Consider the following 576,716-nt stretch of genomic DNA (forward strand, 5'->3'; position numbering starts at 1 on the left):
GATTAAGTGCTTCACATGCGGCATTTCATTTGTACCATCAACTCCTTAAGGTGGCCTGGGCCATTCCTTTTTAAAGCAGGAGAAACTTAGTCTCAGAAACGTTGAATATCTTGGCTAAAATGTCAAGCACAGCACTTCCCAGGCAGCTCTGGGATTTGTTTTTGAATGCTGAGACCAGAATTCCTGCTCTTAACGGAGTTAGGGTTGCTCAAAAAGTAGTTCCCTCCATCCTTCCCACCCTCTCACCACCACCCCCCCATAGTTATTCCTGCTTTTGTTTTCCACAATTTCAGTTACCCTGGGTCAACCCAGGTCTGATAATATTATATGGAATATTCTAGAATTTATAAGTTTTAAGTTGCATGCTGTTCTGAGTAGCATGATGAAATCTTGTGCTGCCCTGCTCCAACTTGCCCAAGATATGAATCATTCCTTTGACCAAGGTATCTCTATTGTACATACAGTACCAGATATTTTGAGAGAGGCCACATTCACATAACATTGCAGTATATTATGATTGTTATATTTTATTATTGGTTATTGTTAACCCTTTACTGTAATTCAAAAATTAAACTTTTTTATACATTGAGGTGACCAACTTTTTTACAATGAAAAGGACAAAAATAAATTGAAAACAATATTGTAAATAAAAAGAAACATTTTACTCATTGTAACAATAATACACTATAATATAATAAATGCATGATAAAAACATTTGTAGTATTTTATATTGTAATTATGCTTACATGCCTATTAATTTTTAATAGTAATTGTAAGAAAAAGTACTCATTTCGATACAAATACGTCACATCACACGCAATGGATCGACTCTGCATCGATTGAATACAGACATTTACAAATTAGTCTTCCAATATCAAAAAGGAGGACATGTAGGAGGACACATTTTTTTTTAATTTTTTTTTTTTTTTTACAGAGACAGAGAGAGAGTCAGAGGGATAGACAGGGACAGACAGACAGGAATGGAGACAGACAGATGAGAAGCATCAATCATTAGTTTTTCGTTGCGCGTTACGACTTCTTAGTTGTTCATTGATTGCTTTCTCATATGTGCCTTGACCATGGGCCTTCAGCAGACTGAGTAACCCCTAGCTGGAGCCAGTGACCCTGGGTCCAAGCTGGTGAGCTTTTGCTCAAGCCAGATGAGCTTGCGCTCAAGCTGGCGACCTTGGGGTCTCGAACCTAAGTCCTTCCACATCCCAGTTCAATGCTCTATTCACTGCGGCACTGCCTGGTCAGGCTAGGAGGACACATTTTGAGGGAGGATGGAACTTACAAAACAAGGACTGTCCTCCCTAAAGGAATACGATTGGTCACCTTATTATAGGTACATATGCTTAAGAAAATTCATAGTGTAGCCTGACCAGGCAGTGGCGCAGTGGATAGAGAATCAGACTGGGATGCGGAGTACCCAGGTTCGAGACCCTGAGGTCGCCAGCTTGAGCACGGGCTCATCTGATTTAAGCAAAAAGCTCACCAGCTTGGACTCAAGGTTGCTGGCTTGGGCAAGGGGTTACTCGGTCTGCTGTAGCCCCATGGTCAAGGCACATATAAGAAAACAATCAATGAACAACTAAAGTGCCACACGAAAAACTGATGATTGATGCTTCTCATCTCTCTCCGTTCTTGTCTGTCTGTCCCTACCTATCCCTCTCTCTGACTCTCTCTCTGTCCCTGTAAAAAAAAAAAAAAGAAAGAAAATACATAGTGTTTATATAGGATTTGATACTGTCTGTGGTTTCGGGCAAATACAGGGGTCTTGGAACATATCTCCCTGTAGAAAAGGAGAGACTACTGTATTGCTTTCACTATTTTTGCCCAATTGCACTATTGTCTACTTAATATTTTTCTTTAAATATATGTTTTAATGTAAGTTATTTTAGAAGGAAACCTTAAAACTCAACAACATATAAATAACCCAATTTAAAAATGGGTTAAGATTTGAATATTTATCCAAAGAATATACACATATGGCCAATAATCACATGAAAAGGTGTTCAACATCATTAGTCATTAGGGAAATGCATACTAAAACCGCAATGAAATACCTATTTGAGCAGCTAAATATTTTGAAAAGGGGCCAATTCCAAGTTCCAGTGAGGATGTGGAGTGATGGCACATTTATACATTGCTGGTGGGCCTGCTTTTAAAATGGTACAGACACTTTGGAAACAGTTTGGCCTTTCTCAAAAAGCTAAATATGGAATTGCCATATAACCCACAAATTCTACTCAGGTCTGTACCCAAAAGAATTGAATACAGATGTTCAAACAAAAACATGCACATGAATGTGTCTAACAGCATTTTTCATGATAGCCCCAAAGTGCAAACAACCTAAATATCCATCAGCAGATGAATAAATAGATAAATGAATGTGATCTGTCCATACAATGGAATGCTATTAGGTCATAAAAAGAGATAAAGTACTGAAACATGCTACAACATGGATGAACCTTGAAAATATTATGCTAAGTGAAAAAAGCTAGACCCAAAGGCCCACATATATAATTCCATCTATATGAAATATCCAGAGTAGGCAAAACAATAGAGACCAAAAATAGATTAATGATTGCTTAGGGCTGGAAAGAATGAGGAGAGTGGGAATGATAGCTAAAGGGTATGAAGTTTCTTTTTGGTGTGATGAGAATATTCTGGAATTTGATAGTGGTGATGATTCAACAAAATTGTGAGTAGATAAGAAACACCGAATTGTACACTTTAAAATATTTAAAATGTTGAATTTTATGTTCTCTGACTTTTGTCTCAAAGGAAACTCATCTGCAGTTTTCTCATGCAAAATGCTACTTCTCTCATAAGAGTTGTTGCATGAGTTAAATGAGATCAACATGTTGACAGGCATATAACTGAAATAGATGGTGCCCTCAAAAATAAATACAATGGACCCTGGCTGGCTTACTCAGTGGATAGAGTGTCTTTCCAATGTATGGACGTCCCAGGTTTGATTCCCAGTCAGGGCACACAAGAGAAGAGACCATCTGCTTCTCTTCCCCTCCATCTCCCACCCAATGGCTCAGTTGGTTTGAACATCAGCTGTGGGTGCTGAGGATAGCTCAGTTGGTCAGAGCATTGGCCTCAGGTGCTGAGGATAGCTCAGTTGATTCGAGCATCAGCCCCAGATGGGGGTTGCCAGGTGAATCCCAGTCGTGCATGGGGGGAGTCTGTCTATCTCCCTTCCTCTCACTTAAAATAAATACAATAAAAACAAAACAAGCTTATTTTAGTCAAATACTATTCTTTCCTCTAAGTGTAAGGCCTGTTTTCTGTTCTTTAAAGGGATAAATTATTAAGCTGTCGGGGCAAACTTGCACTAAATGAGACCTTGACAAAATGAGAGGGATTAAACCAGTGTTTCCCAATGTGGGGCCCACGCCCCACAGGGGGGCAATTCGATAGTTAAGGGGGGCAATTTGAAAATGGACTCGACACGACTTGAACTCTTTCGCCCCGAGCCATTTAAATGCAATGCTAGATATCGGTGCCAAATTTAACAAAAAATGCAATTCTTAAATAATTGCGGTAAATAATTATTAAGTATAATTTCGTTTGAGGAGACCAAAATATCAACTGGGTGATTGGCATCGTCAAGTAAACTTCGTCCAGGGTTCACTGCGGAGCATGCCGCCTGCCGCGGGGAACCCTGGACGTTTTAAAAACTCGCTAAACGGCCCTGGCTCAGCAGTAGAGCATCGGCCCAGCGTGTGGAAGTCCTGGGTTTGATTCTTGGCCAGGGCACACAGGAGAAGTGCTCATCTGCTTCTCCACCACCTTTCCTTCCTCTCTATCGCTCTCTTCTCCTCCCGCAGCCAAGGCTCCATTGGAGCAAAGTTGACCCAGGCGCTGATGATGGCTCCATGGCCTCCACCTCAGGCGCTAGAATGGCCAGAGCAACATCCCAGATTGGCAGAGCATTGCCCGCTGGTGGGCATGCTGGTTGGATCTCAGTGGGCACATGCGGGAGTCTGTCTGACTGCCTCCCCACTTCTAACTTCGGGGGAAAAAAAGATAAGATGGGGTGGATACATAATATAGGCTAATGTTTTAGAAATTATCACTATGAGTTAATTTTGAAAAGATCACTCTGGCTGCTGTGTGAAGAATGGTAGTAGCCAGGAATGGAATCAGTGACCAAGCTAAATTGCTAAAAGGGAAGTAGAAATGGACATATTTCTCTTTAGAGTTCTGGTTTATTGTAGAGTAATAGTGTTTTAGCTTATATCAGAAAAACCCTGATGATCAAATGTGCTGTGAAAATATTGACTAAAGTGGATCCTTGCTTGAAAATGCAAGTTTTGGATAAGTAACATATAAGTGTGGAAGTTGAAGCCTCTCATTTCTTTCTAGTTGGCAGTAGTGTTATGTTAAACTAAGGTAACCCCTATGTGAACAAGCAAGGAATTGAACTTGATAATTTCTTTCAGAGATAGTGAAATAAATTAGGAACTCAATGGTACATAGTTGTTCCTATGAACCCAGATAATCTATTTTACCCTAATAGTTTATTATTATCTTTGCCCATTCTTTTTTTAAAAACATTTTATTTATTGATTATAGAGAGAAGAGAGAGAGAAAGGCTGGGGTTGGGAGGAGGAGCAAGAAGCATCAACTTGTAGTAGTTGTTTCCCATAAGTGTCTTGACTGGCAAGCCCGGAGTTTCAAACTGGTGACCTCAGCATTCCAAATCAACACTTTATCCACTGTGCCACCACAGGTCAATCTCATTCTTGCCTTTTTTTTTTTTTTTTTTTTTTTGACAGAGACAGTGTCAGAGAGAGGGATAGATAGGGACAGACAGACAGGAAGAGAAAGAGATGAGAAACATCCATTCTTCGTTGTGGCTCCTTAGTTGTTCATTGATTGCTTTCTCATATGTGCCTTAACTAGGGGGCTACAGTAGACTGAGTGACTCCTTGCTTAAGCCAGTGACCTTGGGCTCAAGCTGGTGAGCCTTGCTCAAACCAGATGAGCCTGCACTCAAGCTGGTGACCTTGGGGTTTTGAACCTGGGTCCTCCGCATCCCAGTCCGATGCTCTATCCACTGCACCACTGCCTGGTCAGGCATCCTTGCCTATTCTTTTTTTTTTTTCTGAAGCCGGAAACGGGGAGAGACAGTCAGACAGACTCCCGCATGCACCTGACTGGGATCCACCCGGCACGCCCACCAGGGGGCAACGCTCTGCCCACCAGGGGGCAATGCTCTGCCCCTCCGGGGCGTCGCTCTGTTGCGACCAAAGCCACTCTAGCGCCTGGGGCAGAGGCCAAGGAGCCATCCCCAGCGCCCGGGCCATCTTTGCTCCAGTGGAGCCTCAGCTGCAGGAGGGGAAAAGAGAGACAAAGAGGAAGGAGAGGGGGAGGGGTGGAGAAGCAGATGGGTGCTTCTCCTGTGTGCCCTGGCCTGGAATCAAACCCGGGACTTCTGCACGCCAGGCCGACACTCTACCATTGAGCCAACCGGCCAGGGCCTCCTTGCCTATTCTTAAGAGTAAAACAAAATCATGGTTAGAAAGCCCAATAGTATAGCCATTCCTTAGTCCTCCCTCTTCCTGTGGTCTTCTGTAGAGGTAAGAACTATTAACCACTTCTCTAAATAATATACTTGCAGTGCTATTTCTTGTTTTTTAAATTTTAGGGATTATTTACAGACTCTGTTATGGTACTTGAGGTTTACCATAGTTTATTAACATCCCCACCATTCTATTTCCCTCTCCCTTCTTCTCCCATTAAAATTATTATCCATTATAATTTGTTCCTCTTTGTTAAAGTGATATATTAAACATCTTTTAGTTCTATCAAGTCTAGACAGCATCTCTTGATCTTCCATACTTTAAGATTAGGGTTTTATCTGCATCCCTGGCCTTTCCTCTACCTCTCCTCCCTTCTTTGTACCTCCCAATCTATTTTATTAAAAGAGCATTCCACTTGGCAGGTTGAATTCCTGTGTGGATGTAGAAAGAAAGTATTCCCCTACATCTGCTTCTTACTCAAGAAGCTACTGAAATTCCATTTCCCCCAAGGAAACCTTTTGGGACCTCACTGGGAAATGAGAGATTGTGTGTACAGTCCCATTAAGGAAATGATAGCCTCAAAAAAGAAAAAGAAAGAAAGAAAGAAAGAGAGAAAGAAAGAAAAAGAAGGAGGGAGGAAGGAAAGAAGGAAGGAAAGAAAGAAAGAAAAGAAAAAAAGAAAGAAAGAAAGGGAAAGAAAGAAGGAAAAGAAGGAAGGGAAAGAAAGAAAGTGAAATATAGAAAAGAAAGGTCCTCAGCATGAATAACTCTTAGCAGAACTTACTTTCTCTAAAACAAAGAGACTTGTAGCAGGACTTTTCTAAAAAGACTCCCTATTCCTGGCCTTGAGGCAGGTCCCCCAGGCTGTGGCCTTGGGCTAGCTTTGCAAGGTTGCAGGTGCTCTCAGAATGTTTCTCCCTGAAATAACCCTATAGATAAACATTGTAAGAAAACTTGCTTCACTGCTTTGTTTTACTGCTATGTTTCCTCTCCTCCCCATTCCTCAGTCAGTATGTAATTTTGTCTTTAAAAGCTAGCCCCAAACTGTGTTCGTGACCACATTGATTTGAACGACTTAGGTCTCCATGCGGTCAGTCATGCAGCCAGTCATGCAGCCAGCATTAATTAAAGACTCCTTAATTTGGCTTCTTGATTGTGTGGCAGGACGTCTGTTTCTCGCTGTTCCGATACAACAAAAGAAGGAAAGAAATGGTAGCCTATGAGTCCATGAACTCTTAACCCAATCAACCTTTGGCCTATTGAGAGTTAACAACTAGAGGAGAAAACAGCTTTGACCATGCCCTAAAGAAGCTGCTGAGGTTTATTTACTTTTCCCATGCCCTTTCAAGCCAAAGGCTATAAAACTGCTTTAGTACTTTAACTCCTGCGAGAGCTCTTCCATTAAATTAGTGACATCACAATGAATTTTCAAAAGAATGTACATGAAATTATTGTTCACCTCAAACTTCATGTGGAAAACAGTCATTCATTTGGTAAGGGAACTGTATGGTGACCCATTGAGATTACAAGGGGGTATAGGAAGTGAGCTGGGAGTGAAACAACTCTGCCACCTAGTGGTTACTCATTCTGAAACACTGTAGTTCTTTCAAAGCACAAACAACAGAAAAGAAACTGAGTTAGTACAGGGAAATATCCAGGCAGTGTCCTGAAACCAGTAAACTTCCATTCCCTCCTCCCGTGTTAGAAGGAGATGTTAGTGAACCTTTTGTAAATAGTCAAAGACAAAACAAGGTATTAGTGAGATTAGCCTCTGATAGTTGATCTCCCTTTGTATAATCAGAAGAATTAGCAGAGCACTGACAAAGGGAGAATGTTGTAGGTAAACGTGGACAGCCACTAGATCTCTAGCACGAAGTGGCAGCTCCAGAAGGAAGCAGGAAGTGCAACAAATGAGCAAAGAGGGATCACAGTGAGGCAGGACCCTTAGTAGTGATCAGTGCAGCAGCAGCATGGGTCCAGAAGCAAAGCAGAATTAGTAGCAAGGCCAACAGTGACAATGATGATTAAGTCACATAGACTCTGGCTCATTGGTCAGCAACAGCCCTGGAGACCATGGTCTCTTGGGACTGCAGTACTGCTTGATTGAGGATAAACTAATGAGGACACATAGGGAACACAAAAATAATTGATATTTATGGAACACCTACTCTATCCACAGGTATGTGGAACATTCTTCGCTTAGAACACTGCTGCACACACAGAAGATATACAATGAATGTGTATTGAATGAATTCAATGAATGCAAAAGCACTTAGAACAGTGGTTCTCAACCTGTGGATCACGACCCCGGCGGGGGTCAAACGACCAAAACACAGGGGTCGCCTAAGGCCATCGGGGGTCCAACGATCCCCGCCGGGGTCGTGACCCACAGGTTGAGAACCGCTGACTTAGAACATGTCTGGCACAGAGTGATGATGCTATACTGTAATAAATGAGATCATTCACATTTATCTTTATTTAGTCTTTTCCCCTTTTCTTCCCAGTCCTTATTCTTTTTTTTTTTTTTCTTTCTGTCATTGCATCTTTTACCTGCATTATCTCATAATAGTCCTGTGGGGTAAATATTATCAGCTGTGTTCTACAGATGATGATCTTGACTCTAATTAGCCCAAAGTCACAGGACTAATGAGACTGAGAGCCAACATTGGAACCAAGATGGTTTGACCCCAGGGTCTTAGCTCTCAACTACTGGGCTTTCCTGTTTCCCTCACAGAGAGGGAACAGACGGTTCAACCACTCTAACTCTACTGACCCTCATATTGAGGGATGGCTGTGAATTGGAACTTTAACATGGTTAACATCTGGTCCTAGATCTCTCACTTATTTGCAGGAAATTAATTATCATTTTAGGAACTACATTTCCTTAATTGTAAAGCAGGGATAAAATGGAGACTATTTATTAAGTTGATGTGAAGAATCATTGAGATAATGTACAGTGTCTGGCACATGGCAAATGATATGGGCCAGATGGTTGCCAATAGTTTTTCTCATCATTCTTATGTACCACTTCTACTCTCAACATAATGTAGAGTTCTTTCCCCTAGAATGTGGGCTGGGCTTATGGCTTGCTTTGACAATTCAGTAATTGAGCCAGATGTGTTGTTGGCCAATTTCAAGTGTAGGTCTTAGAGACCTGGCAGCTTCTATTTTTGCTTTTTTGGACCACTTGTACCAGTGTTAAGAAGCCCAGCCTAGACTTGTATAGGGTAAGAGGCAGCAGGGAGCCAGTGATCCAGCTGAGCTCCTCATCTTAATGCAGCCACATGAATGAGCCCAGCAAGACCAAAACCCACAGAATCACAAGATAATTAATTGCTGTTAAAATACCAAGTTTTGAGATAGTTTGTTATGCAGCAAATAGAAAGCCCTCAACAAATGGTACTTATTAGTATTATAATTGGTGTTGGTGAGGGATTCAGGTAAAACCTTGGATCATCTTTTCTTAGGTCACTGTTTTCTCTTTTCAATGGGGTAGGCTGGGAGAAACAAGACTTATACAAGCCGGTGAACACTGCTTATTACAAATATGTCTTGTGTTTTTTTTTGAACTTCATTGCTGGATAGCTACTCAGAAAAATTTGGTTAGCATTTCAAATTGCTATATACATTTGAAATAATATCAAAGCATATTTATTCAAACATTTACAATTCAGGCTTTTCAATAAATTGGTTATGGTGGGATCTTACAAAGCCTTTATGTTGGAGGATTTGAGGCCTCAACAGAGACTTAGCCTTTTAATCTAGCGTATCAAAATCCCAAGCATGACACTTTAACTTTTACCTCCTTCATGTCCTCTTTCCTAAACCCTCTATTTATCTGGCCAAATATATTCCTCCCCTTTTCACCATGCCTCTTATTTCTTTTCCTTACTGTGACAATTAAATAAGATCTTCCCTACTATAATGTAAAAATGTAAGCTCCAGGAAGAAGGAGATGTTTCATCTATTTTATTCTCTGTGGAACATTCTTCGCTTAGAACACTGCTGCGCGCACAGAAGATATACAATGAATGTGTATTGAATGAATTCAATAATGCAAGCAGAAGCACTTAGAACATGTCTGGCGCAGAGTGATGATGCTATACTGTAATAAATGAGATCATTCACATTTATCTTTACTTAGTCGTTTCCCCTTTTCTTCCCAGTCCTTATTCTTTCTTTTTTTTTCTTTCTGTCATTGCATCTTTTCTCCTAGCTTGACTTGTGGCCTTCCAGGGACCCTCATTGATGTTATTTTGTTTTACCTCAAAGTATGTGGAGAAAAAGATTCTGAAACTGGATAAAATGTAACTAATTTGTGAGTCATAGCTGACTTAGGTCTTCACATAAAATTCTGCAATTGAGGTGAGTCCAATTCTGGTGCTACTGAATATTTTAAACACAGGGCCTAGATCAGGGGTCCCCAAACTTTTTACACAGGAGGCCAGTTCACTGTCCCTCAGACCGTTGGAGGGCTGGACTATAAAAAAAACTATGAACAAATTCCTAAGCACACTGCACATATCTTATTTTAAAGTAAAAAAACAAAACGGGAACAAATACAATATTTAAAATAAAGAACAAGTAAATTTAAATCAACAAACTGACCAATATTTCAACGGGAACTATGCTCCTCTCACTGACCACCAATGAAAGAGGTGCCCTTCCAGAAGTGCGGCGGGGGCCAGATAAATGGCCTCAGGGGGCCGCATGTGGCCCGCGGGCCATAGTTTGGGGACCCCTGGCCTAGATTATGGAGTATAGCAAGCTTATTGAGTTAGAGCCTAACAGATGCTTGATGGTTCATGTTTCTAAGCATGTGGATATTTCTAGTGCTTGTTGGTGAGTAGACATGCTATTTTTGGCAGTAGAGATGTGAGCACAACAGGTAGAACTGATTTAGTCATTTTTCTCTTCCTTTCTTACTCCGTAAGAAGATGGAAATGTACTATGACACAGTGGACCTGTTCTTTTTCAGGCTGGTAACATTATGAAATAGCTGTTGAAATGCAAGCTGTGCTGGTGGAAATCAGATTCTCATATCCTCTCATAAGCTATTTTTCAAGGTAAATCTCCTGCATTTTAAAATCATGACTTCCCAGGGCTAGATGGGAAAATAAGGAACTTTGGACCTATCACCAGAAACAATTATCCAGATGTCTCAATTTCCTCGGATAGTCACTCATGAAGGAAGATCTCTCTTCTCTTTCCTGCTAGTCTTTCAGATTCAAATCAGGAGTGTTTCATGAATCTGTAGGCCAGTAGCTGGGTAGCTTAGGCAGAGGACAAAACAGTATTGATACAGTTCTCAACACAGCCTTTCAATGTTTCAATTAGGCTAATAGGTAGCTCAGACATCTTAGCCCTGCTAATGTTTAATTGAGTCCTGTTATTTAGTCATACAACATATATTCCTGCATTTATTCTTCTATCACATGCCACCATTGTTTCATTTATTTTTATTTATTTTATTTTATTTATTGATTTTAGAGAGAGAGGAAGGGAGAGGGTGAGACAGAAACATTGATCTGTTCCTGCATGTGCCCTGATTGGGGATCAAACTGGCAACTTTTGCATATTGAGAGAATGCCTTAACCAACCAAGTTATCCGGCCATGGCAAGAGACCAGTGTTTTAAAATCTGAAGGTTGGGAAGATAAAAGGTGAATATGTAAGCCTCCTGTGACCCTTTCTCAAAATTGCTTGCAGCCACTATATATTTTTTCCCTTTCTCCAAACATCTGATTATGGTATGGGCAATAATTTACCAGGCCTCTTTACTAGTTACCCAACCTAATAAAGCAACCTGGACTCAGGGTATGGAGATTTTGAGGCATTCAGACCTTTGATTCTCAAACCTGTTAACTTAATTGGCATAAAGGACACCGCAATACACCTAAAACCCCCTCATCCATTCCACTTCTGGTGGGAAAATAATTTGATGATAACAAAGAATTAAAGAGGAACAAAACAGTAATCTAAAATGGCTTAATCATAATGCTTATGCATGAACAAGTCATTAAAAGTGGAAAACAACATTTCACATGTGAAATAACAAATACCAGAAGGGCTATATTTGAAACTCAAGACATGATAGCCTGATCTGTGGTGGCACAGTGGATAAAATGTCGGCCTGGAATGCTGAGGTTGCCAGTTTGTAATCTGCTGGCTCTGTCAAGGCACATAAAAGAGTTGATGCTTTCTGCTTCAGTCTATCCCCGCCTCTCTCTCTTTTATCTCTTTAAAATCAAGAAATAAAATCTTAAAAAAAAAAAAAAAAAGGATACTATAAAGGCCTGGGGGAAAAAAACACCCTTCTTGAAAACTGTGGAAATTTCAGCAATTTGTGTTGTCGTATGTGCAGCAGGAAATTTGTGTCATTACCAAACTTTCTGTGGCAGCCAGAGTTTTCAATAATTGGCAGTACTGTACTTTTTGGGGTGTGTGAATATTTTATCACTCTTAATAATTAGTGAAGGAAACTATTAAGTACTTAGTTATTTGTAAAAATGAAAGTCCCTGGCCTTGCATGGCTTTTGCTCTAAGAGTTGAAGAAAGAACTTGTATATTTTGGTTTTTTTCATGGTTCATTAGGAAGACTAGTGGATCAGAACTGTACTTGGAAACATGCTGACCTAAATGACTATGACAGCTTTATTTCTGAGCCTTCTCTGGTCTTGTGTTTTTGAACTGCAGCTTTCCTCCAAGTCGTTGAGTAACAATCTACATTAAAATGATTACTAGCAGAAGTGTAATAAATAGCTAAAACCTTTCCAGGGAGTATTTGGAACAGGTTCAAAGTCTTAAAAATATGCATCCCTGTTGATCCAGCAATTCCACTCCTGAAGACATAATTATGAATATGAACAAAGATGCATGTACAAAGATGCTTATTATAGCATATTTTAAAATATTTGATGTATATCTATTCATTATAAAATGACTGGAAGTATATATTATACTATGTTAATAGTGATTTTTTTATAGTATTGTGGACTTTTCTCAAATGTCTACAATAAACAAGTATTACTTCTGGACTAAGAAAAATGGTATTTAAATATACTTGAAACAAAAAGATTGTTTGGCAGCAGTGGTTAGAAGAACATGAATAAGGGAGATTGGATGAGGTTATTGTAGTAGTTTAGGCAAGACTCAATGCAAGCAAGAATCAAGGATATGGCAATGTGGATAGAAAAGGACAAGTTGATTGAAGACGTAGTCAGTAGTCCTATGGGAATTATAAACACATACTATATCTTCAAGTCAATAATAAAATTGATTTTTTAGAAGAGCCAACATAATTCATTTATATCCATATAATACCTTTAAATATACATTTGAAGAAACTCAGAATCAACTCTGATGATAGCGTTTTGGTTTTCTGGCTTGTTCAGTGAAGTTAATATTGTTTTAGTTGACCAAGAAAGAGTAAGTAAAAGGAGGACTGGGCCCTGGCCGGTTGGCTCAGTGGTAGAGCGTCGGCCTGGCGTGCAGGAGTCCTGGGTTCAATTCCTGGCCAGGGCACACAGGAGAAGCGCCCATCTGCTTCTCCACCCCTCCCCCTCTCCTTCCTCTCTGTCTCTCTCTTCCCCTCCCGCAGCCGAGGCTCCACTGGAGCAAAGATGGCCCGGGCGCTGGGGATGGCTCCTTGGCCTCTGCCTCAGGCGCTAGAGGAGCTCTGGTCGCGACAGAGCGACGCCCCGGAGGGGCAGAGCATCGCCCCCTGGTGGGCAGAGCGTCACCCCGTGGTGGGCGTGCCGGGTGGATCCCGGTCGGGCGCATGCGGGAGTCTGTCAGACTGTCTCTCCCTGTTTCCAGCTTCAGAAAAATACAAAAAAAGAAAAAAAGAAAAAAAAAGGAGGACTGAATTGTGGAGGGAGAGAATCAATTCAGGTTTGGACATGTTGAGTTTGAGGGGTTTTGGGGTATGTACTAAGCTGTGGTACATGAGTCTGAAGTTCAAGTGTGGTCTCCAGATATAGAATTAGAGATCATCAGTGTATGAGCAATTTGGATGGCTTTTAAAATGTTATTTTAATTTTTAAAATATTTTTTATTGATTGATTTTACAGAGAGAGGAGGGGATGGTGAGAAGTGTCAACTCATAGTTGCTTCACTTTAGTTGTTCATTGATTAGTTGTAATATGTGCATTAATCAGCCAAGTCCAGGGTTTCAAACCAGCAACCTCAGCATGCCAGGTCAATGCCTTATCCACTGTGCCTCCACAGGCAGGCAAAATTAGGTGGTTTGTAAGGTTGCCTGGAGAGTGAGCAGTGAGCAAAAGACTGAGCAAGGACCCCTGTGGAAGCACAGTTCAGGACAGAGCCAGGAAGAGGAGGTCACTGAGAAGACTGAGCAGCAGTGAGCTAGGCCAGCCTGTAATAGGCTAATCCAGCTTCAAAAGTTGGCAAGAATGACCAGTTGGACAAGATCAAGGTGGCTTAATTTCACTTTAGCTTACTTCCAAATCTGCAAGCAAACACTGCAATAGGCACAGGAAATGAAAATGAAAGTGAGTGATAGCCTCTGGAGTTTCTTCTGCTTCTTATGGACATTTGACCAAAATTCAAGGGTTAGCACAGCCCCTCTCAAGTCTGACTGACTTGCCACTCACTGCTCTTCAGGCTGGGGAAGGGCCTGGCAGCCCTCAAGGGTCTGGGTACTACCACTTAAGGCAATTCCTTGCTGTTTCTTAGGCACATCCCGTGTATTCTCTCCATCCTGCCTCTCCACCTGCACCAGGCTCAGCCATGGCATACCAAAGCGGTCAGAGGGATTCAGAGGGAAAGGAAGTTAAGGGAGGAGAGAATTTCAAGACAGGAATTGTCAATAATATCACATGCCAATTTAGAGACTGTTGCACTCACACTCACAGGGTACTACCAAGCTCAGATTTCCAAGAAAGTCATTTTCATTCTCATGAAATATAATCAAAGTATTTATTTTAGCTGTGGTATTTTGTTATGGCAGCCTGGGCTGACTAAGACATTCACCTTGCCAGACTCCTTCATTTATGATGTTTCCTTTTTTTTTTTTTTTTCTGAAGCTGGAAACGGGGAGAGACAGTCTGACAGACTCCCGCATGCGCCCGACCGGGATCCACCCGGCACGCCCACCAGGGGGCGACGCTCTGCCCACCAGGGGGCGATGCTCTGCCCCTCCGGGGCATCGCCCTGTCGCGACCAGAGCCACTCCAGCGCCTGGGGCAGAGGCCAAGGAGCCATCTCTAGCGCCCAGGCCATCTCTGCTCCAATGGAGCCCTGGCTGCGGGAGGAGAAAAGAGAGACAGAGAGGAAGGAGAGGGGGAGGAGTGGAGAAGCAGATGGGTGCTTCTCCTGTGTGCCCTGGCCGGAAATCGAACCCGGGACTTCTGCACGCCAGGCCGACGCTCTACCACTGAGCCAACCGGCCAGAGCCTGGTGTTTCCTTTTTTGTTTTTTAGTGGCCCTATTGTCTCTGCCTTTTTTTTTTTTTTTTTTTTTTTTTTTTTTTTTTTGTGGCAGAGACAGAGAGAGGGACAGATAGGGACAGACAAACAGGAAGGGAGAGAGATGAGAAACATTAAACCTTCTTGGCAGTTCCTTAGTTGTTCATTGATTGATTTCTCATGTGGACTACAGCAGACCGAGTGACTCCTTGCTCGAGCCAGCGACCTTGGGCTCAAGCTGGTGAGCCTTGCTCAAACCAGATGAGCCCACGCTCAAGCTGTTGACCTTGGGTGTCGAACCTGGGTCCTCCACATCCCAGTCCAATGCTCTATCCACTGCGCCACCGCCTGGTCTGGCATTTTTTAAAGAACTCACCTGTCTATCATACAGGGTTGTAGTATATCCCAATTGTGAGCTGAATTCAGGATCTCCTTCGTAGGGCTCTCGTATCCTATATGCATGAAGAAATGTGGCTGGGTACCAATTTCACTCTCATCAAACCTTTTCAGCACGTAAGAAGACTGTTGGATGTTGGTCTTCCCAGAGTTGGACTTCTAGATGACTCAGGTCTGTTAGGGTCACTTCTGACTCACAGAATGCTCAGTTACCCTTACGTGGCAAAAATAAAAAAGCACGTGAAGGGGGAAGTGTGGGTGTCTAGCACAGACTTATAATTACTGAGTTTTATAAACAAGGTGCACATCATGGTCAACAATACTTAGACTCTCCTGGTAATGATGAGGCAGCTCCAACCTTGTGTCTGTTAGGCCTGCTTCACTGGGGCCCTGAACTGAAGCAACATACATAGCCATAGCTTTTTATATCTGTCATTGTTTATTATTTGTTTTTCCATCTGCCCTGCTCTGAAGCAGGAGGGAGAAGAGAAGATAGAGGAAAACTGTGAGCTCTTTAGATGAATAGTGCCAGATATTAAAGCTACAAACAAAATAGATTAAAGCAGAAAGAATGAATAAGAGACAAAGGAAACATGAAAACAGTATCACACTGGGAAAATGTCACCTGAAAGTGCTGACTGAATGTTCCCTGTGTGTGTACGATTGGCCCTTAAAGTCCCATCAGCACAATTTGGTTCCTGAAAAGCTTGTGCCTCACTGCCCTGTTGAGTGCTTTTTCATTGTTTGCTCATATGGAGCCCTTAGCCTCATTTATATAATGCAAACTGATGACCCGTGGTGAGATTGTCCCTTCCTCTGGTGATAATGATCCTGTCACACCAGGTTGCTGTTTCATTGGAGCGTGAAGTGAGTTAGGCTGATTGAGTGAGTCTGAGCTGAAATGAAATAAGGATTTTACTGGAAGTCTTTCTGCATAGTGCCTCAGCAGGTGCTTAAACAGAGTTACCTGAGTGCTCTGCCTTCTTGGGGTTAGTCTGTAACAGAAGTTGCAGATGGACAGCCCCTGGATCAGATATATTTATTTGGTCTACACAGGGTTAGGAATTAGTTACCAACATTGCTTCTCTTTAAAAATGGAAGATCTGGAATATTGGACCTACCTCTCCTCCTGGAAATGATTGGCTGATGCTGAGTCAATCACATAAAGGCACTTGAGTTTGTGTCCATGGTCTATAGGAAGGAGGTATACGGAAGGAAAATAATATTTTTTACCCTCCTAGATACACTGGCTGGGTCCTCAAATCAAACTGATAATAGATTAATAAGAGAGAAGAAGAAGAAGAAAAAAGACAGCTTTAAATATTATACATAGGTACACATGGGAGTTTTACAAAGACATGACTCAAGGAGATGGCCAGATGCTTGAGGTTTATATACCATCCCTTGCTAGACAAAGGAAAAGGTGTTTGGAACTTCTGGGTGGGGGAAGCAAGTTATGGGAAGGCATAAGGGGGAAATATATGGTAGACATGGGTTGTCTAGTTATGCAGGTAAGAGTTTCTCAGGTGATGAAAGTTGTCTGTCTTCCTGACTCAGATACCTTTATAAATGAAAATTTCCTTTACAAAAGAAGAAAATTTTAGTCTATTTTTTAGGTATTTAGGAGTGGGTGAAGAACTTTTTTTTGCCTTTGGTGGTTCTCAATTGACTTTAGCTCAAAATGGTCTATATGTAAAAGAGGCAAGAGGCATATTTTGGGATGACTATCCTGGTACGCTTCAGAAGGAAACTAGCATTTATTCTATGCATTCCTTCTATGCAGCAATCACTATATCTTCTAATTCACACATATGATTTCATCTGATTTTCCAAACCACCCAGGAAGATTTGCACTCCCGTGCTTTAGGAATCATGCTCCAGGTAAACTGGCTTTTCATTATTTGTAAACACTCCTTGCAGAATTTACCTCCAACTATTTCTTTTGCTTAGAATATAGCCCTCCCTTTTCCTATCTGTACCTTTTCCTATCTGTTGACATTCTACCTAGCTCTCTCTCTTCTCTCTCTCTATCTCTACACTCTTTCTTCCTTTTTCCTTTTTTTCTCTTTTAGAGAGAGAGAGAGAGAGAGAGAGTCAGAGACAGACAAGAAGGGAGAGAGATGAGAAACATCAACTTAGAGTTGCAACACTTTAGTTGTTCACTGATTGCTTCCCATACTTGTCTTGACCAGGGTGTTCTAGCCAAGCCGTTGTTGCAGGAAAGCCAAAGCACTGAGTGACTTTCTGTTCCCATCCTGAGGAAGTGAAGGTTGAGACCAAGCATACATGACTGGAGGCAGTTGTGTTCAGGGAAGGCCTCAAGGACGTGGATGCTTGGCCTGCTGGAGCTTTCTGCAGGTCAGAAATCAGACAGCAGATGGAGTGGTGTTATATCTCAGAGAGGGCAAGAGAAATCTAATCAGTTTTGCAAAACTAAATAATGAAATTGTACATTGTATTTTTGTTTGTTAGTTTCTTACTCATGATGTCATGTTTCTTCTGCTTAATAAATTGTGTAACTGATCTCTCTAAGGCACCTCAATCCTGAAGAGATTGGGGTCTTTCCCTTGCAGTATTGTTGCTGCCTCATTCCTTTGTGACTCCTCTTCATGAAACCCTAACTAAACACCAGTGACCCCTTGCTCAAGCCAGGGATCTTGGGCTCAAGCCAGTGACCTTGGGCTTTAAGTCAGCAAGCTTTGTGCTTAAGAAATGACCATGGGGTCATGTCTATGATCCCACGCTCAAACCATTGACCCCACACTCAAGCTGGTGAGTTTATGTTCGAGCTGGCAAACTCTGGGTTTCGAACCTGGGTCTTCAGTATCCCAGGTCGATGCTCTATCCATTGTGCCACCACCTGGTCAGGTCTTTTTTTTTATTTTAAATAAACTTCCCCTAAAAAAGTTCTGAAAGCATTAAATTGCTTTTATCCCTGAACACTGTGTTTTCTGGGAAGTGATTGGAATGCTAATCTGCTGGAAGTTAAGGAAGAAAGACCTAAAGGAAGTGCTCACTATAAAAGAGTCTTCTCGCCTGACCAGGCGGTGGCGCAATGGATAGAGCGTCGGACTGGGATGCAGAGGACACAGGTTCGAGACCCCGAGGTCGCCAGCTTGAGCAAAAAGCTCACCAGCTTAGACCCAAGGTTGCTGGTTCCAGCAAGGGGTCGCTCAGTCTGCTGAAGTTTTGCAGTCAAGGCACAGTTGAGAAAGCAATCAATGAACAACTAAGATGTTGCAACGCGCAATGAAAAACTAATGATTGATGCTTCTCATCTCTCGCCGTTTCTGTCTGGATGTCCCTGTCTATCCCTCTCTCTGACTCACTCTCTGTCTCTGTAAAAAAAAAAAAAAAATTAAAAAAAAAAAGAAAAGAGTCTTCTCATTCTCCAGTGCTTCCCCCAGAGACATCTCCGGTTGCCAGTTTCTTTTCTCCTTTGTTTCAGTGCCCAAGTGAAGTCCCATAGCTGCAAATTAGAGTCATTTGCAGAGCATTTAAAAATCCTAATGGCCAGGCTGTACCTCAGACCATTTAAATCAGAATTGCTGGGGTTCAGATTTTGGCATCAATATTTTGGGAAATTTTCCACATGATCCACAGCAGAGATTGAGAACTAGTGTGAAGTTGTCCTGGTCAGAAGACACTGAGCTCTCCGATGGCCCTTTTGGCCTGTAACACATACTCTTTCTTGTTGTGATCTCAGTTTATTAAAAGTGGGAGGCTGAGCCCTGGCCAGTTGGCTCAGTGGTAGAGCGTCAGCCTGGTGTGCAGGAGTCCCGGGTTTGATTCCCGGCCAGGGCACACAGGAGAAGCAACCATCTGCTTCTCCACCCCTCCCCCTCTCCTTGCTCGCTGTCTCTCTCTTCCCCTCCCACAGCCAAGGCTCCTTTGGAGCAAAGTTGGCCCGGGCACTGAGGATGGCTCTGTGGCCTCTGCCTCAGGCGCTAGAATGGCTCCGGTTGCAACAGAGCGACGCCCCAGATGGGCAGAGCAGCGCCCCCTGGTGGGCATGCCGGGTAGATCCCAGTCGGGCACATGCGGGAGTCTGTCTGACTGCCTCCGTTTCCAACTTCAGAAAAATACAGAAAAAAAAAAAAGTGGGAGGCTGAGGCTTTCCTGGTGCTCAAGGAAGAGAATTTCTCTAGTTCTGAAAGACAGTCTTTGTATCCCTCCCACCCTTTTTCTTTTCAGATATGGAGAACATTGGTTCTCTGTACATCAGATTCAACTGGAGGGAGGGCTTCTTAGAACACACATTGCTAGGCTGCACCCCAGGTGTCTGAGTCAGTAGGTCTGGGGTGGGGCTTGTTGAGGTAAGAAATGTCCAAACCTGTAGAGGATTTTTATAAGAGTTTACTTGAATAAATATGCCAGGGAACAAGATCTCAAATGCTCTGGAGAGTAAGTTTTGCAGTGTTTCTTGTGCATTTGAAATTAAGGAGGGATTACTTGGAGGTGGGAGAAAGCAAGGTGGGGATTGTATTACAAGATTATGTGCTCTCTTGAGAGTGCTTATTTCAAAGCTGTGTTAACCTAGATGCACAGAAACAATGGACAGAACATGCTTAAGGCAAAGATAAACCTTTTACTAAAGAGTTATATGCCTGGGGTGTAACTATCCACCATGACCTGTCCAGTTAGGAATTTATGATAAGATCACCCCGTGAGTTTCCTTTGTATAGAACCCCCTTTTCATCCACAGACCCAAGAATCTGCATTTCTAACAAATTCTCAGGTGATGCTGACACTGTTGATCCATAGGCCAAACCTTGAGAATCATTGACCAAAGGCCCTGGACTAAGGAAGAGAGCTCATTTGGGTCTGATATGGCCACTTGGGACTGAAGAAAATGTTTCTGGCTAGAAACATTACTTTACTTAGAAGTTATTAATTGACCCAAACCCTAAAACCAGTCTATAGATGTGTTTTATGGGGTCATACAATGTTTTTCATTAAAAAATTAGTTAATATTTCAAAGTCGCCCTGGCCAGATAGCTCAGTTAACTAGAGCATCATCCCGAAGCTCAGAGGTTGTCAGTTTAATCCTGGTCAAGGCACACACAGGAGAAGATCTATGTTCCTGTCTCTCTCTCTCTCCCTTCCTCTCTCTATAAAATAAAATAAACAAACAAATAAATAAAAGTCAGAGACTTACACACATTTACACACACACACACAAATATTTCAAATTTTCAAGAATAGGTTGGCAGCGAGGGGCTTAATTTCCTACAAGACAATTTTGAACATTAACTAACAAGGAGTAGCTGCCCTATGGTTTCAGATGAACCCAGCCCCCAGCCAACCTTCCAAATGAACATAGCCATATGAATGAGCCCCATCAAAACCAGCAGAAAAATTACCCAGAAACAGTGAAAAGTAATATACAATTTTTGGTTTAAGCCACTAGATTGTAGGGTGATTTGTTATGCAGCAGTAGCTATCTGATACAGTAATTAGCAAAGTTCCTACAACCCTGCTTTGCTAAATTATATTACTTCTCTGACCTCTTGTAGGCAGGTGAATTTCCAATCTAGGCCTTACCCTGAAGAACACTCAACAGACTTGAAAGTCTTTTAGGTATCCATTATCCCAACAAGCTTACAAGGTCAGTTGGATTAAATCTCCATTTTATAGAAGAGGAAACTGAGGATAAGCAAGCTAAAGGACATCTCTAGAGCCACATAGCAACAGAGCAGGATGAAGACCCATCACTTTTCATTTTTACTTCAGTGTTTTTTCCCCTTTCCATCTGGACAATCAACTGTAAGTCTCTCCAGGCTAATAGACTTGATAGCCACCATAACGCCAAACTCTGTAAATTAACAGGGTACAATATTTTCAAGAAAGGGAACCCTCTATCTAGTCTTTATTTATTGAGAATATTGACTATAAAGTACATAATATAGTGACTCATACACAGAAGGAACTTAATGAGAGATAGTTACCCTTATTATTATCAACTGTTTCTATAGCATCCCTTGATGCCCTTTTCCTTTCTTCCCTGCTCTCCATACCCTTGGCTGGATAATTTCATCTTTTCTCTAAGATCTGGTACATTTTCTATATCTCTATCACAGTACATAATCACACTGTATATATACACACACACACATTTTTTTTAAGATTTTACTTATTGATTTTAGAGAGAGGAGAGAGAGAGGGAGGAAAAGGGAGCAGGAGGAGTAGAAAGCATCAACTCATAGTTGCTTCTTGTATGTGCCTTGATCGGGCAAACCTGGGGTTTCAAACCAGCAACCTCAGCACTCCAGCTCGATGCTTTATGCACTGAGCCACCACAGGCCAGGCTGTATTATATATTTTTACAGCTTTCTCTACTCTCTCACACCTTGGGCGCTTTAGTTTCAAGGGATTATAGATTTCTTTTTATTTCTAGTCTCTCTAGCACCTACCAAGGTAGGTGCTGAATAAATGCTGACCGAATATAATGGAAATTCAGTTGAACAGTTGCAAGATACATTAAATTGTATTTTAACTTGCCCTATGTAGTAATCATCCTGTGAAATAAGTTTAATTATTAATATCATTACACCCATATTAAAAATGAGGAAACAAAAGCTCAGTAGTATTCTAAGAATATCTTTCCAGTTGGTGATAATCAGGTGATATTTGTCAAGTTTACCACCCAACGGTTGACTGTTATTCTTTGCTTTCCTTTATAATTTCTGCAAAGTTTTTGCCTCAATGGCAGAGCCTATGTCTTATATGAATCTCTATCCCCAGCATGAGGTGTTAGTAATTGTTGATTTGAATTTAATGTTCACTTCTATATGTTAGAAGTTACGCCTGTTACCACTCCAGGGAAATGTTTGAAAAAGTTACTTAGAAGTTGCTTATGATTAAGTCTACTTTCACTCTGTCTGAACATTCACCAAATATACTCTCACTCTTTTATCACAGATCAGATGCCTTGGAGAGAGAAAGAGAGATAAACAGAGAGAGAGAGAGAGAGACAGAGACAGAGTGACTTGTATCTTTGAGAAAAGAAGGACATGGGAAATTGCAGGGTAACTGGACCCTGTCCCAGAGAGAATTCTTTCTTTGTGCTAACAGCAGAGAAATGCAGGGCTGTCATGTGAGGAGCAGTTATACTCTGTGTATCAGGTAAGGCAGAAAAGAGAGGACTAAGGTTCAAGGAAAGGAGGAATTAGAAGGGGCCAAGTGATTGAAATCAACAAAGTAAACGGACCAGGAAATATGAGAAATGGAGAGGAAGGAAAGACTGAGAGAGTGCTCTATCGATAGCATTTAAAAGAGAGCAAGGAATGCAAAGTGACCTGCTGTGAAGGAGACACAAGATACCATCTGTATTCTCTTCCCTGTGAGACACTTTCTTCTGAAAAGGACTGTCAACATCAAACCACAAATGCCACTGCAGTATTTTGTTGGTGGTATTGCTTTTAAAATGTAGGCTATAATTTTATTTTCAGAATTTGATTAATCTGTGATAACATTCTGGTATTTTGTAAAACTAAAATATGCTAAATCATCTTGTCAAGAGATATAGTAAGGCAAGAAGCCTGGGTATTTTTTCCCTATCATCAAGGTTGCTGATTTCAATAAAGAATTACCCACATTCAAGAAACATTTCCTAGAATTAGCCGTGGGTTTCATATCAAGTTTTGAGATAATACGATTTTCTGGTCAAGAGCCATTTGTGTCTGAATAAAAATGACAGCTATGGTAACAATTTGTCATATTCTCCTCGCAGCAAGTTCCTTTTGCTCATGAGTTTGTTATTACTGAAGAAGAATTTCGTTGTTGGTAAATGACCCTTGCCTTCTGTCTTTAATTGAAACTCAGCCTGCCACAGTTAATATGTCTCATGACTCAATAAATCTTGGAAGAAAAACCTAATGTGCTGTAAAAGCAAAGGAAAAAATTAATTGGTTTCAGCAAACATTTTTCTATGCAAACAATTCCTTGCTTTCATGTAGAAAGAGCTCTCCTGACATTCTTTTTTTGTGTAACTTTTCGAACTTTCTTATCAGAATTTGTTTAGTTGTAAATAGCTCTGTTTTGAAAAGAAGAAAACTTTGTTTTATTTGGAAAGGGGTGTGAGATCTGTGATCACTCTCTGGGCATGGAGTGTGAGTTTGATCTATGTTTGGGAATAGAAGTGCAGGAGGACCTCACCGAAAGGGCTTTAACCACATTGTGTTACTTTAGTATTTCTTGGTAGTATGGGCCCAGCATAGGTACCTCAATGACTTGAGAGAGAGAAATTCAAATTGTATCAGTTAGCTATTGCTGCATAATTCATCACCCCACAACTTAGTGGTCCTTAAACAAAACAAAACTTTCATAGCAGAAAGTTTTTTCTGAAAGAAAAATGCTAGCCAGAAAACAAAACAAAACAGGACCTCCTTCCCTAAACAAAAACCAAACCACCAAAAAAGGTTGTGGGGCATGAAGTCTAAACCACCATCAGCATGGGTAGGTGGGAAAGGCAAGCATGTCCATTGTCTTGGAGTTGATAAGCATTTTTATACATGGTGTTTTGGGGAAGAAAAATGTAAGTTGTTTTGAAAGAATTTACATTGGCGGCAGGTAAGGGGGTTGGATTAGGTGAACTGGGAGTAGTTTTAAGATAGGAGCAGTCTGTAAGGAAGAAATATTTACTATTTTTGATCGGTAATGAGCAACAGTCCTGAAAGTTCATGCATATATGCGGGATGTGGTGGCATCCTAGTGATCCACTGAATAGGCACCTGAATGTTGATTCAAAGCTCCATTCAGGAATGTGTGGGATCTTTTGTCACCTGACCCCCAGCTATTAACAGGCTAACTGCTCTGCCTCTTTCTCTCACTCTCCAGCCCCTGTAATTTAATTTAGAACATCTCAGATATTTTTTTTTTCTTGTCAGTAGCTTAGACCAACAGTATATTGCTTTTCACTATTTTATGAGTTTGCTGGGTAGTTTTTCTGCTGGTTTTGCCTGAGATCACTCATATCTCTATGTTCACTGGAAGATTAGCAGGCAACTAGGTTTATTTGGATTAGCAGAAATGACTGTCTCTTTCCATGTACTTTTCATTTTGGGCTTCTTCATGTCATGGTGGTCTTGGGATCCTAAGAGGGGTGAAGATGGAAGCCTCAAGGTCTCTGGAATATCACTTCTATTATTTTCCCTTTTTTTTTTTTGGCAAGACAGAGAGAGAGACAGACAGGAAAGGAGATAGATGAGAAGCATCAACTCATAGTTGCAGCACTTTAGTTGTTCATTGATCGTTTCTCATATGTACCTTGACTGAGGAGCTCCAGCTGAGTCAGTGACCCCTTGTTCAAGCCAATGACCTTGGGCTCAAGCTGGTGACCCTTGGGCTCAAGTTGAATGAGCCTGTGCTCAAGCCTGTGACCTTGGGGTTTCAAATTTGGGTCTTCAGCATCCCAGATTGACTCTCTATCCACTGCACCACCACCTGGTTAGGCTCACTTCTACCATTTTAATCTGTCAATGCAAGCCTCTCAAGATCAGGTCAGATTTGAGGAATAGGGAATCTACCGCTTGCAAGAAGGAGCCCCAGAATATTGTGGCCAAGTGTTTTGTTTTGATTTTTTTCTTTTTTAGTGAGAGAGAGAGGTAGAGAAAGAGAGAGAGGGATAGACAGGGACAGACAAACAAGAAGGGAGAGAGATGAGAAGCATCAGTTCTTTGTTGCGGCTCTTTAGTTGTTCATGAATTGCTTTCTCATATGTGCCTTGATTGGGTCGGGAGGGTGTGTGTTGCTTCAGCACAGTGAGTGACTCCTTGCTCAAGCCAGTGATTTTAGCTTCAAGCCAGCGACCATGGGGTCATTTCTATGATCCCACTTTCAAGCTGGCAACCCCACACTTAAGCTGATGAGCCCAAGCTCAAGCCAGTGATCTCTGGGTTTCGAATCTGGGTCCTTAGCATCCCAGGCCAACGCTCTATCTACTGTGTCACCACCTGGTCAGGCATGGCCAAGTTTTTAAATGTACCACATGGCTAGTTGTCTAGGAGAGAATTATTAGAATATTTGGGGCTGAGAATGGTAATCATATCTGGGTTCTGAGTCTTAGTTGCCAACTGAGTTTGCTGTTGCTACAGCGAAGTGCATGTGTGCTTCTTTAATTATATTCCCAAATTAATCCATATTGTACTAGTTGGACAAATTGCCTCAAGTCTCATTTCCTTATCTTTAAAATGTGAATAGTAATAGTGCCTCTCACATAAATTGTGAGGATTAAATGAGAAATATGGAAAGTGCTTTGTATGGTTTCTGGTACATGGTAGGTATTCCATTATAATTTAATTTAATTTTTATTTAGTGAGAGGAGGTGAGGCAGATAGACAGACTCCCGCATGTGCCCCAACCGGGATCCACCCAGAAAGCCCACTAGGAGATGATGCTCTGCCAATCTGGGGCATTGCTCTGTTGCTCAGCAACCGAGCTCTTCTTAGTGCCTGAGGCAGAGGCCATAGAGCCATCCTGAGTAATTTTCTTATTTTAAATTCTTATCTAGTTTTGTTTGTTTGTTTTATATTATAAGTAATTCACATTCCTTGCAGAAAAATTGGAAAATCTAGAAAAGCAAGAAGAGGAAATAAAATATTTTAATCAACCCAATATCTTACCATCCAGATTTAGCCAATATCAGTGCTTTGGTGAAATTCATCTAGAATCTAGACTGTTTTTTCAATGCATATGCAAATATGAATAAGTATATATTATTTTTTTAATTGGTTGATTTTAGAGAGAAGTGGGGGAGAGAGAAAAAAGAACATCGATTTGTTGTTACACTTGTTTATGCATTCATTGGTTGATTTTTTTTTCTTTATTGCTTGATTTTAGAAAGTCAGAGAGAGGAAGGGGGGAAGAGAGAGAAAGAGAGAGAGAAGTATTTATTTGTTGTTTCACTTCAGTTGTACATTTATTGGTTGTTTCCCTATATGTCCTAACTGAAGATCCAAACCTGCAACCTTGCAATATCAGGACACAGCTCTAACCAACTGAGCTACCCTAGCAGAGCCTAGGAATAAGTATATATTCACGAGAGAGAGAGAGAACACAGAGACAGATTTGTATGTATTTTTAGTTATACATATATAAAAGTTTAAAACCACAGAAATACCCATTACTTTTTATTATTTTTGCAACTGGCTTTCATAAAAAGCACTGAGACTGCAGTGTTCAGTAATAAAGTAGTCTCCCCTTATCTACAGTTTTGCTTCTCTAAGTTTCAGTTTTCTTCAGCCAACTGCACTCCAAAAATATAAAGTGAAAAACTATAGATATAAACAATTCATAAATTTTAAATTTTGTGCTGTTCTGAGTAGCATACTGAAATCTTGCAGCATCATGCCCAAGATGTGACACATCCCTTTGCCCAGCGTATCCACGACAGTCCATTTCATGCTCAAGATGGCTAACAAGTGACTGAAAGCTGGGAGCGAGCACTCTTTTTTACGTAATAATGGTCCCAAAGCACAATAGTAGTCATGTTGACAATTCAGATATGCCAAAGAGAAGCCTTAAAGTGCTTGATACATATAGTATGATCAGAAGGTCAATAGTAACCTAATGCTGTGTTATCACTTCACTCATCTTGTCCTGTGGACATTGTATCACCTCATATCTAGAGGAAAGGTGAATACAATACAGTAAGATATTCTGAGAGAGAGAGAAACTACATTCACTTAACTTTCATTACAGTATATTGTTATGATTTTTATTGTATTAGTCATTATTGTTAATCTTTTACTGTACCTAGTTTATAAATTAAACTTTATCAAAGGTATGTATGTATAGTGTTTGGTACTACCCACAGATTCAGGTGCCCAGTGAGGATCTAGGAACATTTCTGCCACAGATAAGGGAAGACTACTGTACCTGACTCACAACCCGCCATTTTAGTCTTACCTAAATCCCAGATATCAAGGCTCATATGTGTTACCAGATCTGAATTTCCAAGAGTGAATCTAGAAAACACCAGGCTCCCAAGATGCTCTGGGAAAGAAAGGTTCCTTGGTCAATAAGTTAGGGTAGTACTACATCTTCTCTCCAGTCTTTGAGAATCACAGATGTTCATTTGTGGTTAAATAAATATTAAATTAATACATATTAAATTAAATATGTGATTATAACATGTAAAGGCTCTGAGAAGTTCTATTATAAGCACTCTGTTTTACTTTGACCCCAAACTCCCCCAATTTAAATGAACTCATTTTTTATTTTATTTAAAATATATACGTACATAGTAAAATTAACTTTTTTTGGTAACAGTTTTATGAATTTCACATATATATAGGTTCATGTAACCACCACCACCACCACCACAATCAAGATACAGAACAATTTCATCATACACCAAAACGTCCTTGTACTGTCCCTTGATAGTCACATCCCCTTCTCCCCCAACCCCTGGGAGCTACCAATCTATTCTCCACCAATACAGTTTCCTTTGTTTAAAAGGGTGTCATATGAATTGAATTATATACTGTGTAACCTTTGAGACTGTCTCCTTTCCCTCAGGTAATACCTTCCAGACTCCTGCATACTGTTGCATGTTTCAGTAATTTGATCTTTGTTATTACTGAGCAGTATTGCATGGTGTGGATGTACCACAGTTTGTTTATCTGTTAAAGGATATTTGGGTTGTTTCCAGTGTTTGGTGATTAGGAATAGAGCTGCTATGTACAGATTATTGTGTGAACATAAATTTTTACTCTCTAAGATGAATCCCAAGAAATGGGATTGCTGGGCATTTGGGAAGTATACGTAAGCAAACTCTTTTTTCTGCGTACCACCTAGTAAGATCCCTTATAACCAGTATTTCCGGAACATACGATTAATATCTTGTAGATTCAGTATTGCACAGACTGTACTTTGGGAACCAAAGCTTTAGGAAGGCTTTGCATGCTCTGAGTTAATGCTGTCTTTGAAGGTCAGATCCACCTCAAATTCATCCCATACACCCAGAGTTTCCTTAGGCTCAGCCGGGACTCCCACCACACTCCCATTTATTGAGAATCTACTGCCAGACATTTGTATCATGATCTTATTTAATTTAACTCTCATATCAATCCTGATTTTGCAGATGAGGAAACTGAGGCCCAGACAGGTTAAATGACCTGCTTAAGTTCCCACAGCTGGTGAGTAGCTGACATTTGAACTTTTATGTCTTATTTCCAAGTCCAATGCTTTTGCTGCTACCCCCTCTACCTGCCTCTTTCTCCCTTTAACCTCTTTGAATGTACCCCCATCCCTGGGTCTGTAGTCAGTTGTCTTAGACCAGGATTGGCAAATCAAAAAACACAAGTGCTGTCACTTCTCACTTCCATGCTCATGACAGATATCACTGATTGAATTCCATCCTCTCTTTCTTACTTAGCCTGATGCAACTTTCTCCAGACAACTATCAGTTGACTAGGGTTAGCATTTGAGCTAATATGCATTTGTTATTTTGTTCTTGGACTTTGTATTTATCTGTTGCTGTGTAACAAACTATCCTAAAACATAGTTACTGAAAATGGTAAAAATAATTTATGATCTCTCACAATTTATATGGGTCCAGAACTCAGACAAGGCGCAGCAGAATGACTGTCTTTGCTTCCCCATGCCTTGGGCCATATTCAGTTGAAAGACTTGAAGGCTGGGCTAAAGTCATTTGAAATCCTGTGTCTAGTGGTTGATTCTGGTTGTTGGCCAAGGGCCTACCTGGGGCTGTAGTCTGCATATCCTCATATGTCCTCTCCATGTGACTTAGGCCTCAAAATATGATGCTTTTGTTCCAAAGGCTAGAACCTTGAAAGAATGCATGCCATCACAAAGCATCCCTTCTACCATGTTCTATTCCTTAGAAATGAATCACTAAGTCTTTGCCATTTTCAAGGAGCAGTAAATTATTCTCCACTTGTTAAAGGGAGGAGCATCAAGTCATTTGTGGACATATTTTAAAACTGCCATATTTAAACACATATTGGACATAGATGGTTTCTGCAACATCTTTTGTGTGGCCTCATATAGCACTATGAATAATATTGTACTGAATTAAGTTTTTTGTTGGTGGCATTGGGAACTGATATTGTTCAGTGTCTTAAACCCACCACACTCACAGAAAATAAGTGCTGCATTGGAGAGGATTACCTTGGGATCTTAATCTCTCTGTCCTTTCATGGGTCTTTAAGACAACTTGTCCTAGTCTATGAGAGGTTTGCTAGACCCAGAGACAAGACAGAAAAAGCTGGGGGAAGTACATTTAGGGCTTATTCCTTATGTATAATAACATTAAACAGTGTTGTGCCTTCTGTGCTTCTGTCCATATTTTTGTTATTCAGTGCAAATTTTTATGCAGAGTGATTTAGTAAGGACTCTTTTAGAAAGTAACAGATAACCAAAAAGAATTTATTGGTTCACTTAACTGAGAAGTTCAAGGGGATGAATTTGTTATGACAGGATCCAGGGCCACAAAGAATGTTCTTAAAATACAGTTTCTTTCTCTTCTGATCTGTCTCTGTATTTTAGCACTACTTTCTGCTTTGTTGGCTTTAGTCTCAGGTGAGCAGCCCCCAAGAGGCAGTCCAAATGGACAGCACGAGCTCCAGGCTTAGACTCTACTGGCATAGGCGGTCCAGTATGCCAAGTTGCCTCTTTCCTGTAGCTCTAGAAAAGTGCCAAGATGCTTGTCATAGTCTGTTTTGGTGGCTTGTAAACAACAGAAATTTATTTCTTACAGTTCTGGAGGCTAGAAGTCCAAGATTGTGGTGCTTGCAGATTTGGCATGGTAGCTGGTGAGGGCCTGATTCCTAGTTTATAAATGGCGCCTCCTTACGGTGTCATCACATGGTGGAAGGGGCAAGTGATCTCATGTGGTCTCTTTTATAAGAATACTAATTGCATTCATGAGGTCTCTGCCCTCATGATCTAAGCACCTTCCAAAGGTCCCTCCTGCTAATACCATCTGTAGAGGTCAGGATGATTAACATATATATTTTATGGGGCAGGGATACAAACATTCAGACCATAGCAACACTGATTGGCCTGCACTGGGTCATGAACTCACCCCTAAGCCAATCCCTGTGACACGGAATCTTGGCTTGACTCATAGGCAGCCAGTCCCTCTTGAATCCATAAACTAAAATGGGGGTAATTTGTTCCTCAAAAGGATGAGATGGGCTTTGTTATCAGAAGAGGGCATGCTAGACAAAGGCAACAGAAGACATGCCTTTGACCCTGAAGACATGCTATAATCTCTGCTCTTCCATTCCTGTCCTGGCTTTCCATTCAGCCATGTCTTTCTTTTTTCTTGTTTAAAAAACTTTAAAACAATTTCCCTGGACCAGCAGCATCAGCACCATTGTGCAAACATGGGAAATGCACATTCTCAGGCCCTACCCCAGAATTACTGAATCAGAAACTCTTCTGGGTCATTATGATGTGTGCTAGAGTTTGAGAGCCAATGCCCGATGCCATTTCTGTTTTCTCCTCTGAGTTACATACTCAGTTTCTCAGGCTTACTCAAACTCAGTTATCAGCTTTAAGCCAGACAGATATTTTAAGCTTCTCATATGAAGACAGGAGAGCTTCTGATTTCCCCCCGAGTTTTTCTCATAACCACCCCTGTTTTTATTTCATTTCCCTGAGGACCCAGTTCCTGGAAGGAAATAAGGGAGATGGTGTGGAGACACTTTAGTAAATAGGGAGAGAGAACCATAGGCAAACACTCTAAACCAGGGGTCCCCAAACTACGGCCCGTGGGCCACATGCGGCCCCCTGAGACCATTTATCCGGCCCGCCACACTTCCGGAAGGGGCACCTCTTTCATTGGTGGTCAGTGAGAGGAGTAAAGTACGGTGTTGCTCACGTACAGCACTACTTCTGGTGACGTGGGACGTATGCGTCACGGCTCCAGAAGCACATCCTATCACTTGTTAGGGCTAGCAGTGACAAATATGGATCTGGACATTGACCATCTCATTAGCCAAAAGCAGGACCATAGTTCCCATTGAAATACTGGTCAGTTTGTTGATTTAAATTTACTTGTTATTTATTTTAAATATTGTATTTGTTCCCGTTTTGTTTTTTTACTTTAAAATAAGATATGTGCAGTGTGCATAGGGATTTGTTCATAGTTTTTTTTTATAGTCCGGCCCTCCAATGGTCTGAGGGACAGTAAACTGGCCCCTTGTGTAAAAAGTTTGGGGACCCCTGCTCTAAACCTTTACTAAATGTGAAGGAGCTGGAGAACTTCAGAGGGAATGATTTTGTGTCCAGGCAAGGTCCTGGCCTAAGGAAACATGGCCAAGACATTTTCTTGTTTCTGGGTCAGGAAATGATAGCACAGAGATGGAATTTACAATGGGAGCTCAGTGGAGTGGCCCCACCCAGGCTCTCAGCAAAGGCCCCTTTCACTGGCTCTGTTCAAATAGAATGAGTGCTCCCGGGCTCTTCTGGCTGGCTGCTTTTTCTTTTTCCTCGACTGCTTTCATTTTTTCACAGAGGACTGCCCCGCTTGCTGGCCACTTGGGACTGGGGTGAGCCTTGATTTGGCAGGAGACAGGAAGAAGTACACGGTGGCCTACTAAATTGAATCACTTTGTCTCCCTGGCCCTTTCTTTGAATAATAGGCCTTTGTGCTTCAAAATGTAGGGAAGTCCCAGTTTCTCAGGCTTTAAAAAAGATACAAAACCTTCCTCCAACCTCCTCTCCAGCTTTAAGATGCTTAGCAGGGAGTAGTTAAGGTGCAGAACAATTATTAAATAAAATTTTTATATAATACATTCAGAAATTGCTTGGGTAGTTGACTTCTAAGCAAATATATTTGATGCATTCCTTCACATGGACAAAAATACTGGGTCAATTAAAAAATCCAGCTTTTAAAAAAATCATATGGGCCTGACCTGTGGTGGCGCAGTGGATAAAGCATCGACCTGGAAATGCTGAGGTCGCCGGTTCAAAACCCTGGGCTTGCCTGGTTAAGGCACATATGGGAGTTGATGCTTCCAGCTCCTCCCTCCTTCTCTCTCTCTGTCTCTCTCTTTGTGTCTCTCTCTCCCTCTCTCTCTCCTCTCTAAAAATGAATAAATAAAAAAATAGTTAAAAAAATAGTTAATAAAATAGTTAATAAAATATATTTAAAAAAATCATATGGGACAAATCTCTACATCAGAAAAACCAAAACAACAAAAACGGGTTTTGTTTTTTTTTTGGCTCTAGCTAGTGACTGACTTTCATTAAATATTTGACAGAACAAAATTGCATTACCAGAGAGGAATTCAGACAGCCTTTGGAGTCTGTTGTAATGGGCTTTTGATAATAACATTCATCTCTGTTTTTCTTTCCCTAATTTCATCCTGCTTTTTCTGTTCTTTTAAAGGTGTATGTTGCCCTGGCCAGTTGGCTCAGTGGTAGAGCATCGGCCCAACATGTGGAAGTCCCGGGTTCGATTCCCAGTCAGGGCACATAGGAAAAGTGCCCATCTACTTCTCCACCCTTCCCCCTCTCCTTCCTCTCTATCTCTCGCTTCCCCTCCTGCAGCCAAGGCTCCATTAGAGCAAAATTGGCCAGGGCGCTGAGGATGGCTCCATGGCCTCCACCTCAGGCGCTAGAATGGCTCTGGCTGCAACTGAGCAATGCCCCAGATGGGCAGAGCATCGCCCCCTGGTGGGCACACCGGGTGGATCCCGGTCAAGTGCATGCGGGAGTCTGTCTGACTGCCTCCCCGCTTCTAACTTTGGGGGAAAAAATTAATTAATTTAAAAAAATAAATAAAGGTGTATGTTAATAGCATGACATTCTTCTTTTTTTTTTAATCCTGAAAACAAATTATATTGAAAAATTAATATCATCATTTAGGCCCCCTGTATTTCAATGGTTTAAGTATATTTGGTACAACTTTGATTTTTATTTGACCATAAAAGATGATTTCACCATTTTTTTAAAAAATTTTTTTTAATTTTTTTTTTTTTTTTTTTTGTATTTCCTGAAGCTAAAAACGGGGAGAGACAGTCAGACAGACTCCCGCATGCACCCGACCGGGATCCACCCGGCACGCTCACCAGGGGCGACGCTCTGCCCCTCCGGGGCGTTGCTCTGCTGCGACCAGAGCCACTCTAGCACCTGGGGCAGAGGCCAAGGAGCCATCCCCAGCACCTGGGCCATCTTTGCTCCAATGGAGCCTTGGCTGTGGGAGGGGAAGAGAGAGACAGAGAGGAAGGAGGGGGGGTGGAGAAGCAAATGGGCGCTTCTCCTATGTGCCCTGGCTGGGAATCGAACCCGGGTCCCCCCGCACGCCAGGCCAACGCTCTACCGCTGAGCCAACCGGCCAGGGCCTCACCATTTATTTTTTAATTTTATAGAATGTGGCAGAAGGTATAAAACATTCTTTAATCAAGGATGATTATTTATCTCATTGGCTGAGTTACTCAAGGACAGGCCATGGAACTAAACTTGGCATACGTAAGAGGTTATTGTCTGCATCTCCAGTAACCATTCCCTTCCCTTCTGGTTCCAGCCAGGTTTGTGTTTTCTCCTCTCAGCCATGTGGTCTCTATGAGGCTCTACTCTCAGCTCCAGCCCTGGAACATATGATCCTTACTTGGCCAATCAAATGATAAAATCTCTTCTTAAGGGGAAAACCACAGTGATTCTGGGTTTACGTATTGGCACATGATATAGTCAAGATTTTTCTGGGAGTGGTGGGAGAGAGGTAGGTGCCTTTCTCCCATTGGAGAAGGTGGGGCTAGAGGTGCTACAGCCAGTTTGACACCCTGACGCTGCTGGCAGAGGCTGGAGGCCTTTGACTAGCCTAAAGATGAATGAAGCTGACCCTGCTGAAGATGGTGCTGAGAAATGGAGAGAAACCTGGCCCAGTGGCATCACCTGAGCTCTGTGCCTGAGGTCAGTTTCTATCACTAGAGTGTTCAATTTTTTGAGCCAAAACAAAAACAAAAACAAAAAACATTGCTCAACTTCCAGTGACATATCCAGGTGAACTCTATGCATTGGTAAATGGAAAAGTTTACACGTCAATTATTTTAGAAATAGTAGAGTGTCATGGTTACTTTTGTTTAATCTCAATGGTAGAGAGTTGATACATGTAAAACATTCTTGGCATTTCAACAAGGTAGATTATGGCAGTGAACGGGGGCTCCCTCACCCAAATCCCACCTCTTTCATGCAGTCCCAGTGTCTTTAACTTTAAGAAATCCTTTATAGTGGGGGTAGACAAACTATGGCTTGTTGGCCGGCCAAACCCAGCCTGGCCCGTTTTTGTATAAGCTAAAAATGGTTTTTACATTTTAAAATGGTTGAAAAAAACAAAAAACAAAGGAAGAATGTTATTTTGTGACATATAAATATTATGTGGAAATCAAATTTTAATGTCCATAAGTAGGTTTTATTAGAATGCAGCCAAACTTAACCGTATCCAAATGCCCATTCTGCTTTTAGACGAGATCGGGCGTGTTCAGGGTGGTATGGCCGTAGGCGCTCCCATGGCTGCTTTTATACTATAATGGCAGATGTGAGTACTTTTGACGGGCTGTGTAGCCAGTAAGTCTCAAGTATTTACTAGCTGGCCCTTTGCAGAAAGAGTTTGCTGACCCTAGTTTATAGTAATACCAAGGTTTTTTTCCCGTGAGTTGTCACTAATAGTGCACATTTTATGAGTGTAGATTTTTCCCCCTTAAGTACATTACCTTGTGCTTTATACACATTGAAATTTATTGGCTTCTTTTTTGGATATTCCACCTTTTCACAATTATCTTCTTAGAGTTTATCACAATTAGCTAGTTATAAACCAACTGGAAGTGTCACTATTGTATCATTCAGGAATCTTTGGGTTGCAAGTAACAGAAAACCCACACAACCAGCTTAAACAGTCACCTCTTATAACCAAACATCCAGGGTTAGCACTTGTTTCAGGTAAGGCCTGGGCCAATCACTCAAATGATGTCACTGAGGACCCTGTTAGATACACCTCTGCTTAGATGTCATTAGTTTTCTAGTCTTAGACTCTACATGGTGACTTCAGGTTCTTTCCTTGTGCTACTAACTGGTTGTAGCAGTTCCAGGCCTTGTAACATTAAACTGCTCCATCTTAGGGAAGAGGGGATGTCTCAGTCGTCCTGCAGAAACGCCTCTTCCCAGAAACACTAGCAAACACTTCCTGGTGGCGCCAACCCTGATTGGGTTGCATGCTCAATCCTAAACCAATCACTATGTGCAAAGGCAGGATACATTAATTGGCAAATGCCAACCAAGACCCACCTCTGGAGCTGGAGGTTGGCCAACCCACCCAAACTGCATGGCTGAGGACAAGGAATAAGGAAACTGTTGTTGGGAATTGAGGAGAGTGGATGGTAGGAAAGGGACCACTAGATTAGACATCCTACCTTTCTGCTTATTTATCAAAATGATCCACAGTTCTGTTCTGGGGCAACTCTGATATTTACCCATTTTCATTCTGGGAAATGCCTTTTTATATCTATCTGCCCTTTGTGGTAAAAGAGAAACCTGGTTCTGATTTGGCTCTGCTACTCATTAGCTTAGTCAGTTTGGAGAAATCATTTACTTTTCCGGTCCTTGATTTTCTTAATCTCTATAATAAGAAAGTGCTAAACAATTCTATGATACTATCAATGCCACCAGTTTATTAAGTGAGACTCAGTAAGTAAATTTTTGGAATCTTCTCTAGAATGTTTGTTGTTTTTTTTTAGAATGTTTTTAATGATTGTAATATTATGTGCCTAGCTCGTAGTAGGTGCTCAACAAATATTTGTTGCATGAATCAAAGAATGATCATGTTGGCAGTATACCAGTTCCTGTGGTTTTATCTTAGTTCTTTTTAAAATTCAGGTGAGTGGTATTGATTTTAGTATATTGGATTCCATAATCCAATAAGCTCAGGGTTGGAGGATAGAGTGGTGTAATGTTAGAGAGATGTCCTGGGGGTGTCAGGAAGGAACTGAGCAGGAAGGGACATTTACTCTCAAGGTTATCTGAAGTACATGAAGCAAGTGAGGAAAGAGGGTAGTGGAGCTGACGGGGAAATAGGGATCAGAGACTATTTCTTTATTTACCTCTGCATAAAGAACCACTCCAAAACATAGTGGCCTGAAAAAACAACAATTTATTATTTCTCACAGTTCTTTGGTTGACAAGGCAATTCTTTTGCTGGTCTCACCTGAGGTCCCTCATGTGGCTGCTCAGGCAGACACTAGGGTGGCTGGGCCTTCTCTCCTCATGTGTTTTCTCGTTATTCACTTGTCCAGCTTTCCTTGCAGCAACCAGGTCCCAAAAGGGAGCATTTCAAGAGGACGAGCTCCAGTGTGCAAGTGCTTATCTAGTCTCTGTTAGTGTCACATTTGTTAATGTTCTATTGGCCAAGCCTGAAGTCAGGATGCAACCACATACAAAGATTTGAGTATCAGGATGTGAGTCTCACTGGGGGCCACATACAGAGGCTCAGACATCCTGGTTTCTAAACTCGTTGAAAGAGTGGGGTGTGGTTATATGTGGTTGATGGTTTGTGGGATTGAGCTGGAGTGGAGAGAGGCCACGTCAAGAATGTTGACCAGGCCCTGGCCGGTTGGCTCAGTGGTAGAGCGTTGGCCTGGCGTGCAGAAGTCCCGGGTTCGATTCCAGGACACACAGGAGAAGCGCCCATCTGCTTCTCCACCCCTCCCCCTCTCCTTTCTCTCTGTCTCTCTCTTCCCCTCCTGCAGCTGAGGCTCCATTGGAGCAAAGATGGCCCAGGCGCTGGGGATGGCTCCTTGGCCTCTGCCCCAGGCGCTAGAGTGGCTCTGGTCGCAACAGAGCGACGCCCCGGAGGGGCAGAGCATCGCCCCCTGGCAGGCAGAGCGTCACCCCCTGGTGGGCGAGCCGGGTGGATCCCGGTCGGGTGCATGCGGGAGTCTGTCTGACTGTCTCTCCCCGTTTCCAGCTTCAGAAAAATACAAAAAAAAAAAAAAAAAAAAAAAAGAATGTTGACCATATTCCTGTGATTTATCCTTTGGTAGAGCCAAGGGATCACTTGAGAAAACTATCATTCCCCATGATTTCCACCAGCCTCTGCTTCCTTTGACATGAACGATCAGCATCATCTTAGTCTTATTTAAGGTACTATGCAAGCACAGCTTCAGAAATGCAATTACATTCTAGTAAATGTATCAGGTGAACCAGTGCCATTCACCTGGATTTGAAAGGAACTGAGATAAAACCACAGAAACTGGTATTCTGTAACATATTTGTTCAACAAATATTTGCTGAGCACATGCTGTTACAGTCATTAAAACATTCTAGAGAGAACTCTGAAATCTATTCATCGAGTCTCATTTAACAATTGGTTCTCAGTAATAATTGCTTCCTTTGTTAAATGTTTAAAAACTTTTTTTTTTTAGCGAGAGAGACAGAGAGACAGAGACAGACAGAGACAGACATACAGGAAGGGAGAGAGATAAGCATAAATTCTTTGTTGGGGCACTTTCATTGTTCCTTGATTGCTTTCTCACATGTGCCTTGATGGGGGGGGGCCTCCAGCTGAGCCAGTGACCCCTTGCTCAAGCCAGTGACCTTGGGCTTCAAGCCAGCAACCTTTTTGGGCTCAAGGCAGCAACCATGGGGTCATGTCTATGATCCCACACTCAAGCCAGCAACCCTGCGTTCAAGCTGGTGAGCCCGTGCTAAAGCTGGTGACCTCAGGGTTTCGAACCTGGGTCCTCAGCATCCCTGGCCGACACTCTATCCTCTGTGCCACTGCCTGGTCAGGCTAGAGAATATTTTTAGATTGTCTTTCCTGGACTGTAGTCTTCCATCTTTTGGAATCATTTCAGTGCCTTTAGAATCATTTGCTTTTCTGATTATTTTGTTTTTCAAAATAAACATAACTTTATAAACCATTTTCTTGATTTTATAAATGATATGTGCTTGTTTTAAAATATCCAAACATACAGACAAGTGTAAAGAAGAGTATGAAAGTCTCTTCAAATTTCACCCCCTGGAGGGCACTACTTTTTTTTTTTTACTAAGTGAGAGGCGGGAGACAGATAGACTCCCGCATGCACCCAGTAAGCCCCCTACCAGGCGATGCTGTGCTGTTGCTCAGCAACTGAGCTATTTTAGCTCCTGAGGTGAGGCCATGAAGCCATCCTGAGTGCCTGGGGCCAACTTTGCTCGAACCATTCCAGCCCTGGCTACAGGAAGGGAAAGGGGGGGGAGCAAGGGGAGTGTGGAGAAGCAGATGGGTGCTTCTCCTGTGTGCCGACTGGGAATCAAACCTAGGACTTCCACATGCTGGGCCGACACTCTACCACTAGCCAACTGGCCAGGGCTCCCACTGTTAACATGTCAGTGAACAGCCTTCAGTCATTCCTCAATGAGCATGTATGCGTAATATAGTGAAAAAGATAGGGTTATAAACTGAATTTTAAAATACCATCTTGTGAACATGCCTGTTCAGTTTCACATTGATGGGTAGTTAGGTTGTTTCCAGTTTCTAATGAAGATTAAGTAAGTTTTTTGTTTCTCTGATTTCAAATCTACTCCTGAGATTTTCCTATTTGGGACATTTTGCTGAAGATACCATCCATGTAGCCTTATTATTATTATATTTTTTGGTCTTGGCTGTTTTGACCATGGACATATATTTTGTTTAGGACCTCTAACAGGAATTTCTAAATGGCTTTCAAGTAATATACAATAGACTTTTAAAGTCCTCTTTCAATCTTTTCCTTAAATGTAGCCTACGTTTAGTTGACTAAAAAGTTGTGTGGTGCTAGCTGTGTGGTATGTTTCAGGGCTGGCCATCTCCTTCCACATTGTTGAGTTGAATTCTGTGTAACCATTACCTCCTTAAAGTGATTTCATGCAAGCAGCATTTCCAGCCCCTGGGGCCCCTGGATGGCCTGTGTGTTCAGAAGTTAAACTCCCTCCAGAAGTTCGGTGTCCAGGCTTGGGGAGGGAGGGTGAGGTGGGTAGTGACAGAAGCTAGTTGGGACTCTGTGGGCTTCTTCTGCTCCACTTTTTGGCCCTCCTCACCCCTGGACTTAATTCTAGCAGAGCCCTGCCATTGTAACATTTGTCTAATCCTTAGTAATTTGACTGTCTCCCTGCCGCAGGTCTTGATCTTCTCAAAGGGGGACCTTTTTTTTTTTTTTTTTTTACAGAGACAGAGAGAGAGAGTCAGAGAGAGGGATAGACAGGGATAGACGGACAAGAATGGAGAGATGAGAAGCATCAATCATTAGTTTTTCGTTGCGCATTGCAACACCTTAGTTGTTCATTGATTGCCTTCTCATACATGCCTTGACCGCGGGCCTTCAGCAGACCGAGTAACCCCTTGCTCAAGCCAGCGACCTTGGGCTCAAGCTGGTGAGCTTTTGCTCAAACCAGATGAGCCCTCGCTCAAGCTAGCGACCTCGGGGCCTCGAACCTGGGTTCTCTGTATCCCAGTCCGACGCTCTATCCACTGCGCCACCGCCCGGTCAGGCAAGGGGGACCTTTTTTATTAGTCTGTGATAACCTGACCTGTGGTGGTGCAGTGGATAAAGCGTCGACCTGGAAATGCTGAGGTTGCCGGTTCGAAACCCTGGGCTTGCCTGGTCAAGGCACATATGGGAGTTGATACTTCCTGCTCCTCCCCATCTCTCTCCCCCCCCCCTCCTTTCTAAAATGAATAAATAAAAATAAAAAAATAAAAAATTTATTAGCCTGTGATACCCAGGTATCCTGCTCACAAAAATTAGGGGATATTTGATCACTTCCTATTTATTTTGAAAGTCCCTAATTTTTGTGAGCAGTATATTTGCTAAATGAATAAATGAATAAGTGAAAAAAAAAATAGTCCTGATATGACAGCCAGCTAGGCAAGTTTGGGTGCTCAGTGCAGGGACGAGGAGGGAGGCAGCAAGGGGAATCAATCAAGGGGATTGATTCAGTAAACATTTATTGAGTGCAATGTGCTAAGCGCTAGTCTAGGAGTCAACAGGGAACACAGGGTCTTATGTGTGTGTGTGTGTGTGTGTGTGTGTGCGTGTGTGTGTGTTTGTGACAGAGGCAGAGAGAGGGACAGATAGGGACAGACAGACAGGAAGAGAAAGAGATGAGAAGCGTCAATTTTTTTTTTGCAGCACCTTAGTTGTTTATTGATTACTTTCTCATATGTGCCTTGACCGGGGTGGGGCAGGGGCTTCAGCAGACTGACTGACCCCTTGCTCAAGCCAGCGACCTTGGGCTCAAGCTGGTTAGCCTTGCTCAACCAGATGAGCCCGCGCTTAAGCTGGCGACCTTGAGGTTTTGAACCTGGGTCCTCCGCGTCCCAGTCGGATGCTCTGTTCACTGCGCCACCGCCTGGTCGGGTAACAGAGTCTTTTGCAGCAGCCATGGGAAGAGAGACCCTCTTGTGAGGGGTGGGTTTAGGTTCGGCCTCCCTTGCTGCCTCCTAGCAGCAATGTTGGTGCTGAGACCTGGCTGAGGGTACTTAGGACACTGCAGCCTGGGGCACTTCCCACCCACTGTTACTCTCCAAGGAGTCGAACCTGCATCAGAGTAAGGGACTTCCTGCCTACTCCTGCTGCTTCCTCGTCTATCCTGCTTGGATGTTTCTCCCAATATATCTTTTGCATGTTTTAGTGTTAGCATCCTGGAAGGCCCAGACTGATGTGGGTTCGCAAGAACCTTTCCTAATGGAGATGAGAGAGTACATACCTCTGAAGGTTGTTGTGGGGATTAAATGAGAGAATGTTTTAGCAGGGCTGAGCACAAGGTTAGCACTGAGGAAAAGCTCAGAGAAGGATATGCATTGCTGTTGCTGCTGTTACTCTTTTTACTTACTTTATTCCCCAGGTGAGCAGGTGGAGAATGGTATCCTTCAGGTTTGTCTGTTTCATTAGTTGGTTCTACCCAGTGAACTGTACCTGAACCCCTGCAGCCTTAAGAGTTTCTTTAGGAGTGAAGGGCTAGAAACTGGAGATGGGAAAGTGGAAAGATGCTTTGTGGCCTTCAGGTAGTGAGCATGGGGCTTCCAGAAGAATCTTCTGATTCTAGGAAGGTCTGAGTATGGAGGGGGAGAAGACTGAACAGCAGACCTTGAGCTCTATCACTGACAATAGCCCTGGCTACTCACTGAAGCTTGGAGGAGAGAGCCAAGGGGAGCAGACAGGTGAACACGGTACAAGAGTGTGGAGCCAAGCTGCCCCGGGTCAAGTCCCAACCCTGCTTCCTACTACCTATATCTACCAGGATTGGGATATTCAAGATAATAAAGATAGACTGTTCAGCACAAAGGAAGTGTCTGAAAACTATGTCTCCCTTCCTCCCCACCACAATGTGTCCATTCTCTTATATTTGGAATAGTTAATGCTAGGGTAACTTCTCTGGGTTGGAGAATTATATCTGGGGCCTGGTCTAAAAAGCCACTGTCCTGACCCCTGTGGAATATTGGGAAGGAGAGGGTCTGAGGAAATAGAGAAGGGAGGGCATGTGGCCTTGGAAGAGGAGGAGGGGCTTTCACGGAACAAACAGTATTTATGAGCAGCCACCATGTGCCAGCCCCTCTTCTGGGTGCTGGGTTCCTGAAGGTGATTAGGACACAGGTGCCATTCTTAAGGGGCTCAGATGCTAATGTGAATGCTAGGGGTGAACAAACAGGTCTGTAACTAGTGTGCTGGGTCCTAGGATGAGGCAGCCACATAAAGCTTGGGAGCATGCGACCCTGGGCTCAGGAATAATTTTTGACATTTCTTCCCACCCAGACTGACTGAGTCCTGTGGCATCTAGGTTTCTCCATAGAGCACACTCTCCCTGCAGGCATCCACTTGTGTCTCCCTTTTCAGCCAGACAGAGGACCCCGAGAGGATGCTCACGTGTACCTCTGGGGCCTCACACAGGGCTGGGCACACACAGGCAAATACGTGTTGACTGAGTAGTCTTTCGTCTTCCTACTGTAAAACAAGGGTAACAACACTGATATGTGGGTGGTTGTGTGGATTTAATGGGCTCATGTTTATCAAATATCAATCACCGTACAGCTCTCATTACTGTAGACTTTTCTGGTTGTTAGTCTCTTGTGGACTAATGTGATGAGCTGGGCAGCCTTTCTGTGCCTGTCTCACTTGGTTATTTGGAGAATAAGTTAATATACGTAATGTTAGAACAGGGCCTATCATGTAATAAACACTCAAAAGTGTTAGCTAAATGAACAGTTGTGAAGTGTCAGTTGTGCAAGATGAGCAAGTTCTAAGGATTTGCTCTACAATGTGGTACAGTTTAGTTAACAATACTGTATTGTATACTTAAAAATCTGTCACCCTCGCTGGTTGGCTCAGTGGTAGAGCATCACCCCAGTGTGTAGATGTCCTGGGTTTGATGCCCAGTCAGGGCACACAGGAGAAGCGACCATCTGCTTCTCCATCCCTACTCTTCTTGCTTCTCTCTCTCTCTCCTCTCTCTCTCTCTCTCTCTCTCCTCCTGCAGCCATGGCTTGATTGGAGCAAGTTGGCACCGGGTGCTAATGGCTCCATGGCCTCTACCTTAGGTGCTAAGGAAAGCTCCATTAGAGCAACAGCAATGGCCCCAGATGGGCAGAGCATTGCTTTCTGGGTGGATCCCTGTTGGGATGCATGCAGGAGTCTGTCTCTGCCTCCCCTCCTCTCACTGAATTAAAAAAAAAAAAAGATCTTATGTTAAGTGTTCTTACCATAATTAAAAAAAAATTGCCCCAGACCGAAATCAAAACAAAAAAAGTGAAAGAATAAATAGAGGCAATATTACACAATGTATCAGAATATCCAGAACAAATATGTCACTTCTAAAAGTTATCATTCATATTGGTTTATAACTCATTACTATTTCAAAATAAAGTGGTGAAAAAGTGTGGTGGGGAGTATTTGCTATTGTAATATTATCATCATTGCTAGTTTTCTGGCGTCATTTTACCGATTGTAATTCTCGAGCACCTTGCCAGGGATGGCACCTCTATACAGTGTGTCCGTAAAGTCATGGTGCACTTTTGACCAGTCACAGGAACGCAACAAAAGACTATAGAAATGTGAAATCTACACCAAATAGAAGGAAAACTCTCCCAGTTTCATACCTATTCAGTGCAGTTCGATGTGGGCTCACGCACAGATTTTTTAGGGCTCCTTAGGTAGCTATCCCGTATAGCCTCTACAGACTCATCACTGACTGATGGCCTACCAGAAATGGGGTTTCTCCACCAAACTGCCGGTTTCCTTCAACTGCTTATCCCACCGAGTCATGTTATTCCTATGTGGTGGCGCTTCGTTATAAATGCGTTGATATTCATGTTGCACTTTGGTCATGGATTTGAATTTAGCGAGCCACAGAACACACTGAACTGTACCGTCCACATCTCGACTGGCATGGCCGTGGGCTGCTCCGCTGTGTACATGGTGTTGCGTCATCATCTGCGCATGCGCACATGCTGCCACATCATTCTACAGATACTGGGAGAGTTTTCCTTTTATTTGGTGCAGACTTCACATTTCTATCGTCTTTTGTTGCTTTCCTGTGACCGGTCAAAAGTGCATCATGACTTTACGGACATTCTGTATAAGGATAGGCAAAGCAGTAGGAACCAGGTCTCAGTCCCCGCCCTAAACTCGGGGACATTCTTGGGATTTCTCGCTAGGTGGCACTCTTTCCCCGATATAGAATCCGACCAAAGGCCCAGTAAAAGATGACCCATTTCTCATGTAGAACCTAGCATTTTAGAGCTAGCTGCACTTTTGAGCGTTTTTGTTTTGAAGAAAGAGAAAAAAAGGTCTGAGAAAGTATATCTCTGGGCCCAGATTTATCCATGGCACGAGGTGGTACTGGGGTGGAGTTCCAGTTTGTCCAATTCTGAATTTCATTTGCTTTCTACCTCCGTGTGGTACCACTTGCCCACTTGCTGCAGCCACTTTGGACCTTTCCTTGCAGAGTGAGTTGCCTTCCTGCTGGGCAGTTGTAATGTCTGCTATATAGTGTGTGTGTGTGGGGGGGGGGTTTGGGAGCAGGGCTAGGGTTTGAGGCAGGCTGGCAGAGGCCCCTTCCTCCCTTTTCTCACCTTTCCCCAGAGTCATTCAGGGGCAGTGTGTGTGCTGTGAAGGGTGTGGATCCTGGCCCTCAACTACCTTTGTCCAAACCCTCATTCTTTACTTACCAGCAGTGTGCCTGGGCAATCAGTGAACCTCCGTGTCTCATTTTCTCATCTATGAAATGGGAATAATGAAGTGCCTATTGCATAGGATTGAGTTAATATATGTAAAGCACTTAGAACAATTGTAAGCATGTGGTAAGAGCAGTAAAAATGTTACCTCTCAGTATTATAACTCACCCTCACCAGCATCCTGCCTGGAGATAGGAGTTTATGTGAGAATTTCAGTATGATTTATCATATTACTCACTTATTTGTTCATCCCATAACGTCCTTTCATGATAATAACTGCTGTCTACTTGCAGTTAGGCTATGCCGTATGCTAAACCTATTATTTCATCACCTCATTTAATCCACAAAACAGCTCTGTGATATAGATACTATTACTGTTTGAGGGTTGAGGGTCAGACAAGACTAAATCATTTACCAAGGATCATGCAGTAAGTGACAGAACTGCGACTCACACTCAGGCTTGTCTGATGAGGCTTTTGCTACCACACTGACCTCTTATTTTTCTTTTTTTTTCCTATTGGATTTATTAGGGTGACATTGGGTAGTAAAATCATATAAGTTTCAGGTGTACAATTCTACAATTCTATAATACATCATCTGTACATTGCACTGTTTGTTCACCACCCCATGACTGGTTGTTTTTTGTTTTGTTTTTTGTTTTTTTAGTGAGAGAGAGAAAGACAGGAAGAGAGAGAGATGAGAAGCATCAACTCGTAGTTGTGACATTTTAGTTGTTCATGCTTCTCATATGTGCCTTGATGAGGGGGGAGCTCCAGCCAAGCCAGTGACCCCTACTTGAACCAGCAACTAGGGCTTCACGCCAGAGACCTTTGGGCTCAAGCCAGCAACCATGGGATCATGTCGATGATCCCACGCTCAAGCTGGTGAGCCTGTGCTCAAGCTGGTGAGCCTGTGCTCAAGCCAGCAACCTCGGGGTTTCAAACCTGGGACCTCAGCATCCCAGGGCAATGCTCTGTCTACTCTGCCACCACTGGTCAAGCCCAGTGACTTCTGAAACTCAATTAAAAACAACTAAAACAAGTCCCTGGCATCAGCTGTGCTCACTGCATTTCTGCAGGACCTCTCATAGAAGCAGTTCTTCTGCAGGGTGAGGTTTTCTTTCACTCTTCTCTGGGGGGCTAAAAACAGATTTCACAACAGAGAAGCACGACATGCTTTGACCAACAAATAGCCCTCTTCAGGTCAGAGCTCAGTTAGCCATGCAGCCTTCAAGGGCCCCCTTCCCCATTTCTTTTGCAGCCTGCAGGCCTCCTGCCTAGGTGGACGGGGTGCTCGCACCTCAAGCGCGTGAGCTCACCCGAGTTCTAGGCAGTCCAGGATGTCACTCAAGCCCCCTAGCAACACAGGCCAGCCAGTCTGGGATTTTTCCTTTCTGGGCATATGAGAAAGCCTGTGTGGCATGGAAATCTTTTAGCCAAGAAAGAAACAGTGGGCACCAATCTTCAACTGCAGAATTGTAGAATGTCAGTCACAGCTGGAAGGGACTGTGAGATGTGGAAAATAGACTCTGATTAGGGAAGAGTCTTGGTTAGTATCACATTGAGCGGGAAGGAAAGTGACTAGGCGTTTTGTTTTGTTTTGTTTTTTAGGATTTTTATTTATTGATTTTTAGAGAGGAGAGAGACAGAGAGAAAGGGGGTGGGGAGGAGCAGGAAGCATCAACTCCTAATAGTTGCTTCCCATATGTGCCTTGACTGGGTAAGTCCAGGGTTTTGAACCAGTGACCTCAGCATTCCAGGTTAAATACTTTACCCACTGCACCACCACAGGTTAGGCAGAAGGTGATCAGATTTAAGCCCTTACTTGTCTTTCCTGGCACCCTCAGCATCTGAAGTGCTGAGAAGAGGGCTGAGCTGGGGCAGCACGGGGGTGTGCATACAGGCCACCGAGCCTCTCTGCATCCAGCCAGTTGGCCCTCTCCTGAAAGCGTATGTGATAAGCCTCTAAAACAGTTTCTGGCCTCAGCACTATTGGCACAGGGAGCCAGATACCCCCTTGTTGTGGAAGCTGCCCTGTGCATTGTCCGATGTTGAGCAGCATCTCTGACTTCAACTCACTAGAGGCCAGTAGTATACCCTCAGTTGGGTGACAAACAAAACGGTCTCCAGGCATTGCCAAGTCACTCCTAGAGGACAACATTGCTCCCTTCCCTGTTTCCCATGCCTGTTGAGAACTAGTGCTCTAAAGGCGGCCTCCTTCCCTTCCAGAATGTGTTAAAAACACAGACTGACAGCTCTCAGAGGGGGTGGGGGCTGGGGGGCTGGGTGAAGAGATTAAGCAAAGGAAAATTCATAGACACAGATAATAGTGGAGATTACAAGAGGGAAATAGGGGTGAAGGAGGTAGAAGAGGGTACAGGGGGGATGAATGGTGACAGAAGGGACATGGCTTAGGGTGGTGAACACACAATACAATATACAGATGGTGTAGTGTAGAACTGTACACCTGAAACCTGTGTGATTTTATTAACCAATGTCACTCCAATAAAATCAGTTAAAAACTTTCAAATTGTTATATTTAAAAAAAAATAGAGCTTGTTATAAGCCATGCTCTGTTGATACATGAATTAAGAAAGGGCTTGCCTGACCTGTGGTGGCGCAGTGGATAAAGCATCGACCTGGAAATGCTGAGGTCGCCGGTTCGAAACCCTGGCCTTGCCTGGTCAAGGCACATATGGGAGTTGATGCTTCCAGCTCCTCCCCCCCTTCTCTCTCTCTGTCTCTCCTCTCTCTCTCTCTCTCTGTCTCTCCCTCTCCTTTCTAAAAAAATGAATAAATAAATAAATAATTGAAAAAAAAAAAGAAAGGGCTTAAAGGACTCAGAGTCTAGCTGGGGAGATAGACAGTGCCACACAGGTGACAGAGTAAAGGGAGCCCCTCCCTGACTGGGGAGATCAGAAGAGGCTTCACAGAGACAGGGCAAATTTCCAGCAGACAAGGTGAGGGAAGGGCAGTCCAGACAGAAGAAATGGAATGTACACCAAGAGTTGTGAAGTGTGACAAGTTGGGGGAAAAAGTATGTTAGTGTGACTATACCCTGGAGTGGACGTGGTTGGGGAGGAGGTGTGAGAGAGAGACGAGGCCAGAACGATGCTGCTGCTGATGGTTAACACTTACCAAACGCTTACTATTTGTCAGACACTGTTCCAAGTGTCTTACATATATCATTTTTCTTTTTTTTTAATTTTAAAAATTGATTTTAGAGAGAGGAAGGAAGAGAGAGAGAGAGAAACATTGAACTGTTGTTCTACTCATGTGCCCTGACGGGCGATCGAACCCACAACCTTGACATGTCAGGACAATGCTCAAACCAACTGAGCTAACCGGCCAGGGCTTATGTACATTATTTCTTCACAGCTGTCCTTTGAGGAAGGTACTATTATTACCCTTACTTTACAGATGGGAGAGATGAAATCAGGTAACTTGCCCAAGTCACATAGACTGAAGGTTAAGGAAATTTGGATGTGGAGAGCCAAGGATTCTATGTAGAGCAGTGACAAGGTCAGTGTCTCAGTTATCTTTTGCTGAATAATGATCTATCCCAAACTTACTGGTTAAACCAACATCATTTTGTTAGATCTCATGATTTCATGGATTGGCTGGGGCTCAGCTGTGTGCTTCCTATACTGGTCTGGCTTGGGGTCTCTCATGCAGTATCAATAAGGTGGTGGCTACGGGGCTTGGGGTTGAATGTCTACGTGTTGGTGTTCCTTCATGTGGCTTATCTCTCTCTCCGTCCCTCTGGGCCTCTCCCCAGACTACTCACTCTTGCAGAGTTGCCTGTCATTCTTGGTGACTCAGAAGCTGCTAGACCTTCTTAATGCCTTTACTCAGAAGTTTCAGGATGTAACTTCGTTTATATTGCACTGGTCAAAAGGTTATAGGCATAGCCCAGATTCACAGGAAGGGGTCATGAGGTCCGTCTCTGATAGGAGGAGAGGCATATGTGTACAGGGAGGGGTGGAATTGGTTAAAATCATCTTTGAATACTAGAATCACAGCCAGGCTTTTTTTCTAGAAAAACTGTCTGGTAGCATTGTGGAGGTAGATTGAAGAGGGCAAGAATAAAGATTTGAAGATTTGAAGTCATTGTTATTGCTTCAGTCATTTTGGTTAAATGATTACTCAGCTTTTCTCTTCTGTTGCTGTAGAAAGACCAGAGTCATTGTGTAATAATAACACAATAATCATACTAGCCTACATTTATTGAGCACATACTATGTATCAAGCACTGTACTTTTCTTTTTTTTTTTAATTAATTTATTTATTTTTAATGGGGTGACATCAGTAAATCAAGATACATATATTCAAAGGTAATATGTCCATGTTATCTTAAAGTTCAATTATGTTGCATACCCATCACCCAAAGTCAGATTGTCCTGTCACCCTCTATCTAGTTCTCTTTGTGCCCCTCCCCCTCCCCCTTCCCTCTCCCTCTCCCTCTCCCCCCTCCCCCCGTAACCACCACACTCTTGTCAATGTCTCTTGGTCTCAGTTTTATGTCCCATCTACATATGGAAAAATGCAGTTCCTGGTTTTTTCTGATTTACTTATTTCACTCCGTATAATGTTGTCAAGATCCCACCATTTTGCTATAAATGATCCGATGTCATCATTTCTTATGGCTGAGTAGTATTCCATAGTGTATATGTGCCACATCTTCTTTATCCAGTCATCTATTGATGGGCTTTTTGGTTGTTTCCATGTCCTGGCCACTGTGAACAATGCTGCAATGAACATGGGGCTGCATGTGTCTTTACAAGTCAATGTTTCTGAGTTTTTGGGGTATATACCCAGTAGAGGGATTGCTGGGTCATAAGGTAGTTCTATTTTCAGTTTTTTGAGGAACCACCATACTTTCTTCCATAATGGTTGTACTACTTTACATTCCCACCAACAGTGGATGAGGGTTCCTTTTTCTCCACAACCTCTCCAACATTTGCTATTACCTGTCTTGTTAATAATAGCTAGTCTAACAGGTGTGAGGTGATATCTCATTGCAGTTTTGATTTGCATTTCTCTAATAACTAAAGAAGATGAGCATCTTTTCATATATCTGTTGGCCATTTGTATTTCTTCCTGGGAGAAGTGTCTGTTCATATCCTCTTCCCATTTTTTTATTGGATTGTTTGTTTGTTTGTCGTTGAGTTTTATGAGTTCTTTGTATATTTTGGATATTAGGCCCTTATCTGAGCAGGTGTTTAAAAATATCATTTCCCAATTAGTTGGCTGTCTGTTTATCTTGTTATCAATTTCTCTTGCTGAACAAAAACTTCTTAGTCTGATGTAGTCCCATTCATTAATTTTTGCTTTCACTTCTCTTGCCTGTGGTGTCAAATTCATAAAATGCTCTTTAAAGCCCAGGTCCATGAGTTTGGTACCTATGTCTTCTTCTATGTACTTTATTGTTTCAGGTCTTATGTTTAGATCTTTGATCCATTTTGAGTTAATTTTAGTATGCACTGTACTTTTCTACACAATTTAGTCTTCACAATGATCTCATGAGGTATATATATTCCTATTCTACCTTTCAGAAAACTGAGCTCAAGTGTATTAGTTTCCCGTGGCTGCCACAACAAAGTACCAAAGACTGGGGGGCTTAAACAACAGTTATTTTCTCATCCGTTCTGGGGGCTGGAAGCCTGAGATTAGGTGTCCACAGGTTGGTTTCTTCTGAGACCATTCTTTTTGGCATGCAGATGGTCATCTTTTCCTCTGTTTTCATATGGCCTTTCCTCTGTGTGTCTATATCCTAATCTCTTCTTACAAGGACACTTTCCTGTTGGATTAGGGACCACCCACATGGCTCATTTTACCTTAATTACCTCTTTAAAGACCCTATCTCTAAATATAGTCACATTCTGACATACTGAGGATTAGAACTGCAACATACAGATTTTGAGGGGACACAATTTGGTCCATAGAATCAAGTAATTGGCTTATGCTCATATAGTTAATAGGTGGAAAGCCAGAATTTGACCTGAGACTGACTTCAGTCTCCTATATTGATGACTTTTTATACTATTACTGAAAATTGTTTTCAGTTCTTGTCCAAACAAGAAAAATAGCAAGGTGGAGGAAGATAGCAAGTCTGCATAGCTGTGCATAAATACCTAGAAAGCTATTTATAATTTGAGGAGCAGGGATTGAATTCCAGTGACTTATTCTTGTCCATTACCTGTAACTCTGTCACAGTGATCTTTTTGAAAGGAAATTGAAAGGTGGAAGGGGTGGTATATGCTGATAGGAGCATAAATAGGAATGATATAATGATCACTAATGCTTTATAAATGTGTACAATGTGCCAGGTAGGATGTTAAGTACTTTACATGCATTATTTAATTCTTACAATAGTCTTATAAGGTAGGTACTATTATATTTCCTATTTTACATATGGGGAAACTGAGGCAGAGTGATGAATTAACCTATCCCAGTTTACCCTGCTAATAAGAAGTGGCAGAGTTAAGCTGACCACTCAGGAAGTCTGAATCCAGAACCTGTGCTCTTGGCTATTATGCTTCCCTACTGCCTCTGGGAACCGGGTGAAGGATGAATCAATGCCAGTCCCACAAACAGAATCCTGTCAGAGGAGACTCCTTATGTCATCATTTTCCAAAAAGTTTTCAATTGCAACTCTCATGATATTTATTGCAGAATATCAGATTAATATATTGATACTGCTATTTCTTGATTTATCAATTTTAAAAATCACCTATTGACTTACTGTTATCTGAGATAAAAATGGCTGTTACCCCCTACTCTTTCCTGCAAACTACTATAATTAAAGAATTATTCTTTTGTTAAATCAATATTTATTATTATATTTATATAATTGTTATCCGTTGCAAAGCCAAAATGTGTACTGTGATTATATTTCCTTCCTTGTATAACTATTTGTTTTTCCTGGAGTTGATAAATTTTTTTTGTTTCTATTTATTGATTTGAGAGAGAGTACATATAGTGAGAAAGGCAAGAGAAGCAGTGGGAAACAACTCATAGTTACTTGTCATATGTGCCTTGACTGGGCAAGCACGGGTTTTTTGTTTTGTTTTGTATTTGTATTTTTCTGAAGCTGGAAACGGGGAGAGACAGTCAGACAGACTCCCGCATGCGCCCGACCGGGATCCACCTGGCACGCCCACCACGGGGTGACGCTCTGCCCACCAGGGGGCGATGCTCTGCCCCTCCGGGGCGTCGCTCTGTCGCGACCAGAGCCACTCTAGCGCCTGGGGCAGAGGCCAAGGAGCCATCCCCAGCGCCCGGGCCATCTTTGCTCCAATGGAGCCTTGGCTGCGGGAAGGGAAGAGAGAGACAGAGAGGAAGGAGAGGGGGAGGGGTGGAGAAGCAGATGGGCGCTTCTCCTGTGTGCCCTGGCCGGGAATCGAACCCGGAACTTCTGCATGCCAGGCCGACGCTCTACCACTGAGCCAACCGGCCAGGGCAATAAGCACGGGTTTTTTTGTTTGTTTGTTTGTTTGTTTGTTTTCCTGAAGCTGGAAACAGGGAAAGACAGTCAGACAGACTCCCACATGTGCCCGACCGGGATCCACCTGACACGCCCACCATGGGGCGACGCTCTGCCCACCAGGGGGCGATGCTCTGCCCATCCTGGGTGTCGCCATGTTGTGACCAGAGCCACTCTAGCGCCTGAGGCAGAGGCCACAGAGCCATCCCCAGCGCCCGGGCCATCTTTGCTCCAATGGAGCCTTGGCTGCGGGAGGGGAAGAGAGAGACAGAGAGGAAAGCACGGCGGAGGGGTGGAGAAGCAAATGGGTGCTTCTCCTGTGTGCCCTGGCCGGGAATCGAACCCGGGTCCTCCGTACGCTAGGCCGACGCTCTACCGCTGAGCCAACTGGCCAGGGCTAAGCACAGGGTTTTGAACCAGCGACCTCAGTGTTCCAGGTTGACACTTTATCCACTGCGCCACCACAGGTCAAGCTGATTGTTTGTTTGTTTTACTTGCATTACTTTCTCTATACCTGTCCTTTTCTTCCCCCTTAGAACTTTCATGGCCTATCAATAGTTTTCATGCTTAATTGTATACTCTATGTAGGCTTTCTTCCTTGAAGCCCTCCTGCTTCAGTATAGACAGGATTTTCCTTAGGCCTTTCCTACTTGTTATTCTGGGAGTTCTCTTTGCTTCTCTTTTATGTTGGAATTCCTTTTTCTGACCTTACTCTGAATTTGCAGTTTGACTATATAGAATTAAGTTTGCAAATTATGTTCCCTTGAAGGTATTGTTCCATTGTCTTTTTAGCTTTCAGGGTTATTTTTGAGAAGTCCAATACCATTTTAAATCCTATTAATTTGTATGGGACTTATCTATCTGGACACTTCTAGTTCTTCTCTGTCTCACTCATGATCTGAAACTTGGTATTGGCCTTCTTCATTTATTGTGCTTTCAGCTGGAGACTCGTGTCCTTCAGTTCCAGGAAATTTTTCTTAAGTTATTTCTCAATAATTTTCTCTTTTTCTGCCTTCTTATTTGAACATCGAATTCAATTGATTCCCTAATTATTTTATCCTTATCTTGTTCCTATTATTTGCCATCATTTTGCCTTTTTATAATTTCCAGCTTATTAACTATTTTTTTTAGTGAGAGAGACAGAGATAGAGAGAGGGACAAATAGGCAGACAGGGACAGACAGACAGGAAGGGAGAGAGCAGAAAGCATCAATTCTTTGCTGCGGGACCTTAGTTGTTTATTGATTGCTTTCTCTTGACTATCATTTTTATTTTCCAAGAGATCTTTTTATCTTACACAGTATCCTCATTTTTGTTTTTCTTTTTAGGTGAGAGAGGAGAGATAGTGAGGAAGGCTCCCAGCAACTCCATCTTGGGTAGATGCTCAAGTACCAAGCTATTTTTAGCACCTGAGTTTGATGCACTCCAATGGAGCTATCCTCAGTGCCTGGGGCCACATTCAAACCAATTGAGCCCCTGGCTGGGGGAGGGGAAGAAGGAGAGAATTGGGGTGGGGGGAGCAGATCATTGCATTTCCTGTGTGCGCTGAACGGGAATCAAACCCAGGATGTCCATACTCCAGGCCAATGCTCTATCCACTGAGCCGCTGGCCAAGGCCCTATTTGTTTTTAATTGATGGATGCTGTAGCATCCACCAGGTCAAGAACAAACGTCGGAGACTTTCAGGAGTATAGATGTAACTTTATTGGCCAGTTTTACCTGCGCAGGGGCAAATTCCCGAGGTGTCCAGAGACACCTTGCTCACAAGGAGCTACAGATGGGAATCGCACCTAGTGCTCACAGCTAAAGCTTTTTATAAGCTAAGTAAGCAAGCCTTATACAGAAGCAGATGTGGCGGTAACCTATTTGCTAAGGGGGCTGCACATAGCATAGCAACAGGGGCTGGGGTCTAGCTTATTGGCGAATTCCAAACCTAAACTTCTGATAAGGGTCTTTTAACCAATAGAATGCAAACGTTTGTCTCTTTTTCCTTTTTTTTTTTTTTTTCCTTCTCTCTCAGCTTCCCAGAGTTCCTATCTGTCTCCGCTTCTTGAACGACCTTGGGCATGTTATTTCTAACAGAACAGGAGCAGGACCTGCCTGTAACCCTTAAGTTCCCTGTTCCATTAGTGCCCTGCTTATTTTCTGATCTTCTCTTGGTCCTTACAGATGCGATTTTTTTCTCAATTCTCTGTGGGGTATTAATTGCAGTTTTTATTTGAATCAGTTTTCTATTCTTAGTATCATCTATTTCTTTCTGTTTTCTTTTTGTTTGTCTTGGTCTCTGTCTTTCACGATGGAGGGAGGCTTTCCTCAAATGTCTGGTGATCCTTAGTTGTCACTTTATATTTTCGAGTAACGCACAAAACCTAACTGGAAGTCCTGTGTGCATAGACAGAGCTTATTCAGTGGAGGCCTTCACTGCTGGGTTTCTGATGGGGATTTTGCAGTTTTGTTTGGGGAAGCTATCCATGGTTTACTTCCCCTGGGGAAAGTTCAGTCTCTTATGAGAAGAATCCTTTCATGCTCTGCCTAAGAGTAACACGTGTTGCCTACATTTGGGAACAGAATCAAAGCAGAGGACAGTGGTCCTACTGCTGAGTCTCTTCATTACTAGACCTCTTACTTCTGCTGGCTACTATGCCAGTTGTACTAGAAGCTAGGGTTCCCCAGCGATTAAGCCTTCCCTCTCCTGTTTGGGTGAAAAGTAACCTCTTGGCTTTGGGGCAAAGGATGTTTTCAACCCTGATCCTCAACCTAGCTCATCCCTCCATTATGGCCTGAATTTTTTGGAATTTTTGTGGGGCAAATCAGTTTGCTTCTCATCTGTCATCCTCCTTGCTCTGCTAAGATGATTGCCATTCCTCCATCTGCTTTTCATCTTTTCAAAATAAATGAAACAAATGCCAATAAGCACATGAAAATCTACTCCACATCACTAATCATCAGAGAAATGCAAATCAAAACCACAATGAAATATCACTTCACACTTGTTAGGATGGCTATTATCAAAAAACAAAAACAAAAAACAACAGGTGTTGCAGTGAATGTGGAGGAATTGGAACCCTTTTTCACGTTGGTGGGAATATAAAAATGGTACAGCTGCTTGGAACATAGTTGATGGTTTCTCAAAAAGTTAAACACAGAATTACTGTTTGATCCAGTGATTTCACTTCTAGGTATACACACAAAAGTTTTGAAAGCAGGGACTCGAATAAATATTTGTACATCAGTGTTCATGGCTGCATTTTTCACAATAGTCAAAGGGTGGGAACAACCAAAATGCCCATTGGTGGATGAATGGATTAACAAAGTGTGATATGCCTTGCAATGGAATATTATTCAGCCTCAAAAAGGAATGAAATTCTGTCAGTTATGCCTCGATAAAGCTGAAAAGAAAATACAATCAGATTTAGTAGGGGAAAAAAGGGAATAAAACTCTAACACATGCTACAACAGGGATGAAGCCTGAAGACATTACGTTAAGTGAAATAAGCCAGACAGAATAGGACAAATATTATCTGATTCCACTTATATGAGGTCCTAGAGTAGTCAATTATGTAGAGACAGAAAGTAGAATAGTGGTTACCAGGAGCTGAGGGGAGGAAGTAAGGGGGCGCTAGTGTTCAATGAGTATAGAATTCAGTTGGGGAAGATGAAAAAGTTCTGGAGATGAATAGTGGTGACTTTTATGTTATGGAAGTTTTACTACAAGAAAAAAAAGAGGTAAAAGAATGGAAATCTCTTGCCTACTGTGGTATCATTTTCTATTCTCTTTATCTATGTGAACACATTTCTTTTTTATTCTTTTACTGTCATTTTAGTAAGGTTCAGGTAAACAGGCAATAAAAGTGTGTGGTCAATCCACTACATATAAATAATACTTCTCAAATATTTTTTCAATGCCTGCTACATAGATGGCACTGTGCTAGAGACTGTAAATATGATTGCTTTCTATGTAAAAAAAAAAGTAGCAGGCACAATACTCCTTCTCAACTTGTGTGCTAGCAAACACGGTTCTGGCTCTGAGGTCACTAAAGCATGGAGAAAAGGGATTTGCTGCAACATTTAATATATTTGCTGTCATCTTGGACTACAGCCCAAAGTTGCCATAGAAACGGACCAGAGCAGGAACTTCATTAGAGGAACAGCTCCTTGGATTTTAATCATGTTATTCAATCAGGCATGAATGATGAGGTAGACCATCACATGGCACCCATAAGATCTTTTACTTTGATAAGCTGTATAATTAGCTAAATCTAATAAGTATTTGGAATAAGTAAAACAACAATCTAAAATCTTGCTTTTGCATCTTTTTGAGTCATCTATAGTCAAAAGATTTTCTTGACATTTCCACAGTGAAACTATTCAAGGCAGCACTAGCAATAACATTTGAGCATCCCATTCATCAGCAAAGGGCAGGTAGGGTACCAATGGATTAATGCTGGAAACAACTTAGTGTTATTGACATTTTGATAGAAGATGACTGGCACAAGCATGGTAATCAAATAAAGAAATTATAATAGTTAAGTTTTAGGTCTTTGTCACAGGTGGGTGGGGAGTTATTTCTTGGAGGGAAGAAGGACACCTTCCCAAAAGCGCCTGTGCGTGTGCACACACACTCACATACACACACTTGAAAAAGCTTCAGTAGCAGTTGCAATGCAACATACAGTGAGTCTGTATTGCTAAAGGAATTCAGAATATAATGTTATTGGAATCAGTGGGTGATGGGGTGGCGGTAATCACTACCAGGGGTGACTTTCAGGAGGACAAGAGTTTTAAGTAGAGTTGTTTTTTTTTTAAATACATTTTTTAAAAATTTTTCTTTATTTTTTATTTATTCATTTTAGACAGGAGAGGGAGCAACAGAGAGAGAGGAGAGACAGAGAGAGAAGGGGGGAGGAGCTGGAAGCATCAACTCCCATATGTGCCTTGACCAGGCAAGCCCAGGGTTTCGAACCGGCAACCTCAGCATTTCCAGGTCGACGCTTTATCCACTGCACCACCACAGGTCAGGCTTAAGTAGAGTTTTGAAAAATGAAAAAGTCACATATTCTTGAGGAAGGCAGAGACATTCTGATTCATTAGGATCTTACTATCATTCCAAAATCTCGGTTTCCTCTTGATTCAGACACATTTCCATCTTACAAGCCTTCCAGGATGCATAAGGAAGAGCAATCCAGTAGAATCATATCCTAGGGATCTTTGTATTTATTTTCAAGTATTTTTTTTTTACCAACTCTGGAAATCAGTTATTTTGTTGGCTTATTTTCCTCTTCCGAAAGGTAACTTTTGAGTTTAACTCTTCTATTTACAGTACTGGTCTATTTTATTGCAAATGTTCAATATTTTTGTTGCTTTCCCCTAGAGACAATTGTGGGATAGTCAAACACATAAATGAAATGCTGCTGTTAAAGAACAACAATAGAAGAAATGACAGAAGACCATCAGTGATTAATTATCCAATGAGTGATAGATACCTGAGCTTCTCAGCACCGTGTGTCTTAGTAGTATAGGGGAATACAGGAGGGTGCTTGTGAGCTATTTCAGTACTTCAAAAATACTAACCCAAAGAGCTCATATTTACCAAAGATTACATGCATAAACTAACTAAACTAAAACATCAAGTTTCTTTGCTTTGGGCTAGAATTATATCAACTCACTATAGAAACACCAGTTATCCTGTGCTGATTGAAAGTTCTGATTGGCAGTTACCCTTGTCTTTGATTAATAAAACATGGGGAAATGGCCTGACCAGGAGGTGATGCAGTGGATAGAGCGTCAGACTGGGATGAAGACGACCCAAGTTTGAAATCCTGAGGCGCTGGCTTGAGTGCGGGGTCACTGGCTTGAGCGTGGGATTATAGACATGACCCCATGGTCACTAGCTTGAGCCCAAAGGTTGCTGGCTTGAAGCCCAAGGTCACTGGCTTGAGCCCAAGGTTGCTGGCTTGACCAAGGGGTCACTCACTCTGCTATAGCCACTCTGTCCCCCCCGCCCCATCAAGGCGTATATGAAAAAGCAATCAATGAACAATTAAGGAGCTGCAATGAAGAATTGATGCTTCTCATCTCTCTCCCTTCCTATCTGTCCCTATCTGTTCCTCTCTTTGACTCTCTCTCTGTCTCTGTCAAAAAAAACAAAAACATAAGAAAACGAACTATTGCTTGCTACATATGTTTGGTTTGCTAGACGAAAGGTATGTCAAAGCATAGGATTTGCGAAGGGAGCATAAAGACATGCTTGGTTTGGGTGAAAAGCCTATAAATCAGTGAGATAGGCAAGAAGTTACTAGGAAAAGTTTAATGTAAATAGAGAGGGCAGAGAAGGACCGACTCGCCTAATAAGAGTTGTGAAAGATGTATGAAATTTATTGATGCAGTGGTTTCCAAAATTTGGTCTGCACCAGCAGCATCAGCACCGCCTGGAAACTCACTAGAAGTAAAAGTTCTGAGCCTCGCCTGCTTAATCAGAAACTCTGGGAATGAGGCCTAACCATCTGTTCTAACAAGACTTCCAGGTGATTCTGATGCACACTATAGTTTGAGAATCACAGGTCTAGATTGTCATTTTCCAAAGTTTGAGATACTAATGAAACAGGAGATGATTCTCATAGATACCTGTGCAGCCTTAAAACAAAATGAAATCACTATCAAGAAAGTTATTTCCTTTTCCAGTTTTTTATGCCTTTTCGTAACATTATGGAAAAAGACTTAATTTGGTCCTAGTAGGTCTTTGTGCTGCCGTTGTGGCCATGCAGATGCAGGTTCCAATTGGATTTGGGCAGACAGTAAAAGAACTGTGGAGCCAGCCCTGGCTGGTTGGCTCAGCAGTAGAGCGTCGGCCTGGCGTGCAGGGGACCCGGGTTCGATTCCTGGCCCGGGCACATAGGAGAAGCGCCCATTTGCTTCTCCACCCCCCCCTCCTTCCTCTCTGTCTCTCTCTTCCGCTCCCGCAGCCAAGGCTCCATTGGAACAAAGATGGCCTGGGCGCTGGGGATGGCTCCTTGGCCTCTGCCCCAGATGCTAGAGTGGCTCTGATTGGGGCAGAGCAACACCCCGGAGGGGCAGAGCATCGCCCCCTGGTGGGCAGAGCATTGCCCCTGGTGGGCGTGCCGGGTGGATCCTGGTCGGGCGCATGTGGGAGTCTGTCTCTCCCCGTTTCCAGCTTCAGAAAAATCCAAAAAAAAAAAAAAAAAAGAACTGTGGAGCCAGAGGATGGTGAGCTATTCAGTTTATTAAAGTCTCGTACTGGTGGTCGAGCAAACAGGCAGGGAAGACTGCTTCCCTCTTACTCTGGATTCCCAAAGCCCTGACTCATTCTCCAGACTTTCCTGGACTCATAGGCCCCCACCAGCCTCAAGCACCCTCTTTCTCTCTCTGCACTCTCAGCACTCTGCCAAACAGGCTAGGGGGAAAAACCCTTTCTCCAGCAAACAATAGCAAACAATTGCCCCTCCCAAGCAGGAAGGCAATCCGCAATTTGTAGTCTGCTGCCCTGAGGGCAAGCACCCACAGCCTTCCATAGACTAGACCAGTGGTTCTCAAACTTTTTAAAGTTGGGCGCATTTAAAATCCTACAAATAATTATAGATGCACTATATACAAATTTCTGAAAAATATGTTATAATAATTAAGTTAAATATTAAAGGAAAAAATAAAGTCCAAGCGTGCTTTTATGGTAATTAAATAAAATAAATATGACAAAATTAATTGTATTCTGACATTAAAAAACATTTTATGTTACATTTTTTGAATTATGCTTTTTAGAATTTATAAAAAAGAGGAGTTAAATTTAAAAATGACAAAAAAAGTTATCTTTTTATATATGTAGATACATTCTTAGTAAGATTTAGTAAATTTGGCAGGTCCTGGCATGAATGTCTTAAGTTTTTTCATTTTTGTGTTTATGAGAAACATGAGCCTAGCAATTTCTTCAATGTTTGGGCATATATTTGAAAGGCAAACTCTCATTTCCTTGTCAATACATTGAAGAATTCCTCTCTTTTTACCCTTAATTGTGTTGAGGGTAGAAAACCCTAATTCACATAAATAGGATGTTGAAAATTGTAGTAAAATGTTCAAAGCTTTTTAAGATATTACCACATATTCTTTTATAGAAATCCAAAAGTCTTCAAGAGACAATTCCTTATGCTTAATCATCAATCCACAATCAGTGGATATAGCTGCCAGTTCTTCTTCTTCTGTTAATGTTAAACCAAAATCACTTGAAGCTTCCATGAATGGGTTTCTAATCCAATTGTATTGTTCAGTGTTAAGTGATGCTATTACTTAAATTCTGCCCATCAGCCTTCAAGTCCTTACACTTTTGCTCACTTCCAGAATCGAATTCTTCAATATCACGCTTCTTTTTGAGAAATCTATCCATTTTGTTTGAGTGTATTTATCTAAAAATAATATAATGATGTGTTAATAATAAATATACTAATGATGTGTTAACAAAAAGAGCGGTATTTCCGTAATGAAATGGTATAATAGAGTAACTATATTTATTTTTACATCTGGGCACATGCCGTGAACCAGTGCAGCTAGTAATTCCAGGTCCTAAGTGGGAACAGTGCAGAATTAAGAAAATATGGGGTCGGGAGGGCCCTGTAATTGCTGTTGGCAAGAACAAAGCACGCCCCAAAACCGCATCTTGCTTTATTTATAGGGCAAAGTGGGCCATTAGCAAATCAATGAGATCTTTGATCATGTTTCCAAGGCAACTCAAGAATTTTACCAAGTGCAGAAAACCCCCACCCTACATATCATCTTAACTTTACACCAAATAAAGGATAGAAGGAACTTGCCTCCAGTCTTTCTGGTGAACATGGGGGGTAGTGTAAATAGTCCAGCACCACAGTTTAACAGCCTTTTGCAACCTAATCAGGCAAGTGAGGTGGGGGGTTGGGAAGAAGGTCAGCTTACACAATTCCCCACACCTCTGTTCCCTAAAAATCGAAACTCCTAAAACCCTGTTGGTTTTTGGTCCCCAGAGGCACATATTTCTCTGGAATACCATAGGGCGCACCTGGAAATCTTCTAGGGTGCACCAGTGTGCCCTGGCACACACTTTGAGAACCACTAGACTACATGGCACTGCCTCAATACAAGTGAGCAAACTTAAAAAACATTTGTTCACCCAACAGTCTTTAAGAAGAAGCATTCAATTCTCTTCTTTTAAACAAAGAGAAGAGGCTTCATTCAGGTTCATAGCCTTGGTAGATAGCTGAATAATGCCTGAGTGTGATAATCTGGTTCTCTTTCCCGAACATTCATTGTAACAGTTACCTTTTCTTTTGGCAAGTGATACTAGTTTTCTACTTATAGAAGGGATATAAAGTATTCTTTATGAAAACTTCTGAAATATAAAAATGTGATTTGATATAAATAATAAAGGTAAACGATAGTACCAGAGGTATATGGAAATTGAAAACATAATAAATGCATGTGAATGATTGGAATTTGTGAAATATTATTTAAGGTGTGTGCATGTGTGTGCATGCGTGTGTGCATGTGTGTGTGTTACTGATGCTTGAATAGATGGATTTGTATTTGTCCTTGCTCATCTGTGTTTTTTTTGGGGGGAGTGGTGGAGAATAAGCCACAGATATTTAGACCTCACTGACACCAGTACAAGTGCAAGGAAAAAAGTATCCAAATAGCAAAAGGTATTCCAGGCTACAACCTAGGACCACTTTCGGGAGCAATATTCAGTGCAATAAAATCCTACCCAGCAAAGGGATCCACTCAGTACTTTGGTGTAGGTTGTGCCAGGAGTTTGTGATACTTCATTCATCTCCTTAAGAAAGTACAGGGTTGCTGAGACTTAATGAGAGTGACAGCCAGCACACAGGCTTTGTAGTTGCTGGAGGAAAAGAAGAAAACAGTTCTTGAATAGGTGACAATTAACAGCATGTTTCCACCCATATCGGATTCATAGGCCTTTTCTTTTTTTTTTTAATTTATTTATTTATTATTTTTTTTCATAGGCTTTTTCATTATTCCTTTTGGATTCAGGAGGTGCCAAAATTAATTGATTTATATACAAACATAGATGTGTCCCAGCATGCTATGGGCAGGGTTAGTCAGGAAATTATACTGAATTCCTTTTCCTCACATTTTAGTTACATATAAAGTCTGATTAAAAGCAATATAAAGGGCATAGTTTAAGGTAGTGTTTCTTTAACTTTTTTAACCTCAACACATGGAACATATTTTGTAAGTTGGCCCACTGTGCACACACATACACACCCATATACACTTTATAATACCTAAACAAAGATTTAATGAAATAAGACTCATCCTTATAGCAAGGAACACAATGTGGGATTTTACTTTATCTCATTGAAAAAATGATTTCTCAATCCATTAGTGGTCTCATTAACAAATTGGAAAGCACTCCTCTAACCCAGAGGTTCTGAGTTTAATGTGCAGAAGGTCCACCTGCAAGTTTGTTAACCTTCAGACTTTTTTTTTTTTGGTGTGTGTGTATTTTTCTGAAGTGAGAAGCAGGGAGGCAGAGAGATAGACTCCCACATGCACCCAAGATCCACCCGGCATGACCACTAGGGGATGCTTTGCCCATCTAGGGCCTTGCTCTGTTGCAATGGGAGCCATTCTAGTGCCTGAGGAAGAGGCCATGGAGCCATCCTCAGCGCCTGGGCCAACTTTGCTCCAGTGGAGCCTTGCCTGTGGGAGGGGAAGAGAGAGACAGAGAGAAAGGAGGAGGGAAGGGTGGAGAAGCAAATGGGCACTTCTCTTGTGTGCCCTGGCCGGGAATCGAACCTGGGACATCCACACGCTGGGCTGACACTCTACCACTGAGCCAACCGGCCAGGGCAACCTTCAGATTTTTGATCTTAGACATTTCCCTTTCTACCCTCCCTCTTTGGGAATACTTATTCAGTGGCTCTGGGCTGGGGCTTGGGAATCTGCCACTTTTGATAAGTGAACCAGATTATCTTGATGAAGGTAAAAGTTGGCTACACTTTAAGAGACACAACTTTAAAGAGAAACAATAATAGAATTCTAAAATGTTAGTACATGAAAAAATTTATGAATTTTTTGGTCCAAATTTGGTAGTACCTTCATAACCTGCTAAATAAAGTTCAAATGCAGAAAAACAGTCAAGGCTCTTCACTGGCTGGTCCCTCCTGAGCTTTCGGGTATATCCCCAGCTGCAATCTTGTTGTCCTCCCTCACTCCCGTTCCATATGACCAAACCATATCAGACCATTTGTCATTTACACACCACATGCTTGCTTTTTAGCATATAAAAATTTATTACTGCTGTGTTTTCACCATCAGAACTTATGATATTTTTTAAATTAAAATTTTTTTTTTAATTTATTTTTTTGTATTTTTCTGAGGTTGGAAACGGGGAGGCAGTCAGACAGACTCCCACATGCGCCCGACCAGGATCCACCAGGCATGCCCACCAGGGGGCGATGCTCTGCCCATCTGGGGCATCACTCTGTTGAGACCAGAGCCATTCTAACACCTGAGGCAGAGGCCACAGAGTCATCCTCAGTGCCCGAGCCAACTTTGCTGGAGCCTTGGCTGCAGGAAGGGAAGAGAGAGACAGAGAGGAAGGAGAGGGGGAGGGGTAGAGAAGCAGATGGGCGCTTCTCCTGTGTGCCCTGGCCGGGAATCGAACCTAGGACTCCTGCACGCCAGGCCGATGCTCTACCACTGAGCCAACCGGCCAGGACCAGAACTTAATTATTTTGGCTTTTCCTACTTGCCTTTGTATAAGGCCAAAAGGGAGACATTGTCTACTTTGACAGCCTTAAAGCAGACACCAGGAATGTCACCAACAGCATGACCTTTGTGACCAAATCAAGCAACCAGAACTTCATTATTTTCCTTAATAAAATTCAAACAACCATCATTGGGCACAAAGGCTGTGATATTTTTGCCATTCTTCATCACCTGGACCCTATCACCTTTTCTAATGGCAGAATGTGGCTTCAACCCCTACTTTTTTGCAGCACAATTTCCTTTGCGTGGGAAGTGTCTCCAAAAAGGCTGGCTTTCAGGGCTGTGCCGAAATGCGCTTTATAGTACTGGTCATCAGGCCACTTCTGGTCGCACTGTGGCTCTGGAGCTGCTTGGCCGTATGAAGATCGTGACACTTGTCCATCCTGCTGCCACCATGGGCCTGGCCAAAAGAACCATACCACATGCTTTTATGTGGACTTTCATTTCTTGCAGTAGGGTGGAATAGCTACCTTGACTGATCTTTCTGCTGGAAAGAACTTCACATGTTTAATAACATACAGAAGCCTTTTAAAGAAATGTGTTCATGATCCAGCAAGTTATTAAGGAATCCTCAGAGGCCAAAACATAAGTTAGAAAGGTAAGCAGCTGTCTTTTGCCTCAGACACACTTTATGAATTGGGTGGCTTTTGAGTTTTGGTTTTTCATGGCCTCAGTCATAGGGACAGGAGATAAAACCCAGAACCTGCCCAAGATAGGGGTCTAATAGGACCCTTCCTATAAAGTCAGGATCTCAATTGCCATACCACAGAAAGGTGATTCAGTGCAAGTTAGGAATACACCTGTCACCTGAGGGATAAAAATAATCATGAATTCACCCAACCAAAGTGATGCTAGATTGGTAGTGTCCCAGTAGAGCCCAAGCTCTACGTCGATCAGCCATCCCCAATTTGACTTCCCCATGCAGTGGGACACTCCTGCTTATCAGCAGGGCTGGTAGCCTCTTCGAGACTACTCTTGAGGTGGCTATGAGGATTCTACTTATCAGTGCCGAGACCAACTGCCACTGGAGGAAAGACATGACCAAAACACAAGTTAGTTGTAAGAATCACACAGGCAGTTTATTACTTATAAATTCTTTTGACGTTCCTGAGTACAGCTTACGGGGGCCCCGTTGGTGTGCTCCTCTCAGCTGTCTTTGGTCAGAGAGGTGTGGAAATAGTCCACGTTCAATGTTGGAATCTGGACAACTATGCAGCAGGGAGTGGGGGGCTTAGCTTTAGTACCTTTTCTGGCCAATGCCTTCTAACAGATGTCAGTCTATAGGATTATCATCTCAACCCACCTTCTAAAAGGAGTTAATCTACAGGATTATCACCTCAAACCACCTTTTGGGGAGTTCCCTACAGGTAGCCCTTTTTATGTTAATCTACTGAAATGTTACATCAAGCCACTTTAAAAAAATTTTTTTTTACAGAGACAGAGAGAGAGTCAGAGAGAGGGATAGACAGGGACAGATAGATAGGAACGGAGAGAGATGAGAAGCATCAATCATCAGTTTTTTGTTGCAACACAAAGTTGTTCATTGATTGCTTTTTCATATGTGCCTTGACTGGGGGGCTACAGCAGACCGTGAAACCCTTTGCTCGAGCCAGCGCCCTTGGGTCCAAGTTGGTGAGCTTTGCTCAAACCAGATGAGCCCGCACTCAAGCTGGCGACCTCGGGGTCTCGAACCTGGGTCCTTCCTCATCCCAGTCCAACGCTGTATCCACTGCACCACCACTTGGTCAGTCTCAAGCCACTTTTAAGGTGTTCCTAGGGAAGCTTCTTGTTTATGTTAACCTACAGAGTTATGATATCAAGCCACTTACCTATATATAACTTCCCTCACACACTAACTGGGCCCTGCGCGAAAGGCAGTCTGTTTATCATATCTGTACACACTAGATTAATTCCTATCCAGACAGCATAACTTTATCTAATTTCCTTAATTGCTTTTAATATTATATCCTAATTATTTCCATATATCTTCCATATTTCTCCATATTTCTATATATTTAATCACCACAACATTATATTACTGCAACAGATAATGTCCCTGAGATGCCTAGTAGAACTAAATACACATTCCTTTAGAGGAACCTGTCTTTCCCCAGGCCTCAAGAAATCCTTTGTGGTAGTTTTAAGAAATTTCAGCTTATGTCCCAAAATTATAAAATAAATAAGGAAGCAAGAAAGCATGAGTATTGAGCTAGCAGAAATAACAGACAGCAGAATCAGATCCATGAAGACTGAAGATAGTGGAATTATCAATCATAGATTATAAAATGAGTATTTTAATACAATTAAATTACAAATAGGAGATCAGAATATAAAAATGACAAAAGTAGTTTTAAAAAGAATTTCTAGAAATAAAAAATTATGAATTTAATAGTTAATTAGACACAGCTGAGAAGAGAATTAGTAAGCTAGGGGTTCTGAAAAAAAAAATCCAGAATGCAGCACATAGAGACAAAGAGATGGAAAATATAAAAGATAATAGATCTAGTAAACAAAAGGAAAAAATCAAATATATGTAGAATTGGTTTTCTAGAAAGAAAGAATGATACAGAGACAATATTTAAACAGATAAAGGTTAAGAAATTTTTAGTATTGATGAAAGGCACCTGTTTAAATATTCAGTAAGCCTAATGAATCTTAAGTAAGATAAAAAGAAATCCACACCTGCATATATTATAAATGAAACAATAGAACACCAAGACAAAGAACAGAGCTAAAACAACAAGAGGAAAAGACAGATTATCTTTAAAGAATGGTGATTATCCTGACCCAAAAGAAAAAAGAATGGTTAATATTCTGACAGTTTCTTCTCAACAGCAATAATAGAAACCACTGAAATATTTTAAATATGCTGAGAGAAAATTACTGTGAACCTAGGATTATATATGCAGCAAAAATATTTTTTAAATGAGGAAGAAATAAAGACATTTGCAGACAAAATCTGAGTGAATTCATTATCAGCACAATTTCACCAGAAGTAATTATTATTATTATTATTATTATTATTTGAAATTCTAAAGGGTATACTTTAGGCAGAAGAAAAGTCTGAGATGCAAGAAGGAAAGAAGAGCAAAGAAAGTGCTAAGAACATCAACCCTATAAGACAACATTTTTTTTTACTTATTCATTTTAGATAGGAGAGAGAGTGAGAGTGAGAGAGAGAGAGAGAGAGAGAGAGAATGGGGGGAGAAGCAGGAAGCATCAACTCCCATATGTGCCTTGACCTGGCAAGCCCGGGGTTTCGAACTAGCGACCTCAGCGTTGACAACATTTTTTTTTTGACAGAGACAGAGAGTCAGAGAGGGACAAATAGGGACAAACAGACAGGAAGGGAGAGATGAGAAGCATCAGTTCTTTGTTGAGGCACCTTAGTTGTTCATTGATTGCTTTCTCATATGTGCCTGGAGAGGGGGTGGCTATAGAAGAGTGAATGACCCCTTGCTCAAGCCAGCGACCTTGGGCTCAAGTCAGTGATCTTGGGCTTCAAATCAGTGACCTTTGGGTCATGTCTATGATCTAACGCTCAAGCCAGCAACCTTGGGGTTTTGAACCTGGGTCCTCTGCATCCCAGTCTGGAGCTCTATCCACTGCCAATGTGGTAAGGTGCCAAAAAGTTGCAAAATTAATATTGATATTTTAGGAAGAAAGGTCAGACTTTCTATACCATCCTTTCCTTGAGGAGGGGAGGGAGAAGAATGTAGAAGCTTCCTGACTTCCAAGGACAATGAGTCATTTAGTTTTAACTATAGAATAAAGGTTGTCTGAGGTACTTTTTTTCTCTTTCAATGGGAGACAGAATTTACAAACCACCCTACATTGATTTTTGCTCTTCCTCCCTTCCTGGAATCCTGAGAGTACACACCCCTAGGCAAAGGAGGGAAGATAGACACTAAAAGATTTGTAAATGTCTTTGATTGTATTACCTTAAAAGTTTTAATGTTTTTATGAATCCCCTAAACAAATGTTATAAGCTTGTCAATAATTATGTCATGATGTCATGCTCCCCCCTACCTGTATGTGGTCAAAGGGGTATATAACCAGCCTCTGAGATGTATTTGGCACACACAATTTGGGTCTGCAATGCCTGTGTTAGTCATATGTGGCTGGCATATTTAATAAATCTCCTCCTTTAATAAAACTCCTTAAAAATTTATCTGGATTTGGTGTCTCTACATAAACCCACGGAAGTGAGGTACAGTACTTCACAACATTTGGCGCCCAACGTGGGGCTGTGGTGTTTCACATCACCAGGAAGAGACACCCCAAATCAGCTGGTCTCTCCGGGGGGCTGCCTGACCTCGCTGCAATCTTGAGGAGAGGTGCCACCTGAGACGTTTTCAGGACTCCCCGTTTTTCTGTGGGTTTGGACAGTTCTTCTGCAGACACCCCCCAGTTCCCAAATTTGACGATTTGGACAATTTGGCAGAAAGATTGAGGAGGTATGTAGGTAAGGCAAATCTATTGCTTTGCTGAATTTTGTTTGGGACTAGTCAATTTGGACTATTGTGTAGGACCAGATGCGGTCTCACTCTCGAAATAGGATCTCCAAGACTGAGATGTCGGTGGAGAGTTTCTGGTCCTGCCTTGGGCTCCTCTGAGAGACGTCTGGTTGTACTCTGGAGGGACGGTTAGTGGAGATTAGGTCCTGTCTCGGACTTCCAGGGACATCTGTTCATACTCTAGGGGGGCATTAGTGGGGACCAAGTTAACCAAGTTAAGTCAGTCCTGCCTTGGACCCCCAGAGATGTCTGCTTGTGCTCTAGGGAGACAATTAGTGGGGACTTCATCCTGCTCAGAACTTCTAGAGACATCTAGTAGTGCTCTCAGTGGGAGACATTAATGGGGACATTTGGGGGTGCTCTCAAGAAGAGACCTGAGTAGGGACTGAATTAATACTGAGCTGATCAGTTCTGTCTCAGGACTTCCAGTGACACCTTTGTGTTTGTCGAGATCTCGGCCTTTGTTTTTAATGTTTCTGTCTAAAACCCCTGAGTGATTAGTGTGTGAGTGGAAATCTCTGGTGCCTGAGCCCAAGCTCTTCCAGAGACGTGGCCTGCGAGCACCTGAGAGGCCCCTAAAGGGAACCCTTCTTTGTCTATTGAGCTGTGTGCTTAAATAGTAAGTAATCTGTTTTGTCTTTTTGTTTTGTCAAAAAAAAATCTCTAGTATAATTTTAATTGGAATAAGTAAAGCACACTCATTTAAATTTCTTGATTTGTGATTTGTGTATGTAAAGTCTTTGTTAAATGTTTAAATGTGTCTTACATGCAAAAAATGGAAGTTTCTAGCTTAAAACCAAAGGGCAAAGTAAAGGGAAATTTATAAACTTCATATTAGGTTAGTGGCTACTTGCTGGAGCCCGCAAATTTTAAAACTCAGTGACATTCATAGAAGTATTAAAGATTCTTAAATGGTGAATTGTCTGTACTGTAGATTCTCTTTGTCCAAGAAATCTCTCGTGACATTTCATGGTTTAGGCCTCTCTCCTCAGAGCCACTACATATCTTTTCTTGGATCCAAGACCTCTGGCTTCAGGGCACTCTGTCTGATTTCTCCCCTGAAGAAGTTACTCTCTTCTGTTGGCTCCTTCTCCTTGTCTTGTGTAATAATTTACACCTCTACAGTCAAACATCCTTTATTCTGAGTACTAGTTAATTATCTGTCTTATCTTTTATTGCTTTTATTAGTGTGCTAATAATTCCTGCATTTTCCTGGACAGTTTCAGTTTTGTAAATCGGTGGCCCTAGCTATTAAGCATGGGAAGAGGGCTTAGTATATAAAATACCCCCTTGGGTTGTATCCTAAAGCACTTTCAAGAAGTTTATGGAGACAACTGTGGATATGGAATTTTTTTTTATAATTTTATTTTTTTAATGGGGCGACATCAATAAATCAGGTTACATATATTCAAAGATCAACAAGTCCAGGTTATCTTGTCTTTCAATTATGTTGCATACCCATTACCCAAAGTCAGATTGTCCTCTGTCACCTTCTCTCTAGTTTTCTTTGTGCCCTTCCCCCTCCCCCTTTCCCTCTCCCTTTCCCCTCTTCCCCCGTAACCACCACACTCTTATCAATGTCTCTTAGTTTCACTTTTATGTCCCACCTACGTATGGAATAATGGAGTTCCTGGTTTTTTCTGATTTACTTATTTCGCTTCGTATAATGTTATCAAGATCCCACCATTTTGCTGTAAATGATCGAGTGGCATCATTTATTATGGCTGAGTAGTATTCCATAGTCTATATGTGCCACATCTTCTTTATCCAGTCATCTATTGATGGGCTTTTTGGTTGTTTCCATGTCTTGGCCACTGTGAACAATGCTGCAATGAACATGGGGCTGCATGTGTCTTTACGTATCAATCCTTCTGAGTTTTTGGGGTATATACCTAGTAGAGGGATTGCTGGGTCATAAGGTAGTTCTATTTTCAGTTTTTTGAGGAACCACCATACTTTCTTCCATAATGGTTGTACTACTTTACATTCCCACCAACAGTGTATGAGAGTTCCTTTTCTCCACAGCCTCTCCAAAATTTGCTATTACCTGTCTTGTAATAATAGCTAATCTAACAGGTGTGAGGTGGTATCTCATTGCAGTTTTGATTTGCATTTCTCTAATAACTAAAGAAGATGAGCATCTTTTCATATATCTGTTGGCCATTTGTACTTCCTCCTGGGAGAAGTGTCTGTTCATGTCCTCTTCTCATTTTTTTTATTGGATTGTTTATTTGTTGTTGAGTTTTATGAGTTCTTTGTATATTTTGGATATTAGGCCCTTATCTGAGCTGTTGTTTGAAAATATCATTTCCCATTTAGTTGGCTTTCTGTTTATTTTGTTATCAGTTTCTCTTGCTGAGCAAAAACTTCTTAGTCTGATGTAGTCCCATTCATTAATTTTTGCCTTCACTTCTCTTGCCATTGGAGTCAAATTCATAAAATGCTCTTTAAAACCCAGGTCCAGCCTGGCCTGTGGTGGCACAGTGGATGGAGCATTGACATGGAATTGCTGAGGTCACCAGTTCTAAACCCTGGGCTGCCTGGTCAAGGCACATATAACAGACAATCAGTGAACAACTAAAATGAAACAACCATGAGTTGATACTTCTCACTTTCCATCCCTCTTTCTCCTCTCACTGTAAAATCAATAAATAAAATCTTTAAAAAAAAAAATTAAAAAAAAAAACCCAGGTCCATGAGTTTAGTACCTATGTCTTCTTCTATGTACTTTATTGTTTCAGGTCTTATGTTTAGATCTTGACCATTTGAGTTAATTTAGTACAGGGGACAAACTGTAGTCAGTTTCATTCTTTTGCATGTGGCTTTCCAGTTTTCCCAGCACCATTTGTTGAAGAGGCTTTCTTTTCTCCATTGTATCTTCTTGGCCCCTTTATCAAAAATTATTTGACTATATATATGTGGTTTTATTTCTGGGCTTTCTATTCTGTTCCATTGGTCTGAGTGTCTATTTTTCTGCCAATACCATGCTGTTTTGATTGTCGTGGCCTATAATAGAGTTTGAGTCAGGTTATGTAATGCCCCAGCTTCATTCTTTTTCTTTAGGATTGCTTTGGCTATTCGGGGTTTTTTATAGTTCCATATAAATCTGATGATTTTTTGCTCTATTTCTTTAAAAAATGTCATTGGAATTTTGATGGGAATTGCATTAAATTTGTATATTGCTTTGGGTAATATAGCCATCTTGATTATATTTATTCTTCCTAACTAAGAACAAGGAATATTCTTCCATCTTATTATATCTTTCTCGATTTCTCTTAACAATGGTTTATAGTTTTCATTATATAAATCCTTTACATTCTTTGTTATGTTTATTCCTAAGTATTTTATTTTTTTTGTTGCAATTGTGAAGGGGATTATTCTTTTGAGTTCGTTCTCAGTTGTTTCATTGTTGGCATATAGAAAGGCTATTGACTTCTGTACGTTAATTTTGTATCCTGCAACCTTACTGTATTGGCTTATTGTTTCTAGTAGTCTTTTTGTGGATTCTTTGGGGTTTTCGATGTATAGGATCATATCATCTGCAAAAGTGGATACCTTTACTTCTTCTTTCCGATATGGATGCCTTTTATTTCTTTGTCTTGTCTGATTGCTCTGGCTAGAACCTCTAGTACACATTAAATAAGAGGGAGAGAGTGGACAACCCTGTCTTGTTCCTGATTTAAGGGGGAAAGCCTTCAGTTTAGTGCCATTTAATATGATGTTAGCTGATGGTTTATCATATATGGCCTTTATCATGTTGAGATATGAGGGTTATTTTGGCCTCATAAAATGTGTTTGGAAGTATTGCTTCTTCTTCAATTTTTTGGAAGACTTTGAGTAGAATAGGAACCAAGTCTTCTTTGAATGTTGATAAAATTTGCTGGTATAGCCGTCAGGGCCTGGACTTTTATTTTTGGGGAGGTTTTTAATGGTTTTTTCTATTTCTTCTCTACTAATAGGTCTGTTTTAGGCTTCTGCTTCTTCTTGGACTCAGTCTAGGAAGGTTGTATTGTTCTAGGAATTTATCATTTCTTCTAGATTGTTGAATTTAGTGGCATAAGTTTTTCATAGTATTCTACAATAATTCTTTGATATCTACGGTGTCGTGGTGGATTTCTCCTCTTTCATTTGGATTTTGTTTATATGAGTTCTTTCTCTTTTCACTTGGTAAGTCTTGCAAGGGTTTGTCAAATTTTGTTGATCTTTTCAAAAGAACCAAGCTCCTTGTTCTATTAATTTTTTCTATAGTTTTTCTGTTCTCTAATTCATTTATTTCTGCTCTGATTTTTATTATCTTCTTTTTTTGGCTGTTTTGGTTTTCTTTGTTTTCTTTTTCTAGGTTCCTTAAGGTGTGACGTTAAGTGTTCACTTGGGCTCTCTCTTGTTTGTTCATATAGGCCTGAAGTGATATTGAACTTCCCTCTTATCACTGCTTTTGCTGCATCGCATAGATTCTGATATGTCGTATTTGTCATTTTCATTAGTCTGTATAATCTTTTGATCTCTGCACTTATTTCTTCTTTGACCCATTCATTTTTTAAAAGTATTTTGTTTAGTTTCCACATTTTTGTGGGATTTTTTTCCTCCTTTTTGCAGTTGAATTCTAGTTTCAAGGCTTTATGTCAGAAATATGCTTGGTTACAACTTCCGATTTTTTCTGAATTTGCTGATGTTGTTTTTGTGGCCCAGCGTATGGTCAATTCTTGAGAATGATTCATGTACACTGGAGAAAAATGTATACTCAGTCACTTTGGGATGAAATGTCCTGTAGATGTCTATCATATCCAGGTGCTCTAGTATTTTGTTTAAGGCCACTATATCTTTGTTGATTCTCTGTTTGGATGACCGATCTAGAGCTAGAGCCATCAGCGGTATATTGAGGTCTCCAAGTATGATTGTATTTTTGTCAGTTTTTGTTTTACGGTCAATAAGTAGCTGTCTTATATATTTTGGTGCTCCTTGGTTTGGTGTATATATATTAAGAATTGTTATGTCTTCTTGATTCAGTGTCCCCTTAGCCATTATGAATGGCCTTTTGTCTCTGAGTACTTTTGTTGTCTTGTAGTCAGCATTATCAGAATATGAGTATGCTACGCCTGCTTTTTTTTGGATGTATTTTCTTGGAGTATTGTTTTCCAGCCTTTCACTTTGAATTTGTTTTTATCCTTGTTACTTAGATGAGTTTCCTGTAGGCAGCATACAGTTGGATTTTCTTTTTTAATCCATTCTGCTACTCTGTGTTATTTTATTGGTGAGTTTAATCCATTTACATTTAGTGTAATTATTGACACTTGTGAAATCCCTATTGCCATTTTATAGATTGCTTTCTGTTAGTTTTGTGTCTTGTTTGATCCTTCTCTTTCGTTTTTCTATCTTTTGTTTTTATTTGGTTGTATTCCATACATCTTTCCACTGTTGCTATCTTTTTATCTCATGTGCTTCTGTGGTGGTTTTTTCAATGGTGGTTACCTTTAAGTAATGAAAAGGGTTCCTACCCTGTTCATTGTAGTGCACTATTTTGTGAGTACTTTTGCACTCCATCGTCCTTTGCTACTGTTAATCTTCATCCTCTCCCCCCTTTCTTTTTGTTGTTGTCACAGTTTAGATTTGGTTTTATTGTGTTCTTCTTGGAGCTTTTACTTGTGGCTTTGTTTTTTTTTTTGTTCTTTGTATCTGATTGGAGAACCCCCTTTAGTAATTCCTGGAGTGGGGGTTTTCTGATGATAATTCCCTCATCTTTCTGTATCTGTGAATGTTTTATTTCTCCTTCATAATTTGAAGGATAGCTTGATGGTATAGTATTCGTGGCTGAAAGTTCCTCTCTTTCAGGACTTTAAATATGGGGTCCAATCTCTTCTAGCTTGTAGAGTTTCTGCTGAGAAATCTGATGATAATCTAATGGGCCTTCCTTTATATGTTGTATTCTTCTTTTCCCTGGCTGCCTTGAGAAATTTTTCTTTGCCATTGGTTTGTGCCAATTTCATTATGATGTGCCTTGGAGTAGGTTTGTTGGGGTTAAGAAAACTTGGAGTTCTGTTTGCTTCATGAATTTGAGGTTTTAGTTCTTTCCACAGGCTTGGGAAGTTCTCATCTATTATTTGTTTGAGTATGTTCTACCTTCCATTTTCTCTCTCTTCTCCCTCTGATATACTATTATTCTTATGTTATTCTTTCTGATGGAGTCAGATAATTCTTGTAGGGCTATCTCATTTTTTTTAATTTTGAGTCTCTTCCTTCTTCTCTCTGTTGTGCCTCAAGTTGCTTGTCTTCTATTTCACTATCCTCTTTCTATCTGGCCTGTTCTATTAGCCAAGCTTGTTACCGCTCGTTTTTCAGCTCGTGAATGATTTTTTCATCTCTGTTTGATTTGTTTTTATAGTTTCAATTTCCTTGGACATATATTCTTTGCTGTTCATTGAGTTGTTTCTGAGCTCCCTAAATTGCCTTTCTGTGTTTCTTGTATATCTCTGCGTATTTTAGGATTTCTATCTTGAATTCTCTGTCATTTAACTCCAGGTTTCCAATATATTAAATTTTTTCTCCATAGATTTTTCCTCATCTATCTGTGTTACCTCTCTTTCTTTTGTATCCGTGATATTCGATTTTCTCTTCCTTAATGGCATCTGAGGGTAGTTTTGATGATAGTATTAATGAGATTTAATAAAAAATAAAAAGTTAAAAAAATAAAAAAATCAAAAAAAGTTGTGTTTTGTTTTAAAATTAATAATGAAATAAAGAAAAATAAAATTAAAAAAAGGAAATTATTCCCCCCCTCCTTTTTTCCTCTCCTCTCCTCTCCCCTCTTTCTTGAGAAATCTTGTGGTGAACTGTGAATTATATTGTATTTAATAGAACAAACAATGCCTGTAATGGAGGGCCTGAATTGGGGAAAAGTAATAAAGGGGCAAGAAAAAAAATAATAAAAAAAATAAAATAAAAAATAAAAAAACGGTGGGGGGTATGGACCCACAAAAAGCAAATAATGAAAAAATTTAGATCAAGAATAAAATGATTTGCGTTTAGGTGTTGGTTGACTAAGGGTTATGATGAGATGAGTAAGAGGGAAACAGGAAAATGGGGGGACAAATTAAAAAATTACTATTGTATTTAGTGGAACAAGAGCTTGATAAAATGGAGAGCCAGGGATGGGAGCACTGCTAGTGAGTTAAAAAGGTGAAGTAAAAACCCCCAAAATGCCACAAACATAAGTTTGAGTCCCAGATAAAATAATTTGTTCGTTATTGAGGTTTGAATGAGAGGAGACGTAAAGGAGAAAGGAAGAAACTAATATAGAGGGAGAAAAGAAAGAGAGAGAGAGAAAAAAAGAGAGAACTATTAAAAGAAGAAAAAAGAAAAAAGAGGAGAGAGAGAGTTAAGGGTTTTGGAGTGCAACCCTCATAGAGAGAAAGGAAGAGGAAAGAAAAGATAATGGGAGATGTAACACTTATGGGTAGTGTAGTTCAAGGAGAGGAGAGAGTAAGACCGGTAGAGAGTTAAACAATCAAATGGAGGAGGAAAACAAAAATCAAGGATGAAGATAAGAGAAACAAATGAACAAATATAATAAAATGGGATAGGTTATAAAGTCTGCGGATTATTCTTGATTTTGAGAGGTTATCTTCTTGCTTTTTCTTTTCTCTCCCTCTTCCTGGTCGGTGACTCTGTACCCCGGGTTCTGCCCCTTTGGCACGCTCAGGTGGAGGTTTGCAGTTGATAAGTCTCTCTGGCGATATCATGTATTGTGCTTTAGTCTCGTTGGCAGTCGAGGCTCATTAGCATTTATAGGCTCCGACAGTGAGAGAGTCTGTGTTCCTGGAGCCTCTCTCCTAGTCTTTCCTTCCTCAATTAGTAGCCTGATAATCCAGCTATGGGGTTGCTGCTGCCTCTGCCTGGATAGTAAGAGGCTCAAAGAGCTGGCAACTCCCCACTCTATTCCCACTCAGCACAGGGCTCTGGGTAAGGCTCAGTCAGTCAGAGCCGCTAGCATAATCAGCCGGGGCTTCCACCCACTCAAAGACCGCTGGCTCTGCCACTCTGTCCGGTAACAGGGGCAGGCACCCACTCCTGGGGCGCTTGGAGGAAACTCTCGTTCACTATCTGCTCGCGCAGACCAGGATGTTAGACCGAAAGTCTCGCCCTCTGAGTGAAACCCCCCGCCCGCACTGAAAAGTTTCAGCATTGGAATTGGCTCTCGCTCCGTCCCCGTGTGCGGCTTTTTCAAGGCACTGGGGCGGCCTGAGACTCCGTCCTCGGCCCACACAAAGGCCCCTGACTCTGCCCCTCCGTGGGACAACATGAGCTCCCACTCCCGAGGTGCTGGGAGGAGTCTCCTGCCCACTCTCCGTGCGCGCAGACCAGGATGTGAGGCTGGAGTCTTGCCCTCTGAGTGAAACCTCCCGCCCGCACTGAAAAGTTCCAGTGTTGGAATTAGCTCTCGCTCCCTCCCCGTGTGCGGTTCTCCCAGGGCGCTGGGGTGGCCGAAGGCTTTCGGCCCACACAAAGGCCTCTGACTCTGCCTCTCTGTGGAGTAACATGGGCGCACCCTCCCGGGGTTTTGGAAGGAATCTCTCACCCACTATCTGCGTGCGCTGACCAGGAGATCAGGTAAAATGGCTGCCCCGCTTGTCTTTCTTTGTCTGGGTTTGGCGCGAGTGTTAGCTGTATTGCCCCGGTTGTCACAGGAACAGTTTTCCCTGTCGGGACCAGTGACCCTGCTTGCCACACTTAAAGCAAGCTCCTGGTTGGTTTTCTCTCTGTGGCTTGGACTTGGGTAGGGAACTTCCTGTGCTTTGCCCATGTTGCTGTGCCGGCCTAACGGCTGCCACAAGAGTCTGGGTTTGGAGCGTTACCTTCTGCTGCATGCAGGCCTAGTGAACAGCCTTGACCTGTTTCTACTAGTTGGGACCATTAAAAACTTTAAATGCCGCCTGACCTCTGGTGGCGCAGTGGATAAAGCATCAACCTGGGAACACTGAAGTTGCCGGTTCAAAACCCTGCACATGTCTGGTCAAGGCATATATGGGAGTTGATGCTTCCTGCTCCTCCCCCCTTTCTCTCTCTTTCTCTCTCTCTCTCTCTCTCCCTCCCTCCCTCCTCTCTAAAATGAATAAAAAAAACAACAACTTTAAATGCCATGTTCACAGGTCCCGGATAGGGGTTTGGGGTTGAGAATAAGAGGAGGGGGGCTCATGGGGAGCCTGGCACTCAGATTCAGCTGGAAACGCTGGAGCCAGAGGCAGGACAGGGCCAGAACTTTCTGCAAGAAAATTGGGGTTGGGCTTTGGGGTCCTGCAAACCGGTGTAAGAGCCAATAGTAGGTGGAGAATGGCCTGACAGAGGAGGGGTTTAAGAACACAGTGGAAAAGGGGAGGGGCCCTGGGCAGCAGGGGAGGAGAAAGAGAGACTAGTAGTGGTGAATAAGAAACAGGATTTTGCGAAGGGAGGAGAAGATTTATTAATTAATTCAAATCCAGATGAATTTTGAAGGGTTTTATTAAAAGGAGGAGATTTATTAATATGCCGGCCGCATATGACTAACATGGGGCATATCTGACCCAAATCATGCAGCCTCAAGTATATCTCAGAGGCTGGTTATATACCCTTTGACCACATACAGGTTGGGGGGGGCATGACAGTATGACACAATCATTAACAAGCTTATAACATTTGTCTAGGGCAGTGGTCCCCAACCTTTTTGGGTCACGGACCGGTTTAATGCCAGAAAATATTTTCACAGACTGGCCTTTAGGGTGGGAGGGATAAATGTATCACATGACTGAGACAAGTGTCAAGAGTGAGTCTTAGATGGATATAACAGAGGAAATCTGGTCATGTTTTAAAAATAAAACATCGTTCAGACTTAAATATGAATAAAACGGAAATAATATAAGTTATTTATTCTTTCTCTGTGGACTGGTACCAAATGGCCCACGGACCGGTACTGGTCCGCGGCCCAGGGATTGGGGACCACTGGTCTAGGGGATTTAAAAAATGTTAAAACTGCCTGACCAGGCAGTGGCACAGTGGATAGAGTGTCAGACTGGGATGCAGAAAAGACCCAGGTTCAAGACCCCGAGGTCACCAGCTTGAGCGTGGGCTCATCTGGTTTGAGCAAAAGCTCACCAGCGTGGACCCAAGGTCGCTGGCTTGAGCAAGGGGTCACTCGGTCTGCTGAAGGCCCACGCTCAAGGCACATATGAGAAAGCAATCAATGAACAACTAAGGTGTTGCAACGAAAAACTGATGATTGATGCTTCTTATCTCTCTCTGTTCCTGTCTGTCTGTCCCTCTCTCTGACTCTTTCTGTCTCTGTTAAAAAAAAAATGTTAAAACTTTCAAGGTAACACATGGTGATGTCATTTTACATATCAAAATACATTCATAAACCTTTTAGTGTCTAGCTCTCCTCCTTTGCCTAAAGCAGTGGTAGTCAACCTGGTCCCTACCACCCACTAGTGGGTATTCCAGCTTTCATGGTGGGCAGTAGTGGAGCAACCAAAGTACAAATAAAAAGATAGATTTAACTATAGTAAGTTGTTTTATAAAGATTTATTCTACCAAACTTAGAGAAAATCCGACATAAAGTACTTGGTAAGTAATTATTATTATATGCTTTAACTTGCTGTAACTCTGCTTTATAAATTTTATAAAGTAAAGTTACTTCCCTACTTTATAAGTCACCATTACTGTGGAACCAGTAGGTGGTTAGAAAATTTTACTATTTACTAACAGAGATACAAAAGTGGGCAGTAGGTATAAAAAGGTTGACTACCCCTGGCCTAAGAAGTACACGTTAATCTCAGGATTCCAGGAAGAGAAGGAGAGCCAAAATCAGTGTAGGGTGGTATGTAAATTTTGTCTCTTATTGAAAGGGAAAGGAAGTTCTTCAGATAACCTTAATCCTTTCAGAGAACTAAAACTAAATGACCCAATTGTCCTTGTAAGTCAGGAGATTTTTATATCCTTTCCCTCCATTTTCCAAAGAAAAGACGGGACAGAAAGCCTGACTTTTCCTTTTTAAAATAGTGTTGCCAATAATAAGCTTTACAGTTTTCTGGCACCTTACTACATTGTAAAATATACTAAAACTGTGCTAATAATAAGGCATATAGAATTGTATAGCCTGCCAAATCCAAAGACTTTCTTTTTGTACCAAGGATCCCTTATTGTGTAAAAAGTATTTTCTGTGTTAGAAATGTATATGTTATTTCAAAAGCCTTTTGTTAATTCTACTTTTTATTTGCTGTTTCATAGCCCTGTGATATTGAAATCTTGGTTTAAATATTTGGGAAATATATAATAATTGTTAATAATGTCTTTTTATGTAATGTTTAGTTTATTATCATTTTTTTTTTCTGAAGCTGGAAACAGGGAGAGACAGTCAGACAGACTCCCGCATGCACCCGACTGGGATCCACCCGGCACGCCCACCAGGGGGCGATGCTCTGCCCACCAGGGGGCGATGCTCTGCCCATCCTGGGCATTGCCATGTTGCGACCAGAGCCACTCTAGTGCCTGAGGCAGAGGCCACAGAGCCATCCCCAGCGCCTGGGCCATCTTTGCTCCAATGGAGCCTTGGCTGCGGGAGGGGAAGAGAGAGACAGAGAGGTAAGCACGGCGGAGGGGTGGAGAAGCAAATGGGCGCTTCTCCTGTGTGCCCTGGCTGGGAATCGAACCCGGGTCCTCCACACGCTAGGCCGACGCTCTACCGCTGAGCCAACTGGCCAGGGCTTTATTATCATTTTTAAAGCTGTATTGTTCAGTATTAAATCACCAAAAACCAGGGTGACCTATAGAATTAGAAAGCTCAGAATTCCCTTTCTAGGGGAAGCTTCAAACCCTAGCAGGACTGTTAGGATCTGTAAAACAATCGAGACCACCTCAAGAAAATGATTCTAGTTGCCTAGCTTAAGTAATATTTTAACAACCAAGCAAGTGAGGAAGGTTTAAACATTTTTCCATCAGTTTCTGTTAGCCAGGATAAAAAAAAAAAATACTGAGACAGTCAACTTAGTTTTTACATAACAACCAGCTCTAAAATTAAAAAAGGGTTGCATCATCAGCTTCTAAAAATAAATAAGTGAATAAAACTAAGCATTTTGGAAGGGACATTGCTCCTCCCTCAATCACATAGCTCTGCCTGGCCCCTAAAGATGACTGGTTAGTCAATGATGGGTAAGATCCCTAAAAAAAAAGGGACAACCTAAGACAGGCACAGTCGAAAAAGAGGCCATAAAAAGAAAGCTTAAGAACTAACCAAGGTGAGGCTCAAATCCTCACCCCAACAATACAGGTCATACACTGACCAGGATACCGAAAGAAGGGAGACTCCTTGGAGACTCAAGAAAAAACCAAACAGCTAAAGATGCTACATAAAAACAGTGGGGTTTCTAGAAAATTTTAGTGACTTTACTAGAACCCTTGTTGCCAAAGGTTTATTTGCAACTGTAAAGCCAGTAGGCACGGCCACCATCACAGCCGCCTGGCCCATGCAGGTTCGAATTTGATTCGGACAGACGGTAATGAAACAACGGAGTCAAGAATTGGTGGGCTATTACCTTTAATCCTAGCGTGCACCCGGTGGGCAAGAAATATCCACAGTGGGAAAACACTTCCCTTTCCATTCAGGGCTCCCAAAGCCACTGACTTATCCAGAATCAAAGGTTTCTACCTCACCAGCCTTATTCACCTCTGTTTCCCATCTCCTTCTCTCTGCACAAACTGGCTTCTCTTTCAGCACTCTGCTATCTTGCCTGCTTCTCCTCTCTTCCACGTGGCCTTTCTCTGCTCTTTCCCAGCATGGGCTCCTCCTAGAATGTAATCACTCTTCCCCAGAACAACATGATTTCTCTTCCTTTTAAAACCTTTTGGCATAAAAGCCCTCCCTCAACACACATGAATATAATCACATCCATCCCAAGCAAGAAGGGCAACTAATATTATCACTTGGGTGGCAGGCTTCCATGTGGGCAGCACCATCTTTAATAAAGTGAGCATAATATATTTTATTTGTCCAACAGCAACCAATTAAAAAAAAAGAATTTTGCCAACAGGAAAGGGATAATTAGAAAAGCCAGACTTAGAATCTATTGCAGAAGGCATAATGTCTGAGTGTTTAGTTTGTGCCCAAGTGAATACTAAGCAAAGTAAGGAAATTGTAAAAAGAAAGAGGAAGAGAAAAACTTTTCCCAGGTAAACATTTAGAAATAGATTTTACTAAAGTAATTAACAAATAAATAAAAGCTTTTCCAACTCTAAGTGGGGCCATAGTAACAGTTGTTAGGAAATTGCTGGGTAGAATTCTTTCCAAATTTAGCTTGCCCATTCTAATGTTAGGCTTGCATTTGTGTCCAAAGTCTCACAGCTAGTAGGAAGGGAACTCAATATTAATTAAAAACTAATTTAAAGTTACATTGCGCCCACATGCCCCAAAGGTTCAGGGCAAATAGAATGCATAAATCAAATCATAAAGGAAATGTAACCACTCCTTCCTTAAGTACTTGTAGGGTCTGCAAATTATTCAGCAGGCTATTCAAAAGACTGTCCGAAAGGCACTTCCAGCATTGCCAGGAGATCCGGTATATACTTTTCAGCCTGGGGACTCAGTCTGGGTAAAGAAGTATATCACCTGAGAACTGACTCCCACGTGGTTGGGTCCACACACCGTGATCCTGACCACTCCCACTGCTGCCAAGGTAAAAGGCATGCCCACCTGGGTCCACCATAGCCGGTTGAAGCCTGCAATCCCAGTAGAGACACGTTTGTAGACAGCAAAGACTGACTCCACCAACCCTTGTAAGTTAACCCTGAGAATGACAGCATGCCCTGCTCCAGCCACAAACTGGAAGCTGATTGATCTATGTATGGCTAATGCATGAAACCCACTAAGGACTCCCTTTAATCAGACTTTGAGGAAAAATAAAAACTAGGGTAAAAAAAGCCAGCTTAGTTGTCATTAAAGCTTAAAGGTTTTAAAATTAAAGTTCTGACTAAAAATAAATTGTTATAAAAGCCAGTTAGTTTTATGTAAGTTGCAAAAGAATTGTGCAGTTTATAGGAAATTAATCAGTAACATTTGTTTCTTTAATAAACTGTCTTGCTATTAATGCTATCTGTTAAATATCTGTTACATGTTATAAATTAATATTCCTACTCAACAGCCTCATGCTCTTTGGTAAATTAAGTCAAGGATTTGACTTAGGATATAAAACCAGTGGGGAATGTGGTAAGGTACTATTGGTCAAATAAGTTTGTAAATATGATATATATGTTTGCTCACTTATATAAAATAGTTTGCATTGGGTGTGGGGGACAGGCTATAAGCAGGCAGGGTTGTTATAGCCTAAAGGTTAGTTTTAAGACTAAGCCTATCCCACCCTAAGTGACTTTGTATCAGAGACTTCCTTGTTTGTATATTGGATTATAGATTTTGGTTTCTACACTATAAAATGGGGCAGAGGAGTCCATGCTGGAGGAGAGCAGAGAAAGGCCATGCAGTGTGCGCAGTATTTGCAAACTTAAGTGTACAGTGTTTGCAGTGTGAGGCCTGTAGTGTTTGCAGCGGGTGCAGTGCGCAGGGTTCATAGAGATTGTGCTGTGTGCAGCGTTTACAGTGTTTGCAGTGTGCGCAGCTTTAGTGCTTTGCTATGTGCAGTGTTCACAGTGTGCGTGCAGTGTTCGCAGTGTGCGTGCAGCGATTGCAGTGTGTGCAGTGTAGTGTGCAGTGCTTGATGTGTGTGCAGTGTGTGTGCATGGAGGAGAGGAGAAGCAGCCAAGATGGCGGAGTGTAGAAGGAGAAGTCAGTTTGTGCAGAGAGAAGGAGATGGGGAACAGAAGTGAATAAGGCTGGTGAGGTAGATACCTTTGATTCTAGGAAACTCTGGATAAGTCAGTGGCTTTGGGAGCCCTGATGGAAAGGAAAATGTTTTCCCACTGTGGATATTTCTTGCTTGCTGGATGCAAGCTAGGATTAGAGCTAATAGCCTACCAGTTCTTGGCTCCATTGTTTCATTACTGTCTGTCTGAATCAAATGCAAACCTGCATGGACCAGGCGGCTGTGATGGTGGCTATGGCTACTGGCTTTACAGGTACCAAAAAGTTGCAAAATTAATATTGATATTTTAGGAAGAAAGGTCAGACTTTCTGTCCCATCCTTTCCTTGGGGAGGAGAGGGAGAAGAATATAGAAGCTTCCTGACTTCCAAGGACAATGGGTCATTTAGTTTTAACTATAGAATAAAGGTTGTCTGAGGTACTTTTTTTCTCTTTCAATGGGAGACAGAATTTACAAACCACCCTACATTGATTTTTGCTCTTCCTCCCTTTCTGGAATCCTGAGAGTACACACCTCTAGGTAAAGGAGGGAAGATAGACACTAAAAGATTTGTAAATGTCTTTGATTGTATTACCTTAAAAGTTTTAATGTTTTTATGAATTCTCTAAACAAATGTTATAAGCTTGTCAATAATTATGTTATGATGCCATGCTCCCCCCAACCTATATATGGTCAAAGGGTATATAAACAGCCTCTGAGATGTATTTGCACACACAATTTGGGTCTGCAATGCCTGTGTTAGTCATATGTGGCTGGCATATTTAATAAATCTCCTCCTTTAATAAAACTCCTTGGCCTGACCTGTGGTGGCACAGTGGATAAAGCATCGACCTGGAAATGCTGAGGTCGCCAGTTCGAAACTCTAGGCTTGCCTGGTCAAGGCACATATGGGAGTTGATGCTTCCAGCTCCTCTCTCTCTCTCTCTCTCTCTCTCTCTCTCCCTCTCCTCTCTAAAATGAATAAATAAATAAAAATTTAAAATAAATAAATAAATAAAAATTAAAAAAAGCAAGCTAAAGAAAAAGAAAGTCAGTCTGTTTATAAAAAATAAATAAAAATAAATAAATAAATAAAACTCCTTAAAAATTCATCTGGATTTGGTGTCTCTACATAAACCCGTGGAAGTGAGGTATGGTACTTTGCAACACCAACAATGTCTTGTAAGGATGAAAAGAACAAAGATGAAACCAAAGTATATGATATCAATGGTTCAAAATTTGGGGGAGAAAGTAACTAAAGTTGAATAGTTATAATCTTTATTATAAAGCTAGTGGCCATGGCCATGCAGATTCACACTGGATTTAGGCAGATGGTAAGGGAACTGTGGAGCCAGAAAATGGTGGGCCATTCCATTTTTTAGAGTCTTGCAACAGTGGATGAGCAAACAGGCAGGGAAAACTGCTTCTGTCTCTCTCTCAGGACTCACAAGCCAAAAACAGGCTGGGCGGGGAGGGAGAAACCCCTTCCCCCTGTAAAAAAAATAGCAATAATGGCCCCTCCCAAGCAGTCAGGCAATCCGCAATTTGCAATCTACTGCCTTGAAGGCAAGCACCCATAGCCTTACATAAACTACTGTAGACACATGGCAGTGCCCCTTGCTCATGCACCAATCAGGCAAAGTACAAGGTAACACACTGTTTCCCCAACACTTATCTCTGGGAGCAGAAAAGAATTTAGATACTGAATGGTTGCCATCTCATCCCTATATAGTCTGTGACTCTAATGCTCATGGACTCCTGTGTCTTACTCAGGTGTATGTATGGCCAGTAGTCACCTCCGTCGCAGCCATTCACATGCAGGTTCACATTAGATTCAAGCAAACGGTAAAGAAACAATGGAGCTAAAAAATGGTGGGCTATTCCTTTATTCAAGTCTTGCACCAGCTGACAGGCAAATACACATAGGGCTCCTAAAGCCACTGACACATTCTCCAGTTCCACAACCAGGAGAATCTTCTCCAGTTTCTCCTAGAATCAAAGGCCTCACCAGTCTCAGCAGAGCTCACAAAAGCCCCTCACCTCTGGTTCCCCAGCTTCCCCTTTAGCACTCTGCATTCTCTCTCTGCTCTCACTCTTTTCAAACAAGGCTTTTTTCTCCTTCTTCTCTACTCTTCAAAACTTTCTGGCACAAAAACCCTTCCTCCAGCAAACATTAGCAAGACAATGGCCCTTCCCAAACAGAAGGTAATTTGCAATTTCACAGATCACATATATGTGACTCAGCCCAGCGCCATATTCTAACAATAAAAGTGAGTGAACTAAAAAATTTTACACGCTTATTTGCCCAACACTCAGGTCTATACTTCTGGAGAGTGATGTACAACTGGGAGCAATGGGAAGGGCCTGCCCATGTATGAAGGAGTATTTTATCAATGGCATTGTTTGGAATTGCCAGTCAATAGTAACAACAAAGCATAACAATTTTTAGTGGGTTTTATTATTGTATTTAAAATTTTCATCCCTCCATTCCCAATTTCATGGAACTCTTCCTAGATTCTCTTTTATAACTTTTTGTTTCTCATGCAAAGTCTGATTTTACAATTTGTATTATAGACGTCTGGCTCTTTGCTTCTTTTTGCTCATTCTTCTTTAAGTCATTTCCTTGATGAACAATATAGGGCAGTGGTTCTAAAAATATGGTCCACAAACTTCTAGGATTCCCCAAGACCCTGTCAGGGGAGCCTCAAGGTCAAAATGATTTTTAGATTGATACAAAGACCATTATTTGACATGTCACTGTGTTGATGTTTGAACTAACGGTGCAAAAGCAATGGTAGCTAAAGCTGCTGGCACCTTAGCAGAAATCAAGGCAATGGCACCAAACTTTATTTATGTTACTTGTGTTGTATGCCAAAGCAGGATGATTATCTCAGGAAATGCACTTGTGTAACTCTGAAGTTGTGAGCTAAACTGGCTGCTTTTTCCATAAGACACCATTTTTACAAAAGGATGAATGACAGAAAACAGTAGGGAAGATTTGTGCACAAAGGAAAACGTCTTTTCTATAGCACAGGCTTAGCTGATTATGATTCTATGGAGCTATTTTATAACTCTGTAAACTGTAGATAACTGATAGCAATGCAAAATAATTCTTGTCTATAGATATGCAAATGAATTCTGCTGGGTGGAGGGAAAGCCTTTCCCCTTTATAAAAGAGCCAGTTTTGTGCCATTTGCACATTTATTTTGACATTCTTATATTCATTATAAATTGTGCATCTTTGACTTTCCCTTTAAACTGGTTAAAACATCTGCCTGGCTCCCTCATTATGAGTTAAATAAAATCTTTAACATGTTCATTTTATATCTTTATGAGAGTTATGGTTTTATCTTTTAAAAAATTATCTTAACAAAGACTATTGTTACTCCAGCTTGAGTATATGGCAGAAAATTTCTTAAAAATAATTGAAATGAGCTTGTCAAGGAAAATACTGGCAGTATTTGTTATGAAAGATCAAATCCAAGCTTTCAAGTGAAAATTAGAACATCTGCCACTATGAACTTGACAGCTTTGCAAGACTTAAAAACTTAACTCATGTGTTTAGTAGTGATGTTAATGAATATGATCTTGTATAATAAAATGTGACAACATTTGAAAGATTTGAATAACTCAGCCAATATTTTCCAAATGACCAACATATGATGTTAAAAGATCATGCATAGTTAAAAAAATTCATTTGAAGTTCATGATAGGCCAATAGATTTTAATGTAAAAGGTATGAAGGATTCATTGATATGGTTTTCAGATTCTACATGTAACTAATTTTAAAGAAACTAGCACTTGCTGAATTTTGCTGTACCATCAAAGAAGAAAAATTTTAATCATCTGAACAGTCTATTAAAATACTCTTTTCTGACTACACATATCTATGTGAGACTGTGTTTTTTCATATACTTCAAACAACAAATCACAATAGAGTGAAGGCAGAAGCAGATATGAGAACCCAGCTGTCCTCTATCAAGCCAGATATTAAGGAGATTTGCATAACTGTACAACAGTGCCACTCTTCTTGTTATTTTGTTTTGTTTTGACCTAACTTTCTCAAACCTTTCTAAAAAAATTTGAAAAGAAAGAAAGGATCCCAAGCACTTTTTATGAGGTCAGCATCATCCTGATTCCAAAACCAAATAAAGACAATACAAAAAAAAGAAAATGATAGGCCAATATTCCTGATGAACATACATGCAAAAATCCTTCACAAAATAGTAGCAAACGATTCAACAATACATTGAAAAAATTGTACACCATGATCAACTGAGATTTATTCCTAGAATGCAAGGTTGGTTCAATATCTGCAATTCAGTTAATATGATACACTACATCAGTGCTAGCCAACCTGGTTCCTACCGCCCACTAGTGGGCATTCCAGCTTTCATGGTGGGCAGTAGCGGAGCAACCAAAGTATAAATAAAAAGATAGATTTAACTATATTAAGTTGTTTTATAAAGATTTATTCTGCCAAACAGCGAAAATTCAACATAAAGTATTTGGTAAGTAATTATTATATGCTTTAACTTGCTGTAACTCTGCTTTATAAATTTTATAAAGTAAAGTTACTTCCCTACTTTATAAATTACTATTACTGTTGAACTGGTGGGTGGTTAGAAAATTTTACTACTAACAGAGATACAAAAGTGGATGGTAGGTATAAAAAGGTTGACTACCCCTACACTACATAAACAAAATACAGGATGAAAATCATATGATCATATCAATAGATGCAGAATAAACCAGCATCCATGTATGATAAAAACTCTCAGCCAACTGGGACTAGAGGAACATACTTCAATATAATAAAAGCTATATATAACAAACCCACAGCTAACATCATACACATGATAAAAAGCTAAGAGCATTTTACTTAAGATCAGGAGCAAGACAAGAATGTACACTTTCTCTACTTTTATTCAACAGAGTACTAGAAGTCTTCGCCACAGCAATCAGAGAAGAAAAAGAAATAAAAGGCATCCAAAACTCTGATTATTTGCAGATGACATAATAATATATATAGAGAACCCTAAAGAGCCCATCAAAAAAACTGTTAGAACTAATATGTGAATTTAGTAAAGTAGCAGGATACAAAATTAACATTCAGAAATTGGTTACATTTTTATATACCAATAACAAACTATCAGAAAGAGAAATTAAGAAAAAACTTCATTTGCAATTGCATAAAAAAATGCCTAGGACTAACTTTAATAAAGGAGGTAAAAGACTTGTACCCAGAAGGAAATTTAAAAAAATACAAATAAATGGAAACATATATCATGCTCATGGATAGGAATAATTAACATAATTAAAATGCCCACACTACTCAAAAAAATCTATAGATTCAATGAAATTTCTATCAAAATATCAATGGCATTTTTCACTGAAATAGAACAAATAATATAAAATTTATGTGAAACCACAAAAGACTCTAAATAGCCAAAGCAATTTTGACAAAGAAGAATAAAGTTAGAGATATCACATTACCTGATATCAAACTATACCACAGGGCTATAGTAATCACAATAGCATTATGGTGGCTAAAATCAGACACACAGATCAATGGAACAGAATAAAGAGCCCAGAAATAAGCCCACAGCTATATGGTCAATTAATCTATGACAAAGCAGGCAAGTATATATAATGGGGTAAAGCCTGTCTCTTTAATAAATGGTGCTGGGGCCCTGGCCGGTTGGCTCAGCGGTAGAGCGTCGGCCTGGCGTGCGGGGGACCCGGGTTCGATTCCCGGCCAGGGCACATAGGAGAAGCGCCCATTTGCTTCTCCACACACCCCCCCCCCTTCCTCTCTGTCTCTCTCTTCCCCAGCCGCAGCCAAGGCTCCATTGGAGCAAAGATGACCCGGGCGCTGGGGATGACTCCTTGGCCTCTGCCCCAGGCGCTAGAGTAGCTCTGGTCGCGGCAAAAGCGACGCCCCGGAGGGGCAGAGCATTGCCCCCTGGTGGGCAGAGCGTAGCCCCTGGTGGGCGTGCCGGGTGGATCCCAGTCAGGCACATGCGAGAGTCTGTCTGACTGTCTCTCCCCATTTCCAGCTTCAGAAAAATACAAAAAAATAAAAAAATAAAAATAAATGGTGCTGGGAAAACTGGATAGATACATGCAAAAAAAAAAAAAAAAAGAAAAAAGAAACTAGACCACCTTCTTACACCATATACAAGAATAAAATAAAAAATGAATTAAAGACTTAAATGTAAGATACAGAACCACAAAACTCCTAGAAGAAAACATAGGCAGTAAACTCTTTGACATCACTTTTAGAAATATTTTTCTGATATATTTCTTCAGGCAAGGGAAACAAAAGAAAAAATAAGCAAGTAGGACTACATCAAATTAAAATATTTTGTGTAACAAAGGAAACCATCAACAGAATGCAAAAAGATAATTTACTGATTAGGAGAAGATATTCTCCAGTGATACATTTGATAAAGGGTTTTTATTCAAAATATATTAAGAACTCATACAATTTAACACCAAATAACCCCCAAACAATCTGATTAAAAAATAGGCAGAGGACCTAAATAGACTTTTCTCTAAAGAGGACACACAGGTGATCAATAGACATATGAAAAGATGCTGAATGTCATAATCACCAGGGAAATGCAAGTCAAACCCACAATGAGCTATTGCCTCACATCTGTCAGAATGCCTATCATCAACAAACCAATAAACAACAAGAGTTCATCAGGATGTGGAAACAGGGGAAACCTTGTACGCTGCTGGTGGGATTGCAAATTGGTGCAGCTACTATGAAAAACAGTATGGAGGTTCCTAAAAAAATTAAAAATAAAACTTACCATATGACCCCACTCCTGAATATTTATCCAAAGAAATCTAAACCACTATCTATATGTTTACTGTAGCATTATTTAGAGTAGCTAAGATACGGAAGCAACCTAAGTGTACATCAGTAGGTAAACAGATACAGAAAAGGTGGTTCATATATACAATGGAATGTTATTTGGCCATGAAAAGAATGAAATCTTACCATTTACTACAATATGGATAGACCTAGAGGGTATTATATTAAGTGAAATAAGTCAGAAAGAGAAAGAAAAATACATATGATTTCACTTAGATATGGAACCTAAAAACCAAAATAAATGAATAAACAAACAAACAAACAAACAAACTCATAGATACAGAGAACAAACTGATGGTTGCCAGATGGGAGGTAGCTAGGTGAAAAAGGTGAAGGGATTCAGAAGTGCTAATGACAGTTACAGAATAGTCATGGGGATGTACAGCACAGCATAGGGAATATAGTCAATGATATTGTAATAACGATGTATGGTGCTAGGCGGGTACTAGACTTATCAGGGTGATCACTTTGTAAGTTATATAAACGCCTAACCACTATGCTCTACACCTGAAACTAATATTGAATACCAACTGTAATTTAAAATTTTTTAAATTAAAATAAAAAAGAAATAGCCAAAAATATATTTGTTTTGGAAGTAGTAATATTTCATAAAAATATATAATTAATGTTAAAAGGTGATGTTTATTGTTATTTTACAAATTAATAAGTAGTTTAGAGAAACTATATAGAGAAGCTCCTTGGAAATCAATAATTTTTAAGTGTGGAAAAGGATACTGAGACTGAAATGTTTGAGGATCACTGCTTTTGAGAAAAGATTGTTAAAATTGAACTAGTTAATTGTTGTTCATGTCAGAGGATGGGTTTTGGAAAGAAATAGGACTATGGATTTAGATGAAGGTGGATTTCCTCTTGCATCGTACAAGAGTTTCTGGGGAGTAACTGGTCTAAGTTCTGGCTTTGTCATTAATAATAATAGTATCAATTATTTTTGGGGCACCTTTTCTATGCTAAATATACTACATGAATTTTTTATTTCTACAACTATCTTAAAAGATAGACCATTTTATTATTCTTATTACTATTATTGTAATTATTACTATTCTTAAGCAAAGCCAGTTTCAAAGCTTAAGGGGCTTACCCAGAGTCTCTAACAGTCAGGATACAAACCCCATTCTGTGCTGCTTCATAGCCAGAGGCCTTAACTAGGAGTCAATGTCACCTCTTGATTCTGAGTACCATGGCCAAGGCTCCTCATTTTCCTGGGTCTCAGTTTCCTCATCTGTAAAACAAACAAGGTTTGATGGAGCTTCACCCACCATGGTCAGGTCCTCAGCTCTGCATAGAACATACAGCACATTCTTCTACCATCAAGAGGCTTCCAGAATGGGTGATCCCTAATGTCTGGTCAAGCTGCCTGATTCTGTAATGTTCACAACTCATATTCTCAGCACTGTCACTGTGAGTCCTGGGGTTTGAATGGCTTAGTGGTTGGAAGTGAAGAAGCCCAAGCAGAGGATGAGAGGCTGCCAGTTCATTAGTATGCGGAGGCAAGATATAAATTAATCTAGTAGTTAATTCATCTTGCCACTGAATCTTAGAGGCCTGAAAACAGAAACCTAAGCATGAAGCTTCCAGGAGGATTTTATCTCCCCCTGCCTCCCACCCCCCAATTCAGGAGTTGCTTTCAGCTAACATTACCTCTGCTTTCTGAGCACAAGCCAGGCTATTGTGCTGGAAATAATGTGTTAGTCTTATTGGAGTGGCTTGTGTTGCCATAGTTACTGTTTGGGTTCTGTGCTCCTAAAATTTCAAGTATTTATAAGGCAAAAAGAGTTTACTGATTTTTCTGTTTTCTCTTTGGAAAATCAGATTAGAGAGGAAGCAGATTTTATATCTCGTTAAATGTGTCTGTTCTGGGTAGGTACCATCATACCCAGCATTGCAGAGTGACAGTTAACTCTCCAGTGGTGAAAAGTGGGCTTGGCCACGACCTTGAAAAATGTAGTTATCAGCATCCTGCTGAGGACCCACAATCACTGCCTGATGATGGATGGAAAGGCAAGTTGTCATTGCCAGTTGCAGCTCAGGAAATTGCATGACACAGTTGGTTATTTATGACCGAGCAACACAGAGCTTCTTCTTAGTAGGTTTCCCAGTTGCTGCCACTCTGGGCACTTGCCACCCGGTGCTGATGCTGGGTCAGAAGTTTGCAGAGATGGGAAGGGGAGGTGGACATAAACTGATCTGGGCAAAAAGGGCACACTTGGCCATCTGGCACACACGAGCAACTAGAAGTACAGAGACTCGGCTTTTGCAGCCACAGTGTCTGTTTGTACTGCCTGTTCGCAGACTCTGCATCGGCCCACATTTGTGCCCAGAAATAGTCCCCTTTGCCTGGATGTCACGAGCCAGACTGGTCTTTATGTAGCTGTCTCCTAGGAGCCCAATGCTATGCCACATGGCTGGAAGCTGTGTTTACAAGCTTTTCATCTGTCTTCCTTAACTTGTGGTTGCTATGGTTTCCTTTGCCTGCTGGGCCTGGCCTTTTTAAGGGGACAAGCTGTCCACTCAATATAAATCCGGAGGCACAGCTCTGCCAGTATTGGCCTTTTGGCCACAGTCCCAACCATATCTCATCACCTGGCCATAGTGAGCCCTACACCAGCCCCTTGTGGGGCTGACTTTGATTTTTGCCCCAGCTCTGTCTAGTGTGGGGTCCACCACTTTACTGCTATCTTGGGTCCTTCTGCATTTGCCTCAATCGGGATGCTCATTTTGCTTCTTGTTGGACTGATTTCTCTGTAGCTCGAATTCTATATAGTAGAGCCCTGTCCTCCTGTATAATCATCACAGTCACCTACTTATATACAGGTCTCATTGAAAGCTGAAACAACTCCACCTGGAGACATCTGTTGCAGATGGTCCCACTTCCATTCTCCCCTTTTTAGTTAATAGCACTCTGTCTTTTGAGGAACTACTCCACTGACCCCATTCTCAGCTTACAGGTGTCTAATGGGGCTCATCCCAGCCCTTTTATTCCAGGGCCTGGCCAATTAAAAAATTACTATTTTCCAGCTTCAATGATTGGTCCAGGGAGGGACACATGATGCAAGCCCGACAAAGGAGAATTAACTCTGGAAATTTTGCAAGGAAGAAGATTTTTTGTTCTGTGCTTGTTCAGAGGTTGGATGTAATTCTGATGACTGAGGGGAAGGCTACTATTTGAGGAGAATGAAACCATGCAGACCAGAACAGAATTAAGAGGTCAGAGAGAGCCTGTGGTGACTGGGCAACAGTGTTTGCATGCCTGAACTGTAGTCCAAATATTTGAATGAAAATAAACTCTCTTTTTATGCAAATGCCTGTTTGAGTTGTGTTTTCATCATTTGCATCTGAAAGAGTCTGATATCTTCCCATTCATGAAGACACTGAGCCTCCAAGAAACGAAATAACCTACCCAGGAATACCCAGCTACTGTGGTTTGGCCCCATTTCTCTTGGAAGACTATCTCTCTTCCACTATCCCACATCGACTTTGAATAGTAACCTGTCATTTGTGCTGCAATTTCACAAGAGGCAGAGTACCTTCAGATGCCTTACACCGCACGGCAATTCCCTGCTCTCACCGTGTGTTCCCAGCACAGGGCTATTATTATTGTTATGAACAGTATTATCATTCCCATTTTACAGAGGAGGGTGGGATACATGTGCACTCAGCTATTGAGTGGCAAAGGGGGCTGTTTATTTTAAGACTGGTTTTATATTTATTCCTTTCCCCTCCGTTATTTTCTGAATGTGCCATGAAGAGAGGCTGCCCCAGCTGAAGGTCTCTTGTTCTTACATCAGTGCTTTTCAACCGCTGGTCGGTGGACTGGTTGCCAGAAATTTTGTGCCTGTCCACGAAAGGCACAAAACCACCCTGATGTTTTGTGAAGATTATAGATCCAATGCAATGATCTTAGTCAAATTCACTTATGCTCCAGGTGATTTTTGCCTTATCAGTCCCCCAAATAATTCTCCTATTTTCACTGGTTCCCAAGCATAAAAAGGTTGAAAACCACCGCTTTACATTTCTCCAAGGAGCCTTGACCATTCCATAGCTTGGAGGTACTTGCCTTTGGAGGAGGCCTGACATGATGGAAAGGGCATGGGTTCTGGAGGTCAAGCAGACCCAGTTCAGATCTGGCTTCTACCACTCATTGGCTTTGTAATCACAGGAAGCTACTTGCCCCATCTGGACTCTAGTTTCCTCTTCTGTAAAACCTGTGACTTGAGGAGAAGAGTTTTTGCCTTGCAAGATTTTTGTGAGAATTAAATAGAGTCAGTGCATGTGAGCAGAAATAAATAATAATATCAACAATGAAGATGACTTGGGCATTTACTATATTATTTACTATTATTATCTCTATATTTCATACAAGAAAACTGAGGTCTAGAAAAGTCAAATGACTTGCCCAAGAAAAAGCAGTATTTAATCCAAACATGCTGGTTAAGAGCCCTTAATCACAGGGCTTAGGATGGAATAAGTTTTTAAATAACAGGAGACTCTTTTTTCATCCCACTCCCATTTCATTGGAGAGCTCGGCTCCCAGTGTTCACTACAGAGCTGAAGCACAGCAACTCGGGCAAAAGAGTGTTATGTCCAGGTGGCACAGCTCGGGGTGAGGCTGGTGGTAATAATGGTCAGAGACCAGGAAGACAGATGGGGCCTAGATACCAATGAAGGAGGGCCCAGCAAGACAAGTGGGCTTAGGAATTAGGCCAAGACCAGAGAAAGCACAATAGGGGACAACTTAGTGACTTGAAAGGCTTTAGATCTCAGCCCCAGAGCTTTGCTGTGGTTTCTCTTAAGCCAGAAACCCACTGAAGAGTGGCTGATTGGGACCTTGTGGGAGCAGGAATGAGGATTAGGGGAAATGGCAGCTTCTTGCAGGCTTCTGTGTCTTGACATTAACTAAGGCTTGATGGTGATAATCTTGATTCATTCAATCAATATAGCTTTTTAACTTAATAAAGTCTTTCCTTAGCAGTAGATTCTTCCCTCTCTTAGCACCCTACCCTCCTCCCATCCCCATTTCAGGAGACCCATGTAGGTGGGTGAAAACTTTGATCAGCTGCTTGGGGTGGGGATGAAGGTGGGCTCCTAACCATTAAGCTTGAAGAACAGTAGATAGATGGTTCTACTCCATTATCTAACCACCAGTCTGTTATTTGGCTGAGTGGGTTGGCACTGTAAGGATGACAACTGAATAGCTTTGGGACAATAAAGCATATTTTTTTAGCGCTGAGATAAAGGAAGAGGAAGAGAACAACAACAACAAAAATTAAGTAGCCTGTAAAGGAGAGGACTTTGAAGTAATAGAAGAGAAATATTTAAAGGAAGTTTTATGAAGTATTGCCATATGATATGCAGTGTAAACTTTCCTTTCTGCCCCCTAAGAATTGTTCAGTAAAATAGATACTCCTTATTCATGTGTTGTGGAATTTAATCTTTTCAAGAATACATTGAAATGTTGAGTCTCAGTTCAAAGTGAGTATGTGATGAGCAATAGTTGACCACCAGGATCTTGCCACATCTGGGTCACATATTTTTGGAGCATGTGCTATGTGCCAGGTACAATGCCAGGCAATAAGGTTACAAAGGCAACCAGACATGGTCTCTGCTCTTTTGTGTGTGTATGTGTGTGTGTGTGTGTGTGACAGAGACAGAGACAGAGAGAGAGACAGAGAGAGGGACAGACAGATAGGAAGGGAGAGAGATGAGAAGCATCAATTATTCGTTGTGGCACCTTAGTTGTTCAGTGATTGCTTTCTCATATGTGCCTTGACCAGGCGGCTCCAGCAGAGCGAGTGATCCATTACTCAAGCCAGCAACCTTGGGCTCAAGCCAACAACCTTGGGCTTCAAGCCAGCGACCTTTGGGCTCAAGCCAGCAACCATGGGGTCATATCTATGATCCCATGCTCAAGCCAGCGACCCTGCGTTCAAGCTGGTGAGCCTCTGCTCAAGCCAGATGAGCCTGCATGCAAGTTGGCAACCTTGGGGTTTTGAACCTGGGTCCTCTGTGTCCCAGTTCGATGCCCTTTCCATCCACTGTGCCACCACCTGGTCAGGCATGGTCTCAGCTTTTAAGGAGTGTGCAGTCTTTTGGCAGAGAATGTTTGAAAACAGTTTACAGTGGAAGATGTTTATTTTGGGAGGCCAAACATCAAGTTGTTCTGAAAGGATATTAAAAGTTATCACTCGTGCCTGACCGGTGGTGGCATAGTGGATAGAGCATTGACCTGGAAAGCTGAGGACCCATGTATGAAACATCGAGGTCGACAGCTTGAGCACAGGTTCATCTGGCTTAAGCCTGAGCTCACTAGCTTGAGCGCAAGGTTGCTGGCTTGAGCCCAAAGGTCACCGGCTTGAAGTTCAAGGTCACTGGCTTGAAGCCCAAAGTTGCTGGTTTGAGCCCAAGGCTTGAGCAAGGGGTCACTGGCTTGGCTTGAACCCCCTGGTCAAGGCATATATGAGAAGCAATGAACATCTAAAGTGACACCATTATGAGTTGATGCTTCTCATCTCCCTCCCTTCCTGTTAGTCTGTCTTTCAAAAAAAAAAAGCTATCACTCATTTAAAGACAGACATATCAACCAATAGAATAAAGAGCAGCCTTGGCCGGTGGCTCAGTGGTAGAGCATTGGCCTGGCATGTGGAAGTCCCGGGTTTGATTCCCAGCCAGGGCACATAGGATAAGTGCCCATCTGTTTCTCCACCCTCCCCCTCTCCTTTCTCTTTATCTCTCTCTTCCCCTCCTGCAGCCAAGGCTCCATTGAAGCAAAGTTGGCCTGGGTGCTGAGGATGGCTCCATGGCCTCTGCCTTAGGCGCTAGAATGGCTCCGACTGCAGTGGAGCAACGCCCCAGATGGGGAGCATCGCGCCCTGGTGGGCATGCTGGGTGGATCCCAGTTGGGCACATGCGGGAGTCTGTCTGCCTCTGCCCCTACCCCCTCCACTTTTCACTTCAAAAAAATCCAAAAAAAAAAAAAAAAGAGCAGGCAGAGCATAGTCCAAGGATTTCAGCTAGAGTGCTAGTACCATTCATTGGGAAAAAGATGGTCTTTCAAAATGTAGTTTTGGGGAAACTAGATATTGACATGCAAAGAAATGAAATTGGACTTTTACTTTACACCATATACAAAATTACCTCAAACTGGGTCAAAGGTCTAAGTATAGGAGCTAAAACTAAAAGTTCTTAGAAGGGAACATAGGGGATAAGTTTCATGACATTGGGATTTGGCAATGAGTTCTTGGATATGACACCAAAAGCACAGGCAACAAAAAAATAGATAAATTGAACTAGATCAAAAAAATTTTTTTTCTGTGCATCAAAGAACACAGCAGAGTGAAAAGGTTACCAATAGAATGAGAGAGAATATTTGCAAATCATATATCTGAGATGGAGTTAATATCCAACCAATATACATAAAGAACTTCTACAACTCAACAGCAACAGCAACAACAAAAACAACAAAAAAATCCGATTAAAAAATGGGCAATGGGCCCTGGCGGTTTGCTTAGTGGTACAATGTTGGCCCAGTGTGTGGATATCTTGGGTTTGATTCAGTGTCAGGTCACACAGGAGAAGCAACCGTCTGATTCTGTACCCTTTCCCCTCTCCCTTCTCTCTGTCTCTCTCTTCCTCTCCTGCACCCATGGAGCAAGTTGGCCCTGGGCACTGAGGATGGCCTCTGCCTCAGGTGCTAAAGTGGCTTGGTTGCTGCGCAAGGGAGCAATGGCCCCAGATGGGCAGAGCATCACTCCATAGTGGGCCTGCCTGGTGGATCCCAGTCAGGGTGCATGTGGAAGTCTGTCTCTCTGCCTTCCCGCTTCTCGCTTAAGAAAAAAAAAAAGGGCAATGGACTTGATAGGCATTTCTCCAAAGGTGAAAACAAATGGCCAATAAGCACATGGAAAGATCCTCAACATCACAAATCACCAGAGAAATGCCCACCAAAACTGTGATGAGATTCCACTTGACTCTCATTAGGATGGCTACCATCAAAAAAGAAAATAACAATGTTAACAAGAATGAGGAAAAATTGGAACCTTCATGCATTGTTAGTGGAAACATAAAATGGTGAAGCCACTGTGAGAAACAGTATGGCAGTTCCTCAAAAAAGTAAAAATAGAATCACCATTTGATTTAGAAATTACATTTCTGGATATATATATACATATAAGACTTGAAAGCAGGGACTTGAACAAGTATTTATGTACTAATGTTCATGGCAGCATTATTTATAATAGCTAAAAGGTGGAAGCAACCCATATGTCCACCAATAGAGGAATGGATAAACAAAAGGTCTTATATACATACAATGGGTTAATGGGTTATTATTTATGCTTTAAAAAAAATAAAATTCTGACACATGCTACTATATGGATGAACCTTGGGGACATTATGATAAGTAAAATGTACTAGTCATAAAAGGACAAATACTGTATGATTCCACTTATCTGAGAGACCTAGAGTAATCAAAATTAGAGACTGAGACTAGAATAGAGGTTTACCAGGAGCTGGGGAATTAATGGTATAAAGTTTCAGTTTGAGATGATGAAAATGTTCCTGACATAGATGATTAGTGATGGTTGCACAACATTGTTAATACATGTAATGTCACTGAAGTGTACACTTAAAAATGGTTAAGATGGTAAATCTTATGTATGTTTTACCACAATTAAAAAAATTTTAAAGTAAGTGATTACTCAATTAAAATTCATATCATTGTAAAGACCAACAGCATTTTGGGCTATGAAGAAATGGTGTGATTTAGTGGATTATATGAATGAGTTGTAGGTAAGGTGATGGCTGCCCAAATAAGGCAGATTGGACAATGGCTATGACATTGCAGTGGACTCCAGGCAACAGAAATTGTGAAAGCTTTTAGACATTTATCTGGTTGTCAAGGAACAATGCCTTTAGTTGGATCATTATTTTGTTTTTGTTATTATAATTTATTTATTAATTTTTAGAGAGAAGGAGAGAGAGAAGGGGGAGAAGCAGGAAGCATCAACTCCTATGTGTGCCTTGACCAGGCAGCCCAGGGTTTCAAACTGGCAACCTCAGCATTTCAGGTTGATGCTTTACCCCAGGGGTCGGGAACCTTTTTGACTGAGAGAGCCATGAACGCCACATATTTTAAAATGTAATTCCGTGAGAGCCATATAACGACCTGTGTACCTTATGCATTATCCAATAAAAATTTGGTGTTGTCCTGGAGGACAGCTGTGATTGGCTCCAGCTGCCCACAACCATGAACATGAGCGGTAGGAAATGAATGGATTGTAATACAGGAGAATGTTTTATATTTTTATCATTATTATTATTTTTATTAAAGGTTTGTCTGCGAGCCAGATGCACCCATCAAAAGAGCCACATCTGGCTCACGAGCCATAGGTTTCCGACCCCTGCTTTATCCACTGCGCCACCACAGATCAGGTGGATCTTTGTTAAACCAAACCAATTGTGACATTAAGATATCCAATCTCTAGAACTACCATGATTTCATAATGGAGCAGGCCTCAGACTTTCCATATAAATGATCTTCTCTTGAGATTACAATGTAAGCGCTGTAGTGATGTGTGTACAGTACCTATGTATTTGTTCAATCATTCTTGAGACATTTTCTATGGATTTAATGAGTTCCAGGAGACAAGACAGAGGAGTAAGTTTTGAATTCTTCTCTCTACCCTCTGCTGTTCTGTTCTTTCCTCTTTGGGCATCTTATTTTGGCTGTAGGGTTTATTTTGCCTTAGTAGTAAGGCTGATGTAATAGAAATCCAACCCTACAAATGACATCTTTTATTCAATGGGGAAAACAATTTTGTGCGGGTTTATTGGACTGTTCTCAGCAACAGCACCTATGAGGAAGTGAGGGCAGCAGGATTGGTCCCATGGGAAATCCTGAAGCTGGTACAGTCCTTCAGAATTGTCCAAAGTGAGGCAAGGAGTTGGAGCCACCTAACCCATAGCAATTGGTGCCTGTACTGGAGAGAGGGGGAACCAGAAATGAGTAACTCTCCTTGCGAAGAGTCCTGTAGGGTAGTAGTCCCCAACCTTTTTTGGGCCACGGACTGGTTTAATGTCAGAAAATATTTTCACGGACCGGCCTTTAGGGTGGGACGGATAAATGTATCATGTGACCGAGACAAGTGTCAAGAGTGAGTCTTAGACGGATGTAACAGAGAGAATCTGGTCATTTTTAAAAAATAAAACATCATTCAGACTTAAATATAAATAAAATGGAAATAATGTAAGTTATTTATTCTTTCTCTGTGGACCGGTACCAAATGGCCTACGGACCGGTACCGGTCCACGGCCCAGGAGTTGGGGACCACTGCTGTAGGGTATCTGGGTGGCATACCACACTCATAGGGGCTACATCAAGTCTCTGCTCTGTTCCCAGGAATTACTGGTACAAGAAGTAGGCCATTTCCTGGAATGGTAGCACAAAACACTAGCACCATGAACAAAGTAAGAGTTGAGGTTTTATTTTTTTAAATCTCTTGCTCAAACAAAATTAGAACAGGACATAAAATTTTATTGGATTTTTACCTTCCTTCAGAATTACTTGTGTTTCTTTGCTGTGCTATTATCTAGTCAGTACTCTTATGCACATAACAATTTTATATAGTTATGATTATAGGTATTATGTATATTTATATATATAATATGTATATAAACATCACAATTTTTTCCTGATCACATTGTCTTTTTTTTTTTTTTTTTTTTTGTATTTTTCCGAAGTGAGAAATGGGGGAGGAGGCAGACAGACAGACTCCCGCATGTGCCTGATGGGATCCACTTGGCATGCCCACCAGGGAGCGATGCTCGGCCCCTCTGGGGCATTGCTCTGCTGCAATCAGAGCCATTCTAGTGCCTGAAGTGGAGGCAGTGGAGCCATCCTCAGTGCCCGGGCCAACTTTGCTCCAATGGAGCCTTGGCTACAGTGTTCTTTTTAAAGTTAAATTTCACACAGGGAAATGTGAAGATCTTAAATGTATAATTAGATTAGCTTTGATAAATGTATACACCTCTGTAACTACCACCTCAGTCAAGGTAAACACTTTTATTACTCTAAAAAGTTATTCAGTGACCCCTCTGGTTAATCCCCACCCCACAGGCTACTTCTGTTCTGATATCCTTTAAAAATTTTCTTCCAATTTTATTGAGATATAATTGACATACATATAGCATTGTATAAGTTTAAGGTCTACAGATAATGACTTGACCTGGTTTGTGAATGATTACTACAGTAAGTTTAGTTAACACCCATAATCTCATATAGATACAAAATTTTTTTTAATAAATTTTTATTAATGGTAATGGGATGACATTAATAAATCAGGGTACATATATTCAAAGAAAACATGTCTAGGTTATTTTGTCATTAAATTATGTTGCATACCCCTCGCCCAAAGTCAGATTGTCCTCCGTCACCCTCTATCTAGTTCTCTGTGCCCCTTCCCCTCCCCCTAACTCTCTCCCTCCCTCCCTCCCATGTCCTCCCTCCCTCCACCCCTGGTAACCACCACACTCTTGTCCATGTCTCTTAGTCTCGTTTTTATGTTCCACCAATGTATGGAATCATGTAGTTCTTGTTTTTTTCTGATTTACTTATTTCACTCCGTATAATGTTATCAAGATCCCACCATTTTGCTGTAAATGATCTGATGTCATCATTTCTTATGGCTGAGTAGTATTCCATAGTGTATATGTGCCACATCTTCTTTATCCAGTCTTCTATTGAAGGGCTTTTTGGTTGTTTCCATGTCTTGGCCACTGTGAACAGTGCTGCAATGAACATGGGGCTACATGTGTCTTTACGTATCAATGTTTCTGAGGTTTTGGGGTATATACCCAGTAGAGGGATTGCTGGGTCATAAGGTAGTTCTATTTTCAGTTTTTTGAGGAACCACCATACTTTCCTCCATAATGGTTGTACTACTTTACAGTCCCACCAACAGTGGATGAGAGTTCCCTTTTCTCCGCAGCCTCTCCAACATTTGCTATTACCCGTCTTGTTGATAATAGCTAATCTAACAGGGGTGAGGTGGTATCTCATTGTAGTTTTTATTTGCATTTCTCTAATAACTAATGAAGCTGAGCATCTTTTCATATATCTGTTGGCCATTTGTATCTCTTTCTGGGAGAAGTGTCTGTTCATGTCCTCTTCCCATTTTTTTATTGGATTGTTTGTTTGTTTGTTGTTGAGTTTTATGAATTCTTTGTACAGATAATGACTTGACCTGGTTTGTGAATGATTACTACAGTAAGTTTAGTTAACACCCATAATCTCATATAGATACAAAATTTTAAAAAAATTTAAAAATTTCTCTTTTTTTGGGATAAGAACTGTTAAGATTTACTTTCTTAACAGATTTCAAATGTAACAGCAGTGTTTACTATCAGCTTGCTATACCTTACCTCCCAGTACTTATTTTTATATAACTGGAAATTTGTACCTTTTGACCACCTACCCACCGCCATCCATGTTGTTATAAATGGCAGGATTTCCTTCTTTTAATGGCTAAATAATATTCCATTGCATGTAAATACCACAACTTCTTTATCTAGTTATCTGTCAGTGGACATTTAGGTTGTTTCCACGACTTGGCTATTTTAAGTAATACTGGATGAACGTATGGGTGGGGAGCATATATCTCTTTGACATAGTGTTTTCATTTCCTTCAACTATATTCCCAGAAGAGAAATTGTTGGATTATATGGTAGTTCTGTTTTTGATTTTTGAGAAATTTTTATACTGTTTTTCATCATGGCTGTACTAATTCACAATTCCATCAACCCTGTGTAAGAATTCCATTTTCGGCCCTGGCCGGTTGGCTCAGGGGTAGAGCGTCGGCCTGGCGTGCAGGGGACCCGGGTTCGATTCCCGGCCAGGACACATAGGAAAAGCGCCCATTTGCTTCTCCACCCCCCCTCCTTCCTCTCTGTCTCTCTCTTCCCCTCCTGCAGCCGAGCATTCATTGGAGCAAGGATGGCCCGGGTGCTGGGGATGGCTCCTTGGCCTCTGCCCCAGGCGCTGAAGTGGCTCTGGTCCTGGCAGAGCGACGCCCCGGAGGGGCAGAGCATCGCCCCCTGGTGGGCAGAGCTTCGCCCCTGGTGGGAGTGCCGGGTGGATCCAGTCGGGCGCATGCAGGAGTCTGTCTGACTGTCTCTCCCCGTTTCCAGCTTCGGAAAAGTACAGAAAAAAAAAGAAGAAAAAAAAAAAAGAATTCCATTTTCTCTACCTCCTCCCAAACACTTACTGGACTTCCCCATGTATAAGACGCACTCTTCTCCGAAAATTTTGGGGTCTAAAAACTGGGTGCATCTTATACAGTGGTTGTGGTTTTTTTACTTGCATTTCCCGCTTTTTCTCACTTGTCTTTGCGCTCATTGTTTCGCACTTGTTACCAGATGAGGCAATATATGAAGACAGTGATTCATCATCAGACACCGATGGCTTTAGGCGACCCCTGTGTTTTGGTCGTTCAACCCCTGCCGGGGTCACGACCCACAGGTTGAGAACCGCTGAGCTAATGGATGGGAGTTTTGACAGTGATGAGGAGTTGTATGAATTTTATGATGAATAAAACTTGTGTTCAATAACTTTATGTAATACAATTTTTTTAAATTTTAGGCCCCAAAATTAAGGTGCATCTTATATATGGAAGTATCTTATACGTGGGGAAATATGGTATCTCTTGTCTTTCTGATAATAGCCTTTCTAAAAGGCATGAGGTGATATCTTGATATTTTGATTTGCATTTTCTTAATGATTAGTAATTTGAGCACCTTTCCATGTATCTGTTGGCCATCTGCATATGCATCTTCTTTGGGAGAATGTCTGTTTAGGTCATTTGCCTATTTTTAAATTGGATTATTTGTTTTTTTGCTATTGAGTTGCATGAGTTATTTATATATTTTGGCTATTGACCCCTTATCAAATATATTTTCCCATTCAGTAAGTTTCCTTTTTATTTGTAGTTTCCTTTGCTGTGAAGAAGTTTTTTAGTTTGGTGTAGTCCCACTTGTTATTTTTTTATTTTGTTCCTTTTTCTTTAGGTATCATATCCAAGAAAACCATTGCCAAGACTCGGATTTCTATTACCATGGATTAGATTTGTCTGAGTTTAAATTTTACGTGAGAGAGAACATAGAGGATTGACTCTTTTCCTTCTTTCTTTCACACTACTCATGTATTTTTTTCTGATTGGAAAAAAATATATCCTTCATTATCAACATTTAATAATATATAATAATATTAAGTAGCATTAAAAATGGTTGTTTTTAGCTCCCCTTCCTATAGGTAACCAATAAATCTTGGTATATTTTCTTATAATAATTGTTCTCAAAGTCTGGTGTCCTGACTAACACCATCGGAGAACTTGTTAGAAATGCAACATTTCTACCCTCGTCCCAAGAGGCCTACTGAATTAAAACCTCTAGGAGTGGGGCTCAGCAAAGTGTTTAAAGAAGTCTTCCAGATGTCTCTAATACATATATATGTATTTGAGAATAATTTTCTTAAGAATTTCTTCTTTACTTTCCTTTTTTCTTTTTCTTTCCTAGGTGAGCTCACACACTATATTCACATTTTTACATTCTATTTTTTCATGTAACAACTTATCAGAAGCAGTACCATGTCATGACAGGTAATGGGATTTATTAGCGTATCTACCTAAAAAATTTTGTGTGGTCCATAAATGTAGCAATGAAACTAAATGTGGCCTCTTTTGGCTTTTGCCTTCTCTTGGGATAATATTTCCCAACATGACTGCATTTATGGACTGCTCTCTTTACTTGCTGTCATCACCATATAGCATGATGATGCTGGAAATGTGTTCGGGTAGAATGACTCCAGCCTTACTTGGAAAGATTTACAGACAGACCTTGTCTCATGTAGAATTGGCAAGTAACAATTTTATCCAGGCAAATGACTCAGAGGGCTGACATTTGTGGTTTCTAAATAAGAATCAGTCTTAAGGAGTCTAGGTAGGCAGACATAGACATGCCAATGGCAGAGGAGACATCTTGAAGAGAAGGTAACTTATGTGGCTCTGTTGGGGACACTGTCTGGGTCTTTGGTCCTGGTTGAACAATAATCCTCCCTCTTGCCTTGTGACACAGCACTGCTCAGGAATATTGCATCCATTGCTGGACTCAGACTGGCAGTCTGCACTTTGTTCCACCTTGAGGAATGCCCATTGACTCTTCTTATCTTGAGATATTTGTTAGGCTGAAAGAAGAGGGCATTGGAACTTATCCACAGTTGTCCCTAGAGTATAGCCCTCCACATGAAGGCTTTCTAGTCATCTTACTAGAAACAATCTTTCAAAAGATGGCCTGTGCCTGACCTGTGGTGGCGCAGTGGATAAAGCGTCGACCTGGAAATGCTGAGGTCGCCGGTTCAAAACCCTGGGCTTGCCTGGTCAAGGCACATATGGGAGTTGATGCTTCCAGCTCCTCCTCACCTTCTCTCTCTGTCTCTCTCTCCTCTGTCTCTCTCTCTCCCTTTCTCTCTCCTCTCTAAAATGAATAAATAAAATTAAAAAACAAACAAACAAACAAAAACTTAAAAAAAAAAAAAAGATGGCCTGTGAGGACTCAGATTTGGGAAGTGATGTGCCCAAGGTCACATAGCTGGTTTGTGCTAACAATGCCAAGATTCTAATTTTTAAAAAAGATTTTATTTATTAATTTTAGGAGAGGAGAGAAAGAGAGAGAATGAGAGAGAGAGAGAGAGAGCTAGAGAGAGAGAGAGAGAGAGAGAGAGAGGAGGGGGGAGGAGCAGGAAGCATCAACTCCCATATGTGCCTTGACCAGGCAAGCCCGGGGTTTTGAACTGGTGACATCAGCGTTCCAGGTCGACGCTTTATCCACTGCGCCACCATAGGTCAGGCCAATGCTGTGATTCTAATCCAGTCTCCTAACTCCACATTCTGCCTGCTTTCCACTTTGTGGTGCCTCCTGCAGTATGCATGGTCCTATTCCTCTCTGTGGTGGACAGGGCAGCAGGAGAAGGAGCAGCGTCAGACTGTTTCAGAGCAGTGGGCACCTGTATAGGCACTTCTGGGGAAAGAGAAGGAAGAAAACAGTGTGAAGGAGTGCAAAAGTAAGTGGGTTCTGCCTGATTAGATGGTGGCACACTGGATAGAGCGTCGGACTGGGATGCAGAGGACCCAGGTTTGAGACCCAGAGGTCGCCAGCTTGAGCACAGGCTCATCTGGTTTGAGCAAAGTTCACCAGCTTGGACCCAAGGTTGCTGGCTTGAGCAAGGGGTTACTCGGTCTGCTGAAGGCCCATGGTCAAGGCACATGTGAGAGGGCAATCAATGAACAGCTGAGGTGTTGCAACGAAAAACTGGTGATTGATGCTTCTCATCTCTCTTCGTTCCTGTCTGTCTGTCCCTATCTATCCCTCTCTCTGACTCTGTCTCTGTGTAAAAAATAAAATAAAAAAATTAAAAAAAAAAAAAAAAAAAAGTAAGTGGGTCTGGGACCAGGTTGACCTGATTTAGAATCAGAGTTGAAGCTCTTATGGGTTGTATGACTGTCAGTTATTTACTGCTGAGTAAACAATTACTCCTCAAATGTGGCATAAAAATATCCACATTTATCTCACAGTATCTCAGGATCAAGAATCCAGGTTTGGCTCCTCAGGGTTCTCTGCTTCAGGGTCTCTCACAAGGCTACAGTTGAGGTGTCAGATGGTGCTGAGGACTCACATGAAGACTCAACTGGGGAAGGGTATCATATTAGTCACCTTGGTACTAGTCTGATACTTTGCAAAAAAAAAGTACCAGAGACTGGGGAGCTTAAATAGCAGACATTTATGTCTTCACAGTTGTAAAAGCTGGAGGTCTGAGATCAGGGTACCAGCATGGCAGGCTCTGGTGAGAGCTCTCTTCCTGACTTGCTGTGTCCTCACATGGTGGAGAGAGAGAACCATTTCTTTTTTTTTCTTTTTAATTTTAAAGACTTTATTTATTCATTTTAGAGAGGAAAGAGAAAGAGAAGTGGGGAAGAGCAGGAAGCATCAACTCCCATATATGCTTTGACCAGGCAAGCCCAGGATTTTGAACCGGCGACCTCCATGTTCTAAGTTGACACTTTATCCACTTCACCACCACAGGTCAGGTGAGAACTATTTCTTTTTGTTCTCTTCCTATAGGGGCACTAATCCCACCATAGGGCTCTATCCTCATGTTCTCATCTAAACCTAATCACATCCCAAAGGCCGCATCTACAAATTCATAAATGCAACTGTTGTTACTATTATTATAATTTTTAGAGCATCTGATACTCTGGCAATTGTCCAGACAGCAGTTGGGATATGCCCTCCCCACCTACCCTGCTATGAGATGGAGGCTTCTCCAGGTAAAGGACAATTTCTAAACTACAGAGAAAATACAGCCCTTTTCTTGAAGCATCTCAGATGACGTGACTGGCAATTCTCAGAGATGTGCCATGGAGTATAAAGAAGTCAAACTTTTTGTTGTCTCTCATGTCAGCCTCTCAGAGCAGGCACAAGCATTTCCTTTCTCACCAATGGATACCAGACCCTGTAGCATCCACTGCCTGTGCATGATACGGATTCTCCAAGAAGTTCAACGAGAGCTATCTTTGCACAGTTGATCTCAGTTTGTCTTGTCTCTTAAACCAGTGGTCCCCAACCTTTTTTGGGCCACGGACTGGTTTAATGTCAGAAAATATTTTCACGGACCGGCCTTTAGGGTGGGACGGATAAATGTATCACGTGACCGAGACAAGCGTCAAGAGTGAGTCTTAGACGGATGTAACAGAGGGAATCTGGTCATTTAAAAAAAATAAAACATCGTTCAGACTTAAATATAAATAAAATGGAAGTAATGTAAGTTATTTATTCTTTCTCTGTGGACTGGTACCAAATGGCCCATGGACCGGTACTGGTCCGCGGCCTGGGGGTTGGGGACCACTATCTTAAACCATTGTCTGTTCTCCGTCTCATATTTGTTACTATCTCAGAGCGTCTGCGTCTGCTCCTTTCCCGTTTGATCCTGAGCACAGTTAACAAGGTGAAGCAGTATTTCCCAGAGGCCTTGGGAGCCATATCTTTCTCAATCATTATTTGGGGCTATTATAGGGGGAAGTATAACTTTGTTTTATTGCTACGGGATAATGTAGATGTCCTAATCCACGCTGTGTAAAAATAAGACCAGACTGAATGTCTGTTCCGAATTATCTTTCTGCCTAAATGGAGCCCAGGAGGGACCCTAACTTGCAAAAAATATATTATTCAGCCTGATGCTGATTTTATTTCCTAAAAGAGATTGGGTCCAAATAAGATTTTAATTGAATTCAGCCTCTTGACCTGACATTGACTCGGTTCTCCCTCCTATTGCCTTCCAACATTAGATGAGGGAGGAGGAGAAGGAGGAGGAAAAGACAAATAAAGCAACCCACGTGGGTTTACAGGCCGAGCCACTTCCACATTCCATAAAGCCCAAATGACTGTATAGGAAACAGCTGCAGTATGTACTAGGGGTCTGGTAAGGCCTCATTACCATCCCACCTCCTCACAGGGGGTGTCCGGCTCCAAATGGAGTGCAGTGGAGGGAGTAATTGACTCTGCTGCCCTGGCACCTGGTGTTTCTGCCAAATGCCTGAGGTCACTGCAGCAAACAGCTTCCTCCTCCCTTCGGGGTGGAGGGAGGCCCCAGGGCCTGTGGAGAGAGTTGGAGAGTGGTGCCAAGAGGAGGTCGAAAGGGATTTCCGTGTTCGTTTGTTCATATCTTTGTCCATTCACTTAAGAATTACTTCTTGCGCACTTACTGAATGTCAGGCACTGTTTGTTGTAGGCCTGTGGGACACGGTGACAGACATGGTCCCTGCCTTCTTAGAGCTTACACTCTCGAGCTTCTCTGTCCAATCAGTGATCACTGCATTTATATTTAAACTCATTAAAACAAAGTCAAATTAAAAATTTAGTTTTTTAATCACACATGCCACGTTGCAAGTGCTTAGTAGCCTACTGGCTATTGTATTGGACAGTGCAGGTATAGAATAATACCTCCACCCTCACGGAAAGTTCCATCAGACACACTAGTCTACTGTGGGCGTGTTGTGGAGGGTCTGGAAACAGTTGTTAACTGAACAAACATATATGTAAATAAGATCACTTTGGATATGGTAGTTCTATGAAGAAAGCAAAATAGGGGAAGGGACTAGAGTTGCCCTTTGAAACAGGGTGGTCTGGGTGGGCTTCTCTGAGAAAGTGACACATAGGCCAAGATCCTGGAAGATGCCGAGTGACAGCGAATCCTTGGAGCATGCAGATGTATGAGAAAGCTGAGGGGCTTGGAGTCGGGAGCCAGAGGGAGAGCAGCATGAAATGGGGTCATGAGCAAGGTAGAAGCCGAATGCTCAGGGTAATGGGAAAGACTAAGAATTTAACTCTAAGTGGTGGGACACTATTGTGGGATTTTTTGCCAGAAGAGGGGTCAGGGTCTGATTTCCATGTTAAAAGCTCACTCTGGCACCTGGGTTGATTATGGATTGTAGGGAGGCCGAGGGACTGGGAAGGAGGCTATTTAAAGTGATCCAGATGAGAGGAGCTGGGGCCTGGGCCTGGGCCTCAGGGACAAAGGGAAAGCAGCTGACCCCACTGTTCTTATTTTTCAGCATGATGTAGTAGAGTCAGGTGACCTAGGTTTAGAGCCCAGCTTCAACATTAAAGAATTATAAGACCTTGGGGGTGGGGGGGAGGGGAGGGGCACAAAGAAAACCAGATAGAAGGTGACAGAAGACAATTTGACTATGGGTGAGGGGTATGCAGTATAATCAAATGTCAAAATAATCTGGAGAAGTTTTCTCTCAACATATGTACCCTGATTTATCAATGTCACTGCATTAAATTTAATAATAATAATAATAAAAAATGTTTAAAAAAAAAGCCTGACCTGTGGTGGCGCAGTGGATAAAGCGTCGACCTGGAAATGCTGAAGTTGCTGGTTCAAAACCCTGGGCTTGCCTGGTCAAGGCACATATGGGAGTTGATGCTTCCAGCTCCTCCCCCCTTCTCTCTCTCTGTCTCTCCTCTCTCTCTCTGTGTCTCTCCCTCTCCTCTCTAAAATGAATAAATAAATACAAAATTAAAAAAAAAAGAAAAAAATGTTAAAAAGAAAAAGAATTATAAGACCTTGATCAAATCACATCACTTTTGGTTCCTCACAATCATCTATAGAGGGCATTGAAGGTGACCAGGACACATCTGTTAACTGCATACACAGGCTGAATGGGCACTTTAATAATTCTTCATATCTATATGACAAGACCTCTCATTCATTATCTTATGTAATCCTTCTAAGAACCCTAAGAAGTCATATTATTCTGCCATTGCAGAGATGAGGAGACTGAATCTCTGGTTAGTATCTTTGTCCTGATCCTGGAACATTCTCCCTATGCACTTGTTTCATGGTCTCCTCTTTTACTTCTTGCCACTTGTCTGATCTTGAGGATTTATTACTTGGGCAGGCATGTGTGGATCTGTAGGCTCTGGCTTGAGTCCTTGTAACGTGGTGTTGTGGTTTGAATGTTCATGTCCCCCCCAAATTTGCATGTTGGAATCCTAACACCCAATGTGATGGTGTTAGGAGGTGGGGTTGTTGGGAGGTGATTAGGTCATGGGAGTGGAGCCCTCAGAAATGGGATTAGTGCCCTTATAAAAAAGACTTCTGGGAGCTCCCTAGTTCCTTCTGCCTTGTTAGATATGAGAAGTAAATGACCTGGAGGAAGTCAATGACCTACCTCACCATGGTGGCACCAGTGTCTTGCACTTCCAGCCTCCAGATCTGTGAGAAATAAGTGTTTGTTGTTTATAAGCCACCCAGTCTGTGGTATCTTTTTATAGCAGCTCAAATGAACTAAGACTTTTGACCACATGCATGACAAAACACCCACAACTAGGCATTGCTGGGTTTACCTCATGCCTTACAATTAAAAACCTTGAAAAGGTGAAAGTTTCAAAAATCTTTATTTTTCAGTTACAGTTTACATTCAATATTATTTTGCATTAATTTCAGGTGTGGCTCTGCCAGTTGGCTCAGTGGTAGAGCATCGGCCCAGCATGTGGATGTCCTGAGTTTGATTCCCGGTCAGGGCACACAAGGAGAAGCGCCCATCTGCTTCCACCTTTCCCCCTCTCACCTCTCTCTCTCTCTCTCTCTCTCTCCCCCTCCTGCAGCCATGGCTTGGTTGGAACAAGTTGGCCCTGGGTGCTGAGGATGGCTCCATGGCCTCCGCCTCAGGCAGTAAGAACTTGGTTGCTGAGCAACAGAGCAAGGGCCCCAAGTGGGCAGAGCATTGCCCTAGGGGGCTTGCTGGGTGGATCCCAGTAGGGGTGCATACAGGACTCTGTCTCTGCCTTCCCTCCTTTCATTGAATAAAAAAAAAAAATCTTAAAAAAAATCAGGTGTATGGTGTGGTAGTTAGACAAAGCATAAGGCAGAGTTCTTTAGTGTTAGACTTTTTGTTGAGTGAACATGTCATACTTTTCTTCCCTTTTCAAGTTTCAGACCAACTGAGAAGTAGATAAAGGAGACAGACAGATGAATATTTTGTATTTATTGAAAAAACATGTATGTGGCACTTACTAGGTGCCAGCCAGAAACTTTTTTTTTAATTTTAATTTTTTAGTTTATTCATTTTAGAGGAGAGAGAGAGAGAGAGAGAAGAGGGGGAGGAGCAGGAGCATCAACTCCCATATGTGCCTGGACCAGGCAAGCCCGGGGTTTTGAACCGGTGACCTCAGTGTTCTAGGTCAACGGTTTACCCACTGCACCACCACAGGTCAGGCACCAGCCAGAAACTTGCTCAAGGTCATGCACCTAGTAGGTGGCAGAGCTAGGCCTCCAAACCAGCTCCAGGAATTTCTTGTGATTCTGCTTTTTCAAAATGTAAACTTTATTCACGATACAACTAGTTCAAAGGACATGGTTTAGGTGTGTGTCCAAAAAGACAAGTTAAGTTTTCATCCCTGAATGAGTCAGACTCTTCCAGCTGGTTGGGGCCACCACAGGTGTCCTCTGCAGGGACAGAGCTGGCCTGCTCCTCCTACTGCAAAGTGGAGAGAGCACAGCAAAACACTCCCTTCCTGTAAGCAGGCAGATCTGAAAAGAGAAGACAAAGGGGTGAACTCAATCTCTCCTCCCCAATTCACCAATCAGCTACGTCCCTTTTTTTGCTCCCAGGAGTGAGTGATGCATGGGGAGAATGGCCAGAGATTTCAGCTAGCTAAAGGTCTCAACAGATGGACGAAGTGTTCCCTTGACCCCTACAGGGGCTGAGAGCAAAGGCCTCTTCATCGTTGGAAGTGAGCAAACTCTGCTGGTGATAGACTTATGGGTTTGGGTGTTTTAAGGTTCTTCTTTCTGTTTTCTCAGAATTAGGATTCTGAGGCCCAGCTGTGAATCACTGTCCCTGTGGATGGGCAGGGGGGCAGTTGGGCTGTATAATTGGAAGCACACTTCTTGAAGAGCTAGAGGACTTCTGCTGCATCAGCTGGTAGCTCTCCCCAGACTTAGTGACAAGTTCCGATTGCTAAGAGACTGGTTTCTTTTCTTTTTCCAAGAGAGCTGAGTGGGCAGGTGCCTGGGGCCTGTGAGTTCCTACATGCATCGCAATGCCTCTCAGTAAGATGTGGCGCCTTCGTGGTTATGGAAAAGAACACCAGATACAGTCAGGTGTCCTGGCTCCTTGCCTGGCTTTCCCATTACAGAAATCCTTCAGCTTCTCTGTGCCTTCATTATCTCATCTGTAAAATGGGAATAATATTACCTATCTCAAAGGACTGTGTGAGGATCAAGATAATGGATGAGAAGGTGCTTTATAAACATCACAGCTGGATAATTTCAAGCTGCTTTATCACATTTTCTATGGCCCTCTCCTGTGAATATCCCTTCCTTCTTCCCCACATCCTTTTCATAGCAGACACATGCTGATTTTGGCCATCCAATATCCATTCTTCCTCCTTCTGGAATAGCACTCTGATCCTATTTTTGGAATCTCTCTGGCCATGTGGATTATTTGGGACTGACCCCAACCCATAGCTCCAGGGGCAATCCTATGAGCCAGGCCTCACAAGCAGAACATTTCATCCCCTTGGTCACAGTGATTGGTTCAGGGATAGCTGTTCACTCCAGCTGGGGCCAGCTGACCATCCCTGGGACTTTTTCTGGAGCTCCTGGGAAAGACTCTGTTTCCCTTGCTGGAATTGCCAAGCTGGTGGAATGTAAACCTAGAGCTGTTGGGGGCCACTTTTGACATCTTGCAGGAAGATCCTGCCACCATACTAGAAAGCAAAATGGAGAGTTGGAGGAAGACACATAGTATCCTACTGACATTACTAAAGCCCCTGGATTCAGTCTTGCCTGATTCATGTTCATTATGATTGAGGTTGATTAAGATTTCATATGTATTTCCCTTTCTGTGAAGTGTTATTCATAGTCTTTACTAATTTTCCTATTGGGCTGTTGGTGTTCTTCTCATAGATTTGAAGGAATATTTTTAAATATTTATTGAGGTAAAAGTCATATAACAAAATTAACCATTCAGAATTAATGAGTCATTAACAATTCAGTGGTATTTAGTACATTCATACTGTTGTGCAACCATCACCTCTGTCTAGTTTCAGAACATTTTCATCATCACCAAAGAGATCCTGTATTCATTAAGCAGTCACTCCCTTTTCCCCACCTCCCCTGGCCCCTGGCAACCACCCATTCATCTGCTTTCTTTCTCTATGGATTTATCTATCCTGAATATGTCAAATAATTGGACCCAAACAATATGTGACATTTGTATCTGTCTTCTTTCATTTTGCATAATGTTTTCAAGGTTCATCCATGTTGTGGCGCATCAACCCCCCCATTCCTTTTTTATGGCTGAATAATATACCATTTTATGGATAGACTGTATTTTATTTATCCATTCTTCTGTTGATGGACATTGGGTTGTTTCTACTTTTTTGGGGTATCATGAACAGTTCTGCTATAAACATTCAAGTACAAATATTTATTTGAATTATATCAGGGAAATTGATATGTTTTTGTATATCAGGGAAATTCGTCTTTGGCCTCTGATAGGTGTTGCAAATATCATATTCCAGTTTTCCATTTGTCTTTGACTTGGCTGTCAGGTGGGTTTTGTGACAGAGTTTGGAAGGCTATCCTTATACTTGCGGTTATAAAATAATTCTCCCATCAGAACTTCCACTTATCTACTCATTTCCTTACCAGTCAAATAGGGATTAAAAATAGCCCCCCTTGTCCCCCAGGGTTATTGTGAGGACCAAATAAGAAATGATTTGAAAGCCTTTTAAAATATAAAACAATATATACACAAAAGGCATGTTGTCATCATCACTATTAATTGTATAAAATTCTGGCACTAACTGGCTGAGTTCTATTTTTGCTTTCATTTTGCAGAGCAGAGATTGAAGGGCAGAATTATTCACTGAGCCAGCCAAGGATACTTTAGTTGGTAGCAACATGTATAATGTCACAAAAGATGTCAACTCTTATTAGTCATCTTAGGAGGGTTTCATATTTGATCAGAAAAATAAAATTGCCTTAAACCAAAAACTATTCTGGTCACTCTTCCTTCAAGTAAAGTCTTTTTTTTCCCAGGGAAAGAAACCAGTTTAGTGGGTTTTGTGTTGTTCAGCTGTACTTGTAATTTAAGCCTTATTCATGGCCATTTTTGACATACTTTTCTTATATTTTTAACCCCAAATTCTTTTCTTTTTAAATAGCAAACCTTAGGTTGAGCCCTATTGATTGAAAAAAAATCTTAATATTTGACAGCAGTTATTCAAATGATGCTGGCTCTCAGATAGAATTGTGTACTGGTTAAGTCCTTGGGCTCTGATGTTGGTCAGACCTGGGCTTGAATGTGATCATGTGATTCCGTTAGTATCTAGGTGTATGCCTTGGGCCGACTGCTTTACTGCTCTGTGCCTGTATTTCCCCATCTGTAAAAGAAAGATGATTATAGTGCCTGACCTATTGGGTTACAGCAGAAGTCAGCGATAAAATCTATATAGGAAGTGCCTATATGGAATGAGGGCTCGATAAATACTAGCTAGTAGTATAATTCAGGAATATCCTTCCAGGGGTATTCCCATCCTGTGGGGTTGGCACAGGTCAATGGTAGAGCCCTTTTTCCTGCTGCATACCACATTTATTTGGGGGAGAAATCTGTTTTCTGTTACTATCATGTAGTGAATATCAGGAATAGCAGTTGATTCTCATATCGCAAGGAAGAAATGGCCACGTGGAGGGTGGCTAAGAGAGTAGAGTGAGCTGTGGGAAGGATTGGAAGGAAAAGGGTGAGCACATTGTGCCAGGGGGCCTTCCCAGGTCAGGTCACATCACCTTTTCTTGGGGACAGAGATTTCGGATGATGTGATTCACTGTTTGTGGAGATTATTTGCTAGGCATAACACTTTCCTTTTTCCCTCTTTCTTCTTGCTTCTGGCTTAAAAACATTTTTTTTAAAGTTTGATTTTAGCAAGAATGGAAGGGAGAGGGAGAAACTGAGAGAGAGAGAGAGAGAGAGAGAGAGGAACATCGATCTGTTCCTGTATGTTCCCTGACCAGGGATCAAACCAGCAACCGCTGTGCTTCAGGCTGATGCTCTAACCAACAGAGCTATCTGACCAGGGTTTTTTAAAAACTTTTTTTATTTTTTTAATTTAATGATTTTCTTTTCCTGCTTTTAACCCAGATATCTGTGGGGACCCAACTCTTGTCCTAGGTTCAGCTTGGTTGAGGCCCAAAAAAGAAATAACATCTGTGGGACTTCCACTATATGTCAGGCACTTTAAATCCCCAATCACATTAGCTCTTGTGCAATGAGTGAGATCCCCATCATTTTATAGATGAGGCGACTGAGGCTCAGAGAAGGTAAAGAAGCTATCTAAGGCCCCCTATAAGCTGGTAAGCAACAGAACCAGAATTTAAATCACCATCTGTCTTATGCCAACATACAGCTTCTCCTGCCATTTAGCACACATAACTCTCTCTATATCATACTTTGCTTCACTTTCATACGAGTTTTTGTGACATTCTTGTGATTCAGTGCCCTACACATGGGTCTCTCAAAAATATTTGTGGATTTAAAATTTTAGTAATGAAGCGAACAGCTGACTTGTTCCTGCCTCAGATGGGCAACAAGCAGGTTAAGTCACTTGCTCCGGTTCTCAGAGCTAGACAGTGGCAGAGCCAGGCCTGGGATCCAGTCTGCTGCATGCCAAGGTGTATGGTGCTCACTCCCGTTTTTCTGAGAGAGTCCAGGCTTGAGGCTGGGATGCTCATCTCTGAGCACATCTTTCTCAGGCCACATGTGTGGTGTTCTCTGTTTTAAACTAGTCCAAAGGGTAGCTGAAGAGGTCCTGAGTATGCCTATGGGACGGGTGAAGCAGGTGGGTAATGGCAATGGCCATGGGCCAGTTGCGAGTTTTGCGACCTCCTGGCAAGGAGCTGGAATAGTCCCTGTGATTCACCAGCTGGACTTCTCCCTGTGCTTTCTCCAAGCAGATCCTGTGCATTCCCATTATGGACCTTAGCTCATACTCAGTGGTAGTCAACCTGGTCCCTACCGCACACTAGTGGGCATTCCAGCTTTCATGGTGGGTGGTAGCGGAGCAACCAAAGTATATATAAAAAGATAGATTTAACTATAGTAAGTTGTTTTATAAAGATTTATTCTGCCAAACTTAGCAAAAACCTGACACAAGGCACTTGGTAAGTAATTATTATTATATGCTTTAACTTGCTGTAACTCTGCTTTATAGATTTTATAAAGTAAAGTTACTTCCCTACTTTATAAATCACCATTACTGTGGAACCGGTGGGTGGTTAGAAAATTTTACTACTAACAGAGATACAAAAGTGGCGGTAGGTATAAAAAGGTTGACTACCCCTGCATACTGTTTTCTCCATAACAATGCCCTGCTGCCCAGAACTCCATTGCCACGCCTACCTGGGGAGACCCATGATGACTGCCACCTTTCTAGGAAGCATTGGCAGATTGACATGAGTGATCTATTAATTTCTAAACTCAAATCAAGTAATTTATTATGTATTCAGAAAAGACAAGTGGAAGACTATTTTGAGAAATTTGTGAAAATACCATACTCAGAGGATAGTACATGTTAATGATAATATGTGAAATTCCAGAGGTCAGTGACCTTATGTAATGCTTGATTTCATTTTTCAATCTCAGTCTACTTTAACGGCATGTGAAATGGGTTTCAGCTCTCTAGTAGAATGCAGGAGACTTTGAGCATTTGCATGGGCAGAATCTGGAGTCAGACAGCCTAGGTTTGAATGCTGATAACCTTGGGTAAATTACTTCCCATAATCCATGCCTCTGTTCCTTCATTTGCAAAAGAGGGATACTTCTACTATGTTGCTAGGTTGTTGGGGGGATATCAGGTGGCAATATTATTTGCTATCATTTATTGAGTTCTTATGTGTTAGGCACTGTAATAAGCTTGGCTTTATATTCTTATTTGATCCTCCCAAGAGCCCCTTCATTCCTGAAGACCTCTACCCTGCAATATTTCCTTCGCTGTATTATATACTGCTCACAAAAATTCGGGTATATTTCAAAATGAATATGAAGCGATAAAATATCGCCTCATTTTTGTGAGCAATGTATAATTTACTCATTTTACTTTTCATCTGCTTCTCCCAGGGCCTCTTGCCTAGCTCAGTTCCAGGAGGCACCATTCACAATGCATTCTGAGTTCTGCTCTGGGATGCTTTTACTGAGGATATTAATGTGGTGACTTCCTGGAGTTGTATGAAGTGGAGACCCTGGAGCTCCAGGAGAACAGGGATTTTTTTTTTCCTTTTTTGATGATTGCTGTCTCCTCAAACCCAGAACGGTGCCTGACCTATAGAAGGCTTTCAGCAAATATTTGTTGAAAGAATGAAAAATCTCCCAAAGAGAGCCAATTTTACTGTTGAGAAAACTGAGGCTCAGTGAGTTATACTAATTGGCCCAAAGCCCAGCAAGACCCTGAGGCAGCTGGGTGTTTCCAGCGTGCCTGCTCTCAATGGCTTTGCAAAGCTGCATATCTGAAACGCCTAGCATTGTCCCTGCTACCCTGCAATTGCTCAACAAATATTAATGAGCTTGCCTACATGGGTCAGTCCCTCTACTCTGCTAGACAATTCCCACAGAGTGACAAATTGTCATATAGCTGTTGCTTTGAGAAATTGGATTAAATTGCATGGTGCAAAAATAAATAAATTTTTAAAAATTAAATAAATAAATAAAAGGTGGACCTTTCAGAGATTTTGGAAGAAAATTCCCTAATCCTGATAATGGTAGGAGTTTGCAGGGGCCTCTCTGGCCTTTCTATCCTGATTCTTTTTCCTGCTGCCTTCCCTTTTGTGAGTGTCTCTTCCCCTTTTTGCTTGCAGTGAGTTGTGCTCTCCTGTAGGCTACAAAGTGTCAGTTGTTATAAAATCCGGGAGGTGGAGCTTAGTGACGAGGGCCGGTGAGGGTGGTGGGGGAGCGTTCAGCCAGCCCTGCAGGGCGAGCAGTCCAGCTCCGGACTCACCCAAGCTTTAGCCTTGCAGCAGAACTTCCTTCTCACTCTTCTGGCTTTGATTCTCACTGTACATCAGACCAGAGCCGCTGAAGGGAGGGACGATGCGAGATGACCGGCCCTTTGGCAACCTGACCATCTCCTTAGCAGAGCCTCGGAAAGCCAGCCCGGGGCTGACCGCGCAACCAAGGAGACGCCTCGCCTCTCCTGGATGTGTGTGTGTGTGTGTGTATGTGTGTGAGCGGGAGAGCGGGTGTGAGTGAGTGAGGGTGTGTGTGTGCATGTGTGCGTGTACATTGTGACTGTGTGTGCATCCAGATGAGTGTGCGAGTGCACGCGTGAGTGTGTGTGTGTATGTGAGTGCTTGTTCTTGGTCATCATTTTTTGGAAGAAAAACCTTGAAAATCTGGGGCAGGTTACCGTGCTCCTAGGGTGGTGGTTCTTCTTTTGCAAAAGGAGCTGACCAGACCAAGCTACTAGAGACATTTTTCGGCAAGTAAAGAGAATTTTCCTTCCAGAAGGAGAAGGATTTTTCCCCTGGCTCTGCAGTCAAGTAAAGAGATTAGCTCCTAAACCTGTGAAATCGACCAGAGCCGAGAGATTACCAGGGCTCGAGAGAGAATACAAGAAGAAAAGGAGAAATAAATAGCTTGTCAGTGCCTTTGGCCACATTGGAAGATGTCATCTCAAACTAAGTTCAAGAAAGACAAAGAGATCATTGCCGAATATGAAGCCCAAATAAAAGGTGAGATGCGGGCTGGGGAGTCATGCTTCCCCTCCCCTTTTCTTATTCCCTTGCTTTGGTTCCCCCTCCTTTTCCTCCCTGCCATTATGAAATGTTGTTATGCATCAATAATCTTATTGTGAGGAGGAACAGTGGCAGCCGTACAAGTCCAGACTGGTTTCAACTGCGGAGAGCGCTGGTGCTGGGTGTATGGATTATAGAGCGGCAGCGATCACTGCATTGCAGGTGTGCAAGGAGGATCCGACCCCGGCTTTAGGAGTGTCTCTGATACTCCATCATCTTTGCTGTGACATGTCATTCTAAGGCCATTTTGACAGTCACCCCCTCCCCAATTCCCTTAATGGGGTGCCTATTTTTTATGGTCTGCTATCTTTTCTTTTTCCTTTATCTTGTTGCTTTGCCTCTGCCCCTTTCTCTGGGCTGGAATTCAAATGCATGTGCACAGGGCAGTAGCACAGGGAGGCAGCACTGCTTTGTCAGTGTCTCTTGGCTGGCCAGGGTTGCCATGGATTAACTGTTATGGGCTATATTGATTCAAACTAATGCAGGCATTTAGGTATAAAGAGGGAGCTCAGTGCAGAAAATGTATTCTTGTGCAGTGTGCAGCCCCAGTCATCTTCCGTGCACTAGTGTTTAGGGTCATCAGCTTTCATTTAAAGCCAACAGCTCAGTGTGCCGTGTGTTCTGGTAGGCACTGCCTGGCTTCCGTAGTGCCAGGGGAAGCCTGCCAGGAGGGTGAGATGACCTCTGGCTGCTTGTTCCAGCTTTGGTGCTACTAGGCGCACGCTCCTCTTAGAAGCCGCTCCCTACATGCAGACTAGCAAGGCGAAATAGGACACTGGACACAATCGCACAGACAAATGCAGGAAGAAACCTCATTCAGGCCAGGCTTCTCCCACCCTCCTGACTTCTAGGCTCAGCTTTGGCAAGGAAAACCTAACAGCACCATTCACTATATTCACCCTTTCTCAGAGGATGTACCTTATGGAAGCTGGGGCCTGTGCCTCTTAGCATCTGTTTTCTTTCTGGTCACGGTTCTCCTTGCTGCGACACAGATGTGTTGTGACCTTTCATAGAAAGAGTAAAGACAGAATACATCTTCAGGGGATATTGATGTCTCCCCTTGAGGTGATGTGTGGACTATTGAGCAACTTGGTTATTTGGGGCTCAGGCGATCTGAAGTTGCCACACCTGCTTCTAGGTGCTGCAGCAGCTCGAGACTCAGTGACCCAAGAAGGCGGTAGCCTCCCCAGGAATGGCAGGAGGCCGGGCAGTCACAGCTGCCCTACACGCTTCAGATGCTTGGGAAACTTTGGGAGAAGAGCAGCCATCAGGGGAGAGCTTTGGTTTTTTTCCAGTCTCGCCAACCGTCTTCTGCCCTTAGTTCTGGTCACCTCTGGATAGACCCCAGGGTGAAATATGCAGAAAACCCTTGGGTCTGCTCCCCTTTAGTTTCAGTTCAGTATAGAAAACAGTGACTTATAATGTCTCAGCCTTGCTGAAAATTTAGAAACAAGCCCTTTATCGATCAGAGATTTGAATTCACCCGACTGCTCAATACAAAGCCTGGTTTCCATCTTTGCATATATACTTCCTAGGGAGTTTGTTTTATAAGACTAATTTGGCTGATTTTTTTTTTAAACTGAGGTTCCCATGAAAAATGCCATAATAGAGAAGAGGGTGCTGAGTTTTGGACAAGGTGGGGTTTTTATAAACGTTGTCTTGGTAGGAAATGTGCTGATAACTTTGAAGGATTGCTACCACTGGGCCCGTGAACTTTACCTGAAGATCCATTAAGCATTTATTGCTCTGGCTGATTCATTTACTTTTTACATTTCATCTTTATTTTAACAACTAATTTGCAAGTACAAGGTAATGCATTTCAGCAGGAAATTTGCCCAAATGATCTTGTCTCTTCTGGACTCCATTCTAGTCATAAGAGATTAATTTTATTCCTTTAGCATTGACATCCACATGATTCAGGTCAGGGTGCTGCTGGGCCCATGTGGAATCTTTTCTTTCAAAATTGTATGTTGATCATCATTATAATTATTGTGTATACAGTGATATGTAGTTTCTGTGGCTCATTCCCAGATATCACTACTCTTGGACTACATAAGGGTTTGCGTGAACTCAGTTTAGAGATGAGGAAACTGAGGCTTCATAATGTTAAATGACTAGCCCACCGTCACAAGACTGGAAATGTGAAGACAGCGGGTTTTCTGTCAGGCCCAGTGTTCCCTGATACATTGTTTGCCTGCAGCTGCCCCTGGAAGGATTGATGTCAGTAGCAGATGGCAGTTTTGTGGTGGGGCTGGCTGCCTCCTGACGGCATTCCATTGTTTGCCCTCTTTCTTTGATCCCTTGCCTTTGTTGCTTGCTTCTGAAGAATGTTTGACCAATCACCAAAAATAATGCCTGATGCCAATTACCTTTCTCCCTGGGTAGCATTTGACCAATAGCTCTCCCGCTAGTTAGATTTTGTGCTCTGTGAATTCTGTGAAGGGAACTTTTGATTTTAAAAAAATGATACTGAGTTCTTTGTAGACATACTCTGTTTTATCTCCTTCCGAAGAATTTATTGACCCAACAAAGGAGAATTTTTTAAAGCAGCCTTTTTTTCCTGTTGTAAAAAATTTGACTCCTGTCTTCTCTTGCCTCATCAGATACTTGAATTCCTCTGATTAAATACCTGCAATGCAGTAGTTACCATATGCTTGCTCACGGGAACTCACCACCTCCAAAACCCATATACTCTATCTTTGTACATCTCTGGCTGTTGTAAGTGGTTTTTTTGTTGTGTTAAATAAGCCTCTCATCCACCTTTTGGTTCTATAGGATCTCTCACTTGGAACTTCATAGGACAAGAAAGATAATGCTTCTCCCCCAGGACTACCCATTGGATGTTTGGAGACTCAGATCATAGCTCCTGGGCTATGAATATGCTTATTTGCTGATATACAGTAGTTCAATGCTGCTTATCTTCACTCTCCTTTGAATCTACTGCATTCTGGGTTGCAAACTTCAGTCCTTTTGGGTACTTGACAGGTAGAATAAATGAGTGGTGATGGCCAAGTAATATGGCTTGTGGCAGCTGGTCCACTTCCTCAGCAAGGGCAATATAAGAAGAGATGATGGTGATTATGGTGTACCTGTTAGCACATGTCCTTTACAAATGGACAATTAATACCTGGATTCAACAAGTTGTTATCATTTAGGAATGCAGACCCAGCTAGATCTTTCAATTTTTCAACAGATACCAGAAATCTGGATGAGAGCTTTCTGCTTTTAAAGAGGTTTTGCCAAATAGACCTCCAAGAGATGATACTATCAAAAGCCTTCTTCAAGAGAGGTACTAATTTCTAAATGAGATCTTCTAGATGTGGTTAAAGAAAGAAAGCAACTATCACTGTGCCTATGCTGTATGTAGTGCTTTTATTAATGTAGTTTAGGGGTTGAATTAGTTGTTTTCACTGCCCACCCCCTCATTGCACCATACATATTTCTTTTTCCAATCCACTAGGCTAAGATCCTTGTCAGAGAGAAGGAAAATGAAATGAATTTAATATGATTTGTTTTTGGTGACCCTGTGTGGGCTCCAAATGGGCATTGCTTCCATCTGTGGTACTCACAAGTGTCCCTTTACAAATTTGTTCAAGAACCTTGCCTGAAGTGACATCATGTTCTCTAGTTGGGAACTGGCAAGCTATAACTTCTTTCCCCTTTTGAAATTAGAACAACATTTGCCCATCTACAGCTTTTTGGCACCTTTCCTGTTTTTCACAATTCCCTCAAAGACCACTGATAGTGTTTGGTAATCTTATTTGCAGGCGTTCTCAGTATCCTGAGCTCTAATTCATCTTGCTGTCAGACATAATGGTCTGTTCTACATTTATTCAGAGTTCCCATTTCCATTTCAACCTAATGGAAAATTGAAATAGAAATGCAGTGATTGACTTTAGTGTTTTATTTTTTATTACATGCCTTTAATCATTTTAGTCTATCTTAATAACAAAGCTCCATAATTTTGTGGAAGAAAAGCGGGTATTGAACATCACAGAGAATGCATTCATTTATGCATTCATGCAATAAACATTGAGTATTTACTTTGTTTTTAGTCTTGTGCTAGGTATTGGGAGAGATGCAAATTTTTGATACATTTTTGGCTTTCTAAGAGTGTTTTTGGAATATGGTGATAAAATCAGTGAAGAAAAAATAAGACAAAAAAAACTTCCAACTGAGCACCAAATGAGTTCAGTTTTTAAGAGATTGTGCCATAGAGTGATTGACAACCCCCTTAGGAGCCCTCATTGCCTTCAATAGGATTCAGTGAAGAATGTAGGCTGGGCTGGGGAACAATAGGGAATAGTGGGGACTGTGGCTGATTAGGGAGCTCACCTAGAGGAGGCAGCCGTTGCTCAGCTTCAGTCTGTCATTGCCATGAAATATGAACCCAGAGTGGCCAGTCCTTTCAGTGTTTCAAGGGAATCTAAATTTTAAAACAAAATTGCCTGATTTTTATTTAAAATTTTTTCATTAAAATTTTAAAAAGTTAAATTATTGAGCTGTAAATGTCCTTTATATATTCTGCATACAAATCCCTTATCAGATATATGATTTGCAAATATTTTCTCCTATTCTCTGTGTTGTATTTTCACTTTTTCTGTGGTGTCCTTTGAAGCACAAACATTTTTAATTTTTATGAAGTTCAGAGTATCCATTTTTCTGTTTTTCCTCAGGCTTTTGGTGTCACGGCTAAGAAGTCTTTGCCAAATCCAAGGCCATGAAGACAATCTCTTGACTTTTAAATGGTTACTCAGATTAAAAAAACAGGCCCTGGCTGGTTTGCTCAGTGGATAGAGTCTCAGCCCAGTTTACCAATGTCCTGGGTTTGATTCTTGGTCAGGGCACACGAGAGACATGACCGTCTGCTTCTTTCCCCCTCCCTCTCCCTCTTCTCTCCCTCTTCCCTACAGCCGGTGACTCAATTGGTTTGAACATCAACCCTGGCGCTGAGGATAGCTCGGTTGGTCAGAGTGTCAGCCTCAGGCACTAAAAATAGCTAGGTTGATTCATGCATTGGCCGCAGATGGGGGTGGAGGGTGGGGATATGTTGCTGGGTGGATCTTGGTCCAGGCGCATGTGGGAATCTGTCTATCTCTCTTCTTTTCACTTGGAAGGAAAACAAAAACAAACAAGCAAAAAACAAAACAAAAACCACTACAATGTCTGAAGAAACCTGTCAATAGGACAAGGTCAGTGCATGGCCCACCAGTTTGCAACTTCTGGCCTACAGGATGAAGTCCATAAAAAGTCCTGGGGGTGGGGCCTCAGGCAGTTTTCCTGTTTCACCTTCAGATGGTTTCTCTATAATAGGTCTGTGCTCTTATAACTACAATTGATCAAGTCCCTTGTTTCTGAATTCCCCATACCCTTTTCTATCTCCCAATCTTTCCTCATGTGTGCTTTTGTTCTGCTTCAAATGTTTCCCTCTCATTCCCCTCTTTAAAAAAAAATGTTTAAGCCCTGGCCGGTTGGCTCAGCGGTAGAGCGTCGGCCTAGCGTGCGGAGGACCCGGGTTCGATTCCCGGCCAGGGCACACAGGAGAAGCGCCCATTTGCTTCTCCACCCCTCCGCCGCGCTTTCCTCTCTGTCTCTCTCTTCCCCTCCCGCAGCCAAGGCTCCATTGGAGCAGAGATGGCCCGGGCGCTGGGCATGGCTCTGTGGCCTCTGCCTCAGGCGCTAGAGTGGCTCTGGTTGCAATATGGCGACGCCCAGGATGGGCAGAGCATCGCCCCCTGGGGGGCAGAGCACCGCCCCTGGTGGGCCTGCCGGGTGGATCCCGGTCGGGCGCATGCGGGAGTCTTGTCTGACTGTCTCTCCCTGTTTCCAGCTTCAGAAAAATGAAAAAAAAAAAAAAAAAAAAAATGTTTAGAGTGTATTGTGTGCCTGTCACCGAAGCCTCCTCTTTTTTTCTTAATATATTTATTTATTTATTTATTTTAGAGAAGGGAGAGAAAGAGAGAGATAGGTGAGGGGAGCAGGAAGCATCAACTCCCATATGTGCCTTAACCAGGCAAGGCTGGGTTTTCAAACTGGCAACCTCAGTGTTCCAGGTCGACGCTTTATCCACTGCACCACCACAGGTCAGGCAGCAACCCTCTTTTTTTTGTCTCACCAATTCCTGACTCTCCTTCAATGCCAACTCAAGTGATGCCTTCTATAATGCCTTCCTCACTTTCCCAGACAGAATTAGTGGTTCCTTCACCTCTGCCCTTCTTTTCTGAACCTTATTTTCCTTTATTATAATTTTGTGTTTAGTCCTTTGGCCATGAACTCTTTCTCATTTTTCTTTTCTTTTCTTTTCTTTTCTTTTCTTTTCTTTTCTTTTTACAGAGTCAAAAGAAGGGCCCTTGGATCTTAAGAGAAAGCAAGCAAGGAGATATGTGCCTGGGGAAGGGGCAGGGGAAGGCCAGGGGGAGCATGCCTGAGGAGGGGCTGGGGAAAGGCATCCGGCTGAGAGGATGAGAGAGAGGAAGAGAGAGAGAGAGAGAGAGAGAGAGAGAGAGAGCGCGCTCTTGGCCATGAACTCATTATTATTATTATTATTTAGATTTTATTTATTCATTTTTAGAGAGAGAAGGTGGGGCAGGGGGCAGGAAGCATCAACTCCCACATGTGCCTTAACCAGGTAAGCCCAGGGTTTTGAACTAGGGCCATGAACTCTTGAAGGCAGACATACTTATAGTCATCTTTGTTTCCCCAATGTGCTTGGTACATGATTGGTTGAGGCAGTGGCTGCTGGTAAATTACTAATAAGAAGGTTTACTCTTATAAACTCATGGCTCAAACAGTTACTTTCTTTGACATTTGTCTTAGCTCGGGCTGCTACAACAAAATACCATGGTCTGGGTGGCTTAAACAACAGACATTTATTTATCACAGTTCTGGAGGCTGGGAAGTCCAAGATCAAGGTGCCAGCAGATACAGTTCCTGGTGAGAGCCCACATCCTGGCTTGTAGATGTTGCCTTCTTGCTGTATGATCACATGGTCTTTCCTTGGTGTGTGATGTGACAGAGAGAGGTCTTTATCTTTCTCTTCTTACTGAGGGAACTAATCCCACCTGGAGGGTACCACCTTAGTCATCTCTTCTAATCCTAATCACCTCCCAAAGCCACCCACCCCAAAATACCATCATACAGGGGTTAGGGCTTTGACACTTGAATTGGGGGGAGTACAAAAATTTAACCCATAATAACACCCATACTTTCTGTACCATTAAAAGCAGGAGTTTTATTGGTAAAAGAAATATTCTTCGTGGTTTGCTGAATTTCCTTCTCTGTCCCTGATCGGGAAGATGTTTATTAGTAGGGATTTGGTGAAGGCTGATGTGTTGAAAGCCAAGGCGATCTCTGATGAACCAATGTTTGTCACAGCCAGGGTAGGGTATAGCTGGGGAACTCTGCACTCCAGGTGCTTCACAGTCTGGGGGAATCAGTGGATCTGGGGGTCTATATTGGCCATTTCTGGAGTTTTCACCACTAATGTTTATATGTCAGGGATGACCTTCTCTTTTCAGAAAACTCTATTATTCCTTCCTCCTTCTTTCTTTCCTTCCTTCCCTCATTCATTTGTCTTTCCTTTCCAGAAACCTCTATCATTCATTCATTCATTCATTCATTCATTCATTCATTCATTCTCCCATTCATTCAGTGACTTATAAACCATGCTTCAGGCTATATAGCTTCATTTAGCAGTGGGAGGTAATTCATTTTTATTTAGCTGTAGGTCTCAGTCCTATATTTAGTATCTCATGTTCTTATCCCAGTAATTCTGAGAGATAGTCATTATTAGTCTCACTTTATAGATTAAAATGTAAAATTGTGGGAAATAAAGTAAGTTGCATAAAATTGCACATCAAACAGTGGTAGTGCTAGGGTTTAAACTTGAATTTTCCTGACTTCTGGTTGTGCAGGGAGGCAAGATGCACGCCAAGGCAACATGGCTCTGAAACCCAGGAGTTTCTTCTTGGGAGACCAGTCTGGGATGGGTCTCAATCTTTGATTTCCTAACACTTCCACACTCCTTCTAATCCAGCCTCTCCTAGTCCCACCTTGATGTCCCCTAGCTGTGTCAGGTCCCTTCACCCCCCACCCCAGGAGGTCATCTTTGGGAAACTTGCCCATTGGAGACTTGACAGAGATTGACAGCTCTACCTTCACTAACCTGGAAATATACAGAAATCTTAGGTGTCTTCTAGTCCAAGTCTCCTACTTTTTTCCAGATGTGGGAAATGATGTTCAGAGAAGGGTTCTGGCTAGCAGGTACTTCTAGACCACATTTCCCCAAAGGCGAAAGAGCTATCTGCTTGGTTTTTTGCTGTAGTCTCGTGCCTGGCATCTAATTGGTGATCAATAAATGTATGGAGTTGAATTGCTCTGGTGGACAGGGCAAGCCCTGGCGTGGTTTCACTTGTAAATCCTTCATTCCTGATGGCTTGTTGGTGTTTATAAAATATCTCAGCCATCTAGGAGTGGTTGCCCTGGAGGCAGAGCTGAGTGGTGCCTTGGAAAACAGAATGAGGCAAGTGTATGATAGGCTGAGGATTGGAGAGATCAGGAGGAAGAAAGGTTAAACTGGTTCAGAAACTGGTCCTTTCCTTATAGGCACCAAGAAGGGGACAGAAGTTGACCTTTAAAAAGAAACGCTGAGGCCCTGGCCGGTTGGCTCAGTGGTAGAGCATCGGCCTGGCGTGCAGAAGTCCCGGGTTCGATTCCCAGCCAGGGCACACAGGAGAAGCGCCCATCTGCTTCTCCACCCCTCCCCCTCTCCTTCCTCTCTGTCTCTCTCTTCCCCTCCCGCAGCTGAGGCTCCATTGGAGCAAAGATGGCCCGGGCGCTGGGGATGGCTGGTTGGCCTCTGCCCCAGGCGCTAGAGTGGCTCTGGTAGCAACAGAGCAACGCCCCGGAGGGACAGGGCATCGCTCCCTGGTGGGCAGAGCGTCTCCCCCTGGTGGGCGTGCCGGGTGGATCCCAGTCGGGCGCATGCGGGAGTCTGTCCGACTGTCTCTCCCCGTTTCTAGCTTCAGAAAAATACAAAAAAGAAAAAAGAAAAAAGAAACGCTGAACTTCAGAACCTCTGGCCTAATATAGGACCCAGAGAGCTGTGTCCTGGGCTCAATTTCACTTGTAAATGCTTCATTCCTGATGGCTTGTTGGTGTTTCTCAAATATCTTGGCTGGCCAGGAGTGGGATTTTGGCTGTTCTCTGAATTTGTTTAATTATTAGGCTAATTTATGTGAGGAGTAGTGCTCCCTGAGGTGTATTCTATGATATTGGCTATAAAGAGGTGTTGGGTAGAAAAAATAGTTTTGTGGTCAAATAGGTTTTGGAAGTTCCAGCATCAAGTGAATGAAATAAGTTTGTTTCCCACAGGACTTCTGGGAACCTTGAGTGTGTTGAGTATGACTCTCCAAGAAGGGGTTGTAAGCTTTTCTCAAACTTATTTAATCTTTAGACCCTTTTCATGGAATATCTCTCAACACTGTGTTCCTGAGATTACCTTTTGGAAAATGTCTGCCAAATGGTTTGTGGATTATCTAGATTCTTTCTCTTAAACCTTTTGCCCAGTTCCCTAATTTTTCTACTTCTCTCAGAGGGCAATTTGAAGAGGGGAAGAGGCAAAACAAATGCCTATCCAGCTCAGCTAAGTGATACCAGTGTGGTGCTTTGAGGTCACTTAGAGAATGTGGGTTTTGACATTTCCAATTACAGAGCGCTCAACTGTTAATTTAAACAGTAATTGGGTGACAGCTCATGCCTGATCAATATGCGTGGTATGTACACATGTGCCTATCTGTGTGTGAAAGTAAGGGGTTCACTTGGCTACAGGCAGTCTTCAAGGTACCGTGAGGGGGCCTAGGCGGTGCCCCCGGGGCTGCACCGTGGATGCCAGGTGGTAATGGTGCAGATGAACACATAGGAGCCCACGGCCTGCTGCACCTCAGAGAGGACAGAGCTCCACCACAGACCCATCCAGAAATATGTTTTTCTTTATATTTTGTAAGTTGATTTTCATTTCACTCCTCTATGCTGTTGAAGGTGGCAGCAATAAATCTAAGTCCGTTTGGGATTTCCTCTCTGGTTTTCTCTGGTGTTATGTCCCAAATCCAGGCTGATGGAAGTACCACCAAGTGACATTTGTTTGGTTTGGCGCTCCTGCTCTATTCTCCTTCTCACTGGGTCTTCAGTGGTTGGTTGTGACCTTTATCTAAATATTGAAGCTTCTTTACATGTCCCCTCTTGAGCTACTTCTATGTGATTTGCACGCCCTGGGGTGGGGGATGTGATCCTGCGGCTCACATGCCATGCTGGTGGTGAAGGACTGGACATTTGTCTCAGGCCTGTCTGGTCACGCCCACGCCCAGCACTCACTTCTCCTCCAGTGCCTCCCTGGGGCTTCGCCTGGGGAAGTGGCCTGGCTCCTCTGTTTTCAGATTCTGCAAGTCCTTAAGGGGTTCCCTCATTACCCTCTTTCGCTGGCTTGTTTGAGGTGAGGCAGGGTGCAGGTTATTTTTTTATAGATGCATAAAATCTGCATATACCCGGCTCCCTGAAGTCTTTATCCCTGTGTGGGGGGAAAGGGGGCGGCTGAGACCGACGGTATCCTGGCACTCGGTCATCAAACATTCTCTCACAGCTATTGTCCATAATCCACATTTCTTTTTATCCTCCCTGAGGACTAGGCTTTTGAAAGTCAAAAGCCAAGAATTGAGTCTTTCTCTGTAGTATTGTTCCTGCGGAAATGAACACAGAATGCCCTCCCTTACCTGAATCAGGTCCAAGAAGACCTTCAATAGTTTAAGATATTAATTGCAGTGAGTTTCCTTCCTTCTCCATCTTAGCCTAGACCACTATCACCTCCTGCTGGAACCGTGGCAACACCTTCCTAGCTCAAGGCTTCTCAACCTCCATGCTCCTGACATTCCGGGCTGGCGCATTTTCTGTTGTGGGGGCTGTCCTGCACAATGTGGGTAGGATATTGAGCAGCAACCCTGGCCTCTATCCAGTAGGTATCAGTAACACCTCCTCGCAAGTAATGACAACCAAAAATGTCTCCAGACACTGCCAGATGTCCGGGGGTGGGGGGGATGGGGTGTGTGTCAAAATTGGCCCCAGTTGAAAGACACGGTCCTACCTGGCCTCCTTGCTCTTCTTCTGTCCTCATAGTCTGTTTTCCCTGCAGCACCCAGCAGTAATCTTTACACAGCTCAAGGCTAATCATGTCACTTCTGGGCTCCAAACCCTCCAGTAGCATCTCACCTGTATGAGGATCAAATCGAAAACCCTAGCTTGGCTTATAAAGCTGTGCTCTGTCTACCTTGGCCACCTTACCTGTCCACTTTCCTGGTTCCTTGAATTTTCCAAGCCTGGATGTACTTTGGGCCTCTGCACTTAGCTTTCCTTCTTTCTGGAATCCTTTTCCACTGGATTGTCACCTTCTTGGTATTCAGCTCGCAGCTTGCATGACAGTTCCTGACCACTCAATCTTAAGTAGACCATAGGGTAACTGTTGGGTCTGCTGACACGAATTCTCAGCAGAGCACTATGGCTATATGATATTTTCTTTCTTTGTATATTTCTTCTCTTTACTGGAAGTGAAAGTCTGTAAGAACAAGACTTTTGTTCTCTTGTTCATGTGTGTTTTACTAACACCTAGAACAGCACTTGGTATATAACGGGTGGTCATAATATTTGTTGAATGAATGAATGAACGTAGATGTCCTTGTGATGGCCTTTGCATAGGAACACTCATAGATATTTTGCTTCAGGGCTCATGGGATTGGACTGGGAATTGCAGTCTAGAGGCAATGATGAAGCAGATCTCAGCTTTCCCCAAACCCTAAGAGAGAGAATTCGGAAAGATGAAGCCACAGGAGGGACACTTGTATCTATGCAGAGCCATCTAGCTGATGGCTTAGAGGGGAATAACATAGAGAGACCAGGTGCCACTTATAGGGATGCTACAGGGAATCAAATATTTTTTGTTAACTGAGTGTGTGTCTGATATGGGGATACATAAATGGGTAAAATATAGTCTCTATTCCTGTCTTTGATAGACTTAGAGTTCTCTAGGAAAGACAGTTACAAATATAGATTAATCAATGATAATACAGTAAGTACTGGAACACTTCTGGAACCCTACACTATGGAAACTCAGAGTGAACATGACAGCTTTGCTCGGGAAAGCTGGAGAAGTTCTTATAGAAAAAGGACATTTGAGTGTGGTTTTTGAAGGATGGGTAGAAGCTCTCAAAATGGGAAAAGGCATTTCATGAAGAGAGAACAGCATGTGCAAAAAGGCATGGGGGTCATGAAAGGGCCTGGGTACTTGGGAAATGGTGAGAAGTTTGATGTGGCTGAAATTCAGAGTAGATGGAATGGAGTGGGGTGGGGGAGATGACCTCTGAAATGAGAGGAGCTGGAAATCTTTGCTAACCATTGAATGCTGTGAGTCTTTGACCTTGGAGATGGTGCATGAGAGTCTTTTTTTATATAACATTTTTTCTGATTATGGGTATATATATGCTCATTATTTTTGAAGTCTTAAAAATACAGAAAAATATAAAAAAGGAACAAAGAAAGAATCTAGAAGCTACCACCTGAGCTAACCGCTATAAATATTCAATATATTACCATCCAGATTCCATATCTGTATCTAACAGATTTGTTTTATATCTATGTGTAACAAAAAATGGGATCATAGGTCTTTCATGAAAAGATACAAAAATAAAGCTGATAAGCAAATCAGCATAGGCCTATAGGCCTAGGGCATGAAATAGAGTATGGCCTAAAAATAAACAGATGTTGCCGAGTAAGAACATCATTAAGCATGATCTTCCATGTGTTTGGATGGTCCTTTAGGGTTGGCAGTTGTGCTAACTGGCTTGTGTTGGCCACTTCTATACCCACAAATTTGTATGAAATTTGGGTGAACTGAGCTCAAGAACTTCTCCCGACTTCAGCTCTGGTCCAGTCACTTTCAGCTAAAAATTGCCCCCTTCTCAGTCACCTATAGTCTTACTTCCTTGTTGGTATCCCGGCAGTAGTTCCTGCATTTGGCAAGAAGTACTAAAAAGAGAGTCTTGCCTAAGAAGAAAAAAATTTAGCCTCAAAAGCAGGTTGCCCTCTCTGCTGATACCTTTCCTCTGGTTTACCTTTCTTTGCTGTTCTCTGCTGGAGTTCCCAGTCATCAGTGGTACTTTTGGGATTCCTGAATGCTGGTCTGTTCCCAACAATGGTAACCTGGCTTATAATGGTTTGTGAGGGTATTTTCAGAATATAGTTTGCTATATAGATCAGTGTGTTTTTTTTCCAACTTTTTGTCAGACAGAAAGCCCTGTAGGCACAGAGAGTTCTTACTGAGAGACTGGAGTTCAGAGGAAGGGGATAGCTCTGTAGGGGGACCTTCCATAGCTTCGAGTGCCTATAAAGGACCAGAGAGAGCTGACATGGGAGACACCAGTGAATTTAATGAATTTAGGCACCTTAAAGGACATAAAAGAGTGGATGTTGCTTCTCTGATTTTATTTACATTAACTGCAGTCTGGCTGAGCAGTATGACTCCTCTCCAACTGTTGTCTCAGTAGGACACTGCCAAGCAGAGTTGGCCAGCACTTGACCTTGTACTTTTCATGGTCTCTATTTTGATTAGTGGCCTCTCCAGACAGTATGTTTTGCACCTTCTGAAGATATATCATCTTGGGGAAACTGAGGCAGAAAAATGGTCACTCCTTGGCTTCTCTCACCTGGTATCTGATTACTCCTTGACCTCCTACCCTGGCCGTTTGAACTCCTGACTTTTTGTGTGGTTGTAGTCTTTTGAGTTTGAACCTCAGCTTACCCAGGGCTTCAGTTGTGGCCTGATCCTCCTGCCTCAGGCCCCACCCTAAGTATGTCTATCTTGCTGGATCTCATACTTGGTGTAATAGCCATTGAACCTCTGTGCCAACAGTGATGGAAGCCCAATTCTCTCTGCCAGAAACACAGAATTGATATGCTATTGGGAATAGTGCAAAAGAAATGTTGAGAATATGGTGGGTCAGTTTACTTTGATTAAGTTTAACAAATATTTATTAGTGCCTACTATGTTCCCTGCCTCCACAACAGGAAGACAAATTTTAACTTGCAATTACAAAAATGTTTATGTAACATTATGAAAGGGCGACACAGAGTTACTGGAGAAACCTATAACAAATGGATCTAAATATTTGAAAATGTAGGTGATTTCTGATATTGATCTGTAAGGCTGGATTGGCCAGGCTTATCTCATCACCATTATTTCCTGAGCTATTTAGGATCTAGACAGAACTGTCTTTTCATTTAGAGAAGGGTCAGAAGCCATCAAAACATTTAAGGGGACAGGAAGATTTTTACTTCTATGAGAAACACATAACTCTTGGTATAAAAGATTGAAATGATTTCAGAAGAAGAATTTTATAATGTTTTACTCAAACTGGTAAACACAATCATGGGCTAAGTGCTTTTAAGGTGAAATTAGGCCTGACCTGTGGTGGCGTAGTGGATAAAGTGTTGACCTGGAATGCTGAGGTCGCCGGTTCAAAACCCTGGGCTTGCCTGGTCAAGGCACATATGGGAGTTGATGCTTCCTGCTCCTCTCCCTCTCTCTCTCTCTCCCCTCTCTCTCTAATAAAAATGAATAAATAAAATCTAAAAAAGTAAAGAAATAAAAAATTTTAAAAAAAGGTGAAATTAAAGCCAGAGATCAGCTGAAGAGGATAGAAATCCATGTTGGTTGGATAGAGTTATGCTAAAGTCACAGAAAGTGGGTGAGACAAGAATATGGATTGTTGAAGGAGGCAGCTGAGATATGTGATGGTGGGGGTGGGGGGCATGCGCTGGGTGAAATCACACAGGCCTGGGTTTGAGTCTTGGCTTATGGCTTATCAGCTGAATGACCTTGGATAAGTCTTTTCTTATCCAAGAAAGATAAGAAAAATAAGAATAATATCTCATCAGTTTCCTTATTTGAAAAATGGGAATAATAATAAATCACTTTGTGTGTATGTGTGAATTTTTTGAAATAACAAACACCAGAATTTCTAGCACATTGCTTGGCATACAGGAACATTCCCTGGACAATGACAATGTTAGCTAAACCACTAAGAGAGTCACCAGCATTCAGCGTCCTGGACAAGGAACCTGAGTGCGGGTGAAGCAGCAGTAAGTGCACCTGGATGGAAATGAGGGGAAGAGGGGCAGTGCTAACAACCGTCCGGAGAAGTGGAGTTGCCAGCATGGGCAGCTGGGAAAGGAAGGTTCCAGTAAGTCTTAGTCAGGCATGATGCTTTCTTTGTTTACTTCATTGTTTTCCCAGTGTGGCTTCTGGACCTCCAGCATCAAAATCATGGGGGAGAAATCTATAATAAATTTGGAGTCTGGGGTATCACCCCAGACCTGTTGAATCAGAATATTTGGGGACAGAACCTGGAACCCGGGATTTCATGAATATTTTGGCCTGGACTATACTAAACTGACCACCTTGACTGTCTGTGTGTCCTTTTTCTTTATATTTTATTTATTTATTTTTAGAGAGAGGGGGATAGAGAAAGAAGGGAGGAGGAGCAGGGAGTATCAGCCTCCATATGTGCCTTGACCAGGCAATCCCAGGGTTTCGAACCAGCGACCTCAGCATTCCAGGTCGCCGCTTTACCCACCGCGCCACCACAGTTCAGACTGTGTGTCCTTTTTGAATGGAAAAGAATATATGGTAATTGTGTAGACTATTGATGAAAAGAGGAAAAAAATCCCCTGAACGCCCAGTGTGTGTGTGTGTGTGTGTGTGTGTGCGCGCGCGCGCGCACGTGCGCACGCGTGTATGTTACAATCCTATTTTTTTAAAATAAAATATGTGGATCTTTATGTATTTGGTGTGTATAAAGAGTCTGATAGTTCTTACTGATTGATGATGACGCTTTCTCTTGGGGACTAGGAATGGGGTAGAGGTTGGGGTGGGGGCAGGATGGTAATGACAGGGAACATTGAAAAGGAGGCCTTTTCCCCTTATGCTCTTCAATTTTGATTGACTTCTAAAATAATGAATGTGATTACTCTTCTAATTAAAAAACCCACCAAGTTGACAATAAAAGTAAGGAACTTGTTGACAAATTTTTCTGCTATGGAGGATGCTCAGTCACCAGCTGAACTAGGAAAGAAGGAAGGACACCTGCAAGAGATTTTAAAGTTTTGCTTAACATCTTGTGAATTGTAACAATGATTGCTGAAATTAACTGTATTGCTTTACTAGATGATTCCCCCATGGAGTGTGGAAGGTGTTTTCTTTCCTCCGCTCTTTTAAAATTCTAAGAGATGGGTCTAAGGGTGGGTGGAATAGTCAAGCCCAACCATTTACATTATTGGGTGTAAATCAGGAGCCATTGTGGCACTGTGTCCAGAATCTGGGATTTAGAGTCGTAAGACCTGAGTGAGGTCGCATCTCCATTCTGCATCCTTGCATCCTCATCTGTAAAATGAGGCATTATCTACCCTAAAGGCTAGTTGCCATGAAGATCAAATGAAGTGGTGTGTGATAAAGTAAACTCTAGAGTTCTGCAGAAATGTTAATTATTTCTATTTTTGCCTAGCTCCTCTCCTGGGAATGCTGCTATTACCACGGGGTTGTTTATGTGTTGGTATCCCTGTGAGCTCCCTGAGTGCAGGGATCCTCTTTTATTCATTCTGAATTCTTGTGCCTGGTGCCTGCCACACAGGAGGCATTTAGAGCAAGTTCTGGAATAGCTATCAAGGATAGAAAAATGCATGCCCAGTTCAGTTTAGGCTTATGAAAATATTAAGATGCTTTTCCAGGAAGCTGCCTTCCAGTTCATTTAAAGGAATTTAAAAAAAATCCAGCCAGGTCTACAACAGAAATGATATTGCTAGGAGAGAGTAAAGAACTTCATTAAGGAAAATTTAATTGCCCAGTTTTCTAAAAAGACAGAGCCACATCACTCCATCCTCATTACTGTCAAAGGCCAGACGGCTGGTTCCAAGGAGGACAAGATGAATGAAAAGGGATTGAGAAGAGACAAATCCTGATACTTCTGGAGAAAAGTCTCTCAAGAAACAGGAATACCCCCTGGATCACCAGTGTCCTTTATTGTTTGTCAGAACCCTGGAATGAGCCTTCTCCAGGCTCCTCAGACAAAGACCCTTTTGGCCTCTACCCCAGACTGTGTCTGGTAAACTACAAAGTCCCTCTTTCCCCTGGAAGTGGGAAAATGGCCAGTTGCTTGACAAAACTGGGAGGATTATCTGAGGCTCAACTTGGGGGCTCCAGTACTTCTAAGACCTGGATAATTATCATCTGAAATGGTGGGGGAAGGACTGGAGCCAAGCCTAGAAACAGAGCCTTGGTGTAGTCTTTCAGTTAGGAAGTAGGGGACCAATTTCAGCATTGGGCCTTTGGACCCTTCACTCGTACTACTACGAATCCACACTTTTTCCTCTCACTTTCCTGCCTGTACTGGTTCCCTAAGAACAGGTCAGCCCAGGGGCATCGTTAGATGGGTTTATAATTGTCCAAACAAGTGGTGATTGTTGCATGGACCACTGTTGGTCTAGGTGAAGTCTCTAGTGGCCTGCCAAAGGCTCTGGCTGTACGGTGCTTTAATTATTTGGATGAGGACATGAACATGCCCATCCAGTTTGAGAATGTTAGTTTGAGAAACCAAGGAAGGTAGACTTAGTAATCGGGAATATGGTTGTTAATATCAAACTGCCTGACGTTTGTAGTCCAGCTCTCCTACTTTCTAGCTTTGTGACTTTGGACAAGTCTTTTCATCTCTTTGAGCCTCAGTTTTTCCATCTATAAAGTGAAGATAATAATCCAATCTCAAAGAGTTACCCAGGTGGTTAAATGAGATAATGCCCATAAAACCTTCTGCACAGGGCCAGGCACATAGTAAGACTCAATCAGTGTTAGCTGTAGTTTTTAATAATCACCACTGTAAGTAATACCGCAGGCTGTGGAGTCCAGCAGATCTGGGCTCAGGTTCTAGCTGTGCCACTTACTAGTGTGGACAGATTGTTTAACCTCTCTGAGGCCCAGATGTCTGTACTTCTGTAAGACAGGAACAATATACCTACCTTGAGAATTTCTGTAAAGCATCCAGGCCAGGACAGACACATGGTAGGTGCTCCATAAACAGTGGTTACCATTAAGAGAAACAGAACATTCCGCGGCAAACAGAACCAGGAAGCAGAGAGAACTTAACAGAATGGGATAAGATACTTACTTTAAAAAAGTAAAACTTTAATAATATCTTTAAGAGAACACCTGAGAGGAATTTCTCCCATGAATAAATAAATAGAAATGTAAATGGGGTAAGAACAAATTGGCTATTGGTTAGGATATCAGAACTTGGACCATGACCCCAGCCTGGTCCCTTGTCCAGGTGGCTTTTTAGCACCTTCCTAAGTGGGTCCAGGGGGAGATAGATGGTAGAGGCCACTTGCTGTGAAATGAATGCTTGTCTCAAAGCTGTGGCTCAATACCTTAATGTAGATGTCTAGTGAAGTGATGGACACGTGGAGAACACCTTTGGCCTAGGTGGGTTGGGCATGCAGGTCTCCTCTCCAAGCCCATGTTTAAATCTTGGCTCTATTGCTCCAGGGTAACCAAAGCTGGGCTAGAGTTCAAACCCCTAAAGGGACCAGTTTGGATAACCTCTCTGACTTCTCTATGAGATGCTACTAAGTCTAAACAGCCACAAGGGAGAAATGAGAAGTCTGGATGCAGCCAGACTTAATTTTTGACCACCTTGGAAGTACAATGTCTAGGGATTTTGTCCACAAATGTGTCCTGGAACCTGCCTGTCTGTGATATTATTTCCTCCAATGAATGGATTTCTGTGCCTTAATTGTGACCCTGACTTTGGAGGAATGAGTAGAGTTGGCTGCCAGCTCAGTAGAGGTCAACATCCCTGTCCCTCCCTATTCTTTTATATGTATATATTTATATATTTTTTAAATTTTTATTTATTTATTTATTTTTACAGGGACAGAGAGAGAGTCAGAGAGAGGGATAGATAGGGACAGACAGACAGGAACGGAGAGCGACAAGAAGCATCAATCATCAGTTTTTCGTTGCGACACCTTAGTTGTTCATTGATTGCTTTGTCATATGTGCCTTGACTGCGGGCCTTCAGCAGACCGAGTAACCCCTTGCTTGAGCCAGTGACCTTGGGCTCAAGCTGGTGAGCTTTTTGCTCAAACCAGATGAGCCCGCGCTCAAGCTGGCGACCTCGGGGTCTCGAACCTGGGTCTTCTGCATCCTAGTTCGACGCTCTATCCACTCCGCCACTGCCTGGTCAGGCTCCCTCCCCATTCTTCCCCATTCTTGTTGACCTTTCTTCTTTTTTTTTTTCTTTTTTCTTTAATTTATTTATTCATTTTAGAGAAGAGAGACAGAGAGAGAGAGAGAGAGAGAGAAGAGAGGAGGAGCAGGAAGTATCAACTCCCATATGTGCCTTGGCCGGGTAAGCCCAGGGTTTTTTTGAACCGGCAACCTCAGTGTTCCAGGTCGACACTTTATCCACTGTGCCACCACAGGTCAGGCGACCTTTCTTCTAATGCCCCCTTGAGCTTAACAGCCAAGCCTATGGATCAGCTCAGGGTATGACTCTGTCCCTCTGTGGAAGAAATCAATGGAGAATTAGTGATGTTCATGCTGTATCCTTAGCACTGCTTCATAGTGTGCCTGCCATGCAGTCAGGAGCTGGGTAGTTTAGGTCCCTTGGATTTAAGAATGCCTCTTTGGTGTCCTTATCCAGATGTTTCAAGCAGCTCAAGACTAAATTGAAAATTCAACTTATTTTATTCTAGACCAGAACTGATCACCAAGCCCGTGGTGGTCTACAGGCTACCACTGATGTATTTTGTTGAGATGCACAACAAAATTGGTCAACTTTGCAGAAAAATCTATGTCTCTGACTCTTTGAAAACTAATTGGACAATTTGGCTGCACTGGGTCCCCATTTCCACATGGTTACCCACTGACCAGAGCTGAGTAGCAACCACCATTTTTAGATGAGGCATGTACTTTCAGTCTCTTCTACTTCCTGGGCAGGAGTGCTTGAGTCCTCACACCCTCTTATCTCACACCCACTGCTTCCTTAGCTCATTTACCTACATTTCCTAGTTTCTATAGGCAGTTGGGTTTGCCATTTCAGGGAGTTTTATTCTATCTTCTTGTCTCAAATTATATTCATCAGATAGTTGTACAATGAAAATCTCGTTACAGGGTAACAAATGCTTCAATGTCTATGATATAAAAATGCCTCTAACTTGCCACTGTGCTCTCAAATTTCATAATAGAGACTCCCTGGTATTATTTTAAGTAAATCCTTTACTTCTCCTCAAGGAAAAGTATGAGGCTGGAGTCAAGGGCAAGACAATATCTCACAAAGAGAAGTACTGTGATGTTTGCCTCTGACCCATTCTCAAGGGGAACTTGGGGAGGGTGGGCAGGAGGGCCCTTCCACTGTTGGAGGACACAAGGACCCAGCGATGCAGCAGATGTGGCCTTACTCACCTATAGTAGTCATCACAACACATTTTTAGTAGTTTAAAATCCCTCAGTGTAAGTTGACAGTTTGAACACCAAAGCACAATTCACTTACAGCGATTCTGCTTAGACAGTGTGGTCCAAGACCTCTGCACTGGACTCTGAAGTTGGACAGACCCAGGATCGCCAGCTTCATCACTTACAAGTTTCCACCTCTGTAACACGGCGTCTCACTGGACTCTTGTGAGGGTTAAATGAGATAGTTCATACTTAGCATTTGGCCCCATGTCTGGGATATGGGTGACATTTAATAAGGGCTCTCTACCATTGTTCCTATCCAATAGGAGGGCTTGATTCAACCCAGGACTGAAAGTTAGAACCTTGACAGCAGAACCAGCAGCTTGCAGGCAAACACAGCCCCATTAGTGTGTTCTGTTTGACTCTTGGAACACTTACAAAATTTTCAAAAAGTAGTTAAAAATCAAGAAAGTTTTAAAGAAAATCAGGAGAGTTCAAATACAAATCCAGGTTTGTTATTTTCTGTTAAATTTTTTTAGGAAATAGGAAGATCTAGAAACACTGGGTCCTCATTCTCAGACAGAGGTCAGAATTGGCTACCCTCGTCCAGCGGGGAATGGGATCTGCTTTGCTCCAGGGCCCACTGGGTCCACCTCACTCTTTCGTTGCCTGCTTAGCTCCTGTGGGTGTTTGAGGCTTTTTTGATCTAGAAGAATGGATCAACCTTCGTTCAGTCCTTCATAAATATTTCCAGCAACCAGGCTTTGGAGAAGGTAGACAGTAGGTCATTTTAATGGCAAATGCCCCAGTGCCATCTATGTTATTGATGAAGTGTAGAGCTCTCACCTTCAGCAGTCTGTGGGGCTGAGGTTGGGTCCTCTTAAAAGAATGTGGGAAACTAACAAAGATTTGTACCTGTGAATGGATGGCCTCCTCATTGCAACATGGAGGTGGGCTAAGATTTAGTAAGAAGAAAATGTAAAATCTTGCTTTATGTCTAACAACCCAGCTGGCCAAGTACAGAGTAGGGAGAACTGTGCTTAGCAGAAGCACTTGTGAAAAAAGACTTAAGGGGCTCGTAGACAATAAGTTTAGTGTGAGTCACAGGGAGGCGGCTGCCAAAAAAAATCTAATCTGATTTTGGGCTGGGTTTATAGAAGTCTAGTGTCTGGAAGGCCTAACAGTTAGAGCTGTTTTAAAGGGACAAGCAGGCAGCCTCGGGAAGCCTTGCTCTCTTTGCTGGTGTTTGAGGCTGGGTGATGTGTCCCCAGAAAAGTGTCAGAGTGGGGATTTAGGCATCAGAGGGCGATTTGTTCTTGGTGACATACAAAGTCTCTGCCAACTCTAAGAATCTGTTTTCCGCAGCCCAGTGAGAGAAGATAATTTTCATAACAAAAATAAAAATCTTGCTTTCTGATGGAGGGCAGCAGGACATGTTGAAGAGGCCGATTGGATGCAGCTGTTTTGATCAGACTGTCAAAATAGAAACTTAAATGTCCAGTTTTTATATAGCAATTTGAACAACAGATGGCACCCATCCTACATCTTCTCACCTGCACAGGCATCCCTGAGCCCCTGCCGCATTTCTCAGAGGTGTGTGTGTGTGTGTGTGTGTGTGTGTGTGTGAGAGAGAGAGAGAGAGAGAGAGAGAGAGAGAGAGAGAGAGAGACCGGGAAGGATCTGTTTTGCACATTACTGGTGGTAACTTGCTTAAGCTGAACTTTTATGCAGAGCTTGCAAACTGACGGCACACTGGACGAGTACAGCCCTCAGATGTGTTTGATTTGGCCTGCACTATGTCTTTGAAAAATGTGAATTAGATGCCAACATGTAAAAATGAGGAGACTTCATGTAAAATCTGGATTTCTAGCACCTTTTTAAAAATTCAGAACGTCTGGCAGCTCAGGGCCTGCGTTCCCACGTGGCAGCACGGGCTGTAACTGAACACCCATGGCCCTTCTTTGACAGGATTCGAGCTTACCTGGCTACTGTCCTCATCCCCCTGACTGGTCTGCTCTACTAGCTTACCTGACTTCCTGGGTCTCTATAGGTATTGGAGTAGTGAATTTCCAATAAAATGTCATTGAATTTTATTTTCATTATACAAAAGTCGCTGATTAATTTTTTCCACTAATTAATTTGGAGGAAATAGCATGTTTTGGATAGTCTGACTTCCAATATAGCCTTTGTGGTATATCTGGAATTCACTTTCTAGGAAGCAGGTCAGGTGGGGTACCTCAAGGAGAAGTAGGCGTCTTCAGGGCAGCTGGAACCAAGATAAAATCTATATCTCCAGAAAGACTTGCCAAAGGTGCCAAGACGGTGCAGACCAAGAATGCCAGCGCACCAGCATGACCACCAGATTCAAATCCTCCTCCCAGGCCGAACTCTGTATCGTGTGTCTCACTCTACAGAGTGAAAGGGAATTATGTGTTTATGTAAGTGTGAACAGTGTATTAGGTACTGGATTGTTTTCAGTGCTTCATCAAAGCCTTTCATGGTCAGAGGCATCCTTTACAATGTAGTCCTAGACTCTGCTCAACTCATCTCCCCAACAGTGGGGTGGCCAGCTCAGGGGAGGGGTGAGGGTAGGGTGTGGGGAGCAGAGACGCCTTTCTTTGCAGCTGTTCCTAAGGAGTACCCATTGGATCTATACCATCAGCCTCCAATTCTTGCACCTCAGTGAACACCTTCAGTTGTTGTTCTTTTTTTTTTTTTAGCAAGAGAGAGAGAGAGAGAGAAAGAGGGGAGAAAGACAGAGGAACAGGCAGGAATAGACAGGAAGAGAGAGAAATGAGAAGTATCAACTCATTGCAGCACTCTAGTTGTTCATTAATTGCTTTCTCATTTGTGCCTTGACTGGGGGCCTTCAGCTGAGCCAGTGACCCCTTGCTCAAGCCAGCAACCTTGTGCTCAAGCTGGTGAACACGCACTCAAGCCAGCAACCTTGAGGTTTCAAACCTGGGTCATCAACGTCCCAGGTAGATGCTCTATCCACTGCGTCACTGCCTGATCAGGCCCCAGTTGTTCTTTTGAACTATTCCAAGACTCCCCATGGTTTTCCTTATACTGCCCCAAATCTTTGTTCTTGTAACCTCACCTGAGCCAGCTCTGGACTGTGCAGAACAGTGGCTTCCTCTTCTGCAGCACAGCCCTACAGATATTTTCAGATAGTGGACTCACCCCTGAGCTGGCTGACAATCCTTACACTGAGGAGGTGAAAGTTGGGAGGGGGGCTGTGATCAGGGCATAGAGAGACCAGATGCATTTAACAGAGGTGGTTGAGATAGTGTTGCCATAAGGTGGGTTATTAGCTGGGTAGCTTCGGCTTGGAAGCCCGAGTTTCCAAAGGCCCTTCTACCAGCCTCAGAACTTCTCTATCAGCTGTTGGGGCCTGGGGAAGCACCAAGAAGTGAACCTTCTTATGAAGCTTTGGTATTGGTGATAGAAATTGCAACAGTTTCACCAAAAGCAGAATCATCAGGGGCTGTTAGTTTAATGCAGGGGTCCCCAAACTTTTACACAGGAGCCAGTTCACTGTCCCTCAGACCATTGGAGGGCCGGACTATAAAAAAACACACAACTATGAACAAATCCCTAAGCACACTGCACATATCTTATTTTAAAGTAAAAAAACAAAATGGGAACAAATACAATATTTAAAATAAAGAACAAGTAAATTTAAATCAACAAACTGACCGGTATTTCAATGGGAACTATGGGCCTGCTTTTGGCTAATGAGATGATCAATGTCCGGTTCCATATTTGTCACTGCTAGCCATAACAAGTGATATGACGTGTTTCCAGAGCCGTGACTCTGTGTTCTGTGTCACCGGAAGTAGTGCTGTACGTGAGCGGTGCCTCGCTTTGCGGCGCCCCCACATACAGTAGTCTAGGAGCACAGGATGCGAATGCTCTCACTGACCACCAGTGAAAGAGGTTCCCCTTCAGGAAGTGCGGTGGGGGCCGGATAAATGGCCTCAGGGGGCTGCATGGGGCTCATGGGGTCATAGTTTGGGGACCCCTGGTTTAATGTCTAATGGCTGAGAGGAGTCGAGGGGAGTGAGGCCTACCTGTAGGCCTATTGGTGGGCTTCCCCACTCCAAGATAGAGTTTACTAGACCCTCACACTACTCGAGTCTATCTCTCCACTCTTAGGTTCTCAGACTGAAATTGGCTCTCTTGGGACTTCTCCAGTACCAGTGTGTGGCAGAGCAGGCACCTCTCTGTATGGGGACCTCAGGCTTCTCACTGTGGAGGTTTCCCCTGCTGATCTGAGTTACTTAGTGGAGACAGAGGACTTGTGTCTCCATGATGTAGCCAACTAGTAGCAATTTTGTGTTTTTATTGCAGTTGCCTCAGTGAATCCTTTTATTGAGGAGTCATTCCTTAAGTCAGGGGTCCCCAAACTTTTTACATAGGGGGCCAGTTCTCTGTCCCTCAGACCGTTGGAGGGACGGAGTATAAAAAAAACTATGAACAAATCCCTATGCACACTGCACATATCTTATTTTTAAGTAAAAAAACAAAACGGGAACAAATGCAATATTTAAAATAAAGAACAAGTAAATTTAAATCAACAAACTGACCAGTATTTCAATGGGAACTATGCTCCTCTCACTGACCACCAGTGAAACAGGTGCCCCTTCCAGAAGTGCGGTGGGGGCCGGATAAATGGCCTCAGGGGGACGCATGTGGCCCGCGGGACCGTAGTTTGGGGACCCCTGCCTTAAGTACTAATTCCCTTTCACCTTTTCCTTAAAAAAAAAAAAAAAAAAGACTCAACTCAGGTGTTTGTGACTTGTGGGAATTCCAGGAAGGTGTTATCTCTTGAGAACAGTAGGGATTCCCTGAAATTATACTTGGCATCTAGAAGAGCTTGAGTCTTTATGGGGCAGTGAGGGACGAAGATGGGCAGCACCATCTCAACTGCCTGGAGAGGGTGAGGACTGTAGGATGGTGGGTGGTGTTTCGATATGTCCACCTCCATTCCCACTTTTTTTCCTCTCTCCCCTTCCCCACACGCCCCACGTCTTGTTTGGAAATCGAAATGGTGGCATCCATGTGTAAATGGGATGACATCTCAGCGTACTGTCACAGTGGCTTCCTAATCATTTCTGGATCCTGGCCATTTCCTCCCTGACCTGTTCAGCCTTCCCTGGGTGCTTCCGTGGGTCTGAGTCAGAAATAGATAGGTCTTGAGTCCCAGTGAGTTGTTCTATTAACTGGGCCTGGGTTACACTCCATGACAAAACCTGGTTGGTACTATAGGTGTTATGTGGAAGGGTTAAGGCGCTTGAATGTGTGGAGTGCGAGGAGGGCTTGGGGGTGGGGTAGTGTGGGTCAGATGCTTCTTCTACAGGAAGGAGTATGTGTCTCACTCAGAACCCCATGGCTTGGGAAAGAATGGCTTTGCATGAGAAAACAATCCATCTGAAGCCCATGTCACTCCTGTGTAGTGTGGAGAGCTAATCAAAACTTCACAAGGAGAAGTGCCTATCCTCTGTCCAGAATCAAGATTAATTGATGTTCTTTAATGGAAACAAATGGAGTCTCTCAGCAACCCTTCCCATTAAGTTTACAATTGTGCCCTTTTCTATGAAGACCCGATGAGTTCTTCAGAATCAGCTGGTTCCTGGAAACTGTTGATCGCTTGAAGCCATTTGTGTCTTCCTTTGAGTGGCTGGTGGGAAATGGAGAGGAAATGCTTACAAGTTGCTGGGTTAAAGGTGTACTTCCCATTTGCCTACAGCTGGCACCTCCCACTCACATTCTGGTTGCATTCGATCTCACTGACAGCCCTATGATGCAGGTGGAGTTGGGGTTATTATGATCTCTATTTTACAGGTAAGGAACTCCTCTAGACTCTGGGACACTAGTCTCTCAAGATGTCTGCTGTAAAAAGGGCTCTCTGTTCAAATAACTAGGAAACTTTCTAATGTGTTCTCAGACATTCATTGCATACTTCCATTTATAACTATTAATGGCTCTGATATGTCCTGTAGAAAAGTAATTTAACCCATTGTTTCTTGACCTCATTAACTTAGGTACTGTTTTTTCTTTATGCTACAACTATTAGGCATCTTCTGGATGTACAAACTTTTTCTGTAAAAGGTCAGCTAGTAAACATTTTAGGTTTTGTGGACCAGATGGTCTCTGTCACAACTACTCAACTCTGCTGTTGAATTCAAAAGCAGCCAATGATGATAGAAAAATGAATGGGTGTGCTGTGCTCCAGTAAAACTTTATATGCAGCCCTGGCCGGTTGGCTCAGCGGTAGAGCGTCGGCCTAGCGTGCGGAGGACCCGGGTTTGATTCCCGGCCAGGGCACACAGGAGAAGCGCCCATTTGCTTCTCCACCCCTCCGCAGCGCCTTCCTCTCTGTCTCTCTCTTCCCCTCCCGCAGCCAAGGCTCCATTGGAGCAAAGATGGCCTGGGCACTGGGGATGGCTCCTTGGCCTCTGCCCCAGGCGCTAGAGTGGCTCTGGTCGCAACATGGCGACGCCCAGGATGGGCAGAGCATCGCCCTCTGGTGGGCAGAGCATCGCCCCATGGTGGGCGTGCCGGGTGGATCCCGGTCGGGCGCATGCGGGAGTCTGTCTGACTGTCTCTCCCTGTTTCCAGCTTCAGAAAAATGCAAAAAAAAAAAATAATAATAATAATTAAAAAAAAACAAAAAAAAAAACTTGGCCTGACCTGTGGTGGCGCAGTGGATAAAGCATCAACCTGGAATACTGAGGTTGCCGGTTCAAAACCCTGGGCTTGCCCGGTCAAGGCACATATGGGAGTTGAAACTTCCTGCTCCTCCCCCCCTTCTTTCTCTCTCTCTCTCTCTCTCTCTCTCCCCCCTCTAAAATGAATAAAAAAAAAACTTTATATGCAAAAAACCCTTTATTTATAGCCCAGTTTTGACTCATGGGCTGTAGTTTGCTGACTCCTGTTCTAGAACAAGCATCCTGCAGAACATTTCTTGGGAGATGCTGCTTGAAACGTCCAGAGAGTCCTAAATAGGCACTCTACTCTCAGCTGCCGGAACAGTTGGCATGGGTGGCAATGACTTATGGCACGTAGCTCAAAAGTTGAATGTCTTGCTTGGGGTATGTGACTGCTAAGTGCTGTTACAGAAATGGCAGTCAGGCTCTTGACTATAAATTCTTTTCTAAAAATTGTTCTCTGATCTTTTGGAGCAACAGACCTGGGAAGGGGGCAGCATATTTCAGGTGCTGCCATGTGCAATTGAAGTAATGTGCACGTGGGTGTTTGCTTGCAAGCTGGTCTAAGTGTGACTGTGGCATTTGTACTACTAAGCATGAATGTGGCCAGTAGACAAATTATCCAGTTAAAGGTCTTTGTTTCAGAGCACCTAATGATGCTACAGAGATCCTCAAGAGTTATTTGAAGTCTGTGGCAAGGAATCAGGAATATATTTAATGTGTGCAAGAATTTACTAACTACCTGATGTGTGCCCTGGCTTTAATTAGAACTTTTAGTTTCAAGCAACAGAAACCAGCTGAAGCAGTTGTTGGTGAAAATGGAGTTTATTATAAACATGCAATGTATTCTGTGGAACCCATATGGGGAAACGCAGGTGACCTCAGGATGGCTTGAGACCAGGAACGGGAGTGCTAGGGAGCCCTGGTCTGTTCTAGATATCAATTGATGTACTCTCTCTCATTTTGGCTTCTCTCTGCATATCTGCTTCACTCTTCCTTCTCACCAAACTTATTTGTGAGAGGCTATTTCTGATTCTTCTACATGAGAGGTAGACAATGGTTGCCCAGTGTCCAAGTTCATGTTTCAGTTCAATGTGATCACATGGAAAGACTTTCTCTCTTCTTCTTCTTGCTCCTTCTTTTCCTCCTCCTTCTCCTCCTCTTCTTCTTACCCTTCTTCTTCTCATTCTTTTCCTCCTCCTTTCGCCCCCTTCCTCCTCCTCTCTATTTCTGCCTCCTTCTTCTCTTCCTCCTCTTCCCTGACTTCAGTATTGCTGAGGAAGGGACTCTGATTGGTCCAACCTAGGTGGCCTTGGAACCCATTTGCTGTGGCCAGTGAGGTGCGGTTAACACTGCAATTATACCAGCCAGGATCCTACCCCTGTTGGTGGGGCGGGCACTTTCCAAAGAAGAGGGTCTACTACAGTCCTTCCCTGACTAGGCGCATGCCCGGCTGGTACAATGTGAAGTAGAATATTTTTACCCACACTTACTTATACATTGGTTGGAAAGTAAAACAAATACTTAGTAGTGATGAGGATGTCAGATGTGCTAAATTGTTTCTTTAGATGAAGAAGATAATAGTATAAAAAGGGGCAAATTTTGCTGTACAGGCATTGAGTATAAAAAGAGAGATAGGAAGGCTTGTGTGGGTTGACATCACCAGGAAGGCCTTCCAGTAGCAAATATATGTTCTCAGGGCAGGTGGGAAGCAAAATATTCTGACTAGGAGATGGATAAAGCTGTGGAATGATAGATGTAAACATAGTCTGGTTCCTTAATGAGATCAGGGAGGTAACTTCAGAGAGCGGTAGAAAATACAGACACTGCTGGGGACACGACACAGTTCATTGTGTGCTGGTTAACTGTAGCAGGAGGGGCTGGAAACGAGAAATTCACCCCTGGAGGGAGGGTTGTGCTGGGAAAAGACCCCCAGCTCCACATAGGTGAGAAGAAGTCCAAGCTGGCAGGTGCAGTGCAATGCAAGTGGGACTGTCGGGTGTCAGAGATGGGGGTATTCCCTAGTACTGGCAAGATAGCACAAAAAACAGGGCCTGGCCATGAGGTTGGGTAATTCAGGGCCGAGCTGCAGGCAGGTACTGTTGCCAGAGGGATGGGACAAGGCAGGGCTTGAGAGAATGGGGATTCGGGTACAAGATAGGATCTCCAGGAATCTGAACAAACCACGAGGCCACAGCAGGACTAGCAATGAGATTGCAGTTGCTTTGTCTTTCTTCCCTTTTCCTCATTCAAACTTTCCCATTTTCCCTCCCAATGCTGAGGTCTGCATAGCCGACAATTAGCTAATCATCGGGGGAGTCAGTAATCAGTGCGGCTTTAGGTGTCACCTTGTTTTAGCGACTTTTGCATTGGAACAAGGCCATCAATTCCTCAAAACAAATGATTGACAGTGCCTGGGATTTAAGGACAAAGATATTAGCCCAAACATCAAAGATTCCATATGTGCTCCTTTGGGGAGAGAACTCTTGTTTGGGGATGGAATGAGCAAACAAGGTACGTGCTTCCAGCAGTGAGGAGCTTTAGTCTGGACTGAGCATGAATAGAGCAATAGCTAGGGAGCCATCAAATAACAACCAGGCAGCGTATCTGGGGAGGAAAAAGCCAGCATAGGCACCATCTGAGGACCAGTTATCTTCAGAGGAGGACTTGTCTTGGTGTTTGTTTGCAGCCAATAGAGGCAGATGGAAAGCATTCATGACTTGGAGTTGCAAGATCAGGACTTGAATTCTTGACCTACCACTCTTGCCCTGTGTGAAGTTACTCAATGCCCCTGGCCCCAGGAGCACTACAGCCCTCTGTCAATGGAAGTCACCCTATCCACCTTGATAGCTTGTGTGTACATCCCGGCCACATGTTAAGTGCAGGGGTGTTACATCTGAACCTGAAGTCCTACTTAGAATCACAGAATTTGCCCACCCTTTGCAGGAATCCTTGATGGCTATGAGTGACTGACCACCTCAGAAATCAGACTATCCCGTTGTTGGAAAGGTTAGAAAGGTCTCCCTTGAATAGACTTGCAAGACACCCCTGTCCTTTGGAACAACCTGGAGTAAGTCTGAGCTGGCTGACTAGTAACATTTCCGTTATTTGAAAACTGCTTTCAGGTGCTCCTAAGTCAGGGATGGGGAGTAGTTCATACCTGGTGTGCCAGCTTTGATGGATTGATTGTTAGTAGCTGCTGGCGGGCTGTGTTGAGAAGGATTCTGAGGCTATGTTCCAGGATTGGTAGGAAAAAAACAGCATCTCTACCATGGGCTGGGGAGTGGGCAGTGGTGGCATACATGCGAGACATGTGCTTTCTCTGCTAAGCATTCTCAGGCTCAGCTTCTGCCGTTATGCTTGAGATGACTTGTTCTCTCACTCTCTGGTCTCTTTTTCCTACCACATTTCAGCTTATCAACATTTAAAAAAGCCATCTGGCTGTCATATCTTCTCCCTAATTCATTTTAGGAGGATTTAACCAATCTGGCTAGTGGGGCTGGGGTCTCTCCTAGAGCCGTGTTTTCTGGGAAATCTTCCCAAATAGACGACAGCCAGTTTTGAGTCTGCAGTCCACTGATAAACCTTCCATGTTATTACTATCCCTTCAAATCTGGAGCCCAGGATAAGCACTGTCTTTCAGAAGTACTCTGAAATACACGGAAGCCAGCAAGATTAATCATACATCTCTTGATCCTGTTAATGCAGCTTAAGGTTGAGTTAGCTTTTCCCTGTGCTGGTAAAGCTATAGCTCAGAGACTCTTTTCTTGATTCTGAGGGGTGGGGGAGAGGGAGGATGGAGTTGGGGGAAGACAGAGCTAGTCAGGGCAACATCTCTTCCTGCCCCTACTGTGCCAGCTCCTTATGCTCTGTTCTCCCTTCTCCACTGGCACGTGGCTTGCTGTGGGGGGAAGAACTTCAACTTAGGCTGGGGGACCACCCTGCTGCCTCCTTTCTGCTATCATGGTTCCCTGAGGCCCCGTTCCCTCCCCACCTCTGTTACTCTCAGTGGTGTGGCTTCAACAAGACTGGCGCCTACAGCCAGCAGTGAGGTCCAAAGGCCATGGCTCTTCTCTGTCTCAACGAGCTTGTCTGTCCTAAAGGTCCCTGGACCGCTGTCAGTCCTTGAAGTGTCCCCTAGCCTGAAGCAATATGAGAAATATAAGGACAATGCAGGGTTTTTCTCATAAAGCTAACCATATATAAATACCCGCTCTTCGTTCTAAGTTATGTCCTTCCTTTCTGGTGCGTGCGTGCGAGAGAGAGAGAGAGAGAGAGAGAGAGAGAGAGAGATATATTATCCTTTCTAATTTGGGGTAGGTTTTCCCTTCCGATACCTTTAGCAATAAATGTTGGCCATTCTTTGTAGACACCCCCTCCTCATTTTGTGGGGGGTCACGTGAGATTTAGAGACTGTGAAATTTGGTCTGAAAACTGCAACCTTGTTCAAAGTGAGGCCCATCAGACTCCACATGCCTCCTGGGTGGGGCTGGAAGACGCAACCTGGCGCTAAGGCTTAGGATTGGCCATGGGTGACATTTTTAGTAGTTTAAATTTCCCACAGCTCAGTTTATTTCAAAGGTGGTATAGTCCACATTTTAGCCCTGGTCTGGGGTATAATTTAAGGAGAGTAAAGTTTGGATTTGGGAGACTCAGCTGACTAGTGCCTGCCTGCTTGGTCAATTTTTAGCATGCCTCTGGCAAGTGACTGAACACCTTAGTACCTCGGTTTCTTTGTCTGTTAAGTGGGAATAGCTGTGTCCTTTTCCTTCTGTTGTTGTAAATTTTGTTCATGACAGTGTTTAGTTGCAGGATCCATCAAATGCTAGATTATTGTAGTTACTTTTGATAACATTCAACTAGTGTTTATCAGGGTTTCTACTTGGTGGACATTCATTTTTGAAGGGTTGGAGAGGATCCAGAGAAGTGATACAGCAATGGCAGGTTGGGGGTGTTGCATCCCAGACTCCATCCTAATAAATGCTGCCAGTGCTCCCCAGCTACTCTGACACCCCCCCACAAGTTTTGCATTTCCCTTGGTGAATGGCCCTGTCTCCTGCTGAATGCCTTGGAATGGTCTGTGGCCATAAGGAGTATGTAAAGGAGAAGGCTTTAGAAATGGCTTATCGTCTGACCAGGCGGTGGTGCAGTGGATAAAGTGTTGGCCTGGGATGCAGAAGACCCAGGTTTGAGACCCCGAGGTCACCAGCTTGAGTGCGGGCTCATCTGGTTTGAGCAAAAAGCTCACCAGCTTGAGCCCAAGGTCGCTGACTCGAGCAAGGGGTCACTCGGTCTGCTGAAGGCTTGTGGTCAAGGCACATATGAGAAAGCAATCAATGAACAACTAAGGTGTCACAACGAAAAACGGATGAGTGATGCTTCTCATCTCTTTCCATTCCCGTCTGTCTGTCCCTATCTATCCCTCTCTCTGTCTCTCTGTCTCTGAAAAAAAAATTTTTTTTAATTAAAAAAAGAAATGGCTTATCCCCCTAAATTGTGCATGCTAACATTGGGGTTCGGGTCCTCTGAGTATTGCACAGAGAAGGAGCTTGGTGTCTCAGAAGGGGCACAGCACTGCTAGTAATGAGCTGGAGAGCTGGAGAAAATCTCTTACCTTTTCTGGGTCTCATCAGTAAAATGAAGGATTTGGAGAGGATGGTTCTATACAACTATGTGGCTCCAGGATTTGAAGGGGAAATGGCTTAGATAGAGTGAGACCAAGGGAAGAACTTTCTCCCTGTCATGTTATGAAGAGGGAGAGCTAGGCCTGACTGCTTACCTTTGTCTGGTTTGGAAAAGATGAAGTCTGGTAAGGAGGCTGGGAATGGAAGAACAGACCTGTCGAAATCACTCCGTTCTCTTTGTTTCACTTGTTTGGTTAAATTTAGCTTATTTTTTGAATGTGTAATGTAGACATACATATGTTTATTTTATTGATTTTAGAGAGAGGATGGGAGAGAGCAGGAGAGAGACAGGAACATCTGTTGCTGTATGTGCCCTGACCGGGGATTGAACTGGCAACCTCTGTGCTTTGGGAGGATGCTCTAACCAACTGAACTATCTGGCCAGGGCTAAAGCATTTTAAATATAGTGGAAAGCATGTGTCCCTCCCGCCCACCCAGCTCTCCTTCTCCAAAGGCTACTTCAGTTTATCCTCCCAGAGAAATTTTATATAAGATCAGGAAAAGCCACTTTTATTTTTTTCGACCCAGAACTGAGAAGAAAGTTTTAAATATGCTTGGGTTGTTATGCCTTTAACTTTCTGGTCTGAAGGGTGAAATTCGATCCTCCTGTAGCATGTGGTTAGTTTCCTACATGAATTTTCCCTATTAGTCATAGTTTCTTTTTGCCACTTTTGGGTAGAGATACAGTCTTTCCCCTCTCTTTTATATCCCTCCATTCCCAAGCTCCCTGTCCTTCATTTGAATCAGGGAGTTCTATAAGAACAGATCAGACTTGAGGTGTGACATCTGGACGCCTTGCCACTTCTCCATCTGTGGATTTCAGAGAGGGCTCATTTTATATAATTGTCTATTTTGATGATTTCCAAAATGATTTCATAACCTTATATTTTCTTTGTCCTGGAGCTTAACAATCTTGCAAGTAACTGCTGTGCCCCTCTTCTGGTGTTGTCAAGTTTTTGCTCAGTGAGTGGGAAGCACTGTTGGATGTTAACCACATATTGAGGGAAGAACTGTGGACTTGGAGGAGAAAAAATGGGGCTTGAGTGCAAATTAAACTTCTGCCTTGCTGTGTGAACTTCGGCAAGCTGTTCAGCCTCTCTAACCTCTGTGTTCCTCATCTGTTACATGAAGGCTGTACGAATCTGTCCTAGAGGCCTGCTTTTAAGGTTAGGTAAGGCAATGAATGTAAGTATACTTAGCAAACTAAGAGCCTTACAATTATAATTACTCTAATTCTTTTCCGAAGTATTTTAAAATTTTTAAATTGATTGATTTTAGAGAGAGAGAGGAAGGAGAGAGAGACAGATGGATACACTGATTTGTTGTTCCACTTATTTATGCATGCATTGGTTGATTTTAATATATGCCCTGACTGGGGATCGAACCCGCAATCTTGGTGTATTGGGGTGACGCTCTAACCTACTGAACTACCAAGCCAGGGCTACAAAAGTATTTTATTAAGCTTCTGTTGTATTCTAGATACCAGAAATAGGGAAATGAGCTTATATTCTGGTATGTGTGTGTGTGTGTGTGTGGAGGGTAGTTTAGGGGGGTAAGGGGAGGCTGGGATACTGGCAATAAAAAGTTTAATAAACAAGATGAATTCAGATTGTAGAAACCATTGCAAATAAGATAAAACAGATTAATGGAATAGAGAATAAGAGTTGGGGGCTGGAGTTTCTGATAAAAGATCAGGAAAAACCACTCTAAATTGTTATCTGATTGTCATCTAAAAAGCTGAGAAAGATAATCCAGGACTGGGGAGCAGCAAGTGCAAAGGCCCTGGGTCACAATCAACAAACTTGATGAATTTAAAAAAGAAAAAAGGGGAAGGAACTGTAAGGAAGTAGGTATGGCAGGGACAAAGTGAATAAGACAGAGAATTTCACAAGAACAGGTGGGAGAGGTCGACCAGAACAGCCTTGTAGAGGGCCTGAGGACCATGTTAACAGCTTCTGTTTTATTCTGTATGCCATTAGAGATGTTAAGCAAGGAATGACATGATCAATTTTCTCCCTTAGAAAAATCCTTCTTCCTAGGCATGGAAAATGGATTGTTGGTAGGCAAGGAGAAAGCAGTGATAGGTGATGCAATAGCCCCTAACTGAGGTGATGATGCCTGTTCTCCAGAGAAAGCACAGATAAAATTATCCTTGAAGTATTTGGGTATGAAGCTCATGTAACTGTTTTCATAGGGAAAGGCCAGTCTCCTGGTGTGAAGCAGGCTATTCTCTCTTTTGCTTTCCCCCTTCTGCTTTGCTCTCCTTCAGTATGGAGGGAGTTGAAGTGGGCAGGGGGAAGTTCTGCATTTCCTTTTCAGATGATGCAGGATTTGGGATTTACATGGTCCTATAATTAGTCAACAAGCATTTATTGAATATTGGAAGATTTTTCTAGGCCTGTGGTTTTCACTTCAGGTCAGTCTTTCTGTAGACAAAATGGGTATTTGTCCAGAAGCCTGGCAAGGAATAGTCTACACAGTTTGTATTTTTAGTGGGCACAGGGAGCAGCAGTGATACCAACCCAGGGCCACTGATAGGGCACGTTCAGGTCGTCTCCTACACAAGCTGAGCGGTGGGGCCTGAAGCCCAGTCCACGCTCTGCTCATTGAGCACTTTGCCCTGGCGTGGAGCTGCATCAGGGAGAAAGGGCTGTCTTTTTCTAACTGATACAAGGCACCATCTGGGTTAGCAGTAGCCCTTTCCAAACCCTTGGGGTTTCTGCTTTGTGGCCTAGTTTCCAGGGTCTGTTTTCCCCTTCTTTGTTACAGTCAATCAGCATTGGTTTTAACAAGTATTTGTTGAGTACCTACTTTGTATCAGGCACTGCGGACAGATAAGCTTTTTGCTGTCATGAAGCTTATAGTCTGTTGGAGATCATTCATCTTTCTTTCTTCATGGCAGCCAGAGAGCTTTTATTTGGGGAAGCCTAACCTGATCTCAGCCCATGTTCTCTGAGACATGACTTGGCACCTGACTTGGAAAGCACCTCTTGGGGTTGGAAAATAATGATTACCACTCGAAACACACATGCTCCTTAGTCCAGACTTTCAGGGAGATGGGGCCAGCGAGGATATGGACTGTTGTTAGCTCAGCTCTTTCATTCACCTCTGATTAGGATAAGTAAGAAAACAGTAGCACTATGGTTTCCATGAGAAAAGGGTAAATTTTTTCCTCGAGACTTCGGGGAAAGTTTTCATAAAAATGCTAATTTAAAAAGTAGACATTTCCCTATGTTTATTACAGTTCAATAAATAGTTAAGAAAATGCTACTTAAGTTTGCTGAGTTGCCAGGGTCTGAGCTTAGAGAAATCAAGACGGGGTGGGTTGGGCATAAAGGGTCAGCCTTCCTGGGGTCACTGTGTCTGGACAGTGTCCTCTAGTCTGTGGCCCCAATTTTCAGTTTAGTGAATAATCATATCATTTTATTGGCCTTTGAAGAATCCTTTTTTTTTGTCAGATGAAATCTCAGAAAATTGCTTTTTAAGCTACAGGATCCATAGGTAGACTAGCACTGAGGGCTGCACCTCTCCAGGGCATTCGTTCTCCCCGCTCCAAGGTGGTTGGGAAACAGAGTTAGTCATAGTTCACTTGGGGAGTTTGGAATGAGAGAAAGACAGAGCTGGGTGGTTTTCAGACCTTTTATTTCCAGGCTGTGGTTGAGCCAGGAGAATGAGAGATTCCATACATCTTGTGACCAGATGTGGCATCTTTTACTGAGACTGAGCAGTATCAACAAAACAGAATCCATTTTAAACAACACTTCTTGACCTATTTATTTTAATATTTGCATTGTGGTTTTTTAAGAGTATAAAAGTCATGCCCATTTTCCCATCAATGTTTTAAGAAAATCTTCAAACGTAAAAAAAAAAAAACGCCTCGTTAAACAAACCAGCTATGTTCTGAAGTGTACCATAAAGTAAAAGGTTCTCAGAATCCTACCTCCTGGAAAGAACATCGCTGTCACCTGTTCTGTACATATTCCATCAGAGTCTTATGTGTATGCCTCTGTGTGTATAGTAGTATTTATTATTATGATTGCCTTAACAGTCATATAGTATTATTCATACTATTTTGCTTTGTTGTTTTTTTTAAAAATTAACAGTTTATCTTGGATATCTTTGCATGTAAGAATTTATTGATCTATCACATTCTATTTTAAAAATAGTTTTGCTGAGGTATAAATTATATACCATAACAATCACCTGTTTTAAGTGTACGATTCATTAGCACACTTTTGGAATTATGCAACTAATGCCAGTTTAATTTCTTTTTTTTTTAAGTGAGAGGAGGGGAGATAGTGAGACAGACTCCTGCATGTACCCTGACTAGGATTCACCTGGCACCCCTGTCTGGGGCAGATGCTAGAATCAACTGAGCTATCCTCAGCGCCCAGGGCTGACACTCAAACCAATTAGCGACTGGCTGCGGGAGGGGAAGAGGGAGAGAAGGGGAACATGGTGGGGGAGAGAAGCAGATGGTTGCTTCTCTTGTGTGCCCTGACCAGGGATCGAACCTGGGATGTGCATATGCTGGGCCGACACTCTATCCGCTGAGTCACCATCCAGGGCCCTATAGTCCAATTTTAGAACATTTTCATCACCCTTAAAAGATTCCTTGTGCCCATTATAGTCACCCTCATCCTCATCTCTATCACCAGGGTATCAATTACTCTATTTTCTGCCTCTGTAGATTTGCCTTTTATGGGCTTGCATATAAATGAAATCATAAATATGTTTTTTTATGTGAGTGACTAGCTTCTTTTAATGAGTATAATGTTTTTGAGGCTCATATATGTTGTAGTATGTAACAGACCTTTGTTCCTTTTCAGTAGCATTCTATTTTATGATATACTTTATTCTGGTGAATATTTGTGTTGTTTCCAGTTTTTGGCTATGATGAATAATTCTGCTACAAATGTTTCTTTACAAATATCTGGGTGGATACATGTTTCATTATTATTATTATTATTTTTTTTTTTTCCCCGAAGTTAGAAGTGGGGAGGCAGACAGACTCCCACATGTGCCCAACCGGGATCCACCTGGCATGCCCACCAGGGGGCAATGCTCTGCCCTTCTGGGTGTTGCTCCCTTTCAGCCGGAGCCATTCTAGCGCCTGAGGCGGAGGCTAGAAAGCCATCCTCAGCACTTGGGCCAACTTTGCTCCCATGGAGCCTTGGCTGAGGGAGGGGAAGAGAGAGAGAGAGAGAGAGAGAAAGGAGAGGTGGAGGGTGGAGAAGCAGATGGACGCTTCTCCTATGTGCCCTAACCAGGAATCAAACCTGGGACTTCCAGGTTGACACTCTACCGCTGAGCCAACTGGCCAGGGCCGCCCATGTTTCATTATTTTTGCCTGCTTCTGTAGAGTTCTGTCTTATGACTAATACTCCTGGTGGCAATTTACTTGGTTTATGATTTTTTTGATGAGTAAATAGTATTGTATCAGACATCCTTGTACATATACACAGATGCTCCTCGGTTTGCGATGGGATCATGTCCCAAAAGTTCAGTGTCAATTGGAAACATCCTAAGTAAAAAATGCATCTAATATACCAAAACTTCATAGCTTATGCTAGTCTACCTTAAAAAAATGCTCAGAACACAGACATCAGTCTCTACATTTGGATAAAATCATCTTGCTGCTACTACCCATTATCATAAAAGTATCCTACCTCATATTGCTAGCCTGGGTAAAGAGCAGAATTCAAAATATGGTTTCTACTGAGTGCCTATCACTTTTGCAACATCAAAGTAGGAAAATAGTCAAGTTGAATCATTGTAAGTCAGGGACTATCTGTATGTCTTTGTGTGTATGGGTGAATATTTTTAAAGAAGATATCTGTAGAAGGGGAAGTTCTGCATCAACAGATGTAAACATTTGAAATTTCAATTGCTAGTGTCACATTATGTTCTAAGAGAAGCTGCACCAAATTATACCTCCCACCCCCAGCAGTGCATGAGAATGACATTCCCCCCATGTGCTTGTCAATGTGAGCAAGAATTAATATTTTCTAAACTTATAAGTGAAAAATGTCTCATTGGCATTTCCTTCATTATTAGTGAGGTTGTTGATTATTTGTATGTCCCTTTCTTAATTTTCTATTGTGCTGTTTATCTTTTCCTATGGTTTTGAAATGACTCTTTGTATGTTAGGAAATTAGCTCTTTGCTTATAAAATGTACTGCAAATTTTGCATTCCTCAGCTTATTCATTTTTTCCTCTTAAAAATTGTGCTCATGGTAGTTGTGCTATACAGATGTTTTACATTTTTAAGTAATGATATCTGTCAGGGGAAAGAAATCTGTGAACATTTTACAAGTATCATTTAGATACTTGTAAGTATGCCTTTTGGGGCATGTTTATTACAGCCCCACAAGGAGGTGAGGAGGGTAACATGGTGATGGGGGAGAACGCTGAGGAATGCTATTGTGCTTCATCTACCAAACATCTGCGCGGTTAAGACATTTTTTTCAACCTTTCATTTAGTTGTTTTGGTGTCCTATAAGCACAGCCTCCATTTATTAGTGCAAAACCTGAGAACTAGATATTTTTGCCTCCCAGACTCTTGTTAGTAATAATTATGACAGCTGACATTAACTGGATGCATACTATATGCCATTTGTTCCCATTAATCCTTGCAATCACTCTCTGAGGTAGGTACAGTTATTTCCCCATAGGAAAAAACATAGGGATCTTTAAGTACCTTGCTCAAAGTCATACAGCTAGCAGATGCTGGGGCAGGGACTCATCTCCTTCCTAAAGTATTCAATGAGTTGACCAATAGGGGATGCTTCAGGTGGGCTTTAGAAAGGGATGAATAAACTCAGAAAGGTGACAGGAGGTATAGTGAGAAGGCCACCAACTTGAGCAAGGCTGGAAAGATCTGTGGGTTCTAGTCTAAACCCCCAAGACTTTAGTTTGTGTGTATGTGTGTGACAGAGACAAAGAGACAGAAAGAGGGACAGATAAGGACAGACAGACAGGAAGGGAGAGAGATGAGAAATATCAATTCTTCGTTGCGGTACGTTAGTTGTTCATTGATTGCTTTCTCATATGTGCCTTGACTGGAGGTGGAGCTACAGCAGACCGAGTGACCCCTTGCTCAAGCCAGTGACCCTGCGCTCAAGCTGGTGAGCCTTGCTCAAACAAGGTGAACCTGCACTCAAGCTGGTGATCTCGGGGTTTTGAACTTGGGTCCTTAGCGTCCCAGTCCGATGCTCTATCCACTGTGCCACCACCTGGTCAAACCCCCCAGACTCTTTTTTAAAAAAAGATTTTATTTATTGATTATACAGAGAGAGGAGGTGAAGGGAGCAAGAAGTATCAACTCATAGTTGGTTCACTTTAGTTGTTCATTGATTGCTTGTCTTATGTGCCTTGACCAGACAAGTCCAGGGTTTTGAGCCAGTAACCTCAGCATTCCAGTTGATGTTTTATCCACGGCACCACCACAGGACAGCCCCCCACCCCTTTTCATTTAATGAGGAGGGAAGGCATGCTTTTGCAGTGAAGTCTGGGGAGTGGGGGCAGGAAAAATGGACAAGTCCCTAAGATCTTTCTGGCTTTTCTGTTTGCTACATAGTAGATATGAGCTGGCTTTTTGGCAGTTTGAACTTGGCGTAATGGAGGGAGATTGGGGTAATTGGAGGAGAGAGGTACTTTAAGCCCCTACTCTGAAGTCAAAATTGTTTCTAGGTGAGTATTGCTCTGCGTGGGCTCTTTTGACCATGGGTAATACTATAGGTGAACTCAAAGAGGACTGGGGCTATTGAAGGCCTAGAAAGGATATGGTCACAATTCATAAAAATCTTGGGGATCTGACTGACCAGGTGGTGGTAAAGTGGATAGAGCATCGGCCTGGGATGCCAAGGACTCAGGTTTGAAACCCCGAGGTCGCCAGCTTAAGGGTGGGGTTGCCGGCTTGAGCGTGGGATCATAGACATGACCCCATGGTTGCTAGCTTGAGCCCAAAGGTCCCTGGCTTGAAGCCCAAGGTTACTGACTTGAGCCCAAGGTCACTGGTTTGAGCAAGGAGTCACTGGTTCAGCTGGAGATCCCGGTCAAGGCACATTTGAGAAAGCAATCAATGAACAATAAAGGTGCCACAGCTATGGGTGCCACAACTTCTCATCTCTCTTCCTTCCTGTCTGTCCTGCGACTGTTTCACTCTCTCTCACTAAAAAAACCCAAAACTTGGGGATCAAGGATAGGGTGGATATAATCTTGTTCATTTCATTAGCTACCCAGGAAACTCAGGGTGCCAAAGGCAACTGTGAGAGGGGGACAAGGATGAGTCATCTGTGGGGCCTGCTTTCTGGGTACTCAAGGTCTGGGTAGGGAAATGGGATCTGTTCAGACATTGCTTGAACTAAGGTAGAAGTAACCTTAGAGGTTCTGACAAAGAGCTGGGAGACAGAGCAGAAGGAGCACAGACTTCGCTGCAAGGTAGACCTGGTTTTGAATTATGTCCTGTGATTATGACACTGTCATTTGTTGAGCACTTACTATGTGTGTTGCTTAGTGTGGTAGACAAGGAGATCTCCTTCAGGTTTGAAGAGTGTATCACTAGTCCTGGGGAAATGTTGGCTGCCTGGCCCAAGAATATGGCCCCTTGACAGTCCCAAATATAAAGGCTCAGTCCCTTCCCCCAAACCTGGGATAACTGTGAAGGGCCCTCTCAGCTTTAGTGCCTACACTGGGACTGTACTGTGGCTGGCGCCTCACCTTAAAAAACTTTATCTCAGAGTTTGCTTCCGAGGGAGCCCAATTCATGACATGTACAAAATCTGACTGGGACGTCATGTTAGAAACCTGGGCTGAGATTGCTTTATTTTACAGATGAAGTAAGTCATTGAGATTTAGAAAGGTTGACTAGCTTACCCATTGGCAATATGTGGCAGATCTCAGGTTCAAACCAAGTCTAGTTGTGCCCAAAGCACAGCCTTTCTTTATTGCCATCCTGTAAGTGTGTGACTTTAAGCGACAGAAATCATGGGGTTATAAAATGAGATTGCTGGTAGGGAACTCAAAGTTTATGTGGCTACAGCTCCCATTCCTTGATCTATGGATCTGAGTTTCTTCTATTCAGGACTGAAAAAGTCTTATATCCCGGGGACCTCCTTACTCCCTGATGAACCAGGGTGGTTGATCATCCTATGTGAGGACTGACTGAAGCACCCAATGAATCCCTTCATTCAGTTACTCATTCAACAAATGCTCACTGAATGTCTACTCCATATCAGGTACCACTTTAGGGACCAAGGATACTGCAGTAAACAGAACAAAGTCTTTGACCTTGTAGCATTGCCTTTTAGCAGGAGGAAGCAACAGCAATGAAATAGACAAATAAGTACCTATTATAATGTCAAGCAGTGGTAGTGGCTATGATAGAAAAAGAAGAGGGGAAGGCAATGGGTTAAGGGCAAGGCAGGGTTGTGTTTTAGAGACAGGGAACCAAGACTTCTGGGATAAGGGACCTTTGGCTAAAGAACTGAATGAAAGGGGCAACTGGCCACAGAGGTTGGTCGCAGTGCATGCCAGGAGGGTGGCAGGGACATGATAGGCTAAGGGGAGGATGAGATTGGAGCAGCATCTAGGGGCCATCATCCTGCAGGGCCTGGGGCGGGGAATAAAGAATTTGGGTTTTATTGCAAGTTGGTTTGGAGAAGGCGAGTGGCACAATCAAGTTTATGTTTCAAAGGGGGTTTTGTGACAATTGTCCTGAGGCTAGATTGTAACAAATGTCATTTATATTTTGTTTCTGGATTATTTCTATTTCTTTTTCTGTTTGAGGACATCAGAGAGGTTTCATGAAGGACATCATATTTAAGAGTAGTCTTGGGAATCAGACTCTCGTAGTTCAAATCTTGGTTCCTTCACTCACTGGCTATGGAACCTTGGACTGTTTGCTTAATATAGTTAAGCCTCAGCTTCCCCATTAGTAAAACAGAGATAATAATAGCACCTACTTTCTGAAGTGGGTTTGTTGTGAGAATGAAATATGATGATGTTCATAGAGTTTATGATAACACCTGCAATATTTTTATTGTAAAATATAACATAAAATTGACCATTTTAACTATTGTTAATGGTACAGTTCAGTGGCATTAAGTACATTCACACTGTTGTACAACTATCACTACCATCCACCTCCAGAACTTTTTCATCTTCTCAAACTGAAGCTCTGTATTCTTTAAATACTAACTCCCCATTCCCTGCTTCCTCCAGCCCCTGGCAACCATCATTCTACTTTCTGTCTCTGAGTCTAATTATTCTGGGACCTCATATAAATGGAATCATACAGTGTTTGTCTTTTTGTAACTGGCTTATTTCACTTAGCATAATGTCTTAAAGGTTCATCCATATTGAGTCATGTATCAGAATTTCTTTCCTTTTAAAGGCTGAATAATATTGCATTTTGTGTATATACCACATTTTGTTTATGCACTTATCCATGATGGACATTTGAGTTTCTTTCACCTCTGGCTATTGTGAATTATGCCTGCATTTTGTAAGCACTAGATTTATCTTTGCCATTATTTTTATCCTGGTTTGTGGGAATGTGCGGAAATGATAGGTGCTTAGAACCAGGAGGCAGGAAATGTAAATTCTAGAGTTGTGTGAGACGAACTCATTTATTCAGTATGAGCCTCAACTCTCTCATCTATGAAATGGTGATGCTAATGCCTACTTCAGAGGGCTTGTTGAAAAGATCAAATGAGATATAGTCTGCAAATTTTAGTGCTGTGCTGTTCAGTATTGTAGCTCAGGCATGTGTGATCACTGAACATTAGAAATGTGGTTAGTCTGAGACATAACAAGCGTTGGAGAGAATGTAGAGAAAAGGGAACCCTGGTACACTGTTGGTGGGAATGCCAACTGGTGCAGCCACTATGCAAAACAGTATTGTGGTTCCTCAAAAAATTAAAAATAGAAGTACAATATGATCTAGCAATTCCCCTTCTGGGTGTTTTTCTGAAAAACATGAAAACACTAATTCATAAAGATATATGTAGCCCTGTGTTCATTGTGACATTGTTTACAAGACACAGAAATAACCTAAGTGTCGATTGATGGATGAATGGATAAACAAGATGTGGCATATATACATTTATAATGGAGTACTACTCAACCATAAAAAAGATGAAATATTGCCATTTGTGACAACATTGGATGGATCTTGAGAGTATGCTAAGTGAAATAAGTCAGACTGAAAGGACAAAACCTGTATGGTTTCACTCATCTGTGGGATATAAAACAAAAAGTAACAAACTAACAATATAAAAACAAACTCATAGACACATACAACAGAATGGTGGACCCAGAGGGAAAGACAGACAGAGGGGGGATGCCAGTTGGATAAAGAGGATCAAATATAGTTTATACAGTAAGGGAAGGAAACAACTTTGAGTGGTAAGCACATAACAGAGTATACCAATATTAAAGTGGAATGTTGTACACCTGACATGTAAGGTATATGAAATTACCTCAATTAATTTAATGAAAAAACATCTAGGAAACACAATACTTACAAAAGTACAAGTCCATTAGGGAGGGGGGCAAGGGAGATGTTGAGGGGAATAGGGGGGAGGGGGATGCATTCGGGGTGACCCTAGTATCCATGTAAACACAATTAATTAAATAAAGCAAAATTGAAACTGTTAAAAAAAAAACACAAAAAACCCCACAAAAGTACAAGTCCAAATTGTGACATGCCATAAATGTAAAATGCATGTGTATTTTGGAAAGTTAGTACAAAATAAAAAGATTATGAAATGTATCAGTAATATTCTTAAAATATTGATTACATGTTGAAGTAATAATATTTTGGATATATATTGGGTTAAAGAAAATATTAAAATTAATTTTACCTCCTTTTATTCTTTAATGTGGCTGCTAGAAAATTTAAAATGACACGTGTGGCTTGCTTCCTATTTGGATTGGCTAGCTCTGGTCCGAAGCTTACCACATGTTTTGGATCACCATCAGCAGTTGTCTGGGTGTTCCTCTGTGTGTTGGTTGGGGTGTGGAAGGAGATTCTCTCCCAAAGTTCCAGGCAGACAAGTGATTTACATCACTAAAGTGCTGCAGTCTAAATGGTGATCAATGTTTATGGCTCATGGAAGCTTAAACAAGCTGAGAAAATAGGCCCCACATTGCTACAAATAACGTCCAGTCATTACCGTGCAGCCTCCCGGTTCCCTCCTCAAAGGGAGGTTTCAGCATCACCACTCTGCTGGGATTTGTGATTTAGCTCGGTGTTCCCCAGCAACAATAGATTTCTTCATTTCAAAGCCTAAGTCCTACAGGCTGGGGCTGGGGGTGGGGAGAGCCCGTGGTTTCCTAGCTAAGGCCTCTGTGTATCGCTAATTGTATTATCACAGTTTCTTTCGGGAAAAATCATGCATTCATTTAGGACTTAAAGAAAAGAAAAACCCCAGGGAAAGTTAAGGTCCGTTGGGTACCGTGTTGAGGTGTAGATTTTTTTTTCTTCCATGGAGCAGAGGAGAAAAGAATTTCTGTTTTGCAGATGGAAGAGAGCTTTTGTGCACCGGCCCCTCCCTCTTCCCTCATTTTATCTTCTGACCGACAGGATATTCAGGGAGCTGAGACAGCGAGTGTTCAACCTAGAAATAGAGATAAGTTAAGAGCCGAGCCAGTGGAAGCAGAGGCAGTAATCTACTATAGCTCAGGTCCAGGCAGGGGGCGCTGGGAACGGGATACGCCTGGGGGCGTGGCCCCATTTAGCAATCAACTATCCCCGGCTCCGTCAATCCCCCGCGGCTCCCAGGCCCACTGCCCTACCCAGAGCTGAGAGGCCGTTCCCGAGGCTTTCTCTCCTTTGGCATTTCAGGCAGGCCCTCTGCCTCTGCAGCTTTCCTGAGTGTTACACAGAGCCCTGCTCCCTTGATTTTTGTCACATGGGATATTCTGACTTGGGGTCTAAGTAGTTTCTAAGATGAGACTCAGATAGATGGATGCTTTGTGGCTTTCTTCATTCACTGTTAGAGTGGTGGTCTCTGGTGGGGGAAGTCCTAGATCTCAGGAGTGGGCTGGGCTTGTTGGAAGCCAGCCCCTCTTTAGCCATGTCAGACTGTGTGTCAAGTCTGCCTCTTCCTGTTTTGGTAGGGGAGTGGGACGGAAGGGAGATCCTGGTTGAGTGGTCAGGAGATCTGGCTCCAGCAGGGTGCGAGCCACTTCAACACACCTCAGTCTTTGTCTCTTCATCAGCAGACTGGGAACAGGATTCAGGCCTGCCTACCCTGTAAGGTTGTTATGAGCACCAAATGAGATGGGGTATGAGAGTAATTTGCACATTGTAAAGGGCTGTGTGAATGTGGAATACTACCTTTGCTTTTCCTGCAGCACTTAGACTTAGTTTTTAAATATTTTTATATCCTTAACCATGGGCCAGGCCCTGAGCTAGGCATGGATGATATAAAGGTGAGTAAACACATTCCCTGCCCTCTGGGAGTTCATGGTTCAATGGAAGAGAAAGGTTCAATGGAAAAGCAGGCAATTACAATTCAGGGGTAAGAGCTAAGGAAGGGGCTGAAGAAACATAGAAGAAAGTCATCTATCTCAGCTTTGGGGCAGGGGCAGAAGGGCTTTCTGGAGAAAGTGACATCTAAGCTGGAGTTGGAAGGATGAAAACATGTGGTCAGTTCTCGATTACTATTTGTTGAGTGAATAAGACAAAAATGCTATGAGTGACAAGGATAACTGCCCCGGTGTTCATTTATCAATTTACATCTAGGAGACTGACTCAAAGAGATTCAATAATTTTCTCAGGTGACCATCAGTATATGGCAGAGTTAGGACAAGCATGAGCTTGGGAGAGTGGCTAATTGTTCCTGTGTAGAAATTAGCTGCAGCTATAGGGACAGACTGGTGGGGACATGGGATATGGTGACCTCCAGTTAATAGGACAAAAATGTCATTATGAAGGCGGGTTCCCTGGGAAGCAGACTCTGAGTTGGAGACTAGTGCGCAGTAAGTACACTGGGGATTGCTGTCAGGATCAATGTTTGGGCAGAAGGGGAGGAAGCAGGACTAAGCAGAAGAGGAGAGAAGCTCAACTGCAGATCTCGCAGAAAGCGCTGAGGCTAGATTGGCCTTCAGAGCTGTCCTGAACTGGGGGAAGTGGCTGAATTTATACCCCCACATCAGCCTGTTACTGGAGTTGGTTTCCCTCAATCTTCAGAGAGACCTAAAGCATGTCTGGAGAGGGGCTTAGCTGAGGGCTGTTGGTTCCCAACCCTGCCGGCAGCTGGGGAATGGTACCACGGTCCTGGCATGGGGAATGAATGCTGGCAGGAGAAACAATAGAGGTCTAGGCTGGAAGGCACAAAGTCAAAGGCCTGCAGGCTCAGTGGAAAATCAGGCTGAATGTCAGCTTGGGGGTTCCCACAGAGTGAAAGAAGGGTTTCTGTGGGGTGAACAGAGCTGGGGCAGTTTCCACCTGGTGGTCTGAGCAGGGGCGGTTAAAACCCTGCTGCAGACAAGAGGTCCTGGGTAGGGCCCAAGTCTTTGCTAGAGCAGAGGGACTAGTAAAAAACAGAGTGGTTTTCAGCCCCTTGGAACCGGGGGCCCAGAGGCTGGTTAAAGCTGGGCTTCATGGGAAGCCTGGTATTTGGATTGACTGATGCCTTGGGCGGAGACTGAGCTCCAGGTGATCTAGCTGTGGGGACAGGGAGCTAAGGGCTCAAAGATGAAGTGGGAACTGATACTATCCTCTCCAACAGAGAACAGTCTCCAGAGTCTCCAACCCAACTGCCTCAAGGGTGAGCTAGCTAATTTGGCTGCAGCTCCCACCATAGCTGTTGCCATGGATACGTTCAAGCCTTAGGCTGGTCATCTTCAAAAGAATCAAAGGCAGCAAACCCCATCCATGCATAATCTTTTGTTATAGCCCTACAAATAGCTTTTGTTATGGCCCTTCCCCCATCGCTCCTATCCATCCTCCAAACCAAAGAAACTGGCTTAATTGTGGCCCAGTCATGTCTCAAAGAAGCCTTGGATTGTTTTCAAGAAGTTTAGAAGACCTGAGTTTGAATCCCAGCCTTATTGTAGGTAAAATACAAATAATGATACCTATGGCATAGAGTTGTTACAAGGATTAAATAAGATAAATGTATCTGAAAATGCACATCGCCAGGCCCATGGTGGGTCCTCATTAAACGTTAGTTTCTTTCCTCTCTCTGTAATTTGTCAGTTGTGCCACTGAGAAATCACACTTCTCCAGTAGTATCAGCAGTCTTTGAACAGTGTCTTCCTGAGTGTCACATGCACTTGATACTGAATTAAGTTGTCCTTGATGTCAGTTTACTTTTTGTGATGGCAAACCTTAAGTCCTATGACTGCAGCGTTGCAGGACTAGATGTCTCTTGACCATTCTATTTGCTGGTCTCCCACATTTGGGAGGAATCAGTTATGGGGGCCTGAAGGCAAACAGACCTGTGTCTTTCTCTCCCTTTTGCTGGGAGCATGCAGAGGCACACAGAGGTGGGAGAAGCTCCCTGCCTCCAGAGAGTCTATTCCAGCAGATGGCTCTGCTGCAGCTCTGCTTAGGAGGTTAATGGACAGCAGATGTCTCGGCAGGCAAGCTTTCATTTTCTCCTGGAACCACTTAATTTGGCTGAACATCTGCCCTGGCTTCCGGGCTTTTCCATCACCTGAGCTTCCACACTGGTTTAATCACCAATGGATGTTGAAGGAGCTCTCTCTCTTCTTTTCCTCATTCAAGGTCGTGGGGTATACTAGTCTGATTTGTGAGAGAGGCGGTTGGTCAAGAGAGGACAAGAGTGGGACATGGATGGCTCCTGTCACTGTCCTTCATGTTTGGTTTGTTATCACTGAGTCTTCCTGTTGGAAAACCAATTTTAAGCCAACAAAATGATGTCTGCCTGACTAGGGGATATATCCATCTGGACCAGCACTGGCTGGCTGTCAAGAGTAGATGGGGGTTTGGGAGGCAAGACAGTGGAAGTGACTTGAAGGAGGTGCCTACATGCTCACCCTTCTCCTGCCCTATGGTTACTGTTGGTACATTTCCAGACCATTGACAGCTGCTTACCTCTGGGGGCAGTTGTGACTTGATTTGTGCTTGGAAAGTGCCATTTTGTTGTAGGTACCATTGATTTTTAAACATTGGCATGTATCAGTGTGACCTGAGTAGTTTAGTGAGGTGTAAACTGCTGGACTCCAGATGGGACTCAGTAGGTCTGTTGTGGAGCCTAGGAACCTGCATTTGAAACAAGCACACCTGATAATGCTGATGCAGGTAACTATAGACTACTAGGAGCAATGTGACCTAGAACCCTGTCCTTTTTCTATCCCAGGAATGTCATACATGTTCATGTTCTTTCTCCATTACCTGGGAAACTGCTCATCCAATAAGATCAGATCAAAAGTGGCTTCAACTGTGAGGCCTTTTCTGAACATCCCTTCATTGGAGAGAATCACTTGCTTCTTCCTTTTGCTTCCATAGCACTTTGCAAGTACTTTTAGACTTTTTATAGGACAACACCATGCACGTTTACCACGGGCTTCTTTGTGCACCTGAGGGTAGGGAGCTCATCATCTTCATCTTTCTGTGTATCTTAGAATATAGCAGAATAGCTTGTCAGAGGCACCAATAAATATTTATTGACTAAACAAAAGAATCCTTGTCAACCCCTTTAATAACATACTCCTTCTGTGTATATGGTCTTCATAAAGTATATTCAGATAGACAGTGTTAGTTTTGATAATATAGCTTATTTATCTTGAAATATATTTGTGACATTTAAAGGCCAAATACATTTTCTTTTCATGGCTCATGGTCCTAATCCCCATAGGACACCGTTTATTACCTTCCTGGCTGTAGCTTTTCCCTAAGCATACAATGATGTCTTGCTTATAACTGTCACACTATCAGTCCTGATTTTAATCAATTTCCCTTTAATGCCATTTCTGGTTACTAGTCAACCTACAGCTCAGATTGCATTTTGTAATTCTTAAGGCCTTTTTGAAAACTTGATTTTTTTCCTTAAACATCTGTACTTTAATGTCTGGAGTGATATTAGTCTCGTACTTCTTTGTCATAGTTCCTCTATTTAATAACTCAAATTGGCCTGACTGGGCGGTGGTGCAGTGGATGGAGCGTCAGACTGGGATGCGGAGGACCGGGGTTTGAGACCCTGAGGTGACCAGATTGGGCGCGGGCTCATCTGGTTTGGGCAGGGCTCACCAGCTTGGACCTATGGTCGCTGGCTCGAGCGAGGGGTTACTCCGTCTGCTGGAGGCCCACGGTCAGGACACATGTGGGGAAGCAGTCGATGAGCAGCTGAGGTGTCACGGCAAAAGGTTGATGATTGATGCTTCTCATTTCTCTCCGTTCCTGTCTGTCTGTCCCTGTCTGTCCCTCCCTCTGACTCTCTCTCAGTCTCTGTAAAACAACAACAACAACAACAAAGTCAAATTGGTGTCTGTCTCAATGGCAGGTTTCCACTGGACAGGGGCTAAATGTTTGCAGTTCTTTATGGACAAGGCTTAGCACGTCCAATCAAAATGAAATTTGTAGAGTGCCATATTGTGTATATAGCACTTTCCCATCAGAAATGCTTTGAGTCAGAGAATACTATTATTTCCCCTCTAGAGTCTCCCTAGCTAGTAAGAGACATAGCCAAGATTTGAATGCAGTTGTACTTTCTCACAGTCCCTCTCAAAAATCATTGTTGCAACACTATTAATAATAACAAACAAACAAAAGCACAATCCATGTAATGTCAAGTAGGATAATAGTTAAGTGTTGGTGGCATCTTGGTCAGTTTAGGCTTCTATAAAAAAGATACTACAGCCTGGGTGACTTAAAAAACAGACATTTATTTCTCCTAGTTCTGGAGTCTGGGAAGTCTAGGATGAGGGTGTCAACATGGTCAAGTTCTTGGTGAGGGCTCTCTTCCTGGCTTGCAGACAGCTGCCTTCTTGCTATGCCCTTATATGACAGAGAAAGAGAAAGGGGGGGTGAGTGCAGAGAGAGACTAACTTCATCACAGGGGCCGCACTCTTATGACCTTATCTAAATCTAAATGCCTCCCAACAACCCCCACCTCCAAATACATTGGGGATTAGGGCTTTAACATATGAATTTGGGGCAGACACACACATTTAGTCCATAACAGATGGTCATAATCATTTGATGAAATATTAGAAACAAAGCCTCTGAAGATGATGTAGCAACAGTTAACATTATTTATTGTCATGGCAATGATATAAAATGAATAAGGAAAGAAACATAGCAAAATGAATACCATTTAATTGGTGGTTGGAGTGAAATACCATAACTTAAAAAAAAAATTTTCAGTCCATCTTGCTAGAACATCAGTATCATTGAAAACAACAACACAAAACTGAACACCCTCCCCTCCCCCACCTTTGTCACTACACATTTGCACTTTATTAATGCTTCTGAGGTGCTGATGAAGTGAGAACAACTTTCAGTTCCCAGAGAGCAGTGTGTGTGTGTGTGTGTGTGTGTGTGTGTGTGTGTGCATGAGCCACCAGAGTGTGGTCTGATGCCGATGATTAAGCCCATGGCAAATGTAGAATTAAGTAACTCTGATAACAGAGCCCTGGAGCATCCTTCTTAGAGATTAAACCTTTCAGGCTGTTAGCAGCGGAGAGGTGCTGTGGATGGGAGATAGCTGGCTTAGGAAGGAGGGGAAGGGGGGCCAGATATTGGATGGGGTGAGAAGGAAGATACATCACACTCAGGTTAGTGCTCGTTTCTGAAATTGCCTGTCACCTGGAGAAGTGGTGGAAAATGTACCATTATCTGGGAGAAGACAGTGTGTCTGCCCGCTGCCTGTCTTTTGCTTGTTTGCCTTCCTGCAGGCTGGGTTTTAATTTCATGGGCTGCCCTATTCCTCCAATTTGTGTGTGAGTTTTCATTCTCACTTGGTGACTGATCCTAACTTCAAAATACAAAGGTGGTTTTAAGTCTTGTTGGGAAGAGGAAGGACCAGGCCTCATTGCTCTGCAGTCCTTTGCCTGTACCCGTTTGTTCAATGCACGTGTAGTTTGCCCCTTTTTTGTGCTGGACACAATGCTAGGTTCTGGGGGAGTAGACAGATAGGGTCTTTACCTTTACGGAGCTTACATTAAACACTGGACATTCGGGATGGGCTATATAATTTTTAGGCCCTGGTACAAAATGAAAATGCAGGACCCCCTATACAAAAATTATTAAGAATTTGAGACATTGCTGGCAGAGTACCACACTGAACACCCTTCTGAGAGATGGGTGTTATGTAGCTTGTATGTGTACAGATTGCATGTCCAGGAAGCTGGCCTTGAGGTTGTTCCTCAAGAGCACCTTGTGTAAGGAGAGTGATTTAGTCCTCTCTAATCCTCCTTATCACTGTGTGTGGGCTTCGAGCAGCCTCAGAAGTGGGCAACTTCTTTGACTCAGTGGTCCTACATAGAAAGACAACAGAACACAGATAAAAGGCAAGATGAGTATTAAGTAAGTATTGCTTGCTTGAGACATGCAGCTAGTCCACACGGCAGGTATAAAATACTCAACTTCTCTGAAAACACCTGGATATAATCAAATATGATGATGGAAAGCTTTTCTATCTAAAGTTTTGCCCTGTGGAGCAAATACGTAAGTGTGATCAGTTTAATTACAATAGGCTTGAACGACAGCCTTTATAAGAAAGGCCTGTTCTCTGTATGGTAACATGGAGTAGAGTTTAGCAGTTTCTATAAAGCAATAGACATCTCACAAAGTAATAACAGAACAAAGAGTAACTGCAATAGGGTAGTTTAACATTTCCCCAGATGATCTCTAGAATATTAATTTTAATTTATTACCCTACCTCTGTTAGATAATTTGACAAATCAGTTTTAGAAATACTTTGTTCCCTCTTGGTGATATACCATTCATATGAAAGTCCCACAGCAGGTAAGAAGCCCTTAACACTTTTGACACAATGTTATTTGATTATGACTTCTCTTTTAAAAAGTAATAACTAGCAACTATATTTATAGATATCTATATATCTATAAGATGTATATAATTATATATCTATAAAAACACAATAGCTCTGTCATCTGTCTGTCAATCTATCTATCTGAGATTCTGAAGAATATGCTTTGAAAAACATTGGTGATATACTTCTTAATTTTAACATGTGTGGTCTGGGGTCAGCAGATCTGGCTTTGAGACCCAGACACTACCTAACCAACTTACACGCCCTCTTTCAGAGACAGCCTCCCCATCCATTAACTAATAATACTCAAATCACACAAGACACAAGGTTTGTAAAAGACATTTTGTCAATTGTTAAGTTGTTCTGCAAAACATTTAGTGGTTATTGAAATGATATTTAAGTAAATAAGAACTATTGTCTCTATTTTAGAGTAGGCAAACTGAGACCTAGAGAGGTTAAGTAGGGAGCCTGGAATTCAGAGTCATTCAGTGGCAAGGGTTGCCTCCTGATTCATGATTCTCATCAAATGCATTTTAAACCAACTCTGTTCATACATTTTAGTTTATAAAACAGATAAGCTATCTCTTTGACAGGCACGCTCCATGGAACAGCTGGAGGCGGACAGTGGCTTCAAAATGCCAACTTTTCTTCCCTTTTAGCTTTAAAATCTGATGTTAGCAAAATGATGAAATCAGAGGTGACAGATTTCAAGACGATTTGTGTCTTCTCCAGGTCACCACACCCCAGTTATCTATATGAATTTCTACTCTGAAAATCATCAGTGAGGTTGATTTAAAAGGGAAGGTCACTTTTTCCTGTCATGAATGAAAAAGAACCTGAAAGTTCTCTGTTATTATCTTTTAGGGGGAGGACAAAGACACAATCGTTTTTCTTAAAGGAGAACAGAGATTTGAAGATCTGGGTTCTAGTACTGTTTCTGCATTTAACTAATCTCATGATCTTTGGTGGTTCCTTTACCCTGTCTGGGTTCAAATGAGAATGTGGACTAGTTTGCAAACTGGAGGGGTTTTTTTGTGTTTTACCTTTGTGAATTTTCACCTGTTTAATTATTTTCTGCATTTTTTCTTTAAATAGATGTATCCTGTACAAATTATTTTAAAGGAAAACTTAGGAGATTACTTTAAAAAGCAATGAACTGTTAAGATGGTAAATTTTTATGTTAATGTATATTTTACCACAATTTAAAAAATTTTAAAATCTAAAGCAAAGAAAATATAACTATTAAAATAAATAATATTTTCCTTGTACTGCCTCAAACCTTTCATCCACTGGCACTAGATGATTTGAAAAGCACCTTCTAACTCCAAAGGTTTTGGTACACGTGATGTTTCTAGTGCAAACTAAGATCCCATAATGTTCTTACCAGAGAGTCACACATCTTGACAACCAAGAGTTTAACTTTCTCCATCACACTGTAGCCATGGAAACATGCCCTCCTCCAGCTTGGTCCATCTCTAATGGGGAGACCCAGGGCTCATGCCTTGTCCCTGTCAGAGCCCTGCTCAGCCTGGCAGGTGGATCTGTCATCTGCATGGTGGTCGGTGGAACCTGGATTCAACCACTTCTTCCATCTGGAAAATCTTCTGGCCTTTCTTTTCCAAACCCAAATTCTCTGCCCTTTGGATCCTACCTTCTTCAGAAGGCCTCCTGGGATCCCTCCAAAGCCACTGCCTCTGCAAATTTTTATTTTGTACAGACCTTTTAGCTTGGGTTTCTTAGAAATAGTGCCTGAGGCTGGGCCTTGGGTACATGCAGTTTATTAAAGGACTGTTTTTCAGGAAAACCCTGTAAGGGGTGAGGGGTCAGGATAGGGAAGAGGGGAGTCGAGAGACGAAGTAGCCACATGTCAAGTCTAGCCTTGGTGGCTCTGGAATTCATCCTAGTACAGAATTGTCTTCCTAGCTGTAGGGAGTGGGGTAGCATGTAAACCCATGATGTGCTGGACCTGGCCCCTACGGCCTTACAGGAGCCAATTGTCAAATTTATAGGAATCGTGGGAGCCACTATTAAAATTTAATTATATATACTTATAATGAAATAATATTTAAAATAGTGATAATAAATATTCAAAACTCACTTCTTCTTAATAATTTTACTAAAGTATTATTTTGTGTTTAAGATTTTATTTATTGGTTTTAGAGAGAGGAGAGAGAGAGAGAGAAAGGTAGTGGGTGGGGGGAGGAGCAGGAAACATCAACTCATTGTTGCTTCCGGTATGTGCCTTGACTGGGCACGCCCAAGGTTTTGAACCAGTGACCTCTGTGCTCCTGCTCCATGTTTTATCCGCTGTGCCACCTCAGGTCAGGCTAGTTATTTCTTTATTTTAAAATATCAATGTTCTTGCAGTTATTTCTTTTCTGTTACAGTTTTATGGTAGAAATACCATGTGGTGAAGACCTACTGTGAATATTCTTGTGACCTCATATTCAGTGATGTCATGTTGATAGCTTGGAACCAGCCATGGTGGGAGTATTTATAGAATGGAAAGTGGCAAACACTCAAACCAGGATCCCTCTTCTCTACCACCAGAAAGTTGGTTGCTAAACATTTGCCAGCACAACACTGAGTGTGATCTCCTGGATAAGGCAGCTTCCATCAGCTGGGCAGGACGGGTGGCACTGTCCAGAGGAGAGGGCAGCTGTGAACCACTGAGAGCCAGCACAGCAGCAGAGGGAGGGAAAGGGATCTGGACACGGCACCAACAATCTCCTCTATACTACAGCAAGTCATTTGATGTTTTGTCTGTATACTGACTTACAGCAACCTCTCTTTGGTTTTTAAGTTTCCATGGAGAGGAAAGAGGAAGGGAACAGAAGTGTGAAGCCCTGGGTTCTGGTCTTTGTCTTGCCATTACCTCTTGCTGGGTGACTTTGGGAGAGCTAGTTGACATCTCTTTCTTCACCCATGAAAGGAAGGGGGGAATCAAATGATTTCTCAGAAGGTTTCCAGGTCTAATTTGCAAACTGTAAGTGTTTTTTTGTGTTTTACCTTTGTGAATTTTCACCCGTTTCTCCCTCACCACAGAATCTAATTATTTTCTGCATTTTTTTCTTTAAATAGATGTATCCTGTACAAATTATTTTAAAGGAAAACATTAGGAGATGACTTTTTAAAAAAGCCTTAAACTAGGTGATCCTCTTAGCCATTCAGGCCTGAGTTGGAAGTGTTATGGGAACCTCATCTCACTGTATTTCTTATAGGATTTAACACTCAAAAGTTTCCTTTCTAATCCCCAGGCTTAAAAAGCCAACAGTAAAAGCAGGTAACATTTATTGAGCACTTACTATATACAAGGCATTTCAGGCCTTAGGTCATATAATCTAGAATTATATAGCATTGATTTGCTTGTTCTTTCTGTTTTACAGATGAGAAAACTGAAGCTCTGAAATATTAACAAAGTTGCTGGTCACACAGCTAATAAATGTTCAATTTGGGATTCTAGCACCAATTTGCTTGATTCTAGAGCCTGTGCTTTCAGCCATTTCCCATTTCCCCTTATTGGGAAAGAATTTGTCAGAGGCTCTTGCCATGTCACGGTTCCCATTTAGAACCTAGAGACTAGTTGGTTCCATTCCCCTTCTACCCATGCTCTTGCCTTTCTAATTCTGGGTAGAAGAGGTGGTAAGTCCCTTTGCAGCTCACTGTTGAATACGCAAATGAAGGAGAAAGGCAGGGGGAATGGAATCCAGCTGAGCACTGAACCTTTGTCTGGGATGCACAATGGTGGGGAGTAAGGAGCAAAGAAGGTCCACAATGAGCATCTCCCAGTGATGCCTCGGAAGGGGCACTGTAGGCTCTGAGCTGGTGTTTGGGGCTGTTGCAGCTGTCAGAACATAGCCAGGAGATGTGGCATTCACCCTTGGACTTACCAAAGGGTCAGATCACTTTTATCCAGAAGGCCAGCTCCTCTTTTGTGATGTCTAGTCCCGGGGTCAGGTGAGGAGGGATCACAGCTCACATCGACTTCTTGCTACCTGGAAACCCATATGAAGTACAGCTTAGCACCAGGCCACGGGGAAACTTTCTGTGCAGACCAAAAGAGCCTTTATTTCTCACCATTTCCTTCAACCCTGCACCCCCACTCCAGTGTCACAGGGATCTGAGTCTCACTTCCTTAGTGTCTGGCCCAGGATCACAACTTGGTATTTGAAATCTCTTCACACAATCATTGTTTCTTTAGGCCTCTGCCACCCAACCTGGGGTCTCCTCTGCCTGGCTCTCCATTTCTCAGAAGGTGCTAATGCCTTTCTTGTGATTCTGCCAGCAGGGAAATCGAGGTCAGGGAGATCTGCCAAGAACATCTTTCTGTAGTTTTTAAGGAGTGATCTGTAAGTGATCACTGCAGGCAGAGGGCTAAAGGGATGGTTTCAAGGAGAGAAAAAAACAATAAATGAAGCAACCTGTTTATGCCTGGATTGTAGAAATGAAAAACATAAAAGAAGCCAGGCTGGGCTTGGGAGTCAGGACACCCCCAAACTTCTCCCTCCAGAATTTCCCATTTTAATCACTGAAACCATCATTCATCCAGTTGCCCAGGCCAGAAATCTGGGCATTATCCTTGACTTTTCTCCCTCACCACAGAATCTAATTGGTTACCAAGCCTATTCCTGACTATCTCTTGATTTCAGTTCTCCATGGCCACCACCCACTACCAAGGGTTCACCAGCTCTTACCTGGACTGGTTTAGCAGTCTTCTCCCTGGTCTTCCTGCTTCCAGCCCTGCCTCCTCCTCTCACCCATTCCCACCTACAGTCTGAAATATCTCCCAGAGATACTTATATTTGACCTTGTCATGACAGCCCCATGTTAGAGCCCTTCAGTTTCATAGCAGCTGCCTTCAGGGGGAAGTTCAAACCCATTAACCTCAGGCAGAACTCTTCTTACTCTGCTCCTGCTCGACCCTCAGCGATGGGGAGTGGTTCCCAATACCACCCTTAGATCTGATGCCTTACTAGAAGGACTCAATAGAACTCAAAAGAGCTGTTATACTCATAGTTGTGATTTATCATAGCAAAAAGATACAGGTTAAAATCAGCAAAGGAAAAAAGAGCATAGGGTGGAATCCAGGGGACACTAGGCATTACATTCCAGTTGTTATTTCCCAGTGGAGTCATATGGACAGTGCTTAATTTTCCCAATAGTAATATGTGACAATACATTGAAGTATTGCCAGCCGGGAAAGCTCACCTGAGTCTCGGGGTCTAGGGTTTTTATTGGGTGCCAGTTACGTAGGCAAGGATCACCTGTGTGACTGACCTTAGCTTCTCAGTCTTTAGCTCCCACAGAGTCCCTCAGGCAAACAAACACTGGCCTTCACCATAAATCACATTGTTAGCATAAACTCTGGTGTGGTCCAGAGCTCCACACATACAAAGGCACTATCAGGCAGGATATTCCAAGACCTCAGAGGTTATTTCCTAGGAGTTGGTCAAGGATCAGTCTTTTCTTTGAAATGTGCTAGGTTTGAGCACTCCAGTACTGCTGAGTTAACCCTTTCTTGCACACCTTCCAACCTCTCATCCACCACTTTCTCCCGTGCACCCCATACTCCAGTCATATCATTTAGCCTGTACTCTATGCCTCTGTGCCTTTGTATGTACTGTTCCCTTTGCCTGGAATTCCCTTCCACCCCTCTGCTGTAGACTACCTGCAGAGGTCTCACTCATCCTCACGTCTCTGGGCAAGCACCAGAGATGCTGTAAAAAGCCTTGCCTTCTCTGGTGCTCCAGGCAGGTTGAGTTTTCCTCTTCTTCTTTTTTTTTTTTTTCTGAAGTTGGAAACGGGGAGGCAGTCAGACAGACTCCCACATGCACCCGACCGGGATCCACCCGGCACGCCCACCAGGGGGCCATGCTCTGCCCATCTGGGGCGTTGCTCTGTTGCAACCAGAACCACTCTAGCGCCTGAGGCAGAGGCCATGGAGCCATCCTCAGCGCCCAGGCCAACTTTTTGCTCTAATGGAGCCTTGGCTGTGGGAGGGGAAGAGAGAGACAGAGAGGAAGGAGAGGGGGAGGGGTGGAGAAGCAGATGGGCGCTTCTCCTGTGTGCCCTGGTTGGGAATCGAACCCGGGACTCCTGCATGCCAGGCTGACGCTCTACCACTGAGCCAACCGGCTAGGGCCGAGTGTTCCCCTTCTTTTCACTCTAACTACCCCTGTCATTCATAGGTCATTCAGTGTCTTATTTCCCATGCAATAAGAAACACTGTCAGCTTCTTTAGAGTAGAGAAAGTGTAGTCCATTAAAAAAAACACTCTATTTTATTTTTTTTCAATTATAACAGTAATACTTGCTCATGGTAAAAATTTGGGGTGGCATGTTGCTTTTCAACTTTATCTCTCCAGTGCTTTTTGTATGAAAATCCTTTCAACCACAGGGTTTGGGCCTGCCTCTGCCTCCAACTTGCTGCCTGATGCTGCCTAAATCTCTCTAAGGTTGTGAATACGGGTAGCCCACATCCATGGTCTCTCCCATCCTCCTTTTCCCTTCATTTCAGGAACATGGGTAATGGGCTGGAAGCTGAGGACTTAGAGTTGAGGAAAACAGCCCCAGTCCTGCGGAGCTCTGTAGAGTCGGGGAGACAGACTAGACAGCTTGCTGTGGTGTGAGAAAGTACCGTGGACAAAGGTGCTGGCAGTGTGGAGGAGGACAAGTAACTTATTTTATTCATTTATTTATTTATTTACTTATTTATTTATAAATGCAGGAAGTAGAGATGGAGTGGAGATGCAGTAAGGGAAAACTTCCCAAAAAAGTTGATTGACATTTAGGTTGGGCCTTAACGGAACTTAGGGTTTTGCTCAGGGAAGGAAGGAGGTTTCCAGGCCAGGTCATGGAACAAAGTGTGTGTGGGGGGGAGGGGGTTAGTAGCAGTGTACAGTCTGGGCTGGCTGAACTCAAGGATGTGGGGATCCTCGCCGCCGCCCCCCCCCCCCACGAGTCCCCAGCCCTCAAATGTGGATGCTTTTTTTTTTTTTTTTTTAGAGATAGAGAGTCAGAGAGAGGGATAGACAGGGACAAACAGGAATGGAGAGAGATGAGAAGCATCAATCATTAGTTTTTTGTTGCAACACCTTAGTTGTTCATTGATTGCTTTCTCATATGTGCCTTGACCATGGGCCTTCAGCAGACTGAGTAACCCCTTGTTCAAGCCAGCGACCTTGGGTCCAAGCTCGTGAGCTTTGCTCAAACCAGATGAACCCGCGCTCAAGCTGGCAACCTTGGGGCCTCAAACCTGGGTCCTCCGCATCCCAGTCTGACGCTCTTTCCACTGCGCCACCGCCTGATCAGGCCATATGGATGCCTTTGATCCCAGGCAGGGGTTGCTCCCAAGGGTTTGCTCTTGCCAAGCTGCTGGCCCCAAGTTCTATTTTGGCCATGAGGCTTCTTCATTTTTAGTTTTTTGTCATTTGGCTCTAGATATGCGTAAAATTGTAATTCAGACTCAAAATAGTTGGCTGATTAAAACCTAGTGAAACAAAAAATTAGGAGAAATGTGCACTAAAACAGATGTCAAACAACCCCAGGTAGCTTAACTGTGTGCCAGCTTTGAGCCTATAAATACATCGATTGGCACATCTTTCTGGTCTGAAACAGCAAGCCCTGGAGATCAGAGCCAGCCGATGCTATTCCATTATACCACATTTTTAGTTTTAGGGAGTCTTTTAAGCAAAATAAGACCTTTAGGGGCCAACCTGTCATGCTTGAGATCATGATGAGACCTGTATGTTCATGCCAAGAGCTCAGTGTCCTCCCTGAGTCCTCTGACTCACCTGTTCTCATCTCTCTTCTAAATAACTCACTGCTGCTGCCTGCCACTTAACCAGGATTTTCCACTCCCTATTCTGCAGCTTTTAGGTGCTTTGAGAAAACTGCCAGGGCCCCATGGAATATCTTTCCAATGTGAGTGAATTTTAATTCATAGGTGCTGGTGAAAATTACCAGAAACTTCTACTGATTATATAAAGGTGTTTCTAAATCCAGTTTTTTTCTTTGCTGAGTTTTTCTTTCTGTCTTTAAATCCCTTTATCTATCTATCTATCTATCTATCTATCTATTTATTGCTACTTACTGGTCCTGGGATTGTGGGCAGGTAACTTAACCTCTCTTGTGTTTCAATTTCATCTGTCCAGAAGAGATAAATATAGCCCCTTTCTCACTGTGCTGGCAGGTCAAAATGGGATTATATATGAAAAGTAATTAAAACACTGCTTGGCACATAGTAAGCACTAATAACTGGTTATGAGTATTATGATTACCTGTATTTCCAAATTGTACTCTCAGGTCCATCTCCTGTCTTAAAACTGGAATAATAGGAAAGACAGGAAGACCTGACCTGGGTTTGAGTCCTGGTTCCTACCTGTTCCTTATCTGACACCACAGAGAGAGTCATCACTTCCTCTCAGAACTTAATTTGGTCATAGTAAATTGATGAGGTTAGATTAGATCAGGAATGATAAGTATAGAAGGGCTATAGAATTTATGGAATTTTCTCATTTTCTACCAGTCTTGGATATGATCTCTGAATTTTCTGAATACAGCTCTCCTGGGCAGCTATTATAAATTGATTAGATGGTGCCTAATTTGAAATCTCTTTTCTGTCCCTGGGCTAAATGATATTCCAACTCTGATAATCTATGATACAAGAGTGGGCAAAAGTGGGTTTACAGTTGTAAATACACAAGACAGAGTTTATTCTTGAATTATTATTTATTAATTATTGTATTTCTTGTATTGCAACTATAAACCTACTTTTGCCTCCCCTGTATTATTAAATGAAGGGGTGTGTGGAGCCCAATTTTTAGGTTCCACAGATAGCTGTTCCACCTCCCATATAACTCCACCCATTAAGTATGACAGTAGATAAAAGCTGACTTTCAGAAAGGACTGATAAATTATTTAGCTGAGGATAAGCAGGGTCTTGCCTTCTTGGCTGTGACATTTCCTAAATTTCAGTTTTCTTGGCTTAATATTTGAGAAAGTCCTACTGAAGGTCTGAATACATTATTTCCACCTTTAAATTTTAAGTCAACTGAATAAGGATTTGCATTTATATGTTCTCTTTTAGCTGGATGTGAACAGGGCTTGGCTCCTGCCCCCAAGGAGTTTTAACTTTATAGGGGAAGTGGGATTGAGGTACTCAGAGCAGTGAAAGAGCAGTACAGGGTTGTATACAATCATTTGCTAAATTAAGTCCTAAAACATACATTATAAATCAAAGGTAGGAAAACACAGCATCATTATGCTCATGGCAGACATAACTAGATAATCACTAGTCTTTCCCAGTAATCTCAGGTGCTGCCTAATAGTCCTCAACATGAAATTCCAAGCAGCCACTACCGTAGATCAAAATTGGCATGTGAAATAAAATCTATATGCCATTCTGTGTTAGTTAAAGCTGCTATAGCAACTAAATCTCAAAATCTCAGTGGCTTAGCGCAATAAATGTTTATTTCAAACTTATTTTAAATTGGAAGGGAAGTCTGCTCCACACAGTCATTTAGGAACCCAGGCTTCTTCCATCTTATGACTCTTCCCCTCCTTGAAGTCTGTGGAATCCAGAAAGTGAGTACCATGTCTGAGGATTCTCTATGAGGTAGGCCTGGAAGGGGCATGTACTACTGAACTCACCTTTTATTGACCAGAACTCAAACACATGACCATACCTGACTGCAAGGAAAGCTGGGAAATGTAGTTTAGCTGTGTGCTCTGGAAACTAGGGAAGAAATGCAGATATTGATGGGCACCAGTAATTTCTCCATACCCTGGAATCACAGGAAACTTCTAAAGAAGTGGAGTTGTCAGGCAAGGCATTGAAAAGAACTCTGGAAAATGTATAAAGGTGACTGTATTATGGGGTGGGGAGTAGAGAGGGCATTCCAGGCGGGGTAAAGCAGGAGTTAAACATTAAGGGCTGGAATCATTTGGCTTTATGCAAGAACAGAAAGGACACAAGATTAGCTGGAATTAGAGGTTTGTGGGAGGAAATTCTGCCAGGATGGGGTTAAGTGATGGTGAGTTCCTGACTGTGATGATCTTTCCTACCTAAACAGCAAAAATTTGGACAAGTGTTTTGTTTCTGGGATAAAGCTACAAAAAAGAAAGAGTCACTAGTCTGACTCTTTCAGCTTCTGTTTTCCCTTTGCTGTCCTTCAGTGAACCCAGCAGCCTATTTAGAAATACCACCCATTCTCAAGTTTCCTTACGCCCTCCCCCCCCTTTTAATGGTGTAAGGAGAATTCCCAATGAGTAGAGAGTGAGTGGATCAGGGAGCTGGGAGCACTAGTTCTTAGCCCAACTTTGCATCTTTCCCTATTTGCATGTATTATCGTGCACTGATTATTCATAGAGAGCCTTGCCCTTTGTGAGTTCGCATTAATTTAGATTGCTTTTGAAAAGCAATCAAGAAGGGAATTAAGTGATCATACATCAAAAGGAGAAAAGACATGGCACTAAAGCCATGGGATATGCTTTGCTGTAACCGGCCTTGTCAGGCCACTGTGATCACAGTGTTTCTCTAGCCCAGGAAATACTGGCAGGTGCACCTGAGCTCTTCTAGAACCTTTGTGGCCCTGTTTGTCACAGTTTGATCATTATCTCAGTGGATCAGAAAGTAGAGGAGGCAGGTGACCCCGGGACTGAGGCCAGACTCTGTGTCAGAGCCTCAGTTTGCTCAGCTATAACATGGAAAGGTAGGTCACTTAATCTTTCATGTCCCTCCTTCTGGGTCTACAACTCTCTGTCAAAGTCTTTTTGAAGACTACAGTTGTGTAACACTACACGTCCACGAGGTTTCTGTGCTCAGTCTTCCCGTGGGCATTATTAGGAACAGGAATGTGAACTAATGTGTCTAGATCTCTCTCCTGCTTCAACAGAAGCATGGCTTTCTCAGCTGTTTGGTTTTTTTTATTTGGGTCTTTAAAAAACCTGTGTTTGTAAAGTATACACATACAGAAAAGTGTGCATTTGATAAGTATACAGCTTTACCCTTGCTTTTTATGATTACTTTTTGTGTTCTTTTTGCCCACTCCCCACCCTCTTCTAATTTGGGATAGATAACCAACAGTGACTGAGACCAGAATCCCACATCTATTGCCTCCATAGGCGTCTGGTGCAAGGAGTTGTTTGCTAAATGAGGGGACTTGCTGTGGTCATGGTTTGTTGCCCTAATCACCATTACAGTTAATGCAAAGGTGTGCAGAGGTTGTAAGGGCGCCACTGATGCCTATAAGCCCCATCTCACGTGGGCTCGGATGAGGTCCTCGGGGAGCAGTCATCCAGTGAAATGAAAGAGGCTGAGCGTCGGCCCCGATTGAAGAGGCTGGCGGAGGAAAAGGCGCAAAAGGAACAACAAAGGGAAAGAAGCGGCAAAGACTCGGTTCAGACAAGCCAAGGGGATCAGGGGCGGGGGCAGCGGGGAGGCAATTTCAGGCAAGGAAGAGAGAGGATGTGGAGGACCAGGGCTGAGCTTGGCCACTGGATTTATGATTAGTTGGCTGGCAAAGACAATGCTTGTTTGAAGAGATGAAAGGGAGGTGATAGGTGGAAAGGTAATGGACAGAAGCACTTCACACTGAGTTTGTGTGTGTGCTAGTGTGGTTCTCTCCCCAATTGTCTCCCACTGCAGGGCATAATGACTAAATCCCGCCTGGCCCCTTCTTCAGTTAATCCACCAACTGGGCCACTTCTCTTCCACTTTTTATCTTGGAAGCGTGTTCCAAGATAATCAGAGCCAATCTTTTAGAGAGATTGCCATTAAAGCTCTTTTTTTTTTTTTTTTTTTTGGAAGAAGAAATAGTAAAACACAGGGAGAATTTAGTACCCACTGGCTATAGAAAGGTCTAATTAACCTTGCTCTGGGTCTGTCCAAATGGCAAGCTGCTCCTCTCTAGAATAACACATGCCCCGATGTTTATTGAAGAGCAGTTTATCGATTGGACTGACTCAAATTGAGTAGATTTCAATAACTGGAAAGAAACACCTACAAACCTAAGGACAAGGTTTGTATTTATTCCCAGGGTCAGATGTATGTGTTTGGGCTTAGAGAGAGGTACTGTTGATCTGCTCAAGGTGTTTCATGCTTTCGCCTGGCATTTAGCTGAGGTTCTCCAAGGGACAGGCTCCTTATCTGTAAAATGGGGTGATACTTAGCTTGCAGAGTTATATGAGGATTAAATGAGATTTTCTATCTTACATACTCAGTTGTCATCCCTGGCAGGTAGTAGGCATTCAAAAAAAAGGTGGTATTCATAATACTACAAGCAAGCATTTACTGAGTGTCCCAGGTGCTCTTTTAGAATGAATAATACAGACTCCTGCTCTTAAGGAGCTGGCAGTATAGCAATCAAGTGAGATTCATAATACTCGGGAACTAATCACAGACAGTGTGGCAAGTATTGTAATAGAGGGGCACTCAGAGTTCTGTGAGAACAGGGCAAGGGATCCTCTGTGGGAGAGGCAGACTGGCATCCCTAGAGGAGGAGTCTCTTAAGTTAGACCTTGAAGGCAGAAGAAAAAAGATATGCCTGCCAGAGGAGACTGCAAGTCCAAAGGCAGTGAGGCTGAGACAACTTGGTGATCTTTGGGGAAGTATTAAGTGGTGTGGTGTGGCATGAGCAGAATAAGCTTGGTGATTATTTCTACCAGCCCCAGAGGTTGAGGGGTGACTCAGTTGGAGAATGCTGAGCTCTCTGGTTTGGGTGGAGAGTGAAGTGCTTTAAGCACTCTGCCTTGCTGAATTGTGTGCGCCTGCCCACTCCCTTCTCCTCCGTCTAATCTTCCCAGGAGTATTTTGGGAGAGAAAGATCAAGCTTGGCATCCAGGGCTCATTATGATGTTTTTAATCCTTTCTCCCTCTATTATCAGACATCGGTATTTCTGAGCATTTGCTCAGCGAATGTCTTACAAATGAAGTGCCTTGGTATGCCCTCCCCTCCCGCGATCAGCCAGGTTCACAGATGCCTTCTTCCCCTGAGCCTCCCTCTTTGGCCACTCCTGCTTGATCCTCTCTGCCCTCTCTTGGAACAAGGGTAGCTAGTGAGAGGGGCTGGGATCTGGCCTAGATTAGCTAGGCATCTGGGGGATACAGAGGCACCACCTGGTGGAAAAGGCACGGCATGGTGTCCGCTGGGAGACTGGAGTCCAGGCAAGCAAAGGGGTTTGCAGTGTTTCTGAAACCACAGACCCCACCCCCCACCCGCCCTGTAAGTGGATAGAATATACTGCAAAGGGGAGTCTGTGTCTGGGGCGCTTGGGAATCCAGAGTGAGGCCTCACAGAGGAAGACCCCAATCTGGGAAGGGAGGATGGTAAGAGCAGGATACACCAGACAGGTGAAGTTTGTCAAATAAGTTTGTAAAATGTGATTTTTACGTTTGTTTGCTTATAGTTTGTTTGCATTGGGGGCTGGGCAGCGCCAGGTATATGTGGTCTGTGAAATTGCAAATTACCTTCCTGCTTGGGAAGGGCCATTGTTTTGCTAATGTTTGCTGGAGGAGAGGTTTTCCCCGCCAGAAAGTTTTGAAAAAGAAAAGAAGGAAGAGAAGAGGTAGAGAGAAAGAAGCCATGTTTACAAAGAGTGAGAGCAGAGAGAGAAGCCATGTTTGCAGAGAGAGCAGAGGGAATGCAGAGTGCTGAAGAAGAAGCCAGTTTGTCCAGAGAAGTAGGAAGGTGTGCAGATGGGGAACCAGAGCTGAGGGGCTTTGCGAGCTCCGCAAAGACTGGTGAGGCCTTTGATTTTAGGAGAAACTGGAGAAGATTCTCCTGGTTGTGGAACCGGAGAATGTGTCAGTGGCTTTGGGATCCCTGAGCGAAAGGGAAGTGTTTTCCCTGCCTATCAGCTCGTCGGCCAGTGCAAGACTTTAATAAAGGAATGGCCCACCATTTTTTGGCTTCACTGTTTCTTTACTATCTGTCCGAATTCAATGAGAACCTGCATGTGAATGGCCACGATGGCCACGACTACTGGCCATACAGGTGACTGCAGCAATATCCACACCAGGGCCAGGGAGCAAGGTGTGGTCTGCTGTCGTGCTGGGATGCATGGTGTGGGAGCTAAAGGGTGGGGCCTGAGCTGATTCATACCTCTGGTAGGGCTTTTGCAATACAAAAGTAAGGAGCCGGGTTGGCTGGATAACCTCCTTCTTCTAATCTAACAGCAACTAACTAGCTGTTTACTATAGTATTTGACCCTTAGCCTCCAAAAGACTTTTATATTGTAGCCAAGTCCTCATTGAACTTTCATGTGGCTCTGCCTTACTCCCATCTAGGTCATAAATGCTTGGACGGCAGAATCCATGCCTACATTTTTAATAATAATAATAATAATAGCATAAACAACACTCATTTATTGAGTACTTCCCCTACATTTCTAATAATAATAATAATAATAATAATAGCATAAACTACACTCATTATTGAGTACTCCCTCCAGGTGCTGGGAGATTGACATGTATAGTCACTCAAGCTAATGTTAAAGCCTTGAGGCATGCTCATCCCCGTTTGACAGATTCAGAAAGTGAGACTCAAAGAACTAAAAACCTGGTGTTGAGGTCACACAGCTAGTAACTAGCAGTTCAGATTCAAATCAAGTCTGATGCAAGGTCTGAACTTGAAACCCCTGTGCTATCCTGTGAAACAAAATCATTTCAACTCATTGAAACAGGTCTTTGTTGAAGGCCGGGACTGCGCAGTGCATTCATTACCACATGCCTTCCTTACCTTGGCCTCTGGTATCCCCTTGCTCGGTTGGGAGGTGGAGATTTAGGGGTTGTGCAACTCAGGGGCACCTGGACTAGTGCCCTTTGCTTCCTTGAGTCTCTCAGAGTGGGGACCCCTGGGAGCAGATGGAAATGACTGCAGAGAGTGTTTTTCAAACAGCCCCCCAAAGCGGTCTGCCTAGCAACAAAGAGCCTTTCAGAGCCCAGCTCCTCAGGAGGAGGAGCTCACAGCAGTGGGGGAGGGGTGCTTGCTGGAGTCTCTGCTGCCTCTGGTTCTACAAAAGAGACAAGCCACAGAGGATTGAGTTTCATGTGGGGGTACAGCTGCGGCGGCTGAGGGGCCAGGGCTGGGGCTGGGGGTTAAGGCTGATGAGTGAGAATGGCTTTAGGAAACATTCTGGTGTGTGTGTGTGTGTGTGTGTGTGTGTGAGTGTGTGATGGCAAATTTGTGTTTCAGTATTAGAGTACAACTATGTGGGTATGGAAGGATGGCTCAAATACTCAAATAATTTCCCAGGGAGGTATGTGTTTTTAATTAAGAATAGTTTTAAATTACAAAAGTAATACATGTTTGCTGTAAAAATGGAAATTATCATAGAAATATATAAATCTCTAAATAAAACATTAAAATCTCTTGCCACCGACCGTAAGTAATCACTGTAACATTGTGGAGTGTTTTCTCTCAGACTTGTGTGTGTGCGTGTGTACTATGGGTTATATATATGTAATAAAACATCTGAAAATAGATATGTAACTATAATGGCTTATGATATGCCAGACTCTATAATAAGTGCAAGGTGTTCTTTATTTTCATTGCCTCACTTAATTCTTACATTTCTATGAAGTTAGGTATTATTATAATCCCCATTGAAAGGGTTAGGAAAGTGAGACAGTAAAGTGCCAAGCGGTGGAAATGTGTTGCAAGAGTCTTAGGCTTCCCTGCTCGCTGTGTGTGTGCTGGTTTTAACAAAGTGGGATCATATTAGCCCTCTTTGCAACTCTGCTTCTGCTCTGGGCCACATTCTTGGCCCCTTCACCTCTTCCTCCTCCTCTCCCAGGTTCCCAGCCACTGCCTTTTCCTCTGGGCTCCGCCTGCTCAGTGGATCTGATAAGAAAACATGCTAAAGCACAGACCATCACTGGATGAGTTTAGGAGGCAGAATAATGCCCCCCCCCATGTCTGTGCCTCGATTCCCCACAAACCTGTGAATGTTACTTGACACAGCGAAGGGACTTGGCAGATGTAACTAAGGTTCAGACGCTTGTATAATTTTCTCAAGGCTACCATAACAAAGCACCAAAAACTAGGTAGTTTAAAACAACAGAAATTTCTTATCTTGCAGTTCTGGAGTCTGAAATCAAGGTGTCATCAGGGTCATGCTCTCTCTCCTGGCTCTAGTGAGGAATCCTTCCTGGCCTCTTCTAGCTCCTGGTGTTTGCCAGCCAGCCCTAGCATTCCTTGGCTTATAGATGCATCACTTCAGGCACATGGACATCATCCCTCTGTGCATGTCCGTCTCTGTGTCCAAATTTCCAGACACATTAGATCAGGACCCACCCGAATGACTTCATTTTAACTTGGTTACCTCGATAAGACTCTATTTCCAACTAAGGTCATATTCTGAGATATTTGGGGGCTTAGGACTTCACCATATCTTATTTTGTGTGTAGAGGGGGCACAGTTCAACTCATAACCACCTTAAAATTTGGAGATTATCATGCATTATCTAATGAGCCCAGTCTAATCACATGAGCCCTTAAAAGCTGAGTACTTTCTCCAGCTGGAGGCAGAACGGAAAGAAGTGCAGCAGAGGGAAAGTCCAGAGGACAGGACACACAAACTCGGGCTCTCACACGGTTCAGCTCTGGGACCTAGGGGCCTGTCCAAGTACAAAGATTGGAGAATTGACAGCCAGCCAGGAAGTGGCAACCTCAATCCTACAACTGCAAGGGTCTAGATCAGGGGTCAGGAACCTTTCTGGCTGAGAGAGCCATGAACGCCACATATTTTAAAATGTAATTCCATGAGAGCCATACAATGACCCATGTACCTTACGCATTATCCAATAAAAATTTGGTGTTGTCTTGAAGGACAGCTGTGATTGGCTCCAGCCACTCGTAACCATGAACATGAGCAGCAGGAAATGAATGGATTGTAATACATGAGAATGTTTTATATGTTTAACATTATTATTTTTTTATTAAAGATTTGTCTGTGAGCCAGATGCAGCCATCAAAAGAGCCACATCTGGCTCACGAGCCATAGGTTCTCGACCCTGGTCTAGATTCAGCTGCAACTGCAATCCATGAGGAAGTGGGTTCTTCTTTGAATCTTCCTGTAAGAGCTCAGCCAGCCGACACCTTGATTTTATCCTTGCAAAACTCTTAGCAGGAAACCAGCTGAGTCAACCTGGGCTTTTTATCTACCAAACTGTAAGATAGTAAATTTGTGCTATATTCAAGTTGCTAAGTTTGTGGAAATTTGTTCCAGCAGCAATAGAAAAGGAACATAGTTACCTTTCCATTTCACTGGCCCTTCAGTGCCTTAAGCAAAGGAAATGGCCAATGCCAGGAATTCTGTGGGGCCTCGTGTTTACTTTCATGGGTCTTTAATACCATCCCCCTGTGCAGAACATGATATTTCCCAGTGTATTTCACACAAAATTTCATTTACTCTTCTCTGCAGCCCTGTGAGATGTAGGGGGATTATTTTCTAGTTTCAGAGGAGAAAATCAAAATTTAAAGAAGTGATTTTCCCAAGGCCTCACAGAACTGGGGTTGCCAGCCAGGTTTCCTGCTTCCAAATCACATGTGCTTCTTGCTACAGCCCACTGCAGCCTCTGTTTCCTAAAACATCTGTTGTCTGAACACAATTAGGGCTTCCCAGTGGGTTGAGCCCCCTTGTGAGGCTTTCAACTTCCTTTTACTGAGAAACGGTCAAGCAGAAGCTGTGGACAATTTACTTGGGATGCTGAGGAGGGAATTTCTGCCATCTGTGGGAGAGTGTTGGGAGGTGCCTCCTAATGCCTTTTTCAATCCAAGGTCTATGATGGGAAGTGAGATAAGCTTTTGGTACTTCAGTTTAGACAAGGGGAAGCTCACTGGGAGTTGCATTGGCCAGGAGACAGGTTCACAGAGGAGGTGAGATCTGCCCTAGGATTTGGAGAATGAGCTGGGCTTAGAGAGGCTGGCTGTGTTTGGGTCTCTGGCGAGATTGCAGGGTATGTCTTTTGCCCACGCCTTCTGACTCCAGTTGCTTTGGTGAAACTTGCAAGCAGGAACTGGGTCAAGCCTGAAGTGAGCATACCCCACGCCTCTGGGCTGCCCTCCCCACTCTACCTCTAGTCTAAGGCCATCGTAGTGGCTGAGGGCACACTACGCAACTGACTGCTTCTGCAGCTAAAAGAACAGTGGTGGGAGAGCAGAAGGGTAAGGGAAACGGAGGCCAAGAACTTCCTGCTCAGCTTCACTTCCTGTGGCTTGTCTGCTAACCCACTGGAACTCTTATTTAAGCTCTCTGGCTTTCTGTGGGTGGAAGCCAATTGGCCTGTTTTTTGAGGGCATCTGCCCTCCTACTAAAGCAGTGTTTTTTCAGCCACCAGTCTGCCAGAAATGTTGTGCTGGTCCATGAAAGAGTTAACCACCCTGAAATGGTATGAAGATTATAGACCCAATGATTTTAGTTGAATTCGCTTATGCTAAGGGTGATTTCTGCCTTAGCAGCCCCTGAAATAATTCTCCTATTTTTACTCGCCCCCAAGTGTAAAAAGGTTAAAAACCACTGTATTAAAGGTTCCTTGCAATTTCCACGTGTTCTTTTTGAACCTAGGCTGTCCCCTCCTCAGTGTGTTCCCTGCATGGCTGAGGTGACTTACAGTATGTTTTTCCCAAGCCAAAACTCTCTTGGGAGTTGCAAAAGCCACTGGGCTTCACTCCTTCCCCTGCCTGTTGTAGAGTGCTATTCAGTTCAGAAATGCTTTCTAACACACTATGCCAGGCATCGTGGGGATGCCCTGGAAATACCAGCTTAGCAGGCTTTAGCTGGGTAGGCAGCATGACATTGTGGAGAAAACTCAAGCTGTTAAACACCTGCTGTGTGCCTGGCCTTGTGCTAGACCTGAGGGACACAGCACTGAATCAGACGGCTGGAGGACTGTGTGCGAGTCTTGCTTCTGCCCCTTGGTAGCTGTGTGACCCTGAGCTAGTCACTTCACCTCTGTGTCTCAGTCATGTCTTGCGAAGACTGACATGGCCCTTTAACGCGTGTTGTAAACTGTCAAGCTCTATAGAGGCGATATTGTTGGTTATTATTCTCTCACTTGATCATCTCAGTTGCCTCGTGAAATAGCACAGCAGTAGTATGTAAACCCACTTCACAGATGAAAAAGCAAAGCCTCAGAGAGGTTGAAGAGCAGGAGCAGGAACAGGCACTAACACTTCTTCTTTGTTGTCTTCTTCTATTTTACTGTGGCGGTAGCCCAGGAGTGACAGTGTTTAATGACATTTTCAACAACAATGGCATTAATAACTAACATTCATCAAATACTTACTATATGCCAAGCACTAGGCTATAAACATGCCTATTATGATCCCCACTTTTCATATAAGAACATTGAGGCTCAGCTAGGATAAGTCATTGGTCTAAGGTCTCTTTTCTAAGGAAGAGGCAGAGGCAGAATTCAAACTCAGGTGTGTCTGACCCCAGAGCCTAGGCCTCACTTCCACGCTCTCTGCTTATTCAACCGGACATGCTCGAAATAACCGGAAAGTATACCAGAGAGTAGGAAGGGCTGTATTCTGTTTCACAACCACACACAGAGGTGTGACCTAGGCACAGAACAGTGCGCCTCAAAAGGAATGGCTTCCTGCAGCTTGGAGTTATTGGGAAAGTAGATCTTGAAGCTCTGAAGGGCAGAGGCTGGGGAAGAAGGGGGGAGATGTGGGGTAGGAAGGGAGCTGAGGAAGAGATTCTCACCAGTGGGTGCATTTGGGGCAGCAGTGGAGATAAGAAGGACTCTTAAGTGCAGCAGGGGAGCTGAATGGTCCCAGTAACTGTTGCAGCTGTGGCCTGAGGTTTAGCACAGCTGCCCACGCCCTGGCTACCAAAGGAAATCAATACCCGGAGATGTCTCTGGGTCTGGAGTGGAACAAAGATTGCACACTTGTTCTTGTTTCTCTTTCTGGGGCCTTGAGGTTAGAAAAGAAGAAGGGCAGAGCTGCTTTACCCTAGAATCAGGAGGAGGAGAAGGAGGAGGAGGATGGAGGGGTCCAGGCCCAGGGAAGCATCGGGAGAATCGGGCATGCCAACAGGAAGGCCCTGTGCCAGATAGCTGCGGGATCTCTGGTCTGGGAGTCCAGAGACCCAGGTGCTGTGCTTCTTGGTAGCTTTATGAAGTTGGAACATTAGTTCACCTTTGGGCCTCAGTTTTCCAAACTGACTTGAGAGATGTGTTGGCAACAATAACTGATTGCACACAGGCTACCAGGCTTGCAGCCCATAGAAGGAGAGCATCTGTTAGCAATTCCTGCAGAAGTGCTAGGGCAGCTGCTCATTGGTCCTGCTTGGTCCTGTGCCCATCTCTGAGTCCATTCCAGAGATGCCGCCTCTTATTGATCAGACAGTGGTCACATGGTCTTCCCTAGAGTTAGTCCCACAGAAACTACATGGAGAATGAGAAAGGATGATTTCTCCAAAAGAATATAGAAGTGATGATTTGAGACTGAGCAGGCAAAACTGCAGATGTCCTCCTCAGCAACCAAAGGCTGGTCTGGTTGTCTTTAAGTGAAGCCACTGACAATGAGACTTCTCTAAACCGTGTTAGGGGCATGGAACCCTTTGAGAATGCTATGAAAGCCACGGGCCACCTCCCTAGAAAGACACATGAGTCCGGACTCCCTAGCATAGCCTCCGAGATACACAATCTCTTTTGCCTCCTCCGGAACCCCCTCTGCCCCCAGCCTTCTAACTGTTCCTTCTACTCACCATGTTGCCTCCCTCCAAAGGGCCTTGAAGTTGCTGTTTGTTTCTTCTGACCCAGTTAATGCTTCTTCTGTGTATGTTCTCATTGGACTGTGAACCTCCCTTCGGTCCCCATTTCACTGGCAATTTTAACTGTTTTATCTTGTTATTTTGTTACTGTCTCTGCCGGCAGAAGGGAGCTTCTGTGTTGGAGGGAGTAGGCTTTGCTCCCTTTCACATCTGTAGTGCCCAGGACAGTGTCTGGCATGTTGTTGGTGCCAGATGAATGAATGTTTGCTCTTAAACACACAATTTTCTCGGATTTTTAGTGGCAATATCTTCCTAGAGTCAGTCTCTGAACCTGAGGTTAAAAACCACAGAATTAAAACTGGAAAAATCAAGGCATTGGCCGTCAGCTCACTTAAAACAGGGCCATGCAAATGAAGACTCCCTCAACTCCCAACCCCGCTCAGTTTTTCTGATAATCTAGGTGCTATTGACTTAAACTAGTGATTTTCAACCGGTGTGCTGAAAGAATTTTAAAAACATGTGATACCCGACTATTTAGTCAGGGGCACTGACCTCTTTTCCCTTAGAGTGTCCAAAAACAAAAAATAAAAATGACAACAACCAACACAACAATAGCCATCTGGTGTGAATGAATCAAATTATACCTATTTATTTTGTCCAACTGGCAAAAATATATTATTTAGTGTGCCACAGAATTTTACTAATTAGTTTATGTGTGCCTTGAGATGAAAATTGCTGACTTACATTGATGTCTCCTAGGTGGAGTCTCATGGATGATGCCTTCTGGGTAAAATCTGTGGTCAAATAAATTTGGGAAACACTATCTAACCTAATATATCCTCTTCTTGGACATTCAAACATACATTAATAAAAGTAATATATTTTTTGAAGTTATTAGTACAACCACCATTTACCAAGGGCTTGCTATGTAGGTTCTTCGCATGGATTTTCACTGGTAATCACCTAATAGCCTTGTGTAGTAGGTGCTGTCATTAACCCACATTACAGAAGAGAAATGAATGATTGGAAGGATTAAGGATCCCAAGCTATCTTCTAGGAAGTGCTAGGTTTGGAACTCAAAACCTGGCAATCAGTTATGTGCCCAATTTCCTTAATCACCAAAGGTGTGAGAAATCCTGTGGTGGAACCAGTTTATCGTCATTTAATTCATATTTATTGATAATGGAACCTCTTTTCTCTCCAAACACTTAGAAGATCCCAAGGATCACAGCAAGTTGGGGATCTGCTGGTGAAGTGTTGATTCACATTGAGTAGGACTAAGACCAGAAGAATGTAAGCCTGGCACAGACTCAATTCCACAAGTATTTATGGAGCACCCCCTATACCAGGCGTGGTGCGAGGAGTGCCAGGAGTGTGGTTACAAAGCCACATCCTAATTGCCTAGGGGTGTAGTGCCCCACTTGTCCCCATAACAGACCAGTCTGGCTCCTGGGCTGCTCCACCCAGAGCCCGCCCATCTCTGGGTCATCCTCAAACTACTTAGCTGTGTCCTCCCTTAGTGGAGTGTTGCCCTGAGTCATGCTTATGAATTAGTTCAAAGCAAAATGCACGTTCATTCTGTAACTGTTTATTGAGGACCTTCTGTGCTTTAGAGCTTGTGCTAGGAATTGGGAGATAAAGAGGCAAATAAAATAATGTCTCTTTTCCCAAGACATCCGTTAGAGACACAGACCAGCATGCTGTGGGAGTTCTGAGATATGAATGATTTTGTTTGGGGATTGAAGCTGATGCCGGAACATCTGGACAAAGGGCAAGGCCAGATGTTTGGCTGACAGCCATGGGCAGCCATGTGTTTCGGCATGTGTTCTGAAGCATCCTGGGGAATTCCTGCTCACCTGCCCTGTTGGCAGGGAGGGCCATGGGAATGAGATGCTGCCTCACCAGGCTCTCTTAGGCCGTGCCACCCACCACGCCTAGGTTGCACATGCAGAATGCCAGCACCCACTGCCCTTGCACGCTGTCCTTCCCGCCCAAAGAAGGGTGCCTTGCTGGTATCTAGTGTGGCCAGGTCGCTCCCATTTCCCCAGTTTACTCACCTGAGACCCTACGGGCAAGCAGAGACTTTTCATTTTACTGACCTCAGTTTTCTTATCTACACACAGAGGAAAGATTCCTCTTCCCAAGGTGGTTGGGAGGATCAAATAAGGTGAAAGAACTGGAGGAGCTTTACAGATATCACATACTGGTAAAGACCTGTCAGGGACCCCAGGAGTCCTGCTGGAGAAGCAGAGGATTATGGCCCCTTCAGCCCCCTCTTTTCCTCTCATGCATGCGGGCAAGGTCAGGCGGGGCCTAGGTTCTTTCATGGCCCTGACGCCTCCTGTGCGGTTCACCTCTGGATCCCTGCCGTTGCACTTAATGAGATGATCACTAGGAGGACTCAGTGTGGTCCCTGCACGGGGAGGGGCGTACCACAGGAGCTGGTGTTGCTCCTGCTGCTCTTGTTCTGTTCCCTCTGTGTGCAACACCCTTTATTGTTTTTCTACCCCCTCTACCTGGCTCCCTCCCTCCTCCCTCCTCCCTTTCATCCTCATTTCCTCATAAGAAACACTTTTTTCTTTTTAAATTATTTTAATTGTGGTACAATATACATAACATAAATTTACCATCTTAATCATTTTTAAATGTATGGTCCAGTGACACCAAGCACATTAACACTGGTGTGCAGTCATGACCACCATACATCTCTAGAACTTTTTCATCTTCCGCAAATGAAACTGTCTCCATTAAACACTAACTCCCATTTCCCCCACCTCCTGCTCTTGGCTACCACCATCCTACTTTCTGTCTCTGAATCTGATTACTCTAGGGGCCTCATGTAAGTGGAATCATAGAGTGTTTTCTTTTTACGACTGCCTTACTTCACTAAGCAGAATGTACTCAAGGTTCATCCATGTTGTTGCATGTGACAGGATTTTCTTCCTTTTTAAAGCTAATATTCCATTGTATCTACATACCGCATTTTGTTCATTCATCCGTCAGTGGACAGTTGGGCCGTTTCCCCCTTTTGGCTCTTGTGAATCATGCTGCTGTGGACACAAATGTGAATGTGCTGATAGCACTCTGTGAACATTACCACATATTGGGTGCTGTGCTAGGCTGCAGTGGGAAACGAACTCAGCCTTGCCGCTCATGGAGCTTATAGCCTCCGGGGCGACGTCAAGAAGCAAACGTGCCAGTAAATGCATGAGATTGCCATGTGTCCTGTGGAGGTAAAGAGCAGTGTCCTGCCAGAGAGAATAATGGTGGGCATGGAGGTGGAGGTGGGTGGCCGGGGTGAAGAATAAGTCTCGGGAAGTGGCCTGGAGGGTGAGGAGGAGGAAAGAGGTGGGGAAGGTTGAGGCAGAAGGAACAGCCTGTGTGAAGCCACTGAAGAGTGACAGAGTTGGCAAGCTGGAGGAACGAAAGAATTTAAGTCTTTAGATTGTCACTTCATTGTGAACCTCTGTTAGGAGCATCCTGCCAACCCTCAGGCCCCAGTTTATTACTTCTCCCTCATCACTTTCTCTACCCTGGCACTTATTCTAATTTATTCAAACTGCCCCTTTGGTGTACTGTTTCAGTGAACTATACTTGAGTGCAGGAACTATTATTTTATTTTATTTTATTTTATTTGAGGGGCATCCTAACATATCTTCATAGTTGGCAACTCTCAAACAGATACTCCCCTGAAGGACGCCAGCCCTTTCACTGGCAGTGCCCCAAGAGTATCTAAATAAGGAGCCTGCTGCCATCTGGGGCTTGCCAGAACTGGACATAGAACCAGCCAGCGGTGGGATTCAGCTGGTTCATACTGGTTTGGCGGAACCGTTACCTAATTTTTTGTTGAGTTCAGCGAACCAACTGTTAAAATGACACTTATAATCAGGGTTCTCTCTAAGGTGGGCACCTGGGCAGCCGTCCAATGTGAACATCACAAATTTACATTCCTTACTCTTTTTTAATGTTCATCCACACATCAGCGTATTCTAAGAGCCCATAGTAATGTTCATTCTCCCCACAGGTTAAAAAAAAAAATTGCAAGTGAGAATGCCAATCAAGAAGCAATATAGAAATACCTTAAATAACAGTTTTATTGTTTTTTATCAGGAATTATTTAATATTTTTTCATTAATATTTTAAAACTCTTTCTTATAACATAATCTAGTTTTGTGTATCTCTTTTACTGCTCTTATTTAAGTATTAAATGCATGAAATAATAAACTATATTTTGGTATATCGTTTTTTTTATATTTAAAACAGTCATTAGGGCAGAGAACCAGTTGTTAAATTATTTGAATCCCAGCACTGATTACAAGCATAGTTCTGTCAAATTTTTTTCACCTATGAGGAGAATGAATATTAATTACTATAGGCGCTTAGAATACGCTGTTGTGCAGATGAACATTAAAAAAGAGTAAGGAATGTAAATTTGTGATTTCCACATTGGGCAGCTGTCCAGGTGCCCACTTTAATAGAGAGAACCCTGATTTTAATAACTGGTTCGCTGAACTCAACAAAAAATTAGGTATCAGTTCTGCCGAACCAGTGCAAACTGGCTGAATCCCACCACTGCTTGTAATATTTATTTATCCATTTCATAAAACTCATTATACCTTTGATGAAATTCCCTTGCATTTGTTACTTCAGTAAACAAACATATAATACAAAGGGAAAAACTGCCCAACAACTGGGGGTGACAACTTGTATTGTTTTTTGTCAGGTATTATTTAATAATTTTCATTAATATTTTAAAACTCTCATAATATAATCTAGTTTTGTGTACCTCATTTATTCTTATTTAAGTAATAAATGCATGAAATAATAAACTACCTTTAAGTATATCTTTTATACTTAAAATAGTCATTAGGGTAAGAACCAGTTGTTAAATTATTTGAATCCCACCCCTGGAACCAAAGTTAGGACATTTGGCTCAACATGGAAGCTCTTCTTCTGTGCTTTGCCCATGATGTGCCGTGCATTTGGAAACATCAGTGTGCAGTGTGCCTGTTTCAGCTGGCTGCAGCTTTCCTGCACTTTGCCTCCTAAGCAAGAATGTAGGAAGCGTCTTATGTAGAGCTGGGCCAGATGTGGCCAAACCTTTCCAGCAGTGTTTGCCCTCATCTGCAGATGTCCAGACTCGCTGTGCCAGCCCCACTGACTTGGCTGGGCCCCAGTGCACAGTGCTCAGGGGTTGGTGGCCATGAGCCATGCCCCGCCACCTCTCCTGTTAGGGTTGGTAGCTTCCCAGCTTCCTCTCACGTGACTGTCTCTGTTTACTTCTTTCTCTGGCCCCCCTGCCTGCGGCGTCCCCATGCCACCTCGAGTCTAATCTGCTGCACTAGACACAGTCCCTACAATGGCCCCTTCCAGGTGATCTCATTCCTGAGCATGTGCTGTCTTTGGCTAACCCTCCTAGCTCAGGCTCCTCACCCTCCCCAGCTCTCTGTACCATCCATGCACTTTTTCATTTCACACCTGGGATGTCATATCCAGGGGCTCCTCCATCAAGTGCCCTGGGGGGCAGAAATGGGTTAATCTTGAAGACACGGGATGAATGTGGCACAGCGAGCCACCTAGCCCAGAGCTTGACTGGAAGCAGATGAGTGAGGTGGACAGTGGGGAGGCACTAGACTGCCAGTGGAAGGTGTTTGTTGGGGGTTGAGTTGTGTCCCTCCTAAAGATGAAGTCCTGACCCTTCAGTACCTATGAATGAGACCTTATTTGGAGATAGGGTCTTTACAGATGATTGAATTAAGATGCGGTCATTAGGGTAGGCTCTCATCCAATATGACTGGTGTCCTTATTAAAAGGGGAAGTTTGGACACAGAGACACACACAGGGAGGATGCCATGTGCAGATGAAGTCAGAGGCCCTGGCTAGGTAGTTCAGTTGGTTGGAGCATTGTCCCGATACAACAAGGTTGTGGGTGAGGGCACACACAAGAATCAATCAATGAATGCTTAAGTAAGTGGGGAAAAAATTTTTTTTTTATAAATAAATTTTTATTTTAATGGGGTGACATCAATAAATCAGGGTACATACATTCAAAGAAAACATTTCCAGGTCATCTTGTCATTTAGTTCTGTTGCATACCCATCACCCGAAGAGAGATCATCCTTCGCCACCCTCCATCCAGTTCTCTCTGTACCCCTCCCCCTCCCCCTCTCCCTCCTTCCCTCTCCCCACCCCCATAGCCACCACACTCCTGTCCATGCCTCTTAGTCTCGCTTTCATGTCCCACCAATGCATGGAATCCTGCAGTTCCCGTTTTTTTCTGATTCGCTTATTTCACCCCGCACAATGCTACCAAGACTCCACCATTCCTCTGTAAGAGATCCGATGTCACCATTTCTCCTAGCTGAATAATATACCATGGTGTATATGTGCCCCATCTTCTTCATCCAGTCCTCTATTTTTTTTACAGTGATTAAAAGCCTTTAAGCAAACTCTTGGCCAATACAGCAAGAATCCCTAAAAGAGTAGTGTCCTTAACATGTTCCCCAAGTCCAAGTTGGCCCCATCACCATGCCAAATCCCTGAAAAATGCAACCCAACCACAGTTCAGTCTGTTAGGAGCTGTCACAGGGAGCAGGAGTCCAGGAAATTTCCCCACAGGAAAAGTCCGCATGGCACTGAAATTGTTGTCACCATTCTATACTTTGCAGCTCATGTCCAAGTCCCAATGACCGCTGCTTCTAGCTGGTAATGATTCAGGTAGACTGGAAAAAGCCATTTGCAGCATTAAGTGGGAAAAAATTTGATGTTTCTCTCTCTCTCTCAAAAAAAAAAAAAAGAAAAAGATGAAGGCAGAGATTGAGTGATGCATGTATGAACCAAAGAACACCAAAGGTGTTTAGAAAGCCACCAGGAGCTGGGCAAGAGGTACTACCCAGTTCTCCCTTGGAGCCCTGAAGGAACAAACCCTGGGGACACCTGGATTGCAGACTTCTAGCCCCAAGAACAGAGGTGGTAAATTTCTGTCATTCAATCCACCCTGTTTGTGGCTCTCTGTTATGGCAGCCCCAGTAACTGAGTATATTTGAATATTGTCAGAGCCTTTCACCTCTGATTTGGGTCAATGTGCTTTAGCTGTTGGGTTTCTTCACCTCTTAGTTTGGAGACACAGGGGCTGTTTGGAGGGATCCAGGCAAAGATTTTTAATAATAAAAAAATTAAACTTTTTATGAGACTCTAATGAGAATTGTAGTAAGATTCTAAATAAGGAACTTGTTTATAACCTTCCAACGGATGTGGAGCTGAGCAAGGGATAGTAAGACCAGCAGTCCCCCTATACTTTTATAAGGCTTTCTTACCTGTTATCCCATTTGATTCTCAGGGCAGCCCTATGAGGTTAGCACTGTAAGATTCCCATTTTGAGGAGGGGAGAATCGAGGCTCACAGAAGTTCCCTAGTTGTGTGAAGTGGCAGAGCTGGGATTAAAATGCTATTCTTCTGACTTCAGCCTCATGTTCTTTCTGTGCTTCACAGCTGCCCCCGAACTTAGAGCAGGTGCAATGCCTCGAGGGCAGCTAAGCCCTTGCCTGGTGGCCTGAGGAGTAACATACTCTTTTGAACCTTTTTCAGGAGCGAGGAAGAGGAGACATCAGCCAGCTAGAACATTTACATGTCCCTGTAGGGGTCCATAGTGGCCATGGGGAGCCTTAGGGTTCACGGTGACCCTGATAGAGCAATGTCCAGTTGTGAGAGTGGGCCCTGATGGGGTCGTTCGCAGCGGTGCACAGCCGGCGGGGAGAGGCCCCAGGGCAGAGCTGGCTGCCCAGGGTGGGATTAGCATTTATACGTGTCCAGCTGTCCTCCTGCGGAGAAACTGAACAGAACCAAGTCCCAAAGCCCTGACCCTGCCAAGAGTCAGAGGGCTGAGTTTAGGCCTCTGCAGAGTGTGACTTCAGGCAAATCTTTTGACATCATTAAGAGTCAGGGTCCACACCTATGAAATGGCTGGATGAGTGCATCCACCTTGCTGGGCAGAGGTGAGGATGAAGGGACATGGTGGGAGCATTTGATAATGGTTGACCTCAAGGTTATTCACAATAATAATAATAATAATAATAATAAGTGAATGCCCATGTGTCTTTGAATGCCATAAGTCCTTCGGCTTATGAGGACCCATCAATAACCATGGTGACTACCCAAAGAAAAGGCCAACTCTGCCCCCTTCACCTCCCTTTTATCATGTCAGGATGTGACTCAAATTCTCTTGCAGTTTTTGGCCTCTTTAGAAAACTCTTTTGGTTTCTATAGCCAGAGAATTTCTTTCCACTCTGTCCCTCCTTGCCCCCTCCTTGCCACCGTGCTCTGAGGTTGTCATGTGTTTTCCATGTAAAATCTGGAAAACCCATTTAAGCCTAACCGAATGACAGTATGACTGAGTCTGAAGTCGATCGAGCTTGTCTCACTGCCCGGGTGTAAGGCTTCTGCAGGCTTGACAACTTCTCCAGTGTTGAACGGTTTTCGCTTGCCGACCTGTGGGGGTCGGATGGGGGGGCTGTCTGTTCTGAAATGCTATGGACACAGCCCCCACACCTGCACTACAGTGGCCGTGATGCAAACCTTTCTCCTTCAGTGCTTCCTGAGGCTCTGCCACTGTGTGAGGTGCTTAATGTAGATATAGCAAAAGCCTTATTTTATCCTCTTAAACATCTAACAGGCCCATCTGACTTTAAAGTCCAGGCTCTAAGCAGTTATGGCAAACTGTCTCTGTTTGAAGAAACTCTAGCCCAGTCCCATGATCTTGTAGGTGAGGAAACTGAGACCCAGGAAGGGGGCAGTGAGTTGCCTAAAAGGAGTGGATGGGCCCCAGGTGTCCTGACTTCCAGGACTTTTTCTGTTACCCTGTCCTCCCCTTCAGGGAAGCACTGAATTGCTGCGGGTAGTTGGCCACCGAGTACCAGCGGGAGCCCTGATTCAGCGATGCTCATCCCAGCTCCCAGTTAAACCTGGCAAAAGTGGTATCGGTTCATTCAAGCCCTTGGCTACTTCAAAAGGCTTTGGCCTTGTAGACCTAAAGTACAGCTACTTTGAGTTTCAAAGTCAAGAGTCTGGTCACATAAGTTTGGTGCCCAGAGGGAGTTATTTGCTCAAATACTGTGCAGCTGAACTCAGCAAAAATTCATAATTAGTAGCTAATAGTGTGGGAATTTCTCACTGTTTCCAGAACATGCAGTGACATGTAATGCCTCATCTCCTTCATACAAACTATTGGCAAAGCCCTGAATGTTCTCCCACCTGATCTTTATCTCTTATTCTCTGCCTGGTTAACATCTACTTATCCTTCAAGAGCAGTTTATTCACTCCTGCCACTCCTCTCCCCCAAACCTAGACAGAGATAGATATATTTCTACAGCCTGCCTCTCCCACCAGACTGTCAACTCCATGAGGGCAGGAACTATGCTTTATACACCGTGACAATAATGGTGTGTATATTTAAGAAGCGCTGCCTTGCAGCCAGCCTCTTTGCTAACCACTTTCTATGTATGATCTCATTTCATCCTCCATGACATTATAAGATAGGTACTATTACTATCCTTATTTCCTAGATGAAGCTAGAGACTCCTAGAGAGGCTCAGAAACTTCCCTGAGTTTACATGGTCAGTGGCAGAGTCAGGATTGAAATCAGTGCTGCTGTGTACAGCTGTGCCAGCTGTGCACCACACAGGACATCTGGGGAGGGTCCAGTAAAGGCTGGAATCTTCACCTCACCTTGCTGCAGAACTGCGAATGTTGGGAGGAAGGGGCACACAGGCGCCCTGTGGTCTGGCCCCAGGGTCCAAGCTCTTAAGCACTGTAGCACACCAGGAATATAATTACGAGATTCACACTTCCAGTGTCTGACACAGAGTGACATGTGGGTGAAAGGGGGAGTATACACCAATAGGCTTTTTCTTTTTCACCCTACCCTTCTTACTCATAGCTGCAGCAACAGGTTATCACTTAACCTGTGACTTGGTTTAAGAAGCACATCTTTTAATTGGCCTTTTGGCGGGTACAAAGAAATGGCTGAAAACCCAGAAAGAAGCCTGTATTTGAAGGTCTAGGTGTTGCTCAGGTGGCTTTAATTCTAAGTAAACTCAGTCTACCACCTTTGAAAGTTGTTTAAGCGGTTGCTCAAAAGCCACAGGTGAGCTGAAACAAAGGCTTGGTTTTGAAACCAGCTGCAAGAACTGCACCTTCTGCTTATGGCCAGTGTACTGGGTCCTGGTTCTAGTTCTACTGCACAAGCACTAGATTCTCCAGCAGGCTCTCAGCTCGGGTCCTCAGTGGGGTGGGGTGGGTTTCTGCTGCCCAACCAAGTGGCTTTCCCAGCAGAACTGGTGGTTGGGCTTCTGTCATAGACAAAAATGGGGCTTTAGAATGAAATGTCTACAGAAATATCTGAGTTTGTCCAGATCAAAGCAAGGGACTGGAGAGGCCTGGGGACAAAATTCTCTTTGATGGGATTTTAGGCTGAGAAGTCAAGCTGTGCATTTTGGTCCTGACTTCTGTCTTTGTAACATCTGTTGACACAGAGGCCTGCCACTTGCTAGTTGCATCCTTGGACAGGTCTCCTAACCTCTCTGGCCTTCCGTATACTCCCCAGCAATAGGGGGAAAATGCTGCCTACTGCAGAGGATGGTGGCAGGGAGTCAAGGAGCTAATGTGTATGAAAAAAGTACTTTGTGAATTGGAAAGGGCTATACAGCTGTGATAACTGCTGTTGTATTTGTCATTAGCTAGTTTTTCTTGCCATTCTCTGGGGGCATTTTTGTTCCCAGCGGCATCTGCTGAGTGCATGTGGAGGCGGTGTTGGAGGAGGAGTAGGGTGGGAAGAAAGGTGTGCCGAGGATTAGAAGATGTTTAGGGTGGGGCTCTTGTTTAGAGGTGGAGAAAATGGTTTTGCTTTTTTCAGTCTGAAGTGGGAAAGGTGATGGTAGATGCTGGGAGTTGAGTCTGGGTGCTGAAATCTTCCTTACGTGGATCTTGGATGTCTGGGGGTGTTCCTTGATACCAGCACATCCTAAGGTTGGATCCAGGCCCAAACCAGCTTCTCCTTTCTCTAGGCTGGTCTCTTTGCTGTCTGACAGTTGCTTCATGCTCACACCCACCTCCACATTCTTGCTCTGATGTTCCCTCCATCCAGCACGTTCTTCCCATGCCTGTCCAAACCGAATCTGTACTGCAGAACCATTCACAACTCCACTCATTCCACAAATATGTATTGACTGCCATGTGAAGGAATGAGAAGGAATTCCATGTAAAGGAATAAGAAGCTGCAATCGCAGAGGTGGAGCAGTTCCTGGGAGTTGATGAGGTCAGGGTGGGGCCATCTGAAGGGGATCCAAGGAGGAGTGGAACAGAGACTGTTAGATTAGCAAAGACCAAGAAATGAAGTCACGGTGATCATGGTCAGTCAGCAGCATGGATGCTGAAATGGCCCCAGACAATGGCAAGAGTGCATGTCATGAGGAAGCCAAGTCCACATTAGATCTCATTGGTATGGCTTGGAGTTCTGGAAATTATGACATGTTTGTTAGGGTTGAGACACCCAAATATACTATACGTAAATACTAGGCATTGGCTTGTCTTTCATGTAACAGTCCTACCGGCTCTGGCTGTCAAAGAGGCTCTGAATGAAGTCATTCAGTTGAATGGATTCCTTCCATATTATGGCTCTGCCATTTCCTGGGGTGTTGCACTCACCTGCATGCTGATGCTGGGTCCTGCGACATGGGCTTGCATTCCATTGGAAAGTACTTAGTCACAGGGTCACCCTTAGCTGGAAGGGAGGCTGGGGAATTCCCATCCGTGGCGGCTAGGAACCTGGTTAACATGCTATCCCTATGGACAAAGGAAGGAACAGAATTTGTGGGACCATCTAGCAATCTGGCACAGATGGCTTTAAGGATGGGAAGTCATTCATTCAACAAATACTCATTGAGGACTTCTTCTGTGCTAGGTACTGGGATTACAGAGAAGAAGGAGACAGACATGATGCTTGCCCTCATGGAGCTCACAGCCTAGTGGGTGGTATGGTCTTCAGAGAAGAAAGATAAGGCTGTTGGGTGACAGCTGTGATGAACCATATGAGAGTCTAGAGATGGGCAGCTTCACAGGAGTGGGCTGTGAAAGGAGGGGTGATGTCAAGGGAGGCTGGACTTGGGCTTAGGCGGTAGGTAGAGGAAGATTCATTCATTTATTCATTCACTCACTCATTCACTCATTTATTCATTGTTTATGCACCAAGTACGTAATGATAGAAATAGTGATAAGTGAAAACAGGTACAGTGGCCACTCGCATGGGGTTTTCTTCCTAATAAGTTTTCTTTTCTCATTAATCAGTTAATCACATGCATGGGATGGGTAATTACAACCTGAGATAAGGCTTTGAAGGAACAGAATTTAGATCTGTGAGAATGTTTATCAAAGGGATCTGACCCAGACAGAGGGTTCAGGGAAGGAGTAATGATGATTTGAAAGGTGAATGGGTGTTACCAGGCGAGGAACATGCCAGACAAAGGGAATAGCACATACCAAGGCCCTGGGGATGGAAGGATTGAGAGATGGCTCTTGTGGTTGAAGCAGGGTGGGGTGGGTAGGAAGGAGGGGCATTGGAGATGTTATCAGGGGCAAGCATATACAGGGCCAGAAGTTCCTGTTAGGATTTTGGCCTTTATCCTAAGAAGCAAGGATGCTACAGATGAGTTTTAAGTAATAGGAGTGACCTGATCAGAATCTTAAAAATGTTGCAGAAAAAGAAACAGAAGATATAGGAAAAGGCTTAGCAAGGGGTCAGAAAGACTGAGAAAACAGGGTGGACAGAGGGACACTGTGGGTAGAGTTTCAGGCTCACACAATGAAGGTGAAGAGTTGAACAGATAGGGAGACAGAGAAGGGGCTCACTACCCTCTGACTTCCGTCTGGAACCAAAGTGTGAAGCTGAGTCGGGGCCTTCCCCAGGAAGGGCTGCATGGCTGACCGACATGCTGGCTTCCCAGTGGATGCTTCACCCCAGCATGGCCCCTTCCCAGATGATATGACCCTCTCCTCCTGGCAGGAGAGGACTCTGGGAGGATCTCCTTCTGCTGGGGTCCTTTCTCCCTCTGAATGAAGCATTGGACTCTCTGGGTCCAGAAGCCTGGCCTTCTACTCTAGCTGACCCCAGTTTGTCTCTGAATCCCCCACAGGGAAGTCCTCCCCCCACAGGGCTAGTTCCCAAACAGATGGATCTTGGGTCTCCACTCCCTGGGAAGCCAGGCTAGTGGGCCCAGTGACTGGGCAGGGAATCAGGCTGGGCTGGAACCACAAAGAAACCTCCATCTGGGTTATTTATCAAGACTAGGACTTTCCCTGTTTTTCTATTGGTAAAAAGAGGGTTTCTCTGTGGATCAAAGGGAAGATCGGCTAACAGTAAGGTGCAGCATGAACGTTGTGAACACTGATAATCATAATGTAGACTATCTGGAGTATGAAGTGGCTTTGAAATTCACCCAGAACGCTTACACTGTGGCAAGGAAGATGATAGTGTTCAACTGGCAAGGAGAGGCTTAGCAGTCACCACACCTGATGTCTTCATTAGTGGTATTTTTTAGAATCCGTGTGCACACGTGTGAGTGTGTGTGTGTGTGTGTGTGTGTGCGCGCGCGCGTGTGAGTGTGTGTGTGTGTGTAGTAAACTGATCTGGGTATCAGGAGATTTGGGGTCCAAGCTCAGTACCAGCAGTAGTTGCTGGACAGTCTTCAGCAATTCAGTTCTCCAATTTATATGGTATATTACAGTGTTTAAATGCACAGTCCTGAAAAAGACTAGCCTAGTTTCAAATCCTGCTGAGCCATTTGTTAGCTATGTAACTAATACTAACATAGAAATAATAGTTGCTTCTGGGAGTTAAAGGAGATGCCACATCTAAGGTGCTTCATACAGCCCTGGCATGGTGGGTATGCATTAAATGGAAACAATGGATCTCAACTTCCTCATTTGCAGAGTTGAGCTGAATCTACCCCAGTGGTGACAATGACAAGGGTTTCCAGTGGGCATGTCAGAGTTTCCTATGAGTGTTTCCCACTGGTGGGGTCCCGGGCTCTCTGACTCACCCCAGCCCAGCTTGTGCTCAGACCCTAGTTCCACGACCTGCCTCAGTTCGGGCTTGCTGGAGGCCTGGAACACGATCCTTGCAGTTGTCCAGGCCAGGCCTGATCCCAGCAGTGCCCAGAGCCCTTTGGTGGGTTCAATCTCATTTTTCCTGTGCAACCTCTACCTCACCTCCCTGCCCTCTGCTCTCAAAGCAGCAGCCTTCCAGCTGAGCGCAAGTGGCCAAGTGGCCTAAATTTAGCCCTCTGGTTTCAGTGGTGAGCCACAGGTAAAGACCAAGGGGAAAACAGAGAGGCGGCTACATTTTCAAAATATCTTTGGTCAAGACCATAAGCAGAGCAAATGGTAGCCCACAGATGGGCACACGCCCTCTGCTTGTTTTTGAGGGAAAACTGGAGAACAGTCTTATTTCCTCCTCCTCCTCTGCTTTCTCAGTTGACCCACCCTCAAGGGGGCCACCAGGCCCTCTAGTCTCAGCTTGTAGCAGCCTGCTGGAAGTGTTCTGTACCCCAGTGGGCTGAGGGAGCGGGCCCCTGCATCCTGTGTTTGATTTGACGGGGTCTAATTTGGGTCTGGCTCAGACAGCCCAGCCTTGTTATGGGGGCCCCATTCCTCTGTCTTAGCCACGGCTGCTGCCTTAGGAAGTCTAGGCAGACAGGCCTGGGGCAGATGAACACTTGCTAAGTACCAGGCATTGTTCCAACAACCTTACCTCCATCAGCCTATTTAATCTTACTAATAACCTAAATGGGTATAATGATCGCTGTCTTTATAGATGATGAAAGTGAAGCACAGCCCTGGCCAGTCGGCTCAGCGGTAGAGCATTGGCCTGGCTTGTGAAAGTCCCGGATTCCATCCCTGGTCAGAGCACACAGAAGAAGTGACCATCTGCTTCTCTACCCCTCCTCTTCCCCTTCTCTCTCTCCCTCTCTCCCTCTCTCCCTCTCTCTCTCTCTCTTTCTTTCCCTCCTGAAGCCATGGCTCAAATAGTTTGAGCAAGTTGGCCCCAGGCAATGAGGATGGCTTCGTGGCCTCTCATCAGGCACTAAATGGCCCTAAATGGGCAGAGCATTGCCAGGTTGGGGGCTTGCTGGGTGGATTCTGGTTGGGGTACATGCAGGAGTCTGTTTGCCTCTCTGACTCTCACTTATTAAAAAAAAAAAAGTGAAGTACAGATGTGATAAGTAACTTTCTCAACATCCCACAGCTAATAAGTGGCAGAGCTGGGACTGAAATTCATTCAGTTCGTCTCCAAAGCCCAACCCTGGACTACTGTAGGACATTGCCTCTGTCATATAGTGTCTCCCTTTTTTGAATCATTTACTGTGCCAGGCATTTTTAATGCTCAGAAAGGTTAATTGACCTGCATGACAGGAAGAGTCTGGACAGGAAGCAGTGGGGTAATAAGTCCATCCCATTCTGTGAGGTTGTAAAGTCCTTGCATTCTAGCCCTGCCCACCCAAACCAGCTTCCCTGTGTGTGCTCCTACTGGCCATATTGTCCTGGAACCCTTGTCCCCATGTTGGAAGAGTTGTGCTCACTGGGTTACACTGGGGAACAATTTTTTTTTCATTTTCTGTTGCATGAGGTTTTAGAACTGTTTCTATATATATATCTGCATCACTGATTCAAAATCTGAAATCCGTATTTTTTTTATAAATAAATTTTTATTTTAATGGGGTGACATCAATAAATCAGGGTACATATATTCAAAGAAAACATTTCCAGGTTATCTTGTCATTTAGTTCTGTTGCATACCCATCACCCAAAGAGAGATCATCCTCCGTCCCCCTCTATCCAGTTTTCCTTGTACCCCTCCCCCTCCCCCTCTACCTCCTTCCCTCCCCCCACCCCCCGTAACCGCCACACTCCTGTCCATGTCTCTTAGTCTCGCTTTTATGTCCCACCAATGTATGGAATCCTGCAGTTCTTGTTTTTTTCTGATTCACTTATTTCACTCTGCATAATGTTATCAAGATTCCACCATTCTGCTGTAAGTGATCCGATGTCATCATTTCTTCTAGCTGAATAGTATACCATGGTGTATATGTGTCCCTTTTTTTTTTGAAATCTGTTTTTTGATGCACGCTCTAGTTTTTATTCAATTTTAATTTTTTTTTGTTACAGTTAATGCCATGCATTGGTTTTTAACTTGGAGTTAAAGGGCAACGACTCTTGGATTGAACATAACCACAAGGCAATGAATGTTTTACAAACATCACTTTACATAATTGTAGTTGTTTTTAAATGTAAAAAAATTATTATCTGATAAAACACCCTCTTATTTTGTTTTAAGATTGAATCATGGCTTCTTCAAGTAGGCACAAATAAATGTAAGAATAGTCCTGACACCTTCTGTTACATATGTGGCTGTTACACACTTCAACGTCAAAGGCACAATATTTCATCATTTGTGACACATGCATATATCGCCTATTTTCAAGTTCCCCTTGGCAATCAAGACAAGAATCGGGCTCCTCATATTGTGTGTCATAAGTGTGAGGAAATGCTTCGTGACTGGACAAAAGGAAATGCAAAGAAACGCCTTTTGGTATTCCCATGGTTTGGCGTGAACCTAAGGACCACAGCAGTGACTGTTATTTCTGTCTGATCCGTACAAAGGGCATCGGCAAGAAAAAATGGCATATGATCGCATATCCTAATATTCCTTCAGCAATACGACCTATATCACACTCTGAGACACTCCCGGTTCCAGTTTTCAATGGTTTTATTTCTTCTAAGGACGAAGAAAGTGAACATGGTGATCAAGTGTATTTTGATAAGATGCATGAGGAAATGATTGTAGAATCTAAAGGGACTTCTTCTGATGCCAAGCAGTCATTAACCCCTCAGCAGTTTAGCCAACATGAATTGAATGACTTAGTAAGAGATTTGGGCCTATCAAAGAAAGCAGCTGAGTTATTAGCCTCCAGGCTTCAAGAAAAGAATGTACTTCACCAGTCAGCTAAAGTATCCCATTTCAGGAAGCGTGAACAAATTTTTGTGGACTTTTTTTCCGAAGACAAACACTTTGTTTACTGTCATGATATCAGTAGTCTTCTCAGCTGGCTAGGTGTTACCACTTACAGTCCAACAGAATGGCGGCTCTTTCTTGGCAGCTCTAAACGGAGTCTGAAATGTGTTCTCCTACACAACGGTAATGTTTATGCAGTGGTTGCAATTGGTTATTCAACTCATCTGCAAGAAGACATAAAAACTGTCCTAGACTTTCTGAAGCATGAGGAGCTTAACTGGATCATCTGTGTAGATCTTAAAATGGTAAATTTCCTGCTAGGACAACAGAGATGTTTCACGAAGTATCCTTGCTTTCTGTGTTTGTGGGATAGCCGAGCTCGGGAGAAACACTGGACACAGAAGGAGTGGCCAAAACGTGAAGCTCTGGAAGTAGAGATGCAAAATATTGTGAATGAACCTGTAGTTAATCCAGACAGGATCATTTTCCCCCCACTTCACATCAAACTTGACTTAATGAAGCAGTTTGTTCAGGCTTTGAATAGAGAAAGTGAATGCTTTCAACATATTCTTTCTGCTTTTCCTGCCTTGTCCTTCGAGAAGATAAAAGCCAGTGTATTCGATGGACCTCAGATTCGAACCCTCATATGTGACGAAGAATTTGCCAGAAAGATGAATAAGGAGGAGAAAGCAGCATGGCAGTCTTTTGTGGCAGTTACAAAGAATTTCTTTGGCAACAAAAAAGCAGAAAACTATGAAATTCTGGTTCAAAGGATGCTGTTGGCTTTCCGCGACATTGGATGTAACATGATTGTTCAAGATTCACTTCCTGATAAGTTTCCTGAAGATCTTGGAGTTGTTAGTGATGAGCAGACTCCTGCTAGAGCATCAAACGAGATTGTCCTCAACAAGTATACAAACGTAAGAAGCTACAAATGCAAATTTTTTGCCTGAATAGAATTTAAATAAGTTTTGCGCAAATTTTATGATTAAAATAAGTGTTTTAATATGTTCTATTTCAAAATTGTAGACAAATTCTGATGCAATCATATCTTTTAGTGTATTAGTGTATTTACTGCATCATATAAATTATTATATTTTCACAAAGATGATGCCCAAGAAGACATTCTACTTCATTATGTTAAACTAAATGTTGAAAATTTTACAATAAGATGAAAACCTAAAATCTTGAATTGCAAAGAAACTGTAGCTTACGGAGAAAAACTAATGTCAGATTTGAGATCAGCACACTCGAATTAGGTAAGAACAAGTGTTTTTGTGGATGCAACAAAACTTTTGTTCCCCAGTGTCATCTGTGGGCTTTGTCACAGCATCCCGCAAGTGCAACAAATGGAGCCGGGACTGTCCAGGTGAAGTTGTAGATAGGAGGCACCACAAACAGACGCTGCTCCCAGAGCTCCAAATATTGGGATTGGAATGGTCCCTGTGTTCCTCGGGGGTAGGGATTCTTTGCAGTCATCTTGAGGGGAGGTGTTCAGGGGGTATCTTAATGCCCCAATTTCTATTTTTGCTTTATCTATTGTGTATACTGAGGTATTTATTTATTTAATTGTGGAAAAATATAAATAACATAAAGTGGACCGCTTTAACCTTTTTTTTTTTTTTAAGGCAGAGATAGACAGGGACAGACAGACAGGAACGGAGAGAGATGAGAAGCATCAATCATCAGTTTCTCGTTGCGCTGCACTTCCTAGTTGTTCATTGATTGCTTTCTCATATGTGCCTTGACCCTGGGCCTTCAGCAGACCGAGCAACCCCTTGCTGGAGCCCAGCGACCTTGGGTCCAAACCGGTGAGCTTTTTGCCCAAACCAGATGAGCCCGCGCTCAAGCTGGCGACCTTGGGGTCTTGAACCCGGATCCTTCCACATCCCAGTCCGACGCTCTATCCACTGCGCCACCGCCTGGTCAGGCTGCTTTAACCATTTTTAACTGTACAGTTCAGTGGCATTAACACCGTCCACATGGTTGTGCAGCCATGCCCACCATTCACCTCTGGAACTGTGTTGTCTTCTCAAACTAAAACTTTGTACCAATTAAACAATAATTTTCCATTTCCCCTCCCCCAGCCCCTGGCAACCACCATTCTACTTTCTGTCTATGAATCTGACTTCTCTAAGGACCTCATATAAGTGGAATCACACAGTATTTGTCTTTTTGTTACTGGCTTATTTCATTTAGTATAATATTTTCAAGGTTCATCCATGTTGTAGCAGGTGTCAGAATTTCCTTCCTCTTTAAGTCTGAGTAATACTCATTGTACGTATGTGTGACTACATTCTGTTTATTCATTCATCTATCAATAGACACTTGTGTTGTTTCCATCTTTTGGCTATTGCAAATAACACTGCTATTATATATTGAGGTTTTGTGGAAAATTTTGCTTTGCTAAAAAAAAAAAGAAAACTACTGCTGTCAAAAGTTGGGGGAGATGGAGCTCAGCCAGTGTGAGATACCTACACGTGAGGGCCAGAGCCGAAAGTACAGCCTGTAGACTCTACATCCAGCACTTTTTCTTCCTCTGATATTTATTAGAGGAAAGAAGCAGAATGCAGCTCTGTTTTGGGGACAATTGTCAGAAACCTCCGGGAGCTGCAGGAAGGACTGGGTTTGACATTTATTGAGTGCCTGAGGGAGCCAGCCCAATGAGGAGGAGCACAGAGCAGGGTTTGTGTCCTGCTTCTGCCTCTTGCTGGTGGTGTGACCTTGGGCAAGTTGTTTCACTTCTTCAAGCGTAGGCCCATTGTGAGGCTCAAATGAGACAATATATGTCCAGTGGTTCTTGGTGTATGTCTGGCACATAGAACCCTGGAAATAAGAGCTACCACTCCACAAGGCATTGATGGGGATAAAGAGATGAACAAAACAAGCTCTGACCCATAGGAGTTCCCAGTGCATAATATCAAGAGGCACATGATGTTGATTTGAACCATTACTGGTGATATCGACATTTATCAGTTGATTAAGATGGTATCTGCCAGGTTTCTCCATTGCAAAGTTAATTAACAAGTGTTTTGTACTCATTAATTAATTAGTATTTAATAAGCATTTTGTGGGAGCTACTCTAAGACTGTGTGAATATTCTAGTCCTCATCAAACTTTTTACCCTGTAGTTTTAGCACTGTTTTGCCAAATGATGATTTTATAATTCCATCATTCCTTATACATTTATCATTTGGAATTCTACTGCAAGGTAGAGGTTTTCTCCATTATTTATTTATTTGTTCATTCATTTACATCAGCGCAGCTTCATGAATTTCTATTTTATTTAATGGGTTATAATCTATAACAACCATTATTTATTTTGATGGTTAAATTGTTTTCTCTCACTTGAAATATCTGATAAGTTTGGAGAATAGTAAATAGCCTAGAATGGTTATTACATAAAATGATAATAATCTAGAGCCCTTTCTAAGTACCAGGCATTGTTCTAAGTCTCTTTATTAACTTTTTACATATATTAATTCTTCACATATGCAGTTGTTATTTATTGTTATGAAACAAATTGTCCTAAAATGTAGCAGTTTAAAACAACAAGCATTTACTTATCTCCCAAAGTTTTTGTGGGCCAGAAATGGTGTGGCTCTGGCTCAGTGTCTCTCATGAACTTGGCGCTTACAGTTCAGACCTTGGCCAGGGCTGCAGTAGGTCGGGACTTAACTGGGCCTAGAGAATCCGCTTTGAAGAAACCCTAACTCATATAACTGTCGGCAGGAGGCCTCAGTTCCACTCCACATGAGCCTCTCCCTATGGCTGCTTGAGTCTCCTCACTACATGGCAGCTGACTTCCAGAGTGAGTGATCCCACATAGAAGAATACAGAGGAAACCACGATGTCTTGTATGGCCTAGCCTTGGAAGTCATACACTATCACTTTTGCCACATTTTATTCATTAGAAACAAGTCACTGAGTGTGTCCCACACTTAAAGGGAGGTAAAAGATACTCCTCCCTTTTGAACAGAGGAAGTCAAAGAATTTGTGGAAGTACTGCTAACCTACTACAAACTATATGAACTCTTATTAATTCTTTCATCTGCACCATAACCCCATAAAGTTGGTGTTACTCTGAACAACTAATTGTCTTGCCCCTGGTCACTCAAGCAGCCAGTGGTAAAGCTAGAATTTGAACCCAAGCAGGCTGGCTCCAGGGCCATGTTCTTAGCTATTATCTGATCTGACAGGGCCTTGAATACTTTGCTAAACTGAACCAAGGACATGGAGAATTCCTGAAGGTTTTTTAAGGAGAAACAGACATGATCCAACCCAATTTTTGCAGGCAGCACCCAGTAGGGTGGAAGATGTAGGAGAGGTGAGTTCCCAGCTGCCTTCTCCGGGAGGGCTTGCATGCAGGCACATTTTCTCCCTCTGAGGCTAGGAGGTCCGTCTTCCCACCTAGTGCTTTCCATCTGCTCATTTTTTTGCAGGTAGACAGTTAGAGAAAAGCAGTGTGACTCATAATTTTTAAAAATGGCATGATGGTGGTGCTGGCCTTTCTTTTCTGGCAAAGCAGTGGGGGAATGCTTGGTGTGGAGCATCTATATTGGGGGTGGGAGAAGAGAAAAAGATGGGACAATATGAGACATGGCCTTTACCCTAGAGAGCATATTGCCTATTTGGAAGACAAAAATATAAACATGAAATTATGTTAAGACTCAAGTTACATGTAATTAACTATTGAACAGTAGGGTCCAAGGTTGTATTTTGTATGTTTTTATATCTCATCACAGAGCATAGCAGGGTGCCCCATTTTCCTTGATTGTTAAGTGAACAAAAGTGAATACCATGATGGTGTCCAACCATGATATGGGTGGGTTGTGAAGCCAGGAGAGCCTGCTGGAGGAGGTGAATGCTATGAAGCATCTGGCCCCAGAAGACAGAATTAAGGAGGAGGTAATAGAGGTTTACAGCCAAGGAGGTATCATCAAGGACCTACAAATATTGACAAACACCCCAAAATGGCCTGAGAACTCAGGAAAGGAAGATGCCAGAAGTCAGGAGGGTTCTGGCAGGGGGAAGTTGGGGGCAGGCAGGTGTCAGTACCTGGAGTCTAGGTGGGCAGACAAAGAGAGTTATAGCGCCAGCACCAGAGCTTAGAACACAGCCTGGGGCTGACACGCTTTGTCCTTTGGTGCCTTTTGACCTGATTGAGCCTGAACTAGTGTGGAAAGGTCTCAATCTGGAATGTGAGCAGCAAGAGGGGACTGGAGTGACTTGGGGAGGTGCCTATAGCTGCTGAGGGGCTTTGCCAGGGAACTGGGAGAGGGGAAGAGGTTCCATTTGGGCCAGTCCAGTGCAGTGTGTCCTGCAGATTGCTGAGGCCTTCATATGCCCAAATTGTAGATAATGGTGCAGGTTGGAGTGAGCGTAAACCTGCTCTCAAGGGATTTTAGTATTGAATTCCCTAGGAGAAACTCAGAAACTACACTACGAGTGAGACCCAAGGACCCCGCCCGCGGTGGCCACCGGTCTGCTGTTCTGTCCCTGTCCTGCTGTGCAGAAGCAGAATGGCTTCTTCAGTTTCTCTATGTGGGAGGGTTCAGTTTGTGATTTGAGCCCTAGTTTTGCCACTTCCTTCTGTGGGAACTTAGGCAGGTGACATGATCTAATTTCTTATCAAGAACATGGGGATAATTAATACCCACCTCCTGGGGTTTTGGGGAGAATAAATTCCATCACACATGCAAATATAATTGTTCAAACAGCCAAGTGCTATGTGAAGCTAAGGGAATAGTGCTGTGAAATAAACTCCACCCAGTGAGAGCTAAAAGGTCTCAATACCGTCAGTGGCCCCACTTTATATGGTAAAGTGACCAACCTTTTTACAATGAAAAGGAGGACAAAAATAAATTGAAGAAAACAATATCATAAATAAAAGAAATATTTTATTCATTGCAACAATAATATACTATAATATGATAAATGCATAATAAAACATTTGTAATATTTTATATTGTAATTATGCTTACATGCCTATTAATTTTTAATAAAAATTATAATAAAAAAGTACTCATTTAGATACAAATACGTCACATCACACGCAATGGATCAACTCAGCATCGATCGAATATGGACAGTTACAGATTAGTCTCCCAGTATCAAAAAGGAGGACATGTAGGAGGACACTTTTTGAGGGACAACAGAACTTACAAAAGAAGGACTGTCCTCCCAAAGAAGGACGATTGGTCACCTTAAACAGGAACCTAGGTGTCCCAGTCGCATTTACGGAGGAACTATAGAAAGGATACACTGCCCTTCTCTGGCTCATAGAGCAGCAACTCAAGGAGAATCCAGTTAACAAAATTCTCCAGTTTGATGAGAATCTCTCCCTACCTACAACTCTTTGTATAAAGAACTGGTGCTTTCTGTGAGGGTCTTGTATGGAAACCTCATGGTCTGAGCAGACAAGAGAAAAACCTGGGGCGGGGAAGCACAATAGTTTCACTCCAGCCAGGACGTGGCTTTCTTTTCACATAGCCCTGGTGTCCAGACAGGCTTTGTATTTCCTGATAATACCTGGGAGGTATTTTAGTTTGACTTTTGAGACAACAAAAGGATTAGGTAAAAATAACAACTGTTACTTACTGAATGGTGCTAGAGCCATCTGAATGTGAGTTTCCCCTGAAGAATCTTCCTTCAAGCCTGAAAATACTGCCCTAGGATTACTTCCTGGGTTACTTTCAGAGTAACAGAAAGTTGTCACTCTGCCTTAGAAGCGTGTATTTTAAATGTCTACATATTGTGAGCTAACGGTTTATAACTCTTTGGCCTGGGTTTCAGTTTCCTCTCAGGGTTCTCTTACTTTAATTCTTGGTGTCCCCAGTGTAATTTAGAGAAGGCTCCCTGTGGAATGGCCAAACTTCCATTTCCCCTCCCATAAAATAAGGATAACAGTATCTGTCTAATGGGTTGTTTTAAGGGTAAAAGTTGCTAATGTGTGTCAAGTGCTTGGATGGTACCTACTGCATAGTGAATAGTCAGTAAGTGTCAGTTTTTCTTTTCTTTTTATTCCCCCAAGTAACACATACAGTATTTTTTATCCTCAAAAAAAAATATCTCCTAGAAAATAAACATATTGAAAGGTTCAGATAAACCTATGGATCCATACTTGGAATATTAAAGAAAACAGGGGTGCTTGGGGAACAGAGTAGGGTCCTGATAAATATTTCTGTTTATTTAAGAATAAGGGTATGGGGGCGGGGGTTTGTCCCTTTGAGTTGCTGTCTTCTGCTGGGCTTGGTTGCCTCCTGTCTGTTGAAACATATATCCAGGCTTTTTCCTCCCCTGAACCAACGTAGTTCTTCTCCACTCTTGGGTTGGAACCTCAATGCTCTACTGACAATACCAAGTGGCAACTCCCTTTAGAATACATTATGGGGAGGAAAATGAGTTCTTAAACTGCCCCATGAGGGTCAGGGTTCTAAAGCAGGTTTATTGCTTGAAATCTGGGGCTGAAATAGAGTTCCTTCACCTGGGAGAGAAGGTGGGAAAAAAGCTTCTCCTGATTGCAGCCTAAAGCTATTACAAATAAGAGCAATGTACCAATATGTCCCTGTAGATAGTGACTGGCAAGTTCACTATCAACAACTCAGTAGCAAGACTTGCAATGTCCCCAATATAACTATGTTAATTAAGCTCTGCTGCTGGGACCTGCATCTATATAGTAGGGACTCCGGTGGGTCCAGAAAAGTCAACTGCAAAACTCACAGGGATGGGAGGATTAGAAAGAGAGAGGAAGGAAGGGAGGGAGGAAGGGGGGAGGAGAGAGAGAGAACATTCAACAACACAATACAAACTTCCCACTCAAGATGAGCCTACGATTCCAAATTCCAAAATACTTGGGAGGAAACTATTGCTAAGGCAGAAGGAGAAATAAAGATACCCATAGATGATAGATAGATAGATAGATAGATAGATAGATAGATAGATAGATAGAAGAAAAGAGCCAGCATAATTAACAATAGGGAGATGAATTCACTTCACACTACAAGAAATAAGAGAAAAAATGAGGACCCTTAAAAGGCTGAAGAAAGGACTAGAATCTATACGAAGGAATAAGAGAAAAAGAAATAAAAATTAAGCAGAAGAAACAGGAATTAGGAAATGTATAGTTTTGAATTTCTTAATGGAATCTCAATAGAAACGATAGAGTCGATACTGGATATGACTGAAGAAAGAATTTGTGCACTAGAAGTCAGTACCGTGGAGTTCATCAGAAACCCACCCCTGGGTGAAGAAATTTTAAATATGGAAGAGCAGTTAAGAAACACTGAGAATAAATCAAAAGCCTCCAATGTTTGTCAGAGTTCCAAAAGAAGAGAATAGAGAGAATAAATGAGAAGCAATATTTGATGAGAGAGTGAATGCACCTTTTTCCATTATGAAGAAAGACATGAACTCTGGGATTGAAAAAAGCACATGGGTGAGGAAAACAAACCCACACCTGGACATATTCTTAGAACACAGACAACACTGTTAAAACCTCCACAGAGAAAAGACAAATCACCTACAAAGGAACAACTAGCCCGACAACAGCCTTCTCATTAGCAGCCACAACTGCCTCAGACAATGAAGAGGTCTCTTGACAGTGCCGAGGAGGAATAACTGTCAGCCTGGAAGTCTGCGCTCAGCCGAACTAGCTCGTAAGAGTGAGGATGATATAAAGGCATCAAATATGCAAAATGAAGAGTGTTTAGTACACACTGACACTTGCTCAAAGAAATACTAAAGGATGGACTTTATCCAGAAGAAAAATGAAAATAGAGATGAAAAAAAGGCAAAAAAAATGAAAAAAAAAAAAAGACTGAGCCTAAAAATTGGTTTGCAACACATTGGTTGCAGATTTATATAACCACGATTTTTAAAACAAAACAAAACAAAACTTCTGTGCAAAAAAAAAAAAAAAAAAGGTGTTGCTACTTCTTTTCATCTGATTGTTGCCATGTAGGAAGTAAAAACCCTGTGTTTCCAGATCTGTTTCCAGATCACTGGTCTTTCGAGGCAAGCCGCAAAGCCAGAACTTTTATGTGAAATCATCTGACTTCTAAGGGTTTACAACAAATTCAGAAATTTTTAGCTTTTCAACACTTTTAGATCAAATAAAACTTCAGCCAGCTGTTTAGCCTGCAACTGGTAACTCAGTATAGGCGATCGTTACCTGTTCCCTTGGCTCTCTGGTTACCATCCCGTGAGCAGGGAAGTCTTCTTAGGGGAGGTGGTGATTGGACTGGGAATTGAAGGGAGGATGAAATTTATGTAAGTGGAGAGAACACTTGAGACCAGAGTAGGAAAGCACCTGGAGTGACTCAGGAATTAAGGAATTTGATAGGAGTGGTGTTTGGAAGGAGGTGAGGCTGGTTGGGGCCAGGGATGTCTGGATCTTGTCCTGGATCCTTGCATCCTCGTTAAGGTCTGAAAATTGGACATATTTTGAATCACATTGTTTGTGCCTTACATCACTCCTCGGGGATGGTGGTGGTGAATAAATGAACACTACTTGGTGATGAGGGTGAGAATACCAATGAAAAAGGCTAGAGGGAGAAATCCGGGACATCTGGGAAAATGTGTGGTGTGATGGTATGCTTCCCAAGGAGCTACGTAATGTGTCAGCCAGTCCTTTAATTAGAAACAGCAATCTCGAAAGCGTGGCTGCAGTGTGGCAATCCATGGGGATTTCTCAATAGCTTAAGTTTTCCTAAACGGCAGTGTCACAATGCTCTGAATCAGCTTGGTTTGTTTGTTTTTTAAAGTAAAACCAGATAAACAGTTGGAGGGGACATAGGTGGAAGCTGGTTCATGAGTCGGGGACCCAGGTTCTAGGCCTGTCCTTGCCATCACTCCTTTAGAGGCAGCTCCTGCCTTACAGGGGTTTAGAGTCCCAAATCAGCATTTCAGGCTATGTCAGTTCTTGAAATTGCTCTTCAAACATAATGTATGTGGTTGAGAGTATACAACACTATACAGTAATAGGTATAATGTATATAGTGAAGTGCCGTGAGTATATAGTAAAAATAACAAGATAATTTATTGTGGAGAAATCATATTATTTAAATGATTTTTATCACTCTTTTTTATTTGCCACATATATATTCTAATTTTTATAAAAGTTAAATATTCATATATTGCAACTGGACTGTATGACTTTGAGCATAAAAAGAATTCCATCCCTTTGGGCCTCAGTATGACTGGCCTAGATAATTTATAGGACCCTGTCTGGCTCAAAATCATTGAATCTTACTTTGACTCAATTTGTAATTGAATGATGCAGGAGGCAGGGTTGAACGTGGTTAAGGACACAGGTTCTGGGTTTTTATATTGACTTTACTTCCGCTTAATTGTGTGACTCTGAGGATATGTACCTCATTTGTTTTCTTTTTAAATTTGTAAAATGGAGATAATAGTATCTGCCTCATAGGGATGCTATGAGGATGTAATGATTCTTGTAAAATGCTTAGAACAATGCCTGGCACATAGTATTTGTTCAGTGACTGTTTTGCCCAACCCACTGCTTCCTCCTCCTTTCAAACTTGTCCTGTCTTTCAAGAACAGCAACATCTTTTCTTACCTTTGCTCTCCTTTAAGCTCCTTGCTGGAGCCCTTCAGACAATTTAACCCCACCATATCGGACAGCCACCTCCCTTTCCCCTGTTGCAGTGGACTTCACGTTCACCCTAACAGACATGGACCCTGGGCAAGACCCACGGCTCTGCTCTTCCCATCCAGCCAGCCGTCACGTTGTTTCAAGTCTGTTTCTCACATCTGTCTCCTCTTCTCTGACCAGTTCTGGCAGGATCTTCTTCGTTGCTCCTTTTGGCTTCAGTCTCTCCTTTCCAACCCATCTCATTAGTTAGCCAGATTAATATTCCTGAAATGCACTCCTGCTGTCACATTCTTTGACTCAGTATTATCTTCTTGATAAGTTCACCCTCCTTTACTTGGCCTCTAAGCACTTCCTTGATCTGGCTCCAACCTGCCTTCCCAGCTGGCATTCCACCTTTTCTATACTGTTGATCCAGGCATCCAGAGTGAGTCCCTGGTAGGTTCCAGGCTTCCTACCTCCATGCCTTTCAGTGACTTCCTTCTCTTGAAAGACCTTCCCCTTGTTCTCCTCAGTCCTTGACTCATTTTTCTTTCTAGAGGCCTTGCCTAATTCACTCAGCCAGAAATGGCCTTGCCCTTATCTGAACTCCTCAAATTCCGTCTTAATCTCACTGCCACCTTTTACCGCTTGTTAACCATATTACAGGCCATTCCACACATATTTTATCTGCCATACTCAGTGGCTGAGCCAAATAGTAGCTTGAGGTGACTTACCCGAGCCACCCAAATAAATACACAATCTAAGCAAAAATAGGGTCTCACTATTCTCAACTAGCTTCAAGACAATTTCCCCAGGGTCTGCTTCCAACAGATTGCCATCTGTAGGCTTTGCCTGGATAGACAGTCTGGAGTTGCCCCAGTTTCTTCTAGACTAGAGGTCTTAGAGGACAGGATTGTCCTGCATAGCATGTGGTTGAGCACTTGCAGAATGCGGCCAGCTCAGTAGTACTTGCTGGCTGAACAAATGACTTGATGAATGGTTGAATGCCACAATGTATAGTCTTCCCTGGGATTTTTTTTTTTCCCTTTGCTCTCCAGAGGGGTGAGGCATATAGGGGTGGGCAAAAGTAGGTTAATAATAATACTAAATAGTACAATAATTAATAAATAAATAATGGCCTGACCAGGCAGTGGTACAGTAGATAGAGCAGTTGATCTGGATGCTGAGGACCCAGGTTTGAAATCCCGAGGTTGTTGGCTTGAGCACAAGCTCATCCAGCTTGAGCCCAAGGTCACTGGCTTGAGCAAGGGGTGACTGGTGGAGCTGGAGGTCCCTGGTTAAGGGACATATGAGAAAGCAATCAATGAACAACTAAGGTGCTGCAACTATGATTTGATGCTTCTCATCTCTCTCCCTTCCTGTCTGTCCCTGTCTGTCCCTCTCTCTGTCTCTCTTGCTAAAAAAAAAGAAAAATAAATAATAATACAAGAGTTAACTCTGTTTTGCGTACTCACAACTGTAGACCTACTTTTGCTCACCCCTGTACTCCCCCCCCCACTGCCCCTTCCACAGTTAGCTGCTTTAGAATACTGTAGTGCTGTAGCCTGACCTGTGGTGGTGCAGTGGATAAAGCACTGACCTGGAGCACTGAGGTTACCGGTTCAAAACCCTGGCTTGTCTGGTCAAGGCACATAAGGGAAGCAACCATGAGTTGATGCTCCTGCTCCTCCTCTTGCCCATCCCATTCTCTTTCTCTCCCCTCACCCCCACTCCTTCCCTCCCTTCTCTCTAAAATGATGGATAAATATAATCTTGAAAAAAGAATAGTGCTGTAGATTCCAGCGGTAGTCTTTAGTTTCCTGACTCAGGTCCCGTGTAAGAAACCGCAGAGAACCTGCAACTTGAGGCAGGTAGCAGATGTCCCTTCCAGTTAAAATGTGAGAATGCCTCCTGCCGTTCCTGGAAGGCTGTCCCCAGGCACTGCCCCCTGGCACTGCCCCCTCTGAGTGTGCACCGGAAGTGTTCTGTGGCCTTTGCCTTCATTTCTCCATCTGTGCATGGAAAAGTTCCTGTTTCCTCTTCTAGATTGACTTGGCTTTGAAAGTAGCTGGGGTAATGATTGGGTCCGCTTGGGCTGGCTCTCTGGACTCCCTTTTCTTTTCCCACTTTCTTACTTCTGGGCTCCAGCCAGCCAGTTCCTTACCTCATCAGGTCTTTGCCAGGCAGTGCCTTCTGCTGGGAACATTTTCCCTGACACCCCCTCCTGACCCTGCAGGCGCCTCTTCAGCCTTTAAATTTCCACTCAGATGTCATTGCTTCTAGGAAGCCCTCCTGACTTCCCATTACCCACCATCATCTCAGTCAGGTTCACCTGCCCTGTGTCCCCACTGCACCCTGCACCTGTGCTACCCTACCCCAGTGTTCATCTGAGTTGTCCATCCTCCCTGGTCTGCGCACTCCACGAAGGCAGGGAAGGGTCTGTCTTGCTTACCATTGTATCCCCAATGCCTAGCACAGTGCTGGACACAGAGTAGGTACTCAGAAAATATACTGGATGAATGGATGGAGGCATAAGTGAATAGCTGGGTAGAAGAATGGATGAAAACAGGTGCCATGTATCTGTAACTGTAAGGCACTGCTGTAGAATCATGCATGACGAACAACGCATAACCTCAGTGGCACTGAATGCAAATGTTAATTGCTCATGCATCTGGAGTTACCTGGAAGTCAGCTAGGCAGCTTCGTTAATCTTGGCTGGGTGCATTCACATGTCTGAGGCTGGCTGTTTTTGGCTGGGGTGGCTAGGGCCAGTAGGGCAACACAGCTCACTGCTTGTGTCTCTTATCCTGCCACAGGCTAGCCCAGGCATGTGCTCCTGGTGATTGCAGGGATGTAAGAGCAAGTGGAAATGCTCAAGGTTTTTTGGGGCCCAGGCTGGAACCGGCACACCACCTTCTCTTGGTCAAAGCAAGTCATAGGCCAGCCCAGATTCAAGGAGTGGGGACATAAATCTCTCTTCTTTAGTGAGAGAGGGACTGAAGTCACATGGCAAAGATTGTGGGTACAAGGAGGGATTGAAGAAATTTAGGGTTCTTAATGCAATTAATCTGCCACACTGGGCATCAAAAACCCAGGGTTGTATTGTAGTTCACAGCTAACTGGGGCCTTAGGGAACACATGTACCAAATGGGTTTATGAGCTTCAGTTTCCTCACCTGGAAAATAGGAATGATGATCTCTATCTGCTCACCTCACATAATTACAAGGAATTTATTCCTTTTCAGATTTTTTTCTTCAGCCCACACTCAGAGTTTGGCAAGGATTATAAACTTCAACGTGCTGTGGATGTGGGAAGCAGGATCACTGTCCTGTGGGCACTCACCCAGCAGAACTGGCAGTGGGGAAAGGGGGAACCCAGCAGAACTGGCAGGGGGGAAAGGGGGAACCCAACAGCACTGGCAGCGGGGAAAGGGGGAATGGCGAGACAGAAACCCGCCTGCTGACCCCACATCTTAGCCTCCAACATCTCAGGTTCTCCATTGTGAGTTAGAGGCTGTTGTGGGGTCTGATAAATAATGGATGTAAATGGGTTTGGAAAAGTGCCCAAAAGTATGTGGTTGTTAGGTATTATTAGATACGGGACCACCGTGGCCAACGTAGCTATCTGACAAGTCTGGCTTTACCACATGGCACTTCCTCAGTGTCCCCAGGCGATGAGATAGTTGGGAGCAAATTATTCTGTAAAGATGTTTCCGTACCCCAATGATGAGCAACACGCATTTGGTACTATTTCCACATGAGCACCATGGAGCTCACCTGAAAAATTGCTGGTGATTGTACCCAGGGTTCTTCTGCCTGTTGTCTGCCCAGGGCCGAGAAATGTGAGGGTTGGTGCTTTCCCTGGAGTATTTTCAGGTAAAACTCTGTGTTTCTGGAGGTGAGGCAGGCATCTCAATGTTTCTGAAATGAATGGGAAGTTCACTCCAGCTAAACCGGATCTGGGGGCATTTCTCCCACTGGCTTTGGAGGAAAACTCCTGTCAGAACAACAGCTCCTCTCTGGCTCTGGAGACAGACACAGGTGGAAGGTGGAGCTTGAGGTCATTCATTATCAAACTCAGAAGGGGGGGGGGCGTTGAAAGATAGGTCTTGCATGGTGGCAGGGAGAGGCCAGAGAATGCTAATCAATTCTCAGGGTCTGTGTGCCCGTCTGAGCCTGTGTGGATGCTGGCTTGCACCATGTCATCTGTTTTTGTGGCCCACGCGCAGGCTGCATTCCTCTCTCTCTGAGGCTTCACATCTCCCCTGAGGTTGTCACTCTGGCTGGCTGTGTGGAAACACCTGGCTCAGAGCGCGTCCAATTCCCGAAGTGCAAAAGGAAGCACTCGAATGCTTCTCGCTGACAGCACATTGTTATTTTTCTCTTCCCTCTCTCATGAATCATTGTGCCTGGAATCTTCCCAGGAATGGTTTATCTGGCTAATGACTCTGTCCCTAGAATTGGGGACTTGGGTGCACAAGCTGTGGAGCCTGAGATTCAGGGGGAACAGACCTCGTTGGGCTCACAGAGTCCTAGGTTCAGGTTCTGGCTACAGCACATGCTGGCGAGTGGCCTCGGGGAGTTCATCAACTGAGCCTCAGTTTCCTCATCCATGAGCGCCTCTAAGTTTGTGGTTAGTGTTTGGTGAGATCAGGTGCACTTAAAGGTTTTGAATCTGATTCAAGACCCTTCAACCCTTGATCCCTCACCCCACCCCTCTGGTGGCTGCTATGACCCATGTTCATGTCCCCTATGGAAGAGGAAATCCAGGCAGGGGCACAGCCAAGTCCAACTTCCAGAAGATATCTCACATGGGCCCTGAACAAGTCTGCTTGTGCTGTAGTTCATGTCTGCTTGCTGCCACGCCCCCACTGGTGCCGGAGAGAAGCATTTCTCCTTGCCCCTGCTGGGGTGCCCTCGTGGGTGACCACTTCTGTTCCAGCACCTGGTCCTGGTGCTCTTCGAGCTGCATCCTTTCATGTGCCACTGTGTTCCCTCTGGTTGGCATTGTCCCAGGGCAGAGCCAGCCCCATTCTAAGCCAAAGTGTAGAAGAAATCTTTCCGTCCCATTCTACCAAGCTTTGTCCTAGAATCTCATGGTGTCTCCCATGGGCACATCTGAATTAGGCCTTATGTATGAGTAGGAGTTTACCAGGTGAGTGGTAAATGTAACACTTGTATTTTACTTAGAAGCTCCCTCTTCTCCCAGACTGACTTCCTTTTCATAGGTTCATGACATTAGTTCTACAGACAGATGCTGGGGTTGTCCGCCCTGCTCCTCCAGTCTCAGCGGTGGGTAGGACCTGCCTGCCTGTGACAGCAGCAGCACAGCCCTGCCGTGTCCCGCCGACCACGGCAAAGCAGGACTCTGAGCTGGGCTCTGAAAAGGCGCTGTGTGGCCTCCACTACTAGCAACTTAGCGTTGGATATTGGCCTTGTGGCACCACATGCGCAGGTTTCTTGAGAAAGTTAGTAGACCAGGGTTTGTCATCACATGAAATGCCTGCTTTGTGGAAGGCACTTAATAAATGTCCCTCAGGTATGTCTCCCTGTCCCTGACTGTGGTATCACAGTAGCCTCCTGACTCGCCTCCTATGTCCTGTCTCCTCTAGCATCAATTCACCTGTTCCCTATGCTGCCACCAGGCCTTTCTATAACGTAGACTTTGGTTTAAGGTCTAAGCCCCTGTCTGTGGCCTTTGGGGCCATTGCCATCTGGCTCCAAGGAACCCTTTCCGCCTGAGCTTCTCCGGCATGCTCCAAACTTCTTTACTTGTAGCCCTGCGGAACCTTTTGCCTGTCCCTGAACATACTACGCTCTTCCAGACCTCAGGGCCTTTGCCCACTCACTTATTCCTGCTGCCTTCACTGCCCTCTCCTCACCTAGAGAACTTCTATCCACCCTTCAAGGCTGGCTCAGATGCCAAATGAAGCTTCTCTAATCACCTTGGCCCATACCATCTTCCCTGCAAAGATCCCTGCTTCCTTCTTTGTATGCACTTTTGTGCATACTGCTCTTCTAACTCGTTGTAATGCTGTAACTTTTTGTATATGTTCGTCTCTGCTGAATCTGAATTCTCAAGGGCAGGTCCTGTGTCATCACCATAGCTGAATCCTCTTGTCCTCGAACAGAGCCTGGCAGATGCTAATAAATGCTGAATCAATGTATAAATGTTGGATATGGAAATAGGAAGTTAGATATGAATTGGGTCATCCATGCCTTAGGAGAAGGGATGGTTTTGAATATTTGAGTTAAACATAAAGCTTACATAAGATGGGGAGAAAGGAAAGTATCTGTGAGATTTCTAAGACTAGGTAGAAACAAAATTTTTACCTCCCTCTGAGCATTCTGAAATGCTTGCTAGAGTTGAAGATAAAGCTTAGAGAAGAAAGGGAGAGAATAAAAGAGAAAGGAAGGAAGGAAAGGAAGGAAGGAAGGAAGGAAGGAAGGAAGGAAGGAAGGAAGGAAGGAAGGAAGGAAGGAAGGAAGGAAGAAGGAGGAGGAGGAGGAGGAAGGAGGGAGGGAGGGAGGGAGGGAGGGAGAATACCTGGATCATAATGTATATGTAACAGTTATTGAATGCTCAGATACTGTGCCAAGCACTTTACATGCACAATCTCCTTTAATACTCTTAGCAGTTCCATAAGGTAGTTATTCAATTTCTCCAAAATCAAACCCAAAGCTAAACAGGAGTTACTGGTAGATGGAATAGGAGAAGTGGAGAGAAGGGCATTTCAAATAGGAGGCCAGAAAGTGCAAAGGCCCCAAGGCAGGAAAGAACTTGGTATGTTCAAGCACCAGAGAAAAGCTGGGGGGGGGGGGTCTGGAATATAATAAGCAGGGGGCAGATGAGGGCATGGGGGCATAAAGAGACCACATCACATAGAGTCTAATGTAGGTCACATTAAGGCTTGATCTATTATCCTAAAAGCATGTGGACATTTTGATCTTGATCCTAAAAGGGATGACAATCCGTCGAAGGATTTTAAGCTGGAGGCAGAGAGTGGAGAGGAGATGGACTTGGTGGTGGTGGCATACATTAGATTTTTAGTTTCCAAAGAAAGATTGATTTGAAAATATTAGAAGAGGGTCAGAAGTGATGTGGGCACTGGTTTAGGAGGCAGTTGTCTGGGTCAGAGGTGATAGGGTAGCGGGCCGGGAGAGAAGCAGACGGGTTTAGAAATGTTTACGCAGGAGAATGGAAAGGACCCGGTGATGGAAGAGATGAGGTGTGGAAGTAAGGGAAAGGGGAAGTAGTGACCAGTTTCTAGTTCGAGCAAGTAAGAAATAGAGAGTATTGGGGGGGGGGGCAAGTTCCAGGGTAGAAATGGGGGCATCTCATGGGCTCAGGGATCTTTGGAACTCCCTGGGATAAATGCTGGCTGTAATGATCACTAAAGTCCCTAGAATTTCTGAAAGTAGGACCCAATCCAGACAACCACCCTCCCTAGTGGTGCTCATAGGACCATTATGTCCCTTTCTGGTGGGGAGCAGGAGACTCACTCAGCCTTGTAATGATCATCGTTTTTGCCTACAACTCCTTGACCGTTGAAAAGACTGACAATGGAAAGGAATTAGGATTGCTGGGATCTGTTTCTGCTATATTCCTCATAGGTGTTTTATGTATTTCCTACCATAAAATAATGGCAGGATCCAAAAGGCTTGGTCCTGGAAACTGGAATGCAAAATTAAATGGTGTTTTATCCATTTACTTCTCTGAGAAGCTGACCCACAGCAACCTCCTTCATTTATGAGGGAGAATGTGAGTTGAGAAGACGGGACCAGCAGTGCTTCAGCAGTTAGAATCTGTTATTGTTGTGTTCTAGCCAGAGCAGACTGCAGTGGACTGCTTACCTCAGTGCTGGGGAGAAATTCCTAGAGGCTAAGGGAAAAGGAATGAGAAGGGGAAGGGGAAGGGTAGAGGCTAGAGTTCATCTTCATGCAATTGGTGCCGGTGGGGGGCACCTTGTCTGGAAGGTGTTTCCTATGGGACTGTTAAGCATTTAATCTGATTTATGTCCAAACTAAGTACAGAGATGTGTTAGACTAAGAAATTGCCCATTTGGTTGACACTCAATAAGCTCTTAAACTGAAATAGACTTTAATCCAACAACCTAACTTTCTGTGGAATTTGAGGCCTAAAGCTTGGTTCATAGCAGGACCACAAAAGCAGTCCACTGACTGACTGTCTGAAGGTGATGAAGCTATTTGCCCCAAGCCTCGTGAATGCCAACACAACACACACACACACACACACACACACACACACACACAAGAATTATTGCCCAAGGAGGGCATAGAAAAAACCCCACTATACTATGCTGCCAGTGGCATGATAATAACCCAAGGTGTTTTTCCTCTTTGGTAATAGGACCCAAGACATGAAATACGAGCTTGGCAGAGAGCTCCATATTACGTTAAAGGGACAAATAGGTTTATACTGGGGTAGTATGTGCTCACTCTGAGCCCAGGCATGAATGATTGGATTCCAGCCTGAGCGTTGAAATGCGCTACCGCACTGGGAGACACGTTGAGTCTGTTAATAGAGCCGGGATCTTTCCCTCTTTGGTTAATCTTGTGTCAATATTGCAGTCAGCAGATGTGCAGGCAACACTTTGTACTAATTTGCAGGTCATGGACTCTTACAAACTATCATATTTTTTGCTCCATAAGATGCACCTGACCATAAGACACACCTAGGGTTATAAGGAGGAAAACAAGAAAAAAAATACTCTGAACCAAATGGTGTGTTAAAATATTTAATAAAATAACATATTTTTTGCTCCATAAGATGCATGGGCATTTTCCCCTCCATTTGGGGGGCGGGGGGAGTGCGTCTTATGGAGCGAAAAATACAGTAATATTAATCATAGCACAATGAAGAAGCACACCTGTTTATAAAAACTTTTTTACAGTTTATAGAACTCTCTTTTGTATGTATATATTTCCTAATTGGATTTTACCACAATTCTTGGGTAGGTCTCTTTAATCCTAGTTTACAGATGAGGTTACTGCCTTGAGGTAGAGCTGGAACTAACCCAGAATGTGTTTTTCAACTCCACGTTTGAGTATAAAATAGAGTTACCAGACCACAGTATGCACATTACCTGCACTCAGACTTGTAACACGTTATTAAGCCATTAGGCAACTCTAACGATCTTGTATTTTTTTCTGAGGCTTTTCCTAAAAGTTTGCTGGACCCAGCATTTGAGAGGGTACTTCTCTGGATTCCTTTTCTTATGTCTTGCTGTACTTTGTCTATCCTCAAAGGCATGAAGGGTCTCCTGAAGAGTTTCTCTTGAAGGTTCACTTATTGACATCCAGAATTGAAAGCAGTAATTGTAAGGGCTTGCTTGAAGTGCACCATAAAAATGAAACTCCTTCAAATACCAGGCCCACTCACTGACCTCCTTGAAAATATAAACACACATACACACACACAGCCCTGAAATCAGGTCCTTTTTGTTTCTTTTTCTCAAAAATCAACTGGCAATAATTTGCAAATTTGCCACGGTTCAGTAATGGGTAATAACTCACAGGGCTTTCAGAAATATAAATTACTCTGCCTGACATAGTGCCTTTTCACCCCATGGCAAGCCTTCTGAGCATTAGCTGCAATGTGCATAAAATATTTGGGCTTCACTGTGGCCTTCCTTGGATATGCTTCAATGTGGCATTCTCATCAGAAGGTCAAGGAAATTCATCCTGCATCCTATTACTGTCAGGTGAGTACACACGTGCCCAGAGGCACCTTCCCAATAAAGATTAGCAGCTCTTGCTGGGGCTGGTCATTTCAGCATGAGTTAATGGGGTCAAGGTGGGGACAGCTGTGGCAGAGTGGGGGCCTCCCAGCTCTGGGTTTGAATCTAGCAGGACTGGCTCTAGCTAAAGTGACATTTGCTGGGAAGGGTTTCTAGAGTTATAAGCTTGAGATTTATATATAGTTTTTGTTTAGAAGATATAGTATCAACGTTAAGGAGTGAATTTGAATATATTTGGTCATCTCTGTGCTCTTCATATTGTTTTGTACCAGGTTTTTAATCACATTTTTGGTTCCTGCCTAACCCCCAGGAATATTTGAGGTTGTCACCCCTACAGTTATCTTACTGTGACCCAGCTATGGCCTTCCCAGAGCCACTGATTACACTGGGGAACAAAATTTTTGTTGCATCCACAAAACACTTGTTCTTACCTAATTCGAGTGTGCTGATCTCAAATCTGACAGTAGTTTTTCTCCGTAAGCTACAGTTTCTTTGCAATTCAAGATTTTAGGTTTTCATCTTATTGTAAAATTTTCAACATTTAGTTTAACATAATGAAGTAGAATGTCTTCTTGGGCATCATCTTTGTGAAAATATAATTTATATAATGCCATAAATACACTAATACACTAAAAGATATGATTGCATCAGAATTTGTCTACAATTTTGAAACAACATATTAAAACACTTATTTTAATCATAAAATTTATGCAAAAATTATTTAAATTCTATTCAGGCAAAAATTTGCGTTTGTAGCTCTTGCGTTTGTGTACTTGTTGAGGACAATCTCGCTTGATGCTCCAGCAGTAGTCTGATCATCACTAACAGCTCCAAGATTTTCAGGAAACTTATCAAAGTGACTGTTCAGGAAGTGAATCTTTACACTCATGTTACATCCAATGTCTCAGAAAGCCAACAGCATCCTTTGAACCAGAAGTTCCATAGTTTTCTGCTTTTGTGTTGCCAAGGAAGTTCTTGGTAACTGCCACAAAAGACTGCCATGCTGCTTTCTCCTCCTTATTTATCTTTCTGAATTCTTTGTCACATATGAGGGTTCAAATTTGAGGTGAATTAAATACACCTGCTTTTATCTTCTCGAAAGACAAGGCAGGAAAAGCAGAAAGAATATATTGAAAGCATTCACTTTCTCTATTCAAAGCCTGAACAAACTGCTTCATTAAGCCAAGTTTGATGTGAAGTGGGGGAAAAATGATCCTGTCTCGATTAACTACAGGTTCAGTCACAATATTTTGCATCCCTACTTCCAGAGCTTCATGTTTCGGCCACTCCTTCTGTGTCCAGTGTTTCTCCTGAGCTTCGCTATCCCACAAACACAAAAAGCAAAGATACTTTGTGAAACCTCTCTGTTATCCTAGCAGGAAATTTACCATTTTAAGATCCACACAAATGATCCAGTTATGCTCCTCATAAAGTTATGCTCCTTCAGAAAGTTGAGGACAATTTTTATGTCATTCTTACTAAGTCATTCAATTTGGGTTGGCTAAACTGCTGAGGGGTTAATGACTGCTTGGCATCAGAAGAAGACCCTTCAGATTCTACAACCATTTCTTCATGCAGCTTATCAAAATACACTTGATCACCATGTTCACTTTCTTCGTTCTTAGAGGAAATAAAACCATTGAAAATTGGAACCCTGAGTGTCTCAAAGTGTGGGATAGGTCATATTACTGAAGGGATATTAGGATATGTGATCATATTCCATTTTTTCTTGTCGATGTCCTTTGTATGGATCAGACAGAAATGACAGTCACTGCTGTGGTCCTTAGGTTCACGCCAAACCATGGGAATACCAAAAGGCGTTTCTTTGCGTTTTTCTTTTTCCAGTCACGAAGCATTTCCTCACACTTATGACACACAATATGAGGAGCCCAATTCTTGTCTTGATCGCCAAGGGGAATTTAAAAATAGGCAATATATGCATGTCACAAATGATGAAATATTGTGCCTTTGACGTTGAAGTGTGTAACAGCCACATATGTAACAGAAGGTGTCAGGACTATTCTTACATTTATTTATGCCTACTTGAAGAAGCCATGATTCAATCTTAAAACAAAATAAGAGGGTGTCTTATCAGATAATAATTTTTTTACATTTAAAAACAACTACAATTATGTAAAGTGATGTTTGTAAAACATTCATTGCCATGTGGTTATGCTCAATCCAAGAGTCGTTGCCCTTTAACTCCAATTTAAAAACCAATGCATGCCATTAACTGTAACAAAAAGCAATTAAAATTTCATAAAAACTGGAGCATGCACCAAAAAATGGATTTTAGATTTGGAATCAGTGATGCAGAAATATATAGAAACAGTTCTAAAACCTTATGCAACAGAAAATGAAAAAAAATTGTTCCCCAGTGTTAATGAGCATTTAAAAAAATTTCTAGGCTCTGGCCTGGTAGTTTAGTTGGTTAGACTGCAGTGGTCCCCAACCCCTGGGCCGCGGACCAGTACCGGTCCATGGGCCATTTGGTACCGGTCCACAGAGAAAGAATAAATAATTTACATTATTTCTGTTTTATTTATATTTAAGTCTGAACAATGTTTTATTTTTTTAAAAATGACCAGATTCCTTCTGTTCCATCCGTCTGAGACTCACTCTTACTCTTGTCTCAGTCACATGATACATTTATCTGTCCCACCCTAAAGGCTGGTCCGTGAAAATATTTTCTGACGTTAAACCGGTCTGTGGCCCAAAAAAGGTTGGGGACCACTGGGTTAAAGCATTGTCCCAATATACCAAGGTTGTGGGTTCAATCCCTGGTCAGGGCATATATAATAATCAACCAATGAATACATAAATAAGTGGAACAACAAATCAACAGTTCTCTCTCTCAAATCAACCAATAAGTATAATTTTTAAAACTCTCTTGACTCTCCATGTTAGAGGAATAATACCTATTATATAGAAGATTTGGCAAATACAGAAAAGCACAGTGATTAATTAGTACAGGAGTTGGCAACCTATGGCCTGCAAGACAAATTTAGTCCATCACCTGTTTTTGTAAATAAAGTTTTATTGAAACACAGCCATGTGCATTCATTGCCATACTGTCTGTGCTACTCTTATGCTACAAGGGCAGAACTGAGTAGTTGCAACAAAGACTATATGCCTGCAAAGCCTAAACTATTTACCATTTAACCCCTTATAAAAATGTTTTTCAATCCCTGGCTTAGCACACAGGTCCTTAGTAAATATTTAATGAAGAAATGAACCAATATGTAATCCCACCACCCAGGGATAACCATGATGAACATTTTGTTATATATTCTTCAGCTTTTTCTCTGTGTATAAATAGCTATAATTATACTTGGGGAGGACTAAATCATACATACTATTTTTATAACTCACTTTTATTATTTAACTATGCATTATGGGCATTTGCCAAGGTTATTAACAAGCTTACATGATTTAAAAACTGCACAGTGCCTGACCAGTGGATAGAGCGTTGGACTGGGACGCAGAGGACCCAGGTTCAAAACCCTGAGGTTGCCAGCTTGAGCACGGGCTCATCTGGTTTGAACAAGGCTCACCAGCTTGAGCCCAAGGTCACTGGCTTGAGCAAGGGGTCACTCAGTCTACTGTAGCCCCCTGGTCAAAGCATATATGAGAAAGCAGTAAAAAACTAAGGTACCACAACAAAGAATTGATGCTTCTCATTTCCCTTCCTGTCTGTCTGTCCCTGTCTGTCCCTCTCTCTGTCTCTGTCACACACACACAAAAAAAACTGCACAGGAGTTTATTGCATGGATGGGCCAGCTTATTGTCCTATTGCTGGATTATGTTATGTTGTGCCCAGGTTTTTACTTTCATTAACAATGTTATGATAAATATCCCTCAACATACATTTTTGTGTATATTTCTGATCCTAGAGGGAAGTTATTTCATCTCGTATTGTTAATAAGTTTTTCTCCTAGGTATTCCTTATCCTCCCAGTACCTTGGGAAGTCCTTGAGGGCAGGGATCCTATTGTATACATATTTCCATCTGAGTAGGCAATCAGTAAATGCTTGTAGTGGGTGTGATAGAATGTCTTGCTCCTTTTCTCTGATTGTCCAGATCCTACAAGTCCTGCCTTAGCTCTCTCTGCCTTCATGAGGTCTCGGCTGACTCTTCAGCACCCATGGCCCCTCCCTCTTCTGGTCATCTGACTTTCTATATTATTCACTGCTTAGATCCTATTCCATACTTCTTTAGAACTTTCCAAGTGGTCTAATGCACATTGTATTAGTTTTCTATGGCTGCTCTAATAAATGACCACATACCTGGTGACTTAAAATAACACACACTAATTCTCTCACATTCTAGAAGTCTGAAATCAGTTTCATTGGTACAAAATTAGTATGTTGCTCCTTCCAGAGACATTAGGGGAGACTCCATTCCTTGCCTCTTCTAACTTCTGGTGGCTGTCGGCATTCCCTGGCTTGTGGACACATCATCAGGCTCTGCCTCTGTGGCCACAGTGCCTCCTCCTCTTCTGTCTGTGCCAGTCTCCTTCTTCCTTTCTCCTACACGGACACTAATGATTGCACTTGGGGTTCACCTGGGTAATGCAGGCTAATTTCCTCATCTCAAGATCTTTAACTTAATTACATCTGCACAGTTCTTTTCCGTCAGTTAGGGTAACAGATTTCAGGGATTAGGAGCTGAATATCTTTTGGGGGTCATTAGTCACCTTACTGTATACATTATTTCATTTCACTGGTTCACTGATTTACTTAAAAATATTTGTGAGGGACCAACGTGGTGGCAGGCACTGACACTGTGCTAGCTGCCTTACATCATATCACAACAGGGCAGAAAGGACTTGAACATAAAGAATATAGTCCAAATAGTTGAGCAGTGGCCGATCAGCTAGGTGACCCAGGCTCTCCAGGTTGAGTCTCTGTGTTCCTCAGTTTCCTCTTGATGAATTAAGAGGTTGGATCAACTGCCATTTTCTGAGAAATAGAGCACCACTGTTGGTACATATACAGTTTGATTTTAGGTGGTTCACAGAGACAGAATTAAATAGCATTGAATCACAGAAATAAACAGTTACTTTCTCTTTAATCTTCCTTCAACCCTTCTGATTACCTTAAGGGCAAAGTCACCTTTAGGTTCTAGCATGCCTTGAACACTCCCTCTAATACTTGCCAAACTCCTTTTGTTTAAAAGAATACAGGTCTAAAGCTACAGAATCTAAGTAGAACTTAACAGTATTTTGTGTTCATTGTATTTATTTTCACAGTTACTTTCCATTAGCGACAAGTGATTCAGGTTTTTCCAGTTATGGCAATAGTATGAATCATCTGATGTAAAAAGCTAGGTGATTTAAAGAAACATTAAATAAATATAGAGTAGATGGCTTTTAGAGGAGACACTATATGGCGCTAAAGTCTGGGACACTTAGATGTTTCCAGGCTGTCTCCAGTTCTCTGACTTCTATGTTAGTCCTAGGAGTATGGTAGGATTGAAAACGTAAAAAGAAGTTTTCTCATCAGAGGACACAGCTGGAAATTCAGTATTAATGAATCCTGATCACTTTCTATTTAAATGCAACTGACCCTTCAGGGACCATTGGCCAGCAAAATCGTGAATATTAATATTGTGTTGAAATTGATCAGGACCCATTTTAACTCAGAGCTTCTGCTAGGAGGAGGCTCGGCCCTATTCTGACCCTTCTTTGCATCTCACCAAACATCAGGAAGGTGGGGAGGGAACTTCTGACTTCTCTATGAGAGGGAATGGCTATTATTGGGTGTGGCACAGATGCTGGGGGGAAACCCTCTACCCAGCCCACTCTGCTTTCCACTTTCTGTTCAAGGGATCAGGTTAGCAATCCAGATGGGGTGCTTAGGGGGCTGAGGATGGCATCTGGACCACAGTGGGAAGTGGCAATCCCCTGTCTCCCATCTCTTCAGCATGAATGTATAGCTAATGCTAATTCCCTAGTGTGTTTGCATCATATCATCTCCTCTTACTTAGAGGAAGATCTTCCTGGTTGACAGATAGCATCATTGTCCCCATTACTAAATAACTCACTTTTTTTTTTTCAAAATACTAGCCTCTGTACTGTGCTTCCTTTTTGGGGAGGGAGTGGTGGTGAGAAGTGGAGGGGGAAATGCCAGTCATTTCACTGAGCTTCTTCTATGCACGTGTCCCCACCCCACCCCTGCCACCAAGAAAGTTGGAAGCAGATATAATTTGCTTCAAAGAAGCCTCGGGAATTGATGTACTTTGATTGTCTTTGCTAAGCCTGGCCTTTGCTACCCTGAGTAATTGTGAGATGGCTAAAGACAGACTGTAAAATCTTGGCTGACTTGGTATACTACATATGGCAAGTGCACAGTAACCATTCCTGGCAAGAGGAACAAGATTTGCAGCCCAAAGACTTCTTAATGGGCCCTGGCCGGTTGGTTCAGTGGTAGAGCATCGGCCTGGCATGCAGGGGGACCCGGGTTTGATTCCCGGCCAGGGCACATAGGAGAAGCACCCATTTGCTTCTCCACCCCCCCCTCCTTCCTCTCTGTCTCTCTCTTTCCCTCCCGCAGCGAGGCTCCATTGGAGCAAAGATGGCCCGGCACTAGAGTGGCTCTAGTCGCAGAAGAGCGACGCCCCGGAGGGGCAGAGCATCGCCCCCTGGTGGGCGTGCCGGGTGGATCCTGGTCAGGCGCATGCAGGAGTCTGTCTGACTGTCTCGCCCCGTTTCCAGCTTCAGAAAAATACCAAAAAAAAAAAAAAAGACTTCTTAATGCTTAGGGGAAATTAGGCAAGTCACTTTACCCCTCTTCCTCAGTGTCCTCTGCAAAACAGGACAACAGTGTAGCTCCTCTGAAGGCTGCAGCATAATATTCACTCCTTTGCTAGACAAGGAGGCAATTTATGGAAGCATTCAGTGTCATAATTGTCTGCTGTTATTCCCTTCATTTTGCAAATAAGAAAGCTAAGGCCCAGAGAGGTTACTAACTTGCTGAAGGTCACACAGCTATCAAGCTTCAAGGCCAGGCTCTGAACTCAGCAAGTCTGAGTTCTTGGTACTGCATCACTCAGCCACCCATTTAACAGTCCCATGTTGGGGCTTATTTCCCCTGGTCCATGGGATCAGAGCTAGACCAGGGCAGTGCCTGTCAGGGTCAGGCCAGCCGAAGTTGGAATCCTGTGATTCAAGCAGGTCTTTTCTCTTATCTTGGGCCTCAATTTCCCCATCTGTAAAATGCTGTGATCCCCACCCCCTCCCAGCAGCCCTCTTCTGAGGTCAGAAGAAATGATGGATGTGAATGGGCTTGGTCAAGATTAGTAAAGGATGGACTGATGCCGTTGGTAGGGGTCCTTGGCCTAATGAGGGAAACAATACAAAGCTCCAGAAACCACAGGCATCTGCAGAGAGGACGCACGGAGAAGCTTGCTCCCAGTTACAGGCTGGCTCCATCCAGCATGGAGGCAGCAGGGACAGTGGCTGGCACAGGCAGTTGTTGTCGGGGAAACGGTGCGTGGCATCTGTGTCTGGCCTGGCAGCTGGTGCCCTTCATGAGGCATGGTGTCCGGGAGCCCTCAGGGGTACAGGGCCCCCCATGACAAACCGTCTCTTCACACACTGGAGGCTGGGAATGGGGGCAGGGCTGTGTAGCCTTTTGTGTAGGGTCCAGAGAAGGAATGGAACATGGGGCCAGGTTGGCGGGGAGGGCAGGAAGGGGGAGGGGACCCAGCCTGAGAGGCCAAGGGTAGAGATGGTTGCAATTAATTGAACATGAGGTGGGCCTGGGAAACACCAGTGTGCTCTACACTCACTCTGAGTGGCTACAGCAGCAGCGATGGCTCATTCTTACTATTTATTGTTTATCTGCCCTGCACCAGGCATCGTGCCAGGTACTTGGTATGCATACCGTCTCTCTTTTGACAAACCCACCAGGAAGGTATTTTTATTCCCCTTTTTCAGATGAGAAAACAGATTTAGAGAGCTGAAGCAACTTCTACAACATGGAGAAAATCAGGTTTGGAGCCCAGGCTGGCTGTCCCGAAAGCCTGTGAGCGTGTGTCCTTCCCATGTCCCCAAAGTCTATATGCACATGCCACCTCTCTGTGGAGGCTGTTTGCTGAGGGTCTCCTAGGAGCTTGGCACATTACATGCATTATTATGAGTCCCTGCAGGATGAGCACAGATACCTGCCTTTTACAGATGGGGGAAAACAGCTCAGAGAAACTGCCTGCCCAAGACCTTACCTGGCAGAGACAATGTCTTACCTCACAATGACAGCAGCTGGAGTCCAGGCTCTGTGGGTCCCTCTACTCTACCACACAACTTCTCTCCCCTACAGCTGGAGTTGGGCAGCAGTGAACCCCTTTTCAGGTTGCTGGGTGTTGGGCTGGTGGCAGTGAGAGTGAGTTCCCATCACTATACTGTCCTGAGGGCCTCACAGACCCCGTTACACTGCTTTTGTTGCAGGGGTTGTGCATAAATTCTTAGAAATAAAACATGGTGTCATCCCTGCCTCTCAGGACCTTATTTTCCATTTGAGGAGATGAGAAACGACCACGAAAAGCAGTAACAATAAATGATAATTGTAGCTAACCTATATTAAGGCTCTAATACACTGCTGTCCAATCAAAGTTTCTGCAGTGATGGAAATCTTCTGTGCTGTCCAATATGGTAGCCACTGGCCACATGTGCTTTTGAGCACTTGAAATGCAACCATTGTGACTTACAAATGCATTTTTTATTTTAATCAAATTTAAATAGCCACGTGTAAGTGGCTACTGTGTTGGACAGTGCAGTGTTAAAATAGATGAAGCACTGTAATAAGAGCTTTCAAGAATGATCACTTATCATCCTACAACAACAATATGAGGTAGAGTATCATCCCCATTTTATAGAGGGAACTGAGTTCCAGGGAAACAAGGAAATGTGTTTGCCTGGCTGAACGTGTGGAAGGGTCAGGACTGGAACCTCCTGGGCAGGTAGACCCGGAGCCTGCTACAATGTGTTACCAAGCTGATGTTTCCCTCTGCCACCGGAGGGCTTGAGGTCAGGGTCGGATGCCCTGGGATGGATCTGATGACAACCAGGACCAGTGAGAATAGCACCAAGATGACAGATGGAGTGCGGGGTGGAGATAGGACGTGGAGCAGGACATGATCCCTGAAAGGGGAGGCATTGGATCCCCCAGGGGCAGCACCTTGACTTGGAGACTGGGTAATCTTTGTTTCTGTTTGCCCCTTACTGTGGATTTGAGCCCTGGTTCTGCCACTTTCCAGGTTATCCTGGGCAAATCACTATGGCTCCTTGAGTCTCAATTGCTTCATCTGTGAAACAGAATGATAGCAGTACCAGCCTCATTGGCCGTGGTGATAATCAGGCATGATCGTGCATAGATGTGATGCGGCCCTGCCAGCTGCAACCTACGGTCCAGTTCATCCTCCTCATTAGCGCCTGTAACTCTATACTGGGGAGAGCATACCAGCTGCCTCTGTGCAGCAGTGGGGCCAAATGCGCACGTGATCTTGATTTCCAGGACAACTATGGACTGCGAAAGCGGGGCCTCGCCACCTCAGAGGGTGTCAGAGAGTTACCTCATTCTCAGGAACAGGGTCTAAGAATTAGAATTGGGTGGGGTCTGAGAAACGACATTTAAAATTGCTCTTAGGGTCCCACTGTGGCCCTCTTTCTAACCCAGGAGAGCCATCTGTAGGCTAGGGACAGAGGCCTCTGGGGACAAGTTATTGGCATTCCTAACTGGTCAGACCTGTTAACCAGAGCCGCAGGCTTTGTATCAAGTTTCTGGCTTTGTCTGCCTTTCTTCTTTTCTCTTTATTATGGAAAATTTCAAACACTACAAAAGTAGAGAGAATAGTATAACAAGCCTCATCCCCATATCCATCACTACTACTGAATTTCAACAATTAAGGGCAATCTTGTGTTACCTATAATCCGACCTCTCCCTGGCCCCCCACCCTAGGTTATTTTGAAGCAAATTCCTGCATGCCTTCCTTTTCAATAGTTCCTGTGACCCTCGTAAATTTCAGGTGGGAGTCAAATCGGCACCGTTTCAGAAGAGGGCAGTTCAGCAGGCCCCGTGTGACCCGACACCGCCACTTCACACAGACAGGCACCTGCGCATGTGCAGAACGAAGCTGCGCGTGCTCATTCACCCCAGCATTGTGGAGGAGAGTAAAAGATTATTTTAAAAAATTCAGAAGAGGGGACTGGTTAAAAATGTTTTACTGTAGAATTCTATAGTGCTGTAACAAGGATGGGGAAAGTTCTCTATAAAATGATATGGATTCTTCTCCCTGGTGGAGTCTTAGAAGGTACAGAACACTGTGAATGATATGCTACAATACACATAAAAAGAGGAGAAATACGGTATTTGAAATATGCTTTTATTTCTGGAAGGATGCACACAGACCTGGTGACTTGGTTGCCTTGCAGCGGGAGGACTAGGTGGCTGGTGGATGGGGGCGGGAGAAAGACTTTTCTCTTTATGCCCCTTCTACCTTTTGAATTTTGTACTAATTTTTAAAATTCTTGTATGTCCTATCTAAAAATAAAATTCTCTGTTTTTTTTTCTGTAAACCTAAAACTACTCTTAAGGGTAGTTTATTAATTAATAAAAAGGTATAGGTCCAAATGAGTTGAAAACTCCTATCCACACAGAAGTTTACCCATAATATTCATAATTGCCAAAAATTGGAAGCAATCAACATGTCCTTCAGCAGGTGAGTGGATAAACTGACTATTATTTCAGATAATAGAATATTATGTAGCAATAAAAAGAAATGAGCTATCAAGCCATAAAAAGGCATGGAAGAACCTTAAATGCTTATTGCTAACTAAAAGAAACCAGCTTTAAAAGCCTATATAATGTATGATTCCGACTGTATGGCATTCTGGAAAAGGTAAAATTATAAATATAGTAAAAAGATGACTAAAATGACTAGTTGCCAGGGGCTGGGGAGAGGCGGAAGGGAAGGATGAAGAGGAGGAAGACAGGATTTTTAGGGCAGTGAAGGTACACTGCATGATACTGTAATGATGGATACATGTCATGCATTAGTTTAAACCCTAGAATGTAAAACACAAGGAGTGAGCCCTAATGTAAACTATGGACTCCAGTTAATAATATGTATCATCAGTATTGTCCATCAATTGTAATAAATGTACCACACCAATGCAAGATGTTAATAATAGGGAAGTGTTAATAATAGGGAGAAGGGGTATATGGGAACTCTGTCCGTTTTGGTTAATAGTATTTCTGTAAACCTAAAGCTGCTCTAAAAAGTCTGTTAATTAAAAAATTCAATTCCTAATTATCTTTGGTCTGTAGAGTGTTCCTGTGCCCTCTGCCAGTGAGGCTGTGATTGTGAGTGGGGTAGGGAATGTAAGGAAACTTGTTCTCCCATAATGTGGGTTGCCCTGGGTGTTGCCATGAGTGGCAGAATTGGCATAGGCACAGTGGTCTTTGGTGAGACTGTTGCTTGGAGAGTAAGTGGAAGCTTTAGGAGGGGTGGATATGCAGGCTGTAGATTCTTGAGCTTTGAATATCAGAAGAGTCTAGAAACAGTGGGAACCATGGAGAATTTTATCAGGAGACCTGGGCTGCTGGATTAGTTCCGCCCCCTCTGAGCCCCATGCCTCTGTGTGTAACCCAGGAGTCTGCACTAGGCCATCATGGAGGTCGTCTTCAGCTCTAAGGTTCTGAGATCAAAGCCTTTCTCAGCTTTCTGAAACTATTTTCCCTTCACTACTCCTTTTTATTTCTGCCCCCCTCCCTTTCATTTCTGCCACCCAATGTTGTGCTGTGACTGGAACCACCCCCTGGGGGGAATGTCTGCTGAATGAAGTTTATGCTCTGGGAGCAATTCTGTTTTATTTTATTTTTTCCCTCCTTTTGAAATCTTCAAGGAGAAAACCAAATCTGTGCTTGCCCCAAGGAAGAGCAACTTGGAAGGAGTTAGAAATAAAGAGATGAGTAATCAAATCCCCTCAGGGTTCCAGGGCACGGTCAGGCTGCAGTCGGTGCTCCTGCCAGGGCTGTTTCCTGCTAGAAAGACTTGACTCAGAGGCGTCCAAGCTGTTAGAGGTTCCATGCACGACCCAGCCAGGAAGGCTCTGGCTGGTTGTGTGAATTGGGGGAGGTTTCTCTGCTCCTTCCAAATCAACTCCTGTCATCACAGCGTGATTTATGAGCTTTTCCTCTAAAATATGAGAACGTTGGTTCCTGATTATGTCCTATAATGGAGGCAGGCAGTAGATACAGCATTTCTGATAAATACTATCTCTTTAGACCAGGGGTCCCCAAACTTTTTTCACAGGGGGGGCCAGTTCACTGTGCCTCAGACTGTTGGAGGGCCAGACTATAAAAAAAACTATGAACAAATCCCTATGCACACTGCACATATCTTATTTTAAAGTAAAAAGACAGAACTGAAATAAATACAATATTTAAAATAAAGAACAAGTAAATTTAAATCAACAAACTGACCAGTATTTCAATGGGAAATATGCTCCTCTCACTGACCACCAATGAAAGAGGTGCCCCTTCCAGAAGTGCGGCAGGGGCCGGATAAATGGCCTCAGGGGGCCGCATGCGGGCCCGCAGGCCGTAGTTTGGGGACCCCTGCTTTAGACCACCATCTTATTACAAAAAAGATGCAAGAGGTTGAATACACATGGATTAAAGGCTATTTTTTTTTCTTTTTTTTAATAATACAGCCTCAGTCTAGTGAGGTGTTAGGAGGGTCATTGCTTCCATCTGAAGGGTCTGGGTTTGATTTCTAGCTTAATTGCCATTTACCAGCTGTTAAGACCAGAGGCTACTTACCTCTGAGCCTCCCCGCTTCATCTACTGGGAGGAGTGGAGGAGCATTAGTCTCTCCCATCTTATAGGGGATGCTGTGCAGATTGTGTGAGACATGTGTCTGAAGAACTCACACTAGCCCTGGCCGGTTGGCTCAGCGGTGGAGCGTCGGCCTAGCGTGCGGAGGACCCGGGTTTGATTCCCGGCCAGGGCACACAGGAGAAGCGCCATTTGCTTCTCCACCCCTCCGCCGCGCTTTCCTCTCTGTCTCTCTCTTCCCCTCCCGCAGCCAAGGCTCCATTGGAGCAAGGATGGCCCGGGCGCTGGGGATGGCTCTGTGGCCTCTGCCTCAGGCGCTAGAGTGGCTCTGGTCGCAACATGGCGACGCCCAGGATGGGCAGAGCATCGCCCCCTGGTGGGCAGAGCGTCGCCCCTGGTGGGCGTGCCGGGTGGATCCCGGTCGGGCGCATGCAGGAGTCTGTCTGACTGTCTCTCCCTGTTTCCAGCTTCAGAAAAATGAAAAAAAAAAAAAAGAACTCACACTAGGCCCAGAACAGAGGACGTGCTCCGGAGGTGCTAGGGATTATCAGGATTATTCTGAGTCCCAAATGGTGGATGATCTAAAAGTAATTTGAACAATATTTGGAAAGCATTTTCATAATTATGTGTTGATATGGCAGGGCTTGCACTTGGAATGACGGCGTCTCAGTCCAGTTCAGCAGGCAGGCCGTGTCAGGTCATAGGCGTACCTGTAGATTTTGTGACAGGCCACAGAAAAGAATGTGACCTTGGACAAGCTCTTAATCTTGGTTTACATTTTATAAACCAAGAACCTTGGTTTCTGCATCTGTACAAATGGATAATAACAATAGGCATGACTTATGTGTGCGTGTGTGTGGTGTGTGTGCGTATGGAATGTGGTATGTATGTGTGTGTGTTGTACAGGTGTGTGGTATGTGGCATGCTATGTGCTATGTGCTATGTGTGGTATATGTGTGCTGTGTGTGAGTGTGATGTGTATGTGTGTGGTATGTGGTATGTATGGTATGCACGTGGTATATGTTAGTTGTGTGTGCTGTGTATGTGTAATGTGTATGGTGTGGGATGTGGTGGATGTGAGTGAGTGTGAGGTGTAGTATATGTGTCGGGTGTATGTTGTACGTGTGTGTGAGAGCGTGTGTTTGTGTTGGGAGAGACTCCCATAATCAAAACAGTTAATGTCCTTCGGTGAAAGCACTTGGTAAGGGTAAATAGCAATTTGCTATGCAGATATTTATATTCCGATGACCCATATGTGCTGGGAGACTCTGTCTTCAGAGCTTAAGTTTCACTTGAGGAGCTAAAGCAGATAAGACACACATACATGAAAGAATAAAATAACAGCACAAGATGGTCTGAGACTATCTGTAAGTACCACGGGAATTCAGAGGAGGGTCACGAGGGCTGATTAGTCCAGACTTCCTAGGAGGAGCAGTGCTTGACATGGGCTCTAAAGCAGTGGTTTTGGTTTTAAAACTTTTGCTTGTCTACCCTCTAAATGAACTTTGGGAGAAAAAAAGTTGCTTTTGACTCACACATTTTAACTTGACATCTGAAATGTTTCATTATAAGTTTAAGTAGTTATAAAGTATATCATCTCTGCCATATTTTAAATATTGACCTTGTAGAATAAAATTACACTACTCTCTTAAATGTATCAAATGGAAATTAAATAACATAGCAATTTAAAACTTTACCTTTTTATTGAAGTATCACTTCTTATACACAGTAAAATGCACAGATCTTAAGCATGCTTCTCAATTAGTTTTTACCAGTGTAGTAACCACCCAGATAGAGGTGGGGTATACATTTAGCATTCTAGAAGACACCTTTGTGCCCACTCTCAGTCAGTATCCCTCCAAAGATGACCATTTCTCAGACCTCTATTATCATCACCATATCATCATATATATGGCCATAAACTAGTTTTGTATGACTTTCTTTGTTCTGGCTTCTTTCAATCAACATGAGATCTGTGAGATTCAAGTATGTCACTACAGGTGGCGAGCAGCAGTTCATTTTTCATTGTTGTATAGTATTCCATTGAATGAATATTTCACTTTTTAAAATATCTTGTCTACTGTTAGTGGATATTTTGGGTTGTTTCTGATATTTGGCTATAAAGCTACTATGTGAGTTTTCTTCTCTGTATATATTGTATATTTGTGGGCATAAACACTGATTTCTTTTGGGTATGTATCCATGAGTGTAATTGTATAGCTAACTACCATAATACATTGGTGTCCACCACTGTTTGTCAAAAATTACCTGCACTGGCCCTGGCCGGTTGACTCAGTGGTAGAGCATCAGCCTGGCGTGCAGAAGTCCAGGGTTCGATTCCTGCCCAGGGCACACAGGAGAAGCGCCCATCTGCTTCTCTACCCCTCTCCCTCTCCTTCCTCTCTGTCTCTCTCTTCCCCTCCCGCAGCCGAGGCTCCATTGGAACAAAGATAGCCCGGGCGCTGGGGATGGCTCCTTGGCCTCTGCCCCAGGCACTAGAGTGGCTCTGGTCGAGACAGAGCGACACCCCGGAGGGGCAGAGCATCTCCCCCTGGTGGGCATGCCGGGTGGATCCCGGTCGGGCGCATGCGGGAGTCTGTCTGACTGTCTCTCCTCGTTTCCAGCTTCAGAGAAATACAAAAAAAAAAAAAATTACCTGCACAAGTCATAAATTTTACATTGTTCCTTTATCTTCTTGAACTCATAATTCCATTCTATTTTCTTCACAGAATTTTATGTGTATGTGAATGGAAATGGATGCTTAAGAAATTTCCTTTGACTATAAAACTCAAAGTATCTTTCTTTTGGATTGATTTATCACACAACTCATCAAAAATTATATCAATATTTATAATCTGATAGATAACTACTAAACATAAAAATGTAAGATAGTGTGGGAAATACTTCTCACAATGAAGTGGATAGAGTGGTTGATGGCAGTGCTTCTCATATGTTCAGGTTAAGGACCATCCAGGGATTCTGCTAAAATGCAGATTCTGATTCAGAAGGTCTGGGCTGGGGCCTGAGATTCTGCACTTCTAATAATCCCACCACAATGCTGATGCTGTCAGTCCATGATCACATTGAGTAGCAAGGGTTTATGGTTTCTAGATTAAAGGAGAATATGCTAACACCAACATTCTCCATTGTCTATATTTTTGGTGCCCAGATATCTTGACACTTAGGGACACTGAGCCATAATCAGAGTCTGGATGAGGGAGAAGTTGGTCTTTCTTCTGCAAAGAGGGAGAAGCACTGTTGTGAAGAGGGAGGTGGGAAAAAGAGAAGGCCCATGCCATCCAGACTGAGGCACACCCAGTCTGAGCAGGACAGTGGGCGTGGAAACAGGATCTTCAGCTGGTGTCCGCGTAGTTCTTCCTGCCCGTGTACTCCTTGCGGGTCTTCGTGTACCCCAGGGTAGAGCTGTCCTTTTTGAGGACCCCTTCTCTAAAGGATGTGGAGGTGTGCTGGTTACCATTTCAGACAACATGCCCACTAATGCAGGGGGGTGGCTGGGCATTTGAAGGACTGGTTTGGATGGTTTGGCAGTAGACTGGAGAGGTAAGTCCTCAGAAGGTATGATTGGGGCCAAGTGGTAGATGGCCTTGAATTCCATACCAAGGAGTTGGACTTACTACCAAGGCAGAGGGGGCCTTGGGGTGACTGGAGCAGGGTGCTGGTGTGAGCGGAGTGCTCTGGGAGACTGATCTGACCAGGAAAGAGTTAATGCAGTGATAATACTATGGGCTTGATGATAGGTTGGCTGTGGTTACTGGGATTTGCTGGCTGTGGTTTTTAATCACTACCCCCGCCCAGCTTTTGAACTTTTGCCCTGGTTGCACAGACCCGAAGTGTGGGCATCATTCCTCCAGCGGTACCTGAGATGTTTATGCATGCCGAGTGGAACGGCGGCACAGCCTTCAATAACACCGAGACCCAAGAGCGGCTGGCATCCCCTTCTAGCCCTTCCTCAGTCCTGATGACTTCTGTCTTGAACACCGCTCACTCCCGTTTCCCTTTTGTTTACAGAGAATGAGGAGCTTAAGCTTGGGGCCTTTGATTGGCAATAGTCTCTAGAGAGAATTTTACAGAATTTTTGTTTTTATTGAATTAATTTTCTATGTACCAGATGGCAAGTGGTCCTAGTTTCCCCCTTACTGTAGTGACATAAAACTGTTCATTTTAGCCTGACCAGGCAGTGGATGGAGCATTGGACTGGGACGTGGAGGACCCAGGTTTTAAACCCCGAGGTTGCCAGCTTGAGCAAGGGCTCAGCAGGTTTGAGCAAGGTTCACCAGCTTGAGCCCAAGGTCGCTAGCTAGAGCAAGGGGTCACTCTGTCTGCTGTAGCCCCCTAGTCAAGGCACATACGAGAAAGCAATCAGTGAGAAACTAAGATGCCGCAACAAAGAATTGATGCTTCTCATCTCTCTCCTATTCTGTCTATCCCTCTCTGTCCCTTTCTTTGTCTCTGTCTCTCTCTCTCTCTCTCTCTCTCTCTTACACACACACACATACATAATAAATAAATAAAAACTGTTCATTTTAAATAAGTTTATTTCAGTAAGAAGAGTGAGCCAGGCCTGACCTGTGGTGGCGCAGTGGATCAAGCGTTGACCTGGAATGCTGAGGTCACCAGTTCAAAACCCCGGGCTTGCCTGGGCAAGGCACATATGGGAGTTGATGCTTCCTGCTCCTGCCCCTTTCTCTCTCTCTCTCTCTCTCTCTCTCTTCTCTAAAATGAATAAATGAATACAAATAATTTAAAAAAGAAAGAAAAAGAAACATGAGCCAATTTTCTAGATGATACAGAGAAAATAATACCAGAGGCGTGTGGATATGACGAAATAGTGGCTATACACAGTGGTCCAGCTTCAGGAAATGTTGGGTTAGACCATGTGGCAAAAACTGGCACTTGCCAGATCCTTGTGCTGATAACTGTAGAGGCTCTGGGTGGTAGTGGGAGGTAGGCACTGGGTCAGCAGGGTGGGTCCCCACTGTGTCCCCACCTCCAGCCTGATCTCCCTTCCTTCCTCTCATTGCAGAGATCCGCACGCAGCTGGTGGAGCAGTTCAAATGCTTGGAGCAGCAATCCGAGTCTCGGCTGCAGCTGCTACAGGACCTCCAGGAGTTTTTCCGCCGGAAAGCTGAGATTGAGCTCGAGTACTCCCGCAGTCTGGAGAAGCTGGCCGAGCGGTTCTCCTCCAAGATCCGCAGCTCCAGGGAGCACCAGTTCAAGTGAGAAGGGCAAGGGGTCTGTCTGGGCGATGGGAGACAGTGCTGGGGTGTCTGGGCGGTTGACCACCAAGCTGAAAGGAGGTAAGGACTCACTGGAGGAAGACAGCTGCCTCTGAGGCCCCGGGTCTGCAGGACACTACACCTCCAAGCTTCAGTCTTCCTTAGCAGAAAGTCAAGATAGAAATAGTTCCTCTGCCTAAGGATGCTGTAGGTAATAAATGAGAACCGGAGAATGCTTGTCACAGATAGTAAGTGCTCCATAAAGTGCTGTTGCTGCCATTCTTATCCTACCAGTCACTATCCTCCGTTTGGGCCAAGGTAACAGCCCACCTCCTTTCAGGGCATCCTGGCCCTGTCCAGTTCTCTGGTACTTTGGGGTCAGCCAGTCCACTTCCAAATTCCTTTAGCACAGAACCTCATCATTTCTTCTGCATGGAACCAATGCTCCAGAATTCTTCTTCCTCACTCCCCTGGAGGACCCATGCTGGGGCTCTTTTCCTGCCTCATAACTTCATTTGCGACACACAAACCCTCTGTGTGCTAATTTCTCACACCGCAGCGCTGAGTCCCTGGAGGCACAGTCCTCACAGGTGTGTGAGGACTCCTATGCTCAAAACTCCTACGTGTAGGCAGGAGCTGCGACCTCCCCAGAACGCACTCACCCTGCTGGGCGATGTCACTCCAGCTGTTTGCCTCTGCCACGCTCCCCAGATGTTCCCCCTCCTCGGAGCATCTTTCCAGCAATGGTCCTCAACCCCAGGAAACCAGAGACTTGTTTCAACCCCCTTACCTGATCCTCCTTCCTCTGTGTCCAATCCCTTTTCCCCTTTCTACATTTTTTTTAAAGTGTGGTAAAATACACGTAATATAATCTTTACCATCTTAACCATTTTGAAGTGTACAGTTTAGTAGTATTCACACTGTTGTGCAACCATCAACACTGTCCATTTCCAGAACATTTTTCTTCTTCCCAAACTGGAACTCTGTATCCTTTAATTTTTTTAAAAAAGACTTTATTTATTCTCTTTTCAGAGAGAGGAGAGAGAGAGAGAGAGAGAGAGAAGGGGGGAGGAGCAGAAAGCATCAACTCCCATACATGCCTTGACCAGGCAAGCCCAGGGTTTCAAACCGGTGACCTCAGCATTCCAGGTCAATGCTTTATCCACTGCGCCACCACAGGTCAGGCTGGAACTTGACATCCTTTAAACACTAACTCCCCCCAACCCCTGGCAACCACCATTCTACTTTCTGTCTCTATGAATCTGACTGCTATAGGGACCTCATATAAGTGGAGTCACACAGTATTTGTCCTTTGTGACTGGCTTATTTCGCTTAGCATCATATCCTCAGCGTTCATCCATGTTGTACCATTTGACATATTGCCTTCCTTTTAAAGGCTAAATAATATTCTGTTTATGTACAGACTGCGTTTTGTTTATTCACTCACTGTCAGTGGACACTGGGGTCGCTTCCACCTTCCCCTCTGTCATTTTGCATTCCACTCCGGCCAGGAACACGCTGCCTTTATGGTCCCCTGAACATCTTCCGCAGCCTGGGCCACAGCGTTGGAACACTCACTTTTGTGCCTTCCTCTCTTGACATTTGGGAGTAAGAAATTGCTTTATTAAAGGGCAAAAATTCATTACTCCCTTGCAAATACCACATTTGTTTTTCTACCCAGTGGCATCTCCTTAAACTTTCACAGCAGCAGGATTCTTCTATTAATAGCTTCCGCCCAGGCATTATCTAGGTCCTTTCCCATACATAATCTTGTTTTTCTGATATATTTTTTGGGAGAAATTTTGTGTTTGTTTGTTTGGGGTTTTTTTCAAGTGGTAAAAGTGAGATGCTCATTGTATACAATGTAGAAAGTACAGAAAAGTAGCAGAAAAAAATCTCACAGTCCTGCTGCTCAGAAGCAACCACTGCTCAGGTTACTTTGATATGTTTTCTTGCTTATCTTTTAATAATAACAAGAGCAATGATAACTTATTAAGTGTGTTAACTGAGCACTTACTGTGTGCCAGGTGGGTGTTAATACCCCATCTTAAAGTTGAAGACGGTAAAATTGTGAAAAAGCAGATGTTGTGAACAGGTCTGTGGCCCCGTCATTGGAAACAGATTTGATTTTTTTTTTTTCTGAAGTGAGAAGCAGACTCCCACATGTGCCCAACTGGGATCCACCCAGCATGCCCACCAGGGGACGATGTTCTGCCCATCTGGGGCGTTGCTCCCTTGCAACTGGAGCCATTCTAACACCTGAGGTGGAGGCCATGGAGCCATCCTCAGCACCTGGGCCAACTTTGCTCCAATGGAGCCTTGGCTGCCAGAGGAGAAGAGAGAGACAGAGAAAAAGGAGAGGGGGAAGGGTGAAGAAACAGATGGGCACTTCTCCTGTGTGCCCTGGTCAGGTATAGAACCCAGGACATCCACATGCCAGGCTGACACTCTTATCTCTGAGCCTACCGGCCAGGACCTGGGAAAAGATTTGAACTGTCACCTCCTCAGCCTGAGGTGAGAAAGGGTCTAGTGCAGTCTGGGAGCAGCCGTGGACTCTGAACACGCCCCCGAAGCGGCAGACGTAGACACATACTGGGAAATCCTCGGCTCAGCCTCAGCTGTCCCTGGAGCCACTCAGGGCTGTGTGGTTGGGCTGGAGCATCAGCTGCTGCCCCTCTCCTTCCTCTTGGCTTGGAATCAGCTCCCTTCTCATTCTCAGTGTGAACATGGAGGAGAGGGGAAAGGCAGGGGTCCCTCGTCTCCTTGCATTGCCTATAATGACCTCAGCCAGCCCCTCATGGGTTCATTAACCAAAGCCACCAGACGGAACAGGAGCCCCAGCTGGCAGTTGGGCCAAGCCGGCTGCTGGACACAGTATGAAAGTCTAATTAGGGAGTGGGCCAGGCCAGTGCAGCTGGCGTGGGCCCTTTGCGTGATGCTAATGTGACGGCAGAGGCCACAATGGCTTTTGGAAGCAGAAGTCTCGAGGGGATGTCTGGACTTGCCCTTTGACCCCAGGGCCAACCAGCACTGCCCCTGGCCGCCTCTCCTTTGGAGCACAGCACACAGTGTCTCTATCCTGGCTGCCCAGAGAAGCCTTGTCCTGCGCCATACAGATACTTTATTTAAGAGTGTCTATCTGTCTTCCAGGTATCCTCTCAGGGCCTTGAGAGCAGGGTCCAGGTCTTGTCATTTTTATTTCCGCTGCAATGGGCCCAGTGCCCGGCAGAGATCAAGTGTTTACCAATGAGTGGAGAAAGGGGGAGGGGACCTACTAAGTCTCTAAAGTTTACTCCTTCCGGCTGAGGGATTTGAAAGGGAATTGATTTGTTCAAATCTGCAAATTAGTGGAAGAACTGGGATGGGAACCATCTTAGTCTATAACAAAGCACACAGACTGGGTGGCTTATAAACAGAAATCCATTTCTCACAGTTTTGGAGGGTGGCAGTCCAAGATCAGGGTGCCAGTGTGGTCAGGTTCTGGTGAGGGCCCCTTTCGGCTTATAGATTGCTGATTGTCATATTTCTGACATGCCAGAGAGCAAAGAGAGGAAGCTAGTGATTCTTATAAGGGCACTAATCCCATTTGTGGGGGCTCCACCCTCATGATTTCATCGAATTCTAATTACCTGCTAGAGGTTCCACCTCCTAAAACCATCAGATTGGGGGTATAGTTTTAACACAGTCCATAACAGGAACTCAGGTCTTTCAACTCTAAGTCTAGTGTTCCTCCTTTTGCTATGGGCTCCAGCTGTGCTACCTACCTACCTAGACAATAAAAAAAAATTACAGTATCCCAGTAGATGCTGTGTCCAGGGCTAGACTTAGATGGCCTACCACATTTCCCCATGTTTAAGATGCACCTTTTTATTGAAAAATTTGGGGTCTAAAAACTGGGTGCATCTTATACAGTGGTTGTGGCATATCAAATGCCATAGATGGAACTGAGGTCGAGGCAATATATGAAGACAGTGATTCGTCATCAGACACAGATGAGGACAAGCTAATGGATGGGAGTTTTGACAGTGATGAAGAGTTATATGAATTTTATGATGAGTGAAACTTGAGTTCAATAACTATACAATACATTTTTTTTCAAATTTTGGGCCCCAAAATTAAGGTGTGTCTTATACATGGGAGCATCATATACATGGGGAAATACGGTAAGTTCCATGTGGCACATGATTCAAAGAAAGTTTCAAATGATGGCTGTGAGGATTTCCCTGGGGCAGGCTGAATATTGAGAGAACAATACCATCACATGTTTCTCTTTTATCATCATATTTCTATCCTAATCATACCCTTTTTAAAGTCCTCTGCCATCTTTGCTCTCTTATAATCCTGATGATAAGTCAGGGGCATGTAAAGAGGAGTCAGTGGTTTTATCTCAAGCCAGCTGAGTCCCAGACAGGCTGAGTGGTTTATTTTCCAAAGGACCCACAGTGAACAATTGAGTGGAAAAATCCAGGGTTCCTGACTTCCAGCTCAGGCTCCTCTCTCCAGGAAGCCGTGTCAGTCATTTATTTATTTGAAATGCATGCTATGAGGACCCCTTATTTTGGAGGGCTGTGCTCCGTGCTGAAGACACAATGATTAATGAGAAACAGCCCTGTGTCGCAGATACTCTCTCTCCTCTCAGAAATGGAGCACACGGCTTGGGCAATGCCCATGGTTGGTGTGGTTAGGGCAGGCACCCAATCCCTATGGCTCTGCTCTTTGAGCCCTGCCAACTGCTTGCTCTCCGGACCTCAGCTTTTGATGTCACTTTCCCTGGAAACCTATCTTGAGTCTGACCTGGTCCTTCCTCAGTCTGCCCATAATATCATATTTTGTTTCTGTTGATTTATTTATTTATTTATGTGTTTATTGAGTCCCTGCCACATGCCAGGCACTGGTTTCCATCGGTGAACAAGATAAACTTGGTTTCTGTCATGGTGGAATTTAGCATCTAGTGGAGGAGAGAGATGAAGAATCGATCTAAAAAACCCAAAAGAAAAACAATGTGTCATCAATCGATTGCTAGGGTGGAAGTAAATATTATATAATATACTGTATTCTGGCTGTCTATTCTATGTAACAGCAATGCCCCCCGAACTTAGTGTCTCTCATAATTTAGTCAGTCAGGAATTTGGACAGGACTCAGCTGGGCAATTTTTCTCCTTTATATGGTGTCAGCTGGGAATACTTGGCGATATTCAGCTGGCGGCTGGGCTGGGCTGGAAAGTCCAAGATGGCTTTCCCTGTGTCCTTGGTGCTTTGGTGGGGATAGCTGGAAGGCTGGGCTCAGCTGGGCTGCCTCCCTGTCCCTGGATGTCAGGACCTCCCTGTCCGGTGCTTCAGCCAGGTGTTGGACTTCAGACATGGCATCTCAGGGCTCTGAGAGAGCAGTGGGGAAACTTCTGTCCTCCTCAAGATGAGGCCTGGAATGGGCATAGCGTCACCGTCAGCCTTGGCTCAGCATCAAGCAGACAGGAGATATGCCCTCCTCCAGGTGGAGGACTGTCAAAGGATTCGCAGCCCTCTTTCACCTGGTACACTGAGCTAGAATGGCAGTCAGGAAAGGCTTCTGGAGGCCGTGTCATTTAAGCAGAGGCCTGAGGGATGGGAAGGCATAGCCATGGGACAGTGGGAGAGGGAGAGAGGCCAGTGGGGCCGGAGCTGGTGATGAGGGCAGAGAGGGAAGCCACCGAGGTATCATAAGGAGGGAATAGCATGATCTGATTTCTATTTTTAAAAGACCACCCTGGATTGAAGGGGGCAGGAATGGAGCTGAGGAGACCAGTGGGGTGGGTGAGAGCATTGCTCTCAGGCAGCCGGACAATGTCCTAGGTGACAGCAGGGAGGTGGGCAGATGCTGGGAACGGAGGAAGCAAAGATGTTTCCCATTTTTGAGTTGAGCAATGGAAGGACTTGAGCGGGGGTGAGGCAAAAGCTGCCACCTTGTTTTGGCCATTTTATTTATTTTTTGTGCTTTTTTGAAGTGAGAAGTGGGGAGGCAGAGAGACAGACTCCGCATGTGCCCGATCGGAATTCACCTGCCATGCCCACCAGGGGGTGATGCTCTGCCCATCCAGGGCATTGCAACAGAAATGGTTCTAGTGCCTGAGGCAGAGGCCATGGAGCCATCCTCAGAGCCTGGGCCAACTTTTCTCCAGTGGAACCTTGGCTGTGAGAGGGGAAGAGAGAGATAGAGAGAAAGGAGAGGAGGAATGCTGGAGAAGCAGATGGGCGCTTCTCCTGTGTGCCCTGGCCAGTAATCGACCATAGGACTTCTCCACACCAGGCTGACGCTCTACTGCTGAGCCAACTGGCCAGGGCTCACCTTGTTTTGTAATCACTTCTTTTCTTTGCAGGGCTTTGAAGTGGTAGAAAATGTGGCTATTGACCTGAGGTCCCTAGCACCTGGTACCAGGTTTGGCATGTGATTGACACTCACTAAATATTGGCTGAATTAATCAAGAAGGGTCAGGTGATAATTAGGGTTGCTCTGGGTTGGGGTTGGGGGTAGTGGGAGGCAGGGAACAGGACATTTGCCTTCTGGCTGCCTCTGGAGCTTTCTGAGCCCATTTAGGCTAAGGACCACCCACTCGTGTGCCTGGAGCCACAGAGGCAACACTAGTTTACAAAGTATGGGCCTGACCAGCAGCTCTGGCATTGTGTGAGCTTGTCAGAAATGCAAAACATGCCCCACCCCCACCCCCCATCCCTGCTGAATGAGAAACTCTGGGGGCGGGGCCCAGTAACCTATATTTTAACAGGTCCTCCAGGGTATTCTGATGACCATTCATATTTAAGAGTCAACCAGTATGATGATTTTCTAGATTGAGAGTTGTTTATAACCCACTTTCAGACCATGATGGCCTTCCTGACTCCTCTTCTTCCCCAGCGTAGAATCCATAGTCCACCACTCCTTCCCAGCCAGGCCTGGCCTGAGTTTGGCTCATCCTTTTCAAGGTCTGGAGCTGGGAGCCTTTCCTGATCAGAAGTGCGGTGTGGACACACAGGGGGCTAAAGCCTGCCTCTTGGGGAAGGTGGATATTTTCTACCAAGTTGGATAGTTCTAGGAAGCCAGAGGTTCCTGGGACTAAGGCTTTTTCTTCCTCTAAAGCAGTGTTTTCTAAAACACCAGTACTTTAAGATGTCTAGAAAAAGGAGAGAAAGAATGAGTGGATAACAGCTGCCTACTCTGTACATAAGGCTATAGAAGGCTCTGAAAAGTTTTGCAATAAATAAGCCTGCTGACCTCTTTCTGAATGCTATTTGACCATAGAATTCTCCCTCTACCAGTATCGATTAATATTTCCCCACACTAGCAGTCCTTGTTTGGAAAGAGCTGTTCTAGACAAACAGCAGGTTCCCTTTGGAAGACTAGCACTATGTGCGGACAGCGCTCTGTAAGTGAGGTGATGGAGCCCTTCCGTTCTGACTCCGCAGTTTTGATACCCCTCAGCTTCCAGGGCACACTCCTGATAAAAACGCTCTCTGGCCTGACCTGTGGTGGCGCAGTGGATAACGCATCGACCTGGAAATGCTGAGGTCGCCGGTTTGAAACCCTGGGCTTGCCTGGTCAAGGCACATATGGGAGTTGATGCTTCCAGCTCCTCCCCGCTTCTCTCTCTCTGTCTCTTTCTCTCTCCCTCGCTCTCTCCTCTCTAAAAATGAATAAAGGAAAAAAAAAAAAAAAGATTAAAAAAAAAAAAAAAAACGCTCTCTGGAAGTGTTAGTTGCTGCTATTTGGACAGTTGTAATATATATTGTATGGCCAGTAGTCGTGGCTTTCATTGCCATTCACATTGAATTTGGGCAGATGGTAAAGAAACAGTGGAGCCAAAATATGGTGGGCCATTTCTTTGTTCAAATCTCACACAGGCCGACGAGCAACACACGGGGAAAACACTTCCTTTCACTCACTCAGAGCTCACAAAGCCCTGACACATTCTCCAGTTCCACAACCAGGAGAATCTTCTCCGGTTTCTCCTAGACTCAAAGGCCCCACCAGGCTCAGTCGAGCTCACAAAGCCCCTCAGCTCTGGTTCCCCATCTGCACACCTTCTCACTTCTCTGCATTCTTCAGCACTCTGCATTCTCTCTGCTCTCACTCTGCAAACATGGCTTCTTTCTCCTTCTCCTGCTCTCTCTTTTTGAAAACTTTCTGTCAGGGAAACCACTCCTCCAGCAAACATTAGCAAAACAACGGCCTTTCCCAAGCAGGAAGGTAATTTGCAATTTCACAGACCACATATACCTGGTGCTGCTCAGCCCCCAATGCAAACTATAAGTGAGCAAACATAAAAATCATATTTTACTAACTTATTTGAACAAATTCTGTTCAAATATGGTTAAAATAGGGTAGTCAGAATTTGGAAAGAGCCTGGAGGTGCTTGGCTAGTTAGTGAATAATGTTGAATGTTCTATGCAAAGAAGTCGTGGAGCTTCTCTCAGCTTCAGAGCCATTGGGAGGGAAGATTCTGCTGAGCAACTAATCTGATTGTCAAGAAAGTGCTTTTGGGGGTGGGGGGGGGGATAAAGGATCACAGGTTTTTTCCCCAGAGGTAGCATTTCCTTAAAAAGATGCTATAATTTAGACTTAGCCCTTCAGATGAACCCTAAGCAGAGAAACACTTTTGTAGCTGGTAAATTGAATCTATAAATGTGCAAAGGATTCAGAATGAAAAGGTTTGCTCAGAACGAGGTGGGGATAATGGAGCAGTCGCTCCAGGTGGGGTGTGTGTCTCCATTCATAGCTACTACTATTACGGTGACTATCACACAAATAATGGCTTTCCAGTAATACTTTCCAGAGCTGCTCTTTTCCCAGTACGGTGTGCAGTACAGATCCGTCCTGATCACTTGGTGTCTATGCTGTGCGGGTGTTTGGTCTTTCCCACACCTCCGAATCCACATGGCCACATGCCAGTGGCTCTCCTAAATGTTTTTCATGCATTGTCTCATTTAACCTTCATGGTAAATGTTGTGACTTTTGAGGCAGGTACTCTCCCTGTCTTTCTAGTTGAAAACATTGAATAATTTGGCCAGAGGGACACAGCTAAAACAGGTTAAGTAGCAGAGCTAAGATTCTAATCTTGGATCATCTGGCTTCAAAATACAAAACGGCTTCTAGCCGCATGACTTTGGATATGTCCCCTCACCTCTCTGGGTTTCCTGAAAGTCACCCATCAATCCAGACCACACCATCCTTGTATGGGCACCAAGGGTTCCTGTCTCTCCTGCTGGTCAGTTTCTGCTCATCCCACCAGGGCAAGTTCAGGGTCTGCCTGCTCTGGGAAGTCCCTGCTATTGATCCCAGACCCACAGTGATCTGTGTGTTGCTGTTATGGGGCTCAGGGCAGACGATTATCAAGGAATGTTCCAGTTCATAGGTCTGATTCTCCTGCTTCAGTCTGCCAGTTGCTTGAAGTCAAGGAAACATTTTTAGTTTCTCCTCTCTCTCATATAATAATAGAACCTTGTAAGGCCAGTGGCTGCTGCCATGGCCATGCAGGTTCCAATTTGGGCAGACGGTAAAGGAACTGTGGAGGCAGAAAATGGTGGGCCATTCCATTTATTAAAGTCTCATAATGGTGGATGAACAAACAGGGAGGGAAGACCACTTCCCTTTTTCTCAGGGCTCCCAAAGCCTCAACCCCCTCTTTAGTTCCACAACCCAGACCCATTATCTGGACTCACCCAGACTGACAGGCCCCCCACCAGTCTCAGCAGGGCTCCCAAGCCCCTCAGCACTCCCAACAAAACAGGCCTGGTGGAAATACCCCTTCTCCAGCAAACAATAGCAAACAATCGCCCTTCCCCATGGAGGGAGGCAATCCATAATTTACAATCTGCCACCCTGAGGGCAAGCACCCTGCAGCCTTCCACAGACCACACACACATGGCGTTGCCCTGTGCCAAAGCACCATTTAGGCAAAATACAAGCAAGCAAACCTAACTCACTTGTTCACACTTGAAACACATTGGTTTGCCCAACATTCCACTCCTTTAAGATTTCTCTCTTCAGTCTACACCACAGGCATTCCTGTGCGAAGAATGAGGTACATACATAAACAAACAGACTACAGCAATAGCTATACAATTACAACAATTACAAAGGTGCCCTTCACAATGTCTCCCTGAGCACTCTGCCCAAAGTGTAAACTGAAGGCCCATCTCTAGCCCCCTATTCTGTGGTAGATGGGAGGGCCTGTATATTCCAGGGCTGTGCTCATGGAAACCTTAAAGTGTCCTTGGTGCATCTCTGCAGCTGTAGCTTCCCAGTGCAGGAGGGCCTCCAATGGAGCTGGGCTCCCCTCCTTCAGGGTCTCTCATATTGTCCAAAGGTGGCATGGCCATCCAACAAGGGAGCTGGTGCCCCCCTCTGGTTGCAGTCCAAGAGTTCATTACACTGCTAAATAATCAGTCTGTGATAGACAGTCCAGCTGTCTGTGCAAATCACCAAGGTAAAGGTCCATCACAGGCATCTAGGTTCACATAGGTCTTTCCCCTTGTCTCTGCCATCACAGCAGCTCTGAAGATGCTGCCCCAAGGAGGAGCACATGGCAACGGTGGCCAACCTCTCCATCTCTGCTCCAAAGGGCATGATGACATCCACCCCCATGTCCTACAATCTCAGCAACCCTAACAGGGGCTCAGTAGGTTCTCTTTGCTGCTGCCATTTTACCTACTAAAGTTGGTGGACGGCAGCTTCAGCCCGAGCTTTCTCCTCAGAAGAGGAGCTGGAAATGCCTGCTCCTGCCAACTCAGAGCTACTCCACTGGCACAGCTCTATCTGCCAGCTCTTAGCCTGAAGCTGAACCTGCCATTGTTCCTCCAACAACTACCACTGTTCAACTTCCAGGGCAAAGTGCAACTCACAAACTTGTCTGGCCTCCTTTTCCAGAGACTGTTCCAGTTCCAGGCACCATTGGTGCTCAGCCTGCATTTGCAGCTCTTGAACCCGGTGGGCTTCCTTTTCCAGTTCAAGCTGCTGCTGCTGCTGGGTCTGCAGTTCATCCTGGAGCTTTCGACCTTGAGCAGCCTCTCACAGGGCTATAAAAAACAACCAGCCCAAGGTCCCCAAAAGGACCACCATGAGGAACCATACACTGGGGAGCAATGACCAGTTCTCTACCCCACTCCTCAAGGGTGTCTGCGGCTCCATACTAATCTCATCCGAATCCTGCCGGTTGTGCCAGATGTAAGGCCAGGGGCCGCTGCTGTGGCCATGCAGGTTCACATTGGATTCAGGTAGACGGTAAAGGAACTGTGGAGCCAAAAGATGGTGGACCATTCCATTTATTAAAGTCTCATAATGGTGTACAAGCAAATAGGCAGGGAAGACCACATTCCTTTCTCTCAGGGTTCCCAAACCTCTCAGCACTTTGGATTCACCAGACTCATTCTCCAGACTCATGGGACTCACAGGCCCCCACCAGCCTCAGCACTCCCAGCAAAACAGGCCTGATGGAAATACCCATTCTCCAGCAAACAAACCTCTCTATCTCTGCTCCAAAGAGCATGATGCCATCCACCCCCATGTCCCACAATCTCAGCAACCCTAACAGGGGCTCAGTAGGTACTCTTTGCTGCTCCATCTTATAATCGCCCCTCCCCATGGAAGCAGACAGTCTGCAATTTGCAATCTGCTGCCCTGAGTATAAGTACCTGCAGCCTTCCACAGACTACACAGACAGTGCTTCCCTGCACCAATGCACCAGTTGGGCAAAATACAAGTGAGCAAAACTAACTCACTTGTTTCACACTTGAAACACATTGGTTTGCCCAACAAAGCTCTATCAAAGTTTTTTTTTGACTGTTTAGAAGCTTATTTAAATCATTTTTTATTTTTTAATTATTTGACATACAATATTATATCCATTTCAGGTGCACACCCCAGTGATTAGACATTTATAGAACTTGCTAAATGATCATCCTGATAAATCTCATATCTGTTTAACACCATACATATTTATTAGTATATTATGGACTATGTTCCCTATGCTGTACTTTACACCTTCATGACTATTCTGTAACAACCAATTTGTACTGCTCAACCCCTTCACCTTTTTCACCCATCCTCCCCACCCCCTCTCAACTGGCAACTATCAAAATGTTCTCTGCATCTCTGAGTCTGTTTCTGTTCTGCTTGTTTATTTTTATTTTTTTAGATTTAATTGTTGATATATATGTATTTGTTGCTATTTTATTGTTCATATTTTTTATCCTTTTTGCCCTTCTTATTAAAGAAGACCCTTTAACATTTCATGTAATACTGGTTCAGTGGTGATGAACTCCTTTAGCTTTTTCTTGTCTGGGCACCTCTTTACCTGTCCTTTGAGTCTAAATGGTAGCTTTGCTGGGTAGAGTAATCTTGGTTGTAGAGCCTTGCTTTTCATCACTTTGAATATTTCTTGCCAATCCCTTCTGACCTGCAAAGTTTCTGTTGAAAAATCAGATGACAGTCATGGAATCTCCCTCGTATGTAATGGATTGCTTTTCTCTTGCTGCTTTTAAGATTCTCTCTTTGCCTTTAACCTTTGGCATTTTAATTAGGATGTATGTTGGTGTGGGCCTTTTTGAAGTTCACCTTGTTTGGAACTCTCTGTGCTTTCTGGACTTGTATTTCCTTCACCAGGTTAGAGAAGTTTTCTGTCATTATTTTTTCAAATACATTTTCAACTTCTTGCTCTCTCTCTTCTCCTTCTGGCACCCCCATGATGTGAATGTTGGTGTGCTTGAAGTTGTCCTAGGGCACCTTACGCTGTCCTCAGTCTTTTGGGTCCTTTTTTCTTTTTGCTCTTTTAATTGGGTGGTTTTTTTGCTTCCTTATATTTCAAATCACTGTTTTGAGTCTTGGCTTCATCTGCTCTACTGTTCATTCCATGTAAATTATTCTTTTTTTTTTTTTTTTTGTATTTTTCTGAAGTTGGAAACGGGGAGGCAGTCAGACAGACTCCCACATGCGCCTGACCGGGATCCACCTGGCATGCCCACCAGGGGGAGATGCTCTGCCCATCTGTGGCGTTGCTCTGTTGCAACCAGGGCCATTCTAGTGCCTGAGGCAGAGGCCATTGAGCCATCCTCAGTGCTTGGGCCAACTTTGCTCCAATGGAGCCTTGGCTGCGGGAGGGGAAGAGAGAGACAGCGAGGAAGGAGAGGAGTAGGGGTGGAGAAGCAGATGGGCGCTTCTCCTGTGTGCCCTGTCCGGGGATCAAACCCGGGACTCCTGCATGCCAGGCCGACACTCTACCACTGAGCCAACCGGCCAGGACCATAAATTATTCTTCATTTCAATTATTCTTTATTTCTGAATGGTTTCTTTTTATGTTTTATACATCTTTTTTTCTAGTGTTGAAGTTCTCACTAAGTTTATTGAACATCTTTGTTTTGAATTCCTCATCTAAGTAGATTGCTTGTCTCCACCCCTGTTGCAGTTGAGCCTTGATTGCTGTTGGCATGTCAATAGGAGGGATTACCCCCAGGCCAATTGGCTCAAAGGACTGACTGTGACCACCGACCACTGTGGAAGATCAGCTGTGCAGGGGCCTACCCTACAGAGCAGTTTCTACTTTAGTGGGGCTCTGGTGCCTGCTGAGTCCACCCCTAGAGTGTGTGTCCTGTGGAGGTGGTTGGGTGGTGCTTCAGCATGGCCTGAAGCTGTCCACCAGGTGCTCTGGCTCTAGGGCCAGGGTCAGCCACTGCCTGGTGCCCAGGGCCACCTAGCGGGAGGTACAAAGCAATCTGCAGAAGGCTTCCACTGTGCTCGGGTTAGAGGTGCCCAAGCAAGGTCAAGCTGTGAACCAAGGCCAGCTGCTGCTAACGCTGGGCCTGGGGCCACTTAGTGAGAGGCATGGGGTACACTGAGGTCAGGTGCTGCTTGAGAGATTTAGGAAAGTCTGAAACATGCACTAAGACAGGCCATTCATATGGAAAAGCCACAGGAAGCAACTTGGGTGGGCTTGCAAGTTGGGTGGGACGGAGTCTCAGGGAATCACCAGGGCAGCACTAACAGTGTGAGCCAGGTTGATGGAGACTTAGGTATGGTGCCTGTGGGCTCTGTGGTGGTGGTGAGGTAGTGCGGGTGTCTCAGAAAAGAAACAATGGCCCCTGCCAGCACTTTTGTCTGGGAGAAAGCTGTCCCTCCAGTCTTGATGCCAGACACTTCAGTTCCTCCCCCTATGTCCCTGGTGCCTTTTGATCTGCTTCCCCAGTGCTGGAACTCGGAGGGAGGGAGTCTGGGTCAGCCCGTGCACCGGTGCTTTCAGAGGAAAGGTCTGGGGTTCAGCAGCCCTCTTTCTCACTCAGTCACAATCTCCACTGGTTCTGACAGCCAGAAGTTATGGGGACTTTTTTTCCTGGCAGTGGAACCCTGGGCTGGGACCACTCACTCCTCAGGGGGGACCTCTGCAGCCAAGATATTTTTTCTGATTTTTATCTGTCAGATGTGGGTGTGAGACTAGCGTGTCTGTGTCTCTGCCCCACCTACAGAGACAAATTAAGGTCGGTTGAGGCCCTGGGCGCAGAAGAAAATATTGGGCCCCTTGTCATTAGAAAAAAGTGTAAATTTTGGGTTTTGAAGGGGCCCTTCAAAAGTCAGGGCCCAAGGCGCATGCCCGGTGCGCCCGCCATTAAATCTGTCTCTGCCCTACTACCAGTCTCAACGTGACTTCTTTAAATCCCTAGTTGTAGGACTTCCATTCAGCTAATTTCAGGAGGTTCTGAATGATGGTTGCTCTGTAGTTTAGTTGAAATTTTGATGTCTTTATCAAAATTTTTTGAACGATAACAAAAAAGTCCAAATTATGACAAAATGCTTTCTTCAAGTTCATGAAGGAAAGAGACATATCGTGCAGCTGCAGAAGAAGAGAAGTAAGGTCCAAAAATAGCATTTTCAGAGAAGCTGACTTCAACTCAACCTTGAGAATATTTCAACAGCCAGACCTGTTCAGCACACAAAGGGCTACCTTGCAAGGTGTGGGCTCCTAATCTGTGGAGGTGTATAATCAAAGGTCGTGTATTTTAGGGGCACATTTATGTAATGCTATGGATAGTTAGACTGAATCAGTGTTCCTCAAAAGGGGGAGGAGGGATCATTGGTAGCAGATGAACCATAAATGTTGAATTATCTTTTCAGTTCTCTTTCCATCTTTGTAGTTGCTTCAGGAGAAAGGCTCAGTGTGTTGCTAATGCCTCTCTGATCTCCCTTTTTACAAACTGAAGACAGGCTCAGGCATCTGCGTGTGCCTAGGGCAGGTGATTCTCTTGTTTTCCTTAAACAACTTTTTTGGTGATCTTTTATTTATACCTAGTGATACTGGTTTTTTTATTTTTTATTTTATTTTTAAAAATTTTTTATTTACTTATTCATTTTAGAGAAGAGAGACAGAGAGAGAGAGAGAGAGAGAGAGAGAAGGGGGGAGGAGCAGGAAGCATCAACTCCCATATGTGCCTTGACCAAGCAAGCCTGGGGTTTTGAACCAGCAACCTCAGCATGATACTAGTGTTTTTTTTGTTTGTTTTTTGGGTTGTTTTTTTTTGTATTTTTCTGAAGCTGAAAATGGGGAGGCAGACAGACTCTCGCATGCGCCCGACCGGGATCCATCCGGCACGCCCACCAGGGGGCGATGCTCTGCCCATCTGGGGCGTCGCTCTGTTGTGACCAGAGCCACTCTAGCACCTGAGGCAGAGGCCATGGAGCCATCCCCAGCGCCCGGGCCATCTTTTGCTCCAATTGAGCCTCAGCTGCAGGAAGGGAAGAGAGAGACAGAGAGGAAGGAGAGGGGGAGGGGTGGAGAAGCAGATGGGCGCCTCTCTTGTGTGCCCTGGCCGGGAATCGAACCCGGGACTTCCGCATGCCAGGCCAACGCTCTACCACTGAGCCAACCGGCCAAGGCCGATACTGGTTTTTAAAAAAATTATTTTAACTAAGACTAGGGAAAGTTTTATAAATAAATTCAATTAAGTATAAAACAACAACCAGCAGGGTGGCATTAAGTACGGTAGTGTGCAGGACTGGCAAAGATCCTGATGCCGGTATGACACCCCTCGGACCCTTTCCAGCTCCGCCAGGAAACTGAACATCTTTCATTGCAACCCTCCCCATCCTCCAGCCTCCTCTTTTCGTGGCCAGGAGGGGTTGCAAGGCAGGAGGCTCAGCCTAAAGAGTGGTCTTTGCAATGGCTACAGCCCCTCTTGCTCTTTCCAGTTTTTCCTTCTGGCTCTTTCCCAGATGCCACCCCAGGTTTCCTAGGGTCCTCAGAGACTATAATCAGCACCTGCTAAAGTATTAACCAGGACATGATTTATTTACCTATGATATGCTTGATACACATGATAGAAAATTATAATTTAAATTTTATTCTAAAATGAAAATAGATATTATAATAAAGGAGTTTTTTTTAAGATTTTATTTATTTATTTTAGAGAAAGGGGGAGAGAGGGAGGGGAGGAGCAGGAACCTTCAACTCCCATATGTGCCTTGACTGGGCAAGCCCAGGGTTTCGAACCAGCAACCTCAGCATTCCAGGTCGACGCTTTATCCACTGCGCCACCACAGGTCAGGCATAAAGGAGATTTTAACAAGCTGTAATGAACAAGGGTTTAGTTTTGACTTGAATCTATCCAGTGGTCGGCAAACCGCGGCTCACAAGCCACATGTGGCTTTTTGGCCTCTTGAGTGTGGCTCTTCCACAAAATACCATGTGTGGGTGCTACCTCAATAAGGAATGTACCTACCTATATAGTTTAAGTTTTAAAATTTTGGCTCTCAAAAGAAATTTCAATCATTGTACTGGTGATATTTGGCTCTGTTGACTAAAGAGTTTGCCAACCACTGTAATTAGGCAAATAGGATAGTAATGACCTTTGACAATTATATATAGTGCCTTGCACTTTACAAAATGCCTCCCCAGCCTTTAGCTGCTTAAATCCTCCCAAGAATCTTGCTGGGGCTGAGGGAGTCAGGGAAGGTGTCACCATTCCCATCTGACAGGCCAGGCACCTGAAGGCCAGCCAGGGTGAGCCTTGCTGAAGATCCTTAGCTAACCAATGAAAGAACCGGGCAGAGGAGCCATGGGTCAGGGCCCTTCCTCACCTAGCACTGTTCACATCGTGTGGTGCACCCATTTTAAAGGTGGATAAACCAAGGCAACGGGGGCTTTGGAGGGAAAGAGAAGATGAAGTTAACTAGGCATTGACTAGAGACGGATTTTCATTCCGGTACCAGGAATATATTAAGTGAGTCCAAGGGGAGCTCAGATGTAATAGGCCAGACCCAGTGTGCCATCACTTTGAGATGTAAGGAACAAAAGAGTGAGGGATAATTCTGCTCCAGGGTGGAGGAGAAGTCACAGGACCATTTGCACTGGGCTTTGCAGTACATGTAAGAGTTTGCAGGGGGACAAGGTAGTAATGGGAGGAAGAAAACCAACATTTGTAGAGAACCTACCATGGGCCATACATCTACATACAGATGCCAGTTGGATTTTCCCAACAACCTAGTGAGGTGCTGGTGGAAATAATAGTGATGATAATAATTATTATTGTTATATACTGGGTTTGATGCTAATAGCGTCCTATGAATTACCTCATTTAATCCTTAAAGTGCCATTGTGAGGTAAGTGTTATCAACCCACTTTGTAGATAAAGAAAGGAAAGGTTTAAGTAACTTCCCAAGTTCACCCAGCTGTGGAGGGACAGAACTGATCACTGAACTCCAGCTTTGACTCTGTAGCACCCCAGCATTGGAAGCAGAACCTGCTTCAGCCAGGTGACCTAATGGATATAGTCCTTCCCATCTGAATTACTCTGTCTCAAGGGTGGCATCAACCAAAGGCAGCTTCTAAGTCAGTGGATTTCAACTGGCATGAAGGGGTTTCCTGCACTGAAGCCTCGTGCCTGCTGTCTGCCACAAGGTACTCCAAGACAGAGCCCCACACCAAACTCTCCCTCTCTCCTGGACAGCTGCTCTGCTTCCCACCTGGCCTTCCTGCCCTGTGATCACATCGCTGGCCCACTTTGCACCCTCATTCAGCCTTGACCTGTGAGACCCTTCATGCTCTGGCACAGCTAGCTGGCTCTGCTTCCGCCATGCCCTGCTTCACCCCTGGCCCACCCAGATGGTCTCAGAGTAACTCGTATCTGACTTCACAGCTTCACACCCAGATTCCCCGCTGCCTGCAGGACGCTCTTACCTCTCTTTGCCCTTTCCGCCTGGCAAACTCTTATGTGTACTTCAAGGCCCACTGCAAATGTTTCTGTAACTCTCCCTCTACCCTGACTCAGAATTAACTACTCTGTCTGCCCCTCTCTCCTCTAGAATCTGATTCCTCACAGAGCATAACATAGTAGACATCTGTTACTCTACCCCCTTCTGATAACAACATCGAGGTTTCCCTCTGGGGTGTCAGCCCTGAGCCATGGTGAGCCTGTGACCAGCAGTGCATCATCTTGGCCACAGATCTTTAAAGTATGAGATAGAATTCTAGACCTTTTGCTAGAACAACTGGGGAAAGCTCTCTTTCTGTGGGGATTGCTACCAGTCAAGGTATTTTTGATCTGGAGAGGGCCTGCCTGCCTGAGAGTGAAGTCAACAGAGAGAGGGAAGCAGAACCAAGAGAAGGAGAGAGTAAGACAAGGTCCCAATGACAGCCTTTGAGCGCCTGGATCCAGCTATGCCTGAAGCCAATCACCTCCTATTTCTTTATATATACATATATTTAAATTTTTAAATTTATTTATTTTAGAGAGAGTAGAGAGAGAAAAAGGAGAAAGGAGCAGGAAACATCAACTTGTCGTTGCTTCCTGTACGTGCTTTGACCAGGCAAGCCCAGGGTTTTGAACTGGGGACCTCAGCATTCCAGGTCCACGCTTTATCCACTGCACCACCACAGGTCAGGCTCTTTATGTTTTTTTGACTAAAATTTTTGATCCCTTAAATTTCTCCTCCTATTACTATAATTTTTGTTTAAACCAGTCTGAAGTATTTCTGTTGCTTCAACTAAAGGTGTTCTGACCAATTGCCATAATCTTAGTTGGTGTTGATTTTATCTACTAGGTTGTGAGCTTTCTCAAGGCATATCCAGTCATCTTTTTAATCCTCTATGACTAGCACTGTGGCTAGCGCATAGCAGATACTCAAGAAATATTAGAAGAGTGAGTGAAGGAATGAATTGGATTCTGCCAAGGACTATGGAGGAATACAAGGAAATATAAGAGATTGTTCTTGCCTTCAAGAGGCTTATAGAATAGAGGTAATCAAGTAAAACTGAGGTCATTAATGTGGGCCCTAATGCAACATGACTGATGTCCTTAGACCAGGGGGGCATGTGGACATACACAAATGTACAGGGAGACTGCCACATGAACATGAAAGCAGAGCTCAGGATGATGTGTCTACAAGCCAAGGAACAGGGAACAGCACAGTTGCCAGCAGATTTCCCAAAGCCTGGGCAAAGGCACAGAACAGTCTCCTTCACAGCCCTCAGAAGGAACCAACCCTGCCTGCCACACCTTCACCTAGACTTCCAGCCTCCAGAATTGTGAGACAGTCCGTTTCTGCATTTTAAGCCATTTAGTTGTGACACTTGTTAGATTATCCCTGTGTAGAGAGGACACAGCCCAGGTGCTCATCTTGCTCCTCAAAGGACTGGCTTATTCATCCTCTCTGACCTGTCTCCAGACCTCACCCCATCCTCTGACCTCAGGCCACATCACCTTGTCTTAGTTCTAGAAGGTGGCCGTGCTCACAGAGCCTCCATACTTCCTGCTGGGCCTGCTGTCCCTTGTCCCTGGGTTGTGTTGAAACCTACCCATCCTTGTTGACTGTGTGCCCTGCTGGGCACCAGAGACACAGTGGTGAACAGGACAGATGTAAACTGGAGAGGGCTCAAAGTCCAGAGACAAAAAGTAAGTGAATAGGACGAAGTTCGGGCCTGGTAGTGCTGTAATGACGATGAAATAGGGTGGTGTGCTAGAGGCCTGGGGCCACTGAGGGTCAGGGGAGGCCTCAACTAGAAACATCTCTGCTAAGGGCAGGGTCTCAGTGACTAGAAGGACCAGTATGGTGAGCTGGTGCCCACCTCCACTTTTGCCAGGTAGACTCTCAAGGCACCGTGCATTCTTCCTTCAGAGCCCCCACCACTGTTACAATTTCCTATCTATTTATGTGACTATTTGATTGACACCTGAGGCCCCCACTAGATTGTAGGCTCCATGCATCAGGGAGCATGGCTCATTTTACTTACCACTGCCTGGCACAAAAGATGGCACTTGGTTAATATTTTCAGAATTAATGATTCATGCTCCAAGGTAGGGTAATAAATGCCATTTCCAGCTTGGGGCAGCTTAGGTAGCAAGAGATTAACCACATCTTTTTGACACTGGAACTATATGAGGCAGTGCTTCTCAAAGGCAGTTTTGCTAGTAAATGCTCAAGCCAGCCCAAAGTAAAACCCAAGAATGTTCTGGAGGGGAGCAGGAAGCACGAGGCAGGGACTCAGCATCTAGGGGTCGGTGTCGGCTGGAGGAGCTCACCTCCGTCTCTGAGGCACCCCGATCCCAGGGCTGTAGATTTGGATGCAACTGCAGTGTGGGGCTTTGCAGGCCTGGAAATGGGTTCTGTTTGCTAAGCGGAATTTTCCGGCCCCTAGCTGAGAAGCCGGAGAAGCTGGCTCCTTGCTAATTTCATTTTCCTAACTCACCAGCTTGGCACGGCTCACTCTTCTAGCTACAAAATTGTGGAGCCTCAGACCCAGTTTCCCTAGCCAAAGAAGGAACACTGTGACTCACCAGAAATTTTCACTGCTGTGTTCTGGCAAAAAAAAAAAAAAAAAAAGGAAAGAAAAACAAGAAGAAAATATATATATATACATATGACAGTTCTCACATTACGCCTCCTACCAGCAGCGCCCAGCTGCTGCAGACTCTCGTGCTAGACTGGAAAAGGAGAAAGGCTGCTCAAGATGCGCCTCAGATGAGCACGCGCAGTTCGTCTCCACGTCCTCCGAGAGTGTGGCTGCAGCACGCACAAATGGCTCTCGGGCCCAACGGCTCCCACTTTCAAAAAAGACAAGTAACCCCCTGAAAAGGGAAGGACAAAACTGAAGGTCCCAAAGGCCAGTGCCCAGCTCCGCCGTCTGTGGAGAGCAGACAAAGGGCCTCCCGACTTTAGGGGCCACTGAAGTGTCTCTGAGGCAGGGGGGCTTTCGGCTGGGCTCTCAAGGGAGAGGTGAAGGGAGCGGGTGAAGAGGGTCAGTAGAAGGACTCGGTGGGAGAGTCCTAGGCAGAGGGAACAGGAGGGGCAAAGCCTCCTGTGGGACAGAGAGCTTGGTGAATTTAAGGACCTGAATCAGGGCCAGTGTGGCTGGAGCCCAGAAAGCAAGGTAGGGGAGGGGCAGGTGCAGGATCTGACACCTGCAAGACCAGCACATGGACCACCACACTGTTGACCGTCTGGCTTGTTCGGGGACCGTAGCAAGAAGCACCCAGGCCACAGGGGGTGGAGCTGGGCACTGGCCTTTGGGACTTTAGTTTTGTCCTTCCCTTTTCAGAGGGTTACTTGTCTTTTTTGAAAGTGGGAGCCGTTGGGCCCGAGAGCCATTTGTGCGTGCTGCAGCCACACTCTCGGAGGACGTGGAGACGAACTGCGCGTGCTCATCTGAGGCGCATCTTGAGCAGCCTTTCTCCTTTTCCAGTCTAGCACGAGAGTCTCTGCAGCAGCTGGGCGCTGCTGGTAGGAGGCGTAATGTGAGAACTGTCATAGGTATATACATGTACACATACACATAAACACCTATGGTGCTTCTTGCCATCCTTCTCATGGTAGCCAGAATGAGAGTTTGAGAATGCAATTTTACTCTTTCACTACCCTGCTCCAGACCCTTCGATGGCTCCCCACTGACCTCAGGACAAAGCTCAAACTCTCTAAAGGGCCTTGGCTATGTAGCCTCTGCCTAATTCTCCAGCCTCATTTATCACTCCCACTACCACCCCCAGAGCACCATGCCGAAGCCTGCCCTGGTTACGTTCAGCTCACCAACATGCTCTCTAGCCTCCGCTTCTCTACCTGAACAGCTCTGCCCTGTAACACTCCGTTCTAGTCTTCAGTTCTTAGTCTGGAATAGGCTTCCTCCAGAAAGCCATCCGAACCACCTCTCCACCTCCTCTTTTGCTCCACAGCCTCCTTCCCTATGCTTATGAGGCTGTATCATCATCTTACTTCCTTGCGTGTCCCCCTCACTCGAGTGGAAGTCTTGTGGGATTCGGGTCTTGCCTGTTCTGGTCTCGGCCGTCCCTGAAGCCCTCTGCTGTGCCAGCTCATGCACACAGACAGACGGCGCATGAGTGAAAGCCCGAATGAACCAAGACCTTCGTCTTGCCAGCAGCTGCTCACTTTAACAAATCCTTGGTTGCTTTTGAGTCACTTTCTTCTCCTTATCTCCACTCATTCTGCTACCCCTGGAAATTCCATCTGAGGCTGCACTGCCTCCTGCCCACAGCTTCTCATAAGGAAAGCGCTGTCCTTTCTGCCCTTTCTCTTATCCAATCTCCCTGACCAGGTGGCCTAATTAATGGTCCCCAAGCCTTCCCAGCAATTCTGCACCCTTTCAAGATCTTTTTTCCTCCCACCACCCCCAAAACTCATCTTCTGGCTGTGACTTCCATAAATTCTGCACATTTAATTCCCTGATGCTGTTCAATTCTTGCATCCCAGGCTGAGCTAAGCCCCTGAAGTAATTTAGGTAACAGCTTAATTATCTCATCTCTCCTTTACTCTAATCTTTCCATTTCCATCACCACCTAGGAAGTAGTGAAAAATGGAAGGTGTAAAGCAGTGGTGCCCAACCCCCGGGCCGTGGACCGGTACCGGTCTGTGGGCCATTTGGTACCAGTCCGCAGAGAAAGAATAAATAACTTACATTATTTCCATTTTATTTATATTTAAGTCTGAGCGATGTTTTATTTTTTAAAAATGACCAGATTCCCTCTGTTACAATCGTCTAAGACTCACTCTTGACACTTGTCTCGGTCACATGATACATTTATCCGTCCCACCCTAAAGGCCGGTCCGTGAAAATATTTTCTGACATTAAACCGGTCCGTGGCTTGGGGACCACTGGTGTAAAGTATTTTCTGCCCAAACCTATTTCTCCCCTTGCAGTTCTTCTTACCTTGGTTCATTTCATAACCAACATCCCTTTCTCCTGGGATCTGAACTTTAGAAGCACCATCTACTCCTCCCTTCCCTGCCGACTCTCATTTCCAGGATGTCTCCAAAATCACCTGCTCTCCTGTTGAGGAGTCTCTCCAGTTCAGCCTTCTCTGGTTGCTACCCAGGCCCTCATTATCTCTGTTCTCCTGGACTAAGCTTACCTCCTGACTGGTCCTTTTGTCTTCAGCCCCATGCTTTTGCCCATACCCATTCATCCATCCATCCACCACTTGCTTATTTATTTACCCACTTGCCCACCCATTTACACATCTATTCACCTATCTACCCATCCATCCACCACCCATCAATTCATTCACCCACCAACCCATCCACCCACCTGTCCATCCATCCATCCATCATCTTTCCATCCTTCAATCTGCCCTCAATGATCTAAGACACACATTGATTAGATCATACCAGTACCAAGGCTCTACCCCCAGAGATTCTGACTTAATTAGTCTTGAATTGGGCCTGGGTCTTGGTACTTTTAAAACTCCCCAGGTGATTCTAGTGTGCAATTCAGACTGAGAACCACGTGGCTTAGACTGTCGGCCCAGCTCATTAGCTTGGCATTCAATGCCCCTCGGCCCCCAGTCAGGCTCTTCACCTGTCTCCTCAGCCTCATGTCCTGCCAGTGCTCCCCTACCACATTTGGAATTTTTGCTCTACTTAAGCTACTTCCCTATCTTGTATCCATGGTTCCCTCTGCCTGTAATTCCATCTTTCTCTGCCCCTCTATTTGGAAAACCTCTACCCATTCTATAAGATCCAGCATGAATGTGACCTGTTTTGATGCGCCTCTCTTCCATAGCATCTCCTATGTGTCAGGCAATTTGTTTGGCCTTGGAGGTGGTCACTAAAACAGAAACAACCCCTGCTCTGAAAAAACTTACAGATGATCGGGCCATAGAAACTCCTAAGACAGCCTGACCAGGCACTGGCGCAGTGGATAGGCCGTCGGACTGGGATGTGGAAACTCCTAAGACAGATGATCTCAGACTTGAGCGTGCATCAGAATCACCTGGAGGGTTGGTTAAAATGCAGATGTTGGCTGGACCAACCCTAAGGGTTTCTTATTAAATGAACTGGTGTGGCTCTGCATTCCATTAAATTCCCAAGTGATGCTGATACTGCTGGTCTGGGGGGTCACACGTGGAGGACGGGTGCCTTCGAGTGTGGGCACAGACATGCTGCCTGGAGAGGTGTCATTTAAACTGAGACCTAGAGGAAAAGAAGGAGGCAGTCACGATAAGTGCAGCAGCTAAGGCCTTCCCGATGGAAGGAACAGTGTGAGGGAAGGCCCCAGGTGGCGAAGAACGCTGCAGAGCCCGGGAGGAGAGCAGCGCTTTCTCCAGCTTCTCAGCAGAACAGGCTTTTTGTCACCTTCTGTGGAGCCCTTTTTCTTCTGCCTCAGCCACTTGACGAGTAGTCCCTCCAAGGCAGGTCTGTGTCACGTTCCTCCAGAGCCCTTCTGAGACCTGACGTAAATGCTGGGGGACCAGGTTGAGTTTCTAATATATTTAGCTTCTTTCTAAACCAAGTTTCCTTCTCCCAAATTCTTGCTACTGACACAGATTTTTAGCTCATTTTGTAACAGAAGGAAAATTCCTCTAAGTCAACTGGAAGGGGCTCCACCTATTCTTCCAAAGCCCAGGGTTTGGGTGTGGCAAGAGTGTGGGGGTGCTGTGGGCACCCAGAGGCCCTCAGGGCTGCATCTTCCAGCGCTTGCACTTGGTTTTGAGAGGATGATGCCTTCATAGTAAGAGTTAGCAGGCTTCCCTTCCTCAAAAAACGCTGATAGTGGGAGGCTGAGAATACAAGCATTGCCAGCCCTCCTAGGTGGCCCACCATAGGGCACAAGTTGAGCAAGGGAGGCCGGGGGTCCCTGAGCCAACCACCCCCAGGTGGACAATGGACCTCTTCCCCACACATCCTGCCTTTCCAACATCTCCTCCCACACTGGAAAGCAGAGTAAGGGTCTGAGGGCAAGATGGTAACATGGGACTGTGGGTTTGATTTAGATTTCTAATTGTCCTTCCCTCTTCCTTTTTAGAGACTAAGATATGATATATATACTGTAATGCTGGTGGTTGAGGCCAGGCAGGTCCATGTTGGATTTAGGCAGTTGGTAGAGAAACTGCAGAGCCAGAAATCATAGGTCTATTTCCATTTAATAGTGTCTCACAACAGCAGGCGAGTAAACAGGGGAAAACCACTTCTCAGGGAAACAAACAGCAGAAATGACCCTCACAGCCTGAGCTGTGGTGGTGCAGTGGATAGAGCGTCGACCTGGAACACTGAGGTTGCTGGTTCAAAACCCTGGGCTTGCCTGGTCAAGGCACACATGAAAGTTGTTGCTTCCTGCTCCTTACCCCCTTCTTTCTCTCTCTCTCCCCCCTCCCTAAAATGAATTTTAAAAAAGTGACCCTCACAGTGGTGACCAGGCAATCTGCAATCCATCATCCACTGCCCTGTGGGCAAGAACCCATAACCTTACGTAGGCGATACGCACATGGCACTGCCACGGGCTCACACGCTAATCAAGCAAAGTGCTTGCAGCCAGCCGATAAACCAGCAAGCAAGCCTAACACAGCTGTTTTCTCAACATATACCCTTAACTGAAGCTAACAGAGAGGTCTTTGAGAGAGAGAGTCCCCCATTTTGTGTTTTGGAAGCATCCCATTTCCCAAGCTTTGGGAAACAGTGGTATATAGATCTGTGATTCCCAGACTTGAGCGTGAATCAGTGTCCCCTGGAAGGTCTGTGTAACCCACATCGCTGGGACTACCCTCAGAGTTTCTGATTCAGCAGGGCTACAGTTGGGCTCTGGAATCTGTGTGTCTAACAAGATCCCAGGTGCTGCTGCTGTTGGTGGTCTCAGGACCACACTTTGAGAAACCCTGTTTTAGCATAATGTGCATCTGGAAGATGCCATGAATCTATCCATCATTACAGGAAAAAGATTTACTTGCCTTATATGATATGTACTTCACTCAAGACAACTTTCCTTAGCCCCTCCTCCCAAATACAAAACCCAAAACCCTCCAGGCCCACAGTCCTAGGGGAGGGCAAAGGGGTTGGGGAAGGCAGGGAAGGGAAAGAGAAGTGTTGACATCTGTTCTTTCCACTGCATAGCTCTAGAACTCACACAAGCATTTCAAACATGACTGGTTTAGTGTTTCTTAGCCCAGGGGAAGATGGCTTCTTCTCAGAAGGGAGAGAGGCACTCGCACATGCCACAGCAATGGGAGAGTGGATGGCAGGACTGGCCCGAGTGTTGGAGAGCTGAGTTTTGGCCCCTGCACTGCTCTGTGACTTTGGGAGGATCACTTCAGTTTTTGCAGTATTCGTTTCTCCCACTGTGGATGCGCTGAGACTAAAACCGAGCTAGAAAGGGTCCTGTGAAGGTCAAAAGAGCCACAGTGAGTGACCCTATAGAACACTGTCTGGGTAACAGTCTTTGTGAAGCCAACCCAAGCTGTCTTGGTTTCCACAGGAAGGACCAGTACCTCCTCTCACCGGTGAACTGCTGGTACCTGGTCCTGCATCAGACCAGGCGGGAGAGCCGAGACCATGCCACTCTCAATGACATCTTCATGAACAATGTCATCGTCCGTCTCTCACAGATCAGTGAGGATGTCATCAGACTCTTCAAAAAGGTGGGACAGCAGGCCACCTGACTTGCCTGGGTCTCTGCCTGGGCTGGCCATGCCAACACTGTGCCAGCCAAGGTGGGATGTGGTTTGGGGACATAAGAGCAGGAGGGCAGGTATGTTGAAGGGTGCAGGGGGCCAAGGGCTGGGCTTGGCATTCCAGAATCTGAGTTTGAATCCTGGATGTGGCCGGTGGCTTAGCCACTTTAGTAACCACCACAGAAATAAAAACCTTTTCATTTTATTTTATTTTATTTTATTTTTGTGTGAAAGAGACAGAGGGAGACAGAGAGAGGGACAGATAGGGACAGACAGACAGGAAAGGAGAGAGATGAGAAGCATCAGTTCTTTGTTGTGGCTCCTTAGTTGTTCATTGATTGCTTTCTCATATGTGCCTTGACCATGGGGCTATAGCAGACCGAGTGACCCCTTGCTAAAGCCAGTGACCTTGGGTTTAAGCTGGTGAGCTGTGCTCAAACCAGATAAGCCCGTGCTCAAGCTGGTGACCTCAGGGTCTCGAACCTGGGTCCTCTGCGTCTCAGTCCGACGCTCTATCCACTGCACCAGTGCCTGGTCAGGCTAAAAACCTTCTCATGGTAAAGTAATACATGTTCATGGTAGGAAATTGGAAAATGGACATGAGAACACGCACAAATTGAAATCACCTGATTTTATCACTCCACAGTAGTCACACTGGTGTCAAAGGTATTTCTTTATATGTACATATGCAGATACATTTTCTATGAGTGCTCATGTTTATACATTCTCCAGTACAGAGATGCACTTCCCCAGCGAGATCAGACTGCATATGTGATTTTGCTATCCGCTTATGTTGCCTAAAAAATGATATGACACTTTATTATAGAATTTTCCCATGTCCATAAATATATCTCTATAACAGTTCTGAATGGTTAATAGTATTTTATTATATAATGTACCCTAATCTATTTAAGCAATGTCTTATTGTTGAATTCTTAGGTTATTTCATTGTTGTACTCTTCTAAGCTATTTCCTAGGATCAGTTTCCACAGTGAGAACTTTGGGATCAAAAATTTGCATATTGCCTGACCGGGTGGTGGCGCAGTGGATAGAGCGTCGGACTGGGATGCAGAGGACCCAGGTTCGAGACCCCGAGGTCGCCAGTTTGAGCGCGGGCTCATCTGGTTTGAGCAAAGCTCACAAGCTTGTTCCCAAGGTCGCTGGCTCAAGCAAGGGGTTGCTCGGTCTGCTGTAGTCCCATGGTCAAGGCACATATGAGAGAGCAATCAATGAACATCTAAGGTGTCACAATGCGCAACGAAAAACTAATGATTGATGCTTCTCATCTCTCTGTTCCTGTCTGTCTGTCCCTGTCTATCCCTCTCTCTGACTCTCTGTCTCTGTAAAAAATAAAAATAAAAATTGCTTATTGTTAAGTTTTTGACAGTCTGTTCAGCTGCCCACAGAAAGATTTGACCCATGTAAGCCGAGTGGAGGGAGCAGTCACAGTTTATGCCTCAAGGTCTCTGTAGCCCGAGCACTTGCATAGTGTCAAGCAAACGCGGGTGCTGCGTAAATGTCTGTAGAACTTGACTCACTTCTGTGGACTTCAGTGTTTTCATTTGTAAAGTGAGCAAGTCATTTAGTCTTCCTGAGCCTCATCCTCTGTGTCTTACCAATGGGGTTAAGATCCACTTCCCAGCAGCAGGGCAAGGGTTAAAAGAGACAGTGCATGTGAAGGAGGAAGGTGTTCAGGGTGTGGTCTTTGGGTTCAGAAACCTTGAAAATCCTGGTGTCATAATCCTGGTTCTATTATCAGCTTTCCATCATCAGTCTTTGGGCTAGTTTCTTCTACTCTCAGCGCCTCATTTTCCTCATTTGTAAGACAGGGCTAGAAATACCCACTGGGCAGTTGGGAGAATTAAGAGGGTTTTTAATCCTAAATAAAACATGGAAAATAGTGCCTGGCTGCTAGGTGTTCGGGAAAACTGGATATTGTTATATGAATGTAAGACTGTTACTACTAAAATAATTCAGCCCTGGCCAGATACCATAGCTCGGTTGGTGAGCATCATCCCAAAGCCCAGAGGTTGCAGGTTCAGTCCCCAGTCAGGGCACATGCAGGAACAGATGTTCCTGTCTCTCTCCTGCCTGCTCCCTTCCCCTCTCTAAAATCAATAAAATACTGTAAGCATTAAATTAAAAAAAATCCTGCTCATCTATTCTTGTCAGGTGCCAATTTTAGGGATTAGGTGACCTAGGATTGCTAGAAGCACAAGAAAGAGGACAAGTTGATTTGAAATGTAATAATCTCTCCATGGTGTGTATTAGGACTGTCCATTCTGAGGATGACTTCTACAGTAAAACTGCAATCACAGGCTAGTTCCCTCTGTCCACACAGTATGCTCTGGGGTCCTCCTGGGGCTGTGTTCATGAAACATAGTCTAAGTTTAATATTTGCATAAGCAAACATAATTAGGAAGGTAAATACAGCGCAGTAAAAAACCAAAAAACAAAACAAAAATCACACTGCGCTTTGCAAAACCACACGGATGTAATTCAGGTCACTCGGTCCCATCACAAGCCTCTGCCTGCTGCCATGGTCACATCTTTTTTCCTGGGTGGGAGTGACTCAGAGAGAAAGGCTCATCAGGGCCTTTAGGAAATGAAGGTCTTTTTCCTGAGCTAAGCCCAGGGACAAGTGAGATAAATCTTTTTAGTTCTCATTTAGGCTGACAGCAACCTCACTTGTGATAGAGGTTAACAGGGTGGAAAATAATGAAAAAATGTCTGCAGCTGAGCTCCTGGCTGCCTTGTTACCAGGCCTGGGCCTGTGGAACAAAGGAGACGACCCAGCCCTGTGGGCCAGGAGAGAGATGGGGACAGGGCCTCGCTGGCCAATTTAGCACAGCACGGCCCCTTTGTGTCACATCAGCTATAGATAATCTCGTCACTGAGGCTGCGCTCCTTCCATAATAATAGTTCCTGTAGGTCTCAAAGTGACTGCAGGGACCAGTCTCTGGTCAGACTGGGGACTGGGCTTGTCACTCACCCCATTATAGATGAGGAGGTAAAGCCTGAGAAGCTGCAAGGAGGACCTAGACTTGGTGGCTTTGGGCCTGCTGTCACCACCGGCAGGAGGCAGCGTGGCTGGGCTTTTGGAATCTCTCAGAACTGTCTCTCATGGACTGTGTGACCCTGGGCAAGTCTCCCTGAGCATCAGTTTTCTCATCTGGGATATGGGGATGGTGACAGTGTCTTTATCAGGGGCCTCTTTTGAAGGGTAGCTGTAGTCTTAATTATCCAGCACAGCTTGGCTTCTAGTGGGTGCTCATTAAGTGAAGCTGAAAAGTGGAGCCCCCTCTCCATCCTTGGGATAGATAGCCCTTGGGGTGGGTGTTCCTTCATCTCCCCACCATGTCATGCTCTAGATATGCATCTTCAGGAGGTGGGAGCAGCATCAAGGCCAGGTGCCCTTTCCAGGCTTTTGACTGCCAGCTTTTGCTGATGCAAGATGCTGTTTGACTGAGTAGCTGCCTTTTCATGATTCTCCATTTTTCTGTTTGTACTGACTCTATTCTTATGACTGGAGGAAGCATTTCAAATTCTAGAACCCATTCTAGGTTTTGCCTGGTCAAATGGGCCTATGTATGCCAGGTGGCCCTTGCTTTAACTATGAGTTGTGGATCCACCGAAGCAGAATGAAATTGGATGAGATCTTAGAGGTCATTGTAGGGATCGGGACTGTTATGGTTGCAAACAACAGAAACCCAGCTCAACCGGCTTGAAGGAAGAGAGAATTTACCAGCTCTCTAGAGCCAAGTCTGGCTTCAGGCATGGGGAGCTTTAAGGGCACAAAGGAATTCAGTCTCTCTGAAGTTTTGCTCCAATTCCCCTTCTCCCTTTAGGAGGGACAGTGAAGAGCTTTTTTGTGGGCAGTCTTTCTCCATGTGATCCCTAGCTGTTTGTTCTCTGGCAGCTCCAGGCTTACATCCTACCTGCTTCAAATTCAGTGGAAAGGGAGAGCTTCCTTTTCCTAGAGTTGCATCTTATGGACTCTGACTGGCCCAGTGTGGGTCACATGAGCTCTCCCGCCACTATATCTGTGGCTGGGGGATGCAGGATGCATTGAAGTTGAGTGTATACTAAACTTCACTTGACACATGGGACAGAGGATGAGTGAGGGGAGGTTCCCTAGGATACTGGGTGCAGTAACTCAATAGATGTCTACTAGACTCTCTGTTCCAGTCCTTTATCATCCTCGATAAGCATGATTATCCTTCCTCTGCTAGATATCCCTCAATGAAGGGCATTCATTATCTCCCAGGACAGCTCATTTCATTTGGGGACAACATGATTAGTAGAAAATTCTCCCTAATGTTGAGATGAAATTTTACAGTGTTTCCACTCACAAGGCCTGCCGGCATCCTTGAGGGCCACATAGCTCAAGTCCACATGAAAACCTGGCAGTTGCTTGAAGACAGAAATCATGATCATCTACCCAGGTCTTTCCTACCTTTGGGGAAAACAGTCCAAGTTACTTCACTGTGATTTGGCTACGTGTTTCCTCCCCACCTGGGATACTCTCCCTGGGTCACTCTCTGGGTCTTCTCTGACCCACAGAAGTTAATATCAGGACCATTCAGAATACTCTAGGGAGGTCTGGCTAGCTAAGAGTAGAGCAGGGCTATGTTGACTCTTCATTTCTAATGATGAAATCATGAAGGTGTTCGCCTTTTTCATGATAGCCTCGTCACATGGTCAACTCACTCTGAACTCTCAGCTCAAATCCCCAGATATTTCTATACTAACTGTTTTTTAATCTATTCTATGAATTCTGTACTTGGGAATTTTAAATTTTATATCTGCCCTTTTAGAACTTTATTATATTAGATTCTGGTCAAAAGGGATCAGTGTCTTTATGTAAGTGATTTTTCAAGCAGCAATGGGGTAACTTTCCTAAGAGGACTTAATTCCTCTGTGAGGAAAGGCTGTTTTTTGTTTTGTTTTGTTTTTTTACAGAGACAGAGTAAGAGTCAGAGAGAGGGATAGACAGGGACAGACAGACAAGAATGGAGAGAGATGAGAAGCATCAATCATCAGTGTTTTTTTTCATTGTGACACCTTAGTTGTTCATTGATTGCTTTCTCATATGTGCCTTGACCGTGGGCCTTCAGCAGACCGAGTAACCCCTTGCTCAAACCAGCGACCTTGGGTCCAAGCTGGTGAGCTTTGCTCAAACCAGATGAGCCCGCACTCAAGCTGGTGATCTCGGGGTCTCGAACCTGGGTCCTCCGCATCCCAGTCCGACACTCTATCCACTGAGCCACCGCCTGGTCAGGCAGGAAAGCCTGTTTTATAACTTATCCATGTCTTTCTCGTTGGTGTTTTCTTCTTTGTGGCAATTCTTTGGCCCTGTGATTGATTCTTCTCTGCCTTCTTGTGGAGAGGTAAAAAGTGGGGCAGGAAGTTGAAAATGAGTCACAGTGACTCGAGTTGGATGTTGAAGGATGACGAATAGAAGGCTACCGAGTGGGGACAGGAAGTGAGTTCCGAGTTCTGAGAGGCAGGAGCACAGTGGGTATAGTCTATCATGATGGCAGGCCAAGGCAACTCAGGATGGAGGCTGCAAAATGGGGGTCTGCAGCTGGATTTGGTTCCAAAGGGTAATCTGTTTGGCCCTCACAATGTTCAGAAAGTTAAACCAACATTTTAAAATTGTGGGATCTCACATAAAAATCAGGATTTTGTCTTTTTCTTAAAAAATCAGAAGTTCTGCCAATAGCGGATGCACCAGGGTTCATACTTGGCAGTACTTGGCTGGGGCTGAGTGGTCACGGGCCCCTTTAGTCAGGGCACACTCTCTCCGTGGCCCTACAGTTCCTGCTGTTGTCCAGTGTATGACACCCACTTGGCTCCTTTATTCTGCCTCCCTGGCCCTTTATGCATTTGAGTTTGTGGCCTCATTTTTAAACATTATCTACCAGGGGTTGTGTGAATTGTAGTTGCAGAATCAGCTGGAGGGCTTGTTAAATGTGAATTGCTGGGCCCCACCCCCACAGTTTCTGATCCAGTAGTTCTGAGTGAAGAGTGAACATCTGCAATTCTAACAAGTTCCCAGGCAATGTAGACGCTGCTGGTCCTTGGGGACCACACATGGAGAATGACTTATCTAGTTCAACCTCCTTGTTCCCCAGTTAAGGAAACTGAGGTCTCCCCTCTGGTAAGCACAGGATCTGGCCCCCACACAGGTGTTTGACTCCAGGTCTGGTACTGAACCCGCTACCCCTGTGGCACCCCAATGGAAGGTTCCATCTGCATCCTGTTGCTCTCCCTCCCTGCCCCAACCATTTCTGAGACTGAGCACTGAAGCCCATTTCATTTCCAGCCTCAGCTTCCTTAACAATAGCCACCCATTATTCTCCACTCAGATGCCTGCAGAATTTAATTACTTGCCCTGCAGTGAAGTGAATTTGATTGCTGGAAGCCTGGTGTTCTGGAGGAAGCACTAATGAGGAAAGGCTCTTAGCAGAGAGGAGAGGGCATTTGGGGGCTTGTGTTTGAAAGCAACCATTCACTGTGTGGCAATAAGGGTTTGGTCTTCAGTGAGCTTTTTCGTTCCCGCCTCGAAGATGTCTGTCGCATTTCATAAATAAATCAAGGCTTTTGTGTGCACAATAATTGCTTTGCTTTGTAACCAAGATCAAAAGCATCAATGGCCTTGGATTCAAAGCCAAGTTTATTTTTTATTATTGGGTTGAAGGAGTGAGTGAGGGTTTGCATGCTGAAGGGTCCAGCTATGAGGCCTGCATGGGGAGAGAGAGACAGAGAGAGACAGGGGGACAGTGTGAGCGTGCGAAGTGGGCAAACTGCCAAAGTATGAGAGACCTTCAGCCAGGCTCTTCCATCTCCCAGGGAGGTGAAGTGAACGCTCACTCTGCTGCTACAGCCTGCCAAGCTGGTCAGCATCAGGCATTCCCAGCTCATTCAATAAACATATATCAGTACTATCATGAGGGTAGGTAAACAATAATTATAGATAACAATTAGTGAGTGCTTACTATGTGCCAGGCTCTAGGCTAAACATTCTGGAGACATGTAATTCTTAGTCTAAGAGTGAGATGCTGTCATCGCTTAATTTTACAGATGAGAAAGCTGTTGCTGATATAGATGGAGCTAGGATTGGAATCTAGATTTGTCTGACTCCGGAGCCTAGTGGTAAAGGCAGGTACTAAAGAAGACAGAGAAATGAGTCAGACATGATGCCCTCCCTCCTGGAGCTCACAGTACAGAATGGAAGTGAAGACAGATGTGGAATAGTGAGTCAAATACAACAGAGAAGGAAGTTGGTTCAGAGGGAGGACTTCAGGATGTGCTGGTAGAGGTGGAGGGTAGTTTGGGAAAGGTTTTATATTGAGGAAGCAGCATTTGAAGTGAGCCTTGAAGGATTAGAATCTGTCCCAGTGGGTTCCCCAGAAAGCAGATTCTGAGACAGTGATTATGATGCAGGGGTATATTAGTGAGTGTTCTTGGGGTTCCCACCTGTAGAAGTTAAGGAAGAGAAGCAGGAGTCAGCCAGTAGAGAAGCTGGGTGTTGGGCAAATAAGTTTGTAAAATTTGTGTTATTTGGTTTTGCTCACTTTTATTGTTAAAAATGGCTGCTGCTCACGTGATGATGCTCCCATGTGATACAGCTAATTACCTTCCTGCTTGGGAAGGGGCTTGGTTATGCTAATGTGTGTTGGAGGAGGGCTTTTGTGCCCAAAAGTTTTTTTTTGTTTTTTGGGGGTTTTTTTTTGTATTTTTCTGAAGCTGGAAACGGGGAGAGACAGTCAGACAGACTCCCGCATGCACCCGACTGGGATCCACCCAACACGCCCACCAGGGGCGAAGCTCTGCCCACCATGGGGCGATGCTCTGCCCCTCCGGGGGGTCTCTCTGCCACGACCAGAGCCACTCTAGCACCTGGAGCAGAGGCCAAGGAGCCATCCCCAGTGCCCGGGCCATCTTTGCTCCAATGGAGCCTTGGCTACGGGAGGGGAAGAGAGAGACAGAGAGGAAGGAGGGGGTGGGGGTGGAGAAGCAAATGGACGCTTCTCCTATGTGCCCTGGCCGGGAATCGAACCTGGGTCCCCTGCATGCCAGGCTGACGCTCTACCGCTGAGCCAACCGGCCAGTGCCCCAAAAGTTTTAAAAGGAGGAACTAGGAGGCCATTTTGGAGGAGACCACGTTGTTGCAGAGGAGGGAGCCCACATGGTGGTTGGAGAGAAGGCAGCAAGATGGAGGTGTGCAGATGGGAAAAGGAGGTGGCTGAGGCTAGTGGGGCCTTTGATTCTAGGAAAAACAGGAAAGATGCTCCTCGTTGTGGAACCAAAGAACGTGTGAATGGGTTTTGGTGCCCTTGTGTTTTTTACTCGTTGACTGGTACGAGTCTAAAATAAAGGTAATGGCCCACCAGTTCTTGGCTTAGTTGTTTCTATACGATCTATCCAAATCTAATGTGAACCCGCGCAGGCCAGGCGGCTGTGACGGAGGCTGCGACACTGGGCCATGGTGCAGTAGCAACAAAGGTTTCAGTTGATTCACTGGGGAGCTTTGAAGCTGGAGTACCCTTTTGATTTGGCCTGGGTTGTGGTGAGGAGGCTGGGTGGGCCTTTGTACCCTCAAGTTGTTCCCAGAAAGTGGCATGACCTTGGGCAGAAGTCTCTTTAGCTGGGGCAATTGCAAACAGGCTGACAGCTAGGGGTGGGTGCTGGCAGTGCTCCTCACAGCTGGGGAACAAGTAGACCAGTCCTACAGGGAATTTGGGTATTGCATCACTGGGTCCATAATAGATACTCAGAGATTTGGGTAAAAGGAGAGACAGGGTTCCAGACCAACGGAAAGGCCCATGGACAAAAAAGTCGGGGTCCTGCCTGTATCATGAGCAGGTAAGGCTGGTGTTGCAGCCTGGTGCAATGGTTAGGGTTAGGGACAGATTTTCTGGCTCAATTCCTGATCTTCTGTTTTCAGGCCATGTGAGCTCAACCTAATCCCTTGATCCTCTGAGTTGCTTCATTTTCAAAGTGGAGCTAATGATGACCTTCCTTCATAGAAGTTTATCCTTCTTCTAAGGATTAAAAAAAAAGACAATATAAAATCTTTACCTGCTACACAGTAGGCAATCAATAAATATTAGCTATGATTGGGATGATTATTGGGACTTTGAGAAAAAACATAGTGAGACTTAAGATTGGAGATGGGATAAATGAATATTTTATTCAGGGCACATGGGTTAAATAAAAGATCAGAAGTAAAAAAATATACTCAGGAGCCTGACTGGTGGTGGCGCAGTGGATCAAGCATCGACCTGGAATGCTGAGGTCGCTGGTTCAAAACCCTGGGCTTGCCTGGTCAAGGCACATATGGGAGTTGATGTTTCCTGCTCCTCCCCCTCTTCTCTCTCTCTCTCTCTCTCTTTCTCTCTCTCTCTCTCTCATCTCTAAAATGAATAAATAAATAAAAATAATTAAAAAAAATATATACTCAGGAAACTATTCACTGATTAGCTCTAAATGATGGTGGTCTCGTCTCTTCTTTGATAACTTCTTTCTTTTTCTTCTCTATATTGGTTAGGACCTCCCTCTGATACAGTGTGAAGGGGAATGGAAGAAAAGTGGCATGCTTCTTCTAAGAGTTATGCTTCTACCTTTTCACCATTTAAGACACAAACTCTTAGCAAATTAGGAATAAATAGGAACTTTCTTAGCCTGACAGAAAGGATGTTTACCAAAAACCACCAGGAAACATACTTACTGCCTAAGAGAGTTCAGCAAGATGGCTAGGCACAAGATCAATATACAAAAATTAATAACATTCTGGTGTGCCCACCACATTCAATTAGAAAATGTAATTTAAAAATGCATACATTAGAAAACAAGAATGATTGAAAATTAATGCCATTAATGCTACAAATTAGTTGCATCTTAGAAGATGTGATAAATAATGCATTGTCATTTAGATATAAATACTTCATAATTTGCATTATAATTTCTCTTTGCCTCATGAATTATTCAGAATTAGGTTTATTTTAACTCCAAAGATTTTAAAAAGCTTTTACTAGCCTTTAATTTCTAACTTTATTACAACATAATAAAAAAGAAATAAGGTCTGTATGTTATTTTTTGTAGTTGTTATTTGTTGGAGCAATTTGTCTTGTCAGACTATCAAGATTTTTCCAAGGTGATAGTTGGGAAAACAGATGGTGCTAGAGCAGAGCTAGGTAAACTGACCAACAGGACAGATCAGAGCCCAGAAACAGCCCTCTACACATGGAAACACAGTATATGGCAAAGGTACATTGCAGATCAGAGGAAAAGAACAGAGTGTTTAGTAAATGCGGCTGATTACATTGGTTGGTCATCTTGTCTTGTTATTTTAGAAAGTGATTGTATTCATAGTGACACACATGTATAGTTTTTCATATTAAAAAAATAAGACCTCCACTTTAGTTCACAAAAATTATTTCTAGATGGATTAAAGTGCTAAAGGTATAAAACAAAACTTTAAAACTTTTTGAAGAAAATATAGGAGATTCTATTAAAAACCTTGAGGTAAGAAAAAAACTTAAAAAGATTGTTTAATTTCTACTTAAGAAAATAAAAAAGCACAAACCATAAGGAAAGTATTAATAAATTCCATTATATAAAACCAAAACAATCTTCATACAACAACAGCTAATAAGAGAAAATACAGATGAGACAAGCAGATATTTGGCATGTGCAAAATTAATAAAAGGTTAATACCAAGAATAATATCAGTTCCTACAAATTCATAAGGAAAGGGTAAACAACCTGATCAAAACATAGGTAAAAGAGTGCCTGACCAGGCGATGGCGCAGTGGATAGAACGTCGGACTGGGATGCAGAGGACCCAGGTTCGAGACCCCGAGGTCGCCAGCTTGAGCGCGAGCTCATCTGGTTTGAGCAAAGCTCACAAGCTTGGACCCAAGGTCGCTGGCTCAAGCAAGGGGTTACTCGGTCTGCTGAAGGCCCACAGTCAAGGCACATATGAGAAAGCAAGCAATGAACAACTAAGGTGTCACAACGTGCAACGAAAAACTAATGATTGATGCTTCTCATCTCTCTGTTCCTGTCTGTCTGTCCCTGTCTATCCCTCCCTCTGAATCTCTGTCTCTGTAAAAAAAATAAAAATAAGTGACCCTATTTAAAAAAAAACAAAAACATAGGTAAAAGATATAAATGGGGCCTGACCAGGTGGTGGCGCAGTGCATAGAGCGTCAGACTGGGACACAGAGGACATAGGTTTGAAACCCTAAGGTTGCTGTCTTGAGCACAGGCTCATTCGGCTTGAGCACAGGCTCACCAGCTTGAGCACGGGGTCACTGGCTTGAGTGTAGGATCATAGACATGACCCCATGGTCGCTGGCTGGAGCCCAAAGGTTACTGGCTTGAAGCCCAAGGTCGCTGGTTTAAGCAAGGGGTCACTCGCTCTGCTGTGCCCCCCCACCCACCCCACCCCACCCTGTCAAGGCACATATGAGAAAGTAATCAATAAACAACTAAGGCACCACAACAAAGAATTGATGCTTCTCATCTCTCTCCCTTCCTGTCTGTCTGTCCCTATCTGTCCTTCTCTCTGACTCCATCTCTGTCAAAAAACAAAACAAAAAACTTATAGAAAATTATCTTTGAATGGTTAAATATAGAAGAAGAGATGCTCATAATTACTGGTAATCAGATAAGAAAAAAATAAAATGAGACACAGTGTGTCACATTGGGTTGGCAAAGAAATCCTAAATTCCTAAGTGCTGGCAAGAACATGGAGCAGCAGGGGCTCTCACATCCTCCTAATAAACCTGTAAATCTGTCCCGCCCCTTAGAGAACACTAGTAACAGTGAAATGAAGGAAGAGGTGCATACCCTGTTACACAGCAATTCCACTTCTAAGTATAACCTACAGATATTCTAGTATATTTGCACACACACCCTGTTACACAGCAATTCCACTTCTAAGTATAACCTACAGATATTCTAGTATATTTGCACACACACAAAGCCTTGTACAAGGAATTTGCTGCAATAGTGTTTGTAGTAAAGGAGCAAAGATAAATCACCTAAATGTCCATCATGACGGGAATGGTTAGTTAAGTAAGCTATGGATAGTCATACAATGGAGTATTACAAACTAGTTAAGATGAAGAAACTAGATTTACGTGTATCAGTGTGGGTAAAACTTGAAAACACAATGTTGGGTGAAAAAAGCAAGAATCACTTTGATATTTTTATATAGTTTAAAAATGAATTAATAGCTCACATTGTTAGACACTTGTCTGACATGAAGCCATCCAAATGTGGGCTGTGTAAAAATACACACCAGCCTCAGAATAGTAACTGAGGGGTGAGGGAGCAAGAACGGTGACGCTTCAGCTGCATCTATAACATTTTGCTTCCTAAGAGTAATTTTGAAGCAAAAATGGGAAAATCTTAATAGTTATTTAATCCTGGGTGTTTGTTATTATTCCCTCAACTCTTCTGCATGTTTAATATTTAGATATTTAGATACTGGAGAACTGAAATTAAGGGTGGGGGGAGTGAAGACAGATCAAGGAGGCCCTTGGGTGTCAGAATGAGAATCTGGGCTTTATTTTCTAGACATTGGAGAACCATTATAACCATTATAGGTTATTGAATAGGGAATGACATGATCAGAGCCAAGTTTGAGGATGATTAATTTAATTTGGTGTATTTGATGGCTTTGAAAAGAGGTGCTGGATTCAGAGAGTAGTTACGTATTATTATTAATACATATACACTGATATACAGACTAGTGGTGGAAGAAGGTAGGAGCCTGGATAAGGAAGGTTGATGTGGAAATATAAAGGATGGAAGGAAGGGGTAGATGAATGGTGGTTAGGTGAGTGGATGGATAGGTTCATGGGTGGGTGGGTGAGTGGATGGATGGATGGGTAAGTGGGTGAAAAGTTGGTAAATAGATGGGTGAATACATGGCTATAGACATTTTTGAAATACCATTGCAATCCTCATTACATCCTAGTCACAAACAGTGTCAATGAAATTGAAGATTGGATTATAAAATGACAAGGGGTTTAAAGAGATGTCTCAGGTCAGTGATTCAGCAATGTGATCAATAGTGCTTTAATCCGACAAATAATCCAGACAGCATCCATAGTCACCTTGAAGATCATGTAGAGAGGGAGAAAACAGCTCAAAACTGAGTGGCCTCAGGTTTTCATATATATTGATTTTTCAGAAAGACAGCTTTGTTATATTCTGGAGGACAGACTCTCACCTGCCTCCTAAATCTTTCACTCCTTATCTGTAAGAGATTCATGGCAAAAACAAACAAAAAATCCAAAATGGAGACTGACATGAGTGACATAGTCAAACAAGATTACTCTTGGCCCTGCCTGGTTGACTCAGTGGTAGAGCATTGCCTGGCGTGTGGATGTCCCAGGTTCATTTCCCGGTCAGGGCACAGGAGAAGCACCCATCTGCTTCTCTACCCTTTCCCCTCTTGCTTCTCTCTCTCTCTCTCCCTCTTTCTCTCTTTTCTCCTCCCCTCCTACAGCCAAGGCTCAATTAGAACGAATTGGACCAGGTGCTGAGGATGGCTCCATGGCCTCCACCTCAGGTGCTAAAATGGCTCTGGTTGCAATGGAACAAGGGCCCCAGATGGGCAGAGCATCGCCCCCTAATGGGCTTGCCAGGTGGATCCCAATCAGAGTGCATGTGGGAGTCTGTCTCTGTCTCCCTTCCTCTCACTAAAAAAAAAAAAAAGAAAAAAAAAAGAAAAAAAAAAGATTGCTCCTGTATGTTCTGCTTCTGCAGAGATCAGTCCAGCAGTCCATGCCAGCTCTAATTCTGCCTTATCCTGGAGGTCAGGAGGAGGGGCCTGAATTGGGTCACAGATAACAGGAGATTCTGCAAAATGGCACTAAGCGCTGTATGTTATTTGATATTTACAATGATCTAAAAAGCAGAACCTTGTAAATATCAGTATGCTTTTTATGCCAAGGCAGAGAGGAGTATCCATGTTTTATAATTATCTTGGAATGTTTGGGGGAAAAAATTTAAAGGCATGTAGAGTGCTAGCTCTCCCAGTGGAGGCAAAGGAATTGCAAAGGTTGAGAGAATCCCATTTACTAGCTCTGTGGTCTTGGGCACATTACTTACCCTCCCTGAGCCCTGGTGTCCTGATCTTTAAAGTGAGGTTAATGATAATGCCTACCATGTAGGGGCTGCTAGTAGGCTTACATTAGGTATTGTCTGTAAAATTATCATTGTGTAAGTATTAGTAATAGTATCAAGAATTATTATTAAATTTTAATAATATTTAGTATTATTAGTAGAGATCCAGAAACACCTAGCCTGGCCACAGCCGATCACTTGTTCATAGTCACCCCAAGGTATCTTTGGACTTCCTCAGACCTGTTATTTTAAGCATTTCTGAAAATGAGGGCTTTCAGTGCAAACAGAATCCCAGAGAGATGCTGGGAGTAATTACAGGGAGAAGAGGGTGGCAGGCACGATGCTAGGCTTATTGCCTCAGTTCATTGCTGGGCTCCAGGGGGGCCCACCACTGCCAAGAACCTATGATGAGTGGTTCCAGGACCTTCCTGTTTCCTTGTAGCCCGGTATCCTGGGCCTGGCAATGGGGGAAGAGTTCAGGGCTCAAGTCTGCATTCCAGCTTCTTGCAAAAACAACATGTAGATGACAGCATTTGGAGCTGCAGCAACAGGTGACATAATTTAGTTTGGGAAGGGGAGGAAAAGAAGGGAGGTGTCCAGGAGCAGAGGTAGGAAGAAGGTGGGGGGAGAGGGTAAGAGGACAAGGGTCCAGATGGAAGGTGGAGCAGAGTGTAGGCTAAGGATGATGTTGGGAGGCAAGGAGTGGTGACATGATAGAGCGCAGGCAGCCCAGTTATTAACAAGCTAGGACACAGCCAGGAGAAAGAGTCAGCCAGTTAACTGTCCAAGCTGCCATGTTCAGGGATAAGCTGACCTTCCAGAACAGACCAGAGAAACCCTGTTGCTCTGAGACACTCCTTTAAAGCCTTTGCTTTGGAAATAAAAACACAATTGCTTTGGAAGATGGCCAGTGCTTACATATACCAGATACTTAAATGGGGAACATCTGTGGGTCTCAAGTTTTGTTATTTAATGAGAAAACAAGCCGGAGTGTGGAAAAGCAGTGGGATTTAGAACTATAAAAGACAGAAGTTTTTGTTTTTATTTAGTTTTGTTGGTTTATTTGCTTCCCATTGTTTGCTTGAAACCCCAGACCTGGGAAAACCATGGAATGTTACCAAAGGTAACCCTACATGAGACTATCTAGTCCCAGTAAAGAGTGAGGGAGAGAGACAGGCCTTGCTGCAACAGGACCTGTGGGATGGAAGAGAGGCCTGGAGCCTGGCAGGGTAACGGGGTTGAGGAAGTCTCCACCTTATTTCCTGCATTAATATATATTTTCTCAATGATTGTTTCAAACAGTCTCCTTTGGAGAAGTGAAAGGAGAGTCTTGTCATTAAAACACAACATTTTAAGATGACATTATTTTCTAGATGTAAAGAGTGACTTTAGCCATGGGAATGACCCACTTTTGAGTTCATTTGAGGGAGACAGAGATACCCTTTAATAATAAAATTTTCAGCCTGACTGATGGTGGATCCATGGATAGAGTGCCAACCTGGGATGCTAAGGTCCCAGGTTTGAAACCCTAAAGTCATCAGCTTGAGCACAAGTTCCTCTGGTTTGAGTGCAGGCTCACCAGCTTGAACCCAAGGTTGTTGACTTGAGCATGGGATCATCAACATGATTCCGTGGTTGCTGGCTTGAGCCAAAGGTCACTGGCTTGAAGCCCAAGGTCACTGGCTTGAGCCCAAGGTCACTGGCTTGAGCAAGGGATCACTGGCTTGGCTAGAGCCCCCAGTCAAGGCACGTATGAGAAAGCAATCACTGAATGACTAAAGTACAAGTTGATGCTTCTCATCTCTCTCCCTTCCTGTCTCTCTCTGTCTTGCAGAAAAAAAAATTTTTTTTTCATATATAGCTTATAAAGCCCTAGCATCTACAGTAATTGTTTTGAGAGTTTTCTCTTAAAAGCATGATTGACCCTGTTTAGAAAAATAAATCAAGCAAACCCCAGCAATATTTTTATGGTGAAGAAAATTTATTTAACTCAGAAATAATTTTGTTAAAAAATACTTAGTCAGCTAGTCCCATCTTGACATGACTGTGTGGGGGCCTATGCACCGGCACTTAGAGAACTCTTTCTGTGTGCATGTCTTCATGATTTGCTCTCGGGGAAGCCAGAGTCCAGCCTTTAAGGAGCTGTGCCCCCTCTAACTCGCCGGAACTTGATCCTTCGGCAGGGACTGTGTGAAAGCTGGTGCTTGGTGGAGGGCTTTCAGAAGGCTGTCTCACTCCATGTCACTTTGGTATTTTTACACTGATATAAGCACATATTACGTCAGTATTCTTTTACATCAAGAAAAAAAGAAAATTCACTGGATCCTGTAAGCTGGAAAAATGCAGAGGTAAAACTTCTCTAGGCAACTCTAATGCTGCTGTCAAGGCCCTGATTCTCCTGATGGGCAGTCCAAAACCCCTGGCATCCTAGTTTAGTGACTCCAGAGGAGAAATGATCTGAGAATGTGGTTGTTAGAAGCTCCCAGGGAAGATTTTTATTGGCTCAGCCTAGTATACATTTGTCTCTCTCACCAATCACTAGACATAGGAGCCAGAGCACTCTGGTCACAATGGGTCCCCTGCCTGATGGACAGTCTTATGTGACCAGGCAAGCAGGACATCCCATTATATCTCATGGCCCGTTAACAGAGGAGGAAGGGAGAAGTCAGAGATGGCCATTATGACTGATTTATTCCTAACAGGGCAGGTAGGTTAAGAAGAACCAAGCCAAGGACAACTAGACATGCCTACAGGTGGGGGCAAGGGACAAGAATGCAGATTTCTGTACAAGTGTTAAGAGAGTGAATTGGACAGGCAGGCGGTGTCCAGAGGACATGCCCTTGTTTGTACCTTCCTTGTGACTTGAATTCATATCTATTATGCATGTCAAGAGCTTCTTTTCATCTGTGTGCCTCCATATCCTGCTAGACCCCAAGGAAGCAGACCACAGAAAGTCACTACAAGTGCCAGCTTTGTGGTCAGGCCAACTAAAAGCTGAATCCTGGCTCTTCCATTTCTTTCCTGTGCAATCTGGGGCTAGTTGGCTCAACCTTTCTGAGCCTCTGGTGATCATCTGTCATGTGAGCAGATATTATGGCATACCTTAAAGGTTTAAATTAGATAATATATGGAAGTGACTTTGGAGAGTATTCAGCAAATGGAAAGTGTTCTATAAACGCAAACCGCAATTGGTAGAGCTGGGGGTGCATCTCATTCAGCTTTGTCTTTGGAGATGGGTTGAAGCGGGTGTCTAGTGGGGTTCAGTAAATGCTGGTGCAAATTGAGTCAGAGCTAGGTGAGGAGTTGGCCACAGAGATACAAGAGGAGACAGTGTGGGCAGGAGGATGGGTGCCGGGGCATTGGGATTCTATGCAGGCTGAGCTGTCCTGGCCATGGGGGAACCAGAAAGTTTGGTCTCAGGAAACGGGCTCTTCAGTGGCTCTCAAAGTGGGGATATGAAGGTACTCTCACAGGTTCCGATTTGGCAGGTCTGCAGTAGCTGTTCTTGATGAGTTTCAGGGGATTCGGGTGGCTACCTCCTATGAGACCCCACTGGTTTCTGGGTCATAAACTTAAATGCCCCCATGAGCCAGATGAGTCACGTGGACGAATGGAGGGAGATGCTGGGCACTGTGGCCAACTGGAGCACCCAAAGCCCATCTAAGAGGGCCCCCATGCTTGAAGTGGGGCCCAGTATTGCTGGATCTTCTCGTTTTTCAAGAGAAGTTGCAAATCTGGACACATAAGGGGAATTTCCTGATTTTTAAAAGCTGGGAAAAGAATCAGGTTGTCTGAAAACACTGAATAGCCAAATAAAACACGCCTGCAGGCCAAAGAAGCCGCCTGCCACTTGGCGGCCTTGGAATAGGGCAGTGGTCTCATTCAGGGCGATTTTGTTTCCGGGGAACATTTGGCCATGTCTGGAGATCATTTTTATTGTCACAACTTGGGGTGAGAGTGGAGAATGCTACTGGCATCTAGTGGCTAGAGGTCAGGAATGCTGCTAAACACCTTACAATGCCCAGGACAGCACAGTCCCCCCAACCTCACCTCCTCCTCCCAAATCAAAGAGTTAGCTGACCCTTATGGGAGTTTAACTAGCATTAACTGTCAGCAGAAGAAAGAAGCAGGGCCGAGGCCACCTGCCTCCTGATTTTACAGACTTATTGGGTCAGGCAGGCAGTGCTGTACCCTTTCAGCCCCAGAAAGCCACGGTTGCCATGGCTGAGCCCTCTTTGGTCCAAGGTAATCATTTTCCACAGTCCACACACTTCCTGTGCATGAAGGAAGCAGCCTGCCACCTCCGACCTCTGCAGGCACGAAAGTCATGTGAGAAATGCGGGCAGAGAGTATGAATACATTGCCACTTGGGTCCCTAAGGGCTGGGTGTGATGGTCTGCTTGAGATTATCAGGGTTTTGGCCTCCTGTTCCTAGTGGAATGTTTGGTTTGGGTTCCTCATTCAGTAGTTTCTGGAACTGCAGTTGAGAATATTTCCCTTCCAACCAACCCCAACCATAAAAAAATAAAATTCCTTTGAGTCCTGTGCAGTTTAGTAACTATTTGCTGAGCACTCACTCTGTGGCCAGCCCTGTGCTTGGTGCTGAGAGGGAGGAGCAGAGACCCAGGCAGACCCCATCTGGTGACTTATGGTGCTGCTGGGGAAACGCAAGAACCAGACCCCCAGCTCCTCCCCCTCTAGCCCACCCCAGCTCTCTCTTCCTGAAGCAGCGCAGCTCTGATCATCATACTCCTCCTGCTCAAAAACCGTCAGAGGCCCCCAGTTCCACTCTGAATGGAACCCGTACACCATAAGCCTGTGTGAGCTGGCCCAGCCCCCATTTCAAGCTTATCTTCTGCTCCTCGGTGGCTCTCGTTACAAACCAAGTTTCCCCTATCCCCAGCCTCCGTGCATTTGCTCAGGCTGTGCCCTTCCTAGAATACCATCTCCATCCATTCGCACAAGGTGAGGTGGCTTCAGTGGTAGTCCCTGTGTCCTCTTCATCACTCGGTCCCACGTCACCTCATCTTTCACTCTTTCAGCCCTTTTCACCTCCTACCTTAGAGTTATTTGGTTCTTGACTCTTGATCCTGCCAAACTGGGAGACTCTTAAGGGACAACTTCATTAAAAATTCAAATTGCTCTTCCATTTCTGGGCAACTCCCTAGCCTTGTTCCTGGCATCAGTGGGGGTCAAGTCAGCCTGTACTTCATTGATGCCAGGTGCTGCCAGATGTGTTCTCTCTTATCATCCTCATAAGGACACGATGACACCCATGACATCATCCCACTTTTACAGATAAGAAAACTAAGGCTTAGAGGAATTGTCACTGCACCCGTTCATAGGTTTGTTCAACAAATGAGCACCCATTATGTGACAGGCTCTGTGGCATTGCAGGCAGGAGAAGGGAAGGGAGAATTGCAGACTGGGGACCCTGGGAAGCTGACTCTGACACCTGAATTTAGCATCTAGCAGAGTAATTAGGATCCTCACCTTGGGAGGGGAGAAGGAGCATGGTGAAGTTGAGCCATGATGCAGGCAGCCCTGCAGGAAGTTCCACAGATGGAGGCCACTTCAGTGCTGTCCAGGTGAGACAGCAGAGGCAGGCTTCTGTGCCCTGCTCAAAGCCATCTTTGGAGTAGGTGTCAGTCTTTGGACGGTATGTCACCTTGTTCTCTGAGGCTATTCCTGAAGGATGCTCTTGACTGGGGTTTATCTGCTGCCAGCCCTCCTAGCAACTAGGGGAGCGGAGTGTCTACCACCAGAGAGCAAGTCTTTTTCCTCTCATGGATTTTACATTCAAGTGGGGGAAACAAATGACAAATGAATAAGTAAGCAAGCAAGCAAGATAATTTTACTTCCCTTTATAAGTGCAAAGAAGGAGAGTAATAGGTGTTATTTTACAGACGGGAGGCTTGAGGTACTGAGAGGTAAGTGGCTTAAAGCCCTATAGCCAGTTTCCAGGCCTGTGGCTCTGAAGTACAGCTCTCCCTACTCCAAGCGGGTTGCCTAGAGCCTCGAAAGTTCAGCTGGAGAGCTGGATCTTGGTCCTGCAGGCATCGAGGTGGCTTTGGAGGAACACAGTGAAACACATTTCTAGGAAATTACACTGGCACGAACATGGGGAATCAGGGAAAAGAGTCAGGCACTTTGTTAAGGGGCAACTTCAGTAATCCGGCTACTGTGATAATGACATGCTTGTTCTTGAACTGGTGGTGGGAAATCTTTAGGATGCTTTTGGCTGCAAGCGACAACCCCAGCTTAACATGGCTTAACCAGTAAAGCCACAGAAGTGGAAGTTTACCGGGAGGCAGGCTTCGGCTCAGCTCCACCAGTTTCTCAGAAAGTCGTTAGGGGGCAGGATCCGTTCCTCCTGCCACCAAGGCTGCTCTCTATCATGGCCCTAAGATGTCTGTGGTAGCTGCTGGGCTCCGTGGGTTTTTGGTGTTTTTGTTTGTTTGTTTGTTTGTTTGTTTGTTTGTTTTGCTGGCACTCACTAGAAAAGCTAAAACCTTTCTCTTAACCGTCTAAGTTCCTCTCTTCCATCCAGTTAAGTCGCATGCCCCTGGGTTAACAACGCACCAGGATCCATCCTCTCAAGTTGGGAAGGGGTCAGTGCCCTGGAAGAACTCAGTGCGGAGGGTTGAACACAGGGCCATGTTTGGGCTCTATTAGGGAGCAGGAAAGACAGGAAAGGATGTTGGGGAGAGAACCAGCATCACCTGCTACTGAGAACAGAGATTGGGCAGTCAGAAGGCAGTGACAGATTGGATTGAGGAGGAGGGATTATTTTTTTAAAGTGTCATAAATAACTCCAAATTTTCCAATTACCATGCCTGGGAGATATTATCCCATTGGCCAAACTCAAGGAGAGGCAAGAAAGTTCAGGAGTTTGCATTTGGTGTGAGCTTGATGTGATGAGGAGATATCCAGACTGTACTACTCTTTTTGCAACAGCTGAAGAGACAGGCTCTGAGCTTGGGCTCAAGGTCATGCAGGACAGAGCCCATGAGAGAAGACCATGGCTGCTCAGCTCCAAGAAGTGGGAGCTGAAGTTGGTAGTGCATGGGGTGCCGGCTGGCGCAGGGGCCGACAGCAGCAGAGTCTAGGTATTTATCTGACAGGGTCTCTGCCCCTGTGCACAGAGACAGAGTGCAAGGATGTTCACTGCATCATTGTTTGAAATATTAGGAGACTGGAGGCAACCTAAATGCCCATCACTATGTAGCTGGTTAATTAATTACGATCCACCTGGTATATGGAGCCCTGAGCAGCTGTCAGCAAAGAAGGCTGTAGAGCTACGTGGGTTGTGAAGGAAAAGTCTCTCTGATATATTGTTAGATGGAAAAAGCAAGATGCAAATGTGTGCACAGAATATTCCCATTTGTGTTTAAGAAAGAATATATGCTTATCCAAACACATGCTTGTATAGCTGTAGACTGTTTCTGGGAGGTAGCAGAAGAAACTTTGAATAACAGCTGATTCTGGGTGAAGGTCGGGAATCTGGGGGGCTTGCTCTTCCTTTTACCTTACTGGCTGTTAGGGTTTGTTTAACCATGTGCATTTAGTACCTTCAAAAAAGTGAGATCACAAAAATAAATAGAGAAGTAACAGGGTCTTGAGTGTCAGAGATGTTGGTGAGACTGAGCGTGTCGGTGGCCACTGTGAGTGTCAGAGAGTCCAGAGTCAGCAGTGGGGCAAACACCGGAGAAACTGAGGCCTGGACTGAGAATCGGGGAGAATAGAAGGAAATGGAGACAGCTGGTTGGGAAGACTGAACACCTGTGTGGATGCATGGAGTGGAACTGAAGGTTCCCTGTGAGCTCTGCACCGAGCGTTCTGCTGAGACTCTGCTGTGTGTTTGGGTTGGGTCCCTTTTCTTCAGTCACCAGAGCTGGAGCGAGGTCTAAGCACATCTCTGCAATTGCCCCAGAGTGGTTGCTGGCTGTTAAGAGGTCTGGTGTGCAAGGACTGCCTTCAGACAAGTGATTCTTGGCAATTCCAGGCCCAGAAGTCGAGAGAAAGGCTGGGGCGAGGAGAAGGATTCTGGTTCTGAGCCTTTTCAGCTACAACTGACTCCAGTGACTGTTGAGCTGCGCGGGGCATCCGTGCAGGAGAGCTGGTCTCTGCCTGTCAGCTGCTGGCCATGCTTGAGGCTGAGGAAGCTGGAAGGGAGAGCAGGATGACTCAGCTGTCAGGGAACGGAGATCAGGACTCCCTTTCAAGCACGGAAACCTCACAAGACAGTCCGGGCAAACGGGGAGAGTTTTTACAATCGTGATAGCGATGATAATAATAATAGATGCTTCAGGCTGGCTAGAACCTGGAGATAGCGTGTTCCTTGTTTCTGAACTGTGTCCCTAAATATACTGACCATATAAGTCACCTTGCAGTAAAAGGATTGAGGTCAAACTAAACTGCACACGAAACCCCCCTCAGACAGTCCATGCACGAGAGGGTGTAAAAGCCCCTGAGAAGTTCTGCAGTAAGAAAAGCTGTCTCACTTTGTTTAACTGGATTTTCCCAAATGTATTTGGTCACCGAAGTTCCTGCCCCTTGTTTAGTGTGGCCCAGAGCCTGTTTGGGGAAGTGTTTCTTCAGTTTAAGTTTATTTTATAGATGTCGTAACTAGGTCTCCAAGGCCACATGGCCAGCTGGTGATATATCAGAGGTGAGAACCTCGAATCTTCTGCCAGGATCCAGAGGGCTCTTGCCAGGATCCAGAGGGCTCTTGCCAGGATCCAGAGGGCTCTCTGTTTCCCTGCGCTGTGGTGCTAGATCATTATTTCTCAAACTGTGTTCTGCGGAACGCCATTCTCATGAGATGTTAATGAGTACGGAACTAAAGGCACATATTCTGGTCACATAAACGTAGCACACACTGAATTAAAGAAAGGTGAACAGGTTGATTGGCTGTCAGGTTTCTCAGAATCTGTAATATGGTGATATCTCTGTGAATCACCAAGTAGGGATTCCTCATTTACCTGGCCAGGGAAGGCTTTGTTTCATGGACACAAGTTGAGGAATTCAAGTTGAAACCATTGAGGTTGTTGTTGATTTCTGCAACCCTTCTCACCCCACCCCAAGCATACCCACCCTTACTGTATTCACAAGGAAATTTAATGCCACCAGCCACCTTCTCCCCCTCTGACATTTTCTCTTTCATATTCCAGAGCAAGGAGATTGGCCTGCAGATGCACGAGGAGCTCCTGAAAGTCACCAACGAGCTCTACACGGTAAGTCCTGCTCAGCCTCTGCTGCCATTGAGATCGGCCCCCCTGTCTTCAGTGCTCAGAGCTGGAGGGAGGCTAACTGGATGTCTGGGAGGACCTTGGGCATTTTTGCTGTGTCTGTGTCCCGCTGACAGTGGGTCATTATGGTGGGATGTGATGATTCGCAACCCCCGCTTCTCATTCTGTACGTCCTGGGTGGGGCCCTGGGCGCGTTCACTTTGTAAAAGGTCCTGCTGTGGGAATGTGTTAGCTACCAAAGCAGAAGACACCAAGTCAGGGCGGGGGAGCATGGGCACAAAAGCTTCCAAGGAAGGAGTGTGGGTTCGGACTCAGGTAGGACAGGCTGAAGTAGAGGCCCGCTCCTTGCTGACTGTGGGAGCTTAGGCAGGCACGCAGCTTGTGTGGGCTCAGTATTCTCATCTGCAAAATGGAGCACTGTCCTGAGGATCAGATGAGTGAGATGGGTGAGAGCATGCTTTGCCATCTCTAAGAAATAATGTCAGAACATCACAGTTTGGCCAAGAACTGAGCTTGCTATCTGCTTGGAGGGAAAATCAAACTGGACTTGGGTGAGTGTTAGAATCCACGAAGGCAGGTGAATAGGGGCTCAGCACACTGGGGCTGGCACAGGAATTTACTGGATAGGTGGTGCAGCGTGACTTCAAACCCAGATTTATCTGTAATCAGTTTAGTCTGCCAGGATTCTACGTTGCCTCTCCTTCACCTCCTTTCTCTTCCTCTCTGCTTCTTGAATTCCTACCTATTCAAAGGTACCAGACTCAAAACTCACCCTTGATCACAGAAGCTCACCCGGAGCCATCCCTTTCTGAACACTTAGTTAACCTGTCATGCATGCACCCACTCTTCCCCTCATTTCTTCCTCAGTGAATATGCAGTGACTGCTGGCTCTGTGCCAGCACTGCTGTGGGCTCTGAACATACTGTGGGGAGCACGGCGCGCCCTCATGGGCTCACGGGCTGGACGCCCCCTCTCCCAGTTGCCTGTTCAGTACATACTGTGCCCTCTTTTGGGCTGCTGATTTATCCTTTCACATGCTTTACTCTTGTCTCCCTACCCAGATTCTAAACTCCTTGTGGGAAAAACCAGGGTTTTTTTTATTTATTCAAACATCCCTCCCTCCTTAATCTGCTTCAATAAGCACCCTGAAAACATCAGGGATATACAAGACACTTCAAAGACCAACTCTTGAAATGCTCACGGCCTGCTGCTGTGCCTTTTGCAGCACTGGGTCCACAGCAGGCAGCTCCACATGCTTGAATTTAAGTGAATTTCTGGGTAACTACTGAAGAATCAATGTGCAGTCAGCAAATGACCTGGGGAGGCGGGAGCTGTTGGCACCCCAGTGCTCTCACTCTTCTGCAGCAATCAGCACCTCCAAAATGCTCAACTGATCAAAGGTAATAGAAGAATACCTCCTTCATGTTTTTCTATCCCCTCCCTCACTTTTCTTCCTTCCTTCTTCTCTTTCCTTTCCACCTTCCTCTCTCTCCTTTCCACCTTCCTTCTTTCCATCTATCCACCCACCCATCCATCCATCCATCCACCCATCCATCTATCCACCCATCCACCCACCCACCCACCTACCATCCATCCACCTTTCTATTTGTCCACCGATCCACCCATTCATCCAGCCATCTATTATTCATTTATTCATGCAAACATATATTGATACTTGCTGGGTACCAATCTCTGCTTTAATACAGGAAATATGATCATAAAAGAGGCTCTGACCCTTATGAACTTGAACTAGTTGGGATGAGACTGTTTATAAACATGCAAAATGAATAAATAAGGTAACAATGATAAGTTCCAGGGAGAACATAGGCCACACAGAGTGTGGGTGGTCAGACTAAAATTTCAGGACTTCTCTTTTCCTCCAAGGATGTCTTTGGCATGCAGAGTCTCACCCACACCCAACTTTTAGATGGCCCAGGAATGGCCCTGGGTTAGAGGAAGTGCACATGGACTGCATTGTTGAAAACCTTTTTATAACAACTGATTCTTATCCTTCCCCAGTGTGTCCCTTTATTGATATTGTCAGCTTCCAGATTGCCTTTGTCTTTCTTTGCATTTGAATGAGCATTTGAAGGACTATGCAGATAATACTTTCCTGTTTTCTTGATCTGAGGATTTGGGAAGATGTAAAATGCAAAGTGTACACACACAGCAGAAGGCAGTGTGATTACCAGAAAAGACAATTCCTATAGCTAAGAAGGCCTGGCTCTCTGACTTACTGTGGGACTTCGGACAATACACTTGTTTTTTCTGGGCCTTAGTTTCCTTTGGTGATGGGTTAATACACTAAGATTTCTGGAGGGCCTTCCAAGCACCTTTGTAACTAATCTGGGTCCAAGAACAGTGGTCTCAACTTCCATGTTCCTATGCAGTGCTGCTCAGCCAATGCTAGGCTTGTTCTGAGGTGCTTTTCTGATAGGGTCTGGAGGGCTGGAAAGGGAACCTACATTTGACATGAAGCCAGGTGGGTGCCTCTGAGGGGCCCTTTAGCGATCCCATGTTAAAGATCGGACCTCACGTGCGGAGGACCCGGGTTCGATTCCCGGCCAGGGCACATAGGAGAAGCGCCCATTTGCTTCTCCACCCCTCCGCCGCGCCTTCCTCTCTGTCTCTCTCTTCCCCTCCCGCAGCCAAGGCTCCATTGGAGCAAAGATGGCCCGGGCGCTGGGGATGGCTCTGTGGCCTCTGCCCCAGGCGCTAGAGTGGCTCTGGTCGCAACATGGCGACACCCAGGAGGGTCGCAACATGGTGACGCCCAGGATGGGCAGAGCATCGCCCCCTGGTGGGCAGAGCGTCGCCCCTGGTGGGCGTGCCAGGTGGATCCCGGTCGGGCGCATGCGGGAGTCTGTCTGACTGTCTCTCCCTGTTTCCAGCTTCAGAAAAATGCAAAAAAAAAAAAAAAAAAGATCGGACCTCAGCTAAACTCCTGCATCCACCTCTGCTCCTCCCCAGCCCAACACTGCTGTCAGCCGGTCACTTTGCAGTAGCAATTTATGGAACACCTTCCTATCTAACTCCCATCTGCTGCTCTTCACCAGGCAGCACAGCGAGGGCAAGCCTCTGCCATGGTCACCCAACAAGGGGTGGGAGTATTGAGTCTCAAAGCCAGGTCTCCTGGGTCCCTGTGGGGTAGGAGCTCCTTTCATTCTTATTTTGTGGTTTTCTCATCTATAAAACAGAGATCATGTGGTGTCCACCTCACGGGGTCATCTTCTTCTTCCTCCTCCTCTTCCTCCTCTTCTTCTTCCTCTTCCTCTTTCTCCTTCTCCTCCTCCTCCTTCTCCTTCTTTTTGGTGAGAAATAAATGAATTACTATATGTAAAGTCCTGGCAGGTAGTAAGCGCTCTATAAATGTTAGCTGCTATTGTCATTGTTGCTACTGTTATCACATTGCTTCCCAGGATTGGGATATGGATGAACTGAAATGCTCCTTGGAGATAATAAAAAGAGGGGTTTGCAAACTCTGAAGTACAATAATATGTAGATAAGTTCAACTATTAGTCAACATATTCTGGACTGGCAATTTGAAGGCTGCTCTAGGCTATTGAACTAAAGACCTTTCATGCTGACGCTTATGTTTTAGTTAAATAAAAGACATCTATTTATCTAGAGGATTCTGGGTATAAGTAGGTAGTTAGGTTCATTCCAGAGAGGTCCCCAGGTAAATTCTTTTGTGGCATCTGTTGGACATAAGTCACCGTACATGATCCACTTTACTAATATTCTTCAGCTCAGGAATTACCAATTGGGCCACATAGCATTGGCCACAGTGTTATCAGGCCTGTGCTGTACAAACATAGGGTTTTTAGAATGCAGTTCAGAGACCACACTAGGAAGTCTTGCTTGTTGAAGAGCAGGAAGAGTGCCTTGTGGTTCGAGAAGAGTAGAAAACTGGGCAAAGGAAAATGGGAGATGCGGGGAACACCCCGCTGGGATGCTGACTTGAGCGAGTAGATGGATGCATGCATAAATGATGGGATGGGAAGACCTAGCTGCACACAGAAATGCTTTCTTTCTCTGACTACCCAACACAGATGGTAGGTTTAGTGGTAAGCTACGCAGACTTCAGAAGCTAAAGTATAATAGAAAAAATGGATGTAGCAGGGATCATTGAACCCAGAAAGGGTGGAGTCCAGAAATGAACGTCACCAGCAACATGGTGGAGAAGCAAGGAAACCAGTGGTGTCTGTGAATGTGGAGGGACAGAGCGAAGCTTCGAGGATGGGGAAGGCAGGGCCTGCAGACAGAGTTTAGCAGGCATTCCCAGCCCATAGCCACATTATGTTCCTGGAACCATGGTATAAAGGAGATGGTTGAAATAGGCAACTACTTCGGTTATCTATAAGCCTACAGTCCTTCCTTTCTGCCACTAGATGTCGCAAACGCATTGATTCAGCACACTTTCTGGTTTGGAAATACCCTTGAGTGGAACTGGCATAAGGAATGCATGAAATCATCAAAGAGGGGATCTCTAGAGGTTTTAGGGCAGTTGCAAATAAGAAAAAAAAAGTTGGGAGGGAGGCAGAGAAGAGTTCTTTTTACCAAGACCCACAAAAAGTTGATTACATTATTTACTTATTTGTTTGTTTCTTGTTTTGAACTTTGGGGAGGTTTTCAGGTTGAAAGAAGAGGCAGAAACATGGTGTAGAATATATTTTTTCACAATACATAGTTGACATTATCGAGAATTTGTGAACATTTTCCTGAGATCAAGTGAGTTTAAGGTTCTCAAACCCTCAGACCAAACAGGGAGGATGATAATGCCTTCATGGCTCCTAACTGTATGGTAGGCACTGTTCTAAGCACTTTAAAAAAATTAATCCATTAAGCCCTTACAACAAACCTATGAAGCAGGTACTGTTATCTTCATTTTACAGATGAGGAAAGAGAGGTCAGAGAGGTTACAACTTGCCCAAGGTCACACAGCTTATAAAATGGCACCATCGGGATCCAGCCCAGACATTTGGGCCCAGAGTCCATGTTCTTACCTACCAAGCTTTATAATACATGTTGCCCCTATTGACTCCTGAGCTTTAGCAAAGGGAACTTCCTGAACCACAGATCAATGCAGTGATTTAATGGTAAGAGTCACAGAAGAAATCCTCATTCTAATAAACTTACTTCACAAGACTTTAAATGAGAATGAATAAGGTTATAATGTTGGCCAGGATTTCATTCCGAGTTCCCTGACTTTAAAGGTCCTGGTTAGGCAGGAGCCCCTCCCACGCCCAGGTGGAAGCCTCTGCTCTGTTAGCTGCTGTAATATCCAAACAGCAGGAGAAGAGAACAAGCAAGGCTCAGGAGCCATGCCTGTGTTCCTCAGCATAGAAGGATGACCATAAACTTGATATTACAAAGGAAAAGCATATTTTTGGCTAGAGACCAGGAGACAGGATATATCTCTAAGACTGTCATGAGTATCCAATTACTGAGAAACTTGTAAAAAATTAAGAAAACAGAATGATATGTTAGAAAAATGGTGGATTTAAAGTCAGAGACCAACTTTCTAATTTGGCTAAATATACACTCACTATATGACTCTCTACTCTACTCCTAGGTACTTACCTAGAAAATATGAAAACATACGTCCATGCAAAGAATTGCACGCAAACACTCATAGCAGCTTTACGAAACTGTAAACAATCCATATAATATTCAACATATAAATCAATAAACAAATTGTTTATTGTTTAGCCATACAATGGAATATAACTCAGCAATAAAAAAGGAACTTCTTGTACATGCAACAACATGGGGAAATCTTAAAAGTATGTTGAGTGAGCAGGCAGACCCCAGAGAGTTTACACTCTGTGGTTCCACATGTGTGAAGATGTGCAGCTGTAGAAAGCACGTCACTGCTGCCTGGCTCTGAGGTAAGAGTGGGGCTGACTGCAGAGGGGCATGAGGAGGATTTTTGGTGTGATGCAAGTGCTCTAAATCTTGATTGTGGGGTTGGCCGCATGGATGTAAAGTCTGGAGACTATGCTGCTAATACTATATGATCTTAGAGAAGCCCTTTTGGGCAAAGTTGCCCTGGTTATAAAATTTGGTAGTCAAATTAGATGACATCTAGAATTTCCTCTGACTCAAAAAATTCCCTTGTTATAACAACATCCAACTTTTATTATGGACACAGAGAAGCAAAGTGCAGTATGTTTTACAGAAATTCATCCAATAGTCAAGAATGAGTTTAGTTCAGAAAACATAGAATATGTATTCAGTTACACAGTAGTACACCTTTTGGGGACAGAGCCATTTGTAGGCCAATTTTACTTAAGGGAACAGTTGAGAAAATAATTTGTATGCGAGTAAGTAAGAAGGATGTTCCCATGGGAGCTCCATGAGTCCTGGGGGAGGGGCTTTTCCAGTGACCTGGGAGCGGGGCTGGGACACAAGAATCCTGGTTGGCAGGCTAGAGAGGGCAGCTGAGGAAGAGCTGGTATCACCTCTGAGACCCCAAATGCTTGAGGGCTGTGGCTGCCCTTTAAAATTTTCTCTTTCCTAGTTCATTCCTGGTACCTAGTAAGGATTTAATGCTGGTGATGATGATGATGATGAAGATGAAGCTGAGGATGATCATCATTCCCAGTCCTCAGTGGGGGCAGAACTGAAGAGCTGCGGGAGCTCCGAGTGTGTCCGGGGAAGAGGGAGGGCCGAGCAGACTAGAGCGCAGACCTGCGGGGACAGGAGCGTTAGAGCTGCCCAGGCTGGGCCTCACAGCCTGCTGATTCCCACACTGCTGTGTCCCCAGGTCATGAAAACCTACCACATGTACCACGCGGAGAGCATCAGTGCGGAGAGCAAGCTGAAGGAGGCTGAGAAGCAGGAGGAGAAGCAGTTCAACAAGGCGGGAGAGCTGAGCATGAACCTGCTCCGGCACGAGGACCGGCCCCAGCGCCGCAGCTCCGTGAAGAAGATTGAGAAGATGAAGGAGAAGGCGAGTGAGGGCCCTGGGGCAGGAAGGGGGGTTGTTCGCCCTCACAGCCTTGGCCTCCCCCTCTCACCCTGGGGGCTTTCAGGGTAGAATAATAATGCCGCCCAAACCTGCTCTCGTGGAGGTCAGTTCATGAAGGAGGCAGGCCTAGCCTCATGCCAGGATCAGCAGGCAGGGAGATCCTCAGCTGACAAGAGAGCTGAACTATGACCCCACTCCTGCCCCATATTCTCTGATGGGCAGGAGCCACCAGGCATTAGTGGGTGCGAGAGCTTACTCCAGGGGTTAGTTAGGTGGCTGGGGGCTGGTTGGGACTGAGTGTGTCCCAACGAAAGGGAACAGCACTGGGCTGCCAACCAGTACCTGGGAACTTGGTGAATTGCATTGCCAAGGACAAGACAGGTGACTTAGAATTGCAGTGTTCCAGTGCTGGAAGGTGCTTTCGTAGGACGTGATGAAAGGGTGCTGGCTTTGGAGTCAGGCTGAGTTTTGAAAATACCACACGTATAACATCTCTCTTAACTTCAGTTTAACATCTAATGGTAGTGGCAAGTCTCCCCTTTCATGTCAACTCTGATGGGTTGGTAGTGGCTGCCCAGAGCTCTGTGTTGAGGATCATGAGCCCTCTTCAGGCTTTAGATAAAATCAGTGCTCTGATCAATTAATAATGTCTGCCATGGCCAGAATATAGAGGGACAGTGCCCAGGGTTGCTTTTTTGTCATCCTAGATTAGGTGACTTCTAAGATTCATTTCTTCTTAAAAGGCTATGATTCCTTGTTGAATTCTCTGCATTCATTCAGTCCATGGAATCAGCAAACATTTCCTGGTCTCCTTTTATGTGCCAAACATTGTACCAAATGTTTATTTGGACTTCAATGAAACGAATTCTATGGTGATATGACCCCATAGCTCTTAAAAATCATAGGAGATTGAGTGGGAGTAAGATCCAATAGGACTTGGGTGTGCTGGAAAAGTAACCAGAGGCAATAAAATAAGATTTCAGGGTAATTTCCAAAGGCAAAGAAAAATAGGCTCCACAATAATCAGGCAAAGACTCAATTAAAAAATGAGCAAAGGATTTGAGTAGACATTTCTCCAAAGAACATGTATGAATGGCCAATAAGTACATAAAGAGATGTTCAGTATCATTAGTCATTAGGGAAATGCAAATCAAAACTACAGTGAGACCACACTTTGTAGCCATTAGGATGGCTAAAATAAAAAAGGCAGACAATGACAACAAATGTTGAAGAGGATGTGGGGAAAGTGGAATCCTTGTACACCACTGGGGGGAATGTAAAATAATTCTGCCACTTTGGAGAATATGTTGGCAATTCCACAAATTTTGGGAGGAGGACAGAGAGAGAGGCATCAACTCATTGTTCCACTTAGTTGTGCCATTAATTGCTTCCCATATATGCTCTGACCAGTGGAAATCATTTAATGATCAGCGGTGAACAAGGCAGATCACGTCCCTGACCTCATAGAGCCTACTTTCTAGCCGAGGAGGGGCACTGAAAATCAGCAAATACACAAAGAAGTAAAAAAATATAATATTCGGTGTTAAAGGCCTGACCTGTGGTGGTGCAATGGATAAAGTGTCGACCTGGAAATGCTGAGGTCGCTGGTTCAAAACCCTGGGCTTGCCTGGTCAAGGCACATATGGGAGTTGATGCTTCCAGCTCCTCCCCACCTTCTCTCTCTCCCTCTCTGTCTCTCTCTCTCCCTTTCTCTCTCCTCTGTAAAATGAATTAAAAAAGTTTTTTTAAAAAGTGCTTTTGAAGAAAAATGGAACAATCAGAATGCTCTTCAGTAGGTTAATGGATAAATAGATTGTGGTATATCCAGACAATGGAATATTGACTAAATATTTAAGATCCAAAATGAAATGAGCAAGCAAGGCATGAAAAGATATGGAGGCACTTTAAAATGCATGTGGCTCAGTGAAAGAATCCAATTTGGAAAGGCTACATGCTGTATGATTTCGACTATATGACATTCTGGAAAAGGCCAAACTATGGAGACAGTAAAAAGATGAGGAGTTGTCAGGAGTTGGAGGGAGGGAAGGACGAAAAGGCAGAGTACAGCAGGCTTTTAGGGCAGGAAACTACTTTGTATGATGTGATAATTGAGTAGACAATACCAAGAGTGAGTCCTAAGGTGACCTATAGACTCTGGGTGATAATTATGAATGAATATACCATTCTGGTGGGGGATGTTGATAATGGGTGAGGTTGTGCATTTGTGGGTGCAGGGGCATATGGGACATGTCTGTACCTTCCTCTTGATTTTGCTATAGACCTAAAACTGCTCTAAAAAATAAAGTCTTAAGAAATTAAATAAAAATAAAAACAATCACTAAAAATTGAATAAAGATTAAATAATAGTAATAATAAAAGAATAGGGCAAGGGGATAGAGTGGAAGGAGGGAGAGTGGAGATGCTGGCCACGCATTTTAGACAAGGCTGCGTCCGAATCCGACCTGACCGTGTTACCTTGGGTAAGGACCTGAGTGACATGAAGGACCAGGCCACATAGAGACTTGGAAGAATGGCCTGCCAGGCAGGGGAGCAATTAGTCTGAAGGTCTAGAGGCCGGAATGAACTTGGCCTCTTAAAGGATGAGCAAAGGAGGCTGGCAATGATGGAAAGCATGGAGGAAGAGGGGTTCGAGAGGTCACGGAGGCCATCGTCACAGTTTGGGCCGCCATTTGGGGCTGTTGAGCAGGGGCCTCAGGAGGTCTTGACTCAGCTCTGGCAGAGGCCAGTAACAGGCTGCTGCTTATTGAGCAGCGCTGTTGGCTGCATGTGGACAATGTAAGGTGAGCTTTCTGAGTACAGGACCCAAATCTTACTCACCTAGCATGGGGAGTCGGGTATCCTAGAGGGGTGTGGCGGACTGACTCGCTGGCAGTACCATAAAGAGAGTCCCAATCCCTGCCATCAGGGGCTCAGCTCTCACCTCTGCTCTCCTTCTAACCAACAGAGGCAGGCGAAGTACTCCGAGAACAAGCTGAAGTGCACCAAGGCCAGGAACGACTACTTGCTGAACCTGGCTGCCACCAACGCAGCTATAAGCAAGTACTACATCCACGATGTCTCCGACCTGATCGATGTGAGCACCTGGAGTCCGGGACTGCGTGGGCCCCGCCCCCGGGCCGCTGGTGCCAGTCATCAGCTGGAGGAGGGGCTGGCCCTGTGCTTAGCTGACATTCCAGGGTGGAGGGGAAGGGCAGTGAGCGTGTGGGGCCTGGGAGATGAGTTTCTACTTCGTGGGTGTGAGTGGGCCTGTGGCGGCCCCGGCACAGTTGGGTGGGGCGGGCATGTATTCAATGTGTGCCCCCAAGTGCCCTCCTCTAGCCAGGCCCTTGGCTGGGTTTGGGGCACAGCAGTGATTGTCCACAGTCCACACCCTAGGGCTTTCCCAGGGTGGTACAGATGTGTTCAGCACCCCCAGGTCTAGTCTGCCAGATATACACATGCACATGAAAGAAAATAGTGAATGAGACAGAATTACAGTTGACCCTTGAACAATGTGGGGGTTGGGGTGCCGCTCTCCCCCTTCAGTCAAAAATCCATATATAACTTTTAATATAACTACAAACTTAACTACAAACTACTACTTAACTTAAAACTTAACTACAGTTGTCCCTCATTTTCTGCAGATGCTGAAGTCTCTTATGTAAAACAGAGGGGAACAATGCATATAGTTGGCCCTCTGCCTACATGGATTCCCAACCCTGGGTTAAAAATATTGTCTTCAGTCTATGGTTGGTGTAATCTGAGGCTGTGAAAGCTGGGATTCAGAGGGCCAGCTGCATAGTTACTGGAAGAAATCCGTGCATAAGTGGACCACACAGTTCAAACCTGAGTTGTTCAAGGCTCCACTGTACACAGACACTACTTGGGGATGTTACCACTGGAGAAATCAGGCAGTTTAAGCAAAAGGAAAACTGACTCCCGAGTACCAGCTGCATAGGACAGGCCGTCAGGACAGCGTGCTTGGAGAGAGCACTGTGAGTGGTGTCGTCAGGGAGAACCTCTGTCTGTGTTGGAACTGGGACTGTTTCTTGTGTCTGACCCCTCCCCCACAGACGGGGCTCTGGTTCAGCAGATGCTCAGTAAGGATTCCATAGCGGTGGATGGATCCTTTTCCTCTGGCCTTGGTGTGTCCCAACAGGAAGTCAGGAGGGCTGCAGGAGGGGCCCTTTCTCACTGTCCCCAGGAGAGGGATCAGCTGGGCCCTGCCTGTGCCTTCCAGTGCCTGAGGCCAGACCCCCCTCTTTCTTACAACTTGCCTTTTCACTCCTTCCAGTTCTTTCTTTCTTTTTATTTACCAAAGTTTTGTTGAGCAGCTATTAGCTCTAGGTCTGAGGTGCCACAGCAGACGAGAGCCAGCGGTTTGCCTTCCTGGAGCTTACCCTGCACAACCCTGACACATTTACAGGCAACCATGATGCCACATGGCAGGTGTCACAGTGAGGGAGGTAGAGGGAGGTATGGACCTCTACAGGAGGTATATTTGACATAACTCTGAGTGGGGAGGACACCAAGGAAGACTTCCTGGAGGAAGTAACCTCGAAACAAAAACCTGAAGGAAGGTGTTTAGGTGGAGGAGAGAGGAAGGGTATGCCAGGCAGAGAGAATGCACATGTGAAGGCCTAGAGATGAGAAAGAATGTGGTGAATTTGGGAAGCTGAGAGAAGTTCTGCTATTACCCAAACTGTAACCCCAAGCTCCCCCTGAAGGCTTTGGCGTGATTTGTGTGGTAGGATTCCAGAGTGCAGAAGGCCCCCAGGATGAAAGATTTTCACTATGGAATGAGAGGTCATTATAAGTCAGCATGATGGGCTAGGAAATGCTAGTGGTCCCTGCCCGTCAATGTCACAGCCCTTACCTGCACCCTTCTGTTGTGTGCCTGTCTCCAAGTGCTGTGATTTGGGCTTTCATGCCAGCCTGGCCCGCACCTTCCGGACCTACCTCTCAGCTGAGTACAACCTGGAGACCTCTCGCCATGAGGGGCTGGATGTCATTGAGAACGCGGTGGACAACCTAGACTCCCGAAGTGACAAGCACACCGTCATGGACATGTACAACCAGGTCTTCTGTCCTCCTCTCAAGTTTGAGTTCCAGCCCCACATGGGGGATGAGGTAGGTTTCCCCCAGGAGCCTATGATTGAGGCGGTGTCTCAGAACATTGCCGGGAGAGGACCATCAGCCCCGTTCCACATGCAGAATGTTTATCTCAGAGTCCTGGGGTCAAGTTCTTGGTTCAAGAGCTTCCCCAGCCAAGGAGTGTACCATTAATACATTAACCTTGCTGGTTCAAGGTTCCCACCTCCAGAATTTCAGGACCTTAGTGCTCCTTAAATCCTTCCCAGTTGATCTACAAGACTCCAAGAGAGCCCCACACCTGCATACATTGTTCCCTTGCATCACAGAGGCTGGGCCCATCACAGCCACTCTGGCCAGCATCCTCACCAGGGCACTGCCTGTCCTGCAATACAGGAGGCATATCACCACCTGAGTCCCCTTCAGTGTGTGTGCTGCTCAGAGCCTTGCAAAATTCTGCAGGAAAAAAAATAGGATAAGGCATTTGTCACAGGTCCCAAAGATGTACTCTAGTTACCCAAGTTTCACAAAATCCCTCATGCAAATAGTTCCTTGAGCTTTTCTGTATTGTCCCTTCCTCTGTCTAAGGCTCAGGCCCTAGTCTTGGGACTGATGGAACGTAGCCACCAGACATCATCTCTGCCTCCCCACTCCATCCTCTCTGCCCCAGGGATATGTGCACAGAACTTTCTCCTAGAGGCCGCTGTCCCTCCACCCTGCTATGTCCCACCCGAGCACCTGGGGGTTCGGGAACCCACAGCAGTAGTGCACCAGAGCCTGCCAGCCTCTGGATCTGGTGGGAGTTCGGTGGGACTGAACCTGCTGGGCAGGAAGGGACAAGGAGATCTCCTTAGCAGATGGCATTTGCTGGACCTTCTGGATGGTTCTCCCTACTTTCTTCACTTGTAAAAAAGAGCCCTCTCCTGAAGCGCCTGCCCCATCCCTCTGCTCTCATGCCCAGCCCTTTTGGCCCGCCATCTGGATCTGAAAATTCTGACCACATGGTTACCACTGGTGATTATGAAGTGTGGGTTGCCTAGTTAGTGGTAAATAACTAGTAAATAATAGCCCTACTGTCCCTTATGATGTCAGCTGAGTTACCCCAGGCTTACATGTGGTGACAGAGCCCTGGGTGGAATGGATGTTGGGAGCACAGGGTTTCTCTCCTGTCCCTCCTCTCCCTCTCTCCCAGTCAACCTCGGGAAGAAGGTCTGTGAGAGGCAGCTCGCCTCACAGTTGCCTGTCTGAAGCACCTTCCTGCCGGGGGATAGGAGCACCTGGCTGATTGTTCTCCAATCATTGTTCTTTCCATTGGCTTCTCTCGGGGTGCTGCTTTTTTACTCCAATGTCCTGCCTGGAGATTAACTAACTAGTCTCACTTGATGAGATTATGTCAGAGCTCTTAGTAAACCCTCCAGAGTGCACAGTGTAGAACAGTGGTAGTCAATCTGGTCCCTACCGCCCACTAGTGGGAGTTCCAGCTTTCATGGTGGGCGGTAGCAGAGCAACCAAAGTAAAAATAAAAAGATAGATTTAACTATAGTAAGCTGTTTTATAAAGATTTATTCTGCCAAATTTAGCGAAAATCCGACATAAAGTATTTGGTAAGTAATTATTATTATATGCTTTAACTTGCTGTAACTCTGCTTTATAAATTTTATAAAGTAAAGTTACTTCCCTACTTTATAAATTACCATTACTGTGGAACTGGTGGGCGGTTAGAAAATTTTACTACTAACAGAGATACAGAAGTGGGCGGTAGGTATAAAAAGGTTGACTCCCCCTGGTGCAGAAGCATGACCGAGAGGCCACACCTTGCAATTCGAGAGGGTGGCCCCTGGTGCCCATCTGGTGTTACCAGGTATAAGCTGTGTTTCCTTTGGCTGCTCACTGAAGCTCCCCCAGCCTGTTTCCGCAGCGTCTGGTAGGGACAGTGCTGAGATCTCCTGCCCTCACCGCACCCAGGCGATGAGAGCGCTGGGCAACAGCAGCGGGGGCTGTCGTTTCTACAGGTGTGCCAGGTCAGCGCTCAGCAGCCCGTCCAGACAGAACTGCTCATGCGGTACCACCAGCTGCAGTCCAGGCTGGCCACTCTCAAGATAGAGAATGAGGAGGTGAGTGAGCCCCTCTGCTCTTTGAGGGATTTCCTTATGAAGACACAGTTTGTCCTGGGGAATCCACACTCGCCAAAGAACACAGAAGAAATTAGGGGTTCGTCTGTAAGATGGATTGTTACATAACCACTAAAACCATGTACACCAACAATCTTTCATGGTAAGGAGGAATGCTTACAAGACATTGAGTTAAAGAAATATAAGAAGAAACTAAAACTGTATATTCAATATTATCATAACTAGAGTATATGCATATGTATATACTGCCCAGGCATAGAAAAAAGACTGGAAGGAAATACTTCAAAATGTTAATAGTGGTTATGTCTGGGTTGTGGATTATAGGGGATTCCTGTTTTCTTCTATTTCTCTATTCTCTGTAATGACTTTATGTTATTTGAATCATCAGAAACAATAATAGGTACTTTAATTTACACAATTAAATAAATAACCCCAGGCACACTAAATATGTCATAGATTCTGAGCTCCAGATAATTTCTGCCTTACCATGGCCAGCATACCTCCAATTCCACTGGTGGCACAAGATTACCACTGGGAGGGTACAAGTGAAAATCCTGGCTGTGGTGGTTCTATTCTGATGTGGACTGATGAGACCAGGTGGGAAACAGTCTCTCTACCAGCCTGGGTGCCACCATGCAGGGAAAATGTCAGCCACCTGGAGGACATGTGGGGACATGGGCAGGTCTATCACTGACAAGCATGTTCGCAGCTGGAGATGGGGAGCCGTGATTGTCTCTTCAAGAGGGCTGTCCTGGGCAGAGAGGGCTAGTTCACTCTGTGAGCTAGGACAAATGTGAGACAGATTGTCACTCAGGATGATGACAAATCAAAGCTGCCCCTGGGGGGAGGTTATATGGAGAAATATTATGTTTGTTTTTCAAACCAGAAGAGACAGAGGAGATCAGCAGAGTGTTTTCTTTATTTATTCCTGCCCTATATCTTTCCCTGAAGCATTTTAAATTGTGTACATGGAACGGTATTCAGATAATGTTAATGGAATTTATATTGGAAATCAGAACCACAGAAAGCAATGGAGCAAGTGCTCCTCTGTGTAGGCTGTCATGGTCATGAAAAAATTTGATTTTGGACCTGAGCTATCTATCAGCTTCTATGTTAGAAAGAATTGATTTATTCATTTTTTTATTTGACAGCTATATGCAATGAATATTTATTCAAGTATTTCTTAAGCACATGCTATGTGCTAAATTCAACACTGTACGAAGTGCAGAGTAAAGTGAGTGAGCAAGACAGCCTGGTACTTCCTCTCATGGAGTTTCTGTTCTAGTGAGAAAAGACAGATAATAATCAAACACACACAAAAAAACAAACCAATAAATGAATGAGTATGCAAAGTATTAGACAGAGAGAGGCACTAAGTTAAAACTTGTAGTCAGGGGGGCCTGATGTCACCAGGAGGTGACATTTAAGTTGAGACCTGAGATAAGAAAGAAACTTTGAGCAACAATAATTTAACAATGAATGTAGGTGCATTTTCTTCTGGAATTGTTTTTGGAGTGATGTTCCATCAAAGTATAGGGTTCACTATTTATTTATTTATTTATTTATTTATTTATTTATTTATTTATTTGAGACAGAGAGTCAGAGAGAGGGTTAGATAGGGACAGACAGACATGAACAGAGAGAGATGAGAAGCATCAATCAGTTTTTTGTTGTGACACCTTAGTTGTTCATTGATTGCTCTCTCATATATGCCTTGACCGTGGGGTTATAGCAGACCGAGTAACCCTTTGCTCAAGTCAGCGACCTTGGGTCAAGCTGGTGAGTTTGCTCAAACCAGATGAGCCCGTGCTCAAACTGGTGAGCTCCGGGTCTCGAACCTGGATCCTCCACATCCCAGTCTGATGCTCTATCCACTGCGCCACCACCTGGTCAGGCTAGGGTTCACCATTTAGACTCAAGTCAGTGGAGGAATATTGTGAGGTGAGGGCCCATTCAATTCCACAAGAGAAATTGGAATCCTGAGAGATGAGTGGACGGTGGTGTCCCAGCATCTGTTTTCCCTGGGGTTCTCTTTTCTGTCAGGCTTTTGGTTGCACTCAGGCAGCAGATAACTGGAGCGTTCATTCACTGAGGATAGCCACCCACCTTATTGAGATGTCCCCTCCCTAAAGTGTATTCCTAGTGTTTGTCTCTCCTCAAGGGATCTGCCTCCCATTGGAGGAGCTAGTTTGAGGCTATATAACCAGGTACAGGAAAACAAACCTAGAAACCCAAGTTCCTTGTTCATTACAATATTCTCCAGGGTTCTCTCTGGCTGAAGTAATCCTATAAAATGATTTAGGTTGGGCAACCTGGGTTCTTACTTCAATCAGCTAACTGGCCTTGCTTTGCACATCGGTATAACAGGAATGATCATCTTTGTCCTGCCTGCTTCCTAGAGGCTTCATGTGGAAGAAATAAAGTAACTTTGAGGTGTCAAAGGCGTTCTGAGGCTAAAAGATTTTTGTCGACATGTTTACCCAGGTGAGAAAAACCCTGGATGCCACCATGCAGACCTTACAGGACATGCTGACCGTGGAGGACTTCGATGTCTCCGACGCCTTCCAGCACAGTCGGTCGACAGAGTCTGTCAAGTCAGCTGCCTCTGAGACCTACATGAGCAAGGTCAACATCGCCAAGAGGAGAGCCAACCAGCAGGAAACAGAAATGTTTTATTTTACAGTAAGTAGACCCAGAACTCTCTATCTGCTGATCTGCTGGCATTGACTTTTGGGGAGCATCCCCAGCCAGGAGGCAACCAGCAAAACTACGTGGGTCAGTTAGACCTAGAATTCTTACAACATGCTTCTCAAACTAAGTTGCCTGGCGTGGCTTTGTGAAATGCAGAAATTAAATTCCCAGAGATAGTATCGGCATTGATCTTGAACTGACAATTATTGCAACTTCTCTGTTCTAGGAAAAAATCAGAAAGTGTGTTCACTTTCTGAAGTAAAATGATTCACTTACTGGAGTAAAATGGTAATGGAGCCAGGTGCCAGCCCCACATGACACCCCTGAAGTTTAGTGGGTGGTTGTCTTGTTGGGTTGTCTTAAATTGGGGTGCTGCTTCGGAAACAATGCCCTGCGTGATCTGTACAAATTGCTGGTGAGTTGCCAACCCACCATGTCAAATCCCAGATGGCTAACATTTCACTCGGCCAGGGACAGGGAGGAACAATTATATCAGGGCTTTAGTTCAATATGTGTTTAGTGAACATAGAATGTGGGATATAAAGGGCCTTAAATCCTTCATCTGATGCTTGATCCTATTCAACCATGTTTCTGTCAAAAAGTCATCCAGACTCTGCTTGCACAGCCCAGAGATGAAAGTGCTCTGTTTCCTCAAACAGCCCTTTTGTTTGGCTTGTGGCTGGCTGTAGCTATTATGTTTTCCCTTATCTCTGTTTTCTTCAAAAATCTGCCCCTCTAGGATTTATGGTCATAGATCTTGATTCTGTTCTCTGGGATGATCCAAAGAGAAGTTAATTCTTACAGGACAGCCTTGGGCGTGGTTTCAGAAAGCTGAACTTTCATTTCTCCAGGCTCAACATATCTTTCAGCCCTGCCTCATAAGCTTTCCTTTTGAGTGGCTTCAGGATCCTAGTGACTTTCCTGAACATATTCCATTTGTCAGTGCCTCTTCCACAGTGAGACTCCCAGCAGTGTGGTCTGATCAACACAGAATAGAGTTAAACTTTCACCTCTTTCCACAATAGGCACCATGCTCTTTTTCATATGTCTTAAAATCTATTCCTTTTTAAAAATGAAGCTAAGTTAATATCAGTTAAATCTATTTCCTATGCACTGACATTGAACCAGGTCTCCTTCTAAAGGATGAGTAGGTGACATCTTGGATAGGTCTTATGTTTATCACCAGTTAGATTTCCTGTTTGATGGATTCAGTTCATGGCTCCAGACTGTAAGATCCTGATCCAGTTCAACATACAGGGGTGGGCAAATGTAGGCTTATAGTGGTTCAGATGGAAAATAATATAATAATTAATAAATAATAGTACAAGAGTAAACTTTGTGTTTTACATACTCACAACTCTAAACCTACATTTGTCCAACCCTGTATATGTTGTCTTGTCAGACCTGTGTTATCTGTAGGTTCAGTGAGCATGGCTTTCAAACTTAACATGCCACTAGGCCAGTGGTTTTCAAAGTGTGTGCCAGGGTGCACTGGTGCGCCCTAGAAGATTTCCAGGTGCGCCTTATGATATTCCAGAGAAATATGTGCCTATTGGGGACCAAAAAACCAACAGGGTTTTTGGAGTTTAGATTTTGGGGGGACAGAGGTGTGGGGAATTGGATGTAAGCTGACAGTCTGCCCAACCCCCCACCTCACTTGCCTGATTAGGTTGCAAAAGGCTGTTAAGCTGTGGTGCTGGATTGTTTACACTACCCCCCATGTTCCCCGGAAAGACTGGAGGCAAGTTTCTTCCATCCTTTGTTTGGTGTAAAGTTAAGATGATATGTATGGTGGGGGTTTTGGATTGATGATTAAACATAAGGAATTGTCTCGAAGCTTTTGGATTTCTATAAAAGAAGAATATGTGGCAATATCTAAAAAGGCTTTGAATGTTTTACTACAATTTTCAACATCCTATTTATGTGAATTAGAATTTTCTACCCTCAACACAATTAAGAGTAAAAAGAGAAGAATTCTTCAAAGTGTTGACAAGGAAATAAAGGTAACTTTTTGTCTTTTTTTTTTTTTTTTTCTGAAGCTGGAAACAGGGAGAGACAGTCAGATAAACTCCCGCATGCGCCCGACTGGGATCCACCTGGCACGCCCACCAGGGGCGATGCGATGCTCTGCCCACCAGGGGGTGATGCTCTGCCCCTCCGGGGCGTCGCTCTGCTGTGACCAGAGCCACTCTAGCGCCTGGGGCAGAGGCCAAGGAGCCATCCCCAGCGCCCGGGCCATCTTTGCTCCAATGGAGCCTTGGCTGCGGGAGGGGAAGAGAGAGATAGAGAGGAAGGGGGGGGGGTGGAGAAGCAAATGGGCGCTACTCCTATGTGCCCTGGCCGGGAATCGAACCTGGGTCCCCCACACGCCAGGCCGACGCTCTACCGCTGAGCAAACCGGCCAGGGCCTTAACCCCTCTTTTTAAGAAATCTAAAAAGCATAACTAAAAAAATGTAATATAAAAATGTTTTTTAATGTCAGAATAAATTTAATTTTGTCATATTTATTTTGTTTAATTACCTTAAAACCATGCTTGGACTTTATATTTTTTTCTTTAATTCTTGACTTAACTATTATAACATATTTCTCAGAAATTTGTATATAGTGTGCCTATAATTATTTGTAGGATTTTAAATGGGCCCCTACTTCAAAAAGTTTGAGAACCACTGCACTAGGCTAATATTGATCCACTAAACAGCACTTTTAGATTATGGTCATTTAACCAGTCACAAACCCACTCAATTCTTTTTTCTTTTTTCTTTTTTTTCATGCGCAAGAGAGACAGACAGACAGGAAGGGAGAGAGATGAGAAGCATCAACTTGTAGTTGTGGCACCTTAGTTTTTCATTGATTGCTTTCACCAGGAGACTCCAGCACAGCCAATGACCTCTTGCTCAAGCCAGCAACCTTGGGCTTCAAGCCAGTGATCATGGGGTCATTTCTGTGATCTCATGCTTAAGCGCATGAGCCCGTACTCACACCGGGTGAGCCCATGCACAAGCCGGTGACCTTGGGGTTTCAAACCTGGGTCCGCAGCATCCCAGGCCAACGCTCTATCCACTGTGCCACTGCCTGGTCAGGCACAAACCCACCCAATTCTAACATTTATCTTGTGACAGACCTTTTTAGGTCCCTTGTCAAAAACCAATAGTTGACACATACTGCATTTCCTTGATCGACACTCTTTTACTTTGTTGTTTTCAAGAAAGAAAACATAGCTAGTCTTAGTGAATCTGCTGATGCCAATTTCTGAAATTCACCGCTTCCACTGGGGACCTCCTCTGTCTGCAGGGAGAATTTCTGGGTTACAAAGATAAACAAGGAGTACATATGAGTATTAGTTCACTCTGGCAGCAGAAGTAAAGGAATCAGGGTGGCAGAAGCAAAGAAAGGGGTCCGGTTAAAGTTAGATAGAATTCACCAACGTCCATGACTAAGGGTCATCTATGTTATATAATATTATATATATATAATGTTATATTTTAATGTTAGTATTCAATTTATCAACCCGGTTGGCTAGTATGCCTCATGACTCGATGTTGTGACATTATTTTGGGTATTTTTAAGGACATAATATTCCATCAGTACAATTTGATGGCATTCTTTCCTTCCTGGGCCTTTGAAGCCTGGGAGAAGCTTGGAAGAAGTGGGCAGAGTCCACGGGGCCCCAGAACCACAGGTATTAGTGAACAACCCACCAAGGCTTGAGTTATGTGTTTGGGGTTAGAGCTTCAACTACCAGGGGCAGTGAGCCATTGTAGAGAAAATATCTGCCTAGACCTCAGCTGTGCTTTTTGTGGTGAATTCTCAAACGCGTGATGACGTGAGGGGGTGTTGCTACCGGAAGCATTCGGAGAGAGCCTCTCGGTGAGTGGTTGTTAAACTGAAGTGTGCGTTTGAATCACATGGGAAGCTTGTCCAAAATATAGATTCCCACATTACTTCCCTCCCCCGGTGGGGCCCTGGAAAGGCGACCACTTTGGGCCCTCTGTGGTGTCCTCCTCGGATATAAAATGAGGGGTTAGACTCTAGTATTCCAAAGCTGGAATCTGCATTTTTACCCTCTTCCCAGCTGGGTTGGAGGCCAGGGTCCCTGCACCACACTTGGAGAAAACTGCAAGTCGACTCTCATTTTACCCTAAAGAGGCCCAGAAATGTTCAGTAATCTGCCCAAGGTCACACACTGAGTGACTATGGCTCTGAGCTCCTGTCTCCTTCTGAGTAGAGTGGGAATGACGATGCTCACCACATTTCCTGTCCAGGATTGTGGGGAGGACCAAGTGGATATGTTTGAAAACTGTCAAATGCTCTATAGATACAATGGGAATGACTCTTAACCAAGGGACAAGGTCATAGGAGCTAAGAAGGACCATGGCCAAGGTGAGGGGACACCATAACCGGAGGCAGATTAAGGTCGGTTGAGGCCCTGGATGCAAAAGAAAATATTGAGCTCCTTAAAAAAAAGAGAGATAGGGAAAATAAAAATACATGTTAACCATATTTTTAAATAAATAAAAATATTATGTACTTTTTTTTATATTATGTACTATTAATGTTAAAATTGCACATATGAAACCAAAGTTGGTGTCATTAGAAAAAAGTGTAAAGTTGGGGTTTTGCGGGGCCCTTTAGAAGTCGGGGACCAGGGCGCATGCCTGGCGCTCCCACCGTTAAATCCACCTCTGACCACAACCTTCTACCAGCCCATCCATTGCAGAATCCCACTGGGGGGACAGGGTCAGGTGACCCCAGTCTCATCTGTGCCCAGGTCAGCCCCCACGCCAGGGGCCTTTCCCTACAGCTGTGTTCACAGGAAGATGGTGATGCTTCAGATGCTCTATTGCTAATTTCTCTGCTTCTCTGACACCCTTTCTGCCCATTCTGGCTGGGGCAATAGAATGGATTTCTTTGTGAGAAATGAGCCGGCAGATTTGGAGCAATCTCGGCCATCCCTGTGCCTTTGTTCTTGGACCTTTTGCAATTACCATTCCATCTGCTTAGAATGCTCCTTACCCAACATACCTACACGGCCCCTTCCTCACATCCTCAGGCCTCGGCTCACTTGTCAGCTTTGCAGCCAGGTCTGCCCCGACTCCTAGTCCTCCGTTTCTGCCTTATTTTCATTCCTCACCATCTGACCAATTGTGTGTTTTACTTAACTTTTTTGGACAACTTGTTTCTCTCCTCACTCTGCTGCCTCGGCTCCACCAAGTAAGGGGTTTAGCCAAATCTCTCAGCACTTCCTATATACCAGGCATATAGCAGTCACTGACTGGGTGTGGACTGCACCTGCAGTGGCTCATGGTCCAGCAAAGGTGTGCCCCAGCACACAGGCTTCGGTCCTGTGTTTGGGTGTTGCAGCATGGCCGCTGCTGAGTCAGGGAAAGCCGGTACTTGTGTGGAGGTGTGGCTGAGGCCCTGCTGAACTTGGGGCAGGTGGATGCGCTTCTATTCTGCATGGCCCCATCCTTCCCTATTGCCCAGAGTGCACTGTGCTTGGCCCAGCCCCTGAGCTAGAGGCAGCCCAGGGGCCTTGAGCACATCACTTCCCTTTGCCAGCCTCACCTGTCTCATCTGTGAGAAAGAAGAAAACATATCCCCCAATATAGTTGGGGTTATTTTAATAGGATCATCTCTAGGGATCTGCAGAGCCCTTTCTCCTTCAGAAGAAAGAAAGACTTGTTCCAAAGCTCCTCTCTGACAGATCCAATAAAGCGCTCCTGCCTCAGCCACGCGCCCCCAGGGAAGGTTCTATCTTCATTGCTCTTGGCCCAGAAGCACAGCAGAGGTTTGATGACTAAGGAAGCCCTCTGCTTAAGAGCACCCATACCCCTCACCTGACAAAAGCACCTTTCACTGCTCCATTCCCCCTGAGCTTGCTTTGTGTTCCCAGACCTGAGCTGAAATGCCTGGAGCCCTCATGGGACTGGGCTGCCCCCCCCGCCCCCGGCAGAGCTGGGGATCTGATGGAGAAGAGCCCAGGAGCAGCTGCAGGGCCCCTGTCTGCTCATCGGGGTCCTTGAGGGTCACACAATCTCCTTTTGACCTCCCCAACCCAGAGGTCCATTCCAGAGGCAGAGATTGTGGGACTTGGCCCTGTAATCTGTAATGTTCTTGTGCCTTGTGTCTTACAGAAATTTAAAGAATATGTGAATGGCAGTAACCTCATCACTAAGCTGCAGGCCAAGCATGACTTGCTCAAACAGACCCTGGGCGAAGGTGAGTCGGGGGGCGGAGACCTGTGAGGAGGGGCTATCTTGCCCACTGTGTTCTGTTAAGAAAGTGGGCACTTGGCAGAATGAGGCCTGGTGCTGGGTCCACCTTCCAGGACTGAGTAGGCTGCTAGTCTATAGTCTACAGCCCTGGTACAGGTGCTAAGAGAGAGCTAGGCTGGCTGCAGAAAACAGGGGGCAAACATAAGTGTTGGTTTAGGTTGTGGGGGAAAGTGTAAGGCAAAGTGATAACAGGATCCCCAGTAGGGAGAAGGTGGGGATTCAAAGACAATAGGGGTCTACATTAATGCTTTTCAGCAGATAGTCTTTGCCGGGAATACTATTGGAGTGTCCAGGATTCTAGATCCAAAGAAGAAAAGTCCATGTGTAAGGCAGAGTTTGGCCCTTGAGGGGCTTGAGGACTAGGCTTAAAACTACCCAAAGGTTTCCAATGATAGTTGAAATAAAACCCCAACTGCTCTCATGGCATATGAGGCCTTACGTCATTTGACCTCTGCCTATTTCCCTGACCTCTACTCCCTTACTGTGCTCCAGCCACACTCAGTTCCTTTCTGCTCTTCAAAACTCATTGAACTTATTCCTGCCCCAGGACCTTTGCACATACTATTCCCCCTTCCTGGAATGCCCTTACCCTAGATCTCAGTATGGATGACTCCTTATCCTTCAGTTGTCAGCACAGATATCACATCTTTAGTGAGACTCTCCTTGCTACCTGACTTCAAGGAATCACCACCTCTGTCCCAATATTGTTTGATTTTCTTCATTTCACTCATTGCCATGTGAAATCACCCTATTTTTTATTTGTTCATTTGCTATTCCTTTTGGTCATGTGCCCCCACTCCCCATCAGTATCATATCTTAAACCAGAATAGGGACCCCCTTTCTTATTTTATTCACCACTTTATGCCCAGAGCCTAGAACAGTGCCTGGCTCAGAGTTGGCACTCAATTAGTAGTCACTGAATGAATGTTGAATGGAAAAGTCACCAGCACATGAACTAGGACCCACGGTCAAGAATGGTTTACAGCAAGTCCTGGTGGCCCTGCAAACTGGTGTGAGGCTCAGCTATGATGGGAGGAGGTGACCTGGTTTCTGAAGCTGCTGGGCCCTGCTTGGAGCACGTATCCAAGCAGATATCCCCCACACTCAGATGTCTTCTATGTTCTGTTTGGAGAGGGCTACTGGCTGAAGGATGTGCTCCACCAAAAGGAAAGGAAGCATGGGATCCAGGAAATAGGGAGCCACCACGAGAAAGATGATGATGCCAGTAGATCCTGGGATGACAGCTTGACTCAGGCCTAGAAGTCACCCAGGACTTTGGGAGCAGGAAAAGCATTACAGGAGGAGAGCTGTGCTGGGGCATGGGGCTGGCATTCATCGGCTGCCAGGGGCTTGCCATCAGTAGCATGGCCTGGCCATTCACCGGATCACTCTCTTCTCCCTGGGGACACCATCCCAGTGGCTGTGCTCAGGCCACACAGGACCTCCCTGACACTGACCACTCAGAGTGGGGCTAGGGTATGGTTATACCTCCATCAATGGCCTTCTTATTTCATCTAAGACCTATTTAGTATGAGGAGAAACAATCAGGAAATTTTGAAAACAGGTAAGAAATGTGTGGTTGGTTGGAATACTTTGAGAAGATACAAGTTGTTTGTGTTTTTTAATGAAATATATTATCATGTCAAATGCCCCAATTTTTCCCAAGTACTCTTGCCAGCATGGCTGAAAGAAAACATAAGTAGAGGAAACACAAAGTCCTTTAGATCACCTTCAGTTAGAAATGAATTTTTGAACACGATTTATCGCAGACACATAAGTAAAAAAGCTCTTACATGCCCCACAAATTGGCATTCTTTATTATAAATAATATCACTGCCACATCTTGGGAACAAGAGTGCCCACTGTTATATGCCTTTGGCTGTTGCTGTGTTGTTTCATTGGCCAGAGAATTCTTAGTTTATCACCTGAGTCTTAGACCTTTGACCTTTATGTTGCTCTGGGTAGTGTGTGAGCTCCAGGGCTTGCACCCAAGACACAGATGGTTTTGCAATTTACTGAGGCCTCTGAAGGATGAATGGTGCATCATCTGCAAGAGGGATGGGACATGACCTTTTCAGGCCAAGAGCTAATAGCCCATCACAGAGCACAGCGTTCAGCAGGACCAGAGAGTCTGACCTTCTAGAAAATAACTGAGCCACTGACCATAAAATATTTCTTTTTATTCTCAGCAGGTCTCAGGAGGTAACGGGTAGAGCATTTTTGATTTCTGAGATTTGTTAGAAGTTGAGACAACAGACTCCAAAAGACATTGGTGATGGGGTTCTTGAGAGTTGGAATGTGGTCTAAAGCTAAGGACAGTGTGTTTGAGTCCTTGTCAGAGGAAAATCTGCCTGGAGTGTGTGCTGACGTTCCACTGCAGGACCGAAGCCCTTTGACCTCTGCCTCCCCACTCCTCACCTCCTTGCCCTGTCTGTTCATTCACCTGTCCATCCGTCTATCCAAAAACACAGGAAAGACAGGCAAGGTTCCTGCCCTTATGGAGAAGGAAGACCTCAAACAGTAAACAAACTATTAAGTAAGGAATTATAACTGTGATAAGTGCCATGGATGGAGATGAAGAACAATTGTGTGTATGGGAGCAGGCAGCACTGGGGTGACCCGCTTTAGGTGGGTGATTTGGAGAGGCCTGAGACGGGAGGTGCTGGTTAAGCTGAGACTGAGGGAGGAGAAGGTGTCAGCTACATGAAAAACTGGGAAAGAGTGTTGGGGCAGAGGGAACAGCATGTGCAAAGGTAGAAAGGAACGTGCGGGTTGGAACTAAAAAAAGGGCAGTGTGACTAGACTATCCTGAATATATAGAGGAGTGGACAATTGGGAACCAAGAGGAGGTAGAGCAGAAAGCTCCTCCCAGATCCCCTTCGTGGGTCAGGGCAGCACAGTTGACTGCAGCCCTGAGGGGAATGACGTTCTTTACAGTCAGGGCAGGCCACTGGTCCCACTCCTTTGTGGGTTGCCATTGGCTTCTACTCAGGGTCTTGGGCTACACGAAAGATTCGCCCAGATTGGTGTCTGAGAGGAATTTGCCCCAGTCTCCAGACACACGGTCTAATTAAGCAGAGCAAATGTGTTTTGGCTCTTTTCTACTTTTCTGTTTTGGTCTTTGGGTCCAATTCAACCAATTTCAGTTACCCTTGTAACTGCTTGTGGCTTTAGTCAGGAATTACAGAATTGTGTGTCGCTTTGCTCTGAGTTCTATTTTCAGATTTCTATTACTTTCTCTCCCTAGCCCCATTCAGCATTGCTATCTGTAGTGAAAAATGCTCGCTTCATTCTTTTAAAAAGTCCCTGTTGTGTGAATGCTGGATGGAATTCTAGTCTAGTGTTGTGCTGTCCAATGTGGTGGCCACTAGCCACATTTGCCTATTGAACACTTGAAGTGTGGCTAGTCTGAATCGAGATGTGTAAAATTAACACCACATTTCAAAGAGTTAATCCCCCCCAAAGAATACAAAATATCTTATTAATTGTTTGTATTGATACCTATTGAGATGATATTTTTGATATGTTAGGTTAAATACAATACTGTATATTATTAAAATTAGTTTCACCTGTTTCTTTGTACTTTTTGTAATGTGGCTACTAGAAATTGCGGCCTGCATTATCTTTCCACTGGGCAGCATTGGCCTAGAGGTCCTCCACTGCTCCATGGAAGAAGTGAAGTTCTGAACCACGCTATACGGAAGAACTTCAAAAGCCTTAGGCTGAGTGAAAGATGCAAAACGCAAAAGACCACGTATTTCATTATTCCAATTGTAGGAAATGTCCAGAACAAGCAGATCTGTAGAGACAGTGAGTGGATTAGTGGTTTCCAGGGGCTCGAGGTGGGAAGAGGGAGTGACTACATATTAACCCAAGGGATCTTTCTCATGTGACAGAAAACCTCTAAAATTGAATTGTGGGTGACAGTTGCACAACTTTAAATTTAACTAAAAAAAATGCTTGAATTTTACATTTCAAATGGGTAAATTTTATGGTATGTGAATGATACCTCAGGAAAGCTGTTAAAAAGAAAGTGGGGGCAATAGATATGAGTCTGGGATTCCAAGGATCCAGATGTGGGGTCTGAAAATAAGATTAGGGATCCTCAGTAAGCATTTGATCGCCAAGAGGGTGCACAGAGAGAAGAGAAGAGATTGTGTGTGTACCATGGGGGCATCCCAGCATTCAGAGGTTAGAGGTTGGGCAGATGAGGAAGAGACAGGAAGAGAGACTGAGGAACAGCCTGGAGGGCAGGAAGGACACCTGGGAAGTGTGGAGTCATGAGAAGCAAGAGGAGATGCTTTATCAGAAGCAGGGAGCAATGAAGTGGGTTGAATTGTGCTGAGAAGTCAGAGAAGACCTTGGATTCAGCCACACACAGCCGTCTCCGTGGGATGGTAGGACCAAAGCCAGCTGCAGTGGGGTGAGAGGAGGAAGGACAAGTGCCCCTGGACAGCTCCTCTGGAAGTTCTGCTGTAAAGGAGAGCTGAGAAATGAGATGTAGTGAGAAGGAGAAATGGGGTCAAGGGGAGGTTGAGAAGCTAGGATATACATAGCCAGACATGTTTTTACGCTAGTGGAAATGATCCAGAAGGGAGGAGATTTGGTAATACTGGAGAGAAGGGAGACACTTGCAGGAACAGAGCTCCTGAGAAGGGTAGAGGGATGGGACCCAGAGCACAGGGAGAAGGCTTGGCCTTTGGCAGAAGTGGGGTGCTTCCTCAGGAGTGGCAGGTGAGTGGGTGGGTGGGTCTCTTGGAGGCAACACCAAGACCTCATGTTACTGGTTTTTCTTCCCCACTAAGGAAGGAGCAGTCCCCAGCTGTGTATGAAGGCAGCAGGGATCAGGGAGTCAGCAGTTAAGGGACAACAAGAGGCATCTATGGCTGGTACACTTTAGGATGAATAATTTTTGTTGATATAAAGCAATGCATAGTCATCAGGCTTTAGTATACATAGGTGGAATCACCTGAGGTGCTTGTTAAAATGTAGATTCCTGAGTTCTTATCTCAAAGATTCTGATTCAGGAGGCCCATGGGAGAGCCTAGAAATCTGCATTTTTAACAAGCATCCCAGGTGATTCTGATGCAAACAGTCAGCAGGCTGTAGTTTGACAATCACTGAAGAATGTGTGTGAACAATAAAAAATGAAACGTGAACATAGCCCTATGAATAGGAGGCATTTTGGATTTGATAAGAGGCAGTTCTTTCCAACAGACCTTAGGCGTGATTTGGTTCATTTCACAAATAATTAAGACCAGTGTTTTGTTGTTGTTGTTGTTTTTAGAAAAGATGAAGGTTCTCTGGTTAAATAATAACTAAACATCAATACCTACTTTCCTTTCCAGGGGAGAGAGCAGAATGTGGCACGACCAGGTAAGAACTGGGCATCTTGTTCCCTCTCACCTGCTGCCCTGAGGTGGGGAGTGGGAGGAGGGAGGAGGAGCAGAGGAGGGGGAGGTGGAAAGCAGATGCTGCTGAGAGCTCAGACAGGCTGGGCTATTCTTAGAATGGAACAATTCTCCGCCACTCTCCCAAGGGGATGGTGTTTTAAAGGCTGCTCTGCTGGTTCTAGCCTTAGACTGAAGCCATACCCTCTCCAGGCTGGTGATGGGGACAGGGCTTTCAGAGCTGCTATGGGTTAGTGGGGTATCCCCCCTCAACTGCACTGTCCATTGGATGGGACAGTAATATATATTGCAGAGGCTGTGGGGTTGCTGTTGATTTGTCTTCCCATCTGTATATGGCTGCTGAGCAAACTGCCCAGCTGAGGCGGGGGGCCCAGCCCAGGGGCCCCATTTTTCCAAGGCTTTGGATTTGGCTGGAATTGCACACATCTGGGCATATGCATGCGCATACCCACATAAGCGTGCACAGGTGCCCCACTGCCCGCACCCTGGCTTTGGACCTGACCCGCACTTGGATGGGGAGTCCCTTGTTGGGAAAATAACAAATGGGCAACTTCTGCTTTCTCTCCAGCTTGCTCAACATTACCCTTTGTGCTTTTCCCTGAGCAGACCAGAGCCAGTGAACACTTTCCACGCAGCAGCTGGTAGCTGATGGGCTGACTTTTGGCGACTGGACCTTGCCTCTATTTTCAGAGAGTTTAGCTCCATAAGCAGCCCTGTCCCTGTCCGGGTTGTTCCTTAGAGCCCATCTGTTTCCGAGTGCCCAGCAATAGCTATCCTGCTGCCCAACATGAATTTGGCCATGACCTAGAGGCCCATACTTTTCCATCAGGTGGCGGTTGAGAGCTACCTTTTACCTAATTCTGGGCCTGGTGACTTGATGACATCCTTTCCCCACAAATTCTTTCCTGTGACCCAGAATCCTAGAAAGTTGTCATACTTGGCAAGAGGGGGGATGAACCCTTACCTCTCTCCTCATCTAGAAGGGAGTTGGCTAGAAAGAGGCTTGGCTTGGAAAGCTCTGGGTTCTCAATTTGCTGAGCCCAGGATGGCAGAGACTGGGGGCTCTCTGCAGGATTAGCCTGTGCAGCTGTTCCTCCGGGCCCTGGAAGTCTGGGGACATCAGGATGACTCATAATACAGGCAAGGACCTCTGGCACGCAGGCTGACAGATGTGTAGGGTGACTTTCTAAGAACCATTTATAAATAGACCCCTTATTTATTTATTATTTATTTATTTATTGGCAAATAAATAAATAAATAGTCCCAAAACAACAGAAGCCACATTTCACACCAAAATGGTGAAACAGATGGGGGATGAATTGAGCCGTCCCGTACTTCCTCTTAATTCCTAGAATTTCTGTCGGAAAGGTTTATTCCAGCAGGTTGCAGGAGAGAGCTGTAATCAATCCTTGGCCAGGTCCCAGGGTCTACCTCAGAGAAAAGTTGAGGATTTTTTCGGTTTTGTTTTTTTTTTTAATAAAGTCCAATGAGATGTTGTCTTCTACACCCTCTTTGACCTAGGGCCTGGGAAATCCGAGCTAAGATTATTGCACCTCCCACTGAGACACATTGCACTAAAGTGAAAATCCAACTCTCTGTATTCTGGCCCTTGGCCAAGGTCAAAGTCAACTTCATTAGTAAACTAAAAGCTTCCCCTTACTTCCACAAATCATTTTTAACTTGTGCAATGGATTGTCAACTTGGTAATAGTATTTAAGTTAATCTGAAAGGCCCTGGGTGAGATGTTTCTATACTGTGGCTCTCTGTATCTTCCTAATTTCCTGCCCAAAATCAGTGTCATTGTGGATGATCATTTCAGCAGATCCTCTCAGCCAAGTCCCCGTTGGCCTTGTATAGATGGTCCAGTTTTTGCAGATGGGCTACAACACATTATAGTTTTCTCACACTGGAGATCCTTATCTTATAATAGCCCAAATTCATAATAATGCTGTAATTTAGGCTGAACATATGCAAAATGTCAAAGCCAGAGGCAAATGTAAGGTTTGATTACGGTTAGACAAACTAAAACCTGGCTTTCCTAACCCAGGTTGATTTACCTCTAATGTCTGGATTAGAGGTGAAATCACTGGAGATTTCTCTCCAAACAGGTGCAACCCAATGTACAACCATGCACAGCTTCCAAGAGCCTGCTTACCATTGAACTACAGAATTGCCGCCATTTTGGATGTTGAGAGCCATGTGTATTGGGTTGTCTAAGGAAGACTAATCATTGACCTTTTGGTTACAGAATAATTCTGAGGCTAAGTCCTGTGTTGCCAACATATGTTAATTTTCATCTTGGTTGAAAGGCAGAAAGGGGACATTGGTCTCTGGTTTCTCTTTCTTCCTCTCTGTGGCTTTCTCTGTTCCTGTTTTCCCTGCCTCTCTTTCTTTCTTTCCTTTTTGCTCTGCATCTAAGCAGCAGAAGAGATGGAAGGCTTAGGCTGCCCCACTTTCCTTGGCTGAGCTGCCCCCCTGCTCCCCACTTTGTGCCCCACCCATCATTTCAGTAAGTCGCTATCGATTTGATGTCATGCAAAGTTGGGATAGCTACGTTTCCTTGTCAGAGATTCCAGTCAGTGCACAGAGCACACACAAAGAAATAAATCCCGGTGTGATTCAAATAGCCCTTTGCTTTCTGGATTGGGTAGGAGAAATGGGAAAAAGTATTCTATTTTCCCTTTATTTCATTTTGTAAACTTAAAGGAAAAAAATCCTTAGGATTTATTTTAAGAAAATATACCAGCTGGGCACCAGGATCTTTTGATACTGGGTGTTCAACACTTGCACTAAGAGTTCCTACTCTTTTTGGCCATGGGAACTTAAGAGATAATTTAATGCTACTACTGGATGTTCTGTGATAAAATCAATTTCCCAATTTCACACTCACACCTGAACCTGGAGTAGGAAGAGCTGAATTCTATTCATCCCCATGACCTTGGGCAAGTTTCTTAATCTCTCATCCGCTCATTTGCCTTATGTCTAAAGTGGGTTTAATAAATCTTGCCTAACTCACAGGGTTGTTGTGACGGTGTCATACCATGTGAGTTAAGGAAATGATTGAGTACATTCAAAAATGGAAACCCCAAACACTATGAGGACAAGGTAGTAAAGTTGCTATCTTGAAGTTATTTCTAATTCCAAGACTTGAAACCTATGGCCTTGTGTCACACTCTTTGACACTGTCTTTTGGAATTTGGAAATTTAAAAGCAAAGCCATTGTAAGAAATACTGGCCCCATATACCCACATCCTCAAAAAATAAGTAACTGACAAAAAAGAAATGACATGGACTTAGCTAACCAAATTGACGAAAGATCCAAGATGGGCTCGAAGTAATCTTGCCTGTTGTTTCTTTTCAAAATTTTGGTCTGTGCTATTATTTTGGTTCCATGTTTGGGTGGCATGATATTTGGATTTAACTGTGTCTTTGCCCATGCATGTCCTGGAGCTAGCAGCATTTGCTCAATACTCACACGCCGAGGAGAAGTTGGTTAGAGTTTCCAGGATGGCTGGGCTACTGAGGAGACACGCACAAGGCCAGTGAGCAGAGGCAGCATGACTCTCATTCACCTTGATTGGCTCCAGAGCCCATAAGATTTGTTGCCCATTTACAGAACTCAATCAAGACCTGGGGACCAGGTCTTTGCTCATCATGTGTGAACATTATCTGTGCCTGGCAGGGTCCCCACTTGTTGCTTCCCAAATTGTGAACCAAGCCATTTGAAAATGAACTGCCTCTTTTGATGAGGGGCCCTCCTCCAAACCTCAGAGCCCTTTGCCCTGGAAGGCTGGCACATTTAGTCAGGCCAACTTGGGTGGCAAAAGATGAGCAAATAAGCCAACACAGGCATATGCATGGTGAGCAACTCTGGAAACTGGTCCAGTGTTTGTGGCTGTTTCACTGTCCCAGGTGAACTGTGGTGTGGTTTCCCCTCCCTGTGGCCAAGAGGGGCGCACATGGAGTGGAGATCCTAAAGCAAAGCAAGACACTTTCAGCTTGACCCCATGGGTCCTCCCTGGCAAGGGTTAATGGGAGGGAGAGCCCTTGGCTGGGAATGAAAAAGTGCCCTAAGTCTCCATGACTGGCTCAGTGGGAAAAATCTTAGATGTGGAGCCAAAGAGGACTCCAGTCTGAGTTTGGGGCCTGGCTCTGCCTGTTTCCCTCTCTAGGTTTTGGTTTTTGCCTCTTTAAAATGAGGCCATGCATACAGGACTGAGCTGACATTAAGTGTAGTAATGGATTTAAAAGTGCTTTAATCGAAGTGTACTTGACTAAAGAACAGGATATAACCAATCCTGGGTCATTCCAGGATGCCAAGGAAGCTGTAGCCTCCCTCTTGGCATCAGTTTCTTCATCTCTAAAATGAAAATAATAATTGCCTGGCTCATAGATCAATGAAATAAAGATTAGTCAAGTACATTTGAAATGCCAAGCGGCATTAGGAAGATCAATGCCCTGGTACACTGGGAGTTGAGATTTGGTGGTAAATTTAAGCCAAAATAATGAAAATTAACCCTTCCAATCATCTTTGGAAGTCTCTTGCTTTCTCAGGCTACAAATTACATCTCTCTCCCCTGATTCCCCTCCATCTGGTCAGCTTTGCAGGATGACAGCCTCTGATTGGAGGCTCAGTGGTTTCCTGGATATATACTATCTCCCTGCTATGATTTAGAATGCTTTTGTGTTATACAAGTGTTGCTCCCGCCTGACATTGTGGGTAAATTAAGATGCCCTACACATCCAAAGGCCTTCAGATGGAGCATTGGACACCAATGTGCCGGGGGTTCAGGGGCTTCCATGTGCATTTTGTGTTCTCCTCCAGTCATGGGTTTAAGAGTGTCTTTCCCAGTTGTATGTTTACATTGGTTGCTTTCTTGATTTCTTTTGTTCCGTTTTCCCCTAGGCCCCCCTGTCTTCCCCCTAAACCACAGAAAATGAGGAGACCTAGGCCTCTCTCAGTGTGTAGCCATAAACTATTTAACGGCTGTATGGAAGCGTTCATTAAGGTACTTGCTGGGGAGCCGCAGAGTCCGCGAATGCACCCAATGTAATGGCAGCCTTTTTCCACCTCCCTTGGCCAGCAGCCCTGCCCCCACCACCAGAACTTTCCATCCGTGCCCTGGGTCAGGCCCTATAGCAGAATAGTTTCTCCCCGCAGCCTGTGCTTAGCTTCAGTGAAAGCTTCTAACCAGAGCTGCTTCTGTCTCTGACCAGTTGCTCCTAAGTGCCTTCCCATGATTCTCAGGAGTATGATCACAGAGAAACCCAGTAAAGTCTACATGAGGCTGAAGTGCCAGCGCAGTGGTCCCCGCCCACCTCACTTTGTTGCTTTGGAAACTGTGGTCCTCACTAGCCAAAATGACAGTCAGAGAAACCGCTACCTTCACACCCACGTCTCCCAAGAGGGCTTGGTTGGGAGCAACACAAAGAAAATCCCTGCAAGCAACAGTGTGGTTTTATTTATTTATTTGTTTTAGTTAAGAATGTACCAGCAAAGGAACCAGAAAACTTGTGTGACAGAACGCCCTCCTACCTACCTTTGCTTCTTGTTAGGCAGTTTGGGAAAAGAGAGAAGAGCTGAGGCAGTCCTTTTAGAATTCCTGGTTAACCCTTGGCATCTTAAACTAAAAACAAACCAGTTTACCTTGGTGAGTTTCTCTTTTCTTGCTTCTTGGACATAAAGGGTACATGATCAAGCTATCCTAGGGAGAATGGCCCAGGCAAGTTCAGATGGTGCTGGAGTTGAGAAGGGCAGCAGGTGAGGGAGAGATTGAGGATGGGGAGACTGAGGCTAGGGAGATAGATGTACTTTTTTTTTTTTTTTTACAGAGGCAGAGATAGACAGGGACAGACAGACAGGAACGGAGAGAGATGAGAAGCATCAATCATCAGTTTCTCGTTGCGCGTTGCGACTTCTTAGTTGTTCATTGATTGCTTTCTCACATGTGCCTTGACCGTGGGCCTTAAGCAGACCGAGTAACCCCCTGCTGGAGCCAGCGACCTTGGGTCCAAGCTGGTGAGCTGTTTGCTCAAGCCAGATGAGCCTGCACTCAAGCTGGCGACCTCGGGGTCTCGAACCTGGGTCCTTCTGCATCCCAGTCCGACGCTCTATCCACTGCGCCACCACCTGGTCAGGCAATAGATGTACTCTTAACATTAGTCAGGGGGAGCAAGAGATAAGGTTTCTGCCAGATATTTCAGAGCTCGCCGCCATCCAAGGAAGATGCTTTCTACAGGAAAGGAGACCAGTGGTGTCAATGAGAGGAAAGTACACTCTTGGGCGCTGGAGCAGCGGAAGTTCCGCTGCTGTCTCTTCTCCATTGTCAGGGTGCACACAGGACTTGCAGAGGTGGCAAGGTAGGCAGGATGCCTGGGTCTCAGGACTATCTCTACCTGTGGGTCAAGTGCTGGGGAAAGGACAGTGGGCCACAAGTTGAGACTACCCAAGTGGGGAACAATGGAGGCTGCTTCAGGGTCTCTCAGAGGAGTGAGGGATTTGGGGTCCCAAGAGGTGGGGTACTGCTGAGTGCATGAGGAAAGGTATTATTTGGAGGTGTCCTGAGTGAGCACTTTGCCAGCCCATAGGTCATGAGAGGATGAGGCTGTGTCAGAAGGGTCCTCCTTTCTTCAGCCTCCCTCCTCTCTCTGCTAAGACTTTACCCTGGACCTCCAGAACGCCACTCTCCATAACTGAGCAGGGACTGAAAGGCATGTAAGCTGTTCTCCGTACTCTCAAGGGACTTACCGCATCAGTTGGGAGGATTTCACCACAGAAAGCTGAAAGTGTAAGGTGATTCAGATGAGCACTTGGTGACTCATCCCTGTGGAATTGAGTTCTGTGCAAGCTTAGAGAGCAAGAGGAGCTATAAGCTCTGGGGCACAGGAGGCTTCTAGGGACTTGCAGGGAGCATAGGAACAAAGCAGGGAGGAGCAGGATGGCAGAGTCCCTGGAAGAGGCAACAGTATGAAGAAAGGCTCAGAGACAGGGATGCCTTCTCTAATTTGCTCAGCTCTTTGGAAATGGGTGATTAGTGACACCTTGCAGAAGGACCTGACTCCTACCTGACAGAATTGGAAAATAGGTATTCTGTCTAATGAAATAGCCTCTTAGTAGACAGCTTCTATATAACGTGTAGCTATCAAGTCATCTGACTTAATTCCTCCTGATAAAGACATCAGAACCCCTCCAACCATATGAGTTTGGAGGTGGTCACCTTGGGCAGCTACATTCTTATTCTGAATATATAGCTATGGCTTCAGTTGGCCAGTCTTCCTTAGAGCCTGCAGCATGGCCTTTGTCAGTGGTGCCAAACTCTGTACTAGAGTGGACACACTGGTCTTTCAAAGCTCAGCTTTGCAATGCCACTGGAGGTACAAAGTGGCAAGCGGCACATGCCAGAGAGGTTGATGGACTAGCTCTGAACAGAGCCCCCAGAGAGGGACACCCCAGCACACCGAGCCATGGCTCGTTGTTGAAATAAGTGCACAGCCTCCTCAGGGGACTATCTGACTGTAAAAGAAAGAGGTATGTTTGTTAAACGATTGTGTTTCTGTGTAGTTACAGTGTACTTATGCCACACACTGCCAGCGCAGGTTAGCAAACCTGTGCACCCACTTAGGAGCCAGGCAGTGTGTAGACAAGCATGCATGCAGCATGGTCTTCCTCTCAAGAATTGTTAGTTGTCAGACAATGAAAAGGCAGTATAATATAGTCAATTCTTCAACCTCTGGGACAGAATTGAATTTTCTCTTATGATTCACATGCTGTCTGGAAGAACATTCTGCATGGGCGGACTAAGAATCCCCAACTCTGAAATGCCAAACCTGTGAAAGGTTTTCCAATACAGTAACATCACTAGGACTCCATGATGATGATGGTTTAGAGGGACCAGGAAGCGTCCCCAAGTTAAGAAAAAGAGATAAGTATTGTTGGACTTAATGTAATACATTTCTAGGGCTCTACCTGAATTGACCCTTTTCACAATCCTTGATTTTTCTCTCCTCTCAGATAGAAACCCAATTTTTATTATAAATTTTGAAGCCCAGGAAGTCGGCCCCTAGGGAAGAGGGGTCCTCACCTTCTTTCTATAAAATGAGAATGGTAATTACCTCCCTCTAGAGCAGGAGTCCCCAAACTTTTTTCACAGGGGTCCAGTTCACTGTGCCTCAGACTGTTGGAGGGCCGGACTATAAAAAAAACTATGAACAAATCCCTATGCACACTGCACATACCTTATTTTAAAGTAAAAAGACAAAACTGAAATAAATACAATATTTAAAATAAAGAACAAGTAAATTTAAATCAACAAACTGACCAGTATTTCAATGGGAACTATGCTCCTCTCACTGACCACCAATGAAAGAGGTGCCCCTTCCAGAAGTGCGGCGGGGGCTGGATAAATGGCCTCAGGGGGCCGCATGCGGTCTGCGGGCCGTAGTTTGGGGACCCCTGCTCTAGAATATGTGAAACTGTTAGCACCACTGAGTGGATAGCGGTCCTGTTTCCCAAGCTCTATAGCACCATGGAAGTGTCAGCTGTTACTGTTGCCATTAGCTGTTAGCAGCTTGCTCACAGAGTCCCACCTGACCAGGCTGTTTGCTCAATGCTAGCATTCAGGTAGCTTGAACCAGCATTATGATGATTCCCGTTTATGAGATACTGTCAACTGGACAGATGACAGCAGCTAGAAGTTACATAGTCTCCAGTTTCTCAGTTTGGCCCCCTTGAAAGCCTGGATGAGACATAGCACCCACCCCAGAGCCTGACCTGCTGAACTTATGGCAATAAAGAACACTGCAGCCCTGGCCGGTTGGCTCAGCGGTAGAGCGTCGGCCTAGCGTGCGGAGGACCCGGGTTCGATTCCCGGCCAGGGCACACAGGAGAAGCGCCCATTTGCTTCTCCACCCCTCCGCCGCGCTTTCCTCTCTGTCTCTCTCTTCCCCTCCCGCAGCCAAGGCTCCATTGAAGCAAAGATGGCCCGGCGCTGGGGATGGCTCTGTGGCCTCTGCCTCAGGCGCTAGAGTGGCTCTGGTCGCAACATGGCGATGCCCCAGAGGGGGCAGAACATCGCCCCCTGGTGGGCAGAGCTTCGCCCCTGGTGGGCGTGCTGGGTGGATCCCGGTCGGGCGCATGCAGGAGTCTGTCTGACTGTCTCTCCCCGTTTCCAGCTTCAGAAAAATGAAAAAAAAAAAAAAAAAAAAGAACACTGCTCCCCTGAAAATGGGCGGCTTCAGTGGCTTTAGAGAAAGCAAAGGCAAGATCCTGAAGGCGTTCTGACTCTACCACCCTCCCTCCTCCGGGGCCTTTCTCAGCTTGGGGTTTCCTGAGGTGTTCTTAGTGCTAGTGTAAGGGTCCAGGGTAGGAAGGAGAGCAAAACCGTGTGGAGACCTGGGAAGACCCATCCAGGCTGTTAGGTAGGGAAGCTCAGGAAGCTGTCTGGAATTTAGATCAGGCAGAATCCTGTTGGGACCTATCAAGAGGGCCTGTGATAAACGTGTTCCGGGTAGAATTAGCTTTTTACCAAGAGTGAGGTTTCACGAGCTTGCAGGGACAGTGTTACAGTAGACACGTGAAGGTGTGTGTTCCTCCTTCCGTGGGCAGCTGGACCAATCTTAAGGGGTCTTAGGTGGCCTCTCGCCCATTGGTGAGTAGAGAGCTGCTGTGCTGAGGGGAAGCCTGATGTAGGATGAAGAAAGGGTTCAGTGCACACTGTTCCTGCACCCTGACAAGGACTAAAAGAGGTCCCTGTGTCACCTGGTGTCCAAGCAGCCATGCTGGAAGGCTGGCTGGGGCAGGGGCCAGAACCCCAAGAGGCCCCGAGACTCAGGGCCTCCCTCCCACGGCAGGCTGGCTGGCAGTCTCCCCAGGACCTTTGCTGGCTGCCATTGCATTTTGGCGTTCACGGACTCTGAAGGATCTGCTTACCCTAACTGATCTTACTCCTGCATAATCTTTTCTTTTTCTCCTGCTCTGCTGCCTGTTTATTTTTTGTTGTCAGAGGAAGAAGAAATGCTCGAACCAGGAACCAGGTATTTACTAGAAAGGTCCGTTAGCCCCGTTCAGCTGGACGAAACCTGTCTTTAGTACTGTCTTCTAGAACAGGGCCCACCTTGCCTGTTGCCAGTGGGTCCGGTTTATTATTCTCTCGCTGACCACAGTTAATCAAGAATTCACAGGTGGGGTATGGAGGAGCCACAAAAGCGTCCCAGTGCCCTCTGCGGGGGCCTGTTACATATGCCTTATTGTCTCCGCAACCTCTGAGGAGGCTACTAGTTGAATTTGGCCCCTTTTAAAGAAAGTTTTAAAAAGATCGTATGCTCTTTAGTGACCTGAAATAGCAGAAAGGCCAACCAATCAGAGAATCCAAAAGAAAAGTGCCCCTTGCCCAACCCTTAGTGGCCATGGGCCAGTCAAGGAAGCTGTCATTGAAAATACAGTTGTGCCCCAGATGCCTGTGTTTAGAACTGCATCTTATTTAGCCTGTTTGACAAACGTTGGCCACTCAGTGGTCATGGGCTGACATTAGCTGCATCTAAAACCTTCCTATATAACATGTTTACTGTTAAACAAAGTACCTATCTGAATGTTTAGGTTGTAACATCCTGAGTAGAACTGCTCTTCCCTTCTCTGAACTCAAAAGGAGCTCTGGGGCCAGCCTTGCTTCTCCCGTAGTCTGTTCTTTTTAACTCTGGCATCAGATACTACAGTCCTAGGAGGAGGCCTTGATCCTGCTTTCTTCCCCCTGAGCGCTAGGAGAATAGGGTTGAGCTGAGGCAGAGTGGAGCTGGAAGCAGAGAACTCTGCAAGAGCAGACCCCGCCCCCTCCATGTACTGGGACCGCCCTCCCTTCCAGATTGCCTATCAAGCCTCCTGAGTTCTGATTCCTTCCCAGCTGAGTAAGAAGACAGAGCATTTCTTTAAAATTATCATAACTATGCCTTTTCTGCACATAGCTAAAGATTTTTCCATTTAACTGTTTGTGGAGACTTTAGGATTAGCAGTTCTTTGCTTGTTTTCCTACTAATTTGATGGTACTAATATTCTGGCTTGAGTTTATAATCTATGTTTGCAAAATATGTTTTCCCATGGTGGTTGCCAAGCCCAGTAAAACTCACAATTCTTTTCTTAAGGATTCGGGACAAGCTATACCGCTTGTAGTTGAGAGCTGCATCCGATACATCAATTTATACGGTAAGCTCAACTGTGGGGCAGTGTGTTCAGTTCTCTCCAGCACGGGTGCTAGGCTGTTCCCATAGGAAATGAGATTCTAATTCATCTGGAAGACTTCCCGTCACTGCTCTGCTTCTGAGAGGGAAACACTCCACGGGACAGCTGCTACTTTGAGTGCTATCTTGTGAACCTAGTGGGTTAGGGAATGGAAAGTGGTGGTGAGAAGACCCAGGAACTAGGAGAGCCAAGGAGCAGGGAGAGCATGGACAGGAGAACCATTTTAGCTCCCTCCTCACCCCCACCAAACCCCAGAGCTCTGTGCTCTGAGCACTGATTGTAGTTGGCCAGTCAGTCAGTTAATACTGCAAGTTTGCAGTAAGCTCCATGAAGGAAATACAGTGTCTGGGTTTCCTGACCACAGTAACCCCAACACCTAACTTGTACTTCCATCGATTCATTTATTCATTCCTTCAAAAATATTGTTTCTGAGTGCATAGCAGGCACTATTTGGACAATTGGAAATACAGGCTTGAAGAAGATACCAGTAGGGTACCAGCCATAGATAGGTTACTTTACAATTAGAAGGGCAAGGAAATAAACAAATAGAGAAATAAATAATGTAATTTCAGGTAGTGGTAATGCTGGAAAAAACTAATCAAGCAGGAGTAGAGAATGGCTGGAGGGAGGCAGGGCTGGTTTGGCTATGGTGGTAAGGAGAGACCTGTTCAAGGGGGTGACTAAGACTCGAGTGAGTGGAAGAAGCCAGCCATGCAGTCCAGGTGGAGAGAAAGGCAAGGGTAAAGGCCTGATATGGGACGAAGGCCACTGTGACTGGACAGGAGTGGGCCAGTGAATAGGTGGTTAATGAAAGAAAAAAACCAATATCTGTTGAGCACATGCTGTGTACAAACCAAACTCTGATGAAAGCCTGCCTCTTAAGAGTAAATACTTTCCTAAATTATTATGGGGAGAGTTGTTTTATATAGAAAAACTGAATCCCAGTGAAAAGATCAGAGCCTTCCCTCTTGAATTCCCAGTTCAGAGGAGGGGGGCCTTTCGAGTCCCTCGGGTCTGTAGGTTGCAGTCCTGTCCCTACTGTTAGGTCAGGTATCTGGGTCTCCTTCGTTCTGGCTTTGCGGAAACACTTAAGAAAACAAGTTTGTTTTTCTTTAATAATCTAATCTCCCCTAGATTTTTGATCCCAGGCCAGCATGTACTTTAGCTTTTCTTGAAGGAAGAAAATAATCCGTGTTGAGGGGGAAGGAAGGGTTGAGGCAGTTGTATATTTATCCTTCTTGTTCAAAATCTCCATGGCCATTCCAGTCAAACAGCATTTACAGATTCAGGCCAAGCGCCTGATGCCAATGCAACTGGTAAACTCAGTAGCACACGCATCAACTTGCCGGTGCTGGCTTTTTGCTTAAATTGGAATTTAACCACCAATCCAGTCTTGATATAAACTTCTTGTGACCTTTTCCTCCAAGCCCAAATAAGAGGCACAGACATATGAAGCAGGATGTGTCTGAGTATTTTGGCCAACTATAGTTCATTGCAAAGGCTATTTTGGGCTTCTGCCAGGAGACCTTCATTGGGAATGACTCTTATAAAGGATAGTGGGAGAAAGAGACAAGCAGTAGGATGAGTCATCAAAGTGTCCAATGGTGTGACGAACTCAAAGCCTCATGGCATTTTTCTCTTTCTTTTCTTTTTTTTTCCCCCTCATAGGACTCCAGCAGCAAGGGATCTTCAGAGTGCCAGGATCTCAGGTTGAAGTCAATGACATAAAAAATTCCTTTGAGAGAGGTAGGTGCAGAGTGACCATCTTAAACTTGTGGCCAGGGGAAGCCAGGGTGGGAGTTAGCATGTGTCGTAGAGCTCAGGGTATGTATCAGGGCTGGCTTGTTTCGACATCTCTTTCCAACTTTGCGTTCAATGACTTCACCTTGGTAGCTTAAAATCAGCCATAGTAGTAGTATTTACACCACAGAAATTGGCACACAGTAAGATCTTCTATTTTTCTTTTTCTCCTCCAGTGAGCTAGCACACATGGGTGACTTTGTATTTTTCTGAAGCTGGAAACGGGGAGAGACAGTCAGACAGACTCCCACATGCGCCCTACTGGGATACACCCGGCACGCCCTCCAGGGGCTACGCTCTGCCCACCAGGGGGTGATGCTTTGCCCCTCAGGGGCGTTGCTCTGCCAAGACCAGAGCCACTCTAGTGCCTGAGGCAGAGGCCAAGGAGCCATCCCCAGCGCCCGGGCCATCTTTGCTCCAATGGAGCCTTGGCTGCGGGAGGGGAAGAGAGAGACAGAGAGGAAGGGGGTGGGGTAGAGAAGCAAATGGGCACTTCTCCTATGTGCCCTGGCCGGGACTTGAACCCGGGTCCCCCACACGCCAGGCCGACGCTCTACCGCTGAGCCAACCGGCCAGGGCACATGGGTGACTTTTTATGGTGAGCTGTACAGAGGTCTCTGGGAAAGAGGGTCTTGTAAAGCACGATGGAACAGTTATGCTGTGTTTTAGAAAAGTTGGAAAAACATAGATAACATTGAGTGGCTTTTAGAATATCCTAATTTTTAATTTTCCATGTAGTGTTTTTTTTGGCAAAGGTACACATTAGGAGGAAGAAATCATACACTCCTCTCAATCCTAGTGAGATGACCTCATTTTCACTTTGATTAACTACAGATATAAAAGCTTATGAGAAATGAAGTGTCCACCAGAACAGGAGTACATGTGGTGTATTTGGTATTGCCTTCCTTGGCCTGTACCAGACATAGCTGGCCAGTGACAGTGTCCAGGCAAAGTAAAGACTCCCTGGGTCAGGAAGAGTTCAATTGCCTTTTTTTTTTGAGAGAGAGAGAGAGGTGGGGAGGATTGAGATGAGAAGCATCACTCCTAGTTGCTTCACTTTATTTTATTTTAAGGTTTTAATTATTCATTTTAGAGAGGACAGAGAGAGAGAAAGGGGAAGGAGCAAGAAGCATCAACTCCCATATGTGCCTTGACCAAGCAAGCCCAGGGTTTTGAATTGGTGACCTCAGCATTCCAGGTCAATGCTTTATCCACTGTGCCACCACAGGTCAGGCCTTTAGTTGTTCATTGATTGCTTCTCATACGTGCCTTGACCAGGGGAGGGGGGCTCAAGCTGATCCAGTGACCCTTGCTCAAGCCAGCAACCTTGGACTTCAAATCAACAACCTTGGGCTCAAGTCCAGGTGGAGAGAAAGGCAAGGGTAAAGGCCTGATATGGGACGAAGGCCACTGTGACTGGACAGGAGTGGGCCAGTGAATAGGTGGTAGAAGGTCAATATTGATTAATGAAAGAAGGAAACCAATATCTGTTGAGCACATGCTGTGTACAAACCAAACTTTGATGAAAGCCTGCCTCTTAAGAGTAAACACTTTCCCAAATTATGATGTGGAGAGTTGTTTTATATAAAAAAAAAACTGAATCCCAGCAAAAAGATCAGAGCCTTCCCGCATTAATCTCCAGCTCTAGTGGAGAGCACAGACCACATGATGGAGTCAGCACTTTGGGCTCAGGCCAGCGACCTGGGGATCATGTTGTTGATTCCACACTCAGGCTGGCAAGGCCATGCTCAAGCCAGTAAGACCATTCTTTAGCTGGTGACCTTGGGGTTTCAAACCAGGGCCCTCAGCATCCTGGGTTGACTCTCTATCCACTGTGCACTACCAGTCAGGCAAGGGTTCATTTCTTAATATACCTCTGCCTTTAATACTAGGTGCTTATCTCATGTCCTAAATAATAACTTTGCCTCCAGTTTATCAGCATAAGATCTCCACAGTCTACTTCTCTTAACTCATTTACTACCTTTTCCTCTGAGTGGTTCTGATATTAAGTTTGGGCAGAAGACCTCAATCCCATACACATTTCCCCACATATCACATCCCAATTTACAAAGCACTTTTAACCCACTGTTCTAACAGCTTTGGGAGGTATATGGTTATCCCTATTGGCTGTGCCCTGAACAGACCTCTCTAGGGGTTCCAGACCTAGAATTCTGCCTACTTTATTACAGGACTCCCTAGAGGGGCTGCCTCCTGTGCACACTCACCCCCTTCCAAACCTCCCAGTTTCACCCTGAGGCCTAGGTCAGGGTGGAGGAAGCATTCTGACAGCCCCAGGCAGTCACCACTATAGCGCCCAGCACAGACCTCTGAGGCTCTAGGCACTCTCACTTGGAGCCAGGTGTAGACAACAGAATTTGGCTGGATGGGGCACTCAGTGACCTCCTAGGGTCCAGGGGAGCTTCAGATCTGGAGTTCATTCCAGGATTTTGAGCACTTAGAACCAGAAAGCCCCAGAATTCCCCTGCTCCAAATTCCTACTCTACTCATGCATGTATTCATTCGCTTAATCAGTATGCATTGAGCCCTCCACTGTGCTAGGTAATGGACTAGGGCCTGAAAATACAATAGGAGCAAAGAGACAGTCACTGCTAGTGGAGAGCAGACAGCATGATGGAGTCAGCACTGGGTAGCATGCCCAGCTTGGATGGGGCGGGTAGGAATAGCAAAGCCAGGAAGTCTTCATGGGGGAAAGAAATGCCTAAGCTACACTTAAAGAGTAAGAGCCAGGGAAAGGGGACTCCACACCAAGGAACAGCATGTGCAAAGGCCACAAGCAAGAGGTATCTCCCATCAGCATCCCTGATGGAAGTATCACTCATCATTCCCTGAGCTTCTCTTGACAATAGTGGACACCCCAGTCCAGAGCTTTGTTTCTTCATTTCCCCAGCTCCTTAGCACCCCAACTGCCCCATTGTCAGTGAACAGAGACATGGTCTGGAACTTTTGTTCATCCCATCCTGTGAGCTCATTCCATTACACAGAATTCCTTGAATTTCATGGGTAAACTCACTGCATGGTGCCTCGGCCTGGCTAGCACCCCACCTGGCATTTTCCTGCTTCCTCATGTTCTGTAAGTAACCTTGTTGTACTCAGCAGCCAGGCCCTAGCCCTATCCAAGAAGCACTACCTATTTTCCTTCTTGAATGTGATTTTCTGTTTAGTACCTTCTGTCACTTGCTTGGGTGCCTTGCAAAGGTGACATGAAATTTAAAAGAATTTTCTGCTCCTGGCAGCCTTGAACCACCCCAGGCAGAGCCCTGCTGGGCTGAGATCACCTGACCCAAATCTCAGCTGCAAAAAAATATTTTCTGCTTTTTATTTGCATCACATAGACAGATGGCTCCTTTCGCACTCTCCACCATTCCCAAGTGAATCTCATTCTTTTGCCAGCCTGGTCCTTCTCCACCTGAGCCTACAAGGAAGCATGGCTTATTCTAATAGAATCATTCTTGGTATGTCTCTTTGAAGAAAAATTTGTTCCTGGCATCTTTGGACTGGCTAGTGCCCAGATTTCTCCCATGTTCCTTTCTGTTTCTTGACATTCACCAACCAACTTCCTGGGGTTAGTCTCCTTACCCAACTGACCTCGGAGTCACCTCCTCCCACCTCCCTTGGAAACTCTCTGAGTTTCTCCACCTCCCCACCCCAACAACAACCAGGTGGCCAGAGCCTGCGCAGGGGGCTTCCGCTTTCCCACTCCTCATGTCCCACATGCTCTAACATATGACAGAACTTTCTCTCCAAAATCAGTTGATGTCGTGTGTTTTCCCTTTCTCTCTTTTAATTTTTAGAATTCAAATCCCCCATGGCCTGACCTGTGGTGGTGCAGTAGATAAAGCGTCGACCTGGAAATGCTGAGGTCGCCGGTTCGAAACCCTGGGCTTGCCTGGTCAAGGCACATATGGGAGTTGATGCTTCCAGCTCCTCCCCACCTTCTCTGTCTCTCTCTCTTCCTTTCTCTCTCCTCTCTAAAATGAATAGATAAAATAAAACTAAAAAAAAAAAAATTAAAAAAAAAAAAAGAATTCAAATCCCCCAATCCCTCTGCAGGGTGCCTGACTTTTACCAGATGATCGGAGATGGGGGCTTCCTCCTCCTTGGCCCCTTTCCCCAGAGCAGATGTAGTCACTTACATTTCTTGCATAAGACTGTTGACAGGAGCACCCATCTCTTTTCCCTATTCTTCTGGAAAGCCATTTATTATTTCTAACCCCACTTTCTTTTTCTTCTGACACAAGTCAACCAGGGTTTTAGTTGGGATTATTATTATTATCCTTATTATTATTATCACTGTCAATACATCTTAAACTCACTTCTCAAGTTTTGAGATCTTCTTGTGATCTTCTGGCGAAGTGAAGGAAACATCAGGAAAAGCAGGACAGTGGCCGTGCCCGGCGAGGGCTGTGGCTGGCTGTCTCCCAGGCCGGTGTCCACCTCTCTGCTTCCCCCACAGACCAACACACATCCTCTTTGTACGTCAAGATGAGGGATCTGCCAGCGGCCTTTCCTATGCGGAGGGTGGCTGGAAAGGGAGCCAATGACCCTTTCTATCTGCCCAGATCAAGACAGGGTTTGGTTTTGGGGCTGAAGTCATGGCCCTTAGGGTCTGCCACATTCTAACCTTGACCTGGCCCTTGTGAAACTAGTTCCTGCCCCAGGAAGAGGGATGTGACCAGGAGACATGGGAGGGACTGTCATACTGAAGGGCCTCAGGAAGAGGGATGTGACCGGGAGACATGGGAGGGACTGTCATACTGAAGGGCCTCAGGAGGGGCTTGCGTGGACCTGTGACCATAGAGAGCTGCCCTTGTGAGAGAGACTCCCCGCATGCTTCCTGCCGTGCCCCAGTCTAGCAGCAAGCTCCCCTGGAGCCTCGGCCCACAGTGCCATCTGCTCTGCCCTGGACGCAGCTCTGCCTCAAAGCCTTCGGCAGTGCCCAGGTGAGCTGGCTGAGAGTCAGCTGTGGGTAGACCGTTTGGTAACAACTCAGCTCCTCCAGGACATTTGCTAGCTAAGTGCCAACACTCTCTCGACTTGCCTGGCGTTTTAGCTGTAATTGTCCTCCTGGAGGAAGCCATCATTCACACAAACTGTCCTGCTCATCTTGAGCTCTGGAATTACATTAAGTTCTGGAGCCAAAATTGAAGATGCCAAAGGTCTAGGCAAGGAGGAAGGAATTGCTGGACAGCTCCTTTTATGAACGTAGTGTCTTCTGAGAGGCAGAGCAAGAGTGAATGGTGCGTGTGTATAGTCAGTATGTTAATCATGCTTAACAAGGGGAGCTAATATGAAGACAAAAATCCATGCCTTTTGCATCCTGAGGCCATAAGATTAATGTGTGGTAATAATAAGGAATCAGCTTTATGTAATGCAGAGTTTTAGAACTCTTCTGGTCCTTCAGGGTGCCTCAAGGACTGCTACTGGGATGGAGAGGGAGGCTGAGGAGACAGTGCTTGGGGCTCTTCCCTAGTTCAGCTAAGACAGCTTTCTTCTGTATGTTGAGCACTGTGAGGAACTCTTTTCTTGGAAGAAAAATGTTGAAATTCTGCTTTAAAGGGAGAAGGAAAGGAGGAAGGAAGGAAGGGAAGGAGGGAGGGAGGGAAGGAGGGAGGGAGGGAAGGAGGGAGGGAGGGAAGGAGGGAAGGAGGGAAGGAGGGAAGGAAGGAAGGAGGAAAGAAGGGAGAAAGGGAGGGAGGGATGAAGGGAGAGAGGGATGGAGGGAGGGAGGGAAGGAGGAAAGGAGGGAGGAAGGAGGGAGAGAGGAAGATAGCTAGGGTGCATGCTGGCAAGCGGACAGACAGAATTGAAAGGTAGAAGAAGGAATATCTCCCAAGCCTACAAGTTCTGGGAGCTGCTCGTGTCTGCTTTTGACCACATGAATGTGGGCAAGTTGTTTCACTTGCTGGGGCCTCCGCTTTCTCATAGGAGAGAGACTGTGGGCACTGAAGTCTCCGGGGGAGCTTGCTGCTAGCCTGGGGCATGGCAGTCTCTTGGTGCCCTGCAATGCTATCGTGGGGATTAAGAGATCGCATATGCAGATGTGCTCTATCAGTATAGGCAGTGACTGTTTACATTTTCTTTCTGTCTTCCCCATGAGAAATTCTTGTAGGGGAAGTGTTCTCTCTCTTCCCACGGGCACATCTGAGAGGTCACCCCCTGGAACACCAGGGTTATTGAGGTTGCGCACTGACCAAGGGTACTCAGCCAGAAGCAGATGGAAGGAGAATGTGGCTCAGGCTCTGTAGGCCCCAGCCCTCATTCAGGAAGGAAGGCAGCTCTCTAATTTGCACTGCAGCATGCCGGGGCTCGCTGGGGCTCTGGCAGGGACACATGCTCCCTTCCACGAAGTCAGGGTAGAGAGGCCAAGTATGCATTGCCAGTTCTGCTCGTCATTTCTGACCAGTCCTGGAGCACTCGGGGCCATTCTAGGAGGAGGACGAGAAGCCCATTGTGCAGACTTCTCTCAGCACCTTCAGGGAGGTGACATGTTGCCCGCTGCTTCCTCTCACCTCCTCCATGGAGGCTGTCCTGGTGATGAGCTAGCTCAGCCCTTGATAAACAGAAAGTGCTACTCTCCTGAGAGATCATTTGCCCTGTTCGAATGGCGACAGTTCAAAAGATTGACAACATTCCGTGGGCAGGGTGGTGGAGGAGCATTCTCCTGTGCTGCCGGTCATTGTGGAAACTGCAACCCTGCTGGAGAGAAAGCAGATAGAGCAGGTGTAAGTTGATGAGTGTAAGTGAAGGGTGATGGGTGGTCATTATTTTATTTTTACATTTCTATAAATCTGAGCCTTCACTTGCAGGGTGAACTGTAAACTTGCTGTGTTGAGGAGATGGTCCCGTCCGCCCCTCCTCCATTTGAGCTGGCCTTGCTCGTCTACCCTCTGCCTCCTCACCACACTCAGTCATCACCCCGTTTTCTTGCAGGTGAAGACCCCCTTGTGGATGATCAAAATGAACGAGATATCAATTCAGTTGCTGGCGTTTTAAAACTGTATTTCCGAGGACTGGAAAATCCACTCTTTCCTAAGGAAAGGTTTCAAGATTTGATATCTACTATTAGTAAGTATTTCCCAGGTGGAAGGATCATTTCCTTGACAAATCTTTATTGAAGTTGGACCAGGGGCTCATCACTGTGCTAGGCACACAGGAGGGACACTGTGAAGGAAGCAATAGGGCCCTTCTCCTCACAGAACTTAAAACCAAGTTGTCGAAATGACAAGATGGTTTATAATGGAAGAGCCAGTGAGCATGGCACACCCCTGGGTGTTGAAGAGCCAGTGAGCATGGCACACCCCTGGGGGTGGAAGAGCCAGTGAGCATGGCACACCCCTGGGGGTGGAAGAGCCAGTGAGCATGGCACACCCCTGGGTGTGGAAGAGCCAGTGAGCATGGCACACCCCTGGGGGTGGAAGAGCCAGTGAGCATGGCACACCCCTGGGTGTGGAAGAGCCAGTGAGCATGGCACACCCCTGGGGGTGGAAGAGCCAGTGAGCATGGCACACCCCTGGGGGTGGAAGAGCCAGTGAGCATGGCACACCCCTGGGGGTGGAAGAGCCAGTGAGCATGGCACACCCCTGGGTGTGGAAGAGCCAGTGAGCATGACACACCCCTGGGGGTGGAAGAGCCAGTGAGCATGGCACACCCCTGAGGGTGGAAGAGCCAGTGAGCATGGCACACCCCTGGGGGTGGAAGAGCTCAGAAGAGAGGAGAGGAGGGCAGTTTCTCAGATCACAGCTGAGAGTGAGATGAGCAGAGTCTTTAGGAGGCAGGGACACAGGGATCCTGAGAAGGTTGGGGACACACCAGTGGGCCAAGCAGGAGGGTGTCCCTGTCCCATCTAGTGCGTGATGCAAGAGGCTGAAAGGGCAAAATGGAGCAAGAGGGAGAAGACCTTGAATGCCTTGCAAGGAATCCAGAGATTTTCCCCCTGGGTAACGGGGAGCCAAGGAGGGTTTAAGAGTCAGGTCAGCAGCATGTCGAACAAGGGAAATTGACTAGGGTCTTCCTCTGATGTCACTGGCCACCAAGTCCTCCTTGATTGGTATGTCTGTGGATGAAGTCAGGAGCCGGTGCAGGGGGCCGAAGTAAAGGTACCTTGACTCTAAGATGACAAAATCCAAGGCAACCTTTTGGGAATGTTTTAAAATTAAACTTTTAATATTAGCATATGAGAATATTAGTATTTGGGAATAAAGTCTTTAATATGATTTACAGACAATTATCCCACACCCAGTTCTACTAGGGATGCTTCTCGCAGTGCCCCTAGAGAGATTGGGAGTCAGGAGGGTGCCTGAGGTGGTGGTGACAAACTAAGGAGGCTTGGCCCCTCTCCTCTGCCTTGTATGAAAGGCCCGCCCTCCACCCTCTGCCCTCCACACGGCTTCCTGTTCATCTGTCCAGACCCACTTCAAGCTCCAAATCACTCTCGGAAATTCTAAGCCACAAAGGTTGAACGTTGTCTGAGCCCTGTGTCACTTGCTCAGCTAATGTTTCCAGAAGCCCCAAGAGTCCAGTTCCTGAGCAGGGTCCTTAGCAGGCTAGGTCGTTGACCTCTGGCACAAGCTTATGACATTGAATAACTTGAATCACACCCTGAATCATCCGCGAGAAAGATTGTCCCTTCTCAGTTTCTTCCCAACCCCTATGATTATTTACATAAAGGAGAAAACTCCAGGGGTCAGTCTCCCTTCTACATGGAGAGATAGGGCCTCAGTTCCAGTAACTTTGTGTAGAATAATGTCTACCTGTAATTTAGTTACATTGTTTTGCTTGTATTGTATCTATTTTTATGTTACCTTCTAGTTATGGCAGGTGATCCTGGTTTCTCATTTACAGAGTGAGGCCAAGTCTCCTTTTTAAATAGTTTTTAAGAAAACAATTAATAAATCATAGTGGACATGGTACTAGGGCATGCTGGCTGAAGTTGAGCACGTGGAGGGCAATGGAGTCAGTAAAGGTGCAAGGGCCTTAACTCCGTGGGAAGGCTTCACCGAGGCTCTCTGAAGCCAGGCCTTGGAGGTAGGCAGGAGTGTCCCCAACAGAGAAGAGAGATCAACAGTGTGTGCAAAGGCCCAGGGGCAGCCACATCCTTTGTGAGAGGGAGATGGTGGATAAACTGGCATAGCACAGAGTTTCTCAGTGCGGCACTATCGGTATTTAGGGTAGAACAGTGCTTTGTTGTGTGTTACCTATATGCAGGGCATTTAGTATCTTGCCTCCTATATGCCATTAGTGCCCTCCAATCACTGTGACAACCTCAGAGACTGCTTCATCTACTTGTAAATGCCCTTGGAGGTGCGCTACTATTTCATCTGAGAAGCATGGCTCTAAATCATCTTCAGATACTGAAGGGGAAGGGGCAGTGACTAGGCAATGGGGCATACGTGGTAGGTTGCAACCCATCACGCAGGGCCTTGGATGCAGAGGAGGATTGGGAAAAGTGAGGTTTTATTTATTTATTTATTTATTTATTTTTATTTTTATTTTTTCTGAAGCTGGAAATGGGGAGAGACAGACAGACTCCCACATGCGCCCGACCGGGATCCACCCGGCACGCCCACCAGGGGGCAATGCTCTGCCCCTCCGGGGCGTCGCGACAAGAGCCACTCCAGCGCCTGGGGCAGAGGCCAAGGAGCCATCCCCAGCACCTGGGCCATCCTTGCTCCAATGGAGCCTCGGCTGCGGGAGGGGAAGAGAGAGACAGAGAGGAAGGAGAGGGGGAGGGTGGAGAAGCAGATGGACGCATCTCCTGTGTGCCCTGGCCGGGAATCGAACCCGGGACTTCTGCACGCCAGGCCGACACTCCACCACTGAGCCAACCGTCCAGGGCCAAAAGTGAGGTTTTAATTTTATTTATTTACTTATTTTTTACAGAGACAGAGAGTGAGTCAGAGAGAGGGATAGACAGGGACAGACAGACAGGAACAGAGAGAGATGAGAAGTATCAATCATTAGTTTTTCATTGCGCGTTGCAACACCTTAGCTATTCATTGATTGCCCTCTCATATGTGCCTTGACCACGGGCCTTCCCAGCAGCCGCGCTCAAGCTGGTGAGCTCGGGGTCTCGAACCTGGGTCTTCCGCATCCCAGTCCAACGCTCTATCCACTGCGCCACCGCCTGGTCAGGCGAAAAGTGAGGTTTTAGAAGAAACATGTTGACAGAATGTGGAGATTGGAGGGAGGGGCTGTATGAGAAAAATGTGTTTTCTGAAAAAGACACTGACATGGATTTGTGAATTGGCCTGTGTCAGCCCTGCAGATAAGCATCAGAACTCAGCAGCTCACTCTTCTTGGCACCAGCTTTGCCTCTCCACCCGGCCAAGCCCACAGAGCACTTTCTCCCCTTATCAAGCCCAGCTTGCTGCTCCCACCCCAGGCCTGACTGATAAAAATACCAGTGTCTGTCTCCCTAAAAGTGACCTGAAAACAGGGGTCAGAGATGAGATCCTAAGCATCTGCGAGGCTCTTTAGACAATGTATAGCTCAAGAGGTGGTTATTTATTCACCACTCTTTTCCTGAGCACCTACTGTGTGCCGGCCTATGTTGTAGCTAGTGTTTATAAAGAGTTTAATGAAACATGGCCTACCTACTTGTATTCATCTGGACTCATAGGTTACAGGCGACAGAAACTCAAATTTTTTTTTTTTTTTTTTTTTTTTTTTTTTTTTTACAGAGACAGAGAGAATCAGAGCGAGGGATAGACAGGGACACACAGACGGGAATGGAGAGAAATGAGAAGCATCAATTATTAGTTTTTCATTGTACACCTTAATTGTTCATTGATTGCTTTCTCATATGTGCCTTGACTGTGGGGCTACAGCAAACCAAGTAACCCCTTGCTCAAGCCAGTGACCTTAGGTCCAAGCTGGTGAGCTTTTGCTCAAACCAGATGAGCCCGCGCTCAAGCTGGCGACCTCGGGGTCTCGAACCTGGGTCCTCCGCATCCCAGTCCAACGCTCTATCCACTGCACCACCGCCTGGTCAGGCAGAAACTCAACTTTTATTGGCTTATCCATAAAAGGGAATGTATTGACTCAGAAAAGTCTAGGCAGACTTCATGTGGCATCAGCAGGCACCTGTTCCCTCTGTCTCTGTGCTGCCATCACTTTCAGGCAGGGGTTTCTTCCCTGGGCTCCCCCAGTTGCTTCATGCTTCTCTCCAAGTTTCAAGAGGGCACTTTTCTCTAGGTTTCTCTGGCTCTAAGTCCCAAAGATCAACTACTATATGATTGGTTCTGATTAGGCCATATACCCCTCCTTGAACCTGCCCAGTGGCCAGAGAAATAGGATGCCTTGATTGGCCAGGCCAGGGTCATATTTCATCCTCAGAACTGAGTAGAAGTGGCTCCCCCAAACCACATGGGCTGATCTGGGAGAGGGACTCGTGAGTGCTGGCTACAACCTGAAAGCCCCTTTATGTTACAGAACTGGAGAGCCCAGCTGAGAGGGTGCACCAGGTCCAGCAAATCCTCATCACCCTTCCCCGCGTGGTCATCGTGGTCATGAGATATCTCTTCGCTTTCCTCAACCAGTGAGTTGTCCAGCCAGGGGGTCCATCTTTGACTCAGCCCTGACCTCCTTTGGGAGGGGGGTCCTGAGGCTTTTACAGGTCCAGCTGTTCTTAAAACAGAACATTGGAATCCTCCCAGATTTGAGTGGAGCCCCCAAGAAAAGAAAACCACAGAGGGAGGCTTTGCCTTTCCCAGGTGACCCGTGGGTGTCTCCTCTGTTGTAGCCTCTCACAGTACAGCGACGAGAACATGATGGATCCCTACAACCTGGCCATCTGCTTTGGGCCCACCCTCATGCACATTCCTGATGGGCAGGACCCTGTGTCCTGCCAGGCACACGTCAATGAAGTCATCAAAACCATCATCATCCATCATGAAGCCATCTTCCCCAGCCCCCGGGAGCTAGAGGGCCCTGTGTATGAAAAATGCATGGCTGGAGGGGAAGAATATTGGTAAGATCCCATTCCTCTTAATATTATTATCATCATCGTTGTTGTTTTTGTTGCTGTTGCTGTTAAACAGGTACAGTACAAAATCCTTTCCTTACTACCTTGTAGTCGGTACTCCCAAATGCATTTTCTCATCTGAGCTTCACAGCAGCCTGACATGAGATAGATTGATTTATAAGGGACAGAAATACAACTCACGTTAATTTAAACTAAATGGGAATTTTTTTATTTACTTAAAAAGTCTGGGACCCTGGCTTCAGGTGCAGCTGGCTCCAGGGGTTCAGCGGCTGCCCTCAGGACTCGGCCCCGCAGCCACAGCCTGGGGCTCTGCTTCCTTCCATGCTGGCTTCCTCCTCAGGCAGCCTCTTTCTTGGTGGTTTCCAGAAGTCACCTGGTAACTCCAAATTTAGAGCCCATTATATCAGCACCCTCAGGGGGAAAAGAGCTTCTCCTTCCCAAATGTTCCAACACAAGTCCAAGAATGCTCTCTCTTTGCTGAGGCTTGAGTCTGGTGAACTGACTACCTTGTTTAGCCCGTGTTGGCCAGGTAAGTTGTCAAGTCTTAGGCAGCAGAAAAGTAGAGAACCCCCACCTCAAACTCAAGAACTAAGTGACACTTCCTACTATTGTCCCCTTCCACCCAGGCATTCTCTTTTCCAACAAAGTGAAGTCACTATCTTTGAGAGCGCCACACCAGGTCAACCGTTACTATTTGGGCATGTACACTGGGTCTGGGGAGAAATATGTCAAAACCTTATCAAAATCTTACCCAGGCTAAGACCTTAAATGACGGGATTTTTTTTTTTTTTTTTTTTTTTGGTATTTTTCTGAAGTTGGAAACGGGGAGGCAGTCAGACAGACTCCTGCATGCACCCGACCGGGATCCACCCAGCATGCCCACCGGGGGGAGACACTCTGCCCATCTGGGGCGTTGCTCTGCTGCAATCAGAGCCATTCTAGTGCCTGAGGCAGAGGCCATAGAGCAGGGGTCTCAAACTCAACTCAGCATGTGGGCCGCAGAGCAAGATCACAGCTGTTTGGCAGGCCGCACTAGGTCTACAAAAGGCAACTGTTACGCAACACTTTTCTCACTGCAGTTGAAAACAAAAAAAAATCAGTACAACAAGCACAATCGTACATGCAGTTTACTCAGTGTCACAAAACGACCAGAAACTGTAGTTCGCATCACAGCTGCTGTTAACTAAGCTAATATCTAGCTAGGATGCTAGAGAAATGAAAAATACAAGTAGGCCCCTAGGCTTACTTAATTTTATCCAAAATATTTTGAACTTCATGGATTAGTCTGCGGGCCGCACAAAACTGTTCGGCGGGCCGCATGCGGCCCAAAGGCCGCGAGTTTGAGACCCCTGCCATAGAGCCATCCTCAGCGCCCGGGCCAACTTTGCTCCAATGGAGCCTTGGCTGTGGGAGGGGAAGAGAGAGACAGAGAGGAAGGAGAGGGGGAGGGGTGGAGAAGCAGATGGGCGCTTCTCCTGTGTGCCCTGGCCGGGAATTGAACCTGGGACTCCTGCACACCAGGCCGATGCTCCACCACTGAGCCAACCGGCCAGGGCCGGGATTTTTTTTTTTTTTAATGTGGAAAAGACAGGAGATTTAGAATATCACCAGACAGAAACCAGTCAAAGGTCCCGCACTCCTTTATTCCCAGTCTGGGACAACACACAGTTATATATGTAGACATTATTCACACTGCTTTGAGCCAGGTGCCCACAGGAATTGTCTTTTATTATCAAAGCATACCTGGATTCTCGAATTGCTTTAGTTCTGTGGGCATATTTGGGCAACTGCTTCAAAGAAGAGAGACGTTCCAGCCATTTCCCTGCAACCCTTCCCTGCACAGAAACTCCGGGCCCTGGTATTATCTAATCACAGCTTTCTAATCTCCTGTGAGGCACGAGGGGCAAGTCTGTCCCTGTTCTGTAACAAAAACATTAAACAGCCAGCAAGCTGTCTTTCTGGACAAAGAGAAGCTTTTCAATTTTTTGTAACCATTACCAGTTCTCTGTTCTTGTTGCAATATGTATATAATTAGTGTTCTGGGAAGGACCATAAAGATCTTAGTGTACTTACCAAAGAATAATATACAGTCACCACACTTTTCCTAATCTCATTTGTATCCCATGAGGAAGGAAAATTATTAATTACATGGTAATTTTGGAGACATTTTACAAGCCTGAAAGGGGGATTGGGCTGACAGTCTCATCACAGTGGACAACATTCATTGATTCAGCAATGGTTACTGAATATCTGTCCTGGCGCAGGCCCTGGGCTGAGGTGGGGGACAGGGATGCACCTTGGATGGGATTAACGTCTGTCTGATGCAGGGAGCTTGGGTGGAGGAGAGAATAGGCCGTCCCAGAAGTGGGGCCCCCAAGCCCAGGCAGGAAGGCAGGAAAGGCTCTCTGAAGGAAATAGGACTTGACTGAGATCTACAGAATGAACTGAAGCCAGCCAGGTGAGGAGTGGGCAAAGAATGTTCTAAACTTGAAAAATTCAATAAAAAGAAAATTCATTCTGTGTGTCCGGAGTGTTGCATGTGATGAGGAAATGACAAGGGAGCGTGCTGAGCAGGCCAGCAGGAGACAAGTTATGAGAGGTCTTAAACAAGCCACTGTGCAGCGTCTGGACCTTACCCAGGAGGCAACAGAGAATTTTTCTTAATAAAATCTGTATTCCTTTAAATGGTGTTGCAAATGTCACTTCCTCTGAGAGGCCTTCCTTGACCACCCTATGTCGGTCCCCTCTGCTGTTCTTGTCTCTGCGTATTTGTTCCTACATAAAAACATCTCCAGTTAGAGCAGTTTTATTTCCTGGCCCATGAGGGCAGGTCTGTGTTCACCTGAGTCCACCTCAATACATCCCTCCTACCTGGCACAGTGTCAGGCATATGTTAGGACTCAACCAATGGCTCAGTATAAAAACTGACTGACCAATGATGTGAATGAACCCTGACCTCAAGGTTATAATCTCGTGAGGGTAGCAGCTGGTGAAATTATCCCAGTGCATCTGGGACTAAATTTGACCATCCTGGATTCACTCTGCCCCCCTGCCCATCCTGGCTGCCTGTCTGCCTGCTCCACCTCCTGGACCGATGTGGGCTCTTGCACACGGCATCATTAGGCAGCTCTGAGCACCGGGGCTCCTCATGGGCCTCACTCCACCTTGCTGGCTGTGTCGCCTTCCGTGGAAGACAAGGAGCCAGGCTAAGTGAATGACTCAGTACTTCAAAAGTTCCTTTCTTTGCCACCCTCTGGTTCTTCTAAGGATAAAAACCAGGGTTTTACTGCTATCCTCTGGATCTTACTGGAAACCTTGCCATTGACAACCTTGACCAAGAAGACAGCCCGACAAGTTCCAGGGCTGGGGCATTTTAGGGAAGGTTATGTAGGGAAGCTTCCCAAACGGGGGGGCTGGAGTGGTTTTCTCTCAGGAAGGTCCAGGGGTGGTCCGTTGGAAAACACACGATCAAGTGGGTCTGGGCTTGATTGGAGGTGGACCGGCTGGTGCTCGAGGGAGGGTAAGGGCAGCATGAGGGACAAAACACCACAACGAGTCTCCTCGTGTTTCCCTGCAGTGACAGCCCGCACAGTGAGCCAGGGACCATTGATGAAGTTGACCACGACAATGGCACTGAGCCTCACACCAGTGATGAAGGTGAGTGAGGGGGAATCTGGGGCCAGGGAACCCACCAGGCCTCTCGTGCTGACTCCCGACTGCTCAGCACTGGGCTGGCCTGCATAACCCCCTCCAGCTTTGCAAGTCAGCACATCGTCCTCCAGAATAGATGGGGACCCAGAAAAACCTCAGAGGCGTGTGCACTCCTGTTTACCACCTTCCTGCCTGGCTGCCTCATCCCTTTCTGTGTCCTTGCTGGTCCAAGTGCAAATCCTAAGTGACAAGAGTTTCCTAAGTAGGAAGCATGCTTTGTCCCTCCCTGCCTCCCCTACCAGGGATCTGCTCTGTGCCCAGCCTGTGCTGGGACTTGGGGCATGTTGATGAGCTTGACATGGGTCATCGGGGACCTCCAGTCTCATTACCTGACAGGCTGAGAGCAGCTCCCTGTGGTGCACAGTGATAACGCCAGACTACAGCTGTGTCCCCATGAAGCCTAACAGTGATGACCCCAAGGGTTGGGGGGAGAGAGGGAGAGGCCAGCCTGGGCTCTGGGGGGCTCAGCGGGCCCTCTGCCCATTCTAGACAAGGAGGAGAGAGTTAGGTTCATCTCGAGGGCGCCTGGACTGTGCGGATAAGCACTCTGGAAGCTGTGGGCCCAGGGCCAGCATGTCCATTAAGCAGAGTGGGCACAGTGCCCAGAGCCCACTAGACTTTAAAATGTTTTCATTTATTTTAAAGTAAGAATGAAAAAGTGAATATGATCCCTGGGTTATTGTCATCTTTATACCAATACAGTTGTAAAATATAATTTTTAACTTTCCTTTAATGAAGGGCTCCATGCAAGCCAACGTATGGGGTGCCTGCAGAAGCCGTGGTGCAGCCAGTGTAGACTGAACACGGCCCCTTCCTCCTGAGATAGTTTTACTATTTAAAAATCATTATTTAGCACTTCTCTTACTGATCTTTGTGTTCCTGTGAGGGGACAATGTCAGGTCCTGTTAGCCACCACGTTTGTCAGGAGAGCTGATTAGGTACTCAGGTGTGGTTTGGGGAGCTGGTGAGAGAAGCAAGACTGATGGGTGGGTTTCCACATTCTAGTAGGACCGTTTCAGTTGCCCCTGACAGCACCTTCAACTCCAACTAACTTAAGCTTAAGTGAGATTCCGATCATATACCTGGAACTCCCAGGGTAGGTATGGCTGCAGACACAGCTTGGTCCAGGGGTTTAGTTGATCTTGCCAGGGATTTGTCTCCATCTTCCTATTCTGGTTCTCTCTGTGTTGGCTTCATTCTCAAGTAGGGTCTTCCTGTGTGAAACTGTCTCTGACAGTTTCAGATTTTCATCCTCTTTTCATACGAAGTACCAAAGGCAAAGAGCTTCCTGTTCATAATGGTTCCAAGAAAGCCCCTGGGGTAGTCTCACTGGACTGTCTCGAGTCACACCCCTGGGCAAGAACCAATCACTGTGGCCTGAGAGGGAACCACTGAGTCAGGCCTGGGTCACAAAAAGGTGCAGAAAAGCAAATCTAGGTATAATAATGTTGAGCTCTGAACCTCTTCAGCATGCTGAGAGGCTGAAGTCATCCTGAGCTGAGAAGACGGTCCTGCAGAGCCTTTGTCTGGAGATGTGAGGGCTGCCCCTCCTGCTTGCTTGCAGCAGCTTGCTTTCCTCTTTTCTGCTTTTCCTCTTTCTCTACCACCTGCAGTTCCCACTCTCCTTGTACCACTTTTAACACCCCCTTCTTGTTCTCACCATGTGTCACTTGTTTTATTCTCTCTTTGTGCATGAGTGTATGTGTATGTATGTGTGTGCGTGTGTGTGTGTCTTTCTCTGGCTCCAGATCTTGCTCTCAGTCTCTCTTCTGTCACTATCCCTTTTGTTCTATCCAGTGAGATAAATTAATATTTCAGAAATGAGATGTGTCGGGCCTGCTGCTGGTGGAGGCAGCTGTGGCCACAGGAATGCAGGTCAGGTGCCTCTGAGAACCTGCAGCCCTCTTTCCCTGGGGGTGAGGGTGCTGTCAGTCATCCCACACCTGTGGAGTTGGCCCAAGCTCCTCTGCCCAGGGTGGAATGCTACTGTGGGTGCCAGGACTGAGCAGGATGAGGACCAGAGAGGATGTCTTGCTGTGTGAGGAAAGAAGCAAGCACGGAGGCTTCACCCACCCTCCCACCCAGAAAAGGCTGCCTCGCCCACTCAGAGCAGAGACATACAATGTCCCTAAAATGGGATCAGTCATTACTGTGTGTCTACTTCCCCAGAAGACCCTGCTCCTGCAGATCTTTGTCAAGCTGCTGGTTTCTGAGAATGAGAATGAGAAAGGGCCTGCAAGAGCCAGGGTCCCACTCCCTGAAGCTCTCACTGTATCCACTGGGTTGCTGAGGGATGCTGACTCAGGAACATTCTTTGGAGAAAAATAAAATGCATTTTCTAACTGTTTACATTCATGCCGACCCAGACAAAGCAGTGACAGAAACACGGAGCTTCAGGAATAGTCAAGGGACACCAGACTCTGAGAAAGGAGAACTGGATGGGAAAGATAGAGAACTTTATGGTCATGTGATCTTTGACAAGCCGTGTAACCTCTGGCCTCAGTTTCCTTGTCTGTAAAATGGGAATGACATTACCAGGAGAAATTGTGTCCTAAAATGAGGTGATGTAGATGAAGGAGCTTGGCACAGTGCCTGGAACAAGGTGGACAGGGATGACTGACTGTAAATCCTGTATAAATCCTCCCAATCCTGATAGAGAAACTGATCCAGGGAATTGTACTGACCCCACTGGTCATTGGCAGCCTGAACTCCTTGATTTATTCACCTATTTTCCTCTAAGACACTTCATCTGGGAATCATCAGACCTTGGTTTCTGTAGAGAACACCCAGCAGACTTCAAAGGTCAAATCAGCCATAAAACCACCACTCCATGTCCTTGTAATAGACAAGTCACCCAGTGAGTGATCAAGTTAGAGGAACAAATTAGTTGCTTGGCCTTGTACTGCTTTTCCTGTCTCAACAGATTCTGTACCCAACTGATGCCTGCTGCCCTGTCTCCTAACTTGTCATCAGTTTAAGTGAAAAATCCATTGGGCTTGCTGTTTTGGTCTCTAAGATTTATGAAGAAACGATGGTTAAGCTAAGAACACTTGATTGTCAGAACTAAACCTAAGGAAAACATTAAGGCAGTCTGTCAATAGCAACTTCATTAACTGGATGCTAAATGAAGAGCAAGACTGACAGATAAGGAAACCACTAAAATCAGTCACAGAAATTTGTCCATATTGGGCAATATGTTGATTTTCAATAAAATTGCATCTTCAGCCCTGGCCGGTTGGCTCAGTGGTAGAGCATCGGCCTGGCATGCAGGAGTCCCGGGTTCAATTCCCAGCCAGGGCACACAGGAGAGGCGCCCATTTACCTCTCCACCCCTCCCCCTCTCCTTCCTCTCTGTCTCTCTCTGTCTCTCTCTTCCCCTCCCACAGTGAGGCTCCATTGGAGCAAAGATGGCCTGGGCACTGGGGATGGCTCTGTGGCCTCTGCCTCAGGCGCTAGAATGGCTCTGGACGCAACAGAGCGATGCCCCAGAGGGGCAGAACATCGTCCCCTGGTGGGCATGCCGGGTGGATCCCGGTCGGGCGCATGCGGGAGTCTGTCTGACTGCCTCCCCGTTTCCAGCTTTGGAAAAATGAAAAAAAAAAAATTGCATCTTCATTCTCTTACTAATGTATTCTCCAAATTGCCTTTGACTCCTTGCCCATCATCTACATTTAGAGAGCCACAAAGCCATTCATTCTTTAGGAGGTTCATGATGGGCAAAATTTTGTTTCTGTTGAAACATGTACCTCTGAGAAGAGGTCCACAGTTTTGTTTTTGTCGTGTGTGTGTGTGTGTGTGTGTGTGTGTGTGTGTGTGTGTGTGACAGAGACAAAGAAAGGGACAGATAGGGACAGACAGACAGGATGGCCCTCTAACCAACTGAGCTAACTAACAAGGGCCTCTATTTTCTTATTTTTAATTTTGGCCTTTTCTTTTTCTTTCTTTCTTTTTTGATAGAGACAGAAAGAGAGTCAGAGAGAGGGACAGATAGGGACAGACAGACAGGAAGGGAAAGAGATAAGAAGCATCAATTCTTCATTACCACACCTTAGTTGTTCATTGACTGCTTTCTCATATGTGCCTTGACTGGGAGGCTACAGCAGACCGAGAGACCCCTTGCTCAAACCAGCAACCTTGGGTCCAAGCTGGTGAGCTTTTGCTCAAACCAGATGAGCCCGTGCGCAAGCTGGCAACCTCAGGGTTTCAAACCTGGGCCCTTCGCGTCCCTGTCTGATGCTCTATCCACTGCACCACTGCCTGGTCAGGCGAGGTCCATAGTTTTCATCAGACTGTCCTAGGCATCTACTCCAAATCAAGGTAAGATTTTTATTTGTTTGCAGTTCCAGATTTTCTTTAATATAAATTTTCAGACACATAGAAAAGTTGAAGAATTTTATACAATGAACAACCATACATCTACCACCTAGTCTCTACAATTGTTGATATTTGGTCTTATTTACTTTATCATATATTTATCTACCCATCTATCAATCCAGCTTATTTTAAAACACATTTAAAAGTACATTGAGCCTAACCAGGCAGTGGCGCAGTGGATAGAGCATCAGACTAGGATGCAGAGGACCCAGGTTCGAGACCCTGAGGTCACCAGCTTGAGCGTGGGCTCATCTGGTTTGAGCAAAAAGCTCACCAGCTTGGACCCAAGATCGCTGGCTTGAGCAAGGGGTTACTCAGTCTGCTGAAGGCACATATGAGAAATCAATCAATGAACAACTAAGGTGTCGCAACAAAAAAACTAATGATTGATGCTTCTCATCTCTCTCCGTTCCTGTCTGTCTTTGTCCCTATCTGACTCTCTTTCTCTCTCTGTCCCTGTAAAAAAAAAAAAAGGTACATTGAAATCATTAGTGCCTGTCTCCCCCAAACACTTCAGCATATAAATCAGTAACTAGGGGGTCAATATTGTTTATGGTGTTTTTTTAAGTAAAATAGCACATATGGGAAATGTACAAATCCTAAGTATATCATTCCATGAGCTTTTTAAAAAAGAGTTTATTGATTTTTAGAGAGAGAGAGAGAGAGAGAGAGAGAGGAATGTCAATCCTTTCCTGTAATTGCCCTGACTGGGAATTGAACTAGCAACCTCTGTACTTTGGGATGATGCTCTAACCAACCAACCTATTGACTGGGGCTCCATGAGTTTTTTTAAATGTAAAATATTAGTATAACTCAGACCCTTATCAAGAAATGGAACATTTCCAATACCCTAGAAAGTTTCTTCATGCCTCTTCCCAATCAGTCCCTGCCCCAAAAGCCCAAGGAGCAACCACCGGTGTGATTTTTTTTTTAAGCATAGTTTGCCTGTTCTAGAACTTTATATAAATGGAGTTTATAGAATAGGATTTTTTGGCTCTGTCTTCTTTTGCTTGGCATAATGTTTACACACTGATGAATGTTGTATGTATTAGGTAAGGTTTTGATAGAATTAAAACAGTAATGCAGTCAATTTATACATGAACACCCAATCCTGCTTGAATCATGGCCACTCTGCCCCATTAAGAAATAAAGACCAATAAGAAATGAGACCAGTGGCCACTTTCTTACTACCATGACTATTATGCCTAACCCCTAGCGCAGAGGTGGCCTGCAGCACGTGGCTTAGGCCTGATACATGAGGAAGACTGTCTCTTATTATTTTAACCATTTTATTGTGATATAATTTACATACCACACAATTCACCCATTCAAAATGTCCAATTCAATGTTTTTTGTTTGTTTGTTTTTTTGGGGTTTTTTTGCATTTTTCTGAAGCTGGAAACAGGGAGAGACAGTCAGACAGACTCCCGCATGCACCCAACCAGGATCCACCCCGCACGCCCACCTTGGGGCGACGCTTTGCCCACCAGGGGGCGATGCTCTGCCCATCCTGGGCGTCGCCATGTTGCGACCAGAGCCACTCTAGCGCCTGAGGCAGAGGCCACAGAGCCATCCCCAGCACCCGGGCCATCTTTGCTCCAATGGAGCCTTGGTTGCGGGAGGGGAAGAGAGAGACAGAGAGGAAGGCGCGGCGGAGGGGTGGAGAAGCAAATGGGCGCTTCTCCTGTGTGCCCTGGCCGGGAATCGAACTCGGGTCCTCCACATGCTAGGCCGACGCTCTACCGCTGAGCCAACCGGCCAGGGCCAATTCAGTGTTTTTAAATATATTCACAGATATGTACAACCATCACCACAATTTTGAACTTTAAAAAAATTTTTTTTATGTGCCTTGACCACGGGCCTTCAGCAGACCGAGTAACCCCTTGCTCAAGCCAGGGACATTGGGCTCAAGCTGGTGAGCTTTTGCTCAAACCAGAATAGCCCTCGCTCAAGCTGGCGACCTCGGGGTCTCGAACCTGGGTCTTATGCATCCCAGTCCGATGCTCTATCCACTGCACCACCGCCTGGTCAGGCAATTTTGAACATTTTAATCACCATAAAAAGAAACTCCATTCCCTTAGCTATCATCCCTTACCCTCCTGTTTCCCACTCCCACGGTTCCCCTAGCCCTAAACAATCACAAACCCATTTTCTGTCTCTCTGGATTCGTCAAATCTGGACATCTCACATAAACGGAATCGTGCAATATGAGACCATGGTGTCTGGCTTCTTTCACTTAGGGATGTTTGCAAGGTTCACCCCTGTTGTCATGTATATGGGAATGACATGACGGGAATTTGTTTCTTTTTTTTTCTTTTTTCTTTTTTTTTTTTTAACAGAGACAGAGAAAGAGTCAGAGAGAGGGATAGATAGGGACAGACAGACAGGAACAGAGAGAGATGAGAAGCATCAATCATCAGTTTTTCGTGGCGACACCTTAGTTGTTCATTGATTGCTTTCTCATATGTGTCTTGACCACGGGCCTTCAGCAGACCAAGGAACCCCTTGCTAGAGCCAGCGACCTTGGGTCCAAGCTGGAGAGCTTTTGCTCAAACCAGATGAGCCCACGCTCAAGCTGGCGACCTCGGGGTCTCGAACCTGGGTCCTTCCACATCCCAATCCGACGCTCTATCCACTGCATCACTGCCTGGTCAGGCAATTTGTTTCTTTTTAAGGCTGAATAATATCCCATTGTATGAATAAACCACCTTTTATTTATCCACTTGTCGGATGATGAACATTTGGGTTGTTCCCACTTTTTGGTGATTATGATAATGCTGCTATAAACATTTGTGTACAGTTTTTGTACAGACAGGTTTTTGTTTCTCTTGAGTATACCTGTGAGTGGAATTGCTGGGTCATATAGTAGCTCTATGTTTAGTCATTTAGGGAACTGCCACACTGCTTTCCAAACCCTATGGACAGGCCCCAGGTTACTTCATTCCTTTAGTTGCAAGGAAGATGAGAGAAGAGAAGGCACATTAAATTAACATGGTGACAGTAGCCTCTCTCTTCTGGTGAGTGAATGAAATCAGGATTCTCTCTTCAGAGGCAGTGTAGGGGTGGGGGTGGCTGGGTGGGGCAGTGAGGTGGTATTGAGAGGAATGGCGCCATCTCCTGTCCTTTACAGGCAGAGTTTGTGACCTAAAACTGTGTTCTCTGATGTGGCATCATTAGAGAAGGGCGTTGGAGTTTCCCATCAGGTGGTGGGGAGAGAAGGATGATGAGAACGAGACTTGTAAAATGCTTGGCCTTCACATTCTGAAATGAAAGGAAAGTTCCAAGGTGTCTTTTCATCTCCATGTCAAGCTCCTGGGTTTTGGAAACAGCCACTGAGTTGCTGCTGCCTCCAACCTCTCCCTTCCAGTCCTTTCCCAACCCTGCAACTGCTGTATTCCTGGGTGACTTTTCTGAAGTGTGACCCCAGCCAGGCCCTGCCTGTAACAGTCCTCAGCCTCTCCTTAAGCTCAAGGGCTGGCTTCCCATTGCTTCGCTCACTGGCATGACCACCCTATCAGTTAGCAGGAGGTGAGTGAATATCAAACATACAACGTGGTATAGACATATATTCATATTTATATTGCATAGATATAAAGATCCTGGGCAGCGGTCAACTTCGCATGTTTGAAAAGCACCAAGAAGGCAGTCCTGCCTGGGTAGCTCAGTTGGTTAGAGCGTTGTCCCTATATGCCAAGGTTGCAGGTTCAATTCCTCTCTCTTTCTGTCTCTCTCTCTGTCTCTTCTCCCCCCTCACCTTCTCCTCGCTTTCCATCTCTCTTCCTTCCCTCTCCCCCTTCTTCTCTCTCTAAAATCAATAAATACAGAAAATTAAAAAACACCAGGAAGTTTTATTAATGATACCTAGAGCTTAGGCTTAGTTATCAGTTCATCACTCTCTACTGGTTTGACTCACGCCTCATGTGACACATCATTTCTACTCAGCCTCAGTTTCCTCATCTGTAAAATGAGGATAATGCTGCCAATGTTGTTGTGAGGATTAAATGTGATAATGTAAGGAGAACACTCAGTACATAATAAAAGTTTAATTTGTTCTATACAAGTCACCAATGCGCATTGACTGCCCATTCATTCCAGGGATTGTTCTAGAAGGGGGGAAATAGCAGGAAATAAAATAAAACCCCTGTCCTAATGGAGCTCACATTATAATTGGAAAGATCAGTAGTAAACAAGTTAGAAAACCCCATGTGCATGTGCGTGTGTGCACGCACATACAGAAGTTCAGGTTGTGAGAAGAGCTGTGAAGAAGATTAAAGCAAGAGATTTTGGAGTGATTTGACAGTTTTTGCTTTTGCAGTTATGGGTAGTCAGGAAAGGCCTTCCTGAGAAAATAACGTTTGAGAACAGGCCTGACTGAAATTAGGGAGTAACAGACAGTTGTCAATAAATATTTGTTGAATGTGAATATATTCAAAGATCCAGGAGAAAAAAATCCCAAGAAGAGGCAGTAAGTACAAAGGCCCTGTGGCAGGGAAAAGTGTAGCCTGTTTTAAAAGCACTGAGAAGGCTCTGTGAATGTGTTTGCTGTTGTGATTAGGGTTAATGTGTACTGATATCTACAACTTATTTTAAAAATTCATTAAGAAAATAAGATGGATAGATAGTTGTGCGATAAAACTAATTAACAGTAGAATTTGGGTGAGTATATGCATTTTCACTGAAAAATTCCTTCAGCTTTACTTTGTGTTTGAAAACTGTTGTGATATAGTGTTGGAGGAGAAACATCAGGAAGGCTTGTGAGGCCGGGGCAGACTGAGAGGAAGGGACAAGGCTGCAGAGGTCTCTGGGCCCAGAGCATGGCGGTCCTCAGGAACCGTGTGAAGACATTTGGTTTTGTTCCAAGCACAGTGGGAAGCCTTCCGAGGAGTTTGGACAAGAGAGTTTCATGATCTGATTTATGACTTTCAAAGATCCCTCTGACTGCTGTGGGGAGCAGTGGCTCCCCAGGTAAGAATGAAGGTGAGAAGGCCTGGTAGAGGGACAACAGTGGCAGCGGAAGTGGTGAGACTGGTCAAACTCAGGGACAGCTTACAGGGGTTGTGCCAGATTAGATGTGGGACATTCAAGAGCAACTGCAAGGCTTTGGCCTGAGTGAGTGAGCAAGGTGGTTCTATGTCCTAATGGGGATGGTGGGGGAATGAAGTCAGTTTGGGGAGGGGTGTGTGGGAGAGTGGTAGGGGGGAGAATCGCATATTCTATATTAGGTATTACAAACCCAAATAATAGATTTCTTAATAACTGATAGCTAGTATTACTCTTCCTACCACACACACTTACATAACGACATCTGCAAACACATGCATTCACTCTCAGCTGTGGCTCAGCTCTGCTTCTCCCATTTTTTTCTTTTCTCTCTCTTACATTTTCCATTCCTCCTCTGCCTCCCCATCCCCACCTCCCAGCACCAGACTGCCCCCAGTGACTGCTGGAGGCTCTGGGCATAGAAAGACAGACAGGAACTGGAAACCCGAGGTAGTCCCTCCATGCTCCTCCAAGCAGGAGCCAACCTTGGAGGAGCAAACCTGCTTGGGTCAGCTTCTTTATCAGTTGAATCAGCTCACAGAAGCCCCTGGGGTGAAGCTCCTGGTCTTGCAAACCCTCTGGTCTCTTTGTTCTCTGCAGCTAAGCAGGCAGTGCTAGCACATGGCTGGGTGGCAGGGGCAGAAATGGGGCAGAGAAAGGACGGAGATCTCCCCACTTTCCAGAGGTGACTCTGAGTCAAGATCTAAGTTATTTGACCCATTTAGCTATGCTGTCATTTTGCGTCAACTGTGTTAGGAGAACATTTAAAGACATTTGTCAGGGAGGCAGCTGGGAAAAGCTGACTTAACTGTCTGAGGCCCACTTTCTGCAGAAGGCTGTCCCAGGCACCGAGGATGTGTACATCCAAAGACGGCTGCATTTCATGGGGGCGCTGACACAGGCATCCTGAGCCAGCACTTACAGAGAGAGCCCTAGTACATGTGTATGATGGGGATTAGTGGGGGAGGTGGACAAAGGGGCTTGCTCACTCTGCTCTTTGACTTTTCCATGCTGCCCTGGCCCTTAAAAGTGCATCAGCTCTGGTAACAACTAACTCTCATGTGAATTAACTATATGCCTGCACTGTTGTAAGCACTTTATGTACTATAGCTCATTTAATCCTCATAACAACCCTATAAGGCATAGGTACTATTACTTTTCATTCCCATTCTACAGATGAGGAAACTGAGGCTTAGAAAGGAGAACTAAGTTGCCAAAAGTCACACAGCTAAAAACTAGCAAAATCAGGTGTTCTGGCCTTATATCCATGATGGCCAGGTAGACGGCTGGACAGACAGATACAGATACTTCACCAGGAACGGAGCAGATAGGGAGTCCCATGGACGCTCAGCATAAGGAAAGTATCTGCAGGTTAGTGAGAGCAGGGGTCACTTTTATTACTCTTTTATTCTATTAGAATTTAATATATCTACACATATTATTTGTATAATTGTTTTTTGTTTTTTTGTGTGTGAGAGAGACAGAGAGGGACAGAGAGGGACAGACAGACAGGAAGGAAGAGAGATGAAAAGCATCAATTCTTTTTTTTTTTTTTGAGAAGCATCAATTCTTTATTGCAGCTCCATAGTTGTTCACTGATTGCTTTCTCATATGTGCCTTGATTGGGGGGGGGGGGCTACAGCAGAGCAAGTGACCCCTTGCTCAAGCCAGTGACCTTGGGCCTCAAGCCATCAACCTTTGGGCTCAAACCAGCGACCATGGGGTCATATCTATGATCCCACACTCAAACCAGCAAACTTGCACTCAAGCTGGTAAGTCCATGCTCAAGCCGAATGAGCCTGCACTCAAGCTGGCGACCTTGGGGTTTCAAACCTGGGTCCTCTGTGTCCTAGTCCATCTCTCTATCCACTGCACCATTGCCTGGTCAGGATATTTGTATAATGTTAAACATCTTTGTGCTTGTTTTAAAATACATTAATACTTATATATTTTTTTCTATCAAGTATGGGCACCTCTTAGGGTATAATCTATAACAGGTTAAATCAATCATGGGCATAACTTTCCTGCTCCCCATGTAGTCTCCTCCCCAAGAGTCATTAGCTGTATGGTTGTAGGCCAGCCACTTGAACTCTCTGCAGTTTATATTTCTTGTCTGGCCTACCCCATAGGTTAAAGCCATTAGTAATTTTAATCATAATCATGAGAATAATTATCAACTGAATACCTAATATATGTCTGTACTGTGCTATTTATCATGCATTATCTTTGAATCCTCCTAACAACCCTTCCAGATAAGGCCGCTGAGGTGTACAGAGGTTATGTAACCTGCCTGCGGTCCAGACAAGAAGTGACAAAGCTGGTCAGTAGGAGTGCCACAAGGGCAAGAGCCATATCCTTGTTGTCGAACCCAGTCAGGGTCTGTCACTGACCAGAGAAGAGTAAATGTGTGATGGGTAAATGTGTGTTTGCAAAGAGGAGGAATGCTTGAGGTATGGCCCCAGTAAGAACTGTCCCCCACAACATGAAGTCTGTGGATGGGTATGTTAGTCAGCTCTGCTGTCCTAACAGAATACCCCAGACTGGGGGCTTAAACAATAAAAATTTATTTCCTCACACTTTTGGAGTCTGTAGAATTTCAAGAGCTCTCTTTTCGTGGCTTGTAGACAGCTGCCTTCTCTCTGCTTCCTCACATGGCCCGTCCTCTGTGCGCATGTAGGGAGAGACAGAGATCTCTGGCACCCTCTCCTCTTCATGGAGGGATACCAGTTCTGTGGGGTTAGGGCCCAACCCTTCTGATCTCATTTAACTTCAGTTATTTCCTGAAGGCCCTATCCCCAGAGCCCTTCACATTGAGGGTTAGGGCTTCAACACACGGATTTTGGGGGACACAGTTCAATCCATAATGGTGAGCTCTGAGGAACCTTAAAGAGTTCTAGGAACCCGTAAAAATGTGTACAACAGTTTACATAGTTGGGAGTCCACATATACTATCTGTTTAACTTCTCAAAAGGTAAGAACCACTAAAAGTGTTATAAGTGGACAAAGGGAAACAGTTCATGGAAAAATGGAAACAATTTGTATTAAGGGGTAGAAGGAAAGAAAATTTCTTATAACTTTGTTTTAATAAGTATTTTTTAAATGGTGTACAAAAAGGGCAGTAGAAAATAAGGGTAGAGTATGTCAGCCCCCATTTTTAGTTTTGGGAACTTAGATGCCTGAGGTCACAGTGTGAGAGAGCAGATCTAAGCATAGAAGCCTGGTGTCCTGACCCCAGCCCACACTGTTTTCACCAGGCTTGTAGTCTGTGCTGCCCCGTAGAAGCCAGGTCCGGCTGAGCAAGGCTCTTGGGCTGCCCTTCTGCTGAACTTATGGATGCTCTTCCTTCTTACTTTCCTTCCAGAAGTGGAACAGATCGAAGCCATCGCCAAGTTTGACTATGTGGGGCGGTCCCCACGTGAGCTGTCCTTCAAGAAGGGGGCCTCGCTGCTGTTGTACCACCGTGCCTCAGAGGACTGGTGGGAGGGTCGTCACAACGGCGTGGATGGACTCATCCCACATCAATACATAGTCGTACAGGACATGTGAGTGGGAGCTGGACTCTCCTATGAAGAATACCATAATCAATTAGTGATGTCTAGAATGACAGGAAGGGAAGTGCTGGGTTGTATGCCAGGGATCTGCTTTCCCTGATATAATACCCTTGGTCGTCTGGATAATACCCTTAACTGGTGATCCTTTGAACAAATAAGCAAATTGCTAATACTTCAAGGTACACAGAGACAGCATTTGGTATCCTTGCCCCCATTCTGACCTACCTGACAGCCTCCAGAGCATCCATCACTCACCATGGTTCTCAGCATCCAGTGGATCTTGCCACACACCTCCACCTTTCTGGCCTTCCCTATAGCCAGTGGCCAGCCCACCACCTCTTTAGCTGCCTACCCCCAAGGTGGCACTCTCAGGGGATGGGCAGGAGCAATTATATCTTCATTTTTAGTTAATAGGGTACTATGTGTTTATTGAGGTATAATTGACATACAACATTATATTCAAGTATACAACATAATGATTTTGTATTTGTATATATTGCAGAATGATCACCACAATGAGTCTGATTAATATCTATCACCACACATAATTAAAAATTTTTCATATGTGATGAGAATTTTTAAGATCTACTCTCTTAACAATTTTCAAATATGCAATACAGTATTATTACCTACAATCACCATCGTATACATTACATCCCCAGGACTTACTTATTTTATAACTGAAAGTTTGTATCTTTTGAGTCCCTTCACCCACTGAACCCCCTACCCCCACTGCACCGCCGACCTCTGGCAACCACCTGTCTGTTGTCTGTATCTATGGGTACTATTTTTTTTAAAATAATTTCAGGCATTAAAAAAATCCTTGCATTCCAAATACTAGCTCTACCAGAAGGTGAGAATGTCTACACCTTCCATTCTCTGAAAGCCGTTGAGCATTCTCACATACACACTCCCTCTGAGCACTGGTCAGACTCAAGGGGAACTGATTTATCAAGGAAGCAGCCTCCAAGCTAGACCTCAAGGGAAGGAGCCAAAGGCATAAGTTTTGATAGCAGAGGGAACAGTCTGAAGCCAGGGAAAAGTCCAGGAGTAGACAAACCCTCTCGCTACTCTCACGTCCCCAGGCCTCTGTGGTCAGGGACAGGGCACTGGAAGGGAGAGGGAAGTGGAGAAGGCTGGCAGGTAACTACAACAAGGTCAGGTCAACTCATGATTGTCCGAGCCTTGGGTAAGGAGGGGTGGGATGGCGGCACCATCTTCCTCCCTTGCTCAGCCCTAAACCACTTCTCCTGGAGCCATGTGGAGACTCGGCACTCAGTGCCCAGCTTACAGGGTCTTCTCCCCATTTCTTGAACACACCCTCTAGCATTTAGCTTGTCCTCACCCTCAGCAACCTGGGAGAGAAGAACTTAGAGGAGGGGAGAGGAGAAGGTAGGCATGGGGTGGTGGGACAGAGGAGGACCTTCTGCTGGAGAAACTGACGTAGGAGCGCAGCAGTGGGCATGCATGGCGATGAGACAGGGAGCGGGATGTGCCTCACCCTGAGTGTGGGCACAAGTTAACTGGGAGGTGTATGTTGATCCAGCCCCTCAGACAGGCCTGCGGAGCCCTGCACTTCCTGGGTTATTTGGGACACCCCCAGTTCACCTCTGTCCTTCCTGAGTCCTCTGGGGCACTCCCAATTCACGCCTGTTCTTCTCCCCAGGGATGACGCCTTCTCGGACAGCCTCAGCCAAAAGGCGGACAGCGAGGCCAGCAGTGGACCGCTGCTGGACGACAAGGCCTCCTCCAAAAACGACCTCCAGTCCCCCACAGAGCACATCTCGGATTATGGCTTTGGGGGGGTGATGGGCCGGTAGGAAACACAGATTCATTTTTTTTCTGCTAGTGCCTGGCCTGTTGGTATCTGATTTGGGAGAAAAAAAGGGGGCAGAAGGGAGAAAAATAGGCTGCTGTGGCCCCTCGTTCCCCACAGTTGACATTGGGCACACCTGGGTGGGTCCCCTGGACCTGGCCTCAGAATGCCGGGTATAAAACAATCCAGCTTGGGGTGGGGGGAGGTGTGGAGAAGGGAGAGAAAAGACATAATATTGGCAAATCAGTGCTTTTTATTCAAAATAATAACAATAAGTCGGGGAAAGAGAGAGTATAAACTGGCAAGTATTGTTTCAATCTCTTTCTAGTTCTTATGCCTCCTCCACTTTCTGTTGAAGACCCAAGCACAATAGTTATATTTATAAATTTAAAGCTCATATCCTCCCTGAAGGGTGGTATGTAAACAGAAAGCTCACACCCCCTCAAGTGTGGGGAAGATTGACACTCCAGTCCACCCACTTATCTCTGGGAGCACATTATACTGAGTTCTTCACTCCCCATGTGTGGGCCATATGTCATATGACCTTTCTGCCGAAGGGGCTGTGCTCCTTACTCTGCATATTGGTGTAGTCCAAAGGCTGTCGTTCTTTAAAAGAGAGACAGAGGAAAAGACAAAACAAACAAAAACAAACAAAAAATGCTGAGTTTCTCGCTGCTTTTTAAATTAGATTCTCAAAATATAATTTTCTTTGTTTTCCCAGTGGAGAGGTCATGGGATCATCCCACACATGTGGGTACTTGCAAGTAGAGTTTAAAAAAAAAATCAGTCACAATGAGAAATTATACTATGCATTTATTTTAGAAGTCCCCGTGCCTCCTTTCAGCATACTCTGGTTGAGCAAACAGCTCGAGCCACTGTGATAGGTGATGGGATTGGGGGGGCGGGGAGTAGAAAGCTGGGGTTGGTAGATGGCCAAATCATGGTTCCTTGACTTCTAGGGGGGCCGTATCTTCTGCTGCCTCTTTTGCCCTCTCCCTCTTCCCTCCCTCATCTTTCTTCTTTCTTTCCCAATACCTCTTCCTCTCCAACACCTCTGCTTTGCTCCTGCTGGGGTACCCACAGGCGGTGCTTAGTTTGGCTGGTGGCATTAAGACCTAAAGCACTGCCTGACTGGGTGGTGGCTCAGTGGATAGAGCGTCGGACTGGGACGCAGAGGACCCAGGTTTGAAACCCCGAGGTTGCCGGCTTGAACACGGGCTCACCAGCTTGAGTGTGGGGTCACTGGCTTGAGCATGGGATCATAGATATAACCCCATGGTCGCTGGCTTGAGCCCAAGGTTGCTGGCTTAAGCAAAACGTCACTCACTCTGTTGTAGCCCCCTAGTCAAGGCACATATGAGAAAGCAATCAATGAACAACTAAGGTGCTGCAATGAAGAATTGATGCTTCTCATCTCTCTCCCTTTCTGTCTCTCTGTCCCTATCTGTCCCTCTGCCTTTGTCAAAATAAATAAGTAAGTAAATAAATAAATGTTTTAAAAAAAAGACCTAAAGCACTGCTGACCACATGGAACTTGGCCTGGTCACAGTCCATTCCAACACTCTGTCCCTCCACCTGACCCCCTGGATACTGCAGCCTTCCCTCCCTTCAGCAGTGTCTTCCTCTTTAGGATGTAGCAAAATCTCCAATGGGTGGGACTTTCTTTCTTCACAGTGCTTTCACAGCACTGAACCTCCCTCATAGGTGGGCAAGGAATATCATTCTCATTTAGCAGATTGATAAAATGGGTCTGAAAGAGGACACGGGGAAGTTGGTGACAGACAGGATAAGGACTCACCCTCCTGATAGACATGCTAGTCCCCTTTCCACTCTACCAGAGCTTCTCTGAGGGGTGAAAGGCATCCAAATGCCTGCAAGCCATGTTCAGTGATGTACTTTTTCCTCTTGAATGACTAGTTTCCTAAGATCTGGAAAAAAGCCTCCTAGGAGTAGCCCTTTGCTGGGGAGATTGGGGTGGGTGACAATGTTGGACTGTGTTCGGTTCCCAGGGGGGTTGTCCTGTGCTTGCAGGGAGCTGGTCACTTTTGGTACAGTCAAGCCTCAATGCTTCAGACCAATTAGAAGCCCTTCAGCATCATGGCAATGTCTGAACTGCTTAAGAACGTATCACGAGCCCCAGCTAACCATCACCAAGCGTTCCCAGGATGAAATCCTCCTGGCCTCCACTTACCAAGTTGCCAAGATTCATTGTGTAATTAGCACGAGCACTCTCTGCAGCTTGGAAACAGAATGCTCTGATTCCTTTGTGTGCGCAGACTAAGCCTGCCCCCTGCCGGTGAGGTCCTCGTGCTCAGCCAGCGCTTTCATTGTGGAATCGCCGAGTCTGAATGAAGGAGGCTTTACTATACTGCTCCCTAGGCTAGTGTGTAGTGCGTGGCCTGTGGGTTGACTCACCCATTCCGATTGCGGGGGTTGACCTCTGCCCCATGCCCCTGCCCCCTGGCTCCTTTGCAGAGTGCGGTTACGATCCGATGGAGCAGCCATCCCCAGGCGCCGAAGCGGGGGCGACACACACAGCCCGCCCCGGGGCCTGGGCCCCAGCATAGACACACCACCCCGGGCCGCCGCCTGCCCCAGCAGCCCCCACAAAATCCCCCTCACCCGGGGCAGGATCGAGAGCCCCGAGAAGCGGAGGATGGCAACGTTCGGGAGCGCCGGCAGCATCAACTACCCTGACAAGAAGGCGCTCTCCGAAGGGCACTCCATGAGGTCGACGTGCGGCTCCACCAGGCACAGCAGCCTGGGGGACCACAAGTCCCTGGAGGCTGAGGCCTTGGCAGAAGTAAGGGCCAGCGGGAATGCAGGCTGGGCCCGTGGAGACTCCTCAGAAGGGCAGCAGGGTGGGGACTTGTGAACGGGGAAGCCACTTTGCCCTTTATGCCAGGCTCAAGGCCAAGCCAGAACACAAGATAGCAAGCTGGCTTCCTGTCTGCCTGCTGGCCTCTCCGAGAGAGTGGAAGCTGGATGGGTGCCTCTGCTGGCTAGGGATCCTGAAAAGACTGAAGACCCCCCACCTCAGTCTCCAGGGCTGGAGGAGGAACTCCTGTCTCAGGGAAAGGCCAGATGATGGGGATGTAGTAATGCCACAAGATGGCATAACGGAGTTATTCATTCATTCATTCATTCATTCATTCATTCATGCATGCATTTATTCATCTCTTTATTCATTCATTTCATTCATTGATGATATTGATTGAGCATCTGTTGTGGACAATCACTGTGGTAGGCACTAAGAGTACAATGATGACCTAAAATGGACCTGGGCCCTGCCCACATGGAGCTGACAATTTAGAGAAAAGACATTAACCAATAACAACGTGAAATGGCAGTGGGTCAGGTGCTTTGAAAGGTGGTACATGGTATTTTGAGAGTCTAGAATGTGGGATTGTGCCTAGTGGGGAGAGACTGCCCTGGGTAGTGGTGGGCGGATGCGGTACAGCCTGAGATACAAAGGATAGGTGGAATAAATAGCTGGAAGGGAAGAATGTTCCAGGCTCTAAAACACTGAGAGTTGTTGGGGATTTTTTTCTGTAAGTTTAAAAAAATTTAAATAAGAAAGCTGTGTGATTTTTGTACTTACCAAACAAATTTGTTTAGCACATGTTTTAGGAAACAATTTGTTTGTGTTGTTTAATGTTTGCACATCTGGCTTCCTGTGTTCTTGACAGTTGTATCATATTTCCAAAAGTTTCCAGTTTTTTTCTATCTGGAATTTGGGATGGTTGCCCATTTTGTGCCCCATTCCCAGTGTTACCTTTCACTTAAGGTAAGAGATACAGCCAGAACCTTCTTGGCTGTGAGACTTCTTCTTTAGAGAATGACATTTGAATCCCTGGGTCTAGGGGAAGGGGAAAGTTGTGAGCCTGGGGGCTGTGTTCTAGAGTAAGCCAGGAAAGGTTCCAGGGGAAAACCAACACAGAAGCAGCTCACCCAGCAGCTGGAACTCTGTGTGCATCCTCAGGGCTTAGCTCGGGCCCATGTCCTGATGCCCACTCTCAAGGGTCACCTGACGACCAGCACCTTGGAATGGCTCTGCAGAGGAGGACCTGCTCTTCCTTCCATTCTTGAAGGCCGTCCTCTTGGAGAGCAGCACTCTGGCGTTCACTACCACCTAGAGATTCTTCCAAGAGCCATGGTGCGGAGTGGGCTCCCTGAGGCCTGGCCTAGAGCCCTTTGCATAAAGAATCATATGCAGTCCAGGCCAGTGTTTCCAAAAGTAGCTCCCACAGAAGACTAGTTCACAGGATTTAAATGGGGGAGAAATGTGTTTTGTGATCAACAAAGTTTGGAGAATGCTGGTTGGACACAGTTGAATGGCTTGGCTGCGAGACTTTAAGAACCTTTAAGTATGTTGGTGTGCATTGTGAATGTCCAAGAAAGAGCACAGGGCACACCCCATGACCCAGATTTCTTTGAGCTTCATTCACAGAGTATTTACAAGAGCAGCCTAAAGAATACATTGGGGGGGGGGGGGTTGCCGTGTGCATTTTTCTCCTTTTGCAAACATCTACATACTCTCTGATTTGATAGCTGCCATTCAAGAGCTCCTATCATGGACGGAGGTGATATAGGAAAGCATGGTAGACAGTGTGTTAATAGCCAAAAGGGAACACTGTATGGCCTCCAGCCTGCGCAGCATTGGCAAAGAGGAGCTGAGTTGGGGAAATACCAAGAAGTTGCTAGAGTTACCCAAAATTCTGTGTTCTCAAAACATCCTCTAGGACAGGGGTCGGGAACCTGTTTGGCTGAGAAAGCCATGAATGCCACATATTTTAAAATATAATTCTGTGAGAGCCATACAGACCCGTGTATGTTAGGCATAATCCAATAAAAATTTGGTGTTGTCCTGGAGGACAGCTGTGATTGGCTCCAGCCACCCGCAACCATGAACATGAGCGGTAGGAAATGAATGGATTGTAATACATAAGAATGTTTTATATTTTTTAACATTTTTTTTTATTAAAGATTTGTCTGCGAGCCAGATGCAGCCATCAAAAGAGCCACATCTGGCTCGTGAGCCATAGGTTCCCGACCCCTGCTATAGAACTTAGACGTGGACACAGTGAAAAGGCTGTGTGAGGAACTTGCCACACTGTCATCCAAAGTGGGAAGCTGTAATTTGGGGGGCAGTGAAAAGTGCTCACTTTCCCCACAGTCTGTTGTCCCCCAGAAGCTCTCTTCAGCTCCACTCTGGGGATTGCAGCCTCACCTCTCAGACTAATGCCAGGCTGATTCCAGCTGATCTTTCTCTGAGCTTTCTGTCTTTTTGGTTCATACTCTGCCAGGGTAGAGGGGTGGTGGTGGGATGGATGGTGGGAAAGGGGCGATAATTGCATTTTATTTATTGAAGTTTTACCTTTCAGCTCACAGTGGAGTAGAGCAAACAAAGAGAAGTGGTGTCAATACAGGAGTTAATTTAAACAGAGTAAAGCTTTAAAAGCAGACTTTATCACTGCAGGGTTGGGAGGAAGCAAAGATGGGGAGAGCACTGCCATCTCTCCCACTATTCAGAAAATCCCCACAGCTGATCCTTTTGGATAGAGGCCCAAAAGGCCCCTTCTTAAAGGAGCCAGTATTATGGGGCAAAGGATAAAAGCTAATGTTAGCTTTATGTTAATATTAGCTAATTATTATTAATAGTCTTTTAACAGAGCAAAAAGGAGATTGGAGCCCGTCTGTCATGGGGGCCCGGCAGGCATTAGACCACCTGCTAACAGGAGAAAAAGAGGTAAAAGAGGAGGTGGGTATAGAGAGGGTGGCCAGGACATCTCTAGGCTCCAACCCCATCAGTCTGACCGGATTTGTAGATTTTCCAGGTTTGCCCCAGGGCAGAAGAGCAATGTGTCTTAATAGTCATCATTGTCACTGAAGCTGAGTACAGACCTTCCAACAGTGGTTTAAAGCAGTATCCCTAAATGTCCCCACAATGGCCGAGCCCCCGGGCCTCTGGCCCCACTCAGCCTGAGCAGCTCCTCTGGCACATTTCCTGTGCGCTCTGACAAGAGGGACTTGAAAAACCACTGTCTGGCAGTTCACAAAGCTTCATCACATCCATTTCCTCATTCCATCTTTACAGTAAACTTGGGGCTTTCAAAAGGTGAGCAAAGTATGGTGCTGAGCAACTGAGACTTGCAAGTGGCAGAGCAGTCTTTGCTCAAAAGTCCCAGCCCTACCTCCCAGCTCAGGGTTCCTAGGTTAAATGCTGACTTCCAGCTCCAGCGCCCCCTCCTGGGAAGAAGGCAGGCTGGGCCCCAGGCTGACAAAGCAGTGCTCTTCCCCCCGCCCCAGGTCCTGCGTGTGCCATAATCTCTGTGTCGTTCAAAACTCTCATCTTAATGAACTTAAATATTAAAACTTCCCAGGAATTATGTAGGCAGATAAAGATTTTTGTTGCTTTTTAAGACTTCAATTTAAAATATATATATATTTTTTCTGATTATAACATAGAGATAAAAGTAACAGTCCCATCATTTGGGGGTGAACATTCTGATATATAACCTTCAAGGGATTTCTCTGTGGGTAAGTATTTTAAAAATAATAATGGTTAGTGGCATGGACTTTGGAGACCAACTGCCTGGGTTGAGACTGGGACTGTTCTGCTAACTAGCTCTGTGAGCTTGGGCAGGTTACTTAACCAGTCTGAGCTTCCATTTCCTCATATGTGCAATGGGCTTAATGATAGTTTCTACCTTACAAGTGTGAGGATTGAGTGAACTACTCGTGACAAGGGCATGGTTTGGTGCTCAGCGTTAGCACTGCCATTTGTGATTCTCATGATTTGTGAGCACAGGGGGATCATATCATTTAATTAATCATCAAGCCCCTGAGTTCTGTACTCTAATGATCTGTAATCTGAGACTCAGACAGGTGAGGTAATTTGCCCAAGTCATGTAGCAAGGAAGTGGCAGAGTCAGAATTTGAATCCATGGCTGTCTGACTCCAGAGCTTGCCTTTCTTCACCAGTGGTCTGACTTGCCCTCATTAAGTTAGTTTCTTGCTCAGGCAGTGTGCAGGCCACAACCACATGGATTGCCCAATTGGTGGCACCCTGGAGGTTTCAAAAGCTCCATGCCAGCCATCAATCCCCTGGGGAAACCTCCCTCAGAAGCCCACAAGCTGCTGAGGAAGGATTGGGCCCCAGGCCGCCAGACTGCTAACCAGAGCTCTCTCCATCCCCAGGACATCGAGAAGACCATGAGCACAGCTCTGCACGAGCTGCGGGAACTTGAGAGGCAGAACACAGTCAAGCAGGCACCGGATGTGGTGCTGGACACCCTGGAGCCACTGAAGAATCCGCCAGGCCCCATCAGCTCGGAGCCCGCCAGCCCCTTGCACACCATCGTAATCCGTGACCCTGACGCCGCCATGCGCCGCAGCAGCAGCTCCTCCACCGAGATGATGACCACCTTCAAGCCAGCCCTGTCTGCCCGCCTGGCTGGCGCCCAGCTGCGCCCGCCTCCTATGCGGCCCGTGCGCCCAGTGGTCCAGCACCGGTCCAGCAGCAGCAGCAGCTCAGGCGTGGGCAGCCCAGCCGTGACGCCCACTGAGAAGATGTTCCCCAACAGCTCAGCGGACAAGTCAGGCACCATGTGACCAACAGGATGAAGCGGCACTGCCCTGGCCCACTGTGGCGCACCATGGCCAAGAGTGGCCTCTGTGACTCCCACATCCTTCCCAGTGCTCCTGGCCTTGTCTGGAGGAGCCAGAAGCTAGCCTGAAAGAACATCTATGCAGAGCTGGGGCCCGGCGCTCCTGCAGCCGGCATCCAGGCTACACAGGGGTCCAGAGCAGAGCAGAGCAGAGCAGCCCCAGCTAGAGTATTTCCTAAGACTGTGGCAGAATATTCAATGGCTTCGCCCGCATATCATCACTGGAAAGTTATTCTCTCTACATACGTAAATATGTGTGTATGTGTATGTGTGCATATATACACATATATATGTACGTATGTGTCTGTAGGTGTGTGTGTATATATATATATTTATGCATCTATATACATATACTAGATCTGAACACACATACTAAATGTATATAGGATCTCCTTTTTCTTTTTATGAAACTTAGATTTACCTCAGACCCATGCCACCAAACATCTCCCGCTGTTATTTGGTGGGATTTGCAGGGACTTCTCTGGGAGAATTTAGAGGCCCACAGTAACTGCAAATGAAGCAATATACCACTAACCTGCAGAAAAACAAAAAGTCTCCCACTGTCTCCAGAAGTTGTGGCCTTCCAGAACAGTCTGCCCCTAAATGAAGGGTGGGGCAGGCAGTTCCCCAAGCAGGCTGCTCCTAGAGGTGGGGAACCCTTCACTGAACCCCCCTGTCTACCCCAGAGACCCTGCCTTTCCACCTGAAGGCCAAGGGCCAACTGTACCCCTGAAGGCACGGGAGGATGTTGGCGAGAAGACCGCTGGCCACAGCATCCTTGTATTTGTACGTAGAAAAGGGGATAGTAAGAACCTAAGCCCCATTGTAGCACAGTGTTATTATGTGTGGTTGGGAAAAAGGAAAAAAACAAACAAAAAAACACCACAGTGGTGTGGAACACTTCAAAACCTAGAAATACTGTAGGAATAATTCTGGTAACTATAGAAGTTTAACTTATACAATTTTCAAAATATTTAAGTTTTTCTTTTCCTCTTTCTACTAATTATACCGTGTCAGATTTGGAACTAAACAGGCAAGGAGGCTTTGAGTCACATCATTTTAATTTAAAATCAGGCTATGATGCACTTTGGCTGGTACCCTCTTGCACGAAGTGCATGAACCATAAATGCCCAGCTCAGACCAGGGGCCGAGGGGGGGCGATCCTTGGCACTCCTGTCCTAGAGAATGCTTCAGTTGAGTTTATGCAAGTGAAATAGCTTCCCCCTCTCTCTCTTCCCTTGCTTTTCACCCACCTTCTCCAGAGCATGTAATGTAATTGAAAATATGGTGAAAGAGTTGGGGTGTGTAATCATCAAGTGTTATGAGCAAGGCTTTCACCCCTTGGCTGGGAAAAGGCCTTCTGGATCATCCTCATTCAATTCTATTTTACTTCCTCTTTGGATCTCTTCATTTTCCAAAGATGGCTGTTCTGGATAATGGAATACAAGCAAATAGATTCCAATGGAACCACTTTTATTCACCACCCTCGAGCCAAGCCAAGGCTTTCCTTCCTGTGTTCTCAAGCTCCATCTCTTTCTCTTTCTCAAGGCTTCTGAGTGTGTCCATGGCTGTGCTTTGGAATCAGAGCCCTGTGTTTGAGCCCCAGCCCCCACCCTTTGGGAGCTGTGGTACTCTGGGCTTGTCCCTACACCTCACTGAGCCTCAGTTTCCTGCTCCATAAAGTGAAGATAATACAAATAAAATGTAAGTGAGAAAGCTGTTTAAACTAGAAAGCACTGTGCCAACACAATTATTCTTTTTATTGTTATTAGTAATGTAAGTCTTTTAGCTCAAAAACCATCCTAGATCTTCCTTTTGAAACCTCCTAATGGCTTTTGAGAAGTAGGCAGTGGAATTGTCCTAGCAGCTTCCTAAGATCCCCAAAGTATGGCCCTACCGATACATCACTTATTGATGCTTGAAATTTCATCACTACATTTCACCCCATTGGATAAATCTTGCCTGTCCTCTAGTCTTCCATAAAAAGTTGAATACACCCCAGATAGAGGGACCTACTGAGTCATTAACATCTGGGTGTGTGGGAGTGGTTAGCCATTCTGCCTCCGCTGAGGATGGACAGAACACACAATGGAAGGAAGAATCAAAAAAGAGTGCAAAAAGAATGCCAAGAAGAAGCCAGTGACAAGCTTGACCTTTCTCATTTTGCTTAGAACCGACCATTCTCTTGTAGCTCCTGGATATGAAAGCACTTTAGAACCAGCTAAGAGCCCTCTGCCTTTGTGAGCAGTATGAAGACATCCCCATTTTACAGCTTACAAAAGAAAGCAAGGCCCTGGGATGTACTGTGATTTGCCCAATATTTATAGATGCCTGAGGCCTTGTCAGGCTCATAGTCATTTATTTGCAAAGATGCTATGCTGTCCAGGCAGGCTATAAGACATCCCATTTCTACCCCACAGATACTCCCAGACACTAAATATATTGAATAGTAGCCTCCTGGGCAAAAATGTAACATTCTCTGCCATGACTACCAGAGGAAAAGAGAAAATTTGAATTGACAGAACCATTGCCTAATATACATAATACCAGTCAGACCTTGTGGCTTTTCCTTTGAATTGACTAACTTCATTTTTCTTTCCTGAAACTGGGCCCGCCTTAATTTACTGAATTTACCTGTAGGCAGAGCTGGAGCTGTTTTCCTTAAGCACCTGTTTTTCCATTGGGAAAAGGCTGACGAGGTCACATTTAAAGAAACTCACACCTCACTCATCCAGCCCCAAATCTGAGCCTGATGCAGAACCAAATGGAAAAATACTTTCCTGCCCCTACCCCCCCCCCCGCACCCACTTTCTCATCTGTCACTCTGCATGTCTTGGTCTCCTTCATAGGCACCCCGGTCCCACCCACGGTCACTGAGCATGGGCATTCTCTTCCTGACTCCTGCCTGTGTTAGTCCATTATATATTGCTGTATTTGCTTAAATGCTGGAAAGTAACTGTTAAAATGTGAAACTGTAATTTTTAAAAAGGTGACAATTAAATTATAGCCAATGCCACTCACCAAATCTTTGCACCTAGTAGATAGTTCAATGTAAAAATCAAATACCAGAAACCTAACTGTACAGTGAGTGTGGGGGAAATGTAGTAACCTAGTTAGTAGTTCTCAATATAACCAATTGTACAAGGGGAAGTGGTGTTTACCTACTTGTTCATCACCATTACTGAAAGCTGTACTGATCAGTTTGTCAATAACGGGCTTTTTTTTTTTTTTTTGCTTCACAGAATGATTTCTTAACCTTTGACTTACCGAGAGGTCAAGCCTTTTGTCTTTATGTGTAACCAATGTTCAGTCTATTTTAGGAATGAACCAGCAAGATGTTCATTTGAAATTGACCAAAGACAATTCCTTCCTGGTCTAGTTTCCTGGGTCTCGGGGCCCAGCCACCGCTAAAGACCTTTCTGGGATAAAATTGAGAACAAGCCGTGCTTCCTACCCCACTCTCCCTCTCTCCCTTTATTCCCTTTTCCTCTTAAAGAGCTGCTCTGAGCTGTGGGATTCTATGAAAAATTCTTGCCTTTCCTTGTTTTCAGTGCTAACGATTTCTCACCTTGAAGCGCCTTTGAACCCAGACAGAGCGCACAACAGGAGGGACTCGTAAGCTTGGGCATGAGGCTTGGGAGTCTGTCCTCTGAGGTCACCAGGCCAAGGGGCAGGAGAGGAGCGGATTCCCAAGGGATAAAAGGTTCTATTCAATGAAGAATTCCGAGTGGGAAGAGACACAGGGAAATGGAGCCACCCTTTGGCCACCAGCTGGAACCAGCAGTTCAGAGATCTGCCTTATTTATAAACCCTTCCGAACTGGTTTGTGGTACACAGAGAGAGCCAGTGTGGGGAAGGGCCTTGACAAGGGGCTGGTTTCTCTGTTGGAGGCCCTCGGAGTGCCTTGTTGGGTATATTTCTTTCTCATTCAGGAGGCATGAATGCAGAGGACTTCCTGTGACCTGGTCGTTATTTGGCCCCCAGCGCACATATGCTGCTGATGGAAAACCACAAGGACTAATGTAACAGTTCTTCCTCTCAGTCTTTCTATTCCTAACTTTTCACACATCCAGATGGTTCCACACTAGAGCAAATGCCTCATTCTCCTGACCCAGAAAGAGCAAGGGCTGGCTCACAACCATGGTGAGGGCCCTGTGGGCTTAGGGGGATGGTGGGGAGAGAAAGGCAGAAAGGGGTGAGCCGAGGTGTTGCTTAGCTGATTTTCTGCTATGCAGAGTTAATGCTGACGTTTCATGTCAACTTCCCCGGTTCTCTGGGGTCTCCTCTCTCCTGAGCAGCCATGTAGAGAATTCCCCGAAGCTGCCCAGGGGAGCTGAGGAAGGGGCCTGGCTGTCAGGGTGAAGTGGTCCTGGCCTCTCTGAGGTTGATCTGCCAGTGTCCCATTGTCCCATCCTCTGGGACTGGCCAAATGGCCAATGCTGTCCCTTGCTGACACCTCCTTTCTGTGTAAACTGTCCCAAGCAAATAACAAAGCTGTTTCTTGAACCAGAACACCCAGAGCGCACTCTGCCTTCCTTAGACGAAAGGTTCTGCTAGAGTTTCCACTGAAGCCCTAGCTCCTGGCAGTGTGACTGTTTACACGGTTTGGCAATAGGTTTGATTCTGATTGCTTCAGAGTGGCTGGTCTATTTTGTTTCCTTTGGTTTCCTTCCTCCCAAAACTGTGTCAGAAAATAAAAAACACACACAAAAAAACCCCTGAAACCACCCTTGGAAATTGCTGGTTGCCTGTCCCCACGTGATGAGGAGTGCTACCCTATTCCGGATATCGTTTTTCTATCTTACAACCAAACGCCCGTCCTATAGCGTGTCTGATTGGATCCTCTGTCGCATATTCTGATGGTGCCTGCTGGTTTGATGTGGAGCTATCCTGTGAAATAAAACAGCTTAACTTTTCTCAAACACGCACTCCAGTGGCTTTTTGAAAGTGTGAGAAGGCCCATCGGGGGTGGGGAGGTGCCAGGGGTGAGTGTTACTACCCAGGAACCATCCCCAAAAGGTCCTTTAGCTCAGCTCCAACAAGTGGAAGGCCAAGGTTCCAAGGAGGACTGCCTTGACCTCAGAGCCTCCTGAAGAAGGGAACTGGGGTGCCTGCTGGCCAGCAGGAGCCAGAGTGTCCACGCCAAGGCACGTGGAGGAGCTGTCCAGAGAGTGCCTTCAAACGTTGAAGACATACACTAGAGGCCACAGGATGCTGATTTCCAGTGTGAAGGCAAATGCAACATTTTAGCTAGCATTCATTGTCTAAACACATGTGATACAGCCCCTAAGACACTTATTTTTTACCTAATATGTGTGTGTGAAGTGTTTACTGATCACTATCTCCGTCCCCAGTACTAGATAAAGCCTTTACATGCATTTTCTCAAAATAGCTATTGAAGGTAAGCACACTTGTTAAACCCCATTCTGAAGATGAGGAAACTCAGGCTCTGAGAGGTTAAGTGGCTCACCCAAAGTTAGGCTAGGAAATGAAGGAGCCAGAATTTGAGCCCTGTCTGTCTGACTCCAAAGTCATGCTCTTACAAGTTCACAGTACTGCCTGTCATTGGGCGTGCTCATTAAACCAGGATTGGTGGCAGGATCTCATGATTAAGGTGTTTGTTTACTGCCTGCCACAATCAAGGGAAACACCAAGGCCTTGCCTTTCTGATGTACCATCTGGTGGGTCTTCATGCAAGGGCCCTTTTGCAGAAGAGAACAAAGTCTTCTGCCAGCCTCAGGGAATTCAGTATTCCCACCATAACCACTTGATGCTCAGTGTAAATTTCTTGCTAATTCTAGGCTCCAATACTGTGTACCTGTCCCAATGCCTCTTCTTCTTTGGGAGACCTTACCCTCAGTGCCTTTATTTGGTGCAGATTGAATGGGTTTTTGTTTCTTGCAATCAAATGGAAAAAGAGGAAAGAATAGTAATAGCAATATGTTGTGAGTGCATACTATGTTCCAGGCATTCTTCTGAGCCCTTTCACATACAGAAGCCGACTCCCGAATCCTCTCCACCACCCTATAAAATAGGTCTTCCCAGTTTATTTAAGAGGGAACAGCACAGAGAGGTTAAGTAACTTACTAAAGGGCATGCTGCTGAGAAGTTGGAGCTGGGTCTCCGCCATTCTCTCCTAGGCTCGAGGACTGGACCTGACCCTGGGTGTGATTTGGAATAGAAAACAGTGTGTAACTGTGAGCTTCACTAGTCTGGGTTTGTTTACCCCAAGATCCCTCCCTCAGGGTGGCCTTGTGCCAGGCACAGGGCCACTGTGGTGGGGACGGGTGGTCTGCTGCTGTTCGTTGCTGCTCAGACTCCCAAGAAGGAGCCAGGATGGACTTGGTGTTCTCCCAGGCCCCCTTGCCTCTGACATGAGGGTGCACTTTATATTGGACAATTCCTCAGAGAAAGGGAGTCTGTGGGCAGGGGGAGAAGCCTAGAAATGGCCCTGCTACTGCCTCAATACGTGTAGCTGCAGGGGACCCGTGCCTGGAGTGGCCATAAGAAGAGCTTTCCTAGTGGAAGGTTGTGGAAAAGGACAGAAGAAACCAGAGCAGCAGCAGCAGCAACAGCTTCTTTTGAGCACTTACTCTTTATAGTAAGTGCTCAAAAATATGAATGAGTATTTACCCACAACTGGGGGGAAATGCCATTTCTGAGTGAGAAGGGCTAAGCACTTAAACAAAATTACATCTCCGGCCATCATTCACTCATTTAACAAATTATTCTTAAGCACCTACTGTCATGATAAACTATTTAGTTGGTTACAATTAAGTTATAGCTGGGTTCATTAGGTAGTTCACGATGTAAAATGAAAGTAATTAGGAGTCAATTGAATAGGCAAAGATACTCATAGCAAACTAAATACTGTAACATAGACTTTAATTCACTCACAGTTTGGACTAGTGGCTGGCTAAGTCTAGGTCCTCGCTTCGGTGGGGCCCTGAACAAACCTACTTGGAGAGGCAGAGTGCTTCAGGCCAGCTGACAAATGGTCATGGTGGGTGATGTGGAGTCGGTGTTGGAGTCTCAGGTAACTGACTTGATCTTCACCCCGCTATTTATATTTGGTTTGGCTACTTGTCACATCATAGAGTTACATTATCACACTTCAAACATAAGTCACATACGAGTGTGATAAGGTTGACAGATGGACTTATTAGAGAAGGGAGTAAACCTGTTACTCCTTGGTAATTGGCCCTTGCATAGTGGGTTTCTACATAAAATATAGTTAATCACATTACTTCACACATGGTATTAGTATGCAGTTACAACATGGAGTTATCATAAAAGGGTGTAAACTGGTTACACCTAAATCACCCTTAGTTTCCTTTTTACATTTTACAGTATATTAATTTGATTTTAGTTTACTATAACAACCTACTGTGTGCTAAGCTTCAGGTGAGAAATGCAGCTTGAGTAAAGTGAACCGAGCTCCCTGTGGAGTTTTCTGGTCAAATACTGTAGATCAAACGATGACAACAACAAAACAGGGAGCACCAAGGGTGTGGGGAGGAAGGATATCGGTCCTGCTCTAGACTAGGAAGTTGAGACAGCCTCTCTGAGGAGAAGCTTAAACTGGGAACAGAAGCCTAAGAAGGACCCATCACGTGAAGTGGTGAGGGTGGGATTGGAGAGGGACCAGGAGGACAAACACTACAGGCAAAGACTCTAGGTGAGAAGGAGCTTGGTGTGTGAGACAAGAAGGCCAGTGTGGCTGGCACTGGGGGAGCGAGAGATGTGCAAATAGGCCCGAAGGAGGAAGGCTTATGCAGCACCCTTTTGAGCCATAGTGAGAATTCTAAGAGCAATGAGAAGCCTTTGAAAGGTTTTCACAGGGGAATTACTCAATCCTATTTATTGCTGTTGAAAAGTTATCTCTGGCTTCCAGATTACAGCTGCTTTCTAACAATGGAGGGCTTGAGCAATGATTAAGGATTTAAATACTGTATGGGGGTCCCGTGATGCAGTGACATGAACCCTGGATTATAATGAACCTGCTTCTCTGTACCTGATAAAGGAGATGGAGGAATTTTATTGTTATTTATGGGTCTTGAGAACCCCCACTCCATTTTGTGTCTGAACTTCCAGCTCTGCTTCATCCACACATCCCTCATCTTTTCCCCCAAAGGACTTAATTGAATTATTCCTGATATGGAGATCAATGGCTCATGCATGGAGCAGGCCTGCAGACCTTTACTACAGGCAACTTACAGAGTCTTGTCATATATGGAACAAAATTTTCCTTCTTCAAATGCCTATTCTTTTAATTGAGCCTAGACCTACTGGTCTTTGATGTCCTGATAAATAGCTTGTCTCTTTCTGCTTTACATCATGCTGTTAAGAATGCATTAAGGCCCTGGCCGGTTGGCTCAGCGGTAGAGCGTCGGCCTGGTGTGCGGGGGACCCGGGTTCGATTCCCGGCCAGGGCACATAGGAGAAGTGCCCATCTGCTTCTCCACCCCCCGTCCTTCCTCTCTCTTCCCCTCCCGCAGCCAAGGTTCTATTGGAGCAAAGATGGCCTGGGCGCTGGAGATGGCTCCTTGGCCTCTGCCCCAGGCGCTAGAGTGGCTCTGGACGTGGCAGAGTAACACCCTGGAGGGGCAGAACATCGCCCCCTGGTGGGCAGAGCGTCGCCCCTGGTGGGTGTGCCGGGTGGATCCCGGTCCGGGGCATGCGGGAGTCTGTCTGACTGTCTCTCCCTGTTTCCAGCTTCAGAAAAATAGAAAGAAAGAAAAAAGAATGCATTAAGCCTGACCAGGTGGTGACGCAGTGGATAGAGCAGTCAGGACTCAAAAACCCAGCTCAGCCTGGTTTACATGAAAGGAATAATTTTTGCTCTATCCAAATGAAAATAGCATAGGATTCAGGAAGGCCTGGATCCAGGAGTTTCAACAATGTCAACAAGCTTCTGCCCCTCCACCTCTCATTCTTTCTCAACAGGAAAGCTATAAGGCATGAACTATTATTAGTCCCATGAAGTTTGGAGATATAAAGTGACTTTTCCAGACCATACAGTTGACAACAATGTAAATCTGAATGCATGGAGAAGAGCGCAACTGACACAAGTGGCAGCTCCCCCCTCTTACTTTCATATTTGTTTCTTTGTTTCTGATATGCCCATCCAAGCTCTCCATTCCAGTGATGTCAAACATAGAGACACCGTATCCGCACGGACCCACAAAGACGGGCTCCTGACGACTGCCTCTTCTTGACCCCCACATAGACTATTTACACATGTGACTACAGGAGGGCAGAGGTGGGGCTTAACTTGACTCTTTGTCATCTATAAGCCCAGCTCAAGGTCTTTTAGGAAGTTAAATGGAAGGATGAAATAAATGAATGAAAAATGAATGGGGTGATTGTTCTGCATTTCTTCCTCAAAGCTTGAGCTCACAGCCAGCTCAATACTCTACTGGCCCCATGTGGCCATCTGTAAAATGGCAGGCAAGATGAGTTACCGCCTAATTTTATTGTGAAAAATTTCAAACTTAAAGAACATTGAGAATAGTATAATTAACCCATTATGTCTATCATCTAGATTTAAAAATTGTTTACATCTTTCAAAATTTGCTTTATTTTTTAATATTTCAAATAAATCACTAATGTCATGACATTTTACCTTAAAGTACACCAGCATGCATCTCTAAAAATGACATTTTTCTACATGATAATCCAACTGTCACACTTAGTAGGATTAGTAATAACTTGTCAGTATGAAATCATATCTAATTCATATTTACGTTTCATTGATTGTTTCTTCCCAGATTAAAAAAGTCTTTTAAAAGCTGGTTTGTTCAGGCCCTGGCTGGTTGGCTTAGTGGTAGAGCGTTGGCCTGGCATGCAGAAGTTCTGGGTTTGATTCCTGGCCAGGGCACACAGGAGAAGCGCCCATCTGCTTCTCCACCCCTCCCCCTCTCCTTCCTCTCTGTCTCTTTCTTCCCCTCCCGCAGCCAAGGCTCCATTGGAGCAAAGATGGCCTGGGCTGGGCGCTGAGGATGGCTCTGTGGCCTCTGCCTCAGGCGCTAGAGTGGCTCTGGTTGCAACAGAGCAATGCCCCAGATGGGCAGAGCATCACCCCCTGGTGGGTGTGCCGGGTGGATCCTGGTCGGGTGCATGCGGGAGTCTGTCTGACTGCCTCCCCGTTTTCAGCTTCAGAAAAATACACACACAAAAAAGTTGGTTTGTTCAAATCAAGATCTTTGTTTGGCTATAACAAGGTTATGTCTCAAATCTTTTTTATTCTAGAACAGTGACCTCATGACCTTTATAGAACTCTAGTTTGGCCTGACCTGTGGTGGCGCAGTGGATAAAGTGTCAACCTGGAACGCTGAGGTTGCCAGTTCGAAACTCTGGGCTTGTCCAGTCAAGGCACATAGGCACATATGGGAGTTGATGCTTTCTGCTCCTCCCCCTCTTCTCTCTCCCCCCTTCTCTAAAATGAATACATAAAATCTTTAAAGAACTCTAGTTCATCTTCAGGAACAATACCTAACAGTCTGAATTTGTTTGCTGTCCTCCATTTATGCCTTGTAAACTGAAGTTGGGTCTAAATGTTTGATTAGAATCGCTTGCACCAGTCTGGGCAAGAATGTTCCCTAGATGATGTGTACTTCATGTTACATCACATCAGGAGGTGCATGTGTTTTGTGTCCACTTTTAGAGATGATAAAATGATAAGATTCAGGGGGGTTCACCACCACCCCTCCATTAAAAAGCTGTGTTTTCCCTGGGAGCAGAAACTGACTGTGGTTTGATGATTTGGAACCTGGCGAATATTCAGTTGACCAAGAATCTCTCCCCCTTTCTGATCATCGCCTGGAATAATAATGTCTCATTAGGAGATGCAACATGGTGATCTCCTAATTTTATCATTTCTTCTATATTTATAAGCTCAGATTCTCATCATCAAGGGCTAGTATTTCCCTAAAGTATAGTCCTTTTTTGGAAGGGAAGAATAAATGGTTAAGTCTTTCTACTTCTTTATCAACTTTCAGAGTGAGAAGCTGATAGTCACTACCTCCAGTGGTAGCAAATTAGGGATTTCCTTTCTTGTGCTGAGACTTATTATACATTTCTGGATTTAAAAATATTCCAATGTGGTTCAATCATTTGCAGTCAATAGTCTTTTTGATGCTAAATTCAATGGGAGCCACTTCAAGCTGGCTCTTGTATTTTTGACATTAGTTTTTGATAGCTTCCTTATTTGGGGCACAATAAGATCTCCAGTCTTATCTTGCACCTGTTCTGCCCCAGGCTTAAAATCAGCCATGTCTCTGATGAGTCCTGATTCCTTCTAGTGGGGACCAGAGGTGGTAAGTGGTGGAGCTGAGATTGAGCATAGGCAGTCTGACTGCAGAGCTGGAGTGCTTCACTTCTGTACCTCTGGTTAAAAATGTGTTCTAGTGCCTCACCTGTGGTGGCGCAGTGGATAAAGCATCAACCTGGAAATGCTGAGGTTGCCGGTTCAAAACCCTGGGCTTGCCTGGTCAAGCACATATGGGAGTTAATGCTTCCTACTCCCCCCCTTCTCTATAATAAATAAATAAAATCTTTAAAAAAAAATGTGTTCTAGTGACAATAACAGTAATAATTATCACTGTTACTCCTACTGCCATAGCCAGCTCCTCATTATGTGCCATACACCCTGATAGGTGCTACCCCACATTTAAAAATGTATTCATAAAAAAAAAAAATGGCCTGACCAGGTGGTGGCACAGTGGATAGAGCATTGGACTGGGATGCGGAAAGACCCAGGTTCAAGACCCCAAGGTCGCCAGCTTGAGCGCGGGCTCATCTGGCTTGAGCAAAAAGCTCACCAGCTTGGACCCAAGGTTGCTGGCTCCAGCAAGGGGTTACTCAGTCTGCTGAAGGCCCGCAGTCAAGCCACATATGAGAAAGCAATCAATGAACAACTAAGAAGTCGCAACGCGCAACGAAAAACTAATGATTAATGCTTCTCATCTCTCTCTGTTCCTGTCTGTCCCTGTCTATCTCTGCTTCTGTAAAAAAAAAAAAAATGTATTCATTATAACAACGCTTCAGAGGTAGGTGTTATTATTCTGACCGAGGCTCTGAAGGTGAGTGACTTACCCCAGATCACATGGTGAGTAGAAGAGCAGGGATAGAAACAGAGGTCCATGTGACGCTAAATCCTGTTCCTTTAGTCACTATAGACTATGGTGGTTGGTGAGAATTCTGTCTGGTGATTTCCACTCTGGTTTTTTTTTCCCCCCAAAGATTCATTGCTTTGCTCCCTTAGCCCCAGGTGCTCCTGTGTCCCAGGACCACAGAGCCACAGGGCCAGACATCAGTTGGTTTCTTTCCAGGTGATCCAGCCAGTGAGCATTTGTTGGCTCCCCACTACATTCACAGCTGTGCTAGGACACAGACGGTCCGGTCAGGGAGACAAAATAATTGCCATACAGTGTGTTTGTGCTGGAACATAAGAGATGTGACCTGCTTTAGCAACCCCAAAGATCCCAGGAGGTTCTGGGAACCTAAACAGCCTTGAGAGTCAAAGAATTGGAGCTTGAATGAGAGAGGGATATCCAGACATCATGACAGATGGTAGAGACTTCCTGGTAACTCAACTGCACACCCTTCAATTTGTTCCAAGTAGATGGCTGCCTCCTTGTAAGGAGAAATGCCTGGGAGCCTACAGAGACAAGGAGAGTTGTATACGAGTTGCTCTTCACAAGAAGGACTGTCCTGCCCAGGCACCCATAAAGTCAAGCATTAGATCAGAAGCACAGTATAGATAAGTATTGGGATCAAAAGGAGCAGAGAAAGCTGCTATGGGGGAGAGGAGGGGCCATTAGAAATGAGTCTCCAGCAATTCTCTATCTGGGGGCTCCCAAGCCAGCTCCAGGCAAGCAGAAGACTTCTGTGGAGGGTTACTAGAGTTTTTGATCACTGTAGTAGCAGTTATCCATTGCTGTATAACAAATCACCCCCAAATTTGCTGGCTTAAGACAGACAACATTTATCTCTCTGCCTCCCCTTCTCTCAATGAATAAATAATAATAATTAATTAAAAAAAGATAAACAACGTTTATTATTGGCCGTGTCCTGTGGGTGTGTCGAGCAGTTTTCTGGTCAGGGCTGGCTGAGCTGATCTCCGTGGCAAGGAAGTGGCTCGGCTAGAGCTGGATGGCCTAGGATAGCCTCACTCACATGTCTTGTGGGTAGCTTAGTGTCAACTGGGTGATAAAGACAATTTGGCCAGCTGTTTCTCATATCCAGGAAGATTGTTAGGATTTGTTCACATGGTGGTGGCTAGAAGGTTCCCAAAGGCCATAAGAAAGAAGGAAGCTCCGGTGTGCAGGCACTTCCCCACGCTCTGTTGGCATCACCTTTGTTCATGTCACATTAACCTAAGCGAGTCACATGGCCAAGTCCAGATTCAGATTCAAGGAGTGAAGAAATAGATCCATCTCTTGATGGAAGAACTCAGATCATAAAGAGGTATGGATATAGGCAGGGGAAGAAGTTACAACTTTTTTTGCAATCTTCATTCTTACAGCATTTATTCCCTCTCTTACTCTATATAGCACTCCAATGTTCATTTGGGGTATCCAGAGACCAGACAATCTGAGGTGCAGTGATTAGTTCAAGGATGGAACATGTGACCCCATTCTGGCCAATGAGGTTTAGCCCTGGCACTTTTGCTGGGAACTATTGGGAATGAGGTGCTTTCTTTCTGCTCAAGCAGCTGTGCTAGTAGTACATAGGCCTGGATCTTCAGGAGGCCATGTTTGCCACCATGTGCACATGTGGATGACAGCGGGAGCATTAAGTCAGCACTGAGGAAAGCAGACATAAATCATTCAGGAAGAGAGATTGAGGATAAGGAAAAGAGACCAATCTGATGATATCTGGTTCAAACCACATCTGAACACTTACTCCTGGACTTTTACGAGCTGATACATACCTTTTTTTGATTAGGCCATTTTGAGTTAGCTAACTCAACACTTGCAACCAAAAGAACCCAGACTACTACATCTCCCTCCCTTACAAGTTCTTCCTCTCTGAACTCAAAGCTCTTCCCATCTGTAGACATTGATTTGAATAGATACTCTTTGTCTAGTTTACTGATTATCACCGCTGTCTGGTCATATAGTAAGTTCTTAGTAAACATTTGTTGAAAGCATCAATAGGAGGGCTTGGGAACCCTCCCAAGAAGAGGCTGTGGTGACAGGTAAGTAAACAGTCACAGCGAGAAGCTCCCCAAGGAGGTGATCTACCAGCTCCATAGTCAATGTAAACAAGGCCCTGCTGGCCCTGTGGCTTGGGCTCTGTTGGGCAGATAAAATATATTATGCTCACTTTGTTAAAGATGGCGCTGCCCACGTGGAGGCCTTCGCCCGGGTGATATTAATATGTGTTGGGGGTGGGCTGAAGGCAGGATCCTTGTAGCCTGGGGCTTGGTTTTAGAACTAAGCCTTTCCCACCCTTTTTGATGTGGGGTGGTATAATCCCATCATACCTCAGATAAGTGACTTTGTATTAGAGACTTCCCTATTTTGTATATTGGATTAAAGGTTTTGATGTCTACACTATAAAGTGGGGGCAGAGAACGGGAGTTTGCTCTTTGTTCCTGAGATTAGCATTAGAGGAGACAGCAGAGAGAAGAGCAGAGAAAGGCCATGTGGAGGAGGCCAGGTGAAGCAGCCAAAATGGCAGAGTGTTGAGTGAGAAGCCAGTTTGTGCAGAGTTTGTGCAGGGAGAAGGAAGGAGATGGGGAACAGAAGAGAATAAGTCTGGTGAGCTAGAAACCTTTGATTCTAGGAAACTCGGATAAGTCAGTAGCTTTGTGAACACTGAATGTGAGTGGGTTTTGGAGCCCAGTGTGTGTTTTTACTTGCCCACCGGGTGCAAGCTAGGATTAAAGACGATGGCCCATCAGTTTTTGGCTCCATTGTTTCTTTACCGACTGTCCGAACCCAATGCGAACCTGCATGGGCCAGGCAGCTGTGATGGTGGCCCTGGCTTCTGGCTTTACAGGCTCCAAGGCCGAAGGGACTGGTGAGAACAAGTCAGGGTCCACTTCTAACAGGAATTAGGATGGGCCTGGAATAGGGACAAGACAAGGCCTTACTGGGGACTCCACAGTAAGCATGGGCCCACAGCACTTCACTTCCTTCTGACTACTGCCAACCTGGTCCAGCCCTTTGTCACTCACTGCTCCCTGGTTGGCACTTCTACTCTTTCTTCTCTAAAGTTTCTTCTTCACTCAGCAGCTAGAGTGACATTTTGAAAATGTAAATCAGATCATGTAAAACCCCCTACCCCACCTAAAGCTCTCCAAGGGCTTCTCCCTGTGCTTATATCAACATAATAACAATGACAGCTGACACTATGTGCTTGTTAGATGCTCGTTTAATTCTCACAACATCTCCATAAGACAAATACTAGTATTATCATCCCATTTTACAGATGAGGCACAGAGATGTTCAATAACTTGCCAGAGTCAACGTGGGTTACGATCCAATTTATCATCCCCAGGTCTTTGCACGGCTGCCTGTCTGACCAGTTGGGTTCCAGCACAAATGTCATCTTCTCAAAGAGGACTTCCCAGATCATCCAATTTATAATGTCTCCCTATTCTCTATTACATCTTTTGTTTTCACATCACTCACCATTTTATTACAGTATCTGTTCATTTTCTTACATACTGCCTTCTTTCCTGGCTCCTTGCTCCCCCCAGGATGTCAGCTCCTTACCATGGCTGTCTTGTTCACCTTTGTATTCCAGCACCTGGCACAGGTGGATGGCACCTAAATACACACTTGTTAGAATGGAGGCAAGAGCAGAGGAAAGAGGGATAAGGCCTGAGCCTCCCTCCCATGGCTAGAATGAGGACGCATACAGGAGAAAGAGAGAATGGAGGCCAGAGAGAGCGGGAGACCCTGAGAAAGAACTCAGGGCCCTGGAACTCCTCAAGGAGCAGCCAGGTCGGGCCCCTCCCTCAGCCAGGAGAGTGGTCCCCTCATTAAGGTTAGCAGATAAAAGTCATTTAAATTTGGCCTGACCAGCCTGACCTGTGGTGGCGCAGTGGATAAAGCGTAGACCTGGAAATGCTGAGGTCGCCAGTTCGAAACCCTGGGCTTGCCCAGGGTCAAGGCACATATGGGAGTTGATGCTTCCTGCTCCTCCCCCCTTCTCTCTCTCTCTCTCTCTCTCTCTGTCTGTCTCTCCCTCTCCTCTCTAAAATGAATAAATAAATAAATAAAATTAAAAAAAAAATTTGGCCTGACCAGGTGGTGATGCAGTGGATAGAGCGTCGGACTGGGATGCAGAAGGACCCAGGTTCTAGACCCTGAGGTCGCCAGCTTGAGCGCGGGCTCATCTGGCTTCAGCAAAGAGCTCACCAGCTTGGACCCAAGGCCCCTGGCTCCAGCAGGGGGTTACTCGGTCTGCTGAAGGCCCACGGTCAAGGCACATGTGAGAAAGCAATCAATGAACAACTAAGAAGTTGCAATGCACAACGAGAAACTGATGATTGATGCTTCTCATCTCTCTCCGTTCCTGTTTGTCTGTCCCTATCTATCTCTGCCTCTGTAAAAAAAAAAAAAAAAAAAAAAAGTCATTTAAATTTGAATATCAGGTAAACAGGGAATATATATATATATATTTTATTTTTATTTTTATTTTTTTTTATTTATTTTTTTTTTGCATTTTTCTGAAGCTGGAAACAGGGAGAGACAGTCAGACAGACTCCCGCATGCGCCCGACTGGGATCCACCCGGCACGCCCACCAGGGGGGCGATGCTCTGCCCACCAGGGGGCGATGCTCTGCCCATCCTGGGCGTCGCCATGTTGCGACCCTCCTGGGTGTCGCCATGTTGTGACCAGAGCCACTCTAGCGCCTGGGGCAGAGGCCACAGAGCCATCCCCAGCGCCCGGGCCATCTTTGCTCCAATGGAGCCTTGGGTGAGGGAGGGGAAGAGAGAGACTGAGAGGAAGGTGCGGCGGAGGGGTGGAGAAGCAAATGGGCGCTTCTCCTATGTGCCCTGGCCGGGAATCGAACCCGGGTGAATAATTTTTAATATAAGTATGTCGTGTGCAATATTTGGGATACATTTACTTATATTAAAAAATTGTTTGCCACTTATCTGAAATTCAGATCTCCTTGGCATCCTGTATGTCACCCAGAGGCCCATCCCAGATCCTCGCTTTGCTCTGAGTGCCATGGAGGTTCCACTGAGCAGCAGCCGCCTGCTTCCTTTATAAGGAACATTTTGTTTTTACTCTTCAGTAAGGAAGTACAGTATCTTGGTTGACTTAACAAAAGGAGAACATCTGTGGAAACAGCAGCTTGTTAGAGGAGACTGGCTCCTGTGGTGAATAAATAGCATGGGGAAGGCAGGACAGGTGCCTTGTCCTGACACAAGGTGGGCCCTCAGACCTGCTTGTGCCCTGTGACTTTCCTCCCGGGTCCATGGTGGGCCCAAGTGGCTGCTGTTAAAGAGAGCAGGGCCTGACCTGTGGTGGCGCAGTGGATAAAGCATTGACCTGGAATGCTGAGGTCGCCGGTTCAAAACCCTGGGATTATCTGGTCAAGGCACATATGGGAGTTGATGCTTCCTGCTCCTCCCCTCTTCTCTCTCTCTCTCCTCCTCTCCTCTCTAAAAATGAATAAATAAAGTCTTTAAAAAAAAAGAGAGAGAGAGAGAGCAGGAACAAAACTGCTCAGCCTGGGAGGAAAGGGTTTATGGGGATGTGGGTTTATTCCGCTGATTCACTCATTCATAGTCTCACGGAGTAGCTGGTAGCAGGAGCTCAGAGATGAATGGCACTGAGTGCTGCCCTGGAGGCTCTTGGACTCGGAGATGGATCTGAACTCCAGGACCCACAGGTGATGCCTGCTCCCAAATCTGTCTTCATGGTTGAAAGGAAAGAGTGCATTTGTTTCCCCTCTTCTCACTTCTTCCTTTCTCATTATTTTTTCCTTTTTTCATCTCCTCTTCTTTTACCTTCCAGCCCTTTGTCACCTTAAACCTGATTACTCTATAACCAACTAGTACCATAAAGAAACAATTACTGGTGCACTCAGATGGGTGATCTGGTCCTTGTCTCAATTACTTTGTCTCTCCTAGCCCACCCCACTCTCCCAGCATACACATCTAGAAAGGCAAAGGCATCTAACTCAGCCTGGAGTTCATTTGCACATCCTTTTCTGATTGGCTGATGCAAACCCACTAGAGTTAAGACCCTTCCCTGCCATTCCCCACCTTCCAGATTCTGGGATCCTCAGACCTCTACCTTTCTGCCTTGTCTGCTCAATTATTCCTCCATAAAGTGTCAATGGGTGGCCTCTTCTTGCTTGGGGTTAAAAGTCCTTGTTCAGCCTTTGGCTCAAGGCTGGACATTGCCATTGACAAGCTGTGTGATCCTGCGTTACTTTCTTTGCCTTTCCGAGACTCAATTTCCATGTCTATAAAATGGAAAGAAGTCTCATAATGAGGGCCCTGTGAGGATATTCTGTAGTGATTAACATAGAATGCCCAAATTCAAATCCTTCTTCTTTCACTTACCAGAGAGCGCCCTAGGCAAGTTTCCTGTTTACTTCCCTTTTCTCATTTAATTGGAGTGAGTCTGAAATAAGTCAATATGTATAAATATACCTAGGACAATACTTTGCATACAAGTGTCTAATAAATGTTGGGTATTATTATAATGGATATTTGTAAAGCCAGTAGCCTTGGCCACTATCACAGCCGCCTGGCCCATGCAGGTTCGCATTGGATTCGGACAGTCGGTAAAGAAACAACGGAGCCAAAAATGGGTGGGCCATCATCTTTAATCCTAGCTTGCACCCGGCGGGCAAGAAATACACACACTGGGCTCCAGAATCCACTCATTCAGTGCTCACAAAGCTACTGACTTATCCGAGTTTCCTAGAATCAAAGGTTTCTAGCTCACCAGACTTATTCTCCTCTGTTCCCCATCTCCTTCCTTCTCCCTGCACAAGCTCTGCACAAACTGGCTTCTCACTCAGCACTCCACCATCTTGGCTGCTTCTCCTGGCCTCCTCCACGTGGCCTTTCTCTGCTCTCCTCTCTAATATTAATCTCAGGAACCTAGAGAGAGCAAGCTCCCGGTCTGCCTCACTTTACAGTACAGAAATCAAAACCTTCAATATAAAAACAAGGAAGTCTCTGATACAAAGTGATAGATATGTGTGTATTCCAAACTGCCCTCTTGATGTTCTGCTTATCTGTCAGACCTCACCCTTACTGGACTACCGCCCCTGAGACCGAGGAATTCCAAAAAAGCTGACAAGCCTCCCCAAGGAGGGGCTCTGGACATACCAGGACTTTTGATTCAACACCCACATGCTCGAAGCCCCCCAAGGAGGAGCATTCTGGACATACCAGGTGTAAAGCCAGAAGCCATGGCCAGGGCCACTATCACAGCAGCCTGGCCCATGCAGGTTCGCATTGGATTCGGACAGTCGGTAAAGAAACAACGGAGCCACAAACTGGTGGGCCATAGTCTTTAATTCTAGCTTGCACCCGGCGGGCAAGTAAAAACATACACTGGGCTCCAAAAGCCACTCACATTCAGTGCTCACAAAGCCACTGACTTATCCGAGTTTCCTAGAATCAAAGGTTTCTAGCTCACCAGCCTTATTCTCCTCAGTTCCCCATCTCCTTCCTTATCCCAGATACAAACTCTCCACAAACTGGCTTCTCACTCAGCACTCCGCCATCTTGGCTGCTTTTCCTGGCCTCCTCCACGTGGCCTCCTTCGGCTGCTGGCTCTACTCTCTCTGCTCTCTCATGCTAACCTCAGGAACCAAGAGCGCAAGCTCCCACTCCGTCCCCATTTTATATTGTAGCTTCACAACCTCTAATCCAATATACAAAGTAGGGAAGTCCCTAATACAAAGTCACTTCTCTGAGGCATGATTGGATTGTACCACCCTACATCAAAAAGGGTGGGAAAGGTTTAATCCCAAAACCAAGCCCCAGGCTACAAGGATTCTCAACACACATTAATATCACCTGGGTGACGGCCTCCTCGTGGGCAGCGTAATCTTTAACAAAGTGAGCATAATACATTTTATCTGCCCAACAATCCACCCTTATGCTCACTTTACTACCCACAATTTACATCACCAGCATTCCTGTGCAAGGAAATTAGAACATTACACAGATTACAACAGCAAAAACCATACAGTTTCAACAATTACAAAGGTACATTTCACCAGTCTCTGAGCACTTAGCCCAAAGCGCAAAATGTCCTCAGCCTTCTTTCTAGCCACGGGAAAAACTTCCCGGGGCAGGGGAGTGCTTCCAGCAAAGCCACCCCCCACCCCCATCAGGGTATTTCACATTGTCCAAAATCCGTAAGTCCATCCAACAAAGGAGCCAATGCCCACTCCGGTCGTAGTCCAGGAAATCAGTCCACGCACATAGGGCGTCAGCCACCGCCCTCATCCCTGCCATCCTCGCAGGTCTTACACTGTCCCAAAGAGGAGCACATGGCAATGGCAGTCAGCATTTCCATCTCTGCTCCAGATAGCATGTCCTGCCCTATGTCCCAAAATCGCAGACCTACCGGGGCCGCAGTAGGTGCTCATTCCAGCTGGACTTCCATCTTCTGGAGACTGCAGATCACAACTCCAGTCTGATTCTCCTCATCTTCCAAAGAGGAACTAAAAACACCAGCTCCCCCTGCAGGGCTCGAGTCCTGGGCTGCCGCAGCCTTCTGCTCCGCAGACCTTGCACCTCCGGACCCGGCCTCAGCTTCAGCCTCAGCCCCGGCCTCCTGCCGCTGCTGGCTCTCCGCAACATCCAGGGCAAGCTGCAACTCACGAACCTCTGAATACTTCTCCAGCGTTTGCTCCATTTCCAGGCGAATCTCGCAAACCTGGTCGGCCTCCTCCTCCAGCGCTTCCTTCAGCTCCAGGGTCAGCATCTCCTTCTCCCACGTTTGCTCCAGCTCCTTCCACTGCTCGGTTTGCAGGTCCTGGGCAGCCTCTTCCACAGAGCTCTCAGTTTCCTCACGCATGGCTGTAAAAGTCAGCCAGCCTACAATCCCCAAAAGGACAGCCATGGGGAACCCTGACACTAGCCAGTCCTCTACTCCACCACTCAAAGGCTCCTTGCCGATCTGTATCGAATCCTGCCACAGACTACGCCAAATGTAAAGCCACGAGGCACAGCTAGGGCCAATATCACAGCAGCCCGGCCCATGCAGGTTTGCATTGGATTCGGACAGTCGGTAAAGAAACAACGGAGCCACAAACTGGTGGGCCATAGTCTTTAATTCTAGCTTGCACCCGGCGGGCAAGTAAAAACACACACTGGGCTCCAAAACCCACTCACATTCAGTGCTCACTGTAACCGTGAGTGGAAAAATTCTGCTTGACCTTTTGTCTAAAATTAAAGAAAGCAGGAATTGACCGCTCCCTACCATAAACCACTGAAAATTTTGCTTAGAGCTAGTGTAACAGTAAAAATAGAAAATTCCTTCTGTCCTTTGCTTGGCTAATTTTGGCTTGCAGAACAAGAACTGGCCCGCCTCGCCCAGATGTAATCATAGGTGATTGCTCTTCCGCAAGTACCTGGGGCAATCTTCCTAAGAGCCCTTGCAAATTCCCTATCTCATGACTCCTGAATTCCTGACCTGAGATAATGTATAAAACTTGCTTGCTGAAGATTGTTCGGGGCTCTTGGCCATCTCCTTGCCTTGGGTCCGCTCGCGAGTGTAATAAACTTTTTCTTCTGTTTTATCCACACACTTGGGTCTAGAGTCTTCGTGGTGCGCCCTCGGTCAACACTCACAAAACCACTGATTTATCCAAGTTTCCTAGAATCAAAGGTTTCTAGCTCACCAGCCTTATTCTCCTCAGTTCTCCATCTCCTTCCTTACCCCAGATACAAACTCTACACAAACTAGCATCTCACTCAACACTCCGCCATCTTGGCTGCTTCTCCTGGCCTCCTCCACGTGGCCTCCTTCTGCTCTCTGCTCTGCTCTCTCCTCTAATCATCCCAGGAACCAAGAGCCCAAACTCCCGCTCTGTCCCTATTTTATAGTGTAGAAATCCAAACACTTAATCCAATATACAAAATAGGGAAGTCTCTAATACAAAGTCACTTTCTGAGGCATGATTGGATTGTACCACCCCACATCAAAAAGGGTAGGAAAGGCTTAATTCCAAAACCAAGCCCCAGGCTACAAGGATTCTGCCTGCCTTTAGCCCACCCCAACACACATTAATATCACCTGGGCGACGGCCTCCTCGGTGTCATCTTTAACAAAGTGAGCATAATACAATTTACCTGCCCAACAGTAGTGTAGAAATCAAAACCTTTAATCCAATATACAAAATAGGGAAGTCTCTAACACAAAGTCATTAATCAGAGACATAATGAGATTGCACCACCCCACATCAAAAAGGGTGAGAAAGGCTTAGTCCTAAAACCAAGCCCCAGGGTACAAGGATCCTGCCTGCCCACAGCCCGCCTCCAAGGCAACAGCTTCCATGTGGGCAGCACCATCTTTAACAAAGTGAGCATAATATATTTTATCTGCCCAACAATAGGAAATATCTGTAAAGCTACATAAAGTTAAGCTGGTTGTAAAGCCAGTAGCCAAGGCCACCATCACAGCAGCCTGGCCCATGCAGGTTCGCATTGGATTCGGACAGTCGGTGAAGAAACAATGGAGCCTGTAAAGCCAGTGGCCAGGGCTACTATCACAGCAGCCACCTGGACCGTGCATGTTCGCATTGGATTCGGACAGTCGGTAAAGAAAAAACGGAGCCAAAAACTGATGGGCCAACATCTTTAATCCTAGCTTGCACCCGGCGGGCAAGTAAAAACACACACTGGGCTCCAAAACCCACTCACATTCAGTGCTCACAAAGCTACTGACTTATCCAAGTTTCCTAGAATCAAAGGTTTCTAGCTCACCAGACTTATTCACCTCTGTTCCCCATCTCCTTCCTTCTCCCTGCACAAACTCTGCACTAACTGGCTTCTCACTCAACACTCTGCCATCTTGGCTGCTTCTCCTGGCCTCCTCCACATAGCCTTTCTCTGCTCTGCTCTCTAACGCTAATCCCAGGAACTAAGAGAGCAAGCTCCTGTTCTGCCCCCATTTTATAGTGTAGAAATCCAAACCTTTATCCAATATACAAAATAGGTAAGTCTCTAATACAGTCACTTATCTGGGGCATGATGGGATTGTACCACCCCACATCAAAAAGGGTGGGACAGGCTTAATTTCAAAACCAAGCCCCAGGCTACAAAGATCCTGCCTGCCCACAGAGACACACATTAATATCACCTCCACGTGGGCAGCACCATCTTTAACAAAGTGAGCATAATATATTTTATCTGCCCAACAGAGCCAAAAACTGGTGGGCCATCATCTTTAATCCTAGCTCGCACTCGGCAGGCAAGTGTTGGGCAGTGTAAAGCCAGCAGACAAGGCCAGGGCCACCATCACAGCAGCCTTCTGGCCTATGCAGGTTCGCATTGGATTCGGACAGTCGGTAAAGAAACAACGGAGCCACAAACTGGTGGGCCATAGTCTTTAATTCTAGCTTGCACCCGGCGGGCAAGTAAAAACACACACTGGGCTCCAAAACCCAGTTACATTCAGTGCTCACAAAGCTACTGACTTATCCGAGTTTCCTAGAATCAAAGGTTTCTAGCTCACCAGCCTTATTCTCCTCAGTTCCCCATCTCCTTCCTTATCCCAGATACAAACTCTACACAAACTTGCATCTCACTCAGCACTCCACCATCTTAGCTGCTTCTCCTGGCCTCCTCCACGTGGCCTCCTTCCACTGCTGGCTCTACTCTCTCATGCTAATCATCTCAGGAACCAAGAGGGCAAGCTCCTGCGATGGCCTCCTCGTGGGCAGATAAAATGTATTATGCTCACTTTGTTAAAGACGGCATCACCCAGGTGATATTAATGTGTGTCTCTGTGGGCAGGTAGAATCCTTGTAACCTGGGGCTTGGTTTTGGGATTAAGCCTTTCCTACCCTTTTTGATGTAGGGCGGTACAATCCAATCATGACTCAGAGAAATGACTTTGTATTAGAGACTTCCCTGTTTTGTATATTGGATTAAAGGTTTGGATTTCTACACTATAAAATGGGAGCAGAACGAGAGCTTGCTCACTTGGTTCCTGAGATTATCATTAGAGAGAAGAGAGGAGAGAGGAGAGCAGAAAGAGGCCATGTGGCCAGGAGAAGCAGCCAAGATGGAGTATTGAGTGAGAGGCCAGTTTGTGCAGTTTGACACTGGAGAAGGAAGGAGATGGGGAACTGAGGAGAATAAGGCTGGAGCTAGAGACCTTTGATTCTAGGAAACTTGGATAAGTCAGTAGCTTTGTGAGTACTGAATGTGATTGGGTTTTGGAGCCCAGTGTGTGTTTTTACTTGCCTGCCGGGTGCAAGCTAGAATTAAAGATGACAGCCCATCAGTTTTTGGCTCCGCTGTTTCTTTACCGACTGTGCGAATCCAATGCGAACCTGCATGGACTGGGCTGCTGTGATGGTGGCCCTAGCCCTGCCTTCTGGCTTTACAGCAAGTAAAAAACCAACAACACACACTGGGCTCCAAAACCCAATCACATTCAGTGCTCACAAAGCTACTGACTTATCCGAGTTTCCTAGAATCAAAGGTTTCTAGCTCACCAGACTTATTCACCTCTGTTCCCCATCTCCTTCCTTCTCCCTGCACAAGTCTGCACAAACTGGCTTCTCACTCAACACTTTGCCATCTTGGCTGCTTCTCCTGGCCTCCTCCACGTGGCCCTTCTCTCCTCTCTGCTCTCTCATGCTAATCTCAGGAACTAAGAGCGTAAGGCGATGTTTCCCAACGTGGGGCTCACGCCCCACAGGGGGGCAATTCGATAGTTAAGGGGGGTAATTTGAAAATGGACTCGACACGACTTTAACTCTTTCGCACCGAGCCATTTAAATGTAATGCTAGATATCGGTGCCAAATTTAACAAAAAATGCAATTCTTAAATAATTGTGGTAAATAATTATTAAGTATAATTTCCTTTGACGAGACCAAAATATCAACTGGGTGATTGGCGTCGTCAAGTAAACTTCGTCCTGGGTTCACCGCTGAGCGTGCTGTGTGCCGCAGGGAACCTTAGACGTTTTAAAAACTCTCTAAATAACGCAGTTATTCTCACCTAATTGGCCCATCGCAACTTCTGTAGTGTTTCACATCATTCAGTTGGTGTTAATTTGAAATAAATGTCAATCAAAACTGTTGTAAAAGCTCGTTGATTTAATATACATATATATAGTATAGATATAATTGGTAAGTATTTGATTTTATTTTTATCAGTATTAAACTCTTTATTAAGTACTTCTTGCATCGGGGCTAGAAAGCACTAATATTTTATAAATATTATTGGGGCTATAATAGTGCATGCACGACAATTTTAATTTTAGAAGCATAACTTTCCAGAAAATTTTGTCAAGTGGAAAAAATATAGATACCTTTTGATTTGTGGTGGTAGTGTAGTAAATGTGTTATATACATTTAAATAAATATGAATTTTTAGTATACGTTTACTCTATGTCACATGGAATATATTTTAGCACATATTTTATTATTAATTTTTAATTGATCTTATTTTTATTTCTTATAGCCCATAGTAAAATGAGTGGTGCAAGCAAGAAAAAAAACTCGTCAATATTCGGAGGAATATTTAAAATTTTGGTTCGTACCCGCTGTTCACGATGAGCGGATTCCTTTTTGTCTTTTATGCCAGCAATGCTTGACCAACAAATCAATGAAACGAGGTCGTCTTGAGGCGCATTTGAAGGCGAAACATAGTGGTCATATTAATTCAGATTTGAGTTACTTTAAAACTTTAAAGAAAAATTTTGAAAAAAGAACAAAATTAAAGTCTCTATTTACTGCTCATACTTCAACTAATAATCGTGTTTTTGAGGCTAGTTATCGAATTTCTTTATTCATCGCTAAAACTGGAAAAAATCACACTCTAGGAGAGAATTTAATAAAACTGTCAATATCAGCATTGTTTTTTTTTTTTTTTCATTTTTCTGAAGCTGGAAACAGGGAGAGATAGTCAGACGGACTCCCGCATGCGCCCGACCGGGATCCTCTGGCACGCCCACCATGGGGCGAGGCTCTGCCTACCAGGGGGCGATGCTCTGCCCATCCTGGGCGTCGCCATATTGCGACCAGAGCCACTCTAGCACCTGAGGCAGAGGCCACAGAGCCATCCCCAGCGCCCAGGCCATCTTTGCTCCAATGGAGCCTTGGCTGCGGGAGGGGAAGAGAGAGACAGAGAGGAAAGCGCGATGGAGGGGTGGAGAAGCAAATCGGCGCTTCTCCTGTGTGCCCTGGCCGGGAATCAAACCCGGGTCCTCCGCATGCTAGGCCGATGCTCTACCGCTGAGCCAACCCGCCAGGGCAATATCAGCATTTCTTAAAACGGTTCTTGAAAAAGATGACAAAGATGTAAAAGCTATGCCACTCAGTAACAATTCTGTTAGCAGAAGAATAGACGAAATGAGTGAGGATATTGAAAAACAACTTATTGAAAAGCTGAAAACAAGAAAATTCTCCTTGCAAATGGATGAATCAACTTTGAGAGACAGTGAGGCAGTATTGATAACTTATGTAAGATACATTGATAAAGGGCATTTTGCTGAAGAAATGTTGTTCTGTAAAAGATTAGAAGGCACCACTACCTCCAAAGATATATATAATAAGCTAAAAAACTACTTAGATGTCAATGATATACCAATGAAAAATATAACATCTTGTGCTGCAGATGGTGCTCCCAATATGATGGGCAAGAAAAATGGCCGCTTAAAATTGATGAAAGATGCGAATCCAGAAATGATTCTTTTTTTTTTTTTTTTTTACAGAGGCAGAGATAGACAGGGACAGACAGACAGGAACGGAGAGAGATGAGAAGCATATATCATCAGTTTCTCGTTGCGCGTTGCGACTTCTTAGTTGTTCATTGATTGCTTTCTCACATGTGCCTTGACCGTGGGCCTTCAGCAGACCAAGTAACCCCCTGCTGGAGCCAGTGACATTGGGTCCAAGCTGGTGAACTCTTTGCTGAAGCCAGATGAGCCCGCGCTCAAGCTGGCGACCTTGGGGTCTCTAACCTGGGTCCTTCCGCATCCCAGTCCGACGCTCTATCCACTGCGCCACCACCTGGTCAGGCCAGAAATGATTCTTGTGCATTGTGTTATTCATAGGGAAAACTTGGTAGCTAAAAACATCTCGCCTGTTTTGAATGAAGTATTACATACAGTAGTAATAAAGTGTGTTAATGCTATTAAAGCTAGTGCCAAATGTGAGCGTCTTTTCAAGCTATTTTGTGAAGAACAAAATGAAGACCATGTGAGACTGTTACTTCATACTGAAGTCAGATGGCTATCTAAAGGAAACTGTTTGAAAAGATTTATAGAACTGTTTGATACTCTTAGTGATTTTTTAAGTGACAAATCTGAAATGAAGTATCTGTTAACAATAGATGGTAAAGCACTGTGAGTTATTTAGCCGATATCTTTGAAAAACTAAATATATTAAATAAGCAACTTCAAGGAACAAATAAAACTCTTGTCTATGCAAAAGCAAAGATATTTGGTTTCATTACCAATATTGAGTTATGTCAGAAACATATTAACAACAAAAACTTGAAACAGTTTCATTGGCTCCAAAAATGTGAAGTAACTGATACCGCTTTACTTGTTATTGTCAATCATTTGAATATTCTATCGGCTGATTTAAAAGAAAGATTTTCTGATTTAAAACAAATTGATTTCCCAACATGGATGATGCAGCCGATGTTAGTGGATTTGTCTGATATATCAAATATGCAATATCAAGAAGAACTCACAGAATTTGAAAATGACGAGTCAGTTAAAGCTTTATTTAATATCAAAGGAGCGATGGCATGGCTTTGTGAGGAAACAAATCAAATACCCAAATTCAACCAAATGTGCAAGAAAACTATTGCTACCGTTTCCATCTTCATTTTTAGCTGAATGTGGATTTAGTGCTGTAAATGATTTACTGATAAAAAAAAAAAATCGGCTGGATATAACACAACGTGGAGACTTGAGACTAAAGCTAACCAACTTGGAACCTAATATAAAATCTCTGTGCAGCAAGCATCAAGCGCAAGGATCACACTAAATTAAAATAATAAATTAATATAGAAAAATCTGTATTAAAATTATTTGGAATTTAAATTTGTTTTTCATTATATGTTTTGAAATTTTACTTATTGTGTTTTGTTAACAATTTCATAGTGATTTCTTCCTAGAACCTATCATTTATGTTTATTAAGTGAACAAATCAATTTTTTTTAAAATTTTTTAATTTATTCATTTTTAGAGAGGAGAGGAGAGACAGAGAGAAGGGGGGGAGGAGCTGGAAGCATCAACCCCCATATGTGCCTTGACCAGGCAAGCCCAGGGTTTCGAACCGGTGACCTCAGCATTTCCAGGTCGACGCTTTATCCACTGCGCCACCACAGGTCAGGCCAAATCAATTTTTTAATGTTAAAAATTATGTATGTTACATGGGGGGGGGGGACATAGAAATTTTAGAAAGGTTAAGGTGGGGCATGGCACAAAAAAGGTTGGGAAACACTGGCGTCTCGTTCTGCCCCACTTTATAGTGCAGAAATCCAAACCTTTAATCCAATATACAAAATAGGGAAGTCTCTAATACAAAGTCACTTAGCTGAGTCAAGATGGGATTGTACTGCCTCACATCAAAAAGGGTGGGAAAGGCTTAATCCCAAAACCAAGCCCCAGGCTACAAGGATCCTGCCTGCGCACAGCCCGCCCCTAACACACATTAATATCACCTGGGCGACAGCCTTCACATGGTCAGCGCCATCTTTAACAAAGTGAGCATAATACATTTTATCTGCCCAACAGTAGTTAAGAAAAGGTATAACTAGGCCCTGGCCGGTTTGCTCAGTGGTAGAGCATCGTAGAGCATCGGCCTGGCGTGCAGAAGTCCCGGGTTCGATTCCCGACCAGGGCACACAGGAGAAGCGCCCATCTGCTTCTCCACCCCTCCCCCTCTCCTTCCTCCCTGCCTGTCTCTTCCCCTCCCGCAGCAAGGCTCCATTGGAGCAAAGATGGCCGGGTGCTGGGGATGGCTCCTTGACCTCTGCCCCAGGCGCTGGAGTGGCTCTGGTCTGGCGCATGCTGGAGTCTGTCTGACTATCTCTCCCGGTTTCCAGCTTAGGAAAAATAAAGAAAAGAAAAGGTATAACTTAACAGTTTTTGAATGTTTATTTTATTAATTTTAGAGGGAAAAGAAGGGAGAAAGAGAGGAACATCAATCTGTTCCTGTATATGCCCTGACCAGGGATCAAACCGGCAACCTCTGTACTTGGGAACAATGCTGTAATCAACTGAGTATCCTTCCAGGGTGAAAAGAAATAACTTAAATTTAAAATTTTAATTTGATAAAAGCAAAAGCACCCATTTAAAGTCCAGAGGCCCTGTTTGTATACTTTGGCGAATGATACAGTGTGACCCTGAGCCAAGAAAAACTCATTATTTTTCTGAGTGGAAAGCTTTCTTTTGTGTAAACTGATACGTGATAATGCCTGCCTCCCAGTATTGTGATGGGGTTAGAGGAACTAACAGATATGAAAATGCCTGCACAGAGCAGGGACAGAGAATTATAGTAATTAGGAAGGGCAACCCCAAGGAGAAGGCATTAGCCTACCATGAAAGATTTGTAAGGACTGGATTTGTTTTGATTTCCACCCGTCTTTCCCCAACATTCCACAGGCATTTATTTATTAAGGTTCTGGTACAAAACCAGATGTAAGACTTTTAACCTTTTACCTTCTTCTAGGAGGTAAAGACACTAGTACTAGTATTGCGGCGCGCATAATACTAGTATCTTTGGCTGCGCCCCGCCCACGTACTACCACTCCCGGCAGGCTCCGCGCACGCGGCAGACGCGTCGCGGACTGTTGTCGTAGAGCAGTAGCGCGGGGAATTTCGAGTGGTATTGGGGCGCCGGAGGCCGGTGGGTGGTGGGACGCTTCAGCTTCCTTTGGAGAGGCTATGGACTCCCCAGTCGAGCCTCGGTGGCCTCCGGGCATGGAGGTCATGAAGGTGAGTGCTTCGAAGAGGTTGGGGGCGCCTGGGTGTCAGAGGGAGGCCAGCCCCGCCTTGACAGGACCCGGCGCCAACGGCCAGTTTGGGCCGGGTGCCGACTCTGCTCTGCCGCTCGCCGAGCGCGTGACTCTGGGCCTCAGTTTGCTGGGGACAGGCCTTGGTTCCATATGCTGAGCTGAGGGGGCGGTCTTATGGAACCAAGTGTTCTGCAGTTTAGCCACAACAGTAATAATGACCTCGAGAAAAAAACCAATTATTCTACACAGTGAAAACGACAGCGACAACAACCCTTTACGAGGGTTTACTGCCTGCTAAGCATTATGTAAACTCTCGCAGTACGTTAGTTGAGAATTTCCCAGAGTGACACTGGACATGGTTTTTGGTGGACCCTGCATCAAAAAGCATGTGTTTAATCACCTGGCGGAGCAGGTGGTTTCCTTTAAATTCTCTTTTATTTGTTTTAATTACCCTCAAGAAACAGTGCTGGTTTGCCCTAACTCCTTCCTAACGTATCCTAACTCCACTAAAGTTGTGCAGGTCTCTCTTTCAAACAAAGAAATCAGGACTCACGCTCAGCACTAGCCAACTCTTCATTTAGTTATTTTACTTAAATAATACTGTTTTGTGGCTACTTAGTTTTTGGCAAGGCATTTCAGTTTCGGCTCAAAGTAGTGGTGAGCCTGGGATTCCTGCTGTGTTTGGTCAAGTGCAAATACATTTTGTGGTGCTAGCTAAGAATCAGTTGCTTGGTTTTTCTCCTTACAGTGTGATCATTTTCGTTTTGTGGACAAGATCACTTTCTCATTCTCTTCCTCGGTTTTGTAAACGTGGGTATTATGTTATCTGCCCTACCTACTGGTAAGGCTGACTCAGGATTAAGTGAAGAGGCTTGTGGAAGGTTAAAGTATGAGGTCTTATTCCTCTTTTTATAGTCTGTTTTATATACACTCCTTGGGAACTTGAGATACAATCCCACTGTGAAAGCTGACATTGGAAAGGATCTAGGAAACCTTTGGTTTTGAGGCTGTGGTGGCCTTGGCACTAAGGTGCAGTGGAGAAGAGCATAATTCTGATGATCCTGGGTTAAATCTGGTCTCTGTCTCCATTTAACTGTGTGACCTTGAGTTAGTTACTAAAACTCTGAGCCTGAATTTCCTCAACTATAAACTGGAGTAAAAAACAGTTGATAGCGTTGGTTCAAAGAATTGATGAGTGTGGATAGTGAGCCTGTCTCACTTACTGTATACTTAATGTGTGTCACATAGTGGGTGCTCAAAATTTTTTGCTAGTTGATTGACGGTATCTGGAAGATAAGCATTTTATTTTTATTATTTTTATTATTTTTTTATTTTTCCGAAGCGAGAAGCGGGGGCAGGAGGCTGGGAGGGCGAAGGCAGACAGAGGGACTCCTGCTTGCGCCCAACCGGGATCCACCCAGCATGCCTACCAGGGGGCGATGCTCCCCATCTGAAGCATTGTTCCGCCGCAATCGGGAACCACTCTAGCGCCTGAGGCGGAGCCAACTTTGCTCCAATGGAGCTTTGGTTGGAGGAGAGGAAGAGAGAGATAGAAAAGAGAAGGGGAAGGGTGGAGAAGCAGATGGGCACTTCTCCTATGTGCCCTGGGGGAATGGAAGCCAGGACTTCCACAGGCTGGGCGGACACTCTGCCACTGAGTCAACCAGCCAGGGCAAGATAAGCATTGTTATTGGCACTTAACATCTGTTAACTTTTCAACCCTTTTTTGTTTGTTGTGTGGATTGGATTGAATAAAGTGGCAGCTCTGTGACTTGTAAAGCTACCTGCTTGTAGATATCAGCATATTGTATATATTTCTACAACTTTCACAGTATTTTTTAGAGCCAGGTTCCATGTCTTCTGTGGCTTTAATAGCTCACTGCAGCACTGAATTGAGGGTTCAGCACCAGAAAGTGTTCAGTGATAAAGTTGATTGAGCCCCATATTAGAATCATGAACGCTTAAGGTTGGGAAGCAAGCCCCCTCCAGTATTTTAATCCCTTTTAAAATATACTCTGGCCTGACCGGGCAGTGGCGCAGTGGATAGAGCGTTGGACTGGGACGCGGAGGACCCAGGTTCGAAACCCCGAGGTCGCCAGCTTGAGCTCAGGCTCATCTGATTTGAGCAAGGCTCACCAACTTGAGCCCAAGGTCGCTGGCTTGAGCAAAGGGTCACTCAGTCCGCTGTGACTCCCGGTCAAGGCACACATGAGAAAGCAATCAATGAACAACTAAGGCGCCGCAACGAAGAATTGATGCTTCTCATCTCTCTCCCTTCTTGTCTGTTCCTCTCTCTGACTCTCTGTCACTAAATAAATAAATAAATAATTTAAAATATACTCTGCCAATTTCTCATCAAGTTTTTTGAGTGAACTCTTCCAGGGACAAAGAATTAGCTGCTTCTAGATGTAGCTCTGTTTGAAGTTTTTTTTCTTATATTGGATAGAAATCTCACTCCAGATCTGTGGTTCCTAATCTAGGACCCATGGAAAGACTTTGGTATCTGGATTACTTACACATTTTTTGTTTGTATGGATGCTTTTCTGAGAGGAGAGTCCACAGTTTAATCTATTTTCAAAGGGATATGTGACCCAAAAAACTTAAGAACCTTTACTCTGATTATTGTCTTTTTACCCATTCCCTTCTTCCCCCTTGCACTTTGTCTACGTTAAAGAAATCCTGGGTGCCTGACCTGTGGTGGCGCAGTGGATAAAGCGTCGACCTGGAAATGCTGAGGTCGCCGGTTCGAAACCCTGGGCTTGCCTGGTCAAGGCACATATGGGAGTTGATGCTTCCAGCTCCTCCCCCCATGTCTCTCTCTCTCTCTCCCTCTCTCTCCCTCTCTCTCTCCTCTCTAAAAATGATTAAAGAAAAAAAAAAAAAATCCTGGGCCATCCCCTTGACCACTCTCTGTTTGGGTCGAGACACCTGTGGCGTGCATGCTACTGTCTTGAAATGGCATGACTGGAAATTCATACAAAACGTTATAGCTTATCTGTTGTGGTGTCACCTTCCACAGATCTTGCTTAGCATATGTGTCAGAACCACTCCTCCACCAAGGAGAGGATGGTTATATGCAATTTTCAACCTTTTTTATCTCATGGCAAACAAAGTAATTACTAAAATTCTGCAGCACATCAAAAAATATATGTTTTGCCTGACCTGTGGTGGCGCAGTGGATAAAGCGTCGACCTGGAAATGCTGAGGTCGCTGGTTCGAAACCCTGGGCTTGCCTGGTCAAGGCACATATGAGAGTTGATGCTTCCAGCTCCTCCCCCTTCTCTCTCTCTTCTCTCCGTCTCTGTTTCTCTCTCTCCCTCTCTGTCTCCTCTCTAAAAATGAATATATAAATAAATAAAATATATATTTTGCCAATCTGACAAAAAAAAAGGTATGATTTTGATTCATTCACACTGGACAGCTATTGTTGTGTTGGCTGGTATCATTTTTTTTTAATTTGCCAATCTAAGGGAAAAGAGGTCCGTGACCCTGACCATGTACTGTGTGTTTTAAAAATTCTTGCCACACACCAGTTTGCCTCTTGCGGGATACTGGTTGAAAATTGCTGATACAGAAAAACGCACAATAAACTGGATGCCAGGGCTCTGCTTCCAGTTCTTCCTCTGCTCTTAATTGATTTTCTTTTTTTCTTTTTCTTTTTTTACAGAGACTGAGAGTGAGTCAGAGAGAGGGATAGACAGGGACAGAGAGAGATGAGAAGCATCAATCATTAGTTTTTCATTGCGTGTTGCGACACCTTAGTTGTTCATTGATTGCTTTATCATATGTGCCTTGACCATGGGCCTTCAGCAGACTGAGTAACCCCTTGCTGGAGCCAGCGACCTTGGGTTTAAGCTGGTGGGCTTTTTGCTCAAACCGGATGAGCCCGTGCTCAAGCTGGTGACCTTGGGGTCTCGAACCTGGGTCCTCTACATCCCAGTCCTACGCTCTATCCACTGCGCCATCGCCTGGTCAGACTCTTAATTGATTTTCAACACAGTCTTCTTGCTTTTTGTGTCAGTTGTAGCTTACCACCTAAAATAATGGAAGATTTTGGTATTTTAATGTTTATTTCCTTGGTTTAACCATAACAAAAATTTCTCATTCTGACAGGTTATAAATGTATGTGTATGTATTAGGAAAAATTAAAATTCAGGATAAGAGAAAGGAGTAAATGAAAGTTGCTTATCATCCAGAGATAGCTACTGTTTCTTGTTTTCTCTTATTTTCCTTCAGTTTACCTTGTGTGTGTTCATGTACAGACATACTTACAATGTGTATATGCATTTAAATTTGGGGATCACTTTGGAGTCAATTTCTTGGGTTTGATCCAACCACTTTTAAGATCTTTAGTCTTAGTCTATAAAACTGGGATACAGATGCTATAGACTTCATAGGATTGTTATGGAGATTATACTACATAGTACTTTTATTATGTATTATTGTTGTAGATTTGTCCTTTGATTTTTTAAAAAATGTTTCCTTTAAAACATGAACATTTTTGTATGGCATTTTTTTTAAAAGCATTTTATAAAAATGGCTACATAATATATATTTCATCATGGAGTATTAGTGACATTAGGTTTGTTTTTTTTTGTTAGTTTGTATTTTTAAAATTTAGGTAATAATTTCACATGGTTCAAAAAGATACATGAGGCCTGACCTGTGGTGGCGCAGTGGATAAAGCGTCGACCTGGAAATGCTGAGGTCGCCGGTTCGAAACCCTGGGCTTGCCTGGTCAAGGCACATATGGGAGTTGATGCTTCCAGCTCCTCCCTCCCTTCTCTCTCTCTGTCTCTCCCTCTCCTCTCCTCTCTAAAATGAATAAATTAAAAAAAAATACATGAAATGAAAAGTTTGTCTCCCAACTTGCCCCTCTTCTATCCAGTTTCCTAACCTCTCTGACCATTATTTATTACTTGTGTCTCTTTTCAGAATTTCTTTATACTTATGTACAAAATAGAAATAGAATACATTTATTCTCTCTTCCCTTTTAAGCAAAAGATAGCATACCATATATACTGTCTTGGCAGTCTTTCCATATCAGTACATAAGAGAGATTCCTCTTTTTTGTCTTCTCTCAAATATCTTCTCAGTATTCTATTGAAAGGAATAACATTTTCTTTTAAATGATTTTAAAGATTTTTGGGTTGCAGGAATAGATGCTTTCCTGTTCGGTTGCGTTTCACATTGATACACATTTATTTGACTTTCCAGATTGTCCACTTCTCCCTCCACTGTCACTGGCCCTAGCCTTTCCCATGCATCCTCATTTGACTCCACTGTAAACCATGCAGAAGCCAGTAGGGAGACAGGAAGTTTAGTCCTGGCTGGATTCATGCCCTGTATGTGTGCCTGCTTCTCATTTGTGAAGTAGGGGTTTTAATTAGATAATTTCTAATGTTGGGCTTTAATATTCTCTGATTCGGTTTTTCCCCTCTATGCCTACTGGCTACTGGTACCTTCCCCTAGCAGTGACTGTAGGCTGGGGGATGGGCTCTGAAGAGGAGATGGCTTGCAGTAAGAGCTGGAAACACTTGGGAAGTGGAGCAGGAATTATTGTAGTCCTTTTGTGAAGGAGTCTGTACAGTATTGGCTTTAACTGTCTAAAGTGTTTTGGGTAACCTGAGATTTGAATGTGTACGAGTCCTATGGTTTTTTTTTTTTTCTATTCAGATCCCCTTTAAGTTTGTGTGGAGTTTGCTTTTGTGTTTTTATATTTGATAGAGAAGTATTACCCTTTTTTTAGGGGATGGATAAAGAGGTCTGAGCCAGACATTCCATTCTTGGTGTCTTTCTGATACAAGTATAATAGATATGCGTATTTGCATTTCAGGAAGTAGATGATTTGCTGCGGTGTGGAATTTGCTTTGAATATTTCAACATTGCCATGATGATTCCTCAGTGTTCACATAACTGTAAGTATGCACTGTTTCTGTGGACTAGTAAAAATGTGATTTTATAATAAGGTAGTGTTAACACCAAAGATAAGTACACATTTATTTCTCATTTTTAGCTTTATCTTGAAGTTTTCAGAAGGTTTTTCTACCACTTCCCCTTGAATATTGAAGTTTTTACAAAGCCTGTATTTTCTACCACCTCCCTTTTGGATATTTTTATGGCTTTTAGAACATTTGTGGCAATAAAGATTTTGGTCATAATATATGGTTCTTTATTTGCCAAGTACTTTTAGATGTTAAATTTCAGAATTTTTGTTTTTAGCAGGATAGTAGATACGTGTTTCAACTGAGAAGTAGTTTGTGTAGAATTCTGAAGTTTAAAAATCCCAGTGGAGAATTCTACCACTAATGAGTATTACAGTTTTATCACTTAACTGCTGTGTGATGTTGGACAGACTCTGGTATCGGAATCTGCAGTACTTCTCTGTATGGGTTCAGTATGTGAAGATTTTTTATGCTTGATGTTTGTGACACGGGGTGAGCCTGTCATTATGCGGATCTGGCTGTGCAGTTTATGGATATTCTAAGTTCATGATCTCTCTGTCTTCTATTTTCAAGTTGATTTGTCTTGGAAAGTTAAAACCCCCCCAATAAGTTTGACTTAAAAAAGTGCTGTTAGTGGATAGTAAGCTTTGGTGGAAAAGTTTCTGTAGAGAAGACATAAGGGGATGGTGGTGGCAGCAACACGGGCATGGCAGACATACTTAGGCTTGACTCGGGACTCCCAAGTCACTAGGTGGATGAGTTTGCAAATGCTGAACATTTCTTCAAAGGTAAAAATTTGGTGAACATTTTCTACCTTAGAAGATGGTTGTAAGAATGAAATGTGCAGAGCCCAGTGTGTGGCACATTATGGGCTCTTAATAAATGTTAGTTTCCTTTCTAGGCCAGATTCACATTAATAACCAAGATAAGTTTTGGTGATTGTGTTTAAAGCATCTTTATTTAGGTATAATTTACATAAAATAAAAACATCTATTTTAAGTGCATAGTAAAGTATGCAGGTGTTAGTTGTTAGTGAGTTTTGACAAAGGCATATACCATGTAACCACTGCAGTTAAGATACCGAACATTTCTATCACTTGATCGAGTTCTCCCATCTCAGTCGGTATGGCTGCAGGCATTCACGGATGGGTCTGTTTCTGGACTCTCTTCTGTTCCATTGATCTACATGTCTATTGTGCCAGTATCACTTTGTCTTAGTTTCTGCAGCTTTTTGTGAGTCTTGAAGGCAAGCTCTGTAAGTACTACAACTTTGTTTTTCTTTATCAAAATTATTATGTTCTTTTAGGATGTTTTCAATTTATATGCATTACTGTATATGCTATAAATTTTAGATTCAGATCGCAAATTTCTACAAAGATGCCTCCTTGGCTGTACATTGGGGTTGCGCCAAATCTACAGCTCAGTCTGGGGAGAACTGAAACTTGACTAGTGCTGAGTCTTCAGTAGAGGAGCATGGTATGGTCCTCCATTCTTTTTTTTTTTTTTTAAACTTTTTTATTTTTTAATTTTTTAACAGGGACAGAGAGAGAGAGTCAGAGAGAGGGATACATAGGGACAGACAGACAGAAATGGAGAGAGATGAGAAGCATCAATCATCAGTTTTTTTTTGTTGCAACACCTTAGTTATTCATTGATTGCTTTCTCATATGTGCCTTGACCGCGGGCCTTCAGCAGACTGAGTAACCCCTTGCTCGAGCCAGCGACCTTGGGTCCAAGCTGGTAAGCTTCTTGCTTAAGCCAGATGAGCCCACGCTCAAGCTGGCGACCTCGGGGTCTCGAACCTGGGTCTTCCGCATCCCAGTCCAACGCTTTATCCACTGCGCCACCGCCTGGTCAGGCTGTCCTGCATTCTTTAGCTTGTCTTTACTTCTCCCCATGGTGCTGTTAGCTCTCAGTGCACAGGCCTTGCACATAGAAATATAGACTTGTACACTGGCCTTTTATCTTGTGATCTTGCTAAATTCACTTTTTAACTCTGGCATCTTTTTGCTGATCATGTCATGTGTGAATAAAAACAGTTTTATTTCTTCTTTTCTAATCTGTATGCCTAAATTATTTTTGTGTTTACACAGGCTAGTAGTACCTCTAGTATGCCGTTAAGTAGAAGTGGTATAGGTGCACATCCTGTCCTTTTTTTTTTTTTTTTTTTTTTTTTTACAGGGACAGGGAGAGAGTCAGAGAGAGGGATAGATAGGGATAGACAGAGAGGAATGGAGAGAGATGAGAAGCATCAATTATCAGTTTTTCGTTGGGACACCTTAGTTGTTCATTGATTGCTTTCTCATATGTGCCTTGACTGGGGGCCTCAGCAGACCGAGTAACTCCTTGCTGGAGCCAGCGACCTTGGGTCCAAGCTGGTGAGCTTTTTGCTCAAGCCAGATGAGCCTGCGCTCAAGCTGGCGACCTTGGGGTATTGAACCTGGGTCCTTCCGCATCCCAGTCCGACCCTCTATCCACTGCGTCACCGCCTGGTCAGGCCACATCCTGTCCTTATTCCCAGTTTTATGGGGAAAGCATTCAGCATTTTAAATATGTTAGCTCCAAGTATGTGTTATGTCCTTAGTATATACATTTTCATACATTTATCAATTTGAAGTAGTTCCTCTGTGCTCTTAATTAACTGAGAGGTTTTTGTTTGTCTTAATGCAGTGGTTCTCAAACTTTTTGAAGTCGGGGCACATTTAAAATCCTACAAATAATTGTAGGTACACTATATACAAATTTCTGAGAAATATGTTATAATAATTAAGTCAAATATTAAAGAAAAAAAAAAAGTCCAAGTGTGCTTTTAGGGTAATTAAATGAAATAAATATGACAAAATTAAATTTATTCTGACATTAAAAAACATTTTTATGTTACATTTTTTGAGTTACACTTTTTAGAATTTGTAAAAAAGGGGTTAAAAAATAAAAAAAAACGACAAAAATGTTATCTTTTTATATATATAGATACATTCTTAGTTGGCAGGTCCCTGCGTGAATATGTTGTTTTTTCATTTTTTTTTAAAATTTTTTTTAAAATTTATTCATTTTTAGAGAGGAGAGAGAGAGAGAGGGAGAGAGAGAGACAGAGAGGGAGAAAGAGGAGAGAGAGCCAGAGAGAGAGAAGGGGGGAGGAGCTGGAAGCATCAACTCCCATATGTGCCTTGACCAGGCAAGCCCAGGGTTTTGAACCGGTGACCTCAGCATTTCCAGGTCCACGCTTTATCCACTGTGCCACCACAGGTCAGGCTTCATTCTTGTGTTTATGAAAAACATGAGCCTGATGTGTCTTAGTGATTTCTTCAATGTTTGGGCATATATTTGAAAGGCAAACTCATTTCCTTGTCAGTACATTGAAGAATTTCTTTCTTTTTACTCTTGTGTTGAGTCCAGAAAGCCCCCACCATACATATCATCTTAACTTTACACCAAACAAAGGATAGAAGAAACTTGCCTCCAGTCTTTCCGAGGAACATGGGGGGCAGTGTAAACAATCCAGCACCACAGCTTAACAGCCTTTTGCAACCTAATCAGGCAAGTGAGGTGGGGGTTGGGCAGACTGTCAGTTTACAGCCAATTCCCCACACCTTTGTCTCCCAAAAATCTAAACTCCAAAAACCCTGTTGGTTTTTTGGTCCCCAACAGGCACATATTTCTCTGGAATATCATAGGGCACACCTGGAAATCTTCTAGGGCGCACCAGTGCTTCTAGCACACACTTTGAGAACCACTGTCTTAAGAATGAGTGTTGAATTTTGTCGTTTGTTTTCTACTCCTATGGAGATACTTTACTTCCTTTATTTTATAATATTTATTTATTTATTTATTTATTTATTTTTTACAGAGACAGAGAGTGAGTCAGAGAGAGGGATAGGAACGGAGAGATGAGAAGCATCAATCATTAGTTTTTCATTGCGCGTTGCAGCACCTTAGTTGTTCATTGATTGCCTTCTCAATTGTGCCTTGACTGCGGGCCTTCAGCAGACCGAGTAACCCCTTGCTGGAGCCAGCGATCTTGAGTTCAAGCTGGTGGGCTTTTGCTCAAACCAGATGAGCCTGCGCTCAAGCTGGCGACCTCGGGGTCTCGAACCTGGGTCCTCTGCTTCCCAGTCTGATGCTCTATCGACTGCGCCACCGCCTGGTCAGGCACTTCCTTTATTTTATAATATGATTAATTACATTGGTTGATTTCTTTTTAAGAGAGGAAGAGGGGGGAGAGAGAAAGAGAAACATCGACTTCTTGTTCCACTTATTCATACCATCATTGGTGACTCTGTATGCGCCCTGACTGGGGAATGAATTTCAGCATACAACCTCAGCATGTTGGGATGACTAACTGACTGAGCTACCCAGCCAGGGCCTACATTAATTGAATTTTGAATGTTAAAACAACCTTGAATTTCTTTCTTTCAAGAGATTTGTCCACTTCATCTAAGCTGTTGAACCGTTGGTGGTGCAGTGGATAGAGTGTCGACCTGGGATGCTGAAGACCCAGGTTTGAAACCCCGAGGTTGCTGGCTTGATCGCAGGCTCACCAACTTGATTGAGCGTGGGTCACTGGCTTGAGCATGGAATCATAGACATGACCCCATGGTGGCTGGTTTGAGCCCAAAGATCACTGACTTGAAGCCCAGGGTCTCTGGTTTGAGCAAGGGGTCACTAGCTCAGCTGGAGCCCTTCAGTCAAGGCACATATGAAAAAACAATCAATGAACAACTAAAGTGCCACAACTAAAAGTTGATGGTTTTCATCTCTTTCCCTTCCTGTCTGTATGTCTGTCTCTAAATAAAAACAAAAACAAAAAACTAAGCTGTTGAGTTTATTGGCAGAGTTTTAATTTTATTTATTGATTTTATGGGGGTAGGGGGTGGGGATGGAGTGAGAAGTATCAGCTTGTATTTGCTTTACTTGAGTTCATTGCTTGCTTGTTGTATGGGCCTTGACCAGGCAAGCCCAGCGTTTCGGAGACCTCAGCATCCCAGGTCAGCGCTCTGTCTACTGCACCATCACAGGCCAGGCAGCATAAGAGTTTTTAATACTCTTTCCTATTGTCTTCTTTATGTCTGGAGGATTGGTAGTGATGTCCTCTTTTATTCTATCTGCTAGAAATGTGTATCTTTTTTCTTGATTGCTCTAGTTAGCAGTTTGTCAGTTTTATTGCTCTTTTTAAAGAACCAGCTTTTGGTTCATTGTTTTATATACCATATTTTGTCTTTTTCTTCTATTTCACTGGTTTATATATTTTTTTCTTTCAGAGAGAGGGAGAGAGAGACAGGAAGGCAGAGAGGATGAGAAGCATCAACTTGAAGTTGTGAAAAAATTTACTTGAGTTATTCAGTGACTGATTTTTTTATTTTTTTTTGTATTTTTCTGAAGCTGGAAACGGGGAGAGACAGTCAGACAGACTCCCGCATGCGCCCGACCGGGATCCACCTGGCACGCCCACCAGGGGCGACGCTCTGCCCACCAGGGGACGATGCTCTGCCCCTCCGGGCGTCACTCTGCCGCTACCAGAGCCACTCTAGCACCTGGGGCAGAGGCCAAGGAGCCATCCCCAGTGCCTGGGCCATCTTTGCTCCAATAGAGCCTTGGCTGCGGGAGGGGAAGAGAGAGACAGAGGGGAAGGAGGGGAGGGGGGTGGAGAAGCAAATGGGCGCCTCTCCTATGTGCCCTGGCCGGGAATTGAACCCGGGTCCCCCGCACGCCAGGCTGATGCTCTACCGCTGAGCCAACCGGCCAGGGCCTGCCTTACAAAGTTTAATTACCTGGGTTGCCTTGAACTCTGATTTTTGTTTCTTTAACGAGCAAGACTGATCTGCTGTTTGACTCTCTTCCCTGCACTATGGTCTCTAGGCCCTGGCCAGTTGGCTCAGTGCTAGAGTGTTGGCCTGGTATGTGGATATCCTGGGTTTGATTCCTGATCAGGGCACGTAGAAGAAGTGACCATCTGCTTCTCCACCCTTCCTTCTCTCTCTACTCTCCCCCTTCTCTCTCTTTCTCCTTCTCTTGTAGCCATGGCTCAATTGGTTCAAGCACATCTGCTCTGGGCACTGAGGATGGCTCCATGGAGCCTCCACCTCAGGTGCTAAAAATAGCTTGGTTATGAGCATTGCCCTAGACAGGCAGAGCATCAGCTCCAGATTGGGGTTGCTGGGTAGATCCCAGTCAGAGTGCATGTGGGAGTCTCTCTCTGTCTCCCCTCCTCTCACTTGAAAATGAAGGAAAAAGAAAGGAAGAAAGAAAGAAAGGAGGGGAGGGGAGGGGAGGAAGGATGGAAGGAAGGAAAGAAAGAAGGAAAAAGAAAGGAAGAAAGAAAGAAGGAAAGGGAAGGAAGGAAGGAAAGAAGGAAAGAAAGAAAGAAAAAAGGGAAGGAAGGAAGGGAAGGGAAGAAAGAAAAGGAGGGAAGGAAAGGAAAGAAAGAAAGGAAAAAGGAAGAAAGAAAGAAGGGAAGGAAGGAAGGGAAGGAAAAAAGAAAAGAAAGAAAGAAAGAAGCAAAGCAAAGCAAAGCAAAGAAATTGCTTTTCTGGTTTGGGCTGTGGTAGAACTGTCATATTAGCCATTGTCCAAAGTCTGAAAATAGCTGTTTCCTTTGGTCCTCCAGTGTTTTAGTTGTTTGTGGAAAAAGAGTAATGCTAGGCCCTTTTACTTTCTCATGGACAGAGGTATAAGTCTCTTATAGATTTTAATTATGTTATTTTAGGGAAGAAAGACTTTACTTTTTATGAAGTCAGCGAACTCCACTCAGAGAAAAATTAACTTTTCATTCTTTTTTTTCTTTGTCACTTAGACTTGTCACTGATGTCATCATTTTTTTTTTTTTTTTACAGGGACAGAAAGTCAGAGAGAGGGATAGATAGGGACCGACAGACAGGAACGGAGAGAGATGAGAAGCATCAATCATCAGTTTTTCGTTGTGACACCTTAGTTGTTCATTGATTGCTTTCTCATATGTGCCTTGACCATGGGCCTTCAGCAGACCGAGAGTAACCCCTTGCTCGAGCCAGTGACCTTGGGTCCAAACCTTTTCTCAAACCAGATGAGCCCGCACTCAAGCTGGCGACCTCAGGGTCTCAAACCTGGATCCTCCCGCATCCCAGTCCAATGCTCTATCCACTGCACCATCGCCTGGTCAGGCTGATGTCATAATTTTTATTTATTTATTTTATTTATTTATTAAAAACAATTTTTTTTTTTGTATTTTTTTCTGAAGCTGGAAACGGGGAGAGACAGACAGACTCCCGCATGCCCCCGACCGGGATCCACCCGGCACACCCACCAGGGGCGACGCTCTGCCCACCAGGGGGTGATGCTCTGCCCCTCCGGGGCGTCGCTCTGTTGAGACCAGAGCCACTCTAGCGCCTGGGGCAGAGGCCAAGGAGCCATCCCCAGCGCCCGGGCCATCTTTGCTCCAATTAGGCCTTGGCTGCAGGAGGGGAAGAGAGAGACAGAGAGGAAGGAGGGGGCGGGGGTGGAGAAGCAAATGGGCGCTTCTCCTATGTTCCCTGGCCGGGAATTGAACCCGGGTCCCCCGCACGCCAGGCCGATGCTCTACCGCTGAGCCAACCGGCCTGGGCTAAAAAAATTTTTTTAAAAAATTTATTCATGTTAGAGAGGAGAGAGAGAGAGAGAAAAGGGGGAGGAGCAGGAAGAATCAACTCCCATATGTGCCTTGACCAGGCAAGTGCAGGTTTCGAACCAGTGACCTCAGCATTCCAGGCCGACGCTTTATCCACTGCGCCACCACAGGTCAGGCTATTTTATTTATTTTTTAATACAAGGACAGAGATAAGAGTCAGAGAGGGATAGATAGGGAAAGACAGACAGGAATGGAGAGAGACGAGAAGCATCAATCATCAGTTTTTCGTTTTGACACCTTAGTTGTTCATTGGTTGCTTTCTCATATGTACCTTGACCGTGGGCCTTCAGCAGACTGAGTAACCCCTTGCTCGAGCCAGTGATCTTGGGTACAAGCTGGTGAGCTTTTTGTTAAAGTTAGATGAGCCTGCGCTCAAGCTGGCGACCTCAGGGTCTTGAACCTGGGTCCTCGGCACCCAATCCGACGCTCTACCCACTGTGCCACTGCCTGGTCAGGCTATTTCTTTATTTTTTAGTGAGAGTAGGGGAGATAGACAGACTCCTGCATGTGCCCCTACTGGGATCCACCTGACAACCCCTGTCTGGGGCTGATGCTCTGCCTACTGGGACCATGCTCGCAACCATGCTATTTTTAGTGCCTGAGGCAGAGGCTCCATAGAGCCATCCTCAGCACATGGGGCCAAGGCACCCAAATCAGTCAAGCTATGACTGTAGGAATGGGGAAGGGGGGTCAAGGGAGAGGTCGAGAAGCAGATGGTTGCATCTCCTAAGTGCCCTGACTGAGAATAAAACCTGGGACTTCCAGCTCTGGCTGGATATCGCGGTTGGGTGGGGCATCACCCCAAAATTCAATGGTTACTGGTTCAATCCCCAGTCAGGGCACATATAGGAATGGATATTTCTGTTTGTCTCTTTCTCTCTCCCTTCCTCTCTCTAAAATCAGTAAAGTAAATATTTTAACAAAACAAAAACTGCCTGACCTGTGGTGGCGCAGTGGATAAAGCGTCGACCTGGAAATACTGAGGTCGCCGGTTCAAAACCCTGGGCTTGCCTGGTCAAGGCACATATGGGAGTTGATGCTTCCAGCTCCTCCCCCCTTCTCTCTCTCTCTCTTTCTCTCTCTCTCTCTCTCTCTTCTCTCTCTCTCCTCTCTAAAAATGAATAAATAAAAAAAAAAATAAAAAAAATAAAAAAAAGAGGCAATATACTATTCTTTTAGGAAAATGTTGTGCTTTTCTTTTATATTCTTAGGAGGTAGCAGTGTGAAACGGAAGAGAAAGTGATACACACAGAAGGGATGTAGACTGATACGGAACTGCACTTACAGAAACGCTGGAGTGCTGGTTGTTAGTTGGAAGGATATTTTTCTTAACATTGGAACTGGAGGCAGAGGCTCGTCTGCCCAGATTTCCAAAACCTTCAATAATAATAATAATAATAATAATTATTATTATTATTATTAGAGAGAAGCCAGGAGGGAGAGAGAGAGATAGGAACTTTGAACTGCTCCGGTATGCGCCCTGACCGGGGAATTGAATGGCAACCTCTGCTCCAGGATTATGCTCCAACTAACCGAGCTATCTAGCCAGGGCTTAATTTTGATGATTTTTAGATAGACAAAGAGGAAGAGAGAGAGAGGGGAGGATGAAGGGAAGCATTTGTGGTTTCACTCAGTCATGCATTTTTTGGTTGCTTATGCATTATTTGGTTGCTGCCCATGTATGCCCTGACCAGGGATCGAACCTGCCCCCTGTTGTTTTGGGATGACGTTCTTTACCAACTGAGCTAACCAGCCAGGGCAAAATTATTTTTGAAATCGCTCATTTTCTTATAAAATTATTAAGATCAAACACAAAAAGGGTTGGTTTAAGTTTTAGAAATTTGCTTTTTACTGTACTAGGCTCTTTTGATATTTGAAAGCCAGTAGATAGCTATGCCCTGTTTGAGATTAGAAATACCTCCTTTCCCAAGGCTTGGATGATTCTCTGAAGCTACCCTTAATGTCATTGTTTTATTTATCTTCTCCTTCCCACACCGCTCATAGTTGGGCCCTTGGGTGGAAAAACATACTTCACAGGTGATTTAAATAAAGCCACCTAGGAATACATGAGTCCACAGCTCTGCAGCTGCTCTGTCTTGAAGGGAATAACATGGTTGCTCACTTGAGAGTAAATTAATTATGTTGGTCTGCAGTTCACCAGTACATATATTTGGTAGCAGTCTAGTAGACTGAAATGAAGCCAAGGGACCTACTTTTGACTAACCCCTGGTTCTCCATGTATCAAAACAAAACACATACGAGATTATGCAGAAGAGAAAGCTGTTGCCTCATTATACATACTCTGGTGCCTATGATTATATTAATTAAATATTAGTTATGTAACTAATACATATATTTTATAAATAAATTATAAATACTTAAAATAATTAATTAGAATGATCTTAAGAACATGAGATCTATTACTTGCCTTTGCCATCTATTATTAGCTCTGTGATCTTAGGCAAGTTGGCTAGGTCCTGTGCTGCATTTTCCTGCTTGTAAAATGGAACTAGTATTAGTAAAAACTTCAGGATTGCTGTGAGGATCAAAAGAGTTAATACATGTAATGTGCTTAAAACAGCACACAGTAAGTATACAGTACAGTGTTCTGTTAAACCACAAGAAATTGCCAATATTTGTCTTTTTCTCACTTCCCCAAAATGATTTTAATGTGGTTCAACCTAATAGCAAAAGCATATTATTATTATTTTGTATTTTTCTGAAGTGAGAAATGGGGAGGCAGAGAGACAGACTCCCGCATATGCCCGACCAGAATCCACCCGGCATTCCCACTAGGGGGAGATGCTCTGCCCATCTGGGACGTTGCTCCATTGGAACAGGAGCCATTGTAGCACCTGAGGCGGAGGCCATGATGCCATCCTCAGCGCTCAGGCCAGCTTTGCTTCAGTGGAGGCTCTTGTCTGCGGGAGGAGAAGAGAGAGACAGAGAGGAAGGAGAGGGGGAGGGGTAGAGAAGCAGATGGGCACTTCTCCTGTGTGCCCTGGCTGGGAATTGAACCCGGGACTTCCACATGCTGGGCTGACACTCTACCACCGAGCCAGCCAGCCCAGGGCTAAATTTTGAAAAAATAATAATTGTTGTTTAATCAGAATTACATATTATGGATATGGTTTACTGACCAAAATCCAATGAATCAGTATGATTTGGGTTAGGGCCTGGGAAACTGAATTAAAATCAACAATACACTCCCCAGGTAACTCAAATGAGCTGCCATGTTTGAGAATTCTTGACTTACACTATTACTCAGGAGAAAGGAATTTTGCCTCAGAATAAATCATACCCCACGTTTCATCCGTATCTAATTTTGGTGATATGTATATAGTAGATCAGACTTTGGACTTCAGAGTTGATGCTGGAATGAAATAAGACTTTTGGGGCTGGTGAGATGGAATGTGTGTATTTTCTACAGAAGGACATGAATCTTTGAGGGCAAGAGGTGGAATGATATGGGCTGCATTGTGTTTCCCTCCAATTTGTGTGTTGAAGCCCTAAATCCCAAAATGATGGTATTTGGAGATGGGACTTCTGGGAAATAATTAGGTTTAGACAAAGTCATGAGGGTGGGATTCTCATTGTGGGATTAGTGACTTTATAAGAAGAGACCAGAGAGCTTATTTTCTCTCTCCTTGCCATGTGAGGACACAATGAGTAGGAGGCCATCAACAAGCCACGAAGAAAATTCTCACCAGAAATTGACTATACTGGCACCTTGATCTTGGACTTCTTTCTTCCAGACTGAGAAAATAAAGTTCTGTTATTATAAGCAACCAGTCTGTAGTAAACTGCTCACAAAAATTAGGAGATCGAGGAACATGCTTTCAGCCTTTTGTATAGTGCATTTTCACCAATGAAATAAAAGTTGGTTTTGCATCTCATTTGTGTAATTGAACAACTTTTTTTGACTTGTTGACTTTTCTGATGTTCTTGTTTAATATATTCATTTTGAAATATCCCCTAATTTTTGTGAGCAGTATATTTTGTTACAGTAGCCAGAGTTGACTATGATACCCAGTTCCTTCCTCCAGTCCTCAGTTCTTTGTATCATTGCTGTTATTCATTTCACTTAAACATAAAGCATATATAAGCATAAGTGATTTAATACTTTGTATTATTATTTTGAACAAACTGTTATCTGTTAGATCAATTAACAAGAAAAATAAAAGCTTTTACTTTAAGTTATTTCTTTTTCAGTGCTATCCTTTCTTTTTGTAGATTGAGTTTCTGAACGATCTCATTTTCCTTCTCTTGGAAAAATTTTTTTTTTTTTTTGTATTTTTCCGAAGCTGGAAACGGGGAGGCAGTCAGACTCCTGCATGTGCCTGACCGGGATCCACCCGGCATGCCCACCAGGGGGCGATGCTCTGCCCATCTTGGGGTGTCGCTCTGCTGCAATCAGAGCCATTCTAATGCCTGAGGCAGAGGCCACAGAGCCATCCTCAGCGCCCGTGCCAACTTTGCTCCAGTGGAGCCTTGGCTGTGGGAGGGGAAGAGAGAGACAGAGAGGAAGGAGAGGGGGAGGGGTGGAGAAGCAGATGGGCGCTTCTCCTGTGTGCCCTGGCCGGGAATCGAACTCGGGACCCCTGCACGCCAGGCCGACGCTCTACCACTGAGCCAACCGGCCAGGACTCTTGGAAGAATTTTTTAATGTTTCTTGCAGGGCAGGTCTACTGGAAGCTAATTCCCTCCATTTTTATTTGCCTGAGAAAGTATTTCTCACTTTTGCAGGGTCCTTTCTCAGGTATAGAATTCTGGGTGTTTTCTTCCTCTTAACACCGAATCTTTCACTTCACTCTTTTCTTTTTTGTGTGTGTGACAGAGACAGAGAGGAACAGATAGGGACAGGCAGAAAGAAAGAGAGAGAGAAGAGAAGCATCAATTCTTTTTTGTGGCACCTTAATTGTTCCTTGATTGCTTTCTCACTTCACTGGTTTCTTGCTTGCATGGTTTCTGTACACTTGGATCTAATTCTTATCTTTGCTTCTCTATAGGTAATTCTTATTTTTGCTCTGGCTTCTTTCAAGATATTTTTTGTTTACCTTTAGCTTTCTGCATTTTTGAGTATGATATTCCAAGTCGTAGGGTTTTTTTGCATTTATTCTGCTTGGTGTTCTATGGACTTCCTGGATTTGTGGTTTGATGTCTGACAATAATTTGGGGTAAATTCTTAGTCATTGTTGTCTTAAATAATTTTTGTTTCTTCTCCTTTGGGTAGTGCCATTACATAACTTTTTTTTTAATTGATGTTTTTTTTTTTTTTAAATACTCTTTATTTTTATTTTATTTATTCATTTTAGAGAGGAGAGAGAGAGGGAGAGAGAGAGAGAGAGAGGAGAGAGAGACAGGGGGGAGGAGCTGGAAGCATCAACTCCCATATGTGCCTTGACCAGGCAAGCCCAGGGTTTTGAACCGGCGACCTCAGCATTTCCAGGTCGACGCTTTATCCACTGCGCCACCACAGGTCAGGCTAACTTTTTTGTATTTGACCCATAGTTCTTGGATACTCTGTTGTGGCTTTTATTTATTTATTTTTTTGGTCTTTTTTTTCTTAACATGTATATATCTTATTTCAAAATTTATATTTTAGAATGTTAGGCAGTGGAGATATCTGATATGTTTATACAGTATCTATCCCAGGTCTGATCTTACATGTATGTTTTCTATATTTTACAGATGGAGTTTATAGAGAGTGATGCATATTGCTTATGGAGCTGTGGTGTCCTAGGGATTCATGATTATTATTATTTGATATGTTTCTCCTAAAAATGCTATTCAATCACATTTGCAAATGTGCATAAGTAGAGTAGAGGTACTAGAATATTGAGATTATAATGATAAACCTTAATGATGGGAGCTTAAGTTAGATTTTGTTAGAAGTCAAATATTTGTATTATTAACATAGCCTAACTAATTGATGTTGCATTTATGTTTTTGCAGATTGTTCCCTCTGTATAAGAAAATTTTTGTCCTATAAAACAAAATGTCCAACTTGTTTTGTGGTGAGTTTTTTTTCCTTTTTGTTTTAAAAGAACTTACTCATTTGGTGCAAATATTTTTGCTTCATGTTTACATAAAAGCCCACCGGAAGATGTGTAATTATTGAATTAAGCTGTATGACAGGCATTTTCAGAAAGGACCTCTACAGCACATATGGGAGAACTTGAACTTTGTTCAAGTTTTTATGGAGATTTCTGATAACCTAAATGTATTTTAAGAGGTAAAAACTAATTTTAAGGTTAGAACGTAGCACTCAAAATCATAAGACCCATGTTTTTACAGTTTTTCACTATTTATAGTTTTTCACATTGGGTAGACAGATGGTAGGATTATTATTTATTTGCAAATGACTGATGTAAGTATTTGTGCAGAATGCAAAGATTCATGGCCCTGTTGCTGAACCCAGCCTAAATGGTTTCTTACCTCTTTCCCAAAGCAGGCCTTCAGGGACAACACTAGGAAATTTGTTGTTAGTGGTTTCTGAAGCTTTTCAAGTAGTGGAAATGGATGAAAAGGTAGGTTAAAATGGAAAATAAACATAAGTAGAAGTAAAGAAAAGTAAGAAAAGAGAGACAGTAAGGTCAGTTAGGACATTTGGACTAAAGGGTTTGGGTTTTAGTTTGATGCCTGTGGTAGGCACGAGTTGTCAGGACGTCACTGAACTTCTCTGAACTATGTAAAAACCCCGTGTAAGAAATGACAGTTTGTTTCTTGAGTCCAAGCTCTTACAATTTAAGACACACTGCCTTTGTCAGGATGATATAGTCACAGAGATAAACTGTATGCCATTTATGCTAAATAACTACTGGATTTACCATTTTCCTCTTGCATTCGTAAGAACTAATCTTGTTTTTAAGCTTTGTACTCTAATGTCTCTCCCAATATTATCGCTTAAAAGAGCATCTCTTCTGTTCCTCAGGGGAAATTTTTAGTAAAGCTGAGTGCTGGCATTCTTGCTCATATTAGGTTTTATCTTAGTACAGAATGTATTTATCAGACTTCAAGTCAGCTGATGCTGATTCATTGTTTTTAAATACCATATTAATATGAGATAAAAAAAAACTTTATTTTCAGCCTTTCCTGGAGGACTTAATGGGATGGGCAGTCTCAGAAGGATGGGTCACACATTTTCAAAAACAAGATTATGACAAGTAAATTATTGTTTCTGACCTTTTCCCATCTGTTGTTTTTCTTTTCCAGACAGTCACAGAGCCAGACCTGAAAAATAACCGCGTGTTAGATGAACTGGTAAAAAGCTTGAATTTTGCACGGTATGATACTTTGTGACTAACCCCTAACTACCTTTGCCCAGTGTCCCCTCTTTACTCTGCACTTCGGGGATTAGGGATGCAGGCTTGCATATTTGGGTTAAAGAGGGGGAGTTATTAATTACACATGGATGATTTAAGGGTAATGGGATTTTCTCCCTTTACTTAACAGAAATCCACCTGTTACGAAAAATGAGTTAAAATGCGGACTTCCGCACTCACTCACTTGGGTACTACAAAGATATTCCAGCTTTATTTTTTCCCCTGCCCCAGCCCTAGAGTCAGCCATTTTCCCAAGGAGCCCTGGTTCCTTTTATTGGAGAGTGATATTTAGAAATCAGGATCTGGGGTGGGCTATGTTTATTATTATTGGGATATCATAGCTTCTAGGCCCTTTCAGTGGACAGAACTGGGGAACATATGCATGCATATTTGTATGTGTACTAACCCATGTATATATACACATCTGTAATTGTTTCTGTAATCATTACATATTAATCCATGTATTCTTAATCTGATTTACTTAGCATGTTTAAAATGGCACGCCATGTGAAATACATAGTAGGCACTTTATTAAACTCAGAAATGTAACTTTACTTCTTAACAGTCAAATGCATGATGGGGAAGGTGAGTTTGGTCACCCAAAGGGATAAAAAAAGGCATGTTTTACCAAACAGTATCTTGAATTATATTTAGTTTTAATCATGCAGTCAAGCAGAAGTTTTTATTAGGAATATACTGTGTTTAGTTAATAGGTGCCCACGTACTTGGAGGTATGTTACATTGCTTCTAAAAATGTAGAGATTTCTTCCAATAGAATCACATTTATTGATCCTAAAAAATGATTGAATTTAGTACTCTGAACTTAGTCAATATGATATTCCACAAATTGGCTGGTTAGTTATTTCCCTAGGCAAAGTCATAAAAAGGTGGTATGCTTTCCTAGATTATGAAACCCTGAGATTCTCTGATTCTCATAATTAAAGTTTTTGCTTTTTAAATTGTAAAGTCTTTCACCAGTTAGTCTTTCAGTCAGTTAGATTTTGAAGTCGGAGAAAAGATGGAGTCATGTCTTTGGAAAGGAACTTTTGCGACAATAGAATTGTATATGAGGGCTTATTTATTTTTCTTTAGCTAGTACTGAAAGCATAACCTCCCTGCTAGGAAAAAGGGGGTGTTACAAAGAATAGCATCTGTTTATGGAAGAGGAAGGATCAGTATCTTTGGGTGTAAAGACCTTTTGGAAATTTAAAGGGAGGCCTTGAAAGGATTGAACTCTCCCCTTCCATCCTCCCTTCCCAAAGTAATAGGCTAGTTGATCATGACAATGGGTGTGGTGGAGTGGGAAGCATTATTCTCTGTAGATTTGGCGTGGATTTTTTTTTTTTTTTACAGAAACAGAGGGAGAGTCAGAGAGAGGGATAGACAGGGACAGACAGACAGGAACGGAGAGATGAGAAGCATCAATTATTAGTTTTTCATTGCGCATTGCAACACCTTAATTGTTCATTGATTTCCTTCTCATATGTGTCTTGACCGCGGGCCTTCAGCAAACCGAGTAACCCCTTGCTCGAGCCAGCGACCTTGGGCTCAAGCTGGTGAGCTTTTGCTCAAACCAGATGAGGCCTCGCTCAAGCTGGAGAGCTTGGGGTCTCGAACCTGGGTCGTCCGCATCCCAGTCCGATGCTCTATCCACTGCGCCACTGCCCGGTCAGGCTCGCGTGGATTTTATCATTTGCTTCTCCCTCTGTTTGCCTTCTCGGAATTGCCTTTTGGTGAACATTCCTTGGACGTTTGTCATATCTAAAGCTCTGTAGTATCTCATTTGCAAAATTAGGGATAGAATTCAAGCTGATCAGTTTCATTATTTGTTTAAGATCTGGTTTAAGATTGATGAGGCAAGAGGTTTAATTTTATGACAAAATGTAAGATATTTATATCGTTTGTTGATTTTGTTTTTTCCTGTCTCTCTGTTGCCATTTTATGACATTTAAAAAAATTTAATACTCTAAATGAAATAACAAAAGGTATTGGAAATAATTCTAAAGGTTGTCAGACACAGGCTGACACGCACATTTTACATTTTTTTCTAATTTTTGCCTTTTATTTTCAAAGAACAAGGGCTTTTTTCTCGACTCAATTTTATTTAAAATAATGTTCTTAAGAAACTGTAGTGTTGAACAAAACTTAATTCAGATATTCTCCTCTTAGTGGAATGCCATTCTTGACCTAAGTAAGGAAAGACTGTTTCTGTATTTTTGCACAGCAGCCAGTCTGCATTTACATCATTATTTTTATGAATTAAGAGTGTAGAGCATAACTTAGTACTTTGGTCTATTCACTATTGAGGTATGAATTTTTCTCTGTGTATTTACTCCACGTTTAAGAATTTAAACATTTAGATGATAAATGGAATTGATAATTCCCTTACTATCTCAAGAAAATGTAGACTATAATTTCACCTTTTCTTGTGCTGTAGTTTAAGGCAGTGTTTTCCAACTGCCGGTCCGCAGCCCCGTCTGCCAGAAATTTTGTCCCGATCTGTAAAAGAATTAAACACTTTATTGTTGTATGAAGATTATAGATCCAATGATCTCAGTTGAGTTCGCTTGTACTTAGAGTGATTTCTGCCTCAGTGGTCCCCCAAATAATTCTTCTATTGTCACTGGCCCTCAAATGTAAAAAGGTTGAAAACTATTAGTTTAAAGCATCCTGGCTTCAGGTACAGACAGAACTAGCTTCCAGTGTTGGTCCTACTTGTTCTGATATGAGTATGATCAAGACATTAAACCTCTTTGGCCTCTGATCTACATCTGAAAAATGGGAATGCTATTGTTGATACTTTGAGGGATTGCTGTAAGGATTAAATATGAAGAGTTATACTAAAAGATTCCCAGTATAGTACCTGGAACAAAGGAACCTACAAGAAGATCCCTATTAGCATTATCATATGTATTTTACCTATATTTATATTGTGCTGCCCTAAGGTGCTGAGGAGAATTTGTGCTTTTGTGGGCCTCTGCCGATTTAATCAAATGGTACTAGATTGTTCTTTGCATGTTTCAGTTCAGAACAAGTACTTGCAGGGATTTTTACTAGTTACTGAAGTTCATGGACTTGCTTGCATGGATTTTAGAACTACCCCTGTGTAAACAAAGACCTATTTTGACCCTTGGTTCTTCTTAGCTCCTTTATAAAGAGGTAAGGTTATTTATTGTATAGTTAACAAATGGGCAAGATTTAATATTCTAAAGTCCATAATTTGGCCAAAAAAACAACAAACCTGTGTTTTTGACAAATGCCTTTAGGCACTGTAATACCAACTCATTTCCATGTATATTGATAGGAGTGATGGAAATTACAGGAAAAATGACCAATTCAGTTGAACTCTAAATATTTATTTTGGAATTAATATTTTTACACAGCATATTTAAAAAATATTTTTAAAAGCTTTATTAAGATATAATTAACATAAAATAAGCTGTTCATATTTAAAGTATACTTAGATAAATCTTGACATGCATTCATGTGAAATTATCACAACTAAGGTAATGGACCTGTCCATTACCACAGAATTTCCTTTCTGCCTCTTTGATACCTCTCTCCTGATCCTCAGACCTCCATTCCCAAGCAAACACTAGTTACTAGTTACTATAGTAGTTTCTGTTTACTATAGTTTGCATTTTCTAGGGTTTTATGTAAATAGAATCGTACATCATAATTTTGTACTTGTTACAAGATATGGATTCAAATTGACAGTTTTTGCATGTAGATATCCAGTTCTAGCAACATTTGCTGAAAAGGCTGCCCTTCTATTCTTAGTTTGCTAAGTGTTTTTATCATGAAAGGGTATTGAATTATTGTCAGATGCTTTTCTGTATCTGTGGAGATGATCACATGCTTGTTTTCCTTTGTCCAATTAGATGTGTATCACCCTTGCATTCCTAGATTAAATCCCATTTGGTTATAGTATATAATCCTTTTTTAAAAAAAATACTTTATTCATTTTTTAGAAAGGAGAGGGGGAGGGAGAGAGAAAGAGAGAGAGAGAGAGAGAGAGAGAGAGAGAGAGATAGGGGAGGAGCAAGAAGTATCAACTCCCATAACTGGGCAAGCCCAGAGTTTCGAACCAGCGACCTCAGTGTTCCAGGTCGATGCTCTATCCACTGCGCCACCACAGGTCAGGCTATAATCCTTTTTAATGTGCCATCGGATGTGATTTATTAGTACTGTATTTTCTTTTTATTTAAAAAATTAAATTTAATGGGGTGACATTGATCAATAAGAGTACATAGGTTTCAGGTAAACATTTCTATAGCGTTTGAACTGTTGATTATGTTGTGTACCCATCATTCAAAGTTTAATCATCCTCTGTCAATGTATGTTTGTCCCTCTTTACTGTCCCCCACTCTCCTCCTCTACAAACCCCTCTCCCCGGTAACCACTTCACTGTTGTCGATGCCCATGAGTCTCAGTTTCATATCCCACCTATGTGTGAAATCAATACAGTTCTTAGCTTTTTCTGCTTTACTTATTTCACTTAGTATAATGTTCTCAAGGTTAATCCATGTTGTCGTAAATGTCACTATGTCATCATTTCTTTTGGCTGAGTAGTATTCCATTGTATATATGTACCACATCTTCTTTATCCAATCCTCTAACGAGGGATACTTTGGTTGTTTCCAAATCTTGGCCACCATGAGTAATGCTATGATGAACAGGGGATGCGTGTGTCTTTGCATATCAGTGTTTTTGAGTTTTTTGGGTAGACACCCAGTAGAGAGATTGCTGAGTCACATGGTAGTTCTGTTCTTAATTTTTTGCCCTCTTAAAGTTATGAGGGTGTTAAGCAGAGTGATCCTTTACAATAAAATGCCGAGTCATACTCAGTACCATCAGAGATGGTTTCCACCTCATTGAGAGTGAAAGCCTAAGTCCTCTCAGTAGCAGGCCTCTGCTTCCTGCAGAATAGATCCCTCTCTGACTTCAGCTCCAGTCACAGTGTCTTCTTCTTTTTTTTTTTTTTCCCCCACAGTGGTCTTCTTGCTGTTTCTTAGACATGTTAATCATACTCTGACTCTACTAGGGTCTTTATATCTACTGTTGGTTCTAGGTGAAACAGTGTTTCCCTAGATATCTGCGTGGTTTAGTCCTCCACTTGCTTTGGACTCTGTTCCTCATGGGTCATCTTCTTAGCGAGGTCTACTGTGACCGTCCTGGAGCATCTGAAGTTCATCCCCACCTTGTACATGGCTTCCTCAGCTTCATCTTTTTCCATAGCAGTTTTCACTTATGTATGTTTGTCCGTCCCCTCTCTCCTTACTATAGTGTAGGCTTCATGAGTACAAGACTATTTTGTTATCTGTTATACTTCCACCGCCCAGAGTGACAGGCACTTGAAGACATTAATGAATTTTAATTTTAGCATGGGGCATAATTTTATCATTGCAGCACTAGAACTATCTATCACATTCTTTATTGGCATGTATTGAAGTTAGAGAGCAGAAATAAAATTCATCTGAATTGTGAATAAAGCAGGAGCTGCAAAGATACACCCCTGTGGTAATGTGGCAATGGTTTACCAGTGACAGTTTCATCCATTAATTGAATACTTGGTGTTCTACTTTGTCATAATAAGATGAAAGCTTAGAGTCTTCTCTATACTGAATCCAGATCCCAGAAGGAAAAGAAACTCGCTGATTGTGGGTCTGTTTTTATTTTGTTTTCCTCTCAAAGGTAAAGGTAGTAAGGTCCTTAAGTTTTTCTTCTGTCCTCTTATTGCAGCTTTTATTTATTTTGAAACATTTTATTATAGAAAAGTTCAAACTTATACAAAAGTAGAGCAAGTAGTTTAACGAACCTTCATGTATACATCACCTAACTTAAAGATTTATCAGCTTGTGCCTGGGATAAAGCATCAATCTGGAATGCTGAGGTTGCCGGTTTGAAACCCTGGGCTTGCCTGGTCAGGGCACATATGGGAGTTGATGCTTCCTGCTCCTCCTCCTTTCTCTTTGTCTTTCTTTCTCTCTCTCTCTCTCTCTCTCTCTCTCTCTCTCTATCTCTATCTCCTCTCTAAAAATGGAATAAATAAAGTCTTAAAAAAAAGATTTATCAGCTTGTGGACAGTCTTGATTCTTTTTTTTTTTTTTTTTTTGGCACGCGTTTGCAAGAGAGAGGGACAGACAGGAAGGGAGAAGGATGAGTAGCATTAACTCATAGTTGTGTCATCTTAGTTGTTCATTGATTGCTTTCTCATGTGTGCCTTGACTGGGGGCTCCAGCCAAGCCAGTGACCGCTTGCTCGAGCCAGTGACCTTTTTTGGGTTCAAACCAGTGACCATGAGGTCATGTCTATGATCCCACACTCAAGCTGGTGAGCTCGTGTTCAATTCCATGACCTTGGGGTTTTGAACTTGGGTCCTCAGTGTCCCAGGCCAATGCTCTATCTACTGTGCCACTGCCTGGTCAGGCCACAACCTTGATTCTTCTACACTTCTACTCACCTTACCTTAACTCTGATTATTCATTTAAAAATATTTAATGTTAATATTTAAAATATTAGATATGCCTATTAGTCTCAGCATTCAGATTATGACGGCAATGAAATAAGACATGAAGCAGGATATCTTGATGTAAATATATGTAGAATTTTTGTAAATTTCTGTAAAACTGTGAAGTAGAATAATTACTGCTTTTTCTTTTTATATCATTTCTTACTCAGTGAAGTAACTAATCCCTAGGTGACATGAGTGTTAATGGTTTTATGGACTTGAGGACAATAGAGAAATGGAAATCCTATGGAATAATGTTATTGTGGTAAATGTTTGTTCTTTTTCTATGAGTCTTTAGATTTCAGGTAGTAATATATGGGCAATTTAGTCCCCACTTCCTTATTTGTAGATACTTGGATTGTTTCCAATTTTTGTCTTTTGAATACTGCTGCTGTGAACAGTCTTGTACATGTCCTTTGGTGTGTATTTCTTTTGATATGTATCTAGGACTGTAATTGCTAAGTAAAAGGAGGCATTTGTTTATTTGTTGGTATCTTTAAAGCTAAAGCTAGTTTCCAAATTATTAAGATTAATTACACTTTCAGTAGCAAAGTATGAGAGTTTCAGTTGCCTCTTGGCCTCACCAACACTTGATATTCCCAGTCTAATTTTAGCCTTTTTTTTTTAAAGGTGTTTATTTTTTTTAATTTTTATTTATTTATTTATTCATTTTAGGGGGAGAGAGAGAGAGAGAGAAGGGGGAGGAGCAGGAAGCATCAACTCCCATATGTGCCTTGACCAGGCAAGCCAGGGTTTTGAACCTGCAACCTCAGTGTTTCCAGGTTGACGTTTTATCCACTGCGCCACCACAGGTCAGGCTAATTTTAGCCTTTTTGATTAGTATATATTAGTGAGACTTTTTTTTTCTTTTTCTTTTTTTTTGTTTGTATTTTTCTGAAGCTGGAAACGGGGAGAGACAGTCAGACAGACTCCCGCATGCGCCCGACCGGGATCCACCCGGCATGCCCACCAGGGGGCCATGCTCTGCCCCTCCGGGGGGTCGCTCTGCCTCGACCAGAGCCACTCTAGTGCCTGGGGCAGAGGCCAAGGAGCCATCCCCAGCGCCCGGGCCATCTTTGCTCCAATGGAGCCTTGGCTGCGGGAGGGGAAGAGAGAGACAGAGAGGAAGGAGGGGGGGTGGTGGAGAAGCAAATGGGCGCTTCTCCTATGTGCCCTGTCCGGGAATCAAACCCGGGTCCCCCGCCGACGCTCTACCGCTGAGCCAACCGGCCAGGGCCTATTAGTGAGACTTTTGAAAGTATTTTTATTATTTCTTAAATTTTAAAAACTGTGATACAATATATAATGAAATGAGTACAGGAAGTTTTATCATTGAATTTTGATAAATGCATACATTTATGAAATTACCATCAGTCAGAATATAGGGCATTTCCATCACCATAGCCCCCTTTTTCTGCTTGTAGTCAGTCGCCACCTTCATAGAAGTCAACATTAGGTTTCAGTTCTCATAGATTGTTCTTAACCTTCATATAGATGGAATAATCTTACCCTATGTGTTTATTCTTTCCTTTGCTTCACATACTGTTTCGGTTATTTGTTGTTGCTTGTATCAATATTCATTCTTTTTCATTACTGAAGAGTATTCATTGTGTGAATATACAGTTTCATTATTTATTCATCTATTGATGAATGTGGATTGTTTCCAGTTCATAGCTAGTATGATCAAGCTGCCATGAACATTTGTGTAGGCATCTATTTTCATTTCTTTTGGGTATATATCTAGGAATGAAATTGCTGGCTTACAGGGTAGATGGATATTGAATTTTATAAGAAATTGGCTGAATTCTGTAATTGGGTTGGACCACACCTACCTGTAGTGTAGGAGAGTTTCAGTTGTTCCATCCTGGGCAATATTTGGTACTGTTACTATTTTTAGTTGTAAGCATTCTATTGGGTGTGAAATGGTAACATTGTGGTTTTAATAGCAGACAAAATAGACTTTAAGGCAAAAAATATTATGAGACAAATGCAAATTAAACCACAATGAGATATTATCTCATACTACTCTTTTGCCTTAAAGGCTATTTTGTCTGCTATTAATATTGCCACATCAGCTTTCTTTTGGTTAGTATTTGCATGGACATCCTTTCCCATGCTCTTATTTTCAACTTTCCTGGGTCTTTATATTTAACGTGTTTTAAACAATATATAGTTGCATCTTATTTTTCAATTCAGTCTGACAGTCTTTGTCTTTTAACTGGAGTGTGCAGTCCATTACATGTAATATGATTACAGTTTACCATACTATCTATTTTGTTTGTCCATTTTTTAAGTATTCGTGTTTTCCTGCCCTTTTGTTGATATTAGAATATTTTTATTATTTTATCTTCTTTGTAAATTTTTACATTATTACTTCTTAGTGTTGATTACCCAAGAAATTACAAAATATACCCTAAACATATTATAGTGGAATTATGCATAAATCAGTATTTTTATTGTGTCCTGAACAATGCAAGAACTTTATATTTGCATTACTTAATCACCCCCCCCTTTGCTCTGTTTTAAGAGATCTTATTTCCATGTTATAAATTATGTAAGATATTATCATATTAGTATTGTTTTCAAAATAGTCAGCAGCCTTGTATTTAGCTACATTTTTATCTTTTCTAGAATTGTAGATTTTTTTTAGGACAGAGACAAGAGAGAGACAGAGAGGAACAGATAGGGACAAACAGGAAGGGAGAGAGATGAGAAGCATCAGTTCTTTGTTGTGGCACCTTAGTTCATTGATTGCTTTCTTATATGTGCCTTCATGCAGGGGGGGGCGGCTACAGCAGACTGAGTGACCCCTTGCTCAAGCCAGTGACCTTGGGCTCAAGCTGGTGAACCTTGCTCAAACCAGATGAGCCCATGCTCAAGCTGGCTACCTCGGGGTTTAAAACCTGGGTCCTCCATGTCCCACTGTGCCACCACTTGGTCAGGCTGGAATTGTTGATTTTTGTGCTTTCATCTAGGATTATTTTCCTCCAGCCTGAAGATTTTTTAAAAAAATTTTTATTTATTCATTTTTAGAGAGGAGAGAGAGATAGAGAGAGAGAGAAGGGGGGAGGAGCTGGAAGCATCAACTCCCATATGTACCTTGGCCAGGCAAGACCAGGGTTTTGAACTGGCAACCTCAGCATTTCCAGGTTGACGCTTTATCCACTGCGCCACCACAGGTCAGGCTGAAGATTTCTTATGTATATAGTATTTCTTGCTTACTAATAAGGAATTCTTTTGGCTTTTGTTTGCTTTAGAATGTCTTTATTTTGATTTCATTTTCAGTGGAAATAGAATTCTCGGCAGTTTCATTTTTGTTCTGTACTTTAAAGTTGCTATTCTATTACCTTTTTGCTTCCTAGTTTTATGAGTGTGTCTCTGTTTTGCTTGTTAGTTCATTTTCGTTAGATTTCACATTTGAGTGAAATCATATGGTATTTGTCATTCTCTGAGTGGGTTATTTTACTTAACATAATACTCTCCAGGTCCATCTATTCTGTTGCAAAGGGTACAATTTCCTTCCTTTGTTAAAGGCTGAGTAGTATTCTACTGTGTTAATGTAGTGCAGCTTTTTTATCTACTCATCTACTGATGGGCACTTGGGCTGCTTCCAAATCTTGGCTTTTGTAAATAATGCTTCAATGAACACACGGGTGCATAATGTTTTTCTGAATTAGTGTTTCGGGTTTCTTCAGATATATTCCCACCAGTAGAATTGCTGGGTCAAAAGACAGTTCCATTTGAAATTGTTTGAGGTGACTTTATACTGAGAAGAGAAGTCAATGATATTCCTTACTGTTGTTCCCTTATATCAGTAGTTCTTACCGGAGCGTGATTTTTGCCTTCCTTTTTAGCCTCTCCCCCATGGAACATTAGGTAATATCTGTTTATACTTTGGTTGTCTCAAGCTTGTTGGGAGGGAAGTCTACCACTGATATTTGATTGGGCACCTTAGTTGCTTCTAAGCTTCCTACAAGGCACAGAACAGTTTCTTAGAACAAAAAATTATCTGACTGAAATTGTCAGCAGTGCTAAGATCGTCTGAAGGGCAATGTCTAATTTTTTCTGGTTATTTATAGGATTTCCTCTTTATTTAGTTTTTATTTATTTATTTATTTTTTGTATTTTTCCGAAGCTGGAAACGGGGAGGCAGTCAGACAGACTCCTGCATGCGCCTGACCGGGATCCACCCGGCATGCCCACCAGGGGGCGATGCTCTGCCCATCTGGGGCGTTGCTCTGTTGTAACCAGAGCCATTCTAGTGCCTGAGGCAGAGGCCACAGAGCCATCCTCAGCTCCCGGGCCAACTTTGCTCCAATGGAGCCTTGGCTGCGGGAGGGGAAGAGAGAGACAGAGAGGAAGGAGAGGGAGAGGGGTGGAGAAGCAGATGGGCGCTTCTCCTGTGTGCCCTGGCCAGGAATTGAACCCGGGACTCCTGCACGCCAGGCCAACGCTCTACCACTGAGCCAACCGGCCAGGGCCTAGTTTTTAATTTTTTAATGTTTATTTATTGATTGCTTTTAGAGAGAGAAACATCACTTGTTGTTTGTATTATTTTTGTATTCATTGGTTGATTCTTTTATGTGTCCTGCAAACTCCCAACCTTTGCATATCAGGATGATGCTCTAAGAAGCTGAGCTACCTGGCTAGGGCTTTCTCTTTATTTTTGATTTTTCAGCTGTTTGATTATGATATACTTTTACCTTTTCTGGGATGGATTTTAATTCCCTCTTGCAATACACTGTCTCTTTGTCCATTTTTTAATGTTTTTATTTATTTTCTTTAACATGTTCATCATAGTTACTTTGAAGTTTTTATCTTCTGATGCTGTTCTTTGGGTCACTTATGGATCTGCTTCCATTAGCTTTTTTTATTTTTTTGACAGAGACAAAGAGAATTAGAGAGAGACACAAATAGGGACAGATAGACAGGAAGGGAGATAGATGAGAAGCATCAGTTCTTCATTGCGGCACCTTAGTTGTTCCTTGATTGCTTTCTCACGTGCCTTGACTGGGGGCTACAGCAGAGTGAGTGACCCCTTGCTCAAGCCAGCAACCTTGGGCTTCAGTCCAGCAACCATGGCATCATTTCTATGATCCCACACTCAAACCAGTGTCCCTGAGCTCAAGCTGGTAAGCCTGTGCTTAAGCTGGATGAGCCCATGCTCAAACTGGAGATCTCGAGATTTTGAACCTGGGTCCTCCATATCCCAGTCTTATACTCTATGCACTGTACCACTGCCTGGTCATGTTCCATTGACTATTTATTTAAAAATTTTTTTTTTTATTTTTTAGTGAGAGGAGGGGAGGCAGAGACAGACTCCTGCATGCGCCTCAACCAGGATCCACCTGGCAAGCCCAGTAGGGGGTGATGCTCTGCCTATCTGGGACCCTTGCCCACTGCAACTGGAGCCATTTTTTAGCACCTGAGTTGGAGGCTGTGGAGGCCATGGAGTCGTCCTCAGCACCTGGTGCCAACTCGCACCAAACGAGCCATGGCTACAGGAGGGGAGGAGGAGAGAGATAGAGCGAAAGAGAGAGAGTGAGAGGGGGAGGGGTAAGGGTGGAGAAGCAGATGGGCACTTCTCCTGTGTGCCCTGGCCGGGAATCGAACCTGGGGCATTCTGGGCCGACGCTCTACCACTGAGCCAACTAGCCAGGGCTCGACTTTTATCTTTTGGTTATTGACTACTTTTCTTGGTTCTTTGCATGTCTAGTAATTTTTAATTGTGTGTTGAACATTGTGGGTAAAATATAATTAGGACTATGAGTTATCTTTTTTTGAAAGATGTTGAATTTTGTTCTGATAAGCAGTTAAATTACCAACTCTTTACTTTTATGCTTTCTAGTCCTGGTTTAGTGTTGTTTGGTCTGTTTCAGTTTTATTTATATTTCGAGGGTGTGGTCCTTCTTTCTAAGGTGTGGCCTTGCTGTGATTACAATGGTCTCAGGTCTTACACCAAGGTCTCCCAGTTTATGACTCAGATTACCAGTAATTTTCTATCACCAACCCTTGGAATCTCAGCTCTTAGTGCCTGCTTCCTAGCAGGTCTTCTGGTTTCATCTTATGCTGGTGCAGCCATGGAGATGATCAGGAATTGACAAAATCGTTTAAGCAACGTCTGGGGTTCCCTTTCCATGGCTAATGCCTATTCAGTGTACTGTCCCTCCAATCCTGGCTGCCTTTGCCTGGACCTCGAGTCTCTGTTCCCTCTACCCAGTGAGATCACTGGTCTGTATTTTGACTTCAGTTCTATAAAAAGTTCCATGAAAATGCTTCTAGGAGAAATTCTTGGGGAAATATTCGATCACCTCGTGATTTTCTTTTCTCAGTGATTACAGCCTTGTACTGATTATAGCCTGTGCTTACAAACAGTTGTTTTATATATTTTGTCCAGATTTTAAAGTTATTTATGATTGGAGATTAATTCTCATTGACAGAATTTGAAGTCTTTCCATTTTTTAAATAGACAGATTAACTGATTTTTTTTTAACCTGAAGAATTTTATTTTTTATTTATGATTTTAATTTGTGTTTACATAGATTCAGGTGTCCCACCAAAAGATTAACTGCCTTTTTTTTTTTTTTTTTGTATTTTTCTGAAGTTGGAAATGGGGAAGCAGTCAGATAGACTTCCGCATGTGCCTGACTGGGATCCACCCCGGTACGCGCACCAGGGGGTGATGCTCTGCCCATCTGGGGTGTCACTCTGTTGCAACCAGAGCCATTCTAGCGCCTGAGGCAGAGGCCACAGAGCCATCCTCAGTGCCTGGGCCAACTTTGCTCCAATGGAACCTTGGTTGTGGGAGGGGAAGAGAGAGACAGAGAGGAAGGAGAGGGGGAGGGGTGGAGAAGCAGATAGGCGCTTCTCCTGTGTGCCCTGGCCGGGAATTGAACCCAGGACTCCTACACGCCAGGCCGACGCTATTCCACTGAGCCAACCGGCCAGGGCAAGATTAACTGCTTTTTTTTTTTTTTTTAAAGATTTTATTTATTCATTATAGAAAGGGGAGGGGGGGGAGGAGCAGGAAGCATCAACTCCCATATGTGCCTTGACCAGGCAAGCCCAGGGTTTTGAACCGGCAACCTCAGCGTTTCCAGGTTGATGCTTTATTCACTGCGCCACCACAGGTCAGGCCAAGATTAACTGCTTTTTAAAGTCAGTTATATGGCTTTGTATTTATTTTATTCTAGAAGAAATGTTTTGGTTTGGTTGTCATTATGGAGTAAGTTCTGTATTTCATAGAAATAAGTATTAAGTGGGAAAATAGCTTTTGTTAGTTAACTTATTACCCATTACTTGAGGTCTTAATTATCTTTTTTTTTTTTGTGCTCCAAGGAATCATTTGTTGCAGTTTGCCTTAGAGTCACCACCCATTTCTCTTGCTTCCTCCTCTTCAAAGAACCTTCCTGCCAAAGTACATACTCCTGTAGTCTTCAGACATTCTTTAAAGCAAGGAAACAGGTTAATGGAGACTTTCTTGATCAGAGAAACTGATGGTTCTACTTCAGAGTTGTTGATAAATGAGAATAAAAGCAAATTCACCCCTCAAAAAGAAGTGAGCACTTCAGCAAAGACCAAAGAGACACCTTCTTTAGAAAGTACAGCTTCAGGAATCGCAGATGCCACTGTTCCTGAGACACCTTCTACATCGACTTTGAAACAAATTAATAAAGGTAGGAAATTATTCTCACATGTGGATTTTCTCACTTAATGGAAATCTCATCTCACACGACATAAGAATAAATAAGCATTTTTGAAGGGGAGGGAGAGCTTGAGGAAAGGGCAAACCAGATCTCACCTTAAACAACACTCAGAGATTGATGTAGGAAGTGCTTGTTCCGTTTCTCATAGAAGGGGAGGGGGAGTTCAGGCTGATTGATGCAAAAATGAAACATTTTAATTAGTTCACACTTTGAGTATAGCAGTACCTTTCTGTTTTTCAGCTTTTAATTCCCCCTTTTTATCCTTCATATTATTTCTAGTTTAATCTTTAAAGAGTGCTTTTTATCTTACTATACTGCTACTTGAACTTCTAGGCTGTTCTGACTGGCTTTTTTAGCCTAAAACAATTCGAACCCTGCCCTAGCTGTTCAAACTTAGTCTCACCTCTACCTTTCAAAAGTCCTCTGCTCTAGCCAAGCTGATCCCCCATTATTCCTTAAAGACATCAGGGATTGGCAGGCCAGATTTGGCTTGTCACACCTGTTTTTGTAAATGGAGTTTCTCTGGAACACAGCCCCATCCATTTGTTTACATATTGTTGTGGCTGCTTTCATGCCACATGACGGAGTTGACTAGTTGTAACAGACCACCTGGCTCACAAAGCTTGAAACCTTTACTGCCTGGCCTTTTACTAATAATGTGTGCCAGCCCCGTTCTGCCCTTTAGACTCTATCCAGATCCTAACCACTCTTTGGCTATATTAGATAATGTTGATGGCTCTTGTCATTAAAGTGTTACAGCACAGGTTTCGGGACTACTTGTATGTAATTAGCTTACCTTTTAGGTGAGTGGGTCAGCTTGTTTAACCTATTGTTTCATGTCTGTTCTTGCCAGTGAAATTTAGAGGGCCTTTTGGGCAGAAACTCTGGTCTTTGGACATCTTTGGTACACTCATAGCACACACAATACAAGGATATTAGTGGTTGTTAAATTTTGATTGACATTAGTGTATTTGTACTCAAATGTTTAAATTTCTTAAGAATATGTGAATTTTACTTGCATTTCCTAGCATGCCTTATATACTGCTCACAAAAATTAGGGGATATTTCAAAATGAATATGAAATAAAAAAAGAAGCATTTGATAGTTTTTTTTTTTTTTTTTTAGCTTTTTTATTTTTTATTTATTTATTTATTTATTTTACAGGGACAGAGAGTCAGAGGGATAGATAGGGACAGACAGGAACGGAGAGAGATGAGAAGCATCAATCATCAGTTTTTCGTTGCGACACCATAGTTATTCATTGATTGCTTTCTCATATGTGCCATGACTGCGGGCCTTCAGCAGACTGAGTAACCCCCCGCTCGAGCCAGTGACTTTGGGTCCATGCTAGTGAGCTTTTTGCTCAAGCCAGATGAGCCCGTGCTCAAGCTGGCAACCCCCGGGTCTCAAACCTGGGTCCTTCCGCATCCCAGTCTGACGCTCTATCCACTGCGCCACCACCTGGTCAGGCGATAGTTTTTATTAAACAACATCAGAAAAGCAAATGACAAGTCAAAGAAAGTTGTTCAATTATGCAAATGAGATGCAAAACCAACTTTTATTTCATTGGTGAAAATGCACTATACACAAAAGGCTATAAGTACTGGGGTATCTGCACGTTACCTGATCCCCTAATTTTTGTGAGCAATATATTTTGGTCAGTTTGTCAATTCACAGTTTTTTTAAAATTAAAAAAGTTTTTTTAAATTAATTGATTGTAGAGAGACAGAGAGAGAGAAGCATTCATTTGTTCTACTTAGTTGTGCATTCATTGGTTGCTTCCTGTATGTACCCTGGCTGGGGATCAGACCACAGCCTTGGTGTTTCAGGATGACGTTCCAACCTCCTGAGCTAACCGACCAGGGCCCAAGTCACAGTTCTTTTTTTTTTTTCCCCCCCCAGAATGAGAGTGGGATAGACAGGGACAGACAGACAGGAACGGAGAGAGATGAGAAGCATCAATCATTATCATTAGTTTTTCATTGCGCGTTGCAACACTTTAGTTGTTCATTGATTGCTTTCTCATATGTACCTTGACTGCGGGCCTTCAGCAGACCGAGTAACCCCTTCTGGAGCCAGCAACCTTGGGTTCAAGCTGGTGGACTTTTTGCTCAAACCAGATGAGCCCGCGCTCAATCTAGCGACCTCAGGGTCTCGAACCTGGGTCCTCTGCATCCCAGTCCAACACTCTGTCCACTGCGCCACTGCCTGGTCAGGCCCAAGTCACAGTTCTTATGGTAGTGTTTTTGCTTGATAGTTAAATATTTTCTTCTAGTAGAATCATTTATTTAAATGAGATGTTGCAATGAGCTGTAACACAAAGATGAAATAGGCCGTGCTGCATTAGATCTGTGCTGCTGCTCCACCTGATCTCCCCTTCTTTCCTGTTACCTGTGGTGGCCTCTTGGCCCCAGAATAGCTCCACAGATCCCTGCAACTCCATGAAACAGTTTGAGAATGATTTCATTTCCTAATTTTAACATACAAATGAGAGCTAAATTAAAAATTTGTAACCACTGATAAATTGAGCAGTAGTTTTCCTAAACCAGTAAATGCTTTAAACTTGCTACACCACCACCACCACCAACAACCCTTCACCCTGCCCTCAGCCAGGTGTGTCTTACTCAGGTTGCTATGATTGCATCGGCACGAAACGTGGATGAATGGCTCCTAAGGTCTGGGAACCCTAAGATTAGTTTCATAGTTTGGTCACACCTTAGTAGAAAAGACTTCACCAAAGCATTTTCTGATAAACAAATTTCCAAACTCCTTCTGCAGTATCTTCTTCTAGGCCCAGGATTCGAAACTGGTGATTTCTCACAATTCGGTCATTCCCAGGTCCCGGTCTGCCCCACACCCGTTGCCCAGAGGTGTCGTTTTTATTTTCTCTCCTGCTTCTCTAAATACATGTTAGTGTTGGGATTTTATTTTTTATCTTAATCTCTGGAAGATGCTGTGTTATGTTATTTTTTACCTGTTCTACAAACAATAATGTATTTTCTTTCCTTTTTTAAAAAAACAACAACAACAGTGGATTGTCCTGTTTGTGGGGTTAATATTCTAGAAGATCAAATTAATAAGCATTTGGACAACTGTTTATCACGTGAAGAGAAGAAGGAAAGCCTCAGAAGGTAAGAAGGTTAGCATACCGTTGAGGGGTTAAGCTCGGGGTGCTTGTGCTTTATAACCTGAGGCAAAAATGCCACGTTGGTTTTTCAGCCTAGTGACTCGTTGTCAGAGCCCTGCCCACCTGCTCCTGCCTCCTCCTGGCAGCAGCCTCTTCCGTTCCCTCCTGTTCTCCGTCAGCTCCCACTTTGCCAGATATATGTATATAATTAACTATTGAATTTAATTGCTAATAAAATTTGACGTAACAAGAAATCAGTTATTTATGATTAAATTTTTTTAAAACTTGTTTTCTTCTCTTAGAACTTTAGAACTACCATAAAGCCCCTTAGCCAAAGAAAGCGAAGTTAGACTCAGAATGCAGAACATTGTAAAATCTTTCTTTGGTTCATAGGATGTTCAGAAGTTTTATAATTTCAAATAAAGATTTTTCAAAGCATTTTTTTTCTCAAATAGACAATTATATACATGTGACATTAAAAGAATCAACAGGGTAGGTATGAAATGGAATAATGGCCCCTGCTCTAGCCCCCAACCACCCAGATGGCACAACAAACAAGCTGTCAACTTAGTGTTTGCGCCCACACTTCTGTCCTGCCTCCCTTGCACATCAAGTCACAGTGAGTTATTTATGTAGGCCACTGTTATACACATAATTTATTTAGGAATGAAGTTTTAGTCAGTCATATTGTAGGGTATTAAGGAATCAGTGGTTAATGAAGATAACCGGAAGCTGAAAATTAAAGGGGTCTGATGATGACAGGAAGGGAGATGAGATGGTACTTTGGGAAAGGAATAAACATTAAGATCAAGGACAATTTTGTTTTTTCAAATGGGAGTTGGCTAAGCCTTCAGTTTCTCTCTGTGCACTGTCCCCAGGGAGAGGGCAGGTGGGTGGACAAGGGTGAGAGGGTAAGAGATGACGCGTCCAGCAGTGAAGTAGTCTTTGACATGTAGGAAGAACCCTTCTTCTGAAACCGGGGCTGGGGGGAACACAATAGGTAATAATTCAGAGAGATTTGGAGAAAGAGGAGGGGAACTGAAGAAATTAATGGTATTCGAGAGGTGGGGGCAAACAGAATGGTTGGCTCTTGTGTTTGGTCTGTTTTGAAGGAAAGGACTTAGAAGAGTATTTTTCAAAAACTATGTTAATAAGGCAGGACATTTTATTATTTTTTGTGATTAAAGTGTTGTCACTTAATTTTATGAGTAAATGTGGAATGTAAATTTAGGTTCCAATGGACAAACTCAAGTATTATAACTTATAAAAGCTAACATATACAGCATGATGAGGCTTTTATTAATTTACAGCGGAGGGCATTAATTGGCAGTTGTTATATAGTGTTTTTAGCTTGATAGTTAATATTTTTCCCCTAGCAAAACCTTTTTTTTTAGGTGAAATCTTACAGTGAACTAGAACTTGGTTGTGCTGCATTCAAGTCAAGATGGAGGGCCTGAGGACAGACTGTGCTGTTCTGCCTGACCTCCCCCTTGGTCCCTGCCTATTATCCGTGGTGGCCTCTAGTCCCCCCCCCCCCCCAGGTACCTCCACAAATCCCTGCACAACACTCCTTCCTTGTGGGTAGTTTGTTGACGAGAATAAAGTTTAGTTTCGTTTTTTTTTTATTTTTACAGAAACAGAGAGTCAGAGAGAGGGATAGATAGGGACAGACAGACAGGAACGGAGAGAGATGAGAAGCGTCAATCATCAGTTTTTCGTTTTGACACCTTAGTTGTTTATTGATTGCTTTCTCATATGTGCCTTGACCGTGGGCCTTCAGCAGACCGAGTAACCCCTTGCTCGAGCCAGCGACCTTGGGCTCAAGCTGGTGAGCTTTGCTCAAACCAGATGAGCCTGCGCTCAAGGTGGCAACCTCGGGGTCTTGAACCTAAATCCTCTGCGTCATAGTTCAAAGCTCTCCACTGCGCCACCGCCTGGTCAGACTAAAGTTTAGATTATTTTAGGTTACTTGGTTAAGTTGAGATTTGGACTAAATGATACTGGATCATCCTGAGGATTATTTCCCATAAGCCATGAGAATCTGATGATTTGCCTTTCTCTTTAGAAATGTTTCTTCCCAAAGAAGGAATTGGGAATATTGAAGCTGAGCATTTTCTCCTTGCAGAGTAAGGAATCAGCACTGATCATCTTGCTTGGACTGCTCTTTTTTCTAGATGTAGCCATCGTATTTCTTCAAATACATTTAACTCTTTCAGTTAAGCCAAAAACATACTTATCCATGTATAATTAAGTTCATGTTCCAACAATGGGTCCAGATCCTGCTCTGGGGGATGCTGTATTCCTGCCACCTGCTCTGCTGTGCAACCGAATCTCTCTCAGGAGAAGACTGGAGCTCTGAGAAGGCCTACATTCAAGATAGTTTTTGGATTTTCTTTAATCCAGTGATTCCTAAATTTATTTCACCCTCAAACCTCTGTCCTCCTAACTCCTTTCTTGCTAAACTAGTGTTTGTGAAGATACACTTAGGGAAACATTGAACCACATTTCTTTTTAAAGAAATTACATCTTGGTCCTGAGGTCTGGTCACATAAGAGTCCCTGACATTTAAAAAAGTTTCTCCCCAACACCATGACAGGCCATTTCTTCCATGTGAATGACACCCCTTAACCCACACTGCAGATTCATATCAGAGCTGCTTCCAAGCATGTTCTTTCTTTTGATGTCTTTAGTTTCTGAGGACCTTTAAATGCACTGTTCAGTTTCACTAAATCATGGAAGAAAGATCAGTGTCATTTTCATGTTTTGGGAAACGTCAGGCTTTGTATTTTACTATTCTTGGTAGAGATTGTAGATTTCTTTTGGTGCTTTTCATTGTAAATGCCAGTGAACATTACAGTTTTCTATTATAATTTCATGGTCATAGGTTTAATCATCTATCCTTGATAAAATAAATGTTTTAGATACTCAGACTGAATGAATAGTTCCTCACAATGTGCTTGTATAAACTACAAAATGTTTCAGCTCTGGCTACCTGTTGTGATTTGATTTAGCTGTAATCTTATCAGTCTTGTTGAGTTCCGTGGGCTATCATGATAAGAAGAGCGATTTTCAGAAAAATGTAATCTGTTTAGGGTTTGCAGGTCTCTCTATGGCTAAATAGTTCTCTCTGGCTTTTAGACTTCATTGATAGAGCATAAAACAACTAATTTATCCAGGGAATGATATTATTAATAGTAGAGAAATGTCTGCTTTTTAAAATTCTGTTTAACTGGACCATACTCTCACTATGTTCTTTACTATTCTCATCAGATTTAGCCTGTGGAACCTTATTAATGTAGATTTTAGGTCTTCACTTCAGGAGGGAGGGAGTTGGGGGAGGTGAAGAAGTGACCGAGAGTCTTCATTTTAAATAAGCTCTCCAGGTGGTTCTGAGATACAGTCAAGTTTGGGTAACATGGCCTGTATGAACTGGTTATATGGAAGTCCTTTGTAAAAAAAAATTTTTTTTTAATAAACCTATTGCTTTCAACTTCCTATTAATTTTTACCTGGACCTGTGATAGTCTTGTTTAAAAATGATTACAGTTGTAATGACTAACTTGAATACATATTTATTAAGCACCTATTTGCCATAGTGTTGAGTCAGGCAATGTACTCAGGGAACCAGTTTATAATCATATTAAAACTCAGTAGTTCTGGCCCTGGCCGGTTGGCTCAGTGGTAGAGCGTTGGCCTGGCGTGTGGGAGTCCCGGGTTCGATTCCTGGCCAGGGCACACAGGAGAAGCCCACCTGCTTCTCCACCCCTCCCCCTCTCCTTCCTCTCTGTCTCTCCCCCTCCCACAGCCAAGGCTCCATTGGAGCAAAGTTGGCCCAGGAGCTGAGGATGGCTCTGTGGCCTCTGCCTCAGGTGCTAGAGTGGCTTTGATTGCGGCAGAGCGATGCCCCAGATGGGCAGAGCATTGCCCCCTGGTGGGCATGCCGGGTGGATCCCAGTTGGGCGCATGCGGGAGTCTGTCTGACTGCCTCCCTGTTTCCAACTTCAGAAAAATACAAACCCCCCCAAAACCCCTCCCCCCAAAACTCACTAGTTCCTGTTTATAAAATTGTCTCATGTCACTGAAACCCTGAGGCAGCTTGATTTCTACTCCATTTTAATCAGTAATGTTTATTAACTGGTGCTTTGGAGATAGTAAAAGAAAGTCATTTAATAGGGCTTTGTTAATATTTGAAATTGTAGTTTAGTGCTATAATTATGAAAACAGAATGAAGAGCCTCATGGTGATTTTAGAAAACCTTGTTATGTTTTTGCTTTTCTCTTCAACTGTGTTCTTTGAAGATGAATACCATCTACTAATCAATTTTATCATTTTTTTTTCCCACTGGTGGTAATGAGTTGGGGAAAGCTAATTGTCCCAAGAAGTCTTCTTTTATTTCATCTAGTGCTTTTGCAAAATGATTGCCTTAGGTTTAAGGGGCAGTTTTGCATGTGGGTCAATTATTTGAAAAAAAATTTTTTATTGAGTGAGAGGAGGGGAGGCAGAGAGGCAGACTCCTGAATGCAACTTCCCTGATATACCCCCTATTTCGGCAATAGTGACCATCTGGGGCATTGCTTGGTTGCTTCGCAACTGAGCTATTTTCAACACCTGAGGCAGACCGGGAAGCCATCCTCAGGGCCAGGGGCCAACTTGTTTGAGCCAGTTGAGCCCTGGCTGCGGGAGAAGAAGAGAGAGAGAAAGAGAAAAGGGGAGAAGAAGGGATGGAGAAGCAGGTGGTTGCTTTTCCTCTGTGCCCTGACTGGGAATTGAACCTAGGACTTCCACATGCAAGGCCGATGCTCTACCACTGAACCAACTGGCCAGTGTCAAAATTTTTCTTAAGAATGGTAATTTGTTTCCATAGCTTGATACTCAGTAGTATTTACACTCTAATCATCTGATATAACTGGTTTTTACAGAGAATTGGCATGGATACCATAGGCAGATTTTAGGAAAAGCATGCTTTAAAGAGGTAGAGAATTAAATAAGTCTATATACGGTAAGTGTAAGTCTCAGTGAAGTCCTAGCATTTAATTGACAAGTGTTGAGTCCGAAGTCTACATCTTTAAGCCTGATCTCTTTCTCAGAGCCGAGTGTCTCTAAGTTTTGGCTGTCACCTGGACTCCTCTGAGTGTCCCACTGGAACCTCAGCTGCATCATATCAAACAGTGTTACTTTATTTGCAAGTTTCAACCTTCTCTTTTCCATTTAATGGTTCTGTTCTCCCAGTCGCCCTGGTATTGAGTCAGGAGGTAAATTAGTATTTTATAGGAAAAGCATTTGATAATTCACAGTAACTCTTGGTGATCTCTCTTTTTTTCCTCCCCTTTTCAGTTCCCTTCACAAAAGGAAGCCACTGCCCAAAACTGTATATAACTTGCTATCATATCACGATTTAAAGACAATGTTAAAACAGTACGGATTATCTACTCAAGGAAATAAACAACAGCTCATTAAAAGGCACCGAGAATTTGTACACATGTACAACGCCCAGTGTGATGCTTTGCGTCCTAAATCAGGTAAAGCATTAAGATGAGTTTTGCTTTGTGTAGTTCAGGGATTATAAACCCTAGAAAAAAATTTAATACATGCAGTTTTGAAAATAGATAAGACATGCAAATGAATTCCTTCAGAAGGTACTAGAGAATCCTGTGATAAGCCAGCCTTTCTTTCAACCAGTCTCAGTCCCTAGGCCCTTCTCAGAAGCGGTCACCTGTGGCCAGTTCCCTAAGGAGTCTCTCCTAGAGATGGCAGGGAATAAAGAGTTGATCTGGAGAGCCCGGGGTCATAGTCCCAGCTTTGTGGTGCTATGACTGGATGACTTTGGGCAAGTTCCTTAAGTTCCTTGTTATCTCAGTTTTCTTATCCACTGTGTCTACTTCACAGTGATTTTGAGAGGAATAAATGAAAAAATGCATATAAAATGCCTAGTACAGGACTTTAGCAAGTATTTAGTATTCAATAAATGTTACCATTATGATTATTATACATAAACGTATGCCCTTGATCATTATTTTATAAAATTATTAGTATTGCATAGTCATATGCCACATTATATTTTGGTTAATGAAGGATTGCAGATAGGACAGTGGTTCCTTAAGATTATAATGGGAGTAAAACATTTTTATCACCTGATGATGTTGTAGTCGTGTCATTTCATATCATAACTCATAGTGTAACGCCTTTACACGGATACTTACCATTTTGCTAAAGTGCTATATAGGCTAGGAGCAATAGGTTATGCTATATAGCCTGGATGTACAGTAGGCTATATCTTCTAGATTTGTGTAAATTTATTCTACGATGTCTGCAGGACAGAATTCTCTAATGACACAATGTATCCCTGTTGGTACACTATTTAATGATTTGTCCTTTTAACCAGACATGTATTTAGAAATTCCTTCAATTATGAACGTATATACATAGAATTGCCAATTTAAAAAATTAAATTATAATTTGCAAACAGAAAAGTATAAGTGTATTGTTTGGTGAATTATCACAAAATAAGTTTCACAAAAGACAAATGTCTTTGTCACCACTACTCGGGTCACCACCAGCATGCCAGAAGCTGCTGTCCTCCCCCTTCCAGTCACTACTACCTTCATTCTCACAGATGAATACCAGTGACCTTTAACACTATCTATTCATTTTGCCTACTTTGGCCTATATTTGATCTTTATAAATGGAATAGTAAACAGCTTATATATAGTGAGTCTGTCTTTATTTGTGCCATGTTATATTTATAAGATTCATCCATGTTTTAGTGTACATTTTTGGTTTTTAAAATTTTTTGTTACTGTAGCATATTCTAATGTATGCATATATCTCACTACCCATTCAGTGGTATCTTTTGTGCATCTATGTGTACACTGGCACACACATTTTTTGAATATATATTCCTAGGAATGGAATAATTATGTTTTTATATATGTTCAGCTTTCATGGATACAGCCCAAATCTCAGTACCAATGTACATTTCATCAGGAGGGTATGACAGTTGCAGTTTCTCCACATCCTCAACAGCATCCAGATAGGCAGTTTTCCATTTTGGCTCTTCTAATGGATCCATGGTAGTATTTCATTATGGTTTTAATTTGCTTTTCCCCAGTGATTTAAAATGTTCAGCACATTTTTATATGCTTATTAGCCATCTGGATATTTGTCCTCTTTGGTGAAATACCAATTTAGGTCTTACACTCAGTTTTTCTATGCTGTGTTTCTATGTTTTTCTTATTCATTTGTTGGGAGTACATGAAATTTTCTGGATACAAATCTGGCTGGACATGTGTATATTTAATTCCTTCTTCCATTTTACCCTTTCACTCTTTTTTTTTTTTTTTTTAAGATTTTTATTTATTTATTTTAGAGAAGGGGGGAGAGAGGGAGGAGAGGAGCAGGAAGCATCAACTCCCATATGTGCCTTGACCGGGCAAGCCCAGGGTTTCAAACCGCCGACCTCAGCATTCCAGGTCGACGCTTTATCCACTGCGCCACCACAGGTCAGGCCTACCCTTTCACTCTTAATGGCTTCATTTGAGGAGAAGTTCTTAATTTTAATATAATCCAATCAGTGGCATTTTCCCTTTTGGTTAATGTTTTTTATGTCCTCTTTATGTCCTTGCCTTCCCTGAGCTCATGAGGATCTTTTTCTTGCTTTCTTTTAAAAGCTTTATTGTTGGCCTGACCTGTGGTGGCGCAGTGGATAAAGCGTCGACCTGGAAATGCTGAGGTTGCCGATTTGAAACCCTGGGCTTGCCTGGTCAAGGCACATATGGGAGTTGATGCTTCCTGCTCCTCCCCCTCTTCTCTCTCTCTCTCTCTCTCTCTCTCCCTCTCTCCTTTCTAAAATGAATAAATAAAAATAAAATTAAAAGCTTTATTTTTATTGCTTTTACATTTTGATCTACAGTTTATCTGGAATTGTTATTAGCATATGTTGTGAGGTAGGGAGTAAGAATCTTGTTTTTTTTCCAGATATATAGCCAGTCAGCACAGCATCATTTATAGGAAAACCATTCTTTTCCCACTGAAATATCAGTATGTCTTGGTTGAGAATCAGCTAACTATATATGTGTGTGTCTATACATTATTTATGTAGTCATTTATCAGCAGCATACTGTCTTAATTACTTTATAAGTCATTTATAATAGATCTTGTCATCTGGTAATGCAGCTTTGCCTTAGTTTTTCTAGGCTCTTTGCATTTCCAATGTAAATTTCAGAATAAGCTTGCAAATTTCCATCAAGAGACAAAAACCTACTTGGATTGGGATTATGAGTCTATATATCAATTTGGGGAAAGTTGATAGCAATATAGTATTTGAATCTTCCAATTCACGAATTTAGTTTAGCCTGTATTTATTTGTTTTTCATTTCTGTCGGTAATGTTTTATAGTCTTCAATATGAAGGTTCTGTCTTTTTAAAGGCTTATTCATAGGTATTTGATGCTTTCGATGCAATTTAAGTGGTATTTTAAAATGTCTATGTGTGTTTGTTGCTGGTATATAAGAATACAACTGTTATATATATTTTTGTATCCAGTGACTTGTTATAATCACTTTTTATGTATGCATTTAAAAAATTGAGGTATAATTTACTTATGATATAGTAAATTCTCTTACAGTGTACTGTTTAATTAGTTTTGACAAATGTATATATAGTCATTTAGCCATCACTTCACTCAAAATACAGAATATTCTGTTTACCCCAAAAGTTCCTATGCCTCTTTGTAGTAAATTTTCTCCCCTTACCCTAGGCCCTGGGAAATACAGATCTGTTTTATATCCCTGAAGTTTTGCCTTTTCTAAAATGCCAGATAAATAGAGTTACACAAATTGTACAATATATAGTTTTTTTTGTATCTGGCTTTTTTCACATAACACAGTGCTTTTGAGCTGTGTTTCTGTTGTTGCATTTATCAGTAGTTCATTTATTTTTATTGTATGGCTCTACTGTGTATAAATGAACAACTGGATTGTCTCCGGTTTTTGGTTATTATAAGTAAAGCTGCTATGAACATGGGCTTACAGCTTTTTGCATAGCCATAAGATTTTATTTCTCTTGGGTAAATACCCAGGAGTAGAATTGCTGAGTCATATGGTCAGTGAATGCTTAAAAATATAGGAAATTGTCATGCTGTTTCCAAATGATTGTATCATCTTGTCTTTTGTGAGAGGCCCATTTGCTCTGTTCAGCCTTTAACTTGTTTTTAGGACTGAATGGCAACTCCCAAGTACTTTACAAGCAGAGCTAGAAACTGGAATGTTATTTCATTTAAATGAAACTACAATATATGGCCTTTTGTGACTTGACTTCACTTAGCATATTTTCAAGGTTTATTCATGGTCAGTACCTCATTTGTTTTTATTGCTGAATAATATTTCATTGTTTGGATATGCTACATTTTTTGCCTACTCATCAAATGATTGACATCTGGGATTTTTCCACTTTTTAAATAATGGAACATCCATGTATGTGTTTTGTTTTTTTTTTTTTTTTTTTTTACAGGGACAGAGAGAGTCAGAGAGAGGGATAGACAGGGACAGACAGACAGGAACAGAGAGATGAGAAGTATCAATCATTAGTTTTTCGTTGCACATTGCAACACCTTAATTGTTCATTGATTGCCTTCTCATATGTGCCTTGACTGCGGGCCTTCAGCAGACCGAGTAACCCCTTGCTTGAGCCAGCGACCTTGGGCTCAAGCTGGTGAGCTTTTGCTCAAACCAGATGAGCCCTCGCCCAAGCTGGCGACTTCGGGGTCTCGAACCTGGGTCTTCCGCATCCCAGTCAGATGCTCTATCCACTGTGCCACCGCCTGATCAGGCCATGTATGTGTTTTTATGTGGACATATGTTTTCATTTCTCTTGGTGGAATTGCAGGGTCAACTGATAACTTTCTTTGTACATTTTGAGGACCTGCCAGACTGTTTTCCAATGTGGTACAACATTTTACATCCCACTTGTAGTGTGTGAGGGTTGAAGTTTCTCTACATCATTGCTACCACTTGTTCTATCCATTCTATTACAGCCATCCTAGTGGGTATGAAGTGGTGTGTCATGGTGGTTTATTTTTTTATTTTTTGTATTTTTCTGAAGCTGGAAACAGGGAGAGACAGTCAGGCAGACTCCTGCATGCGCCCGACCGGGATCCACCGGGCACGCCCACCAGGAGGCGATGCTCTGCCCCTCCGGGGCGTCTCTCTGTTGCGACCAGAGCCACTCTAGCGCCTGGGGCAGAGGCCAAGGAGCCATCCCCAGCGCCCGGGCCATCTTTGCTCCAATGGAGCCTCGGCTGTGGGAGGGGAAGAGAGAGACAGAGAGGAAGGAGAGGGGGAGGGGTGGAGAAGCAGATGGGCGCTTCTCCTGTGTGCCCTGGCCGGGAATTGAACCCGGGACCCCTGCACGCCAGGCTGACGCTCTACCACTGAGCCAACCGGCCAGGGCCTGTCATGGTGGTTTTGATTTGCATTACTTGATTTTTGAATTATAAGCCCACCATTTATCTTTTTTTGTGTGTGTATGTGTGACAGAGACAGAGAGAAAGACAGAAAGAGGGGCAAATAGGGACAGACAGACAGGAAGGGAGAGAGATGAGAAGTATTCTTTGTTGCAACTCCTTAGTCTTCTCAGTTGTTCGTTGATTGCTTTCTCATATGTGCCTTGACCAGGGGGCTGGAGCAGAGCGAGTGACCCCTTGCTCAAGCCAGTGCCCTTGGGTTTCAAGCCAGCGACCTTTGGGCTCAAGCCAGCAACCATGGGGTCATGTCTGTGATCTCACGCTCAAGCCAGTGACCCCACGCTCAAGCTGGATGAGCCTACACTCAAGCCGGCAACCTTAGGGTTTCAAACCTGGGTCTTCTGCGTCCCAGTCCAATGCTCTATCCCCTGCGCCACTGCCTGGTCAGGCAAGCCTACCATTTATCTTTAGCAAGTAATGTATTTATCTAAGTTGATGAATTTACAATTTACCAACTTAAAAAAAATAGTATGTTGCAGTAATATAAGGTTATAGTAATTAAATATGTAGAAATATAGAAAATCATGGAAGTTATATAAAAATAATTAGGTTATAATATTAAAAGCAGTTAAGGAAATTAAATAAAGTTACGCTGTCTGGATAAGAATTAATACAGTGTGTACAGATATGATAAACAGACTGTGACAACGCCTTCCTGGCACCAGGCTGCGTGTTTGAGGGTGTGCAGTACCGAGAAGGGGAGGACTTTCAGCCAGAAGGAAGCACGTGTACCAAGTGTTCCAGTGTCGTTGCACCTACGAAGGAAGTACCTATACCAGCTCTTCATGTGGCAGAGTCCTGCAGAACCCTGTGTCCTGCGCTGGTGCCAGGAAGGCGTTGTCACAGTCTATCATATCTGTACACACTGTATTAATTCCTATCCAGACAGCATAACTTTATTTAATTTCCTTAAGTGCTTTTAATATTATATCCTAATTATTTTTATATATCTTCCATGATTTTCTATATATTTAATTACTGTAACCTTATATTACTGCAACATTATGCTACTTCTTTAGCCTTGTATTGCCTGTGGAATCTGTGATAATGTCCTGTCTTTCATCTTTGATATTAGAAATGTGTCTTCTGCCTTTATTTTTTTAAGTGATTGGTTTATCTACAGGTTATCACTTTCATTGATCTTTCCAAAGAACCAGCTTTAAATTTCACTGTTTTTTTTTTGGCCTGCTTTATAACTCATTGAATTCCATGTTTATCATCATTTCTTTCGTACCTACTTTCTTTTGGGTTTAATTTGGTCTTTTTTTTTTTTTTTAGCTTATTATGGTGGAAACTTAGATAATTAATTTCATATTACATTTTAATGAAAGCATTTAAATCTATAAATTTTTCTGTAAGCACTGTTTTACTTGCATCCACAAATGTTTGTATGTTTTATTTTTCATTCAGTTAAAATATTTTCTAATTTTTGCTATAATTTCTTCTTTAATACATGGGTTATTGAGAAGTGTTTCAATTTCCAAATATTTGGATATTTCCCAGATATCTTTTTATTACTTGTTTCTAGTCTGATTCTATTGTACCAGTTCTGTGTGATTTCAGAACTTACTTTTATTGAGACTTGTTTTATAATTTAGTATTGGTCTTCCTTGGTATATTTCCATAAGTACTTGAAAATTTAGCTTTTTTTGTTTTATAAATGTTATGTAAAGTTGCTTGATAGTATATTTAGGTCTGATAACTGTGATTATTGTTCTACCAGTTACTGAGAGGATTATTGAAATTTCCAAGTATTATTAGATTTTTCCATTTTTCCTTTCAGTTTTTATTACATTTGAATCTCAGTAATTAGGTATATGTACATTTAGTACTGTATTGTTTTGCCTTCTTAATGTGTTAACCTATTTATTATGAAATATTTGTCTTTGTCTCTGATAATATTCCTTATCTGAAAATCTATTTTATCTGCTATGAAAATAGCCACTCTAATTTATCTTACTTCACTCTTTTTCCTTAAACCTATTGTGTCATTCTATTTAAACTTTTTTTTATTGTTGTTGTTTTTTATAAGTATATGGTTTGGATTTGCTTGACAAGATGTACCATTAAATTATAGGGTTTCCCCTTGCTGGTTGGCTCAGCGGTAGAGTGTTGGCCCGGCGTATGGAAGTCTTGGGTTTGATTCCTGGTCAAGGCACATAGGAGAAGTGACCATCTGCTTCTCTACCTTTCCCCTTCTCTTTTCTATCTCTCTTTCCCTCCTGCAGCCAAGGCTCCATTGGAGCAAAGTTGGCCCGGGCGCTGAGGATGGCTCCATGGCCTCTGCCTCAGGCGCTAGAATGGCTCTGGTTGCAATGGATTGATGCCCCAGATGGGCAGAGCATCACCCCCTGGTGGGCATGCTGGGTGGATCCTCTTCCGGCGCATGCAGGAATCTGTCTGACTGCCTCCCTGCTTCTAACTTTAGGGGAAAAAATTGTAGGGTTTAAACCATTTTCATTTTATTTAATCTTTTGTTGGGTATAAGTCTGTCATCTTGCTCTTTTTTTTCTATTTGTCCTACTCATTCTTTGTTTTTTCTTTCTTGCCTTTTTTTGGACTGAATATGTTTTAGTTTCCCATTTTTTTTCTTCTACTGTCTTATTAACTATGCATCTGTTTAATTTGGGTTAGTGATTGTTCTGGAGTTTAACATATGCATCTTATCACAGTCTACCTTCAGATAATATACTACATGTATAACGTAAGAACCTTAGGACTACCATCCTTTGTTTTATTGTTATCATAGGTTTTTTTTCTATATATGTTATAGCCCCCCTAGTACCTTGTTACCATTTATGCTTTAAAATGACAGCTTTCTTTTAATATAAAAAATACAAAAGTCTATATATGCCAATATATTTACTATTTCTGTTATTCTTCATTTCTTTGCTAAGATCCAGGTTTTCATCTGATGTCATTTTCTTTTGGCCTGAAAAAGTTCATTTATTTTTATTTAGTGATTTGGTAGAGAAGATGGGGAAGAGAGATTGATTTGTTGTTCCACTCATTCATACATTCATTGGTTGTTTCTTGTATGTGCCCTGACTGGTGACTTGCTGTATCGGGTTAATGTTCTAACCAACTGAGCTACCCAGTCAGGGCTGAAATAGTTTATTTAATATTTCTTCTAGTGCAGATGTGCTGTTGAGACAGATTCTCTCAGCTTTTGTCAGAAGATGTCTTAATTTTGCATTCTTAAAAAATTTTTTATTTGGAAATAGGTGTGAACTTATGGGGAAGTTGGAACACTTGTAAAGAACATATACCTACCCTTTACACCGATTCACCTATTAGCATTTGCACCATTTGCTTTATGAATTAGTTTCTCTCTATATATATGACTGCATATGTATTTTTCTGTACATCTTTATACATACATATTTTTTTATTCATTTTAGAGAGGAGAGAGAGAGTGAGAGAGAGAGAGAGAGAGAGAGAGAAAGGGGGGAGGAGCAGGAAGCTTCAACTCCCATATGTGCCTTGACCAGACAAGTGCAGGGTATTGAACCAGCGACCTCAGCATTCCAGGTCGATGCTTTATCCACTGCGCCACCACAGGTCAGGCCATACATATTTTTTTTAAATCTGGGAATAAGTTGTATAATCTTGATTCTTTATCCCTAAATACTTTATTGTGTATTTCCTAAGAAAAAGGATATTCTCTTTTATTGCCTCAGCATAGTTATCAATTTCAGTAAATTTAACTTTGTTACAGGACTTTAATTTATCATCTCTGTTCTAGGTTCATCAGCAGACCCCAAAATGACCTGTACAGATTTCCTCCCCCCCAGCGCATGGCCCAGTTTTGGATCACATATTGCATTTAGTTGTGATATCTTTTCAATCTCTTTCAATCTGGAACAATTCCTCAGCCTTTTTTTTTTTTTTTTTTTTTTTTGATGACATTGGCATTTTAAAAGAATATAGCCTTTGTTTTTTTCCAAATAGAATGTTTCTCAGTTTGACTTTGTCTAATATTTTCTTACAATATCATTCAGGTAGTGCATTCTTGAATGTTGATGAACTGTTGGCTGCTCCTTCTTGTGTTTGATTGGTTTCAGTACTATATAAATACTGTGCAAGTAATGCTTTGTCCTTTTCAGAATACCAGTCACATCGAGAGGTGTTCGACATCTTTGTGCCCCTCATTTGTGGTGGCAAGTTTGAGCACCTTGTCAGTTTCTCCATTGTATAGTTTCTCCCTTGCTACTAATAAGAAATCTATCGAGACATTTTAATACCATATATTCTATACTTTATTACATTTTTACCCCTGTATTCAGCATTTTTGATATTAATAATTTTACCTAAACTTATATTTTCTGCAGTAATTGTAAAGTGATGTAAAATGATGGTTTTCTAACTTCAGCAGTCCTTCCATGTTTGCTAGTTGTCACTTGCCATAATTCTGAAACCAAGAGCCGTCTTATTTTCTTCCCTCCCTCCCTCCCTCTCTTCCTTTCTTTTTTTTTTTTTTGACAGAGAGTCAGAGAGAGGGACAGATAGAGATAGACAGACAGGAAGGGAGAGAGATGAGAAGCATCAATTCTTCATTGCAGCTCCTTAGTTTTTCAGTGATTGCTTTCTCATATGTGCCTTGACGGGGGGGGGGGGGGGCTACAGCAAAACGAGGAGCCCTTGTTCAAGTCAGCAACTTTTGGGCTCAAGCCAGTGACCATGGGGTCATGTCTATGATCCCACACTCAAGCCAGTGACTCCTTGATCAAGCTGGTGACCTTGGAGTTTCTAACCTGGGTCCTCCTCTCAAACTGGTGACCTTGGGGTTTTGAACCTGGGTCCTCTGCATCCCAGTCTGACACTATCCACTGCGCCACCACCTGGTCAGGCCTCTCTTATTTTCTTTTTGTCTAGGGTCAGTGTCAATTCACAGTGGGAGCTTCTTTTTTTCTTTTTTGTAGCAGAGACAGAGTCAGAGAGAGAAATAGATAGGGACAGACAGACAGGAAGGGAGAGAGATGAGAAACATCAATTCTTCGTTGAGGTTCCTTAGTTGTCCATTGATTGCTTTCTTATATGTGCCTTGACCGTGGGCCTTCAGTAGACCGAGTAACCCCTTGCTTGGGCCAGCGACCTTGGGTTCAAGCTGGTGAGCCTTGCTCAAACCAGATGAGCCCACACTCAAGCTGGCTACCTCGGGGTCTCAAACCTGGGTCCTCCACATCCCAGTCTGACCCTCTATCCACTGCACCACCGCCTGATCAGGCCACAGTGGGAGCTTCTTTATACTGATACCCATTCCTCATGACATGCTCCATTATTTCTTTTTATGTGTATGTTTGTGTATATATACATACATATATATATATTATATGTATAATTTTTTTTGAAAGAGTCAGAGAGACAAGAAGGAGAGAGACGAGAAGCATTAATTCTTTGTTGCGGCATCTTAGTGGTTCGTTGATTGCTTGTTCATTGATTGCTTTCTCATATATGCCTTGACTGGAGGGGCTGTAGCAGAGCGAGTGACCCCTTGCTCAAGCCGGCGACCACAGGGTCACATCCATGATCCCACGCTCAAGCCAGTGACCTCTCACTTAAGCTGGTGACCCCGTACTCACGCCAGATGAGCCCACGCTCAAGCTGGCGACCTCAGGGCCTTGAACCTGGGTGGGTTTTCTGCGTTCTGGTTCGATGCTCCATCCACTGTGCCACCGCCTGGTCAGGCTATAATTTTATTTTTAAATCATTTTCTTATTTTTAGTATAGCAAGATAGTGCAGGTTCATCTTGTCCTTCCCTGTCCCAGTTCTGGAATCAGCCATTTCCCTGAGGAGCTTTGGTTCTTTTGGTTTCTTTTTTGGAAACCGAGAAATGGTTCCTTTGCTTCTAGGCTCTTTTAGGAGAGATATATTCATACATAAACATTTGCAAACATGTATACACACACATGTAAGTCCATTTACACTTGAAATCATGAGAATGTATTGATACCTCTACTTTGAAGTCAGCCCCACAGCATTCGTTATTCACTTTATTCCATATTTGTGTTTCTTTTTTTTTTTCATAGGGAGCCCTCCCAGTAGCATCAGCACATTTACTGGTTTGTTCAGTTCTGCAGTATATCTGAACTACTTCCAGAATTGCTCCCGTCTGTACTACCACACCAGTGCACACAGACCTGTATGAAGGAGTTCTGGGTTTCCTCTTACTCCTCTCTACTCAGCCTTCCCTCTCTCCTCCTTGGCCTGGACTACGGGTGTGTAGTCAGAGTGCATTGATAAGTTCCTTTTGGCTCCCTTCATTGTGGTTATATTATTTATTTGAAATATAGTGGGACTCATTTATTTTACTTTGTTCCTAATTTTTGTTATTTAGTATCCCTTTTTTCAGTACAAGAAATTGATAAATGCAACATTTTAAAAGATGTAGTTTTAGAACCTATTGCTGTCATAAAAGTATTATATACAGTAGCAGTTTTGTTTGCTTTTGTTTCAAGAGTTTTCGTAATTGCTTTTGAAGCATTTTTATGTTGGTAACTTTAAAATTCTTGTGAGATAATTGCAGCATCTGAGTCATCCTTAGTGTTGGCATCTGTTGATTTTCTTCTCATTCAAGTTGTGATTTTCCTGCTTCTTACTATGACTTAGTTGTGATTTATTGTATCTGGGACTTCTTGAATGTAATATGAAATTATTGATTCTGTTTGAATATTGTTTCAGCAGGCTCTCAACCCCTTTTGGTTCAGCACGCAGATCCTGGCCTACTTTTGTGGGCTGTGGTTCTATTGACAATTTAGTTTTCAGAACCCATGCAGTGGGCTGTGTCACTTAATAGCTACCTGGAGGCCACTCTGAAAACCTGGTATTCCATACTGTGGTTCAGTTCTCAACCCTATTGGCATATTCTAGATATTTGGTCAGGGGGGTATCCAGGATTTCCTGTGCAGGTTTAAAGAATGTTTTTTTTCCAGGTTTCTTCTCTTTGAGATCCTCCCTCTAAACAGTAGCTGAGAGGTTGCGGATGGCACCTGCCACCACTGGGTGAGAGTAGAAGTCTGGGCTCCTCACTGGGTCTCCACTGACACAATGTTGGCAGGAAAAGAAAGCCTGCTTCAGGCCTTGCTAGCTGGTTATGGGGCACAGGGGTGGAAGTCCACATTCCCCACTTATTCTCTGATGATACTGCCAGAGACTGGGAGCACCAACAGTGTTTAGCTGGAGTAGATCAGGTATTGATTTTCCCCTTTTGTAGTCCTTTGCTTAGAGAGAATAGGTTTTTCTTGGGGCTTTCCCCATCCCTGTGCTTATTAGTGGTTCTGGGTTGTACAATGCACCAAAGCACAGTCTTGGATATGTAGAAGATAAAATTCAGGGGACTGGTGATGGTGGTGTTCCTCAAATTCTGAGGTCCTTAGCCAGTTCACTTTCTTCCTTCCACTTTTTAGAGTTCTTAGATTATTGTGTTATATCTAGGGTGTTTGGTTATACTTAGTGGGGAAGAATATGAAAAATGAGAATAGAGTCTAATTCATCTTGTTTAAAACCAGAAGTTCTTGTTCATATATTTTAAATTTCTGTTTTAGATGCAAACACATTAGGGATTTTTATATGTTCTTGATGAATTGACCTCTTTATATAATTTCCCACTTTATTCCTGTAATGTTCAGTCTTCTGAAGTCTCTTATACCTCATATTAATATAGCTATTCCAGGTTTTTTAAAATTAGTATTTGTATAATACACCTCTTTCCATTCCTTATTTTGACTTAGGTATGCCTTTTATTTAAAATGAGCCCTCTGTTGAAATCATATAGTGTGGTCTTTATTTTTTATCCACTCTTCATTCTCTGTCTCTTATTGGTGCTTTTAGAACATTTACATTTAATGTAATTACGATACAGTTGGCTTTAACCTTAACATATGGCTAGTTTTCTGTTTGTTTTACATACTTTTTGTTCATTTTACCTTTTTTTTACTGTCTTTGGATTGAATATTTTTATTACATCTTATTTTTACTATTGGCATATTTTGCTTATATTTCAAAAAGTTTTAATTGTCCCCCTACAGTTTGTAGTATGTACCTTTAATTTTTCACAGTCTACCTTTAAGTAATATACTGCTTCACTTATAGTGTGAGAACCTTACAACAGTTTATATCCAATTCCTAATTCTTTGTGCTATTGCTGTCATGGATTTTACATATTTACATAGGCTATTAACATCACAGTGCTATTGTGTTTCCTTTAAACATACAGTTAGTTAAAAATAAGAATAATTACCTTTATTTTTACTATTTATAGCACTCTTTTTTGTTACAGAGACAAGTTTCTGGTTTTATATTTTTTCTGTACTATTTATAGCACTTTTTTGTTACAGAGACAAGTTTCTGGTTTTATATTTTTTCTGCTTGAAGAACTTTAAGACATTTTGCAGTACAGGTCTGTTAATGTTACATTTTCTCAATTTTTGTCTCAGAAAATTTTTATTTCTCTTTTACTTTTGAAAAATATTTTCAGCAATATAGAATTCTGTATTGGTAGGGTTTTTATCCCAACACTATAAATGAGTCACTCCATTGTCTTCTGGCTTGAATAGTTTTTGATGAGAAGCATAATGTAATGCTGTGTGTGTGTGTGTGTGTGTGTGTGTAATATACCACTTTTCTCGGACTGGCCATCAGGTTTTCTGTGTGTCTGTGTATATGTATGTTGTAATTTTGTTTTGTATTTATCCTGCTTGATGTTCTTTGAACTTCTTGCATTTGTGGTTTGGTTTTTTTCATTATATTAGGCAAATTCTAGTCATTAGGTCTTCAAATATTTCTTCTCCCTCTTCTTTTTCTGGGATATCTATAACATGTATGTTAGTACACACATTTATACACAAAAAGATACTATGTCTGGAATTTGTTTCACAGTAACCATGGGAGGGAGCCATGTAAATAAAAGTGACACATAGTAGTTCAGTATTGTTTAAGGTAGAAAATAAGAATATGAAGGGGAATCACACTCTTCACTCTACTTTTATATACATTTAATATAATTCCCATTTTAAAGTTTTTGGTGGTTTTTTTTTTTTTCAAAACCTGTAATCCCCAAGAGAATCATTAAAGAATGCAATTACCTCAATTTAGAGTTTGTTTTAGATAAAAGGTACACTGGGAGGTGCCTTTTGCCTCCCTAATATCAAACCAGTAGAGACAGTGCAAGCACTGATCTCTGTGAGCATGAACAGCCGGCAAAAACAAAAATTTAGCATCGTGGTCTAACAAGAAAGGGAGTATCATTTAAGATAGGGAACATCTGGTATACTCTCTCCTAAGGTATTAAAGAAAACTATATTAGCATTGGATACAATTTAGGGACTTAAATCTTTCAGGTAGACTTCTGAGTTTTTCTATGATGTAGAGATCTGGATATAATATCACTCCCAAAGGTTGGATAATCTATAACACTAACTTTTCTTGAATCAATCAGAGCTAATCATAGGGCAACCAACTAGCCTGAAATCTAAGGAAAGACAGGTACCTTTAGAGCAGTGGTTTTCCAACTGCTCGTCCACTGGACTTTATAATCTTCATATGACATCCTTCATAATCTTCATATGACATCACGGTGTAACTCTTTTGCTAACTGGCACAGAATTTCTGGCTTACTGGCATTTGAAAACCACTGGTGTAGGGGATTGCAGATTTTTATTCTATACCATATTTTTTAAGTTTTAACATGTTGATGTTGGAGGCAGAAAAATAATGCTGACAACTTCAATGCTATTTGCATTCCAAGTCATTTATGTATGTAACAGAATGTATTCCAAATCTCTGATGTTTATGATTGGTAAGTAAATCTGAGGCAAGCCCATTTCTTCCTGGTATTTGTAGACCTTTGTCTTTCTGTAAATAGTAGCCTGTTTTACCATATTTAGTGTATTGGAGTTTGAGTGGATATCCCCTAAGAATTGAATTCACCCAAATAAATCAATTGTCATATGCCATTGAGACTGCTATTTATATTCAGAGGAAAGAACACAGTGACTTTATTGTATTTTTATGGTTATATTTTAAACTGTTGGTATATATACAGAGTTCAGTGTTTTAACTGTTATTTTTTAACCTTTTATTTTGAAATAATTTTAGACTTACAGAAAAATAATAAAAATGGGACAGGGAGTTTATGTATACCCAACACCTAGTTTCATTGTTAACAACTTTCATGACCATAGTAGAAGGAGCAAAACCATGTAATTAACATTGGTTGTATGTCTTTAACAGCTGCTGAAATAGTTCAAGAAATTGAAAATATGGAGAAGACTAGGATGCGTCTTGAAGCAAGTAAACTCCATGAAAATGTATGTTGTAGTCTATCTCAGTACTGGGTAGAAATAAAGGAGAGAAAAGTTGAATACCCTACTAAAATTAAAGCCTGTGCAATGGAAAATGTAGTAGAACACATTTCCATTTAATATATTATGATTTATCTGGAGCTCATTTTTAGCACAAAATTCTATCATATTTAGCAGTCTTCTAGCACAATATGCAATCAGAAGTAGAGTTTATTAATGAGTTATAGTCCGCAGGAAAAGCATATGCCTGTATATCTGGTAGCCTTTACATTTGTCCTGTCTCTGTTGCTGGCATTTGGTAAGCTATTTCACCCTGTGGCCCGACCAACTTCATCTGTAAAACTCGGGTTGAACTTGATGATCTCTAAGATCCCTTTTTAGCACTAGCATTCTGTACTTCTTGATTATACTGATTGAGAAATTAAGTAATTGTAGGAGTTTATGAGGATTGAGCTTATTGAGAGAATCATAGACCTACAATTTTTTTTTTTTTTTTTTTTTTTTACAGAGACAGAGAGAGGGATAGATAGGGACAGACAGATAGGAATGGAGAGAGATGAGAAGCATCAATCATCAGTTTTTCATTGCGACACCTTAGTTGTTCATTGATTGCTTTCTCATATGTGCCTTGACCATGGGCCTTCAGCAGACCGAGTAACCCCTTGCTCAAGCCAGCAACCTTGGGTCCAAGCCGGTGAGCTTTGCTCAAACCAGATGAGCCCGCGCTCAAGCTGGCGATCTTAGTGTCTCGAACCTGGGTCTTCCGCATCCCAGTTTGACGCTCCATCCAGTGCGCTACCGCCCAGTCAGGGAGATCTAAAATTCTTCACTATTGCCTTCCTCTCTAGCTTGATGGCCCAAAACTTAAGGAAAGGATGCCAAAGAAGAAAATAGTCACTGTGTACTATGACAATGAAGAAAGTGTTTTGAGATTTCTCTGATAGGTTTTTTTTTTTTGTTTTAGATCATCAGTAATGTGTTTGTAAGGAAAATAATGACCTTAGGGAAGTGAATTTATAATCAGATAGTAGAAAAACTGAGATTTTTATTGATTTTATTACTACCTATATGCTAACTATAAGAGGAAGACTGTAATAAATCATGCAAGTAGACTTCTAATCTTTTAGGTCTTAGATTTTAAAAGGTGGAACTAGAAATTTAAACATAAGTTTGTATTTTCTCTACATACTACTTTTCTTACATATCTAAAAAAGTTAGGTTGGAAAAGCAGAATGCAAACAATCTGCCATGCCAATGATCTGCTAAATGTCTCCAGTCTTATAGTTTAAAGTGTTACCTGTTGTTTTAATGAATGTGAAAAATTAAGTATTGAAAATTGGAAATTTGATTGTTGTATTAATACTTTATATATTCTAGTGGTATCCATGTTGTATTTTCTACTGATGAGAAATAAGTAATGAGTAAAATGCATACTATTTATGGTAGTCAAAAGCTCACAGCGGTTATTTTTCCTAGGTCTATATAAAACAAAGATGAGAGGTTATTTTACTCCATCCATATTTGAGATTTCAAAGTTTATAGTACTGATTTCTGTTTTTCCATTTAATGAATTTTTAATTAAGAATTTTTTGATTATTTTAGATAATGGTTTTTACAAAGAACCAAACAGAAAAGGAAATAGATGAAATTCACAGTAAATACCGTAAGTTGTGTGATATTTTCTTTATATATAGAGAATTTGGATCGCAGTGTTTTGTCTTAGTAAATTTTTAAAATAAATTTTCATATTAATGTTTGATATAAACTCTTCTTGAACATTACATAAGAGGCTGAATTTTCCTTGTGTTTACTCAGGCAGTGTCCTCTTCTGTATCAATGTATCTGCTTTTTGATTTGTGACTAACATTCTCCTTTGAGCTTATTACTAAGCACTTAGCAAATATTAATTAGCTGCTCTCAAAGCATCTTTGTGAGAAGAAAGTGGGATTAAAATGGAAACATTTCTGACTTCCCATCTTGTTTCAAGCCACTCAATGACAGTATTTCCATCAAGAATTTCAGCACTTAGAGCTTGCAAACTTATGCCCCAAAGAGTTTTGTTTTATTAGGTATTAACAATTAATTTTTTTTCAGTTTTTTATTTATTGATTTGAGAGAAAGAGGGGGAGAGAGAAGCATCAATTTGCTGTTCCAGTTAGTTGTGCCCCCACTGATTGCTTCTCATACGTGACCTTAGGGTCAAGCTAGGACCCCAGGATCAAACTGGTGACCCCGGTGCTCCCAGATACTGCTCTATCCACTGCACTGTCGACCAGGGCCGTTTTTTCAGTTCTTAAGCTTTAAAGGGGCAGATTGAGTAGTGCTGTATTTGAGTAGGGAGGATGAAGTAGCACACAGACATGGGATGTGCAGTGTGTCCGTAAATTCATGGTGCACTCTTGACTGGTCACAGGAAAGCAACAAAAGACGACAGAAATGTGAAATCTGCACCAAATAAAAGGAAAACTCTCCCAGTTTCATGCCTATTCAGTGCAGTTCGATGTGGGCTCACACACAGATTTTTTAGGGCTCCTTAGGTAGCTATCCCATATAGCCTCTGCAGACTTGTCACTGACTGATGGCCTACCAGAACGGGGTTTCTCCACCAAACTGCCGGTTTCCTTCAACTGCTTATCCCACTGAGTAATGTTATTCCTATGTGGTGGCGCTTCGTTATAAACGCGCCAGTATTCACATTGCACTTTGGTCATGGATTTGAATTTAGCGAGCACAGAACACACTGACCTTTCCTCTGTACCGTCCACATCTTGACTGGCATGGCCGTGGGCTGCTCCGCTGTCTATATACACGGTGCTATGTAATCATCTGTGCATGCACACATGCTGCCACATCATCCTACAGACACTGGGAGGGTTTTCTTTTTATTTGGTGTAGATTTCACATTTCTATCATCTTTTGTTGCTTTCCTGTGACCGGTCAAAAGTGCACCATGACTTCATGGACACACTGTAGGTGTGATGGCCTGTGCCTTACTGGGGAAGGAACAGGAGCTTAGACTGTTCAGGGACCATAGGCTCAATAACAAAAGTCAAAGCTCTAGAAGTTGTGTGAAAGTTCTAGAAAGATCAGTGTGGTGTGATTTTCTTAATCAGCTTTTGGGAAGCCAAAGTGGGACTATCTCTTGAGACAGGAGATGAACACTATCAGATGATCACTCAATTGGCATAACTGAAGCCTGTAACAATAGGAAACCAGAAAAATTACCTGGAGAAAAAGTAATTTAAGGCCTGACCTGTGGTGGCGCAGTGGATAAAGCGTCGACCTGGAAATGCTGAGGTCGCCGGTTCAAAACCCTGGGCTTGCCTGGTCAAGGCACATATGGGAGTTGATGCTTCCAGCTCCTCCCCCCTTCTCTCTCTCTCTCTCTCTCTCTCTCTCTCTCTCTGTCTCTCCCTCTCCTCTCTAAAATGAATAAATAAAAAATTTAAAAAAAAAAAAAAAAGAAAAAAAGAAAAAGTAATTTAAATCACTAAAAGAATGATATCTAACAAATATGCCACACTAGGAAAGAAGCGGATTAGACACAGGCAAGACAATATAAAAATATCTGCTCCCACCATTTAAATATCTTAAAAAAGCTTAACTTTACTAAATATGTCATGTTAAACTAATTGATTTAGCCCTAAAATAAACCTCAGTATATACTTAAAAAACAAACCAATCTCTCAGACATATTTTGTTGTATCGGAACAGCAAGAAACAGTCGCTTTGCCACACAATTAAGTAACCAAATTAAGGAGTGTTTATTTTTTATTTTTTTATATTTATTTTTTGTGGCAGAGACAGAGAGAGGGACAGATAGAGACAGACAGACAGGAAGGGAGAGAGATGAGAAACATCAATTCTTTGTTGTGGCTCCTTAGTTGTTCATTGATTACTTTCTCATATGTGCCTTGACCGGGGGCTACAGCAGAGCGAGTGACCCTTTGCTTGAGCCAGCGACCTTGGGCTCAAGCTGGCGACCTCGGGGTCTTGAACTTGGGTCCTCCACATCCCAGTCCGACGTTCTATCCACTGTGCCACCACCTGGTCAGGCAAGGAGTGCTTATTTTAAAGCTGGCGACCGCACGGAGACCTAAGTCAGTCAAACCATGCCACCCAGAACACAGTTTGGGCCTAGCTTTTAAAGACAAAATCAGGCCCTGGCCGGTTGGCTCAGTGGTAGAGCGTCGGCCTGGCGTGCAGAAGTCCCGGGTTCGATTCCCGGCCAGGGCACACAGGAGAAGCACCCATCTGCTTCTCCACCCCTCCCCCTCTCCTTCCTCTCTGTCTCTCTCTTCTCCTCCCGCAGCGAGGCTCCATTGGAGCAAAGATGGCCCAGGCGCTGGGGATGGCTCCTTGGCCTCTGCCCCAGGCGCTAGAGTGGCTCTGGTCTCGGCAGAGCGACGCCGGGTGGATCCAGGTCGGGCGCATGCGGGAGTTGGTCTGACTGTCTCTCCCCGTTTCCAGCTTCAGAAAAATGCAGAAAGAAAAAAAAAAAAAAGACAAAATCATATACTGGTGTTGGGGTATGGGAAGGAGGGGGAGCTCAAGGAAGCATGGTACAAAAGCAATAAAACATATTCATTAATCTTACTAATAAGCTCATTAAATCTTACTGTCTTGTTACAATGTTTATCTTTAAGATCAATATAAAGAAAAATATTTTTACACACTAAGATCATAAGCTCTGAAGATGATAACATAGTAGTGATAAATGTTTCACATGCTTACCAAAAACATTTCTAAACATTCTAGGATTTACATTCCACTCCTGACACATCTGCAATTTGGCAAAACTAACTTCAAGGCCAGGGGTAGGGAGTTTTAGACCTAAGTAAGTTTTGGGGTTATTTAGAGTTTAAGATGGAAGAGAAACTAAATGAAGTTACTTATGCTGAGAACCTTTTAAAGTTACTTATTGCTAAAAGCCCTTTTTTCCCCCATATTTCAATTTCTAAAGCTTAAGTGCTTTATTATAGTTTAGTCACACATTTAGATTTAGTGTTGGGCTCTAAATATACTACTGATTTCTCTTCCTCATTTAAACATTTGTATTAATATTTTTTATTAATAACTATAGTTTTAAAAATCAGCATATTTCTTCACAGCTTACTATTACAAAGCCAAAACTGTCCTTCTTCCACCATCAACCTGTCTTCATTCCCATTCCCTGTGGGTAACAACTGTTAGGGATTTTGTTTTGGTAATTATCTTTATTTTATGGAAAGATTGTTCTTCTGTTTCTTGAATTGTTTCAGGGTTTTTTTTTGTATTTTTCTGAAGCTAGAAACGGGGAGAGACAGTCAGACTCCCGCATGTGCCCAACCGGAATCCACCCGGCATGCCCACCAGGGGGCGACACTCTGCCGCAACCAGAGCCACTCTAGCGCCTGGGGCAGAGGCCAAGGAGCCATCCTCAGCGCCTGGGCCATCTTTGCTCCAATGGAGCCTTGGCTGCGGGAGGGGAAGAGAGAGACAGAGAGGAAGGAGAAGGGGAGGGGTGGAGAAGCAGATGGACGCTTCTCCTGTGTGCCTTGGCCGGGAATCGAACCCGGGACCCCTGCACGCCAGGCCGACGCTCTACCACTGAGCCAACCGGCCAGGGCCTGTTTCAGTTTTTTATGTTAACTTTTTTTTTTACTTTACGGAGACAGAGAGTCAGAGAGGGATAGACAGGGACAGACAGACAGGAACGGAGAGAGATGAGAAGCATCAATCATTCGTTGCAACACCTTAGTTGTTCATTGATTGCTTTCTCATATGTGCCTTGACTGTGGGCCTTCAGCAGACCGAGTAACCCCTTGCTCAAGCCAGTGACCTTGGGTCCAAGCTGGTGAGCTTTGCTTAAACCAGATGAGCCCGTGCTCAAGCTGGCGACCTCGGGTTCTTGAACCTAGATCCTCTAAATCCCAGTCTGATGCTCTATCCACTGCGCCACTGCTTGGTCAGGCTTATGTTAACGATTGATTGATCAATCAGTAAATGCCCCAATATGAAAAATTGAGATTTAGCTCTTTTATACAATTCTTCCTTTTTTTTTTTTTTTTTTGTATTTTTCTGAAGCTGGAAACGGGGAGAGACAGTCAGACAGACTCCCGCATGCGCCCGACCGAGATCCACCCGGCACGCCCACCAGGAGGCGATGCTCTGCCCCTCCAGGGCATCGCTCTTTTGCGACCAGAGCCACTCCAGCACCTGAAGCAGAGGCCAAGGAGCCATCCCCAGCGCCCGGGCCATCTTTGCTCCAATGGAGCCTCGCTGCGGGAGGGGCAAAGAGAGACAGAGAGGAAGGAGAGGAGGAGGGGTGGAGAAGCAGATGGGTGCTTCTCCTGTGTGCCCTGGCTGGGAATTGAACCCAGGACTTCTGCACTCCAGGCCGATGCTCTACCACTGAGCCAACTGGCCAGGGCCTTTTATACAATTCTGACTCCTATCTTTGTCTCCCTTCCATCCTGTGATTATTGGCGTAATTTTTGTAAGTTTAATATTTAGACACTTGGTTTACATCTTTGAACCAGGCAACATACACATAGTGGTTATGAAGAATAGCAGAATATGCCACCCCCACAATATACCACTGTGGTATAGGGATTAATTACTTTTAGCCGAAGGCAATTGAGAAGAAGCAGATACAAAGAAGCTCTCTTGCTCCTGCACCCCCTGCCCGTTTACCTAAAAGCAGGACATAAATTTATATTGTTATTTGTTCTTCCTCCCCTCTCTGTCTCTAGAGATTCTTTAGTCTTCATATCAATGGAGAAAGCACTGATTTACTTTTTTTTTGGTGACAGAGGGACAAAGTGGGACAGACTCAAAGGGAGAGAGATGAGAAGTATCAATTCTTTGTTGCAGCACCCTAGTTTATTGATTGCCCTCTCACGTGTGCCTTGACTGGGGGGCTACAGCAGACTGAGTGACCCCCTGCTCCAGGAAGAGACCTTGGGTTCAAGCTAATGAGCCCTGCTCAAACCAGATGAGCCCACGCTCAAGCTGGCGACGTCAGGGTTTCGAACCTGGGTCCTCCGCATCCCAGTTTGATGTTCTATCCACTGCACCGTTGCCTGGCCAGGCTGATTTACTCTTGTTTACAGTGTTTTTCCTAGTCTGCTCCCCTTAACTGTCCTCTCACACACTTTTTTTTTGTTGTTGTTATCTGAAGGTAGTATTTATGTGTGCTGCCAAAGTGAGCACCTCAAGGTGGTATTTAAGCCAGTGTTCTAAGCCGGATCTAGCTTCCATGTATATGTAAGGTATGCATGTTAATAAACTTGTTTGTTTTTCTTTTGTTAATCTGCATTTTGATATAGGGTTCACAGCAAAGAACTAAGGTTGGAGGGAAAACCGTTTTTTCCTCCACCATTGTTAAAATTTCTTTCAGGAAAGTATTCTATTTCTCATATAATTACTGTAGGTGTGATGGACACACCTAAGGTTTTAAGGAGGAAAATAAGAAAAAAAATATTCTGAACTAAATGGTGTGTTAAAATATTTAATAAAATACGGTAATCATTTTCTTTGAATTGCTTAGTTTTCTACTTATCTAGTATTTATCTCTAAAATTTCCCCCAGAAATGGATATCACTTTCTAATACATTTCAGCACTTTGAGTGTTTATCAGCTCTTTATTTTCTCAGGGCCCTCCTCCCTGTTGTACTGTCCATTCTGCTCTGTTCTCTCTGACAGCTCCATGGCAGCTGTCCTGGGATTTCGTGCTCAGCCTTCTGAGTATTGTGCTCTCTCCCCACTGTATGTCATTTATTTCAGCATCCACGTCTGCCTCTTTTCTTTCCTTGTTTTGATGGAATACACTTTTCAGGAATCTCCTTGAGGAAAGGGTGCATGGTTAAGACCATACATGACTGGAAATATTACCTTTACTATTTATTTTTTTCTTCTTTTTCCAAGTGATAGGAGAGAAGATAGAGACAGACCCTTGCATGCACCCTGACTGGGATCCACCTGACAACCTCCGTCAGGGGCCGATGGCTGCTCATCTGGGGCCATGCTCACAACCAAGCTATTTTTAGTGCCTGAGGTGGATACTCCATGGAGCCATGTGCTCAAACCAGTCAAGCTATGGCTGAGGGAAGAGAAGAGAGAGAGAGAAGGGGGAGTGGGAGGGGGTAGAGAAGCAGATGGTTGTTTCTCTTGTGTCCCTGACTGGAAATCAAGCCTGGGACATCCGCATGCTGGACCGACACTCTACCACTGAGTCAAGTTGCCAGGACCTATCTTTACTATTGATTGATTGTTTGACTGGGTTTACAATTTTAGTTTGGAAAGATTTTCCCCTCCACATTTTGAAGGTATTTTCTCACTTGTCTTTCATCTTCCAGCAGTGTTGTCATTAACTATCTTGCCATTCTAGTCTTTTCTGCTTCACGTATAACATTTTTCCTTTTCCTGACCTATACATGTTCAATTTATTATGTTCTGTCAATCTCTGTCTTCTAGCTCCCGATTTTTTGTTTCTTATTCTTATCTCTGCCACTGTTCTAGTAAACTATCTTGCCATTCTAGTCTTTTCTGCTTCACGTATGACATTTTTCCTTTTCCTGACCTATACATGTTCAATTTATTATGTTCTGTCAATCTCTGTCTTTTAGCTCCCGATTTTTTGTTTCTTATTTTTATCTCTGCCACTGTTCTAGTAACAATTGCTTCCTAGAAGTAGTAGTAGTCACCCCCATCTACTTTTGACCTTCTCGAGACATTAATACTCAGAAGCCAGATTGTCTTTTAAAACTGGTGAGTCTTCTGATCATACTGTTTCTGCCTTGCTGCTCTTGCCATTATCAAACACTTTCCAGTGGCCTTTCAGTATGTGAGACCTGTCATTTCCTGGGTCTGCTCTTGCTTACCGCTAGCCTCGTCTCTTTCCCTTACTTCTGATGATCAGACCACTCTGGTTATCCTTTCCCAAGTTCTTTGCTGCTGCTGGGCCTTTGTTAACCCCGTCTCTCTTGGTCTGGAATAGTTTCCTTCTCTTCATTGCCTCTGTGGCCTCATCAGCTTTTCCTAGTAGTTAAGCAACTTCATTGCAATTTTGATGGGAAACCTCTGTGGTCTCCCAGGGAAGGTAAGGTCTCCCTTTATATGCACTTACATCATGTTGTAGTTTTTCATAGTACTATTTCATTTGTTCATTCAGTGTGAGCGTTTTGACTGCTAATATATGCCAGACACTTTCTAGGTACTGGGGATGTAGGAATGAACAAGACAGACAAAAAACCTATACTCTTGGAGTTTATATTCTACTAATATTTTAGAATGTGATAAATGAAAAAGAGAAAAATGAAACAAGAAAGGGTCTAAAAAGTTTAAATTTTTGATAGGATGGCCCCATGTTTATTGTGCAATTAACTTGTAATTATTTCTAATTAATTTCTAACTATATATTTTAGTGTGCTGGGGCTGCCAAAACAAAGTGCCACAGACTGCCCTGGCCATACAGCTCAGTTGTTCAGACTAGAGCAGGGGTTTCAAACTCAACTCAGCATGTGGGCCGCAGAGCAAGATCACAGCCGTTCAGCGGGCCGCACTAGGTCTACAAAAGGCAACTGTTACGCAACACTTTTCTCACTGCAATTGAAAACAAAAAAAAAATCAGTACAACAAGCACAATCGTACATGCAGTTTACTTAGTGTCACAAAACGACCAGAAACTGTAGTTCGCATCACAACTGCTGTTAACTAAGCTAATATCTAGCTAGGATGCTAGAGAAATGAAAAATACAAGTAGGCCCCTAGGCTTACTTAATTTTATCCAAAATATTTTGAACTTCGTGGATTAGTCTGCGGGCCGCACAAAATTGTTCGGCGGGCCGCGAGTTTGAGACCCCTGGACTAGAGCATAGTCCTGAAGCGTACGGGCTGCCAGTTCAATCCCCAGTTGGGGCACACGTAGGGTCAGAACTGTGTTCCTCTCTCTCCACCCCCTTCTCCCCATGCTCCTCCCTGCTCTCCCTCTGCCCATCCTCCCTCTTGCCCCTCTCCCTTCCTCCCTCTCTAAAATCAATAAAAAATTCAAAATAAAAAGGTACCACAGACTGGGAGGCTTAAATAATAGACATTTATTGTCTCAGTTTTGGAGGCTGGAAGTCCAAAGTCAAACTGTGAGCAGGGTTGGTTCCTTCTGAGGGCAGTGAGGGAAGGATCTGTCCCAGGCCTCTCTCCTTGGCTTGTCCGTGTCTTTTCACGTTGCCTTCCCTCTGTGTGTCTGCACGCCCCTTTCATGAAAACTTGATTGGATTAGGACTTGCCCTAACCTTGTTTTTGCTTGATTACCTCTGTAAAATTACTCTTACTTGGAGACAGGTCTCCAAGTAAGGTCGTGTTCTGAGGTAAGGGTAGGGGGATTAGTGCTTCAACATATGAAATTTGGAGAGACACCCTTCAACCCGTGAGAGTATTTAACAGTATTTTCTTCCCTAATAAAACTGAAAGGGTGGGGGAAATGTTTCTTTCTTGCTCACTGCTTTATGACCAAGTGAATAAATAGTTGAAGATGGGAGAGTCATCATAGTGTTTATCAGAGCCTATCAAGCCTATAAAAAGTAAGTTAAGAGAAAACAACCATTTTTCTCCATATCTCATTAGCCTGGCTTACTTTACTTTTGAAAAGAAGCACATGCGCCTGGATCTGCCCTCCCAGCCGAGGCGTCTGCTGTGCCTGGGCGGCCCTCTGTCCCTGCACTTGTGCAGGCTTGTCGTCATCTGCTTTGTCACTTTCTATAAGAGAAGACAGGAAGGCAGACAATCACAACGTTTGGATCTAGATTCTGTGCCAGCAGTTCCACAGATGTTATTTTAGTAGTTTTCCCAGCAACTCTGTGAAGCTAGTGTCATCCTATTTCATAGAGGAGGAAACTGAGACTCAGAAATGTTAGACAAATGGCCTATGTAGCAGAAAAGCAGAGCTGGAAACTAAACCCAGGTGTACCAGATGCTCAAGTTTAAGCCCTTAGCGCTGTACAAAAGATGCTTTGAATTTGAGTGAATAACTTAAATGTTGAGAACTTCTTTTTTGGAGTTAGTTTTAGTTTTGGGCTATAGTGCTTTAATAAGGCTTAAGTTTGTATTGCTGGCCAGGTAGCTCAGTTGGTTATAGTATAGTGTTGTCCCATATGCTAAGGTTGCAGATTTAAATGATTCCTGGTCAGGACACATATAAGAATCAACCAATGAATGCATAAATAATTCAAACAACAAACTGATGTTTCTCTCTCTAAAATCAATAATTGTTTTAAAAAGTTTAATTTTATGCATGGGCTCCTGTGGTAGTTTTGTGATAGTATTTTTTTTTAAGCAATCTTTTGGATGGATTTAAATTCATGAGTTCCTCTCTCAGTAAAGGAAAGAAATAGTGAAATCAGTCAATTTAAACTTTCTGTAGAAAGTGTATTTGAAACCGGTTGAATCAAGTAGTTTCTTATGAAGTTCAGATACCAGATGCTTTTGATAAATCTTAACGAAGATTTTAAGTTGCTCCAGCAAGAGGCAGAATCTTAGCCTTGTGGAAAGTTACCCTACTTGCCTTCCATGCCAGATGTATTTGTGGGCTTTTCATGCTCTTTGGTGAAATGCAGTTTTATCCTCTGCCAGAAAACAAAACTGCTCCAATAAGCATCCCGGTTATCTCCTGAAACATTTCTTGGGAGTACCAGCTTAGTTTTGCTAGGATGGCAAGGCCTTTCACATATTTAATTTATTCCTTTGTCCTTTTTTTGGTCATTAATTCAACAAATACATGCTTATTGAGCATCTGCTGTCTACCAACTGCTATTCTGTGTGTTGGGTGTACCACAGTGGGCAAGAGGCATAGATCACTGTTCTCACAGAGCTTTTGTTCCGGTAGCAGACAGATACTGTAAAATGATTATAACACAATTTTAGGTGGCAAATGCTATGAAGAAATAAAACACGGTAATTTGAGAGAAATTATGGGGCATTAAATAAAGTAGTCCGGAAAAAGGTTTTCTTGAGGATTGGACATTTGAAATGAGTCGTGAGGAAAAGAAAGTAAAAATAAAGAGGCAGTCATTCACTGAGCTGGAGGAAGAATAATCTAGGCCAGTATTTCCCAACCTTTTTTTTTTTTTTTTTTTAATTATTTTTATTTACTTATTCATTTTAGAGAAGAGAGACAGAGAGAGAGAGATAGAGAGAGGAGTGGGGGAGGAGCAGGAAGCATCAACTCCCATATGTGCCTTGACCAGGCAAGCCCAGGGTCTTGAACCGGCAACCTCAGCATTCCAGGTCGATGCTTTAGCCACTGCGCCACCACAGGTTAGGCTTCCCAACCTTTTTTGTGCCATGCCCCACCTTAACCTTTCTAAAATTTTTATGTCCCCCCCTATGTAACATATATAATTTTTAACATTAAAAAATTGATTTGTTCACTTAATAAACATAAATGATAGATTCTAGGAAGAAATCACTATGAAATTGTTAACAAAACACAGTAAGTAAAATTTCAAAACATATAATGAAAAACAAATTTAAATTCCAAATAATTTTAATACAGATTTTTCTATATTAATTTATTATTTTAATTTAGTGTGATCCTTGCGCTTGCTGCTTGCTGCACAGAGATTTTATATTAGGTTCCAAGTTGGTTAGCTTTAGTCCAGGGGTCCCCAAACTTTTTACACAGGGGGCCAGTTCACTGTCCCTCAGACCATTGGAGGGCCAGACTATAAAAAAAAACTATGAACAAATCCCTATGCACACTGCACATATCTTATTTTAAAGTAAAAAACCAAAACAGGAACAAATACAATATTTAAAGTAAAGAACAAGTAAATTTAAATCAATAAACTGACCAGTATTTCAATGGGAACTACGGGCCTGCTTTTGGCTAATGAGATGGTCAATGTCCGGTTCCATATTTGTCACTAATTGACGTAACAAGTGATGTGACGTGCTTCCGGAGCCGTGAGGCGTGCATCCCACATCACTGGAAGTAGTACTGTATGTGAGCGATGCCATGCTTTGTGTCTCTCACTGACCCACCAATGAAAGTGGTACCCCCTTCCGGAAGTGCGGCGGGGGCCGGATAAGTGGCCTTAGGGGGCCGCATGTGGCCCATGGGCCATAGTTTGGGGACCCCTGCTTTAGTCTCAAGTCTCCACGTTGTGTTATATCCAGCCGATTTCTTTTTTTTACCAGTAAATCATTTACAGCACTAAATCCACATTCAGCTAAAAATGAAGATGGAAACGCTAGCAATAGTTTTCTTGCACATTTGGTTGAATTTGGGTATTTAATTTCTGTTTCCTCACAAAGCCGTGCCATCGCTCCTTTGATATTAAATAAAGCTTTAACTGACTCATCATTTTGCAGTTCTGCGAGTTAGTTCTTCTTGATACTGCATATTTGATATATTAGACAAATCCACTAACATTGGCTGCATCATCCATGTTGGGAAATCAATTTGTTTTAAATCAGAAAATCTTTCTTTTAAATCAGCCGATAGAATATTCAAATAATTGACAATAACAAGTAAAGCGGTATCAGTTACTTCACACTTTTGGAGCCAATGAAACTGTTTCAAGTTTTTGTTGTTAATATGTTTCTGACATAACTCAATATTGGTAATGAAACCAAATATCTTTGCTTTTGCATCGACAAGAGGTTTATTTGTTCCTTGAAGTCGCTTATTTAATATATTTAGTTTTTCAAAGATATCGGCTAAATAACTCACAAATGCTTTACCATCTATTGTTAACAGATACTTCATTTCAGGTTTGTCGCTTAAAAAATCACTAAGAGTATCAAACAGTTCCATAAATCTTTTCAAACAGTTTCCTTTAGATAGCCATCTGACTTCAGTATGAAGTAAAAGTCTCCCATGGTCTTTATTTTGTTCTTCACAAAATAGCTTGAAAAGACGCTCACATTTGGCACTAGCTTTAATAGCATTAACATACTTTATTACTGTATGTAATACTTCATTCAGAACAGGCGAGATGTTTTTAGCTACCAAGTTTTCCCTATGAATAACACAATGCACAAGAATCATTTCTGGATTCGCATCTTTCATCAATTTTTAGCAGCCATTTTTCTTGCCCATCATATTGGGAGCACCATCTGCAGCACAAGATGTTATATTTTTCATTGGTATATCATTGACATCTAAGTAGTTTTTTAGCTTATTATATATATCTTTGGAGGTAGTGGTGCTTTCTAATCTTTTACAGAACAACATTTCTTCAGCAAAATGCCCTTTATCAATATATCTTACGTAAGTTATCAATACTGCCTCACTGTCTCTCAAAGTTGATTCATCCATTTGCAAGGAGAATTTTCTTGTTTTCAGCTTTTCAATAAGTTGTTTTTCAATATCCTCACTCATTTCGTCTATTCTTCTGCTAACAGAATTGTTACTGAGTGGCATAGCTTTTACATCTTTGTCATCTTTTTCAAGAACCGTTTTAAGAAATGCTGATATTGACTGTTTTATTAAATTCTCTCCTGTAGTATGATTTTCTCCAGTTTTAGCAATGAATAAAGAAATTTGATAACTAGCCTCAAGAACACGATTATTAGTTGAAGTATGAGCAGTAAATAGAGACTTTAATGTTCTTTTTTCAAAAATTTTCTTTAAAGTTTTAAAGTAACTCAAATCTGAATTAATATGACCACTATGTTTCGCCTTCAAATGCGCCTCAAGACGACCTCGTTTCATTGATTCGTTGGTTAAGCATTGCTGGCATAAAAGACAAACAGGAATCCGCTCATCGTGAACAGCGGGTATGAACCCAAATTTTAAATATTCCTCCGAATATTGACGAGTTTTTTTCTTGCTTGCACCACTCATTTTACTATGGGCTATAAGAAATAAAAATAAGATCAATTAAAAACTAATATTAAAATATGTATTAAAATATATTCAATGTGACATAGAGTAAACGTATACTAAAAATTCATATTTATTTAAATGTATATAACACATTTACTACACTACCACCGCAAATCAAAAGGTATCTGTATTTTTTCCACTTGACAAAATTTTCTGGAAAGTTATGCTTCTAAAATTAAAATTGTCGTGCAGGCACTATTATAGCCCCAATAATATTTATAAAATATTATTGCTTTCTAGCCCCGATGCAAGAAGTACTTAATAGAGTTTAATACTGATAAAAATAAAATCAAATACTTACCAATTATATCTATACAATATATATATGTATATTTATTAAATCAACGAGCTTTTACAACAGTTTTGACTGACACTTATTTCAAATTAACACCAACTGAATGATGTGAAACACTACAGAAGTTGCGATGGGCCAATTAGGTGAGAATAACTGTGTTGTTTAGCGAGTTTTTAAAACGTCCAGGGTTCCCTGTGGCAGACGGCAAGCTCCGCGTTGAACCCAGGACGAAGTTTACTTGACGATGCCAATCACCCAGTTGATATTTTGGTCTTGTCAAACGAAATTATACTTAATAATTATTTACTGCAATTATTTAAGAATTCCTTTTTTTGTTAAATTTAGCACCAATATCTAGCATTGCATTTAAATGGCTCGGGGCGAAAGAGTTAAAGTCATGTCGAGTCCATTTTCAAATTGCCCCCCTTAACTATCGAATTGCCCCCCGTGGGGCGTGGGTCCCACGTTGGGAAACACCGATCTAGGCCCATGATAGTGAACTTTTTTATAAAAACTGCCCACTTTTGCAGTGCTGGTCAACCTGGTCCCTCCTGCCCCCTAGTGGCTGTTCCAGCTTTCATGGTGGGCCAATTGTGGTGCCATTTGGTTGTTCCACTAGACCCATCATGAAAGCTGGAACGCCCACTAGTGGGCGGGGGTGGGGGGACCAGGTTGACCAGCACTGCAAAAGTGGGCAGTTTTATACAAAGGTTTGCCATCACGGATCTAGGCAGAGAACATCCAGGGCAGAGCCCCCAAAAGAGGACAAAGGAGATGAATGTGGCTGGAGTGTGGTAAATGCTGGGCAAATGGTCATAGGGCTGGGAGAGCTAGGTCATATATGATCTTGTACAATTTTATTTTGAACTTTATTTTCAGTGCAGTGGAAAGTCATTGGAGGGTTTAAAACAATAAGTGATAATGATTTTATATACATTTTAAAACCGTGGTAGTCAACCTGGTCCCTACCACCCACTAGTGGGTGTTCCAGCTTTCATGGTGGGTGGTAGAGGAGCAACCAAAGTATAAATAAAAAGATAGATTTAACTATAGTAAGTTGTTTTATAAAGATTTATTCTGCCAAACTTAGCAAAAATCCGACATAAAGTAGTTGGTAAGTAATTTTATTATTTTATGCTTTAACTTGCTGTAACTCTGCTTTATAAATTTTATAAAGTAAAGTTACTTCCCTACTTTATAAATCACCATTACTGTGGAACTGGTGGGTGGTTAGAAAATTTTACTACTAACGGAGATACAAAAGTAGGCAGTAGGTATAAAAAGGTTGACTACCCCTAATTTTAAAAGATCATGATATTAGATGAATAAATTGTAAGGCAACAAGAAACCAGTCTGGAGTCTCAAGCAATATTTATTGATCATCATCATTCACTGCATCCCAGACAGTATTCTAGGTATTTGAAACATAACATTAAACAAACTAAGTCTGCCACATGGGGCTTACATTCCAACGGGACTATTTAGACAATAAACAAATGACTAAGTTGTGTAGTAGTCAGATAGCAAGCGATGCGTACTATGAAGAAATGTAAGGCAGGGATGAAGTAATATGTAGAGCTACTGTTCAGATTTGGTGGGCAGGGAAGGCTTCTTTAATAAGAAATAACATGAGAAGAGACAAGAGGAGGATTGTGAATGGGGAAAGGGAATGAGAAGAGACCTAAAATGAGGCTGCTGTTATAAATTGTATGAGAGCTATGACCTACTCTGGAGTGGCAGCAACATAGAAGTAAGATGGACAGTTTGAGGTAAACTTTTGAAGCAGAACCAATAGTACTCACTGGTGAATTTAATATGGGAGATAAGGAATCAAGAATAATTCCTTCAGGCCCTGGTTGGGTTCCTCAGTCAGAGCATTGTACTTGGCATGTCAATTGCAAGGTTGTGGGTTTGATCTCTGGTCAGGGAACATACAAGAATCAACCAATGACAGCGTGAGTAAGTGGAACAACAAATTGATATTTCTCTTTTTCTTTTTTCTTTTTTTTTTATAGAGACAGAGCGAGTCAGAGAGAGGGATAGATAGGGACAGACAGGAACAGAGAGATGAGAAGCATCAATCATTAGTTTTTCGTTGCACATTGTGACACCTTAGTTGTTCATTGATTGCTTTCTCACATGTGCCTTGACCGCGGGCCTTCAGCAGTCTCTCTTTTTCTTTCTCCCTCCCTCTCTCTCTCTCTCTCTCCTCCCCTTTCCCTTCCCTGTCCTTCCCTTTCTTCTTCTGTCCCTCTTTTCCTCTCCTCCTCCCTCTTTTCCTTCCCCCTTCTTCTCTTCCTCTCCCCTTCCTCTCTTCTTCTCTTCCTCTCCCTCTTTCTCTAAAATCAATTTAATAAAGACACATTTTTAGTTTAATCAACTGGGGAACTGAAAGGGAGACCAGAGGAGGATTGTGGATGGGGAAAGGGAATCAAAATTTCTATTTTGTGTTAAGTTTTGGTTCCTAGTGGATAGCCAAGTAGGAAAGAGAATTAGGAATGAAAGAATGAGCTAACCAAACAGACCCATTGTGCTTACAATTAATATTTAAAGTTATGTATTTAGAGAAGATTACTGGGAATAAAAGTACTGTTAGGGAACAGAGTCTAATGCTAGGCCCTAGAGTGCTCCAGCATTTAGAGCAACAGTTCTCCGTTCTCTAAGCTTCTTTATACTCTTAAAAATGATCAAGGACACAAAGAGCTTTTGCTTATGTGGGTTATATTGATATATACCATATTACAAATTAAAATATAGAGCAGTGGTAGTCAACATGGTCCCCACTGCCCACTAGTGGGCGTTCCAGCTTTCATGGTGGGCAGTAGTGGAGCAACCCAAGAATAAATCAAAAGATAGATTTAACTATAGTAAGTTGTTTTATAAAGATTTATTCTGGGCCCTGGCCGGTTGGCTCAGTGGTAGAGCGTCGGCCTGGCGTGCAGAAGTCCCGTGTTCGAATCCTAGCCAGGGTACACAGGAGAAGCGCCCATCTGCTTCTCCACCCCTCCCCCTCTCCTTCCTCTCTGTCTCTCTCTTCCCCTCCCGCAGCCAAGGCTCCATTGGAGCAAAGGTGGCCCGGGCGCTGGGGATGGCTCCTTGGCCTCTGCCCCAGGTGCTGGAGTGGCTCTGGTCACAACAAAGGGATGCCCTGGAGGGGCAGAGCATCACCCCCTGGTGGGCGTGCCGGGTGGATCCCGGTCGGGCTCATGTGGGAGTCTGTCTGACGGTCTCTCCCCACGTCTAGCTTCAGAAAAATACAAAAAAAAAGAAAAAGATTTATTCTGCCAAACAGCGAAAATCCGACGTAAAGTACTTGGTAAGTAATTATTATTATATGCTTTAACTTGCTGTAACTCTGCTTTATAAATTTTATAAAGTAAAGTTACTTCCCTACTTTATAAATCACCATTACTGTGGAACTGGTGGGTGGTTAGAAAATTTTACTACTAACAGAGATACAAAAGTGGGCTGTAGGTATAAAAAGGTTGACTACCCCTGATGTAGAGGACTTATACTTTTGGCCAAGTAGAGTAACAGGGACCTGAGGCACTCTTCCCCAGAAAAATCCAACATAAATGGACAAAGTATGTTGAACAGTCGTTTTTTTTTTTGCATTTTTCTGAAGCTGGAAACAGGGAGAGACAGTCAGACAGACTCCTGCATGCGCCCGACCGACCGGGATCCACCCGGCACGCCCACCAGGGGGTGATGCTCTGCCCATCCTGGGCGTCGCCATGTTGTGACCAGAGCCACTCTAGCGCCCGAGGCAGAGGCCACAGAGCCATCCCCAGCGCCCGGGCCATCTTTGCTCCAATGGAGCCTCGGCTGCGGGAGGGGAAGAGAGAGACAGAGAGGAAGGTGCGGCGGAGGGGTGGAGAAGCAAATGGGTGCTTCTCCTGTGTGCCCTGGCTGGGAATCGAACCCGGGTCCTCCGCACGCTAGGCCGACGCTCTACCACTGAGCCAACCGGCCAGGGCCTGAACAGTCGTTTTTAATATGCTGGACATTAGGTAACAAAGGACAGAAATATCTGAGAGGTGAGGGGGGATGAGATGAGCCCTTTAATTGGGTTTCCAGGTTATGGTGCAGGCAGGGGGATCCCAGGGAGAGCCTGGTGGACTCTGAGTTAAGGAGAAAACCTAAGATACCAGGGAACCAAAGAAGCTATACAGTTGGCAGAACAGTGCAGGAGAGGAGACAGTAGCACAGAGAGAGAGGGTCCTAGGAATCTTTAGCAGGTTCACCTTGAGTATTCATTCAGCATGCAAATTATGTTCTCTGACTGTTGAATTGAATAGGACTGAGACCAGGGTAGGTCTGCCCCTAGCAAGGTGTGGAAATAGGATTCTTCTGCAGAGTCGCAGGAAAAGAATTTCAGGGATACACATATAGGAGGATTTCAAGCTATAGTGGTAAGATTTATTAGAGTAGAAAGGCATAGTATGCCCTGGGAGAGGCGAGAGTGGGAAGGTTCTAGTAGGGGCTGTGTGGACAGAGGCAAAGGAGAGTCCTCTGTCACTGCTCGTGGCTACCCTGGTTGCAGGTCTCATGGGACCTTAGAGTTTAGGAAAAAAGAAGACAAAAGATATGTGCTCAAGAGAAGGGCATAGATGTGCTGTAAGGAGGTGCACTCTGGGTTCTTTGACTTATTTCCTTGGGTTTGGAAAAGAGCAGGCTTTCTTTCAAACTATCAAATCTCTTGCCTGGCTTTTCCCAGGGCTGTGCCTATACTGCACTCTCTCCCCCCATCCAGTCCTTTCCTGGGTCTTCTGGGGTTTCCTGCCCTTATCCTATCTGATCTTTTCCCTAGATTTTTTGAGTCTAGTCCCCTCATCCTTTATGGTTGCCATTTTGGCTTCTACAGGGCTATTTTCTCCCTCCTCCACTCTGTTGATCCTGTGGAATGATGCCAGTTGCTCTCTGAGTGAAACTGTCCTGTCCCAGTTAATCTGTCCTAGTTAATCCGGCTTAATCAGATTTTGGTTGTATTTGTTCCCTTCCTTTTTGTCAATATCTTTAACTGCTTACTGTATGTAACATGACCACAATAGAATTAAATTGAAAATCAGTAACAAAGCCTCCTGGAACACTGCCAAATATTTGAAAACTAAGCAACATACTTCTAAATAATGCATGAGTCAAAGGAAAATTAAAACAAGAAATTTCAAAGTTATTTATTAACTCATTTAAAAATAACAATAAATCTATTACATGTTAACATAAATAACCTTATTTTGATAGAAAATAACCTTCCCCCCAAATATCGAAATAAATGGAAATTTCCACTCCTAACCACATGGCATAACAGAGACTGTGTTTCCTTTCCTTCATCAGTAAACTAGAAACCCAGATTAATGTATAGAAGAATTGTTTTTAGATATTGGGGGAAAGTAGCACAGCACTGTGATTATTGAGAGAACAAAATGAAAGCGGTGAGGTCTAATTCCAGAGCTTGCTGCCTGTAGCCTGTTTTCAGGCACTGGATGGGGTAACCCCCACATAATCTGGTGGAACCACTGCAGAGGTAAGGCCAGTGACAGATGTGGAAGGCCAAGGTGTCTAGAATTTGTGGGACGGCTTATCAGAGAGGAGTGACCTCAGAGGGAAGAAAGCTCTATAAAGATCTGTAGAAAGATCCTGTTAAGCCTTTGGCTGCCTAGCAACAATCTACACATGAATGAGAGGAAAGTACCTGAGACTAGGGAAAGACTACTTGAAAAGATTAGCTCCAGAACAATTTTTGGAGCTCACACAGGATCAGGAACAGCTTGAATTCACAATAAGCCCTTATAGAAAAAAACCATAATATATAGGGATATCAGGCAGAATTCTCAGAAAGGTATTATTGCTTTAGCAATAATAGCTGGCTAATCTACTTTAGCACCAGAAATTAAGTATTTTAGGCTTTGCAGACTACATATGGTCTTTGTCCGATGTTCTTGTTTGTTAATAAATCTTTATAAAAGTATGAAAACCACTCATTGCTAGAGAGCCATATAAAAATAGACCATAGGTTGGATTTGGCCTTGGGGTTCTTATTTGCTGACCACTTTTAGACTAATGGTTGCAAATTAATTTTTTCTAATGGAAAGATTTAACAAAAAATAGACTACTTTTTAGAGTACTTTCAGGCTCATAGCAAAATTGAGAGGAAAATACAGGAGTTCCTATAGCTCTCCTGATCCACAGATGCAGTCCGTCCCACTAGCGGCATCTCACTGGAGTGGTGCATTGACACGTTGTTATCACCAAGTCCATAGTTTTCATTAGGGTCCACTCTTGGTGTTATTTAATAACATGTATCTACCCATTATCGTATCACATAGAATAGTCACTTCCCTAAAAATCCTCTGTGCTTTATGATTCCCTCTTTTCTCTCTAACCCCAGACAACCACTTATCTTTTTATAGTCTTTATAGTTTTATCTTTTCCACAATGTCAAATAATTGGAATTTATAGCCTTTAAGATTGTCTTCTTTCTCAGTAATGTGCATTTCAGACTCCCTTCTGTCTTTCATGGCTTGGTAGCTCATTTCTTATTTATTTATTTATTTTTATTGATTTTAGACAGGAAGGGAGAAAGAGAAGAGGGAGAAGCATAATTTGTGGTTCCATTTAGTTATGCATTCATTGGTCAATTTATGTGCTCTGACCGGGGATCAATAATACTGTAACCTCAGTGTTTCAGGACAATGCTCTGACTGAGCCAACCAGCCAGGGCCAATAGCTCATTTCTTTTTAGCCCTGAACACTATTCCATTTTCTGGATGTACCATAGTTCACTTATCAGTTTACCTACTGAAGGACACTTTGGTTGCTTCTTTTGGCAATTGTGAAAAAAGTTGCTTTATGTTCATGTGCAGGTTTTTGTAAGAACTTGTTTTGGATAAATACCAAGGAGTGTGATTGCTGGATCATCTTTAGTTTTGTAAGAAATTGTCTTTTAAAATATCTGTCCCATTTTGCATTCCCACTAGTTGTGAGTGAGAGTTCCTATTGCTTTTCATCCTCACTGGCATATGGTGCTGTCAGCGATTAGGATTTTTGCTAATAGGCGTGTAGTGGTTTCTCATTTTTCTAATGTGCAATTATCTAATGACATATGAAGTTGAGCATTTTTTCATATGGTTATTTGCCATCTACATGGTTTTTTCTTAGAAAAAGTATTTGTTCAGATATTTTACCCATTTTTAAATTGGGCCATTCATTTTCTTTTAGATGTTTAAAAGTTCTTTGTGTATTTTGGATAACAGTCCTTTATCAGATATGTCTTTTGTAAGATTCTCTCTTGGTCTATGGCTTGTTTTCTCATTCTCTTGATAATCTGACCTAATAAATTTGAAAGCAAGCCTTGGAATGATTCAGTTGATTGCAAGTAGCTTGATAACCTTCAGAACAAAATATACAGTTTAACCCTTTGAGTAGTGAGGTTTTTTCATGCTCGCTGACCCGTAGGTGTTAGTTTCTTTTCAAAAAATGAAATTAGTTCCAGTTCCAGTATTATTAACTTAAAATCATGTTTTTTTGATAACCAATGTATAGAAACAAGAAGAACATACATTTGCCTTTTTTCAATGTTGCCTTACACATTTTTATAATAAAAATTTTTGTACGATCATACTCTGATGGTCAGGAGGCACAAGGACATACATGAATGTTCATACTATTCAAAGGGTTAAGGATAGAACAAAATCTAGCAACCATGAGAATAAAATAATAGTATTTAATATCCTATTGAAATTACCAGGAATTCAAAGAAGCAGAAAAATAAAATCCATGGAAAGGAGAAAAACTAATTAATAGAACCAGACTCAGGAATGACAGATAATGAAACTAGTAGACAGAGATGCATTTAAAAATACACTCCATATATCAAGAAGGAAGAATAAAGTGGGGGTCCTGCTGAGGTGGGAAAGGAAGGACATACACAGACTTAGATGGAATTCCTTATATGACCAGTGTACCTGAAGCCAAAAGTACACTGGATTAAGTAAGTACCTCATATCAATGTGGAATGCAGCTAAAGCAATGCTTAGAGGGAAATGTATAACATCATATGCTTGTATTAACAAAAGAAAAGAGGTATTAAATTATTCACCTATCCTTTCACCATAAGAAACTAGAAAAAGAGGAGCAAATTCTGCCCAAAGTAAGCAGAAGGAAGGTAATATTAAAGGTAAAAGCAGGAATCAATGAAATTAAAAGATAGAAAAATGATAAATTTAAAAAAAAGTCTATGAAACTAAAAATTGGTTCTTTGTAAAAGATCAATAAAATTTAAAAATCTCTAGCAAGCCTGTTCAGGACCAAAAGAGAAAATATAAATTATGAATTATCAGGAATAAAAGAGGGGAAATTACGAAGTATCCTAATAGAATAATAAGGTAATATTATGAGTAGCTTTATGCCATTAAATTTGAGAAGATACATAAAATGGATGAATTTCTTGACACAAATTACTAAACCTGACTCAAGAAGAAATAGATAGCCCTATATCTATTAAATGAATTGAATTTGCACTCCTAGGAAGAAAACTCCAGGACCAAATGAAACACCTAAGGAAGGGAAGAATACCAATTTTTATACAAATTCTTCTAGAAAATTGAACAGGAAGGAATATTTTCTACTTTAATAGGTCAGAGTTTCCATGAAACTAAAACCCAGATGAAGACAATATAGTACAAGTTCTGTCTAATATTCTTCATGAACATAGATGTAGAACTTCTTTTTTTTTTTTTTTTAACAGAGGCAGAGATAGACAGGGACAGACAGACAGGAACGGAGAGAGATGAGAAGCATCAATCATCAGTTTCTCGTTGCGCGTTGCGACTTCTTAGTTGTTCAATGATTGCTTTCTCACATGTGCCTTGACCACGGGCCTTCAGCAGACCGAGTAACCCCTGCTGGAGCCAGCGACCTTGGGTCCAAGCTGATGAGCTCTTTGCTCAAACCAGATGAGCCTGCGCTCAAGCTGGCAACCTCGGGGTCTCGAACCTGGGTCCTTCCGCATCCCAGTCCGACGCTCTATGCACTGCGCCACCACCTGGTCACGCAGATGTAGAACTTCTTAACAAAATTTAGGTAAATGGAATCTAGCAATACATAGAAAGGATAATACATCATAGATAAGTGGGATTTAGCCTAAGAATAAAAGATCTGTTTAATGTTAGAAAAATCAATATAATTCACTCTGTTAACATACTAAAAAGCAGTATGTGATTCTCAGAATAGATGCAGAATAAGCATTTGATATGATCAAATACACACTAATAGTAAAACTCTCACTAAACTAGAATTTCTTCAATCTGATATAATCGAATACCCACTAATAATAAAGCTCTCACTAAACTAGAATTTCTTCAATCTGATGAAGTATATCTGTGGAAATCCTACAACTAACATCATATTTAATAGTGAAATAATGAATGGTTTTCTTCTGACTTGGAAAAAAGTAGAGATACTCATTTTTATCACTTTTACTCAACATTGTACCATAGATCCTAACCAGTATGATAAAGCAAAAATAAAAAAAGATATGATTTGAAAGGAAGAAATAAAACTTAGTTCACAGTCAGCATGATTATCATTAAAAAATAGTAAGAATTGTAAAATAAAATGTGATAAATTATTAAAATAAAAAAAACCTTTACTCTTCAGAAGACAGATATGAAAATGAAAAAGCAAGCAGTGGATTGTGAGAAAATGTTGTAAATTTATATTTGACAGAGTACTAGCATTTATATTATATAAAGAACTCTTACAATTCAATAATAAGATATATGCCATATTTTAAAACAGTGCAAAGATTTAAACAGATTCTTCAGCAAAGGAGATATTCGGACACTAAATAACATGAAAAGATATGGTTAGAGTTATTAAACATTAGCTTTTAGGAAAATATAAATTAAAAAGACAATGAAATAATACTACATACTAACTTTAATTTTTTTTAAAAAAGGAAAGGACAATACTGACTGCTGAAAGGATGTATAGCAAATGAAATTCTTATACCTTTCTGGTGATAATGCAAATGATACATTCACTTAGGTAAATAGGTTAGTAGTTTGTTATAAAGTCAGACATGCCCCTACTATACATTCTTTTTTTATTCTTTGTGTGTGTGTGTGTGTGACAGAGAGAGAGAAAGGGACAGATAGGGACAGACAAGAAAGGAGAGAGGTAAAAAGCATCAATTCTTTGTTGCGGCTCCTTAGTTTCTTTAGTTGTTCATTGATTGCTTTCTCATATGACCAGGGGGCTGTAGCAGAGCGAGTGACCCCTTGCTCAAGCCAGTGACCTTCGGCTTCAAGCCAGTGACCTTTGGGCTCAAACCAGCGACCATGGGGTCATATCTATGATCCCAGGCTCAAGCCAGCGACCCCACAATCAAGCCAGTGACCCCGCGTTCAACCCGGCGACCCTGCACTCAAGCTGGAGACCCTGTGCTCTAGCTGGTGAGCCTACGCTCAAGCCAGCAACCTCAGGGTTTCAAACCTGGGTCCTTTGCATCACAGTTCGACACTTTATCCACTGTGCCACTACCTGGTCAGGCCATTCTAATCCTAGCTACTTACTTAAGAGAAATGAAAGCATATGTCCACACAGATTTTTAAAATGAGATTTATTGAGATTTAATATATAAAAATAAAATTCATCAGTTGTAAACGAACAGTTTGAAGAGTATTACGGACAAATGTAACAGCAGTTTACTTACATTATCCTAAACTGAAAGCAGCCTACATTTTCATAAACACATTGTGATATATTCATATATAATGGAACAGTACTTAGTAATAAAAAAGAATTAACTCCTGACATATGAAACAATGTGGATGAATCTCAGAAACATGTTAAGAGAAAACCAAGACTAAAAAGCGTTTTATATATGATTTCATTTATATTGTATAAAGTTCTAGAAAAGGCAAAAATATAGAACAGAAAGCAGATTGGTACTGCCATTGGCTCTGGGTTGAAAAAAGATAGGGGAGGCTAATTACAAAGAGCCATGAAGGAACTGTTTTGGCTAATTTAAATCTTGTTTCATAATTGTTTTGGTAGTTACATGTCTTTACATTAAAAAAACCGCATCAAAGTGTTCACTTAAAATTGATGATTTTTCCAAAACAAAACAAAGAACTATAAGATTTGACACATAGGTGAGGTATAAAATTGAAAGTTATGGACATGGATACTGAAGTGGTTACAGGTAGGGGAGGATGCTGGGGAGGGGATGTGGGAAGGGAGTAAAGAGGGACAAATATACAGTGACGGAAAGTGATTTGACTTTGGGTGATGAGTATATAACTTAACAGTTCAAATGCTATAGAAATGTTCACCTGAAACTTATGTAGTCTTATTGATCAACATCACTGTTAAATTTAATTTTCTAGATAAAATTTAAAAAAAGGATGATTTTTTTGTGTAAATTATTTCCCAATAAGTGTGATTTATTTATTTAGTGAGGAGAGTGGCTTTCTTTTCTATTTTTGCAAATCTCTTTAATGTCTTAATAAAAGATTTTTGTATCAGCTTCTGCATTAAACTGTTGCCCTGATGACCCTGGCTGGTTGGCTCAATGGTAGAGCATTGGCTTGGTGTATGGAAATCCCAGGTTCGATTCCTGGTCAGGGCACCCAGGAGAAGTGACCATCTGCTTCTTCATTCCTCCTGCCCCCCCCCTTTTTTATTTCTCTTGCTCTCTCTCTCTCTTCCTCTTCTGCAGCCATGGCTTGAATGGTTTGAGCAAGTTGGCCCTGACACCGAGGGTGGCTCCATGGCCTCCCCTCAGGTGCTACAATAGCTTAATTGCTCGAATAACGGAGTAGTGGCCCTGGATGGGCAGAGCATCGCCCCATAGGGGGCTTGCCGGGTGAGTCTCTGTTGGAGCACGTGGGAGTTTGTCTGTCTGCTTCCCTGCCTCTCAATAAAAAAAAGAAAAAAAAACTGTAGCCCTGTGTGGTTTCAGTTAGAGTATATGAAAAATATCCAGCATATGAGATAGGTAATTGAAAAGAGGAGCATTTCAATAGATTTTTTAGATCGTTGTGGATATTCTTTGATACTACACTAAAATGTGGTATTGTTATTTTAGAAAGGTTAATTATAATGGAATTTGAACTTATATTAATGAAGATTTTGTACTTAGTTATATTAACTCCACTGTCATATATCATACTTTCAATGGACTATTTATTTATTTATTTTTAACTTTAGTGAGAGGAGGGGAGACAGAGTAGACTCCCACAGGTGCTCCGACCTGGATCCACCTGGCAAGCCCACTAGGGGGCGATCCTCTGCCCATCTGAGACCATTGCTCAGCAGTGGAGCCATTTCTTTAGCACCTGAGGCAGAGACCACAGAGCCGTCCTTAGTGCCCGAGGCCAAATTGCTCAAACCAATTGAGCCATGGCTTTAGGAGGGGGATAAAGAGAGAGAGATGAGAGAGAGAGAGAGAGAGAGAGAGAGAGAGAGAAGGGGGAGGGGTGCCCTGGCCGGTTGGCTCAGCGGTAGAGCGTCGGCCTGGTGTGCGGGGGACCTGGGTTTGATTCCCGGCCAGGGCACATAGGAGAAGTGACCATTTGCTTCTCCATCCCCCCCTCCTTCCTCTCTGTCTCTCTTCCCCTCCCGCAGCCAAGGCTCCATTGGAGCAAAGATGGCCCGGGCGCTGGGGATGGCTCTGTGGCCTCTGCCCCAGGCGCTAGAGTGGCTCTGGTCCTGGCAGAGCGACGCCCCGGAGGGGCAGAGCATCACCCCTTGGTGGGCAGAGCATCGCCCCTGGTGGGTGTGCCGGGAGGATCCCGGTCGGGCTCATGCGGGAGTCTGTCTGACTGTCTCTCCCCGTTTCCAGCTTCAGAAAAATAAAAAGAAAAAAAAAGAAAAGAAAAGGGGGAGGGGTGGCAAAGCAGATGGTTGCGTCTCCTGTGTACCCTGACTGGGAATCAGACCCCTGGGACATCCACACACCGGGCTGACACTCTACCACTGAGCAATCGTTAGGGCCTTCAATGGACTTTTTATATGTAAATTTGTAATTGGTTCATTGAGTTCCAATGAACCAATGCATATTTCATTTGTATATTATAATATTAAAAAATAGCAGTTCTTTATATCACCACCCATCTCATCAGAAAAGTATTGGCAAGATGTGAAGCTCACTATGGTGGATGCATCAGTATATTAGTGGTGTCACTGTAGAGTGGCATGAGTCTGTTCCACCCTTGGGAGAGCTTGGTTTTGGTTTTGTATACCCCTGGGTTTACTGCCAGACCCAGCAACACTGTCTGTAAAAGCAGGTCTAAAAAAGAGTAATTAAGGTGGTCATGGAGTGAAGGGCTTGATTGGCACTAGAAGGATTATTATTTTTCAACTTGGAGAGTTAGAAAGAGTGGTATGATTCAAGTATTAAAAATCTTGAAGAATATGAGTTGGTTGAATGTGGGCTTATTCATCAGCTACAACACCTGTCAGAGCCACTTAAAACTTTTAAGAGGTAAATTCTAACCAGCAGAACTGAGATTTTAAACTCTGAAGCACTCTTTGCTAAATGGCAGAACTCCTAAAATGAGATGAGTGTGAACAGCTTTATTAGTCATAATCTCTAGTCATAATATTAGCCATAATCTCTTGGCATTGTCCTTTTTTTCATTTTTTAAAATTATAGTTGACTTAACAAAATTATATTAGTTCATATATACAACCTAAAGATTCAACATTTCTATATCATATTAAATTGTTTGTGTTTTGAGCAGGGATTATTGGACTTCTTGGGCCAAAGCTAGAACACTGGCTGCCATTTACTTAAGAAACTCTTTTAATCCTGGGATTTTATTGCCTCAGAAGATAAGGTCATTAGCCCCTTTCACTGTTAATGAGATTACTTTTAGCAAGTTTCTTTAGTAATTCTTAAATCTGCAATCCCTGGGTACACACAATAGAATGACCTTACTAGGAAAATGGGCTAGATCTGGTCTAACTGAATTTCAGAGACCCCAATGTTGTGTTAGCTGTGCCTACCAGAAACTGCCATGGTGTAAGGCCATTTGTGGTTTTGAGTCTAGGGGCTGAAGAAATGCAAAGTAATTATCTTCAGATGCATAGAGTTAAATGGGACTTGAAGGAAATTACCTCGCTTGTAATCTTAGGGTCTCATCTGTTTCTAAATAGCCAACTTTCCAGTAATCTTTTATGGCCAGTTTATATATTTTTTGCTGAAATTTTAACTAGTAGCTTATTTAAAATTTATCACTTTACAACCCAAAATCGTAGTTTTACTGGGAGTTTTCATACTCATACTGTATACATAAATTTATTGAAATTAGAGGCAATCTCTCCCTAGTGTCTAAAAAACTGACGTTTATTGATCAGGAATAGCAAAATGAATGTTTAAATGGAGGTAAACCTGGCTTCTTCCATAGTCAGGGAGGGAAGTCAGTTGAACCTTTACCAGCCAGGGTTTTGCATGTCTAGACTAGAATTTTTCATTGCCTTCAATTATCTATAATTTATAGAGCTGTTCGGTAGCTCAAAGGCAGTGAATGACTGGAATCCTGGAAGGTTCTCTCTAGAAAATGCATAGTTTTCACTTGAAGCACAAAATTTTTCCTATACCCAATTATTCTTAGTATTGTGCTACAGGGAAATTATGGGTTACTGTATGAAAACAGTCTGAAAACTTTGTTTTAACCCTTTGCAGAGTGATTCTTGGGATTTATGACATCATTTTGAACCATGGATTTGGTGTTTAAGGGTGTTAGATAATTACAACCTCAGCTATTTAAACCGTGGCTCAAATCACAAATAGATGTCCTCAGGTCATGCTCAAACAATGACTGGGCACTCTTCATTGAGTAAATTAATGTGCATTACTAATGGTGACCTAAAAGGTCAGGCTTAAATTATTTTCAGAGGTGTTAAGGGGTGGATGGTGGTGGATGAGATGTCTTAGATTGTTAAAATGGTTCTGATGGGGAAGAGGCAAGAGGTGTGAATTGAGAAATGGACTTGAAATGGATATCCTTTATTTTTATAACTCAATTTTCCTAGAGGTTTCTGCTTTTATATTTAATTAATATTCATTATCTCAGTACTTTTTTGTGTCTTAGAAATTAGAATGGTGTCTTTTGGATATATTTAAGAAAGCAGGACCCATCATGCTCTGTCAGAAGCCTTTCTGGAGTATGGAATTTGGTGAGAAACCTATAGTGGCAAACTAGGAATGTCTTATTTCCGTATTTGTATCTGAGAAGGGAGAATATCAAGTGGAAAGACTTCCACTATCTCCCAGGCCCTGGTATTCTTATGCTTGCCATCATTGTAATTTATTACAAGTGATTTTTAAGGCTGCTGTTCTTGAATGAGCTTGTATACTTCTTGATACTCCCCTCTCTTGGTTGGTTACAGATGTATAACTTCTATAGTCCTTGCTTTACTGAGATGATCTTTTCCATTTCAGGTAAAAAACATCAGAATGAATTTCAGCTTCTGGTGGATCAGGCCAAAAAAGGATATAAGAAAACTGTTGAAATGTCAAAAAACACAACTAAAAAAGAAAATGAACCCTCAGGAAAGCTGCTCCTTGTGCGCATGGGTAAGAGACTTCCATTAAAAACAGAAATAATGATGAATTTCACTATTTTAATCTAAAAATAAAATTAAACCAAAATGATTTACTTTGGACGTAGTAGATATTTGGACTGGAAAAAAGTATTTTTACACATATAGCAGCAGTTGATTTAAACGGGGTTTATAACTCTGGGGCAACGAGTGGGAGGGTACCTGAGACACAGTTTCTAAAACCTGGCTTGCTTTCAGTTAATAATAAATCAGAAGTTTCTTAGTTCTAGCCTGAAGACGTTTTCTTGATGTAGGATTGATTGCTACAGAGCCTACAAAGAGAATAAATTATTTCCATTACCAATCACTGATACTTATTTTGGTCGGAATGCTTGGCTAAAAAATCTAAAGCCAATACACTTGGTATGCCAATATGTAGCAACATTTCTTAATTTTGACCAATTTAAAATTTTCAGATTAATATTATATTTCCATTGCCAGGGCTTTGGGGGCAGTAAACAAAACAATCATAATAGCGAAAAATATAAAAAAAATTTTCTTATTACTTTTTCTTTATTGTCGTGAAGTATACATAACATTTATTATTTTTATTCAGAAATTGGTGTGGCATTTTTATACATCAATAATGAACTTTTAGAAAGAGAAATGAAGAAAACAATCCCATTTACTATTGCAACAAAAGATTAAGGTACTTAGGAATAAATTTAGATAAGGAGGTAAAACACCTATTCTTAGAAAATTGTAAGACACTAAAGAAAGAAATTGGAGAAGATACAAATATACTGTGTTCATGAATAGGAAAAATTAGCATCATTAAAATATCCATACTCCCCAAAGCAAAAGACCTTGAATAACCTCAGCAATCTTGAGAAGGAAAAACAAAGTTGGAGGTATCATATTACCTGATATCAAATTGTACTGCAAGGCCATAGTAATCAAAACAGCATGGTATTGCCATAAGATCAGGCATATAGATCAATGGAACAGAACAGAGAGCCTAGAAATAAACCTATACCTTATGGTCAATATTTGACAAAGGCGGTAAGAACATAGAATGGGGTAAAGACAGTCTCTTCAATTAATGGTGTTGGGAAAATTGGACAGATAAATGCAAAAAAATGAAACTAGACCACCAACTTACATTATACACAGGAATAAACTCAAAATGGATTAAAGAATTAAATGTTAGTCATGAAGCCAAAAATTCCTAGAAGAAAAATAGGCAGTAAAATTTCAGACATTTCTTATAGCAATATTTTTTCAGATCTATCTTGTCAGGCAAGGGAAACAAAGGAAAAAATAACATGGCACTACATCAAACTAAAAAGCTTTTGCACAGCAAAAGACACCATTAACAAAATGAAAAGGGAACCCACTGAATGGGAGAACATACAGTGTGTCCGTAAAGTCATGGTACACTTTTGACCGGTCACAGGAAAGCAACAAAAGACGATAGAAATGTGAAATCTGCATCAAATAAAAGGAAAACTCTCCCAGTTTCATACCTATTCAGTGCAGTTCGATGTGGGCTCACACACAGATTTTTTAGGGCTCCTTAGGTAGCTATCCCGTATAGCCTCTACAGACTCATCACTGACTGATGGCCTACCAGAAACGGGGTTTCTCCACCAAACTGCCGGTTTCCTTCAACTGCTTATCCCACCAAGTAATGTTATTCCTATGTGGTGGCACTTCATTATAAATGCGCCGATATTCACGTTGTACTTTGGTCACGGATTTGAATTTAGCGAGCCACAGAACACACTGACCTTTCCTCTGTACCGTCCACATCTCGACTGGCATGGCCGTGGGCTGCTCCGCAGTATACACGGTGTTACGTCATCATCTGCGCATGCGCACATGCTGCCACATCATTCTACAGACACTGGGAGGGTTTTCCCTTTACTTGGTGCAGATTTCACATTTCTATCGTCTTTTGTTGCTTTCCTGTGACTGGTCAAAAGTGCACCATGACTTTACGGACACACTGTATTTGTCAATGATATATCTGATAAGGGGTTAATTTCCAAAACACCAAAAAGATAAACAGCCCAAATAAAAAATGGGCCAACGACTTGAATTAGTTCTCCAAAGAGGACATACAGATGGCCAAAAGACATATGAAAAGATGCTCAACGTTACTAATCACCGGAGAAATGCAAATTAAAACCACAATGAGATATCACCTCACATCTGTCAGAATGTCTATCATCAGTAAATCTAGAAACAAGTGTTGGTGAGGGTGTGGATGCATTGTTGGTAGGAATGGAGACTGATGCAGCCACTGTGGAAAGCAGTATGGGGTTTTCTCAAAAAATTAAAAATGTAAATGCCTTTTGGCCCAGTAATCCCACTTCTGAGAATATATCCGAAGAAACCCCACACAGTAATTTTCAAGAATATATGCACCCCTGTGTTCACTGCAGCACTATTTACCATAGCCAAGATCTGGAAGCAGCCCAAGTGCCCACAGTAGATGAGTGGATAAAATAGTTGTGGTACATTTACACCATGGAATACAACTTGGCTGTTATTAAAAAAAAGGAAATCTTAACCTTTTGCTACAGCATGGATGAACCTGGTGATTATTATGCTAAGTGAAATAAGCCATTTAGAGAAAGACAAGTACCATATGATCTCATTTATGGAACTAATGAACAAAATAAACTGATGAACAAAAACAGGTATGGATACATGGAACAGACTGACAGATGTCATAGGGGTGGAGGCTTGGGGGCTGGATGAAAGGATGTGAGGGGATTAAGCAAAAAATTATATATGACATGTATACACAGGCAACAGTGTGTTAATAGCTAGAGGGAAGGGGGTGGGAGGGCAGGTGGAGGGGGCAAAGGAGAGAAAATGGTGACAGATTTTGCTTGGGGGGTGGGCGCACAATGCAGTGTGCAGATTATGTTATTGAATTGTACACTTAAAATCTGTATGGTTTTGCCTGACACTTGGTGGTGCAGTGAATAAAGTGTCAACCTGGAACTGGCTGAGGTCACCAGTTTGAAACCCCAGGCTGCCTGGTCAAGGCACCTATGAGAGTTGATGCTTCCTGCTCCTTTCCCTTCTCTCTCTCTCTCTCTGTGTCTCCCTCCTCACTTTCTAAAATGAATAAAAATAAAGTCTTTAAAAAAAATCTGTATGGTTTTGTGAACCAATGTCACCCCAATAAATTCAATTTTAAAAAGATTTATTATTGGCCCTGGCTGGTTGGCTCAGTGGTAGAGCGTCGGCCTAGCATGCAGGAGTCCCGGGTTCGATTTCCGGCCAGGGCACACAGGAGAGGCACCCATCTGCTTCTCCACCCCTCCCCCTCTCCTTCCTCTCTGTCTCTCTCTTACCCTCCCGCAGCCAAGGCTCCATTGGAGCAAAGTTGGCCTGGGTGCTGAGGATGGCTCTATGGCTTCTGTCTCAGGAGCTAGAATGGCTCTGGTTGCAACAGAGTGACGCCCCAGATAGGCAGAGCATCGCCCCCTGGTGGGCATGCCGGGTGGATCCCAGTCGGGCACATGTGGGAGTCTGTCTGACTGCCTCCCCGTTTCCAGTTTCAGAAAAATACACACATACACACACACAAAATTTATTATTTTAACCTTTCATAAATGTACAGATCAGTGGCATTAAATACATTCACAGTGTTGTGTAACCATCACCACTGTCTACATCCAAAACTTTTTCCTCATCTCCAGTGAAAACACTGTACCCATTAAATGATAATTTTTCCCCTCCCTCTTCCCCTAGTTGCTGGCAATTCTGCTTACTGTGTCTGTTAATTTGCTAAGAGAGGTACCTCATGTAGGTAGAATCATATGCTATTCGTTCTTCTGTGTTAGCTTATTAAGCATGATGTTTTCAAGGTCCTCAAGTTGTAGCACATGCCAAAATTTTATTACTTTTTATGGCTGAGTAATATTCCATTGTATGTATGCTCTACATTTTGTTTATCTATTCATCTGTAATAGGTTATTTTCACCTTCTGGCATTTGTGAATAGTGCTGCTGTAAACATTGGTTCTTAAATACTTCTTCAAATCCCTGCTTTCCATTTTCTTGGATATATACCTAGGAGTGGACTTTCTGGTTCATATGGTAATTCTGTACCTCTTGAAAACCCCCAAACTATTTTCCACAGTGTTTGCACCATTTTACATTCCCATCAGCAGTGCTTGGGGGTTTCAAATTCTTTATATCCTCACCAACATTGTTCTTTTACATAGCCATTGTGGAAGGTATGAAGTAGTATCCCATTTTGATTTTATTTTAATTTTTCTAATGCCTAGTGATGTGGAGCATCTTTTCATATGGTTATTGGTCTTTTGTTTATCAATTTTTTTTCTTAAGTGAGAAGTGGGAGGCAGAGCTATAGATTCCAGCACATGCTCGACTGGACCCACCCAGCAAGCCCCCTACCTGGTGATGTTCTGCCCATCTGGGGCCATTGCTCTGTTGCTCGACGGCCGAGCTATTTTAGTGTCTGAGGTGAGGCCATGGTGCCATCCTCAGTGCCTGGGGCCAACTTGCTCCAACCGAGTCGTGGCTGTGGGAGGAGAAGAGAGAAACAGAAGGGAGTGAGGGAGGGGTAGAGAAGCAGATGATTGCTGCTTCTGTGTGCCCCGACCGGGAATCAAACCTGGGACATCCACACGCCAGGCCAACACTCTACCAACTGAGTTGTTATCTTCTTTGAAGAATGTTAAAGTCTTTTGTCCATTTATTTATTTTTTTTATTTTTTGACAGAGACAGAGAGAGAGAGAGAGAGAGAGAGAGTGACAGATAAGGATAGACAGGAAGGGAGGGAGATGAGAAGCATCAATTCTTTGGCATCTTAGTTGTTGATTGATTGCTTGTTCATTGATTGCTTTCTCATATGTGCTTTGACTGGGGGCTGCAGCAGGGTGAATGACCCCTTGCTCAAGCCAGTGACCTTGGGATTCAAGCCAGCGATCTTTGGGCTCAAACCAGCGACTATGGGGTCGTGTCTATGATCCCATGCTCAAGCCAGCAACCCTGTGCTCAAACTGGCAACCTTGGGGTTTCGAACCTGAGTCCTCTGCATCCCAGTTTGACACTCTCTCCACTGCACTACCGCCTGGTCAGGCTTTTTCTCTATTTAGTAATTGGGTTGTTTGGTTTTCTTTGTTCTTGAGTTTTAGGAGTTCTTCATATATTCTGACTATTAATGCCTTATTATATATGTGATGTGTAAATGTTTAAACAGTTTCTGGATAATTTTTTTGCTTTCTTGATAGTAGTTTTGATGCACGTAAGTGCTTGATTTCAATGAATCCAGTATCAGTTTTTTCTTTTGTTGCCTCTACTTTTGGTGTTACATTCGTGGAGTTGTTGCCAAGTCAGTGTCATGAAGATTTTAATTTATGTCTTTTCCTAAGAGTTTTATAACTTTAGTTCTTATATTTAGGTTATATCCATTTTGAGTTAATTTTTATATATAGTGTAAGGCAGCGGTTCTCAACCTGTGGGTCGCGACCCCTGTGTTTTGGTTGTTCGACCCCTGGCGGGGTCGCAACCCACAGGTTGAGAACCACTGGTGTAAGGTAAGGGTCCAACTTGATTCTTTCAGATGTAGATAATCCAATTTTCTGAGTACCATTTGTTAAAGAGTATTTTCCCCACTGAATGCTCTTTTATTTATTTATTTAAAAATTTCCCATTGATTTGGGTGAGGGGAAGAGAGAGCGAAAGAAGCATCGACTCATTTCACTTAGTTCCATTTAGTTGTGTACTCACTGATTGTTTCTTCTACGTGCCTTGGCTGTGGGTCGAACCTGTGGCCTTTGGAGTGCCAGGTCGATGTTTTATGCACTGAACCACCTGGTCAGGGCTCCCATTGAATGCTCTTGACATCCTTGTTGAAAATCAATTGATCATGTATGTGATAGTTTATTATTATTTATTTATTATTTTTAATATAAACAATTGTAAACCTACTTTTACCCCAGCTGTAAGTGTATATGCACACAAATATTGCTCTCTCTGGGGTTCACAGATGAGTGCTGCAAATGATGTGCATGTCTGGGAGAGGTAAGGAATGAGAGGGATATGTCACAGACTGAAAGATTGGGCTTTGTACGGCATTATACAAATATACCATATTCCCCCATGTATAAGATGCACCTGTTTTCAAAAATTTGGGGTCTAAAAACTGGGTGCGTCTTATATAGTGGTTGTGGCATTTTAAATGCCATATGGAACTGAGGATGAGGCAATATATGAAGACAGTGATTCATCATCAGACACAGATGAGGACAAGCTAATGGATGGGAGTTTTGACAGTGATGAGGAGTTGTATTCATTTTATAATGAATAAATCTTGAATTCAATAACTTTATGCAATACATTTTTTTTTCAAATTTCGGGCTCCAAAATTAAGATGTGTCTCATACATGGGAGCATTTTATACATGGGGAAATACGGTATGTGCTGTATAATTTTCACTTTAGAATAAACTTGCTTATTGAAGTGCCGATATAAGTTAAAAAGATGTGTTTTCTAGCAAATAAAACCTTCATTTATTTTGTTGCATGTCTTTGGGGATTTTTGATATTGAAACCTCATGTCTTGGGGCTCTAATTTAAAGTCCTCTTGTGATGACATCTGTGCACAGATATGAAGGATGAGTGACTTTCAGTGCTCACAGGTTGTTGTTGCATGATACTTGTCCCCAAGAATGAATTTATCTGATATAAGCTAATTAAAGAGGAGAAGAAGTAAGAGATGACTATAAACCAGGTACAAAAATAGAAGATAGTTTTCAGTTGAATAGGATTATATTCTGGTCAGCTGAACGACAGAGTTGCCTGGGTTTACAGCGTTTATTGGGTGATTGATTCCTCCTAATATAGATTCCTCTGGGATGTCACTTTACAAGGGGAGACCCTGGGTAGTTGTTCTGCTTATCTTCCGTTTTCCTTTTCCCAGATAAACATTAGAGGGTGCAGTTCTGTTTTGATAGTGATTGGGCTTATTGAAAGCCAGGCAATATCAGAAGCTTAGTTTTTAGAAATTGTACTCTTGTGATGTATGCCATTCTCCAAGGTAACAAAAACTTACATAATTATTTCTGGAAAAATCCTGACTGTATGGACTTTGAAAGCTTTTTTGGAAGAATCTGTCTTGTTCTTTTTCTGTACATTTCCCTTTTTAACAAAACCTTGACAGTTCTTTTTAGTGTCCTTTGTTAAAGGTCACTTGCTTCTGTAAACACACAGGATGAGTAATGTGTGACTGCTCTGCTTCTCTATGAAATTCATGGGAGGGCTCTCTATACTGTTAGCACTCATGGCCTGGTTAAGTATAGTACTTATTCAGTTCCTGAATCCAAAAGACAGCAACATTGCCATCCTAGCTGAGTTCTGAAACATTGTGAGGGAGAGTCCCGAGTACTGAAGAGTCCTACATGAACATTATTTTCTGCACTCACATTTGTAGATATTTAGTCATACCTGCATGCCACATTCTTGCAAACTTTGTGTCTTTATATCTGCAGTAAGAGTCCTCAGAAATCAAGACTATGACAAGGGGTGTATGGAAATGTGATGTGTACTGGATCAAACAAAAATATTAGATATGTCTAATATTTCTTTTTCATAGTGAATATCAGATTTATTGTAACAGATTTAGAAAAACGTCCAGAATGATTCACTGTCATATAAGAGTCAGTGACGAATACTATGATTATTTTATTAATTGAATCTTTAATTTTTTTGTTATGCTTTTTATGTTTATAAGTATTTTCTGATCTGTGAATATGCAGGAGTTCTTCAATAATAATGTAAATAGAAGCTGTATGAGAATTATAAGATTGTCTGCACTCCTGGTTCAAAGGAAATTTTGTTTTTAAATTAGTCTGGAAATACTTGGATGGACCGTATAATTAGATGGCACCATTGGTGTTGATTCTGATTCTCTGGCTGTAACTAAAGTTTTAGAACCAATGTTAAATAAACTTGTATTTTACTAAGTACAAATCACAGTGTTAAATGTTGCGGGAATAATAAATATACAGAGGTTGTAGGTTTTAAGGTACTCTTCAATGTTTTCTTGTTTTTCTTCTTTTCTTCATTTTAAAAGGGGAGGATAATAAAATGAAATTCTCAGAGATGCCCTCGACAGTGGAGCACTTTCCTCAGGCGGAGCTGGCCTCCCTGGGGAAGTCAGGGCCTGATACATCCGATGATTCTTCCAGTTGTACTGACATTCATGAGGAAACTCTTTCTCTTTTGGAATCAGATTCGTGCAATAGGTAAGAAACTCGTAGTAGTTGATTATATTAAATGTGTATTTCCTGTGCACACTAAGATAGACAGAAACAAATAATCAGAAAATAACGTTGAGACATGCTACAGGCCCTGTCTTCCCTTTCAGTTCCCTTTTCCTGCTCCGTAGCTTTCACAGTGACAGCAACGCCTGGTGTGGAGAGTACGGGCAGAGCCATGGGGGGCTTGCTTTTCTGCTTTGTAGCCTCTATATAGATATTTTTCTTGGAGTTGGATAAGACAGTATGATAGGTAATGAAATTTTTGTCAAGACAATGAGTGAAAGAAATAAAAATAACTGTACTAGAAAATAATGATGACTAGAAAGGCAATGCATAGGAGAATAAAAGAAATTTAATTGAGCAAGTAGAATCAATGGGGAAACCTTAAAAATGGAAGATTTGGGGTAAGTCATTTTCCAAATTATTTTTTAAAAGATATTTTTTTTTTTTTAAAGTATGAATTATCTTTTTTTAATTTATTTTTATTATTTTTATTTATTCATTTTAGAGAGGAGAGGGAGAGACAGAGAGAGAGAGAGAGAGAGAGAGAGAAAGAGAGAGAGAAGGGGGGGAGGAGCGGGAAGCATCAACTCCCACATGTGCCTTGACCAGGCAAGCCCAGGGTTTCGAACCGGCGACTTCAGCATTTCCAGGTCGATGCTTTATCCACTGCGCCACCACAGGTCAGGCTTAAAAGATATTTTTAAAAGACGAGTTTATTAAGGAGTACATAGTGTCAAATCATATACATATATACATTTTATGTTCTGGTGTTTCACTTTATATGGTAAATACTATCCATATTTCTACCTCATCTTTATAACTATTTTATTTTTTATGGATGCAATTGTTCTCTTGTGTGTCTGTATCATAATTGACCAAGCTTTTAAATTTCTGTTGGATATCTACATTTTCCCTAGTGATCTACTTATATATAGTATCAAATGCTGTGGTAATACTCTCTGCATAATCTTTGATATTTCTTTAATGTTTTAAAATTGTTAACAGTGCCCTAGAATGATAGATTATGCATAATCTGAACTATCAAATTAAGAAGAAATATATATATTTTTTAATTCAGTGAGAGGAAGGAAGGCAAAGACAGACTCCCACATGCACCCTGACCAGGATCCACCCAGCAAGCCCCCTAGAGGGTGATGGTCTGCCCATCTGGGGTGTTGCTGCATTGCTCAGCAGCCGAGCTCTTAGTATCTGAGACAAGGCCATGGAGCCATCATCATCAGTGCCCAGGGCCAACTCGCTCTAATCGAGCCATGGCTGTAGGAGGGGAGGAGAGAGAGAAATAGAAATGAGAGGGGGAGGGATGGAGAAGCAGATGGGTGCTTCTCCTGTGTGCCCTGACCAGGAATCGAACCTAGGACAGCCACACGCCAGACTAATGCTCTACCACTGAGCCAACTGGCCAAGGCCAAGAAGAAGTTTTTTTATAAGAGGAGCATACCCAAAGTCTCTGCTTTCCTAGGGTTCCTGGGAAACAGTTTCAGATTATTCAGAATCAAGTATTAGGAAGGGAAAATCTCACCTCACCCTAGATGTTTTCAAGATAAAAAACTTTATATCTCACATTGGGTAAGGGAAAAACATGTGGTAACCTGAGTATTCTCCAGGGCTGTGGTAATGCTGCACAATTATTCTAGATGCCACTCTTGCATGTCCGATGGGTAGTATTTATCTGTTTATTTATTTTTTAATTTTTAAATTGATTTAAGAGAGAAAGAAAAGCATCATTGTTTCACTTAGTTCCATTTATTGTGTGCTTATTGATTGTTTCTTGTATGTGCCCTGACTAGGGGCCAAACCCGTGACCTCTGGTGTGCCACATTGACAGCTTATCCACTGAGCCACCTGGCCAGTAATATTTGTTTTTAAACACAAGTATTATAGGAATATAGGTTTAAAGTATAGGAATACAAGAGTTGAGGAGAGTAAGAGTTTGTTTTTAACTGTAGTCCCTGGATGCCTGAATATTCCTGAGAGCTGCGATGAAACGGGGCATTTTTATGACTTGGAGTGGAAATGGAGGAAAGTTAAAGGGGAGAACAGGGCAGCCAGTCTGTCTGTCTGCTGGGAAATAGGAGGAGTTTGCAGGAGGTCTTGGTCTCAGACAGATTTATTGGCATCACTGAACACTGAGAGTATTATTATTATTATTATTATTATTATTATTATTTTGACAGAGAGAGAGAGATAGAGACAAATAGGAAGGGAGGGAGGTGAGAAGCATCAATTCTTTGTTGCAGCACCGTAGTTGTTCATTGATTGCTATCTCATATGTGCCTTGACCTGGGGGCTACAGCAGAGCTAATGACCCCTGGCTCAAGCCAGCGACCTTTTGGCTCAAGCCAGTGACCCATGCTCAAGCTGGTAATCTCTTACATTTTATTTCATGTTTTAATTAGTTATGCATATGTATGTGTTTATACACCCACACACCTATACACCCATGACTGGTAGAACTAATTGCAAATTGTTAACAGCTGTATTGAGATATAACTTATATACCATACAATTCAGTCTTAAGTGTATACAATTCAGTAGTTTTTAGTATTCACAGAATTGTGCAGCCATCACCACAATTTGAGAACACTTACATCACCCCAAAAAGAAACATCATACCTATTAGCAGTCACTCCTCATTTCCTCCTAGTTTTGCCAGCCCATTGGCAACCAGTAATCTATTTAGCTTTCCCTTTTCTGGACATATCATGTAAATGGAATCATGTAATATGTGGTCTTTCCAGACTGCTTTGACCTAGCATTATGTTTTCAAAGTTCATCCATGATGTATCATGTTTCAGGATTATATTTCTTTTTATTGTGGAATAATATTTCATTATATGTTTTACTTACATCGTATGATACTATACAGTGTGTCCGTAAAGTCATGGTGCACTTTTGACTGGTCATAGGAAAGCAACAAAAGACGATAGAAATGTGAAATCTGCACCAAGTAAAAGGAAAACCCTCCCAGTGTCTGTAGGATGATGTGGCAGCATGTGTGCATGCGCAGATGATGACGTAACACCGTGTATACAGCGGAGCAGCCCACGGCCATGCCAGTCGAGATGTGGACGGTACAGAGGAAAGTTCAATGTGTTCTGTGGCTCGCTAAATTCCAATCCGTGACCAAAGTGCAACGTGAATATCGGCACATTTATAATGAAGTGCCACCACATAGGAATAACATTACTTGGTGGGATAAGCAGTTGAAGGAAACCGGCAGTTTGGTGGAGAAACCCCGTTCTGGTAGGCCATCAGTCAGTGATGAGTCTGTAGAGGCTGTACGGCAGGGGTCCCCAAACTTTTTACACAGGGGGCCAGTTCACTGTCCCTCAGACTGTTGGAGGGCCGGACTATAAAAAAAAACTATGAACAAATCCCTGTGCACACTGCACATATCTTATTTTAAAGTAAAAAAACAAAACGGGAACAAATACAATATTTAAAATAAAAGAACAAGTAAATTTCAATCAACAAAGTGACCAATATTTCAATGGGAACTATGCTCCTCTCACTGACCACCAATGAAAGAGGTGCCCCTTCCGGAAGTGCGGCGGGGGCCGGATAAATGGCCTCAGGGGGCCGCATGTGTCCCACAGGCGGTAGTTTGGGGACCCCTGCTATACGGGATAGCTACCTAAGGAGCCCTAAAAAAATCTGTGTGTGAGCCCACACCGAACTGCACTGAATAGGTATGAAACTGGGAGAGTTTTTCTTTTATTTGGTGTAGATTTCACATTTCTGTCGTCTTTTGTTGCTTTCTTGTGACCGGGCAAAAGTGCACCATGACTTTAAGGACACACAGTATTTCTTAGTTGATGGACATTTGAGTTGTTTCTAATTGCAGTTTTAACAAGGAAAAACATATGTTTGACACATTGTAGATGTTAAAATATGTTAATCTTTACAATTTTTATTTTATTTGTTTTTTATACTCCCCCTTTTATTTTCCTGTTATATTTAATGTCAGTCTAAGATTTTTAAATTTAAAAGGGAGAGTCTCTTTTATATTAGACCTAGAAACTAGTCTAAAGGGAGACTGTAAATGAAGTGAGCCTTAATTAGCATTTGATTTGATACCAGGACAAACCACTTGGCAACTGATTCAGAGTGTCAGAGTAATTACAGCGGGAGCAGCTGGGGCAGCAGGGGGAGTGGTGGACTTAGAGTTGAATGACTGGGTCAGGAGCTGCTGGGTGATGTGGGATTTGGTCTTTTTCCATATAAAAATATCTCAGGTCTGTTAGGAAGATGAAATGAGATTATAGATGTGAGAGCCTTTAATAAATATATGGTAATATTTTTGTAAAGACCAAACCTATTAAGGTTTTAGGAATACTGCACAACTTGGGATTCTGTGGGTGGACGTTTCAGAAATGCTTTCACAGCCTTCAGTTCCTTCATTCTAATTCTTAAGCTGTATTGTAGAGTAAATCCCACAGTTTATCTTTTTTTTTCCTACTTGTGTTCTGAACTTTTCTAGAGCAGTGGTCCCCAACCTTTTTTGGGCCACGGACCGGTTTAATGTCAGAAAATATTTTCACTGACCGGCCTTTAGGATGGGACGCTTGACTGAGACAAGCGTCAAGAGTGAGTCTTAGACGGATGTAACAGAGGGAATCTGGTCATTTTTAAAAAATAAAACATCGTTCAGACTTAAATATTATGGAAATAATGTAAATAAAATGGAAATAATGTAAGTTATTTATTCTTTCTCTGCGGACCGGTGCCGTTCGGGGGTTGAAGACCACTGTTCTAGAGAATGTTGTCAGCCTGGGCTGGTAAATTCCATTCACTATTTATTTAATTTAGCCTCAGCTGGAGCTTACTACTGAGGCGCAGTCATCTGATTTACCATCATTACGTTTGCCATGGCTTGTGTGCCACACTGGCTGCCTTGTCTGCTTCCTCATCATCAATAGTGCATACCTGGTCTCCCATCCCAGCGCACCAGCTCCAGCTAATCTGACCTGTCTCTGGTCTGTCTTTCCATCTTAAGGTGTTTAATAATCTCTAACCTCTTTTTTCCTATTAACTGTAAGAGGAAAAACATATATCTTAAGACATTTCTAAAGACTCTTTTTTCTTGTCAGTAGTGAGATAAAGACATATTGTTTCTAAAGCAGCGGTTGGGAACCTTTTTGGCTGAGAGAGCCATGAACGCTACATATTTTAAAATGTAATAATTCTGTGAGAGCCAGACCTGTATGTTATGCGTCATGCAATAAAAATTTGGTGTTGTCCTGGAGGACAGCTGTGATTGGCTCCAGCCACCTGCAACCATGAATATGAGCGGTAGGAAATGAATGGATTGTAGTACATGAGAATGTTTTATATTTTTAACGTTATTTTTTTTTTATTAAAGATTTGTCCGTGAGCCAGATGCAGGCATCAAAAGAGCCATATCTGGCTCGCGAGCCATAGGTTCCTGACCCCTGTTCTAAAGACTGCTTCATCCATCTCCTCCAAGACATTGCTCCATTCATCATAACCATTCCTTAAGTTTGCTCCTGGTTTGCACTGTTCTCTCAGCACTTCCTCTGGTCTCTGTCTTTTCTTATTCTTTCCACTAAGTACTGTAATTTGGACTTCCTCAGTGAGTTACTATAGCAGTTTATCTGAATTCGAAAACAGCTTATCTAATTCAAATTCTAACTTGTATTATGGTTATTTGACTGTTTGTCATTCCTATTATTCATTAGAGTCCTTAAGAATTGAGCCTGTAACTCATTGTTTTAAAATCTCCTGCCAGCCTGACCAGGCGGTGGCACAGTGAATAGAGCATTGGACTGGGATGTGGAGGATCCAGGTTCGAGACCCCGAGGTTGCCAGCTTGAGTGCAGGCTCATCATCTGGTTTGAGCAAAACTCACCAGCTTGAGCCCAAGGTCGCTGGCTTGAGCAAGGGGTTACTTGGTCTACTGAAGGCCCACAGTCAAGGCACATATGAGAAAGCAATCAATGAACAACTAAGGTGTCTCAATGAAAAACTAATGATTGATGCTTCTCATCTGCGGTCCCGTCTGTCTGTTCCTGTCTATCCCTCTCTCTGTCTCTCTCTCTGTTTCTGTAAATTAAAAAAAAAAAAAAAACTCTTACCAAAGGTTATTACAACACCTTTATTTAAGGTGACCAATTGTCCTCCTTTCTGGTATTGGAAGACTAATCTGTAACTGTCCATATTTGATCGATGCAGAGTCGATCCATTGCGTGTGATGTGACGTATTTGTATCTAAATGAGTACTTTTTTTTACAATTATTATTAAAAATTAATAGGCAGGCCCTGGCCGGTTGGCTCAGTGGTAGAGTGTCGGCCTGGCGTGCAGAAGTCCTGGGTTCGAATCCCGGCCAGGGCACACAGGAGAAGCACCCATCTGCTTCTGCACCCCTCTCCCTCTCCTTCCTCTCTGTCTCTCTCTTCCCCTCCCACAGCGAGGCTCCATTGGAGCAAAGATGGCCCGGGCGCTGGGGATGGCTCCTTGGCCTCTGCCCCAGGCCCTGGAGTGGCTCTGGTTGCGACAGAGCGACGCCCCGGAGGGGCAGAGCATTGCCCCCTGGTGGGCAGAGCGTCGCCCCCTGGTGGGCATGCCGGGTGAATCCCGGTCGGGCGCATGCGGGAGTCTGACTGTCTCTCCCCATTTCCAGCTTCAGAAAAAAAAAATTAATAGGCATGTAAGCATAATTACAATATAAAATATTACAAATGTTTTTTTTATGCATTCATCATACTATAGCGTATTATTGTTACAATGAATAAAACGTTTCTTTTATTTACGATATTGTTTTCTTCAATTTATTTTTGTCCTTTTCATTGTAAAAAAGTTGGTTATTTTACTTTATTAGATGAATGAGTTTTGATTGTAAAATGTACATTTCCTCCCTCCCTCCCTCCCTCCCTCCCTCCCTCCCTCCCTCCCTCCCTCTTCCCTTTTCCTTTCCCTTTCCCTTTCCCTTTCCCTTTCCCTTTGTAAGGGGAAGGGTGATAGTGAGGCAGACTCCTGCATGTGCCCCAACTGGGTCCACCCAGCAACCCTGCCTGGGGATGATGCTTGAGTACCAAGCTATTTTTAGTGCTTGAGGCTGTCATGCTCTGACGGAGCTATCCTCAGTGCCCGGGGCCACCCTCAACCAATCAAGCCACCGGGCTGTGGGAGGGGAAGGGGGAGCGGGGGAGAAGCTAATAGTTGCTTCTCCTGTGTGCCCTGACTGAGAATCAAACCTGGGACATTTATACACCCGGCCGACACTTTATCCACTGAGCCACCTGCCAGGGCCTACATTTTCTGTTTTACATTTTTTGTTTGTTTGTTTGTTTTTGTTTTTGTATTTTTTCTGAAGTTGGAAACAGGGAGGCAGTCAGACTCCCGCATGCGCCCGACCGGGATCCACCCAACATGCCCACCAGGGGGTATGCTTTGCCCATCTGGGGCATCGCTCTGTTGCAACCAGAGCCATTCTAGCACCTGAGTCAAAGGCCATAGAGCCATCCTCAACGCCTGGGCCAGCTTTGCTCCAATGGAGCCTTGGCTGCGGGAGGGGAAGAGAGAGAGAGGAAGGAGAGGGAGAGGGGTGGAGAAACAGATGGGCGCTTCTCCTGTGTGCCCTGGCTGGGAATTGAACCCGGGGCTCCTGCACGCCAGGCCGACGCTCTACCACTGAGCCAACCGGCCAGGGCTGTTTTACATTTTAACGTCTGAAATTGTGATGTGTCTTATAATCAATAAGACAATTATAATCAATGTATAGTTCCTGTCAGCCAGGTTGTTATTGTAATGTGTATGCCTATGTGTGAGCATTGTGACTCTCCAGACTATTTCATTTGAGTTACGTGTATTGTTAGCATTATCATTAGTTTGTCTTTTAAAATGTTTTCAACAAAACAATGAAACAAAAATGTTATTGTGTATGAAAAAGTCACAGAAAGTGCAGCAGAGTGTAAGTTTGATGTTAGCAAGGTAGTATTCATCATTGGATGAATGACCACAAGTCCATAGTTTCTTCAAAACAATCAAGGGATTTATAAGAAAGAAAGATGCCCATGAGTATTTGAAGAGACATTATATTTTGTTAGTGAGCTGTGTGCACAGGATCGCCTGTTACATGATTGAAGACAGGAGAATAGACTAGATGGGAGAAATTTCAAAGTAATAGCATGACTGATTCACCTGTTGCAAAGGACTGTTGTTAGGGACTCACACATCAATTTGTCAGACACTTCTTTCTGTCTTTGAACAGAAGCTGCATATCTTCCAGTCACTTACAGTGTGAGAGAATAAGTAAAATTACGGGTTCAGTTTGCAGAACAGATGTGAGTACCTTAGAGGAGGTCTCTGGAGACAGTGGTTGAGTGCCGAGGAATGCTGCACCTCCAGCACTCTCAGTGGTGTGGGTGATGACTCCGTGAGGGAAGACTCAGACACTGCAGACATGCAGTTTAGATTTTTGAAAAGCATTATCTGAATATGAAGAAGGTCCCTGATTCACTTCAAACATAATTTCATTCCCTTGTTAAAAATCCATAAAGCAGTTTATAATACTGTTTGAAACCTGTCACAAAATATAGGAATGCATTGGCTAGTCCCAGTGTTATTTAGTGACTCTAAAACCTAAACAGTTAAGAGATATCCACTTGATTAGGGTAATTAACAGAAATTAGAAAGAGAATTCAGAGTGAAAGGGACTCATCACAACCAAATGCTTTTAGTAGACTCAGCATAGCAGAGATAAGTTGTTTTTATTTATCTGGTCCAACTAATTTTCCATAATATGTAGGCATGCAGAGGAAGGGAGGAGAGGCCCTACATTTACTGGCTTTGCTGAGTTTTTTTTCAACTCTGAAATTCAATAATCCTGTTATTTTTGACAAGTGTTAGAATTGGTAAATTATCTGTGTCGTTTTACCACTTGTCCATTGCAGGTCATGAATCAGTTTTCTAAAATTATATTTGTTCCTTGTGTAAAGTTTTTCTATCTTTATCTCTTTAATTTTTTTTTTTTTTCTGAAGCTGGAAACAGGGAGAGATAGTCCAGACTCCCGCATGCGCCCGACCAGGATCCACCTGGTACGCCCACCAGGGGCAACGCTCTGCCCACCAGGGGCGAGGCTCTGCCCACCAGGGGGCGATGCTCTGCCCCTCTGGGGCGTCGCCATGTTGCGACCAGAGCCACTCTAGTGCCTGAGGCAGATGCCACAGAGCCATCCCCAGCGCCCGGGCCATCTTTGCTCCAATGGAGCATTGGCTGCGGGAGGGGAAGAGAGAGACAGAGAGGAAGGCACGGCGGAGGGGTGGAGAAGCAAATGGGCGCTTCTCCTGTGTGCCCTGGCCGGGAATCGAACCCGGGTCCTCCGCACGCTAGGCCGACGCTCTACCGCTGAGCCTAATTTTTTATAAAAATATTTAAAAGTCTTTTAATGGTAGTTTTGTTGGTTTTCATCATAAAGTCCTAAATTTTTAAAAGAAAGTATTTTTAAATTTAAATATTATGCATGTTTATTGTGAAAATAGAAAATTTAGGTAAATAAAAAAAGTTTCATAATTGTACGAGCCAGATATGACTTCATGTTAACACTTTCATGTGTACATCCTTCTAAAGATAGAGGGACAGATAGGTAGATGAATTTTTGTTTGTTTGTTTGTTTTAGTGAGGTGGGGAGAAGGAGGAACAGACAGATAGGAAGGGAGAGAGATGAGAAGCATCAATTTTTTGTTGCAGCATCTTAGTTGTTCATTGACTGCTTTCTCATATGTGCCTTGAAAGGGGGAGGCTCCAGCAGAACTAGTTACCCCTTGCTCAAGCCAGCGACCTTGGGCTTCAAGCCAGTGAACTTTGGGCTCAAGCCAGCAACCATGGGGTCATCATGTCTATGATCCCATGTTCAAGCTGGTGACCTCGAGGTTTTGAACCTGGTCCTCAGCATCCCAGGCCAAAGCTCTATCCACTGCGCCCCTGCCTGGTCAGGCTAGATGCATGTTTTTAAAACAGAAGGGTCATATAGTTTTACCATTTTTTATGCCTATTTTTCTCTTTCTAAGAGAAATGTCTTGTTTTTTTTAGGTCTAATGTGAGTACAGATATATTGTGAGTTTTTTAAATTCATGCATCATGCTATAACATAGAATATAGATCTTACTATTATATTATTGAATAAAGATGTCGGTTTTCTTTGTGTTAAGACAGTATTCAAACCTACATAATATGGCAGACTGACAACTAATAATGATCTTATTTTAAGGTCCAGTAGTAGGAATATCCAATTTAAATAATAATTAGGATGAGATTGTTTTGTTGCAAACTTGATTTTTAACTTTTTTTTTTTTTTATAGGAACAGAGATAGAGAGGGATAGATAGGGACAGACAGGAACGGAGAGAGACGAGAAGCATCAATCATCAGTTTTTCGTTGTGACACCTTAGTTGTTCATTGATTGCTTTCTCATATGTGCCTTGACCGCGGGTCTTCAACAGACCAAGTAACCCCTTGCTCGAGCCAGCGACTTTGAGTCCAAGCTAGTGAGCTTTTTGCTCAAGCCAGATGAGTCTGCGCTCAAGCTGGCGACCTTGGGATCTCGAACCTGGGTCCTTTCGCATCCCAGTCCATTACATTTTAACTTTCACAATTCCTGGCACAAACGATCCCCTCTTCTCTGGTGGTAGGTTCGTAGCAGCAGCTTTGGTAGGAAGTCCGATACAGGCACAGGGACGGAACAGCAGGCACTTTGAAAAAAGGCTAATTAACCACTGGCCATGTGTTTGATATGTTTTGGTACAACTTTTTTTTCCCCTTTTAGAATTTTTGGAAGTGCCCTTTGTACAGAATTCTTGTTTTTTTTTTTTTTTTTTCATTTTTCTGAAGCTGGAAACAGGGAGAGACAGTCAGACAGACTCCCGCATGCGCCCCACCGGGATCCACCCGGCACGCCCCCCAGGGGCGGTGCTCTGCCCCCCAGGGGGCGATGCTCTGCCCATCCTGGGCGTCGCCATATTGCGACCAGAGCCACTCTAGCGCCTGAGGCAGAGGCCACAGAGCCATGCCCAGCGCCTGGGCCATCTTTGCTCCAATGGAGCCTTGGCTGCGGGAGGGGAAGAGAGAGACAGTGAGGAAAGCGCGGTGGAGGGGTGGAGAAGCAAATGGATGCTTCTCCTATGTGCCCTGGCCGGGAATCGAACCCGGGTCCTCCACACGCTAGGCCGACGCTCTACCGCTGAGCCAACCGGCCAGGGCCCTTGTGCAGAATTCTTAAGAGCAGAGAGCAAAAACCAAAAACATGAAAAAAATCTTGATTGCCATTGTTGAAAAATTTAAGTAAATTTTAGCCTTTTTAAATTTCAGAGAAAATTAAAGAATGATGGGGAAATCTTAAGAGAAAAAAATGCCATTGTCACATTTATTTAAGGAATAGTGAGATCTTGGCAGTACTGACCACACTGACCTTATCATTAAAGGGCTGGGGAAACACTACCTTTATCATAAGAATAGCTTTAGCCTCTTAGACCCAGAAAGGCAAAGCTGAGATTCTGAAGTGTCACTCAGGTCTCTCAGTGCAGGTCTTGGCTAGGATTCAGTGAGCCCAGTGGTTCAGAGTTGGTGGACATAGCAAGATGAGGATTGGAAGATGAGGGGTCAGAGAGTCCTGTGTGTTGTTCTCTTGAAAAGTTGATGAGTCTTTTGGGAAGTTTTTGACTTAATGGTTATCTTCCTGGACAAGAGAGTCCGAGGTTAGTGAGGTTATATTCTTGGAACAGTGGATGGTGGTCTTGTTTCTGTAGGCAGTAAGGCATGTATTTTCTACAGATGCTGTTGTTGCATGTTATGTCACTCAGTCCTCCTACAATCCCATTTCAGAAGGGTAGAAAAGAGAGGTCAGAGGAGTTAAATAAGTTGCATAGTACATAGCAATACAAGATTTGAACCCAGGTCTAGTTCTATTTTGAACCTCAGAACGCATTTGTTCTCCTGACAGATGCTGCTGCAATGGCCAAGTCAGCCTGCTCTTAACATTCTTGAAAGAGTAGAAATACGCAGTTCTGGGAATGGGTTGGGTTTCTTAGAAGCAGACCCCAAGACCAAGATTTGAGTGGAAGTAGGTAATTTGGAAGGGGAAGGAGCCACTATAGGGAGTGGGGAAGTGAGACAGGAAAGGGAAGACAGCATTTAAGGGGGCATGTTTTCAAACCAGCTGTCACTGTGAGCTGCTGGAGTTTTAATTCTGGTAACTGAGAGCTGGTTTAAAACACTCATCTGAATTATCCCACCCAAGTCTCAAGAGGCAGAGGAATTAGTCATTTGGTTGGAGCTGCTGTCTGTTGCTTCCAGCCTCCCTCTAACAGCAAGAGGACACCTCAGACCAAGGCAATGACAGTTGGAAGTCAAGCCTGACACACTGAGGGGCTAAGGATGGGGCAGGGTACCAGTGGGATCTACCAAGGCAATGATTCCAGCTGGAGATAGGAACATGGTTTGTTTTTATATGTGCTTTATTAATACAGATAGGGCGTTGTAGGCTTTTGCCTGTCTCTCTAGCCCAGGAGAAAGTAGGAATGTATGCGGGTATTACAGAGCTCCTGCACCTCTGCACCTGCCTACCCAGCCTGGCCTGTGGCTGCCCAGAAGGGAAAAGATAAGGACGTCTGGAGCTGTTGAAGAAGTGACAGACAAGCAAATGTTGGGGGCAGGGTCGGGGGAGGAAGGGACAGGTTACCTAGAAAACTCTGACACACTTGGGTCCACAAACTGATAGGAGAAAATGGGCTTGTTAATGAGAAACAATTCACTTTCGTCTTATGTAATAAAAACCAAAGTGCAAAAGAACTCATCATCAAACTGAAGTTTATTGACATACTAAATAAAAGTATCTTGGCCTTAGGCAGAGAATCACAAGCATAGAACTACCCACAGTTCCTTGATCACCAGTAATATGTTTTTATCCTCCTGCCAGGGATAAGCGCACTGTTAAAGGGCCTTGTATGTGTAGACGTCCTCTCCCACTTCTGGAGTTGTTCTGCCGGCTGTGGCAGAATAAGCCTGTTGGTCTTTTTGGGGGAAAGTTTTTAGAAGTAATTGATATTGTGATTTTTAATCCTCCTTGGACATTATTTTTTTTAAAAAGCTAGCCTTCTATTTGACACAACTAATGGCAATAATTTTTAGATTTTTTTACACAGAATTGCTTCTTTGTGCTTAAGAATTAGAAAAGTAATATTTTGAAGTATACTTATTTGTAGTATATGATTTGTATTGATGTGTGAACCTTAAATATTTCTCTAATATGTATTTGCTGAAGTTTTTTACTGACTTCAGATGACTTTTCTCTATTCTGGCACATCTTTAGCTTAATAGAATTTTTTTTTGTCATGTTAGTTATGTGTCCTGTCTGGCAAATGGGAATCGGGTTTCTCACTGTTGGATTGGGAGTTGGAGTTTCTCACTACTTACAGACAAGTAAGGCTAAAACTATTCCTGTAGTATTAGATTAGAATTGAAGACCATATGAACTGATGTTCAGCTTAATAGAGATTCAGATGGCTACGTACAGAACTATTGCTAGGTCTGTGTGTGTAAGTTAGCTAGTATGCACACATAGATTTCCTTACTCTGTCTGCTGCCAGGCCAAGCAGCAAGGGCACCTCAGTTGACAGCACACTAGGGCACTGATCTTTGTTTCCGAAAGCATTCTTCAGTACAAGGAACCAGTGCTTCCTCGAGAAATGGCCGATTCTGTGACTGGGGTGGGAAGCAAGGAACTGCTAGACAAGAGAAGAGAAGGGAGGGGCAAAGGAAGGGAAAAGAATAGGGAAAGAGCAAAGGAACAAAAAAAGAAGAGAAAAACTCCAGACAGCCACCACTTCAGCCAGGAGATAACATCAACAACAGTGATCTGTAGATGGCATGTTTTCTTGATACGCTGTGATGGGAATGACACTCTACCTCTGTGGTCTTCCTCCCCAAAACTCCCTTAGACAATTTGTGAGAAAAACACCATACTCCAATGAGGGTCAGTCTACAAAATACCTGACTAGCACTTCTCAAACCTGTCAAGGTCATCAGAAACCAGGAATGTCTGAGAAACAGTTACAGTCTAGAGAGGCCCAAGAAGACAGGACAACTAAATGTAATGTATCTTTGTAATATGGTGGGGATCCTGGGGCAGAAAAAGGACATTAAGAAAAGACTGAATAAATACAAATAGAGTGTGGCATTTAGTTAATAATAATGAATTCCTGTTGCTTCATTTGTTGTAACTAACGTGTATCAGACATTAGTCGGATATAGATGATAACAATGGAAGAACCTGGGTGTGGGGCACATGAGAACTTTCTGTACTGTCTTTGCCTCTTTTCTATATTTTTATTTTATTCTAAAATAAAGAGTTAATTTTTTTAAAAATGTATATTACAAATGAAAATAGAGAGGGATATTGGTGTGAAAATATTTAAAGAATGTGTTGAATATTGGGAAACTGAAGTCATCAAAATGTTATATTCTTAAGTGGTAAATTGGAGACTATTTCTGGGCTGTAGTACGTTTAGTTATTAAATATTCTGTTTTTCTTTTTATTTAATATTAGATGTTACATTTAGTAACAAATTAATAAACCCTGATTTAATGCATTCTATAAAATGCATTATCTTGTACATGTTAAAATTTAATTCAAAAATGTAGCATGAGGAAAGAATTCTATTTTCCTTTCTGTTGTCTTATTTTGTGAAATTAGTTTTGCTTTCTTGTGCTAATATTTTTTCTTTAGAGAATGATTTTACCTCAGAGGATGTGACCCAGCCTTTATATTTCCTCCTAGAGACAATTTACAATATGCCTCACCTTTTTCAGTTAGCATGTTTTTATTAGTGAATATATACTTGCAAAAGTAATTTGAATAGTGAGCCTCCAAGAACAATGTGAAAGTACAAACAGTTTCATCTTTTCTTCAGTACTCATTGCTAGAGGACATTTAGTGTTGAATAATAAGGTTTCCTTTTACTCTTTGGCAGTTCGTGTTGGCACTTTTGGGTTTTTGGGGTTATTTTATGCTTTATGTTGGGTAATCCAATCTTTATAATAGCTTTTTGTTGTTTTATACTTCTTGATTTTTCAACATTCTGAGTCATTCCTAGGTGGCAAACATTTTTGTTTTTACCCAATTCATGACCTGCCACGCTGGAAAGACCCTCTGTGCAGTTACTTTAAGCCCTTCAAGCTTCCATATCCAAAAAGAGTTTTAAATTTCATAGGGGATTATTACGTGTATATCTAAAGTGTTTGTAGAATTTGGAATTTCCTTGCAGGGTCCACATTTACCAGATGGTGCCTTCATGTTGTAGTGTGTATCCATGTCTGAACAGCCTTCATGGTTTGGGTACGATGATCATAGGGTTGGGAGTTTTGGTTGGTATGACATAGTAACACTTGCTTAATTTAAGGTTGAATTTTTACACTATGTTTTCCCTGTTTTTAGTTTTCAGACTTTTTTTTTTTTCTTTTTTTCCGAAGCTGGAAACGGGGAGGCAGTCAGACAGACTCCTGCATGCGCCCGACCAGGATCCACCCGGCATACCCACCAGGGGGCGATGTTCTGCCCCTCTGGGGCATCGCTCTGTTGCATCCAGAGCCACTCTAGCGCCTGAGGCAGAGGCCACAGAGCCATCCCTAGCGCCTGGGCCATCTTTGCTCCAATGGAGCCTTGGCTGCGGGAGGGGAAGAGAGATACAGAGAGGAAGGAGAGGGGGAGGGGTGGAGAAGCAGATGGGCGCTTCTCCTGTGTGCCCTGGCTGGGAATCAAACCCGGGACTCCTGCACGCCAGGCCGACGCTCTACCGCTTCAGACATTTTTTAAAACTAATTAGAAATTCTTGTTTCATATGTTTCTGCATATATTTGACTTGATTGATAAAACTGAGATATAATGTTGGCTGGTTCGGAATTCAGTTCTTCATTTATTAAAAAACAAAACAAACAAAGGAATAGCCAAGAACATATTTTTCAGAATGCTTTGAGAAGAGTAACTATGAGACCTTGAAGGAACTGCCAGTGTCTCCTAAATATTAGACATAAAATCAGTGATTCTTTGGGATCAGTGCTCCCAGACCCCCACACGTAGGTAGTCAGTTAAAAACTTTTTCTAGTTTTTTGTTTTGTTTTTTTTGCCAAAGACAGATTTTTTTTTAAATTTTTTCATTGATTTTAGAGAGAGAGAGAGAGAGAGAAGAGGGGGGCGGTTGAAGGAGGGGGGGATAGAGAGAGAGAAGTATCAATTTGCTGTTTCCTTTAGTTCCCTTTAGTTGTGCACTCATTGATTGCTTCTCATATTTGCGCTGACTGGGGATCGAATCCACGACCTTGGAGCACCAGGATGGCACTTTATTCATTGAGCCACTCGGCCAGGGCCAAAACCAAAATTCTTTTGGCTTTGTTCTGGTGAATGGAGTAGAAATGATGTGTAATTTATATATCTCGCTATTGGAATTTTGATTTTTAATCAGTTAATCAAGTTTATAATATGTCATTCACCTTGAAAGTTAAAATCAGAGCTTTTTTTCTGCCTTATCATTTTGGTACTTCTTGGAGACCTTTAGCACCTGGGAAAAAGGCATGCTAGGATGAAATACAAACATTTTCAAGTAAGAAGGTACATCAAGAAGTTGTTATTATTCAGGGATTCATGAAGAGGAGTTTCAAAGGAATGAGGCAGCAATAATACTACAAGCAGAGGACCCCAATCTCTCCAGGATTGAGGTGCCTTAGAGCAGTGGTCGGCAAACCATGGCTCGCGAGCCACATGTGGTTCTTTGGTCCCTTGAGTGTGGCTCTTCCACAAAGTACCACGTGCAGGTGTTACCTCAATAGGGAATGTACCTACCTCTAAGTTTAAAAAATTTGACTCTCAAAAGAAATTTCAATTGTTGTACTGTTGATATTTGGCTCTGTTGACTAATGAGTTTGCCGACAGATCAGTTATCCACTTTATTAAGCAGAAATATGACATTATGTGTGAGAAACTAACAAGCAGAATACAGTGTACAATTTTATTATTTAGTTTTGTAAAACTGACTAGATTGCTCTTGCCCTTTCTGAGGCATAACACCACTCCATCTGCTGTCTGATTCCTGACCTGCAGAAAGCTCCAGCAGGGCCAAGCATCCTGTCCTTGAGGCCTTCCCTGGGCGCAACAGCCTTCAGTCGTATGCTTGGTCTCAGCCTTCACTTCCTCAGGATGGGAACAGAAAGTCACTTGGTGCTTTGTCTTTCCTTCAATAAGTCACTAATATAGTAACTTCATATAACAGCTAAGGAAATGGAGGCCTAGACAGGTGATGTTACTTGTCTTAAGCCATTCAGTAGTAGAGTTGAAACCAATAAATCTCAGGACAGGTTTTTCCCTGTAGCAACATAAGTTATATCAGAATTTTTGTATTAGGCACCATTGTTTCCTTTATTAGTAGCATTTTAATGGGGTTATTCAAAATATCAATTAGATATAGAATGACCATATGGAGTCCCTGAGATAGGCTGGTTTCCATTTCTGGTCTTGGCATGATGATTATTCTTCAGAGTGCCTGGGTTTAGGTGAGATATTATGGTTGCCTTGCTAAAAGGACAAGGTGTTCATTTACACATCTTCACTGTTCTCTTTACTCCCACACAAATGGTTACATTCTGAAACATGAGTACATATTAAATCTCTGACTTTGTTTACTCCTGTTGATTTTATTGCATAAGTAGTGTACATTGTTCTTGGACCTCAGAGAAAGTCAAGCATTTAAGCATGATAGGCCTCAAATGCAGAGGCTTGTTATGATTTTTTAAGGTAATTTTGCTGAAATCAACTGTAAAGCGTTTAAGATTTCATCAGTGTGTGCTTATGTTTCCCTTGCCCTGGTAAGTACATTTTATTAGCCACCTATAACCTGTAAAATAAATAAAATTTAAAAATATGTATCAATATTAAAAGTTGAGATAAGTATAGTTTGGAAAGGATAATTATTTCTCATAACCTAGATCATTAAGTCAAACACTTCACTTTATGTGAAAACTGAATCACAGGGAAGTTATGTCCACTGCCTAAATTATATTGCTGTCCAGCAATTTAAGGTGGTTTTAAAATGTTTCTCTTCCTTGAATAGATCATAAGACTTGAGTTTTATGTTCTGGACTTTGACGTGATCCTGGGTTTCTGTGGTTTGGGTGGTTGGTATTGGCCAGGCATGCCACATTTGCAGAGCTGAATGTGCCTTCTAGGATGGGAAGCTGGGTAGATCACACAGAAATGGGTCTGGCGCAGAAGGCGTGCTGGTCTTGTCCTGAGCTTCGTGCCCAGCCTCTCAGTCCCTGTTATCAAAGAAATGTGTAGTCATACGAAACCTTCTTAAGTGGTAGAAATTTTCATCACTGAGAATTTTCTTGTCTTTTAATTTGTTTCTTGTCATAGGCTGCATATTATAAACCTGTTAATATGATCTTGTTATCTTTTAGTACTTGTGTTTTGTTTGTATTAGTCATTTATACTGCTGACAGTCTAAAGAATAAAATGAAATGAAGCATAATGATTTTGTTCCCCACACATTTAACATGAGAATTTGATTCAGTATAGTTTTAGCAGTGAAAGTTTTGCTAATTAAAATAACTTTTCCTGGCCCTGGCTAGTTTGCTCAGTGGATAGAGCATTGCCTGGGCACATGGACATCCTAGGTTCGGTCCCTGGTCAGGGCACACAAGAGAAATGACCATCTGCTTCTCTTCCTCTCCCTCTTCTGTTTCTCTCTCTTTCCCTTCCGCAGCCAGTGGCTCGATTGGTTTGAGTATCAGCCCCAGGCACTGAGGATAGCTCAGTTGACTCAAGCATCATTCCAGACAGGGGTTGCCAAGTGGATCCTGGTCAGGGTGCATGTGGGAGCCTGTCTCACTATCTCCCCTCCTCTCACTTAAAAAAAGAAAAACCCGGCTGGTTGGTTCAGTGTTAGAGTGTCGGCCCGGCATGTGGAAGTCCCGGGTTCGATTCCCAGTCAGGGCACACAGGAGATGCACCCATCTGCTTCTCCACTCTTCTCCCTCTCCTTCCTCTCTGTCTCTCTTTTCCCCTCCTGCAGCCAAGGCTCCATTGGAGCAAAGTTGGCCCGGGTGCCGAGAACGGCTTCATGGCCTCTGCCTCAGGTACTAGAATGGCTCCTGCTGCAACAGAGCAACGCCCCAGATGGTCAGAGCATCGCCCCCGGTGGGCATGCCCGGTGGATCCTGGTTGGGCTCCTACAGGAGTCTGTCTGACTGCCTCCCTGCTTCTAACTTTGGAAAAATACCAAAAAAAGAAAAAAAAAGAATGTGACATTTAATAAATTTAATGTTGCCACAAAATCTTTTTTTCTACTAATACACATTGCTGTTTTGTATTTTATTACAGCCTTTTGTCTGGGAACATTTATGAACTAACTTCACATTACCCCTGACAGCTAAATGGTTTATCTTATTTCAGGTGGTAAATTTTGTTTGTTGAAATTTTTTAGAGAAAATTGAGGAACATGAATGGAATAGGTCTTTCATATCTTGCATTTTCAAAAGAGCTTAAACAGAGTGGTACATGAGCTCTACTGTTCTTTGTATGAATGGGACATTGTTCTGGGGGAATGTATCTTCACCTTTGGTCCTGTGACATCAAGTCCTTGAAATGGATATGTGTCCATGAGATCCGTGTACCTCTGTTATCAGTCTTTGTTCTATGGTGGGAATTCAGCTCGGCCATGACTTTGTGATTGTTGAATTAATTTCCCTGGGCTTGTTTCCTCATTGATAATATAAGATAGTTTTTGTTTTTTTGTTTTTTGCCCTGTGACTTCCGTGGGTGATTTTAAAAAGCAAAGGAGATGATCATATATTGTTGATGAATACATGTACTACTTGATAAATTAAATTCTTTCTGGTAATATCTTTTTCTCATTTTTGAAGATTTCTTCATTTATCTTTTTACTAGCTCTAGTATATAGGGAAGCCCTTAGCTTTGCTTTATCCCTGATCCCTGTTGCTGTTGTCTGACAAAGCCTTGCTGAGCAATATGCAGGAGGAGGTGGCACTTGTGACTTGTGGAGTAGTAGTATTCTCTGCTACCGCCAAATGAAACAACATGTAGAAAGTACTAGTAGACAGAAGATAAGTTTTGTATTCATTTCCCTGTTTTTTTACTTAAATTTCTCTAAGCCTTTGTTCATCTGGCAAATGGAGACAAAACCTGCGGTGCTTATGTGAAATGAAGGTAGTACATATAAGGTAATTATCCTGATTTGTGGAAGTAGTTGCTCACAAAATGGTAATTTCTGTCATTGTCATCATTGAGTTTTTTGGGGTTTTTTTAAAAACCTAGGATGTTATTGTCAGCCTGCTACTAAAATTTTGGCATAGAAGGTTTTGCTTACTCTTCAAAACAGATTCAGGGGGCTTTGAGGAGAAGGATTCATAGTAGCCGGCAGCATTTATTCAGGTACCATTGTCTGGTGGGCATTTTAAGTAAGGTATTCTCAACCACGTTCAAATCAATGCCACAATTATGAGAAGAGTTGGGGGAAGTAACTACTAGATAAGAGAAAGTTTTCACTTGTAAGTAATCTTTAATCCACAGGGTTTTTATAGCAGAGGCTTGCATTTTTCCTAACCTAGAGTACCCTGTGTACCTGCCATGCTGGATAAATAACAAGTTCTGATGAATTTGCACCCTGGTGTCATAGAAACAGTGGAAACCAGAAATTAAAATAGAGCTCAGTAGTCACCAGGTTTCCTAGGCCAAATTGAAGCATAGTGCTGAGGCCATTATTCAGGTAGTTCAGACCCAAATGTGTTTTATGAAAATGGAGCTGACATTTATTGAACACTTACTATGTGCCAACCTATATACTAGGCATTCTGTGTGTTTTATTGACTAACTTAAAAGTATCCCTGTGAGCTACATGTGTTATTATCCTGACTTTATAGGTGAGGCTATTGAGATTTGCAATAATTAAGCAACTTACCCAAGGTTGTAAAATAAGTGACAGAAACAGGACTTAAAGCTTAACTTTAACACTAAAATTTGTACCTTGTCCTTCTGGATAGTATTATCAGTCATACCTTTGCCAGAGGTATTTGGCATATTATTTTTCTGCTTTGTTGGTAAAATCTTGAATAGTGGAATGAAATGAGATGCTACAAAAGAAATATGGAGCCCTGGCTAGTGTTGGCCTGTGGTATGTCCTGGGTTCCATTTCTGGTCAAAGCACACAGGAGAAGCGACCATTTGCTTCTCTCCCCCTCATTTCCCCCTTCTTTCTCCCCCTCTCCTCCTTCCCTCCCCTTTTCTCTCCCTCTCCCCCCCCACCCTTTCCCTCCCACAGCCAGCGGCTCAGTTGGTTCAAGCATGGCTCTGGGTACTGAGAATAGCTCAGTTGGTTTGAGTATGTCAGCTTCAGGTGCTAAAAATAGCTCAGTACTTGAGCATCAACCCAGAGGGGGTTGCTGGGTGGATCCCAGTCGGGGCACATGCAGGAGTTTGCCTCACTATCTCCCTTCCTCTCACCTAAAAAGGGGAAGGAGAAAGAAATATGGAAAGATAGTGTTTTTCTTTGTCTGATAAGATGTGCTACATTTTTGGTCAGATGACAAAAGTAAAATATTTTAGAAAGACCAACCAATATAAACCAGTTTAGCTTATGCTTCTGAAACCTTGAGCTGGAAATAATATCTAAATATTTTGAAATATTAAGTATGGTTTACCAACTAAAATCTTTCAAAACAGAGGTTGAAATTTTAATAGACATCAAAATTCATATTTTTTTGCTGACGAGTCTTTCTCACATGTATTTTAATCTGTATAATAATACCCACTCTAGCCTAGAGAGCACAATATGAACACCCTTCCATTGGGAGCTGAAACTTTCATGTACTAGACCTCATATTTATCCCGCCTTTTTTTTTTTTTGTGACAGAGAGACAGATAGGGGCAGACAGACAAGAAAGGAGAGAGATGAGAAGCATCAATTATTTGTTGCAGCACCTTAGTTGTTCATTGATTACTTTCTCATATGTGCCTTGACTGGGGGGCTACAGCAGACCAAGTGGCCCCTTGCTCAAGCCAGTGACCTTGAGTTCAAGCTGGTGAGCTGTGCTCAAACCAGATGAGCCCGTGCTCAAGCTGGCAACCTTGAGGTTTTGAACCTCGTGCTGCCTGGTCAGGCCATCCTGCCTTTTTTTTTTTTTTTTTTGTAGTTTTGTAGTTTTGTATTTTTCTGAAGTGAGAAGCAGGGAGGCAGAGAGACAGACTCCCGCATGTGCCTGACCGGGATCCATCTGGCATGCTCACCAGGGGGCAATGCTCTGCCTGTCTAGGGCATTACTCTATTGCAGCTGGATCCATTCTAGCACCTGACGCGGAGGCCATGGAGCCATCCTTAGCACCCAGTCCAACTTTGCTCTAATGGAGCCTTGACTGCGGGAGAAGAAGAGAGAGATAGAGAGAAAGGAAGGAGGAAGGGTAGAGAAGCAGATGGACACTTCTCCTGTGTGCCCTGGCTGGGGATTGAACCTGGGACTTCCACAGCCCAGGCTGACACTCTACCACTGAGCCAACCGACCAGGTCTATCCCGCTTCTTAAAGTCTTGTCTACCAGAATGTTCCAAACCAAAAGAAGGAAGCTTCAGTTTCCTCTGAAAACATTTCTTGTCCAAGAATGAAAAGCTATTGCTATGTAGGTTTATGGATACATTCGCCCTAGGTGGATCAGAGTGAGTAATTACCTTGTTTTGTGGAGGACTTTGTAGATACCTTGTAAGGATATTAAAGGAATTAGCATATTTTTCACTCCATACGACGCACTTTTTTCCCCCAAAAGTGTAGAGGAAAATGCCCGTGCATCTTGTGGAGCAAATGTTTATTTATTTATTTTTAGCTGCTGCGGGTTCCTGGACAACTAGAAGAGTATTTGAACATTAAAGTCTCTCTCTTCTCATTTGTTAATAACAGTGCTAATGGTTGTTAATACTGCTGTTGAGTTTACATTGTTGAAATATTGTGGTATATTTTATTAAATATTTTAACACACCATTTGGTTCAGAATATTTTTTTTCTTATTTTCCTCCTTAAACCCTAGGTGCGTCTTATGGAGTGAAAAATACGGTATTTTATCTCCAAGGAATATTAAAATGACTAAGACTTCCAAAATATTAATTACTTCTGTTCACAAGGACGTGATCTGAGAGTGATAATTTTAGCACCACTGACTCTTACGCCCCATAGTCTAAGTCTCTGTAAAATCCTACTTGTGAAACTATTTCGTATTTCCCCATGTATAATTCACACACCTTTTAGAAAAAATTTGGGTCTAAAAACTGGGTGCGTCTTATACAGTGGTTGTAGATATTTTTACTTTCCTTTCCCACTTTTTTATGCTTGTTGTCTTTGTGTTCATTGTTTCACACTTATTACTGTATATTACGGTAGGTTACATTTTGCCACGTTCTGCCCAGAAATGGCTCAGAGAAGATTTTTGTACAGTGCTGTATTCAAGGTAAAAGTGATCCAGTTTGCAAAAGTGAATGGAAATCATGCTGCTGAACATAAGTTTGGTCCTCCTCCAACTGAGCAATCTGAGACTGGCTACAGGAAGAAGAAACCCTATTGAAAATGCCACAGCAGAAGGCCATGAGAGGCAAGTAAGCAAAACAGCCTGATTTAGAGAGGGAATTGAAGATATGGATTGAAGAGCAAAGGGCAATTGGAATTCCTGTGTCCACAAAGATGGTTCAGCATGAGACAGGAAGAATTGCTGATTAAAAAGAAGTTAGATTTCAAAGGACGACACAATTGGAGCTTCAGGTTCATGAAACAGAATGGATTAAGCATATGGACATGCATGAGACTTGCCCAAAAGATGCCTGAAAGCAATGAGCAGAAGGTCCTTGAATTTCATTGTTTCGTCATTCAATATCAGAAGATATATTAGTTTGAGTTGGGACAGATTGCAAATATGGACAAAGTCCCCCTTCAATTTGATGTCCCAAGTAATAGAACTGTTGATAAGAAGGGGGTGAAAACTAAATGAGAAGACAAGTGGACATGAAAAGAGCCATTGTACAGTTGTTCTAGCTTGTTGTGCCGATGGAACCAAGCTGCCTCCTATGCTGATTTTCAAATGCAAAACAATGCCAAAGGAAGACATTCCTCAAGGAGTGATTGTCCATTTCATGACAAGGGTTGGATGGATCAAGATGGGATGAAGATCTGGTTTGAGATGTTTGGAGAAGGAGACCAGGTGGGCTTTTATGCAAACCTGCCCTATTGGTGCTTGATCAGTTCAGGGCACACAGAACAAAAAACACAAAGAAGATTGCTGCAGAGCAAAAACCAAAACTTGCCGTCATACCTGGGGGCTTGACAGCCCAGCTCCACCCACTTGATGTCAGCATTAACAAACCCTTCAAAGCTGCCATGAGAGATGAATGGAACCAATGGGTGAAGTCCTCTGGGGACAATTTGACATCAGCTGGAAGAGTGAAGAAACCAACTATAGAAGTTTGTACCTGGGTGAAAAGATCCTGGGATAATATCAAGATTGAGATAGTTGTCAATTCATTTGAGAAGTGTGGCATTTCAAATGCCGTAGATGAAACTGAGGATGAGGCAATATATGAAGAGAGTGATTCGCCATCAGACACAGATGAGGACAAGCTAATGGATGGGGGTTTTGACAGTGATGAGGAATTATATGAGTTTCATGATGAATAAAACTTGAGTTCAATAACTATGTAATACTTTTTTTTTCTTCAAATTTTGGGGCCTGAAATTAAGGTGCGTCTTATACATGGGGGATGCAGTAAGTATATTTAATTTCAGGAATGTGGCTTTTGAGTATAATGTAGTAAGTATATACAACTTTACAAAGGAATGAACAGTTCTGTCTGGTATTTTAATAGTACTAACGCTTCATTTCTCAGTGGTGACTAGAAGTAGAGTAGCAGATATAGCAGGTTATACTGAGATTTTGTTTTAGGTCAACTTCAAACCTCCCACACTCATTTACTTTATTGATTTGGGTGTCATTCAGGGCAGTGGCTGAGCTGGAGGGAAGAGCTCTAGTTTTCTTTATAAAGTTGAAGTAATTATCACCAAGGTAAGGAATAGCAAAGGTTTGGATCAGAACGGTTTAGACTGTCTCTGTGGGAATAGGGGTGGCACTCAATCTAATAAGCCCTCCCTAGCGAGTGACCGTCTCAGTGATGAGGACTGAGGCGGTCGTGTTGCTGTGTGGTCTGCCTGGGCAGTGGCCCTGAAGTCATAGAGCAGGAGGAGATTGCTGGCAACTTTTGAGATATTTTTTGTCAGCTTTCTTCACCATCTGTTTTCACTGAGGTAGCATAGCAAAACCTCTTAGATTTATGCCATTAATGTACCGCAAATATTTTCTTTTAACAATCCAGTGATTTGTACTGGTGGGTTGAAAGCTGCTGGGTAAATTGATCAGATTACTAGGTTAGTTGACAGGCTTGGCCATTCTGCTTACTTAGCTGGAATAGTAGAGATGCTGTGTAACCTTTTTTTTTTTTTTTAATTGTATGCGTGTGTTTGGGGGTATCAGCAAGAAGCTGCCTTTATTATGTCTCTAGCTATGTGACACTTACCAGAACCCAGAACCACATGTACACCCCTGATCTCACTTCTCTTAGCTCAGGGGTTCTTAGCAGGAGCAGTTTTGGTCCCCAGAGGGTAGAACTTGGTTCTTGGGGGCAGAGATATTCAAAATATCTTATTCTTTTTATGTATAAAGCATAAATATATGCAGTACATAAATAGATATACATTTGTGGTATTAAAATGTCATGGAGGGGAAATTAGGAAAATATGTCTACAAAGGCTAGCGGGGATGAAGGCAATAATGGAAAAAGTTGAGAAGCATGGCATTGCTCTACTCCCATGATTTTCAGCCTTTTCCTCTCAGGGCAATTAATCACAGGAAGTATGTGGCACACCAAAAGTATTTTTTTTGTCAGTCTGACAAAAAATAATAGGTATTATTTTTATTCATTCATTGGATTGCTGTTGTGTTGGCTGTTGTCATTTTTATACTTGACAATCTAAGGGGAAAGAGCTCAGTGCCCCTGACTAAATAGCCAGATATTGAATGTATTAAAAATCTTGTGGCACAAGTTGAAAATCACTGCTCTATACAGATAAAGAAGAATGGATGAGGGCATGAATATAACTTGAGTAGAAAGAGGGAATAAAATAGTTAAATTAAAAGAGCTCTAGTTTTCTTTATAAAGTTGGAGTAATTATCACCAAGGTAAGAAATAGCAAAGGTTTGGATCAGAACGGTTTAGACCAGCAGTTCTCAACCTGTGGGTCGCGACCCCTATGGGGGTCGAACGACCAAAACACAGGGTTTTAGACTGTCTCTGTGGGAATAGGGGTGGCACCCAATCTAAGCCCTCCCTAGCGAGTGACCGTCTGAGTCTGTCCCTCAGGAAAATAATAACAATAATCTGTCTTGGTTCTCCTTAAGGCCTCCTGTTTTCCCTCTTCCCTGCTAGTGAAAACTGTATTTCGCGTTGTTTAATGGCAAAGCTTGTTATTAGCTAGTTATACTCAGGTGAAAAGGACTGGTGATATACATTAATATGCTGCTGTTTTGAGGGGCACCTGTATTTCCACATTGGGCTGTCCTCCAATGAGAGCAGTAGAGGCTTAGGTACAGGCTTAACCAGGGCTTCCCACGCAGAGTCCTGAAGGAATGATTGCATTGGGTCTGCGGAAGCACACACACAGCAACAGCAATCTGGAGACATAAGAGTGCTTCACAGATGCATGCACAACTGTTTGGAGAAAGTATATATAATGTGCTGCTATAATGAATGAAATATAAGCTAAAAGTATTACTAAATTTATGCTTCATTATTATTATGTACATTGTGAAGCCACAAGTATAAAAGTGTTGCTGCTACTATATGAGAATCCTTACATTGAAAAGCCCGAGAACTATATCATAGAGTCACTATATTTAGGTGGGATAGGAATCCCCACAGAAAATCCATTGTGCACATGGACCACAGTCAGAGGGGGCCCTGCAAAGAGCTCCTTCGTAGTTTCAGGAATTTGGGTAGAAATCCCTTGAGGGATTTATTGATTGTATGTATTGATTGTTACTGCCTTTTGTTTTTTCAGGCACCGTAGGCAAACATTGCTTCAAAGTGATATGTCAGAAGTGGTTGAGAATGATTAATTGAATTTTAAAAGTTTTAATTTTTAAAACCTTTTTATCTATTAGAGCATCATTAGAAATAGAGTGAGCACTAACATTGTCAAGCTTTTTGTTTCTCTCCTGAGAATGAGCCCTTTCTCTTAGCTTTTCTGCCCCAGGGTAGTGACTGGTACTTCTGAGTTTTCCCATACAGTGCCCGTGATATTCTGTGTCTTTGGATGTCAACAGAAATGCCTTTTTTTTTAAAGTTGACATACATATCCTTTATTAAAAATATACACAGCCTGACCAGGTGGTGGCGCAGTGGATAGAGCATCGGACTGGGATGTGGAGGACCCAGGTTCGAGACCCCGATGTTGCCAGCTTAAGCGTGGGCTCATCTGGCTTGAGCAAAAAGCTCAGCAGCTTGGACCCAAGGTCGCTGGCTCCAGCAAGGGGTTACTCGGTCTGCTGAAGGCCCGCTGTCAAGGCACATATGAGAAAGCAATCACTGAACAACTAAGGTGATACAACGAAAAACTGATGATTGATGCTTCTCATTGCTCTCCGTTTCTGTCTGTCCCTATCTATCCCTTTCTCTGACTCTCTCTCTGTCCCTGTTTAAAAAAAAAAATTAAAAAAATATATATAGCAGAAATTGAGTAAGAACAAGATGCTAAAACTTTAAAAGTTTTTTTAAAGAAATAAGTGCCCTCTATAATTATATTTATCCTGCATTGATAGGCCAGAAAGACACAGTACTTTAAGCCAGGTTGCATTATACCAAATTCTATTATTGGCGCAGTTCAACTTAATGACATTTTTCTTTACTTTGCTTATAGAAGGTTTAAAAGCCACTTAGGCACTTAGTGTCACTTGACACTAAGTTACTAGAGTATGGTTTTTAAAACACAATTTGATCTAGGCCCTGGCCGGTTGGCTCAGCGGTAGAGCGTCGGCCTAGCGTGCGGAGGACCTGGGTTCGATTCCCGGCCAGGGCACACAGGAGAAGCGCCCATTTGCTTCTCCACCCCTCCGCCACGCTTTCCTCTCTGTCTCTCTCTTCCCCTCCCGCAGCCGAGGCTCCACTGGAGCAAAGATGGCCCCGGGCGCTGGGGATGGCTCTGTGGCCTCTGCCTCAGGCGCTAGAGTGGCTCTGGTCGCAACATGGCGACGCCCAGGATGGGCAGAGCATCGCCCCCTGGTGGGCAGAGCATAGCCCCATGGTGGGTGTGCCGGGTGGATCCCGGTCGGGCGCATGCGGGAGTCTGTCTGACTGTCTCTCCCTGTTTCCAGCTTCAGAGAATGCAAAAACAAACAAACAAACAAACAAACAAAAAACACAATTTGATCTTGAGTTGTTACAGTAAATTGAAAAGGCCCATGACTGTTCCATTGGAATCCAGGTTTTATGTTGAGGGATATATGTAAGCTTTTGTGGTTTTTTTTTATTATTATTGCTAATGTATAAAGGATTTTTAAAATAGTTTTATTGACATTGCTGTATAATAAATTTCAAATATTTAAAGCATACCCTTGGATGTGTTTTGACACACACACACACACACACACACACACACACACACTGTATATACAGCCATGAAGCCATCCCCACGATCAAGATGACAAACCTACCCCTCACTCCCAGAGCTTGCTTTTGCCACTCTGTAAGGTGATAAGGTGCCAAGGAATTGCAAAAATTGTTAATATTAGTATTTTAAAAGGAAGAGTCAGGCCCCCTTACCCCTCCTTTCTGAGGAAGAAAAAACAAGAAGAGCTTACAAGGGGCAAAAGTCAGCTAGTCATAGTTTAGCTAGTTCCTATAGTGCTCTGGAAGGACTAATGCCACTTGCTAGACAGAACAAAGGAGAGAGAGCCTATCTTAAAACCCCTTCCTCTTTCTTCCCCCACCTTTTTTTCCTCTCTCTTCCTCTTTTCTTTTCTTAAAAGCCTTCAGGAAACAATGCTTACATACCTTAATTAAAAATTCCTACATTATCCCTGACTCACTCTCTCATCCTGGAGTCATGAGAGTGACGTATACCTCTAGACAAAGGGATCACAAGCCCCCTACCTCTTGCCTGCAAACCTATATTCTGTAATATTTTACATTCTTTCTAATAATCATTTTGAAATTCTTTGTGCAAAACTTGTAAACTAAGCAAGCAGGGACTAGCTTTAGACTTCCCAATAAGCTAACCCCAACACTCTTAGCAAAAGTTAACTTCATTTAGCGTCTCTCCTTATTCTAAACTAAACATTTCCCACTATTGTGGCGACAGGGAAAGGTTGTAAATCCTAGAAGGTTTAGGAATGTCTTTGTTATATGTATAAAACATTCATCTCTACTATGTTATCTTATGGTCTTAATGTGTAGGAATGTTTTTTCCATTTGATAGATCCTATAGGTCCCTGGTTGGCAAACTGGCTCGCAAGCCACGTGCGGCTCTTTGGCCCCTTGAGTGTGGCTCTTCCACAAAATACCACGTGCAGGAACTACCTCGATAAGGAATGTACCTACCTATATAGTTTAAGTTTAAGAAATTTGGCTCTCAAAAGAAATTTCAATCATTGTACTGTTGATATTTGGCTCTGTTGACTAATGAGTTTGCCGACCACTGCTATAGGTAAACGTAACAGGACAGTAAAAACTCAATAAGCTTGTTAATAAATGACTTTTGTACCATGCTCCCCCTCTTTTTCCCCCCATCCAGTATGTGATTATGTCTATAAAACCAGCCTCAGAGCTATATTCTGGGCTGCACGACTTGGGTTTGATGATACCCCGTGCATGTCGCTGGCTTAATAATAAAAGTCCTGCCTGACCTGTGGTGGTGCAGTGGATAAAGCGTCGACCTGGAATGCTGAGGTCGCTGGTTCAAAACCCTGGGATTACCTGGTCAAGGCACATAGGGGAGTTGATGTTTTCTGCTCCTCCCCTCTTCTCTCTCTCTCTCTCTCTCTCTCTCTCTCTCTCTCTCCTCCTTCTCTCCTCCTTCTCTCCTCTCTAAAATGAATAAATAAAGTCTTAAAAATAAAAGTCCTTCTAAAATTTATTCTGTAACCTGTCTCGGTGTCTCTATGAACGTGCGAATTAAATGACATTACAACGGTAACCCCTCCTTGCCCACCCCAGGCTCCTCACAGGTAACCACTGATCTGCTGGTGTGCTATCATTATAGATTAGCTTGCCTTTTCTAGAATTTTATGTAAATGGAATAGTACCATCTTTTTATTGTCTGGCAATATTGATGTATATCCTTTTAGTTCCAGTTCTGACATCATAAGAGATCTTCTAGAAGAAGAGGAAGCCTGGGAAGCATCACATAAGTGAGTTCTCATAATCAAAAATAAGCTTGAAATTTGACCTGAGACAGAATTCTGTACAGTTGATTTTCAAACAAAAGACTTATTTGTGCTTTCTCATTTAAGAAAGTAATAATTCACACACATCAAGGTCAAGATTTTCAGTTTAGTACTTGTTTCTGTATATTTCTGCTTAGAACTGTAATCAGGGTACAATAACATTGAATTCTTGTCAGACATTGTTTTTCTAAAGACAGGTTGTTCCAATAGATGACTAATAGTTTGGCCTTAAGCATTGGCCTCAGAGTCTTTACAAACTTTTAATCCTTTTCTAGATGTTCCAAGTCATAAAATGTGTTTAGTGTAGAGTAAATGCAATTTCACTTCTCCTATACCACTTATGAATCAGTCTGGGAAATGGTGGCGTGGGCTGGGGGTTGGGTGGGACGGGGCGGTTATCCCAGGTCCCACTGGTGGGTGAGGAGGAAAGGAACAGTGCCAAAAAACATGTGTGTGTTAATCTCCACCTGCAGGAGTGATCTGTGGTACAGCAGGCAGATTTCCATGACCACGGGTCTCAGATGGGCCCTCGGAACTCCCTCTCAACTGTGTTTTTCTCAGTGGGTTTCCAGCATGCTCAAACTTTGCCATTGTAAAACCAACCAAGCACATAACCAACAGACAAAACACCTCTCTCAACCTCTCATTCTTATCCTGCAGCTACTATTGTGCCTGTTCTTTCTTTCTTAACAGATGACCCATTTCCTTATCTCCCACTTATTTTCTCTTCAACACATTCAGCCCGTTTGATCATTCTGCTGTTGCTCTCAGGTCATTCAAGCATTCAAGACCTCCATGTTGCTAAATCTAGAGGACCTTTTTTAGGCCTTGTCTTCTTTGACTTCTTAGCAGTGTTTGATACCACTGACTGCTTTACCTTTCCTGAAAGCCTCTCTTCTTTGGCTTCTGAGGCACGGTACCCTATTTTCCACTTGCTCAACCAGATCATTAATTGTTGATGTTGGTCAAGATTAAATTTATGTCTTAATAACTTTATCTCTCCTACCAATACCTCTCCTGAGCCCCAGATGCATATATCAACTACCTACATGATAAGACATCTCAAAATCAGCATGTGCAAAGCTGAACACTTGACCTTATATACTCTCCAACACTCCCACCCCCCAAAAAAGGTTTTAAAACAGAATAAAAACATAATCTTCTAGTGTTCCTTTTTGGCCCATTTCTTATGTGCTCCTCCAAAAAGAAAGAAAAAAGCCTTGTCAATTTTGACATTTTGTTCTCTGGTACCTATATGTCCAATCTATGACCAGTCTCAGAGATTTTACTTCTGAAATATCTCTAAAAATGCATCAATTTATTTCTACCCCTCTCATCACCCTAATTTATGCTACCATTGTATCTTGATTGGACAATAAAGAGTATCTTAATTTGTCCTCATTTTCTGGCTTCTTTACAGCCTAATCTCCAGATTACAAAGTAGAAATCTGATCACTGCTATTCATCTTTCCACTTTAAAAATAGTAACTTCTTGTTTCTTATAGGATTGAGAAAGGAACTCTTTAATATACCTAAAGGTCCTGCATGTTGTCTGGTCTTCTCCAGACTCATCCTATTACACACCTGTGTGTTCTCTCGGCTCCACTGATGCAGACCTCTTAGGCCAGTGGTCAGCAAACTCTTTAGTCAACAGAGCCAAATATAAACAGCACAATGATTGAAATTTCTTTTGAGAGCCAAATTTTTTAAACTTAAACTATATAGGTAGGTACATTGTTATTAACTTAATTAGGGTACTTCTAAGCTGGCCTTTGCGCCTGCTCGTGGTATTTTGTGGAAGAGCCACACTCAAGGGGCCACGGCTTGCCGACCACTGTCTTAGGGCTTCTCTTCATGCCACTTTCTCTCCCACCACACAGCCTTTGAACAGGTTTGTCTTTCTACCCGGATGGTCTTCTCATCTTCTCCTAGTTAACCCCTCCTCACCCTTCAGATCTAAGCTCTTGCCCTGTTTCTTACAGAAGTCTTCTCTAGCCCTCTTTCTTGATCGTGTCCTGTTAGGGGCTCTTACAATACTGTGTCCTGTTTCCAGCACATTCATATGGCTATTTGTCCATCTCCCCTACCAGTCTTTAGGTTCACCATTGTAAACCCAGTGTCAATACTTTCTAACCCACTGTAAATGCTTGATGTATGTGATCTCATTCAAATATTAAATAGCATAACAATACTGTGATGTATGATTATTCCTGTTTCATAATGAGGCAGCTGAAACTGGAAGGGGAAGTCTCCAGCCCAGCCTCACTTAGCAAGTGATGAGTGATGGAGCTGAGTCTAGCAGCCTAATGTGTCAGAAGTCAGCATTTTCAGCCATTAAGCTATACTATCTTTCCAAAGGAGAGATTTGCTGTGCTGTTGACATTTTGTAGTTTTATAGCTGAATTGCCTGGGAAAATGGAAAAGTGTGGTGTATCCAGGGAACGCAGTGTAAGTAGGTTTATCAGGCTGGTAGTTCAGACTAGTGTTTTATGAAAGTTTGAGATTTTCACTGCATTATTTTCACCTAGCATTATTTAACTTTGAATTATGGAAAAGGAAGCCACTCCTTAGCTAATAACACCCTCGGTATTGGGAATCATCCTGACAGCAGTGACTGTAACAAACTATAGCCCAGAATTCCTGAGCCCAAGTCCATTGCTGGTAATGATGACCTCTTAAAGTCATTTTTATGAGAAAACAGCAAACAAATCCCATCACTTGTTAATATGTGTTAAAGCTGGTGGGATGTAAGCCCTCATCTAGTCTAGTCCTGTCGTTCTGTGGAGGAGGAGGTTCTGCTCCAGAGAGCTACATTGATTAGGTCAAAGTCTACAGTTAGTTGGTTGTACTGCAGAATCAGAACCGAGGACTTCTGATTTCAGTAGAGTGCACCACAGTTTAAGTAAGCACGGCATAATTAGCTTTAGAGGCAGAATCACAACTTGACTTTTCAGAAAAATGTAGCAGTTCTACAAGTACCTGTTTTACGCTTATAGGCATATTTTGTGGTTCCTCAAGTGCTGTATCTGAGATAATAGTTCTAGAACATACATATTGTTTTAGTTCCAACACATTCTCTTAATTTCATAAGTGTTTGAGAGGTTCCATTAGCAATACAGCACTTCATATAAAGCAGTAATTTCATAAGCAGCAAAAACCACTTTTTTATTCTGCAGACTGGTCTTGGGTTATATCTGTAAATATTGGTTCATCTTACTATTTTGAGCTATAAGATACATTTACATTGAACAGAATGAAAATTGGGTCTGCTCTGTCATTTCATGTTTCCAGATACCAGTTTCCTGATACATAAAATGTGGGGGGAAGATGTCAGCCTCAGTCGAGGTTCCTTCTCTCCAGATCTGCTCCTCTCCTGCTCTGCTCCCTCTTGGTGAATGACAGTGTCACAGTCTGCCCTACTCTTCAGACCAGAAACTCAACTTTTCACTCTCCCTTTCCTCTCCCGTGCAGTCAGTTGCAAGTCCTATAGAGAAGTGGTTCTCGACTTAAATAGATATCAGAATCAACTTGAGGACTTGATAAAACAGATTGGTTGGGCCCAATCTACTTTTGCAATTTTGATTCAGTAGACTTGGGGTGAGGCCTACTAGTTTGCATTTTTAACATGCTCCCAGGAATTGCTGATGCTGCTTCTGGGGCCCCTACTTTGAGTGGCACTGCTGTAGATAACCTCTCTAATGTCTGCCAGCCCCTGTGTGCCACAGCCTGCTACACTCCCTGTCTCTGCCTTTGACAGCCATCCAGCTGTTTCTCTGCCTCTAGTCATTGTAGCTTATTCTGCCACTGAGATCTAAAATGCATTATGTTCTCTATGCCATACTTTAAAGTCCTACAGGGATTCCCTAGCTTCCAAGCTCTCTCTGTTATGGCCCTAGCCTATCTGCTGGCTGATGGAATTTCATTTCTTTTTTATTTTTTTTGAGTTTCATTTCTTATACATATGACCTTCCCACCATTCATTCGCAGTCAAGCTGGACTATTCGCAGTCAGCTGAGTCATGCCGTGTTGTTTCGGTGCCTTTGCTCCTGTTGTTGATTCTGTTGATTCTGTTGAATGGCCTTTTCCCTGTTTGTCTAGGACTCGTTCCTTCTTCACAGCTCTATTCAGAAGGCCCAACTCTGTTCTTACCCACCCTGCACTTCACCCCTGACTCCGTTACCAGAGAGTATGTTCATTGGACCTTGGCTCTCTGGCATCTGACACAGTGCCTGGGCAGCCTACAGTGGCACTCAGCAGGTGTCTGAGTGAGTCAGTGTGTCAGGCAATGTTCATTGGATCTGAATGAACTCATTGTTAGTCCGAGGCATTAGTGACCTGGCTTCAAGAACCTGTGAGTAGATAAGGATTTTCCCTATCTTTTAAACTCTTTATCTCAGTACCTTAAAAAGAAAATTGAAGGAAATAACTTTTTCTTTGATAATCTTATAAAATCAGAAAAGGAAGAATTATTTTTCCTACTGATGATCTGCATGTCATCTTAACCCCAGGAGAAGTCATTTGCATGCATTTAAAGCCTGTCATTTTCTAACTGAGGACTGTTAATAATTTGACTTTCTTTGGGTGCATAACTTTGTTAAAGTTAGCATACATTCGTTAAAGTGGGCAGATCTTAGGTGTACAGCTTGACAAATTGTTATAACTGAGTACACCTGGGGTCAGGGTTACTTGGGTGCAACCACACCCCCTCCCTCATGAACCGTTCCCCCTGGCATTCAAACCATGAGGACCACGCGCATTCTGGGCTTGGCCACATGATGTGAGGAGAAACTTGGTGAGCGTTTGCCCCGCGGGTCCTGTCCTTTTGAGCACTCTCATTGGGATGCTTCCTTTAGGAACCGGCCACTGCTATGAGAAGCCCAATCTGGGCACAGGAAGAGGCCAGCTGGATGAGAGCCACGGGCTTAGCCCTCCCCTGGCTGAGCTCCCAGCCAATAGCCAGAACTAGGTTGCCAGTCATGTGAGCCTTCTTGAAGGTAGGCTCCAGATCTAGATAAGCTGTCTCTTCTGAGCCCTGCCTAGTTCTAGAATTGACCAAATCAATCATTGATTGTGTTGTTTTATGCCTTTTAAGTTTGAGAGTGGTGTGTCAAGTAGCAATACATAATGAAAACAAACCGTTTCTGTTTAGTTTTTTATTACTGTGTAACAAATCCCCTTAAACTTTAGGAGCTTAAACCACAACTGTTTTATTCCCTCATGATTCTTCAGTCAGCTGGCCTCAGACTGCTGGTGGTCACTGATTGGCATGCAGACAGCAGACAGGGCTCAGTGGGCTGGGACCCATATTCAGCCGAGCTCTCGGGATTTCTCTGTTTTCATATATGGTCTGGGAGCCTATTCTTCTCCATGTGACTTCTCTCCACGTGGCCTTTCCAGCAGACTACTGGGTTTTCTATATGAAGTTTCAGGGCTTTAGTACCAATTATCAATTTATTGCCCTTCAACTCTAAATTCGTCTTTTTTTGTCTGCTCTGTGAAAATTGAATTGGGCCCTTTAAATACCATTTTTTTGCCAGCTCTGTTGATCTTAAGCTTTATAATTAGCGGGCACTGGAGAAACATTGGGAGAGGAAGGGGTTTTTGCCTCCTGATTGCAGTGAGCTAGCTGGCCAGGCTCCAAGTACGTGTGGCTTCCCCAGTGTCCAGGCCTATAGTGCACACTGACCACCAGCTCATGGCTCTACCGTTAGCACCAGTTCTCAGTTAACCACTTCAGCCAGGTGTCTAGACTTGTCTGGGGCAGAATTGTTGACTGAGTAATGAATGGGTGCCCTAACACACACACATTCCTTTGGCAAAGACTGTTTTTTTAAGAGGTCCTGTGTTACATTGTTTCCAGGTGACTGAGGAAACATATCCAATCATTAGCTGATCACTAAGCAGACACTTTGTGGCAATACACAACAGAAGTGCCTATTTACAAGATTAGTTGAGAAAGTTACTAAACAACCTAGGCAAATAGCAACATCAACAAACCCTAGGGATATAGGAGAATCCAATTTCCAGAGTTGCCACAGTATATTGTGACATATGTCCAGTTTTCAACAAAAGATTATGGACAGAAAAACAAGATTCTGTGTGGCACATACATGGCACGGGCTTGGGCAGCAACCAATAAAAATGTCCCCAAGGGAGCTCAAACATGGGACTACTAGACAAACCTTTAAATAAGCTGTTTTAAATATGTTCAATGAACTAAAGGAAACATTATCAAAAGAACTAAAGGGAAATATGAGAACAATGTCTCTCAAATAGAGAATAACAATAAAAAAGAACTGAAAAAAACCCAAACCCTAGAGATGAAAATCATAATAGCTGAAATGAAATATTTACCAAGGGGCTCAACAGCATATTTGAGCAGATGGGAGAAAAAATCAGCAAAATTGAAGATAGATCAATTATTTAGTCTGAAGAATGAAAAGATAAAAGGATGAAGAATAAAGAATAGCCTCAGGCCTGCAGGACACCAGCAAGCATACCATCATATGCTTCAGGGGTAGTCAACCTTTTTATACCTACCGCCCACTTTTGTATCTCTGTTAGTAGTAAAAATTTCTAACTGCCGACTGGTTCCACAGTAATGGTGATTTATAAAGTAGGGGGAAGTAACTTTACTTTATAAAGAAGAGTTACAGCAAGTTAAAGCATATAATTATAATTATTTACCAAGTACTTTATGTTGGATTTTCGCTGTTTGGCAGAATAAATCTTTATAAAACAACTTACTATAGTTAAATCTATCTTTTTATTTATACTTTGGTTGCTCTGCTACCACCCACCATGAAAGCTGGAACACCTACTAGTGGGCGGTAGGGACCAGGTTGACTACTACTGATACCCGTAATAGTCCCATGAAGAGAGGAGGAAGAAAAGGGAGAATAACAGAGTATGTAAATGCCCGAAAACTTCCTAAATTTGACGAAAACATTAATCTACACATATGAAGTGCTCAGTGAACTTGGTCAAAGACAGAAAAATTTGAAAGAAGCAGGAGAGCAAGCAGCTCATCATTTAAAAAGGATCTGGTGACTTCTCATCAGAAGCCAGAGGCCAGCCAGAGGCAGTGGGATGACATTTTAAAACACTAAAAGAAAATATACTGTCAATCAAGAATTCTAGCAAACTATATTAAAAAATGAATGAGAAATTAAGACCTTCCCAGAGGGAACAAAATGGAAAATTGGTCACTAGGAAATCTGTCCTATAAGAAATATTAAAGGGAGTCTTTCAGGCTGAAATGAAAGGACTGTAGACAGTAACTTGAATCCACATGAAGAAATAAAGAGCGCCAATAAAAATAAATCAAAAGTGTAGGTAAATACAAAAGACAGCATAGGTGTCTTTCTTACTCTTAACTCTTCGTCCCCCCATCTGATTTAAAAGACAGCTACACAAAATAATTATAACCCTTGTTTGTATAAAGATATAATTTATATGATAATGATGGCAAAAAGAAAGGAGAGAGGAGCAAAGCTGTTTAGGAACAATGTTTTATATACTATTAAGATTAAGTTGGTGTTAATCTGAACTAGATTTTTATAAATTAATATGTTTGTTAATTATATTTCCCAGGCTGCAGTGGTAGGCAAACCATGGCTCACGAGCCACATGCGGCTCAATCAGATTGAGGACGTTTTTAGCAAAGGCCAGTTTAGGAATACCCTAATCATACAAGTTAATAACAATGTACGTACCTATATAGTTTAAGTTTAAAAAATTTGGCTTTCAAAAGAAATTTCAATCGTTGTACTGTTGATATTTGGCTCTGTTGACTAATGAGTTTGCCGACCACTGCCCCAGGGCAACTACTCTACTAAGAAAATCAAATTTAAAATATAGTAAAAGAAATGACAATGGGATTAAAGTGGCACACTAGAAAGTATTTAACACCAAAGAAGGCATTGAATAGAGGAACAACAACAACCAACAAAAATGACATAAGCATAATAGAAAACAAATAGCAAATGTCACTCATAAATCTTGCCTTTTCAGTAAATGTATTAAGTATAAATGGATTAAACACTAATAAACGGCAGAGATTATCAGAATGGATTTTTTTAAACATGATTCAACTACATGCTGTTTATAAGAGCACTATAGATTCAAAGACAAGTAAGTTGAGAGTAAAAGATTGGGAAGAGATGCACCATGCAGCAATAACCAAAAGGAGCTGGCATGTTTATATTAATACCAGACAAAATAGACGTGAAGGCAAAAATCATAACTAAAGACAAAAATATTTTATAACAGTTAAACGATCAATCCATCAAAAAGATACAGTAATTATAAGCATATATGCACCTCAAAGCAGAGCCCTAAAATACATGAAGCAAAACTGATAGAGAAAAACAAACCCCAAGAAACCCTTAAAAAATTAGATGAGAAAAATGATGGGAACCATCCATGAGCAACAAGGAGGAAAAACCCATCAAAAAATTATTGCTGATGGGTCTGGCCTCTCCCTGTTTGTGGGTGGAGAACCAAGCAGGCTAAACACAGAGTGGGCCTCTGGACTTTCCTCCAGGCAATGATCTTACTCATCATGGCCTGGACTGTGATGGACAGAAGGGTGGATGATTCCTTGGGACAAAAGAAGCTGGGAAGCTCCCTGGCTCTGCGAGTTTTCAGGCATATTATACAGGCACCAGTTTATCTGTTCCTGTTTCTTTTAAAGTGTTGTTCCAAGAACTATGTGCAATAAATGTTACAATGCAGAACTCGTCCAGGATTATCACTGATTGTTTTTGTCTTGCTTATTTGACTTCACACAACCTTAAGTTTACTCCATTTGCATATTGACCACATCTCATTGTCCATTCCTTTTGAACCCAGTACCCCTCTGCTGCCATGAAACTATGGCTTCCCATCCTGAATCCGGGAAATCATCTCTGGATGCATTTATTAGCCTTCCTACTTTTCCTTTTTTTTTTCCCCCCTCTACTTTTCCTTTTAAGATTCAGCTCATTTCTCTTGTCTGTGGAGAATGTTTGGGATTCCAGTTTTGTCATAGCACATATTGATTCTCCCTTCTGTTTAAATAGAAGGAAACCAAAGAGTTTCTGTCATCTGATGACAAAACCAGAGACCCATCCTCCCCCATTGACCTTTCTCTAGGGTCAGAAATGGTTTTATCCCAAGGAAGGCTGTGTGTGGGCTGATATGTGTTTATTTCCTTCATGCCATTATTTTCTAAAAAGTAAATACTAATAAAGTCAGCAAAAATTACGTGTGGATATTAAAGACAAATGCCATTTAGCTGACATCTGTCAAATTCCTAATATAAGCTAGTCTCTTAGGTAGGTACTTTCATGCTCATTTTAGTATTTAATCCCTGTGATTGCTGAGTAGAGAAGAAACTTGATTCACGTTGTCTTATGAGAAATTGAGGCCAGAGAGATGGTGAATTGTATTGAAACTCCTAGGCCCAAGTCTGGTGTCTTTCCCAATATGCCACAGCTGTGAACTAGCACTGCATAGCAGTTCTCCGGACTGAGTCTTCATCTGTTTACACCTGGTAGTACGGAGTCTGATTCCATTATTTTGGGGGGTTTTTGTTTTTGTTTTTTTAATTTTTTTTTTTGTTTGTTTGTATTTTTCTGAAGCTGGAAATGGGGAGAGACAGTCAGATAGACTCCCACATGCGCCTGACTGGGATCCACCTGGCACGCCCACCAGGGGGGATGCTCTGCCCCTCTGGGGCGTTGCTCTGTTGCGACCAGAGCCACTCCAGCGCCTGGGGCAGAGGCCGAGGAGCCATCCCCAGCGCCCGGGCCAACTCTGCTCCAATGGAGCCTTGGCTGCGGGAGGGGAAGAGAGAGACAGAGAGGAAGGAGAGGGGGAAGGGTGGAGAAGCAGATGGGCGCTTCTCCTGTGTGCCCTGGCCGGGAATCGAACCCAGGACTCCTGCACGCCAGACCGACGCTCTACCACTGAGCCAACCGGCCAGGGCCTTATTTTGTTGTTTGCTGACAGTTTTTAGTTCTTAATCCTCCTCGTTCCTCTTCTGTCCCACCTCTGGGTAAACTGATAAGAAATCCTGGGTGTTCCGTCCCTGTCCCTAGCAAACTGTGCATGGGAACCCTCACTCTGACCCCAGTCACCAACCACCATAAAGAACCCAAGCCAGGGCCCTGGCCGGTTGGCTCAGCGGTAGAGCGTCGGTCTGGCGTGCGGGGGACCCGGGTTCGATTCCCGGCCAGGGCATATAGGAGAAGCGTCCATTTGCTTCTCCACCCCCGCCCCCCCCCTCCTTCCTCTCTGTCTCTCTCTTCCCCTCCCGCAGCCAAGGCTCCATTGGAGCAAAGATGGCCCGGGCGCTGGGGATGGCTCCTTGGCCTCTGCCCCAGGCACTAGAGTGGCTCTGGTTGCGGCAGAGCGACGCCCCGGAGGGGCAGAGCATCGCCCCCTGGTGGGCAGAGCGTTGCCCCTGGTGGGCGTGCCGGGTGGATCCCGGTTGGGCGCATGCGGGAGTCTATCTGACTGTCTCTCCCCGTTTCCAGCTTCAGAAAAAAAATAATAATAAAAAAAAAAAAAAAAAAAAAGAACCCAAGCCAGGTTCCATTTTCAGACCAACTTAGGAAGTCTGCCCTGCTCTCCCCAGAAAAGCCTCTTTATGTGAGTTGTAAACCTTTTCATACTATGATTCTAGTGCCAATTCTGATGACGGGGGCTTGGGGAATTCCCACACCAACAGGAAATTTTAGGATACAAGCTGGGTATCTTATAATTCAACTCAATTTTGACACTATCTATAGGAGATAGCGTCAGATCCCACAGTTTAGGTTTCAATCCAATAAGACTAACTTCACCCCCTTACACACCAGTTTTACATCTAGATTGTCTCCTGTGCTTTGACCTACCTGGTATAGATTGGAAGCTCCAGCTACTCGCTCATGGGTTCAATTAATTTGCTATAGCGGCTCACAGAACTCAGAAATATTTTACTTACTAGATCACTGGTCTGTTATAAAAGGAGGTGACTCAGAAACAGCCAGATGGAAGAGATGCATGGGGCAAGGTATGGGGAAAGGGCTCAGTATTCATGCCTCTCTAGGGGTGCCACTGCCCTCAAATCTCATGTATTCACCAACACAAAAGCTCTCTGAACCATCCTTTTAGTTTTTATGAAAGCTTCATTACATAGGCACTATTAATTAAATCATTGGCCATTGATGACAACTCCATGTCTTAGCCCCCCTTCCCTCCCTGAGGTAGGGCTGAAAATTCAGACGTGGTTTGTTTCTCTGGCACCTAGACCTCATCCTTACCTGCTTTCCAAAAATCGCCTCAGAAACATAACAAAAGACATCACAGGAGATGTCTTTTATCTTTCTCATCACAGGAGAATACAGAGGTTTTTAGGAGCTTTATGTCTGGAAAGGGAGGAAGATCAAATGTATATTTTTTACTATGAGTCACAGTATCACACATGCCCTCTGGGGTGTGCATCCTGTCATCAGTCTCAATAACCAAACCAGATTTTTGGTGGGGTTCATCCCTGACTCATTGGGAGACCAAAACATGCTGTGTTTGTATATTTGCAATAAAGCATCCCTCAAACAAAGTTACCTTAGATGTAATGTACTATACTTTGTATTGCAGGCTGCTTTTAAGAAAAAAATAAACTTCCTTTGCAAACTTTGGTAAATCAACAACAAAATGTCTGCTTACAACTATCATTATAATAGATTGGGATAAAAATTTCTAAATTTTAATTATCTCATAAAGGCAAGTATATAAATTTACAGAGGGAAAAATAAGATTAAAAGAATGCAAATTTAATAGGTATAAATCTGTATGTCTTCTTAAAACTAGTATGATATAGATTTTTTTATATCATGTTTGATATATTGAAGTTTGGATAGTAAAAGTCACCTGTTCTGGGTGTTCTGTTCTGTGAGTTTTTATAAACATAAGTAATGTAACCATTTAATACATAGAATATTTTTATCACACTAAAAAGTTATCTGGAGAATCAGTCTTCTCCCGCAACCAATTCCTGGCAACCACTGATTTGTTTTCTGTCCCTATGGTGTTTTATTTTTCAGAATGTTGTGTAAATAGGATCATTCAGGACTGTAGCCTCTTATTTTATAAGTCCACCTTCCTTCAGTTAGAGTATTGCTTTTGAGAATCGTCTGTGGTACTGCACGGATTAATATTTGTTCCTCTCTCTATATGCCCAGTACTCTGTTGTATCAATGTGCCACAATTCGTTTATCCATTCAACAGTTGATCGGCATTTAGGTTGTTTCCAGGTTTGAGGGATTGTGAACAAAACTGCTACAAGCATTTGAGGACAGTATTTTGCATGGATGTAAGTTTTCATTTCTCTTGGGTAAGTATATACCTAGGAGTGGCATTTATTACAGGATTGTATAGCAGCCTATAAGAAACTGCCAAATTGTGTTCCACCAGCACTTGGTTATTTTTTTAAAGCTATTTTAATAGCTATATAGTATTGTTTTACTGTCATTTTAGTTTACATTTTCCTGAAGATTAATGATGTTGAACTTCCTTTCATGTGCATATTTGCCATCTTTATATCTTTTAATGAACTGCCTCCTTAAATTTTTTGCCTTTTGACCCTAGCCATTTGGCTCATTGGTAGAGCATCAGTCTGGCATGTGGAAGTCCCGGGTTCAATACCTGGTCAGGGCACACAGGAGAAGCGACCATCTGCTTCTCCACCCTTCCTCCTTCCCATCTCTCTCTCTCTTCCTCCCTCAACCCCCTTTCTTGCAGCCATGGCTCAAATGGTTCAAGCAAGTTGGCCCTGGATGCTGAGGATGGATCCGCGGCCTCACCTCAGGCACTAAAATAGCTTGGTTGCCGAGCAACAGAGCAGTGGCTTCAGATTGGCAGGACATTGCCAGGTAGAGGGTTTGCTGGGTGGATCCCAGTCAGGGCGCATGCAGGAGTCTGTCTCTCTGCCTCCCTGTCTCTTGCTTAATTAAAAAAAAAAAAAAAAAAGAATCTTTTGCCTTTTTAGTAAATTGGGTTTTTTTAAATTACAGATTGAGAATTCTTTATCAGGTATGTGTTTTGCAGATATTTTCTTCCACTCAGTGGCTTGCCTTTTCATTTTCTTGAGAGTGTTTTTCAAAGAGCAGTTTTTACTTTTGATGAAATCTAATTTATCAATTTTTTCCTTTTGTAGTTTGTACTTTTTGTGTCCTTCCTAGGAAATGTTTATCTAACCCAAAGTCACAAAGATTTTGTCTCATGTTCTAGAAATTTTAGGTTTTACATTTAGGTCTGTGGCCCATTTTAAGTCAATATTTGTAAGTGATGTAAGATATGGATTGAAGTTCATTTTTTATTTTGTACATACGGATTTCCAATTGTCCTGGCACTGTTTATTAAAGAAACTATTCCCTCTACCTTGCACCTTTATTGAAAATTAATTGAATGTATATGTGTAGGTTTCTTCGAGAATCACTGTTCTACATGATATGTGTATGTCTGTCTTTTCACCAATAACACATTATCTCGATTACTATAGCTTTATAACGTCTTGAAATCAGCTGTTGTCTGGCCTCTAACTTTCCTTTTTCAGTCAATGTTAGGTTGTTGTGAGCTCTGTGAGTTTGGGCAAATGATTAACTTATCTACTATTATGGTATCATATAGAATAGTTTTTCTATCCTAAAAATTCTTTGTGTTCTGCCTCTTCATCCCTCTCTATCTCCAAACCCCTGGCAACCACTGATGTTTTACTGTCTTTATAGTTTTTCCTTTTCCAGAATGTTGTATAGTTGGAATTGGCTTCTTTCACTTAGTAATATTTATTTAAGGTTGCCCCAGGTCTGTTTGTGGCTTGAGAACTCAGTTTTTTTACTGCTGTTTATGTTTTATTATATAGATTAGTGTAGTTCCTTTATCCACCTATTGTAGGATATCTTGGTTGCTTCCAAGTTTTGTCAATAATAAAGTACCGTATGTGTATGAATGAATATACATATGGCATATGTATATGAATTATGAATAAAATGCTACATATTGTTGGAATCCATGGGAGTCTGAAAAGACCAGAGTAACAGGCTTTATTGAAAGGAAGAAAGGAACCCTGCCAGGCACATCTCTGGGGAGAAGGGCACCAGTACAAGCTAGGGGGACGAATTTTATAGGGTAAGGGAGAATCTTGAGCAAAGTGGGTGTTGAATCAAAAGTCCTGGTATGTCCGGAATGCTCCCCCTTGGGGCAGCTTGCCAGCTTCTTGGAATTCCTCTGTCTCAGAGGTGATAGTCCAGTGAGTAAGGGTGAGGTCTGACAGATAAGTGGAACATCAAGAGGGCAGTTTGGAATTCCTGGTAAACTCTGTGGTATGATAAAAAGGAAAAGAGGTGTGGGGAAGGAGAGGGTATGGGATTCAGGAAGAAGGTTTGTCTCGGACCGGCCATCTTCTGGAACCACTTCCTGCTGTTATCCCTATTGGGGTCTCCTTTGTGAACCCCCCCCCCCGGGGTAGTTGGAGTAGGGGTTGTAAAAGCATTTGATTGTAGGTAATCCTGGTGGAGATTTCTCTCATTCGAGCCTGCAGGAACTTGATGAAGAAAGAGGCAAGCATTAAAATTAGGCACAAAATTAGGATCGGTCCTATAATTGGTGCTAGCATTGAGAACAAGGGGTTTTCCCACCATTGTTTGGAGTAGGGGTGTATTTATAGGGTTCCAGATTTTTCTGTTTTGTGAGGGCAGGTTTCAGGGTTGGTGTGTAGGGTTAGGTAGATTTTTTCCACTTTTCTGATTGGTGAAGGTCTGCATGCGGTTCTGTAAGAAACTAATGAACAAACGTAAGAGGTAGGGTCTAAAAGTTAGAAAAATAAATAGAGTGAGTGGACCAATGAAAGGCAATAGTCAAGACATCCAGTTTGTGTGAAGCCACTGATTCTATGACTTGGTTTGTTTTTTACAAATTTGCTGGGCTTCAGAGAGAGAGAGAGAATAAGACAGGGCAGTGGCCAATCCCCCTGCCCCTAGATCTATATCTGTAGAGATTCCTAAAGCAACAAGAAGAGGGATTACCTGTATAGCTCGTTTGGTCCTTAGATTGACAGGTAGTGTACTAGGAACTGGAAGAGGTTCATGGGGTGGAATAAGGTTGATATTTGGGGTGAGATAGATTAGGGTACAGTTTCTGTCTAATTAGTAGGGAGATACATATAGGTGTTATGCTATTTTTTTACTTTAGCAGCAATGGGAGTTGTCAGGATCACGGTGTGTGGATCTGTCCACATGAAAGTCAGTCCTTGGGTGATATAATGCTGGAAGCACTTTTTGGACATCTTTGAACAGTTTGCTGAATAACCTATAAATCCTGCAAGTACTTGGGGAAAGGGTGGTTACATTTCTACACTTTGCAGTTAGAGTTTAAGTCCTAGTGACCATTGCTTCTAGCTGGAATTAGCAGCAGGTTCCAGCCTACAATAGGCATGGAGCATTGAGACAAGAGGAATAATGGAGATGCTATACATTAAATAAAGTAACAAAATCAGACTGTTCATACCCATAGTAGAGATCTTTGAGGGATAAATAAAATTCAGATATTCAGGCAAGGCATAGTAGATGGCCCTTGTGTTCACAAAAAATGAGATCAGTTTATCTGCTACTTGGAAGAAACACCTTAGGCTTGTGAACGATGTCCTTGGGCCTTCCGTGGCAATTCCCAGCATGCTGGGCAAGGTCAGGTCACAGGTAGCTGGAGCAGGGCTAGAAGAGACTGAACCCTCCCTCCATGGAGCAAGGGGCAGCTTACCTTCTTATGTCTCTTTTTTTTTTTTAATTATTTTTATTTTATTTTATTTTTTTACAGAGACAGAGAGAGAGTCAGAGTGGGGGATAGACAGGGACAGACAGGAACGGAGAGATGAGAAGCATCAATCGTTAGTTTTTCGTTGCGCATTGCGACACCTTAGTTGTTCATCGATTGCTTTCTCACATGTGCCTTGACCGTGGACCTTCAGCAGACTGAATAACCCCCTGCTCGAGCCAGCGACCTTGGGTCCAAGCTGGTGAGCTTTTTGCTCAAGCCAGATGAGCCCGCGCTCAAACTGGCAACCTTGGGGTCTCGAACCTGGGTCCTCCGCATCCCAGTCTGATGCTCTATTCACTGCGCCACTGCCTGGTCAGGCTTATGTCCCTTTTTCACAGCAATGATGTGTCCTTTGAAGGAGCCGGGAAGCCTGGCAGGCTTCAGTTCAGTGACCTCCTTTCCACTCTGGAGTAAGTCCCTGATGGAATCCTATGAAGCCCTTTTGGGCACTGGAGCCTTTGAGAACATATGCCAAAAGCTGGTATTTCCTGACTTCTTTTGGGCCTTATTTGCCTTTTCTGTTACTACCTTGGTCATTATAGACCTTAAAAGCCATGCTCAGAAGATCTCACTGAGGGGCTTGACTAAGAGAGCAAAATTGGGAATTCAGTGTCTAAAGAAGCCTTTTAGACCAAGGAAAGAAAGGATTTGATTTGCGGTGGTAGGTGGTTGGAGACTGCAGAGGGTCTGAGTTCTATCTAGGGTGAGACCTCAGGTGGTGGGTGTTAAGGCGATGCCTTGATAGGCTACGGACTGACTCAGAGTGAAGTTGAGTTTTAGCAGAAAAGACACAATATCCCTTCATGGTGGGGAAGTTAAGGGTGGAAGTGTGTCTTCTTGAGGCAGGCAGGGAGGGGCTGCAGAGGAGTAGGTTATTTACATATTGTAAGAGAGTACTAGTTTTGAGATTGCATGCTGCTAAATCCTGAGCTAGTGCCTGCCCAAACAGGTGTGGGCTGTTTTTGATCTCCTGGGGTAAGACAGTCCGTGTAAGTTGCTGGGCTGCATTAGTGTCCAGGTAGAGGCAAACAGAAAGTAAGAGTTAAGGTGTAGAGGAATGGTAAAGAAGGCATTCTTGAGGTCTAGGACGATGAAGTGAGTGGTGTTTGAGGGAATGTATGACAGTAACTTGTAGAGATTAGGGACTACTGGATGGAGGGGAACTACTGCCTAATTGGTTAGGCGTAAGTCTTGTACGAGGCGATAAGCCCCTGAAAGTTTTTGAACAGGAAGGATGGGGGTATTGCAGGGAGAGTCCATGGAGATGAGTAAGCCTGGTTTAAGAGGTGGGTAATTATTGGTTTAAGACCTTAGAAACAGACACATTTGCACATTAAGCAAAGACTTCACATACAGATTATGAATTAAGGAATTTAAATGAGTGCACTTTACTTGTTTCAGTTAAAATTATACTAGAGATTTTTTTCTGACAAACAAAGAGACAAAACAGATTACTCACTCACACTGCTCCATAGACAACTCTGCTTTTTTAAGCTTTTCGAGATGGCCGGGAGTTATCAGCATAGAGGGGAGGAAGAGAGAAAGCAGACAGATGGACAATGTGAACAGCTGGATAGAAAGAAGGAGGGTCAGAATCTGCAGGAGGAGGAGGAGGAGGTTGAAGTGCTGGTGGTGGCACCACATGGTCAGAGGAGTCAAAAAGATTTAGAGCTCTGAAGAGAGGGGAGAGGACGAGGGGTAGTGGAAGGCACAGTCAGTCTCTGAGGAGGGGGAGGGATGGGTTAAAGAAGAAAAAGAGCCGAAGCCAGTGGTGGGGGGGTCAAAGAAGAAAAAGAGACAGAGCCACTCTTCTGTAAGGAGGGAGGGGAGGGGTCTAAGAACAACAGTGGAGAAGGGAGCTGCCCCTGGATGGCAGGGGAGGAGAAAGAGAGATTGGTATTTGCAGGTGAATGAGAAATAGGATTTTATGAAAGAGAGGAGAGGGGGCTTTCGGAGGGAAGGGACTCAAGTGAAAGAGATTTGCAGAGGGACCAGAGAGGGGTCCCAAGAGAGGGGTGCCCCTGGGGGTCAGGCAGGAGGAGGAGATAGTTGGGAGTCTGCCGAGAAGGAAAGATTAGGAGCGGAGGTTTTAGGTGAGGTTTCTTTGGCCAAAAATGGCCTGCGTGTAGAGCAAGTGGCACATAAATTAAGGACAGGAATGAAGGTAGAAGGAAGCCTGCACGTAAGGGATTTCTGATGCCCTCCCCGTTCAGTGGCAGAAGTTGTCAAGGTCTCACAGGATGTAGTAATCAAATGTTCCACATAAATTAAGGACAGGAATGAAGGTAGAAGGAAGCCTGCACGTAAGGGATTTCTGATGCCCTCCCCGTTCAGTGGCAGAAGTTGTCAAGGTCTCGCAGGATGTAGTAATCAAATGTTCCATTTTCAGGTCCATGGGAGTCGTTGTCTGGTCTTTATTGTGGCCAGGCAGTATTGCAAAAGAAAATGAGTAGAAGACTGCCCAACTGGGTTTGGTCAGACGGCTTTGACTCCGAAGAGCCCATTGTGGAGACTAGTGATCTAGAGAGGGCGTCCCCTCCTCCAATCACAATCTCAAAGGAGAAAGCTCTCTTGGGAATGTGAACGTCCTACTTAGGGGTCTTCACCACCTAAGAAGGAGCTCAAAGAGAATGTGGAGGGATTTCGTTAAGCGCTTAGACTTTTGGAATGTGCTATCCCTGGGACAGAAAAATGGCAAACCCTTCAAAATGTAAGGCTGACTGGAGAAAGCCGTCCAACGATGGATTAGGGACTTATGGGTTGAATTAAAACCAACTGGAAGAGGAGAGGGAGAAACTCCTTAGCTTTCTGGTCTGGCAGGGGTTCAGGACAGGGTTAGACTGCTGGCCAATCGACCTACAATTACACGTCCAAACAGAATCGGGGAGTAAACCTGGGATGAGCTGCCGCTGCCCATTGCTTCCCTGATTGTAAGTTTGGACGGCAAAGAGAGATCATCCAGGCAGTTAGTACCCTGTCCCGGGTTTCGGCACCAAATATTGGAATCCATGGGAGTCCAAAAGACCAGAGTAACAGGCTTTATTGAAAGGAAGAAAGGAACCCTGTTGGGCACTTCTCCCGGGGAGAAGGACACCAGTACAAGCTAGGGGGGCGAATTTTATAGGGTAAGGGAGAATCTCGAGCAAAGTGGATGTTAAATCAAAAGTCCTGGTACGTCCGGAATGCTCCTTCTTGGGGCGGCTTGCCAGCTTCTTGGAATTCCTCTCTCTCGGGGGCGATAGTCCAGTGAGTAAGGGTGAGGTCTGACAGATAAGTGGAACATCAAGAGGACAGTTTGGAATTCCTGGTAAATTCACGTATCTATCACCTATAATTATATATATAATATATATAAATATCAACAACGTACAAAGTTTTGTGTGGATATGTTTTCCATTAATTTGGGTACATGCCAAGGAATGTAATTGTTGATTATGTGTTTAGTTTTGTAGGAAACTGCCACACTTTTTTGCAAAGTAGCTGTACTATTTTGCATTCTCACCAACTGTGAATGAGAATTCCTCTTGTTCCCCATCCTCACCAGCTCTCGGTATTATCAGTGTAAATTTCTCTTTTTCAGAATTGTTTGGGATATTCTAGCTTTGCTGCTTGTGTGTAGAGCTGAGGAGGTCTCCTTGTCCCTAAAAGGGAGGAAAGGCTATCTGCACCCGTCTAGGGATGCTATCGAATTTGGAGAAGGGGAGGGACTCAGACTTTTATCGCTTTGTTGGATGTAGGCACTAGATTCACCTTCCCATCCTGTCCTATGGGGAAAGGAAGCACCCTAAACTGACTTTATGGGGTTTGGGCAGGGTTCACGGTGGGAAAGGGAAGCTTGTAGGTGCGGCCCTTTGGGCTGATTTAGTGTACTGTTGTTGGTTCTACATCTGAATATATGTAGAAATTGGTGTGTTATGTTCTTTTAATTCCCCATCTCATTGGTGCCAGAGAAAATTCTCTGATAGGCAGGAGCCACATGCAGAAAAGTGCTAATGCCTTTGAGTTCCCACACGCAGTGACCTCCTTGAGCTACAAGTATTTATGACTAGTGACGTTTCTGATTGGAGCCTCTGACAAAGGAGGCACTCCTTGGTGTTGTAGACTTACCTCCATCCAGCAGAGCTACCAGTTATACCCCCTTGAAAAACAGCTATTAGCTTTCTACTTGGTTTCTGTCAAAACTGAATGCCTGAATCATGGAGGCTGTTATAGATTGAATTGTGTCCCTCCTAAATTCTGTATATTGAAGCCTTAACTCCAAACGTGCTTATATTTGGAGGAAGGTCTTTAAGGAAATAACTGTGGTTAAATCATGTCATAAGGGTAGTCAGAAAGGTTACAGATTGATACATTAAAGACACTCCCACCCACTATGGACCTGCAATTCTAGAAGGTACTGATCAGACCATTTGGGCCACTCATGGAGATACCAACAGTAAGGTCCATTTTCAAGTGAGATTGACTAAAATCAGCAATGGATTGATGGTCAAGGGATTTGATGGACTTTTAATCCTCCCTATAGTCAGTAGGCATCTAAATTATTGGATATTGGAATGAATGCCTCTTTTTGAAAAACCAACTTCCTTACCTCCTCCTGGTTTACACACTTTTGTAAGGCAGTTTGGTCACTGAGTGCTGCTGTCCCCAGAAAGGTATCATCTTTTGGTCACTCTGGAGAATGGTCAGGACAGAAGGGTGTTGGAGTTGTACTAACCTTTTAAAAAAACTCAGGATTCCTTCATGATTATTGCTGGCATTATGCTTCTTTCTCATAACAGCAACCTACCCTCTCCTGGCCAGATTGGTACACCCTCCAACTGGTAGAATCAAGCTTAATCCTGGTTCAGCCACCTGGATTCTCTCATTGGATTGACATGTTCGAGGTCAGGGGTTGGCCAACTATGGCCTTGGGACCACACCTGGTTTTCTGTTTTTGCTAATAAAGTTTTATTGGAACACAGCCACACACATTTGTTTATCTACTGTCTATAGCTCCTTTTATGATGTAGCAGCAAAATTGAGTAGTTATGACAGGGACTCTGGCCCCCACAGCCCAAAATATCCGGCCCTTAAATAGAGAGGTTTGCTAGCCACTGTCCTTGATGAAAAGGCTAACGACCTGTGGCTGAGTATGCTGCTCACTAACTATGGTCCACGTGGGTCAAAGTGGGAAACGTGAGTCTCTGAGTTTTATAAAAATGCCCTTATTCCTCTTGCACTTGGCCCTTCTGGGTAAAAGAACTGGATGTGAGTAAGGGATGACTGGCAAAATAGGTAAAGTGCTAGCTAATGGGCAGGAACACACTGCTTTTGTCGAGGTGGAGAAAGCAGCGCCGACACCTGGGGAGGGAACCTGTGGACTCTGGGTTCAGAGTGAAGAGGGAGGGGGACAGAAGTGACCCACGTCACCCTGCATGCATGTGTTCATGTGTGTTGTCCAGCTTTTCCCTAGAGCCTGTAACATATTGTAGTTATTTCTGGTCCTGGTCTTGTGGTTGTAACATGCAGGTCATTCCGTCTGTCTCTTGACGGAGTTTTCTGTTTGTCTTTTCCTTTGTGCAGCATGCACTTTAATTGAATGCTAGACACACTGAAGGACCTTGGAGACTGAGGTCAGTAGTGTTGGTGCCTGGGAACAGGCACACTTCTGTCAGGACATTAGTGTGGGGCGCTGAGCTGGGTCAGAGTTTTCTTGTCATCACCTTGTCATCGGAGAACAAGTTCCTCTAGCCTGTACTGCTTTTACCTTGTGCTTAGTGTGGGTTTACCTTGTGCTTAGTGTGGAGCTGGACTGTCGAAGAGTTTTACTCACTGACTTTGCTCCCATTGACCTTTCAGCCATCTCCGCATGCTGGCAGCCTAGAGGGCCATCTCTTCTCCTTGTCCGTACCTCCCCCTGGGGCATTCACTGCTCCTGTTTGTTGCTTGGTGCTGGGCTCCTGATGGGGGCAGGCTGAGGTGCTCTGTAGTCTGGGCCCAGCCTCAGCCCTGGGCAGGCCCCTGTGCCTAGTGTCAGGGGTGGCGGCTCTGTTGACATTGCCCCCTCCCACGGTAAGTCAGACCGCCGCCCCAGAACCTCTGCTGGTATCTTGCAAGATTGTTAGCCCCTCCTCCAGAAGTAGAGGCTTTTGTTTCTACTGCTTGCTAGCAAGGATGAATCTCTGACTGTTCTTGCAGATGCTTCCCTATCCTTCCCTCTCAGTCGGGCAGATTCACCTCTGCTCCTTCCCTGGAGGCACGGATCTCAGCCTCAGCCCACGGGCCAATGAGTTACCTGGTCTTCCTTCAGCACCTTAAAGCTTTTCTTCATAGGAGAGAGGCAGGCCTTTCTACCTGACCCCTGTCACCCCCAATCACCTGCTTTATTCCTGTGCCACCAAAGCAGGCTCTCTTCAACCTTCCTGCCCTGCCCCCTGTTTTCTTCCTGAGCAGCTGACGGAAGCGCCTGGACAGGAGCTTGTGGGTGCTTGTGGGCCGTCCCACGGCAGCCTCAGTGCGAGCCCAGGTTTCAGACTTCATAACTGTCTGCCGGCAGTCCCGCCGTCCCCAGGTCTCTGCCAGCTGTGAGCGATCTGTCTCTCTTGGGAAGGCTTATCTTTCCTTGGAATTCTGTTTTTTTTGGTTGTCTTAAAGCCTCAGCTCTCCAACAGGATTAGGAAGTTATGATTTTTTTAGATTATCTGGGTTTGTTTTGTTATTAGAATGGGACCAAGGTTTTGTTTGTTTGGTAGCTTTCTACATGTTAAGTAGAAGCATAAAACTGTTAGACTTTGATTCAAAAAAAGGGGTTCAGTTTCTGGCTCTGTCACTTAGTCTGTGATCTCTGCTGATCACTGTTTTCTCAGTTGTAAAGTGGGAATAATAGTGAAGAATAAGTATTAGAATAGTGAATAATAAGTATTCTCATTATGTTATCAGATTTGTCAGTGGAGTGTCGGGCTGTTTGAGGGTTAAATAAAGTAAGGCCTGTGAAGTACTTGGGAGCTAGAAACTGCTGTAGAATAATAAGGATCTTTATTTTCTAAGAGCCAACTCCTCTTTACTGTTTTCAGAAACGATCTACAAGACACAGAAAGAAGTCCAAGACAGAATCGCCGCCCAAGATCACAGAGTGCGGAGATGGAGCCGAGAAACAAGCGGAATAGGAATTAGCGTGGGGCTGTGGCCACCTTTCCCATGCAGTGATCAGAATGTGGTCCTTTTTGTTGCCGTATAGATTTCCGATTTGTAAACACCCAAGTAAGGGTGTATAATTTTAAATGTTGTTTTTAACTGGTTTCTCGCTTTTTTCTGCCTTTCTGGAAAAAAAAGTTGCAAACATTCTCACTTGGTCACTTACCTTCTGTCTCTAGAACATCTCTCTAAAAGCACTGACTCGCATGTTTACCAGTTTTGCAGAGAACACAGACTTTTTTGGCAAAGATGTTTTGTTTGGTTTTGTTTCCAAATTTCAGAATGTCCTTAAGCCATTCTTTGTCTCTTCCATGGAGAAACTACCAGAAAAGGGTTTCTCCAGCCTTTCTACCACAAGGAGCAGTTGAGGAGTCAAAGCCTCTGGCAGAGTGTCCTAGCTCACATCCACAGTGTGTGTACGCGCCCGATGCCTGGGTGCCCACGTGCTGGTGCAGCAGTTTTGTGATGGTTGTTGCCCAAGTTTAAGGTTGTCATTTGTTAGACCCGTGTCTTAACACGTTACTCAGAACTTAGTATTGTAGTGTAAAGACATAAGCAAATTTTAAACATTGGGCATGGTCTTCAGAAACGGCCCTGGAAAATTATTATTGTTAGTCTTTCTTTTCACTTAGGTAAATTGAATTTTTAATACTGAATCCCAGCTATTAAAATGAATGAAATAAATGGGTTTTATAAATGAATAGACTCTGTCAATTTAAAATCATAAACTTGAAACAATGTCTTGTGAATAGTTGAATATAAGCTACAAATTGTTGGAAGGGGTTGGTTAGAAATTATCTCTACAAAATGTCCACCAGTTTCCAGTTCCTTCCAGAGTTCCTAATGCCTCTTTGGCATTTCAGAGTCAGTTTTCACCACATCCACCACCACCCCCCGCCACCACCCAACTCACACACATCAGCTTTCCAATGACATGACAGCGAACGTGGTGATGTTAAGACAACACATTTATGAATGTGCCAGGGTGTTTGTGACTTCCGCTTTCCAGAGAGTGTCTTTATTGACTTTGGCATTTTGGTATGCTTCCATGTTTTGGATAATGTGTGGAGACTAATTATGACTTAGAATTAAGCATTTTAACACTTAAATGGCCGTTTGTTTTCTTTATGGGTTCCCTAAGAATGCAAATGGTTATATAAGAATTTGTCATAGTCATTTCATCTAAAATCACGAGTGGTGCATTAGGGAAACTAAAAGAAGCAGTCCTCCCTGACTGTATCAGAGGGCCTGATGTGCAGCGAGTGAGCAGTGTCAGACAGCCTGGGCTGCAACACTGACGTGATATTTATGTGTGAGTTGCCAGAAAGTATGCTAAAATTCAAACTGCTTGTTTCATTAAAAAGTACACAGTCTGCTATAAATTAAACTGGAAGTAATTACTACTTTAATTACAGCAAAAGGAGTTTTCAAGGGAGCAGTGAGATCTAAGACAGGGAGCCAGACAAATGAATTCATTCAGGTAATATTTGATTTCTCCTTGGTTAGGTAGCAGTCACCATGCTGAGCACTGGCCATGCAGCGTGACCAGAGGCCATCTGAAGAGCTGTGGTTCTCTGTGAAGAGGGGATGTTTGGCATGTGTAGAGACATTTTGGCTGTCACACTGTGGGGTTGGGGGATTGCCACTGGTATCAACGAGTAGAAAGCCAGGGACGCTGCTGAGCCCGCTCCACGGATGTCTGCTGGGCTGCCGGAACCAAGTCCCACCACCTGGGGGCTTCAACACAGGCACTGTTTTCCCTCACAGTTCTGGGGGGTAGTAGTCCCAGATCAAGGTGTCGGTAGGGTTGGTTTCTCCTGGGTGCTCTCTCCTTCGCTTGCAGATGGCCACCCTCTCACTGTGTCCTCACAGGGTCTTTGTTCTCTCACCTGTGTCCTAATCTCCTCTTACAAGGACACCAGTCAGACTGGATCAGGGCCCATCCAAAGGACCTCATTTTACCCCAGTGACCCACTTTAAAGACCCTGACTCTAAATACATTCACATCAGAGGTACTGGGGGTTAGGACTTCAACATATGAGTGGTGTTGGGGACCCATAACATTCCACAATAAAGAATGAAATCTTACTATTTACCCCACCATGGATGGACCTAGAGACTATTATAAATGAAGTAAGTCAGACAGAGAAAGACAAATGCCATAAGATTTCACTTACATGTCGAATCTAAAGAACTAAAATGAACAAACAAAGCGGAAACAAACTCATAGACTCAGAGGACAGACTGAGGGTGGCCAGATGGGAGGGGGGTTGGGGAATGGGTGACAATGGTAAAGGGGTTAAGAAGTACAAGTTAGTAGTTACAAAATAGTCATGGGGATGTGCAGCACAGCATAGGGAATATAACCATAGTATTATAACTGTGTATGGTGCCAGGTGGGTACTTGAATTATCTGGGAGATCACCTTTATATTATTTACATAATTTTAATTGTCTAATTAATATGCTGTATATCTGAATCTAATATAAAATAATGTTGAATGTCAACTGTAATAAAAAAAATTTTTAAAGAATTATCTGGTTCAAAATGTCATTGGTGCCGAGATTGAGAAAACCCCCAAAGTATACTTAAAAAATAAGACCTGGCCCTGGCTGGTTGGTTCAGTGGTAGAGCGTCGGCCTGGCGTGCAGGAGTCCTGGGTTCGATTCCCGGCCAGGGGACCCAGGAGAAGTGCCCATCTGCTTCTCCACCCCTCCCTCTCTCCTTCCTCTCTGTCTCTCACTTCCCCTCCCACAGCCAAGGAAAGTTGGCCCGGGCGCTGAGGGTGGCTCTGTGGCCTCTGCCTCAGGTGCTAGAATGGCCCTGGTTGCAACAGAGCAATGCCTTAGATGGGCAAAGCGTCACCCCCTGGTGGGCATACTGGGTGGATCCCGGTCGGGCGCATGTGGGAGTTTGTCTGACTGCCTCCCCGTTTCCAGGTTCAGAAAAATACACACACACACACAAAAAAGACCTAAAGGTTATTTGCTGAGCTCTAGTTGTTAATACTTAGCATACATTTGATATTTATACATTGAGAGAAAGATATTTTTATATTTATTTGAGAATAAGAAACTTAAGGTGTCACATCTAGGATTGAAACCGATAAGCTTTTGATTCCAGACTTTACTTTTTGGTGAAAATATGATCATTACTAGTTATTCTTTTAACACCCCCCCTCCCACTGTCCTCCAGGGTGTAGCAGCTACTGTGGGTATATCACCCCCCAGTGACATGACTGTCATCGTGGTTTGAGGAGGCACAGGTAAGGATGTATCCAGGTGGTTCTGATGCATCAGCCATCCTTTCATCCTCTGTTCCCTTCTCTCTTTATATTGAGGATCACTGTTCTAGTTGGAAGAGTAATTACACACATAAGACAATATGGGCAATTTAGGGAGAGTGATATGCTTTTTTTTTTTCTGAAATTGGAAACGGGGAGGCAGTCAGACTCCTGCATGCGCCCGACCGGGATCCACCCGGCACGCCCACCAGGGGGTGATGCTCTGCCCATCTTGGGGCATCGCTCTGCCGCAATCAGAGCCATTCTAGCGCCTGAGGCAGAGGCCACAGAGCCATCCTCAGCGCCCGGGCAAGCTTTGCTCCAATGGAGCCTTGGCTGCTGGAGGGGAAGAGAGAGACAGAGAGGAAGGAGAGGGGGAGGGGTGGAGAAGCAGATGGGCGCTTCTCCTGTGTGCCCTGACCGGGAATCGAACCCGGGACTCCTGCACACCAGGCCAACGCTCTACCACTGAGCCAGCCGGCCAGAGCTGAGAGTGATACGCATTTAAAAGCTACCTTGTGTGGGAAAGATTCATGTCAACAGGGGTGGACAAAATAGTGAGAAGTTCTTTTTTCCTTGTGACTCTTGGCCCTGAGAAATGATACAGTTACTGTGAGCGAGCACAAAATTTCACTCTTCAGTTTGAGAACCGGGGGAAAAGGCAGAAACAATAGATTACAAAATTCTTAGCATCTGATAACAGGAAATAACAATTCTTTAAATGAGACACGTTTCCTGTCATGTGTTTTTTATTATAAAAGTAATTACAAAACCAGAGGGGGAAATATTATTGCCATTAAATTTGTTACCATTTTGATAACCTTTGGTTTTAGTCTTAGGGTGTTCCAAGTGTCTAGTGATAACCATCTGAAGCGGCAGACAGCTCACACTGGGGTTGACACCTCCCTGGTACTGGTTTCATACAGCCACCTCCATTCAGGCCTTACGGGGGCGGGGCACTGACACATCCCCTTCCTTCTGTGTCCAGTATCTCGGCCTCAGTCCGTTGAGAACACAGTAACACGTTCATGCCTGAATGAGATTGCTGCTCTCTTGGAAGACCCTGCTGGGCTTCTGCCGCCCTGGCCGGTGCTCTGCTCCACCCCACTGCCGGTCCTGGCAGAGTCTGCTGTGCTTGGGGTGCCATCTCCTGTTGCGCCCCCCACCCCTGGGAACCTGTGCATGTATCTTCTGACTCCTTTGGTCCAAAATACAACAGATTAAAATGCTCATGGAAATCAACTCATGCAAGTAAGTAGCTATGTGTCCACTAACTTCACAACCTCGTCAGACAACCTGGGTAAGTCAGAGTTGCATGTGACTTGGCCAGGACCAGCGCCACACTGAGTACACACGGTGCTGTCATCACAAAACACTTGCCCAGGACATCATCAGTACTTGCCAGTGGTTGTAGCACCGATCCATTTGGATCGTGTGCCATGTCTGCGCAGTCTCCTGGTCTTGAACATTTAAGTTAGTTACTTCCAGATTTTTTCAGTTCTAAATTGTAACAGTTACTTTCTTAGGTTAGTATCACAGTCACAGAAATGGAATTGTTGGAACATCTCTTAATAAAATATATAGGCAGATTGTTTTTAAAATAGAGGACACCATGCTATTAAACTCTAAAGGAGAATTGGTTGTTCCTTGGATTTTTAAATAATGATCATTAACCCATTTATGCTGGAGGTTAAAATTTTTGAAACTCAGTTCTTCAAAAATTTTCTAAAATTTGCTTCACTTTTTGACCAGCTCCCAGCAGCAGTGACTGACTCTGTGCACCATGTGATAACAGGTACCTCAAGGAGGCGGATGTGTGAAAAGTCAGACCTCGGCGATGACCTTGAGCAGTAGGATAGAAATAACTCCCATGTCACTACCGTTCCAATAACAGAACACGCGGCATAAGTGGGGTAGGAAATTTATTGGAACTCTTTGGTGGGAATTTCACAGCAAGTGCAAAAGCTTTTATATGGCTGTTACTTCTGCTAACCAGCCTCACTGAAGGTCTAAGATAGAAGGGGATGAGAAAGACACTTCCATAGGGTTATAAGCAAACAGAGACCAAAAGTACTTTGGGTGTTTTGATTTGATTGTGTTTAGGACCTCTGAGGGGAATGGCTAGAGACCCTCTGTGGTATTTCACACCCAGATAAGGAAACAGCCAAAAATTAAGACATTCCAAGAATACACACTCAGTATGTGTGAGAGTGTATCTCAGGTTGGATTTTTAGAAAATGAACAATCTAGCTTTATGCAATTGACAAGAAACAATCACACCAAGTAAAAAGGGAGGGAGAGCCCTGGCCGGTTGGCTCAGCGGTAGAGCGTCGGCCTAGCGTGCGGAGGACCCGGGTTCGATTCCCGGCCAGGGCACACAGGAGAAGCGCCCATTTGCTTCTCCACCCCTCCGCTGCGCTTTCCTCTCTGTCTCTCTCTTCCCCTCCCGCAGCCAAGGCTCCATTGGAGCAAAGATGGCCCGGGCGCTGGGGATGGCTCTGTGGCCTCTGCCCCAGGCGCTAGAGTGGCTCTGGTCGCAACATAGCGACGCCCCGGAGGGGCAGAGCATCGCCCCCTGGTGGGCAGAGCGTCGCCCCTGGTGGGCGTGCCGGGTGGATCCCGGTCGGGCGCATGCGGGAGTCTGTCTGACTGTCTCTCCCTGTTTCCAGCTTCAGAAAAATGAAAAAAAAAAAAAAAAAAAAAAAAAAAAAAAGGGAGGGAGAAATTCCAGGCAATGCTAATTAAATGTGGCAATGATTATAACAAATTAGCCTTTTCATTTTTTTAGTATTTCACATGAACTAGTGAAAACTTATTATGAGAAATGGGGTTTGAATAACTTTTAAGAAGTGATACAGTTTGTATCCGCAGAAAGGAGTGGGGAGAATGCCTGAGTCAAAAACTGCCGGCTTACTCGGCTTACTCTTCTGTCAGGTGAGGTGAGGGGAGGGGTGGATGTCCCTGGAGTGAACTGAAGGCCAGCTGTGCAGAAGGTGGCTTTCCATGTTCTGTCACTTTTTCCTTTTATTGCTTCTTACCTGCCACTTGGTATGGACTTTCCCTTTAGGAACATAACACCAAATGCCCATCATTTGCCAGTGACCTTCCTGGCCTCATTTTCATTAATACCCCTGTGTGGTATTTGGTAAAGGGAAAACAGTGTCATTAGATGACTGTTCACTGATACTGTGTTAGGACGTGGTGATTAAGGATTATGTACAAGGAAGAAGCCTTCCTTGTCCAAAAGGAGCTTCAGTCTGACCAGTCCAGCTCTCCTGCAAACAGATCCCTTCTGAGGCCTCTGCCTCTTCATTGATAAAATACGACACTTTAAAAGCCCTGGCTGGATAGCTGTTGGTTAGAGCATCATTCTGATATGCAAAGTTTGTGGGTTCGATCCCCAGTCAGGACACACACAGGAAAAGATCAATGTTTCTGTCTGTCCTCTCTCTAAAAACAATAAAATAAAATAATTTTAATAAATAAAATAAAATAGGGCATTTTAACCAGAATCTGGAACGTGAGAACTGGGTGGGAACCTGTCTTAAACTATCTCTAGTTCACTGGTGTTTTGCAGGTTGGAAAGCCCTGGGGGAAGGCGAAGACTAGGGTGCCTCCTGGCTGTGACATCTTGAGTGTCTGATGGAACTTGCGGCTGAGGTGGTTGTAAGCGGTGAAAGTGTATACAGTCCCCTTGGTGTACCCTGAGTGTGAGGGCATCCTGCACGTGGAAGGGAGGCACTGAACGTGACATTTGAAAGCCAGTTCTCCCATGGAGGGCTCAGGAAGGAAGTCCTTGGGTAGTTTTTTTGAGGCTGCTTTGAATGTTGATGAGACTATAAATTCATGCAAATCAAAGCCTGTAATGATCTGGTAGCTCCTGGCTGGTGGCTCTGCCAACTGCTGGGCTCATGGCCCAGGACCTAGCAGTGACTTCTTACCTTACCTCACTAGCTGCCCGTTACTGGTCTCCTTTGCTGATGCCTCTTTCTCTGTCTGACTTCCTACCTGTTATGTAGAAGTGCCCACAACCTAGTCTTTGGCCCTTGTTCCCTCTCTGTGTTCTCCCTAGTTGTTTCCATCCAATCCCCTAGCCTTAAATTCTGTGTCTCTGCTAATGATTCTCAAAGTTATCCCTCACCCCTGAGTCTCAAATGGGCTTGCTTGGCATTGCCACGTGGCTAAGAAGCATCCCAAACTTAACATGTCTAGAACAGAACTCTTGATTTCTACCCCCTCCTCCATGCCTGCTTCTTCAGCCCCTCCATCGACCCCCGCCGTACCTGCAGTCACTCAGGATGGCAGACAAGCAGAATGTGTGGGGTTTAATTAGGAACTAATTTTATCTCCTCCTACCCCTTCAAAATGTATTCGGTGGGCCTTCCGCCCTTGGATGAAGGTTCCTATGGTCCGTGACTTTTCCGACCTCTCTTAAGTAATATCACAAAAAGTCTATAGTCCAAAGTTAACATGTCTGGACTTGTGTAATAAAAATTCTGACCTGAATTTGATTTTATGTAGTTAAATATCCTCCCAGCGGGAGCCTGCTGTAGACTGGCTCCATGCAGTGGGGGTGAGCCATGAGGGGGGTGTTCCTTGTGGCCCAGTCTCTCCCCCCACCCTGCTTTGTGCTTTCCCTGTCCTGTGCCCTTGTCTGCTGGTGCAGGGAATGGAGACAGGGAGGGAGCAGAAGACGAGACCGTTCTCCTGGTGAACCTCGCCAGCCCTCATGGCTTCTACAGAGGCCCCGCTGGACAAGTTCCACCACAATGCAGATGTTTTTCTCCAGGTGGCAGGTCTCCCCTCAGTCTTTGGGTTTTCTCTGGTTTTTGGGGGATGCCACTGCTTTTCTGGGCCATCCTCATAAAACTTTTGAATGGTCCCAGGACAGCTTTTCTGAATGGCCACGCACCTCTGGTTTACCTGAAACCCGCATTCATCCTTTCCTCTAACAAACTGGAATGCAGGCCAGCACCACTGGGGCGAGCCTCCTTGGTCCTAGCTTGTGGCTACCCCTCTGCATCCCTGTTACCCAGCAGAATGCAGTGCAAGGGTGGACATGTCTGTGCTGTCCAGGGTGGTAGCCACTAGCCACATGTGCCTATTGAGTGCTTGGAATGCTGATGCAACTGACAAACAGAATCTTTATTTAACTTTAATCAAGTTAAACTAATTCAGTAGCCGTATGAGACTAGTGTTGGCTCTGTTGGAAAGAACAGCTCTGAATTCCCAGGCTGGTGGGTTGGGCATTAGTCCCCGTCCCTCCCAACTGCAGGGACCGTGTATGCTTTCTCGCTCTCTGGGTGGGACCGAAGGCCCTCTTATTTTATTTGAAGTGAAGGGGCAAGCACGCCACACCCTTTTCTCAGGGAACAGGGTGATAGGAACCCCAGTAAAGTTCATCCCAAAGAAATCACAAATATCCCCCAAGACCCTTTTTTATACCTTCCCGGTGGTTGAAGGTTTTTTGTGTAACAAGTTTTTAGCTAAGTTGTTGCAAGTTGTACTGGATAATTTATCTCACAATTCCCTTTGGCGTCTGATATTTATTGTCATTCCCAAACCAAAACATTTTAGTATCCTGTTCTATTTAGAACTCATCTGAGTGTCTATGAGTTGTTTTTTTTTTGTTGTTTTTTTTTTTCATTTTTCTGAAGCTGGAAACAGGGAGAGACAGTCAGACAGACTCCTGCATGCGCCCGACCGGGATCCACCCGGCACGCCCACCATGGGGCGACGCTCTGCCCACCAGGGGGCGATGCTCTGCCCATCCTGGGCGTTGCCATGTTGCGACCAGAGCCACTCTAGCGCCTGAGGCAGAGGCCACAGAGCCATCCCCAGCGCCCGGGCCATCTTTGCTCCAATGGAGCCTTGGCTGCGGGAGGGGAAAGGAGAGACAGAGAGGAAAGCGCGGCGGAGGGGTGGAGAAGCAAATGGGCGCTTCTCCTGTGTGCCCTGGCCGGGAATCGAACCCGGGTCCTCCGCACGCTTGGCCGACGCTCTACCGCTGAGCCAACCGGCCAGGGCGAGTGTCTATGAGTTTGACTGTCCTGTGCCCTTGTCTGCTGGTGCAGGGAATGTTGAAAGGGAGGGAGCAGAAGACGAGACCGTTCTCCTGGTGAACCTCGCCAGTTCTCATGGCTTCTACAGAGGCCCCGCTGGACAAGTTCCACCGCAATGCAGATGTTTTTCTCCAGGTGGCAGGTCTCCCCTCAGTCTACTTTAGATACCTCACGTAAATGAAATCATACAGTATTTGCTTTCTTGCAGCTGGCTTACTTCACTGAGCAGAATGTCCTCAAGGTTCCACTCTGTTGTAGCAGGAGACAGGAGTTCCTTCTTTTTTAAAGCTGGATAATATTTCATTGTATGCACATACTACATTTTCTTTTTTCATTCATCCACTGATGAACATTTGGGTTGCTTCCACCTCTTGTTTGTTGTGAACAGTGCATTGAACATGGGATCTCTTCCAGATCCGGCTTTCAGTTCCTTTGTATGCTCAGAAGTAGGATTGCCGGATCCTGCGAGTATTCTATTTTTAATTTTTTGAGAAACTCCATACTGTTTTACATAGTGGCTACACCATGTTACGTTCCCACCAACAGTAAGAGGGTTCAGTGGGCTGTGCTGTGTGCGGCCCACGCTCATCAACACTGACCGAATCAAACAGAACTGTACACCAGAAAAAGAGGCAATTTTCCTGTATGATAATTAGCCACACTCCTCACAAAACCATAGCTACCAAACAAATTATTGATGAGTGTTTTGTTGGGCTTCCCCTCTAACAAGTCCTCCTGCCTTGAGGGATGGGGGTGTCATGTTACAACTCTAGATGTAGACATTCTTATGGACTTAACATTTGTACCTCTGTGCCGAGTGTCCTAGCCTCTGAGGGTACATGAGCCCCTAACTTCCCACTGAGATCCTGGGAGGAGGTGGTGGCCAGAATCCTGCTGTCGAAACAGCCCTAAAATTTGGAAGGTGTGCAGGAACAAGTTCTCTTCCATCAGCTCCTGGATGGGCTGGCACTGCTCTACGTCTCTGCTTCTCCAAGGGCAAGGCTCTCGCCTGGACCGTTCCAGGCAGCCAGTGGGTAAGTGGGCCGGCCTGCTCCAGCCTTGAGGGCATTGTCCTCCCGTGGCTTCCTGAGAGCCAAAGCCAGATCTTTGCCAGGCTGCAGCTCACTTCCACGTCGGCTCCTGTGTGCTACCCCTTCATTTCCTAAAGGTACTGTGGGCTCCTCTTCTCTGGGTGTTTGGCATGTTGTGGACAACACCCCTAGCCCCGCCTCCACTCCTGGCCCTATGCTCTCCCAGGCAGCCTTGGGTCAGGTTGGGCAGAGAGGCTCCACTGTGTGTAACCGGGGCAGGCACCCTTCCCTGTAATGTTGGCAGGCAGCACAGCTCATCTTCCGGATGACTAGCCCATGCGAAAGGAAGTGCACTTCGTTTCCCTGGCCAGGCTTGGGTGCAGAGAAACAGCTACCGTGCTGTGAGCGCCTTGCCATGTTCCTTCGAGTCACTGAAGGATGATCTGAAGCTGCCATTTACCTACTCCACGGCTCAGGTGGTGGGTTACTAATACCTAGACTTACAAGGCTTGTAATGGAGGGATGCAGAGGTTGAAAGGAGGAAACATCAACTGGGGCTCATCCATGGTTTCCATGGAGATTCATACAAGGACCAATCCCTGGGAATTCTAAGCCCTGAAGACAACACTGACTTCATTTGCTTGTTCATTTTAACACTTTATTGAGCTAGAATTCACTCAACCTACAAAACCACCCATTTTACACATGCTATTCAGTGCCATTCAGTATATTCAGAGTTGTGCGGCCATCATTATAACTAATTTCAGAATACTTTCATTGACCCTGTGCCCCTTAGCCTTCACCCCCAGCTCCCCCCCTCCCCCAATTCTAGCCCTAGGATACACTTCATCTGCTTTCTGTTTCTGTATTTCCTTACTCTGTGCACTTCATATGAATAGAAGCATAAGTATGTGGTCCTTTGGGACTGGCGTCCTTCACTCAGCATGTTTTCAGGGCTTATCTGTTTGTAACATGTAACAGCACTTAGTTTCCTTTTATTGCTGAGTCAAATTCCGTTACATGGGATAGACCACTTTTGGTTTATCCATTCTTCAGCCGATGGATAGCTGGGTCATTTCTACTCATTATGACTATTTTGAATAATGCTCCTAAGCATTTGTGTACAAGTTTTTGTGTAAACGTATGTTTTTATCTCTCCTGGGTATATGCATAGGAATGGAACCATATGGTAACTCTGTGTTTAATATTTGAGGAACTGCCAAACTTTTCCAAAGCAGCTATACAATTTTAATTTCCAGCTAGCAGTGTATTAGGATTCCAACTTCTCCACATCCTTTCCAATACTTGTGATTATCTGTCCTTTTTATTAGCAGTGCTAGTGGGTGTGAAGTGGTATCTCATTGTGGTTTTGATTTGCATTTTTCTGATAGTGAATGATATTGAGCATCTTTTCATGTGCTTATCTGCCATTTCTATGTCTTCTTCTTTTTTTTTTTTTTTTTTTTTTTTTTTTTTTGTATTTTTCTGAAGTTGGAAACAGGGAGGCAGTCAGACAGACTCCCTTATGTGCCCGGCTGGGATCCACCCAGCACGCCTACCAGGGGGCGATGCTCTGCCCATCCTGGGTGTTGCTCTGTTGTGACCAGAGCCACTCTAGCGCCTGGGGCAGAGGCCACAGAGCCATCCTCAGCGCCCGGGCCATCTTTGCTCCAGTAGAGCCTTGGCTGCTGGAGGGGAAGAGAGAGACAGAGAGGAAGGAGAGGGGGAGGGGTGGAGAAGCAGATGGGTGCTTCTCCTGTGTGCCTTGGCCGGGAATCGAACCCGGGACTTCCGCACGTCAGGCTGACACTCTACCACTGAGCCAACCAGCCAGGGCTTCTATGTCTTCTTTAAGAAATGTTTATTCAGATTATTTGCCCATTTTTTATAAATTAAGTTATCTTTTTATTATTGAGTGGAAGAGTTAATTGTATAGTTTTAAATTTTCAGTTTCTGGTTGTGCACTGATAATATTTAGAGATAGAATCTGTATCCTGCAATATCTTTAAACTTAATTTTTAATTTGATAGGTTTTTATAGATTCCATTAGAGTTTCTATATGAAGAATAATGTAATCTGCTAATAAAGACAGTTTTATATCTTCCTTTGCTATTGGATGTTTTGCATCAGGTTGGAAATCTGCTTATATTCCAAGTTTCTGAGATTTTTTTTTTTTTTTGTATTTTTCCTAAGCTGGAAACGGGGAGAGACAGTCAGACAGACTCCCACATGCACCCGACCGGGATCCACCCGGCGCGCCCACCAGTGGGCGACGCTCTGCCCACCAGGGGGCGATGCTCTGCCCCTCTGGGGCGTTGCGCTGTTGCGACCAGAGCCACTCTAGCGCCTGGGGCAGAGGCCAAGGAGCCATCCCCAGCGCCCGGGCCATCTTTGCTCCAATGGAGCCTCGGCTGCAGGAGGGGAAGAGAGAGACAGAGAGGAAGGAGAGGGGGAGGGGTGGAGAAGCAGATGGGTGCTTCTCCTGTGTGCCTTGGCCAGGAATCGAACCCGGGACTTCTGCACGCCAGGCTGACGCTCTACCACTGAGCCAACCGGCCAGGGCCATTTCTGAGAGATTTTTAAAATCAGTAATGAATATTGAATTCTATGGAATACTTCATATGTATCTATTGAGATGATTATATGGTTTTTCTTTTGTAGTTTATTAATATTGTGAATTACATAGATTGATATTTTAGATGTTTTTTTAATTAATTTATTTTTTTATAGAGAGACAGAAGGGGGAAAGAGAGAGAAACATTGATTTGTTATTCCACTTATCTATGCATTCATTGGTTGATTCTTGTGTGTGCCCTGGCTGGGGATTGAACCTGCAGCCTTGGCATATCGGGACAATGCTAATCAACTGAATACCAGGCCAGAGCTACATGGATTGATTTTTGCATGTTAAAATATAAGTGGGAAAAACCGCACTTAGTTTGATGTGTTATCTTTTTACATACTGTTTTAATTTACTAAAATTTTGTTCAGAATTTTTTGCATCTATATTCATGAGGAATATTGGTTCATAATTTTCATTTCTTGTAATGTCTGTATCTTTTTTTTTTAAGTGAGAGGAGGGGAGAGAGACTCCCACATGTGCCCCGACTGGGATCCACCTGGCCTCCCTCCTCTGGGCCGATGCTCAAATCAGTCAAGCTATCCTTAGCATCTGGGGCTGATGCTCAAACCAATCGAGCCACTGGCTGTGACGGGGGAAGAGAGAGAGAAGGAGGAGAGAGAGGGGGAGGAGGGGGAGATAAGCAGATGGTTGCTTCTCATATGTGCCCTGACTGGGAATCGAACCCAAGATGTCCACACTCCAGGCTGACGCTCTATCCACTGAGCATACCAGCCAGGGCCTATCTGTATCTTTTGATACTAGGGTAATGCTGGCCTCATAGAACAAGTTGATAATTATTTCTTCCTCTTCAATTTTCAGGAAAAGTTTGTGTGGAATTGATTTTACTGACTCAAGTGTTTAGTAGAATTCAGTAGTGAAGTCATATGATTCTGGAGGCCTCTTTGTGGGTAGGTTTTTAACCACATATTCCAAGTCTTTACTAATGTATATAGGGCTATGCAGATTATCTATTTCATTGAGTGAACATTAGTAGTTTGTATCTTTCAAGGAGTCTATCAATTTCATCTAAATTGTCACATTCATAGACAATACGTTGCTCATAATTCTTCCTTCTGGTCCTTTTATTACTGGTTGAATCTGTAGTGTTGTCACCTCTTTTGTTTCTGTTACTGGTAATTTGTGTTTTCTCTTTTAGCCCCATCTGTTTATTAATTTTATTGGTCTTCTCAGAAAACCAGCTCTTGGTTTCACTGACCTTCTCTAATGTTTGCTGTTTTCTATCTGATTGATTGCCACTCTGATCTTATTTCCTTTCTTGTGCTTACTTTGTGTTTAATTGCTTTTCTTTTTGTAGTTTCTTAAGGCAGAACCATAGGTCATTGATTTGAGTCCATTCTTTTTTTCTAATATAGGCATTTAATGCTATAAATTTTTTCCTAAGTATTTGCTTTAATAGCATTCCAAAAATTCTTATATGATGTGATTTTCATTTTCATTTAGTTCCAGATAGCCTGACTGGTGGTGGATACTAGGTCCCAGGTTTGAAACCCCTGAGGTTGCTGGTTGAGCACAAGATTACTGACATGATCCCAAAGTCCCTGGATTGAGCCAAGGTTGCTGGCTTGAGCAAGGGGTCACTGGCTCAGCTTGAGCCCACTCTATCCCACTCCCTTCCCTGTCAAGGCACTTATGAAAAGCAATCAGCCCTGGCCAGTTGTCTTAGCGGTAGAGCATTGTCCCGGTGTGTGGAAGTCCTGGGTTTGATTCCAGGCCTTTCTGCTTCTCTACCCTTCCCCCTCTTCTTTCTGTCTCTCTCTTCCTCTCCCACAGCCAAGGCTCCATTGGAGCAAAGTTGGCCCAGGCGCTGAGAATGGCTCCATGGCCTCCACCTCAGGCACTAGAATGACTCCAGTCGCATTGAAGCAATGCCCCAGATGGGCAGAGCATCGCCCCTGGTGGGCATGCCGGGTGGATCCTGGTTGGGGGCATGTCTGCCTCCTCACTTCTCACTTCAGAAAAATACAAAATAAAAATAAAAAAAGCAATCAGTGAACAGGTAAATGAAGTAACTACAAGTGAATCTTCTCATATCTTTCCTCTTTGTCTCTGTCTCTCTCTCAAATAAAAAAAATGATGTCATTCAGTTCAAGATATTTTATACTTTTCCTTCTGATTTCTCATTTGAAACACGAGTTGCATATACATGTGTTGTTTAGTTTCAAACAGTTTTTTCCCAGCCTGCAGTAGTTTTCTCGCATGTGCAAATCAATGTTCTGCTGAAGACTCAGAACAGACCTGAAGGTCTCGGGTTTGCCCTCTGCGTAGAAATCGCTCCATGTCTCTGAATAATTGGTCTCTCTGGACTTCTAGCTTCTTCTGCTCAATTCAGGGAGTGCATCAAGCTCCACCTGGGTTCCCCATCCCTGCACAGTGACCTGGAAACTCTCAAAGCAGAAAGCGGAAGCAATTCAAAGACTCATCCACCTTTGTGGTTTTCCATGTCAGGGATCACATGATGACCAGTTTCTAAAAAATGGCTGTTTTTAAAACTTTCTCAGGCGGGGGAGTCAATCTGATCCCTGGCTGGAAGTTTTTCATTGCTTTGTTATTTAAACTGCAAAATAATCTCAAGGTCATCTATAAGGGAATAGTTAAATAAATGTACATGCACGTGATGTACCTTAAAGCTATTAAACCTTCTTGGAAGAATATTTGTAGACATAACTTGGTAATATAATAAAGATTGCAAATCTGTATAGTAAATTCTAGTGTCAAAAAAGGTATGCATTATTTATGTATTATATGTATGCATAAAGAAATAAAATGCCCCAAAATATTACATAATTATGAATTTTGGACAATTTTAATTTTCTTTGTTTTCTACATTTTCTAAATTGTCTCTAATGCATTCATTGAGAATCTTATGTGTGTGTGTATGTGTCTGTGTACATATATGTGCATGTTTGTATACACACACACAGGTTGTGGGTGGGGTAAGGAAGAAATATGGAGGGTTTGGCTATAGAAGATGAGGAAAGTCGGACTATAAGCCAGCATCTGCTACACTTTGCCTGTGTGCCTGGGAAAATCATTTCCTTCTCCCGGCCTCAGTCTTCTCAGCAAAGGTGAGATGATCTTCAGAGGCCCCTTCTGCTAGGACAGTCTCGAAGCCCATGACTGCTTTAAGGTGAACATCACCTTGCTTGTTTACCATTTTCCTTTCCTCCTTCGGCTTCCTTAGAGCTAGAAAGAGTGAGGTCTGTCCCAGAGCTGTGTCTAACTCCCGACGGGATGGCCGTGCTCTGCTGGTCTGTGTTTCTAGGTCAGGGC

The 576,716-nt window shown here is 43.5% G+C and overlaps 2 protein-coding genes, 2 non-coding genes and 1 pseudogene across 12 annotated transcripts; 3 read left to right on the top strand and 2 right to left on the bottom strand.

Moving 5' to 3' along the window:
* The first annotated feature begins 32,734 nt into the window (after positions 1-32,734).
* On the top strand, positions 32,735-32,810 carry TRNAV-AAC (transfer RNA valine (anticodon AAC)). Its single transcript has one exon. It is a non-coding gene; the product is annotated as a tRNA-Val (tRNA).
* A 30,922-nt stretch (positions 32,811-63,732) lies between these two features.
* Positions 63,733-64,153, bottom strand: LOC136314598 (small ribosomal subunit protein uS12-like; annotated as a pseudogene).
* Positions 64,154-118,592: 54,439 nt separating this feature from the next.
* SRGAP3 (SLIT-ROBO Rho GTPase activating protein 3) lies at positions 118,593-378,546 on the top strand. Of its 5 annotated transcripts, XM_066244398.1 has the most exons (23): positions 118,593-119,342; positions 248,339-248,531; positions 275,231-275,393; positions 298,751-298,813; positions 305,598-305,783; positions 308,767-308,895; positions 310,710-310,931; positions 312,905-313,006; positions 315,509-315,706; positions 321,851-321,935; positions 327,340-327,367; positions 329,825-329,911; positions 337,404-337,434; positions 338,536-338,596; positions 340,301-340,378; positions 347,384-347,518; positions 351,884-351,989; positions 352,194-352,421; positions 356,014-356,093; positions 368,923-369,103; positions 370,779-370,928; positions 373,404-373,731; positions 378,129-378,546. In XM_066244398.1, the coding sequence occupies exons 1-23, from the start codon at positions 119,276-119,278 to the stop codon at positions 378,540-378,542; spliced, it is 3,315 nt and encodes a 1,104-aa protein (XP_066100495.1). In that variant the 5' UTR covers positions 118,593-119,275; the 3' UTR covers positions 378,543-378,546. The 5 variants fall into 5 exon arrangements, 4 of the variants coding, with proteins under 4 accessions (XP_066100495.1, XP_066100496.1, XP_066100497.1 ...); XM_066244399.1 differs by lacking the exons at positions 329,825-329,911; positions 337,404-337,434 and adding an exon at positions 332,309-332,411; XM_066244400.1 differs by lacking the exon at positions 329,825-329,911.
* Positions 378,547-408,606: 30,060 nt separating this feature from the next.
* On the top strand, positions 408,607-562,959 carry RAD18 (RAD18 E3 ubiquitin protein ligase). 5 transcript variants are annotated; one of them, XM_066245067.1, is made up of 13 exons: positions 408,607-408,737; positions 414,594-414,675; positions 428,297-428,358; positions 429,557-429,627; positions 443,516-443,853; positions 446,915-447,014; positions 452,344-452,528; positions 467,760-467,836; positions 469,433-469,493; positions 498,443-498,577; positions 506,665-506,836; positions 537,321-537,383; positions 560,306-562,959. In XM_066245067.1, the coding sequence occupies exons 1-13, from the start codon at positions 408,687-408,689 to the stop codon at positions 560,403-560,405; spliced, it is 1,497 nt and encodes a 498-aa protein (XP_066101164.1). In that variant the 5' UTR covers positions 408,607-408,686; the 3' UTR covers positions 560,406-562,959. The 5 variants fall into 5 exon arrangements, with proteins under 5 accessions (XP_066101164.1, XP_066101165.1, XP_066101167.1 ...); XM_066245068.1 differs by lacking the exon at positions 537,321-537,383; XM_066245070.1 differs by lacking the exons at positions 408,607-408,737; positions 414,594-414,675 and adding an exon at positions 428,793-428,871.
* On the bottom strand, positions 474,168-474,243 carry TRNAS-GGA (transfer RNA serine (anticodon GGA)). The gene has a single exon. It is a non-coding gene; the product is annotated as a tRNA-Ser (tRNA).
* Positions 562,960-576,716: the final 13,757 nt, after the last annotated feature.

The sequence above is a fragment of the Saccopteryx bilineata genome, chromosome 10, assembly GCF_036850765.1.
Source record: "Saccopteryx bilineata isolate mSacBil1 chromosome 10, mSacBil1_pri_phased_curated, whole genome shotgun sequence".
Classification (NCBI taxonomy): Eukaryota; Metazoa; Chordata; class Mammalia; order Chiroptera; family Emballonuridae; genus Saccopteryx; species Saccopteryx bilineata.

What these genes read in the sequence shown, in the direction of transcription:
- RAD18 (XM_066245067.1), top strand. Translation starts at nt 408,687, where the DNA reads ATGGACTCCCCAGTCGAGCCTCGGTGGCCTCCGGGCATGGAGGTCATG. An exon ending in CGGGCATGGAGGTCATGAAG is followed by an intron (nt 408,738 to 414,593) that starts GTGAGTGCTTCG and finishes TTTGCATTTCAG; the next exon opens with GAAGTAGATGATTTGCTGCG. An exon ending in TCCTCAGTGTTCACATAACT is followed by an intron (nt 414,676 to 428,296) that starts GTAAGTATGCAC and finishes ATGTTTTTGCAG; the next exon opens with ATTGTTCCCTCTGTATAAGA.
- SRGAP3 (XM_066244398.1), top strand. Translation starts at nt 119,276, where the DNA reads ATGTCATCTCAAACTAAGTTCAAGAAAGACAAAGAGATCATTGCCGAA. An exon ending in CCGATACATCAATTTATACG is followed by an intron (nt 338,597 to 340,300) that starts GTAAGCTCAACT and finishes TCCCCCTCATAG; the next exon opens with GACTCCAGCAGCAAGGGATC. An exon ending in AAAAAATTCCTTTGAGAGAG is followed by an intron (nt 340,379 to 347,383) that starts GTAGGTGCAGAG and finishes GTTTTCTTGCAG; the next exon opens with GTGAAGACCCCCTTGTGGAT.